General features: G+C 44.4%; 6 protein-coding genes, 1 long non-coding RNA gene and 1 pseudogene across 12 annotated transcripts; 2 read left to right on the top strand and 6 right to left on the bottom strand.

Moving 5' to 3' along the window:
- Positions 1 to 60,151: 60,151 nt before the first annotated feature.
- LOC130277641 (fatty acyl-CoA hydrolase precursor, medium chain-like) lies at positions 60,152 to 102,805 on the bottom strand. The gene is made up of 13 exons (XM_056528375.1): positions 102,621 to 102,805; positions 101,625 to 101,829; positions 96,778 to 96,913; positions 88,316 to 88,449; positions 85,533 to 85,686; positions 81,031 to 81,144; positions 79,886 to 79,981; positions 78,128 to 78,268; positions 76,016 to 76,096; positions 75,774 to 75,921; positions 64,560 to 64,709; positions 61,049 to 61,121; positions 60,152 to 60,964 (listed from the first exon to the last, which is right to left on the bottom strand). The coding sequence occupies exons 1-13, from the start codon at positions 102,679 to 102,681 to the stop codon at positions 60,778 to 60,780; spliced, it is 1,680 nt and encodes a 559-aa protein (XP_056384350.1). The 5' UTR covers positions 102,682 to 102,805; the 3' UTR covers positions 60,152 to 60,777.
- A 53,330-nt stretch (positions 102,806 to 156,135) lies between these two features.
- Positions 156,136 to 159,006, bottom strand: LOC130277640 (protein spinster homolog 1-like). Its single transcript, XM_056528373.1, has 2 exons — positions 158,867 to 159,006; positions 156,136 to 157,700 (listed from the first exon to the last, which is right to left on the bottom strand). Exon 2 carries the CDS (start codon positions 157,673 to 157,675, stop codon positions 156,164 to 156,166), a length of 1,512 nt encoding a protein of 503 aa, XP_056384348.1. The 5' UTR covers positions 157,676 to 157,700; positions 158,867 to 159,006; the 3' UTR covers positions 156,136 to 156,163.
- Positions 159,007 to 206,913: 47,907 nt separating this feature from the next.
- ANKAR (ankyrin and armadillo repeat containing) lies at positions 206,914 to 302,457 on the bottom strand. Of its 6 annotated transcripts, none has more exons than XM_056525594.1 (12): positions 302,297 to 302,457; positions 274,239 to 274,377; positions 250,385 to 251,445; positions 247,396 to 247,574; positions 243,920 to 244,138; positions 242,783 to 242,920; positions 239,971 to 240,215; positions 231,613 to 231,769; positions 229,847 to 229,994; positions 207,816 to 207,935; positions 207,294 to 207,364; positions 206,914 to 207,200 (listed from the first exon to the last, which is right to left on the bottom strand). In XM_056525594.1, the coding sequence occupies exons 3-12, from the start codon at positions 251,434 to 251,436 to the stop codon at positions 207,118 to 207,120; spliced, it is 2,412 nt and encodes an 803-aa protein (XP_056381569.1). In that variant the 5' UTR covers positions 251,437 to 251,445; positions 274,239 to 274,377; positions 302,297 to 302,457; the 3' UTR covers positions 206,914 to 207,117. The 6 variants fall into 6 exon arrangements, 5 of the variants coding, with proteins under 5 accessions (XP_056381569.1, XP_056381571.1, XP_056381568.1 ...); XM_056525596.1 differs by having other exon boundaries at positions 274,294 to 274,377; XM_056525593.1 differs by lacking the exon at positions 274,239 to 274,377.
- On the top strand, positions 299,704 to 304,840 carry RRAD (RRAD, Ras related glycolysis inhibitor and calcium channel regulator). The gene is made up of 5 exons (XM_056525598.1): positions 299,704 to 299,827; positions 300,287 to 300,643; positions 301,977 to 302,050; positions 303,681 to 303,885; positions 304,078 to 304,840. Exons 2-5 carry the CDS (start codon positions 300,289 to 300,291, stop codon positions 304,353 to 304,355), a joined length of 912 nt encoding a protein of 303 aa, XP_056381573.1. The 5' UTR covers positions 299,704 to 299,827; positions 300,287 to 300,288; the 3' UTR covers positions 304,356 to 304,840.
- A 24,108-nt stretch (positions 304,841 to 328,948) lies between these two features.
- On the bottom strand, positions 328,949 to 330,995 carry LOC130277469 (uncharacterized). The gene is made up of 3 exons (XM_056528142.1): positions 330,830 to 330,995; positions 329,957 to 330,110; positions 328,949 to 329,830 (listed from the first exon to the last, which is right to left on the bottom strand). The coding sequence occupies exons 1-3, from the start codon at positions 330,993 to 330,995 to the stop codon at positions 328,990 to 328,992; spliced, it is 1,161 nt and encodes a 386-aa protein (XP_056384117.1). The 3' UTR covers positions 328,949 to 328,989.
- Positions 330,996 to 333,066: 2,071 nt separating this feature from the next.
- Positions 333,067 to 545,731, top strand: CDH16 (cadherin 16). The gene is made up of 18 exons (XM_056525592.1): positions 333,067 to 333,092; positions 351,011 to 351,068; positions 356,861 to 356,941; positions 369,139 to 369,279; positions 374,042 to 374,159; positions 386,988 to 387,131; positions 395,000 to 395,196; positions 415,438 to 415,563; positions 415,950 to 416,100; positions 419,523 to 419,753; positions 424,256 to 424,332; positions 429,766 to 429,954; positions 487,854 to 488,104; positions 509,737 to 509,870; positions 533,772 to 534,023; positions 537,443 to 537,559; positions 544,057 to 544,173; positions 544,328 to 545,731. The coding sequence occupies exons 2-18, from the start codon at positions 351,021 to 351,023 to the stop codon at positions 544,423 to 544,425; spliced, it is 2,472 nt and encodes an 823-aa protein (XP_056381567.1). The 5' UTR covers positions 333,067 to 333,092; positions 351,011 to 351,020; the 3' UTR covers positions 544,426 to 545,731.
- Positions 387,100 to 395,120, bottom strand: LOC130276353 (uncharacterized). The gene is made up of 3 exons (XR_008845095.1): positions 395,011 to 395,120; positions 390,353 to 390,394; positions 387,100 to 387,203 (listed from the first exon to the last, which is right to left on the bottom strand). It is a non-coding gene; the product is annotated as an uncharacterized LOC130276353 (long non-coding RNA).
- Positions 477,762 to 477,921, bottom strand: LOC130277849 (U2 spliceosomal RNA; annotated as a pseudogene).
- Positions 545,732 to 576,716: the final 30,985 nt, after the last annotated feature.

The following is a 576,716-nucleotide window of genomic DNA, read 5'->3' as shown; positions in this document are numbered from 1 at the left end:
TATACTCCACCTAGTGGTGATCGACACGATCTCCTTCTTGAACGGGAGGCGCATTGGATCATACAGGTGGATGCGCAAGGTCCAACTGGATTAAACAATAGTATTGACCTGATGCCGCTTTTGTAAAGTTTCTTCCATAGTTCATTCTGCAGTCTCTTATAGTATGCTATGTGCATGAATATTCTACATTTTTAATTTGTTTTGATACACTCAGGATTAATTGTTTAAACGTTCCCTTGGTAATAGCTCTCCCATCCCTATTTAACACATGGCTGCAGTGACGTAATAGAGGACGGAAGAAGCACACAGGTGTGTGCGAAAACGGCTGTTCGCCTCTGAGCACCCCGCATCACCGAGGTCTCCCTGCCAGAACGGAATGACCATCTCTACAGGAACGGTGAGTGCAAGCTTCATCTTTATGCCTTATTTATGCCAGTTCTGTTGCTATCCCTCAGCTTTGCACCCCCTCAGTAGTACTACAATTAATGAATCCGGCTGCTGTCCTGCTGGGCTTACCGACTTTCCTTTGTGTTGACACAGATGGATTTGAATACTTGTGCTCTCTGAGTTTCCTTTTTCAATACATACCTGGCTACCTACCTACTCACATATTCACCTACCTACCTACTTACACCCGCACTGCGTAGGCGGAAAGATGCGGACAGCCTTAGCTGCGAGGGAGACTACTGTGCTGGACCATGTTGAGGTAAGAATAAGTTCTTCTGCTGTGTGTGTATGTGTGTGTGTGTGTGTGTGTGGGGGGGGTAATGGGGCCACTTTCGGCATGGCTTGCGGCGCGGCTGGCTGGCTACCCATACCTAACCAATATTACTGCCTACCTGGCTACCTATACCTAACCAACATTATCCCTACCATTCTAACTATATCTAACCTACCTACCTGGCTACCTGCTTAACCACATATTTATCTACCTACTAACTGACATACCTAGCTACCTATTTATCTATTTAGCTACTTACCTAGCTACCTGGCTATTTACCTATATAGCTAACTACTTATCTACCTACTTGGCTACCTACCTTCTTACTTAGCTGCCTACCTTCCTACTTACTTATATAGCTACCTACCTAGCTACCAACCTACCTACATAGCTACCCACCTAGCTATATACTTACCTGCCTAGTTTTGTACCTTCATATTTATTTATCTATCTATTTACCTACCTACTTGTTTACCTATGTGGCTACCTACTTATGTTGGCTACCTACATAGATAGCTACCTTCCTACTTTTCTACCTAAAATCCAAGAGAAGGGTCAGCACACAACCACCCATTGTTTATGCAAGTGACCGACCAGCATGGCACAGCCGGAAAATGATCCAAAAGATTCAAGATAATCACAGCAAGAAACTTCAGAGGCCCGGTGTTCAAAAGCAGGCTTCAACTTTTATTGGCAGCATTAAGTAAACACATGCAACGTTTTGGCAAAGTTCCTTTCTTAAGCACGCTTGAGAAAGACACTTCGCTGAAACATTGCATGTGTTTACCTTATGGTGCTTATAAAAGTTGAAGCCTGCTTTTGAACACTGTACCTTTCACTTTTCTTGCTGTGATCATCTGAAATCTTTGGATACTTTTCTACCTAGCAACTTGTTTACCTATCAACTTAGCTAGCTGCATACTTGGCTACCTACTTGCCAACACATTTACCTACTGGAGGGAGAACCATCTATCTTCCTAGGGATGTATTTACCTACCTGCCTTTATACATACATATGAGGGGGGGGGACTACCTAATAAGTGACCTAACTGCTGTGGTACATACCTATCTTCTTACTGGTTGGATATACCTACTTAATGGGGATCTACTATTGTAGCCACGTTTACTGTACAGTGTGCAGGACACCAAGGGGAGCATGGAAGTGAGAAGGTGATCCCTCAACTTACAATGGCCTCAGGTTACAATATTTTCAACATACAATGGTCTATCTGCCAAGTCAGTAAGACTTCCATAGATGCTCATCTCAAGTGTTGTGTCACCAACTTACAATGGCTTCAGGTTACAATATTTTCAACATACATCTTTTTTTCACCATGAAACCATACTCAACATATAATGCTACGAACAGTTTAGATCTTCAAAATGTGTCAATGGCTGGAAGAACTGATCAATCAGAATGGGCATCTCACTGGTAAAATCCCTATATAAGGCCCCTTTCACTCTGCCGTTATTCCCTGGCAATAATGGCTGTCAAACTCTTTTTTTTGAAGTTTGACGGTCGTCATTTTGACGGGTCATAACGGCAATAACGGGTCCCGATGGACCCCATTATAGTCAATGTGGTCTGTCGGATGCAGTTATTTTCAGAGAGAATAGCGGGAGAAAAAGACGGCACAAGTACTATTTTTTTCCCCATTATTTTTACACTGCGGGCAGTGTGAATGTATCCTTACTGAAGTGCATGCACTGACTGGTGTCTGGTAGCGCCTCTTTACAGTACAGGGATGTACTACATATTCTGTACTGTTCCTTATCTGTGCCTGGGTTAGCTGCTCCTTTGGACACCCAGTGGGGCTGCGCCATTTAACTTTTTTTGGGACACTGTCACACAATGATTTAAAGCTTCCAGCAGCTCTTTTTTTACTGTTATATGTAATTTGTATTAGTTATCTACTTATTTTTCTTTAATCCTCATTTTTTCCTATTTTGGTTGACATTTGGCTTAAGAACCAATTACCAGGTTTCCAAAGAGTTATGGTCTCAAAATACAATGGTTTCAACATACAATGGTCATCCTGGAACCAATTAATATTGTAACTTGAGGGACCACTGTATTATAGTTATGGAACTATAGATGGGGAGATTGTGTAGACATGGGAAGGGTACTGGAAAAAATGTGGAGTCTTACATGTTTGTCCTGCAGATTCTGAAGAGATGAAGCGTTGGTAAGAAGATGTCGCCATGGCAATTTGAGCCGGATGGAGAAGAAAATGAAAGAGGTCGCCGCCGATCAGATGTAAATTGTCACTTAATTTAACTGTATAAGAAAGCGGGGAGGTAGGGTGTCTATGCATGTGTGTGCACCGCCAGGGGTGCAAGGGGCACTAGATATACCTCTGATTATACAATGGCATACCGTTTTGAATGTATACAAACAATGTAGCCTAAAAACTTAATGTGATTGGGGCCTAAGTAGTTTGTTTATTTATAAATGATGTGCAGCATAAAAGAAAAACTCTGTTATCACTGAAAAACGCTGCTCAATATCACAACCCATTTAAGTTTTGCAGTGACTGTGCATTTTTAAATCTCCTAATAGGTTATATTTTTTCTGACTTGACAACCTATCTCAATAAGAGGATAGTTTCAAACAATTGTATGCAGTGGTAAGCTTTTGACTGAAGCCATCAAATAGCCTAAAAGTGAAAACAGAAGAGTTGTATATGGGAAATTATGTATTTGGCTATTGAGCTGCACATCTGACAGGCAGGGACATGCACACATAGGCTTCAAAGGGGGCTCTAGCCCCTGCCCTTTTTTGCAGCTGTTCCTTCAATGCCCTTTTTTTTTTGTACATCTACAGCACTGCTCAAGTCCGGGCAGGTTGTCAGCAAAACTCCTGATTCAAATAACCCACCAACCCCGAGCCCCCCTCCTTCTCCTTCCCCTCCCCCTCTGGTCTGCTCACTCTCTCTTTCCAGTCTGGCCAGAGCAACATGCCCCCTGAACCTATCCTGAGGCTCCTAGGAGTCCTCTTACTCTCAGGATCCATACATTAGAGCGCAGGGGCGGCCTGGATAAATGACGTGCGCACGTCTGCTAGGTCACGTGACCCCAGCAGTGTCATTACAGAAGAGGAGTCCACGCTCCTGTTTCCCTCTGCATTCCTGAAGTGTCTCAGGTGATCTGTCTGCCCTCTGCTCTGCCTGCCCCAGTAATAGTTTTAATTTAGTGGTTTTCTTATGTGTGACCTTCAGTATTCAAAGGAACAAAGCACTACAACAATTGTAGTTCCTTGTCCCTTTGCACATTGGGGACTGTAGTGCTGTGTCACTATACATGCTGGGGATTGTAGTGCTTTGTCACTATACATGCTGGGGATTGTAGTGCTTTGTCACTATACATGCTGGGGATTGTAGTGCTTTTCACTATACATGCTGGGGATTGTAGTGCTTTATCACCTTACATATTGAAGTTTGTAGTACAGACTCTAATATGCAAAAGGTTAAAGCAGTACAACCCCTAGCATGGAAAGGGACAATGCACTACCACCCCCAGTATGTTAAGTGCATTACAAGCTCACAACCTCTAGCACACAAGACAAGAAGGCACTGCACAGTCTGTAGTGCCATCTTGCCTTGTGTCCTGGAGGGTTTGAGCTTGAAATGCATTGTCACTTTACATGATGGTGTCACGATGCCGGCTGGCAGGTGGTGGATCCTCTGTGCCAGAGAGGGATTGGCGTGGACCGTGCTAGAGGATCGGTTCTAAGTCACTACTGGTTTTCACCAGAGCCCGCCGCAAAGCGGGATGGTCTTGCTGCGGCGGTAGTGACCAGGTCGTATCCCCTAGCAACGGCTCACCTCTCTGGCTGCTGAAGATGGGCGCGGTACAAGGGAGTAGGCAGAAGCAAGGTCAGACGTAGCAGAAGGTCGGGGGCAGGCGGCAAGGTTCGTAGTCAGGAGAGATAGCAAAGTTCTGGTACACAGGGTATAAACACACAAAAACGCTTTCACTAGGCTCTAGGGCAACAAGATCCGGCAAGGAAGTGCAAGGGAGGAGACTAGATATAGCCAGGAAACAGATGGGAACCAATTAAGCTAATTGGGCCAGGCACCAATCATTGGTGCACTGGCCCTTTAAGTCTCAGGGAGCTGGCGCGCGCGCGCCCTAGAGAGCGGAGCCGCGCGCGCCAGCACATGACCGCAGGAGACGGGAACGGGTAAGTGACCTGGGATGCGATTCGCGAGCGGGCGCGTCCCGCTGTGCGAATCGCATCCCCAACGGCCATGACAGGGCAGCGCTCCCGGTCAGCGCTGACCGGGGAGCTGCAGGGAGAAAGGCGCCGTGAGCGCTCCGGGGAGGAGCGGGGACCCGGAGCGCTAGGCGTAACAGTACCCCCCCCCTTAGGTCTCCCCTTCTCTTTATCGGGTAACTGCCTCCCCTGGGATGAGGACACCGGGAAAGGAAGGAGGGATTCCTCAACGGCAGGCAGAACCGCAGGAGTAGGAATGGGGAGAGAGGGCAGAGGGCGAGACCTGGCACGGGGCAGTGTGACACCAGGACGAGGGCCATGAGGGGACACAGAAGCTTGCCTGGGAGGGGGGGAGGGGCATTTCCTGTGGCAGGCAGAGTCCTTAATGACCTTAGGGGGACCGGATACAGGAGGAACCACAGAGTTACGGCAAGGGTTACTAGGAACCGGTTTTAGACAGTTCTTGGCACAAGAGGACCCCCAACTCTTGATCTCCCCAGTGGACCAATCCAGGGTAGGGGAATGAAGTTGAAGCCAGGGAAGTCCAAGGAGAATTTCCGAGGTGCAATTGGGGAGGACCAAAAGTTCAATCCTCTCATGATGAGATCCGATGCTCATAAGAAGGGGCTCCGTGCGGAAACGTATGGTGCAATCCAACTTGGCTCCGTTGACCGCGGAAACGTGGAGTGGCTTGACAAGACGGGTCACCGGAACGCGAAATTTATTCACTAGGGACTCTCGAATAAAATTTCCAGAAGCTCCAGAGTCCAGGCAGGCCACGGCTGAGAGAGAAGAGCTGGCTGAAGCAGAAATCCGCACGGGTACCGTGAGACGTGGAGAAGCCGACTTGGCATCAAGAGACGCCACACCCACAAGAGCTGGGTGCGTGCGTGCGTTTCCCAGGCGTGGAGGACGGATAGGGCAATCCACCAAGAAATGCTCGGTACTGGCACAGTAAAGACAGAGATTTTCTTCCCTGCGGCGATTCCTCTCTTCCTGGGTCAGGCGAGACTTATCCACTTGCATGGCCTCCTCGGCGGGAGGCCCAGGCGTAGATTGCAACGGATACTGTGGGAGAGGTGCCCAGAGATCTAAGTCTTTTTCCTGGCGGAGCTCTTGGTGTCGCTCAGAAAAACGCATGTCAATGCGGGTAGCTAGATGGATGAGTTCTTGCAGATTGGCAGGAATCTCTCGTGCGGCCAGCACATCCTTGATGCGACTGGATAGGCCTTTTTTGAAGGTCGCGCAGAGGGCCTCATTGTTCCAGGATAATTCTGAAGCAAGAGTACGGAATTGTACGGCATACTCGCCAACGGAAGAATTACCCTGGACCAGGTTCAACAGGGCAGTCTCAGCAGAAGAGGCTCGGGCAGGTTCCTCAAAGACACTTCGGATTTCCGAGAAGAAGGAGTGTACGGAGGCAGTGACGGGGTCATTGCGGTCCCAGAGCGGTGTGGCCCAAGACAGAGCTTTTCCAGACAGAAGGCTGACTACGAAAGCCACCTTAGACCTTTCAGTGGGAAACAGGTCCGACATCATCTCCAGGTGCAATGAACATTGCGAAAGAAAGCCACGGCAAAACTTAGAGTCCCCATTAAATTTGTCCGGCAAGGACAGGTGGAGGCTAGGAGTGGCCACTCGCAGCGGAGGAGGTGCAGGAGCTGGCGAAGGAGATGATTGCTGAAGAAGTTGCGAATGTTGGCGCACAATGGTGGACACTTCCGACAGCTGGTGGGTTAGATGGGCGATCTGTCGGGCGATATCAGAGACAACTGGCAGGGGAACCTCAGCGGGATCCATGGCCGGATCTACTGTCACGATGCCGGCTGGCAGGTGGTGGATCCTCTGTGCCAGAGAGGGATTGGCGTGGACCGTGCTAGAGGATCGGTTCTAAGTCACTACTGGTTTTCACCAGAGCCCGCCGCAAAGCGGGATGGTCTTGCTGCGGCGGTAGTGACCAGGTCGTATCCCCTAGCAACGGCTCACCTCTCTGGCTGCTGAAGATGGGCGCGGTACAAGGGAGTAGGCAGAAGCAAGGTCAGACGTAGCAGAAGGTCGGGGGCAGGCGGCAAGGTTCGTAGTCAGGAGAGATAGCAAAGTTCTGGTACACAGGGTATAAACACACAAAAACGCTTTCACTAGGCTCTAGGGCAACAAGATCCGGCAAGGAAGTGCAAGGGAGGAGACTAGATATAGCCAGGAAACAGATGGGAACCAATTAAGCTAATTGGGCCAGGCACCAATCATTGGTGCACTGGCCCTTTAAGTCTCAGGGAGCTGGCGCGCGCGCGCCCTAGAGAGCGGAGCCGCGCGCGCCAGCACATGACCGCAGGAGACGGGAACGGGTAAGTGACCTGGGATGCGATTCGCGAGCGGGCGCGTCCCGCTGTGCGAATCGCATCCCCAACGGCCATGACAGGGCAGCGCTCCCGGTCAGCGCTGACCGGGGAGCTGCAGGGAGAAAGGCGCCGTGAGCGCTCCGGGGAGGAGCGGGGACCCGGAGCGCTAGGCGTAACAGATGGGAGTTGAAGTTCATTGTTGCCCTGAATACTGGAGGTGGTGATACAAAATAGTGAATAAAATATTTCAAAAAAAGTGTTAATAAATGTGAATAAGCCCCTTACCTAAGAAAACGTACCTAATAAAATTAAATAATGTAAACAAAAATGAACATATGTGGTATCGCCACGTGCGGAAATGCCCAAGCTATTAAAATATAATATTAAATCGCACAGTAAATAGCATAAAAGTAAAAAAAAAAATCTAAGGTCCAGAATTGCAGATTCTTGATAACTTCATGTATGAGAAAAAACTGTATAAGCAGTGAATAAAAATTCCAATAAAAACTACAGATCACGGGGTAAAAATGAGCCCTCATATGGATAATTAAACCTTAACAGAAAAAAAGGAGCATTTTTTCATTTTTGCACTTTTGTATTTTCCTCCTTTCAGTTTTCCACCAACAGACCCATATGAGAACTTGTTTTATGCGCTACCAATTTTACTTTGTAATGACATCAGTCATTACACCACTAAATCTACAAAAAAAATTTGTGGGACAAAATTGAAGAAAAAGACAATATTTTGTTATTTTTTTGTGGCTTCCGTTTCAACGCAGTGTACTTTTTGGGTAAAAATTACACCTTATATCTTTTCTCTAGGTTAATACGGTTACAGGGACACCCAATTTATGTAGGTTTTATTATACTACTGAAACAAATAATAAATACATGCACCAAAATGAGTATGTTTAAAATTATCATCTTCTGACCCCTATAACTTTTTTTTTTCTGTATTTATTAATTGATCTGTAGTTTTTATCAGTAATTTTTGTTTCGATGGGACTTTTTGATTGCCTTTTATACATATTTTTAGGGTATACAAAATGACCGAAAATACCCAATTTTGGACTTTGGAGTTTTTTTAAAAGTTTAATTAACATTATAATTTTATAGTTTTGACATTTACGCATGCAGTGATACCATGTATGTTTAGATTTATTTTGTTTACATTTTTTGGGGAAATGGGGAATGGGAAAAGGTGGGTGATTCAAACTTTTATTAGGGAAGGGGTTAAATCACATTTATTAACTAAATTTTTTTTACTATTTTTACACCATTTTTTTTAGTCCCCATAGGGAATTATTATATGCAATATTCTGATTGTATACACTGTTCAATGCTATGCCATAGCATAGCATTGATCAGTGTTATCTGCACTCTGCTGCTTCAGCCACCTGAGCAGGCATGGAACAGCAGATCGCTGATCGGACGGAGATGGCTGCAGTTAGGGAGCCTCATATACAGGGAGAGAGCCTGCTGTCCTAGTGCAGCTGCAGCAGACATTTGGAGGTATCATTCATGACATTGTAACCTGTCAAATGTGAAGTAATAGTATTATAGTTTTTAGTCTTTATTTGTAATTCAATTTATATAGTCCATTTTTATTATCGCATACATATAATTTTTGAACATCTAGAGGATGCTAAAAGAATTTGAAGTGAGATATGGAGCTGAACTCGCTTCAAAGCTGGTAAGTAATGGCTGCTATCAGCAGCCAGAACCCAGTTAATGCCAGACCTCGGCGATCACAGCAATGTCCGTAACTAACACTTTAGATGCTGTGATCAAAGTTGATTGCGGCATCAAAAAGTGCAAATTACTGGTGCCAGTTAGTTTTAGGGGGGCTCATAAGGACCTATGTGGGGTGATGCAGGGTCCTATTTAGCTGACATGACAACGGAGGCCCCTACCTCAGGAATTGTGTTTTGTTAAAGGGGAACTCCGCTACAGAACATATTATTCCTTATCCACAGGGTCCAACCGCAGGGACCCCCCCTCACCCACTCTCTCGTGCTGTGCACCCTGGCTCTTCTCATGTACGGAGCGACCTCAGCACCATGCAGGGATTACTGTCGACCACTGCGCCAAGAGGTGGCTGACACGTCCCTCCGTGTATCTCTATGGGAGAGCCAGAGATACATGAACGCTGTATCTCCGGCTTTCCCATAACATGGAGGGACATGTCGGCCACCTCTTCGCGCAGTGGTCGACAGTAATCCCTGCATGGTGCTGAGGTCGCTCCGTACATGAGAAGAGCCAGGGTGCACAACAGGAGATAGCAGGGGGTCCCAGCAGTCAGACCCTCTGCAATCAGACAATTATCTCCTATCCTGTGAGTAGGAGAGGATAAGATATTCTGTACCAGAGTTCCCCTTTAACATATGTAAGGCTTTTACTAACATTTCTAAAATAAAACATTATTTTTATAATTAAATGCTTTTTTTTATTTGAGCCCCTGCCCTCCAAAATGTCTGTGCACGTCAGGTGACATGTATCCATTCACAATAGGCTTGTTAATATTGATGAATGGTAGAATAGTGTAAAACCTACAAGTGGAACTACAAGGGGCTGGGTGACCCATTATACAAGCGGGAGAGCTTGTCATATAGTGATACCGGTGACAAAAGTCTGGGAGAGCAGCACAGAGCAGACACTCCCTGATGTTAGTCTTGTCACCCATGACAATGCACTTTCCTACTGATTCAGGCTGCAAAGCGAGGTTCTGTATAAGTAAACTACAACTTAGAGTAACTGGTTTGTTTGCCCTTTACTACACTCAGTGATTTTACATACACATTCTCCATAGTCACACAATCACGGAGAGTCAATACAAAGCAAGAGAACTAAAATTAACTCCTGTGATGCCCCAGGGTACATGGACAGTACAGTAAATAAAGCTTAATTATCATGTAACAAAAAGTTATGCTTTCTAAGATTTTATTCACATCTGTTTCACAGGCTCTGATGCAGATTCTGAAGAAAAGATGTATGGCCCCATAGAACAGATATATACGCTGTGGGCCCCAACTATACAGATAAGTTACTTACCTGCTCTTGTCTGCTCCCGTGCCGTCCTATCCTCACTGGGTGCCATTCTGGTCTCAGCTAGCCAGGACTGACACCCAGGTATGCTGCTCATGTCCTGGAATGAGTGCAATACAGTTCTGCCAGGAGCTTATGGCTCCAGTACACTACCGGCCTATGATTATTCAATTGTAAGCGCATCCTAAGGACCCACTTACAATTGAATACAGGCAGGTTGTTTTAGGAAGAAGCAGGACATATGGACGCTGTACAAGGATGTCGGGAAATCCCCACAAAAACCTTAATGTCCCAACAGATTCATGATAGTTAGGAGGCATACAATATACGGAGGTGAGTCATTCGGCGATCGGACAGCGAGGAGGCAGGTAGGGGCCCTCCCGCTGTCCTGTCAGCTGTTCGGGATGCCGCGATTAGCCGCGGCTATCCCGAACAGCCCGACTGAGCTAGCCGGCCACTTTCGGTTTCACTTTTAGCCGCGCGGCTCAGCTCTGAGCGCGCGGCTAAAGGGTTAATAGCGCGCGGTGCCGCGATCGGCACTGCGCGCTATTAGAGGCGGGTCCCGGCTTCACTATGACGCCGGGCCCGCCGCGATATGACGCGGGGTTACTGTGTAACCCCGCGTTATATCAGGAGAGCAGGACCAAGGGCGTACCTGTACGCCCTTGGTCCTTAAGGGGTTAAAGGAGTAGTCCAGTGGTGAACCCAGTGGTGAACAACTTATCCCCTTTCCTAAGGATAGGGGATAAGTTTGAGATCGCGGGGGGTCCGACCGCTGGGGCCCCCTGCGATCTCCTGTACGGATCCCCGATAGCCCGCGGGAAGGGGGCGTGTCGACCTCCGCACGAAGCGGCGGCCGACATGCCCCCTCAACACAACTCTATGGCAGAGCCGAAGCGCTGCCTTCAGCAATCTCTGGCTCTGCCATAGAGATGTATTGAGGGGGCGTGTCGGCCGCCGCTTCGTGCGGAGGTCGACACCCGCTATCTGGTCGGAGAGCCTGGTCCCCTGTGAAGACTTAACTCCTTAAAGGGGCAGTCCAGTGGTGAAAAACTTATCCCCAGCGGTCGGACCCCCCGCGATCTCAAACTTATCCCCTATCCTTAGGATAGGGGATAAGTTTTTCACCACTGGACTACCCCTTTAAGGAGTTAAGTCTTCACAGGGGACTTTTATATGCAATCGTTAGATTGCTTTAACTAAGCAATGCTATGCTATTACATAACATTTCTCAGTTTGATCGGTAATCTGCTGGTAGAGTCTGCTGAAGCAGGCTCTATCAGCAGATGGTGCAGGACCTGCACAGGCTTCACAATGAGGACTTTGGCTACCAGGGAGAAAGATTGGACCCCCACAGTCACTTTGTGCCACGTATAAAATGCTGATCCTGTCAGAAACACTGTTCCTTTCAGAAACCTCTTTAATTCTGCAGCATTTATGAGATATATGGCAGATCGGTTATGTGGGTCATTGACTGCTGATAGCAGTCATCACTCCCCTTCTATGAAGCAAGCTCAGCTCATGTGCTCATTTCATAGACTCACTGCACAGTGTGACACACATGTTTATCGCTGTGCGCTAAGGACCAGGCAGCTCTGACATAGGTGTATGTCGGAAGTCCTCTAGGGGTTAGAAAGGACCTGTGGCAAACCTCCAATACTGTATATGAGATTTCATTATCAATAAATAGCTAAGGGTTCTCTAATCACACACCTTTTTACGGTTTCTAGTCTGTCAATTCAGGGAATCAGTCAGATGGACCTGGACTTAATTTTAATAATGGGAGTTTATATCAAGTGATAGGTGCAGGGGCGTAGGAACCCTGGGCTTACACATCCCCCCCAGAAAATCATGTGGGGGGGGGGCAGATGATTGGGGACCCCCCCCCCCCCAGTTCTGGCCGCAGACTTTGCTGAATTAAATACTCCCTGGGTCCATTTAACCCAGGGAGCATCCGTTTCCGGTCGCTGCTGGCTGCTCCTCAGGCCCAAGCATTTACAATAGGGAGCCAGGGCAGGGACACTGCAACTTTAAGGGCAGAGGACGTCCCTGCTCTGGCTTCTCCGCTCTCAGCAGAAGGAAGAATGTGGAGCTCCGCGGGCTGCTGCAGCCTGCCTCCAGCATAAGGTGAGAGGGCAGAGAGGTGGTGTCTGGGGGGAGGGAGGAGAAGAGGCACCAAAGGTAAAAGAAGAAGAATGATGGGGGAAGAGGGCAGAAGGGGCACAAAAATTGGAAGAAGGATGGGGGGAGAGAGGAGAAGGGGGCACAAGGGGCACAAAAGTTGAATGAAGGATGACTGGGGGAGGGAGGGGAAGGTTGCAGAGGAGACTAGGGAAAGGGAAGAAGGGTGCAGAGGGGTCTGGGGGAGGGGAAGAAGGGTGCAGAGGGGTCTGGCGGAGGGGAAGAAGGGTGCAGAGGGCTCTGGGGTAGGGGAAGAAGGGTGCAGAGGGGTCTGGGGAGGAAGAAAGTGTGAAAGAGGATAACTGAGGGGTCTGGGGGGAAAGGGGACAGAGTGGTCTGGGGGGACACAAAAGTTGGAAGAAAGATGACTGAGGGGTCTGGATGGGAGCAGAGGTGTGGGGGGGGGAGTGTAAAGGAGGATGACTGAGGGGTCTGTGGGAGGGAAGGGGATGGAGGGGCCTGGGGGGAGGCATAAAAGTGTGAAGGATGATGACTGAGGGCTCCGGGGGTGTGTGTGTGTGTGTGTGGGGGGGGGGGGGGGGGGGGGGTGGGCGGGGCAGAGAAGTCTGGAGGAGGACTTAGGAGTCTGAAGGAGGAGGGGAAGGAAGGGTCATGAAGAGGGCTGAGAGGTCTGGGGGGGACTAAGGGCCCATACACATTGAGGACATTCTACTGATAGAAATCAGCTTGCTGCAGAATCCAATTGTTTTCAATTGGATTCTGTTGCTCTGTTTAGCGGAATTCTACTGGCGGAATGAACATCCAGCCAAAGAACGGACATGTTCTTTTGGTGGATGTTCATTTTGCCTATAGATTTCTACCAGACTGCATCAATAAAAATGGTATACGTCCATGCACTCCTATTGCCAATGGCTTTGACTGCTGCAAACTGAATGTCCACAGTGTGGAGGCGCTGTTAGGGGTCTGCAGGGGAAAGTTGGTCTGGAGGAGGACAGTACAGAGGTGGGATTCTGCCAAACAGAAGTAACAGTGTCTGACAGTATTATTTTTAGGGAACATTCTGTCTGGCAGTATGATTTTTAGGGGGAATGATGTTTGGTAGGGTTATAATGATTGTTGTTGTCATACAGAGAATGAAGATCTGTTGATAAAGTAACCATTGATGTCCAGGCATCTGACTCTTCAGAGAAGATGGAAGAAGACACGGCATCTGGACCAGATGAAGAAGAAAAGGAAAGACAACAGAGAAGATGTCTCCTGTGAGTCATTATATAATTGTGTATCTGTCTGACTGTCCCATCAGATCTGTGTCACTTGTAAGTTCTGCAGTGATGATGGGTAAAAATGTGCCCCAATCTGTGGCTCTCCAGCTGTTACAAAACTACAACTCACATGCCTGCAGCTTTGCAACAGATGGAGAGCCATTTTACCAAGGTGATTTTAGACTATGCAACCTTTTTTATTTTAACCCTTTAACCCCTTAACCCCTTAAGGACTCAGGGTTTTTCCGTTTTTGCACTTTCGTTTTTTCCTCCTTACCTTTTAAAAATCATAACCCTTTCAATTTTCCACCTAAAAATCCATATTATGGCTTATTTTTTGCGTCACCAATTCTACTTTGCAGTGACATTAGTCATTTTACCCAAAAATGCACGGCGAAATGGAAAAAAAAATGATTGTGCGACAAAATCGAAAAAATACGCCATTTTGTAACTTTTGGGGGCTTCCGTTTCTACGCAGTGCATATTTCAGTATAAATTACACCTTATAATTATTCTGTAGGTCCATACGGTCAAAATGATACCCTACTTATATAGGTTTGATTTTGTCGCACTTCTGGAAAAAATCATAACTACATGCAGGAAAATGTATACGTTTAAAAATGTCATCTTCTGACCCCTATAACTTTTTTATTTTTCCATGTACAGGGCGGTATGAGGACTCATTTTTTGCGCCGTGATCTGAAGTTTTTATCGGTATCATTTTTGTTTTGATCAGACTTTTTGATCACTTTTTATTCATTTTTTAATGGTATAAAAAGTGACCAAAATACGCTTTTTTGGACTTTGGAATTTTTTTGCGCGTACGCCATTGAACGTGCGGTTTAATTAATGATATATTTTTATAGTTCGGACATTTACGCACGCGGTGATACCACATATGTTTATTTTTATTTTTTTACACTGTTGAACCCCTTAAGGACCAGGCCATTTTATACCTTAAGGACCGGAGCGTTTTTTGCAATTCTGACCACTGTCACTTTAAACATTAATAACTCTGGGATGCTTTTAGTTATCATTCTGATTCCGAGATTGTTTTTTCGTGACATATTCTACTTTAACTTAGTGGTAAAATTTTATGGTAACTTGCATCCTTTCTTGGTGAAAAATCCCAAAATTTGATGAAAAAAATGAAAATTTTGCATTTTTCTAACTTTGAAGCCCTCTGCTTGTAAGGAAAATGGATATTCAAAATATATTTTTTTGGGGTTCACATATACAATATGTCTACTTTATGTTTGCATCATAAAATTTATGAGTTTTTACTTTTGGAAGACACCATGGGGCTTCAAAGTTCAGCAGCAATTTTGAAATTTTTCACAAAATTTTCAAACTCACTATTTTTCAGGGACCAGTTCCGTTTTGAAGTGGATTTGAAGGGTCTTCATATTAGAAATACCCCATAAAAGACCCCATTATAAAAACTACACCCCCTAAAGTATTCAAAAAAACATTCAGTAAGTGTATTAACCCTTTAGGTGTTTCACAGGAATAGTAGCAAAGTGAAGGAGAAAATTCAAAATCTTCATTTTTTACACTCGCATGTTCTTGTAGACCCAATTTTTGAATTTTTGCAAGGGATGAAAAGGAGAAAATTTTTACTTGTATTTGAAACCCAATTTCTCTCGAGTAAGCACATACCTCATATGTCTATGTTAATTGTTCGGCGGGCGCAGTAGAGGGCTCAGAAGGGAAGGAGCGACAAATGGTTTTTGGGGGGCATTCCGCATTTAGGAAGCCCCTATGGTGCCAGGACAGCAAAAAAAAAAACACATGGCATAGCATTTTGGAAACTAGACCCCTCAGGGAACGTAACAAGGGGTAAAGTGAACCTTAATACCCTACAGGTGATTCACGACTTTTGCATATGTAAAAAAAATATATATATTTTTTTACCTAAAATGCTTGGTTTCCCAAAAATTTTACATTTTTAAAAAGGGTAATAGCAGAAAATACCCCCCCAAAATTTGAAGCCCAATTTCTCCCGATACAGAAAACACCTCGCATGGGGGTGAAAAGTGCTCTGCTGGCGCACTACAGGTCTCAGAAGAGAAGGAGTCACATTTGGCTTTTTGAAAGCAAATTTTGCTCTGGGGGCATGCCGCATTTAGGAAGCCCCTATGGTGCCAGAACAGCAAAAAAAAAACACATGGCATACCATTTTGGAAACTAGACCCCTCGGGGAACGTAACAAGGGGTAACGTGAACCTTAATGCCCTACAGGTGTTTCACGACTTTTGCATATGTAAAAAAAAAAAATTTTTTTTTACCTAAAATGCTTGTTTTCCCAAAATGTTTACATTTTTAAAAAGGGTAATAGCGGAAAATACCCCCCAAAATTTGAAGCCCAATTTCTCCTGATTCAGAAAACACCCCATATGGGGGTGAAAAGTGCTCTGCTGGCGCACTACAGGTCTCAGAAGAGAAGGAGTAACATTTGGCTTTTTGAAAGCAAATTTTGCTCTGGGGGCATGCCGCATTTAGGAAGCCCCTATGGTGCCAGAACAGCAAAAAAAAAACACATGGCATACCATTTTGGAAACTAGACCCCTCGGGGAACGTAACAAGGGGTAATGTGAACCTTAATACCCTACAGGTGTTTCACGACTTTTGCATCTGTAAAAAAATATATATTTTTTTCACCTAAAATGCTTGGTTTCCCAAAATTTTTACAATTTTAAAAAGGGTAATAGCAGAAAATACCCCCCAAAATTTGAAGCCCAATTTCTCCCGATTCAGAAAACACCCCATATGGGTGTGAAAAGTGCTCTGCTGGCGCACTACAGGTCTCAGAAGAGAAGGAGTCACATTTGGCTTTTTGAAAGCGAATTTTGCTCTGGGGGCATGCCGCATTTAGGAAGCCCCTATGGTGCCAGGACAGCAAAAAAAAAAAAACACATGGCATACCATTTTGGAAACTAGACCCCTCGGGGAATGTAACAAGGGGTAATTTGAACCTTAATACCCTACAGGTGTTTCACGACTTTTGCATATGTAAAAAAAATATATTTTTTTTACCTAAAATGCTTGTTTTCCCAAAAATTTTACATTTTTTAAAAGGGTAATAGCAGAAAATACCCCCAAAAATTTGAAGCCCATTTTCTCCCGAGTATGGTGATACCCCATATGTGGCCCTAAACTGTTGCCTTGAAATACGACAGGGCTCCAAAGTAAGAGCGCCATGCGCATTTGAGGCCTAAATTAGGGACTTGCATAGGGGTGGACATAGGGGTATTCTACGCCAGTGATTCCCAAACAGGGTGCCTCCAGCTGTTGTAAAACTCCCAGCATGCCTGGACAGTCAACGGCTATCTGGCAATACTGGGAGTAGTTGTTTTGCAACAGCTGGAGGCTCCGTTTTGGAAACAGTGGCGTCCATGTGAGTGTACCCTGTACGTTCACATTGGGGGGGGGGGGGGGGGAATCCAGCTGTTGCAAAACTACAACTCCCAGCATGTACGGTCTATCAGTGCATGCTGGGAGTTGTAGTTTTGCAACCGCTGGAGGCTCCGTTTTGGAAACAGTGGCGTACCAGACGTTTTTCATTTTTATTGGGGAGGGGGGCTGTGTAGGGGTATGTGTATATGTAGTGTTTTTTACTTTTTATTTTATTGTGTGTTAGTGTAGTGTAGTGTTTTTAGGGTACAGTCACACGGGCGGGGGGTTCACAGTAGTTTCTCGCTGGCAGTTTGAGCTGCGGCAGAAATTTTGCCGCACCTCAAACTTGCAGCCGGATACTTACTGTAATCCTCCGCCAATGGGAGTGTACCCTGTACGTTCACATTGGGGGGGGGGGGGGGGGGGGAACATCCAGCTGTTGCAAAACTACAACTACCAGCATGTACGGTCTATCAGTGCATGCTGGGAGTTGTAGTTTTGCAACAGCTGGAGGCACACTGGTTGTGAAACACCGAGTTTGGTAACAAACTCAGTGTTTTGCAACCAGTGTGCCTTCAGCTGTTGCAAAAGCTACAACCCCCAGCATGTACGGACAGCGGAAGGGCATGCTGGGTGTTGTAGTTATGCAACAGCTGGAGGCATACTACTTTGGCTGGGGATGCTGGGGATTGTAGTTATGCAACAGCTGGAGACACACTGGTTTACTACTTAACTCAGTGTGCCTTCAGCTGTTGCAAAACTACAACTCTCAGCAGTCACCGACAGCCAATGGGCATGCTGGGAGTTGTAGTTATGCAACCACCAGATGCACCACTACAACTCCCAGCATGCACTTTAGCTGATTGTGCAAGCTGGGAGTTGTAGTTACCAAACAGCTGAAGGTACACTTTTCCATAGAAAGAATGTGCCTCCAGCTGTTGCAAAACTACAAGTCCCAGCATGCCCATAAGGGCATGCTGGGAGTTGTGGTGGTCTGCCTCCTGCTGTTGCATAACTACAGCTCCCAGCATGCCCTTTTTGCATGCTGGGAGCTGTTGCTAAGCAACAGCAGGAGGCTGTCACTCACCTCCAACGATCCTCGCCGCACAGGTCAGTCCCTCGTCGTCTCCGCCGCCGCTGCTCCTGGGGCCCCGATCCCAACAGGGGCGCCGGGGATCGGGGTCCCCAGCATCCGGGGTGCACGTCCCGCACCCGCTCACGTCCTCCGGAAGAGGGGCGGAGCGGGTTGCGGGAGTGACACCCGCAGCAGGCGCCCTGATTGGTCGGCCGGTAATCCGGCCAACAAATCAGGGCGATCGTGAGGTGGCACCAGTGCCACCTCACCCCTGCTGGCTCTGGCTGTTCGGGGCCGTCTCTGACGGCCCCGATCAGCCAATAATTCCGGGTCACTGGAGACCCGATTGACCCGGAATCCGCCGCAGATCGCTGGACTGAATTGTCCAGCGATCTGCGGCCATCGCCGACATGGGGGGTCATAATGACCCCCCTGGGCGATATGCCCCGATGCCTGCTGAACGATTTCAGCAGGCATCGGGGACCGGCTCCGCTCCAGATGGTTGCGGGGGGCCGGTAAAACACATGACGTTCTCATACGTCATGTGTCCTTAAGGACTCGGAAATGGAGACGTATGAGAACGTCATGTGTCCTTAAGGGGTTAATTTTTTTAATGGGAAAAGGGGGGTGATTCAAACTTTTATTAGGGAAGGGGTTAAATGACCTTTATTAACACTTTTTTTTTACATTTTTTTTGCAGTGTTATAGGTCCCATAGGGACCTATAACACTGCACACACTGATCTTTTACACTGATCACAGGCGTTAGAGTGTTATCGGCGCTTGACTGCTCCTGCCTGGATCTCAGGCACGGAGCAGTCATTCGCCGATCGGACACCGAGGAGGCAGGTAAGGGCCCTCCCGGTGTCCTGTCAGCTGTTCGGGACGCCGCGATTTCACCGCGGCGGTCCCGAACAGCCCGACTGAGCAGCCGGGTCACTTTCACTTTCACTTTCAGCTTTGACCGTCGCTTCTAAAGGGTTAATACCACACATCGCCGCGATCGGCGATGTGTGATATTAGCCGCGGGTCCCGGCCGTTGATGAGCGGCGGGACCGAGGCGATATGATGAGGGATCGCGGCACGATCCCGCTTCATGTCGCGGGAGCCGGCGCAGGACGTAAATATACGTCCTGCGTCGTTAAGGGGTTAAAGGTGTACTCCGCGCCTAGACATCTTATCCCCTATCCAAAGGATAGGGGATAAGATGTCAGATCGCCGCAGTCCCGCTGCTGGGGACCCCGGGGATCGCTGCTGCAGCACCCCGCTATCATTACTGCGCAGAGCGAGATCACTCTGCACGCAATGACGGGCAATACAGGGTCCGGAGCATCATTACGTCACGGCTCCGCCCCTCGTGACATCACGGCCCGCCCCGTCAATACAAGTCTATGGGAGGGGGCGTGTCGGTCATCACGCCCCCTGCCATAGACTTGCATTAAGGGGACGGGCCGTGATGTCATGAGGGGTGGAGCCATGACGTCACGCTGCTCCGGCCCCTGTATCGCCCGTCATTACGCACAGAGCGAACTTGCTCTGTGCTGTAATGATGGCGGGGTGCCGCAGCGGCGATCCCCGGGGTCCCCAGCAGCGGGACCGTGGCGATCTAACATCTTATCCCCTATCCTTTGGATAGGGGATAAGATGCCAGGGGTGGAGTACCCCTTTAAGGATACAAACTGTTTATACCTTAAAGGGGTACTCCACTGGAAAACATTTTTTTTTTTTAATCAACTGGTGCCAGAAAGTTAAACAGATTTGTAAATTACTACTATTAAAAATCTTAATCAATGGTTCAAGGGAAAAAATTTTGCTATATGCAGATGACGTTCTACTTTTTGTTAAAAATCCACTAGAAAAATAAAGGGTATAATGGAAATAGTTGAAGAATATGGGAAATACTCAGGATATGAGATCAATTGGTCAAAATCAGGACATCTCCCATTAGATAGTGACCCAAATTTGCCAATTGGCAATATAACTATTTTTAAGTCAAATGATGTATTAGAATATTAAGGAATTAAAATTACAAGGAATATATCACAATACACTAAATTCAATATTACACCTATACTGGGGAAAATCCACAGCAAAATTGATATTTGGAATAAACCTCCTTTGACTTTTGCAGATAGAATGGTATTAACAAAAAATGTTATACTACCAATGCTATTACATCCACTTAGAGCAGCTCCAATCTGGGTGGCAGACAAACACTTCAAAGAGATAGAGAGAAAAATAAATGAGTTAATATGTGGACGCAAACGTGTCAGGATTAAGCAAAATATGATTAACCCCCCAGGGAAACTAGGGGGTATGGGAATTCCTAATTTTCAGATTTATTACTTAGCGTCACAACTAAATACGTTATGTTTGGAGGGTGGGATGATAAATAACTTTTTGGATGTATTTGGGAAGGAAAGTATCCCTATTTGGGATATATTAGAAGGGAAAAGACAAATAAACTTCATGTTAGGGAGCACTGTTTATTTATTTATTTATCTATTTTTTTAAATGATTAATAAAATTTGGAAATTAGCAAAAAGAGTAGTTGGGATTTCTGGTAGCTTAATTTGGGGGAATGTTTTCTTCCCAGAAATGTAGAAACTAAAGGGGTATGTAGATTGGGAAGACTATGGGGTTCTAAGGGTAGAACAATTGATACCGTATATACTCGAGTATAAGCCGACCCGAGTATAAGCCGAGACCCCTAATTTCAACCCAAAATCCCAGGAAAAGTTATTGACTCGAGTATAAGCCTAGGGTGGGAAATACATCATCCCCCCCCTGTCATCATCCAGACCCGTCATTAACATCCTCATCATCATCCCCTTGTCATCATCCCACACATCCCCCCTTCATCATCCCCTTATCATCCCACACATCCCCCCTTCATCATCCCCTTATCATCCCACACATCCCCCCTTCATCATCCCCTTATCATCCCACACATCCCCCCTTCATCATCCCCTTATCATCCCACACATCCCCCCTTCATCATCCCCTTATCATCCCGCACATCCCCCCTTCATCATCCCCTTATCATCCCACACATCCCCCCTTCATCATCCCCTTGTCATCATTCGCCCTCAGTGGTCTTCAACCTGCGGACCTCCAGAGGTTTCAAAACTACAACTCCCAGCAAGCCCGGGCAGCCATCGGCTGTCCGGGCTTGCTGGGAGTTGTAGTTTTGAAACCTCCGGAGGTCCGCAGGTTGAAGACCACTGCGGCCTTCGACATCATCCAGCCCCCTCTCACCCCCCTTTAGTTCTGAGTACTCACCTCCGCTCGGCGCTGGTCCGTCCTGCAGGGCTGTCCGGTGAGGAGGTGGTCCGGGCTGCTATCTTCACCGGGGGTGCCTCTTCTCCGCGCTTCCGGCCCAGAATAGAGGCGTTGCCTTGACAATGACGCAGAAGTACGTTGGCAATGAACGCACCTCTGCGTCGTTGTCAAGGCAACGTGACTATTCTGAGGCCGGGCCCGAAGCGCTTAGAAGAGGCCTCCCCGGTGAAGATAGCAGCCCGGAACCACTATCCCACCGGACCACCTCCTCACCGGACAGCCCTGCAGCACCGGACCAGCGCCGAGCGGAGGTGAGTACTCAGAACTAAAGGGGGGTGAGAGGTGGCTGGATGATGTCGAAGGCCGCAGTGGTCTTCAACCTGCGGACCTCCGGAGGTTTCAAAACTACAACTCCCAGCAAGCCCGGACAGCCGATGGCTGGCCGGGCTTGCTGGGAGTTGTAGTTTTGAAACCTCTGGAGGTCCGCAGGTTGAAGACCACTGCGGGTGGGGGAGTTCACTCGAGTATAAGCCGAGGGGGGTGTTTTCAGCACGAAAAATCGTGCTGAAAAACTCGGCTTATACTCGAGTATATACGGTAAGTAATAAATCTCATCTATCATGGAATGAATTATGTAACAGATATAAGCTAGGAAAAAGATCCGAATTTGGGTATGCTCAGGTTAGAAATGCATTTGAGGCAGAAAAAGATAATCCTAGATGGGAAATAGGGTATCATGAGCTGTTCGATATTTTATTAGATTCCAGAAACCAATCTAGGAGTAGACTGGGTAAAATCTATAAAACTATTATCAAACATAGAGCTCAAAAAAATATAAAAATAATTAAAGGCAAATGGGAAAAAGAACTCGGAATAGTGGAAGAGAAGGATTGGTGGGAAATTTTCCAGAACATAGACAAATCAGCGATTAATTCGAATCATAAACTATCACAAGTAAAACTGAGGCATATAATTTATTATACCCCTCACGGTTTGTATAAAATGGGAACTAGGTCTGACTCAAACTGTCCCCGTTGCAGAATGGAAAATGCTGACTTGGTACATATGATATGGGGATGTATTAATATGCAAACATTATGGGAACAAGTCTATAGGAAGATTGAAGGAAATTTGGGGGTGAAACTAAATTATAGTATGACCACTGCGGTCATGGGATTAGAAATTGGGGGAAATAAAAAATGAATCACTAAACTTTTTGGTTTAACTATGATCTTTATCCTTAGGAAATGGTTTGCACCTAAAGCCCCATATTTTAAAGAGTGAACCAGTATGGTGGATAAAGTTCAAAAATATGAATCTATATATTATCTCTGGAAAAAGAAAAGTGTAGAGAATAAGAAAGAATGGGAGAAATGAAAATAAAGAGGGCTATTAGAAACTAGGCACATAGGGCTCCAGGCTGATGGTGGGGTGGGAGGGGGGGCGGGTAGGGAGGGAGGGGAAGTATAGGAGGGTTGAGGGGGTAGTAGGGGGGGGGAGAGTAGAGGGAAGGCTGGGGGTAAATACAATAAAACAAGTATGTTATATTTTATATGAACGTTTAATGATATTTGTCTTATAATTGGGGGGGGGCGGTGGGGGGGGGGGGGGGGGGTGGCGGGGGTGAAGAATAAAAAAAAAAAAGTCCAGCATGGATATAATTGTAAAATGTAAATATTCTTTATTCATTCATATTAAAAATATGAGTTCAAAAGATTAAATTGCTTAATACACTTCCACTGTCACCGGTCTTAATCATAAGCACTTCAGAACTCTAGTTATAAGTAAGTTTATATGCAAAGCAGTCCTGTAAAAGAGAAGGAATGGTCAGACACATGCTACTGGTAGTTATGGATTTCCAATCCCTGAGTAAGAACCTAAGAGGCTCAAAATGCGTAGACTATCAGTGGCATGTCTTTGACGATTGCTGCTATACCTCCATAAAAAATGACTTTGAACTGGACTGATGAAGCCTTCATTTTTATTCTTACTAAGGGTATGTTAAAAAAAAAATTATAATCTTAATCCTTCCATTATAGGAACTGTCCAGGGCAGGAGATATTTTCTATGGGGATTTGCTCCTACTCTGGACAGTTTCTAAAATGGACAGAGGTGTCAGCAGAGAGCACTGTGGTCAGCGTGCTGATTACCATATGATATTCTCCTGTCATGATATATAGGGTACAATATATTATGTGGACTCTATGAGTTATAATGACATATTCACTTTAAGGGGAGCATTGGATTATCAGTAGTATTGCCCAAACATGGATGTAAGAGATTGATATTCACATTTGGTTACGCATGTACTGTGATCTCCTACCTTTATTTGTGAACTGCCTGAACCTTGGAGATACCAATGAACTGTTTCCATTTTGGAGACACTTTTTTACTGGGATAGTGCAATTCATACATATCTAACCATACATAGACCCCTCTACTGCTATCATTGTGAGTGATATCTGTGAATTGTTTGCACTTTGAAGATACTAGTGAACTGTTTACATTTTGGAGACATTTCTGCTGGGACAGTGCAATTGATATCTATTCAACCATACATAGAACATTCTACTGTTATCAATGTGAGTGATACCTGTGAGACACTGCTTATGCATGTATTACTACATGTATTACGGCCTTTAAGTTAAGTTAATGGGGGACCTACTATCCTAACTATGGGAGGGCAGTGCACTGGAAAAATGCAGAGTCTAACATGTTTTTCTTGCAGATGATAAATAGATGGTTTTTGGCTGGAAGAAGTTGACATGTCAGTCTGATCCAGATGCAGAAGAAAAGGAAAGAGGACATCGCTGATCAGAAATTACTTTACCTGTGAGTCCCTAGGTGTAACTATAATCATTTATATGGTATACAGATCCTGTGTACAGCTGGTATCTACCTTTATATGGTCCTGTATACAATCACTTATGTGGTATACGGGTCCTGCAAAAAAGTCCAAGACCACAGCACTAAAAATTGAAAACTCTGGATATGTGCAAAAGAGCAGTAGTTTATTGGTTCCCCAAAAGTTTTTTTTTGAGCAACCAATAAATGATAGCTCTTTTGCACATATCCGGAGTTTTCCATTTTTGGTGCTGTGGTCTTGGACTTTGTTGTATGTTTGGTATCTGTACTGGCTAACTGGATGACTACCGGGACAATGGGTTTATCCAGTACTGTCTTCTACTGCTTTTCTGTATACAGAATCTGTGTACAGCTGGTATCTACTTCTTTATGGTACAGGGAGATACAGGTCTGTATACAGGGGTTTTACTCAGTAACAGTATGATGCATTAGTCAGTAACTGTGTGATGTAAAGTGTGTTCCTGATCCCAGATTTGTGGGGATTCCTACGCCCCTGGATAGGTGGTATTATACAATCAGGGCGGTGTATTACGCATGCACGCCACTCAATGTAAATAATACACCATCGCCTGATATTTACTCTCATTATTAAAATTCAGTTAATGCCAATCTGACTGACTCTTTGACCAAACCCTCATAAATTAGAAATGGAAAGTCATATTAAGAAAAAGTTGTTTGATCAGGGTACATAAAGCTATTTATTGATAATGCAATCTCCTTTCTCTTTTGGGGGGTTGGCCACAGGTCCTTTAAGGCCATTTGGCCTTGAGAACACAGACAATTTTCATTTTTGGTTTTTCCTTCTCACCTTAAAGGGGTACTCCAGTGGAACACATTTTTTTTAAAATCAACTGGTGCCAGAAAGTTAAACAGATTTGTAAATTACTTCTATTTAATAATATTAATCCTTCCAGAATTTATCAGATGCTATATGTGTGGTGGCCCATTATGGGAGGGTTACCCCGTACCCTTGCTGTCCTGTCAGGCAGCCTCCCCACAGTGTCCCCTGGGCTCCCTTGCATCTGTACCCCTCATGTAAATATGTTTCTAATGTATTATACCATATAATGTGTTCAGAAAACGTTGTCACTTTAAGACTTCACCATGTGAATTTTCATGTGATTGTTACCCAGGAGATACCAGTGACCAGGTGATCCCAGGAGTGACCTATGGGCTCCCTGCTAGTCTCCCCCATATAAGCTCTGGTTGGAGCTAGCTCCCTCTCTTTCCTTGCAAGTCTTTGCTGAGGTTAAGTCGTGCCTAGTGTGTGTGTTCAGAGTCATGGGAGGCATCAAGTCAAGTCTGCAACCACAGACAATTGCAGGAGAGCTACAGTCATAACTTTGCCAGTCATCAGTCAAGTCAGTCCCTGTCAGCAATTGTCAAGTCAGCATGGCCTGCATGAAATTGTCTAGTCCTACTACAATTCCCAGCAAGCGCTTAAGGTCTCCGAGTCACTGGTCACCTCCGTGGGCCCTGGATGAACTGTATAGACTTTACCATCTGTCTACCCTCAGTAAAGCTACCGTTATCCATATCTTGGTGTCGGAGTCATTATTTCCCCCGTGCCTAGCCCAGGATCTAGCGGTATACCTACGGGTGGTACAGAGGATAAACCATGCCCTGGTGTCACGAATACAAGGGGTTAATGCCATTTGCCCCTAGGGTAACAACCTCTGCCCTCATCACACCTCATTACCACATATACTTCACAGGAAGGAAGTTCTTTTATTTTTTATTTTATTTTCTGTTTGACCACAGTGCTCTCTGCTGACACCTCTGTCCATGTCAGGAACTGTCCAGAGCAGGAGAGGTTTGCTATGGATATTTGCTCCAGCTCTGGACAGTTCCTGACATATACAGAGGTGTCAGCAGAGAGCACTGTGTTCAGACAGAAAAGAAATTCAAAAAGAAAAGAACTTCCTGTGGAGCATAGAGCAGCTGATAAGTACCGGAAGGAGTTAGATTTTTTTTTTTTTTAAATAAAGTAATTTACAAATCTGTTTAATTTTCCGGCACCAGTTGATTTAAAAAACATATATATATAGTTTTCCACCGGAGTACCCCTTTAAGAGCCAAAACTCTTATTTCTTAATTCACGGACTCATATGAGAGCTTGTTTTTGCACGAACAATTGTAATCTTTAATGCCACCTTTCATTTTACCCTAAAATGTAAGGAGCAACAAAAAAATATTATTTGTGGCAGGAAATTGAAAAAACAAAAAACTGCAGTTTTACAGCTTTTTACGCAATTTTGGACTTACATTTTATTATATTTTAATAGTTTGAACATTTCCACACAAGCTGATACCAAATATGTTTATTTCTTTATTTTTACATTTTTTATTTGTAAAATGGGAAAGGTGGGTGATTTCATTTTTATTGGGGAAGGGGCTTATAAGTCCCCACGGGGACTTTTTATAGCTGTCTTTCGATTGATATTTCCGTTCACCATACTGAATCATTAACATTATATTTTCCACTTTTTTTAAAAACTTTTTTTTAGATTTATTTTAGACTTTTTAGGTCCCCATAGGGCACTATTTATAGCAATCATCAGATTGCTAATACTATTCTGTGCTATGCATAGGCATAGTACTGATCAGTATTATCGGCGATCTTCTTCTCTGGTCCGCTGGAAGGCCCTGGGAGAGTGGAGGAGGCAGGTGAGGGGACCTTCGTCCGCCATCTTGGCTGATCTGTTCCCTGCCACAGTGATCAGCCATTTAAAGTGCCCCACTGCCGCAGATGCCGTGATTTGTATTGATCACAGCATCTGAGGGTTAATGGAGGACATCAGTGCCATCGTGGGACCCGCCGTGCATTAACCTCTTAAGGACCCATGACGTATGCATACGTCATGAGTCCCGGTCCTGCGATATAACGCGGGGTCACACGGTGACCCCGCATCATATCGCGGCGGGCCCGGCGTCATAGTGAAGCCGGGACCCGCCTCTAATAGCGCGCGGCACTGATCGCTGTGCCGCGCGCTATTAACCCTTTAGCCGCGCGCTCAAAGCTGAGCCGCGCGGCTAAAAACGAAAGTAAAAGTGCCCGGCTAGCTCAGGGAGCTGTTCGGGATCGCCGCGGTATAATCGCGGCATCCCGAACAGCTGTAGCACAGGAGGAGATCTTCTTACCTTCTCCTGTGCTGTCCGATCGCCGAATGAATGCTTCAAGCCTGAGATCCAGGCTTGAGCATTCAATCGCCGAAAACCCTGATTGATCCATTCCTATGGAGATGGATCAATCAGTGTAAAAGATCAGTTAATGCAATGTTATAGCCCCCTATAGGAGCTATAATATTGCATTAAAAAAGTGTAAAAAAATCATTAACCCTTTCAATTATCCCTTCCCCTAATAAAAGTTTGAATCACCCGGCATTTCCAAAAATAAAAAAAAACATTATGTAAATAATAATAAAAATAAACATATGTGGTATTGCCGCGTGCGGAAATGTCCGAATTATAAAAATATACCACTTTTTAAACCGCTCGTTCAATGGCGTACGCGCAAAAAAATTCCAAAGTCCAAAATAGCGCATTTTTGATCACTTTTTATACCACAAAAAAGTGAATAAAAAGTGATCAAAAAGTCTGATCAGAACAAAAATTGTACCGCTAAAAACTTCAGATGACGGCGCAAAAAATGAGTCCTCAAAGTGCCCTGAACACAGAAAAATAAAAAAGTTATAGGGGTCAAAAGATGACCATTTTAAACGTATAAATTTTCCTGCATGTATTCATGATTTTTTTTGGAAGTGATACAAATTCAAACCTATACAAGTAGGGTATCATTTTAACCGTATGGACCTACAGAATAAAGATAAGGTATCATTTTTGACAAAAAATTTACTGCGTAAAAACAGAAGCCCCCAAAACTTACAAAATAGCGTTTTTTCATCAATTTTTTTTCCGTTTCACCGTCGATTTTTGGGTAAAATGACTAATTTCATTACAAAGTAGAATTAGTGGCGCAAAAATTAAGCCATTATATATAATTTTAGGTGAAAATTTGTAAGAGTTATGATTTTTTAAAGTTAAGGAGGAAAAATTGAAAATGAAAAAACGGAAAAAGCCCGGGTCCTTAAAGGGTTAAGCGAGCACAGCTCCTGGCTTTTTTCTGGCTTTCTATGCAGTAGGGATGGAAAAAATTGTAGGAAACGAAATTGATGTTTTTTAGAACAAAATTTTTATAAATTTTCAATCAGGAACCAATTTATGTGACCAGGCAGGGACATAAAAATGAAGCGGACAATATTAAAAATGTATAAAGGGGCCATGTAATTGTAAAATAATATCTTTTTTTAATTAATTGTGTGAAACTTTTTATTAATATTGTATTTTAATAATGGGCTTTATAAAGTGTGTGTGATTTTTTCAACTTTTGAACTTTATTCTGTATATTTCTGACCTTATTTAGGTACTACTGCTACTCCCAGAATGGAGTGTTCCATTCTAGGAGCTGTAGTACTTGCACTAAGGACAGATTGCCCTGGGTGTCACTCCTGACACCTGCTGCAATTGTCCTTTATATTCCTGAGATGCAGAGCGGCTCTCTGCTGCGCTCTGCATCTCTGTTCTGTATTCCAGCCAGTGATGTAAATAGAAATTCACATCACTGATTCATATTTGCCATTCAGAGTGGTCATTGGCCATAGGTGCCAGCCAATCAGCGCTCTGAGTGGCAAATATTTCTATTCACATCACTAGCCGGAGTACAGAACAAAGATGCGGAGCGCAGCAGAGAACCGCCCAACATCTTAACAATATAAAGGACAATCGCAATGGGTGTCAGGAGTGACACCCTGGGCGATCTGTCCCTTACTGTAGGTACTACTTCTCCCAACATGGAGCACACTTTGCTCCATACTGGAAGTTGTAGTACCTGAATTAATAGACAAATCACAGTGTGTGTCACTCTCAACACCTGTTATGATCTATAGAAGCCAGCGGCAAGGCCGCACTTCTCTGCTCCCCCAGCCGGCACTTTACTCCTCTATGTATAGTTCTCTTCACATCACAGATTCATATATATGCCGCTGAGAGTGGTGATTGGCCGTATGGTGCCGGAAAATCACAACTCTCAGCGGCATATATGAATCTGTGATGTGAAGAGAACTTAACATCACAGAGGAGTACAGTGTCTGGCAGGTATTGCAGAAAAGTGTAGGAGTGACACCCACTGTGATGTGTCTCCTAGTACAGATACTACAGCTCCCAGCATCGAACAGTCTGTTCCATGCTGGGAGTAATAGTAGTACCTAAATAAGTTTGGTGTTATACAGAATAAAGTGTAAAAGTTATAGACAACTGCATTCGTCTTGATGGACGTACGTTTTCAGTGCAAGTGTCATTATTCAGAGTTGGACTAAGCATCTGGCTTAGGCAAAATTTGGGGAAAAACACCAAATCTGCCGCATGGCATTTTTTCGGCCAAAAAGTACTGCGGCCAGATGTTAGCTGTAAATCAATGAGAAATTGCAAAATTATTTTTCCACTTGGCGTTTTTCAGTTTGGCGTTTTTTTTTTAAATCCTTTTGGTGTTTTTTCACTCTTTTTTTTAGCTCCTTGGCGGTTTTGCAAAGTCGCAGCATGTTGAGCCAAAAGCGTTTTTTCCCCTTAAATCGTTGTGTTTTTCTCTCATAGAAGTCTATGGGAGTAAAAAAACGCCAAGAAAAACGACATGTGGGTTTCAACTTTGGCGTTTTTTTGCAGGCGGTTTTGATTCTTTTTTGGACTTAAGCGATCCATAACAGTGATGGAGATACCTTTTTTAATAAAATTTGGTAGGGTACCATTAAAAAATAAAAATAAAAAAGATTCAATTGCATCTAAAGAAATGTATCTTTTTTAGAACAAAATTTTTATTAATTTTTAAAACAGGGATCAATTTATGTGTGCGGGCAGGGACCTAAAAATGTAGCTGACAATAATAAAAATGTAGTGTGTGTGTTTTTCACTTTTTTTCTTTATTTATTTTTTTAGGTAGTACATCATGGAACATGATGGGAGTAGTAGTACCTGTACTAATTTACAGATTGCCGTGGGTCCGTTGTTATCCTTCTGTATCATTTATAGATTTGGACGGCCGCTCTTCTATGGTCCCCTGCACTGCCGTATATATGTGTCGCCAGGGTGAGGGCTCCTCTGTAATGCTTGTCCTACCGCCACCCTTCCCAAGAGCAATAGGGAGGTATGGAATAATTGAATGTCCACAACCGGAGAGTTTGCTGAATACCGTTGGAACTTTACTGAAGATTTTATGCAAGTTTCATAACAGGAACAGTCTCTATACATGCAAAGTCTCTCAGGGATTGACAGTGGTTGGGACCTTAAGCGTTTTAGAGTCCTTAGACTGATATGCGCTGTTCCACTGGATTTAGGGGATTTAGTTGCGGTCCAGTAGTCACGCTAGCTTTAGCGGGGATTTAGTTTAGAACTCACGGTTTAGTTTAGACTGAGGCCGGCAGGTTTTCAGGCCTAGCTTGTCTTTGAAAGTTGCGCAGATCTGTCCTGCTAGTCCGGCATCCACGAGAGCAGCAACCCAAGAGAGCGATAATTGGCTACAGCTCCCTTATATGGCCAGGGGCTGGATTAGAGCTAATTGGTCCAATACTTCTGTCAATCACCTTTACAAAGGGTAGCATGTGACCCAAGGACCTCCAAAGGTCCTCTAACATACCATAGAGGAATTAACACAGTCTCATGACCGAAGGTCCTGCGACACTAACAAGGTAAGCATACTTTACATTATAGTAAATATACACATTATTATTAAATATGTACATATAAACATCACAGAATTAAAGTAGAAGAGAGGCGACTAGGGGCTGTCCCACCTGGGGGACACTACCTGAACATAGTAACTGAGTCAGCATCTGACTTTGGGGACCACCATACAAGGTACGGTATTCAATACGGTACTGGGACACCACATATACAGCTATTCATATTTCCCGCAGAGAGCTGTGATTGGCCAGAGGGTTCCAGCCACTCACAACTCTCTGTGGGAAATATGAATAGGTGTATATATACGTCAGTGCAGGGGACCATAGAAGAGCGGCCGCATCTATACATTATACAGGAGGATCACAGCAGGTGTCAGGATTGACCTTCGCTGTGATCTTTCCTTAAATGCAGGTACTACTACTCCAAACATGGAGCACACTCTGCTCCATGCCGGGAGCTGTAATACCTGCATTAATAGACAGATCGCAACAGGTGTCAGAAGTTACACTCGCTATGATCTGTCTATTAATGCAGGTACTACAGCTCCCAGCATGCAGCAGAGTGTGGTAGATAGTAGTACCTGCAATTAAGGAAAGATCACAGGGGGTATCACTCCTGACACCCGATGCAATGGTCCTATCTATTGCAGAGATGCGGAGCAGCTTTCTCCTGTGCTCCGCATCTCTGCACTATACTCCAGCCAGTGATGGGAATAGAACATCACTCATTCATATTTCCCACTGAGAGCAGTGATTGGCTGCAACCATCCGGCCAATCACCACTCTGGGCGGAAAATATGAATGAGTGAGGGGAAATTCTATTCACATCACTGGACGGCCCGGAGTACAGAGCAGACATGCAAGCGCTGTATAGAGCCGACCCGCATCTCTCCTATATTATGGATGATCGCATCGGGTGTTGCGACTGACACCCAGGGTGATATGTCTATTAGTACAGGTAATACTACTCCCATCATGAAACAGTCTGTTCCATGCTGGCAGTAGAAGTACTACCTAAAAAATGTAAAAAAAAATAGAGAAAAAAAAATTAAACACACACAATTTATAAAAAATTAATTAAAATGTAGTTATAAAAAATATAAATTTTGTTAAATTTCTTTCCATCACTACTGCATCTTTTTTTTTTTTTTTTTGGTACCCAACAAATCTTGGGTACCAAAAAAAAAAACGCCAAAGGGGCCAAAAGTGCAGTTTCCACTCAAATGCAAAAAACGCCAGAAAAAACACAAGAAAAAAAATGCCAAACACAGGAAAATGCTGTGGCATTTTTTATGCTTTTTTTTCTTGCGTTTTTTTGGGCCACAATAAAATCAAGTAGAAACTTAGCCTTAGCCTAAGGGCCTGGTAACTGAGAAAGTCCTACACCCTTCACCATTGTGCTCTTCCTTTGTGTCATTGCACCAGGCAGTGTCATCATCCTTCCCAGCTCAGAGGCCGTAGGTAGACTTGGCCGTAGGTAGACAAGTGCTCTGTGAAACTATGAAGAAAGAGGCCGGACCCCACCAATCAGACACTGATGGCATATGCTGCCAATAAACCAATGTCTATGGTTGGAATTCATTGTTGTTATACAACAGCAATCATGTGGTGCCGTCCCTATTGAAAGAGGAATAGCTATGATTTGCCCTGGTATACATATATGGTGTAAAACAACGGATGGCTCACGTGACTAGTGATCAATGATTAATCTATTATGCCCTTTGCCAAACTAAGTGAACTTTTCACTCACTCAAATATCACTGATGATCCCTGTGTATAGTGGGTACACCAACATATAACCGATAACATTTCTGCCCTTCCCTATGTGGCCTCAATAAACCAATCTTGTTAAATGCTTTATAGGTTGAAAGAAAAGCAAAGAAGTCAACAATTTAGCAAACAAACTCTGATGATTTTTATGAATATAATAGAAATGAATACATGGAAATAACCTAGAACTTATACAGCTGGTTGTCTGTAATATCGAGGCGTTGTCATTGTGTTTTCTGTGCTGATAATCCAGCAATGAATCACACCGCATTACCACACCTTGGGCTCGATAGTGACGGTTGTAATTGTTTACCAAGAGAAAGGCTGTGAAGTCTTACTATGGCTGCAGAACATGATTCACTGTAATGAGTTATATCATTTCTTACATTTCCTTCGCAGCATCTTCCTTCAATACCAGACAAATACCACCTGTACAAATACTAGATGATCTATAGAAGGATGGCAGAACTATATATAAACTAGCAAGAATTTAGGAGATCACTGTGCCATGCTGCTCCTTATAACGTCTAAAGTAGACTTCTGATACATGGTTACAACTCAAATATAGGGACAACCCAAGGTGTAACTAAGCTTTCACTCACCTGAGGCAAATACTCAGCATGCTACTAAGGCTTTGTTCACATACAGTACCTCATATGTATGTTATTGACGGATGCCACTAAGGGGCTGTTCACATTATGATTACACAATACATTAGGGATATACATTGGCCGATAAATACTGTGACATACTGTCTGTAGATATATTAAGTTTAATGGAATGACTTATCAACTGGTAAAACACACACAAAGCACTTCAGCAGCACTTTGCAAATGATAAGGCATATAAGCCCTGCAGATCTGGAATATCCTGAATTGGATATATACTGAATTGGTTAAATTAACTATACATGTAAATTTGAGGCTCTTAGTGCACCATTTCATCACCCTAATATTAAACTGACTTACCTGCCTTCATCATACACACTCCCCATAACTAGTCATACAACGCCATTTGTTTTATTACAGCACAGCTGCATTTATGCGCTTTATTACTCTGACTCGTGTCATGTGATTACCAGCCTGATTAAACAAAAGCAAAAAACATTGAGTTACTCGCTGCTTTTTTCTGTTTTTGCAAAATACAGTAAATGCTAAAATGCAGTACAAAGTCAGCCTTAATACTTCAAATCTTTAGAAGACATCTCAGTTGTTTTTATAGTTCAAATCACACTTTAAAACACACTTTAAGTAAGAAAACGCCTAACACATGGCTGCATATGTAAACTGAAGTGTATGATAAGGTATATATTATTAAATGACAGGAGTGGTGCAACACTTATTAACCCCTTAACGAAGTGTCACTTCGCGCACAGTGCCGTACATTTACGTTGCTGCATTCCTTGATCACAGCGTCTCCAGACGCGGTGATCGCAACGGTATGACTGCTGATATCTATTAGCAGCCATCCCGGCATATCGTCCAGGCGGGTCCTGAGATCCCCCCTTGTCGGCGATCACCGTGATTCACCAGTCAATTCTGACCGGCAAATCATCGCTTTTCCGGGCTGATCGGGTCTTTGGCCACCTCCTCCTATCCCCTGCGATTTGCCGGCAGTTTACTGTCTGTGCATGCTGGGATTTGTAGTTTTGCAACATCTGGAGAGCCACAGTTTGGAGATCACTGTGCGTTGGTTTCTAAACCGTGGCCCTCTAAAGCTTGCAAATCTACAACTCCCAGCAAGCACGAACAGCAAACGGCTTTCTCGCCATGCTGGGAGTTGTAGTTGTGTACGTCCAGCTGTTGCATAACTACATCTCCCAGCATGCCCTTTGGTGATCAATACATGCTGGGATTTGTAGTTTTGCAACAGCTGGAGGCACACTGGTTGGAAAATACTGAGTTGGGTAACAGAACCTAACTGAAGGTTTTCCAACCAGTGTGCCACCAGCTGTTGCAAAAGTACAACTCCCAGCATGCACGGTCAGTCAGTTAGGAGTTGTAGTTTTGCAACAGCTGGAGGTTTGCACCCCATGTGAATGTACAGGGTACAATCACACGGGCGGGTTTACAGTGAGTTTCCTGCTTCAAGTTTGAGCTGCGGCAAACCCCGCCCATGTTAATGTACCCTAAAATCACTACACTAACACAAAATAAAGGGTAAAACACCAAATATACACCCACTTACACTGCCCCCCCCCTCAATAAAAACTTATCGTGCGGCAGTGTTTCCAAAACGGAGCCTCCAGCTGTTGCAAATCAACAACTCCCAGTATTTCCGGACAGCCACTGACTGTCCAGGCATGCTGGGAGTTTAGCAACAGCTGGAGGCACCCTGTTTGGGAATCACTGGCGTGGAATACCCCTATGTCCACCCCTATGCAATCCCTAATTTAGGCCTCAAATGCGTATGGTGCTCTCTCACTTCGGAGCCCTGTCGTATTTCAAGGAAACAGTTTAGGGCCACATATGGGGTATGTCCATATTTCTCCTTTTACCCCTTATGAAAAGGAAAAGTTGGGGTCTAATATAATAGAAAAATTTTTTCACTAACATGCTGGTGTTGCCCCATACTTTTTATTTAACAAGCGTTAAAAGGAAAAAAAAGACCCTCAAAATTTGTAATGCAATTTCTCCTGAGTACGAAATACCCCATATGTGGGCATAAAATTATCTGTGGGCGCACAACAAGGCTCAGGAGTGAGAGCGCCATGTACATTTGAGGCCTAAATTGGTGATTTGCACAGAGGTGGCTGATTTTACAGCGGTTCTGACATAAACGCAAAAAAATAAATACCCAGATGTGACCACATTTTGGAAACTACACCCTTCACGGAATGGTATAATGGGTACAGTGAGCATTTACGCCACACAGGCATCTGACAGATTTTTGGAACAGTGGTCCGTGAAAATGAAAATGTAATTTTTCATTTGCTCAGACCACTGTTCCAAAGACCTGTCAAACGCCAGTGGGGTGTAAATACTCACTGCACCCCTTATTAAATTCTGTAAGGGGTGTAGTTTCCAAAATGGGGTCACATGTGGGGGTGATCCACTGTTCTGGCACCATGGGGGGCTTTGTAAACGCACAAGGCCCCCGACTTCTATTCCAACCAAATTCTCTCTCTAAAAGCAGCGCTGAATATAACTGTCAGACCGCCGCAATCCCCACAACTTCAGTAAAAACACACATATCGGTGATACATGGGCCGGTTATGATATTACCAATATGATCAGTAAACAAACACATACACAAAAAGTGAAACTAAGACAGGAGCATTTATCATTCCGAAACACCCTTTTAATAAAGTTCTTTTACCTGAGCTCCTTATAACATTATAAAATAAGGAGCTGTGTAGTTTTACATACAAAAGTAACTCAGAAATGAGGATTTTAAATAGATTATATTGTATTTTATGTTTAAGTATTTTTATGAATGAAACACACGTCAGTAGGCAGCGCCGTTACAGCGTAGGCTTATGACACTACGTTTACACACTCCGTGTGATACGTGTATGTACTTATGCCATGGTCATTGAGAAAGAGGTGATACCTCGAAATGCGTCTGACGAGGCTAATAAAGAATACTTTGGAACATTTACTTATCTACCTTCAAGTTATTTGTACACGCGGCTTGCGCCGGCTATCCGGTAATTTTTTACCATTGCCTACCCTGAGAATCACACAAATCGAGTGAGAAGTCTATCCACTCGAGACAATCCGGACGGCTGCACCGCGATTACCACCTGGACACAAGGCTCATAGGGTTGCTGTGTGCCAAACACAACCCAAAAAGGTGAGCAGCCACTTTATCACGCTCACTCTGTACATTTTAAGTGCTCAAACATGCTGCTCAATGGGAAGCTCTGTCTTTTGTTTTCTCTCACAGTATAAATCTTTTAATCTTAGGGATTGTGAAGCCCTAGTGTCTACTCATGCTGCTGCCAACTCCAGGCTGTGTCATTCAGCAACTATATGGTCTCCTCATGCTGCCAACACCTCCATGCTGTGTCATTCAGCAACTATATGGTCTCCTCATGCTGCCAACACCTCCATGCTGTGTCATTCAGCAACTATATGGTCTCCTCATGCTGTCAAAACCTCCACACTGTGTCATTTAGCCACTATATGGTCTCCTCATGCTGCCAACACCTCCATGCTGTGTCATTCAGTCACTATATGGTCTCCTTATGCTGCCGCCACCTCCACACTGTGTCATTAAGCCACTATATGGTTTACTCATGCTGCCAACACCTCCACACTGTGTCATTTAGCCGCTATATGAGCAGCAGAGAATCCCCATTGCAAACCTATGCTGCTCTCGACAGTTCAGAGTTGTCAGCAGAGAGCACTGTGGACAAGACAAAAAAGAAATTCAAAAAGAAAATAATTTCCTCTGTAGCATACAGCTGCTAAAAAGTACTGGAAGGGTAAAGATTTTTTAATAAAAGTAATTTACAAATCTATATAGAAAGAAAAAAGGAATGTCCGCACTGCTGTAGCTGGTAGATATTGGATGACGGTACAAGGTATAAGGTCCAAGAGAACTGAGAATGGAGGAAAGGTGGTGCTCTGACTGCAATGGGTAAGTGCAATAATCCGATGATGTAGAGGTAAAGAAACACAATCGGCACTCACCGGTCTTCTCCAAAAATGACTTCTTTAATGCAAAATACTCACATAGAACTTCGACAATAGGGGAGAGGGATGAGGTGCAGGGTTTTTTTTACACCGGGGAGGCAGGTAAGGGCCCTCCCGGTGTCCTGTCAGCTGTTCGGGACGCCGCGATTTCACCGCGGCGGTCCCGAACAGCCCGACTGAGCAGCCGGGTCACTTTCACTTTCACTTTAGAAGCTGCGGTCAGCTTTGACCGCCGCTTCTAAAGGGTTAATACCGCACATCGCCGCGATCGGCGATGTGTGGTATTAGCCGCGGGTCCTGGCCGTTGATGAGCGCCGGGACCGACGCGATATGATGCGGGATCGCTACGCGATCCTGCTTCATATCGCGGGAGCCGGCGCAGGACGTAAATATACGTCCTGCGTCGTTAAGGGGTTAAAGAAGTCATTTTTGGAGAAGACCGGTGAGTGCCGATTATATTTCTTTACCTCTACATCTTGGGATCATTTACAAATCTGTTTAACTTTCTGGCATTAGTTGATTTGAAAAAAATATATATTTTTCCAGTGGAGTAAACCTTTAAGTAAAACCTGAAGGGCAAATTTTCTATCTATAGCACATCAATTTATGTTGCCGATCTGGTGTGGATTTTCCCCATTGTCTTTAATGGAAGGTTACATTGCACTTGTAAAAACTGTAATGTTGTGAATTATGCTGCAGAAATACTGCAGATCCACAGCACAGTCTGCAACTGAGGTTTTGAAATACATCAATGGTGATAAATACAGACTAAGAGACTGGCTTGCTTTCTCATAAAAACCCATCACAGCTTAAAGGAAATCTGTCACCAGTGTCACCTGCAATAAGCTGTCTGTACAGAGCTTAGTGACATTACCGCTCCTGTTCTCTCACAGAGGGACCCAGCAGGGAGCAGCAGCGGTGACATCACTAAGCTCCGCCCGTGCCCCAAGCCGGGTGCCCGGAGCGGATCTAACCGAGGAGATTACCGGAGATTCCCGCCACGGAACGGGACAAGGTAAGTACCATTGTCATCAGTGTCACCTGCACTACCTGTCGGTACCAACAGGTTAGTGCAGGTGACACTGGTGACAGATTTCCTTTAAATGGGTAATCCCCAGGAAAACATTTGTTTTTAAATCAATTGTTGCCAGAAAGTTAAACAGATTTGTTAATTACTTCTATTTAAAAATCTTAATCCTTCCAGTACTTATCAGCTGCTGTATGCTCCACAGGAATTCTTTTCTTTTTGAATTTATTTTCTGCCTGACCACCGTGCTCTCTGCTGACACCTCTGTCCATTTTAGGAATTGTCCAGAGCAGGATACATTTGGTATGGGGATTTGCTCCTATACTGGAGAGTTCTTAAAATGGACAGAGGTGTTATTCACATGGAAAACTGCACAGAGTAGAGCCCAGCATTGGGATTGGGATCCCGCTGGAACCATTAAAAAACCTGCTGGCGGTAATGAGATTGTTGCAGGTGGGATCGGACGGTCACAAAACATACAGCAGGTTCCACAAAATTCTGCACAGTCACTCTGCACTGATGAAATAGCACAAGGGGGTGATGAAATGGCACATAAGGGGGATTAAATGGCACAAGGGGTTAATGAAATGGTATGGGGATTACTATTTCTGAAAGCTGTGACGAAATGTTTATGGAAGCAGGTGGGATTGGACACACATGGGAGCTGGTGGGGTTCGGTATTGGGGGAGGTGTCAGAAATCCAGCGGGATTTAAAAAATAAGTAAAAAATAGTCCCATGCAGGGCTCCAGCCTGGAGCATCACACCTCATGCCTCTGCCAGCTTGTTTTCCTACCACAGTACATCCTGGTGCCATCTCTGGCTATTCACATTGTTTAAGATAAAAGTCATTCATCAGACCAGGCCCTTGCTCTGTGGTTCAGTTCTGATGCCCATGTACTCTTTGTGGAAACTTTTACCAGTGGACAGTATGTTACAGCTTGCTCTATAGCTGCAGGTTTTCTGACACCTGTCATCACCAGCATGAACCTTTTTAACAATTTATATCCAAAAGAATTACACAGAGACATAAAATAGTGCAAAAGTGTATATAGTCTTTATTATTGGTGACTGTATTTGAAAACAGAGTTTTAAAAGGAACGAGAGTAGACAGACTACTAAGGCGTCTGGATGAGGGACTAAGACAAAAATGGGCCACAATAAAATAATAAGAAAATGGATGTTACGCCGAGCGCTCCGGGTCCCCGCTCCTCCCCGGAGCGCTCGCAGCATCCTCGCATTTGCAGCGCCCTGGTCAGACCTGCTGACCGGGTGCGCTGCAATATCTCTCTCAGCCGGGATGCGATTCGCGATGCGGGAGGCGCCCGCTCGCGATGCGCATCCCGGCTCCCGTACCTGACTCGTTCCCCGTCTGTCTTGTCCCGGCGTGCGCGGCCCCGCTCCTTAGGGCGCGCGCGCCGGTTCTCTGCAATTTAAAGGGCCACTGCGCCACTGATTGGCGCAGCAGGCTTAATCAGTGTGTTCACCTGTGCACTCCCTATGTATACCTCACTTCCCCTGCACTCCCTCGCCGGATCTTGTTGCCATCGTGCCAGTGAAAGCGTTTCCTTGTGTGTTCCTAGCCTGTGTTCCAGACCTCCTGCCGTTGCCCCTGACTACGATCCTTGCTGCCTGCCCCGACCTTCTGCTACGTCCGACCTTGCTCTTGTCTACTCCCTTGTACCGCGCCTATCTTCAGCAGTCAGAGAGGTTGAGCCATTGCTGGTGGATACGACCTGGTTGCTACCGCCGCTGCAAGACCATCCCGCTTTGCGGCGGGCTCTGGTGAATACCAGTAGCAACTTAGAACCGGTCCACCAACACGGTCCACGCCAATCCCTCTCTGGCACAGAGGATCCACCTCCAGCCAGCCGAATCGTGACAATGGAGATACTAAAGTAACCCCCATCCCGGTGTATACCCACATAAAAAAGTATAGGCTGTACAAAAACATACTAGCAAATATATACCAACATATGTAAACATATACACTCAGAAAGGATATATGGGTAATAATCCTGTATTGCACAATGCCCAAAGAGAAAAAGAGTGACTGCAAATCAAAATAGGATTAAAGTATCAATTATGAAAGTGGCAAATGGGTGAAGTAGTAGAGAGCCCCAGGAACCGGGATTGTACCATGCACAAATGTTCAGCAATCACCAAGGTCCTGGAAAATATGGCTCAAGTATCAATCACCCATCTCACATCATAGAGGCATACAGCGGACATCTTACCCTAATGCGTTCTCCTTCGGATAGGGGATAAGATGTCAGATCGCTGCGGTCCCGCTGCTGGGGAGCCCTGGGATCCCCGCTGCGGCACCCCGCCATCATTACAGCACAGAGGGAGTTTGCTCTGCACGTAATGATGGGCAATACAGGGGCCGGAACATCGTTACGTCACGGCTCCGCCCCTCATGATGTCACGGCCCGCCCCTCGTGACATCACGGCCCGCCACTTTCAATACAAGTCTATGGGAGGGGGCGTGGCGGTCGTCACGTCCCCTCCCATAGACTTGCATTAAGGGGACGGGCCGTGATGTCACGAGGGGCGGAGCCATGACGTCACGCTGCTCCGTCCCCGTATCGCCTGTCATTACCGTAATGATAGCAGGGTGCCGCAGCGGGGATCCAGGGGGTCCCCAGCAGTGGGACCGCGGCGATCTGACATCTTATCCCCTATTCTTTGGATAGGGGATAAGATGTCTAGGGGCGGAGTACCCCTTTAATGTCTCAACCCTTTCCAGAAGCCATTGTCCCAAGATAATATAATTCACTTAACCTGTCAGTGGTTTTAATATTATAGCTGATTGGAATGTCTGTGATAAAGAGCGGTGATCTGCTCGAAACGCGTGCAGATGATCATGTTTGGTGCACAATGGAGTAAATTTTGCTTTTGATGGATAACCTATAAAGTTGGATATTTTACTCAAGCGCTGGATCAACTCCTTTCTTCCTGACTTGTCCTGCAGAACATCATAGCACACAGCTGCTGCAGAATTTTTTTTTTTGCCGGAAGGATGGGTGCTTCCAAAGTGCATATTTTATGGAATGTGATGACAACTGTACATTATACCTTTATTATATATCGCCTTGGAGGTTCGTGACCTGTGCACATTCCCTGGCCATTCACTTACAGTGGAGGGGGTGTTTTCTTACATATTACAACATAGAGCCTTCCCAGTAAGATTACAACCTGTAATCATGTTATTACTGTTATAATTAGGCAGTAAATACAGAATGGAAGATGTTACACTGAACCCTGCTCCTCTGCCCGTCCTATACCACAGCGTCTGCTATTTAATATCTGATCATATTTCACTGTGACACTGCCACTTACATGTAACAACTGGTTTTTCCAATGTCAACCAGAAGTCAGCTTAATAGTGACAACACTGGAGAGTTACATACTTCACTTGGGCTTCAGGGTTTTGTGCCAGAAAGTGCTGGGGGCTGGTTTTTCCTGTTTTGGTAGCATTGTTTTCCCCACACTAACAGGATAAAACTATATATCAGGCTTACAGGCTTCAGTTCTTCTGTCAAATTATTACAACTACGTTTTAGCAAAGCTGGGTGATAACCAATATGTCTGCAAGTACAATTCCACCTCTAGTGCCCCTATATGACTGGTGATCTACCTGAACTTCTGAGCCCAGACACAGGAAAAACATCATATCCCGTCCTCAGCGTATTGATGCTTCTGATCAGATCACATTTGTCACATGAATATGTTTTCCCTTCTGATCAGCAGATACACCGTATACGCAATGTCAAGTTGATATTGTCATCATCCCTTTCTCCTACATTGACTGTCAGGGCCTGCGCTGCAAATGACACCACGTTTGCACTGGACAAAAGAAGATAAGATCTGTTAGGGCCAATGCACATTATGGATATTCTGCTCAAAATGAACTCAGAGTGGATTCTGCTTGCAGTAGTCTCCCATTCTTTTCAGTGGGAGGTTGCTGCTCAGTTCACACAATGTAAAATTTGACTCAGCCAAAAGAATGAACATATTCATTTCTTCAGTGGCATTGGCACAGAAAAGCCCATTAGTCAATGGGACTTTGATTTCCAAAGCTTATTTCCGTTGTAAATTCAGTTAAAAAATGGCTGGTTTTGGGCAGCACAGATTCTGCAAGGAAATTTGGCAAGAACATTTCTTCACTGTGCATGGACCATGCCTCTGCAGCTTTTGAGCCAAAGTCAGAAGTGGATCCACAAGGGAGAAGAAGTATAAGTCCTTCTTTTATATGTCCTATTTCTATTTAAGACATTTCTGGCTTTGGCTCAAAAAACTACAGTGGCAGATATCCAAAAACTGCCAGAAAAATAACCAAGTGGAAATTTAGCCTTATGCAGATGATGGTTGGCAAAATCTCTTTTCTCTGCTAAATATCAAGGAGGCAAAGTCAAGTTACTTATGTACTACAGCCAGGCATGTCCCCCCTTTCACTTCTCAACTCTTTATAGATTGATCGACAGGGTCCTGGTTGTCAGTCAAGGAGAGGCTGATGGGTTAGGTGAGGGTGAGTGAGGAGTTTGGCACTTCAGCAGCTTATCCTTGCCTCTTGGACACTTGGCTGAGAAATAAAAAAGGTCATTTTATAAGCTTGGCAACCACCATCAGCTCCAGGAAAAGTACAGTTTACTTTTATACTCAAACAGCTATCCAATTGTGTTTGCAGCTTTTCGCTGCAAATAAAGCTGACAGATTCTATTTAAGGTCCTCACATACTTTAGACAAAAGTTAGTGGGACCACTGTTTAACCCCTTAAGGACCGGGGGTTTTTCCGTTTTTGCATTTTCATTTTTTGCTCCTTGCCTTTAAAAAATCATAACTCTTTCAATTTTGCACCAAAAAATCCATATGATGGCTTATTTTTTGCGCCACCAATTCTACTTTGTAATGACGTCAGTCATTTTGCCCAAAAATCTACGGTGAAACAGAAAAAAAAATCACTGTGCGACAAAATAAAAAAAAAACGCAGTTTTGTAATTTTGGGGGCTTCCGTTTCTACGTAGTACATTTTTCAGTAAAAATGACACCTTATCTTTATTCTGTAGGTCCATACGATTAAAATGATACCCTACTTATATAGGTTTGATTTTGTCGGACTTCTGGAAAAAATCATAACTACGTGCAGGAAAATTAATACGTTTAAAATTGTCATCTTCTGACCCCTATAACTTTTTTATTTTTCCGTGTATGGGGCAGTATGAGAGCTCATTTTTTGCGCCGTGATCTGAAGTTTTTAATGGTACCAACTTTGCATTGATAGGACTTTTTATTCATTTTTAAATGATATAAAAAGTGACCAAAAATGCACTATTTTGGACTTTGGAATTTTTTTGCGCGCACGCTATTGACCGAGCGGTTTAATTATTGATATATTTTTATAATTCGGACATTTCCGCACGCGGTGATACCACATATATTTATTTTTATTTTTATTTACACTGTGTTTTTTTTTTTTATTGGAAAAGGGGGGTGATTCAAAATTTTAATAGGGGAGGAGTTAAATGATCTTTATTCGCTTTTTTTTCCACTTTTTTTTGCAGTGTTATAGGTCCCATAGGGACCTATAACACTGCACACACTGATCTTCTATGCTGATCACTGGTTTCTCATAGGAAACCAGTGATCAACGATTCTGCCGCATGACTACTCAGGCCTGGATCTCAGGCACTGAGCAGTTATTCGGCGATCGGACAGCGAGGAGGCAGGTAGGGACCCTCCCGCTGTCCTGTCAGCTGTTCGGGATGCCGCGATTAGCCGCGGCTATCCCGAACAGCCCGACTGAGCTAGCCGGCCACTTTCGGTTTCACTTTTAGCCGCGCGGCTCAGCTCTGAGCGCGCGGCTAAAGGGTTAATAGCGCGCGGCGCCGTGATCGGCGCTGCGCGCTATTAGAGGCGGGTCCCAGCTTCACTATGACGCCGGGCCCGCCGCGATATGACGCGGGGTTACTGTGTAACCCCGCGTTATATCAGGAGAGCAGGACCAAGGGCGTACCTGTACGCCCTTGGTCCTTAAGAGGTTAAAGTGTATAAAGGCCTTCTGACTCTCCCCCTACAGATAAGGTCAGGGGAGAGAAGGGTTGGGCATGCTAGTTTTCAAGTGCCTGTCCCTTTTGTTCTCAGAGTCATAAGCCATTAGTGTTGAGCGGCATAGGCCATATTCGAATTTGCGATATTTATTTTCGCATATGCAAACATTCGCATTTTCAAAAATTAGCATTTGCGAAAATTAGCATATGCAAAAATTTACATAAGTGAAAATTTGCACGCCAGTCTCACGCAGTAGTATTAGAGCCTTCTTTACACCACAGAAGCTGGAAGCAGAGAGGGGTGATCACTGTGATGAGTACTGTGAAAAAAAAAACCGAATATTTGTAATTGTGAATATATAGTGCTATATTCGCAAATATTCACAAATTTGCGAATCCGCTTGCAGAAATCAATTGAAGTCAATGGTAAAAAAAAATTCCGCCCGTCATCATTTTCATGCGGAATTTGCGTGGAATTTGCGCGCAATTTGCGCGGAATTCACACGCAATTTGCGCGGAAATGGCAGAAAAACCATTCACTTCTTTCTCCCCCATGTCCGTGTGCAATTCCGCACGCAATTCCGCTCAAATTGCGCGCGAATTTCCCGCAAATTTCGCGCAAAAAAAGTAATTCCTCTTGAATTCTCCACTTAGAAATAATTAACATCTACTTTGCCATTGACTTCAATGTATTTTACTCTGCACTGTTCACACTGTGTAAATTCCGCTTGCGGAATTCTGTTCTGCTAGAAGAAAGAACATGTTCATTGAAGTCAATGGTAAAAAAAAAATTCCGCTTGAAATAATTTCCGCACGAAAAAATAAATAAATAAAAAGGGAAATTCCAATTGGTGGTTGTAGTCCAGTTTCCTCCTATATTCCACACGGAATTACACAGTAAATTCTGTGTGATTTTCGCACAAATTTTGCGCAGAAAAAAACCTAAATTCCATGGTGGAATTTTTACGCCAGGATTCCTCTCCTATTCCTCAGTGTGAACGCACCCTAAGTGGCATCCATTATACATAGGGTAACCCTATGTAAAAAAAAATATATACAGTACAGACCAAAAGTTTGGACACACCTTCTCATTCAGAGTTTTCTTTATTTTCATGACTATGAAAATTGTTGATTCACATTGAAGGCATCAAAACTATGAATTAACACATGTGGAATTATATCCATAACAAAAAAGTGTGAAACAACTGAAAATATGTCATATCCTAGGTTCTTCAAAGTAGCCACCTTTTGCTTTGATTACTGCTTTGCACACTCTTGGCATTCTCTTGTTGAGATTCAAGAGGTAGTCACCTGAAATGGTTTTCACTTCACAGGTGTGCTGGTGTGGAGGAGGTGGTGTGATGGTGTGGGGGTGCTTTGCTGGTGACACTGTTGGGGATTTATTCAAAATTGAAGGCATACTGAACCAGCATGGCTACCACATCATCTTGCAGCGGCATGCTATTCCATCCGGTTTGCGTTTAGTTGGACCATCATTTATTTTTCAACAGGACAATGACCCCAAACACACCTCCAGGCTGTGTAAGGGCTATTTGACCAAGAAGGAGAGTGATGGGGTGCTGCGCCAGATGACCTGGCCTCCACAGTCACTGGACCTGAACCCAATCGAGATGGTTTGGGGTGAGCTGGACCGTAGAGTGAAGGCAAAAAGGGCCAACGAGTGCTAAGCATCTCTGGGAACTCCATCAAGACTGTTAGAAGACCATTTCAGGTGACTACCTCTTGAAGCTCATCAAGAGAATGCCAAGAGTGTGAAAAGCAGTAATCAAAGCAAAAGGTGGCTAGAACCTAGAATATGACATATTTTCACACTTTTTTGTTATGTATATAATTCCACATGTGTTAATTCATAGTTTTGATGCCTTCAGTGTGAATCTTCATAGTCATGAAAATAAAGAAAACTCTGAATGAGAAGGTGTGTCCAAACTTTTGGTCTGTACTGTATATACTATTTGGTATACGTATTCTTATTTAACTTTTTACTTATTTTAGTGGTATACCTGGCCTTTTCCCCTTCTGTCAGATAATGGGAGTCTTACAGACAGCATCTTGGCTGTAGAATGCAGAAGTGAAGCGAGTTTGAGTGGAACAGGTCTGTTTAGTTTATGCCATGACACAATGTTACTAAACGATTTTACAATTCTAGGGCTAAGCCTAAGAGGAATGTGGACGAGGAGAGGAGGTGGGGTGAAGTTCACATGGAGAATTATCTTTATCAGGCTCATATTAGATCACAAGACACTCACCAATGTGTCATCCTCCCAGAAGTAGTGGGTGCTGAGCACACGTAAGAACGGGAAGTTCGCAGTGAAAGGATGTCATATGTAATATCCTGGGACACGTACGCTACTTTATTATCAAAAAGAATAAACAAATGTGTTAAAAGTGTAATGTTGTGTAATGTTTCCCAACCAGAGTGCCTCCAGCTGTTGCAAAACTACAACTCCCAGCATGCCCGTAGTTGTAGTTTTGCAACAGCTGAAGGCACCCTTTTTGGGAAACCCTGATCTAGTATCTATCAATGGAGAGCTATAGAAGCCCCAGCGTATGTAGTTTAAAGGGGTTCTCTGGAAAACTTTCTTTTTTTAAATCAACTGGTGCCAGAAAGTTAAACAGATTTGTAAATCCCTTCTATTAAAAAATCTTAATCCTTCCAGTACTTTTTAGGGGCTGTATACTAAAGAGAAATCCAAAAAAGAAATGCATTTCCTCTGATGTCATGACCACAGTGCTCTCTGCTGCTCTGTACAGTTCCTGAAATGGACAGCAGAGGTCAGCAGAGAGCACTGTGGTTATGACATCAGAGGAAATACATTTCATTTTTGGATTTCTCTTTAGTATACAACCCCTAAAAAGTACTGGAAGGATTAAGATTTTTTAATGGAAGTGATTTACAAATCTGTTTAACTTTCTGGCACCAGTTGATAAAAAAAAAAGTTTTCCATGGGAGTACCCCTTTAACCCCTTAAGGACGCAGGACGTAAATGTACGTCCTGGTGAGGTGGTACTTAACGCACCAGGACGTACATTTACGTCCTAAGCATAACCGCGGGCATCGGAGCGATGCCCGTGTCATGCGCGGCTGATCCCGGCTGCTGATAGCAGCCAGGGACCCGCCGGCAATGGCCGACGCCCGCGATCTCGCGGGCGTCCGCCATTAACCCCTCAGGTGCCGGGATCAATACAGATCCCGGCATCTGCGGCAGTTCGCGATTTAAATGAACGATCGGATCGCCCGCAGCGCTGCTGCGGGGATCCGATCATTCATAACGCCGCATGGAGGTCCCCTCTCCTTCCTCCGTGCGGCTCCCGGCATCTCCTGCTCTGGTCTGTGATCGAGCAGACCAGAGCAGAAGATGACCGAAAACACTGATCTGTTCTATGTCCTATACATAGAACAGATCAGTATTAGCAATCATGGTATTGCTATGAATAGTCCCCTATGGGGAATATTCAAGTGTAAAAAAAAATGTAAAAAAATGTAAAAGTAAAAGTAAAAAAAAAGTGAAAAATCCCCTCCCCCAATAAAAAAGTAAAACGTCAGTTTTTTCCTATTTTACCCCCAAAAAGCGTAAAAAACATTTTTTATAGACATATTTGGTATCGCCACGTGCGTAAATGTCCGAACTATTAAAATAAAATGTTAATGATCCCGTACGGTGAACGGCGTGAACGAAAAAAAATAAAAAAAGTCCCAAATTCCTACTTTTTTAATACATTTTATTAAAAAAAAAATTATAAAAAATATATTAAAAGTTTTTTATATGCAAATGTGGTATCAAAAAAAAGTACAGATCATGGCGCAAAAATGAGCCCCCATACCGCCACTTATACAGAAAAATAAAAAAGTTAGAGGTCATCAAAATAAAGGGATTATAAACGTACTAATTTGGTTAAAAAGTTTGTGATTTTTTTAAGTGCAACAATAATATAAAAGTATGTAATAATGGGTATCATTTTAATCGTATTGACCCTCAGAATAAAGAACACACGTCATTTTTACCATAAATTGTACGGCGTGAAAACAAAACCTTCCAAAATTAGCAAAATTGCGTTTTTCGTTTTAATTTCCCCACAAAAATAGTGTTTTTTGGTTGCGCCATACATTTTATGATATAATGAGTGATGTCATTACAAAGGACAACTGGTCGCGCAAAAAACAAGCCCTCATACTAGTCTGTGGATGAAAATATAAAAGAGTTATGATTTTTAGAAGGCGAGGAGGAAAAAATGAAAACGTAAAAATTAAATTGTCTGAGTCCTTAAGGCCAAAATGGGCTGAGTCCTTAAGGGGTTAATGGCTGCAACATATCACTCACCAGCCTGGAAGATACAACCTATATATAATCCATAGAAACAAATGACCAACCGCATTCGCTGCAGAAAGGAAGGAAATAATAGAAAGTAAATCTTTGTGACTTATGCTTTTTAAATATTTCTTATATTGTGATTTGTATTCCTAACCTCTACTACTATGTAATGTACAGACCTCTGTTATATGATGTTCTTTTATAAATAAATGCAAAATGACAGCACTTCACCTCTGTATTAGCAATTCAGCATTTATCCTTGTGTTCATAGAACAGTATCATTTTATTGTTTGGAAAACACCCAAAAGTAGGAAATGCTCCCGGTACTGCTGGTCAGTAAGAGCTGAGATCACATCCCTGACACTGCTATCACAGAACAGGTGCAGTGCTTCAGTTATCTCATTACATACAATTTGTCGCCACCAAGTGGATATGATAGGGAACTGCATGTTTAAACTAGGATCCTAGCTTGTGGATCACAAGATTCAAACAATGTTAGCGCGCTGAAAACAGGATGCCAGTTTATACTGTTAAAAGAGTATTCCAGTGAAAAAAAATGTTTTCCTATCAACTGGCTCCAGAAAGTAAAACAAATTTGTAAATTACTTCAATTAAAAATCTTAATGCTACCAGTACTTATCAGCTGCTGAAGTTGAGTTGTTCTTTTCTGTCTGACAACAGTGCTCTCTGCTGACACCTCTGTCTGTCTCAGGAACTGTCCAGAGCAGGAGAGGTTTGCTATGGAGGTTTGCTCCTACTCTGAACAGTCCCTGAGACAGACAGAGATGTCAGCAGAGAGCACTGTTGTCAGACAGAAAAGAACAACTCAACTTCAGCAGCTGATAAGTACTAGTAGGATTAAGATTTTTTAATAGAAGTAATTTGCAAATTTGTTTAACTTTCTGGAGCCAGTTAATATGAAAAACATTTTTTTCACTGGAATACCCCTTTAACAGGAGCAGAGGACCCGATTTGCAAAGCACAGGAACTCACACTTTTTGAGTATGCTTAAAATAGAACATAGGTCCTAATCTGAGTCACTTTATGACTCTGTTGGACCATAGAAATCAAAGGGGTCTGCTGCTCCTGTTTACACTATACATTGGCATCCATCTAAAGTTTTATGAACCTACCCTAAATATTGTTTAAAAGTGATCAAGTGGTTTAAAGGGGTTATCCACCATAAGGTGATTTTAGTACGTACCTGGCAGACAGTAATGGACATGGCTTAGGAAGGATCTGCACTTGTCATGGGGCTAAATGGCTATGCTGTGAGATTACCATAATACTGTGGCTAGCTTTTTGTGAACTTGTATTTCCTGTGTGGGTTTTCTTTTTTTTTTTTTTACTACAAATCCCATAATTCCATTTTCCTCCCTCCCGTAGCATCCCCCCCCCCAACATATACCGTTAGTGGGAGGAGCGGACTTCATTGATTTCAATGGCCTAACATAGTCACCTAATAACACCATTAGGGCCACATGCAATATTTTCAGCTGACTCAAAAGTGCAGTAGACCCCACTTTAGAGTCTCCTTAAAATAGCACATAATCCCCAATGGAGTCAGTAGGTGACTCCGTTTGGCAATTAAAATCAATAAGATCTGCTATTCCAGTATATTTCAGCATCCTGTTTTTGGCTGGATGCCGATGGATACGACTAACTGCACTAATGCTGTGCAAACCTAGCATAAGTAAGCTAACCTACAGTACTCTGCCAAATCCAAAGTGTAGACAGAAAGTGGCGAACACCATTGCAAAATGCAGAAAATGTTGCCACCCAACAAAACCTAATCCACAATCACAATGGACTTGTGCCATATTAAATCTGGAAAGCGGAAATCCAACAACAAAGGCAAATGAAATGAGTAAATCTGCCCCTGTGTGTGTACACAGCCTGACAGCATGCAGAAGAATGAGTGATTGGTGAAATTGGGGTGATTGGTTAAAACCTAAGCTACGTGCGGTGGCCTAGTACGGGATGGTGTTTCCCTGCACCCTTCCCCTGCCCTGTCAGGCAGAGTCCCTTAATGTCCCCAGGGCCCCCTGCAGTGTTATCCCCTATGTACATATGTTATACGTTAAAAGTATAATGTTTCTTTAAAGGGGTAATCCACCATCAGGTAATTTTAGTACAAACCTGCCAGACAGTAATGGACATGCTTGGAGATAAATGGCTATGTTATGAGATTACCATAACATTGTGGCTAGCTTTTTGTGAACTGGTATTTCCTGTCTGAGTTTTTCTTTTGCCTACAAATCCCATAATTCCATTTTCCTCCCTCCCACACATCAGCAACCCCACCCATTGAAACATAAATGAGCTGCATCCATTCAAAGACCTGTGGTTTTCAATCAGGGTGCCTACAGCTGTTGCATTAGTTGCAGATTGATCTCTCTCCCACCAAGCGATCACTCTACAAATTGAAGCAGACAGGCTCCCTGTCATCAGCTGACTAGTGAGTCAGGTCTCGGCCGCATTGCAACCTGGGAAAAATCTGAGACAACAGTAATTTTGTATGCTCTTAAAAATCACAGAAGAATTGTGAGAAAACCATCACACACAGGTACAGACACTATGCTATGAACTACACTAACTTTACAGCCCCTGTAGCATAGTCAAATAAAAAAAATTCCTGGAATACCCCTTTAATTACCATGTGCTTGTTACCCAGGAGGCACTAGTGACCAGGTGACCTCTCAAGTCACCTATGGGCTCATTGCTAAACACCCCTATAAAACCAGGGGTGTAGCTACAGTCTTTCTCCTCCAGCATTCTTGCTCCTGCTGCGGTCCAGTGCAGTCATCTCAATGTGTGTCCAGAGCATAGGAGGCCTCCAGCCTAAAGTCTGCAGCCACAAAGTCAGCTCAAGTAAGCTCAAAGTCCTCTTCATGTCAATTGTCAAGTCAGCCGAGTCAAGTCTTCTACATAGTCACCGTGGCCTGCACTAAAGTGTCTCTACATACTGCAAGTCCCAGCAAGCCTGCAAGGTCCCCCTGTGTCACTGGTCACCTTCTTGGGTTATTGGCTGTACTACATAGACTGTATCACCTGTCTACCCTCAGTAAAGCTACCATTGCCCGTAACTTGGCGTCGGTGTCTCCATTGCCCCTGTGCCTAGCACAGGACCAGCGGTATTACCTTCGGGTGGTTAAGGCTAAACCACGCCCTGGAGTCATGACAAGAAGGGCGTTAATAACATCTGCCCCCAGGGTTACAACATCTACCCTACATTGCACAACTAGGATAAAATTGGACAAGGTCAGGGCATGTGGCATTTTTATGGACTGCTGACACGGGGGAATCATCTTAGTGAACCAGAGGGCAGTACAGAGAGACTATCTCCCCCCAGCTTTGCATTCTCTTGAGAGCGGGGTACACGCCCATGCAGAGCATGAGAGGAGAGTGGGTGGCTGCGGTGACCCGTCCAAGGAATCCTACCCAAATCCCATTTGCCTACTTCTTGTTGGACAACTGTGATGCAGATCCCTTTGGATTACTATCATCACAAGTCAGAGACCCTGTCCGAGAGGAGGAAGTCTATCTGCCTGAGGCACCTGCTACAGCTCCAAAGTATATGCTCAAGTCATCTGGGGATGTGCCCATGCCGATTCCTATGGTCAACGCAGGTGCCTTGGCCTGCTCCAGCTGTTGTGGATGTTTGGCCGGCCCAACAGGCACCGACAGTTCATCCCCCAGTGGCGCAAGCTGCTGCGGTACAAGTGGTAGTCACTGAGTCTGACCATCACTGAGTCCCGTTTGTCTCAAGTCTCTTGGAACACTCACGTTAACACCATGAAGGGGGCCCAGTCTCGTGGTCCTAGGTTTACGTCCCAACCTAGAAAGCAACCCGACAGGCGAGGCTGGGATGGAAAAATGCCAATTTGAGAAGCATCTTGTGTTCATTAATTTTATCAAAATGGTCGACCAGACTAACTAACTTTTGTGTGCGAGAACACTCATATTGTTGCAGGTTACAAGCAACTTTTAAGTACAGAGCCTGATGAACTTGTCAAAACGGTTAAAGTGGTAACCAATTTCTTGAGTGTTGTGCTCGGCTTTGGTCGTAGCATACGGTACATAAGATTAGTATTTTATACAGTGCAGTCGTCTTAGTATTCAGTTAGTGCATACGGTCATGGTATTTTATAGTGTACATGGTGTTAAAAGCAGGGGTTGATTTCCTGGGCAGAGTCAGCAGGCTCTGCTAGAAGTTACAGAAGAACTTAGCCCTATGCCTGTCCCCTGGTGGCAATTCACGGTTCTGATATAAAGTGTATCGTTATATTATTCGCTTGGTGTTTTTTTTTGCAGTGCATGCGCTCATGGCGTTTGGGCGGTGCATGCTCGTAGCATTTTTGCTGTTCACATGCTCATAGCCTTATTCTGTTTAAGATGCTCATTGCATTAATACTATACATACACTGGTAGCTTTAATTCTGTATTCTCACTCGCAGCATTTATTAGCAAATTAGCAATCTTAGCAAAAATAAATACCGTATTTATCAGCGTATAACACGCACTTTTTAGGCAAAATTTTTTAGCCTAAAGTCTACCTGCGTGTTATACGCCGATAAGCCGCTGCAGTTCAATGATTTAAAGCGGGCGCTTTAAATCAATGAACTGCAGCGGCTTTGCAGGTGCAGAGACCGGCACCGCTGCCGGCTTCTCTGCCCCTGCCTGTCCTGGGGTCTAGAGCCCTGCTGCCGGCCCTTCTCTCCCCCTGGCTATCGGTGCCGCTGCCCGTTCTCTCCCCCTGACTATCGGTTGCGGCGCCCCATTGCCGGCGCTGATAGCCAGGGGGAGAGAAGCGGCACCGGCAATGGGGCAGCGACGCCGATAGCCAGGGGGAGAGAAGGGGCAGCGGTACCCATTGCTGGTGCCGCTGCCCCGTTGCCTCCCCCATCCCCGGTTATATAATTACCTGTTGCCGGGGTCAGGTCCGCGCTGCTTCAGGCCTCCGGTGTGCGTCCCCTGCGTTGCTATGCACTGCAAGGCGCGGCGCACTGACGTCACTCTTCAATGGGGCGCCGGCACCGATAGTCAGGGGGAGAGAACGGGAAGCGGCGCAGATAGCCAGCGGGAGAGAAGCGGCGGCAGCAGGGCTCTAGACCCCAGGAAAGGCAGGGGGAAAGAAGCGGGCAGTGACGGCCTCTCTCCCCCTGTCCCCCTGCCTTTCCTGGGGGTGTATCGGGGTACACGCATTCACACACATGCACCCTCATTTTACCAAGGATATTTGGGTAAAAAACTTTTTTTTACCCAAATATCCTTGGTAAAATGAGGGTGCGTGTTATAGGCCAGTGCGTGGTATACCCCGATAAATACGGTAAATAAATATGCTCCGCAGAACATGTTTTATGTCATACATCATTTAAGGGTGCAGACAATGCATAATTCACTTTAGTTGTATGCCAGGTGTATGTCATTGTAGTGGCGTCAATAGCGTTTGTTCGGTGCTGTAGGTACGCTCGGGGCTTTGAATTATTTATATGCTCTGTACATACGCTCATAGCATTATATTGTTTATATGCTTGTAGCATTATTGTTCATACGTTCATTGCTTTCATATCGTACATATGCTCTTAGTCTACTGGCAGGCATTCTAGCATTTATAGTGTTTACACACTTGTAACGTTTAGCGTACATACGCTCGTACCAGTTTAAAGTACATACACTTGTAGCATAGTTTATCGGTCATACATAGCATTTCACTGTACATGTAGGTTCTTCATACTGTTAATATGTAGCGTTTCACTGTACATTGCTTTTATGCTGTACATACACTAACAGCATATCATATATGCATAGTATTATTTACATTAACATTGTACATATGCTCAGCACTTATACTGTACATGCAATAGTTCACAGCATTGATCATGCATACGGTCATAGTATTTTATTCTATGCATTCATTCATAGCTTTACTCAGTGTATAGGTGCGTAGTCTTCACAGTATGTATATGATCATTATGTTCATACTTTTCCTAACATTCATACGGTTAGGATGTTGTGCATTCGGTTGGCTATATTCTGTGTTTACGGTTTGCAGGTTTTGTTCTGTGCATATGGTTATCATTTTATTGTGGGCATACGGTTAGCATACTAATCCAAAAATGAAACACTAAAATTTAACTTTTATTATACCTAAATTAAAGCAAAAAGAAAATAGGATCCTCTTAGACCAACATGTGTTGAAATCAAAGGTCCTGATATATATTCACATTGGCATGATGAAGGCCATAATTGATATATTATCAGAAAACCAGTTGCTCCCACCAATCAGGAGACTTACCGTTAGTGGTCCGTTATATGGTTACTAAAGGAAAGGATGGGGGGTAGGGTGGGGTAGGGGGGGAAAAGGGCCTAGGGATATATAGGCCTATGGATGGCGGCCACTACCTACTTGCCCTTTATACTGGGTCCCTTCACTACCCCTGAGCCTAGACGGAGTGATCGCCCTAGAAAGGGTGGCCCCGTGCTGGAACCTACCCCTGTGTTTACTAGCCTCGCCCTGTACTATAGACCACAAGGAGGCTCTCTGTCTCACTTGTATAGGCTATCTATCTCTTTGGATGGGAGAAGGATAGAAATGACCTATTGCCACCACTGTCATGAGGGTATCACCTAAGATGGATCTTGTTAGGAAGGAAATGACAACAATGGTCCGTTGTCACTACTGTCATAAAAGTATCACTGGTACTGTAGATCCTACTGAGTAAATCTATATATGCGGTTATAGTGCTGTTGAGGTTTTGTACTATCTCACTCAGCTAGTTAGTATCACACAGATATAGCATACATATGATGAGGAAGATCATAATAGTATAGATAGACTGTGATATATATCAAGGCGACAGTAGGGTCATACACAAGCACATATTAATGAGACAGAGCAATTAATGTAACCATGTAACTTATCTGGACCAAACGTGAAGAAATAGGTAGTGGGGTGAAACCCCAGCTGTGTCCCGACGCGTTTCTTGCCCTAATCGTCAGGGGACAATAAAGGGTATTGGATGAAATTAGGACCAGGGTTGTCCACCATGATGGTCAGTTGGGGATAGGGATGAGATGACCAGTGTTCCCGCTGCCATGTCATGGCAGCGGGAACACTGGTCATCTCATCCCTATCCCCAATTGACCATCATGGTGGACAACCCTGGTCCTAATTTCATCCAATACCCTTTATACGGTTAGCATGTTTCATGCTGTACATACGGTTGACTTATTCTGTGATTACGGTTAGCATGTTTATTAGCATGTGGTATTAGCATGCCTACTCAGTACACATGTTTTATCACATGTTATAGTTAGTATTTTTTATTTTGTGCATACGGTAAGTTATTCTGTGCATGTGATTTGCATCTTTATTAAATGCATATGGTTAGCTTGTATAGTTCACAAAGATCTGTCATGTCTACAGGCACGATGGTTTCACAAAGAACTGTCACGTCTACAGGAAAGATAGTTCACAAGACCTGTCCCGTCTACAGTCACGATGGTTCACAAGACCTGTCACGTCTACAGGCATGATGGTTTCACAAAGAACGATCACATCTACAGGCATGATGGGTTCACAAAGACCTGTCACATTTACAGAAATGATGGTTTACAAAGACCTGTCATGTCTATAGGCACGATGGTTTTACAAAGTCCTGTCACGTCTACAGGCACGATGGTTTCACAAAGACCTGTGATGACTACATGCACCATCTCTAACATTCAGGAGAAGTCCTAACCTAAGAGATATGTTGGTCCATAGTTATCACAGAAGTCAGAGACCTGAACCAATTTATGGAGCTTCCAAACCAAAGTGGGGCAGTTCTCCATGCGGCCGTTGTGTAGCTTGCTTTAACATGTCTCCAGACACAGAGTTCTATAACCATGACCAAAGCCGTGCCTTTCAGATTCGGCACTGCATTTCATGTAATACAATTGGGGTCATTTATCACTTGACTTGTGCCTGCAATCTTACCTATATAAGGATGACAAGTAGAGAACTGAAGAAACGTGTCAGAGAACATGTCCTGGGAGTGATTGCCGCAAGACATGAGACTGACCTCTCACGTTTGACGACCATTCCACGCCACTTCAAAATCCATCACAACTGTGATCCTAGCTCCCTCCAGGTGAGAGGCATTGATCGGGTTATCCCTTGCATACGAGGGGGGAACTGGAAAGTGACATTAGCTCAGTTGGAGACGAGATGGATTTATAGGTTGAAGACTCTCCAACCGAAAGGTCTAAATGACCAGGCGAGTTTTGCCCTGTTCATATAAGCGCATACACCCATAGTGGCATATCATCCTGATCCTTGGTCTTTTACCACCTTTTTGGTGGGTTGTTTTTAACCTTATTTTTATGTGTTGTTTTAAATTTCTTCTTCTTTCTCTATGGCTCTGTTTTTAGGTTATCAAGTCTCCATCCTTGCTGATTTCATGTCTTCTGGTCTCCCCTGCCATGCAGTTCATGTACCCATGTTTCTTGCATTATGCACTTTATATGTATGTATGTGTGTATACCTGTGTGTATGTGTATATATATATGCATACATATTTATTCTGTTTACAGTTGACAGTCCTTGCCATGTATATACTAACCTGCCAGTTCTCTATTTTAATATAATTTAATATACATACCTTTTTAGCGTGTCACTAAGTTCTCTGTTTATTATTTTTTTTAAGCATTTTGCAAATTTTTTGCTGCTAACACATAGGCACTTTTTTGCCTTTTGATATTTGTCTCTTTAATGTTATAGCATTATCTGCTATCACTTAGGGTGGTGTTTCTTTTGCATATGTTTGCACATTTATCACTTGTATTTTTATTATATATATGGTTAGTGATCTGCTAATAAATATATTTATATTAATATTTTCTTATATCTACATATTTGGTTTTTCACCAGTACTGGTCCATAGTACTGGTCCATAGTGCCCCCCCCCCCCCCCCCTATATTGGTTCAATACTTACAAAGTTTCGTGTATGCACATTTTTCCTTGCACTTCTTTCACTCATCACTATATCTTTTTTCATTTGATCTTTTTTCATTCACTCCTTTATTATTTCTCATTTTCATGCATCTCTATTCACTCACTCACATTTCACTTCTTTTTGTGTTAAGTTTGCATACACATTTTTGGCACTTGTTGTTTTATGTTGTCTGTCTTGTATGTCCATGTCGGCCGACCAATATGGTTGCTCTGCTACTCTGTAAAGCAGATGTCACCATCGCTGCGCGAGTTCAGCCGGCACTCAGCGATATCCTGGGGAGGTGCAACATTTGTAGCCGTCCTCCGGGATATCGCTGGGTGCGCATTTGCCATCTCAGGTACTCGGAGGTTAATACCTCCCCGTCCTGTGATGTATCACTTACCCTTTGATGTTCAATACGCGTGCGCACTCTTAGACACTGCATGGGGCGGCATTTCCTGAGTGATGCACAGTTAGCTCTGTTCATGTGACTGCCCGAGCATGACGCGGGATCACATGACCGCCACTCCAGTGATGCGACTGGGCCGAGGCAGTCAGTACAGGGGGCGGCATCATATGCCTCCTCCCTGCACTGTCTGAGATGTGACTAGTACGATCATATGATTTCCTATGCATGATGCGGGATCACATGATCGCCACTTCAGTCACATGACTGGGCGGAGTTAGGCAGCTCATACAGCTTTGATAAGGTGATGTTGTGGCACACAGTGATGATGTAGTGACGCATTCTGTTATATCACAATTACTGCACAGGTGGTGTTCATGCGTGCGGAGGTCGACACGCCCCCTTCCCGGGGGCTGTCGGGGCTCCGTACAGGAGATCTCAGGGGGCCCCAGCGGACGGACCCCCCTGATCTCAAACTTATCCCCTATCCTTAGGATAGGGGATAAGTTGTTCACCATTGGGTTCACCACTGGACTACTCCTTTAAGCCTAAAGTCCTGCAGCCACAAGTCAGTCATCAGTAAGTCAAGTCATCTTATTGTCAGTCACCATCTCTGTCAAGTCAAGTCCATCTGCACTAAAGTCAGTCTAACTACTGCAAGTCCCATCAAGCCTGCAAGGTCCCCCTGTCTTTTCTCAGTAAAGCTGCTGTTATCCTTAAAGGAGTACTCTGGTGCAGGGTATTCCTGCTCCGTCCTGCCCGGGCTGCAAAATAAATGAAAATAAACCATCTCTCACCTTCCTGGGTTCCCGCGGAGCGCCACTACAGCTGATCGGTTCTCCGGTGCATCTCCTTCATACTTCCGTGTGTAACATAGCGTCACATGGTGCTCAGCCTATTATGGGCTGAGGCAGAACATTGCAGTGGACGGCGATAGGCTGAGCACCATGTGGCGCTTTGTTACACACGGAAGTATGAAGAGGATGGACAGGAGGACCGATCAGCTGTAGTGGCGCTCCGCAGGAACCCAGGAAGGGGAGAGATGGTTTATTTTAATTTATTTTGCAGTCCGGGCAGGACGGAGCAGGAATACTCTGCAACAGAGTACTCCATTAATCTGGCATGGGTATCTTCATTGCCCCTGCCTAACCCAGGATCAGCGGTATTACCTTCGGGTGGTTAAGGATAAACTACGCCCTGGCATCATGACAAGAAGGGGTTAATACCATCGGCCCCTTGGGACATAACATCTGCGCTGCGTCTACCCTGCACCTCACACCCCCAACGCCACAGTTAGATAATACAAAAAGGCAGGTTTTCCAGCAGCACAAAGAATTTTAGGAGAGATGTGTGTTGATCTTCTGGGAGGTCACAGACAGAGATTCATTACTGGAAGCAGCAGGTTCTCTAGCAGGAGAGAAGTGTTTGTGACAGTGTTCTGCAGGGCTGGCTCTACCAATAGGCAGAGTAGCCACCCTCTGATGTGCTGCTTCTAGGTCCAGTGATGCGCACACAGAGGGCATCAGGGGTGGGCAGGTGACCAGTGCTGCAGGGAATCAGGAGCAGGTAACATTGATCATCTCCAACACCGAGGCCTCCTGGATACTCCTGTATAATGTGCTGAGGATATTATATGTGTTATTTCATACCTCTTTATATTTCTAGATTTGTGTATACATACAGCATCGTATATGTAGCAGAGCCAAATGTGCAACTATGAAACTTTTGAAGAAAGTTATGTCCAGTTGTAAATAATACACCAATTTATATATAGCGCAGGCGATGTAAATCCAAGCAGCCTATATACAACAAGGTGGATCCCTGTATCACCACCTAAAATATGATACTCCAAAATATAAAATATGTGTATTGGCGCTAAGGGACAAAGCAATTCACAGTTTATAATTCACTTCCTTCTATTTTGATACGTAACAGGAGCCTGCAAGTTCAATTTCAAAAGAAGTGGATACAATTCACAACAAAGAAAACATAAATGTGACTATTAGTACCCCCTCTATTTACAAGCATAGCCGTCAATTCCACGTTTGTTCTCACCCCTTCATAAATACATTCAGTTGGTCAGATATACAGCGCTGTTTCTGATTGAGATCGTGGTATCTAGGAAACTCTTTAGACAACTATCCATATGTCCATAGATGTTTCTTTACCCCGAGGTACCTGATAGTTGTAGGGTTTCTTTCGGTGTCGGGTTGTGGTCTTTAGGACTAGACAAGACAGCAAACCATGCTTTTGAGTCCACCTAAAATAACATATTCAGCCTGAACAAAGTAACTAGCTGACTCTGTTCGGCCTATTAACATGAATGTCGTCCACTGCTCTGCTACAGTATTCGTCAGCATCTTGTTCTGGGCTCAGAGCTTCAAGTACAGAAAAGCTTAAATAAATGTAATTAAAGTAAAATTTATTAAAAAGGTGGAGGAAAAAAAATCATATTTTGTTACAATGTTGTTATCACACAAATAGAAAACTTATTTGTTAGAAGCTACAGCTCAATGTGATCACTTCCATGCTCTCTCTGGGACTGGAGTTTCTGTGGAAGGACCTCCGTCCAGAACTTGAACTTGTCCTCCTTCAGCTTTGAAGAAGATTTCTGCTTTAAATTAAGCTGCAGATAGTGTTCTTCTCTGCCGTATTCTGGCCATGCTGTCAGACCGGGACTGTTGGGGTCCCTGCAGTAAACAATGTGGCATTAGTGCTATTGAACAGAAAATAAGGGAACATCCGGACATTCTAGCTCTATGTTATGGTCTTACCCAGTCCGAGCAAAGTTTGCCCAATATCTCATAATTGTCCTTGACAAGATTTTTTCTTCATCAGTTACATGTCCTTAGAAGGAAAATAATATCACCATTAATAATGACTGATATACAATCCTCTATAACCAAGATGCATCAGCAGCTCAAATATCTCTCCTGTACTGATAGTTTGTTACTACTGATGAGCGGCATATGCCATATTTGAATTCGCGATATTTCGCGATTATAAGGATGAATATTCGTGAAATTCGAATATTCGTTATATTCCTGAAGTTTTTTTGAATTGCGAAATTTCGCTATTGCGAATGCAAAATTAATAGCGAAATTTCGCTCATCTGCGCATGTGCGCTATAATATCATGCGAGGGACGTTGCTAGGGACGTTGCTAAGCTCTGACAACGGAATTTCCATGAATATTCGCAAGCATAAACCTTTCGCCTCACAGTCTCATCCCTGGGTCTTTAATGAAATGATACAAGCATTGCATTTATCAGTCGAAGGAGATCCCTTCAATGTGCTCAGTTTTCAAAACAGTTTGAAAAAAAGACGAATATTCGTAATAGCAAATTTTAATTGCAAAATTCGTAATATTCGCGAATTCGCAAATATGCGATATTCGCGACGGATATTCGAATTGCGAATATTCGTGAGCAACACTATTTGTTACAATGTACAAGTGTAGGTAAAATGTATCAGTCTGGAGTCTAGGCTGTTTAGTGCACGGAGACAAGACTAGGTCAGGATGGTTTTAAAGTCAAAATATGCTGAAGTAAAATAGGCCAAATGTATTAAAAGGCCATGCCTGTTACTGTAGTACAGTTGCTGCATCTTTGTCTAATCGTCTACGTGTGAAGCTAAAGTGTTACTTCTAATTACCAAATAACAACAAAAATAACATGTCACAGAGACCAGGGTTTTGATTGGTAGGAGTTTGGACTGTGAACCCCCTCCGTTCGCTAGAACAAATGGGGAGAAGTGCCTAGCTGAGTGCTCTCTCTCTGCTGCCCCCTCACTGTAGAACATGGATTGTATAGAAAGTGTTGGTCCTTTGCAGTGACAAAAATGAGAACTTTTGCACAATTGAGGATTATACAGAAATTTGTGACCACTGCACTGCAGAAAACTAGTGGATATGCTTTGATAAATTCCCCTTGATACACATTGCAATGTATTACATTTTTATTTCTGGTAGCTAATTTTAAAGGGGTTAACAAGGAGGAGTAAAAGTTAAAGGGTACCTCTCATCCAACAAACTTTTGATATATTAAGCTATGTGATAGCCTGGGGGAGTAGGGTATATGGGGTGTAGCTGTGCGGAGACTAAAGGGTGTCTGGTTAACCCTTTGTATTCGTGACGCCAGGGTGGGGGCTCCTCTGTAATGCTTGTCCTACCGCCACCCTTCCCAAGAGCGATAGGGAGGTATAGAATAATTGAATGTCCACAACCGGAGAGTTTGCTGAAAACAGTTGGAACTTTACTGAAGATTTTATGCAAACTTCATAACCGGAACAGTCTCTACAAATGCAATTCTCTTAGAGATTGACAGTGGTTGGGACCTTAAGCGTTTTAGAGTCCGAAGACTGATATGCGCTGTTCCACTGGATTTAGGGGATTTAGTTTCGGTCCAGTAGTCACGCTAGCTTTAGCTGGGATTAGTTTAGAACTCGCGGTTTAGTTTAGGCTGAGGCCGGCAGGTTTTTTGGCCCAGCTTGTCTTTGAAAGTTGCGCAGATCTGTCCTGCTAGTCCGGCATCCACGAGAGCAGCAACCCAAGAGAGCTATAATTGGCTACAGCTCCCTTATATGGGCAGGGGCTGGACAAGAGCTAACTGGTCCAATACTTCTGTCAATCACCTTCACATAGAATTATGGGTAGCATGTGACCCAAGGACCTCCAAAGGTCCTCTAACATACCATAGAGGAATTAACATAGTCACATGACCGAAGGTCCTGCAACGCTAACAAGGTAAGTACAATTAGCAAGACACCTCCAATAAAGGAGTGGTTCTGCAGGTGGTGACCACAGACCACTTCTCAGTTCCTATGCTTCCTGGCTGATGTTTTGGTCACTTTTTAATGCTGGCGGTGCTTTCACTCTAGTTGTAGCATGAGACTGAGTCTACAACCCACACAAGTGGCTCAGGTAGTGCAGCTCATCCAGGATGGCACATCAATGCGAGCTGTGGCAAGAAGGTTTGCTGTGTCTGTCAGCGTAGTGTCGAGAGCATGGAGGTGCTACCAGGAGACAGGCCAGTACATCAGGAGATGTGGAGGAGGCCGTAGGTGGGCAACAACCAAGCAGCAGGACCGCTACCTCCGCCTTTGTGCAAGGAGGAGCACTGCCAGAGCACTGCAAAAAATGACCTCCAGCAGGCCACAAATGTGCATGTGTCCACTCAAACGGTCAGAAACAGACTCCATGAAGGTGGTATGAGGGCCCAATGTCCACAAGTGCTTACAGCCCAACACTGTGCAGGACGTTTGGCATTTGCCAGAGAACACCAAGATTGGTAAATTCGCCACTGGCACCCTGTGCTCTACACAGATGAAAGCAGGTTTACACTGAGCACATGTGACAGACGTGACCAACTGGAGACGCCGTGGAGAACGTTCTGCTGCCTGCAACATCCTCCAGCATGACCAGTTTGGTGGTGGGTCAGTAATGGTGTGGGGTGGCATTTCTTTGGGGGGCTGCACAGCCCTCCATGTGCTTGCCAGAGGTAGCCTGACTGCCATTAGCTACCGAGATGAGATCCTCAGACCTCAGACCCTCCTAATGCAAGACAATGCTAGACCTCATGTGGCTGGAATGTCAGCAGTTCCTGCAAGAGGAAGGCATTTATGCTATGGACTGGCCCGCTTGTTCCCCAGACCTGAATCCGATTGAGAACATCTAGGAAATCATGTCTTGCTCCATCCACCAACGCCACGTTGCACCACAGACTGTCCAGGAGTTCGCGGATGCTTTAGTCCAGGTCAGGGAGGACATCCCTCAGGAGACCATCTGCCACCTATTCAGCAGCATGCCCAGGCATTGTAGGGAGGTCATACGGGCACGTGAAGGCCACACACACTACTGAGCCTCATTTTGACTTGTTTTAAGGACATTACATCAAAGTTGGATCAGCCTGTAGTGTGGATTTCCACTTTGATTTTGAGTGTGACTCCATATCCAGACCTCCATGGGTTGATAAATTTGATTTTCATTGATAATTTTTGTGTGATTTTGTTCTCAGCTCATTCAACTATGTAAAGACGGAAGTATTTCATACGATTAGTTCATTCAGATCTAGGATGTGTTATCTTAGTGTTCCCTTTAATTTTTTTGAGCAGTGTAAGACAAAGTACTACTTTCCCTTTTCCTGGATAAACCCTTTAATGTAGGAAACAACTAGTCTGTCTAAGATTACTCTGAATATAATATAATCGGTAAGAGGCTTGCAGAACATTGATGATGAAACTAAATAACACCTTCTTTTTTCTTTTTCTTTTTTTTTTTTTTACTTACCAGCAAAGAATTCACCATCCCTCAGAAAGGGTCCTCCAAACACAAAGCTGAGCTCATCTCCATGGTCGGCCTTCACAAAGTCTGGTCTCCCATGAGACATTATGCTTGATGGATGCTGGTACTCATAAAGGAAAACAGGGAGCCCCATATCTAACAAGTGATAAAAAGATTGAGAGTAAGGTTGATTTAGCACATATTCTGCAAATCTGCAAAGTTTCCACACCAAAATCCACTGAGGCAAATCCACACTAAATTGTGGGGATTCTGAAGTAGATTTTCCACTTTAGATGCAGATTATGCAAAGTAAAAAATAAAAGTTAATGCCCCAGATTTACTATTGCCAATTGTACCAAAAGCTCATGCATATGACTTGTGCTACAATTCAGTTTGAGATACGTTTTAGACACTTTTTTACACTATCCGGGGCTTTAGAAAAGGGGATGCGCAAAAAATGTGCCAAAATCTGATGCAAATTCTGGGGTGGGGGGGCTAGAGTGGAATGCACACAAGGAAACCCCAGCGCCGCAGAGCGCATTGATTTTAACCCCTTACCAACACGTTGCCGCATGCAGTATCCTGACCAGATACGAACTATACAGAGACATTGCTACTCAGACTATAAGATATTTGTAATCAACCATACAAGGCACGATCTCCGTGCATACATCTATAAACGCTACAGACTATTTGCCACGCTGGAATACCAGCACTTTTTTACCTTGAATATTATATGTCTATTTTATTTTATTTCATTGTATGAATATTTTATACAGGGTGGGCCATTTATATGGATACACCTTAATAAAATGGGAATGGTTGGTGATATTAACTTCCTGTTTGTGGCACATTAGTATATGTGAGGGGGGAAACTTTTCAAGATGGGTGGTGACCATGGTGGCCATTTTGAAGTCGGCCATTTTGAATCCAACTTTAGTTTTTTCAATAGGAAGAGGGTCATGTGACACATCAAACTTATTGGAAATTTCACAAGAAAAATAATGATGTGCTTGGTTTTAACGTAACTTTATTCTTTCATGAGTTATTTACAAGTTTCTGACCACTTATAAAATGTGTTCAATGTGCTGTCCATTGTGTTGGATTGTCAATGCAACCCTCTTCTCCCACTCTTCACACACTGATAGCAACACCGCAGGAGAAATGCTAGCACAGGCTTCCAGTATCCGTATATACTACTATATACACCGCAGGAGAAATGCTAGCACAGGCTTCCAGTATCCGTAGTTTCAGGTGCTGCACATCTCGTATCTTCACAGCATTGACAATTGCCTTCAGATGACCCCAAAGATAAAAGTCTAAGGGGGTCAGATGGGGGACCTTGGGGGCCATTCAACTGGCCCACGATGACCAATCCACTTTCCAGGAAACTGTTCATCTAGGAATGCTCGGACCTGACACCCATAATGTGGTGGTGCACCATCTTGCTGGAAAAACTCAGGGAACGTGCCAGCTTCAGTGCATAAAGAGGGAAACACATCATCATGTAGCAATTTCACATATCCAGTGGACTTGAGGTTTCCATTGATGAAGAATGGCCCCACTATCTCTGTACCTCATATACCACACCATATCATCAATTTTTGTGTTCCAACAGTCTTGGAGGGATCTATCCAATGTGGGTTAGTGTCAGACCAATGGCGGTGGTTTTGTTTGATAACTTCACCATTCACATAAAAGTTTGCCTCATCATTGAACAAAATCTTCTGCGTAAACTGAGGGTCCTGTTCCAATTTTTGTTTTGCCCATTCTGCAGCACCTGAAACTACGGATACTGGAAGCCTGTGCTAGCATTTCTCCTGCGGTGTTGCTATCAGTGTGTGAAGAGTGGGAGAAGAGGGTTGCATTGACAATCCAACACAATGGGCAGCACATTGAACACATTTTATAAGTGGTCAGAAACGTGTAAATAACTCATGAAAGAATAAAGTTATGTTAAAACCAAGCACATCATTGTTTTTCTTGTGAAATTCCCAATAAGTTTGATGTGTCACATGACCCTCTTCCTATTGAAAAAACAAAAGTTGGATTCAAATTGGCCGACTTCAAAATGGCCGCCATGGTCACTATCCATCTTGAAAAGTTTCCCCCCTCACATATAGTAATGTGCCACAAACAGGAAGTTAATATCACCAACCATTCCCATTTTATTAAGGTGTATCCATATAAATGGCCAACCCTGTATATTCACTACCTTGCTTATCGTGGTGAGTCGGATGTAAGGAACCTACAAAGGATACCACAAGCACCATCATTGTAATAATAAATTGTTTTAAATTAATTCACTGGATGTACACAATTTTTTACATATATTTTATATACACCCATTTATTGGTGATAATCAAGCCCAGACTTGAGATAAGTGTACCCCCATTTTATACATTGTTCGCAGGTTGTATGGGATACACAACCTTTTTCACATTAATACTCGTCTGGCGGTAATACTATTGTCCCTATTGTCGGGTTGCAGCTACCTGTACACGTTTTTGGCAAAATTCTCCAAAAGTTGAATGGCGCTCCTGCTCTTCTGAGACCTGGTGTGCACCCGCAGAGCAGTTTACGTCAAATATGAGGTATGTATTTACAAATTTACTGTGACATTTTCTCCTATTACTACTTGTGAAAATGAAAAATTTGGGGTAACCCCAGCATTTTAGTGTAAAAAAATCCCATTTTCACATCCCATTTCAATGAACATTTATCAAACACCTGTGGGGTGATAAAAGGGTACTCCGGCGCTTAGACATCTTATCCCCTATCGAAAGGACTGATTTTAACTGGGGTGCTGCGTGCAAGATCACGGGGTTCCCCAGCGGCGGGACTCCCGCGATCAGGCATAGCAGATAAGATGTCTAAGCGCCGGAGTACCCCTTTAAGGCTCACTGTGCCCCTTGTTTCGTTCCTTGAGGGGTGTAGTTTCCAAAATAGTATGCCAGTATTTTTTTTTTTTTTTTGCTGTTCTGGCACCATAGGGGCTTCCTAAATGCGAAATGCCCCCCAAAAACCATTTCAGCAAAATTTGTTTTCCAAAAGCCAAATGTGACTTCTGTTCTGAGCATTGTAGTGCGACTACAGTGCACTTGACATCCACATATGGGGTATTTCCATACTCAGAAGAGATGGGGTTACAAATTTTGGGGGGCATTTTCTCCTGTTACCCCTTGTAAAAATGTAAATTTTAGGAAAACTCATTTACTCCAAAATCCCATTGTTGCTCCTTCCCTTCTGAGCCCTCTACTGCGCCCGCAGAACTCTTGACATACACATATGAGGTATTTCCTTACTCGAGAGAAATTGGGCTACAAATTTGGGGGGCTTCCTCTTCTTTTACCCCTTGTAAAAATAAAAAAAAACTGGGTCTACAAGAACATGCGAGTGTAAAAAATGAAGATTTTGATTTTTCTCCTTCACTTTGCTGCTATTCCTGTGAAACACTTAAAAGGTTAACAAACTTTTTGAATGTCATTTTGAATACTTTGAGGGGTGCAGTTTTTATAATGGGGCCAATTTTGGGGTATTTCTAATATGAAAGCCCTTCAAATCCATTTCAAAACGGAACTGGTTTGGTTTCCCTGCTGAACTTTGAAGCCCTCTGATGTCTTCCAAAAGTAAAAACATGTCAACTTTACGATGCAAACAAAAAGTAGACATATTGGCCCTTATTTACTCAGAATGTTGTGTAGGTTTCTTTGTGGGTTTTAATTCTCTACAATTTATTTTACACGGTATTTACTAAGGTTTCCCTACATTTTCCACTTTCCCTACACTTTGCTTTTTTTTACACATGTTCTGATTTGTCTGGTTTTCCTCAGCTCAAATCCACCACATTTTATGTGGAAACCTTAGTAAATATGTTGTTTTTTGTGAAAATGTTGGGAACACGCCCCTTTAGGAGACCACACCCCCTTGTACTAGCGGTCACACCCCTTTTCAGGTTTTCTTAGCAAAATGGAGAGTTAGTTAGGGTTTTTTCAATTCTAGCGCAAATTTTGGTGCAAAATCTGAATTTCTGGCACAGACAGAATTTCTGGTGCAATGCGACAGAATTTGGCACATTGCGATAGAATCTGGCGCACAACCCGACAAAACATGTCGTGTTTGCAATAATAAATGAGGGCTATTGTATTTGTGAATCCATATATAGTTTATTTGGTATGTCTAATTTCCTTACAAGCAGAGAACTTCAAAGTTAAAAAAAAAAATCTAAATTTTCAAAATTTTCATGAAATTTTGGAATTTTTCACCAAGAAATGATGCAAGTATCGACAAAAATTTACCACTATGTTAAAGTAGAATATGTCACGAAAAAAACAATATTGGAAGCAAATTCAAAAATTTGTAAAAGAATCCCAGAGTTATTAATGCTTAAAATGATAGTGGTCAGATATGCAAAAAATGCTCTGGTCCTTAACCCCTTAAGGACTGAGCCCTTTTTCCCCTTAAAGGGGTTCTCCTGTGCTTAGACATCTTATCCCCTATCCAAAGGATAGGGGATAAGATGCCTGTTCGCGGGAGTCCCGCCACTGGTGGTCGTCCGTAATCAGACCCGGAGCGAACACGCTCCGGGGACTGATTACAAACGGGGGGCCGTGTGCAAGATCCCGGGGGTCCCCAGTGGCGGGACTCCCGCGATCAGGCATCTTATCCCCTATCCTTTGGATAGGGGATGATATGTCTAAGCACCGGAGAACCCCTTTAAGGACTGAGCCCTTTTTTGCAATTCTGACCACTGTCACTTTAAGTATGGATAACTCTGGGATGCTTTTACCAATTGTTTTGATTCCGATTGTTTTGATTTTTCGTGACATATTCTACTTTAACACAGTGGTAAATTTTCGTTGTTACTTGCATTCTTTCTTGGTAAAAAAATCCCCAAATTTCATGAAAATTTTGCATTTTTCTAACTTTGAAACTCTCTGCTTGTAAAGAAAATGAATATTCCAAATAAATGATATATTGTTTCACAAATACAATATGTCTACTTTATGTTGGCATCATAAAATTGATGTGTTTTTACTTTTGGAAGACACCAGAGGGCTTCAAAGTTCAGCAGCATGTTCTTGTAGACCCAGTTAAAATTTTACAAGGGGTAAAAGGAGAAAAAGCCCCCCCAAAAACAAACCAGTGTGCCTCCAGCTGTTGCACAACTAGAACTCCCAGCATGTACAGTCTCTCAGTGCATGCTTGGAGTTGTATTTTTGCAACAGCTGGAGGCACACTGGTTGCAAAACACTGATTTAGCTAATAAACTCAATTTCACAACCAATGTGTCTCCAGCTGTTGCAAAACTGCAACAATCAGCATGCATTGATAGCCGAAGGGCATGCTGGGAGTTGTAGTTTTGCAACAGCTGGAGGCACACTGCTACATCTCCCAGCATGCCCTTTGGTAGTCTCTGCATGCTGGGAGTTGTAGTTTTGCAACAGCTGGCTGCACACTTTTTCATAGAAAAAAAGTGCCTCCAGCTGTTGCAAAAATACAACCCCCAGCATGTACAATCTACCAAAGGGCATGCTGGGAGTTGTATTTGGAACTCCAGCTGTTGCAAAACTACAACTCCCAGCATGCCCTTTGGCTGTGCATGCTGCGATTTGTTGCTAAGCAACAGCAGAAAGGGAACAGGCCTCACCTCCTGCCATATCCTTCTGCTGGGACCGCCACCGTTGCTGCCGCCAATCCTGCTGCTCCTGTCGCTGCCACCGATCCCGAGGGGACCCCCGCCGGACCAGGGCAAGGTAGGAGACCCCTGCCGACGCCGATCTCCGCCATCTTCACCGTCCCGATCGCCGCCCAGCAGGGTCGAGATTGATCGGTCGTTCCGACTGATCAATCACGTGATTGTGAGGCGGCACCTGTGCCACCTCACTCATGCTGGGTAAGGGTGAATGGGGCTGTCACGGAGGACAGCCCCATTCACCCTTTTTTTTCCTGGTCACCGGGTCACCAGACACCCAATTGACCCGGAAAAGCCGCAAATCATTGGTTTGAATTGACCCACGATTTGCGGCGACAGCCGATATGGGGGGGGGGTAGGTTCTCGGGATAGCTATCAGCAGTCACCCCCGTCCGGTCCCTGCCCCTCAACGAAAGTCTATGGGAAGGGGTGTGACAACGAGGGGGCGGGCGTGATGTCACAAGGGGGTGGCCTCGAACACGGAAGCCCGCACACAGCATTCGGAGTAATGAACTTCCGGACGCTGCGAGCGGAGCTCCAAAAGGCAGGGCAGCGGACAACCCCTTTAAGGGGAAAATGGTCTTGGTCCTTAATGGGGTACTCCGCCCCTAGCATCTTATCCCCTATCCAAAGATTACTAATATAAATATAAGTAAATATACCCTCCCTAATAATCCATTTCCCAGTCCTTTCCCCACCCCTCCCCCTCTACCCCCCCCCCGTTATATTTTTTATATATAAAAATTCTTTATTTCTACTTAATTTTAAATAGGGTGCAAATTTTTATAGGTATAAATCATTACATTATTATATATGTATTTTATTGTAAATAAACACTATGGGGACATGTATCATTTCCAGTGTATAATAGAAGTTTTTTACCCCTCTGCCTGTTGTGTAAATTTGGTGCAGCTGCGTTAAATTTATCATTCTTGTGCTGCTACTTTCTTGAATTGCGTTTAAATTTAGAATTCTCCTCAGAGCATAAATTTACACCGCAGCTCTATTTAGTAGAAGCTTTGTCTGCAGCGTATCTGCACCTAAACAGTAAGTGTGTCCTTGTTATTAGTTTTAGAATTTTGTTTCTTCATTATGTAGAGTTTTAATCTCACAATAATACCACTTTTTGCACCCAATTATAACACATCAATTATAGCAATGTCCTTATTCTTCATTTAACATCTGTGACCCCCCTGTGCAAATCACCTCAAATGTACATGGTGCACTCTACCTTATGGGTCTTGTTGTGCACCCGCAGAGCACTTTGCGCCCACATATGTGGTATCTCCGTACTCTGGCTAAATTGTGTCCCAAAAAATGGGGGTCTTTTTTCCCATTTACCTCTTGTGAAAATGTAAAGTATGCGGCAACACCTGCATGTCAATAATTTGAAAATAATTTTATTTTTATACACTAACATACTGGTGTAGACTCCAACTGTTCCTTTTCATAATGGGTAAAAGGAGAAAATACCCCCCCAAAATTTGTTAGCCAATTTCTCCCGATGATCGGCGATACCCCACATGTGACCCTAAAATGTTGCCTTGAAAAACGACAGGGCTCCAAAGTGAGACCGCCATGTGCATTTGAGGCCTAAATTAGGGTTTTGCATAGGGGTGGACATAGGGGTATTCTATGCCAGTGTTTCCCAAACAGGGTGCCTCCAGCTGTTGCAAAACTATCATTCCCAGCATGGCCAGACATGCTGGAAGTTGTATTTCGACAATATCTGAAGGGTCAGATGTTGACGAACTACAACTCCCAGCATGCTTGGGCAGTCTGGGAGTTGTAGTTTTGCAACAGCTGGAGGTCCACAGTTTGTAGACCACTGTATAATGGTCTCCAATCTGTGGTCTTCCAGATGTTACAGAACTACAACTCCCAGCATGCCTCGACTGAGTGGGCATGCTGAGATTTGTCATTTTGGAACATCTGGAAGAGCACAGATTGGAGACCATTATACAGTGGTCTCCAAACTGTGGCCCTCCAGATGTTGCAAAACTACAACTTCCAGCATGCACAGAAAGCCAAAGGCTGTCTGGGCATGCTGGGAGTTGCAGTTTTGAAACTCCCAGAGGCAGCAGTAAGATCGCTTTATGGAGATCTCACTGCTGCCAATGAAGATGCCGCCCTGCTGCTGCAAACTCACCGCGGGGACGCACCACCCCCGGGACCGCCTGGAGGACGCCGCTCGCACCGGGACTGCTCATGACACCGCATGGCCGGGTAAGTGACGCCGGGGGACGGGTAAGGGACACTTAGCAGAGCGGTGTGTGTCCCGATCCCCGTGATCGGGACTCACACACCGCGCTGCTATCAGCTAGTCAGATTTGACCAGCTGATAGCAGTGATCGCTGGGGGGGGGGGGGGGGGGGGGGGATGAAACCCCCCGTGGTCACATGGTAAGATGGCTGGCTATCAGTGATAGCCACCATCTTACCGGGCGCTGGGGAAAAGTATAACGGAAAGCAGTAAATTGTAAAAATAAAAGGAGAATGATCTACAGTGTTAAGTGGATTACAAAGCTATTTTAATGTGACGGATCTTGTTCAATGATAAGTAAGATATCAAACATTTCCTATGTAAATGTATTAAATTGTTGGATCATAAAATACCAATATCCAAGTGATCTAATGAATAACTGAACTATATGCAAATTATTTTAAAAGTGCTTTGGAATAACCAAGGAGTAAAAAGCAATATAAAGCAAACCAAATGAGGAATTGAGATAGGAAAGTAAAAACATTCTGGTGGTTCCTTAGTAGAACTTTCCTTCAGAAATAGAAAGGATTGCTACGTGCAGTTATAGATGGTTTATATTTATGGGGAAAAAGACGCACTTGCGTCAAAATTTTTGGTGCAAAGGAAAAGAACGCAGGTAATAAATCCATGTGTACTATAGATGTCACTCCAAGGTACCCTGATTAGGCCACATCTGGAGGATATGCTCTACCAAAACGTGCGCAAAAAAATGCGCAAAAAAAGGGCTTGCGCAAAATTTTGCGCAAAAAAATACACACAAAACAGGGGTAAAATCTTTGATACATGTCCCCCTATGTGAACATATACATCTATTTAATCTATTCTATCGGCTCTATTTGATCCCACCCCGCCCCTTCCCTTCACTACATCATATTTATACCCACATTTATTTTATCCTTTACTGCATCATATTTATACCCTCATTTTAGATATAGCAATATTCATATACGCTCTTTTTTATAAAAACCCCTTCTCTAAATAAATTCTTTACACTTTTATCACCATCTCCCAACTCATTTTATACTAGTTTTTTATTACCTCTGGTTTGTTCCTAGTATTTGAATTTTTACTCCCCTTTTTTATTATCATTATATATTAAATATTAGCCCTATTGGCTAGTCTCTCAATCTGTACACACAGTGCTCAAATATATGGCATTACTTTTTATCACTTGATATTCAAAATACGAGTATCTAGTTCAAATCATTCTTGACCAGGTAAATACTTTCAGATCTATTTTCCCATATCTTTCATACAAACAGCATCATTATTATTTTTGCAGCTCACGTCATCTAAATTATATTCATTATTCACTCAAATAACATTTATAAAAATATGCATCATAAATAAATGTATCATTTATCCTTACTGTATCCGTACTTTTCTCTTCCCTTCCTTCTGCATGTCAGAATACTCCAAAATGTATCTTTCAGAGCACTACATCCGTTACTCTAATTCACGAACATAATGCATAGCAACCAAAAGTAAAGAACGTCAAAGACTGCAACCTTTTAACATCTATCGAATTAGAAACGTAATATCACTTTCATTACACACAGTATCATATGTATCTCTATCTTAAGTCTTTTTCTTTTATTCCTCTATGCAATTCTGTTTTCTCTGCATTTTATTCTTTTTCCTTTGTCCCCCTTTTTTTTTTCCCGTTCTGAACGTGTCCAAAAACTTTATTGAAGCTAACTGTGAACCCTGACACTTCCCTTCCAAAACCCGCATTCAGCCTTTGTATTACACAAGGATGACGCCCACAAAATGGGTTATAGAAGACTGAAATTTTCAGCCATGACCCATACAGTCTTCCTGAACCTCCACCATTGAAAAAGGGAACGCAGCTCCCCGAAACGCGTCTGGTGTTAAGACAACCCTGCACATCATCTGAGACAATCGATACCACATTGCCGGTCCTCACCTACCCTCTCACCTGCTCCCCGTGCAGTCGGGGTAGAGCGGATACCTCCAGCGCTGCCATACACTTCTACGATCGCTAGGCTTCACAGCGCTGCCACACGTTGCTTCCCAGCCATTATCTCCGACCCCCAGCACCGGATCCTATCACCCCTCCTACATTTCTCCCGTGCCGCCGAGACAGAGGGACGTGCATCCGGATCGCAAGCACAGCCGCACACATCTGACCGTGCACACTGTAGCCGATAAGAGGCACAAAGTGCCTGAACTGTATAGCAATTGCCCTCTTGCATTCAGTCCCCGTGCTGTTGGGGTAGAGAGGGCATCGCCTGTATCTCTGCACCTAAAAACATTTATAGTGGGCCCCAATCTGGGAGGCTCTAGAGCTACTGAAAATTGCCCTATTGGATTATTAACTTTTTTGCCATGCACTTTCATCTGGATTAATCCCGGCTCCTATAATATGACTTTACAATATAACTAAACAGACACTGTCCCATTGCCCCACTTTCATTGTCTCATTGTCCAATTGTTGAAGTGCAATATCACTGTTTATATTTTATATTTTTAGTATTTTATACCATTGTAAACATTTTATCCAGTGACCAGTCTGCGACAAGGGCCCTGCCGCAGACCTCACATCATTTTCTAAATAAATGTCATTATTTTATGCTATTTTAGACACGTTTTCTCTTTCTTCAAATTTTTGACCATATATCTTTTACTCTTACTTAGCCTAGCAGGACTGCCTACCTTTTTATACCATTAGTACTCTTTTTTGGCACATGGGTATGTGCAGCGCAGTATCCTCGGTATAGGTTTTCCCTCTTTTTTTTATGTTGAGCTCCCACATTTTTTGTATATTTTCCCTATCCAAAGATGTCAGATCGCGGGGGTTCCACCACTGGAGACCCCCGGGATCTCCAGTGCAGCACCCCGCTATAAGTACTGCACAGAGCAAACTCGCTCTGTGCGTAATCACCGGCAATACAGGGGCTGGAGCATCATGATGTCATGGCTCCGTCCCATTGTGACATCACGGCCCGCCTACTTAATGCAAGTCTATGGGAGGGGGCGTGATGGCCGCCATGTCCCCTCCCATGGATAGGGGATAAGATGCTAGGGGCGGAGTACCCCTGTAAGGGGATAAAACAGTATCATTCAGTTGATGTTGCACTGGTTCTACTAGACTCATCTCTATGGATGATGGGGGCCCCGGGGCATTATTTTTAATAACATTGTTTTGATAAATTGTGAAAACTACAACTCCCAGCATGTTCTAGCAGATAATAGCACCTATGTGAATAGCCATATGGGCTACAAGGTGAATGAGTTTGTACCTCGATGGTATTTTGCAACCTTTACAGCTGGTACGACGAACATTACGTCTCCGCACAAATCCAGGAACTGATTGCGAATTTCCATGGGATCGTTGGAATCACCAATATAGGTATCAACAGCGAAAGGAATGACTTCAGGACTCAGACCCTATAACATTGACATTTTGTAAAATAAACAGAAGACATTGTTCATAAAAAAAACTTATTGGATAATAAGAGAAAATCTGCTCATCTGTTCTTACCAGGATAGGAAGTTCCTGGAGCTTCAACATCACAGACTCCCGTGTTATTCCTTCTGTTACATATGTTGTTATGTTTAATAGCTAAATACAAAGACAGTAATAAAATTAATATTATTTTATATAATATTGTTATATTATTACAGCCTCCTCCAGCTGGCACATTTTTTCCTTTCAGCACAATGCTCATTTTCTGCTGAAACTTTTCGGTGGCCAAACTCCCTAACTATAATTATTAATCCCTAGCTATAATTATTATGATTATCAGGGTGCTGTACATTTTATAAGGGTTAAAAGATACAACACAAACGCAGGTTCAGAAGATGTGATACAGAGTAAATGGCAGGACGATATAGAGCAGGGGTCTTAAACTGGTGGCCCTCCAGATGTTGCAAAACTTCAACTCCCAGCATGCCTGGACATGCCCAGACAGCCATTTGCTGCAGCTAACAGCTGTCGGGAATGCTGGGAGTTGAAGTTTTGCAACATCTGGAGGGCCACCAGTTTGAGACCCCTGATATAGAGGGAGAGAGGGCCCTCCCCATAAGGGCTTACAATCAGTAGGTGGGGGAAAGGCAGATGGTCATTTATGAGAGGTTAGGGAAGTAGCCATTCCCATTGCAGTGGCAGCAGGGTTATTATAGGTCATATGTTTTCTTGAAGAAATGGGTCTTCAGGTGAGTTCTAGTATATGGGGGAAGCATAGAAGAAGTCTTGGAGATGGTTGTGTGAGGTGCAGACGAGGGGAAAGCACAGGCAGAGGTCTTAAAAGGATTGAAGATCACGTGAGGGGCGGTGTCAGGAGTTCAGGTCAGAGATGTATGGAGGGGAGAGGTTGGGGATTGTCTTGAATATCACGGTGAACAGTTTAAACTGAACTAGTAGGGCAATAGATAGTCAGTTAAAGCATTGGCAGAGGAGAACCAAGGGGAAAGGTGGATTAGTCAGGCAGCAGAGTTGAGAACTGATTCAAGGGAAGCAAGAGTGTTTGATGGAAGGCCACAGAGGAGGATGTTGCAGTAGTACAAGTAGGAGATGATGAGGTCATGTACCAATAGTTTGGTTGAGTCAAAGTTGAGGAATGAGTGGATTTGAATGGTAAGGGTCTGGATGTGTGGTTTGAATGACAGTGCAAAGTTGAAGTTGATCCCAAGGCAGCAGACTTGTGGAACTGGGGAGAGAGTGGAGCCATTGACTTTGACTGATAGATTGTGTTGGGCGAGATGGGAGGAAAATTATAAATTCTGTTTACTCCATGTTGAGTTTGCAAAAGCAGGAGGAGAAGAAGAAAGATATAGCTGACAGACACTCTGGGATTTTGAATAGAAGGGAGACATCTGGACCAGGGAGTTTAGAATTGAGTATTGTCACTGTAAAGGTGGCACTTGAAGCCATGGGATTCTAAAATCAGTCCGAGGCCAACAGTATAGATGGAGAAAAGTAGGGGCCCCAGGACAAAGCCCTGGGGGACTCCAACAGTGAGAGGGTGGGTAGGGGAGGTAGCATGTAAGTAGGACACACTGATGTGCGGTTGGTGAGGTATGAGGAGATCTTGGAGTGGGCTAAATTTGTGATGCCTAGGTATGAAATAGTTTGTAGCAGGAGGGAGCTGCCGACTGTCAAAGGCAGAGGAAAGGTCAAGTAAAAGGAGTAAAGAGTATTGGTATAATGTTTGGTGTCAGCAGATGACTGACACTTTCAGTAGAGTGGTTCAGACAGAAACCAGATTGCAAGTGGTCAAAGAATGAGTTGGATGAGGTGGGAAGACAGACGACAGTTCAAGGTAGAAGAAGAAGGGGAGAAGCGAGATGGGGACTGGATAGGCGTAAAAATTGGTTGTGGGGACTGCAAGTTAAAGGAGTAGTCCAGTCCTGAAAAAGGTATCCCCTATCCCTATCCCTAAGATAATTTCAAATCGTGGAGGGGACCGACCGCTGGGGCGATCTCCTGTACAGGGCACTGGCAGTCCACAGGAAGGAGGCATCTTGACCACCGCATGAAGCGACGGCCGACACGCCCCCCTAGTGTTTGGTCGATGTGTGTTTGTGTGTGTGTGTTTGGGGTGTGTGCGTGTTTGTGGTGTGTGCTCTGTTAATTTTAGAGCTTTACACCTACCATTGGAACAATCCAGCCAAACTCCTGATTATTCATTCCAATGAGAAGCGGGACCTTGTTGCTTTCCTTGTTAGCCAACATCTCCTCTGCTGGTTTAGGTAGAAAAAAACCATCAACAGTGGCAGAAGGAGGCAGCATGCCCTGCAGAGACAGGAGATAGTCAGACTTAAACATATATATCATATGGTAGATGATCATAGATCATATGTCTGCCACAGGTGCCCTCAAATGCTGCTCATTACAGTTGCCTCATACATTGACTACAACAGATGCCCAATACATGTGTGTCTAGTAATGAATATACAAAGCACATATCAGGGTAATTTCTTGGTAAATACAGAAGAAAACAGGTTTGATCACACTGGCATATATAGCTATGGTATTAAAAATGTAAGTGAAACTAACAACATCCATTGGAATGAAATACATTGAATTGTCATTACAAGGGAAGACATGAGATGGAAAAGAAATGAGCCGCTTATGTGACCAAGAATCCAAAACTTGCTAACGCAGCTTAGGGTGCTTGCAAACCAAGTTTTTAGCCTATGGCTGCTGGATCTAGCTGGGGAGGGGAAAAACAGGCGCTGAAATCCATTGACTTTAATGTGCCGACTGGAGTCACCGATTTCTGCCTCATATCCGGTTTTGCGACCGGACCTAAAACTGTGGTGTCCCGGTACAGAACATGGTTCTGTAAAGTCCTAAAGTCCCCTCAGGTAGAGTTCCTCAAGTCCACAGGGCTCTCCTGCAGGGTCCCCCTATGTCATTATATGGTATTGTCTTGTATATTAGGAATGTTCATCTATTATATGTATTGTTCAGTGAATGTAAGTAATATATGAAGGTTGTTAGGACGTTTATACTGTATAGGACCTTCCTAAGGTCATGTGATATGTCATGTGCTGTGATCACATGATATACCTAGAGTTCCAGAGGCACAGGTAACCCAAGGCTATTAGTTACCAATGGGCTTTAGTCCAGCCCCCTGGTACATAAGGGGCTGTAGTCTCCACACTAGGTCTTTTCTCTTTACTTCCTGCTCTTGAGACAAGAAAGCAAGCACAAGTCCTGTACAAGTCGAGTCCAGCATATCTAGGCCAAAGCCTACAAGTCTGCAGCCACATCAAATCTGTGAGTACAAGTTAAGGCTCTACTGTCCCTACCAAAGTCATAACAGTAGTACAGTGGCCTGCATCATCATTATTACCACTACAAGTCCAAGAAAGCCTGAGAAGACTGTTTTCTGCCTTCTTCAGTAAAGTTCCAGTTATATCAAAACATTGTTTTGGACTCTCATTTACTATATGCCGTTTTGGGTTTGTTGTCGGCTGTACCCTACAACATACAACCACATCCTGGCATCACGAACACTAGGGGTTAACAACATCTTGCCCCAGAGGTTAATACCATCTGGCCCCACTACCTACACCGCTACACCCCGTGGTCCCGCCATAACACTGTGGTCACCACAAAACCGTAGTATTCTACGGTTTTAGGTCCGGTCAGAAAACCGGATACGGGTCGAAAATGAGCTGACTGAAGTCGAACGGTGACTCCGGTCGGCTCATTAAAGTCAATGCATTTCAGCACCGGTCTGGCTGGGGTACAGGAGTGCATGATTTTCCCCACCCCCAGTCGGATCCGTCAGCCGTAGGCTGAAAACGTGGTGTGAAAGCACCCTTAGACTTAGACGTTTTAGCACTGTGACACAACACTGTCGAAGATATTCCCTGACAAAAATAGCACGACAACACCTACCATCACTTTGGCAATAGTTCTAAGTTCCTCTTCTGATTTCTTCTTCAGACAGTTGGCTATGGAGGCCGGCTCACATCCAGAGATCTTTGATACTATCTGCAAAGCAAATAAGTGTTAGGTAAAATAATTTCATATATATTATTTCGGGAGCGGTTGTTGGTGTCATGCATTTGGTTCTCAATCACTCAGTGGTACTAACACAGCCAAGCAACAATAGGATGTAGAAAAGGGTGGCGATTGTTAAATGGGTACTCCACTGCCCCAGCGTCCGGAATGTTAAGTTCAGAACGCTGGGTGCGGGGGGCGTAACGTCACAGCCACGCCCCTCATGATGTCACACACCCTCAATGCAAGTCTATGGGAGGGGGCGTGATGGAATTCACGCCCCCTCCCATAGACTTGCATTGAGGGGGTGTGGTGTGACGTCACTATCCCCGTAGCCCGTACCTAGCATTCGGAACTAAATGTTCCGGACACTGGGGCAGTGGAGTACCCCTTTAAGGTTGTAAAGGTTGTTTAGCCAACATATATCATCATGATCTACTCCCACTAATGTGTATTTAGCTCCACATACCATGCATAAAGGGGTAAAGGAGATGAGAGCCACCTTTTATCATGAACATTAGCTCAGATTGAATAAGAAAAAACTACATAAGTGCAGGTTCTTCTGAAAAAGAATGGTAGGTGAAATAGCAAAGGCATACATATCATAAAGGCAGACCATGCATTAATACTTGGTCCCATCCCCCATACCACTGGGTGAGGACAAGCTGAGCAGGACTCTTCATTGCTGTCAAGCAAGGGGTAATAAAAAGGGTCTGGAGAAAATCCCTTTTTATCCTGAGGCTAGGTTTCCACACAGGTTTATTCTGGGATTTTTTGGGAAACCACCACTGCAGTTTTTGAGCCAAAGTCAGAAGTGGATCCAGTAGGAAGGAGAAGTATAAGTCCTTCCTTTATATTTTCCATTCCTTTTGAATATTCCTCTGGCTCAAAAACTGCTGTGGCAGTTTTCCAAAAAACACCAGAAAAAAGCCTGTGTGGAATCCTAGCCTTAGGGTGGCAAAACCCTGACATCACAATAGGCATTTTGATCTTGGGACCGTGTCTTTTCTATGTACACACTGTGGCTAAGTATTTCTTACATTTATGTAATATTTGAGATCTTCTGACTTGCTGATCATCAGGGCTTTCATCGTTACAGCTCCACTTTCAGCAATGGCACGGTGAAACAGACCTTTGGATAAGGGAGAAATCACCTAGAAGGGAAGACAATTCAGTTTATTCTTTTAATAAACCCTTTGATCAGGCCAATTAATTATCATTTCTTTTGTTAATAAGATAATCAAATATTTTGGTATATGTGATACTGAACGCTCTCAGCTGTGTATCTACGCAAAATATGTGTGATACTGCCTGCAGCCTAGTATTTCTGATACTGAAAGTTCCTAGCTGTGTATCCAAGTATATTATCTGTGATACTCCCCATAACCTTGTATCTAAGTTGATTTTGTGTTATACTGCTCAGTGCCGTGTATCTAAACCGATTCTGTGTGAAACTGCAGAGCCATGCAGGGATGGACTGACGGGCTGGTCCATTCGGACGTGGTCCGAGGGCCATTCCAGGTAAAGGGCCCGCTGCCGCTGCTATTTGGCATCCAGGACACTTGTCTCGGATTCCCAGGCAGCTGACCTCTGCTTTCAGATGTAGCACTGCTTCCGTGTAAGCTTCATCTGAGGCCTACACTGAGAGGAAACATTACCTCTGCTCCCGCCTCGCAGTGCACGTGCCAATGACATTTCTCATTGGCGCCTGCACTGTGGAGGCTGAAGAATGCGGCTGGTAGAGCTGAGGAGACCACTGCATGGGACATTCTTTTATTTATTTTTTACTGTCTTTTATTTTAACCTAGCACAAGGGGAAGGGGAGGGAGGGGACCGCCACATACCTGGCTGCCCCCAATTACCTGGCTGCCCCCACATAACTGGCCCACATACCTGACTTCCCCCATATACCTGGCTGCCCCCACATACCTGGCTGCTCCCACATACCTGGCTGCCTAAACTGGCCCGCATACCTGGCTGCTCCCACATATCTGGCTGCCTAACCTGGCCCACAGGCCTGGCTGCCCCACATGCCTGGCTGCCCCTACATGTTTGGCTGCCTAACCTGGCCCACATACCTGACTGCCTAACTACCTACCTACATACCTGGCTACCTAACTAACTTCATACCTGGCCTACATAACTGGCTGCCTAACTAACCACCTAAATACCTGGCTACCTACCTACATACCTGACTATGTAAATACCTACCAACATACCTGGCTACCTACCATATGCCCAGCAGAGGACCACCATTTGCTGCTAATAATTATCCCTTATACTGGAACCTTTACCTGTCCGTGACCTGTTAATCAAATCTTCCGCTCCAGACTCACACAAGGATGCTACTATTATCTCTCATCTCGGTTCACCTCCATCCTCGCCAACCACTGCCGATTTCCAGGATCTATGAGAGCTAATTAACCTACATCTTAAGTGTGGGCCCGTATGCTCAGCCAGCCGCAGCGGCGAGCCATCACCTCCATACATTGCTATTAACCTGTCAGAAGCCCAACTTACCACTAATGCCAAGTGGTATTGGCTGAAGCGACACTCCAGAGAGGGGAAAGGTGCAGCGCCCCATCATATGTTTACATCGCTATCATAACTGATGCTGTATCACTAAGGGTGCATTCACACCACATTTTTGCAATACAGTTCCCGTATATGTTTTCAATTTGAAAACCGTATGGAACCATATTGAAAACCGTATGCCAAACGATGCATCCGGTTGCATCCGTTTTGAGTCTTGTACGGTTTTGCCCGTTTTTTTCCCCGTACCCAAAACCGTAGCCTACCACGTAGCCTACCCAGCGGTTGGACCCTGCGAACTATAACTTATCCCCTATCCTTTGGAAAGGGGATACGTTATATTTCACTACAGAGCTTCTTTAAGTTTTTATTTTTACAACTTTTCTCCAGATATCTCCTTTAAGCTGAGACTTCTTGTTTTGTCTCACGATAAGGAGGAGGCTGCTGGAAAGTGTTCTATTCAGCATTACAGTGAAAGATGACAACATCCCTTCTTTAAAGGTCATAAAGCATGCTCAGAAACCTTTCCCTTTGATGTGAATTTGAATGCTTCAGTTTGTTGCCTATATCCATGGGGCATGCTGTAAAGCAAATATCTAAATTCTGTAAAAAACTAAAAAAACAGCTCAAGAAACATGTCTTCCCCATAATAATGTACAAAAAAATTACGATCAAAGATAGAAACAGATTAGAAAAAAAGAACATGTTTGTATCTGGCTCTAATCATAAATAATCTAGGCGATACATTTCCTTAACCCCCTAATTTCTCCATGACATAAATACATGTGGTGTAGCTATTAAGGGTTTATGGAGAGGGCTTGAGACTCGAGCCTTCTCTATACCCACACCTATCATCAGCCTTCAGTGACTGGGGGCCGCCACTAAAAGCTGGAACAGATATCTCTGCTGCGTGATATTTACCATTTAGACGCTGCTGTCAAAATAAACAGCGTCGCAATTGCAGGCAGCAGATCCATTGTGAAGGCAGCTCGAGGCCTTTGCTAGGCTTATGTAGCTGACAGTACTCTATTATATATAGAGCCTGCCTACGGCCCTGTGCTGGGAACAAACTTCCAGCGGATGTGGTTGGTAAGTGCACAGTAAGTGAATGTAAACATGCCTGGGATAATAACATATGTATACTAAGATTAAAAAAATGGAAATAATATCATGGCAGACTGGATGAACCAGTTGGCTTTTTTCCTTAGTCTTCTATAATTCTACATTTATATGTCTCTATATGAATATTTAAAGGGGTACTCTGGTGGAAAACTTTTTTTTTTATATCAACTGGTGCCAGAAAGTTAAGCAGATTTGTAAATTACTTCTATTAACCCCTTAAGGACTCTTAAGGGTTTTTCAGTTTTTGCACTTTCGTTTTTTCCTCCTTACCTTTTAAAAATCATAACCCTTTCAATTTTCCACCTAAAAATACATATTATGGCTTATTTTTTGCGTCACCAATTCTACTTTGCAGTGACATTAGTTATTTTACCCAAAAATTCTTGGCGAAACGGAAAAAAAAATCATTGGGCCACAAAATCGAAGAAAAAACGCCATTTTGTAACTTTTGGGGGCTTCCGTTTCTACGCAGTGCAAATTTCGGTAAAAGTGACACCTTAACATTATTCTGTAGGTCCATACGGTTAAAATAATACCCTACTTATATAGGTTTGATTTTGTGGTACTTCTGGAAAAAATCATAACTACATGCAGGAAAATTTAGACGTTTAAAAATGTAATCTTCTGACCCCTATAACTTTTTTTATTTTTCCACGTACAGGGCGGTATGAGGACTCATTTTTTGCGCCGTGATCTGAAGTTTTTATCGGTATAATTTTTGTTTTGATCAGACTTTTTGATAACTTTTTATTCATTTTTTAATGCTATAAAAAGCGACCAAAAATAAGCTTTTTTGGACTTTGGAATTTTTTTGCGCGTACGCCATTCACCGTGCGGTTTAATTAATGATATATTTTTATAGTTCGGACATTTACACATGCGATACCACATATGTTTATTTTTTTTTTATTTACACTGGTTTTTTTTTCCAAACTTTTATTAGGGAAGGGGTTAAATGACCTTTATTAACACTTTTTTTTTACTTTTATTTTGCAGTGTTATAGGTCCCATAGGGACCTATAACACTGCACACACTGATCTTTTACACAGATGAAAGGCGTGTATTAACATGCCTGTGATCAGTGTTATCGGCGCTTGACTGCTCCTGCCTGAATCTCAGGCACGGAGCAGTCATTCGTCGATCGGACACCTAGGAGGCAGGTAAGGGCCCTCCCAGTGTCCTGTAAGCTGTTCGGGATGCCGCGATTTCACCGCGGCGGTCCCGAACAACTCGACTGACTAGCCGGGATAGTTTCACTTTCACTTTAGAAGCGGCGGTCAGCTTTGACCGCCGCTTCTAAAGGGTTAATACCGCACATTGCCGCGATCGGCGATGTGTGGTATTAGCCGCGGGTCCTGGCCGTTGATGAGCGCCGGGACCGACGCGATGTGATGCGGGGTCGCAGCGCAACCCCTCTTCATATCGCGGTAGCCGGCGCAGGACGTAAATATACGTCCTGCGTCGTTAAGGGGTTAAACAATTTTAATCCTTCCAGTACTTTTTAGGGGCTGTATACTACAGAGGAAATGCTTTTCTTTTTGGATTTCTCTTCTGTCTCGACCACAGTGCTCTCTGCTGACCTCTGCTGTCCATTTTAGGAACTGTCCAGAGCATCATATGTTTGCTATAGGGATTTTCTCCTGCTCTGGACAGTTCCTAAAATGGACAGAGGTGTCAGCAGAGAGCACTGTGGTCGTGACAGAAGAGAAATCCAAAAAGAAAAGCATTTCCTCTGTAGTATACAGCAGCTAAGAAGTACTGGAAGAATTAAGATTTTTTAATAGAAGCAATTTACAAATCTGTTTAACTTTCTGGCACCAGTTGATGAAAAAAAAAAGGTTTCCACCGGAGTACCCCTTTAAGTAACAAACAGTAGCGAGAACTTACAAGAGCAGAGACGCTAAAACCTCCAGCAGATTCACCAACTATAGTGACGGATGTTGGGTCACCTCCAAAGTCTGCAATGTTTTCCTGTACCCACTGAAGAGCGGCAACTTGGTCCAGCATCCCATAATTACCAGGTAATTGGTCATCTCCGGTACTGAAATAAGAGAGTGCCATTTTAGGATAACATGAAATTTAGTTTGAAGGGGCCATGGCAAGCAATGCATCCTCTTCATTGTTAATATGGTCTTTAGTTTTTTTTGTGCTTCTACAGTATTAGCTCATTTTGTACTTTGCATAGTGGTCGTGTAAGGAATTGCAGCTATATCCAATGCACTTGAATGAGCTTTAGTTGTAATAAATAAGATGACTGCTCCAAAAAGTTGTGCTAATGCAAGTAGGTGTTAAAATGTGTGGGTGTCATTGCTTGTGTGGTGGCCCAGTACAGGAGGTGTTACCTTTGCTCCTGCTGTCCTGTCAGGAAGCCTCCTTCAGCGTCCCCAAGGCCCCCTGCACTCGTTTACCCATTGTAAATATGTTTTACCATGTAAAGTGTTATAAAATGTAATGTTGCTTTAAGAGTTATACCATGTGATATGTCATGTGATTGTTACCCAGGAGGTGTCAGTGACCAGGTGATCTCAGGTGACCTATAGGCTCCCTGCTAGTCTCCCCCATATAAGCCCTGGGTGGGGCTAGCTTCTCTCTCTTTGAGCTCTTAGCATTTGCTTCCTGCTGAGGTCCAGTGCAGTCGTGCCTAGTGTGTGTGTCCAGAGTGTTGGAGACCTCAAAGTCAAGTCCTGCAGCCACAATCAAGTCAAGTAAGCTAAAATAGCAGCTTTATGAATCAAGTCAAGTAAGCTAAAGTCACAGTCCCTGTCATCTGTCAAGTCAGCATGGTCTGCATTCGATTGTCCAGTCCTACTACAAATCCCAGCAAGCCCTTAAGGTTTCTGCGTCACTGGTCACCCCTTGGGCCCTGGCTGAACTGTATAGACTTTACCAACTGTCTACCCTCAGCAAAGCTACCGTTGTCTGTAACTTGGTGTCTGAGTCTTTATTGCCAATGTGCCTGGCCCAGGATCCAGCGGTATGCCTTCGGGTGGTTTTAAGCTAAACCACGCCCTGGCGTCACGAATACAAGGGGTTAATGCCATCTTCCCCTAGGGTAATAACACCTGCCCTCGCCACACCCCGATATCACACTTGGATACAGGCTGCGTTTTTCACCTCATTGACCTCCTGATGATGGTGTTGGTGCACCGAAACATGTAGAGAGAGGCTTTTGTTTTGTAATATGTCAAGTTTGTAACAGCAGAAATAGGTTTGACCTTACACAAGGTTCCGGGAAAGAAAACCCTCAAAATCCGGAGTCATTGAAAAACAACTTTGTACTTTACTGCAGGTGCAATCTCTATAATGGGTAAAGAGGTGGAGTAGGACAGTCCATAGCAACTACTGCTCTTACATAGTGCAATAAACATATGGGTAGGAACAGTTAAAGTCCGATCACTGGGATCCCCCATGATCTCCTGTACGGGGCCCCGGCTCTCCGGCCAGGGAGCGCATGTCGACCATGGCACGTACCGGCAGCCGACATGCCCTCTCAATACAGTGCTACAGCAGAGCCGGAGATTGCCAAAGGCAGCGCTCTGGCTCTGCCATAGAGTTTTATTGAGGGGGCGTGTCTGCTGCCGCTTCATGCGGTGGTCAACACACACCCTTCCTGTGAGCTGCGGGGGCCCCATATGGGAGATCGCAGGGGGTTACAGCGGTCGGACCCCCTGCAATCTAAAACTTATCCCCTATCCTTAGGATAAGGGATAAGTTTTTCAATCCTGGATATTTACTTTAACCCCTAACACTCTGAATGAGACCTGTGCATGCATGTAACACACAAAAACACAGGAATGAAATAAACAGGGATATAGGCCTCAGCTTTTTAGAGAAAGGCCTTTCACTGACCAGCAAACCTTGTAAAACTACAGCCAACTATACTAGGTTCAGTGTGACAGCTGGTACCATGAGAAAGCTTTAAACAGCCAGGAGTGCCAAGAGTTGGGCCCACATCAAGCTAATATTGATGACCTATCATGAGGACAGGCGATTAGTTTTGCTAGGCTAGATAAACCCAATAGGAGGGATTTATCAAACCTTATATAGAGGAATAGTGGAGCAAAAAATGAAAGCTGACATCTGATTGGTTGCTATGGACAACTGCTCTATTGTTCCTCTGCACAAGGTTTGATAAATCTTCCCCATTAAAGGGGTACTCCGCCCCTAGACATCTTATGCACTATCCTAAGGATAGGGGATAAGATGTCTGATCACGGGGGTCCCAGTGGCACCCCATGCAGCACCTGGTGTTCGTTTAGAGTCATTACGACACTGCCACGCCCCCTTGTGATGACATTACACCACGCCCCCTTAATGAAAGGCTATGGGAGGGAGCGTGGTGCCGGCACACCCCCTCCCATAGACCTGCATTGAGGGGGCAGAGTGTGATGGCACAAGGGGCATGGCTGTGACGTCACAGCGGAGTACCCCTTTAAGCTCAGCTAAGTTGTTAGGTTAGTAGTTAACAACAAGCTTGCTGATGCTTTCAGTGACAACCAGCAGAATTGTGAATGTTGCTGTAGATTACAATACACTTGGATACTTAGGATGAGAACAAGATGAACAATATAATATATGAATTCAAGTTTTGGTCTACATTAATTCTGTATGTAAACTGTAATGATGAACAATAATGAATATTTACTATAAAGCGTTCAAAATATCTTTACCTGAAGAATCCTAGGATTCCCACCCTGTACTGTATGACGACAACCACTACGTTCTCATAGGCGCTAAGTGCGGAGCCATCATACATACTAGCTAACCCGAACAGCAGCCCACCACCATGTATATAGAAAAGGACCTAGAGGAAAGAGGAACAGATTCCAAGTAATGGGGAAAGCTGTGATAACTTAGCATATCATGAAAAATGTGCAGCTGATATTATTTACAAGCTATTAGATTATGTTCCCACAGTGTTTTTTCAGGTGTATTTTCATTTGAAAAAATGTGTCCGTCATTTATTAATTTTTTTTTACATTTATGTGTTCTATGAAAGTCTACGGGAAAGTAGTTGATGTCTGCGCACACAATATGTAAAAAAAAAAAAAAATGAACACATTTTTTACAGCCACATAAATAATTGTACATATTGTATGCACAGAGAACTATTTTCCCATAGACTGCGGACGCAATTTTGTGGATACATTTTTAGAGAAGAAATACGCCTGAAAAAACACTGCATGAATGTGTAGGGGGGGGGGGGGGTTGACCCCCGCAATATCCTGCCTGGAGATAACATATTTGGGTTACATAGTTGCATATACCTGGAGTTACAGTCAAAATGCACAATAAAACCACAATGAAATGTTATCTTGCACATTTTGCTGTGGAACCAATCCGAATCTGTAAAAAGAAAATCATTAATCCCATAAAAGTCTTTACCACATAAGACAATTAAATCAATGATGGGTGGAGGAGCTCAAACACAATAGAAGGTGACATATAAATGGCAAAAGATTGAAACAAGCAAAAATATATAGTCTAGAAATCTAAAGTGCAAGGTGCTAATGAATGAATAAATATACAGTAAAATCTCCTTTAGCGGACACCTCCTAATAAGGGACACCTCCCAATAGCGGACAGTTCTTAATTACCCGACAGTGTCCCATAAGACTTAATTTATTTGCACCCTCTGAATAGGGGACACTCCCAATAGCGCATGTGGGCACACCTAATAGGGGACAAAACACTCCCAATAGGGGACAAAACACTCCCAATAGGGGACTAAACACTCCCAATAGGGGACTAAACACTCCCAATAGGGGACTAAACACGCCCAATAGGGGACTAAACACTCCCATTAGGGGACAACCAAGCTTATTTGCCAGCCCTACCTTGTACACAGGGCCCCTGCCAGGAGGTACAGCCAATACCACGGTAAGAGGCCCAGGCCTCAGCTGCACCCCCATGCAGAAGCCCCAGCACAGAAGCAGAAGACCAATGTTTAAACAGTTTGCTGGCCACATCATTCACCCCCCTCCCTCCCTGATCCCCCCCCTTATTACCCCCTGTGCCACATCATTTACTCTTGACCCCCCCCCTGTGCTATTTCCTTACCCCTTTATTACCCTCTGTACAAATTCATCACCTCTTTTTTACCACCCTCTGTGCCATTTCCCCCCCCCCCCCCGTGCCATTTCATCCCCTTTATCCCCCTGTACCACTTCATAAAGAGGGGGTGATGAATTTACACAGATGGTAATAAAAGGGGAATGGAATGGCACAGGGGGGATCAAGGGGAAATGATGTGGCATAGGAAGGGGGGGGGGTAATTTGGCACATGGGGAATAAAGTGGCACAGGGTAAAAGGGGGGATGAAATGATAAGGGAGGATTAAGCGGCACTGGGATACTCTACTGTTATATTGTTTATCATGTTTTGCAGGTAATTACACTCTGAAGTGAGTACAGTACAGTATTCGGTCATTTAGAAAGATTTTTGAGCCTTTTTTTTTCCAATAGGGGACATCTCTCAATAGTAATAGGCGATATAGGAGAGAAAAAAAGATGGTGCTTAATAGTGCCGGTTATCCGCAGTATTTGCGGAGAGTAGAACAAAAAAAGTTTAAAAAAAGTACTGGTTGCGCTAAATTACAGGCACAACAGTGATAATCGTTTTGGGCAGGTCGCTGTTGTGTCGGGAGCAGCTGGCCGTCGGTCCCGTCGAGGACGGTGAAGAATGCAGGAGTACAGATGTGGGAGGTGGAAATCCCAGCAGGGGTTTCCTTTTCCTTCTAGTGAAGATCCGACTGCGGCACTGTAGCGCTACACTGGCGTGACAACACAGGAGTCGGCTGTAAAGTAGTAGTACTTTTTATTAGTAATCATAAAAAGTGACATACAGGGTTGGACAAACAACCCTGTATGTCACTTTTTATGATTACTAATAAAAAGTACTACTGCTTTACACCCGACTCCTGAGTCATCACGCCAGTGTAGCGCTACAGTGCCTCAGTCGGAACTTCATTAGAAGGAAAAGGAAACCCCTGCTGGGATTTCCACCTCCCACATCTTTACTCCTGCATCTCCCAATAATGGACTCTTTTTAATTCCCTTTGAGTGTACGCAATTGGGAGATTCTACTGTATTACTATTACAGAATGAATCCATCAGCACCACTTTTTCACCACTAGATGTCACTGTCCACGATAGAAAAAACTATGCATACTAACCTGATATTTACTCCACAAGCCAGGGCAAAAGGGGAAAAAAGGAATTGTGAACTGGCAAGCTGGAATATCAATGTGCCACCAAGAGCCCCTCCCCCCACAACCTTCAACATGTTTTGCTGCTTTGTCCATTGAGTAGCAAAGAGTTAGGGTTGGGTATGCATGTTATTTCTTTTGGATTATTAATTAAATGAAATTAAATATTTTGATTATGAAATGAGTTAAAAAAAAACAATTGATTATCATTACCATGTCTAAGTCCTCTATGGACAAATTAGGGATTTGGTATAGTTATAATAAAATTTTTGCCTGGCCTTGGCATAAAAATCCTGGTCAAAGTTGTATTTGTATAAAAATTTGCATCTTTTTGGCAGGTTTACGCTGCCCTAACAATTTTGAAAAAAATAAAATAGGTGGGGCTCTGTGTAAAATGCCTCACAAATGTAATATTTACCACATAAGTGGTGTAACTTTAGCGGAAATCTGCTCTAAGTGCTCGCTCACATTAGCAGATTTATTTTCAAACGTGCAGCATGTTTCCTGCTGCAAGTTTGAAAGGGGGTGGGCTGTCCAGAGCAGATTTTTGGCTTTGTATTTCCGCTGTCGAAAATTCTCTGCAGACACAATTGACTTTAATGATGTCTGCTTTGGATTTCCACAGAAGAGAATCTGCTGCCGTAAATTTTCTGCGGACAGCACGCGGAGAACACACTCTCTTTCAAACTCGCAGTGGGAAACACGCTGCGAGTTTGAAAGTAAATCTGCTGGTGTGAACAAGCCTTAGTTATGCAGCAGCAAATCTAAAATAAATTTACACCAAAATGCATTAATTTTGATTCAGATTTGCTGCTGCAGATGGGAGCATTTACGTAAAGTTTGGCCATACCAATAAAGAAAGGTGGGACACTGTGGTATACAGTAAACTGCATTGAGACTAAGTTTCCACACAGGTTTTTTCTTGGTGTTTATTGGAAAACCACCACTGCAGTTTTTGAACCAAAGTCAGAAATGGATCCATAAGAGAGGAGAAGTGTAAGTCCTTCCTTTATATGTCCTATTCCTTTTGAATACACTTCTGGCTTTGGCTCAATAACTGCAGTTGCGGTTTTCCAAAAAACACCAGAAAAAAACCTGTGTGAGACATTGAGTTGCATTTTTACTAGAAAAATAAGGAATTGAAAACACAATATAACTCCCAACACACCCAGAGTACTTGGAGCTGTCAGGGCATCTTTTAACCCCTTAAGGACCCAGCCATTTTACACCTTAGGACCCGGCCATTTTTTGCACATCTGACCACTGTCATTTTAAACATTAATAACTCTGGGATGCTTTTAGTTATCATTCTGATTCCGAGATCGTTTTTTCATGACATATTCTACTTTAACATAGTGGTAAAATTTTTCGGTAACTTGCATCCTTTCTTGGTGAAAAATCTCCAAATTTGATCAAAAATTTGAAAATTTTGCATTTTTCTAACTTTGAAGCTCTCTGCTTGTAAGGAAAATGGATATTCCAAATAATTTTTTTTATTCACATATATAATATGTCCACTTTATGTTTGCATCATAAAATTGACAAGTTTTTACTTTTGGAAGACACCAGAGGGCTTCAAAGTTCAGCAGCAATTTTTCAATTTTTCACAAAATTTCCAAAATCACAATTCTTCAGGGACCAGTTCAGGTTTGAAGTGGATTTGAAGGGTCTTCATCTAAGAAATACCCCACAAATGACCCCATTATAAAAACTGCACCCCCCAAAGTATTCAAAATGACATTCAGTCAACATTTTAACCCTTTAGGTGTTTCACAGGAAAATTCACAATCTTCCTTTTTTACACTCGCATGTTCTTGTAGACCCAATTTTTGAATTTTTACAAGGGGTAAAAGGAGAAAATGTATACTTATGTTTGTAGCCCAATTTCTCTCGAGTAAGTACATACCTCATATGTCTATGTAAAGTGTTCGGCGGGCACAGTAGAGGGCTCAGAAGCGAAGGAGCGCCAAGGGGATTTTGGAGAGTACATTTTTCTGAAATGGTTTTTGGGGGGCATGTTGCATTTAGGAAGCCCCTATGGTGCCAGAACAGGAAAAAAAACCACATGGCATACCATTTTGGAAACTAGACCCCTTGAGGAATGTAACAAGGAATAAAGTGAGCCTTAATACCCCACAGGTGTTTCACGACTTTTGCATATGTAAAAAATAAAAATAAAAAATTCACTAAAATGTGTGTTTCCCCGCAAATTTCACATTTTTGCAAGGGTTAATAGCAGAAAATAACCCCCAACATTTGTAATCCCATCTCTTCTGAGTATGGAGGTACCCCATAAGTTGACCTGAAGTGCACTACGGGCGAACTACAATGCTCAGAAGAGAAGGAGTCATATTTGGCTTTTTGAGAGCAAATTTTGCTCGGGGGCATGTTGCATTTAGGAAGCCCCTATGGTGCCAGGACAGCAAAAAATACCCACATGGCCTACCATTTTGGAAACTAGACCCCTTGAGGAACGTAACAAGGAATAAAGTGAGCCTTAATACCCCACAGGGGTTTCACGACTTTTGCATTCGTGAAAAAAAAATTTTCACTAAAATGTGTGTTTCCCCCCAAAATTTCACATTTTTGCAAGGGTTAATAGCAGAAAATACCCCCCAAAATTTGTAACCCCATCTCTTCTGAGTATGGAGGACCCCATAAGTTGACCTGAAGCGCACTACGGGCAAACTACAATGCTCAGAAGAGAAGGAGTCATATTTGGCTTTTTGAGAGCAAATTTTGCTCAATGGGCATGTTGCATTTAGGAAGCCCCTATGGTGCCAGGACAGCAAAATAACCCCATATGGCATACCATTTGGGAAACTAGACCCCTTGAGGAACGTAACAAGGGGTACAGTGAGCATTTACCCCCCACTGGTGTCTGTCAGATCTTTGGAACACTGGGCTGTACAAAATTTTTCATTTGCACAGCCCACTGTTCCAAAGATCTGTCAGACACCACTGGGGTGTAAATTCTCACTGTACCCCTCATTACATTCCGTGAGGGGTGTAGTTTCCGAAATGGGGTCACATGTGTTTTTTTTTCTTTTTTTGCGTTTGTCAAAACCGCTGTAACAATCAGCCACCCCTGTGCAAATCACCTCAAATGTACATGGTGCACTCTCCCTTCTGGGCCTTGTTGTGCGCCCCCAGAGCACTTTGCGCCCACATATGGGGTATCTCCGTAGTCGGGAGAAATTGCATTAAAAATTTGGGGGGGCTTTTTTCCCTTTTACCTCTTGTCAAAATGAAAAGTATAGGGCAACACCAGCATGTTAGTGTAAAAAATGTATTTTTTTACACTAACATGCTGATGTAGACCCCAACTTCACCTTTTCATAAGGGGTGAAAGGAGAAAAAGCCCCCCAAAATTTGTTAGGCAATTTCTCCCCATATACCCCATATGTGGCCCTAAACTGTTGCCTTGAAATACGACAGGGCTCCGAAGTGAGAGCGCCATGCGCATTTGACGCCTGAATTAGGGATTTGCATAGGGGTGAACATAGGGGTATTCTACGCCAGTGATTCCCAAACAGGGTGCCTCCAGCTGTTGCAAAACTCCCAGCATGCTTGGACAGTCAACGGCTGTCCGGCAATACTGGGAGTTGTTGTTTTGCAACAGCTGGAGGCTCCATTTTGAAAACAGTGGCGTACCAGACATTTTTCATTTTTATTGGGGAGGGGAAGGGGGCTGTGTAGGGGTATGTGTATATGTAGTGTTCTTTACTTTTTATTTTATTTTGTGTTAGTGTAGTGTAGTGTTTTTAGGGTACAGTCACACGGGTGGGGGATTACAGCGAGTTTCCCGCTGCGAGTTTGAGCTGCCACGCAAAATTTGCTGCATCGCAAACTTGCAGCCTGATACTCACTGTAAGCCCCTGCCCATGTGAATGTACCCTGTACATTCACGGGGGGGGGGGGGGATCTCCAGCTGTTGAAAAACTACAACTCCCAGCATGCACAGTCTATCAGTGCATGCTGGTAGTTATAGTTTTGCAACAGCTGGAGGCACACGGGTTGGGAAACACTGAGTTAGGAAACAGACAATGTTTCCCAACCAGTGTGCCTCCAGTTGTTGCAAAACCACAACTCCCAAACATTCTCAGGCATGCTGGAAGTAGTAGTTCGGCAACATCTTTAGAGCCAGATGTTGCCGAACTACAACTCCCAGTATGCTTGGAGTTGTAGTTTTGCAACATCTGGAGGACTACAGTTTGCAGACCACTAATACAGTGGTTCCCAATCTGTACCCTTCCAGATGTTGCAAAACTACAACTCCCAGTATGCCAAAACTGTCCAGGCATGCTGGGAGTTGTAGTTCTGCAACATCTAAAGGGCCAGATGTTACAGAACTACAACTCCCAGCATGCCTGAACAGTAAGGGCATGCTGAGGATGTGTAGTTTTGCAACATCTGGAAGGGCACAGTGGTCCCAAAACTGCGGACCTCCAGATGTTGCAAAACTGCAACTCCCAGCATGCCCAGACGCCAAGGGCTGTCTGGGCATGCTGGGAGTTGTAGTATACAGGGTCCCAATACAGCAATGCATGTCGCTTTACGGCGACGTGCATTGCTGTAAAGGGCCCGACCGCGGCTGAAGAGGAACTCACCTGTCGCCGCCGCCGCCTTCAACGCCGGGATCCGGTTCTTCAGGGACGAGGTAAGTATCGGGGCCGGGCCCCAGCACTCCCCCGTCCCCCGCCGCGTCCTCCGGTCTTCCTCCCGACCTCTCCGGACTTCCAGGGATGAAGTAACCGCCCCCCCCCCTGCGATTGGTCGGTTACCTAACCGGGTACCATGCTCCTATACTCCAGCATGGTCCTGGCTGTCTGTGACAACCGGGACCATGCAAAATTACCGGGCGGTCGGGTCCCAGAGACCCGATCAGCCTGGTATCGCCGCAGATCGCAGGGGCGATTTCCCTCGCGATTTGCGACGATCACCGACATGGGGGGCCTACATGGCCCCCCTCGGCGTTTGCACTGGATCCCTGCTTAAGGATTTCAGCAGGGATCCGCCTCCGATCTCTGCCGGGTGAGCGGCGGAGACCAGGAAAAGACCATGATATATGCATACATCATGGGTCCTTAAGACCCAGGGTGTGATGACGTATGCATACGTCATGGGTCCTTAAGGGGTTAAAGGGGTATTCCAGGAATTTTTTTTATTTGACTATGCTACAGGGGCTGTAAAGTTAGTGTAGTTCATAATATAGTGTCTGTGCCTGTGTGTGACGGTTTTCTCACCATTCTTCTGTAATTTTCACCCCAATATTTATTTTTATCAGAATACAAAATGACTGTTGTCTCAGATTTTTCCCACCTTGCAACGCGGCCGAGACCTGACTCACTAGTCAGCTGATGACAGGAAGCCTGTCTGCTTCAATGGGTGGATGGATCAATCTGCAACTAATGCAACAGCTGTAGGCACCCCGATTGAACCACAGGTCTTTTGTTTCAATGGGTGGGGTGGCTCATGTGTGAGAGGGAGGAAAATGGCATTGTGGGATTTGTAGTCAAAAAAACATAAGTCGAACAGGAAATACAAGTCCACAAAAAGCTAGACACAGTGTTATGGTAATCTCATGACATAGCCATTTAGCCCCAAGACAAGCGCAGATCCTTCCTAAGCATGTCCATTACTGTCTGCCAGGTACGTACTAAAATCACCTTATGGTGGATAACCTCTTTAAGTTTTGGGATCACAATAGTTGGAGAACCAAAGGCTAGATTCTCATCTAGTATTTGGATTAGTATTTTATCCAAAATCAGAAGTTGGTCCACAACACAAACAAGGAACAAATATTTCCCTTTTAGTTTTTCTCTGTGTCCCTTCCACTCCTACATTTGGCTACTGCAGATTTACAATAAAATTAATTACAATAAGAATATAAAAAATATTGTCCTCCCATTTATTGATACTTACAGGTAATTTTGATTTCTTTTCTCTGTCGGAGGGAGTGAACACATTGAGGTAAAGGCAATCTTCTGAAGACTGGGGAATCTTAAAAGAGGTTTGAAAATATGTGCTTAGACCACTCATGAAATCTTCTTGTAAACATCTGAAATATACAAAATCCAAAATGTTTGATTCATTGGGGGAACAAAGCACAATGGCCTATAGCTAGGGGGCAAATCCTGGGAAAAAATGCTGTGGGAACTCCTCCGAGGTTATCAACCAGTGATAGAACAACATTTTATATATTTGACCACAGATCCAGAGCAGCAGTGTCACAATTCATCTGCATGAGAATCTGCATAATTTGGTGCAGGTTTGCTGATGCAGATTTACCAACAGAAATTCTGTGGATTTTCCACTGTGGAAACCCTGCAGCATTTCAGTCTTGTGTATAAGCATCCCTAGGCTGTGTTCACATGACAGAAAATTTCCGGTCGGACATTCTGCAGACAGTGGGACCACTTGCAAATGCACTGTCTCCATGGATGGCAGTGCATTTCTGAGAGGATTCTGCAGAAAGAGTTGACTTGTCAATTCTTTCTGTGGAGGCTAAAATCGGAATTTCCGTGGTAGATGTTTCCTGCTTGCCAGCTAAATTTCTTCATTTATTCTGCTCATGTAAAGCACAAATCTAATATGTGAAAGTCTGCCTTTGAAAAGCTTACTGTAAAAACTGTTCTTGTAAAAGCAAAATATCTCATAAATCTATGTAAAAGCAAAACTATCTCATGTTCATGGAAAAGATCCAAAACCATGTTTGTGAAAAGGTTTATTAGGCATCCTGTTAATGTACCCTATACTTGTACATTCTTATCTTTTCTCTTTTAGCCAAATCTACCCTCAAGTGCTCAGGAGGGGGAGTTGGTGGTGTCCCGGAGCAGATTCACCTTTTGTACTCTGAACACTGTTCAGGTGGCTTTAGTTTTAAACGGGTACTCCACTTGAATTTTTTTTTTTAATCTACTGGTGCCAGAAGGTTAAACAGATGTGTACATTTCTTCTGTTTAAAATCTACCTATCCTATCTACCTGTAGGAAAATGGAAGACGTCCAGCACCAGGAAGGCAGGTAAAAACGTATTTATTGAGGTACAAAAATAACAAACAGCATATAGAAGAGCGTAGTGCTACGCGTTTCAGGCGTGCCATGACTAAGGGCTCATTAGCCTGAAACGCGTAGGCACTACGCTCCTCTATATGCTGTTTGTTATTTTTGTACCTCAATAAATACGTTTTTACCTGCCTTCCTGGTGCTGGACGTCTTCCATTTTCCTGCTGTTTGCACGTGGAAGGGAACGCCACCATGCCGGTCTGCAGCACAGAAGCCAGGACACGCGGATAGAGCAGTATCTTTGTATTATTATCCTATCTACCTATCCGGCGCTGGACAGTTCCTGACATGGACAGAGGTGTCAGCAGAGAGCACTGTGGTCAGACAGAAAGGAAATGCAAAAATAAAAAAACTTCCTCTGGAACAAATAGCAGCTGATACGTACTGAAAGGATTAAGATTTTTAAATAGAAGTAATCTACAAATCTGCTTAAAAGAAAAATGTAAGCAAGGCCACCCACACTAAACCCAATACACTGGGTTGTAGTGTGGGTGAAGAGGAGTCCATACAGGGGATGACGTGAGAGCTGTGCATCCCCGGAGAGTGCTCTGTGCAGTGTAACTGCACATGCGTCGGGCCCTCGCTACTCCCAGCGCATGCGCAGTTGCACTGCGCAGAGCGCTCTCAAGGTACGCACAGCTCTCACGTCATCAGGAAGTGACAGCTGCGTAAAATCTTCAACACATGTGCTCTGCATACAGAGCTCAGCGCTCAGTGGGCGTGTGACTCAACGTCTCTAGGACGTGGATGACGTGTAGTTGAAGAAAATGCATATGCAAATTAGGGGGGCGGGCTTACGTACCTTCCTCTAGGACCCAAAGTATGACTGCCGGTGGGGGACACACCTGCAGAGCGCATCTAAAGGGGGTGAATCACGGGACTTTACCAGACGAAAACTCAGCGGCAACAAAAAAAAATGTAAGTGACCCTTGTATGGACTCCTCTTCACTCACACTATAACCCAGTGTGTTGGGTTTAGTGTGGGTGAACTTGCTGACAGCTTTCCTTTAACTTCTGGCACCAGTTGATTTAAAAATAAAAATTTTCCCAGTGGGGTATCTCTTTAAAGGTTCTTGCTCATTTCTAATCTCTTTAAGTGTATTCCAATACAAATACATTTTTCTGTGTTTCTATATATTGTCTGCATGCACTGAGCCTGACATAGAGAAAACACCTATCTTGCATCTATCTTATGTTTTTTTACATAGTTTTTATTCAACCACATTTCATTTGTAAAAATGAGTCCACAAACTAATGTCCTAATTTTTTAACATTAATGTGCTCTATGTACAGTTGGGAGCAAAAGTTTGGGCACCCCAGGTAAAAATTTGTATTAATGTGCATAAAGAAGCCAAGGAAAGATGGAAAAATCTCCAAAAGGTATCAAATTACAGATTAAACATTCTTATAATATGTCAACAAAAGTTAGATTTTATTTCCATCATTTACAATTTCAAAATAAAATGGCGTCTGCAAAAGTTTGGGCACCCTGCAGAATTTATAGCATGCACTGCCCCCTTTGCAATGCTGAGACCTGCCAGTGTCATGGATTGTTCTCAATCATCATCTGGGAAGACTAGGTGATGTCAATCTCAAAGGTTTTAAATGCCCAGACTAATCTGACCTTGTCCCAACAATCAGCACCATGGGTTCTTCTAAGCAGTTGTCTAGAAATCTGAAACTGAAAATAGTTGATGCTCACAAAGCTGGAGAAGGCTATAAGAAGATAGGAAAATGTTTTCAGATGTCAATATCCTCTGTTCAGAATGTAATTAAGAAATGGCAGTCATCAGGAACAGTGGAAGTTAAAGCAAGATCTGGAAGACCAAGAAAAATATCAGACAGAACAGCTCGCAGGATTGTGAGAAAAACTATTCAAAACCCACGTTTGACTGCACAATCCCTCCAGAAAGATCTCTCAGGCACTTGAGTTGTGGTACACTATTCCACTATAAAGAGATACTTGTACAAATATGGTCTTCATGGAAGAGCCATCAGAAGAAAACCTCTTCTATGTCCTCACCACAAAAATCAGAATTTGAACTTTGCAAATGAACATACAGACAAGCCTGATGCATTTTGGAAACAAGTTCTGTGGACCGATGAGGTTGAAATTTAACTTTTTGTCCGGAATGAGAAAAGGTACGTTTGGAGAAGGGGAACAGAATTTAATGAAAAGAACCTCTGTCAATCTGTTAAGCATGGGGGTGGATCAATCATGCTTTGGGTTTGTATTGCAGCCAGTGGCACAGGGAACATCTCACGAGTAGAAGGAAAAATGGATTCAATAAAATTTTAGCAAATTTTGGATGCTAACTTGATGCCATCTGTGAAAAGCTGAAGTTAAAGAGAGGATGGCTTCTACAAATGGATAATGATCCTAAACACACCTCGAAATCCACGGGGGATTACATCAAGAGGTGTAAACTGAAGGTTTTGCCATGGCCTTCACAATCTCCTGACCTTAACATAATTGAAAATCTATGATAGACCGTAAAAGAGCAGTGCGTGACAGAAAGCCCAGAAATCTCAAAGAACTGGAAAACTTTTGTAAGGAAGAATGGGCAAAGATACCTCAGACAAGAATTGAAAGTCTCTTGGTTGGCTACAAAAAGCATTTACAAGCTGTGATACTTGCCAAAGGGGGCAGTACAAGATATTAACTCTGCAGGGTGCCCAAACTTTCGCAGACGTCATTTTTTTGTTTTCTGTTATTTTAAAAGTGTAAATGATGGAAATAAAATCAAACTTTTGTTTATTATAAGTTTATTATAGGTATGTCTAATCTGTAATTTGATGCCTTTTGGAGATTTTTCCATCTTTCCTTGGCTTCTTTATGCACATTAATACAAATTTTTATCTGGGGTGCCCAAACTTTTGAGCCCCACTGTAAGTCTGGAGGAAAGTGGTTGTCTGTTTACACAATATGTAATGCATTTTACAGCCTGTTTTTAAAAGGATTCTGCTGCACTGTGCACACGGCAGAATTTTTGCGGCAGATGAAATCCAGATTCCGTCCTCCGCTGAAAGAATTCTAATTCTACATATATTCCAAAGTATTGTTCACCAGCATTGCTACTGCATCATAAGTAAATAACAAGTTGTATTCTATAAACCCTGGCTTTTGGGGTATTATTTTCCTGTGGCCTTGGTATGGATTACAGCTTAATTGAATTAGTTGTTTGTAGGACTATACATCTCAACATTCTGCCATGTGACACTACAACCCTCATCCCCCACCATTTACTACAAACACAACCCTACTTTGGCATCACAAAATTTACATTTATGCTACCAAAAGGTAAAAGGCCAAGTATCCTTCCATCACTTGTTCCTATCCACAGCTAAGGGTCAGTGACACAGATTTTCATGGCCTCTGTAGCACATGGCCTGACATGAATGGGGAATGTTCTAGACTTCCAGTCCCCTTGCTCTAATTCTCCTCAATGAGGGGTGTAGTGTTTAGCTTTTGCCAAAAGATGGCACTGTGTACTGTTGTTGTGTGAGACTCTCTTAAATGTAAACAAATGTAGGTGGCGACTGACTTGTAACCCTTTCAGCATGAGACCAGGTGATCACAGTGAGCTAACACATAAAACACATAGCATACATCTGAAGTGACAGAACATCCGAGATCCAACTCTGCAACCCTACCTGTGGGTTAGTACATGGATCACAGCTGGACCATAAATACATTACACTTACATTGGGGGGTACTCCGAAGCATCTCTAACAGAGTTCCAGGGTTCAGGAAGTTCTGGTTTAGCAAATCTCAGTGAACCAACTGGAGGTTTTGCAAAAGGGACTCCAAAAAATGCATCTATGGCCCTAGTTGTTTCCTTTACTGGCACTGTAACGCCTCGCAGTTGTCCATATTTCGTGGTTACTAATGGCCCTTTATTATTTTGACCTAGGAAAAAAAAGAACATTATTTAACACAACTGCCACTACTATAAGGGTAATACTTTCCCTATTCTCCTGTCCTTAGTGGCACTTCCGGCTGGGACATGCATATGTACTATTTAAACATATAATTTACTATTCCTTACTGTTCAAACACTGATAAAAATAAAGACTGCTCTGCTCTCTCCAACAAGAAATGTTATAATACTGATACCTATAGATAGATAGCCTATAACTGCTTCAATTCTGCCTCCTATGTAAGAATATAACTACTACAATACGCCCTTTTACAGATAAGATTACTGTAATACTGCTCCCTTTGTAAAAATATATTAGTACAATAATACTGCCTATAAGCAAGAATTTATCTACTATTATACAAGTTTGCATGTACAAGAATACAATTTTTATAAGGTCGTTTTACCATATATTTTTTTTACCAATTTTGGGACGTACAACTGCTATTTTATGACTGTTTGTTTAAAGAATTAATAATTGTTGCAGGTGGAAGAGTGTGAAGCCCTTTTTTCAGCCATTTATGTCATTTTGAGATGGCTTTTGGTACATACATTGGGCCAAATTATGCTCTAGTTGCAAACTGACTTTTTAGGGTTCTACTTTTGCTACTGCCCAAAAAATGGCTAAACTAAGCCAAAACTTATCCAAAAGAATGCTGGTTGAAAGGCCCCAAATGCCACGCAATGCATTGAGGAGAAATTGTAGATTTACTTGTCTATGTGCAGCATTGTATTTAGAGTTTTGAATACTTCTAATTTCATCCTGCATTGCAGTTCTTACCTGTTCCAATCGTTGTTAGGATTAAGGGACTGAAGAGCAGAATATGCAGTAGAATGTCCATGTCCTGTGCGTTGCAGTCACTCTCTAAATACTGTTTTCTATTTCAAAGTCTTTAGTTATAGTAGGAGATCTGAGGTCATTGATAGTACAACAAGATTTCTGGCTAACAAATCACATTATACATGAAGATTTATCAAAGTTGGCATTGTTAGCTTGACTTCTAAGCTACACCCACTTTAACTATGATCAACCTTGCACCCTGGCACCTGCCCATGTATGCTACAGGTCTTGAGTACTAAACCTCTAATCACTAAAACAGAGAAACATTATTTGTATTTTAGAGTAAGGCTGGGTTCACACAGGTTCATGCCAGTGTTCTGGCATAAAAAATGTTCACATTTTGATGCCAGAACACTGGCATGAACCTGTGTGAACCCAGTGATCTTTTAACACTGTCCAGGTTGGTGGGATGCAGCTGAGGAACAAAAGTGGATGACACCATGTAAAATGTTAGAGAAGTTTGACTTGCTCGGTACACACACTACACACTTCCAAGTGTCGCAAGTTTCAATATTCTGAACTTCATGACAGAGACCCCATCCTCCGAGGCGCAATTGAAACATGTAAATGATCTGGTGTGTACCCTTCTTAGAAAAACAATGTCATCAGATTTGCATAAGGCCCTAAATGAGAGATTTCTGAAGGTCTCTAAATGGGGATTTTTTACCAAATGGGAAATTATATTGCAGAACACGGACAGGAGAAAAAGATCCTAGATGGTTGGTTGAATGTCAGCATGAATGTTATTAACAAATGTTGGCGTGAGACCTAGTTTAATCTTATTCACCATGGTTATCTTGGTTTTAATCTACCAACACTGGATTCCCCAGACTAAATCTAATGGTGCATGAAATCTAAAGCACCAGACAGAAATCTAAAGCACCAGATTTTACATTGGCCACATACCCAGTCCTTCTGTTCTCAAATAGTGGACTACATTTTTACCCTTTAATCCCTTAAGGACCCGGGGTTTTTCCGTTTTTGCATTTTCGTTTTTCCTCCTTACCTTTCAATCTTTCACCTAAAAATCCATAAGATGGCTTATTTTTTGCGCCACCAATTCTACTTTGTAATGACGTCAGTCATTTTACCCAAAAATCTACGGCAAAACGGAAAAAAAAATCAATGTGAGACAAAATTGAAAAAAATAACTCCCTTTTGTAACTTTTGGGGGCTTCCGTTTCTGCACAGTACATTTTTCGGTAAAAATTACACCTTATCTTTATTTTGTAGGTCCATACGGTTAAAATGATACCCTACTTATGTAGGTTTGATTTTGTCGTACTTCTGGAAAAAATCAAAACTACATGCAGGAAAATGTATACTTTTAAAATTGTCATCTTCTGACCCCTATAACTTTTTTATTTTTCTGCTTGTGGGGAGGTATGAGGGCTCATTTTTTGCGCCGTGATCTGAAGTTTTTAGTGGTATCAATTTTGCATTGATAGGACTTATTGATCACTTTTTATTCATTTTTTCATGATATAAAAAGTGACCAAAAATGCACTATTTTGGACTTTGGAATTTTTTGGAACCGTGAAGTTTAATTAATGATATATTTTTAGAATTCGGTCATTTCCGCACGCGGCAATACCACATATGTTTATTTTTATTTACACTGTTTTTTTTTTATGGGAAAAGGGGGGTGATTCAAACTTTTAATATTGAACGGGTTAAATGATCTTTATTCACTTTTTTTTTTTGCAGTGTTATAGGTCCCATAGGGACTTATAACACTGCACACACTAATCTTTCACATTAATCACTGGTTTCTCATAAGAAACCAGTGATTGATGATTCCGCCGCTTGACTGCTTATGCCTGGATCTCAGGCACTGAGCAGTCATTCGGCGATCGAACAGCGAGGAGGCAGGTAGGGACCCTCCAGCTGTCCTGTAAGCTGTTTGGGATGCCGCGATTTCACCGCAGCTATCCCGAACAGCTCCCTGAGCTAACCAGCATGGTTTCACTTTCATTTTAGACACGGCGTTCAACTAATCTAAAGGGTTAATAGCGCGCGGCAGCACGATCAATGGCGTGCGCTATTAGCCACGGGTCCCTGTCGTTGTTAGAGGCCGGGCCCGACCCGCTATATAGATCGGGAGCGGACTCAGGGCGTACAGGTTCCAAGCCCCAGACTCTCCTTTTCCACCCCACAGTGATGGAATCCGTGGGGCAGAGAAGTGTGCCCTGATTCGTACATGTAGTTTTAGAAGTTTTTTTTACTCTTTTTAAAATGTTTGGTCACCGGCAGTGCAAATAACATGCATTAGCCTGAGCTGTATGTGGGGATGACTATAGAACCATTTCACGGTATCCTGTTTCCTCTGGCCTCACCATTCGTCATCACTTTGTGACCTCATAATGGAAACCCAGTGATTACGTATTCAACGTGGACAGAAACTTTCTCTCATGTGAAAGAACAAGTTAAAAACATTCCGTACCTTGCATGGTGGTCCCCAAAGTCAGAGTTACTAAGTTCAGGTAGGGTCCCCCAGGTGGGACAGCCCCTAGTCGCCTCCTCCTTCTCTAATTTTATAATGTTTATGTATACATATTTAACCTCTTCAGGACACCGGGCGTATGCATACGCCCTGCATCCCGAGTCCTTAAGGACGTGGGGCGTATGCATACGCCCGTGGGATTTCCGGTCCCCGCCGCTAGCCTGCATCCCAGCACATTGCCGAGATCCCCCCCCCCCCCCCCATGTCGGCGATCGCAGAAAATCGCATGTCAATTCAGAAATGCGATTTTCTGCTATTCCGGGCTGATCGGGTCTCTGGTGACCTGATCACCCAGAAAATAGGGATGATCGGAGCTGTCAGTGACAGCCCCGATCATCCTGAGGGATAGGAGCGAGGTCACAGTGCTGTGATCTCCTCTTATCCCCTGCCATTGGTCAGAACTGATTCTGACCAATAGCAGCATAGGACAGTGGGTTGCCATGGCAACCCCCCATTCTGCCCACCCCTGGATGTCGGGCAGAACGGGGGGAGAAGATGGATACCGGTACCTTACCTGAAGATGGCGTGGGGACCGAAGATCATCGCGGAGACTGCAGAGATCCCGGCTCAGGTAGGGAAACGACGGTAAATGAAAGTGAAAATAAAACGATCTTTACTGTGGCAACGACTCGGAAGGCAGAACTGCAACTCCCAGCATGCCCAGACAGCCAAAGGCTGAGATCCAGGCAGGAGCAGTCAAGCGCCGATAATGCTGATCACAGGCGTGTTAATACACGCCAGTGATCAGCATAGGAGATCAGTGTGTGCAGTGTTATAGGTCCCTATGGGACCTATAACACTGCAAAAAAAATGTAGAAAAAAAGTGTTAATAAAGGTCATTTAACCCCTTCCCTAATAAAAGTTTGAATCACCCCCCTTTTCCCATAAAAAAAATAAAACAGTGTAAAAAAATAAATAAATAAACATATGTGGTATCGTCGCGTGCGTAAATGTCCGAACTATAAAAATATATAATTAATTAAACCGCACGGTCAATGGCGTACGCGCAAAAAAATTCCAAAGTCCAAAAAAGCGTATTTTGTTCACTTTTTATACCATTAAAAAAATGAATAAAAAGTGATCAAAAAGTCCGATCAAAACAAAAATCATACCGATAAAAACTTCAGATCACGGCGCAAAAAATGAGTCCTCATAACGCCCTGTACGTGGAAAAATAAAAAAGTTATAGGGGTCAGAAGATGACATTTTTAAACGTATAAATTTTCCTGCATGTAGTTATGATTTTTTCCAGAAATGCGTCAAAATCAAACCTATATACGTAGGGTATCATTTTAACCGTATGGACCTACAGAATAATGATAAGGTGTAATTTTTTCCGAAATATGCACTGCGTAGAAACGGAAGCCCCTAAAAGTTACAAAATGGCGTTTTTTTTTCGATTTTGTCGCACAATGATTTTTTTTTCCATTTTGCCGTGCATTTTTGGGTAAAATGACTAATGTCACTGCAAAGTAGAATTGGCGACGCAAAAAATAAGCCATAATATGGATTTTTATGTGGAAAATTGAAAGGGTTATGATTTTTAAAAGGTAAGGAGGAAAAAACGAAAGTGCAAAAACGGAAAAACCCTGAGTCCTTAAGGGGTTAAGGTGAAAAAGGGCTGCGTCTTTAAGGGGTTAATAATGGGTATACTTAATATAATGCATATTAGTATACTTTCCTTTGTAGCGTTGCAGGACCTTCCTCTATGGTATGTTGGAGGACCTTTGGAGGTCCTTGGGTCACATGATTACCCATAACCCTTTGTAAAGCTGATTGACAGAAGTATTGGACCAATCAGCTTAAGTCCAGCCCCTGCCCATATAAGGGAGCTGTAGCCAATGATCGCTCTCTTAGGTTGCTGCTCTCGTGGATGCCGGACTATCAGGACGGATCTGCGCAACTTACAAAGATACTCTAGGCCTGAAGCCTGCCGGCCTCAGCCTCAATTAAACCGTGAGTCCTAAACTAAATCCCCGCTAAAGCTAGCATGACTGCTGGACCTCACCTAAATCCAGCGGAACAGCGCATATCAGTCTACGGACTCTAAAACGCTTAAGGTCCCAACCACTGTCAATCTCTAAGAGACTTTGCCTGTATAGAGACTGTTCCGGTTATAAAGCTTGCATAAAATCTTCAGTAAAAGTTACAACGTTTCAGTAAACTCTCCGGTTGTGGACATTCAATTACTCCATACCTCCTATCGCTCTTGGGAAGGGTGGCGGTAGGACAAGCATTGCAGAGGAGCCCTCACCCTGGCATCACAAATAGAAAGGGTTAAACAGACACCCTTTAATTACCGTACAGCTACACCCCATATACCCTACACCCCCAGGCTATCACATATATACATATATATGTTATGATTCGGCAGGCTGGAGGTGGATCCTCTGTGTCAGAGAGGGATTGGCGTGGACCGTACCGGTGGACCGGTTCTAAGTTGCTACTGGTATTCACCAGAGCCCGCCGCAAAGCAGGATGGTCTTGCAGCGGCGGTAGCAACCAGGTCGTATCCACCGGTAACGGCTCAACCTCTCTGACTGCTGAGACAGGCGCGTTACAGAAGGACAAGGCAAGAGCAAGGTCGGACGTAGCAGAAGGTCAGGGCAGGCAGCAAGGGTCGTAGTCAGGGGCAACAGCAGAAGGTCTAGAACACAGGCTTGGGACATACACAAAACGCTTTCTCTGGCACAAGGCAACAAGATCCGGCAATACTGGGAAGGGGAAATGAGGTTATATAGGCGTGGAGCAGGTGGGAGCTAATTACAGATTGATTGGGCCAGGCACCAATCATTGGTGCACTGGCCCTTTAAATCTTAGAGAGCTGGCGCGCGCGCGCCCTAGAGAGCGGAGCCGCGCGCGCTAGAATGTGACAGCCGGGGACCGGGACGGGCAAGTAGCTTGGGATGCAATTCGCGAGCGGGCGCGTCCCGCTATGCGAATCGCATCCCCGTCAGCAGTGTCAGTGCAGCGCTCCCGGTCAGCGGGTCTGACCGGTGCGCTGCAGAGAGGAGAACGCCGCGAGCGCTCCGGGGAGGAGCAGGGACCTGGAGCGCTCTGCGTAACAATATATATATATATATAAAACTGGAAAAATAAATGTGACTACATCAGGAATCTTAAATGGACACTGGTATATAAATCTTTAGTTTGTTACGATCATTTAGACCCAGTACGCCTAGCGCTTCAGTGCACATGATCCAGACAACTTCTCTCTGTCTCAGGATCTGCATCTCCTGATATAATAAATTCAAGTACGAAAATAGTTAGTAGGTTACTGTCACTGTTATGTTTAATAAGCCTTGCTGCACCTATGCTTGTTTGTAATAAACTATTTTTGGAGAGCCAATAACATTTACAAGGACACAGAATGGCAAAAATGACCCATTCTGACCTGCATCACATAAATTCTTTCACAGTCACTTCTGTGCGGCCAAGTCTTGCAAATGCTCCATTTCTCAATTGTATATATAATTCAGACATTCCCCACATCTGAAATTGCCTTTTAAATCATTACATGCTAATCAATTTTGCGTTGTAAAAGTAGAGGAAACCATCATATTTTTCAATCGCCTAAATATGATCAGTGTTTTTTTTAACCGCAACACCCTGTAGTACAGTGTCGCTTACAATTGTATACCAGTTCTTATAGAGAGTTTTTTTTTTTATTTGTATGGGACCAAGGACTAAACTCTTCTTGTTTGTGTGTCATATGATTTTTCAATTCCTTATTTTTTTTTTCCTATACAAGATCTTTTTGTGGTATTTTTTTCACTCTTTCTAGGGCAAGACCAAGAGGCTGCTGATGATAGCCCCTTTGGGAAACAATAATGTAGTTCCGAAGCCTGTTTTTCTCTTCACTACTAATTATTATTATTTTTTTACCTGAGAAACAGAGTGTAGGGTCATGGTTTTTGTATTGCAGGGTTGAAAGCTTTCCCCCACACCGTGATCTCTGGACAGGTACACAATTTCCGGTAGCCGTGGTGGCCCCCCCCCCCCCCCCCATCCTTTAATGTCCATGGGAGGGGATGTGACGGCTGTTGTCACTCGGAGTGCAGTTTGCTCTATGCAGCAGATTACTGGGGTGCCAGGCCGTAGATCATGATCAGACATCTTATCCCCTATGTTTGCATAGGGGATAAGATGTTTAGGGGTGGAGTACCCTTTTAAGTTCCAGTGTTGACACATATAGTAAGTGTGTGTACAAAACTTGTATGGCGCACAGTACATTAAAAGAGAACTGGAGTGTTGTGAATAAAGATTGGCACACAATCTGGCAGGACAAATTTACCAAACAGCATGCACCAGCTTATTACATTTTACTGAAAGAAGGTCTAGTTCATGTGGGAATGGATAAAAATGTGTTTATTTAAAGCATACAAAGTTTAAAAATCCATACTGATCCGTATTTTTATATAGTCCATACTTTGACTAAAGGATCATTTTTAGTCTCTATAGCTTGCAGATGGGACACAGTCAAAATCTCACAGCATTACATCATCTTTTGCAGTCACAGGATAGAGGTAGACACTTGCTTGGACTGTCGGTGCTGGAATCACAGCAGGTGCAAAGTACTAGAGTGACGCTCTGTTAGGTGGAAACATTGGTTCATCCATGACTGGTGATCTTCCTGCAAATTCTGGAGCTCTTGGGTTGAGATCTGTTAGTTTCTGTAGTGGTGAGGACAATTATGGGTGGTGTTCCTTCATACACAATTTTAGGCCTTTACGATATACAACTTAGGGAGCTTGGTTTCCTTTTCTGCCGTTTATAAAGGTCTGATTCTGGGTGAGGTATTGACGTGACTGTTGAGGGTTCTGTTTCCCACATGGAATCAAATTTGTTAGTAAGGTAATACTTTCTTTAAAATAATTTTGAGAAGTTTTACCTGTCTGGTTTTGAAAAGGGTTTACTTCATCAGGAATCTGAACTCCAAGAGCTCTATCTTTCTAATCATGTCTTCTCATTATTAGGCAGTAAGGAGTATATAAACATTGATTTAAATATGGACCTTAAAGGAGAAGTCCCATGTAGAAAAAGTATTGTGTTTTAAATGCAGAAGCAAAAGTTATATCACTTTGTAAATCACTGACTTTACCCATCTTGTAAGTAAAACCTGTTTTTCTAGCTTCTTTGTTCAGAGAGGAAGTTCAGCAGCTCCCTGTTCTGATGACTTGCGACCCCCCATTGAGCTGCATTATGCTGGGGGCCGTGATGTCACAATTTCCCATAGTTCTGTGTGCTGCCTGCAGCTCAGCCAGCTCTGTGCACGGCCAGGGCACCTCCCATGTGCAATTTCAGCCAATCATAGTAGCCCCAGTGAGCTGAGCACGCGTCTTCATCTCCTCGGCAGGGAAGCACGATCTGACAGCCAGCTCAGTGTTTATAAGAGCAAGCACCATGTCCTGAGAAGAAGCAGAGGGGGAGGGGAGATCCCTGCTTTCCCCTGCACTGATCACAATCTGACAGCAGGTCAGTCTGAAAGAACGATGTCCTCAGAATAGAAGCAGGGGGAAGGGAAACACTGAGCCTGCTGTTAGGAAAGTGATCAGTGTCTAGGTCAGTGTATCCCAACAACCAGAGTGCCTTCAGCTGTTGCAAAACCAAAACTCCCAGGCATGCTGGGAGTTGTAGTTTCACAACAGCTGGAGGCACCCTGGTTAGGAAGCACTGGTCTAGGCTGGGCTACTTCTATGATGAACTGAAAGGCATTATGGGAGACAGGAAGTCAGGGACCTCCATGGACCAGGAAGTACCGATCTTTCAGAGGGGATTGCAGGAGAAGGGAGAGGGTGAGATACATGAGGAGCAGATTGTCAGAATGATGAGCTGATGCACTTTCACATGATATAAAAAAAATTTGTGACTTGGTCCATGATACTTCTTCTTTAACCCCTTAAGGACCAAGCCAATTTTCACTGTAGGACTCGGCCATTTTTGGCACTCGCATGTTCTTGTAGCCCCAGTTTTTTAAATTTTTACAAGGGGTAAAAGGAGAGAAATCTTCCTAAAATGTGTAACCCAATTTCTCTCAAGTAAGGAAATACCTCATATGTGTATGTCAAGTGCTCTGTGGGTGCACTAGAGGGCTCAGAAGGGAAGGAGTGACAGTGGGTTTTGGAGAGTGAGTTTTTCTGAAATGGTTTTTGGGGGGCATGTCACATTTAAGAAGCCCCTATGGTACCAGAACAGCAAAAAAAAAAAAAAAAAACATATAGCATACTATTTTGGAAACTACAACTGTCAAGGAGTGTAACAAGGGGTACAGTGAGCCTTAACACCCCACAGGTGTTTGCCGACTTTTCGTTAAAGTTGGATGTGCAAATGATTTTTTTTTTCACTAAAATGCTAGTTTTCCCCCAAATTTTACATTTTTACAAGGGGTAATAGAAGAAAATGCTCCCCAAAATTTGTAACCTCATCTCTTCCGAGTATGGAAATACCCCATGTATGGACGTCAAGTGCTCTGCTGGCGCATTACAATGCTCAGAAGAGAGGGAGTCACATTTGGCTTTTGGAAAGCAAATTTTGCTGAAATGGTTTTTGGGGGGCATGTCGCATTTAGGAAGCCCCTATGGTGCCAGAACAGCAAAAAAAAAAAAAAAAACACATGGCATTCTATTTTGGAAACTACACCCCTCAAGCAACGTAACAAGGAGTACAGGGAGCCCTAACACCCCACAGGTGTTTGACAACTTTTTGTTAAAGTTGGATGTGTAAATGAAAAAAAATATTTTTTTCACTGAAATGCTGAATTTTTCCCCAAATTTTACATTTTTACAAGGGGTAATAGGAGAAAATTACCCCAAAATTTGTAACCCCATCTCTTCTGAGTATGGAAATACCCCATGTGTGGACATCAAGTGCACTGCGGGCGCACTACAATGCTCAGAAGAGGAGGAGCGCCATTGAGCTTTTGGAGAGAGAATTTGTTTGGAATGGAAGTCGGGGGCCATGTGCGTTTACAAAGCCCCCCCATGGTGTCAGAACAGTGGACCCCCCCCACATGTTACCCCATTTTTGAAACTACAACCCTCACAGAATGTAATAAGGGGTGCAGTGGGTATTTACATTTGATAGATCTTTGGAACAGTGGGCTGTGCAAATAAAAAATTACATTTTTCATTTTCACGGACCACTGTTCCAAAAATCTGTCAGACACCTGTGGGGCGTAAATGCTCACTGTACCCCTTATTACATTACATGAGGGGTGTAGTTTCCAAAATGGGGTCAAAATGTCTTTGTAAAGACACGTGGCCTTCAATTCTGGACACATTTCTCTTCAAAAGCCCAATGGTGCTCCTCTTCTGTGCATTGTGGTTTGCTCGCAGAGTACTTTACATCCACATATGGGGTATGTACTTACTCAGAAGAAATGGGGTTACAAATTTTGGGGAGCTTTTTTTACTATTTTCCCTTGTGAAAATGAAAAATTTAGGGTAACAGCAGCATTTTAGTGAAAAACATTTTTTTTTTCATGTTCCCATCCAACCTTTATGAGAATTCTTCAAACACCTGTGGGGTGTTGAGGCTCACTATTCCTCTTATGTTCCACAGGGGGGTATTTCCAAAATGGGATCACACGTGAGTATTTTTTTTTTTTTGCATTTATGTCAGAACTGCTGTAAAATCAGCGGCCCCTGTGCAAATCGCCAATTTAGGCCTCAATTGTACATAGTGCACTCTTACTCCTGAGCCTTGTTGTGTGTCCACAGAGCATTTTGCGCCCACATATGGGGTATTTCCGTTCTCAGGAGAAATTGCGTTACAAATTTTGGGGGTCTTTTTTTCCTTTTACCGCTTGTGAAAATAAAAAGTATGGGGCAACACCAGCATGTTAGTGTAATTATTATAATTTTTTTTACACTAACAGGCTGGTAGAGCCCCCAACTTTTCCTTTTCATAAGGGGTAAAAGGAGAAAAAGCCCCCCAAAATTGGTAACGCAATTTCGCCCGAGTATGGAAATACCCCAAATGTGGCCCTAAACTGTTTCCTTGAAATACAACAGGGCTCTGAAGTGAGAGAGCGCCATGCGAATTAGAGGACTGAATAAGGGATTGCATAGGGGTGGACATAGGGGTATTCTACGCCAGTGATTCCCAAGCAGTGTGCCTCCAGCTGTTGCTAAACTCCCAGCATGCCTGGACAGTCAGTGGCTGTCCAGAAATGCTGGGAGTTGTTGTTTTGCAACAGCTTGAGGCTCCGTTTTGGAAACACTGCCGTACAATACATTTTTCATTTTCATTGGTGGGGGGGGGGGGGGGGGGGGGACAGGGGACAGTGTAAGGGGGTGTATATGTAGTGTTTTACCCTTTATTATGCGTTAGTGTAGTGTTTTTAGGGTACATTCGCACAGGCGGGGGTTTACGGTGAGTTTCCAGCTAGGTAAGTGAGTTTGCCGCAGCTCAAACTTCAAGCAGGAAACTTACTGTAAACCCGCCTGTATGAATGTACCCTGTACATTTACATGGGAGGGGGGGGGGGGGGCAAACCTCCAGCTGTTTCAAAGCTACAACTCCCAGCATGTACTGACAGACTGTGCATGCTGGGAGCTGTACTTTTGCAACAGCTGGAGGTACACTGGTTGGAAAACCTTCAGTTAGGTTCTGTTACCTAACTCAGTATTTTCCAACCAGTATGCCTCCAGCTGTTGCAAAACTGCAACTCCCAGCATGTACTGATCGCCGAAGGGCATGCTGGGAGATGCAGTTATACAACAGCTGGAGGTACGCAACTACAACTACAAGCATGCCGAGACAGCTGTTTGCTGTTTGGACATGCTGGGATTTGCAGTTTTGCAACATCTGGAGGGCTACAGTTTAGAGATCACTGCACAGTGTTCTCCAAACTGTAGCCCTCCAGCTGTTGCAAAACTGCAAATCCCAGCATGCCCACACAGCAAACAGTTGTCTGGGCATGCTAGGAGTTGTAGTTTTGCAACATCTGGAGGGCTACAGTTTAGACACCACTCTATAGTGGTCTCCCAACTGTAGCCCTCCAGATGTTGCCAGGCAACTCACCGGCTTCCGTAGGATCCAGGGAGCCGCATCACCCTCCTCTGCTGCCGCCGATCACCGCCGCCGATCGTCGCCTCCGCTGCCACCGATGGGTAAGTGGACTTTGGCGCCGATCCCTGTCGGTTTCCCCATTCTGCCCAGCCTACTGTGGGTGGGCACAACGGGGGAACCGAAAGTTAACCCTCCTGCCCCCCGATCTGCTATTGGTCGTTGCTTCTCAACGACCAATAACAGAGATAGGAGGGAAAGGAAAATAAATGCCCCTTTCCCAATAAAGCCCCCCCCCCCTCAAATTTAAAACCTATACAAAATTGGAGTTGCCATGTACATAATGACTTGTACTATAAAACCTTAATAATTATCCCAGAAAAATGTCAGAAATGTTGCAGTTTTTTTTTCTTACAATATTTAGTATAATATGTAATAGGATATAGTATTTATAAAGTACAATATGTCATGAAAAAAAAAAACATTCTCAGAATTGGTCTGCTTAGTAATAGCATTCTAGGGTTATTGCCATTTAAAGAGACACATGCCAGATGTGAAAATGGGGCCTTGTCATTAATTGTCAGTTTTTCCCATTTTACCCGAAGTGTAAAACAAATTATAATTTATAAACATATTTGGTATCGCTGCATGCGTAAATGTCTGAACTATCAAAATATAATGACCACTGTCACTTTAAGCATTAATAACTCTGGGATGCTTTTACTTTTCATTCTGATTCCGAGATTCCGAGATTGTTTTTTCGTGACATATTCTACTTCATGTTAGTGGTAAATTTTTGCCAATACTTTTTGTCAAAATTCCAAAATTTTATGAAAAATTGAAGCTCTCTGCTTGAAAGGAAAATAGACATTCCAAATAAATTATATATTGATTCACAAATACAATATGTCTACTTTATATTTTCATCATAAAGTTGACATGTTTTTACTTTTGGAAAACATCAGAAGGCTTCAAAAGTTCAGCATCAATTTTCCAATTTTTCACAACATTTTCAAAATCGGAATTTTTCAGGGACCAGTTCAGTTTTGAAGTGGATTTGAAGGGCCTTCATATTAGAAATACCCCACAAATGACCCCATTATAAAAACTGCACCCCTCAAAGTATCCAAAATGACATTCAGTAAGTGTGTTAACCCTTTAGGTGTTTCACAGAAATAGCAGCAAAGTGAAGGAGAAAATTCAAAATCTTAATTTTTTACACTCGAATGTTCTTGTAGACCCAGTTTTTTTATTTTTACAAGGGGTAAAAGGAGAAAAAGCCCCCCAAAATTTGTAACCCGATTTCTCTCAAGTAAGGAAATACCTCATATGTGTATGTCAAGTGTTCGGCGGGCGCAGTAGAGGGCTCAGAAGGGAAGGAGTAACAATGGGATTTGGACAGTGAACAACAAGGGACTAACAACATACATAGACAAACAACAAGGATGGCGAGTACAAGAGGAAAGGAATGAGAAATAGAAGAATAGATTAAGGGAAAAGAGAAGGGAATTCACGGGGGCCTTGTATCCATGAATCTGTCCCAAGGGGCCCATATAGAGAGAAACTTCGGGATGTTATTGTGTAAAGAGGCCATAAGAAACTTAAGAGAACGGATCTCTCGTATCCTAGTGAGAAGATCACCTTCAGAGGGAGGAAGGGATCGCTTCCAGCACTTCGCAATAAGGGTCTTGGCTGCCAATACTATATACATAAAGAGCTTAAACTGAATTTTAGTCAAGACCCTTGTGGACAGGAAGAGAGGAGACCAAAATGCCAAAAACAGTATGATCAGACATAGCAGGAAAAAGACATGGGGCCCAGTAGGAGGGAAGAGGGGCAGACCACAAGAAAAAGTTAGGGTGAACAGGCGCCAACCACAGCTTCTCCAGCTCCATCCACTTGCTATATGCATGGTACGTAGTCCATTACACCAAATGGCGGAGATGAGCCACCCAGTAATATTTAGTCACGTCCGGAACTCCCAACCCCCCTGAGGACCGTCTGGCCAGCATCACAGACATCGTAAGTCTGTGTCGTTTGGTATCCCAGATGAACCGAAAAATAGCTGATTGGAAGGAACGCAGCACAGTTAGTGGGACCTGGACCGGTAAAGTCTCAAAATAGTATAGTAATTTAGGGAGGATAATCATTTTAACCGCCGCAATACGCCCAATTAAGGAGATATACTGGGTTTGCCAGTGGTCCAACATAGCCCGTAACTGGTGAAAAAGGGCAGGATAGTTAACAGAGTATAAGGTAGAGTAGCAGGGGCAGGCGAAACACCAAGATAAGTAATAGCAGAAGTAGACCAGCGAAAAGAATAATTGGCCTGAAGAAGAGAAATCAAGGTAGAGGGGAGATTGAGAGGCATAGCTTCAGACTTGAAAGATTAACTTTATAGCCAGAAACCAAGCCAAAGTTGTGCAACAGTTTGTAGAGAGAAGGGAGAGAGATGAGGGGATTAATGAGGGTGAGTAAGATATCATCAGCAAAGAGACAAAGTTTAAAATCCCTACCATGCATTGAAACCCCAGAGATGTCCGGATCCCCCCGGATCAAAGCAGCCAGGGATTCTATGCATAATGCAAAGATCAGGGGGGATAACGGACAGCCCTGCCTGGTACCATTCTTCAAGGTGAAAGTGGAGGAGGAAGCAGAAGGGAGTTTAAGAAAGGCCGTGTGGGAGGAGTAAAGACTCCGCAAGGCGGTAAGAAAGTTGCCAGAGATCCCAAATTTCTGCAACGTAGCAAACATAAACGGCCAGCCCAACCTGTCAAAGGCCTTCTCAGCGTCTAAACTAAGGACGAAAGCCTGATCAGACCTCCGATTGACCACATCAATCAGATCTACCACTCTTCTCGTGTTCTCACCTCCCTGACGGCTGGGAATAAAACCCAGTTGATGTCCAAGAGAAGGCATTAAGTGACAAAGACGAGTCGCCAGGACCCTAGAAAACAGTTTCAGATCTGAGTTGAGGAGGGCAATAGGTCTATAACTGGAACAGTCGTGCGGGTCATTGCCAGGCTTAGGGATCAAGGTAATCAAAGAGTGAAGGAAGGACTGCGGAATTACCCCACCCTTCATATACAAATTAAACAGAGAGACCAGACGAGGAAGGAGAATGGAGGAGTAAGTTTTATAGTACACATAAGTGAAACCATCAGGACCCGGGGAGCGTCCCGCCGGGAGAGAATTGAGGACCTCCGAAAGCTCCTCCAGAGTGATTGGAGCATTCAAGGAGTCCCTATCAGTGACTGAGAGAGCTGGAAGGCTACATCTGGAGAGAAAGGAGTTAAGTGCCTCAGAACGTTCGCCCGGGTCTGAGGGAAGCTGAGAGGGAAGGGAGTAAAGTCTGGAATAGTAGTCAAAGAATAGTTTAGCGATAGAGTCAGGATGGTATTGGAGAGTGCCAGAAGGGTCCTTCAGTGCAGAGGAGGCCTGAGCAGCAGCACAATCTCAAAGGCGCCGAGCAAGCATTGTGTGAGCCTTATTACCCTTTTCGTAGAAACGCTGTTTAACATATAATAGTTGGCGTTCCACTTTGTGGAGAGCCAAGTCACTCAACTGAGATCGCGTCACGACCAGTATCCTCTGTACCGAGAGAGAAGGAGAAGATAGCAAAAGAGCTTCCAAGCGCTGTATCTGAACCCATAGTTCTCGGGATCGAGCCAAAGCATTACGTTTTAGCCTAGAGCCCAGAGCAATGCAGTGGCCACGTACAACTGCTTTGTGGGCTTCCCACAAAATCGCCTGCGAGGACACAGAGCCCTCATTGTTGGCAAAATAAGTAGTAATGCTGTCTTGAATCGAGTCCCGAGAAGAGGGGTATTTGAGCAAAGAATCCTTAAATTGTACCTGTCATAGTGCAAAATAAAAAAAATAAAAAAAGTGATATGTTACTCAGGACCCAATCATGATCATGTGCATATAATTTGTATGTGTCTCAGACCTATATATCCAGAGATATAAGCATTTATCTGCTGGTGAGTTACTTTTTCATTGTGCAGGCTGGAGGGGGCGTGTCAGTCTGTCTCCCTCACAGGAGCAAGCTTGTGCAGTCAGCCAATCAGTACTCTCTACTCTATAACCCTTTCCTCTCTGGTTTTATGCTGTGTCATGTGTCAGAGGAAGATACTTGGAGCTTGCCTGCAGTAATCAGAAGACATTATGGTGAATTCATAACAGGATAAAATGTATAAATATAAGAATAGATCTTTATAAAAATTTTTAGATAAATTTTAGATAAAAGTACAGCATTTTTATGAATACATGTTCTATCTGTTTTATCTTCTCCTAGTAAAGCTGGATGCTAATCAGCATAGCTGTCACTATGTGTGTCATTCATTTTTCTCCTGAATGTCTGATCAACTTCTTTGTCATTCAAGAGTCCGAGAAAGCTTTGACTATTTCAGCATGCTGGGAGTTGTAGTTTAGTAACAACTGAAGCTGCAATGTTTGTAAATAACTGTGTTAGAGCAGTGTTGCCTCCAGCTGTTTTAAAACTACAGCTCCCAGCCTGTCCACACATCCTTTATCTGTAGTTTTGCATACACAATAGAAATCTCCTATACTGGATACCGGTATGCTTTACGGCCGGTATCCAGTATGATGTAAAATCTAGACTAGTCTGTCTTGCTAAAAGACAGGCAACCCCTAGTGGTGGCTATTTTGAGCTTGAATTTCAGGTGAAAATTTAATGTACGCGAAAATGAGTGCCGATCAGCCGAAGGGGAAAAAACTATGTTAAAATCCCCCCCTAAAAGCCAGGCCGTGGGGAGTAGGACTGTAGGCGAGAAAACACCAGACGAAGGAAGGGGATCTAGGAGGAGTTAGGAGCATAGATGTGGCAAAGAAGGAGTTGCTTACCCCCCAGAGACCCAAGAACAACTACAAATCTACCCAGGGGATCAGCATAGAAAGAGGAAACCTGGAGGGGACAGTTTTTGGAAATTAAAATAGCCACCCCCACCACCTTCCTATCCAACGAGGCTAGAAAAGTCTGAGAATAGATGTGTTGTAGAAAGTAAAAGGTACCAGTCTTGTCAAAGTGCGTCTCCTGAAGATAGACTATGTCAGCTCGCAGGGCAACCAATTCCCTCTGCAGCAAAAGTCGCTTGGTCGGGGAATTCAGCCCCTTAACATTCAGGGAAACACACTTAGCCATGAGGTGTAGTGTGGGTGCTGAAATACAAATGATCAGGGTACTCACTCAGGTCGATATGGGTGTATAGTGGAGTCCAGAACATGGAGGAGAAACCGAAGAGTCTCAAGTGGAGGTCGCTGATCCGGAAAAAAGGGGAGAGAAACAAAGAAGACCTAGAGGGAAGAGAGGTAGTAGAACAAGAGACAAAAGAAGGGGACAAGAGACAAGAGGAACCGAACAATAGGACGGGCACAAAAAGACAACAATACAATGAATAAACCAATGGCTCAAAGGCCAGAGAGGAGGCCATAGTAAGGTAGCACCACAATGGAAATGAACAAAACAAAATCCCTTCAAGTTTTGTCAAGGCCTCTGGGGGGAAAGTGGAAGTACGCAGCAAAGAGAGACTACTCAGGGGAAAAATAGCTCCACCCAGAGGCCAGGCCAAAACAATGTCCCACCATTGCAGTCAGTAGGACCATGGGAACCCCGGTAGATGCAAAGAAAGATGACATTAGGAGCAAGCAAAAACAGTAATAATGCAATCAAACAGTCCTGCAGCGGAGCCTGAGTGTAGTCCGGGGGGACCATGCGGTATTCAAGGGGGGTCAGCAGAGAAGGTCAGATCATGGTGGTTCCGATCCCGCCTGCGGCGTCTTCCTCGGACAGGCTGCCACACAGTGGGCAGGGGGGAGGAGGGGGAGTCAGAACCCAGTCAGGGAGTTTCAGAATCTGGAGGTCTAGGGCAGCACAAAACCCCGGTATGTCAGCATGAGATCGCAGCACTGCAGAGAGTCCGTCCCAGCGGGCCTGGAGCACAAACGGAAAGGACCATCTGTAAGGTATCTGGGCCGAGCGCAGGGTAGACAAGAGAGGTTGCAACATCTTGCACTTACGTAGGGTAATCCAAGAGAGATCCTGGAACAACTGGACAGGAGCTCCATCAAAATCAAAGTCCCGTAGATTGCGCGCTTTAGCCATCATACTCTCCATTAACTTAAAATCGGAAACACAGAAAATCACATCTCTAGGAGGACCATTGGAGGGCCGGGGGCGGAGGGCCCGGTGGCCATGGTCCAGTTTAATCTTGTGAGAGGCAGGCTCACCAAGAATCATGTTGAATATCGCTTCCAACATAGCAGCCAAGTCGTCCTCCCTTGTAGTTTCTGGCAAACCACGGAGTCTAATCTTGTTGCGCCTGCCCCTGTTGTCAAAGCCAGAACGCCCCAAAAAAAAAAAAAACATGGCATACTATTTTGCAAGCTACACCCTTTGAGGAACGTAACAAGGGGTCCAGTGAGCCTTAACAACTCACAGGTGTTTGACGACTTTTTGTTAAAGTTGGATGTGTAAATGAAAAAATAATTTTTTTTTTACTAAAATGCATTTTTACAAGGGGTAATAGGAGAAAATTACCCCCAAAATTTGTAACCCCATTTCTTCTGAGTATGGAAATACCCCATGTGTGTACGTCAAGTGCTCTGCTGGTGCACTACAATGCTCAGAAGAGGAGGAGCGCCATTGAGCTTTTGGAAAGAGAATTTGTTTGGAATGGAAGTCAGGGGCCATGTGTGTTTACAAAGCCCCCCATGGTGCCAGAACAGTGGACCCCCCACACATCTGTCACCATTTTGGAAACTACACCCCTCGCAGAATGTAATAAGGGGTGCAGTGAGTATTTACACCCCACTGGCGTTTGACAGATCTTTGGAACAGTGGGCTGTGCAAATGAAAAATTAAATTTTTCATTTTCACGGACCACTGTTCCAAAAATCTGTCAGACACCTGTGGGGCGTAAATGCTCACTGTATCCCTTATTACATTACATGAGGGGTATAGTTTCCAAAATGGGGTCACATGTGGGGGGGGAGGATCCATTGTTCTGGCACTATGGGGGCTTTGTTATCACACGTGGCCTTCAATTCCGGACAAATTTTCTCTTCAAAAGCCCAATGGTGCTCCTTTTCTTCTGAACAATGTAGTTCGCCCACAGAGCACTTTACATCCACATATGGGGTATGTTCTTACTCAGAAGAAATGGGGTTACAAATTTTGGAGGGCTTTTTTTTTTCAATTTTCCCCTGTGAAAATGAAAAACTTAAACACCAGCATTTTATTGAAAAAAAATTTTTTTTTCATTTTCCCATCCAACTTTAATGAAAATTCTTCAAACACCTGTGGGGTGTTAAGGCTCACTATACCCCTTTTTACGTTCCGTGAGGGGTGTAGTTTCCAAAATGGGGTCACATGTGGGTATTTATTTTTCCGAACTGCTGTAAAATCAGCCACCCCTTTGCAAATCACCAATTTAGGCCTCAAATGTACATGGTGCGCTCTCACTCCTGAGCCTTGTTGTGTGTCCGCAGAGTATTTTACGCCCACATATGGGGTATTTCCGTACTCAGGAGAAATTGCGTTACAAATTTTGGGGGTCTTTTTTGCTTTTACCACTTGTGAAAATAAAAACTTTTCATAAGGGGTAAAACAACAGGGCTCTGAAGTGAGAGAGCACCATGCGCATTTGAGGACTACATTAGGGATTGCATAGGGGTGGACATAGGGGTATTCTATGCCAGTGATTTCCTAACAGGGTGCCTCCAGCTGTTGCTGAACTCCCAGCATGCCTGGACAGTCAGTGGCTGTCCGGGAATGCTGGGAGTTGTTGTTTTGCAACAGCTGGAGGCTCCATTTTGGAAACACTGCCGCACGATACGTTTTTCATTTTTATTGGGGGGGGGGGCTGGACAGTGTAAGGGGGTGTATATGTAGTGTTTTACCCTTTATTACGTGTAAGTGTAGTGTAGTGTTTTTAAGGTACATTCGCACTGGCAGGTTTACGGTGAGTTTCTTGCTAGGAGTTTGCGCTGCGGCAAAAAATTTGCCGCAGCCCAAACTTAAGGCAGAAAACTCACTGTAAACCTGCCAATGTGAATGTATTCTGTATATTCAAATGGGGGGGGCAAACCTCCAGCTGTTTCAAAACTACAACTCCCAGCATATACTGACAGACTGTGCATGCTGGGAGTTGTACTTTTGCAACAGCTGCAGGCGCACTGAAAACCTTCAGTTAGGTTCTGTTACCTAACTCAGTATTTTCCAACCAGTGTGCCTCCAGCTGTTGCAAAACTTCAACTCCCAGCTTGTACTGATTGCCGAAGGGCATGCTGGGAGGTGTAGTTATGCAACAGCTGGAGGTACGCAACTACAACTCCCAGCATGTCAAGACAGCTGTTTAGGCATGCTGGGATTTGCAGTTTTGCAACATCTGGAGGGCTACAGTTTAGAGATCACTGCACAGTGATCTCCAAACTGTGGCCCTCCAGATGTTGCAAAACTGCAAATCCCAGCATGCCCACACAGCAAACAGCTGTCTGGGCATGCTGGGAGTTGTAGTTTTGCAACATCTGGAGGGCTGAAGTTTAGAGACCACTGTATAGTGATCTCAGACTGTAGCCCTCCAGTTGTTGCTAGGCAACTCACCGACTTCCGTAGGATCCAGGGAGCCGCATCGCCGGCCTCTTCTGCCACCGATTGCTGCCTGCTGCCGCCGCCGATGTGTAAATGGACTTCGGTGACGGTCCCTGTCCCTGACGTTTCCCCGTTCTGCCCCGCCTACTGTGGGTGGGCAGAACTGGGAAACCGAAAGTTAACCTCCCCTCCCCCGATCTGCTATTGGTCGTCACTTCTTGATGACCAAAAGCAGGGATAGGAGGGGTGGCACCCCTGCCATCTCACTCCTATCCCTTCAGGGGGATCGCGGGTGTCTTGGACAACCACGATCCCCCTTATATTCGGGGTCACCCGGAATCGGCACAAATTGCCGTTGTGAATTCATCTTGGGGGGGTCTGATGACCCCCCTGGGCATTTGCGCGTGGTGCCTGCTGATCGATATCAGCAGTAACCCCAGTCCGGTCCCCGCCCAGCACACGGCGGGGACCTTAATTCCCACGGGTGTATGGATACATCCTGGGTCCTTAAGTACCAGAGAGCCAGGGCGTATCCATTCACCCTAGGTCCTTAAGGGGTTAAGGCCAAAATGGGCTGTGTTCTTAAGGGGTTATTCTTGTTCTTATCTGACCACCTTACTCATGTTTGCTGTGTCTTCCACATGGCTTGTGACAAACTGCAAAACAACTTTCTTCTTACTACTCTAAGGCTAGGTTCAGACTACGGAATCTCTGGGCAAAAAATTTCCGCCTGGAGATTCCGAGTGCGGCCAGCGCTGACTGAATCAGTCGGCGCTAGGACCGCGGACACTGCAGTCTCCAATAGACTGCAATGTGTTCCGCACGGATTTCCGCCTGAAGAAAGAGCAACGCCATTCTTCAGGCGGAAATTTCCAAGCAGATTTTCCGTTCACAAATTCCGCTTCACAAATTCCGAAGTGTGAATTTGTGAACGGAAACCCATTCACTATACTATACATTTTAGCAAGCGGAATTTCCGCCTGCAATTTTAAAGCGGAACTGCAGGTTGAAATTCCGTAGTCTGAACCTAGCCTAATAGCTGTGTCCTGTAAACATATTCTCCCACCTCAGCTGTTGATCTTTGCAGTTCCACCAAAGATACCATAAGCCTCTTGGTTGCTTCTCTAATCAATTTTTATCTTGCCCGGCTTGTCAGTTTGGGTAGACAGCCTTGTCTTGGTAGGTTTGTGGCTGTGCCATATTATTTCAATATTCTGATGATGGATTTTATACTGCTCAATGAGGTGTTCAAAGGTTGGGATATTTATTTATTTTTTATAACCTAACTCTGCTTTGCAATGCTTTAAAACTTTATCCCTGACCTGTTTGGTGAGCGTCTTGGTCTTAATGCTGCTGTTTTTTCAGTAATCCTCTCTAACAAACTCTGAGGCTTTAATGGAACAGGTGTATTTGTACAAAAATAAAATTACAGACAGGTGGACCCTATTTAGTAATTTTGTGACATACAAATGTGAAAATTTGAGCAGAGTACAGTCACAGGTAACGGATCCGCAGCGTCTTTTCCACTGCAGATTCGCAGATGACTCCACCCCATAGTGTTCCTCCTGCTGTGCCTGTCTGCTTCTAGCGGCAATCCGCCATGCTGACAGTGAGTACACTGTGTGTGGCAATTAGCAGGTCCATTTTTGTCGCTATGAGCAGACAGGCACAGCAGGAGCCACACTATAGGGTCGGTTCATCGGGGGATCTGCAGCTTAAAATATGCTGTGGATCTGTTCCATGTGACCCTACTCTAAAAGGGTAAATATATATATCCACTCAACACATTTCAGATTTTTATTTATAAATAATTTTCAAATCCTTGTAATATTTTCCCCACTGCCAAATGATGGACTATTATATGTTAGCCCATTACATATAAATGCAATAAAATAAATATGAATCTCTAGTTACAGTATACCCTGCCAAAATGTAGAAAAGTCCAAGGGGATAAAATATGTCTGTGTTTATAAAATCAGTAATAAAATGTGAAACCATTTTATCTTGGGACCCAAACACATTTTCAGGGGAAAAAATTCTTAATACTTAAAGGGGTACTCCGGTGGAAAATATTTTTTTTTATTTTTTTTAAATCAACTGGTGCCAGAAAGTGAAACAGATTTGTTAATTACTTCTATTAAACAAATCTTAATCCTTGTTTAATAGAAGTACTAGAAGAAATTATTTTCTTTTTGGAAGACAGAGCTCTCTGCTGACATCCTGACCACAGTGCTCTCGGCTGACACCTCTGTCCATTTTAAGAACTGTCCAGAGTAGGAGAAAATCACCATACAAAACATATGCTGCACTGTGTTCCAAAAAGAAAATAATTTCCTCTGTAGTATTCAACAGCTGATATGTACTGGAAGGATTAAGATTTTTTAATAGAAGTAATTTACAAATATGTTTAACTTTCTGGCACCAGTTGATATAAAAAAAAAATATATATATATTCCACCGGAGTGGTACAGTATAATGCTGGTGCTGCTTTTACCAATGGAAGACTAAAATTTTTGCCATTGTTTCTGTAGAACTGGTGCCAAGATTAAAGCTGCATAATTGCCCCTGTCACGATGCCGGCTGGCAGGTAGTGGATCCTCTGTGCCAGAGAGGGATTGGCGTGGACCGTGCTAGTGGACCGGTTCTAAGCCACTACTGGTTTTCACCAGAGCCCGCCGCAAAGCGGGATGGTCTTGCTGCGGCGGTAGTGACCAGGTCGTATCCACTAGCAATGGCTCACCTCTCTGGCTGCTGAAGATAGGCGCGGTACAAGGGAGTAGGCAAAAGCAAGGTCGGACGTAGCAGAAGGTCGGGGCAGGCAGCAAGGATCGTAGTCAGGGGCAACGGCAGAAGGTCTGGAAACACAGGCAAGGAACACACAAGGAACGCTTTCACTGGCACTAAGGCAACAAGATCCGGCAAGGGAGTGCAGGGGAAGTGAGGTGATATAGGGAAGTGCACAGGTGAACACACTAATTGGAACCACTGCGCCAATCAGCGGCGCAGTGGCCCTTTAAATCGCAGAGACCCGGCGCGCGCGCGCCCTAGGGAGCGGGGCCGCGCGCGCCGGGACAGAACAGACGGAGAGCGAGTCAGGTAGGGGAGCCGGGGTGCGCATCGCGAGCGGGCGCTACCCGCATCGCGAATCGCATCCCGGCTGGCAGCGGAATCGCAGCGCCCCGGGTCAGAGGACGTGACCGGAGCGCTGCAGCGGGGAGAGTGAAGCGAGCGCTCCGGGGAGGAGCGGGGACCCGGAGCGCTCGGCGTAACAGTACCCCCCCCCTTGGGTCTCCCCCTCTTCTTAGAGCCTGAGAACCTGAGGAGCAGACTTTTGTCCAGGATGTTGTCCTCAGGTTCCCAGGATCTCTCTTCAGGACCACAACCCTCCCAGTCCACTAAAAAAAAATTTTTTCCTCTGACCTTTTTGGCAGCTAAAATTTCTTTGACCGAGAAGATGTCCGAGGAGCCGGAAACAGGAGTGGGAGGAACAGATTTGGGAGAAAAACGGTTGAGGATGAGTGGTTTGAGAAGAGAGACGTGAAAGGCATTAGGGATACGAAGAGAAGGAGGAAGAAGAAGTTTATAAGAGACAGGATTAATTTGACACAAAATTTTGAAAGGACCAAGGTAGCGTGGTCCCAACTTGTAGCTAGGGACACGGAAGCGGACATATTTAGCGGAGAGCCATACCTTGTCTCCAGGGGAAAAAACGGGAGGAGCTCTTCTTTTCTTATCCGCGAACTTCTTCATGCGTGATGAAGCCTGTAAGAGAGAATTTTGGGTCTCTCTCCATATGATGGAAAGGTCACGAGAAATTTCATCCACAGCGGGCAGACCAGAGGGCAAGGGAGTAGGGAGGGGGGGAAGAGGGTGACGGCCGTACACCACGAAAAATGGGGATTTGGAGGAAGACTCAGAGACCCTGAAGTTATACAAGAATTCGGCCCATGGGAGGAGATCTGCCCAGTCATCCTGGCGGGAGGAAACAAAATGTCGCAAATAATCACCCAAGATCTGGTTAATTCTTTCTACTTGTCCATTGGACTGGGGATGATATGCAGAAGAAAAATTTAATTTAATCTTGAGTTGTTTACAGAGAGCCCTCCAGAATTTAGACACGAATTGGACGCCTCTATCCGAGACAATCTGCGTAGGCAACCCGTGAAGACGAAAAATGTGTACAAAAAATTGTTTAGCCAACTGAGGCGCAGAAGGAAGACCAGGAAGAGGGATGAAATGTGCCATTTTGGAGAATCGATCAACGACCACCCAAATAACAGTGTTGCCACGGGAAGGGGGTAAATCAGTAATGAAATCCATACCAATCAGAGACCAAGGCTGTTCGGGGACAGGCAGAGGATGAAGAAAACCAGCGGGCTTCTGGCGAGGAGTCTTATCCCGGGCACAGATAGTGCAGGCTCGCACAAAGTCCACAACATCCGTCTCCAGAGTCGGCCACCAATAGAAGCGGGAGATGAGTTGCACAGATTTCTTGATACCCGCATGACCTGCGAGATGGGAGGAGTGACCCCATTTGAGGATTCCGAGGCGTTGGCGAGGAGAAACAAAGGTCTTTCCTGGAGGAGTCTGCCTGATGGAGGCAGGAGAAGTGGAGATCAGGCAGTCAGGTGGAATGATGTGTTGCGGAGAGAGTTCAACTTCTGAGGCATCCGAGGAACGAGAGAGAGCATCGGCCCTAATGTTCTTATCGGCAGGACGAAAGTGAATCTCAAAATTAAATCGGGCAAAGAACAGAGACCACCGGGCCTGGCGAGGATTCAGCCGTTGGGCAGACTGGAGGTAGGAGAGGTTCTTGTGGTCGGTGTAGATAATAACAGGAGAACTTGATCCCTCCAGCAGATGCCTCCATTCCTCAAGTGCTAATTTAATGGCTAGAAGCTCTCGATCCCCGATGGAGTAGTTCCTCTCCGCTGGAGAGAAGGTCCTAGAGAAAAAACCACAAGTGACAGCATGCCCGGAAGAATTTTTTTGTAGAAGAACAGCTCCAGCTCCCACTGAGGAGGCATCAACCTCCAATAGGAAGGGTTTGGAAGGGTCAGGTCTGGAGAGGACGGGAGCCGAAGAAAAGGCAGACTTGAGTCGTTTAAAGGCGTCTTCTGCTTGAGGAGGCCAGGACTTGGGATCAGCATTTTTTTTGGTTAAAGCCACGATAGGAGCCACAATGGTAGAAAAATGTGGAATAAATTGCCTGTAATAATTGGCGAACCCCAAAAAGCGTTGGATAGCACGGAGTCCGGAGGGGCGTGGCCAATCTAAGACGGCAGAGAGTTTGTCTGGATCCATCTGTAGTCCCTGGCCAGAGACCAAATATCCTAGAAAAGGAAGAGATTGGCATTCAAACAGACATTTCTCAATTTTGGCATAGAGTTGGTTGTCACGAAGTCTCTGAAGAACCATACGGACATGCTGGCGGTGTTCTTCTAGATTGGCAGAAAAAATTAGGATATCGTCCAGATATACTACAACACAGGAGTATAACAGATCACGAAAAATTTCATTGACAAAGTCTTGGAAGACGGCAGGGGCGTTGCACAGGCCAAAGGGCATGACCAGATACTCAAAGTGTCCATCTCTGGTGTTAAATGCCGTTTTCCACTCGTCCCCCTCTCTGATGCGGATGAGGTTATAGGCGCCTCTTAAGTCCAATTTAGTAAAGATGTGGGCACCTTGGAGGCGATCAAAGAGTTCAGAGATGAGGGGTAAAGGGTAGCGGTTCTTAACCGTGATTTTATTAAGACCGCGGTAGTCAATGCAAGGACGTAGGGAGCCATCTTTTTTGGACACAAAGAAAAATCCGGCTCCGGCAGGAGAGGAGGATTTACGGATAAAGCCCTTTTTTAGATTCTCCTGGACGTATTCGGACATGGCAAGAGTCTCTGGGGCAGAGAGAGGATAAATTCTGCCCCGGGGTGGAGTAGTACCCGGGAGGAGGTCGATAGGGCAATCATAAGGCCTGTGAGGAGGTAGAGTCTCAGCTTGTTTTTTGCAGAAAACATCCGCGAAGTCCATATAGGCCTTAGGGAGACCGGTTACTGGAGGAACCACAGAGTTACGGCAAGGGTTACTGGGAACCGGTTTTAGACAGTTCTTGGAACAAGAGGACCCCCAACTCTTGATCTCCCCAGTGGACCAATCCAGGGTAGGGGAATGAAGTTGAAGCCAGGGAAGTCCAAGGAGAATTTCCGAGGTGCAGTTGGGGAGGACCAAAAGTTCAATCCTCTCATGATGAGATCCGATGCTCATAAGAAGGGGCTCCGTGCGGAAACGTATGGTACAGTCCAATCTTTCATTATTTACACAATTGATGTAGAGGGGTCTGGCGAGACTGGTCACCGGGATGTTGAACCTGTTGACGAGAGAGGCCAAAATAAAATTTCCTGCAGATCCAGAGTCCAAGAAGGCCACAGCAGGGAAGGAGAAGGCAGAGGCAGACATCCGCACAGGCACTGTAAGACGTGGAGAAGCAGAGTAGACATCAAGGACTGTCTCACCTTTGTGCGGAGTCAGCGTACGTCTTTCCAGGCGGGGAGGACGGATAGGACAATCCCTCAGGAAGTGTTCGGTACTAGCACAGTACAGGCAGAGGTTCTCCATACGGCGTCGTGTCCTCTCTTGAGGTGTCAGGCGAGACCGGTCGACCTGCATAGCCTCCACGGCGGAAGGCACAGGAACAGATTGCAGGGGACCAGAGGAGAGAGGAGCCGAGGAGGAGAAACGCCTCGTGCGAACAGAGTCCATATCTTGGCGGTGTTCCTGACGCCTTTCGGAAAAACGCATGTCAATGCGAGTGGCTAGGTGAATAAGTTCATGTAGATTAGCAGGAATTTCTCGTGCGGCCAGAACATCTTTAATGTTGCTGGATAGGCCTTTTTTGAAGGTCGCGCAGAGGGCCTCATTATTCCAGGACAATTCTGAAGCAAGAGTACGGAATTGTACGGCATACTCGCCAACGGAAGAATTACCCTGGACCAGGTTCAACAGGGCAGTCTCAGCAGAAGAGGCTCGGGCAGGTTCCTCAAAGACACTTCGGATTTCCGAGAAGAAGGAGTGTACAGAGGCAGTGACGGGGTCATTGCGGTCCCAGAGCGGTGTGGCCCATGACAGGGCTTTTCCGGACAGAAGGCTGACTACGAAAGCCACCTTAGACCTTTCAGTGGGAAACAGGTCCGACATCATCTCCAGATGCAGGGAACATTGGGAAAGAAAGCCACGGCAAAACTTAGAGTCCCCATCAAATTTATCCGGCAAGGATAAGCGTATCCCAGGAGCGGCCACTCGCTGCGGAGGAGGTGCAGGAGCTGGCGGAGGAGATGACTGCTGAAGCTGTGGTAGTAACTGTTGTAGCATAACGGTCAGTTGAGACAGCTGTTGGCCTTGTTGCGCTATCTGTTGTGACTGCTGGGCGACCACCGTGGTGAGGTCAGCGACAACTGGCAGAGGAACTTCAGCGGGATCCATGGCCGGATCTACTGTCACGATGCCGGCTGGCAGGTAGTGGATCCTCTGTGCCAGAGAGGGATTGGCGTGGACCGTGCTAGTGGACCGGTTCTAAGCCACTACTGGTTTTCACCAGAGCCCGCCGCAAAGCGGGATGGTCTTGCTGCGGCGGTAGTGACCAGGTCGTATCCACTAGCAACGGCTCACCTCTCTGGCTGCTGAAGATAGGCGCGGTACAAGGGAGTAGGCAAAAGCAAGGTCGGACGTAGCAGAAGGTCGGGGCAGGCAGCAAGGATCGTAGTCAGGGGCAACGGCAGAAGGTCTGGAAACACAGGCAAGGAACACACAAGGAACGCTTTCACTGGCACTAAGGCAACAAGATCCGGCAAGGGAGTGCAGGGGAAGTGAGGTGATATAGGGAAGTGCACAGGTGAACACACTAATTGGAACCACTGCGCCAATCAGCGGCGCAGTGGCCCTTTAAATCGCAGAGACCCGGCGCGCGCGCGCCCTAGGGAGCGGGGCCGCGCGCGCCGGGACAGAACAGACGGAGAGCGAGTCAGGTAGGGGAGCCGGGGTGCGCATCGCGAGCGGGCGCTACCCGCATCGCGAATCGCATCCCGGCTGGCAGCGGAATCGCAGCGCCCCGGGTCAGAGGACGTGACCGGAGCGCTGCAGCGGGGAGAGTGAAGCGAGCGCTCCGGGGAGGAGCGGGGACCCGGAGCGCTCGGCGTAACAGCCCCATGATTCTACCAAAAGGAATGCGGTAGCCCAGTGCCGGATGGTGTTTCCCCGTACCCTTCTCCTGCCCTTTCAGGCAGAGTCCCTTTATGTCTCCAGGGATCCCTGCAGTGTTATCCCCTATGTACATATGTTATATGTTAAAAGTGTAATGATTCTTTACTTACTGTGACCATGTGCTGGTTACCTAGGAGGCACTAGTGACCAAGTGACCCCCTCAAGTTACCTATGGGCTCTTTGCTAGACACCCCTATAAAAACCAGGGGTGGAGCTACAATCTCTCTCTTCCAGCATTCTTGCTCCTGCTGAGGTCCAGTGCAATCGTCTCAGTGTGTGTCCAGAGCATTGGAGGCCTCCAGCCTAAAGTCTGCAGCCACAAAGTCAGTTCAAGTAAGCTCAAAGTCATCTTCATGTCAATTGTCAAGTCAGTAAAGTCAAGTCTTCTATATATGGTAATTCGGAAACAAATGGGACGTGCTAGATGGCACCAAATCTTTGAAGAAACCAATGTGCCAAAAGTATTTCTTAAAAACAATTTGGCTTTTATTGGTAACGCATAGTAGGGTGCACCCTACTATGCATTACCAATAAAAGCCAAATTGTTTTTAAGAAATACTTTTGGCACATTGGTTTCTTCAAGGATTTGGCGCCATCTAACACGTCCCTTTTTTTCTGAATTACCATTGACACTGCACCATTACCTGAAAGTCACGGTGAAGAGGCTGCCTCCCGCACATCTGGACCTCCAGCAGCAGCGAGTCTACGGGCATTTAAAGGCGTTGTGCCATCAGCACAACTAACCATGGTAAGGTGCAATATATTGCGCACACCTTGCTCCATCCTAAATAATACTCCACTAGGAGCAACCCTCGGTTTTTTTATTTTCTAAATTCTCCTCAAGTCTTCTATATAGTCACCGTGGCCTGCACTAAATTGTCTCTACATACTGCAAGTCCCAGCAAGCCTGCGAGGTCCCCCTGTGTCATTGGTCACCTCCTTGGGATATTGGCTGTAGTGCATAGACTGTATCACCTGTCTACCCTCAGTAAAGCTACCGTTGTCCATAACTTGGTGTTGGTGTCTTCATTGACCCGTGCCTAGCCCATGATCAGTAGTATTACCTTCAGGTGGTTAAGGCTAAACCACGCCCTGGAGCAACGAAAAGAAGGTGTTAATAAAACCTGCCCTTAAGGCTACAACATCTGCCCTACATTGCACCCCCCGCACGCCACAACTTTTGGCGTCACGAACAGGAAACGGGTGTGCGTCAAGTCCTTCCCCTAGTCTGAACTGTGTTCAATTTTGTTTGCAAAAATCGCATGCCAATGCGACAGGAGTTTGCGCTAGAGAAGTGTACGGGACTGTTGTCATTGAAAAGTGTTTTACTTGTGGCGCTTACGAAATAGAGGGGGAGGTGAAGGAAAGACTGTTGTTTGCCGTGTTGGAGTGTAAAGAGTCAGTACCTGAAAGAGTTAAAGTGGTCTGGTGTTTCCCGTACGTGCGAGCAGTCTCAGTCCCTAGCGGTGACGCCTCTTCAGTGTTGCTAGGAGGAACCAAAGATCCACCCTGTGTTGCATAGGGAAAGACTTTACCGGCCGGACTGAAACAGGAAGTTCCGTGGGCGCAACCATATTGGAGGTTCCGGCGGCCGTGTCCGGCTCTGCTGTCTATTACTCGGCACCCGCTGCAGCGCAGACTCTGAAAGTACCTGCGGACATCAGTATTTAGTCTCCGGTGTCGGTAACTAGCCACGTTAACCCCCTAGTGCCCAACAGTATTACCGGGGTTCCTGCAAAATAGAGGGGTAGCACTCCCCAGAGTGCTTCCGCCAGCAAAGACTAAGCCACTGCAGCACCTCAATCAGCATCTTAAAGTGACAGCACACTCAATTCTTCTTAAAGGGACAGCACACTCAATTCATTTTAAAGTGACCGCGCATTCAATTCTTCTTAAAGTGACGGCACACTCAAAAAGTCTACAAGATGTCAGCCGCCAGCTCTCCAGATCAACCAGGCGACAGTGCCCCTTCATCTCCAGCAGCAGGATCATCTGCTGTCCCAGCGGCCGGAATGCTACCAGTCCTGCCTGCAGCCCACATCAGCAACCTGGGTGTTCCAGCATCAGCACCGGAATTCATGGGGAACCCTGTCCTCCCTACCTACAATAGAGACCCCTTCACCCTGAGGGATTTCAAGGAAAGGATCCAGAGTTTGTTTGTCTTTTACTATTTCCCTTCTAATCAACAGGTGCAATTGCTCACAGGACAACTACAGGGACCAGCACTAGAAAAAGTCTGCACTTGGCCCGCCTCCAAGAAGGCGACTGTAGAGCAGATCTTTGAAGGGCTGTACCAGGTATTTCAGTCCCATTCTCCGTCAGAGGTACGTCTCCGGCTGTATGAAAGGTGACAGAAGCCAGGTGAGACTTTAAGAGATTATGCCGTAGCCCTACAGAATGCCCTAGAGACTGTCCAAAAACTAGATGTTATAACTCCTGAGCAGGGCAACAAGGTGTTAATGGACAGATTTATCAAATAAGTGGGACAAAGCCCAAGTGAGAATGTTAGCAGTCCAAACCCCAGTCTGTCCTTCCCCACTTTTCAGAGACTGGCTATTCAAGGGATTGAGTCCGGGACTGAGTTAGAGGAAGTTTGTACTACTGTCCCAGAGCCACTAGGGGTGGTAGCTAGACCCGTACCACCACCATCACTGGCCCCCACCCCAGTATCATCTGCTATTCCAGTCACCACAGCCTCTGACCTACAAAGTGTTAAGCAGGACACTGAACAGTTGACTAAGGCTGTGAAGGAGCTTGCCATCCGGGCCGCTCCCCCTGACCATGAGCAGCCCCTGCATAGAAAATCTGTCCCTGCTCCTGCTCCCCGCAATTTCAACCCTCCGCCCATTAGGCCCTCGGGGACTCAAAGACCCTTTTGCACCTATTGTAATAAACCAGGACATTGGAAAATTCAGTGTTGGGATTTAAACGGATTTCCCCTGAGGTTGTGGACCTGCCCTCAGGAAAACAGTCATCAGGTCCAATCCCTGAACGGTCTAGGTAAAGAGTCTCACTTTATGTCACTTCCTGCCGTATGTAAAAATTGTTGTAGAAGGTGTACAGTTGGAGGCGCTGATAGATACAGGGTCATAAGTGTCTACTATACCTAAAAATGTTTTTTATAAGCACTGGGATGCTAGTTTATTGTGTGAGCCTGATGATGTTGACTTTAGAGTAGTGGCGGGTAACGGGACATGGATATTGGAGTATGTACTTAGCCAGGAGGGAGTTATTGTAACTAATGTGTCAGATAAGGGATCTGCTGAGTTTATATTGGGGATAAAAATGATGAAAAACTGTTTTGCTGAAATAGTAGATTCCTTGCATGCCTCTCTCCCCTATATGCCTCCTTCAGGCCAGCGGGCTGCACAGCACCACTTGAAAGTTCTACAGGCAGAGGAGAAGTTTGCCAACAAGCAAGGTGAAATCTGCAAAGTGTGAGTACACAACATCAGGTCAGTGACCTTGCAAAATAACACAGAGACCATCATATGGTGCCGAGCAAATCCTGGAGTGAGGAACAAAGACTATCAAGCCCTGCTGGAGCCTATGCAATGGGAAGATCATCCCCTTGTCCGAGCTGCAAGAAGCCTTTTCACAGTTACCAACAGGAGAGTCCCAGTCTGGTTAGTCAATCTGTCTGATGCTGTTAACTGTGTTACCTAAATACACTCCAGTCGCCCAGCTGTATCTCATAGAGTCAAGGGACATCCTAACAGAATATAAGGTGGCCTGACAGCGGGAGGCCCAAGTGGCTGAAGGATCCGGTGCAAGTACTCCTGAGCCCTGGTGGGTGCAACTCCAAGTAGGAGATGATACTACCCCAAGGATCAAGTCAAGGGAGGCGTCATCATTGCCAAAAGGTACCACAAGGCTTTTAGTAAACATCCCACAGACTTTGGGCATACGTCTATGATCCAACACAGAATCCTCACCGGTGACAGCCCACCTATAAAAGAAAGACACCGTCCGGTCGCGCCAGGCATGTATCAGACTGTCAAGAAGATGCTGGCCGATATGCAAGAAGAGAAAGTCATTCAAGAGAGTCAGAGTCCCTGGGTGGCACCCCTTGTTCTGGACAAGAAAAAAGACAGAACCATCCACTTTTGTGTTGACTACCGGAAGTTGAACAATGTCACACATAAGGACGCTTATCCTCTACCCAGAGTCATTCACAGCCCTCAGCTTGGCTGCTTACTTCTCCAACCTGGACTTAACCAGCGGATATTGGTAAGTGCCTATGGCCGTGGAGGACCGAGAGAAGAACGGCTTTGTGACACCCATGGGACTGTTCGAGTTTAAAAGTATGCCGTTTGGGGAAGGTTGTTTCCCACCGCAAGAAAAAAACCAAGACATGAACTGTTTTTCTGCCTTTGGACATGCCTGTCCGAACTGACTCACTGGCTTGCGACTGGGGTACTCTTTCCCATTTTGTTGGTTACTTATCCTCTTAGTGCTCTGGATACTTTTCCTGAATGTCTAGACATTCGGCCTAACTGCAGTCGAATGTGCTTACCTACCCCCGTTAAGACCTACCACATGGTCTTTACTACTGCTTGCTCATTTTATCTGTTCTTTGTTGTTCGTTCTGTTTACTTGTTTTCTGTCCAGTTGGTCCTCCATCACTTGCTTTCTCTGATACTGGATACGGGAGGCTCCTCTTGCGAGATGCTAAGTGTAGATGTATCCTATCTGACTGGAGTACCTGCTCCTTCTCTGCTTACTGTGCTAATGGTTCTGCTTAGCGTTGGTGTACACTTTGACTATGGTTATTAAGGTTGTGTCTATGAATGTACGTGGTCTTAACTCACCGTATAAAAGGTCTCTAGTATGGAGGGAGGCTGGACGCCTGGCGGCCGATATCCTCTGTATACAAGAATCTCATTTATTAGCCCTAGATGCCCATAGACTCCAAAATAAGAGATATCCACACATCTATCAGGCGCATGCTGTTCACAAGAAGGGAGGAGTGGCGATTGCATTTAAGAATACCCTGACGGTTACTGTCCAACACTCTGTGATAGATGATAGAGGTCGTTTTATAATTATTGTGTGCTTACTGAACAATGTTCAATATACCTTAGGCTCCTTATATGCGCCTAATACGAAGCAGTGTGCCTTCCTCAGGGCGTTCTTGCGCAAATTGGAATCCTTGAAAAAGGGCCACTGCCTACTCCTAGGAGATTTTAATATGACCATGTGGCCTAGTGTAGATTCTACCTCGCCCAGTTTGAAAAAAGAACCCACCGGTTTCTTCACTAGTGTGTCCCAAAATGACCTATATGATGTTTGGCGTATATCCCACCCCACGGAAAGGGACTTTACCTTCTTTTCTCATGTGCACAAGATATATACCAGAATAGATTACGCCCTTGCCTCCCACTCTCTCCTATCATTGGTTTCAAAGGCCCAAATTATGCCCATAGAATGGTCGGACCATTCCCCCATAAGCGTAACCATTAAAGAATCTCATAGCCCTCGCCCAACCTATATTTGGAGACTTAATCCACTAATACTCCATAACCCTGAATACTCTGAAGCGACCAAATTGGCGGTTGATGCCTATTTCCGCATTAATGATACTGGTGATGTTACAGACCCCATGCTTTGGTGTGCGTTTAAGGCTACAATTAGGGGCCACTTTATTAGCCAAACGGCCTATGACAAGAAGGTCCGCCAGACCAAAATACTAGAACTCCAAAAGCGCCTTGCAGATTTACATAGGCGCAATAAGGCCTCGTACTCTCCGACACTAGTGGAAGAAATTTCACAGGTTAGTGCTACCCTAAACTCCCTCTCTTTACACAGCTATGAGATGGCACTGAGAAGGTTCAAAATGACATGGTATTGGCAGGGTAATAGATCTGGCTCTGTACTGGCTAAACGACTTAAAAAACGCCAGGATAAGGGGAGAATTCCCTTCCTTACTAAATCTGATGGTTCTAGAGTTACTGACCCTCAAAGCATAGCCAATTGTTTTGCAGATTTCTATAGCAAATTATACAATCTTCAAAATGACATTGCTACTCCACAGCCTGATGAAGCAGTTATCTCTTCTTTTCTGTCCTCTATGTCTCTCCCCTCTCTGTCCTCGGACCAGGCATCTGATCTTTGCTCTCCCTTCTCCACAGTAGAAATTTTTGAATGTGTGCGTTCCCTCAAGCCCTCGAAGTCACCTGGTCCTGATGGTATTACAAATGAATTCTATAAGCGATTTGGCCCTTCAGTAGCCCCCTTCTTGACCAGAGCCTTCAACCATATTAAAGAGAACGGTGTGCCTCCTAAAGAGATGTTGGATGCTCTGGTCATTACCATACCTAAACCTGGTAAGCCACTGGACTCTACCCTAAATTACAGACCAATATCTCTCCTAAATAGTGATATTAAATTGTACGCCCTGGCTCTAGCCGCTAGGTTGAATAGGGTTTTGCCGGACCTAATTCACAGGGACCAGGTTGGCTTCGTCAAGGGTCGTCAGACGGTGGATGGTACGAGACGCTTTCTCGACATCATCACAAAAGCGCATTCCGATCGGACGCCTTCTCTCTTGCTGTCCCTTGATGCGGAGAAGGCGTTCGATCGGGTGCACTGGGGATATTTGCGGAGTGTGCTGCGTAAGTTTGGTTTTCCCCACTCTTTGGAATCTGCCATTATGGCTCTATACACGCTCCCATCTGCTAGAATTTACACAATGGGTACCCTTTCTAATAGTTTCTCACTTAGCAATGGGACAAGACAGGGGTGCCCCCTATCCCCTCTTATATTTACCTTAGTTATGGAGCCGCTTGCTCAATCCATCAGGGACTCCCCAGGCATTGCGGGCATTCAAATGGGAAAAGTAGACCACAGAATTGGCTTGTTTGCCGACGATGTTATCATTAGTCTCTCCAATCCCCAAAGCTCTTTAGGCCCAGTGATGGACATTATTGATGCCTTTGGCCGAGTTAGCTTTTATAAGATTAACCCCACAAAGTAGTGTATCCTACCATTGCAGATACCCATTGAGCAACAGAGATGGCTACAAGCTAAATATCCCTCTCAATGGGTTACTGACCAGATTCCTTACCTGGGCATAGTCCTCACTGCATCGCCTGATAAGACAATTGCTACTAATTTTGCTGCTGTGCGGTCCCAGCTTGCCAAGGAAATTGATAACTTCTCCAAGCTTCCTGTCTCATGGGCGGGACGTATTGCCACTGCTAAGATGATGCTGCTCAATAAAATCTTATATTTTTTTAGATGCCTACCGATGATAATGCCCGCCTCCTTTCTCTCACAACTACAACGAATGCTCTTACGATTTATTTGGGCTGGCAAGCACCCCAGGGTTGGTGCGAATATATTGTATCATCCTGTACATGCGGGGGGTATGGGGGTACCCAACCTTAAATTGTACTATCACGCTGTTTTACTCGATCAGCTTAAAAAATGGTGGTGGCAGGACGTTCCCCCCCCCTATGGGTAGATATTGAAGCTGCTGTCCTTAATGTCTCTAATTTTAATAACTTTCTCTGGGCACTACGTTTTAACCCTACCTTTGCTCCCTCTTCTCCTTTCTCCACTATTGCGGCTACTATCAGGTTGTGGAGTAAGGTGGCACGGATCAAAAGTCTTTGTCCACCTAGAGTGAAGGATATCCCTTTAGCTGCTATAGGAGATTATCTTTTAGATATAGATTTTAAGCCCTGGATAGATGCGGGCATTCTCACTGTAGCATTGATTAGCGATGCTAATGGGTTGATGCCTTTCACTGATATTGTACACATGTTCTCTATATCACAGAAAGACTTTTACAAATATTTGAGGCTTAGACATTTTCTGAGATCCCTCCCTTGGGATAGCTCTTGGCCTTGCTCTGCGTATGAACATCATTTCCTGAGCAGGGACTCCTTTGCTAGGGGTATCTCCCTTGCTTATGTAGCTTTGACTGAGGCGGAGGGGGAAATGATCTGTACGTTTAAGTCCAGATGGGAGGAGGACCTGGCACGCAGATTCACGGCTGAGCAGTGGAGCTTTGTCTTCAACATGCACAAAAAATATTCTAAATGTGTTAGCCATTTTGAGGCTTCCAGGAAGCTCCTATATCGATGGTACTACACGCCGGTACGTCTGGCTAAAATATACCCTACCACTTCCCCTGTGTGTTGGCGATGTAACCGGGAAAGTGGTACTCTGCTACACGTGTGGTGGACTTGCCCGTTGATTGCACCTGTCTGGACCAAAATTAAAAAGTTATTGGATAGCCTAGTGGATTGCCCCTTCTCATGGGGCCCAGAGAGTGCGCTACTATTCCTGTCCTTAGAACAAGTTCCCCCGCACTATATGACTATTTTGTATCATATTCTGACAGTAGTGAGGGCTCACATTGCTCGGAGGTGGAGGTCGACTGAGGTGCAGAGTCTTCCTGCCATCCTGGCGGAGGTTCATTGTAACCTCGTGATGGAGGGATTGATAGCGAAGAGGTGTGGGGCTTCTAACAGCCGTATAGCTACCCTGTCCCAGTGGACGGACAGTTGTGCGACCCCAGTTAGGGTCATGGATTAGCTAACTGTGCATGCAAGATGTATCTCACTCTGATATGTGTATTATGATTATGATTGTATTGGTAGTCTCTTATTCCTTGTTTTTTACTTTGTATATTGAGGACCTTACTGTTGTTCTGTTGTTTGTGCTCCTTTCTTGGGTGCATAACTGTACTGGTTTGTGTTATATGAAAATTCATAAATAAAGTTTATAAAAAAAAAAAAAAGTATGCCGTTTGGGTTATATAATGCTCCTGCTACATTCCAATGTTTGATGGAACGGTGCCTGGGCCATCTGAATTCAAAGTGTCCTATTGTACCTGGACAATGTCATCATGTATTCCAAGTCCAGAAGCTTCCTGGGATTTGCTGGCTACTACCACCGCTTCATTTCCCACTTCGCTCAGATTGCAGAACCCTTCACAGCTCTCTTGCGGGGAAAGGCGAAGGAGAACTACAGTTGAAGACTACCTGTTGAATGGGCCGAAGAGCAAGAGACATGTTCCAAGCTCTTAAATGTCTGCTGTCAGAACCATCCATCCTGGCGTATCCAGTCTACAGTCAGCCATATCGGCTATATACTGATGCCAGCTTCGAAGGTCTGGGAGCTATCCTATCGCAAGTGCAAGAAGGGCAAGAGCGTGTGATAGCCTATGCCAGTCGTAACCTGCGAGAAGCAGAAAAAAAACTATGCAAACTACAGCTCCTTCAAGCTGGAGCTTCTCGCCCTCATATGGGCCGTGACTTAAAAGTTTAAGGACTACTTGGCCATTCACTGTCTACATGGATAATAACCCGTCGGCCCATCTGAATATGGCCAAGTTGGGTGCCATCGAGCAGTGTTGGGCCTAAAGAATGGCAAATTACAATTTCCCCATTAATTACAGGAGCAGCAAGTCAAATGTCAACACCGATGTACTGTCTCGGATGACCCCCGGCAAAGAACCACCTGTTGAAGACGAGTGGGAAGACATGTAGATGCCCCCACTTTACCAGAAGTTTGTGAATCAGAATGTTGTTACCGCCCTTGAGGACGGTGAACCCAGGTCCGAGAAGGTCCAAGAAGACTTATACACCTGGTAGACACTACAAGATGAAAGTCGTGGGGGGTCTGTTGGACTACCTTCTGACGAAAAAGGTACCAACCCGTCTTCGCCGGGCCCAGTGTGACTACGAGATGAAATGTCTGTGGCGACAGAGGGAGTGACTGTTCGTGCACAAGGGACTGTTGTACCAAAATTCTTTGGATACGGTCTCTGATTCTGATTCCCCGAAGAGACGCGGTGATGGTCCTCAACGCATATCATGATCAGTCAGGACACTTTGGACTCCATAAGACCAAGGTTACTGTCAGACGAAGATTCTACTGGATTGGAATGCGTAACGTCATTGATAAATGGTGCAGTTATTGTGCAGTCTGCAACATCACCAAGAATGTACGCAAGGACGCAAGAGCACCCCTCCATTCCATCCAGACTGAATGGCCTAATCAGTTGGTCACGCTAGACCATGTCAAGTTGTCTCCTACCTGGTTCGGGTACACTTATGCTCTCACCAGGGTGGATCACTGCTCCAAATGGGTTGTCGGAGTACCTTTTAAAGACCTCACAGCCAAAACAGCGGCCCAGATGTTCTATTCCAATTGGGTACAAACCCTTGGGTGTCCGGAGTCTGTCCTAACGGACCGAGGAATGGCCTTCGAGGCCCAACTCTTCCAGGAGCTGTGTCAGTTCCACGCATGTAAGAAAACTTTGGACTACAGCTTACCACCCTCAAGGGAACTGGCTCTGTGAGCGCATTAATTAAGTCTTCATCCACATGTTGCGAGCAGCTTCTGTATCTATGCATGAAGAGTGGCCCCGATTGTTGCCCGAATTGTTGGAGATTTATAACAACACGGCCCATTGTTCTATAGGGTACACCCCTTTCTACCGGATGATGGGGCGGCATGGGCAGCTGCCGAAGGACTGGATGTTTGGGCTTCAGGCCCCATTCAGTAACTCCCCGCAAGCCTCCATGGAGTGAGTTTCTGAGCATCAAAGAAGAATCCAAGAAGCAAAAGATATTAGCCCTCATTTACTAATGTCAACCCGACTCTTTTTGTCGGGTTGTGCGACCAAATTTGTGTCGCATAGCCCATGCGACACAAATTTGGTCGCACAACCCGACAAAATATATCATCACTCCGAGTGTTTTTTTAAACCCGTCAAAATGGGCGTGGTTATCACAAAATGGGACGTGTTCCAGACAAAAAAGAAAAAACACTCAGAGTATGATGAAAAACTCACAGGAAAACCTGTGAATTTTTCTTCACCAAAACCTGACAGCTCTGAGCTGTTGGGAAAAGACTCAAAACTGACTAAATCCTACCCCCATCATGGAACGGGGTCTGTTCCATGTTGGGGGTAGTAGTACAGGGGCAAAGGGATCGATCGCATCGGGTCTCACTTCTGAGACCCGATCCAATCAAAAGTTATTAAGCAGGGGAGCAGGCGGCATGGTCCGTTCCCCAGCGATGTACGATGTATTTCACTTTCATTATCAAATTCCTCGCTGGGATCCCTGAATGGCCCGTACTGAGGAGCCATTCAGGGAGCCCAGCAAGGTTCTCAAATAGAAGAGCTGCGATGGGGAAAGATATATAGAATCGCTGGGGGAATGTATATGTCCCCATAGCTTCTATATATATTGCCCCCCCCCCCCCCCCGCCGCGTCATATGCCCCCCGCACAGCGCATGTATATATGTCCCCCGCACAGCACATGTTATATATGTCCCCGCACAGCGCATGTTATATATGCCTCCTGCACAGCGCATGTCATATTTCTTGTTCCCCGCACAGCGCATGTTATATATGTCCCACGCACAGCGCATGTTATATATGCCCCCCGCACAGTGCATGTATATATGTTCCCCGCACAGCGCAATCATATGCCCCGCACAGCGCAATCATAAGCTCCTGGTAGCGCTATCATTGACAAGCATTTTATTAGCAGAGCATCTCTCCGGGAAGCTGCTGCCCAATGCTCTGCTAATGCTCCGCTTGTGAGTGATAGCACTTCAGAGGCATATGTGTATAGAAGCGAAGTGGGGACCAGATATATAGCGTTATCTAGTCCCCACTTAGCTTCTATACACAATCCTCCTGAGTACAACACCACAGCTGCCCCATCGCCTCTCCCCATCCCCGGTGGGTGTTATAAATACCTGTTCCCGGGGTCCGGGGTCCACGATTCCTCTGGCTCCGGCACTGTCACTGTGCGCTGTCATTGTGCGAACTGACGGTGACGTCACGTTGGGGGACGTCACTCGTCATTGTGCATCGCAGCGCACAGCCACAGCTCAGGAGCCAGAGGGATCGTGGACCCCCGACCCCGGGAACAGGTATTTATAACACTGGGGATGGGGTAATAAATGGTAACACTAATGTCTAATGTTGTCTAGTGATGTATATTGAGCTCTGGGGGAAGTGTGTCTAGCCGAGGGACCCCAGTAGCCAAGGCATTGGGAAAATAGCCTCCGGCATCCCAATCCAAAAGAATCATGTATATTGTTATGTATATTGTCCTTTGATCGTGTTACTACAGCACTTACAAGGGTACTAAGTCTCCACATGTTTTGAATGTGTAAGGACATTTTTATATTACATGGACTCCTTTTGTTCACCTGATTATTACCACCAAACCTGGATATGGACGTTGTTTGAAATGCCCCAGGAACTGTCTGTGGCCCCTGTGGTCACTCCGGTCCTCCGTGCTCCAGGACTGGGCGTCGAGGGTGACTTCATTAAAGAGGGGAAGTGTGTGGTGGCCCAGTGTGGGATGGTGTTTCCCTGTACCCTTCTCCTGCCCTGTCAGGCAGAGTCCCTTTATGTCCCTTGGTGCCCCCTGCAGTGTTATCCCCTATGTACATATGTTATATGATAAAAGTGTAATGTTTCTTTAATTACTGGGACCATGTGCTTGTTACCCAGTAGGCACTAGTGACCACTGACCTCAAGTGACCTATAGGCTCTTGGCTAGACACCCCTATAAAAACCAGGGATGGAGCTACAATCTCTCTCTTCCAGCATTCTTGCTCCTGCTGAGGTCCAGTGCAGTTGTCTCAGTGTGTGTGTCCAGAGCATTTGAGGCCTCAAGCCTAAAGTCTGCAGCCACAAAGTCAGCTCAAGTAAGCTCAAAGTCATCTTCATGTCAATTGTCAAGTCAGTCAAGTCAAGTCTTCTATATAGTCACCGTGGCCTGCACTAAATTGTCTCTACATACTGCAAGTCCCAGCAAGCCTGCGAGGTCCCCCCGTGTCACTGGTCACCCTCTTGGGATATTGGCTGTACTGCATAGACTGTTTCACCTGTCTACCCTCAGTAAAGCTACCGTTGTCCGTAACTTGGCGTCGGTGTCTTCATTGCCCCCGGCCCTATCCCAGGACCAGTGGTGTTACCTTTGGGTGGTTAAACCTAAACCATCCCCTGGTGTCACGTCAAGAAGGGGTTAATAACATCTGCCCCAGGGTTACAACAACTGCCCTACATTGCACCCTCCGCACGCCACAGGACAATGGCCCACATTTGTCATTGCAGTGCAAGTGAAGCATTTTTTACACCTTTTTTTCGTGTGCTGATAATGTGTAGGAGCACCAAATTTATTAAAAGGTAAAAGAGCTTTGATAAATTTTGTGCAGGTCCACATTTTCTAAAATTTCTGTCTACACATACACCAAAAAGCTACACCATGTCTGGGCTGGTGTAGTTTTAGAGACTTTTCTGTGGCTTTGAGCCTTTTTTGCTCCTTTTTACAAAAAGGGGCAGTGATAAATCCCTTCTATATCATGTCTATTGCCAAAGTCAGTGGATTGCAACTCAAAATCAGTGGATTGCAACTCAAAATAAGCAGAAATGTGTTAACAAAAAGGGGCAAAAAACGGAGCAAAAAACCCTGCTTGCGCCTTTTTTGCCCCTTTTTAGACACAAAAAACAGTCTAAAGACAATGATAAATGTGGGCCAATATCTCCATAGGACCTTCAGACAAGTACCTCACCACTGAACCACATCATTGACCCATATTAGACCTAGAATACACATAACACCTATAATATACAACTTAACTGGTGCCGTCTTCAAGATATTACAGGCACCTGTATAGGATTATTGTCATCAAGATTAGGATGATCACTGGTCCACCGAACTGCATCCACATTATAATCCCCAACAGATCTGAAATTAATTGGGAAAAAATACACTGGGGAGCGGCTGCAGTTCACTTCCAAAGACACTTACACTCTGTGAGTGGCCAAAATAAGACCACTCACAACTGTATCTTGCACAATCAATCAACAGGAAAATCTTCTATAGGTAGCCGCTACACTCCTTTCTGGTGGGACTTGCTCACCCGACATGGACACTATGAAAACAGGAAAAATACGAGGAGCGGACACACCTGTCACTTCTAACCCCAATTGCAGATACACGTTGTCGGTGCACTTACTTCACTGAGGGGAGCTAGGTCCGTATTGCTCCCCTCGTGCCAGTTCACTTGTAAGTCCACCTGGACAGCCAAGACAGTCGGTATTTCTTCTGTACCGACTGTCTTGGCTGTCCAGGTGGACTTACAAGTGAACCGGCATGAGGGGAGCAATACGGACCTAGCTCCCCTCAGTGAAGTAAGTGCACCGACAACGTGTATCTGCAATTGGGGTTAGAAGTGACAGGTGTGTCCGCTCCTTGTATTTTTCCAGTTTTGATAGAATCCCCAACAGATAGCATTATGTGGAATTCTTGACACCATTGCCTACATTCTATACTATATTACTGCAACTTGACATCAGGTGCTTAATATCATAGACAGAATTTCAGCATTATAACTACTGCTTGTTATAATTACATAACCGGTCTTGCATAGCATCACTGGTACCAATATTAGAGGCTATAACCTATATATAAGATGATCAGCTGCTTACTAAAATCTGCTGTTTTTTTCTTTTATTTGTGCAAAATTTTGCACAGACAGGTCTCTTTAAGAAACAGATTCTGTCATCATCAGCCAAGGTCAGCCAGGCTTGGCCATTATGCAAGCAGGTAATAAATCTAAGTGGAGGGAGAGATGGTAAATAATTACCTGGCAGTGTCACCTGCTTAACTCATTATCAGGCCCTGTAGGTAGAGAACTTTGAACATTTGCAGGTAAAATAGTTGCAGTTTATGGATACTAGTGGAGGGTCCTTAATTTGGCCTAATAGCCCCTTAAATATCAGAGGCTACAGAACAACTAATGTGGCAACTATAGCATTCTCCATTAGGGGTCCCACATACTTCTGATTAACGGGTCCCACATACTTATGATTAACGGGTCCCACATACTTCTGCTTAGCCTAGATATTCAATGTCACCTCCCTTGCCAGAGGCTTAATGGTCTATTCACACTTACAGTATTCTGCGCAGATTTGATGCACAGATTCGTTGCGCAGGATTTTCTGCTTCAGATTTCAATGTAAACTAAATGACTGAGCACAGCTTCAATTCCAACGCATCAAATCTGCACAGAATACCCTAATAGAGAAGTATTGCGCAGAAAAAACGGATAGGGGTAAGTTTTAGATCCAGCAGTTGGACCCGCCGTGATCTCCTGCACAGGACCCCAGCTGTCCCCGGAAATGGACCATGTTGACCCCCGCACGAAGCGGACGCCGACACGCCCCCTCCATGTATCTCTATTATCGTAAGCTACTGATTACAAGGGCAGGAAGCCCCGAAACATGTCTAACTAATCAGAGACTTGTGTTCCGCATCTTTCTAAGGTTTACAAACAATAGTATAACACAAAGAGCAATGCAAGGCATCACTGAATCAGGTTGAGTTGTGTAAATGTCTACTACCGGACCTCAAGGCCTTTACTTTGAATAAAAGGACAAGGTGCCCTCTTGTGGGATCCTTTCTAAAATGGCTGCTGATCACAAAACTCCACCTGCAGTAAAATTCTGCTGAGTTCATTTGTAGCTGTACTACAGCATAAAGAAACACATACGGGTTACATTACCGTAACCTCCAAGTAGTACAATGATCTTTCTGCCTTTCACTGATCTGTTTCAGACTTATGGTCAGTGCCAGCCTATCTGCCAAATCAGGAGGCCTTCCATGAAGTTGCTATAAAAGCACTATTTTAAGGGACAGTGACCAAATCTACATACTCTGGACTCCTAAACTGTATTATCTGAAGCTGTATTCAAGTGACAGTATAAATCTGAAATTGCAGAAGGAATCCTAGTGTCAGGAGTCTTATTTTTGAAAAGCTTTATTTGAAAAAAAGATAGTTATGTGGCTTACAGAGGAACATTGGGTTGAAACTAGTGATGAGTGGCAGGGGCCATATTCGAATTCGCAATATTTTGCAAATATATATTGACAAATATTCGTCCTATGTTCTCGAAATTGTAATGAAATTCGCATAGTGCGCATGCACAATTATATCTTTCACTTCCTCTGGAAGTTCCAATATTCGTGCATATTCCCATATAAAAAAAATATTCGCGCTCCACACCGACTCAAACAGTAAATAATATTGGAGCCTTCTTTGGACCACAAGCTGGAAGCAGGGAGAGATGATCACTTTTTTTACACAGAACACATCATTGTTGTCATGCGTACTGTGAAGAAAAAAAACAAACGAATATTCGGCATTACAAATATATATCGATATAGTCTAAGTATTCCCAAAATCCTGAAGTGCCAATATTCGTGGTAAAAATTAAATTTTTTTATATTTGCACTCAACACTAGTTAAAACTACTTTGTTACATATACATCTGGGAATACTACTCCCTTCATCATAACCCTCTACGCTTTTTGTAGCCACTTAACCTCACTTTTTTATCACTTCACTTTCTGTTCAGGACTTCAGGAAAGCAGGGTGACTTCCCCCATAGGAGCAAAAATGACATCCCTTTAGTATTAGGCCATTTCTGATATCACATTAGTCACTTGTTACTATACTGGTTACTATTCTTTCCCCCACTACATTATTACTTTCTTTTTATCCATTGCACAGAGCCCATACACACACAGCACAGGCTTACTATGGATCTTCCAAGACCTGCGATGACATCACCAGGAGTCCTAGCCTATAGGATTCATTGCAGGTCCTAGAAGGTTCATAGTAAGTCTATTAGTGCTGTCTATGGGCTGTCTACAGCCAGGACAGCTTTAGGGCTATACTAAGACTACTGTATTTTACCGCGATTTTGCGCAAAATGCAGTATTGTTAGTGAGGCCCTAAAGCTTTTCAGGGGGCCCCTTTTGGATGGGGGTGCTGGGCAACTGCCAGAGTTGCCCCACCCAGGGGCGGACATATCGCCTGTGCAGCCGGTTCAGCTGCACAGGGGCCCAGCGTGAGAGGGGGCCCGCTGCCCTCTCCAGGTCCGGCCCCAGAGGCGACCATTAGGCCACATACCACCGCATACTCCCCGACCACAGCAAGTTTGACAGCACCCGGATGGACGCTGCGTTCAACCACCCCTGCAGCCAGTGGCGTCTCTGGGGGGGCGGGGGGGGGAGGTTAGTGGCCCCCCCCTACATCATGATTGCCCCCCCCTTGTGCCCCCCCAAGCAGCAGTAGGTCACTAGCAGCTCTCATGGCCACCAGTAAGGGGCCCGAGCCCCCGCTGCCCCCCCCGCCCCCGGAGCCGTCTACTCCGGTGTGAGGTGGTTTTTTGCGCCCCCGTAGATCCATGCGTCCGCTCCTCCCCCAGCTCTCCAAACATTTCCGAACCTAGGGAGCGGACGCATGGATCTACGGGGGCGCAAAAAACCACCTCACACCGGCATCCTTTTTTAAAATAAATCTTCAGCCTGCAGCCCTGTCACCACGCAGGGGCCGCGCTATGCAGACTGTATGCTCCCCTGTATGCTGCTGCTGGACCTTGTGGAGCAGGCCCGCTGTGTGTATACAGGCCCGGACACCACCAGTATGGAAGACTTACCTGCCCAGTGCCCACTGCTGATGCTGCCCTTTTAAAGTAAGTAACTTGCTTGGGGGAGAGGGGGAAAGTTGTAGGAGATAGTAGGAGGTAGTTCAGTGTTTCCCAACCAGGGGGCCTCCAGCTGTTGCAAAACTACAACTCCCAGCATTCCTTTGGCTTTATGAGCATACTGGGAGTTGTAGTTTTGCAACAGCTGGAGGCCCCCAGGTTGGGAAACACTGATCTATCTATCTATTTATCTATCAATCTATTATATATCTATCTCCTATCTATCAATCTATCTATCTCATATCTATCAATCCATCTATCTATATCCATCTATTTATGCATCTATCTATCTATCTTTCTCATATCTATCTATCTATCCTCATATCTATCTCATATCTATCTATCTGTCAATCTATCTATCTCATATCTATCTCATATCTATCTATCTATCTATCTATCTATCTATCTATCCCATATCTATCTATCTATCTATCTATCTCATATCTATCTATCTATCTCATATCTATCTATCTATCTATCTCATATCTATCTATCTATCTATCTCATATCTATCTATCTCATATCTATCTATCTCATATCTATCTATCTATCTAACTCAGATAGATGAGAGATAGATAGATAAATCGATATGAGAGATAGATGGATGATATATAGATAGATAGATACATATATATATATATATATATATATATATATATATAGATATGAGATAGATAGAAAGATAGATAAATAGATGATATATAGATAGAGAGATGATATATAGAAAGATACATAAATAGATGGATAGATAGATGATAGACAGATCGATAGATAGATGATAGATACATAGATATGATATAGATAGATAGATGATAGATAGATATGATATAGACAGATAGATAGATAGATAGATAGGAGATAGATGGATATGATATAAATAGATGGATATGATATAGATAAATTGATATGATATAGATAGATAGATCAGTTCCCAACCAGGGGGCCTCCAGCTGTTGCAAAACTACAACTCCCAGCATTCCTTTGGCTTTATGAGCATACTGGGAGTTGTAGTTTTGCAACAGCTGGAGGCCCCCCTGGTTGGGAAACACTGATCTATATCAATCATCTATCTATCTATCCAAAAAAAAAATCAAGAGACCAGAAGCACACAGAAAAATTTGTGCAAAAAAGGTGGAGATTTATTGCATTATCCCAGTGTACAAAAGAAGCGACGTTTCAGCGACCTCTCGTCGCTGTTCTCAAGGAGCTTGTACACTGGGATAATGCAATAAATCTCCACCTTTTTTGCACAAATTTTTCTGTGTGCTGCTGGTCTCTTGCTTTTTTCTAGTACAAGTGAACCTCTCACCAAGGTCCACACCCAGCGTGCACCATTGCATTGGTTTTCTTCATTTTGTTGTGCTGCTCTTCTAGAGTTTTTTTTTATATCTATCTATCCATCTATCTCCTATCTATCTATCTATCTCATATCTATCTATCTCATATCTATCTATCTATCTCATATCTATCTATCTCATATCTATCTATCCATCCATCTATCTATATCCATCTATTTATGTATCTATCTATCTTTCGATTTATCTATCTATCTATCTCATATCTATCTCAGATAGATGAGAGATAGATGAAAGATAGATAGATATGAGAGATAGATAGATAGATAGATGATATATAGATATATAGATAGATATGAGATAGATAGAAAGATAGATTAATAGATGATAGATAGATAGATGATAGATAGATATGATATAGATAGATAGATAGATGATAGATATGATATAGATAGATATGAGATAGATGGATAGATAGATGATTGATAGATAGATAGATCAGTGTTTCCCAACCAGGGGGCCTCCAGCTGTTGCAAAACTACAACTCCCAGTATGCTCATAAAGCCAAAGACATGCTGGGAGTTGTCGTTTTGGAATAGCTAGAGGCCCCCTGGTTGGGATACACTGATCTATCTATCTATCTATCTATCTATCTATCTATCTATCTCATATCTATCTATCTAGCTCATATCTATTATCTATCTATCTATCTATCTATATATCATCTGTCTATCTATCTATATATCATCTATCTATCTATCTATCTATCTACAAAACTAAAGATCCAGCGGCACTCCCAGATAAGGTGCGAAAACAAAGTGTTTTATTCCCCCATGTATGTGTGACGTTTCGATAGCATCCCGCCATCTTCATCATACGTACAGTTGTACATTCTGTAGTCTCTGTGACATCACTGTGCTTCATAATAAACTGTGACATCACTGTGCTTCATAATAAACTGTGACATCACTGTGCTTCATAATAAACTGTGACATCACTGTGCTTCATAATAAACTGTGACATCACTGTGCTTCATAATAAACTGTGACATCACTGTGCTTCATAATAAACTGTGACATCACTGTGCTTCATAATAAACTGTGACATCACTGTGCTTCATAATAAACTGTGACATCACTGTGCTTCATAATAAACTGTGACATCACTGTGCTTCATAATAAACTGTGACATCACTGTGCTTCATAATAAACTGTGACATCACTGTGCTTCATAATAAACTGTGACATCACTGTGCTTCATAATAAACTGTGACATCACTGTGCTTCATAATAAACTGTGACATCACTGTGCTTCATAATAAACTGTGACATCACTGTGCTTCATAATAAACTGACATCACTGTGCTTCATAATAAACTGTGACATCACTGTGCTTCATTATAAACTGTGACATCACTGTGCTCCATAATAAACTGTGACATCACTGTGCTCCATAATAAACTGTGACATCCCTTTGCTTCATAATAAACTGTGACATCACTGTGCTTCATAATAAACTGTGACATCACTGTGCTTCATAATAAACTGTGACATCACTGTGCTTCATAATAAACTGTGACATCACTGTGCTTCATAATAAACGGTGACATCACTGTGCTTCATAATAAACGGTGACATCACTGTACTTCATCCTGTAATTTGATGTCACTGTGTATAACAACCCTGTAGTGACATCACAGTTTATTATTCTTGAATGCTGACTTCACTGTGTATATTTTCCCGGTACAATGACATCACTGTATAGTTACCCTCTACTGTGACAACACTGCGTTTATTAACCCTGTAGTGGCAAAACTGTTTATTGTCCCTGTACAGAGACATTACTGTTTATATTAACTCTGAACTGTGATGTCATTGTGCATATTTACCCTGTATTGTCACTCGCAGTGCAAGGTAAATATGTACAGTGGCATTAGGGTATACAGGCTTAATATATACAGTGATGTCCCAGTGCAGTGTAAGTATCAACAGTGATGTTGCAGTATAGAGATAACACACAGTGATGTTATAGTTCAGAGATAATATACACAGTGATGTCACAGTACAGGAATAATACACACAGTGATGTCACAGTACAGGGATAATATGCACAGTGATGTCACAGTACAGGGAAAATATACACAGTGATGTCACAGTACAGGGATAATACACAGTGATGTCACAGTACAGGGATAATACACACAGTGATGTCACAGTACAGGGATAATACACACAGTGATGTCACAGTACAGGGATAATACACACAGTGATGTCACAGTACAGAGATAATACACACAGTGATGGCACAGTACAGGAATAATACACAGTGATGTCACAGTACAGGAATAATACACACAGTGATGTCACAGTACAGGGATAATATACACAGTGATGTCACAGTACAGGGATAATACACAGTGATGTCACAGTACAGGGATAATACACACAGTGATGTCACAGTACAGAGATAATACACACAGTGATTTCACAGTACAGAGATAATACACACAGTGATGTCACCGTACATGGCTAATACACAGTGATGTCACAGTACAGAGATAATACACACAGTGATGTCACAGTACAGGGAGGGATAATATACACAGTGACGTCACAGTACAGGGATAATACACAGTGATGTCACAGTACAGGGATAATACACAGTGATGTGACAGTACAGAGATAATACACAGAGTGATGTCACAGTACAGGAATAATACACAGTGATGTCCCAGTACAGGAATAATACACAGTGATGTCACAGTACAGGAATAATACACAGTGATGTCACAGTACAGGGATAATATACACAGTGATGTCACAGTACAGGGATAATATACAGAGTGATGTCACAGTACAGGGATAATACACAGTGATGTCACAGTACAGGGATAATACACACAGTGATGTCACAGTACAGGGATAATACACACAGTGAGGTCACAGTACAGGGATAATACACACAGTGATGTCACAGTACCGGGATAATATACACAGTGATGTCACAGTACAGGGATAATACACACAGTGATGTCACAGTACAGGGATAATATACACAGTGATGTCACAGTACAGGGATAATACACACAGTGATGTCACAGTACAGGGATAATATACACAGTGATGTCACAGTACACGGATAATATACACAGTGATGTCACAGTACAGGCATAATACACAGTGATGTCACAGTACAGGGATAATACACAGTGATGTCACAGTACAGGGATAATATACACAGTGATGTCACAGTACAGGGATAATACACAGTGATGCCACAGTACAGGGATAATACACAGTGATGTCACAGTACAGAGATAATACACACAGTGATGTCACAGTACAGAGATAATACACACAGTGATGTCACAGTACAGAGATAATACACACAGCGATGTCACAGTACAGGGATAATACACAGTGATGTCACAGTACAGAGATAATACACACAGTGATGTCACAGTACAGGGAGGGATAATATACACAGTGATGTCATAGTACAGGGATAATACACAGTGACATCACAGTACAGGGATAATACACAGTGACGTCACAGTATAGGGATAATATACAGTGATGTCACAGTACAGGAATAATACACAGTGATGTCACGGTTCAGGAATAATACACAGTGATGTCACAGTACAGGGATAATATACAGAGTGATGTCACAGTACAGGGATAATATACAGAGTGATGTCACAGTACAGGGATAATATACAGAGTGATGTCACAGTACAGGGATAATACACAGTGATGTCACATTACAGGGATAATACACACAGTGATGTCACAGTACAGGGATAATACACAGTGATGTCACAGTACAGGGATAATACACACAGTGATGTCACAGTACAGGGATAATACACAGAGTGATGGCACAGTACAGAGATAATACACAGTGACGTCACAGTACAGGGATAATACACAGTGATGGCACTGTACGGAGTTAATACACAGTGATGTCACATTACAGGGATAATACACAGAGTGATGGCACAGTACAGAGATAATACACAGTGATGTCACAGTACAGGGATAATACACACAGTGATGTCACAGTACAGGGATAATACACAGTGATGTCACAGTACAGGGATAATACACAGAGTGATATCGCAGTACAGGGATAATACACAGAGTGATGGCACAGTACAGAGATAATACACAGTGACGTCACAGTACAGGGATAATACACAGTGATGGCACAGTACAGAGTTAATACACAGTGATGTCACATTACAGGAATAATACACAGAGTGATGGCACAGTACAGAGATAATACACAGTGATGTCAAAGTACAGGGATAATACACAGTGATGTCACAGTATAACCATCTCACAGCCGGACCACCATATCATTTCAGCAGAAAATAAAGCAGGGCCTCGTGTTCAAGTTTCGCCTAAGGCCTCACAAAGTCTAGAGCCGCCTCTGGTCGGCCCTACCATGGGACCTGGTGGGACCATAAGTCCCAGGTGGCACTTTTCAGGGGCGGCATTTTGCTGCCCCCTTTTTTTTTTGTGCCTAGTAGGTTCATGGTAGGGTTGGCGCCGCCGCTGCTCACTGTTCTAAAGCAGCTGCGGGGTATAATAGCGCAGCAGGCACTTTAGACAGTGAGTCTGCCTCCGGCCGACCGGGGTCTGACGAGGGACGTCGCACAAGTGACGTACTTCTGCAGACCCGCTCAGGAGGACGTCAGTGACGTCACTCGTCAGGCCGCTGCCAGAGAGGAGAAGCGCTGTGCAGGGCAGGTAAGTGTGTCTGTCTGTGTGTTTTGGGGGGGCTATGGCTACCTAATGTGAGGAATCTATGCTACCTGATGTGGGGAAACTATGTTACCTAATGTGGGGAATCTGTGCTACCTAATGTGGGGAAACTATGCTACCTAATGTGGGGAAACTATGCTATCTAATGTGGGGAAGCTATGCTACCTAATGTGGGGAAACTATGTTACCTAATGTGGGGAATCTGTGCTACCTAATGTGGGGAAACTATGCTACCTAATGTGGGGAATCTGTGCTACCTAATGTGGGGAAACTATGTTACCTAATGTGGGGAATCTGTGCTACCTAATGTGAGGAATCTATGTTACCTAATGTGGGGAATCTGTGCTACCTAATGTGGGCAAACTATGCTACCTAATGTGGGGAAACTATGTTACCTAATGTGGGGAAACTATGTTACCTGATGTGGGGAATCTGTGCTACCTAATGTGGGGAAACTATGCTACCTAATGTGGGGAAACTATGTTACCTAATGTGGGGAATCTGTGCTACCTAATGTGGGGAAACTATGCTACCTAATGTGGGGAAACTATGCTATCTAATGTGGGGAAGCTATGCTACCTAATGTGGGGAAACTATGTTACCTAATGTGGGGAATCTGTGCTACCTAATGTGGGGAAACTATGCTACCTAATGTGGGGAATCTGTGCTACCTAATGTGGGGAAACTATGTTACCTAATGTGGGGAATCTGTGCTACCTAATGTGAGGAATCTATGTTACCTAATGTGGGGAATCTGTGCTACCTAATGTGGGCAAACTATGCTACCTAATGTGGGGAAACTATGTTACCTAATGTGGGGAAACTATGTTACCTGATGTGGGGAATCTGTGCTACCTAATGTGGGGAAACTATGCTACCTAATGTGGGGAAACTATGTTACCTAATGTGGGGAATATGTGCTACCTAATGTGGGGAAACTATGCTACCTAACGTGAGGAAACTATGTTACCTAATGTGGGGAATCTGTGCTACCTATTGTGGGGAAACTATGCTACCTAATGTGGGCAAACTATGCTACCTAATGTGGGCAAACTATGCTACCTAATGTGGGGAAACTGCTACCTAATGTAGGGAATCTATGCTACCTAATGTGGGGAAACTATGCTACCTAATGTGAGGAAACTATGCTACCTAATGTGGGGAATCTATGCTACCTAATGTTGGAAATCTATGCTACCTAATGTGGGGGGCTTGAATGAGCTGCGGCATATGGGAGGCCTTAATAAATAATTAAAAACTTATACAGTAAGTGACATATGGGGGTCCACCTGAGTAAGTGACACATGGAGGGGGGGTGCTGAACAATTGATGTTTTGGGGGGGGGCACAGGCACATTCTTTGCACAAGGGCCCTCTGCTGTCTGTGTCCGCCCCTGGGTAGAGAATAAGGGGTAAAGTCGAACATAGAACAAATGCAGTTCTTTTTTTCTTAATTTTTTTTAATGAAGTAAACGAGATAAAGGTAAGCAATGACTTTTCCTCAGTCTGAAGCGCGGTCCTCATCGGCAGGAAGCAGTGAGGAGGAGGAGGATGACGGAGGTTCTGATTCCATCTCTGCTTCTTTTTCGTCCCTCTCTATATATAGGGCCGTGGCCATGAAGAATGCCCCTCCGATGACTGCCATTATGGTGCAGGTCATGAGGGCATACTCCAGGCTGCGGTATTTCAGAAGAGGGGATTTGGCATATCCTCGTTCGTAGGTGTCAGATATCAGGCCGATGAGGTACGGGCTGCCGGCGTCACCTAGGAGGTGATAGATTGTCATCTGCACGGCCAAGGCTGAAGATCTCCTCCACGGAGTTACTACTTTTAGTATAATGTCAGATATGAGGGTGAAATTTACTGACAGAAGCGTCTCTCCGATGAAGATGAAGATGTTGGTGGCAACGAGGCTGATGTTGCCAAAAGTCAATGCCAACAGAAGAAAAGGGGCGGAGAGCATCATCGCGCACCCACACACAAGCGGGTCCGCCCGTGGGTTGGATTTGCGATATCTTTTACTTATCTCCGTCCCTGCTACAACTCCCAGAATGCCGGAAACGACTGTAACCACACCAAATATTAGGATGTCGTGATAGTCACACGGTTCAGCACGGCAAGGGTCCTTCTCTTGTAGGAGTGTTCGTGCGTGGGTCAGGTATGACGGACCCCATACACCTATGGCTCCCACTATGAAGGATACAGCCGTCGATCCCATGGTGGTTAACATGAAGCTTCGATTTTTAAATAGTTTTTTCAGATCTGTCGCCCATTTGGCAAACTTCTGGGATTTGTTGTTCTTCCCGTTTGTAGTTGTTCTTGGAAGCTCCTTTGTGACCAAAATCATCAAAGCCACAGCTATGAGGCCCAGGCCAGGGGTGACCCGAAATGCCCAGTGCCAATCGCCCCTTGCTGCATCAGTCACTTTGGGCCCGATGATGTATCCTAGTCCGCAGCCTACAGGTATGATGGAGTAAAACACGTTCAGCATGCGGGTCCGCTGGTCACTTGTAAAAAGGTCTGCAATGATGGAGGGGGCGATGGTGCAGAAAGTCGCCTCTCCGGCTCCAACCAGTCCACTCATCAGCAGGAAGAGCAGGAAGTACCCGTCAGGGATGAATGACAGGGTAAGTGTCATGCTCAGCCAAACGATGACTCCTGCGCAAACAGTATATTTCTTATTACAGTGGTCGCCCAAATATCCGGCAATTGGTGCGACCAGCACGTAGCTTCCAATGAACAATGTATTCAATAAGCCGGACAGACTAGCATTGGTGTCATATGCTTTCTGTATATAAGGCAGCACCCCCGCCACGCTGGAGCGATTTGCATAGATGAGCAAATTAACAAAGGCGAGGATCACTACGGTGATGATGGAACGTGCGGTGGACATCACGCTTAGAGATGGCAATTTCTGCCTCTCAGGGATATCGCCCTTTTCTACATCCATATCACTATGGTCCTCCATTGCTTCTTCCTCCTCCTTCAGCAATGGGTCTTGTGGAGAGGCCATGGTCACAGGTCAGAGCCTGAAAACACTAGAGAGAGAGAGATAAGTGAACACATTAGACAACATGTCATCATTCCTGTCATTATATAATAGATCCTTCATACAGAGCAGAAATGTCCAGCACAGAACCACAAGATAACACTAAGACCATCGCAGCCTCAGAAGAAGACGCTTCTCTATAAGTGTTTTATATGGAGACGTCTTCCCTGAGGTTACCAATGTCTGATAACCCTGAACCTGTCCGGTCCTAGTAATATCTGATAACCCTGAACCTGTCCGGTCCTAGTATTATCTGATAACCCTGAACCTGTCCGGTCCTAGTAATATCTGATAACCCTGAACCTGTCCGGTCCTAGTAATATCTGATAACCCTGAACCTGCCCGGTCCTAGTAATATCTGATAACCCTGAACCTGTCCGGTCCTAGTAATATCTGATAACCCTGAACTAGTCCGGTCCTAGTAATATCTGATAACCCTGAACCTGTCCGGTCCTAGTAATATCTGATAACCCTGAACCTGTCCGGTCCTAGTAATATCTGATAAACCTGAACCTGTCCGGTCATAGTAATATCTGATAACCCTGAATCTGTCCAAGTAATGGCGGATTATAAGGGCTTGGCTGTATGGTCACTGGGCCATGTGAACTTCATACTGTAGATACAATTGGGCTATCCTGCTATATACATTTACTAATAATGAACCTTACCCCACCTCATTGGGATCTATCAGTCCCCTATATGAGTTTCTGCCACTAGTTGATTTGAAAATGTTTCCTTTCGGAGTACCTGGAGTATTTCTATTGTTAGTACACACAGAATTCTATTATATACTATTATATTTCTGCCCTAATCTTTCTGTTATTCTTTTACTACACCACCAAATCTTTCTCATAGACTTATATCTTTTAGAACTTCATGAATTAGGACTCTTTTTCTTGGGGGCTTTTTTGGGCATAATTGCATTTTAGCAGTTTTGCAAGAAAAAGCTCTGGTCATGATACTATCTGTGCGTTTTATTATGTTTAATGCCTAAGCCAAGTATTGTCACAATGCTATGAGGAATATAACTTTTGTTATTTCTTTTGGAAATTAATTTCTTGTTTTTTTTTGCTAAAAAAAAAAGCAACAACAATAAAAAAAAACTGTCAAACAAAAAGCCCTGTGTATGTATGAATAGAAGAGGCTGAGACTTACCTTGTGGTTCTCTCTTCAGACAAGGAACGGTCAAAATCTTGAATTCTCTATCGCAAATAGAAACTCTCTAAGAAACACTTTGCACCACAGGTTGTGAATGCAAAACACACTGAAGAGACTGCAGCCGGCGCGCACCTCCTTGTACAGCTTACGGTGACATCATCACAAGAATGTGTGACATCACAGGGTTCTAAACCATCTTCAGGTATGTGTATATCTGTATAGTAAATGTGAGTAGCCATATTAGTCCAGTGATGCAGATTGTAATACCTTTTTTATTGGACTAACAGAATTTTGTAGAGACAAACTTTTGGGATTCCTCCCTGATAATTTATCAAGTCCTTTGATCATTAGTCCTTGTCTATTGGACTTGCTAAAGGGAGGAATCCTGAAAGCTTGTCTCTACAAAATTCTGTTAGTCCAATAAAAAAGGTATTACAAGAGACTGCAACATATTTTTTGATGTGTGTGTGTATGTTACGCCGAGCGCTCCGGGTCCCCGCTCCTCCCCGGAGCGCTCGCTTCTCTCTCGCTACCGCAGCGCTCCGGGCAGCTCCACTGACCCGGTGCGCTGCGATACCGTCTCCAGCCGGGATGCGATTCGCGATGCGGGTAGCGCCCGCTCGCGATGCGCATCCCGGCTCCCGTACCTGACTCGCTCTCCGTCTGTCCTGTCCCGGCACGCGCGGCCCCGCTCCCTAGGGCGCGCGCGCGCCGGGTCTCTGCGATTTAAAGGGCCACTGCGCCGCTGATTGGCGCAGTGGTTCCAATTAGTGTGTTCACCTGTGCACTCCCTATTTATACCTCACTTCCCCTTCACTCCCTCGCCGGATCTTGTTGCCATTGTGCCAGTGAAAGCGTTTCCTTGTGTGTTCCTAGCCTGTGTTCCAGACCTCCTGCCGTTGCCCCTGACTACGATTCTTGCTGCCTGCCCCGACCTTCTGCTACGTCCGACCTTGCTTCTGTCTACTCCCTTGTACCGCGCCTATCTTCAGCAGTCAGAGAGGTTGAGCCGTTGCTAGTGGATACGACCTGGTCACTACCGCCGCAGCAAGACCATCCCGCTTTGCGGCGGGCTCTGGTGAAAACCAGTAGTGACTTAGAACCGATCCACTAGCACGGTCCACGCCAATCCCTCTCTGGCACAGAGGATCCACTACCTGCCAGCCGGCATCGTGACAGTAGATCCGGCCATGGATCCCGCTGAAGTTCCTCTGCCAGTTGTCGCCGACCTCACCACGGTGGTCGCCCAGCAGTCACAACAGATAGCGCAACAAGGCCAACAGCTGTCTCAACTGACCGTGATGCTACAGCAGCTACTACCACAGCTTCAGCAATCATCTCCTCCGCCAGCTCCTGCACCTCCTCCGCAGCGAGTGGCCGCTTCTGGTCTACGACTATCCTTGCCGGATAAATTTGATGGGGACTCTAAATTCTGCCGTAGCTTTCTTTCCCAATGTTCCCTGCACTTGGAGATGATGTCGGACCAGTTCCCTACTGAAAGGTCTAAGGTGGCTTTCGTAGTCAGCCTTCTGTCTGGAAAAGCTCTGTCATGGGCCACACCGCTCTGGGACCGCAATGACCCCGTCACTGCCTCTATACACTCCTTCTTCTCAGAAATTCGAAGTGTCTTTGAGGAACCTGCCCGAGCCTCTTCTGCTGAGACTGCCCTGTTGAACCTGGTCCAGGGTAATTCTTCCGTTGGCGAGTACGCCGTACAATTCCGTACTCTTGCTTCAGAATTATCCTGGAATAATGAGGCCCTCTGCGTGACCTTTAAAAAAGGCCTATCCAGCAACATTAAAGATGTTCTGGCCGCACGAGAAATCCCTGCTAACCTACATGAACTCATCCATCTTGCCACTCGCATTGACATGCGTTTTTCCGAAAGGCGTCAGGAGCTCCGCCAGGATATGGACTTTGTTCGCACAAGACGTTTTTTCTCCCCGGCTCCTCTCTCCTCTGGTCCCCTGCAATCCGTTTCTGTGCCTCCCGCCGTGGAGGCTATGCAGGTCGACCGGTCTCGCCTGACACCTCAAGAGAGGACACGACGCCGCATGGAGAATCTCTGTCTGTACTGTGCCAGTACCGAACACTTCCTGAAGGATTGTCCTATCCGTCCTCCCCGCCTGGAAAGACGTATGCTGACTCCGCACAAAGGTGAGACAGTCCTTGATGTCTACTCTGCTTCTCCACGTCTTACTGTGCCTGTGCGGATATCTGCCTCTGCCTTCTCCTTCTCTACTATGGCCTTCTTGGATTCCGGATCTGCAGGAAATTTTATTTTGGCCTCTCTCGTCAACAGGTTCAACATCCCAGTGACCAGTCTCGTCAGACCCCTCTACATCAATTGTGTAAACAATGAAAGATTGGATTGTACCATACGTTTCCGCACGGAGCCCCTTCTAATGTGCATCGGACCTCATCACGAGAAGATTGAATTTTTGGTCCTCCCCAATTGCACTTCCGAAATCCTCCTTGGACTACCCTGGCTTCAACTCCATTCCCCAACCCTGGATTGGTCCACTGGGGAGATCAAGAGTTGGGGGCCCTCTTGTTTCAAGGACTGCCTAAAACCGGTTCCCAGTACCCCTTGCCGTGACTCTGTGGTTCCCCCTGTAACCGGTCTCCCTAAGGCCTATATGGACTTTGCGGATGTTTTTTGCAAAAAACAAGCTGAGACTCTACCTCCTCACAGGCCTTATGATTGTCCTATTGACCTCCTCCCGGGCACTACTCCACCCCGGGGCAGAATCTATCCTCTGTCCGCCCCAGAGACTCTTGCTATGTCGGAGTACATCCAGGAAAATTTAAAAAAAGGCTTTATCCGTAAATCCTCCTCTCCTGCCGGAGCCGGATTTTTCTTTGTGTCCAAAAAAGATGGCTCTCTACGCCCTTGCATTGACTACCGCGGTCTTAATAAAATCACGATAAAGAACCGCTACCCTCTACCCCTCATCTCTGAACTCTTTGATCGCCTCCAAGGTGCCCACATCTTTACCAAACTGGACTTAAGAGGTGCTTATAATCTCATCCGCATCAGAGAGGGGGATGAATGGAAAACGGCATTTAACACTAGAGATGGACACTTTGAGTATCTGGTCATGCCCTTTGGCCTGTGCAACGCCCCTGCCGTCTTCCAAGACTTTGTTAATGAAATTTTTCGTGATCTCTTATACTCCTGTGTTGTTGTATATCTGGACGATATCCTGATTTTTTCTGCCAATCTAGAAGAACACCGCCAGCATGTCCGTATGGTTCTTCAGAGACTTCGTGACAATCAACTTTATGCCAAGATAGAGAAATGTCTGTTTGAATGCCAATCTATTCCTTTCCTAGGATACTTGGTCTCTGGCCAGGGACTACAAATGGATCCAGACAAACTCTCTGCCGTCTTAGATTGGCCACGCCCCTCCGGACTCCGTGCTATCCAACGTTTTTTGGGGTTCGCCAATTATTACAGGCAATTTATTCCACATTTTTCTACCGTTGTGGCCCCTATCGTGGCTTTAACCAAAAAAAATGCCAATCCCAAGTCTTGGCCTCCTCAAGCGGAAGACGCCTTTAAACGGCTCAAGTCTGCCTTTTCTTCGGCTCCCGTGCTCTCCAGACCTGACCCATCTAAACCCTTCCTATTGGAGGTTGATGCCTCCTCTGTAGGAGCTGGAGCGGTCCTTCTACAAAAAAATTCTTCCGGGCATGCTGTTACTTGTGGTTTTTTTTCTAGGACCTTCTCTCCGGCGGAGAGGAACTACTCCATCGGGGATCGAGAGCTTCTAGCCATTAAATTAGCACTTGAGGAATGGAGGCATCTGCTGGAGGGATCAAGATTTCCTGTTATTATTTACACCGATCACAAGAACCTCTCCTATCTCCAGTCTGCCCAACGGCTGAATCCTCGCCAGGCCAGGTGGTCTCTGTTCTTTGCCCGATTTAATTTTGAAATTCACTTTCGGCCTGCCGATAAGAACATTAGGGCCGATGCTCTCTCTCGTTCCTCGGATGCCTCGGAAGTCGAACTCTCTCCGCAACACATCATTCCTCCTGACTGCCTGATCTCCACTTCTCCAGCCTCCATCAGGCAAACTCCTCCAGGAAAGACCTTCGTCTCTCCACGCCAACGCCTCGGAATCCTCAAATGGGGTCACTCCTCCCATCTCGCAGGTCATACAGGCATCAAGAAATCTGTGCAACTCATCTCTCGCTTCTATTGGTGGCCGACTCTGGAGACGGATGTCGTGGACTTTGTGCGAGCCTGCACTGTCTGTGCTCGGGATAAGACTCCTCGCCAGAAGCCCGCTGGTTTTCTTCATCCTCTGCCTGTCCCCGAACAGCCTTGGTCTCTGATTGGTATGGATTTTATTACTGACCTACCCCCATCCCGTGGCAACACTGTTGTTTGGGTGGTCGTTGATCGATTCTCCAAGATGGCACATTTCATCCCTCTTCCTGGTCTTCCTTCAGCGCCTCAGTTGGCTAAACAATTTTTTGTACACATTTTTCGTCTTCACGGGTTGCCCACACAAATAGTCTCGGATAGAGGCGTCCAATTCGTGTCAAAATTCTGGAGGGCTCTCTGTAAACAACTCAAGATTAAATTAAACTTTTCTTCTGCATATCATCCTCAATCCAATGGACAAGTAGAAAGAATTAACCAGGTCTTGGGTGATTATTTACGACATTTTGTTTCCTCCCGCCAGGATGATTGGGCAGATCTTCTACCATGGGCCGAATTCTCGTATAACTTTAGAGTCTCTGAATCTTCCTCCAAATCCCCATTTTTCGTGGTGTACGGCCGTCACCCTCTTCCCCCCCTCCCTACTCCCTTGCCCTCTGGTTTGCCCGCGGTAGATGAAGTGACTCGTGATCTTTCCACCATATGGAAAGAGACCCAAGTTTCTCTTTTACAGGCTTCATCTCGCATGAAAAAGTTTGCCGATAAGAAAAGAAGAGCTCCCCCCATTTTTGCTCCCGGAGACAAGGTATGGCTCTCCGCTAAATATGTCCGCTTTCGTGTCCCCAGTTACAAACTGGGTCCACGCTATCTTGGTCCCTTCAAAGTCTTGTGCCAAATTAATCCTGTCTCTTACAAACTTCTTCTTCCTCCTTCTCTCCGTATTCCTAATGCCTTTCATGTCTCTCTTCTTAAACCACTCATCATCAACCGTTTCTCTCCCAAATTAGTTTCTCCCACTCCTGTCTCCGGTTCTTCTGACGTCTTCTCAGTGAAAGAGATACTGGCCTCCAAGACGGTCAGAGGAAAAAAGTTCTTTTTGGTGGATTGGGAGGGCTGTGGACCTGAAGAGAGATCCTGGGAACCTGAGGACAACATCCTAGACAAAAGTCTGCTCCTCAGGTTCTCAGGCTCTAAGAAGAGGGGGAGACCCAAGGGGGGGGGTACTGTTACGCCGAGCGCTCCGGGTCCCCGCTCCTCCCCGGAGCGCTCGCTTCTCTCTCGCTACCGCAGCGCTCCGGGCAGCTCCACTGACCCGGTGCGCTGCGATACAGTCTCCAGCCGGGATGCGATTCAAGATGCGGGTAGCGCCCGCTCGCGATGCGCATCCCGGCTCCCGTACCTGACTCGCTCTCCGTCTGTCCTGTCCCGGCGCGCGCGGCCCCGCTCCCTAGGGCGCGCGCGCGCCGGGTCTCTGCGATTTAAAGGGCCACTGCGCCACTGATTGGCGCAGTGGTTCCAATTAGTGTGTTCACCTGTGCACTCCCTATTTATACCTCACTTCCCCTTCACTCCCTCGCCGGATCTTGTTGCCATTGTGCCAGTGAAAGCGTTTCCTTGTGTGTTCCTAGCCTGTGTTCCAGACCTCCTGCCGTTGCCCCTGACTACGATTCTTGCTGCCTGCCCCGACCTTCTGCTACGTCCGACCTTGCTTCTGTCTACTCCCTTGTACCGCGCCTATCTTCAGCAGTCAGAGAGGTTGAGCCGTTGCTAGTGGATACGACCTGGTCACTACCGCCGCAGCAAGACCATCCCGCTTTGCGGCGGGCTCTGGTGAAAACCAGTAGTGACTTAGAACCGATCCACTAGCACGGTCCACGCCAATCCCTCTCTGGCACAGAGGATCCACTACCTGCCAGCCGGCATCGTGACAGTGTATATATATATATATATATATATATATATATATATATATATATATAAGCAGAAGGAGAGCAGCACATCCCCAATATAAAGTGCACGGGTGCCGTCAGAGTAGGGCCCAGGTTCAGGGATCCATAGAATAGTAGCAAATAGGCAGCAGCAACTCCATAAAGTGCAAAAAATGTGGATTTTATTCACACAACGTGAGGCGACGTTTCGGTTTGCTCACCAAACCATTTTCATATATATATATATATATATATATATATATATATATATATATATATATATATAGTTCCAAGCGTGAGTAGGTGCCTCCAGCGAGGGTCCGTGTCCAGGATTCTGCATACGTAGTTCCAAGGAAAATGCTGTGGCACTCAAGGTATGGTGAAAAAATGAAAACTATTTATTCATCCCAAATGTGCAAAGAGCAACTTGATAATGATGGTGTGAGACCATTGAAACGTTGCTCTTTGCACATTTGGGATGAATAAATAGTTTTCATTTTTTCACCATACCTTGAGTGCCACAGCATTTTCCTTGGAACTACGTATGCAGGATCCTGGACCCGGATCCTAGCTGCAGGCACCTACTCACGCTTTAGGAGTGCTGCTTTCTTCTTTGACATATACACATATATATATATATATATATATATATATATATATATATATATATATATATTAATATACACCTAGAAATACATCAAGTACATGAAAACATCTTTTAGAAAAATATTTCTCCAGGCCTGCCGAGTATATCCCCGTACTTCACAGTGTCTTCTTAGTTTATATATTTTAATCTTTTGACCTTTTAACCCCACTAGGACCAAGGGCATCCTGGGACTTAAAGGGGTATTCCAGGCCAAAACTTTTTTTTATATATCAACTGGCTCCAGAAAGTTAAACAGATTTGTAAATTACTTCTATTAAAAAATCTTAACCCTTTCAGTACTTATGACCTTCTGAAGTTAAGGTTGTTTTTTTCTGTCTAAGTCCTCTATGATGACACCTGTCTCGGGCAACGCCCAGTTTAGAAGCAAATCCCCATAGAAAACCTCTTCTAAACTGGGCGTTTCCTGAGAAAGGTGTCATCAGAGAGCACTTAGACAGAAAATAACAACCTTAACTTCAGAAGCTCATAAGTACTGAAAGGGTTAAGATTTTTTTAATAGAAGTAATTTACAAATCTGTTTAACTTTCTGGAGCCAGTTGATATATATAAAAAAGTTTTTGCCTGGAATACCCCTTTAAGATTGAACCGATTATTATTGATATATGTCATGAATGCATCAACGGTCGGATGGTCGGACGACCAAAGGATGACCACGTCGTCTACATACCTCCCATACCATGCGAGGCATGTGGAAAATGGATTGGTGTCAGAAAAAATAAACTGTTCCTCCTACCATAAAACAAAAAGGTTAGCCCGAGCTGGTGATGACTTTGCTCCCATTAAAGCACCCGTGCGCTGCAAATAAAAATTGTTACCAAACATAAAATAATTGTGTTTTAACACAAAATCTACCACCTCAATAATGTAATGTCTCAAATCCACAGAATATTTAGAACATCTCATCAGTATATCCGAGATAGCTGATAATGCCAGGTTTTTCGGAATACTGGAATAGAGCGATTCAATGTCGCAAGTAAGCCACGACAGAGAATCGCTCCATGTGAATTTAGTTCTTCTGACCAGGAGTTTACTGAAAATTCAGATTGTTCAGATACCACGGACACTAGCGGGGACTCATACCCGCAATATGTGAACACTCGCAATGTGAGAAGACAGTCAAAAAACGAGGAAGGCGCGGTGGCAGAAAACATAGGAAGAAGAGCTTCGGAGCGTAACAAGGACAAACGGAAAAAGTAATAAAAGAGGATTTTCAAGTCATTAACATTTCTGCACAAATCATTACAGATGAAGAAACCTCGGTCCTGTGGAAAGGACTGGGTTTCTCTCCTACACATCATTTTGATGTTTATCGGACAATTTTGGATATAAATAAATTTGTGAGAACTTTAACAGTTAAGAAACATGTTTTTGTGGAAAATGCTGATGAACCATCGGACCCACCTCAACTTTCTATAAACCCTGATTTACCACTAATGCATACGTTAGCAGAACAAATTGCTTTTAGAGATCTCTGTCTCCTTGAAAATAGTGGGATATCAATTTGTGATGAAGTGAATACTGCACATACCTTCTCCACTAAAAACCAAAATTTTTACCCCATACAGACCAGACCAGCAATTTTTGATTGGTTCCAGGACCTTATCATGAAAGATTTGGTTAATCTACAATCAAAAGTAATGTCCAATACAACTCGTCCTAATTTGAATAAAAAGGAGGCTGCTGCCATAAAGAAATGAAAGAAAAACAAAAATTTGACGATCCGATCCGCCGATAAAGGCGGCTCGATAGTATGTATGGACACGGGACTGTATATCAATATAAATGAAAATCTACTATCTGATGATAAAACTTACCTTAAACATTGTGGGGATCCCACTGAACCTTTTAAAAAAGAACTGTTGACTCTGTTGGAAGAGGGGAAAGCCAGATCTATTTTGACCCAAAAAGAAGTGGATTATATTGTCGTGCCTGCTCCAATTATTCCTATCTTCCACTCGCTACCCAAGCTGCATAAGGACCGATTCCCGCCGCCGATGCGTTCGATCGTGGCGGGGATCGGATCCCTTAACGAGCACCTATGCGAGTGGTTGGACTCAGTACTGCAACCTCTGGTTATGCAATGCCCAAGTTATATCAAGGACACTAAGCACTTGCTAAAAATCATGGATGAATTCACATGGAGCGATTCTTTGTCGTGGCTTACTTGCGACATTGAATCGCTCTATTCCAGTATTCCGAAAAACCTGGCATTATCAGCTATCTCGGATATACTGATGAGATTTTCTAAATATTCTGTGGATTTGAGACATTACATTATTGAGGTGGTAGATTTTGTGTTAAAACACAATTATTTTATGTTTGGTAACATTTTTTATTTGCAGCGCACGGGTGCTTCAATGGGAGCAAAGTCATCACCAGCTCGGGCTAACCTTTTTGTTTTTTGGTGGGAGGAGCAGTTAATTTTTTCTGACACCAATCCATTTTCCACATGCCTAGCATGGTATGGGAGGTATGTAGACGATGTGGTCATCATTTGGTCGTCTGACCATCTGACCGTTGATGCATTCATGACATATATCAATAATAATTGGTTCAATCTTACGTTTACCCACACATGGTGTAAAAGTGAAACCCCCTTTTTGGATGTCATATTACGTGGCAACCCTGATACAAATAAAATTGAGGTTGATGCTTACAGAAAAAAGATATCAGGCAATACCATCCTAAGGGCGAATTCATGCCATTCCAAACAAACAGTAAGAGCCATACCAGTAGGTGAACTTATACGAATTAAGCGGAACAGTTCTTCCGCCGAGGTGTACCGCAGGGAAGCTGATGCAGCATGCACACGCCTGGCGGCTCGAGGTTACCCTGGATGGCTCTTGAAAAAAGCTCGGTCGAGAGTGGATCCTATGGATGGAAAATCCCTTTTTACAAGTAAGCAACCAACTGAATCACAAGATTGTCCTACATTTGTCACTACGTACAGTCCAGAATTTAATGACATCAAACACATTGTAATTAAACACTTACCTTTGCTATCAACAGATCCCACGGTAGGGGAGATTATAAAGTCAGGTGTAAGATTTGCAGCGAGGCGGGCACCTACTCTATCCAATCTCCTTGTTCCCAGTATGGTGGGCACGGCTAGTGTTACCACCCAGTGGATTAGCACCAAGGGCTTCCACAAGTGCGGTAAATCGCGGTGTGTGGTATGTCCCTTTGCCGGAAAATGCCAGAAAATAGAAGGTACGGTGGATTGCAAATGCCATGTCATTCACAACTTTATAAACTGTGATAGCACTTTTGTTTTATATAAAATCATGTGCACACAATGTCACTTAACATATGTGGGTTCCACCAAAAGGTCCCTTAAAAAACGCATGCAAGAGCACATTAGACATGCTGCTGGCCCTTTAAGCTCGAACATTTCTAACATATCTAAACATTTTATAATATGTCATAATTCAGACACCACTTCCCTCAGGTTCTCAGGCATTGAGAAGGTGAACCTAAATAAAAGGGGAGTTGACCATATTCCATCCCTCCACAATAGGGAAATCATGTGAATTTATCTTTTGAATTGCATTCAACCCCAATGGTCTAAATAGCAAAACAGATTTAATATTACATTACTGATATGTCTCCGAATAATTTATCTGTGTTTGGTCCCATGTTTTTGTTTTAATCACGCACACATGTGATGTGGACCTGTCCCTCCCCTTCCTGTGGGAATGGGGAAATGCCCTGGAGTATATAAGGGTGCCTCATTTGAGGATCTACAGGCTATGAGTAAGGATCGATAGATCAGAAACGCGTCAGCCATGCTTGGGACCCCCTTCTGTTTGTGCAATATTTCATATTTTTGATATGTTCACGGTTTGTCTGCCACCGTGAAGGCTTTTCAGGAAGAACCCTGAATAAAGACGGACGTTTTACTTTTACTTGCTGGCTTTTTTAGTATTTTATTTTAGTTTTATCCACTGTGCCAGGGATGAAAATTTTTCCAAAAGAAAGTAACTCAACTGTCTATGCTCCCCCGTTGCTCCAATATTGGTGTCCCGTTCTCTGTTCGCCGCCTTCTGCTTTTCCTGCAGGTCAGTGAATCACGGTGCGCTCAATGTCATCATTGTTTCAGCACCAGTTTTACAAATCAGTGTGCCTCCAGTGTTACATCAGTGTTTACAAATAAGTGTGCCTCCAGCTGTTGCAAAACTATAACTTCCAGCATGCCTTGACAGCTAGAGACTGTCCGGGAATGCTGGGAGTTGTAGTTTTGGACCACCTGGAGAGACACTGTTTTGAAAACACTGCCTTAGTCAGTATTTTCCAACCTGGGGACTTCCAGCTGTTGCAAAACTACAACTCCCAGCATTCCCCTGACAGTCTTTAGCTGTCCAGGCATGCTGGGAGTTATAGTTCTGCAACAGCTGGAGACACTCAGGTTTGGTAGGTAGGTCCTTAGTACATTGTTTTCCAACCTGGGTGCCTCCAGCTGTTGAAAAACTCTAACTCCCAGCTTAAGATTGTCCGGGCATGCTGGGAGTTGTAGTTTTGCAACAGCTGGAGACCCCCAGGTTGGGAAACACTAACTACGGCAGTGTTTTCGAAACATTGTCTCTCCATCTGTTGCAAAACTACAACTCCCAGCATGCTCGGACAGTCTTAAGCTGGAAGTTAGATTTTTGCAGCAGAAGGTGGCATTTTGGTGGGTAGTTGGGCCCTTAGTCCAGTGTTTCCCATCCTGAGTGCCTCCAGCTATTGCAAAACTACAACTCCCAGCATGCCCAAACAGCCAAAGCCTGTTTGGAAAACACTGGACGAAGGGCCTACCTACCAAATGTAACGTGGCCACCCACCTACCAACCAAACATATACCTGCCTACCTACCAACCAAACATATAACCTACCTAGCAAATGCTTTTCCTGCCTACCTAACAAACGTATACCGTATATACTCGAGTATAAGCCGAGTTTTTCAGCACGATATTTCGTGCTGAAAACACCCCCCTCGGCTCATACTCGAGTGAACTCTCTGCCCTCAGTGGTCTTCAACCTGCGGACCTCCAGAGGTTTCAAAACTACAACTCCCAGCAAGCCCGGGCATCCATCGGCTGTCCGGGCTTGCTGGGAGTTGTAGTTTTGAAACCTCTGGAAGTCCGCAGGTTGAATACCACTGCGGCCTTCAACATCATCCAACCCCTCTCACCCCCTTTAGTTCTGTACTCATCTCCGCTCGGCGCTGGTCCGGTGCTGCAGGACTGTCCGGTGGGGAGGTCGTCCGGTGGGATAGTGGTTCCGGGCTGCCATCTTCATCGGGGGGGCCTCTTCTCCGCGCTTCAGGCCCGGAATAATCACGTTGCCTTGACGACGACGCAGAGGTACGTTAATTACCAACGTTCCTCTGCGTCATCGTCAAGGCAACGCCTCTATTCCGGGCCCGAAGCGCGGAGAAGAGGCCCCCCGGTGAAGATGGCAGCCCGGAACCACTATACCACCGGACGACCTCCCCACCGGACAGTCCTGCAGCACCGGACCAGCGCCGAGCGGAGGTGAGTACAGAACTAAAGGGGGTGATAGGGGGCTGGATGATGTCGAAGGCCGCAGTGGTCTTCAACCTGCGGACCTCCAGAGGTTTCAAAACTACAACTCCCAGCAAGCCCGGACAGCCGATGGCTGCCCGGGCTTGCTGGGAGTTGTAGTTTTGAAACATCTCGAGGTCCGCAGGTTGAAGACCACTGTATCAGACATTGACAAGCGGTGATGATGATGACATGTGGTGATGATGACAAGGGGATGATGAAGGGGGAGGGTGTGGGATTATGACAAGGGGATGATGAAGGGGGGGTGTGGGATGATGACAGGGGGATGATGAAGGGGGGGTGTGGGATGATGACAAGAGGATGATGGCAAGAGGATGATGACAAGGGGATGATGAAGGGGGGTGGGGATGATGACAAGGGGATGATGAAGGGGGTGTGTGGGATGATGACAAGGGGATGATGAAGGGGGGTGGGGATGATGACAAGGGGAAGATGAAGGGGGGTGTGGGATGATGACAAGGGGATGATGAAGGGGGGTGTGAGATGATGAAGGGGGGATGATGACAGGCGGTGATGATGAAGGGGGGATGATGAAGGGGGGATGATGACAGGGTGATGATGATGAGGGTGTTAATGACGGGGGTCTGGATGATGACAGGGGGAATGATGTATTTCCCACCCTAGGCTTATACTCGAGTCAATAACTTTTCCTGGGATTTTGGGGTGAAATTAGGGGCCTCGGCTTATATTCGGGTCGGCTTATACTCAAGTATATACGGTAACCTACCTACCAAGCGGCAAACCTTTTACTTGCCTTCCTACCAACTGAACTTACTACCTGCCTAAATAACTTGCAAACTCACTACTTGCCTACCTACTTAGAGAATGTTCTACTTACCTAATTTACTACTTGCAAACGTACTACCTGCTTACCTAGCAAACATATTACCTGGGTGGGGGGGGGGGGGCCCAGGCATATTCTTTGCACAGGGGCCCTCTGTTGTCTGTGTCCGCCCCTGGCCCCATCCTAACGCCGGCCCTGGCTGTGTGTCTGGCAAAGGGACTCGTTGTCTCCCCCCTTGCATCAGTCTGCGATCTAGGGGAGAGGTACCACACACAGACCCCTGTCAGAGAGATTCTGACTTCTTAAATATTCGCCCTCCCTGCTGTTCTGTCTTGATAAGGTAACAGGTGGGAGAGTCTGCTAGCTCACCTAGGAGATTGTAACCCTGCCTGAGTGTCACACCATTTACAAGTTGCGGTGACAGGGGACTTTTAAATGTAACAAACAGGTTGTATTTTTCTGAAATGGTCTTGACAACCTAACTCAATAAGAGGATAGTCTCAGCTTATTGTATGCAGTGGTAGGTTTGTGATTGAAGCCATCAAATAGCTTAAAAGTGACAACAGAAATGCAGTATTAGGGAATTTATGTATTTGGCCATTGAGCTTCACATCTGACAAGTGTCATGTATCCATTCACAATAGGCTTGTTAATATTGATGAATGGTAGAATAGTGTAAAACCTACAAGTGGAACTACAAGGGGCTGGGTGACCCATTATACAAGCGGGAGAGCTTGTCATATAGTGATACCAGTGACAAAAGTCTGGGAGAGCAGCACAGAGCAGACACTCCCTGATGTTAGTCTTGTCACCCATGACAATGCACTTTCCTACTGATTCAGGCTGCAAAGTAACTTGTATGTTTGCCCTTTGCTACACTTACCCACAGTCAACATGCAGCAAAAGAACTAAATTGAACTCCCATGATGCCCAGGTTACAGGTGTTTTACAGCTTTTATGTAAATAAAGCTTTATTCATCATGTAACAAAAAGTTCTTGTCAGGATCCGGACTGGTATGCGGGGAGGACACGGGTGGTGGATCCTCTGTGCCAAAGAGGCGATGGCGTGGGCCGTACCAGGGGAACGGAATCTAAGGGATTACTGGTTTTCACCAGAGCCCGCCGCAAAGCAGGATGGACTTGCTGCGGCAGGTAACCCCCAGGTCGTTCCACCCGGTAGCGACTAAACCCCTCTGGCGGCTGAGACTGGTGCAGGACACAAGGACAAGGCAAAGGCAATCTCAGACGTAGCAGAAGGTCAGGGCAGGTAGCAACGGCTACACAGGCAATGGGCTCACAAAAACCCTTTCACTGGCACAAGGCAACAAGATCCGGCGAGATCAGGAAGGGGAAGTGGGTTTATATGTGTTAGGGAGTGATTGGGAACAGATTGGGCCAGGCACCAATTAATGGTGCACTGGCCCTTTAAATCTGAGAGACCCGGCGCGTGTGCGCTCTAGAGAGCGGGACCGCACGTGCTGGGACTGAGCAGAAGGAGGACGGGGCAGGAAAACAGAACGGGAAGCAACCCGCGGGCAGGCATGTCCCGCCGCGCAGATCGCATCCCCGCCCCGCAAAACGGAGCCAAACACCGCGAGCGCCCCTGGGGAGGAGAGGGACTTGGAGCGCTCGGCGTGACAGTTCTGCAACTTTCCAAGATTTCTTTCACTGTTTCAGAGGCTCCGTTGCAGATTCTGTCAAACATCCCAGACATCAACAGGCAGTGCTGTTTTGACATGTAAAATTCTGCATCCCTTTACAGTCAGTTAATCTGGCATTTAAAAAAAACGTTTACATTTTTTTTTCATGGGAAAATTATTTGATGGCTATTCGCAGTATAGGCCATCAATAGCTGATCAGCAGTTTGCTGGTGCCCTTGCTGGTTAGTTGTCTGCACAGCTGCAGCATCAGAATGTAAACAACATACAGAGCTGAAAGTCTCAACTAAATACACAGGAAACAGAAAAAAACGGTGCGCACCTCGTGCCGGTAAACCCAAAATATAGATGGTCACAATAGAGTCAGGAAACGGGGCCAATAGAATGGACCCTTACCTTGATGGGTTATGCTGAGAGCATAACACCTATATGCGCATATCTTAAAGAAGTGCAGCCTCCTGGTCCCTCCGATCAGCAAGCAAAAATCGGCAAGTACAAAGCAGGAAACGCGTTCATCGACCTCAGGCAAAATGGGACGTCAATCTGGGGCGCAAACTTCAGGAGGAAGAAATTATTTTATTTAATGTAAAAGGATGCAACGCTGTAACATCAGAGCGTTTCCAGCCCGAACCGGGCTCTTCATCAGGCAATGTATAATAAAATGATAATGGCTTTTTTAAGAACAGAGTAGGAAGATCTTCCGGGTCCAGTAAAATGCCGGTAAAACCGGAAATTATTAAAAGTATATAACAAAAAACAATAAAACTATTTAAAATTACACATATAAAATGTGGCATACATATTAACAGCTATTAGTGAAGAAATGTGCATAAAATTGTGTATAGCTGTAATAATACAAGCCAAACTCACATGTAGTAATGCTGTGACGTCATGTAAGTGGGTCGGAACAGATCCAGATAAGGATGTGATGGACAGATGTGGATGATGCACAAGCGTACAAGGGTCTATGTAACATATGTATAGATTGCGCATGCGTAAAAAAGATGGGCTATGATTGCGCATATGTCCGTGACAGAACAGTGGGCCACAAACAAGGGGGTTGCAGCTGTTGCGAATGACAAGTGTTGGAAGCCACGGAGATGGAAAAAGGTAATTGTTATGTGTTATGAAAAAACTTCTCTAATCTCATTCAGACCATGAGGTGATAACGTATGCATCTTGTATATCCAATATATTTCTAGTCTCTTTAATTTCTCAAACCGGTTCCCGATACTGGCTTGGACAAAGTCAATGGCCCTCATTTACTATTGTAAACCCGACTTGTTTTGTCAGGTTTTTTTTGGCGCATCTTTGTCTGCGCCATGTCGCAGACATCGTGTGCCAGTCTGCGACACGATGCAACATTTTTTCCCGACGGACCCAATGTGGATTCTCCCAAACCCGAAAAAGGGGCGTAACTCAACATTTCTGAGCTTTCCCACGTATTTATAAAAGGTTTCCAACCCGAATTTGTTGAATTGTTGTGGATTTTTTTAGACAACTCAGAGGAGTTGGAAACCAAAACCTACAAAACCCACGTGCGACAAACAGGATGCGACATAATAATAAATACCAGGGGAAAAAAGCAGTCGGGTAAGAAAGCAAGATAGACTTACAACCCGATTTTCTAAGCAAATGAGGGCCATATTCAGACTTCCATTGGAGTGGGATGAGGTGTTCAATTAGCTATGTAGAATCTTTTAGATAACTCGGCAAATTAACAGCATAGGTTTGAAGGTGGAGATCGAGATAATGGGCAAGATTACTGAGTGTAGAGTTAGTGCAAGCTATGATTGGGCGTCCTGGAGGTGAGGTGGTAGATTTGTGAAACTTGGGCAAATAGTAAAAATACAGCTTATTATGGTTTGTTTGAAGGATGAATTTCTGTTCATTTTGTGAAAGAATCCGATCTTCTGTTGCTGTATTAAATAAAGTTGACAGGTCCTTTTTGATGTTTTCAAAAGGGTCTGAGGTCACGGCAGCGTAGTAATTAGTGTCCGATAGAATGCGTAAGGTTCATTGTTTTGGCTCGCAGATTTTTTAAAGCTTGTCTTTCCTTTTTTGACAGATTATCTTTCATCCGATATCTTGTTTTTGAGAGTTGACTATTAAAGTCATCGCTCACTAACTTTTGGAAAATCTCAATATTAGCCCCTTGGGATTGCACGGGGTAGAAATTGGACGTCAGTCTCAATTGAGTGTATTGCATAGTTACTGGAAGAGAGGTAGATGTGCTGAAAAGTGGTTCTTCTGACGGGTTTTTATGCTTTTGGATTTCAAAATGCCGCTGAAGTGTAAGTTTTCGTACGAATTTCTGAAAATCAAGAAATAAATCAAAAGGATTGCTAGAGGTTTCAAGGCAGAAAGATAGCCCTTTACTCAAAAGGCTGGTCTCTGCAGCTGGTATACAGGTAGATGGTATGGTATCTACGGACCAATATAATCAATCAGCTCCCAAAATTATATTGGAAAAAATGGGGGGATTATGCATAAAATATAACTTTTAATAATCACCTCTAAAATATTAAAATAGTAGTGATGAATAATAATCAGCCATTTGACCCAGATTGGGGCCTCTTAGCAATAGTACGCCAAAGCTGTGCTGCTAAAATGTAGACCAGGGGAAAATAGTTCCCAACAATATACAACAAGATTACACATCCAGGATACTATCTGCCCAGAGGGACTAGATGTATCCCATTACACAACAGCCCTACGCGCTTCGGCACAAAGTAACATGTGACCTCCTCAGGGGCTCAACAAATGGATGCCATGAAACAAAAACCACGTATCCACAGTAAATTAATGGATAATATCAATTCTTATTCTGGTCTATAGCCAGGATGTGGCAAGAAGTATGTGGAGCGCTTCCTTCACCCTTCCCAGATTCCACCTATAAAAAAGATGCAGACAACAAGAAACCCAATTCAGTATAGCATGTCGTAGCTGGGAAGGGGAGATGCCTAGCCACAATAGGTAAATATACACTCACAGTCCTGTCGGGACTTGGCGTGATACCTGTAATAAAGCATAGAGGAATATATTGTTCTCCAACTATCCCTTATGGTAGTTGTAATAAATACCTGCAAGGGAAGATATTTACTCACGGTTCTGGCGTAAAAGGCAAGTGTGAAGCGCTCCGGGCAGTGTGTGTAACCCGCAGTGGCGGGGAGCCGAGCTGTATGCCGGCTTCTCACACACATGTCCGGAGCTAACGGCGTCTGACGTCTTATCCGCTTCCGGAGCCATGGGAGGAGTCTCCGCCCGCCGTCTCCATGTGAACGACTGACGCTGGAGGGCGTAACCTACACACCGCTCGTATCGCGGGGTAGCGGGCAAAGAACAGTTAACCCTTTGAGCTCTGTGATATAAGTACGGTTGTTACGCCGAGCGCTCCGGGTCCCCGCTCCTCCCCGGAGCGCTCGCTTCACTCCCTCCGCTGCAGCGCTCCGGTCACGTCCTCTGACCCGGGGCGCTGCGATCCTGCTGCCAGCCGGGATGCGATTCGCGATGCGGGTAGCGCCCGCTCGCGATGCGCACCCCGGCTCCCCTACCTGACTCGCTCCCCGTCTGTTCTGTCCCGGCGCGCGCGGCCCCGCTCCCTAGGGCGCGCGCGCGCCGGGTCTCTGCGATTTAAAGGGCCACTGCGCCGCTGATTGGCGCAGTGGTTCCAATTAGGGTTTTCACCTGTGCACTTCCCTATATTACCTCACTTCCCTTGCACTCCCTTGCCGGATCTTGTTGCCTTAGTGCCAGTGAAAGCGTTCCTTGTGTGTTCCTTGCCTGTGTTTCCAGACCTTCTGCCGTTGCCCCTGACTACGATCCTTGCTGCCTGCCCCGACCTTCTGCTACGTCCGACCTTGCTTCTGCCTACTCCCTTGTACCGCGCCTATCTTCAGCAGCCAGAGAGGTGAGCCGTTGCTAGTGGATACGACCTGGTCACTACCGCCGCAGCAAGACCATCCCGCTTTGCGGCGGGCTCTGGTGAAAACCAGTAGTGGCTTAGAACCGGTCCACTAGCACGGTCCACGCCAATCCCTCTCTGGCACAGAGGGTCCACTACCTGCCAGCCGGCATCGTGACAGTAGATCCGGCCATGGATCCCGCTGAAGTTCCTCTGCCAGTTGTCGCTGACCTCACCACGGTGGTCGCCCAGCAGTCACAACAGATAGCGCAACAAGGCCAACAGCTGTCTCAACTGACCGTTATGCTACAACAGTTGCTACCACAGCTTCAGCAGTCATCTCCTCCGCCAGCTCCTGCACCTCCTCCGCAGCGAGTGGCCGCTCCTGGGATACGCTTATCCTTGCCGGATAAATTTGATGGGGACTCTAAGTTTTGCCGTGGCTTTCTTTCCCAATGTTCCCTGCATCTGGAGATGATGTCGGACCTGTTTCCCACTGAAAGGTCTAAGGTGGCTTTCGTAGTCAGTCTTCTGTCCGGAAAAGCCCTGTCATGGGCCACACCGCTCTGGGACCGCAATGACCCCGTCACTGCCTCTGTACACTCCTTCTTCTCGGAAATCCGAAGTGTCTTTGAGGAACCTGCCCGAGCCTCTTCTGCTGAGACTGCCCTGTTGAACCTGGTCCAGGGTAATTCTTCCGTTGGCGAGTATGCCGTACAATTCCGTACACTTGCTTCAGAATTGTCCTGGAATAATGAGGCCCTCTGCGCGACCTTCAAAAAAGGCCTATCCAGCAACATTAAAGATGTTCTGGCCGCACGAGAAATTCCTGCTAATCTACATGAACTTATTCACCTAGCCACTCGCATTGACATGCGTTTTTCTGAAAGGCGTCAGGAACTCCGCCAAGATATGGACTCTGTTCGCACGAGGCGTTTCGTCTCCTCGGCTCCTCTCTCCTCTGGTCCCCTGCAATCTGTTCCTGTGCCTCCCGCCGTGGAGGCTATGCAGGTCGACCGGTCTCGCCTGACACCTCAAGAGAGGACACGACGCCGTATGGAGAACCTCTGCCTGTACTGTGCTAGTACCGAACACTTCCTGAGGGATTGTCCTATCCGTCCTCCCCGCCTGGAAAGACGTACGCTGACTCCGCACAAAGGTGAGACAGTCCTTGATGTCTACTCTGCTTCTCCACGTCTTACTGTGCCTGTGCGGATGTCTGCCTCTGCCTTCTCCTTCTCTACAGTGGCCTTCTTGGACTCTGGATCTGCAGGAAATTTTATTTTGGCCTCTCTCGTCAACAGGTTCAACATCCCAGTGACCAGTCTCGCCAGACCCCTCTACATCAATTGTGTAAATAATGAAAGATTGGACTGTACCATACGTTTCCGCACGGAGCCCCTTCTTATGAGCATCGGATCTCATCATGAGAGGATTGAACTTTTGGTCCTCCCCAATTGCACCTCGGAGATTCTCCTTGGACTTCCCTGGCTTCAACTTCATTCCCCAACCCTGGATTGGTCCACTGGGGAGATCAAGAGTTGGGGGTCCTCTTGTTCCAAGAACTGTCTAAAACCGGTTCCCAGTAACCCTTGCCGTAACTCTGTGGTTCCTCCAGTAACCGGTCTCCCTAAGGCCTATATGGACTTCGCGGATGTTTTCTGCAAAAAACAAGCTGAGACTCTACCTCCTCACAGGCCTTATGATTGCCCTATCGACCTCCTCCCGGGTACTACTCCACCCCGGGGCAGAATTTATCCTCTCTCTGCCCCAGAGACTCTTGCCATGTCCGAATACGTCCAGGAGAATCTAAAAAAGGGCTTTATCCGTAAATCCTCCTCTCCTGCCGGAGCCGGATTTTTCTTTGTGTCCAAAAAAGATGGCTCCCTACGTCCTTGCATTGACTACCGCGGTCTTAATAAAATCACGGTTAAGAACCGCTACCCCTTACCCCTCATCTCTGAACTCTTTGATCGCCTCCAAGGTGCCCACATCTTCACTAAATTGGACTTAAGAGGCGCCTATAACCTCATCCGCATCAGAGAGGGGGACGAGTGGAAAACGGCATTTAACACCAGAGATGGACACTTTGAGTATCTGGTCATGCCCTTTGGACTGTGCAATGCCCCTGCCGTCTTCCAAGACTTTGTCAATGAAATTTTTCGTGATCTGTTATACTCCTGTGTTGTGGTATATCTGGACGATATCCTAATTTTTTCTGCCAATCTAGAAGAACACCGCCAGCATGTCCGTATGGTTCTTCAGAGACTTCGTGACAACCAACTCTATGCCAAAATTGAGAAATGTCTGTTTGAATGCCAATCTCTTCCTTTTCTAGGATATTTGGTCTCTGGCCAGGGACTACAGATGGATCCAGACAAACTCTCTGCCGTCTTAAATTGGCCACGCCCCTCCGGACTCCGTGCTATCCAACGCTTTTTGGGGTTCGCCAATTATTACAGGCAATTTATTCCACATTTTTCTACCATTGTGGCTCCTATCGTGGCTTTAACCAAAAAAAATGCTGATCCCAAGTCCTGGCCTCCTCAAGCAGAAGACTCCTTTAAACGACTCAAGTCTGCCTTTTCTTCGGCTCCCGTGCTCTCCAGACCTGACCCTTCCAAACCCTTCCTATTGGAGGTTGATGCCTCCTCAGTAGGAGCTGGAGCTGTTCTTCTACAAAAAAATTCTTCCGGGCATGCTGTCACTTGTGGTTTTTTCTCTAGGACCTTCTCTCCAGCGGAGAGGAACTACTCCATCGGGGATCGAGAGCTTCTAGCCATTAAATTAGCACTTGAGGAATGGAGGCATCTGCTGGAGGGATCAAGATTTCCTGTTATTATCTACACCGACCACAAGAACCTCTCCTACCTCCAGTCGGCCCAACGGCTGAATCCTCGCCAGGCCCGGTGGTCTCTGTTCTTTGCCCGATTTAATTTTGAGATTCACTTTCGTCCTGCCGATAAGAACATTAGGGCCGATGCTCTCTCTCGTTCCTCGGATGCCTCAGAAGTTGATCTCCCTCCGCAACACATCATTCCACCTGACTGCCTGATCTCCACTTCTCCTGCCTCCATCAGGCAGACTCCTCCAGGAAAGACCTTTGTTTCTCCACGCCAACGCCTCGGAATCCTCAAATGGGGTCACTCCTCCCATCTCGCAGGTCATGCGGGCATCAAGAAATCTGTGCAACTCATCTCCCGCTTCTATTGGTGGCCGACTCTGGAGACGGATGTTGGGGACTTTGTGCGAGCCTGCACTATCTGTGCCCGGGATAAGACTCCTCGCCAGAAGCCCGCTGGTTTTCTTCATCCTCTGCCTGTCCCCGAACAGCCTTGGTCTCTGATTGGTATGGATTTTATTACTGATTTACCCCCTTCCCGTGGCAACACCGTTATTTGGGTGGTCGTTGATCGATTCTCCAAAATGGCACATTTCATCCCTCTTCCTGGTCTTCCTTCTGCGCCTCAGTTGGCTAAACAATTTTTTGTACACATTTTTCGTCTTCACGGGTTGCCTACGCAGATTGTCTCGGATAGAGGGGTCCAATTCGTGTCTAAATTCTGGAGAGCTCTCTGTAAACAACTCAAGATTAAATTAAATTTTTCCTCTGCATATCATCCCCAGTCCAATGGACAAGTAGAAAGAATTAACCAGATCCTGGGTGATTATTTGCGACATTTTGTTTCCTCCCGCCAGGATGACTGGGCAGATCTCCTTCCATGGGCCGAATTCTCGTATAACTTCAGGGTCTCTGAATCTTCCTCCAAATCCCCATTTTTCGTGGTGTACGGCCGTCACCCTCTTCCCCCCCTCCCTACCCCCTTGCCCTCTGGTCTGCCCGCTGTGGATGAAATTTCTCGTGACCTTTCCATTATATGGAGAGAGACCCAAAATTCTCTCTTACAGGCTTCTTCACGCATGAAGAGGTTCGCGGATAAGAAAAGAAGAGCTCCCCCCGTTTTTTCCCCTGGAGACAAGGTATGGCTCTCCGCTAAATATGTCCGCTTCCGTGTCCCTAGCTACAAGTTGGGACCACGCTATCTTGGTCCTTTCAAAATTTTGTGTCAAATTAATCCTGTCTCTTATAAACTTCTTCTTCCTCCTTCTCTTCGTATCCCTAATGCCTTTCACGTCTCTCTTCTCAAACCACTCATCCTCAACCGTTTTTCTCCCAAATCTGTTCCTCCCACTCCTGTTTCCGGCTCCTCGGACGTCTTCTCGGTCAAGGAAATTTTGGCTGCCAAAAAGGTCAGAGGGAAAAATTTTTTTTTAGTAGACTGGGAGGGTTGTGGTCCTGAAGAGAGATCCTGGGAACCTGAGGACAACATCCTTGACAAAAGTCTGCTCCTCAGGTTCTCAGGCTCCAAGAAGAGGGGGAGACCCAAGGGGGGGGGTACTGTTACGCCGAGCGCTCCGGGTCCCCGCTCCTCCCCGGAGCGCTCGCTTCACTCCCTCCGCTGCAGCGCTCCGGTCACGTCCTCTGACCCGGGGCGCTGCGATCCTGCTGCCAGCCGGGATGCGATTCGCGATGCGGGTAGCGCCCGCTCGCGATGCGCACCCCGGCTCCCCTACCTGACTCGCTCCCCGTCTGTTCTGTCCCGGCGCGCGCGGCCCCGCTCCCTAGGGCGCACGCGCGCCGGGTCTCTGCGATTTAAAGGGCCACTGCGCCGCTGATTGGCGCAGTGGTTCCAATTAGGGTTTTCACCTGTGCACTTCCCTATATTACCTCACTTCCCTTGCACTCCCTTGCCGGATCTTGTTGCCTTAGTGCCAGTGAAAGCGTTCCTTGTGTGTTCCTTGCCTGTGTTTCCAGACCTTCTGCCGTTGCCCCTGACTACGATCCTTGCTGCCTGCCCCGACCTTCTGCTACGTCCGACCTTGCTTCTGCCTACTCCCTTGTACCGCGCCTATCTTCAGCAGCCAGAGAGGTGAGCCGTTGCTAGTGGATACGACCTGGTCACTACCGCCGCAGCAAGACCATCCCGCTTTGCGGCGGGCTCTGGTGAAAACCAGTAGTGGCTTAGAACCGGTCCACTAGCACGGTCCACGCCAATCCCTCTCTGGCACAGAGGGTCCACTACCTGCCAGCCGGCATCGTGACAACGGTTCATGAGTCAGAGGTAAGCTGGCCCATGAACTATCAAAGGGCTTTATTTGGCTAAGTCCAGATTACACAAAAGAGATAACCCGGAGTTAGTAATGATGAGGATAATGTTGCCAAGTGATGTTATTAATACTGAACAGCCATATCCAATCAGTTCTATGTTGTGGACCTCTAACTAGTCAAAAAATGTAAGGAGGAACGATGCAGGCAAAGGGACCCCCGGGGGGAGGCACAGAAAACCCCATACATTAATGAGAAACTGTGCATAAATTATGCAAATCAGTAGGATCAAAGAACAGCTATAGTTGAGGCATGAGTTACCGCTGGGGAGGGGGAACCCCTAGCTTGAATAGGGAAGGGAAAATATGCGGGGGCCTAGTGGACCTAGATACACGCTGTTAGGCCCTAAAACTAGTCCCTAAGCCTAGGCGGGGTGGCCCGCACAGGAACCTAGTCTAGGATACCCTACACATCCCTAGTTAAGGGGTGTGTCCTACTGATTTGCATAATTTATGCGCAGTTTCTCATTAATGTATGGGCTTTTCTGTGCCTCCCCCGGGGGTCCCTTTGCCTGCATCGTTCCTCCTTAAATTTTTTGACTAGTTAGAGGTCCACAACATAGAACTGATTGGATATGGCTGTTCAGTATTAATAACATCACTTGGCAACATTATCCTCATCATTACTAACTCCGGGTTATCTCTTTGGTGTAATCTGGACTTGGCCAAATAAAGCCCTTTGATAGTTCATGGGCCAGCTTACCTCTGACTCATGAACCGTACTTATCCCACGAAGCTCAAAGGGTTAACTGTTCTTTGCCCCCGCGATACGAGCGGTGTGTAGGTTACGCCCTCCAGCGTCAGGCATTCACATGGAGACGGCGGACGGGCGGAGACTCCTCCCATGTCTACGGAAGCAGATAAGACATCAGACGCCATTAACTCCGGACATGTGTGTGAGAAGCCAGCATACAGCTCGGCTCCCCGCCACTGCGGGTTACACACACTGTCCGGAGCGCTTCACACTTACCTTTTACGCCAGAACCGTGAGTAAATATCTTCCCTTGCAGGTATTTATTACAACTACCATAAGGGATAGTTGGAGAACAATATAGGTCTCTGCAGCTGTAAGCTTATATTTTGAGATATTAAAAATATAAAGACACAGTCAAAAATTCTTCAAAGCCGTTTTCAGGAGAAACATTAGCCTAAAAAAATCTTGAATCATGCCTTCAATCGGATTAAAGTACTCTCACAAAAAGATTGCCTCCACAAAAATAATAATAAAAATGAACCAACATCAAAATCTATCAGGGAATACCCATTTGCTTCCAATCTTAGTACCTCTTACAACAGAGACGTCCTAAAAATTTGGAATATTATCACCAATCATTGGCATATTCTAAAAGCCAATCGATTTCTTGGACCTATTATTCCTCTAGTTCCTCGTTGTACCTATAGGAGAGCAGCTTCCTTAAAACTATTTTGGCACCCAGCCAAGTTAAACGCCAACAGCAAATACACAGCCTTCCCATAGACCACTTTGGGAGACCCCTTCAAAAGGGAAGCTACAAGTGCAATAGACCACGGTGTCTTTGCTGTTTACAAATTAGCCATAATTCCACAAATTTTGTGTCATCTACTACAGGAGAAATTTTTGCACTCTACAGTGCATTTGCCGTACCACAAGACCTCTTCATTTAAGACTCAATCAGCATCGTTTGAATATTAGAAAGAAATTCTTGGTCTGTCAAAACATATTGCTCTCACTCACCCTGATAAGAACCATCCATTAAAATTACACCCATTGACATTGAGAAATGTTCTCCTCTCTGCAGCGCCCCAGTCAGACCCGCTGACCGGGAGCGCTGCACTTACACTGCCGACGGGGATGCGATTCGCATAGCGGGATGTACCCACTCGCGGATCGCATCCCAATCCACTTACCTGTCCCGGTCCCCGGCTGTCACGTCCTGGCGCGCTTGGCTCCGCTCTGTAGGGCGCGCGCGCGCCAGCTCTCTAAGATTTAAAGGGCCAGTGCACCACTAATTGGTGCCTGGCCCAATCAGTGTAATTAGCTCCACGCCTTTATAACCTCACTTCCCCTTCCCAGCATTGCCGGATCTTGTTGCCCTTGTGCCTAGTGAAAGCGTTTCCTGTGATTGCCTTACCTGTGTTTCCAGACCTTCTGCCGTTACCATTGACTAAGAACCTTGCCGCCTGCCCTGACCTTCTGCTACGTCTGACCTCGCCTCTGTCTAGTCCTTCTGTCCCACGCCTTCTCAGCAGTCAGCGAAGTTGAGCCGTTACCGGTGGATACTACCTGGTTGCTACCGCCGCAGCAAGACCATCCCGCTTTGCGGCGTGCTCTGGTGAATACCAGTAGCAACTTAGACCCGGTCCACCGGTACGGTCCACGCCAATCCCTCGCTGACACAGAGGATCCACATCCAGCCTGTCGAATCCTATCATTTCCGCTGGCAGTCAATTACGGTACCGGCAGAGAATAGAACATTACAGTAGGTGACAGGATAAATCAGTGGAGCCGTCATATGTTAAAAGGAGCAGGGGCTGGCATCACTCTGCAGCCACCCGGGACTCCCACAGCCGGGCCAGGGGATGTGCAGAAGCTGTCCCTGTCATCTCTCACTGCTGCAGTACTGCTATTCACATCATGTACCCGCAGCATTGAAGGATGGCTGGGACAGCTCCTGCACATTCTCTGCCCCGGCTGCGGGAGTCATGGGTGGCAGGAACAGCTCCTGCACATCCCCCGGCCCGGCTGCAGGAGTCCTGGGCAGCTACAGAGTGATGCCAGCCCAGGCTCTTTTTAACATATGACGGCGCTGCTGATTTATCCTGTCCCTTACTGTAATTTTATATTCCCGGGACCAACTCGCCAATCATGGCTGCCAGCGAGAAATATAAAATTAACGTGCCATGATGTGCTATTCCCCGCTATTCCCCAAGCTGTTGCTAAACTACAACTCCCATTATGGGAGGTGTAGTTTAGGAACAGGGTGCCTCCAGTTGTTGCTAAACTACAACTCCTTAGGAACAAGGAGCCTCCAGCTGTTGTTAAACTACAGCTCCCATGATAATAACATAGTTCATAAGGTTGAAAAAAGACCAAAAGAGCCAAAAAATAGATGGTGGGACTGAACCCCTAAGCCCCACGCGTTCCGTCACCGTTTGTGACTTCCTCAGCACCCCTGAGGAAGTCACAAACGGTGACGGAACGCGTGGGGCTTAGGGGTCCCATCCCACCATCTATTTTTTTTGGCTCTTTTGTTCTGTGGTTGCTTTGCACTGGTGATATTAATTTAATTACTTATTCATTTACTTTTCTGTATACTGCTTATTTATTTAAATATTATTTGGTGTTTGCATGTATTGATGGTGTAGTGTAGAGGTTTATCTATTCATTTACAGTTTGTGCTATTAATCTATAGTCAGCACCACTACATAGCAGCCATATTATTGACCATCAGAGGGACGTGACCTCGGTGAGAAGGGGGTTCATGGCCCCTCTCCCATGTTGTAGAGGTATGCTCGGTTGGAGCTTTTTAATTGTTTTTAGCCCTTTTTTGTCTTGTGCGTAATATTGTGAACTCAATAAATAACATTTTCTATACACTTATTACATAATTTGTGATGTGCTCTCTTTACAGTAATTCTGTCTTTTGGTGTAGTAATAGTGTGTTTTTTTACTGAGTAGTAGCACCCACCACATATATATATCTTGGTGAGCCCCCCTTTTGTTTACAATATTCCCTAATATAGCAGATATGCGCAACGGCTCTATACAGCGCTCGCATCTCTGCACTATACTACACTATATATAGTGATGTGAATACAACATCAGAGTGGGGATTGGCCAGATGGTTGCAGCCAATCACCACTCTGAGGGAAATATGAATGAATGATGTTTTATTCACATAACTGGCCGGAGTACAGAGCAGAGATGCGGAGTGCAGGAGAAAGCCGCTCCATCTCTGCAATAGGCAGGACAATCACATCGGGTGTCAGGAGTGACACCCATTGGTGACACCCATTGTGATCTGTCCTTAACCCCTTAAGGACCAGGCCATTTTATACCTTAAGGACCGGAGCGTTTTTTTTGCAATTCTGACCACTGTCACTTTAAACATTAATAACTCTGGAATGCTTTTAGTTATCATTCTGATTCCGAGATTGTTTTTTCGTGACATATTCTACTTTAACTTAGTGGTAAAATTTTATGGTAACTTGCATCCTTTCTTGGTGAAAAATCCCAAAATTTGATGAAAAAAATAAAAATTTTGCATTTTTCTAACTTTGAAGCTCTCTGCTTGTAAGGAAAATGGATATTCAAAATATTTTTTTTTTTGGGTTCACATATACAATATGTCTAATTTATGTTTGCATCATAAAATTTATGAGTTTTTACTTTTGGAAGACACCAGAGGGCTTCAAAGTTCAGCAGCAATTTTGAAATTTTTCACAAAATTTTCAAACTCACTATTTTTCAGGGACCAGTTCAGTTTTGAAGTGAATTTGAAGGGTCTTCATATTAAAAATACCCCATAAAAGACCCCATTATAAAAACTACACCCCCCAAAGTATTCAAAATGACATTCAGTAAGTGTATTAACCCTTTAGGTGTTTCACAGGAATAGCAGCAAAGTGAAGGAGAAAATTCAAAATCTTCATTTTTTACACTCGCATGTTCTTGTAGACCCAATTTTTTTTATTTTTGCAAGGGGTAAAAAGGAGAAAAAATTTACTTGTATTTGAAACCCAATTTCTCTCGAGTAAGCACATACATCATATGTCTATGTTAATTGTTCGGCGGGCGCAGTAGAGGGCTCAGAAGGGAAGGAGCGACAAATGGTTTTTGGGGGGCATGCCGCATTTAGGAAGCCCCTATGGTGCCAGGACAGCAAAAAAAAACACATGGCATACCATTTTGGAAACTAGACCCCTCAAGGAACGTAACAAGGGGTAAAGTGAACCTTAATACCCTACAGGTGATTCACGACTTTTGCATATGTAAAAAAAATATATATATTTTTTACCTAAAATGCTTGGTTTCCCAAAAATTTTACATTTTTAAAAAGGGTAATAGCAGAAAATACCCCCCAAAATTTGAAGCCCAATTTCCCCCGATGCAGAAAACACCTCGCATTGGGGGTGAAAAGTGCTCTGCTGGCGCACTACAGGTCTCAGAAGAGAAGGAGTCACATTTGGCTTTTTGAAAGCAAATTTTGCTCTGGGGGCATGCCGCATTTAGGAAGCCCCTATGGTGCCAGAACAGCAAAAAAAAAACACATGGCATGCCATTTTGGAAACTAGACCCCTCGGGGAACGTAATAAGGGGTAATGTAAACATTAATGCCCTACAGGTGTTTCACGACTTTTGCATATGTAAAAAAATATATATATTTTTTTACCTAAAATGCTTGGTTTCCCAAACTTTTTACAATTTTAAAAAGGGTAATAGCAGAAAATACCCCCCAAAATTTGAAGCCCAATTTCTCCCGATTCAGAAAACACCCCATATGGGGGTGAAAAGTGCTCTGCTGGTGCACTACAGGTCTCAGAAGAGAAGGAGTCACATTTGGCTTTTTGAATGCGAATTTTGCTCTGGGGGCATGGCGCATTTAGGAAGCCCCTATGGTGCCTCGACAGCAAAAAAAAAAAACACATGGCATACCATTTTGGAAACTAGACCCCTCGGGGAACGTAACAAGGGGTAATTTGAACCTTAATACCCTACAGGTGTTTCACGACTTTTGCATATGTAAAAAAATATATATTTTTTTTACCTAAAATGCTTGTTTTCCCAAAAATTTTAAATTTTTTAAAAGGGTAATAGCAGAAAATACCCCCCAAAATTTGTTAGGCAATTTCTCCCGAGTACGGCGATACCCCATATGTGGCCCTAAACTGTTGCCTTGAAATACGACAGGGCTCCAAAGTGAGAGCACCATGCGCATTTGAGGCCTAAATTAGGGACTTGCATAGGGGTGGACATAGGGGTATTCTACGCCAGTGATTCCCAAACAGGGGGCCTCCAGCTGTTGTAAAACTCCCAGCATGCCTAGACAGTCAACGGCTATCTGGCAATACTGGGAGTAGTTGTTTTGCAACAGCCGGAGGCTCCGTTTTGGAAACAGTGGCGTACCAGACGTTTTTCATTTTTATTGAGGAGGGGGGCTGTGTAGGGGTATGTGTATACGTAGTGTTTTTTACTTTTTATTTTATTGTGTGTTAGTGTAGTGTAGTGTTTTTAGGGTACAGTCGCAAGGGCGGGGGTTCACAGTAGTTTCTCGCTGGCAGTTTGAGCTGCGGCAGAAATGTTGCCGCACCTCAAACTTGCAGCCGGATACTTACTGTAATCCTCCGCCCATGTGAGTGTACCCTGTACATTCACATTGGGGGGGGGGGGGGGGGGAACATCCAGCTGTTGCAAAACTACAACTCCCAGCATGTACGGTCTATCAGTGCATGCTGGGAGTTGTAGTTTTGCAACAGCTGGAGGCACACTGGTTGTGAAACACAGAGTTTGGTAACAAACTCAGTGTTTTGCAACCAGTGTGTCTTCAGCTGTTGCAAAAGCTACAACCCCCAGCATGTACGGACAGTGGAAGGGCATGCTGGGTCTTGTAGTTATGCAACAGCCGGAGGCATACTACTTTGGCTGGGGATGCTGGGGATTGTAGTTATGCAACAGCTGGAGACACACTGGTTTGCTACTTAACTCAGTGTGCCTTCAGCTGTTGCAAAACTACAACTCTCAGCAGTCACCGACAGCCAACGGGCATGCTGGGAGTTGTAGTTTTGCAACCACCAGATGCACCACTACAACTCCCAGCATGCACTTTAGCTGATTGTGCAAGCTGGGAGTTGTAGTTATACAACAGCTGAAGGTACACTTTTCCATAGAAAGAATGTGCCTCCAGCTGTTGCAAAACTACAAGTCCCAGAATGCCCATAAGGGAATGCCCTTTTTGCATGCTGGGAGCTGTTGCTAAGCAACAGCAGGAGGCTGTCACTCACCTCCAACGATCCAGCCGCATCAGGTCAGTCCCTCGTCGTCGCCGCCGCTGCTCCTGGAGCCCCGATCCCAACATTGACGCCGGGGATCAGGGTCCCCAGCACATGGGGTGCACGTCCCGCAGCCGCTCACGTCCTCCGGAGGAGGGGCGGAGCGGGTTGCGGGAGTGACACCCGCAGCAGGCGCCCTGATTGGTCGGCCGGTAATCCGGCCGACGAATCAGGGCAATCGTGAGGTGGCACCAGTGCCACCTCATCCCTGCTGGGTCTGGCTGTTCGGGGCCGTCTCTGACGGCCCCAATCAGCCAATAATTCCGGGTCACTGGAGACCCGATTGACCCGGAATCCGCCGCAGATCGCTGGACTGAATTGACCAGCGATCTGCGGCCATCGCCGACATGGGGGGTCATAATGACCCCCCTGGGCGATATGCCCCGATGCCTGCTGAACGATTTCAGCAGGCATCGGGCACCGGCTCCGCTCCAGATGGTTGCGGGGGGCCGGTAAAACACATGACGTTCTCATACGTCATGTGTCCTTAAGGACTCGGAAATGGAGACGTATGAGAACGTCATGTGTCCTTAAGGGGTTAAAGGGGTACTCCGGTGGTTAATTTTGTTTGACTATATGGCATCTTCTTTGTAAGTTTTGTTTTTTTGCAATATACATGTTATATGTTTTGGCAGCATGTGTGTGTTTTGCTTACCTGTTTGTTGGGCAGGAAGTTCTGTAGTTCAGAGGGTTTTCTTCTACTGTTGTCCACAGCGTCGGCCATGTTCTGAGTCTGCTGTGGACAAGATGTCATAGCTTTTTTTTCTGTCTGCATGAGAAATAAGCCACGCCACCTTAGCTCTGATTGGTGAATAGCTATTCACTAATTGGAGCTCCTGTCTCCCGTGGGGGGGGGGGATTATGCATTGGCGATAAATGTTCTGGTCACTGATTTATAGTCGCCGCAGCGCCGGCTGCATTTTAAAGATCAGCAGCCCGGCAGCGGCCACTTTAAAACAGTGACCAGCGGCGGCTCTTGCGGGCCTGGACACTTCTCCTGATTTTAATATTTTTTATATTTTCTTGCCTGGCCACGCTCCGGCAGGCTCAGGTAATGCGGCAGGTCTTGTAGGCTGTGTGGATAGTATGACGAGTGACGGCTGCTGCCGGCTCCTCTGCACGGCATCAGGGACATCACTCCTCATTTACTGCAGCCGCCACGGGTGACTGTTCAAAATCACAGGGGAAAGGAGACACACAGGGGATCAGAGGGGGTGTAAATGTGGCACAGGGGCTGATAAAAGGGGAGGAATGATGTGGCATGGGGAAGAGGGGGGGGGGGCAAACTGAGGAGCAGGGGAAATCAAAGTTGGGGGGGATGATGGGGTATATAGTTCAGAGCTTTCAAGTAATTTATTTTACACATAGATTTTTTCCCCTCAAATTTTCCTGTGAAAATGAGGGTGCGTGTTATACGCCGACAAAAAAAATGTATACAGTAGCCTGGACCCGTAGGTCAGCACAGTGGAGCCACATGTGCCGCCGGCTTGTAAAGTTAATAAATGCGGATCACAGCGGAGAATGACCTGCTGTGATCCATTATGCAAAGCGCATAATGGGAACAGAGTCAGGCCTGGACTGTGTAGCTCCGCCCCTGATGACGTCATCACTAGGAGGTTGAGCAGTAAAGGTCGCAGGGGGTCTCAGGAGTGAGACCCCCTTTCGATCTGTCCCTCTGCCCTTGGACTACTACTTCCATCATGGGACAGACTCTGTCCATGATGGGAGTTATAGTCCAGGGGTTGAGGGGCAGATCGAAAGGGGGGCTCACTCCTGCGACCTTTACTGCTCCACCTCCTAGGGGGCGGAGCTACACAGTCCAGACCTGACTATGTTCTCATTATGCGTTTTGCATAATGGGAACAGAGCCTTTCTGCCAGTGTGTTCCTAAACAGGGAGACTCCAGCTGTTGTTTAACTACAGCCCCCGATGATGGGAGTTGTAGTTTAGCAATAATCCCACAAGGGAGAGCGCTAAAAATTTACTAACCTTTATTTTATTTCTTTCTCATTTCAGATATGTGAATGCAGAGGACTGTGTCAGATTCGGTGGATTGCAACGATGACCAGCATTTTTAAAAAATTTCAATAAAAGGGTTAATGAGGGCTATGGTGGAGTGTTTTTTTTTTATAAATTTTTTTTCCAACGTGTTATGCTTTTTTTTATAATTGAATGTTCAGGCTTAGTAGTGGAAGCCGTCTTATAGACAAAATCGATTACTATGCCTGGGCTTAGCATTAGCCCCAAAATCAGCTAACGCTAATCTCCAATTATTACCCGGGTACCCACCGCCACAGGGGTACCGGAAAGAGAAGGTATCAACAGGCCCGGAGCATCAAAAATGGCACTCCTGGGCCTAGGCGGTAACAGGCTGGTGTTATTTAGGCTAGGGAGGGCCAGTAACAATGGTCCTAGCCCACCCTTGTAACGTCAGGCTGTTGCTGCTTGGTTGGTATCTGGTTGATACTGAAAATAGGAAGAACCCTATGCGTTTTTTTTTTAATTATTATTTAAAATAATAAAATAAAAAAATGTGTGTGTGGTTCCCCCATTTTTTCATTATCAGCCAGATACCAACCAAGCAGCAACAGCCGAACGTTACCAGGGTGGGCAAGGACCATTGTTACTGGCCCTCCCCAGCCTAAATAATGCCAGCCTGTTATCGACTAGGCCTAGGAGTGCCATTTTTGACACTCCGGTCCTGTTGGTACTGGCTCTTCCCGACACCACTGTGGTAGGTACCGGGGAGCAATAATTGGGAGTTAGTGCTAGCTGATTTTGGGGGCTAACGCTAAGCCCTGGCTTAGTAATGGATTCTGTCTACAAGACGGCTTCCACTACTAAGCCTGAAAATTCAATTCAACACATTGAAAAAAAAATTTTATTTAAAAAAAAAAAAAAACACTCCCCCACAGCCCTCATTAACCCTTTTATTGACATTTAAAATAACTCTATTTATCATCGCAATACGCCGAATCTGACATAGTCCTCGTCACGTATTCACGTATCTAAAATGAGAAGAAAATGAAAACAATAAACTACAACCATTTCTGTGATTTCTACAGTATCTCACCCCTTTGAAAATATCATGTAAAGCAGACAATATACATGGACACGGCCACTTTAACAAAACTGATGTGAACAGTGTAAACTGCGGCACAAATCTCTTAGAAAATCTGGGGGATACTTTTTCGCGCCAAAATTATTATTTTTTTGGGTGCAAAATTCTTTGAGAATCTCCCCCTCTGTGTACTTTATAAAGATTTTACTATTGTGCAGAGTTTTGTTCGGCACACACTTCTGCTCCGGCACTTCTAGCTATGTAAGCAGTGTACAGCGGGAAAATGTCACAGCTCTGTGAAGTGTGAGGTAGAGAAGGAGTGTACGGTAGAGTGAGGGGGGGGGGCGTTTCTATATTTGCACAAAATTTATCAAAGGATGTGCACAACTTTAGTAAATCTTGAACAAGAGTGTACAATAGACAAGCAGTGTAAAGGGGTGGATCTGTGTCTACAATAGACACCTACTGATAAATCTCCCCATAATACCTAGAGGTCACTGAAATAAAGATAAGTAGAGAAATACTCTTGTTTGCTCTTGGTAAACGCAGCCTGATGAAGCGAAGGGCGAAAACGTATGTTCGGGGCTGGAGGTGAGGTATCACGACTACAGAGGGCACAGTGTATTCCATCAGGTGTTCATTAGCTATGTTTCCTAGCAGCTATGTATTTCTCCTTCCTTGTTTATTCTGATTGAGTATTCTTATTTACAATGAGAAGTACATCTCTACTTAGCTTATATTCCTGTGACTTCTAGGTATTATGTGATTAATATTTTCAAGTTTGCCCCTCCGTTTTTGTAGTCTGTATTTCTGCTCTGCCATTTTTCTATTCTATTGCAATTTTTTATGTTGTTTGTATTTTTATATACATGTTCAATAAAGTTTGTTGAATTATTTGATTAATCCTATTTTCTGAGGCCTATTTGTTGGTGGTTATATTTAGCTGGCCCCCTCTATATTGTGCAATCCAATATGGCGGCCAAACCATGTGATCAACAGACTTGTAATCAACAAATCTGATACATACAGCAAATATATCTGTAGCTATAACAGTTCCAGAGAAGAAGATTTTTGAATACTGTGCAAAAATGTACACAAAAACCATGATGGCGGCAATACCATGTGACCTATGACTTTGATATTACATAAGATTCTGCACAGCTCATGGGTCTACAACTATGCAAAGTATCATGTGTTTTAGAGAAACAATGCAGGAAATGTAAGCATTTGAAATTTGTGGGGGAATAATAATAAAAACAATAACCTGAGCACCTAATAATAATAATCTGAACAAAAATAATAGGTGTCCAGTGCAACTTCATTGCTTGGCCACCTTATAATAGGGTAACAGTTAGTCTTTTGATTGCCTAGCACTAAGCCTCAGATTAGTAATGGATGAGGTCTAACAGGGACCATGAATTCAATAAGAAAAAAACATTTTATTAAAATAAAAACACACAGACCAATTGTACTTTGTAAAGACAATGTATTTCATCACAAACTCTATGGTGAAACAAAAAAATTGTCATGTAAAAAAAAGCAAAAAAACACACACAGAATTTTGCAGTTTCATGCAGCGCACTATATGGTAAAAATGACATGCTTTCTTTATATCTTTATACTGTAGGTTAATACCTTTACAACAATTTTTTTACAATTTTACTATTTTAACCTCTTGGGGATGTAGGGTGTATGCATACGCCCTGCATCCCCGTTCCTTAAGAACTCAGTGCGTACCTGTATGCCCTGAGTATTTCTGGTCCCCACCACTTGTCAGGCAGGGACCAGACCCGGATGTCTGCTGAAATCTATTAGCAGGCATCTCGGCACAACACGGAGGGAGGTCCTGAGGATCTGCAGTGATTCCAGGTCATTGGGGTCACATGTGAACCAATGACCCAGAAAAGGAGGTTGATCATATACACCACCAATCATCCTCCGTACTGTGCTGCCACCCCCCCTCCAGGACAGCTGTGATTGGGTGGTCGTAGTGACCACACTAATCACAGTATATGGGGAGGGGGGAGGAGAGCAGGAGCATTCTGTTGCTCCATTCTGATTAGCACCATTTTGTTTCTGGTGCTGAGCAGGACGGAGCCCCATGCTGCAGCCACCATTACCCAATCACCCACCCACCACTGATCAGTCCCATAGTACTGATCAGCATTTTTTTGTGGTGCAGGTACTTTTTAGTGGATTATAAGTGGCTTTTTTCTTTTTTCACCTATAGGCGGTCCGTGCCACCAGTAGCAGGCCAGTGCTGTGTGGAAAGACCGTATCTCTGTGTGCGGCCTGCCCCACTGTTGTCAGTGATTTATCACTGATCAGCGTTTTTTGGGGTTCAGGTGGGTGCTTTTTTTTCCGGGTTGTAGCGTTTTTTAAATGTAATTTTTCAGTTTTTTTGTGTGGGGGTCTGAGTACGTGCCACCAGCCACTGTTCTGGGCTGAGTGGCTGACCCCCACTGACTTCTGAGCCCCCCGCTGCCACCAAGCTCTAATCAGTGTGCACACCACTGATTAGGTAAATGCTTTTTTTTTTGGGTGCAGGGCTATTTGCACTAGAAATCCTTTTTTTATTTTTATTTATGTTTTTTAAAAACAAAAACCCTTTTTTCCTTTTTTTAGTTTATTTTATATTTTTAGGAGGAGGCATATGCCATAATTGCCTCCAACACTGAAAGCACCTCAGAAGACAAGGAAGACCCCACCTTCCTTATTTCTTCCGTGTCCCCCTCATCATCTTCTGATGGTGAGCCACAAAGACGGCGGAGATGCTGCCATGCGAGGCAACAAACCTCCTCTGCTCCTTACCCTGTGCCCCATGCTAGTATGAGTCCCCCTGGGGCTCATACTAGTCAAACCCCCCAGCCAAGTTTAATCAGCCAGCGGACCACAAGCCTGTGATTCCTGAGTTTGTTGGCGACTCAAGATTGACATCGTTGGGTTCACTGAAATGGACTATTTTTTTTTTCAGTCACAACTTTGATGATTGACCAGACGAACCTGTATGCCACAAACCCGGGCTCGTTTTTAGCTAGGCCCGGTGGCTGGTTCCCAGTCAATGCAGCCGAAATGAGGACCTTTTGGGGCCTCGTGCTGCATATGGGCCTAGTTAAAAAAAACAACAAGTCCAGAAATCACCGCACAAGCAGGTCCTAGTTAAAAAACCAAATGTAAGGCAGTACTGGAGTGGGGATGTCCTCTACCAGACCCCGCTCTACAATATGGCTATGACCGGTCCCCGGTTCAAGGCCATTCGGAAATGTTTGCATTATGCTGATAATGCGGCATGTCCCCCCCCCCGAACTGATCCCACGTATGACCACCTGTATAAAATCAGGCGGGTCATCAATCCCTCCGGGGCCAAATTTTGGGGGGACCTATGTCCCTGGAAGGGAGGTCACTATTGATGAGTCTCTCATCAGCTTTAAGGGGAGACTCAGCTTCTGGAAATACATCCCAACCAAGTGGGCATGGTATGGCATGAAGATGTATAAACTTTGCAAGAGTATCTCAGGGTACACTTGCAAGTTGATGGTGTATGAGGGACGAGATTCCCGTATTGAACCCCCAGAATGTCCCCCCACTCCGGGTGTTAGCGGGAAAATCATTGGGGCCTTTAGCACCCATTGCTAGATAAGGGTTACCACCTTTACGTGCGCTAAGAATGAACATGTTCCTTCTTTGCGCAGAACAATTTCAGAGGCCTAATTGTCCGCCGTTGAAATTCCACTCGTTCACACTGATGGTAATGTTCATGGCACAGAATTCCACTGACGGAATTCAGCTCACGGAATTCCGTGGGAATTCTGCAGTGTGAACGTACCCTTTAAGGTTTTCTTTTTCATTGTGTATGAAATGTATACGTTAAACAAAAACAAAAGCGCCGTGTGAACCCACCCATATGGCAGTCTAAATTTTTAGCATTGTCACTGTTTACATTTCATTCTTTTCATGTGTATAAAACGTATATGTTATAAAAAAAAAAAAAATTGCAGCATGAACACACCAATACAGCAGGATTTACTTTTAGCTTCCATTAACGTATGTTTTTTTCCCTTTCCAGTGTATGAAACGTATGATTTAAACAAAAACAAAAGCGCAGAGTGAAGTCACCCATACAGCAGCATCCATCTTTAGCATTCGTTAATGTATATGTTTTTTCCCATACAGCTGTATCCAATTTTAGCATCCGTAGGTAGTATGACTAAGGCGGATATGTCCGCTGAAACACGTCACTTAGTTGTCCGTACCTTTTGATGCTGTTGTCCTATGAAGCTTGAATAAAGAACACGATTTTACTGCATGCCGCTGTGCTCGACTTCACCTTTCTTTCCTCAGTAGCATCCGTTTACACATAAATCTTTTCCCTTTTCAAGTGTATGAAACGTATATACAAACATTTCAGTGTAAACCCACCCTAACATAAATGTTTTAGGGTAGGTTTACACTGCGTTAGAAATCAATGGGGTCCACTGCTCCTGTTAGTGTAGGTTCATACTATTCCTGCTTCCATTAGTCGTAGCATGTTAACGCTAGCAGTTGACCCCATTGTTTTCTATGACCAAACAGTGTCACTTGTGCAGCTCTCTTTAACAGTATATCTCGGTATTTCATTTTCGGCGGGATGCCGACAGATACGATTAACGGGGGCCAGAACATAGTGTGTTCCTACCCTTAACCTATACTTTTTTTTCCTTTTGCAAGTACAGTAAATGTTGGCACCCCTGACATTTTTCTAGAAAATGAAGTATTTCTCACAGAAAATGATTGCAGTAACACATGTTTTGCTATACACATGTTTATGGAGCCCATTTTTGGAGTTTGGTGACATTATGTCCAATTTGCTTTTTTTCCGGCCTTTTTTGGTTTAGTTCCAATACACACAGGGGGAATAAATGTGTATAGTAACACATGTGTTACTGCAATCCTTTTCTGTGAGAAATACTTCATTTTCTAGAAAAATATCAGGGGTGCCAACATTTACAGCCATGACTGTATATAAATCGTATACGTTTTTAAAATGTTTAAGGGTGCGTTCACACGCTACTACTAGCAGCAGGTTTCACGCTGCGGGAAACCTGCTGCAAGTTATGCTACGATTGATTTGAATGGGTCCACAGACAGTTGGCAACAGTGTCAGATTTGCGGACTGTCCGCGGACCCATTTAAATCAATGGTAGTGTAACTCGCAGCGGGAAACCCACTGCTAGCTACTAGCATGTAAACGACCTTCAGTGTATGAGGCAGGGTTTCCTAAATGAGGTGCCTCCAGCTGTTGCAAAACTACAGCTCCCAGCATGTCCGGGCAGCCTTTGGGATAGTTTGGGACATATGCGCTGTTTTTAGTGCACTCAAAATCGTAGCCACGCTTCTGAGTCTGCTGAAAATTGTGCATACGTCCTGAACAGAGTCACTGGGGGGAGATTTATCTAAACCTGTGTAGAGCAAGAGTGGTGCTGTTGCCCATAGTAACCAATCAGGTCGCTTCTTTCATTTTTAACCCCTTAAGGACTCAGCGTTTTTCCGTTTTTGCATTTTCATTTTTTCCTCCTCACCTTTTAATCATCTTATAGCTTTCAATTTTACACATAAAATTCCATATGATGGCTTATTTTTTGCACCACCAATTCTACTTTGCAGTGACATTAGTCATTTTAGCAAAAAATCCAAGGCGAAACAGAAAAAAAATTCATTGTGCGACAAAATTGAAGAAAAAATGTCATTTTGTAACTTTTGACACCTTATCATTATTCTGTAGGTCCAAACAGTTAAAATGATATCCTACTTATATAGGTTTGATTTTGTCGTACTTCTGAAAAAAATCATAACTACATGCAGGAAAATTTATATATTAAAAATTCTCATCTTCTGACCCTTACAACTTTTTTATTTTTCCACGTACAGGCCGGTATGAGGACTCATTATTTGTGCCGTGTTCTGAAGTTTTTATCGGTACCATTTTTGTGTTGATCGGACTTTTTGATCACTTTTTATTCATTTTTTCATGATATAAAAAGTGACCAAAAAGACGCTATTTTGGACTTTGGAATTTTTTTGCACATACGCCATTGACCGTGCGGTTTAATTAATGATATATTTTTATATTTTATATTTATATACATTTCTGCACGCAGCCATACCACATATGTTTATTTTTATTTACACAGTTTGTTTTTAATGGGAAAAGGGGGGTGTTTCAAACTTTTATTAGGGAATGACCTTTATTAAATTTTTTCCCCTTTTTTTTGCAGTGTTATAGCTCCCATAGGGGGCCATAGCTTTGCATGGATCAGCGTAATAGGGGGTTGATTGCTCAAGCCTGTAGCTCAGGCTTGGAGCAATCAAACGCCGATCGGACGCGACGGAGACAGGTGAGGGGACCTCGGCCCGTGTCCTGGCTGATCGGGACATCGCGATTTTATCGCTATAGTCCCGATCAACCCGACTGAGCTGCCGGGAAGCTTTTACTTTCGTTTTTGACGCGGCGATCAAAGTTGAAGGGTTAATAGCCTGCAGCACAACGATCGGTGCCGCGCGCTATTAGCCCAAGGTCCCAGCCGGGACCAAACTGGTATGATGCTGGGTCACGGCGTGACCCCGTTTAAAACACCGGGACCGGGCGCAGGTCGTACAGGTATGCCCTGCGTCCTTAAGAGGTTAAAGAGGCCTGCGAAAAATTAAAGCAGCAATTTGATTTGTTGCTATGGGCAACTGCACCACTCTTCCTCTACACAGGTTTTGAAAAATCTCAGCCATAGAAATCAATAGGGGCCGCTGCTCCCATTAACAGTATATGTCGGCATTCTGTTTTGGGTGGAATCCCACTGGATGCCATTAATGGGGCAGAAACGCACCTACCTTTAGTGAACCTTGTGGTTTCATGGGGCGATTTACCTTTTCACAGCATTTCCTGTGTTTCACTGCATCACCATGTAGGATCAGTGGTCGGCACATTGTCCCCTGATCCCTAGGTGTTTGTTGTTTTGTGCTCATTGTATTGGCGGCCATGTTTTCAGCTGCTTCTCACATTGGTGTTTGAGAACTGCAAAGGAAATGCATAAATACCACTCTGCACTTCTTTGTCATAAACAGTCTGGTTATTGTGTATTAGGAAACCTGATTTCCTCTAAAAAAAACTGTGCCACACCTGTCCTCAGGTTGTGTGTAATATTGCAGCTGGTAATGCTAATCACATTGTAAAGCCCACACAGCCAATTTAGGTTCTAACTATGTACAAATGCAGCCAAAACACCACAAAAAGGCAAATATATGAACACCGCCTTATACTCTTGTGCTGAGGTCTGTTACAATATTTTTCAATACACTGCATATATCTACTCTGATATTATTGTATGTTTACTGTAAAGGTATATTCCCATGTACACGCTGTGAATTTTGCATAGGTTTATGTACATGTGAACATACCCTTAGGGTGCGTTCACACGTGCATATTTTTGCTGCAGATATACAGCAGATTTGCTGCAGCAGATTTAGCTGTCTATTAACTTCAATAGGCAGAAAAATCTGCAGCAGAAAATATGCACATGTGAACGCACCCTTAGGGTACGTTCCCACACGGTGTATTTTGCTGCGTATTTGCTGCGTATTTGGTGCTGCGTATTTTCCTATCCATTGACTTCAACAGAGAAAATAAAATACGCAGCAGCAAATACGCCTTGTGGGAATGTACCCTTAGGGTATGTTCACACGAGCGGACCCACAGCTTATTTTACGCTGCAGATCCACCGCTGAAGGACCCCTGCATGGTGGCTTTACATGTGCCTGCTCAGAGTGGCAATACTCCGCTACGAGCAGACAGCACGCATGCGCAGTATACTTGCACATCGCGGCAGCTCTCGGCCTACCTCATGGAGCAGCCGCGATGTGTGTGAGTTCACCGCACATGTGCGGCAACTCGCACATTGCAGTGTGTCTGCTCGTAGCAGAGTATTGCCGCTCCGAACAGGCACATGTAAAGCCACCATGCAGGGGTCCTTCTGCGGTGGATCTGCAGCGTGAAATACGCTGTGGGTCTGCTCGTGTGAACGTACCCTAAAGATAGGATTCCACTTGGTTTTTTAACCTGTGTTTTTTTCACTGAAAAAATGTCAGAAAAACTGCCAGAAAAAAACGCCAGTGCAATTGCCTGCGTCTGATGCTTTTTCTGGCGTTTTTGAAAATCGCATTTTTGGCCCCTTTGGCATTTTTTTTTTTCAAAATTTGTTCGGTACCCAAAAAAAATTACAAAAAAGGATGCAGTAGGGATGAGAAAAAATGTATTTAATGATTCATTTTTTATAACAAAATAATAACAATTAATACATTTTTAATAAAGTGTGTGTGTTTCACTTTTTCTCTCTCTATATTTTTAACATTTTATGGTTAGTACTACTACTCCCAGCATGGAAAAGACTGTTCCATGATGGGAATAGTAGTACCTATGCCAGTGTTTCTCAATTCCAGTCCTCAGGGCCCCCTAATAGGTCATGTTTTCAGGATTTCCTTAGTCTTTCACAGGTGATATAATTGTGGTGATGCCTGATTCACTGACCATAATTATGTCACCTGTGAAAGACTTAGGAAATCCTGAAAACATGACCTGTTAGGGGGCCCTGAGGACTGGAATTGAGAAACAGTGATCTATACTAATAGACAGATCACCCCGGGTGTCACTCCTGCAATGCAATTGTCCTATCTATTGCAGAGATGCGGAGCGGCTCTATACAGCGCTCGCATCTCTGCACTATACTCCGGGCCAGCCAGGGATGTGAATAAAAATTCACATTACTCATTCATATTTTCTGCCCAGAGTGGGGATTGGCCGGATGGTTGCAGCCAATCACCGCTCTAAGCGGGAAATATGAATCAGTGATGTTCTATTCATATCACTGGCCGGCCGGAGTAAAGTGCAGAGATGCGGAGCAGCTTTCTCCTGCGCTCCGCATCTCTGCACTATACTCCGGCCGGCCAAATAGGACTATTGTATTGGGTGTCAGGAGTGACACCCGCTGTGATCTGTCCTTAATTGCAAGTACTACTACTCCCAACATGGAACACATTCTGCTCCATGCTGGGAGCTGTAGTACCTGCAGTTAATGAAAGATCACAGCGGATGTCACTCCTGACATCCGCTGTATTATTCTCATTGATTTACAGCTAACATCTGGCTGCAGCGTTTTTTGGCCCAAAAAATGCCATGCGCAGAATTGACGTTTTTCTTGGCGTTTCCCCCCCCCAAAAAAACAAGTGGAATTCTAGCCTAAGGGTACGTTCACACGGGCAGATTTATTTGCGGGTTTCCCGCTGTGTATTTGAAAGGGGGTGGGCTCTTCCTGGCTGTCCGCAGCAGATATTCCGCTGCGGAATTTACGGTGTGGAAAATCGGCCGCAAGCCCCATTGAAGTCAGTAGGGTCTTTGGCCTAAGGGTGCATTCACATGGGCGTATTTTTGCTGCTGCAGATTTTGTAACCCATTGACTTCAATGGGTAGCAAAATCTGCAGCAGATCTGCAGCAAAAATACGCACGTGTGAATGCACCCTATGTTCACACATACAGAATGTCCACACAGAAAATCTCAGTGTGGACATTCTGAAGAGTGCGGCTGCCGGCATAATATACAGGACTGCACAGTAATATACCGTCTCATAGCCGGCTATGTATTCTGCATGGTGTCTGGAAAAGAAATTGCACAGCGCAGCAGAATCCCGTTGAAATCAACGGAATCGTCGACGGAAATTCTGCGGTGTGCACAGTGCAGCAGAATCCCATTCCAAGTGGAAATTCCGCTTGTGTGAACTGGGTGTTAGCGGAAATACCTGTTCACTTTGTGACGCCAGGGCACATTATCCTATACACACTCCGAGGTTGGGGACAGCTTCTCCTGGGCCAGACACGGGCAGTAAATGAACACACCAACGTCAGGTTACGGATAACTGTCTTTACTGAGCTGGGTGCAGATGGTAATACACGTACAGCTGGCTTTAGGTGAGAGAGTACAGCATAACCCCTTGGGAGCCTAGTTGCCTTGCTGGGACTTGTGGTGCTTTCACCAAACAGATTAATACTGACTTGTGAGACGGAAGAATGAATCCTGGTAGCTAGGGTCCTGTCAAGGTACTGTAGATTCTTCTGCATGAGCATGAACTTCCACCATGCGAGTAATTCTTGCAGGATGACCAGTTGAGAAATTAGATTTGAGCTAGGCCTCTCCTTAGAGCACACTTCACATCACCTGAACCAGACTGTAGCTCAGCTTACACTAGACTGCCAAACTCCTCCCCCCATGACACTATACAGGGGAGACTTTAGGGGTTCCCATTGGCAGGCAGGGTCACATGGGATTCACTGCTCTCATTTAAGGGTACAGTAACACATAAAAACATATGTACACATAACAAGAACATAAGTGATTATATGTAATATTACAGTAAGTCTTTTGGTGTGCCCAACACCGTATGCTACCAAGCTGCATGAGACAGTCCAAAGCTACAGGACAGCTATTGGTGCTGGGACACCACAGATATTTGATATTCTAGAAGCAAGATTAAGCATAAAAAAGAACTGGACAGTAATGATGTGTATTCTAGGAGATTTGAGGAAAGGGGGGAAATTTAATAACTTATTAACCCCTTAAGGACGCAGGACGTAAATGTACGTCCTGGTGAGGTACATTTACGTCCTAAGCATAACCGCGGGCATCGGAGCGATGCCCGTGTCATGCGCGGCTGATCCCGGCTGCTGATCGCAGCCAGGGACCCGCCGGCAATGGCCGACACCCGCGATCTCGCGGGCGTCCGCCATTAACCCCTCAGGTGCCGGGATCAATACAGATCCCGGCATATGCGGCAGTTTGCGATTTAAATGAACGATCGGATAGCCCGCAGCGCTGCTGCGGGGATCAGATCATTCAGGACGCCGCACGGAGGTCCCCTCTCCTTCCACCGTCCGGCTCCCGCCGTCTCCTGCTCTGGTCTGTGATCGAGCAGACCAGAGCAGGAGATGACCGATAATACTGATCTGTTCTATGTCCTATACATAGAACAGATCAGTATTAGCAATCATGGTATTGCTATGAATAGTCCCCTATGGGGACTATTCAAGTGTAAAAAAAAAATGTAAAAAAATGTAAAAGTAAAAGTTAAAAAAAAGTGAAAAATCCCCTCCCCCAATAAAAAAGTTAAACGTCCGTTTTTTTCCTATTTTACCCCCAAAAAGCGTAAAAAACATTTTTTATAGACAGATTTGTTATCGCTGCGTGCGTAAATGCCCGAACTATTAAAATAAAATGTTAATGATCCCGTACGGTGAACGGCGTGAACGAAAAAAAAAGTCAAAAATTCCTACTTTTTTAATACATTTTATAAAAAAAAAATTATAAAAAATGTATTAAGTTTTTTATATGCAAATGTGGTATAAAAAAAAAGTACAGATCATGGCGCAAAAAATGAGCCCCCATACCGCCACTTATACGGAAAAATAAAAAAGTTAGAGGTCATCAAAATAAAGGGATTATAAACGTACTAATTTGGTTAAAAAGTTTGTGATTTTTTTTAAGCGCAACAATAATATAAAAGTATATACTAATGGGTATCATTTTAATCGTATTGACCCTCAGAATAAAGAACACACGTCAGTTTTACCATAAATTGTACGGCGTGAAAAAAAACCTTCCAAAATTAGCAAAATTGCGTTTTTCGTTTTAATTTCCCCACAAAAATAGTGTTTTTTGGTTGCGCCATACATTTTATGATATAATGAGTGATGTCATTACAAAGGACAACTGGTCGCGCAAAAAACAAGCCCTCATACTAGTCTGTGGATGAAATTATAAAAGAGATATGATTTTTAGAAGGCGAGAAGGAAAAAATGAAAACGTAAAAATTAAATTGTCTGAGTCCTTAAGGGGTTAATAAATATTTAGTTTTTGGCTAAAATTCTAATATTGCAGCAATGGCTTGATGATAAACCACCTGATATTAATAACTGTTAAAACTAGTCTCTAAGATTAAGAATTATGAAAATTGGAATGGCAAAAGCTCAAGAAAGAGATATAAGCAGTCTATCAATACGTGGGATTGTTGGACTGATTGTGTTTAATACTTTGTGGTTTTTTTCTCTCCCTGCCTGACAGTGGGTGGGAGGATATGGGTTATAAAATATATGGTTAAAAATCTTTTGTATATGTAATATGTGAATTGTTGTATTGATACTGTGCAGAGTCTGAATGTACCTCATAGAAACAGTCTGAATGTACCACATAGAATCCGCAGTCTCCTGCATCGTCCCGGGTGCCATCACCAATGAGGCTCTCACCCCATTTCACCTAATGTGGATCCTGGGCGGAGCTCAGTAGTGAAGCCTGTGAGGTTAGTACCCCTTTCATGGACAGGGTACACCTCACCATCTCCTTGATCCAGTCCTGAATCGGCATCTGCTGCCGTGCTAGATCTGGAACCGGAATCCCCCATATGTTTGGGAAGCTTTGGTCCCTCTGCCAGAAACTAAGGAATCAGCCCGCAACTGGGCGCCTCCATTGCCAGAGCCAGCGACAGGTCCTCAAGCTACCGCTATGCCTAGGGAGAAGCTACGCCTCTTAACCACAGTGCTAGATGGTGGTGTGTCCTCTCTGCCTTGGACACTGGGCCCAACCTGTTATGCTCTTGCTTTAATTTCAGACATAGTTACATTGTTACATAGCTAGACATTCTTCACTCTCCACTACTATTTCCTTTATTTCTCTTGCTTTCTTTATATCACTTTGCTTTTTTCACCCACACTGCGGGAAGCATACGCTATGCGTACCCTGGCAGTGTTCCCATTCTCCCATTCTCTCTCTCTGGCCTTATTGCACAGGACAGGTGCGCATGCGCAATGCGCACCTGCCTGCCTTCACTACTGCTCTGTGACCCCCTCTTGACCCCTTCCACAGCCTGCAATGGGCAGCCATGCACTGGGCTGTTTGTAGTCTGCATTATGTCACCAGCTGGTGTCACTCATTCATGGCTTCTCTTTCCCTTCCCTTTCCTTTCCTCCCAGGGGTCTCCAGTCTCCTCGTAAGTTGATGTCTTTTATTTTACACACCTGTACTTATTGTATTAATTTCCATACTGTACACTGCACTATGATGTATGGAGGGTTAACCCCATTACACCTTGTCACTACAGCTGTCCACTGTTGATATTATGTTGGACAAATTATGTATGCACTTTGTTTATACTGTAAACTCTGTTTGTTATTCCTACTGCAATAATTGATATTGATTGATTTGATGTAATTACTGCTTAATGCACCTGCACATATTTACCACCACTAGTCCTTGTATTTGTTGCTTGAAAAAGGTCATAATGGAGTGACCGACACGTCGCCTGACTGCGCTTGAATAAAGCTACTTTTTCATCATTTGTGAGTGCTACGGTGGTTCTTCATTTCCTAAAAAGAAAGATTTGAAGAAACCTTCATCTGTACTGTGGAAAGGAGGAAAACATGGCCCGGCACTTGCAAGACTAGGGCAGTGTCTTCTCAGGTGGCGGAGGGACGCAACAGGATCGCCCGTTATAGAGTTGATATCGGTGGTGCAATGCCCACTAAGTGTCAATGTAGTAATGCAAAAACAGAAGACAGGACAGCACTCACCCTTCAACGTAGCTTTATTCAAGCATCTCAAAGGTGACAGGCAGATGCAGCAGAGGAGGCAGGGGACAGGATTGGAACAGACTGTTTCACGCTTTCCAGCACTTCCTCAAGCAGGTATGGTCGCATACAGGCTTGAGGAAGCGATGTAAAGCGTAAAACAGTCTGTTCCGGTCCTGTCCCCTGCCTCCTCTGCTGCAACTGTCACCTTTGAGATGCTTGAATAAAGCTACGTTGAAGGGTGAGTGCTGTCCTGTCTTCTGTTTTTGCATTACTTTATCTGTACTATGAATATGTGTGTGTGTGTGTGTGTGTGTGTGTGTGTGTATATATATATATATATATATATATATATATATATATATATATGTGTGTATATATATATATATATATATATATATATGTGTATATATATATACAGAATAAGAGGTCATTTTGAAAAGTACACTTAGCATACAGAACTATCAAAGGGGTACTGTGCAGAGTCTATGAATATAGAATAAGGGCAGATTTTGAGAATTACATACAACATACAGGATTAGAAAAGTAGTGCTGTGTGGTTTCCATATATACAGAATTAAAGGAGATAGTGAGAATAATATGTAATATACAGAACTAGAGAAGCTGTACTGTGCAGTGAACATGTGGGGGAAAATTAATATAAACTATATGAATTTAGTTAAACAGATAAGCAATGATTTTTCCTCCTCATCTCAGACTGTCGGTTATTCAAGAAATCTGGGAGCGTGACCATCTGATTTCCTGGAAGGACGAGGAATAAGAAATCACTGTTAAATACAGTGTATTACTCATATTGCAGACCTAAGCTTTATCTAGAGTATATAAGCATATTACCTGCAGAGCTCTGGATATTTCCTCTGTCGTTTCTCTGCTTGTCAGAGGATGTCACAAATACTGCAGTCCTCCTAAGACGTAAAGAACATCACTACAATAATTCTATCACACTTGCAGAGGAAAAGGAGTTGGGACATTCTGCCCATTCAGGAGTCTGGGAAAGTGGGATTGCATCCAAACTGTAGCTCTGGCCACAATGACTGTCATCCTGCTTTACCTGAAGTAGATAATCTGTGATTTGTCACACTCAGATCCCCACTAGGTGGCCATGATTTATATATTGTAAATCTGAGAAGATGATGCATACAAATAACATTAACGTTCCCCTGTACTCACCAGAGTGGGCCTCACAAAATGTCACAATGTAACCTGAATGAATTAGTTAGTCCCCAAAAACAATAGCACATCCTGGAATAAATAGATCCTCTTGAATAGACTGTGCCTATTATTTATGCCTCAATTCTGTTGCACCTGTGTCCCTATCCTAAATTCACAGAATACACAAATACTCTCATCATGTACCGTATCGGGGGCAGCGTCAGCTCTCTGATGTGTCTCCATCTCTCCAGGAAGTTCTCTGACCATTTCCTCTTCTTGTTGTAGTAAATTAAAACCTTTATGAGCTTGGGATCTCTTCTGCACCTGGTACCAAACCCACAGTACAATTAGTGATAGACCTATATCTATTTATACATAGGTACGGAAGTGACAGTTGGCTAAATAGAACTCAAAGCTTAAAAGGGAATGTGTCACATACATAGTTTTTAAGCTTTTCTTATCTGTTCTAATCTAGTTTCTGATTGTGATCCTTTTTATTTTATTTTTGTACATTAAACCATACTTCCTAGGCTTTCTGCACAACATTTAGAAATGCTTTTAGAGATCCATTTAGAGGCTTATTGACTTCTATGGAAGAGTTTTCTAGGCATGCTCTGTTACTTCAACAGAGATTATTGTACTGTATGGGGGTGATGAAACATTTAAAATATGATTTAAACAATTTTCTGATGACACATTCCTTTTAAAGGTACTCAAATTCTAAATAGCATTGTCTATATAGAGGTACATTAAGGTTGTCCGCTTAGGATTAGAACCCTTCACTATTACTAACAGCATAGAGTATTGTTACTGGGGTTCACAACTGTCTGTCTATCTCAATGGGTACCATGTAATGTTATCCTGAAAAGGAATTTGCATTCATCAAGCGAATGTCAGAATTCTCCCCCATGATTCCCCCCCCCCCCATCTCAGATCATCTAATAGGAAGGCAATGTACAAACTAGATAATCACTGTAGGAAGATTCCATTATACATAATAAATGGCCTTATAAGACCCAAAAGGAAGTTGTAATTGTAGCAAAACTGTCCCAACCCTACCACACCCAACACCCAACACAGTAAAATGCTTTTAAATGGGCTAATTCCACAAGCACAATACTAGTGCATTTTTGTGTCTATATTATGCCAATTTCTTCAACTGTTTTTGAAGCCAAAGGTAGGAAGGCTCATAAATGAAGGACATGTAGATGTGACTTTTTTTATATCCATTTTTGGCTTTGAAATCCAAATGTCTTTGGTATGCATAGGGGTCTATCAAGTCTACCATGGCACCTGGCCTGTAAAGAAGAGTATTGGGACCCCACCAGTCTAGAGTTAAAGATAGTGTTGCCAGAACCATAGTTATATAGTTTGTAAGGTTGAAAAAACAACAGTCCATTAAGTTCAACCTAAAACCCTACTGTGCTGATTCAGAGGAAGGCAAACCCCCTCCCCCATGAGGCTGATGCCATTTGCCCCATGACAGAAATAAAATTCCACATAAATCTAGTACCCATAACTTTTTTCCAGAAAAACTTAAACTTGTTTTTTGAGTCAGACATCACAACATCATGAGGCAGACAGAGAGTTCCATAGTCTCACTACTCTTACAGTAAAGAATCTCTGTCTGTGATGATGGTGAAACCTTTTTTCATCTAGGCGTGGAGGATGCTCCCTTGTTATGGTTACCTGCCTAGGTATAAAAAGATCACTAGAAAGATCTCTGTACTGTCCCTTTTATATATTTGTACATTGTGATCAAATCGCCCCTAAGACGTCTTTTTGCTCAACTAAATAAGGCTGGGTTCACATCACGTTTTCTCCCATACGGGAGCGCATACGGCAGGGGGGAGCAAAAACCTTGCGCTCCCGTATGCTTTCGTATGCACTCCCATATGTAATTAATTTCAATAAGCCGGCTGGAGTGAAACATTCGGTCCGGTCTGCTCATTTTTACGCTGTATGCGCTTTTTACCCGGACCTAAAACTGTGGTCAACCACAGTTTTAGGTCCGGTTGTAAAAGCGCATGCGGCGCAAAAATGAGCCAACCGGACCGAGCGTTTCACTCTTGCCGGCTCATTGAAATGAATTACATACGGGAGTGCATACGAAAGCATACGGGAGAGCGAGGTTTTAGATCCCCCCCTGCCGTATGCGCTCCCATCTGGGAGAAAACTGGTGTGAACCAGCCCTTAGCCCAAGTTTGATGACTTCTTTTTGTACTGTAATCCTCCCATACCATTCATTATCTTTGTTGCCCTCCTCTGCACTGCCTCCAGTTCAGCCAAGTCCTTCCTATATACAGATGCCCAAAACTGGACACAATACTCCATGTGTGGTCTGACTAGATTTATACAGAGGCAAAACTATGTTCCCATCACAAACCTCTATGCCTCTCTTGATATATCCCATGACTGGCACTGATTATTAAAGGGTACCTCTCATCAAAAAAAACTTTTGATATATTATAGATTAATGTATGCAGAATAACTTTACAATTGCATGTTATTAAAAAATATGCTTCTTTCTATTTAATTATCCACTTTGAAGAAATGACCACTAGGGGTCTCCCTACCAGTCCTGGCAGCAAGCATTTCAGACTCATGCTGGAGTCCTAAACACTACAAGCTGCCAGTCTGCTTTGTTCACAAAGGAGAACACTCAGAGCTGCCAGCCTGCTTTGTTCACAGCCTGTTTGGCTGTGAACAAAGCAGGCTGGCAGCTCTGAGTGTTTAGGACTCCAGCATGAGTCAGAAATGCTTGCTGACAGGACTGATCGGGAAAAATACAATAGAAAGAAGCATATTTTTCATTAACATGCTATTGGAAAGTCATTCAACATCCATTAATCTAAAATATATCAAAAGTTTATTTGATGAGAGGTACCCTTTAAAGTTCAGCCGACTATCCACCATTATCCCAAAGTCTTTTTGGTAGAAGTTTTACCCAATGTTTTATTATTTAGCACAGAATTGTACATTCTGGTCCGCAAACTATGGCCCGCAGGCCACATGCGGCTCGCCGAAGACATTTATCCGGCCCGCTGGGTGTTTTTGCAGCCGCTGCGTAATGACATCCCTGTGTCCCGAAAGATGTTTTCGGGATGCCCCTGTTAACTCTCTGCGTTTACTTTAAAAAACGCAAGGACCGCCGGGAGGTAGTGCACGCAGGGACGTCACTGAGGTCCTGTGCGTGCACCCATAGCAACAGAGCGCGGAGGAGCGGAGCAGCGAGCAGGACGTGTGCTGGCCAGCTTGGTAAGTGTTACCAGCGGCACGTCCGCTTCGGTGCTTCGGTGCTCAGAGCACTGAAGTGGGGCAGTACACAGGCATACAGCCTCCAGCCATACACTGTATGGCTGGAGGCTGTTTGTCTGTGGGGGAACATACTGCCAGCCTAATGTGGGGGGGAACTATACTGCCAACTAAATGTGGGGGAACTATACTGCCAACCTAATGTGGGGGAACTACAACCTAATGTGGGGGGAACTATACTGCCAACTTAATGTGAGGGAACTATACTGCCAACTAAATGTGGGAGAACTATACTGCCAACCTAATGTGAGGGAACATACTGCCAGCCTAATGTGGGGGGAACCATACTGCCAACTAAATGTGGGGGAACTATACTGCCAACCTAATGTGGGGGAACTACAACCTAATGTGGGGAGAACTATACTGCCTACCTAATGGGGGGGGAACTATACTGCCAACTAAATGTGGGGGAACTATACTGCCAACCTAATGTGGGGGAACATACTGCCAGCCTAATGTGGGGGGAACTATACTGCCAACTAAATGTGGGGGAACTATACTACCAACCTAATGTGGGAGAACTACAACCTAATGTGGGGGGAACTATACTGCCAACCTAATGTGGGGAACTATACTACCAACTAAATGTGGGGGAACTATACTGCCAACCTAATGTGGGGGAACTACAACCTGATGTGGGGGAACTATACTGCCAGCGTAATGTGGGGGAACTACAACCTTATGTGGGGGAACTATACTACCAACCTAATATGTGGGAACTACAACCAAATGTGGGGGGGGGGGGGGGGACTATACTGCCAGCCTAATGTGGGGGAACTATACTGCCAGCCTAATGTGGGGGAACTATACTGCCAACCAAATGTGGGGGAACTACAACCTAATGTGGGGGAACTAAAACCTAATGTGGGGGAACTATACTGCAAACCTAATGTGGGAGAACTATACTGCCAACCTAATGTGGGGGAACTACAACCTAATGTGGGGGGAACTATACTGCCAGCCTAATGTGGGGGAACTATACTGCCAGCCTAATGTGGGGGAACTATACTGCCAACCAAATGTGGGGGAACTACAACCTAATGTGGGGGAACTAAAACCTAATGTGGGGGAACTATACTGCAAATCTAATGTGGGAGAACTATACTGCCAACCTAATGTGGGGGAACTACAACCTAATGTGGGGGGAACTATACTGCCAGCCTAATGTGGGGGAACTATACTGCCAGCCTAATGTGGGGGAACTATACTGCAAACTAAATGTGGGGGAACTATACTGCCAACCTAATGTGGGGGAACATACTGCCAGCCTAATGTGGGGGGAACTATACTGCCAACTAAATGTGGCTGAACTATACTGCCAACCAAATGTGGGGGAACTACAACCTAATGTGGGGGAACTAAAACCTAATGTGGGGGAACTATACTGCAAACCTAATGTGGGGGGAACTATACTGCCAACCTAATGTGGGGGGAACTATACTGCCAGCCTAATGTGGGGGAACTATACTGCCAGCCTAATGTGGGGGAACTATACTGCAAACTAAATGTGGGGGAACTATACTGCCAACCTAATGTGGGGGAACATACTGCCAGCCTAATGTGGGGGGAACTATACTGCCAACTAAATGTGGCTGAACTATACTGCCAACCTAATGTGGGGGAACTACAACCTAATGTGGGGGGAACCATACTGCCAACCTAATGTGGGGGAACTACACTGCCAGCCTAATGTGGGGGAATTATACTGCCAACTAAATGTGGGGTAACTATACTGCCAACCTAATGTGGGGGAACTATACTGCCAACCTAATGTGGAGGAACTACAACCTAATGTGGGGGAACTATACTGCCAGCCTAATGTGGAGGAACTACACTGCCAACTAAATGTGGGGGAACTACAACCTAATGTGGGAGAACTATACTTCCAACCCTAATGTAGGGGAACTACAACATAATATGGGGAGGGGATCTATACTGCCAATTTAATGTGTGGGGGGGGGGGGGGAACTGTGCTGCGTACTTAAAGGGGTAGTCCACTAATAAAATATATAAGTGTGCATAGGAATTTGTTCATAGTTTTTTTTTTTTAACTATAGTCTGGCCCTTCAACGGTCTGAGCGACAGTGAACTGGCCCTCTGTTTAAAACCCCAGTGGACCACCAGGGTCTGTTTAAAGGTCCCTTTAGACACCGCTATCAGCTTTGACAGAGGCAATCTAAAGGGTTAATAAAGGGTTGCAACGGCAACGAGGTAATCCCTTCTCATATCATCTGACATTGGATTTTGCTGTGTAAATACAGTAGAGAAGAAGGCATTTAGTAAATTGCCATTTTCCTCATCCTCCTCCACTCTTGCACCAGATAATTTATGTAGGTGAAAAATATTTTGTGTTCTTTATATTTTCTATTATGCTCGTTTTCTCTGTTGCAATTTTTGCTAATTTTATTTATCTTTTTATAAAATGTATTTTTCCCCTTATAAGTTTTTTTAACGCTTCCCCACTACCTTCTTGTTTTAGTAGTCTAAATGCTTCCCATCAATTTTTGCATCCCTAACTGTTTTGGTTAACCAAATTAATCTTTTCCTATTTCTAACACATTTATTATTTATTTATAGGTTATACGTTGTTCACAAGACCTATTTAGGATGCTTTTAAAAATGTCCCATTTAGCTTTCGTACTTTTATTACTGAGGGGACTGAAGTCCCAATATTTGTCACTGAGGTCCTTTCATAGTTGGTGGAAATTGGCCTACCTAAAGCTTCATGTTTTTTTATCCGTACTAGTACACATCTTCTTTTAGGATAAATAAAAACGTATTATGTTGCGGTCAGTATTACCAAGATGACCCCCTACCTCTACTTAAGATACCCTTTCTAGCCTTTTGGTTAGTATAAGTCTCCCCTTCTCCCTCTTGTTGGGTCTTGCACTAGTTGGGAAAGGTAATTGGGGAGTTTATCACTATGTTTTGTGTTTTTTTTTTCATCTATTTTCGCACACAATGGGTTGATTTTTAAAGCTGTTGACTATATTGTTGTGTTTCATTAGGAATTTTGCAGTGGTAATGTATTTACTATGTGCAACTTTTGTCGCATTTTGCTAACGCTTTACTATGTGCGACTTTTGTCGAATTTAGCTAATGCATCTGGCCTCCAAATGTCGCAAACTTCAAATCACACCATCTCCAACCATACAGGAAAACTGCCTGTGCTAATGCCAGAATGGGTCAATATTTTATGTATAAGTAAACCCCTCCCTGTTTCTTACTTGTACAGTCATTTTTTAACAGGCTGTAACCCTGTATATTAACCCCCCCAGTCATAGCTTGAATCCAGCCATGTCTCACTTATCTCGATTATGTCACAGTAGTCTTCCAACATTAATAATTCCATTTCCTCAAATTGCACAGATCCAGAACCAAACTTGCTATATAAATATATTGCCAGAACCAAGCTTTCTGCATAGATACAAAGCCAAAACCGAATGTACTACATAGATACAGTAACAAGCTTACTATGCCAGAACCAAGCTAACATCATAGATCACTGCAAAGATAAGGTGTCAGAAACAATCTTACTGCATAGATACGGTAACAGAATCATGGCTTACAGAATGGATACAGTAACAGAAAATGATATATTGAAATGCTACAATATCAGAACTAAGCTTACTGCATAGATATGGTGCCAGATTTTAAAGAATGTTCAATTTTAAGGATTTGTCTGGGCCACATATGAACACTGAGGGAGATTTATCAAACCCTGTCCAAAGGAAAAGATGCTGAGTTGCTCATAGAAACCAATCAGATCACTTCTTTAATTTTCCAGAGGCCTTTTCAAAAATTGAAGAAGCAATCTGATTGGTTGCTATTGGCAACACAGCAACTTTTCCTCTGGACAGCTTTTGATAAATCTCCCTGTGCCCATGGCTTAGCTCCTTCCACCTTTCTGTATATTGGACAGAAAACAATATGTGCACATTGGCATTAGCAGTTTCAGTCAATAGATCTGGAGCTGTATATCTATCCAATCTATTACTATTAGTGCCACATGACAAGAAAACATGGCTATAGTAGAATACTGTACTCCATACAATGTAAAGGAGGAGATATTCATGTATGAACTTACTGTAGATATGGGAGTAATGTTTACAAGTGGCCATCAAGGGGGAAGCAATAAATAATAACGTAGGCAGAAGTGTAGAGCCTTTATCATCTGCTACTAGCTGAGTACCCGGCGTTGCCCGGTTTTTCCTTCCTCACCCTTTTTGGAGAGGAAACTCAACAAAGGAGGAAGCTTTTGACCATCCCCATATGTTGTTATCAAATCCCAACCCCATATCCCGTCCCCATATCTCAACCTCATATCCCAACCTCATATCCCGCCCTCATATTCCGACCTCATATCTCGACCTCCTATCCCGACCTCCTATCCCATCCTCATATCCCGTCCTCATATCTAGACCTCATATCCTGACCTCCTATCCTGACCTCCTATCCCGTCCTCATATCTTGACCTCATATCCTGTCCTCATATTCCGACCTCATATCTCGACCTCATGTCTCAACCTTATATCCCGACCTCCTATCCAGTCCTCATATCTCGACCTCATATTTCGACCTCTTATCTCGTCCTCATATGCCGTCCTCATATCTCGACCTCATATCCCGACCTCCTATCCCATCCTCCTATCCTGGCCTCATATTCCATTCTCATATCTCAACCTCATATCCCGTCCTCATATCTCATGCTCATATCCTGACCTCATATCCCGTCATCATATTCCGACCTTATATGCCGACCTCCTATCCCATCCTCCTATCTTGACCTCATATCCTGTGCTTATATCCGGACCTCATATCTCGACCTCCTATCCCGACCTCCTATGCCGTCCTCATATCCTGACCTCCTACCCTGTCCTCCTATCTTGACCTCATATCCTGACCTCATATCCCATCCTCATATCTCGACCTCCTATCCCGACTTCTTCTCTTTGTGAGATGGGGTGTGGCTTACAAGCTGAATTGACACATTCACCAGGAGATGCAGAGTGGGATTTTTTTTTTTCACTAAAATGCTGGTTTTTCCCCAAATTTTACATTTTTACAAGGGGTAATAGGAGAAAAAGACCCCCAAAATTTGTAACCCGATTTCTTCTGAGTATGGAAATACCCCATGTGTAGACAACAAGTGCTCTGCTGGTGAACTACAATGCTCAGAAGAGAAGGAGCGCAATTGAGCTTTTGGAGAGTGAATTTGTTTGGAATGGAATTCAGGGGCCATGTGCGTTTACAAAGCCCCCCGTAGTGGCAGAACAGTGGACCCCCCCACATGTGACCCCATTTTGGAAACTACACCCCTCACAGAATTTAATAAGGGGTGCAGTGAGTATTTATGGCGTTTGACAGATCTTTGGAACAGTGGGCTGTGCAAATTAAAAATAAAATTTTTCATTTTCATGGACCACTGTTCCAAAAATCTGTCAGACACCTAAGGGGTGTAAATGCTCCCTGTAGTTATGCAACAGCTGGAGGTACGCAGCTACAACTCCCAGCATGCCGAGACAGCTGTTTTGGCATGCTGGGATTTGCAGTTTTGCAACATCTGGAGAGCTACAGTTTAGAGACCACTGCACAGTGATCTCCAAACTGTGGCCCTCCAGATGTTGCTAAACTACAAATCCCAGCATGCCCAGACAGTAAACAGCAGTGTGGGCATGCTAGAAGTTGTAGTTTTGCAAGATCTGGAGGGCTACAGTTTAGAGACCACTGTATAGTGGTCTCAGACTGTAGCCCTCCAGATGTTGCCAGGCAACTCACCAGCTTCCGTAGGATCCAGGGAGCCGCATTGCTGTCCTCTGCTGCTGCCGATCTCCACTGTTGATCGTTGCCTCCGCCGCAGCGAATGGATAAGTGGACTTCGGCGCTGGTCCCTGTCGATTTCCCTGTTTCCCTATTGTGGGTGGGCAGAACGGGGAAACGGAAAGTTAACCCCCCGCCCCCAATCTGCTATTGGTCGTCGCTTCTAGACAACCAATAGCAGGGATAGGAGGGGTCTTCTCCGTCCGTATCCCACAATTGCGGTTATATCACCAAAAATCCATACTTCTATCCTTTACAATCTATGACGGATGGTATGGACAAGTTTCAGTATAAAGTTGAACAATACTTGGTGGAATTAAAAACAAAATTAGACTCTCAACCCTTTTCCAGACACAATTTAAACCACAAGGAGCGTATTGCTCTGAAAGAATTACAATCATACCAGAATATTACTATTAAAATGTCAGATAAAGGGGGTATAGTCACAGTCATGAACAAATCTGACTATATTTCATCTATCAATAATTTGTTAGCAGATACGAATACACATCGTTCTCTAGCAAATGATCCCACCAAGTCTTTTCAACAGGATCTAAAAACCCTACTCTCAGAAGGAGTCACATCTGGCATTTTAAAAGAAAGGGAGGCTAAATATTTAATTGTGGAATATTCCAAAACGCCTATAATGCATGCACTCCCAAAAACCCACAAAGGCCTAGATTCTTTGAATGAGACCCATAGTCTCTAGCATAGGATCTATGTCAGAGAGACTTTCATCATGGTTAGACAAATTGCTACAACCATTAGTCAAGAGGGTTCCAGGTTATCTTCAGGACTCCAAGGATCTCCTGGGCAATTTACAAGATCTAACATGGCAACTGGATTGGCATTGGCTCACATGTGACTTCACTTCGTTATATATGAGCATTTCATGGCAAGTTGCCATGGATGCTCTTAAATTCCATTTATGTAAATATGCTGAATATGATCAAAGTTTGATAAATTACATCCTGAAAGTTACATGGTTTTTAATAACTCTTATTTTTTTCACTTTTGACACTAAGTTTTTTTCTCCCCCTCTCTCGCGAATCTAACAATGTACATTTTACATTTGTTGAAAGATGATCCTTGTGTGTCTGAGATACTCAGGACAAGATGCCGTGTGGTGGCTAAAAAAGGACCCACACTGGGCGACTTATTGTCCCCCAGTTTAATCACATCGGAATCTAAAGTTACATCTACCTGGCTACGCAACACCGACTTTTACCATTGTGGCTCTAATACATGCCGCACCTGTAAATTTGCTAAAGTGTGCAAAAAATTTCAACAATGCAGACAATACTAAATTATACGAGATTGCAATTGCAATACAACTCATTGCATTTATGTTATAGAATGTCAAGCATGACATTGTATGAAATATGTAGGTTGTACAACACGTAAACTTAAAATTCATGTTTTTAGAACATGTTAATGATATTACCAATCCATCCATAAGAAACCGTTCTAGTGCCTCACTCCATTTCATACAAGAACAAAACAGAGACATAAAACACATACAAGTATATGGCATCGAAAGAATACATAGGAACATCAGAGGTTGCGATATTCAACGCAAATTAATGGAGAGGGAGGCCTTCTGGCAGTTTACATTAAACTCAAGAATGCCACATGGTCTCAACTTGGGCAAAGAATTATTATTCCATTATTAAAAACTTAAGTTAATTTGTTTTTTCTTTGTTTTAAAATGCCAATCTGGTTCACATGTGTGTCGATTTTTCGATTCCATTCGATTTAATGTGGACTAGTTCAGACGATGCAATTTGTCCTGCATTTATTATGTCTCTTATCAAGTGAAATTTCTTTGCATTGGACAGCACCATCTCTTTAGTTCAGGTTTCATTCAATCCAATATAGTTTGTTAAAATTTTATTCAGTAATCTGTAATTTTATTACATTTTTTTGGAATCGTTCTTGCTTGAATGTTGTAACATATCTCTCTTGATTTTATAAGACATGTAGAGGTCGTGCTTCTTTTAGCAGTCTGTCATTTTAATGTATTGAACTCACCTGGAAACCGCCTATGTCTACGCACCAGGAAGTGGAGCAGGTATCTTTTGACAACAAACGCATGCGCTCGAAATGCGTCAAGAACCCTCAGATGATGTGAAGTGTAACAGCTCCATGCTATTTTAAAGAGGATTTGAAAATAAAGCTGCTGGTTTTCCTAAGTGCTGGATCATTTCTTCTTCTTTCATTTTAGGATGGGTGGCACCCCTGCCACCTCCCTCCTATCCCTTCAGGGGGATCGTGGGTGTCTTGGACAACCCCGATATTCCTTATTTTCTGGGTCACCGGGTCACCATAGACCCATATGACCCGGAATTGCGCAAATCGCCGGAGTGAATTCTGATGACCCCCCTGGGCATTTACGCGGGGTGCCTGCTGATCGATATCAGCAGTCACCCCGGTCCGGTCCTTCATGGGTCCTTAAGAACCAAGGTGTCGTGACGTAGCGGTACGTCATGGGTCCTGTAGGGGTTAAAGGACCTTTTCGTTGGTTCACTTTTTATGCGGGTTGCTATCAGTAACGGCAGTGCTGGCTTTATCTGCTTTCCTCTGAGATTTCACACATAAGGACGCTTATCCTTTGTCAAGAATTGAGGAGACGTTTACTGCCCTCTGGTCCGCTGCTTACTTCTCCAGCCTGGATTTGACCATCAGCAGGTACTGGCAAGTGCCCATGGCCACGGAAGACCGGGAGAAGACCGCCTTCATGATACCCATGGGGTTGTTCGAGTTTAAAAGTATGCCGTTTGGGCTATGTAATGCCCCTGCTAAGTACCAACGTCTGATGGAAAGGTGCCTGGGCCATCTGAATTTCCAAAGTTTCTTGTTGTACCTGGATGATGTCATCGTGTATTCCAAGTCTTACCTGGAACACCTCAGTCATCTGTCAGTTGTCTTTCAAGTCCAGATCAAGCATGGGTTGAAGATCAAGCCATCAAAGTGTCACTTGCTCAAACCCTAAGTCCATTACCTGGGCCACGTTGTCAGTGCAGAGGTAGCTCAGTCAAATCTGAAAAAGATGGAATTGTCAAGAACTGGCCTACCCAGTCCCTAAGCATGTCAGGAGCTTCCTGGGATTTGCCGGCTACTACCGCCGCTTCATCCCACACTTTGCCCACATTGCAGAACCCCTCACAGCTCTCTTATGGGTACAGTGAAGGAAAATTACAATGGAAGACTACCTATTGAATGGGCCAAAAAGCAAGAGACCGAGCGTACCGAGCTCTTAAACATTTTCTGACAGAACCACCCATCTTGGAGTTTCCAGACTACAGTCAGCCATTCTGACTATATATTGATGCCAGTTTTGAAGGTCTGGCAGCTGTCCTGTCCCAAGTTCAAGATGGACAAGAGAGAGTGATTGCCTACGCCAGTCATAACCTGCGAGGAGCAGAAAAGAATGATGCCAACTACAGATCGATCAAATTGGAACTTCTTGCCCTGGTGTGGGCTGTGACAGAAAAATTCAAAGATTATGTGGCTTCCATGCCATTTACTGTCTACATGGATAATAACCTGTTGGCTCATCTGAACACTGCCAAGTTGGGTGTCATAGAACAGCGATGGGCTTCAAGATTAGCTAATTACAGCTTCACCATCAAGTACAGAAGCGGCAAGTCAAACATCAATGCCAATGTACTGACTGAGTCTGACTGAGTCTAGCTGACTGAGTCTAGCTGAAGCTGGGTCTGTATTCTAAAGTGTTGTATTATTAAGTGTTACATTTGAGAAGTTTTATAAGCAGAAGTTCATGTGCTAAGTATACTGTGGATCATTGTTTTCCAAACAGGGTGTCTCCAGCGGTTGCATAGCCCTTGCATTTTTTTTTTTTTTTTTTTTTCCTCCTGTCTGTAGCACACCTGGGGGAGGGGTTAATTGATTAACTGCTCTCAGGTGTATAAAACTAACTGGGAAACTCTGTGAGCCCTGCTCTGACTGAGTCTAGCTGAAGCTGGGTCTGTATTCTAAAGTGTGGTATTATTAAGTGTTACATTTGAAAAGTTTTATAAGCAGAAGTTTAAAAGCAGGAGTTGTAAGCAGGACCCACTGTAACTGTAAGTATTACACTCCGTTGATAAAAGTAGTTTTTCTTAATAGTTAATAACAGCTGTTTGTCACCAAGGATATGGACAGCAGGATTGGAGGTTTTCTTCAGTGCACATTGTGCCACATGTATACATCTCTGGAGCAGCAGCTTCAGGGTGAATACCGCTGTGACAAATGTGAGCATGTTGCCCACCTGGAAGCTCATATTAGAGATCTAGAGGAGCAAAATGCAACATTGAGGGCGATTGACAATCTTACAGAGCAAGCAGTTAGTGGGGTAGAAATGGAGGTTGGAGAAACTAGCCAGGAGGCCCAAGTAGGGAGCTGGGTTAATGTAGTTAGAGGGACTGGAAAGGGGGCAAGGAAAAGGAAGGTCACTTCTGCTTCTGATCTCCCAAGTAAAATTGCCAAGTTGGGCGATGATGCGAGGGCCTCAGTGTCAGAGATGGCAACCCTAGTGGATACTGTTCTCCCTAACAGCCGGGGGAACAGCTCAACTAGTAGTGTGGGGGATGGTAACGCAGGTAGGCCAAGACAGTTAGTTGTGGTAGGGGATTCTATAATCAGGAAGACGGATAGAATAATTTGTCGCCAAGACCACCTCAACCGAATGGTTTGCTGTCTCCCTGGTGCCAGGGTTCGGCATGTGGTGGAAAGGGTGGACAAATTACTAGGGGGGGCTGGGGATGACCCAGCTGTCGTGGTCCATGTGGGAACCAACGACAGAATACATGGTAGGTGGAGGTCCTTGAAGAATAATTACAAGGAACTAGGTGCCAAGCTGAAGGGAAGGACCTCTAAGGTTGTGTTCTCTGGAATACTTCCTGTGCCATGCGCATCGCAGGAAAGACAGCGGGAGCTTAGGGAGTTAAATGCATGGCTTAAGTCGTGGTGTGAGGGGGAAGGGTTTGGGTTTTTAGAGCACTGGGCTGACTTTTCATTAGGGTACAAACTCTATTCTACGGATAATTTGCACCTGAATGGAAGGGGGTCTGCTGTGCTGGGGGAGAGAATCCTGGAAGGGGTGGCTGAGTATTTAAACTAGGTGAGTGGGGGGAGGATAATAAAGCAAAGAAAGCAGACAGTGGGATGGATAGGTTAGAGAGGGGTCAGGACATAATGGCGGGTGGAGAGCAGTCCTGTGGGGGGAGGTTAAGAGCAGTGGATAAGGAGATTCATGCGTTACAAACCAGCTGTAAAAATAAATGTAGCCCGAAAAATTGTAATCCCAATAATTCAAAAAATTCCATTAGCCCCAATAACTCAATAACTACAATAAGCCCCATTAACTCAAAAAATACCGTTAGCCCCAATAACTTAAATAACAACGTTAGACGCAATAACGCAAAAAATCCCATTAGCCCCAATAACTTAAATAATAATGTTAGACCCAATAACTCAAAAAATCCCATTAGCCCCAATAACTTAAATAGTACAATTAGCCCTTATAACTCAAAAAATGACATTAACCCCAATAACTCTGAAAATCCCATTAGTGAGACTACATGTGTAAAACTTAATGGAAATGTAAAGTGTATGTTCATAAATGCCAGAAGCCTAGCAAATAAAATGGGGGAGCTTGAGGCCTTGATACTGGAGGAACATATTGATATAGTTGGGGTCACTGAGACATGGCTGGACTCCTCGCATGACTGGGCTGTCAATCTGCAGGGGTTTACATTGTTTCGCAAGGATAGAATGAACAGAAAAGGTGGTGGAGTCTGTCTGTATGTAAGAAGTGGTATGAAAGCCAGTGTGAACGATGCCATAGTGTGTGATGATTCTGAGGATGTGGAATCATTGTGGGTAGAATTACAAAAGGAGGGAAATACTGAAAAAATAATATTTGGTGTAATCTACAGACCCCCTAATATCACTGAAGAGATAGAAGGTCGGCTGTATAAACAAATAGAGAGGGCCGCCCGGGCAGGTACAGTGGTAATAATGGGAGATTTTAACTATCCAGATATAGATTGGGGCCGGGGGTTGGCTAAAACTACAAAGGGGAGAAAATTCCTAAATTTATTGCAGGATAATTTTATGGGCCAGTTTGTGGAGGACCCAACAAGAAGTGATGCCTTGTTGGATCTGATCATTTCCAACAACGCAGAGCTGGTTGGTAATGTAACTGTGCGGGAAAACCTTGGTAATAGCGACCACAATATAGTTACTTTTGACTTAAAATGTAGAAAACAAAGACAGACGGGGAAAGCAAAAACATATAACTTTAAAAAGGCAAACTTCCCTGGGTTGAGGGCTGCACTACAGGACATAGACTGGGGGGAGGTGTTCTCAAATACTGATACAGAAGGTAAATGGGACATCTTTAAATCAACTCTAAATAACTATACAGCTAAATATATACCAAAGGGGAACAAATATAAACGATTAAAACTAAATCCTACATGGCTGACAAATGAGGTTAAAAGAGCAATAAACAACAAAAAAATAGCCTTCAAAAAATACAAATCTGATGGGTCAGCTATAACATTTAAACAGTACAAGGAGCTTAATAAAATCTGTAAAAATGTAATAAAAACAGCAAAAATTCAAAATGAGAGACAGGTGGCCGAAGAAAGCAAAACTAATCCTAAATATTTTTTTAGATATATAAATACAAAAAAACCAAGGACAGAGCATGTAGGACCCCTTAATAATGATAATGGGGAGGTTGTCACGGGCGATCAAGAGAAGGCGGAGCTACTGAATGGGTTCTTTAGTTCTGTATATACTATGGAAGAAGGAGCTGACATTGGCCAGGTCAGTGCTGGTAACACATCATATAATGTACTGAACTGGCTTAATGTAGAGATGGTACAAGGTAAGTTAAGTAAAGTAAATGTAAGCAAATCTCCAGGGCCGGATGGACTACACCCAAGAGTTCTTAGAGAGGTAAGTCCAGTAATATCTGTACCCTTGTTCATGATATTTAGAGATTCTCTGGTGTCTGGTATTGTGCCAAGGGACTGGCGCAAGGCTAATGTGGTACCAATCTTCAAGAAGGGCTCTAGGTCTTCGCCAGGCAATTATAGACCGGTAAGTCTAACGTGCATTGTGGGTAAATTGTTTGAAGGACTTATAAGGGATTACATTCAGGAATACATAGGGGATAATAGTATTATAAGTGATAGCCAGCATGGGTTTACTAAGGATAGAAGTTGTCAAACCAATCTAATTTGCTTTTATGAAGAGGTGAGTAGAAGCCTTGACAGAGGAATGGCTGTGGATATAGTGTTTCTGGATTTTGCCAAAGCGTTTGATACTGTCCCTCACAGACGTCTGACAGGTAAGTTAAGGTCCTTGGGCTTGGAAACTTTAGTTTGTAACTGGATTGAACACTGGCTCATGGATCGTACCCAGAGAGTGGTGGTAAATGATTCGTACTCTGATTGGTCCCCGGTTATTAGTGGTGTACCCCAAGGTTCAGTACTGGGCCCGCTGCTGTTTAATTTATTTATCAATGATATAGAGGATGGTATTAACAGCTCTGTTTCTATCTTTGCAGATGACACCAAGCTTTGTAGCACGGTACAGTCTATAGAGGATGTGCATAAGTTACAAGATGACTTGGATAGACTAAGTGTCTGGGCATCCACTTGGCAAATGAGGTTCAATGTGGATAAATGTAAAGTTATGCATCTGGGTACTAATAACCTGCATGCGTCGTATGTCTTAGGGGGGATTAAACTGGCAGAGTCACTGGTAGAGAAGGATCTGGGTGTACTTGTAGATCACAGACTACAGAATAGCATGCAATGTCAGGCTGCTGCTTCCAAAGCCAGCAGGATATTGTCATGTATCAAAAGAGGCATGGACTCAAGGGACAGGGACATAATACTCCCCCTTTATAAAGCATTGGTACGGCCTCACCTGGAATATGCTGTTCAGTTTTGGTCGCCTGTTCATAAAAGGGACACTGCAGAGTTGGAAAGGGTGCAGAGACGTGCGACCAAACTAATATGGGGCATGGAACATCTTAGCTATGAGGAGCGATTAAAGGAGTTACAATTGTTTAGTCTTGAGAAGAGACGTTTAAGGGGGGATATGATAAACGTATATAAGTATATTAATGGCCCATACAAAAAATATGGAGAAAAACTGTTCCAGGTTAAACCCCCCCAAAGGACGAGGGGGCACTCCCTCCGCCTGGAGAAGAAAAGGTTTAGTCTAAAGGGGCGGCACGCCTTCTTTACCGTGAGGACTGTGAATTTATGGAACGGTCTACCTCAGGAACTGGTCACAGCAGGAACAATTAACAGCTTTAAAACAGGGTTAGATACATTCCTGGAACAAAATAACATTAAAGCTTATGCAGAATTATAAAACTACATCCCTTTCCCTTATCCCCTTACATCCTTCCCTTCAATCCCCTGGTTGGACTTGATGGACGTATGTCTTTTTTCAACCATACTAACTATGTAACTATGTAACTATGTCTCGGATGACCCCCAGTGAGGAACCACCTGTCGAAGACGTGTGGGAAGACGTGGAGATGCCTACATTTTATCAACGGTTTGTGAACCAGAATGTTGTCACCGCCCACATGGACGGTGAACCCAGTTCCGAGAAGGTTAAAGACCTGTACACCTGGAAGACTCTTCAAGATGAAAGTTGAGTTATGGGGGAACTTTGGATTACCTTCTGGCCAAAAAGGTACCAACCCATCTACGATGGGCCCAGCGTGACTATGAGTTGAAACGTTTGTGGCGGACAGCCTGTCTATGTGGACGCCACCAAGGTCGGGTGTAATCCTCTCACTCTGGTCTCCCACTGGGCAATCAGGACCGGACCCAGTCCACATCATCGCCAGACCAGTTACTTCCACATTGTTGACCACCTACTACCGAGGAGTCCTCAGCTACCCGGTTACCCACCTACAAGATCAATGTGCTTCTAACGGAACTGTGTCTAGTATACAAAGTAGTAACCGAGTTATCTCAATGTGTAGAGCGTATATACAACGCCTATGCGACAGAGCTCCAGCCTCTCTGTTCAATAGTTCATGATTAGACACACATGTATAGGGCGCAACTCCAGCTGACACGCCGGCAACAGAATTTTAGGTGAGTATACACATGAATGTTCTGACTCACGATTTAGTAGAAAGTTTCTTTCTGGTTTATTCAAGTATATTTGGGTATTGTCTCGCAGGACATCAGGTTAGCAGCATGATATGCAAGCAGCAAAGGTGGATACAAGCTCCGTGCTCCCTTCAGTCATGGCCCAACGTTTCAGGGGCAAGCCCCCTTAGTCATGCGCAATGACTGCCCGAACATGAGCGATTAAATAGAAGTCAAACAGCTGAAAAATATTAACCCTTTATAAAATTCATCATTATGCGCATAAATATTTATCATTAGGGTACAACTGTAAACTACTATAAAAATACATTGAAATTACAACATTCATTCATCCCTCTCGGTGTAAGTGTGTCCGTTTCAGATTTGATACGGAGTTTTATCTCCAAAAACATGGCGTTTCAATGGGGTCCTCTGTGGCCTCATCTTTAGCTAATATATTCATGTCTAAATTTGAAGATCAATATGTTTTTTCCACAGGATTGTTGGACCCGTGGTCGATGTGGGTTCGCTACGTCGACAACGTGTTTATGTTATGGCGTGATACAGAAGAATCATTACTAGATTTTGTCAGCAAATTAAATCAGGCACATGAGAGCATTAAATTCACCCTTTCCTACAATAAATCTAGGATACATTTCTTAGACGTAGAGGTGACAAAAACAGGGACTAGCTGTTCCACTACACTTTATACAAAGCCGACTGTTCGGAATAATATGCTACATAAAAATAGTTACCATGCTCCCAATATCTTTAATAGTCTACCCCGAAGTCAGTTTATAAGAGCTCGTTGTATTACAAGTACAGACATAGAATATGAAAAAACTAGCGAGCAGATCGCAAATAAATTTATTGTGAAAGGTTATAATAAACATAAAATCCAGAAAGAGAAAATAAGGCAACTAACAAGAGAACAATTGAGGACTAGATCAACTAGAAAAGAGAAAGATAAGAAACAGATTTTATACGTAGGTACGTACGATAAAAGGAGTAAGATGGTTAAAAACACGATTCAAAAATATTGGGGATTATTAAGAAATTATGAAAAATACGGACATCTGTTTTATACAGCACCTATGTATGTACATAAAAAAGGCAAATTTATTGGAGATCAACTAATTAAAAGTGATATCGTTAAAAAGAAAAAAGATAGACAAACTTTTTTGGCTGCTAAGAAGTATGGCACATACCCTTGCCTCTCGTGCTCGAATTGTAATAATATCATCAAAGGGGACAATGTCACCCATCCAAGTAAAGGGAATAAAAGCAAAGGCTTTTTTACTTGTAATTCTGACAATGTCGTTTATTTATTAAAATGCCCGTGCGGCAAAGGGTATGTAGGCCAAACTTCTCGAAATGTAAAAACTAGGATTACTGAACATAAGTCAGCTATTAGAAAAACGTTAAAGAAATCTGTACAAGACCTAACAGATAGCGTACCCACTAAATATGGAGAAACCACCGTAGCCCGACATTTTAAAGAGGCAGAACACCAAATTTCTGAACTTAGATGGCAGGTGTTAGAACAGGTCCCTATTCAGACCAATGAAGATTTAAACCGCAAACGTCTGCTACAGCGGGAAACGTTCTGGATAACAGAACTGGACACACTTACACCGAGAGGGATGAATGAATGTTGTAATTTCAATGTATTTTTATAGTAGTTTACAATTGTACCCTAATGATAAATATTTATGCGCATAATGATGAATTTTATAAAGGGTTAATATTTTTCAGCTGTTTGACTTCTATTTAATCGCTCATGTTCCGGGCAGTCATTGCGCATGACTAAGGGGGCTTGCCCCTGAAACGTTGGGCCATGACTGAAGGGAGCACGGAGCTTGTATCAACCTTTGCTGCTTGCATATCATGCTGCTAACCTGATGTCCTGTGAGACAATACCCGAATATACTTGAATAAACCAGAAAGAAACTTTCTACTAAATCGTGAGTCAGAACATTCATGTGTATACTCACCTAAAATTCTGTTGCCGGCGTGTCAGCTGGAGTTGCGCCCTATACATGTGTGTCTAATCATCTTCTAACGGAACTATCCATATTTCTGCCACCTATCCTCTCATATATCCTCTATGAAGATTATCCAGTTTACGTCTCTACAACATTATTGACAGACATTTATCAAGCAATTTAGTTGCATTTTTTTTTACTAAAAATGTTGCACAAATGTCGCACCTGCGACTACGCGATTTTTCGTGCAACATTTTGACTGGAAAGCGAGAAAAGCAAGTTTTCCAAAACTTAACTATGTAGTAATAATTTGAAAATGGACTACGGGTAGTCTGGTATTTATTAACTGCGATAAAAAAAAAGGTTAAGAATCACAACAAGGTTAAAAATTTACTAAATTTACTCCAGCTCAAACATGGAGCAGAAAAAGCCACTACCAAAGTAAAAAAGAAAAAATTCCTTACGTGAAAGAAAATTATCAACAGGCTGAAACCAGTTGATAAATTAGTCACACATAAGCAAAAAAAGTTAAGAAAAAAGTACTAAAAAAAGGAATACATAAGCAAAAATTGATAAAGGTCCCTCTTTGTCAGTAAGAAAATGGACAAGGCCTGACAAAAGCAACACGATGATTATAATCGCCATGCCTCAGCCAAACCACTCCAGGTGGGCGACAAAGTCTGGCTACGGAAGTTCCTGAGAATGGACAAATTGGACTCCATCTGGGAAACAGAGCCCTACACTGTGATGGTTATATCCTTTCCCGAGACCGATGTGTACGAAGTTCAGAAGCCTGGGTATGAGCCACAAGTCGTCCACCAAAATCGTATCAAGATCTACCTAAAGGAAGACCTACCATTACTTCCACCACCGCCTTCTCCAGATGTCAGACCTGCAAGGGAATATGTTCCTGGCGAAGGGATCCATCCCTCCATGGATTTCCCTATGTTCTCTCCCAGTCAGCCAGCGTTCGTCTGTTTACCTCCAGCACCAGGACTGGTCCAGCTAGCGTTAGTCAACATGCCAGTTCCTGCTCTATCACCGTGGGCTCCAGCTTATACCTGTTTCCAGAGTGCCAACAATAGCTCCAGCTTCTCCAATTCAAGTAACATGCTCAGAGAGAGAGAGAGTGTCTAGTGTCCTGAAGAGACTAAAGCCTAAAGCCTACCACGCAGCCATGCTTCCACAAGTCCACTACCCCACAGGTGAACGTCAAAACTTGGTAAGCTACAAACGGGGTGAAGTCTGTCTAGTCAGTCCTAGTCAAGTCAGTCAAGATCAGTCTGTGTCAAGTCAGCGTGGGCCTGCAGCAATTTGTCAAAGTCCACTACAAGTCCCAGTGAGCCCTAAGTCTCTGAAGTCACTGGTTACCTCCTTGGCCTGGATTAGCTGTTAAGACTGTTACACCTGTTTACCTCAGTAAAGCTGTCGTTGTTCCGTAACTTGGCGTCAGAGTCATTATTGGCCCCCGTGCCTAGCCCAGGATCCAGCAGTATACCTTTGGGTGGTGTAGAGGTAAAAACCATGCCCTGGCATCAAGAACACAAGGGGGTAATGCCATCTGCCCCTAGGGTAATAACATCTGCCCTCCATCACACCCTCACCACAATTACAAGTGGTTATCTTACATCCCTGCATTTGAGGAGTTATTTTTCCAGCATTTGGATACAGATGACTGTGAGCTGTGGTAAGAGACCATAACTCGCAGGACTAGTACCATCCCATCAACATCCATTCACTCCACGCTCCTGGTTTGACAAACATTTTCACTAGCAGCCAAGTATCCCAGTAGTCTGCACTACACAGAACCCACACCTTACCCCATTTAGAGTAACCCTTTGCTGTTTAGTGCCTGGTACAATGGTTACAGTTTTCAGAATGTAATGCAACAAAGCAAGCACTAAATATGAAGAGAATGCTGGGGGATGTCAGCTCTAAAACCTGTAAAATTGTGAATGCACACACACTCATGCATTACCTTTGTAATAGTTGCCTCTCAGCCACTGGGTTGAAGCTTAAATGTGACAAAGCGATGGAAGCGGAACCTCTCACTTGCTGCGATGGGCTGGACAGCAGTGGACACAACAAATTCACAATATCAATAGAAACCATAGCTGCAGAGAGACCTACGAACAAAATATAACAAGGATGTCAGGAGAATATTGCTATATACAGCAGACTTCTAATGATTCCCTACCTCAACCTATTTTGTGTGAGAAGACATCAAAGAATGACCTAGCAGGATTTTTTTTCTCTTAAACTCTTGTTTAGGGCTGGGCGGTATGACCAAATGTGTGTATCATGGTATTTTTTTAAACTTTTGGCAGTTCCACAGTATATAACGGTATTTCCTAGCCCCCCCCCCCCCCATATTAATTATCAGCCCACATCCCCATCAGGGAAAATACTCACATATCACCTGCAAGCCCTTTCCTCCTCGTCCTGTTTGTTGCGGCCGCCGGCGCTGACACTCTATACTGTGCGGTATCGCTATTCCCGGGCTGCAAAAGGTAAACAAAATAAACTTTAACGCACCTACGTCGGCCTTATGCTGGGGACGGGAACATCGGAGAGCTGTCAGCCTATCACCAGCTGCAGCGATGTTCCGCCTTGGTTGGTGATAGGCTGAGCCCACTGTCATGTAAGGAGCCGGCTTCTCACATGACAGTGGGCTCAGCCTATCACCGGCCAAGACGGAACATCGCTGTGGCTGGTGATAGGCTGACAGCTCTCCGACGTTCCCCCCCCCCCCCCCCCCCCCCAAGGAAACAAGTGAGGCCGGTACCGGACCAACGGGAGGTGAGTTAAAGTTTTTTTTGTTTCATTTTTGCAACCCAGGCATAGGGATACCGCATATAGAGCAGTGGTCTCCAACCTGCGGACCTCCAGATGTTGCAAAACTACAACTCCCAGCATGCCCGGACAGCCAACGGCTGTCCGGGCATGCTGGAAGTTGTAGTTTTGCAACATCTGGAGGTCCACAGGTTAGAGACCACTGGTATATAGTGTCAGCATCGGCGGCAACAACAAACAGGACGAGGAGGGCAGCGCATGTGGGTGACATGTGAGTAGTACCCTGATGGGGACAACGCTGGGCTAATAATTAATTGGGGGGGCAGAACAGCACTCGAGGTCACATAGGATTAGTTTCCCATTAGAGTAGCGCTGGGCTGATTCATTCATTCATTGCCGAGCGGGAGGGGCCAAACCGGTATTGTGGCATGGGTTAAAATTCATATCGTGCAGCACAAAAATTTCGGTACTCGGTATGAACCGGTATACCGCTCAGCCCTACTCTTGTTTAAGATCACTTGGACTTTTATAGGCAACATCTGTATAGATAATAGGATCACGCTATTCACAATAGATAATATATAAAACTCCCCTTATCCTCCTTACTGCACATTGGTCTTTGCACATAGCATGCCTAGTCCCATGGAAGTCAATAATTCAGCTCCAGACTATTGTATCCTATGGTCCATGTAGTCCCTGTAAATCATGTTTCTAATTGCTGTTAACAGAGCAAAACAATAGCTTAGGCAATACGACTGCCCCAATAATAATGTGCAAAAATTATTTTAAAATCAGAAAAAAGAAACATAATAGAATTTATATAATTTTTTTTATATTCAGTAAAAAATATTGATGACACATTACCTTTAAATCCACTGAAGACTGCAATCTCCTTAAAAAAAAAGGGGGTCTGGAAACTCTAATATATATATTTAATGTTACACATGTTACCTGCCCGAGTAAGTGACAACCTGGCTACACAGTCTGCAGCCAGTGCCAGGGTGTCATAGGGTTGTGTAGTCTCCAGTAACCCGACAAGTGTCTGTATACCAAGAGCACAAGTATATGATGGCTTCTGATCAGAAATGATGGGTGCCAACACCACCAACTGCAAGAGAAATACTATTCACAGTCACACTAATAATAATAGTTACAAATTCTATATAATAAAGATAATTGAAGGGTTATTCAAAGAGGTCCTACAGCGTAATCTCCTTTTACATGGGCCAATGCTGTTATTAAACTGATCAAATGTTTCATGCAGGCCAAAAAAATCATCTTTTGGGTGCAGCACATGTGGTGTCCCAGCACCAAAGCTGCCCTGTGGGCTGCGGACCTCCTCGGGCAGACCTGCGGCACAGGTGTTGGGCCCACTAAGAGACTGGTTGTCATATTTAAAGGGGTATTCCAGTAAAAAAAAAGCATATTTTTTCATATCAACTGGCTCCAGAAATTTAAACGGATTTGTAAATTACTTCTATTAAAAAATCTTAATCCTTCCAGTACTTATCAGCTGATGAAGTTGAGTTGTTGTTTTCTGTCTGACAACAGTGCTCTCTGCAGATACCTCTGTCTGTCTGTCTGGCTAAGGAAATGCTCAGAGCAGCAGAGGTTTGCTATGGGGATTTGCTCCTACTCTGGAAAGTTCCTGAGACAGACAGAGGTGTCAGCAGAGAGCACTGTGGTCAGACAGAAAACAACAAATCAACTTCAGCAGCTGATAAGTACTGGAAGGATTAAGATATTTTAATAGAAGTAATTTACAAATCAGTTTAAGGCTCCTTTCACACTATGAGCATTCATCCGTTATCAAACATCCGATTTCAGTGTAAAAACAGATGTATAATAACGAATGAAATAACGGGTGCTAACGGCTGAATAAATATTCATCCGTTAAGACCTGTTATACCATCAGTCATGTATGGCCGTTTTAACACCTCTCCCTATAGACTCCCACAGCTGGGACTACTACTACTCCCATCATGGAACAGATTCCTTTCCATGATGGGAGTAGTAATTCCCTGGCTGCGGGAGTCTTCGGTGGGGTCTTTAAAATGAACATTTTGAGTGGCAGCGGGGGCCATATGTATATTAAAAGCGCTGTGGGGGACCAGATATATAGCGCTGCAGGGGGGGCAGACATATAGCCTAAATATCTAGCCCCCCAGCTTATTTATAATATGCCTCCCGCAGCGCATTAATAAAGATATGACCCCCACCAGCGCATTTATATATATACCCCCCGCTGGTGCATTTATATATACCCCCGCAGCGCATAAATAAACATATGACCCCCGCCAGCACATTTATATATATATATATATATATATATACCCCGCAGCACATGTGCCACAATATACCACTGCAGCGCTATGAATGAAAAGTATATCTATCAGCAGCGCATAGTGCCAGCAGCCGTCCGGCCGATGATGCTGATAGAAATACTTTTCATACATAGTGCTGCGGTGGCATATGTATATAGAAGCGCTGTGGTGGGGCAGATAACGCTATATGTCTGCCCCCCCAGGTGCATCTACATATATATACCCCTGCAGCGCTATGTATGAAAAGTATTTCTATCAGCATCATCGGCCGGACGGCTGCTGGCACTATGCGCTGCTGATGGAAATACTTTTTACTCATAGCGCTGCAGTAGCATATTATGACAAATGCGCTGCAGGGGGTATATATATATATATATATATATGCGCTGGCGGGGGTCATATGTTTATTCATGCGGTGCGGTGGGTATATATATATATAATGTGCTGGTGGGGTGTATATATATATATATATATGTATAAATGCGGCTGGGGGGGTCATATCTTTATTAATGCATCGGCGGGGGGGGTATATATATATAAATGCGATGGCAGGGGTCATATCTTTATTAATGCGCTGCGGGGGGCATATTATAAATGCGCTGGGGGTTAGATATATATAGGCTATATGTCTGCCCTCCCTGCAGCGCTATATATTGTTACGCCGAGCGCTCCGGGTCCCCGCTCCTCCCCGGAGCGCTCACGGCGTCTCTCTCCCTGCAGCGCCCCGGTCAGTCCCGCTCGCGAATCGCGTCCCAAGTCACTTACCTGTCCCGGTCCCCGGCTGTCATGCTCTGGCGCGCGCGGCTCCGCTCTCTAGGGCGCGCGCGCGCCAGCTCTCTAGATTTAAAGGGCCAGTGCACCAATGATGGTGCCTGGCCCAATCTTCCCAATTAGCTTGATTAGTTTCCACCTGTGCACTCCCTACTTATACCTCACTTCCCCTGCACTCCCTCGCCGGATCTTGTTGCCCTTGTGCCTAGTGAAAGCGTTCCCTTGTGTGTTCCTAGCCTGTGTTCCAGACCTCCTGCCGTTGCCCCTGACTACGATCCTTGCTGCCTGCCCTGACCTTCTGCTACGTCCGACCTTGCTCTTGCCTTATCCCTTGTACCATGCCTTTCTCAGCAGTCAGAGAGGTTGAACCGTTGCCGCTGGATACGACCTGGTTGCTACCGCCGCTGCAAGACCATCCCGCTTTGCGGCGGGCTCTGGTGAAAACCAGTAGCTACTTAGAACCGGTCCACCGACACGGTCCTCGCCAAACCCTCTCTGACACAGAGGATCCACCTCCAGCCTGCCGAGCCGTGACAGTAGATCCGGCCATGGATTCCGCTGAGGTGCCGCTGTCAAGTCTTGCCGACATTTCCACGGTGATCGCCCAGCAATCCCTAATGGTCACCCAACGAAATCACCAGCTGTCATACTTGACCACCGTGACACAGCAACTTCAGTCACAGATACAGCAGCTGCTGCCGCAGATACAGCTACTTCAGTCACAGACACAGCAGCTGCAACAGCAACAACCATCTCCTCCGCCGGCTCCTGCAGCTCCTCCGCAGCGACCGGCCGCTCCCAACCCCTGCTTGTCCCTGCTGGACAAATTTGATGGGGACTCTAGACTCTGCCGTGGTCTCCTGCCTGGGAAGGCCCTGCCATGTGCCACACCGCTCGGAGCACCTCTCTCACAGTATCCTTTGCAATCCACCCCTGTGTCTCCCGCCGAGGAGGCTATGCAAGTGGATCGGTCTCGCCTGACCCCTGAAGAGAGGACTCGCCGCAGAAAGAAAGAAGATTTACTTCTATACTGCACTGTGCGATTGAGCATGGAACTGTATCTCGGAAAAATTGAACTTTTTGTTTTGCCCAAATGCTCCTCTGAAGTCCTCCTCGGTCTGCCATGGTTCCAACGACACTCCTCTACCCTTGTCTGGACCACCGGGGAGATCTTGAGCGGGGGTGCTTCTTGCCACAGAAAATGCCTCACGTCTGCTCCCAGTCCCGTCAGTCAAACCTCTGTGTCTCCTCCTTTACCTGGTCTCCCCAAGGCCTATCTGGACTATGCTGTGTCTCCTCCTCACAGCCCCCGTCCTGTTAACACTCTGCCCCGTGCCAAGCTTGACCCTCTTCCCTCCCTCCCCACCCCCACGCCTTCTTGTGTGCCCGCTGTTGATGTGGTTTCCCGGGGCTTCGCCACCATCTGGAAAAAGACTCTAAAGTCCCTCATACTAGCCTCATCCCGGGTAAAGAAGCTTGCCGAAGAAAAAAGAAGAACTCCTCCTGTTTTTGTGTGGCTCTCCACCAAGTATATCCGCTTCCGTGTCCCCAGTTTTAATCTCGGACCACGTTATCTTGGACCCTTTGTACTTGAGTGCTCAGAGGAGAGATCTTGGGAACCTGAGGACAACATCCTGGACAAAAGTCTTATCCTCAGGTTCTCAGGCTCCAAGAAGAGGGGGAGACCCAAGGGGGGGGGGGGGTACTGTTACGCCGAGCGCTCCGGGTCCCCGCTCCTCCCCGGAGCGCTCACGGCGTCTCTCTCCCTGCAGCGCCCCGGTCAGTCCCGCTGACCGGGAGCGCTGCACTGACATGGCCGTCGGGGATGCGATTCGCACAGCGGGACGCGCCCGCTCGCGAATCGCGTCCCAAGTCACTTACCTGTCCCGGTCCCCGGCTGTCATGCTCTGGCGCGCGCGGCTCCGCTCTCTAGGGCGCGCGCGCGCCAGCTCTCTAGATTTAAAGGGCCAGTGCACCAATGATGGTGCCTGGCCCAATCTTCCCAATTAGCTTGATTAGTTTCCACCTGTGCACTCCCTACTTATACCTCACTTCCCCTGCACTCCCTCGCCGGATCTTGTTGCCCTTGTGCCTAGTGAAAGCGTTCCCTTGTGTGTTCCTAGCCTGTGTTCCAGACCTCCTGCCGTTGCCCCTGACTACGATCCTTGCTGCCTGCCCTGACCTTCTGCTACGTCCGACCTTGCTCTTGCCTTATCCCTTGTACCATGCCTATCTCAGCAGTCAGAGAGGTTGAGCCGTTGCCGGTGGATACGACCTGGTTGCTACCGCCGCTGCAAGACCATCCCGCTTTGCGGCGGGCTCTGGTGAAAACCAGTAGCTACTTAGAACCGGTCCACCAACACGGTCCATGCCAAACCCTCTCTGACACAGAGGATCCACCTCCAGCCTGCCGATCCGTGACATATATCTTGCCCCCCACAGCGCTTTTAATATACATATGGCCCCCACTGCCACTCACAATGTTCATTTTAAAAACCTCGCCAGGAGCCCTGAATGGCTCCTTGGTACCGACCATTCAGGGCTCCCCGCGGGGGATTTAAAAATGAAAGTTAAAACATACGATACATCGCAGGGTTGCGGACCATACCACACGCTCCCCTGCTTAATAACTTATGATCGCATTGGGTCTCAGAAGTGAAACCCAATGCGATCAATCCCTCAGCCCCTGTACTACAACCCCCATGACGGAACAGGCTCGGTTCCATGATGGAGGTAGTAGTACAAACACTAATGTAGCCTCCCCAGCTGTCTGCAGACTCCCACAGCCAGGGATTTATTACTCCCATCATGGAAACAAGGGAGTAATAGTAGTCTCTTAGCAATGCAGGAGTCTGCTGATGTCACCTCTTCTGAGCATGCTCAGAAGTAATAACGGATATTATAAACAAGGTTAAAAATAACAGCCGGTAATTTACCCATTTCTTGTGACAGAAGCAAAATTAGTGCATGTCCCGTCTTTTCTTCGGTCACAAATAACGTCCGTTATTCATGACGGGCTATAACGGGTCATGATGTATAATCAAAATATCCCATAGACTTGAATGGAATTTTGTAACAGACATTTAAAGGAGAACTCCAGACCATAAAAATTGTCCCACATAGTGCCGGCAGTAAAAAAATAAAGATATACATACCTTCCTCCGCTCCCCCGGGGCCTCCGGTAACCGGCTCCGATCTCCGCCGCGATCCACTTCCTGGTTGCCGGTCGTCGGATGAATCAGCCAATCACCAGCCGCAGCGCAGTCCAAATCGGGTGGCGCAAGACTGAGTGGCAGTGTGAAAACGCTTCAGGACACAAAATTCTTCACTACACCGGCACCTGCGGCCGGGGCCAAAAACGTCACACTGCCGCTCAGCCTATGGCTGACCGAGTCGGGCTGCGCTGCGGCTGGTGATTGGCTGATTCATCTGACCACCCTCAACCAGGAAGTAGATCGAGATGGAGACCGGAGCCGGTTACCGGAGGCCCCGGGGGAGCGGAGGAAGGTATGTACATCTTTATTTTTTTACTGCCGGCACTATGGGGGACACTTTTCATGGTCTGGAGTTCTCCTTTAACATCCGTTATTAAGGCTTTTCTAATGGATGTTTATAACGGATCTTTTAACGGAACAACTTTATAGTGTGAAAGCAGCCTAACTTGCTGGAGCCAGTTGATATGAAAAAAATATTTTTTTTAATTGGAAAACCCCTTTAATATGTTTGAACACTTTACCAAATGTTTATTATATTTCTCATGTGCACTGTAAAATATGTTATTTACATGTGTTCTACCTTTAGGAGCAGAAGAGCAGTGTAAACCTATGTGATCCTGCCTGCCCAATGAGAACCCCTAAATTGTGAGCTATATAGAGTAGTGGGGAGGAGCTGCCCGAGTTCTAGTTTAGTTTCTGCTGGTGCTCAAGTGTGGTAAAGGTGTGAAGTGGTGTGTGGAGAAGCTCTGAGGGAATTTCATAACAAATCTCTTCTGAAATCCTATCCATCCATTCTGCAAGGGATCCCCCGTACAGTGAAAAGTCAAGCCCTTACAGAACCTTGTCAGAACCTTAGCGACCTGGAAAAATCTTCAGTCTCATATCAAGTCAGTATTAATCAATTGGGTGAAAACCACCACCTTGTCCCAGCAAGGCAACAGGGCTCTCAAAGGGTTACACTGCGTCCCCTCCACTCTACTCCATACTGTTGATGTGTAATAACATCTGCACCATGCTCAGTAAAAGACAGTTATCATTAACCCAATGTTGGTGTGTTTCTTTATTCCTTATGTCTGGCCAAGGAGAAGCTGTCTCCAACCTCGGACCGTGTATAGGCTAACGGTGCCCTGGCGTCACAAAGTGATCAGGTATTCCTAGCACCCCCGTGTCATCACAAACATCTCTCCATGTAAACAGGGGCCATGCTGCCGACAATAAAGAAAGAGAATGGCCCAATGTTTGCACAGCTGTTTACTCCTGACAACTGGCCTGTGTAAAGCGCGCTGATCAGATCTAGCACATTCACATGCACCATGTGACGGCGTGGGGCCTATATAAAGATGGCGGATGCACCCAACGCCAGCTCCTGGTGAAGAGTTGGGTTGAAATGTGGTGTCCCAGCACCAAAGGCTGTCCTAAGACTTCAGGCTGCTTCGGGCAGACCTGCAGCACAAGTGTTGGGCGCACTGGAGAACTGATTGTTATATTAACTATGTTTCAGCACTTTACCAAGAATTCATATATATTTTTTAATTATGTTGTTGTTGTTATCCTTATGTATGCTATTTATGTGTTACTGTGCCTTTGACCAGAGGAGCAGTGTACCCCATGTGACCCTGCCTTTCAATGGGAATCCATAAATTCTTTCCATATAGTGTAGTGGGGGGGAGGGATGAGTTGCCCCAGTGGAATCTAAGACTAGTCTGAGAAAGTGTGGTAAAGGTGTAAGGTGTGTTGTGTGCTCTAAGGGAAGGCCCAGGTTGTTTTGGCCCGTGTATCGAATTACTATATAGTGACTTGGTGTTCACAATCGGCAATAATCTGCCTGTGTAAAGGGACCGTAATAGAGATAGTTTCAACTTGCTGATGTTAATAAATAAAACCAGTCAGGTTTTATTTACATGTTTTGCAGCATATCTGTGACAGACCTAAAGCCCTGTTCATCTTTGTTCATGAATATAGGGAGGGTTGAAAATCTGAGTGACAACCCCTATGGATACTGCAATGATTAATGTATGTCACCTGTGTAGGTTATACCTTAAAGCGTGCCTGAACATTCAGGATAAGCTGTCCTTTGTGTACATGAGGAGTTGCAGTATGTTTGGTCATTATATAACTTGTATATGCCATTTTACACCAGTTTTCTGCTTTGGAAGCCCAATCTCTAACTTTTAGTTGCCCTAGAAGTAGTGGGTAGACCCTAACCTCTATGAAGACTCCCATACGCTGCAGGATCCTGCTCCTCTATATCTGTTTAGTACACCCTCCAAAGAATATCATTATCTCGAGATAATTTATTTCTTTAATTTGCAGCATTGTTATAGTGCACACAAAAGCCTCTCTGCTAGACAAGTAAGGCAGCAGTAGTATAAATGGTGTACATTTAGCCTTGGGGCCCTGGAGTTTAAGGCCCAGTTGGTAATGTGTTTTAATTTACTATCCACTGTGTTGCCTTTGCTATGAATGGATATTAATAGCAGGGATTGCCAAGTCTATTTCATGGTTTCTATGCATTTTATGAGTTGAGGCTGTAGGACATTGGAGTCATTCACTATAAATCTTGTAGCTCGACTGCTCAGTGACCCCTGTGATCTCTATACATGTACGTAACTCTCTGTAGCAACAGGTAGCATGCATTCCACTGATCTATGGAAACAGACAGTTCCGCTTGTAAAAACCCTTTAGAAATGTAACTTTTTTGGATTAAATTATGTCCATCTAATTGTAAAATACAATGTTTGATTATCTGCTGTTAAAAGACTGGTGATGTGCACAGTTGACTACTGACATATCATTGATGTAACTATCTGTACACAATGTTCTTGGGTGGGTCATGCTTGGGCGATTAGGCTTGAAAAATGTATGCAATGGTAAGCAACACTTTAGTTCTGTTCTTTGTACAAATATTGCGCGGGATGTAAACTCATTCTAACTGTTGCAGATACAGTATCTTGTAAGGTTTGTCCCTTTGATAACCAGAAGAGGATATTATCTTGTACCTGGAATGCTGTGGACGTCCTGTGATTCTGATTGGTTGATTCTAAGAGTTTGGCAAAGTCTCTCCACACCAATCCTCCATTCTGAATAATCTCCTTTTGTTGACTTGTACTTTTAAAAGCAAAGGTAGCCAAAGCTTCTCCAGCAGTCAGGCAAACCTCTTCATCAGATGAGTGCAACAAGTGGAGGATGTAAGAGTAACTGAAGCCTGAGCCTTTCCCAATGAGCTCTAGATTCTCACTATGCCCTGGAAAAATTACAGGAGACCCACATGGCTTATTGCAGCTGACCCATAACAACAAATGGAATTGACAAATCTTGAGGGTGTGTTCACACATTCAGGTTTTTTTAATTGTAATTATTGAATACAAGGCCAAGACTGGATTTCAAAAGAGAAGTCTGTCTTTCTCTTATATGACAAAGAAACAAGAAGTTGTCTCGGCACTGCTCAATCTGTACACGGACTGCAAAGTGGATACGGGGATCAGGGTTTCTGCTGGGGGAACTCGGGTGGTGCTCAGACTATATGCACAGTTCAATGAAACTTGTTAGTAGAAAAGTAGAAAAACAGTCGGCAGCTCACCACGCTTGTTCACGTGAGATCCTTCTTGATTGCGGCATACTCACAAATCAATGCAGGGGAGAGACTGACAAGATGGGGGGTACAAGAGGTTGCCCACCTGTTGTACCCCCCGTCTTGTCAGTCTCTCCCCTGCATTGATTTGTGAGTATGCCGCAATAAAGAAGGATCTCACGTGAACAAGCATGGTGAGTTGCCAACTGTTTTTCTACTTTTCTACTATCAAGTTTCTCTTATATGATCTCACATAAATGAGTATACCCTCACATTTTTGTAAATATTTTACTTTATTATACTATATGTACTATGTCACAACACTGGAGAAATGACACTCTGCTACAATATAAAGTAGTCAGTGTACAGCCTGTATAACAGTGTTTAATATTGTGTCCACTCAGAATAATTTAACACGCAGCTATTAGTATCTAAACCATGGCAACAAAAGTGAGTGGGCCCAAAGTGTCACTATTTTGTGTGGTCACTATTATTTTCCGGCCTCTTGGTTATGGAATTCACTGGAGCTTTAATGCTACTCTTCCACTCCTCCATGACAACATCACAGAGCTGGTGGATGTTACAGACCTTGTGCTCTTCACCTTCCATTTCAGGATGCCCCACAGATGCTTAATAGGGTTTAGGTCTGGAGACATGCTTGGCCAGTCTATCACCCTCAGCTTCTTAAGCTAAGCAGTGGCCGTCTTGGAGGTGTGTTTGGGGGTTGTTATTATGCTGAAATGCTGCCCTGTGGCCCAGTCTCCGAAGGAAAAGGATCATGTTCTTCTTCAGTATATCACAGTACATGTTGGCATTCATGGTTCTCTCAATTAACTGTAGTTCCCCAGTGCCAGCACCACTTATGCAGCCCCAGAGCATGGCACTTCCACCACCATTCTTGACTGTGGGCAAGACACACTTGTCTTAGTAAAATGATAAAATCAGACATCTTATGCCCTTTCCTTTGGATAGGGGATAAGATGTCTAGGGGTGGAGAACCCCTTTAAATATATAACTACCCCTTTACGATAAAACCTGAATAAACATAAATGTCCAACCTTCACCTTTCCACTGATATCACTTGTTGACCTTAATGAAAGGATAAAGTTATTGCAGATTTATTTCTTTATGAATTATCTGAAAACACTCAATTATTTAGCCTCTTTCTGTATTGCGCTCTTAACCGCTGTGTGTTTATGTGTCTCAGGGTTCACATTAGACAAAACAATATCAAATGCATGTACACACTTGCTTAATAATCAGGGAACCTATTTTAGTGACGATAAATCAATTTCTGTGAGCCCTGGAAACCATTAACTAACATGTCATGCTCTGCTGCAGAACACTCTTCATAGTAACCATAGTGAGGGTCAGAAAAATATTACGTGACAGTTATAACTGGTTGCTCTTTTGTGAGGAGTAAAAACAACCCCAATAGATTTAGTAAAATAATACAACTTGGGGATAGAGGAGACTGGACTACACCTAACTGCTGGGTAGTATCAAAGTGGATTAGTGCTTGGGCAAAAAGATACTGTATGTAAATTATATGGCACTGTTATTGGCATAGTGTTATAACAATACAATTCCACATTTGCCTCCTTCCAAAAAAAGAAATCGACAGAGGCCACAATGTTTGCGCAGGGACCTCCACTGACAAAAAACACATCGGCAGTAAACAAGAAAATGTATTATCAACTATATTAGTTAGATATAGTTAGTACAGTAGAAAAAGACATTCTACGACGAGACGAAGAGAAAAGTTAGATATTTGAACACTTAGTCCATCTTAGTATGTATAGTCTATGTATCCCCTTTCCTGACACAAATAGATCTGCAGTTGTATAAACTTATACAATACAGTCAAACTGTGCCTTGGTTTGCTGTGTGTCCTGTATAAGGGGACACGTGAAACAGCAATGGAGTGATATGATATACCAAGTTGCCAGTCACGCACTAGTGTAGACCTTTCTGTTGCTGAAGTCTAATTCTGAAACTCTCGCTCTGCTTTCTGTGTGACTGGAGCTCTGCCGCAAGCACCGGATTTTGCTTAGTGCTTTTACTGGACAAGGGGACAAAAGGAACAATTTTACCCAGATGGTCACTGGAGCCCAGCTTTCCAAGGTGCTAATGTTGACATACTAATACTGACTTATGCCTATATGGTACTGTGCCACAGCAGGTCATTCATTATTAGTGAATAGAGTAATTCAGTCAATAAATGGAAAATGCAGGCCTACCCAGAACTGAAGTCGCAATTGCAAGTGCTGCCTCCACTTTAATGCGCTCCGACTGAGAGTGTCGCATCAATGCTATGAGGAACTTCAGCCCCCGGGAACTGGCTACAGCACTCTGGATTTTTCCATGTGGAATAAAGCCTGAGAAAGAGAAGATATTAAAGTAGCACCAGTGATATGTTAGGGGTATACATCGGCAAAGTGGCAGAATGGTATGTTCTGTCGATATCTGAGCATACTGTATACAGTTTTTTTTTTCCCTTAGCTTCATAGCTCAGACTGATGCACTTTTTAGTCCTGAAAAATAAAAATGTATGCTTGAAAATTGACCAATTATCATCACTAGTAGACTACATTCTGTCAGTTGAATGGACCCAGTACATCTACTCCACGTATACAGTATGTCAGCATAATGTTCTGCCAGTATGCCGACATATACCCTGAAAGTAGGCTACTTTTCCTGAATTGAATGTAGAGTAGCCTTATTACACTTATATTTCTGAGTATGGCACAGATGGGTATGAATAGGATATCCTGATAGTTGTCATCCCCTATACATGCTACCAGACACTGACCTGGAGAAGGCTTTAATAACGTACACATATTCTAACTGGGGTTGTGCTCTGTTCTGTTGACTTCTATCTGGTGTTAGCATACAAGTTTGCTTGTTTGCACACATGTCAGTAACTTTGACTGTAAAGCTGACAGGCGCTGTTTACTTTTCCGAATAACCATTTCAACTTAGATTTATCTTTTACAGAAGAGGTTTGTGAAACCATTGAGCACCAAACGTGTGTCACAACTCAGCTTTCATTTTTCAGTTGTGCTGTAACTGGTTGGTATGGACAACAGATTTGTCCATACCTAATGGTCATGAAGTCTGCAAAATTTAATATATAAACTATACAATATGCCAAATAATATTTCTATGTAGTCTACTCTAATCTGAAATCCACTTCCTGTTTTATCAGGCTCAGGTGATTCCTTTTTCTCCCCATCATGTTTTACCCAACAGCTCTGTTGGATTAGGGCACAGCTGTGACTAGTAACCTTAGCCTATCTGCCATCCAATAGGATAGCCAATGCCCCCCCCCCCCAATGCCCAAAGCCCAAAGCCATCTCTGAATGAGGTCTACATACCAACACCAAGACAGATATGCTGCAGGGCTTGTATTGCACTAAGAACGACATCCTCGCGGGGAGATCTCAAGAGGCGTACAAGATGGCGGGCCCCATTTACAGCCATCACTGCATTCCTCAAGTCATAGGGTCCCTGCAGCAAGACGCTCAGTCCTCTGGTTCCAACCAAATTTAGAATGTAAGAGGGAGAGGAAAGAAATTCAACCAACAAAGATACACCTGGAAAACAAAAGGTTTTAATTCAATAATTTAATGCCATTGCCCAGAATCCCTATGCAGAGACCTATGGACTTGGTAGTGATTTTGGTCATTGTTTGTTTTGAACCTGTGTGTGCCAGAAAAATGGTAAAGGTAAAACATATGGAATTGTATTATACATGTATAGAAGAAAGAGACCTGGCACTACTAGTTCACACACTGCGCACCCTTATCTCGGTTAAGACACATAAAGGCAGCTGGTCCAGCCCAAGCAACACTTACAGGTGGTGCAATCTTGGTCACAGAGCAAAGTCCAAGTGCAAATATACGTATTTAGAAAGAAAGACCAATGCACTCACCACTATTTGGAATTGTATTATATTTCTCATGTCAAGGAAAGAGTGTGCTAGTGTGTGTGTGTGTGGTGGGGGCGCAGTAATCAGACCACAAGTGACAAGATGACAAAGCTGCATGTGACAGGGTAATGGTCATGATTAGAGATGAGCGAACGTTTGAAAAATTCGATTCGACCGATTTGCCGAATTTTAGTTCGATCCATGGCTATTTCTGGACTACAGAGAGCCTCAATAGGGGTGTAGAACACTTTGTTTTGTTCTAACATGCATATGGAGTGTGCTTGGGTAGTGAAATAATACTGTTATTCAGAATGACATGCAGATTACAAGCATCGCTTTTAGAATCACTGCCGCAGAGTAGTACAATAGTACACTACTTAGATGTAGGTATGTGGTATGCACTTATGAGGGCAGAAAAATGCGCTACTGTACGCTTTTAAAAATATTTTAATAAAACACCAGCTGGTGATTACTTTTGCCTGGACTTTCACAGTATGTGGGCCCTTGACAGATTACCAGGTACAAAATAGAACACTACTTAGATGTACCGATGTGGTATGCTCTTATGAGGGCAGAAAAATGCGCTACTGTACACTTAAAAAAACGTATTTTAGTAAAACACCAGCTGGTGATTACTTTTGCCTGGCCTTTCACAGTATCTAGGCCCTTGACAGATTAACAGGTACAAAATAGTACACTACTTAGATGTAGGTATGTGGTATGTACTTATGAGCGAAGAAAAATGCACTATTGTACACTTAAAAAATTATTTGAGTAAAACACAAGCCAGTGATTACTTTTGGCTGTCCTTTCACAGTATGTAAGCCCTTGACAGATTAACAGGTACAAAATAGTACACTACTTAGATGTAGGTATGTGGTATGCACTTATGAGGACAGAAAAATGCGGTACAGTACGCTTAAAAAAACGTATTTTAGTTAAACACCAGCTGGTGATTACTTTTGGCTGTCTTTTCACAGTTTGTAGGCCCTTGACAGATTAATAGGTACAAAATAGTACACTACTTAGATGTAGGTATGTGGTATGCACTTATGGGGGCAGAATAATCCGGTACAGTACGCTTAAAAAAAAAAAATGTTAGTAAAACACCAGCTGGTGATTACTTTTGCTTTGACTTTGACAGTATGTAGGCCCTTGACAGATTAACAGGTACAAAGTAGTACACTACTTAGATGTAGGTATGTGGTATGCACTTATTAGGGCAGAAAAATGCGCAACTGTACGCTTAAAAAAAAAAGTATTTTTGCACAACACCAGCAGAACACAACAGTGCTGCAGCACAAAAAAGCTGTGCACTCTGTCAAACCCTATTAGGAATGGACTGCTGGGCGTAACACTCACATTTCTGAAGACAGGAAACCCGGTGGATGTGGATCCGCTGGACCTGTGTGACAGATGCCTCGAACCTTACCAAGGAGCGGAGTCTAAGGTGCCGCTGGTTTTCACCAGAGCCCACTGCAAAGCGGGATGGACTTGCTGCTGCAGGCGGAACCCAGGTCGCTACCCCTAGCACGGCTCGACCACACAGGCGGCTGAGGAGATGCTATGCACAGGAGGGATAAGGCAACTTGTAGTCTGGATAACAGAAGGTCAGGGCAGGTGGCACAGTAGCATAGTCAAAGTGAAGCAGGAGTTCAGTAGGTAGGCAGCAGAGGAGCAAGGTCAAGTCACAAGAGCTAGAGATCCGATACACGGCAAGGCAATACAGAGGAATGCTTTCTCAAAGGCACAAGGCAACAAAGATCTGGCAGGGAACTGAGGGGGGTGTAGGAATTTGTAAATGAGCCACAGGTGGATTACACTAAATGGCGTACTAGCCCTTTAAATCTTAAAGCTCCGGCGCGCGCGGCCTAGGGGACGGGGGACACGCACGCTGAAGCAGAGAGGCAGAGGCGGGAAAAACACCCGGAGAGTGACGGACTTGGGCTCGCATGTGGGCGCGTCCTGCGATGCGAGTCCCAGCCCCTTCAGCAGCAGAAGGTAAGGGGACCATGCGCACATGGCCAGCGTGTGTGGCCAGAGTGCATAACGTAACACTGGGTATTATACTGTCTACAGACTAGTATAACCAGAAGATGATTTGTTGTGGAACAAAGACACAGAATTGCACTGAAAAATTATTCCTCCATCCTCTGCTAAGGTTTATGAAGTTGAGGCAGCTTGTTGAAATGTATGAGGCAACACACAGCTATCTGCCCCTCTCTGTAATACAATGCTGAAGAAAGTGACTGGGAGTTTAATGCCTTTTCAGTGAAAAAAACACTGCTCTCTGTCCACCAGAACGCTGATGTGACTAGGATGTGAAATGCTGCTAGAATGAGCTTTTCTGTGTAACGCACACAGGGATGTCCATCCTATCTCTCTGCAGTATAATGAATGATATGACGAGCCGATTATATAGGGCTGTGACATCACAGGGGTGACTGGCTGCTGATAGGCTGCATCCTGCATGTGATTCAGGGTCATCCCGCCTACTTTACTTCCCGCCTTCCCAGCTTTCCTTGCCCCATGTCCTCACATGTGGATCCGCCATTTTAAATACCTGCCTGGACAGCAGAAAATGGAGTTTAATTAAGCGATTTGCGCGATAAAATCGTGGTGGTATTCTCATTCGTTGCTAATCGAATATTTCAAGAAATTTGTAACTTATTCGGGTTCGTCAACTTTGATTCGCTCATCTCTAGTCATGATGTGAGGAGGAGAATGGAGTCAAATGGGACATCGAGGAAGCAAATATGACGACACTTGATAGTCTTAAATTATGTGGAATTACTGGTGGTGCCTTCCAGAAGCTCGCTGCACATAATCCACCATTCATGATCAGGACACAGAACACCCACAAGTCCTGGCGCCTTATATAATGAGATAAATACAGGTTCCAAAATGTCACCTGATACTGACCTATTCTGGCTGCCACCATTCTCTGAGTTTCTGTATCAAGTCCTGACAGGGCCCACAGTGTCTTGGCAATGGCTTCATGTGTTAACTGGGACTTGCTTCTTTTCAGCAGTTGTATGAGCGGAGAGAAGTTGTTAGACTGAAGAACTTTCGTCTGAGCTTGAGGATTCCCTTCCACTAGTCTAGAGAATAACCATCAACATATATGTATTAGCACAGCCTTATGGAAATACAATCTCTCTGTAATAAACAATTCTGCAACTTTCTGATAAACTTTGTGCTCTGTTTGCTGTCAGTGAATCACAGCATTTTTGTTTACAGTCAGAAGCTGAAGACCCATACAGATTTAATATATCTTATAGTTAAAGATTTAATAAAAATTTCCATTATCTATAAGCAAAACAAATGAAGTAATGTTCATACTGTGTTTTTCCTTTACATTTGCTGTACTCACTGAAGACATCTACTGATGTACGGTACGTGCCAACCATAAAAGCCTTGTATATGGCATGGTATACAGGGGCCATGCACAGGGGTCAGCATGAACGTTCTGACAAGTCTGTAGCTACGCAGTTCCACCCACAGTAACTGTAAGGCATTGTGTGCTCTGACACCTCATTATCATAGCTAGCATCGGGTTTTTCAGTGATAGTTTTAATTTGTAGCACTGTAGCTCTACTTGGGGTTCGACCAGTCCATTTTTGGTAGGTACTAACAACTGCATATCATGAACACTGCACAGGAACTGCCATATAGTTAATGCTCTGACGCAGTCATTCAGTCATCATAATTTGGACCTTTTTAAAGGCCCTCAGAAACAAGAAAAAATGGGCAAGTGTAAAGTTCTAACACATCAACTTCAAGAACTGACTGATCATTTGCTGCCAAATATATTCTACCTCTTGACAGGTGCTATTGTTCGATAATCAATGGTATTCACTCCCCCCCACCAGTGGTTTAAAGGGGTGTTTTGGGCATTTTTTTTTTATTACTTTGTAATATAACTTTATTAAAATAAACAGTATTATTTATGTGTTATTTCATTTTACAGGTTGCGAACCAACACAGGGGCTCTCAGCTTACACCTATGTTTGTTGTGTCGGGAAGAGCAAGGCTGCTCATGCCTTGGCCCCTAACTTACTCTGTTAGGGTATGTACACATTGAGTAATATGATCAGAATCTCCGCTCGCAGAATTCCGCTAGCTGAGATTCCCTCTGGTGGCGGGCGCCAAAATCCTTCAGCGGTAGAACCTTGCGGCCCTGTGCTGTCACCATTGACAGCAATGCAGTGCTTGAGGAATTCCGCTCAAAGAATCAGGTTCATTCTTTACGCAGATCAATTTCAATGGCGGAATTCTCCACCGCTGATATTCTGCAGTATGAATGGGTCCGCGAAAGACCCATTCACACCAATGGTAATGTTCACAGAGCGAATTTCCGGCAAGCAATTCCGCGAGAGGAATATTCTACTCAAATTGCTCAGTGTGAACATACCATTAAAGTGCTGGGGTGCACACAGTACTACTGACACAGAACCTTCCCTTGAGTATTGTATATTCTAATGCATTAGAATATACAGTACACCAGGGAGACCCTGTATCACTAGCGCTGTGTGTGCGGCAGCCTCTAGCAAAGTGAGCAGGGGGGGGGGGGGGCATGAGCATCTCTGCTGTTCCAAACACAAACATAGGTGGCAGCGTAAGTGACAGAGAGCCTCCCCCCAGTGTATTGTATATTCTTATGTATTACAATACACAACACACTAAGGGAGGCTCTCTGTCACTAGTGCAGGTCTTGAAAAGAGAGGGCAAGCAGGGACCAGAGCATAAGCAGGTCTGCAGTTCATGACACAAATGTGACGGCTATTACTGCTATCACACAATGTAAAAAAGTAAACACAAAGGTTTGTACACTTTTTCAAATAATTTTAAAATACAAGGTTACCTGGAATGAGCTTCCAGATCTAACCTGGAATAAGCTTTTGCTATGGTTCAAGGTGAAAAAAAAATGTATGATGTGTAAATACCATTGTAAATACCCTGCGCCTATTCCTTGGAGCTGTTAATCCACTCCCGTGTATTGTGCACATATTAGCAATACATTATGCAGCTACAAATGGACAAGAATCCTGTATGCTTGGAGATTAACTGTTCTGTGAGGAAAATATCCATTAAGTAGTAACAGTTGCAGTAGACTTGGGAAATTTACTTGTTAAATTAGCCAAACACAATAGAGATATTTTTGCATTAAATAAAACCCTCATATAGTGCTGGGGCCACAAAAGAAAGAAAGAAAAATTACTTACCATCCCCTAGTACTCCGCAGGTCTGATTGAAGCTCCTGTTTTCTTCACTTCTATACCTCTACTGCTCCTGTCTAGTCTACATCTGAGACAAGAGCTCGGAGCAAGACTTGCCAGTCTGCCGCAGCAATGTCCTGTCTGGGATGCTGATTCCAAGCTATTATCTTGGAAGCAGGCAGAAGTGATAATTATGTTTTTTTTCCACAAATATTTTTTTTATTTTGCTTGGCAGTTTAAAAAACATTTAAGATTTCCATATAGCAGACCAGGGGGGTTCCCATCTGCCCTGCCATTTCATTGGTAGTTACGGACTGCCAATGGGCTTACAGAGGTACCCTGGTCACTGTTGACCACAGAATATAAACTGCTAAGACTAAAGGTACCTAGAGCTTGAGCTTGGTTGTTATTAGACAGCAGAGCACGCAATATACTAGGCACAGAACATCAGTGCAACAATTAGACTAGGCTGCCACAAAGGCAATTTAGTGATTGCCAAAAAAGGGTTAATGGGTAATAAGTTACTGGTCACACTATGTCATCCTTTGACATTGGTCTATGTTATCCCAACAGTGTACAAGTTCTCCAAGTTCATCTGACCCCTGCTATTGGCCAATGGGGACATCATGCATGTACAATTTGGACCCCATAGTTGGTCAAAATGAAATACATTTCTGTGTTAGTGGTATTACCTGTAAATAGTTTTTACTGCAGACATCAGGACTTCTCTCTTCTGGGACTTTAGAAGTTGATGAAGACATAAACCAATGTTCTCACTAAGCAAAATGTTTTGGTTGTTTAGGTTTCCTTCAGCAATACTGCCAATAGCTTCACTCCAAGTTAACATTAAGGAGTTTGTTTGACAAGTTTTAAAGAATTTTACCAAGGTACCAAGAAGACCAGCTTCTTTGCCAATAGTGTCCTTACATACTGCTGACACAGCTGCCAGATGGTCCAAGACATTTAAAATGGACTGCAGGACATCTTCTTGGTTCCCTTGCCCTAAACTAGAAACCACTTTATTGAGTGCTGGAATGACAGTGGCCAAAAGGTCTTCTTCAAAGTCTTTATCTGTTGCCAGTTCACATATACAGCCCATAACTGCAGGCAGGAGAAGTGCCGAACTACTGAAGATTAGAGATACAAAAACCTGAAACCCTTCAACCTCCATCATCTTTTTCCTCACATTCTTATTCCCCAAGATAGGTTTTAACACGTTTAAAGTCTGTATCTTGACATTCTCAGCAATGCTTTTCTTAAGCACATCAACCAATTGAAAGACCAGACCTTCGTCTACAAAATTACTTAAATGACATATTGACTCTTGATCTTCGGCTAGACTTGTCAATTTTGAGATGATAAAACAAGCTCGGTTGACACCATCTTCTGAGTCTTGGTCTACAAGGGCTACTAGTTTTTTATACACATTTAAATTCTTATTATGAAGACTTATAAAGTATTTGATAAGGTTGACGTGGCCAAAAAGAGTGGAGATTTCTATTACTCCCTGTCTGCACGTGTTCAGGTATGTGACATCAGCTCCATGATTGACCAATAGTTTGACCATTGGTCCACTACCACGGGCCACAGCCAAAAGCAAAGGAGTATTTTGAAGAGTATCATTGGTCTTCTTCTCGAGGTGTTCATATCCTGAAGATTCAATAAGGCGTTCCACAAGCGTAAGATGGTTTTTAAAAGTTGCATGATGAATAGGAGACCACCCAGAGTCATTCATGGTTGCCATATTTTGTATCTGTAACACAGAAGAATTCCTAGATATTGTCAATATGCACACCTTATAAATTGAACAATGGCGTAAGGACCCTAATGGTGTCATATACAGTGGTGTATGCTGGATAAAGAAACTTAAAATACCTCAACATGATGACCATTATATGCCAGCAATACAGTTAAAAGAGATGCATGGTAAGTGCCTCCTTGCATATGCTCCTGGTTCTAAATACAGTATAAAGGGGTTAGATTGCTAAAAGTATCTCAAACAATTATACGAGAACTTTACTGGCCAGTAACAATTAGATAACAGACGGTTGCACACAGAACTTATAAAAGCCCTGATGGGAATGGAGAAAAAAACATTTAGAAGTTCTGCTGCGTCTCTGACTCACGACTTTTTGTTTATGTCCTTGCATTTACATCTTGTGTGTCACTTATGTGCAGCCTATTGTCAGACTATAAGTGCCTTTCATAAGCTAAGCGGGGAATGCATCCTTGAACCAGGTTTATAGTAGTCAAAAAGAGTATTACATTATACTGGCATAGACACATTTTCAAGCTCTCTGCATAAACACAAGTGGTTTGGAGATTGTCACTTACAATAAAACAATGTAATAATTTTACTAGTTGCTTTAGGGTACATTCAGATTTTCGCAGCGTATTTGTCTGCGGATCTGCCACTGAAGGACCCTCTGTATTCTGCCTTTATATGTGCCTGCTCGGAGCGGCAATACGCTGCAATACGCATGCACGGCGACTCGCACATTGTAGTGTGTCTGCTTGGAGCGGCGTATTGCCACTCTGAGCAGGTACATTTAAGGGCACCATACAAAGGTCCTTCAGTGGCGGATCTGCAGCGTAAAATACGCACGTGTGAACGTACCCTTAAAGGGATTATCCAGCAATAGAAACTCATAGCTAGCTTCTTCCAAAAACAGCACCACATCTGTCCAAAGGTTGTGTGTGTTATTACAACTTGGCTCCATTCAATTCATTGTAACGGAGCTGCCATACCACACACGACCTGCAAACATGTGTGGTGCAGTTTTTTTGAAGAAATTAACTTTTTCTTTTTCTAATGCTTTCTAACTTCTAACTTTTTCTAATGCTGGATAACCCCTTTAAAATTAAGAATGTTTTTCTGTATCCCTAAATCCATGTTTAGGGTACATGTATGTGAACGTACCCTTAAAAAATATATATATCTTGCCAAAAATAATGGCAAGTTGTTAACCAATGTGAGTTTATTAATTAATGGGCATTGGAAGGAGTACTACTGCAACCAGGTCACTACTCCTGAGGTCTTTTTGAGACATAAGAACTAGAGATGAGCGAACTTACAGTAAATTCGATTCGTCACGAGCTTCTCGGCTCGGCAGTTGATGACTTATCCTGCGTAAATTAGTTCAGCCTTCAGGTGCTCCGGTGGGCTGGAAAAGCTGGATACATTCCTAGGAAAGAGTCTCCTAGGACTGTATCCACCTTTTCCAGCCCACCGGAGCACCTGAAAGCTGAACTAATTTATGCAGGAAAAGACATCAACTGCCGAGCCGAGAAGTTCGTGATGAATCGAATTTACTGTAAGTTCGCTCATCTATAATAAGAACAATGGCTGCCTCAGTAGGTTTTATACTGTAAATAGATGTAGTTTGGTACGATAGTATTTATTGCCACCTAGGAACACTGCACTATGAGGGCAGCATCCATTGTGAATACTGGGCAGCACAGTATGAATCTTTCAGTGCATAAATTAGATAAGCAAACAGGTCTCTTACCTGGGTTCAGGTCTTGTATTTGGGATGTACAAGGAAGATAATAAAGGCTCAGATCAGCCTAATGTCCCCAGGTTCATCCTGTGCAGGATCTTGTAGGAAATGACAAACTCTGCGAGCCCATGGTGCAGTGAGCAGAGGGAGTGTCAGAGCCTTTATTCTGTGTGTACAGGGCTGTGCTGGATTACACAGGCTCTTAGCAACTTCACATGTGCACTCCAAAAAATGCAGATCCAAATCACGCTCACATATCATATAAAACTTTTGTGGAGGACACCATAAAATCTACAAATAAATCTGCACCATTTACATGTGGATTTCACTGTTGATGTATGCGAAGATTGTCACTGTGGGTGTCACTCACTTCATTAGAATAAATAAATTCTATGTTGTCTCAGTAGTCTTGGCATTATAGCCCATTGTTCATGGGCCTTCAACAAGTGACAGATTATAATATTTTTTTTTTTAAAGCTGTTTTTTTTTTTTTTTTACTTGAAAAACAGTACAAAAAACAAATGAAGAAGTTTTATTTAATTTTCTTTTCTATCCTGCCCAGACACACATAATGGATTATTTTGTAGACTGCACACTATACTAAGATATCTTTGGCCACTTACTTTTCAAACCTATTCTCACCCTATAGCAACACAATCGCCATCTTTTAATATTGCCACCTTGCTATTACCACCAATAACATGCTGATAAATATCACATCAGAAGTGTAAGTACAAAATAATGGTCTCCCCATGCCCCCAGCCTGTCAAACAGATTGCTGCTTATAGATCCCCTCTCAAACAGACTGCAGCCACTGATAGCCCCCCCTCTCTCACCTACCGTATATACTCGAGTATAAGCCGAGTTTTTCAGCACGATTTTTCGTGCTGAAACCCCCCCCCCCCTCGGCTTCTACTTATACTTGGCTTAAACGCCCCCCTTGGCTTATATTCATGCGCAACGTCCCTGTGCGTCATCGTTAAGGCAACATCACTAGTCCTGGGCCGAGCCTGAAGCGCGGAGAAGAGGCCCCCCCGGTGAAAATGGACAGCCCCGAACGACTAATCCTCCCTACCGGACGGTCCCTGAAGCATAGATGGCCCGGACCAGTTCACCCTAACTTCCCGCCGAGGGGTGGTGAGTACAAAACAAAAGGGGGGGCTGCATGATGACGAAGGCCGCAGTGGTCTTCAACCTGCGGACCTCCAGAGGTTTCAAAACTACAACACCCAGCATGCCCAGTTGTAGTTTTGCAACATCTGGAGGTCCGCAGGTTGAAGGCCACTGAAGAAGGGATTGACAGGCGGTGATGATGAAGGGGGGGGGATGATGATGGGGGTCTGGATTATTACATGGGGGGATAATGTATTTCCCACCCTAGGCTTATAGTTAAGTCAATAACTTAAAATTAGGGGCCTCGGCTTATATACGGGTCGGCTTATACTCGAGGATATACGGTATACTGCAGCTCATGGCTCCCCTCTCCAACACAGACTGCTGCTCATGGCCACCTTTGCTCACAGAAACTGCAACTTGTGACCCACCTCTCTCACACCTCTACTGCTCATGACCCTCTCATGAAGACTGACGCTATTGGGTCTCCCTATCTTACAGGGACTGCTATGTATTGCCCCTCTCTCTCTAAGGATGCATTCACACCAGGTTTTTGCAATACAGTTGCCTTATACGTTTTCAATCTAAAAACTGTATGCCAAACGATACATCCGGTTGCATCCGTTTTGTCCCTTTTTTTTTCCAAAACCGTACCCATAACCGAAGCCTACCATGGTTTTTGGTCTGGGTGAAAAACCATATTGAAACTGTATACGTTTTTTTTTTTTTTTTAACATGGGAGTCAATGGGAACCATAGAGAACCGTATGTGCGTACGGTTCCATCCGGTTTGCACCAAATGTTTTTTTTTACTTTGCACATGTGCAGTGCACTGCGAAAGTTTTTTTTTCTTGGAGTTTCAATCAAACAAGTGAAATTTAATTTATAATGGAGTGAAAAGTTAAAAACGTATACTTTTTTTTTCTTTAAAAACAAATGCAATCGGACATCATTTTTCAAACCATATACAATTTTAACTGTATACGGGTTAAAATTTGTACACACGTTTTGATACAGTTTAGTAGGGTTTTGAGGACTTCGTTTTTCATCAAAAACCTGATACGGAAACTGTATTGCAAAAACATGCTGTGAATGCAGCCTAACAAAAAAAAAACTTAGGCTTCCCTCACATAGACTGCAGCTACCCCAATATAGTCTACTGCTTGGAATCCACCATGCATGTCTAGTTTTATGCCTCCCTTTCTCCCAGATGCCTACATGCTTCCCTATATTAACTTTCAGTAATGCAATAACTAGAGCTGCCTGTAGAACCTTTGATGAAATCACCAGGTAGGTCCAGCTGGTATTCAGGCGGGAGGCATTTTGGATCCTCCGTCTGGATACCAGATTCCCCCGAGGACTCAATTACAAAAATTATCTCATGTAACTTTTTTTAAACGGAGATCATACTATTGATACTGCTGTGATGTTATATATGATTTTGGACTTTTTCCATAATTTTTTTGTTTTGCTTCTCCTTCCTCACCTGTTCTACTATACAGGTGTGAATTCTCACACCAAGTTACTTAAAGGGGTATTCCGCCCCTAGACATCTTATCCCTTATACAAAGGATAGGGGATAAGATGTCAGATCACCGGGGTCCCGCTGCTGGGGACCCCGCTATCATTACTGCGCAGAGCGAGATCGCTCTGCACTTAATGACGGGCAATACAGGGGCCAGAACATCGTTACGTCACGGCTCCGCCCCTCGTGACATCACGGCCCACCCCCGTCAATACAAGTCTATGGGAGGGGGCGTGGCGGTCGTCACACCCCCTGCCATAGACTTGCATTAAGGGGATAGGCCATGATGTCATGAGGGGCGGAGCCATGACATCACGCTGCTCAGGCCCCTGTATCGCCCGCCATTATGCACAGAGCGAACTCGCTCTGTGCAGTAATGATAGCGGGGTGCCGCAGCGGCCATCCCCGGGGTCCCCAGCAGCGGGACCGCGGCGATCTAACATCTTATCCCCTATCCTTTGGAAGGAAGAGGAAAGTATAGGAGGGGAGGGGGGGGGAGGGGGGGGGGATAAGGACGACGTCAATGGTTGACCTGGTGTAATAGCCACGGAGACCAAATCCGTAGAAATTTATCATGCGTTCTGTTCGCTCTATGGGACATCTCCTCAAATTGACAGATCTGATGGACCTTAGCCTTCCACTCGATCAGGGAAGGTGGGGTAGGACTCAACCACTTTAAAGGTATCAAGGACTTTGCGGCCGCTAGCAGGTGAGTTAACAAGAGGTCTCTGTGAGGACGGTACAAATCGGATGGTCTACCTAGGATAACCATCTCTGGGTTAAGTGTAAGCGAGGTATGCAAAATAGCATTAATTTCTCCCTCAATCTCCAGCCAATACCCAGCTATGGTGGTGCAAGTCCACCATATGTGGGTGTGGGTGCCCGTGTGTTTCTCACATCTCCAGCAAAGCCCGGAGGAGGAGAGACCATGAAGGTGTAAGAACTCAGGAGTCCTATGCCATCTAGACAGCAATTTGTAATGCATTTCTCTCAGTCTAATACATCTGGAGAAGCCTTGGGAATGAGTGAGAATGTATTCGGTCTCCTCGGTGGAGAGAGAAATGTTTAGCTCTCTCTCCCACGAGATGAGATAGGTTGGTTTAGTGGTCGTCAAAGTATCAGCTAGTAGTTTCCTGATAGAAGATAATTTGTGTAGTCTCGCTGATTGAACAGTGAGAGATCTCTCGAATTCAGTGGGCTCTCTAAGCCTTCCCACTGTTCGCAAGAAAAGCGTACAGCAGTGTTTCATGTGTTCTAGGTGAAGGAAGGAGAGACGGCAAGAGGGTAGGAGTGATCGAAATTCAGCTGTTGTCGGAACCCTTCCGTCCACAAAGACCTGTTCGACTGTATAGGAATTTAATTTCTCCCATAGAGTGGAATATGTCGAGTAGTTACAACCTCCAATCAACGGTATCAGACCAGCGGGGAGAATAGGAGAGACAGGAGGGGAGAGAGCTGGAGCTAGAGAGTGCCAAACAGATGAAAGACCAAGAAATAGGTGGGAGTAGGATGACCGAGAGAGATGTTTGTGTTTGGTGACCCATAGCGCTTTGATGAAGTCTTCTCCACAAACCCAACGGGCCCACTCCCACTCAGAAAAGTGATGTGAGTCGGAGGAAGTCCGGAGATGCGGTTGGGAGTGAATCCATCTTCTAAGCTGTATTGTTTTGTAAATAGCTGAAATATCGGGAATCCCTATTCCCCCTTTAACAGATGGTTTGGACAAGAGAGAGTGTGCTAATCTAGGTGTTTTGTGTTTCCATAAGTATGAAGAGAGCAACTTCCTGATCGCAGAGAAGAAGGCTGGGGGAAGGGCTATCGGAAGCATTTGGAGTTTATATGTTATTTTGGGAACAACATAAGTCTGGAGGACATTCCTCCTTCCTATCCAGGAGATGAGGGGAAAGTCATATTCCTTCAATAGGGCTTGGATATCCTCCACTAGAGGTTTAAAGTTAGCATTGTACAGTTCAGCTAGTGTAGGAGTAACGCGAACCCCTAAGTACTTCAGGGAGGAAGGCGCCCACGGGAACGGGGAGAGCAGTTTGAGGTCTTTGACTCTTGCTGCTGGGAGAGAAATATTTAAGAGTTCTGATTTAGTTATATTGATTTTGTAGTTAGATATGCAACCAAATTCTGTAAATAGCGAGACCAGGCAGGGGAGACCCCTCTCTGGACAGGTGAGGAGGAAGAGTAAGTCATCTGCGAATGCTAGGGTTTTTAGTTCACCATCAGGTGTAAGTACACCCCTCACCCCCTCATGTTGTCTTATTTTTTGAAGAAGGGATTCCATAACTAAAATAAACAAAGTAGGGGACAGGGGACACCCCTGCCTGGTGCCGTTGGTGATGTGAAAGGGTAGGGATAACGTGTCATTGACCATTAGAGAGGCGTAAGGGCTAGAGTACAGGGAAAAGATAGCAGCAATAAAGGGTGGGGGGAAGCCAAATTTCTGGAGAACATCCTTCATAAACGACCAGCTAACTCTGTCAAAAGCCTTCTCGGCATCTACACCGAGAAGGACCAGAGGTATATGTTCGTCATGAGCATGTTGTATGGAGGCCAAGAGCTTGAAAGTGTTAGACCTACCTTCGCGGCCCGGGACAAAGCCGGACTGGTCTGGTGCAATCAAGTGTGGGAGAAGCTTTTTAATGCGCATAGAAAGTAATTTAGCCCATATCTTCAGGTCTATGTTGAGGAGCGATATGGGTCTGTAGCTACCACAATCGCTCGGGTCTTTGCCCTCCTTAGCAATAAGTGTGATGTGGGCCTCTTGCGACTGTTTTGGCCAAGATCCCCCTCCCAGGAGTGAGTTGCATGTGTCAGTGAGATGTGGGAGTAAGGTATCGATGAATTTCTTGTAGTATATTAACGACAGACCATCGGGTCCAGGGCTTCTTCCCGGGGGAAAAGACAGTATCACCTTCCTAACTTCTTCGGGGGTAACAGGGTCTAAGAGGGTAGAAGACATTGCTGAGGGCAAAGTGGGCAAGTCCAATTCAGCCAGGAAGCGAGATCGAGCTTCCGAAAGGGTCTGGTCAACGTCTGCCCCCTGAGGGGGTTGAAGGTTATACAGGGATTCATAAAAGCTGTGGAAAGCCTTCGCAATGAGGGGAGTGGATGTTTGTGTTAAGCCATTCCTATCTTTTATTTCATGTATGTGTTGCTTGGTTCTAGCCTTTTTGATGAGTGTGGACATTAGGCGGCCTCCTTTGTCTCCGTGTGCGTATAATTTATGTCTGTGGTGCAGGTATGCCTTAGAGGAGCGCTCATACAGGTGTTTAGTAAGCTCCTCCCTCAACGCCCTGAGTTCTGTCAAAGTGGCCTCTAGCTGGGAGCGTTTATGAACCCTCTCAAGAGTGGAGATGTCGTGTAATAATTTGTCTAACCTTTTCCTGTAATCTTTGTTTAGTTTGGATCCCCAGGAGATGAGGATGCCTCGTATGTAGGCCTTGTGGGCCTCCCACACCATCGGCGGTGGAGGTCCAGATCCTGCATTTTCAGTAAAATACATCTGCAAATGTTTTAGAATGTCAGGGAAAGCTAGTGGGTGCTCAAGGATCCTTTCGTTCAGTCTCCAGGTGAAAGTGGGAGGAGTGCTGTCAGTGAGAGATATAGTTAGGAAGATAGGGGCATGGTCTGATATCGTGATCGGTTCAATACCTGTGGACATCACAGTCGGCAGGAGAGAGGTGTGGATGAGCAGGTAATCCAGTCTTTGGTACGTCCTGTGCGTAGCCGAGTAATACGAAAAATCTTTGACGGAAGGGTTCCGAGTTCTCCAGGGATCTAAGAGGGATAAATCAGACAGTTTAGTGAGCAGTCTAGCTAGCAGTCTCTGTGAAATGTGGGACACACCAGACGATGAGTCCAAGCAGGGGTTCAAAGCTACATTAAGATCCGACCCCAGGATGATTGGCCCCTCTGCGTACAGTTTAAGGTCAGCTAAGGTTTGAATCAACCAGGGGACCTGAGCGTGGTTGGGGGCATAGATATTAGCCAGCGTGTACTTAGACTGGTGTATCTGGATACGCAGAAAGAGGAATCTACCCTCCGAGTCTGTATGCTGATGAAGCACCTTGACCGGCAGGGATTTGTGAATCGCAATTGACACCCCTTTAGACGCCGAGGTCCCGTGGCAGGAATGAAACCACTGGTTAAAATATTTAGTGGGGAGCTTGGGGGGTTTATCCCTTCTAATGTGGGTCTCTTGTAGAAAAGCTATGGAGGCCTTTAATCTTCTAAGCTGATCCACAACATGGTGTCGTTTTTCAGGGGAATTCAAGCCTCTGACATTATAGGAGACTAGCGTGATATCAACCATTACACGTCAACAGGAGGGATTGGGGTGGGGGGGGTGGTGAACAAAGGGGAGCAGGCAAAGGGTCAGGGGTAGAGAGGGGGAGAGGAGCCGCAGAGGGTCAGAAAAGGGGGGGGGGAAAGGAGGGGGGGGTAGTGAAGAAAAGAAAAAAAAGGGGGGGGGGAGGATAAAAGGGGGGAGAGGGAGTAAAGTAGGAGAAAGATCCCACTCGTGTGAGTGGGGCGAAGAGAAGTAAGTAACTGAGATACGGTGAGTTACCTAATCTCAGGAGGTGGCAACAGGTACGCCTAGTCTGTGATAGACTAGAGAGATGTGCACCTTAAGGCACTTAGTGGTCAAACACGGTCGTTGTTCAAAACTGGGATACCCGATCCCTAGTGTATGTCAGACTGTATTGCCGAGTCCACGGCCATAATAAACCTGGATGGAGAAGGCTATGGGAGGTTGTTTCAGGTAAAAATCAGGTATCAAGGGGTAATGGGAAATATAGGGCTCCAGAGGAGGGGTCTATGAGGGGTGTAGTCAAGCTGCACCGTAGGACAATGGGATATTGGGACTGGTTGGGGGAGAGAGGGGGGAGGGGGGGAGGGGGGGGAGATTAGGGTAGGGTCGGAGGGAAGGAGGAAGGAGAGATAGGGGAGGTAGGGAAAGGCGGGGAAAAAAGGGGGGGGTGGTTCAGACATAAAGCAGTAGAAAACACCTCGAACCTAATACAGTACATGGAATAAGCAATAGTATACCAATAATCTCTGAGTGTCGTCTGAGAGCTCGATGGTAACCTGCAGTTCGAGCATGTATAACAAGCATCCAATGTTAAGTCGTGTAGAGGGAGGGGGGGGGGGGTGACAGGGGATAGGAAAAGGGGGGGGGAAGGGTATCTAATGCGATGTATAGCAATATGAAAGTAAGTGGCAAACAACTCGGTGCTCGAGTGCAGGGGCAACCAAAGAATCTGGTGTGGTGCACAGAGCTATCCTGCTATAAAAGTAGCGATAGAAAGGGAAAAAAAAAGGGGGGGGGTTAGGGGGGGAGAGAGGGTGGTGGGAGCTAGGGTGGGGGGGGAGGGGGGGGGGCATGTATATTTCACAACACTTGACAATATGATAATAGAGCTGGTAGCAATTAACTGAGGTATCAAGCGACATTGCGTGCATTTCAGCCTAATCAGCCGATCCACCGGACAGCGGACAAGTCTGCGGCCGCCGGGGCTGAAGGCTAACATTTCGAATCTCAGATCTGGTGGGTAAAGAAAGTTGGGGAGGGGGGGGGGGGGGTAGTAGAGGAACTTGGCACACCAGATATACACTTATAAATAAAAAAATACAAGAAACTTATACATCATAAGTGGAAATAGGCCCCATCTAGGGTGAGGAGTGAAAATGGTGGTCGAGGGTGGGTGTGGGGGGGGGGGTCTCAGGAGGAGAGGCAAGTAGGCATCCGTATCGGTGGTAAGTTTCAATGTCTCTGTCCATCTTCTGAATGTCCTGCATGAGATCACCGAACAGGAAAAGGGGGGGGGGTGTGGGTGATGGCTGAAGCAACCAGGCAAGTGCTGTCATATGCATAGGGGCAGCTCCGGTGGGTAATGGGGTGCAACCAGTTCAACCAACAGGTAAACAGCAAACAGTCCTCCCCAGGTGAGGGGGGGGGGTGGCAAGGTAAGCTCCCCAGGTGAGCTCCGGTGGGTAATGGGGTGCAACCAGTTCAACCAACAGGGAAACAGCAAACAGTCCTCCCCAGGTGAAGGGGGGGTGGCAAGGTAAGCAAACCTTAGCGGCACCAGCCGCATGAGACACGTCCAACGGAGATTCTCGAGGTTCGCGTCGGCTTGTGGGGTAGAGAGAAACCAAGACCCCTCGGCAGGATTCAACGTGGTGGAGGGGTCTCCTTCTGCGGGGTCTTCTTTAATTTTCCTGCTTTAGTGCGGGAGACCACCTTCCAGTCCTCAGGGCGCGGCAGGTCTGGGAGAGGGCGCAGGTCAGAGATCGAGAGCCAGGAGGGAACCTCGACAGGCGGAATGTCCAGGACGGCCCATATTCCCTGTAGGTCTGCCGGGGTTCGTACTATGAGTCTACGGCCATTGTGATTAATAGATAGCCCAAATGGAAAGAGCCACGCATATTGTAGGCCCCGGGCTCTCAAACTCTCGAGGAGCGGTTTTAGCAATCTCCGCTTTGCAAGGGTTGAGGGAGCAATATCTTGGTAAAGGGCAATCTCTTCACCTTCGTATTTCACTGGGTGTTGTACCCTGGCAGCTTGGAGGATGGCCGCAGTGTCCACGTAGGACAAGAGGCCACAGCCGACATCTCTTGGTGGGTCTGCTGGCCTTGGCTTCGGTCGCAGGGCCCTGTGGATCCTCTCTATCACAACGTGGTCTGCCCGCTCTCTCCCCAGGAGAGTCGCAAAGATGTCAAGCGCGACTTTACGGAGTGCCTCGTTAGCCCAGGTCTCGGGGATACCTTTAAATCTTATGTTCTTCCTGCGACTCCGATTCTCTTGGTCTTCTATTAAGGCATATGCGGAGTTGATGTGCATCTCCAGTTGTTCCGTGCGGTCTGCAAGGGCCGAGGAGTGCGAGGTGAGTGAGGAGCAGGCCGTCTCCAGCGCCTCCGTTCTGTGGCCGATCGATAGTACTTCCGCCTTGATGTCAGCTAGCTCCGCCAGGACCGGCTTCACTGCCTGGGCGAGGGCCTTCTTCATGAAGGACTTTAAGAATTGCTGGGTCACCATCGCAGGAGAGGCTCCCTCTTTGTCGGTGTCTTGTTCCGCTTCCTCCATGGAGTCTCTCTGGCTGCTCGCGTCCGGCGCCATCTTGGGCTGCCTGGCGGGAGAGAGGCCTCCTTTCTTTTTAAAGAATTTGGCCATCTCTGTCTGTCCTCTTCCAGGTCTGGGTGAGTCACCAGGGTCAGCAGTGGCTTGTTTGCCGTATTTGACCATCGCAGGCTAGAAATGGATGGAGTTATAGGTGCTTTCTCTCAGTCGGACGGGAGAGCTGCAGGCTCAGACGTCCATACCAGTCCGCGGCTAGGCTCCGCCCCCTGCTTCCACTGAATTCTATCCTGTACTTACATCTACTACTGGAATGGTGAGCTGACTCCACTTTTTCTCTTTTTTCTATATATGCCTTGAAAAACAGCCTTATGATTAACAGAGTTTGAATTGACAAAAAAAATTTTTTTCTCATCATCCAGGTTTATGTCTTCTCTTTAAGAATTCATGCTACATTGCCACATTTGTTTGCCCTGGCTCAAGAATAAAGGGAACGGATTTAACAGTGATCTGAAGAGGACGGGGTTAATTGATTGGGATTAAGCCTTTCTGTACTGGGATTAATCTGATGCTTTGAAGGTAGACGGTGCTGAACTACTCCGTACCTCCAGGTGAGATATCTGGAAATAAAATGTGGGTATACAACAAAGTGCCGTGACAACAGAGAACACTTGTTTTATTTATTAGACAAACAGTTATTTCAATACAAGATTCAATGGGAAACTGATGGATTGGAGGCTGCCAACAGGTCTGATCCATTCAGCAGCGCATTAATGCGGTTTTAATGCAGTTAGAGATAAAAAAAAAAAATGGAACATTTCGATATATTCCCCTCCTTTAAAAATCTACATAGTACATTTACAGCAGTCACAAACTGGATGAAGTATTAAAAATCTCAGCCACATGCTGAAGAAAAAAAATAACCACTGAGCCACCATGCTGCCCTTAGCATACATCTTCTATGCATCTTCTATGCATGGTTGCTAAAATGGACAGAGATGTCAGCAGAGAGCACTGTGCTCGTGATGTCATCAGTGTTCCAAAAAGAAAGGAATTTTCTCTGTAGCATTAAGAAGGATTAAGATTTTTTAATAGAAGTAATTTACAAATATGTTTAACTTTCTGCCACCAGTTGATTTAAAAGAAAAAAGGTTTTCACCGTAGTACCCCTTTAAAGATACATCAACACATACCTACATCCCAGAGATATTTAAGCAGCATTGGATTTGTAAAATTAAGAACGTATACTTATATAATGTGATGTCATTGATGCAAAAAAAAAAAACTCCCAATGTGTTTTTTCAATCACGGATCATCAGGAGAGAGATAGATTACATGATAGGGCTCATACCCTTGGCGTTCCCATGTGCAGAGATCCAATTCCGAGTGGCGGCGGTTCCTTTCTGCTTCAAACATCCTTTTAACCGCCTCAGAGTTCTGGCTTGTCAATACATAACTCCGCCCCCACTCCGTAATAGGATAGTCCTGGAGCGCATCATGCCAATGGTGCGTTCCAGCCCCCGGAAATGATGCAACACCCTACCTCCGATGCAAGAGAAAGCAGTAGCGACCTTGCATCCATGGCAACTGGAAGTGACGTGATCTCTCCCCTCCTATGCCATACGCGAGGACAGAAGAGTGACATATTGCGCTCTTTTCATACTGGTATTAATCAAAAAAACGTCACTGGATATATATATATATAACTATCTACTGACAGATCTAAAGAAGGGACCTATTACTCCATCTTGATATTGATAATCACATAAACTGGCATTCTATACATATATATACAGCTATTATCACATAGATAGATAGATGCCCTACTTCATATAGCAGCTCTGCAAAGAAAAAGGGGGGGAGGGAGGGGAATGGGTCATATAGGGAGGGTCATATAGGTAAATCATATAGACGATAGATATGGTGGAATCATATTAAAGATGAAATCCACTGTAGATACGACACAGTAATTGCACATCTATGTGCTGATAGTACAGGGTTAGATTATTAGTTAGATAGGGTAATGCATAATGCAGAGAGAATGCACTCAAAGATATAAACAGAATATCATGAGACCAAAAGCATTACATGAAGCAATTAAAAACTACTGCCTCATTGAAGCCATGGGGGGCTTGCGATCTGATCCTATAGATCCATTGCAGTTCTTTCTGCAATAGGATCCTTTCATAGTTACCCTTCCGTGGGGAAGGGTTTACAACTTCCAAAACAAAAAAATGTAAATTCGAACCATCCCCTCCATTGCATTCATGTACATGTTTAGCGATCAAGGTATTCCTATTGTGGCGAATATCGCCTAAGTGTTCACCGATTCTTCTTCTTAACTCTCTCATGACGAGTGCATTGACACACATAGAAAAGCCCCATTGATATACAATTAGCAAACTCCCATGAATAAAAAGTTTCACCTATACTTGAACTCTTGACCCCATTCCGTTTGGGAACATGAGAGCAGGCTATACAAGATCCACAAGGGAAAGTACCCTTGGGTCTAGATGGTAGCCAGGTACTTGCTAGCTTCGGCCGAGTGTAATGGCTGTGTACCAGTCTATCTTTTAGACTATGGCCCTTTTGGTAAGAAATAAGGGGTCTGTCTGAAATAACACTATCAAGTAAGGGGTCCACTTTCAATACCCTCCAATGTTTGGCCAAAATTTTATACACTTGTGATGATCTATCATCATAGGTCCCAATGATCCATGTGAGTCCATCTGATATTTTCTAATTTTTAGGGGAAAGCAAAGACTCACGGTTGGCTTCCTTAGCAAAGGAAAATGCCGGGCTCAAAGTGTCCATAGGATAACCTCTGTCCACAAACCACTGACGGAGTTGTTCAGATTTATGCATAAACTCTGAGCCAGACTAGCAATTCCTGCGTCACTGCAGATATTTCCCCTTAGGTATCCCTCTCTTCAATGGGGTCAGATGATAGTTCGATCAATGCAATAGAAAGTTGGTGGCTGTAGATTTGCGATACATGGTTGTAGAAAGGCCTCCCTCCTGGTTCTTGTATACCTTCACGTCCAGCAAAGAAAGTTCCTGTGGTTTTATTGCGGAGGTAAAAAACAACCCTATTTGATTATCATTTAAGGTGTGGATAAACTTATGAAAATCCTCAACATCACCTCCCCATAAAATAAAAATGTCATCTATGTAACACATCCATAATTGGATGCATGATGACCAGGTCGTTTCTTCCGGGAGGAACACCACTGTGTCCTCCCACCAACCCAGGAGCAAGTTCGCATATGTGGGGGAACAGGGGCTCCCCATTGCTGTGCCCCTGAGTTGGTGGAAGAAAAGACATTCATGCAGAAAAAATGATGGGTGAGTATGAACTGGAACAGAGAGATGACAAAAGCATTATGTGGACCAAACTGATTACCTCTTGATTGTAGAAAAAATTCTGCAGCCAAGATTCCCTTATCATGAGGGATCAAGCTGTACAAGGATTCAATGTCAATGCTGACCAGACAGGTGTGCTGGTCAACAGGGACATTCTCAATCCTTCTGAGAAAGTCCATCGTATCTCTCACATATGATGGTAATGACGTCACAAATCCTTATAAGATCTTATCCACATACAGACTAATACCCTGTGTTAGGGAGTGTATCTTGAGACAATAGGTCTCCCCCTTAATGGTTTGGTCCCTTTATGGACCTTGGGGAGACAGTAGAATGTTGCAATAATCGGGGTATCAGGACATAGAAATTTGAATTCAGAGGCACTGATGAGCCCATTATCCCTTGCTTAGGATAACATGACCCTTAATTCAGATAAATAATTCTCTGATGGGTCTTGTGATAAAATGTCATAGTTCTCTGCACATAGTAGAAGGTCAAGAGACATTTTTCTGTAGGGTTCGTGGTCCATAATGACCAGATTCCCACCCTTATCTGAGGGTTTTATGATAATCTGGTCGTCTTTCTCCAGATCAAGTAGGGCATGCATCTCCTCCTGCTTCAAATTATGTCTAAGAGGGCCGTTTTCAGTTATAGATTCCAAATCGTTTGTGACTAACTCCAGTAATATATCAACGCTCGTGGTGTCGGACATTAGGGGCATTGCCGTACTTTGGGGTTTGAGGTCAGTGAAGGGTCCCATTCCTGGGGTTCTCTCACCCTCAGACAATAGTCTCTGCAAAACCCAAACACCAGGTAGATCCTCCTCAGTAATTCCCATATCAAGACATTGACATCTGTCATTCAAACGAAAAAATCTATGCCACTTCAACTGGCGACAGAATAAATTAATATCTTTAATCCAATCAAAATATTTATATTTGGTCACCGGGACAAAAGATAGACCATTCTTCAGAGCTTCAAGTTCATGTGTACTAAAAGTTCTTGAAGACAGATTAATAATTTGTAATTGATCCTCACTCAATAGTTCTGATGGCCCTTTGTATGTTCCTGAAGCTGAGATTGAGGAGGTTGAGCCCGTTGTGGTTGAGGGCCCTTCCCTAAAAAAGACGATGACGCTTTATCACGCGTATTAGAGGAGCTATGAATAGGATGCTCTTCCACCAATTGATGTAGTGAGCTCTTGGAGCAATTTGTGTTACCCTTGGTTTTATGGGCATGTAATAAAGTTATATTTTACTAAGTCTATTATTCTGTGAATTATGTCAATTTTGGTATCAGATATATAATCTCTTCAACATGAAAACTGCAACACCAGGAGGAAGAAGTCATGAAATTATGGAAATAACAAGATCAATAGACATGGTAATGATATGCAAATCATAAAAAATAAAAACAAAACACTAAAAACTAGATTAAACTAAGATCTAGATCTATTCAGCACAGAGAATGAGGCAGAAATGCATGCAATTACCTGCTCAAAAAAATAAAGGGAACACTAAGATAACACATCCTGGATCTGAATGAATTAACTAATCGTATGAAATACTTTCATCTTTACATAGTTGAATGTGTTGACAACAAAATCACACAAAAATGATCAATGGAAATCAAATTTATCAACGCATGGAGGTCTGGATATGGAGTCACACTCAAAATCAAAGTGGAAAACCACACTACAGGCTGATCCAAGTTTGATGTAATGTCCTTAAAACAAGTAAAAAATGAGGCTCCTGTGCGGTCCCCCAAAGAAATGCCACCCCACACCATTACTGACCCACCGCCAAATCGGTCATGCTGGAGAATGTTGCAGGCAGCAGCAAAACGTTCTCCACAACGTCTCAATACTTTAACACGTCTGTCACATATGCTCAGTGTGAACCTGCTTTCATCTGGGAAGAGCACAGGGTGCCAGTAGCACAATTTGCCAATCTTGGTGTTCTCTGGCAAATGCCAAATGTCCTTCACGGTGTTGGGCTGTAAGCACAAACCCCACCTGTGGACGTCGGGCCCTCATACCACCCTCATGGAGTCTGTTTCTGAGCGTTTGAGTGGACACATGCACATTTGTGGTCTGCTGGAGGTCATTTTGCAGGGCTCTGGCAGTGCCCCTCCTGCTCCTACTTGCACAAAGGCAGAGGTAGCGGTCCTGCTGCTGGGTTGTTGCCCTCCTACGGCCTCCTCCACGTCTCCTGATGTACTGGCCTGTCTCCTGGTAGTGCCTCCATGCTCTGGACACTACACTGACAGACACAGCAAACCTTTTTGCCACAGCTGGCATTGATGTGCCATCCTGGATGAGCTGCACTACCTGAGCCACTAGTGTGGGTTGTAGATTCGTCATATGCTACCACTAGAGTGAAAGCACCGCCAGCTACACAGGTACCTGGGAGGTGGCATGGCACAGAAGGAGACTGGCAGGACATGGCAAGATGGCAGTAGGTCAGGGCAGGAACACAGGTGAAGGGTAGGAAGGTAGCAAGGAACAGGTACACAGTAACAGAGACACATAACTTTCACTATGGCAATAGACAACTAAAGCTCCGGCAGGGAACCAAGGGAGGAGCTGATATTTAAGGACCAGGGAGCAGGTGTAGACACTAGACTAAAAGAGCACTGGCCCTTTAAGAGTGAGAGCTCAGGCACGCGCCCTAGGAAGCGGGGTCACGCGTATCGGGGCTGCAAGGACTGCGAGACTGCGTTGAAGTTGGACGTGAATATGAAAAAATAGATTTTCAACACTAAAATGATGCTGTTACCCCAACTTTTTCTTTTTCACAAGATGTAAGAGGGAAAAATGGACCCCAAAAATTGAAGCCCAATTTCTCCTGAATAAGAAAATACCCCATATGGGGACGTTAAGTGCTCTGCTGGTGCACTACAGGTCTCAGAACAGAAGGAGCGCCATTGGACTTTTGGAGAGAGAATTTTGCTAAAATTGAAGTCGGGTGGGTAGGGGGGGCATGTGCATTTACAAACCTCCCATGGTGCCAGAACAGCAGAAACTCCCCCACATGTGACACCATTTTGGAAACTACATCCCTCCGGGAACGTAACAAGGGTTATAATGAGTACTTACACCTCACAGGTGTTTTGAACAGTGGTCCATAAAAGTGAAAAATTTGATTTTTAACACTAAAATGATCTCCACAAATCTCCACAAAATTTGTAGCCCAATTTCTCCAGAATAAGGAAATACCCCATATAAGGCAGAAGAGCACTATGCGGGTGCAAAACAGGGCTTAGGAGTGAGACAGCACCGATGAGATTTGAGGCCTAAAGTGGTGCTTTGCACTGTAATAGTTGAGGTTCTAACATAAAACCTAAAAAAAGAAAAGGCAAGTGATCACAATTTTCAAACTATACCCATCAAGGAAGGTAACAAGGGGTACAGTGAGTACTTACACCTCACAGGTTTTTTGAACAGTGGCTGTAAATTGAAAATTTTTATTTTTTTACACTAAAATGCTGGGGTTACCCAATTTTTTACATTTTCACAAGGGGTAATGGGAGAGAATGGGTTACAAATTTTGGAGGTCTCTTTCTCCTGACAATGGAAATACATCCACATATGGGGTAACGTGCTGGGTGGGAGCACAACAAGGCTCAGAAGTCATAGAGGTCTGTTTGCATTTGAGGCCTATGGTATATCAGTAGCTGACGGTTACATACATTCCGAGGAGAATACAAAAATGAAACACCCACATGTGACATCATTACAGAAAGTACCCACCCTGAGGAATGGGTATAGAGGTAAAGAGGACATTTTGAACGCACAGGAATTTTCCAGGAATGGATAAAGGGTAGCTTTTTAAAATTGCTTTTCAAAACTAACATGTGACTTTGAAACTGTCTGGAAATACGACAGAGCTCATGAGAGAGAACTCCGCATTTGAGGCGGATGTTTCTTGCAGACCTAACAGCTACATACATTCAGAGGAAAATACAAGAAAGGAACACCCACATGTGAGCCTAAAACAAACAGTATACCCCCTAGGGAAGGTGTATAGGGGTGAAGTGGAGACTTGGAACATTAATTTATTTTCCAGGAATGGATGAAGTGTAGTTTGGGGAAAATGAAAATTGCAATTTTAGTACCGATATGGCAATCATATTGCAGAATGATGACCCAGAGTATAGCCAAAAGTAAAAAGGATGCCCGCCCCAATCCCTATGCTCTGAATCATCATTCTGGGAATGTGATGTGTGTGGCCGTCCCTATTCTGTTACCTCAAATGCGCACCCTGCTCAGGTGGGGAGAGAGCGCTGCGCATTTGAGGCAACTGCAAACATTTTTTTTTTTGGAGGGGGTTGGGTTTAAAATTTGGAAGACAATGTAATCTGAACTGGTACATTTGAATCGAATTCTGGGGAATTTAAATCAGGGAAAAGGATTAAAATGTTGTGCTCCATGGAAGTGTGATACTCCCTAAAGCAATCTTTAATGCAGAGGCCCGGATGATCGGGGCAAGTGTGGCATTGAGTGGTGGTGTCATTCTGAATTCCCCTCTTGCGACACACTCTGCATTTTTTCTGGGATTATCCCTTCTTTCCAATGTGGGGGACCTCACCTGGAAAGTGACGGCCGGGGATGATCCGGGGAACTGAAGTTCCAGAGGTGCTCTTACCCGCTCCTTGGCAGTCACCAAAGATGAGAAATGTCTCTGTGTTGCCAGCGTACTGGGACAGTACAAAAGAGTTATACATGGCAACCTGTACCAAGTAGACCACAACGTTTTTGTACCATGCCCGTGTTTTCCGTATTGCATCATATGGCTTTAGGACTTGATAAGAAAGATCAACTCCCCCCATATTCCGATTGTAGTCCAGAATACAATCGAGCTTGAGGACCGGTCCCACGGTACCTCGCACAGGGACAGGTGAGCTGCAGTTTCCATGAATTGTGGTCAGCATAAGGACATCCCTCTTATCCTTATACCTGACCAGCAACAGGTTTTCATGGGAAAATGCACGGACTCACCCCGTGGGATAGGAATTTGGAGGGGATAGGAAGGAAGGACTCTTTGATTCTTCCAGACTGTCCCACAAACGACTGTGGATCTGGCGGCGAGGGATGTGAAGAGAGGGATACTAGTATAAAAGTTATCCACGTAAAGGTGGTAACCTTCATCTAGCAATGGGTGCAAAAGGCCCCAAACGATTTTCCTGCTAACACCCAGAGTGGGGGGACATTCTGAGGGTTCAATACGGGAATCTCGTCCCTCATACACCATAAACTTGCAAGTGTACCCTGAGGTACTCTCGCAAAGTTTATACATCTTCACGCCATACCGCACTTGCTTGGTTGGGATGTATTGCCGGAAGCTGAGTCTCCCCTTAAAGCTGATGAGAGACTCATCAATAGGGACCTCCCTTCCAGGGACATAGGCCTCCCATAATTTGGCCCTGAAGTGGTTGATGACAGGCCTCATTTTATACAGGCAGTCATACGTGGGATCAGTTCGGGGGGGGGACATGCCGCATTATCAGCATAATGCAAATATTTCCGAATGGCCTCACACTGGGGATGGATCATGGCCATACTGTAGAGCGGAGTCTGGTAGAGGACGTCCCCGCTTCAGTACTGCTTGACCTTTGGCTTTTTAACTAGGCCCATATGCTGCATGAGGCCCCAAAAGGTCCTCATTTCGGATGCACTAACTGGGAACCAGCCACCGGGCCTAGCTAAAAAGGAGCCTGGGTTTGTGGGGACAAACTGTTGGGCGTACAGGTTCGTTTGGTCAACCAGCAGATTGACAAAGTTGTCACTGGAAAAAAACCTGAAATAGTTCATTTCAGTGAACCCGACGATGTCAATCTTGATTCCAGAGTCGCCAACAAACTCAGGAATCACAGGCTTGTGTTCCGCTGGATGAGTCCAGACAAGTTTGCCGGTACCAGGCACCAATAAACCTGGCTGGGGGGGCTTGACTAGTATGAGTGCCAGGGGGATACAAAATCGACAGATCCACACATACCTATACATGAAAAAAACAGACTGTAACTCCATCTTAAGATTTGAGAGTAACCACCCCAAGCATGTTCTCAAATCTCTCCCTGCTGGCCAAATGATGAGGGCCCGCAGAATTGTCAGCAGGGAAGAGAATGTGGAGAAAGCTCTGGACGGCATGGTCCAGAGCTTCATCCAAAGGGGATACCCCCAAGAACTAGTCCAACAGAGCAAAACCAAGGTACTACACATGGATAGAAATACCCTCATGCACACCAACAGACAGAAAAAAGAAATGACCCGTGTACCTTTTGTCTCTACATACAACCCTAGTTCCCAAAAAGTGGCCCAATCCATTAAAAAATATTGGCATATACTGCAAGACAGCTATCCGGATATAACTGAGTTCCAAACACCACCCCTGATGTCATACCGTAGACCCCCCCAGCCTAAAGAACTCCTTAGTTAGAGCTGACATTTCCACCAAAAGATGCTCACAACAAACCTTCCTCACAGTCAAGAATATCCATATCCTTGTCAGAATTGCGTCAACTGTGCTTACATGATCAAAGGGCCCACATTTAAACACCCTGGTACGGGAAGGAGTACAAAATTAAATCATACCTTATCTGCACCATGGACCATGTCATCTATGTCCTCAGCTGCCCGTGCAACCTCATTTACGTAGGTGAGACTACACTGGAGTTCAAAAACAGAATTAACCAACACAGGTATTCTATCCGCAAAAAACGTTTGGATCTACCTGTATCCAAACATTTTTCAGACATGGGCCACTGTGAAAAAGACTTACATTTCCCACTTATTGATCACATCCCCCCACTTAAATATGGTGGTGACCGTACCAGCATCCTAAAAAAACGTGAACTGAAGTGAATACAAACCTTGAGATCATTACGTCCCCATGGTTTAAATGTAGAATTCGTAGTAACACCGGGTATACTCCAAATTTCATAGGTATACCCTACCACATCAGGTATCGGACAACATGTGATACAAATAACACTGTGATATGTTTATCATACATAACAGCTTAACTCTTGTTTTTTGTTCTTTTAGATTACGGATATACGCAAGGAACAGTGGAGGAGACATACTACAACACTGCAACCCCTTGCACATGTCTGCAGCATGTATTTGCCTCGCCACAATAAGAGTCTGCCATCCGAAAAACCATGGGCACAGAACCGGTCTCCACATCATACAGAATCGGGCCCGCAAGTGATTGGTAAGTGGGGGACAGATTCGGTCTTCCCGCTACTCCACGTCTGTGACGGGGGTGGAGGGGGACCGACTGGCGACTCTCAATCTGCATGTCCATGTGGTGAGGGTTGCCACTGTCCTCTACCCCCGTCACGGGCATCCTTCGAGACTGCATCCGTACATAGTTGTATGCCCACAGGTTATCCAACAGTTGTAATGGCTGCCATAGACTCTAGATGCATCTTTGCTCAGGCGCGGGCCTGCCAGAGAACCCGTTACTTTGGTGCCGCTGAAGCCGGAAGGTGATTGGCTCCGGCCTGGAGTGAGTCATCTATGCGCATGCGCAGTGACTCCCCGACCGGCGCGCACACCACCGGAGTCTCACAGCGATCTCTGACGCCATACCACATGCTGCAGATACCGGGATGCAGTATGTATGCTCCACCCCTCATATTATGTTGCGTTTTACCCCGCTCTTAATCCACCATGAGTTAGCACTTGTGTAAATTACACTGTAGATACCTATGTAATACACTGATGATGCATTGATCGTATATGTATATATATGGATCTGTATATTGATTTGGATTCACTACAATTGATTTGTCTTATGAATTTGTAAATATTGTTGACACTATTGTGATTGGCTGACACTATTATTGAGTCACTATTTAACATCCTGTTTGTAACACATGCCTCATGCTTGAGAAAGGCTGTAATTGGATTGCCAAAAGGTCGCATGACTTTGGGTGAATAAACCTCCATACCGTTTTTTCACTACATTGGTGTGCTGCTGGATTGACTTATTTCTTGGATTTCTACCTTATGACTCCCGACCAGAGTCTATACCGGCTTGCACCCGGCACCTGAGCAACTTTCAAGTTGTGCTGCTTCTTCCCCTGTATCCTGTAGATAGATAGATAGATATGTTTTTTTTTTATGTAGGAGTCTATGTAAGATGGATGCCACAGAGTAGCATATGTTAAAGCTATACACTTACAGTGTTCATCGGGGAATCCCCTGATGGACACCACAAAGATGTGGTGTGAAAAGGACCTTAACCCTTTAACCCCTTCCCGCAGAATGTCATATATAACCGCCGGGTTGTGCAGTGCGTTCGCGCATCCCGACGTTTATAAATGACATTCAGTTAACCCGGCGATGCGCAGCATCGCACGGGTTAACTGGCAGAAGTCCCGCTGTTTCCAGCAGGGGACAACTTCTGCTTCACCCCCAGGACCATCCATTGATGGTCCTGGTCAGCGATCACTGTGATTGGTCCCTGTGGACCAATCACAGTGATCTAGGGTGAAAGTTCAGATCCCCCGCACTGCCCGCCCCTGGAAGTCGGGCAGAACGGGGGACGATGGCTGCGGGGGCTCGCGGCATAGGTGGGGGAACACGTGGGGACCGGCGGCCTTACCTGGAGCAGCGGCGGGACCGAGGAGCAGCGCGGGACCGGCCACGTGGACGAGCAGCGACGGTACCGGCAGGTGAGTATATGGTCCTCAGAAGCAGCAGTGAAGAACTTCACTGCTGCTTCTAGGAGTCTGAAAACTACAACTCCCAGCATGCCTAGACAGCCTTTGGCTGTCTGGGCATGCTGGGAGTTGCAGTTTTGCAACATCTGGAGGGCCCCAGTTTGGAGACCATTGTATAATGGTCTCCAATCTGTGCTCTTCCAGCTGTTGCAAAACTACAACTCCCAGCATGCACTGACTGTCCAGGCATGCTGGGAGTTTTAGTTCAGCAACATCTGGCCCTTCAGATATTGCCGAACTACAACTCCCAGCATGCCCTTAAGCTGTCTGGGCATGCTGGGAGTTGTAGTTTTGCAACAACTGGAGACACACTGGTTGGGAAACATTGTTTCTAACTCAGTGTTTCCTCACCTGTGTGCCTCCAGCTGTTGCAAAACTATAACTCCCAGCATGCACTAACAGACCATGCAGGCTGGGAGTTGTAGTTTTGCAACATCTGGAGGGCCCCAGTTTGGAGACCATTGTATAATGGTCTCCAATCTGTGCTCTTCCAGCTGTTGCAAAACTACAACTCCCAGTATGCACTGACTGTCCAGGCATGCTGGGAGTTTTAGTTCAGCAACATCTGGCCCTTCAGATGTTGCCGAACTACAACTCCCAGCATGCCCTTCAGCTGTCTGGGCATGCTGGGAGTTGTAGTTTTGCAACAACTAGAGACACACTGGTTGGGAAACATTGTTTCTAACTCAGTGTTTCCTAACCTGTGTGCCTCCAGCTGTTGCAAAACTATAACTCCCAGCATGCACTAACAGACCATGCATGCTGGGAGTTGTGGTTTTGCAACAGCTGGTGCACCCCCCACCCCTGTGAATGTACAGGGTACATTCACATGGGCGAGGCTTTTACAGTGGGTTTCTCGCTGCAAGTTTGAGATGCAGCAAATTTTGCGCTGGGAAACTCGCTGTAATCCCCCACCCATGTGACTGTACCCTAAAAACACTACACTACACCTACACAAAATAAAATAAAAAGTTAAAAACACTACATATACACATACCCCTACACAGCCCCCCTCCCCCAATAAGAATGTCCGGTACACCACTGTTTCCAAAGCAGAGCCTCCAGCTGTTGAAAAACAACAACTCCCAGTATTGCCGGACAGCCGTTGACTGTCCACGCATGCTGGGAGTTTTGCAACAGCTGGAGGCACCCTGTTTGGGAATCACTGGCGTAGAATACCCCTATGTCCACCCCTATGCAAATCCCTAATTTAGGCCTCAAATGCACATGGCGCTCTCACTTTGGAGCCCTGTCGTATTTCAAGGCAACAGTTTAGGGTCACATATGGGGTATCGCCGTACTTGGGAGAAATTGCGTTACAAGGTTTGGGGGGTATTTTCTTCTTTAACCCTTCATGAAAAGGAAATGTTGGGGTCTACACCAGAATGTTAGTGTAAAAAATTAAACATTTTTACACTAACATGCTGATGTTGCCCTATACTTTACATTTTCACAAGAGGTAAAAGGGAAAAAAGCCCCCCAAAATTTGTAACACAATTTCTCCCGACTACGGAGATACTCCATATGTGGGCGCAAAGTGCTCTGGGGGCGCACAACAAGGCCCAGAAGGGAGAGCGCACATGTACATTTGAGGTGATTTGCACAGGGGTGGCTGATTGTTACAGCGGTTTTGACAAATGCAAAAAAAAAAAGAAAAACCACATGTGACCCCATTTCGGAAACGACACCCCTCACGGAATGTAATGAGGGGTGCAGTGAGAATTTATCCCCACAGGTGTCTGACTGATCTTTGGAACAGTGGTCCGTGAAAATGAAAACTTGTACAGCCCACTGTTCCAAAGATCTGTCAGACACCAGTGGGGGGGCAAATGCTCACTGTACCCCTTGTTACGTTCCTCAAGGGGTCTAGTTTCCAAAATGGTATGCCATGTGTTTTTTTTTGCTGTCCTGGCACCATAGGGGCTTCCTAAATGCGACATGTCCCCCGAGCAAAATTTGCTCTCAAAAAGCCAAATATGACTCCTTCTCTTCTGAGCATTGTAGTTCGCCCATAGTGCACTTCAGGTCAACTTATGGGGTACCTCCATACTCAGAAGAGATGGGGTTACAAATTTTGGGGGTATTTTCTGCTATTAACCCTTGGAAAAATGTGAAATTTGGGGGGAAACACACATTTTAGTGAAAAAAAATATATATTTTTTTACATATGCAAAAGTCGTGAAACACCTGTGGGGTAATAAGGCTCACTTTATTCCTTATTACGTTCCTCAAGAGGTCTAGTTTCCAAAATAGTATGCCATGTGTTTTTTTTTTGCTGTTCTGGCACCATAGCGGCTTCCTAAATGCGACATGCCCCCCCAGCAAAATTTGCTCTCAAAAAGCCAAATATGACTCCTTCTCTTCTGAGCATTGTAGTTCGCCCGTAGTGTACTTCAGGTCAACTTATGGGGTACCTCCATACTCAGAAGAGAAGGGGTTACAAATATTGGGGGGTATTTCCTGCTAATAACCCTTGGAAAAATGTGAAATTTGGGGGGAAACACACATTTTAGTGAAAAAAAATAATTTTTTTTTTACATTTGCAAAAGTCGTGAAACACCTGTGGGGTATTAAGGCTCACTTTATTCCTTGTTATGTTCCTCAAGGGGTCTAGTTTCCAAAATGGTATGCCATGTGAGGGTTTTTTTGCTGTTCTGGCACCATAGGGGCTTCCTAAATGCAACATGCCCCCCAAAAACCATTTCAGAAAAACGTACTCTCCAAAATCCCCTTGTCGCTCTTTCCCTTCTGAGCCCTCTACTGCGCCCGCCGAACACTTTAAATAGACATATGAGGTATGTGCTTACTCGAGAGAAATTGGGCTACAAATATAAGTATACATTTTCTCCTTTTATCCCTTGTAAAAATTCTAAAATTGGGTCTACAAGAACATGCGAGTGTAAAAAATGAAGATTGTGAATTTTCTCCTTCACTTTGCTTCTATTCCTGTGAAACACCTAAAGGGTTAAAATGATGACTGAATGTCATTTTGAATACTTTTGGGGGGTGCAGTTTTTATAATGGGGTATTTTGTGGGGTATTTCTCATATGAAGACCCTTCAAATCCACTTCAAACCTGAACTGGTCCCTGAAAAATAGTGAGTTTGAAAATTTTGTGAAAAATTGGAAAATTTCTGCTGATCTTTGAAGCCCTCTGGTGTCTTCCAAAAGTAAAAACTCGTCACTTTTATGATGCAAACATAAAGTAGACATTTTGTATATGTGAATAAAATTTTTTTTTATTTGTAATATACATTTTCCTTACAAGCAGAGAGCTTCAAAGTTAGAAAAAATGCTAAATTTTCAAATTTTTCATCAAATTTTAGGATTTTTCACAAGGAAAGGATGCAAGTTACCACAAAATGTTACCACCATGTTAAAGTAGAATATGTCACGAAAAAACAATCTCGGAATCAGAATGATAACTAAAAGCATTCCAGAGTTTTAAATGTTTAAAGTGACAGTGGTCAGATGTGCAAAAAACGCTCTGGTCCTTAAGGCCAAAATGGGCTTGGTCCTGAAGGGGTTAAGGACCCAGCCATTTTACACCTTAGGACCTGGCCATTTTTTGCACATCTGACCACTGTCACTTTAAACATTAATAACTCTGGAATGCTTTTAGTTATCATTCTGATTCCGAGATAGTTTTTTCGTGACATATTCTACTTTAACATAGTGGTAAAATTTTGTGGTATCTTGCATCCTTTCTTGGTGAAAAATCCCAAAATTTGATAAAAAATTAGAAAATTTTGCATTTTTCTAACTTTGAAGCTCTCTGCTTGTAAGGAAAATGGATATTCCAAATAATTTTTTAAATTATCATATACAATATGTCTACATTATGTTTGCATCATAAAATTTACGTGTTTTTACTTTTGGAAGACACCAGAGGGCTTCAAAGTTCAGCAGCAATTTTCCAATTTTTCCCAAAATTTCCAAACTCACAATTTTTCAGGGACCAGTTCGGGTTTGAAGTGGATTTGAAGGGTCTTCATATTAGAAATACCCTACAAATGACCCCATTATAAAAACTGCACCCCCAAAGTATTCAAAATGGCATTCATTCAGCGTTTTAACCCTTTAGGTGTTTCACAGGAATAGCAGCAAAGTGAAGGAGAAAATTCACAATCTCCATTTTTTACACTCGCATGTTCTTGTAGACCCAATTTTTTAATTTTTACAAGGGGTAAAAGGAGAAAATTTATACTTATATTTGTAGCCCAATTTCTCTCGAGTAAGCACATACCTCATATGTCTATGTAAAGTGTTTGGCGGGCGCAGTAGAGGGCTCAGAAGCGAAGGAGCGACAAGGGGATTTTGGAGAGTACGTTTTTTTTAAATGGTTTTTGGGGGGCATGTTGCATTTAGGAAGCCCCTATGGTGCCAGAACAGCAAAAAAAAAAACACATGGCATACCATTTTGGAAACTAGACCCCTTGAGGTACGTAACAAGGAATAAAGTAAGCCTTAATACCCCATAGGTGTTTCACGACTTTTGCATATTTAAAAAAATCTAAATAAAATGTCACTAAAATGTGTGTTTCCCCCCAAATGTCACATTTTTGCAAGGGTTAATAGCAGAAAATACCCCCAAAAAATTGTAACCCCATCTCTTCTGAGTATGAAGGTACCCCATAAGTTGACCTGAAGTGTACTATGGGTGAACTACAATGCTCAGAAGAGAAGGAGTATATTTGGGTTTTTGAGAGCAAATTTTGCTCGGGGGGCATGTCGCATTTAGGAAGCCCCTATGGTGCCAGAACAGCAAATTAACCCCCACATGGCATACCATTTTGGAAACTAGACCCCTTGAGGAACGTAACAAGGCATAAAGTGAGCATTTACCCCCCACTGGTGTCTGTCAGATCTTTGGAACAGTGGGCTGTACAACATTTTTAATTTGCACAGCCCACTGTTCCAAAGATCTGTCAGACACCAGTGGGGTGTAAATTCTCACTGCACCCCTCATTACATTCCGTGAGGGGTGTAGTTTCCGAAATGGGGTCACATGTGGGGTTTTGTTTTTTTGCGTTTGTCAAAACCGCTGTAACAATCAGCCACCCCTGTGCAAATCACCACAAATGTACATGGCGCACTCTCCCTTCTGGGCCTTGTTGTGCGCCCCCAGAGCACTTTGCGCCCACATATGGGGTATCTCCGTAGTCGGGAGAAATTGCATTACAAATTTTGGTGGGCTTTTTCCCCTTTACCTCTTGTCAAAATGAAAAATATATGGCAACACCAGCATGTTAGTGTAAAAAAATTATTTTTTTAACACTAACATGCTGGTGTAGACCCCAACTTCACCTTTTTCTAAGGGGTGAAAGGAGAAAAAGACCCCAAAATGTGTTAGGCAATTTCTCCTGAGTACGGCGATACCCCATATGTGACCCTATACTGTTGCCTTGATATACGACAGGGCTCTGAAGTGACAGCGCCATGCACATTTGAGGCCTGAATTAGGGATTTGCATGGGGGTGGACATAGGGGTATTCTACGCCAGTGATTCCCAAACAGGGTACCTCCAGCTGTAGCAAAACTCCCAGCATGCTTGGACAGTCAATGGCTGTCCGGCAATACTGGGAGTTGTTGTTTTGCAACAGCTGGAGGCTCCATTTTGGAAAGAGTGGCGTACCGGACGTTTTTCCTTTTTTTGGGGGAGGGGGGCTGTGTAGGGGTATGTGTATATGTAGTGTTTTTTTACTTTTTATTTTATGTTAGTGTAGTGTAGTGTTTTTAGGGTACAGTCACACGGGCGGGGGATTACAGCGAGTTTCCCGCTGTGAGTTTGAGCTGCCGCGCAAAATTAGCTGCATTGCAAACTTGCAGCCTGATACTCACTGTAAGCCCCCTGCCCATGTGAATGTACCCTGTACATTCACAGGGGGGGGGGGGGGGACCTCCAGCTTTTGCATAACTACAACTCCCAGCATGCACAGTCTATCAGTGCATGCTGGTAGTTATAGTTTTGCAACAGCTGGAGGCACACGGGTTGGGAAACACTAAGTTAGGAAACAGACAGTTTCCCAACCAGTGTGCCTCCAGCTGTTGCAAAACCACAACTCCCAAACATTCTCAGGCATGCTGGGAGTAGTAGTTCGGCAACATCTTTGGAGCCAGATGTTGCCGAACTACAACTCCCATCATGCTTGGAGTTGTAGTTTAGCAACATCTGGAGGACTACAGTTTGCAGACCACTAATACAGTGGTTCCCAATCTGTGCCCTTCCAGATGTTGCAAAACTACAACTACCAGTATGCCAAAACTGTCCAGGCATGCTGGGAGTTGTAGTTCTGTAACATCTGAAGGGCCAGATGTTACAGAACTACAACTCCCAGCATGCCTGGACAGTAAGGGCATGCTGAGGATGTGTAGTTTTGCAACATCTGGAAGGGCACAGTGGTCCCAAAACTGTGGACCTCCATAAGTTGCAAAACTGCAACTCCCAGCATGCCCAGACGCCAAGGGCTGGCTGGGCATGCTGGGAGTTGTAGTATACAGGGTCCAAATACAGCAATGCATGACGCTTTACGGCGACGTGCATTGCTATAAAGGGCCCGACCGCGGTTGAAGATCAACTCACCTGTCGCCGCCGTCTTCATCGCCGGGATCCAGGTCTTCAGGGACGAGGTAAGTACCGGGGCCGGTCCCCAGCACTCCCCTGTCCCCCGCCGCGTCCTCGGGTCTTCCTCCCGTCCTCTCTGGAGTTCCAGGGGCCGGGCAGTGCGGGAGGAAGTAACCGCCCCCCCCCACCCCCCTGCAATTGGACAGATCACAGGGAATAGGAGGTGGTGGCAGGCTTGGCCCGGGATCATGCAAAATTACTGGGCGGTCGGGTCCCAGAGACCCGATCAGCCCGATATCGCCGCAGATCGCAAGGGCGATTTCCCTCGCGATTTGGCCCCCCCTACATGGCCCCCCTCGGTGTTTGCCCTGGATGCCTGCTGAAGCATTTCAGCAGGCATCCGGTTCCGATCTCTGCCCGGCGCGCGGCAGGGACCGGAAAACGCCAGGATGTACAGGGACGTCCTGGGTCCTTAAAGCCCAGGGTGCGGGGACGTCCCCGTACGTCCTGGGTCCTTAAGAGGTTAAAGGGGTACTCCGGTGAAAACCTTTTTTCTTTTAAATCAACTGGTTGCAGAAAGTTAAACACATTTGTAAACTACTTCTATTAAAAAATCTTAATCCTTCCAGTACTTATTAGCTGCTGAATGCTACAGAGGAAATTCCTTTCTTTTGGAACACTGATGACATCACGAACACAGTGCTCTCTGCTGACATCTCTGTCCATTTTAGCATCTGCAATGCATTTGCAGATGCATTGCAGATGCATTGCAGATGCATTGCAGATGTATGCTAAGGGCAGCATGGTGGCTCAGTGGTTAGCACTGCTGCCTTGCAGTGCTGTGGACTTGGGTTCAAATCCCACTAAGGACAACAATAAATAAAGTGTTATTATTTTTATAATAACATCAGCAAAGAGAACTGTGGTCGTGATGTCATCAGAGAGCATTCCAAAAAGAAAATAATTTCCAGCTAATAAGTACAGGAAGGATTAAGATTTAGTAATAGAAGTAATTTACAAATATGTTTAACTTTCTGCCACCAGTTGATTTAAAAGAAAAAAGGTTTTCACCGGAGTACCCCTTTAACTATCTGTGTAGAGAGGGCAGTGAGAATTATAGCACACTGCTCTCTATAGATCAGATACATATGAACCTTTCTGTGCACGAAAAGGTGTGATTTGCCAGTCTGCAGTTTACAACTTTTTAGTGTTTCCCAATGAGTATGCCTCCAAATGTTGCAAAACTACAACTCCCAGCATGCCTGGACAGCCTTGTAGTTGTAGTTTTGCAACATCTGTTGCCACACAAATTGGGAAACACTGGGCTAAATGTTAAAGGTAAAATATTATTCAAAGTGCTGGTAGCTCCTAATAGTTACCAGTAGGTGGCACCAACATTCTCTGTTTCAACTCATTTTCCTTTAAAAGGTAAAATTGATGTGATGCTGATGCATTAACATGTATATAAGAGCTGCTTTAATGGAAAGCTGAAGCTCCAGTCCCATCCTGCATTAACATACAGAACATCAACCCACAGACACGGTTATATTTACACTGAATATCCATACAATAGGGTTCCTCAGTTATTACGGACTCTTGCACATATATGGCAGTGCCGGCTAATGACGTCATGACATCAGAGGAGGCGAATCAGTTCATTGTAATGATGAGAGATTCAGAGAAAACAGAATGAGCGGATTAACCCTTTCAAATGTCTCTAAAAACCTCTCACTGAAGTGTGGACCTAGCATTATTAGGCCAATCAATTAATGTCTGAATGAATGGTCGATGTGTTATTATTAGATTAATGTGAATGAAGGATCTGCTAAATAATGAGCAGAAATACTGCTACTACAAAATGACAACGGTAGCTTCCTTTAAGCATAACAATAAATAAAATTACAGATCTCCAACTATGCAGGACTAATAATTCACATTTATCAGCCCTCCAAAATGAATAGTACACTGTGCCCTTAAAAATTTATAATATATATTGATACCTCAAAAAACAATACTGTAATAATATACTGTACACTATGCTCCCAGAAATAAATTATAATAAGCACTGCTCCCCTTGAAACAAATTATAATACACACTGTACCGGCTGAGGTTAATATATACTGTCTATGGAGGTTAATATATACTGTACACCATGAAATGAATTTTAATACACAGTTATGTACTTACATAGTTCCCTAGGTTGAAAACAGACATGAAGTTCAACCTATAACCCTACTCCAGAGCAAGACAAAAACCCTTATTGCCACATTCCAATAATAGTATTATATTAATAAAGGAAGGCACCCAAACCCCTTGTAAACTTGTTCAATGAATCAGCCATCACAAAATCATCTTATTGCTCTTACAGTAAAAAATCCCTGTCTGTGATGATGATTTCTAGACATAGAGGATGCCCCTATGTTATGGTTACATGTGGTAGGTTGGGGTAACAAACTATTGGAATTAGGTTCCACACATGTCAAGTTTGGCATGTCAGAACTTAGCAGGATTGTGTATTCAGACTGAATTGTATGATGAGGGATGTAGTTTTACGTGGCAGGAGTAGGGAGTGGTGCAACCCTTCATCTTGATATATTTAATCACAAACCATTATTTCAAATAAGCTGTAATCCATACACAAGGCCCCAGGAAATAATACCCCTAAAGCCAGGGTTTATGGGTGCCTTGCACCCATGAGCACCTATTTAATCAATTGTATTTGTGTCTTTAGGGGCTGGTTATAACTGATTCAGAGGAAATGGTTAGGATCCAAAAAAAAATCAGGGTGCGAGAGCCGGCCTTATCCTACCACTGTATAGGGGCCTCAGACTATCCCTCAATGAAAGATGGCGCAGAAAGCATGCAATATACAGACACTGTGCAAACAAAAGGGAGCAGAGGAATAGGAGGTCTTACAGATACAAAGCTAGTAGGAAACAGCAGAACGTTTCAGCTTTGGTTGTAAGTAGAGTTGAACAACATAAAGCCAATTTGAAACTTAACAGGCAGAGCAAGAAATTACTATAAATTAAATAACAAAATGTGGCCAATATTAGAGATTTTATGATAGCTGAACCCACCTCTTGAGAATAATCTGTGAAAGTTGCATGATGGCCTGTTATCAGTGAAGGTATTGCTGCTGAATACCCTACGGTTCAGTCATTATAATTGTTATGGATATGAGTGTATTTAAAGGATTTCTCCAATTGTGAACAATTTCATTAATCTCAGCCATGGTTGTTTAATTTAACAAAAGTAATGCTGAAGATTAAGATTTCCCTAGTGAAAACCAGTTCTTACTGAATGCCTTGGTCAAAACTAGAATTTACTGCTGTCCCCCAGTTGAAACTAGTTTTTACTGGACACCTTTGTGAAAACTAGAACTTACTGCTTTTCCTAGTTGAAACCAGTTTTCACTGAGCGCCTTCATGGAAACTAGAATTTACTGCTAATCAAAAACCTGAATGTAAGTTAAAACTGGTTTAAACTAGAGAAAGAGTTATAACAAAATGACTCAGTTTAAACCTGAAAAATAAACAAACCTGATGATGCGGAGGTATTAGATGACTCAGAGGAGGTATTAGATGACTCACAGTATGTAACGTTGAATTTGGTTTTAAAACTAGCTTTAACTAGGGAAATCTGTTTGAGTGAAACAGTCAAAAGCAATTAAAAGTGTCAATTGGGAATTAAAAATACTTCTATGATGTAGCAAATGTTGAGGATACAGCAATATTTGGAATAACATATAGGATACAACATTTGTTTTTTGTATTAGCAGTAACATTCTAGTTTGAATGAAGGCGTTCAGTAAAAACCTAGTTTTAACTAGGGAAAAGCAGTAAATCCTCCTTTTCACAAAGGCGTTCGGTCAAAACTCATTTTCACTTGGTGGAGAAACCTCCAACTGTGGCCCAATTAATGAGGCAAAGAAGGGAGGTGTGCATATGAGGAAAAGAAACAGTGTAGTCTGGGCTCTCCCTAGGAAAGAGCAAGCTGGCTGTAGGGGAGAGACACGGGTCCTGCTGAGGAACACACAGCCTGAGCTGTGAGTGGCCCAAAGAGTGGTGTGAACTGTAGAAGTTTGCAGGAGGCATTAGTTTAACTGGCTGAGAGAAGCTCAGCAGGTATTAGTCAGGGCATGCTGATCTGTTTAGTTAGTGACCAGACAGTCTAGGATTTTGTTTTGTTCCTGCTTTATGTTTATTTTTCCTGCAACCTGTCTAGTAAAGCTCGCAAGGTGCCAGACTTGCATTAAGAACTGTTGTTTGCCGGTTAATTGAGAGGAAACATGTCCCGTGGCGGTGTCCAAGATTATCCCAGAACTATCCCCAGGGAGGAATCATTACATTTGGTGGAGGATGAGAGCATCACGTTGCTAAGGGCAACCAACAGTCGAGTTGCAGTAAAATGTTGCTAGGGGCAATGGATCGTGTCAAGCAAATGGGTCGAAGTCGAAAGGCCATTGCTAGGAGCAACCGACGTGGGCCACAACCGGTGGTCGCCAAGACGGAAGTGAGGACCCGTGAGTTACTGGTGGGTGGAATCCCACTGCTTGTGGAACTGGACTTTTACCAGGCTGTTTCCAGAATCATGCCGGACATCATTCCGTTTGTGAAGTCCCGACCAGTGTCTGGTAAGACTGTTCAAATTGACTATGAAACCTGTTTTGGGACAGTGAGCCATATTATGGAAGTGTGTGCCAAGCTTACGGTAGAAATTATACTGGGCCGAGACTTTCCATATTTTTGGCAGTTGTGGGATGTCAAGAGTGCGCCATAGAAACTGCACACAAAGGTTCCTGAGTTAATGAAGACTGGTGAGTCACTACTTGACTGTGAGAACCGTGCTGTAAATTGTGAACCCATGCAGTCTGATAATGTTTTTTTGTGAAAAACTCATGCTTATGTGCTCGGAAGTAGAGTGTACTGCTGCCAACTCTGACAGGACAGAAGAAAACCTGTGTGAACTGGTAGTAGGAGGTAAAAAGATGATTGTTTTGTTAGATCATAGGTGTATAATAAATCTTGTAAAGGCCAGTTGCAGAAAGACAAACCCCGTTATAGTGTCTATGCAGGCCGGTATTTGGGGTTATAAAACTGTTAATGTCTGTATTTCTACTCCCTATGGTACTGTAGGTCACAAGGTTGCAATAGAGCCCTCCTTGGAGTAGGATGTAGTACTGGGGACGGATTTTCCATTTTTTCAACAGTTATGGGAAGACTGTCAGGTGACTAGAGCAGGAACACCTGATAGGCTCACAACATTGGACCTGCACCACACACTAATAGAAAGTTACTCAGCAGAGGCTGAGGATGGGGAGGAGTCTGTCAGACCAATAGGGGAGCTGAAGAAAAGTCTGTGAGTCAAGTCCAAGTGGTGACTTGGAAAGAAGCTACAGAGATGTCTGTGGATAATCCAGAACTACTGAAGAGAGTACATGTGGAGCTGGGTGCTGTGCTTACTGTCACAGACAGAGTCCTGAGTGAAGGAGATGTGGCATCTGGACCAGAGAGGGATCGTGACCAGGAAAGTCGAACCACTGGACCAGATGTTGTTGCAGACCCAGGAGCCCTAGTCGTTTCTGCCGGGCCACTGAGAGACTGTGTTGAGGTGAAAGAAAAGTCTGCCAATGAGCAGAGAGACAGTCCAGAGAAACTGTTCAGGAACTACCCGGAGGTCCAAGTGGCCAAGACCCCTGAAAAGACAGAGAGTTCTCCAAAGATGGAGAAGAGTTGGAACAAGTTGGCTTGAAGGAAGAGACAGGCCAAGGACAGGTGGCTGTCAGAGGACAAGAGATTGTCTCAAGGTCCAACAGCAAGAGTGAGAAGACCACTGTAAGTAAGAGGTCTCGGGAAAAACGAGCTGGTCTTGGTAAAAAACGGGAGCAGATCCAGAATCTGGAAGAAACCTTACAGATGGTTTCTGCTAACCTGGCACAAAAAGAAGAAGAGGTACAGCACCTGAAGGAGGAGAAGGAAAAACACTTGCAGACTTGAAGAAAGAGCAGAAAGCAAAGCTTCAGCTAAAAAAAGACATGGAGCGCCACAAAAATGAGTTTGCGGCTCTGCAGGATGAACTGTCCCGCTCCCATCCTTTTCTGACCAGAAAGTAGAGTGAATTGGAGAGTCTGGACAAGCAGATCTCATTTCAGGAAGAAGTGAGTGTTCTGCGCGGTAGATATCAGGCTCTACGGAGTGATCACAAGGCTAGGCTGGTAGCCATGGAAGTGCTGGAGAAGAACAAAGTGATAATGGCTCACCAGCAAAGTTTGGGCGATGGCCATACCGGTGACAGAATTAGACAAAGGCCGGGAGCATCTGCCTTGTCCGCATCTAGTGTCAAGAGCCCTGCACAGACCAAGGTGAAGAACCTGGCATTGGAGAGGTGTGACCTGACGGGAACCTTTGGCAGGGAATTTGTCAAAGGTGACCGGGAGACTTGGGCTTGGTGGTTGGTGAGAGTGTGTATGAAGGAGGGATGCGCCATTGGAGTGGTGCAGGTGAACGCTGCTGAAGAAGGAAGCCAAGAACCTCAGAACCTGTTGGACAGAGTTGTCCAGGAAAAAGAAAAGGCAGTTGGGCCCTGCCTTTCGAATGCAAGTGCTCCTTCCCGGTGGTCTGAATAAGGGGGGGGGGGGGATATGTGATACTGTGGCAAGGAAAGGGTGTATTTCCCTGGCTCACCCTGGAGAAACCTACACCTGCGGCCTAATTAATGAGACAGCAGAGAAGGGAGGTGTGCATATAAGGAAAAGGAACAGTGTAGTCTGGGCTCTTCCTAGGAAAGAGCAAGCTGGCTGTAGGGAAGAGACACAGTTCCTGCTGAGGAACACACAGGTTGCAGGAGGCATTAGTTTAACTGGCTGAGAGAAGCTCACCAGTTATTAGTCAGGGCTTGCTGATCTGTTTAGTTAGTGACCAGACAGTCTAGGATTTTGCTTTGTTCCTGCTTTATGTTTATTTTTCCTGCAACCTGTCTAATAAAGCTGTCAAGGTGCAAGACTTGCATTAAGAACTGTCGTTTGCCGGTTTGTTGAGAGGAAACGTGTCCCGTGGCGGTGTCCAGGATCATCCCGGAGCTATGCCCAGGGAGGAGTCCTTACAATATATATATATATATATATATATATATATATATTATACTGCGAAAAAGACACAAAACTAGAATTGGATTACCAAACATATACTAGATTTTATTGAAGAATACATAATAAACACTGAATAATAATATTAAAAAGGCAAAAAAAGGCACCCAACAAAATATGTGGGGATAGGAGGTACAGCGCTAACATGCAATCATATATATGGCCAATTCATGTAAAGTGCTTGTGCTCCTGAAAGGTGCTAAAATGGTAAACTGCCTCATGGGTCTAGCCTCAGCTAGGATTGCCAGAGCGTACACTCTATTGTAAACCTACAGCTCACTAAGTAATAGAAATAACATCATGCCATATAAATATCAATTAGAAAGTATCTTACCCATATTGGACTGCACCGCTTATGCCACCACAACCCCCTGTGACCTATGGGCTCCCTGCTAGTCTATCACATATAATCCCTGGGTGGAGCTAGCATCACTCTCTTTGAGCTCTGCTCTCTCTTTGTGCTGATTGTCAAATTGTGCCTATAGTGTGTGTCCAGAGCAGTGGAGGCCTCAAGTCAAGTCCTGCAGCCTCATGTCAAGTGCAAGTAAGCTGGTTACTTTCCTGTCAGTCAAGTCAACTCTTCTGTCTAATGTGAAGCTAATTATAGTTTCACCATCAAGTACAGAAGCGGCAAGTCGAATTTCAATGCCGATGTACTGTCTCGGATAACACCCTCCCCACCCCCGTGAAGAACCCCCTGTCAAAGACGTGGGGAAAGACATTAAGATTCCCCCATTTTATCAACGGTTTGTGAATCACAATATTGTGATTGCCCTCAGGGTTGGGCGAACCCAGGTCCTTAAAGGAAGAAGACCTATACACTTGTAAGACTCTTCAAGACGAAAGTCGAGTCATGGGGGATCTGTTGGACTACCTGCTGGCGAAAAAGGTACCAACCTGTCTATGCCGAGCACAGTGTGATTATGAGCTGAAATGTCTGTGGTGACAGAGGAAGAGACTGTTCGTGCACAAGGGACTGTTGTACCAAAATTCTTTGGATCCGGTCTCTGGTGATCGACTTCATCAGATTCTGGTTCCCCGAAGAGACATGGAGATGGTCCTCAACGCATACCATGATCAGTCGGGACACTTTGGAGTCCACAAGACAGAAGCTACTGTCCGGAACAGATTCTACTGGATCGGAATGTGAAGCGACATTGAGAAATGGTGCAGTGAATGTGCAGTCTGTAACGTCACCAAGAATGTGCGCAAGAATGCCAAAGCACCCCTACATCCCCTCCAGAGTGAAAGGCCTGACCAGTTCGTCGCGCTAGACCATGTCAAGTTGTCTCCTACCTGGTCCGGGTATACTTATGCTCTAACCATGGTGGATCACTAATCCAAATGGGTTGTCGTTGTACCCATTAAAGACCTCACAGCCAAGACAACAGCCCAGATGTTCTACTCCAATTGGGTGCAAACCCTTGGGTGTCCGGAGTCTGTTCTAACGGACCATGGAATGGCTTTCAAGGCCCAACTCTTTCAAGAACTGTGTTAATTCCATGCCTGCAAGAAACTCCGGACTACTGCTTACCACCCCCAGGGGAACGGGCTCTGTGAAAGCATCAATCAAGTCTTTATCCACATGTTGCGAGCAGCTTCTGTGTCAGCTTCTGTGTCATCGAGTGGCCCCGACTGCTGCCTGAACTATTGGAGATTTATAAAAACACAGTCCACTGTTCTATGTGGTACACCCCTTTTTATTTGATGATGGGGCGCCATGGACAGCTGCCTAAAGACTGAACATTTGGACTCCAAGCCCCGTTCAACAACTCTCTGCAAGCCTCCCTGGAGTGGGTCTCGGACCACCAGAGAAGAATCCAAGGGGCCAGAGAAATTGTCAGCAAGAAGATGGGGGTGGCCCAGCAGAGACAACAGGAAGATTATAACCGTCATGCTTCTGCAAACCACTTCAATTGGGCGCTAAAGTGTGGCTGCGGAAGTTTCTGAGAACCCATAAATTAGACTCCATCTGGGAGACGGAAGCGTACACAGTGACGGCCATACCCTATCAAGATTCTGACGTGTACGAAGTACAGAAGCCTGGGTATGAGCCTCAAGTTGTTCATCGCAACTGAATCAAACTGTGTCTAAAAGAAGGTCTGCCTGTGCTCCCCGCACCATCTCCTCCAGCTGTCAGACTTACAAGATATTACGTCCCAGTCAAGGGGATTCATCCATCTATGGACTTCCCTATGTTTTCCCCAAGTCAGCCTGCGGTCTTTTGTGTTTCACCAGCCTCGGGGCCGTTTCAGCCAACATTGATTTTTACTCCAGCTCCAGTCCTTTCACCGTTGGCTCCAGTTTATACACCAGTTTCCAGAGCGCCAACTCAGTCACCAATATCTACAGCACCACAGTCAACGACGCCGGATTCTGCCAGTCCTGACCCTGTGCCAACTCTCGACTTCGCTGAGGAAGACCCAGTTACAGTGTCAACAGTACCAAGAGCTCCAGAAGACACCGGTGTTCCAAACTCTCCAGAAGTGGTGTTGCGTAGGTCCCAAAGGTCAACCCAAGGACAACTCCCAGCGAGGTACAAAGATTAACTCTTATTAAAATAAATAAAAAAAGTTATATACCACACATACTCCAGTATAGTCAGTACATTATTACTAAATTAGTCTAGTCCAATGTCCATGTCAAGATTAGGACTGTAGCCTTGTATATTTTCCAGTCCACCCATGTCCATAGCAAGTATGTCTATTGTTTTCTCCTGTCCCAGTGTGCAGGATACTTTGCTGGCATGAAGGTATTCCTGATAGTTCCACAACACACGTGCAGTGACAGAGGTAATCAAATATAAATGTAACATTATGTTTAAAGTCTATGTATAGAGTTCTGGGTGGAAGTGTGTCAAACCAAGGGACCCCAGTAGCCAAGGCATTGGGTAGTTGTTATGTATATTGTTGATGGAAAAGTGTCGAGGAGAGGAGAGCATGTATGGACATTAACCACGCCACATGGACTCATTGCAGTTCCTCATCAGACCTGGAAAAGACATTGGGTAAAAATTCTCCAGGAACTGTCATTGGCCCCAGTGGTCACTTTGGTCCTCCAACCTTCGGGACTGGGCGTCAAGGGCAATTGTAATTAAAAGGGTGAGTTTGTGGTAGCCCAGTACAGGATGGTGTTTCCCCGTTCCTTCCCTGCCCTGTAAGGCAGTGTCCCTCAGTGTCCCCAGTGCCCCCTGCAATTGTTTCCCCCATGTAAATAAGTTATGTACTATATTGTGTATTGTACCTTTAATAAATGTAAAGCCAAACGGTGAAGTATCCAGCTCACCAATCCGCCACGTGTGCACAGATGCGGGAGGACTACACGCATGGAACAATGGAGCACAAGGAATATCCAGCACCACAACCACAGAATAAGAATGTTGCTGTTTATTGCTTCATCAGCGACACGAACATAGGACACAGCATGCACGGACAAGGAGTGACGCCTTTCGGCGGGCGTAGTCGCCTTAGTCATACTCAACTTAATTAAAGGACAACTGCAGCGCAATATACACTTATCCCCTATCTACAAGATAGGGGATAAGTGTTTGATCACGGGGGGTCCGACCGCTGGGACCCCCCCGCGATCTCCCTAACGGGGCGCCGCCATTAGCGCTCATAGTGAGCGCTAAGGCGCGTAGCGTCGACCTAGAGGTCGACGCTGCCTCCCCGCCTCTCCCATAGAGATGTATGGAGGAGGTGTGCCGGCCGCAACGTCATGCTGTGGCTGGCACGCCCCCTGCACGGGACAGCCGCGGCCCCGTACAGGAGATCACAGGGGGTCCCAGCGGTCGGACCCCCCGTGATCAAACACATCCCCTATACTGTGGATAGGGGATAAGTGTTAATCACGCTGCAGATGTCCTTTAACTTAATAAATGTACCATGTGATTGTTACCCAGGAGGTACTAGTGACCAGCTGACCCCAAAGGTGACCTATGGGCTCCCTGCTAGTCTCCCCCATATAAGCCCTGGGTGAAGCTAGCCTCGCTCTCTTTGAGCTTGGCTCTCTCTTTGTGCCGAGGTCCTGTCCAGTCAAGTCAGATATTGTGCACCATAAATATCATTTTGGTGACATGGGGGATAGTCTATACATGGTCCAAGGTGGAGATAGCTTCTCCTGGGCCAGGCACAGGGCAATAAACACACAGACGCCAATTTATGGATAACTGTCTTTTACTGAGGAAGGAGTAGATGGTATAACACTCGCAGTACGGAGCAGAGTAGAAGGGATCCATTGTAACCCTTGGGAGCCCTGATACCTTGCTGGGACTTATGGTGTTTTTCACACACTTGAATTAGATAGACTGGAGACTTGGAAATTAAGAGCTATCCCATGCTGACTAGGGTTCTGCTAAGGTCCAATTTCTGACACTGCCAGGGTATGACTCACCAACTAATGTGAGGGGAACACTAGCAGAATAGTGAGGCTGATTTGATGAAAAGCTTCTTTTTAGGCTTCCCTTGGAATCACCTCACACTTCTTCCACCTCCTTTCCACACTGCAGCTCACATAAAGCTCTGCACATAGCAGTGACTAGACTCACTCACTCAACTCAACTGGGACAACTACTCCCCCCTACACTATATACAGGGCAATTTGGGGGTTCCCACAGTAAACAATAGAACAGTAAACACAGTAAACAATAGAAGAGTGGGCCCAACACAGGAGCAGCAGGCATGTCTGAGGAGATCTGCAGCCCACAGGACAGCCTTTGGTGCCGGGACAGTACATAATATTGACAAACACTTTGCCATGAACTGAATTATGCCACTGTGCCATGAAAACAATGAAGAATGCCTCTGTGCCCCCCCCCAAACAATGAATGATGCAACTTGCATTCTCCAAATGCATTGTGCCATGTTGTCCCAGTAATGCCCTGCAGCTCTGTGGTCCCCTAATATACTGTACCACTGTTCCTCCAAATGTACTGCGCCACTCTAATGTATTGTACCATTGTGCCCCCCTAAATGAACTGTGTCGCTGTTTTCCCTAATGTAATGTGCCACAGTGCCCCCCTAATGTACTGTGCCCCCATAATGAAGAGTGTCATTGTGCCTCCATAATGTACTCTGCTACTGTGCACTCAAATCATTGTTTTCCAAACTGTATCTTCAGCTTTTGCAAACTATAACTCCCATCACGCACAGACTGAAGGGAGCTGTAGTTCTGCAACAACTGGAGCACTACAAGTTGGGGAATACGACTGATCCTCTTCTAGTTAGGCCTGGCCAGAGAAGAATGATGCAGGCAGTGCTAATTTCACCATCCCATCTGTATCATAGAGGATGTTCCGGTTGGCCAGGCACGGAGAAGTGCTCCTTTGCTCTGGCCAGCACTCGGCTATTAATTTGTATCAGTGTCTTAAAGACATTGATACAAATGAATGCAAGGAGAGTGGATGCTTTTTTTATGCCGGATCCCTGAATCAGTTGGAGGTCTGAGTGATTGGTTACCCCGATCCACCAGTTAAGTATAACTGGTATAGAGAGACATTGTGATAGCTTAATGCTCTGCCAAACCTGTATGGCGGCTTGCACTAGGGCCTAGAGAGAAGCTCTGGAAATGTACAATGCTTGTCACCAAGCGGTTACTATAAATTTTTTGTCAAATGATAATTTGTTCAACAATTTGGTGACCTCACACCCAACAGTTATCAGTGTCCAAGAGGATTGGGTAAGGTTAGGTTACTAAGCCACAATCTATTAGTAATAATTGTCAGTGGAAGCCTCAGGTTACATGAAACCAAATCCTGATGCCTTGTGTGATATATGCTTGCCCTGTCTCTGTGTCAGGGCAAGCATATTATTATATACAAAAATATATAAAAACTGATATAATACTGCCTTTTCTGTATCTGTAAAAAAATGTAACTACTGTACTATACTGCCTATTATATACAAGAACATAGCTACTACAATATAGCCTCCTATGTAGATATCTACTGTATAACTACAACAATGCCTCCTATGTTTATATCTATAACTACTATAATGCTGCTTCCTACAGTGTGCACAAGACTATAACTACTATATTACAGCCCCTACCCCAGACAGTAATATCACTAGTATCAAATCCTTGTATTGTTTGGAAATTGGTTGAAGTTCTTGTTTCAGGTTTTTTTTTTTAGTTGAAGCACGGAGTGAATTCAAAGGAAGCAGCAAATATACTTTCTACTACTTTCTACTACATCCACATTTAACTTTGGCTCAAAAAGCTTTATCAAAAACTGCAGTGAGCTGTCACTTATCCCTGTATACTTATGTCTATGCTTTAATCTTTGGTTAAGAAGTACCGGTAAGTGCACCTTGTTATAATAACCAAGAAAGTTTACACCCAACAATGGTGAGCGTGACCTGTTCTTGTTGATGGGAATTGAATTTTTTTATTTATCTTATCTAATCATGCGATGTGAGAAAATTTCCTGCTTCTACAAATATATATAAATAACTTTACATGAATGTATATTCTCTTTACAACAACCAACAACAACCAACGATAAGTTAAACTAGATGCAGTAAATAATGTAAGTGATTGGCTGACTAACCAGTTTTTTACTGGCATTGCTGGTGGAGTGAGAACTGGGTGCCAGTGTTATTATTAGGGCAAAAACTTAACAGTAAGATGACTATTTATTTTACCGTAGAGCTGACAGGAGATGGGAAAGAGGGTTGTATAAAGTGACTGACTGGAAGGAAATTTAACAAGACTATAGTAATAAAAACAAGCTTCAGGCTAATTTAAGACATTGTAATGTACACTGTATTTAAATACAGCATACTTACACTTACTGGCCACTTTTTTTGTGTGTTTTTTTTTATTTTTTTTTAGGTACCCCTTGCTAGTATCTGGTTGGACCTGTTACAGTGTGTGCTCCGGTCCCCACTCCTGGACCGGAGCGCTCACTGCCCCTGTCCCGGTCCACTAAGTCCCTGCGCGTCCCGGTCAGACACGCTGACCGGGAGCGCAGAGTGATCCCCAACGGGGATGTGATTAGCATGGCGGGAGGTTCCCGCTCACGCCCCGTATCCCGACACTGTCCCCTACCTACTGTGGCTCCTCGTCTCCCCTCTGTGTCACGGCGCGCGCGGCCCCGCTCTCTAGGGCACTTACGCTGGCTTCATGAAATTTAAAGGGCCAGCGCACCATTAATTGGTGCCTGGCCCAAAGTCTTCTATAAATGGTTCCTGCCCCTTCCTGCCCTTGCCGGATCTTTGTGCCTCGTGCCAAGAGAAAGTGTTCCCTGTTATTAAAGTGTTCCCTGCCTGTTGCCGATCCTTGCCCATGACCACCGCCTCTGAACCCGTGCTGCCTGCCTAGACCTGTTGCTAGTGACTACAGCTTCTGATCCTGTGCCGCCTGCCCTGACCTTTGCTACGTCTGACTACGCTTCTGTCCGCTCCTCCTGCACCGCGCCTATCTCAGCAACCAGAGGGGTTGAGTCGCTATCTGGTGGAATGACCTGGGGGCTACCTGCCGCAGCAAGACCATCCATTTGCGGCGGGCTCTGGTGAAGACCAGTAGCTCCTTAGATTCCGTTCCCTGGGTACGGCCCACGTCATCACTCCTCTGATCAAGTGGATCCACCTCCAGTCCCCTGTCCGGGCCATTACAGGACCCCTTTTGTCTCCATAAAGAACTGCCTTCTTTCTTTGTGGCATACCTTCTGCAAGGCACTGGAAACATTTGTCAGAGATTTTAGTCCATATGGACATGGATGGCATCACACAGTTGCTGCAGATTTGTCGCCAGTTTGTAACCAGTGCGTATATGTATAGAAAAAGAGAAAGAAAGTGAGCCTCCGCTAACAGTTGCTTATAAAAAAAAGGACCTTCCTTAGGTGACTACTGCTCTTGTTTTGACCCTATAGAAATGAATACTCATACTGTAGGTATGTGTAAAAGCTGTAGACACAAAAGCAGAATAGATTTTTAACCAAGACCATGGCCCTGAATTACTATTTGAACCCAACTTACTTTTGCTGGGTTCTATGCCAAAACTGCAACACAAATTCTGTGTGCGACAGAATTTGTGGCACAATGTACTAAAATAGACCTACAAATCTAATAAACCCTATGGGTTCTCATACCTTATCTTTACTTTTGAATTTACACTAAATCCTGAGAATATATTGTGGTAGCGGGGGGTGTGATGAGGGCAGATGTTGTTGCCCTAGGGGCAGATGGCATTAACCCCTTGTATTCATGACGCCAGGGTGTGATTCAGCCTAAAACCACAGGAAGGTATACCCCTGGATCCTGGGCTAGGCACAGGGGCAATAAAGACTCCGACGCCAAATTACGGACAACGGTAGCTTTACTGAGGGTAGACAGTTGGTAAAGTCTATACAGTTCAGCAGGGCCCAAGGGGATGACCAGTGACGCAGAGACCTTAAGGGCTTGCTGGGACTTGTAGTAGGACTGGACAATTGAATGCAGACAACGCTGACTTGACAGATGACAGGGACTGACTTGACTTGACTCATAAAGCTGGGACTTTAGCTTACTTGAGTTGATGTTGGCTGCAGGACTTAACTTTGAGGCCTCCAACACTCTGGACACACACACTAGGCACGACTGCACTGGACCTCAGCTTAGCAGAAGACCAGAGCTCAAAGAGAGAGAAGCTAGCTCCACCCAGGGATTATATGGTGGAGACTAGCAGGGAGCCCATAGGTCACTCTTGGGATCACCTGGTCACTGGTACTTCCTGGGTAACAATCACATGACCTAACTCTTAAAGATACATCACATTTTATAATACAATACACTGCAGAACATATGTCCAGTGGGGAAACAGGTGCAAGGGGCCCTGGGGACACTGAAGGAGGCTGCCTAACAGGGCAGCAAGGGTATGTGGTAACATCTCCCATACTGGGCCACCACAATATGACTGAAAATTCCCACCAAGAAAATGCTGGTCAGAACTTTCCTGACCTGTGTGATCCCAATAGTAGAGAAAGTGAAATCCTACAAGTCTGAAACATTCCACACTAATACAAACCCAACACTCTAAGTAAACCATGGTCTATATGTTCATTTTTACTTTTTGGATGCATCCTACATAGTATAAAGACTAACAATTATAAAACATACACAGGTCTCAACTTTTACAGCAGCTGGAAATGAAACTAGGCAGTAATTCCAAGTTTAAAAATCCCTCTTTTACCCATGGGGTTCCTGATTCACAGAGATGTGGTATCACACACCCCAGAGGCACTGTGAATTCATGACATTGAAATGCTATGCAGTCAGTAGATGAATCCTCAATATGATCACATTACTGTAGTTTATTTTGGAGACCGGAATCACAGAGGCTTCTGAGCTGATACAGTATCACTTCCTGAGATGCACCTGTTATGGGGACAAGTCACTAGAGCAGCTGTGGGGATACCACATCCAACCTATAGGGATTGCCCAGTCACCTTGCATTTTGCATGACTTCCAGCTTCTACATTTGTCCCAGCTGTAACCCAATCCAGGTCAACGTCACTGTCTGTGTTTCTAATGGAGTCAAGTTCTCTTCCCTGCACTAAGCAACCATACACACAGACAAAGCATCTAAAATCCACTCCGTTCCAAAATGATGTCCTTTAGTATATGCAAACTGGAATCTTCCACTGTGAATCATTAAAGAAATCAATATTGTAGATGAATCACATCGCATTATTGTTAAACAAATGACAACGTATTACTGCCTTCATCTTTTATTAAACCTTCAGAAACGTAATAGAAATTCCCTACTATGTACGATAGGGTTCCTTAAATCTATTAAAGCTTGTGTCCATATGCTGTGCAGTTAAATGTGACCTATTGTTCTCCATTATCAAACACTTAAAGGGGTACTCCGCCCCTGGCATCTTATCCCCTATCCAAAAGATAGGGGATAAGATGTTAGATCGCCGTGGTCCCGCTGCTGGGGACCCCGGGGATCGCCGCTGCGGCACCCCGCTGTCATTACTACACAGAGCGAGTTCGCTCTGTGTGTAATGACGGGCGATACAGGGGCCGGAACAACGTGACGTCGTGGTTCCGCCCCTTATGACATCACGGCCCGTCCCCTTAATGTAAGTCTATGGCAGGGGGCGTGACGACCGCCACGCCCCCTCCCATAGACTTGTATTGACGGGGCGGGCCGTGACGTCACGAGGGGCGGAGCCGTGACGTAACGATGCTCCGGCCCCTGTATTGCCCGTCATTACGTGCAGAGCGATCTCGCTCTGCGCAGTAATGATAGCTGGGTGCTACAGCAGCGATCCTCGGGGTCCTCAGCAGCGGGACCCCTTTGGATAGGGGATAAGATGTCTAGGGGCGGAGTACCCCTTTAAGATGGAGGAGAGACTGACTTTAAGACAGGTGAATGCAATTGATTGTTGCGGCTTGATAGAGACTATGGGGTAGGTGAATACAATGTATTTTTTCCAGATATCATCCAGTTCAGGCTGGTGAAAAGCTGATTATAGTGACAGGAATTGTAGAAACCTCCCTGCCCACGTGATCACTTCTTTATGTCACATATCTCCAGTGCTGAGAATCCCCCAGAAGCATTTATATATGGTGGCTTAGTTTCTCTTGCTATAATATTGTTGCATTAAAATAAACTGCAGGTTTAAGCTTAGTAGTCCTTTTTCTTACAAGTCAGTAAGGAGTTAATCTGATCACAGGAAGCCAATGTGTAAATTTATCAGTGCAGATATACAGTATTCTCCTGTGCCCTTCCTGCATAAGCACATCATACTGCAGCACATGGCAGAATTATCATGCCGACTCATGAAGGGTTCAGGGTCTTGGAATACCAATCCTCTTGTGCCACAAGGAAGGACGGTAGCACTGTAAATGCAGGAGACACTGACTAAGCATGGGAGCCTGTGATGTCACACTCTGGACTAATATGGAAATAGGGAGGGTACAGGGCTCTCATATGCTGGGCTGACAGTGACGTCACTAAGGGTGCTAGCCCCTCAGCATACATAAGAGCACAGCTACCAGCATGATCAACACCGAGGAGCACCTCCTGAGACAGGCGCAGCTCATTCCAACCTTTCGGATTACTGCAGGGACTTTACACTCTTTACATCACTCATCCTTTATCCAGTGCAGAAAGTAAGTGACTTTAGCTGCAAAATATATTTATTTTTTCTTGCTTCGTACTTTACATTAATGTAGTTTACCAATAAAGATGGATTAGGCTGAAGCTAGTTACCGGACGTCATTTACATTCTGCAGAATCGCACAATAGACAAGCTCTTGAACTAGTGCAATGTAGAATGTATAGATCCTGGTTGTATAGTTGCATAGATTTGTTTTGTATGAGAACGGTTATCATTTTACATAGTGATCATTTATTGTCAGGTCATTCATTTAGGAAGCTGCATTTAAGCTATGGTCCGTCTGCAGGAGATGAGTAGTTGAACTGAATGACAAATGATGTATGTGGAAGGCTTTACAGGGTTGCAATATTTATACATTTTTAAAGGCATTAAGGGGTTAGTATAGAATAACTGTGGAAAGTCACAGTGTGTCACTATGTAAGAATTCCTAACAGTCTTCTTTCTCTTTTAGACATGACCCTGAATCGTAGTGACCGGATCAAGAGCTTGGAGAAGAGACGAGGGAGCATGCCATTCGCTGTGCACCAGCAGCTTCACCGGAGGAGCATGCCGGTAGATGATAAGGAGTTACATGGAAGTTCTAAAGCCAGTGAACTAGCCAAGCTGGTGCGCTGCCCCTCTTACAACCCTACCGATGAGCAACGGGAAAGCTGGAACTCTGATTCCTCAGACTCTGTCATCTCCTCTGGAAGCGACTCTGAAGATCAGTTATTCAAAGTGATTCTTCTTGGAGAACATGGGGTTGGCAAGTCCAGCTTGGCAAGAATTTTTGGTGGTGTGGAGGATCTCCAGGATGTAGAGGAAGCAGGTAAGAGTTAAAAAGAAAACTAAAACAAATAGGGTTGTCACTAGAAGAGAAGTGTTTTCTGAACCCCAAAATGTAGAAACAAAGGTTTCCATGCAAAGAAGTGAAGTAACTTGTCCATGCATTTGTTCCTCTGTGGTAACCTATTTGAGAGTCTGCAGCACTCTTAGGCTAGGTTCACACTGTGGAATTTCTGGGCAGAATTTCTGCCGGAGATCGAGCCGGCGGCACTAGGACCGCATGGACTACAGTGCCATCCCCATTGATGACAATGCATTTCTGAGCAGATCTCCCAAAAGATCCACCCAGAAATGCTTTGCAGTCTATGGGGGCACCAATGCAGTCTGTCCAGTCCTAGCAAGGCCGGCTCGATCTCTGGCAGAAATTTTGCCCAGAAATTCTGCAGTGTGAACCTAGCCTTAGGGTCTATTTACATGGCGGAATTTCTGCTTGCAGAATTCAACAAGTGGAATTCCGCCTTAAATTAAAGCCCATAGAATTCTATGGGATTCCGCACTCCCATTCAACCTTCTGAAATTCCGCTTTGGAATTCCGCAAGCGGAATTTCAGAATGGGAGCGCGGAATCCCATGGGCTTTAATTTGAGGTGGAATTACGCAAGCAGAAATTGTGCCATGTAAATAGACCCTTAGGTCAGGTTCACACGACAGAATTTCTGGCCAGAATTTCTGCTGGATATCAAGCCGACGGCACTAGGACTTCGCGGACTGCATTACCTTCCCCATAGATGTCAATGCATTTCTGAGCAGATCTCCCAAAAGATCCACCCAGAAATGCATTGCCATCTATGGGGACGGCAATGCAGTCCATGCGGTACTAGTGCCTCCGGCTAAATCTCCGGCAGAAATTCTGCCCAGAGATTCCATAGTGTGAACCTAGCCTTAGTGTTAACATGTCATATGTTAATGACCAGGCTTTTCTGTATAGTTGGTGCAGCAGGACTTTACTGATATAGGGCTCCATTTATATACAGTACTTTGATATTAGATTCCCATTCTGCTCATGATATATGATGACAGCACAAGGCTTTATATCTGTATAGTGTCAGAACATTCTGAATGAACATCACAACTCATCAGTAGCTGTCAATATAGTGCACTCCCTAATATGTATAATATTCATTAAGGGTAATTAGTACTCCATCCTAACTTGATGACACTTGATCCTGCTGATTCCAGTTATATTTAGCTACAATTGATTGGAAAGTTGAGCTGTTTGTTACTTAACATGTGACAGTTTAACCCTCTAGTGTACTTAACATAATGAACAGTTACAATATAGTCAGATTACTAATCAAATCTATTTGATGTCCCTAGGAAATACATATGACAGATCGATTACGGTTGATGGGGAAGAAGCCAGTCTTCTAGTCTTTGATATCTGGGAACAGGTATGGTATACATTTATTTCTATGCTAGTTTTGCCATTAACATCCCTGGTCACCTTTGCACAACATTATATATATGATGTATTCTACTTGAAAAGTGGAATCACTTTGTAAAAATGTTATACATTGTAAATACTACAGAGCTACAGTCACTATTCTGCTGGTGGGGTCACTGTTTACATAAATTGTTTATCCAATACTGACCACCCTGAATTTACTGTATTATATTTTATACAGAGCTATACTTACTACTCCACTGGTAGAGTTGTGTGCACTGCATTATTTATCTTGGATTGATTCTGAGTAACTCAGCCTGTTTCATACTCCAGAGCTGCACTCCCTATTCTGCTAGTGGAGTCACATGGGGAGATTTATCAAAACCTGTCCAGAGGTAAAGTTGCTGAGTTGCCCATGGCAACCAATCTGATTACTTCTTTCATTTTTGATAGGCCTTTAAAAAATGAAAGAAGCAATCTGATTGGTTGCTATGGGCAACTGGTCAAATTTTCCTCTGGACAGGTTTTGATAAATCTCTCCCACAATGTACATACATTACTTTATTTATATAATGCCTGCATTACACTCTAGCTGAAACTAAACTAAGATTGCTGAATGTTTGCAATAACAACCAACAAAACTATCAATGTATCTCCGGAGTATATTACTGAATATAACTCCGTATCACTATTACAGAGCATTTATGTGACTATCACTTTTTATGGATGCTACATCGACAAAAATGATAATAGATAGATTTGGGCTATAGGTAATGTTTATTTACCAGATTTTTGTATTATAATTATTGAATTCTAATATTTTCGAACTCTGCTTAGTAGTGAAACTCCAGTAATATGATATATATATATATATATATATATATATATATATCACACAAGAAGGAGAGAAAATCAGAGCACTCACCGCTCTGAAGATAGGACAGACATAAGAGACTTCGTCCATGGACCGAGTCGGTCTCAAGCAGGGAGGCGGCAGCTGGATCCGGGGGAGTTCAGACGTCGGGCCACAGACCGTATCACACCCCTAGGTGCTTCGTCAGGCCGCTGAAGCGGCCTGACGAAGCGCCTAGGGGTGTGATACGGTCCTGCTGGAGACCGACTTGGTCCATGGACGAAGTCTCTTATGCCTGTCCTATCTTCAGAACGGTGAGCGCTCCGCTTTTCTCTCCTTCTTGTGTGATATAGTCATTTATCTCTACAGCGTGTAGCGCCATCTTGATTGTGTATACTAACACACCTGAACCGCTTACCTGTGTAGTTCTCTATTGGATGTACGGGGTTAAGGCAGTGCCGGCTTACTCAGTTTCCTTTCTTTGGTGCTGCTTTGTACCGGTTATGCCCGATTTTTCTTTGGTTGTATGTTCTAATGTCCACCAGGGGATGCTATTTACCACATAGACAGCAACAATACCATGTGATATAATATAAAATTAAATCAGATGTTAATTATAAGAGAAGATGATCTTTCAGTGCCGCTAATTAAACACAGGAGATAATGAGCTTTCAGTGAACGTAGCTATTAGTCTAATTTGCATAAATAATGACACTTAAGTGAGTGATGTGTGATAATCACCTGAGATTTAGTAGTAATTAACATTTAACATTAATGTTTCTAGGATAACAACCACTGGCTACACAACCAGTGCATGAAAATGGGAGACGCTTATGTCATCGTGTACTCAGTGACAGATAAAGTGAGTTTTGAGAAAGCATCTGAACTCAGAATCCAGCTTCGCAGAGCTCGGCAGTCCGAGGACATCCCCATTATTCTAGTGGGAAATAAGAGCGATCTGGTGCGGTCACGAGAGGTGTCTGTAGAAGGTAAGCAGAAATTATTAGAAATTTCTAACTGGTCTTAGACTTACATAAAACCAGCATTGATAACAAAGCAATATGCTGAATGTTTAAGGTCCAGGATGAGATTAGGCAATGTGCATTACGATGCAGTTCAGGGGTCTCTAAGGTTTTTCTACCTTGCTGTGTTTTTAACATTCTTCTCATATTCTTTTACAGAGGGTCGAGCCTGTGCAGTGGTATTTGATTGTAAGTTTATTGAGACCTCAGCCGCACTCCACCACAATGTCAAGGACCTCTTCGAAGGCATTGTACGCCAGATCAGGCTTCGCAAAGACAGCAAAGAGGACAATGCAAGGAGAATGGCCAGCAGCAAGCGACGGGAGAGCATAGGGAAAAAAGCCAAGAGATTCCTGGGGAAGATTGTAGCCAAAAATAACAAGAAGATGGCATTCAAGCAGAAATCCAAATCTTGCCATGACTTATCCGTCCTCTGAAGAGCTGTAAAGAGGCACAGGACATCTGGCGGAAATACTTGACTTTTTATTTTGAAATGAAGATGTATAAAGAGACAGATTAAAACCAATCTAGAACTTAGCTTTTCATTTCTAATTTATGCCTTAATATGCTGGACTGGAACATTGCATTAGGACATTTTGTGTAAGGATTTATCGGCTGTCAGCAAATTTGTGCCTCTTCCTGACATGCTCTGTGTCCCATCGAAACTGGTTACTTTGGCATTCAAGAGAGAAAACTATTATCTACTTTGTGTTAAAACTTGAATTTTTGTACGCAGGCTCGTACACCCCGCTCGTATTTTTACCTTGCAGGTTTATGTTCATGCAATCACCTTGGCACAGACACCTCTGTAAAGAAGGTGTGTAGACTACAACAATTTTTGAACTGTGTTGCACTTCAAAGAATTGGTATGAATTTGAATTTATTATTTGTTTACATGAACTATTTTATAATAAACAATTGACTGTTATAAATCTTGGTTTCCTGTCTTCTAACGTGTAAAATTGATATGTTTTTTTCTAAAAGAACATAACACTGGTCTATAAACTACCTCCAGCTTTGGTGAAACGACAAATCTCAGCATTCCTAAACGCACGCTTGTAGTTTCATTACACCTGAAGGCCTCTAAATATAGGTGGCTGTAAATCAGCGTATTTGTATTTTTAAAAATGGCCAGGCTGGGCTACAAAAAATGTACTTATCTGACATTTCAACAGCTCTCAACACTTCCTGTTCTCCATCTCGACTCAAGGAAGTGACCCCTTAGCCAATCACTGGCTGCACCTGTCACTCACCTCAGCTAGTGGTTGATTAAGTGGTCACTTCTTTTTGTTGAGACGAAAGCTGGAAGTGCTAAAGAAAAGGGAACAGGGACCATCGGAAAAGCAGTGGTGGGGATCATGGCAGTTGAGTACATTTTATTAATTTTTTGTTTATAGCCCTGCCTGTCCTTTATTTATTGAATATATCTATATATTATATATTTCTGGACAACCCCTTCATTGAGGTATAAGAAAGTAGTAAAGATGATATTACCTTTAAATACTCCTCACCAGACACCCCCTAACAGTTTACATAAGCTACTAGGAACGGGGGACATTTTAGTTTTTCCTATAGCCAATGATTTTATATTGTACACACAACATTTCTCAGAATGTCAATCAGGGGTCCCAAAGGAGAGTCTTGCAGTAGATATATATATATATATATGTCTAAGTGTATGTATATCTTGTATGTTAGTGAATATTTCTATGTCTGCTCGTATGTGTATTTGTTTATATTATGTAGAAATATAAGTGTATACATTGTGCAACTATGGGTTGTATATATTTAGAGTTATGAGAAAAAGATAGCATATCTTCTGTGAATTCTATTGTTTTACATATCAGGACATAGCAACAAAAAAAAATCTGGTCCATAAAAGGTCTTAAAATTAGGTAAACAAACCCACACATGAACAACATCAAACAACAAAGTCTACCTTGTCATTATTTATTTAGCAAAACCTAGACCAAAATGCAGAAGCTGCGTGTGAAAGTATAAATAGTAACTATCATATATATGCAGGGCTCAAGTCCTACAAGAACGCATGGGAACTGAGTCCCGATTAGCAGGAGTCCTTGAGTGGAAATCTTGTGTGAGTTCCAACACTTTTTCCCCAGGACATGACTCCTGAATATATTTATATATTTATTTATTTTATTTTGTAGGTCATTTTACAGCTATTTAAAATGTATTGTATTAAACTATTAGCAACTTTTCAATGAGCTAAACAGGCACCCCCAAATCCTAAACAGCTGCTGCTATGCTGTGTACAGGCAAAAGCATAGCTAAACTGTTCCTCGATGCACCCGATGCTGTGTCTCTCTAAAAGCGATACCAGATGCCATACCTGATGCCAGAGATAGGTAGAGCTATTTAGAGATAAACAGCATCGGGAACAGCCTGCTGCTGCCCATACTCAGCTGAGTACTTGCAGTTTCAGGGGATGACACAGCTACGCCTGCACTGCGCACTTCTGTGCATTTCTAAATAGCTTCACCGGATGCCTACCAAGTGCTCTGTATGTCTGGTATCAGGTATTGCTATTTAGAGATACACAGCATCAGCAGTGGATAGGAAAGTGAAGATATGCTGTTACCTGTACCCATCTACTATATAAAGACAAAGCATAGCAATGGCTGTCAAGCATTGGGGGATGGTGCCTGTTTAGCAGAAATTTTCTTTTTGAAGTATTGTTAATAGGTTGATAAAATGATTAAGCAATATAATAAATATATATAATCACAGTTACACTTTGAAGAGGTTATTAGGAATAAGACTACAGAGCTAATTTCTTCCAAAAACAGCACCACCGTGTCCTCAGGTTATGTGTGGTATTACAATTTGGCTCCATTCACTCCAATGGAACTTAGCTTCAATACCACACACACCCTAAGGACAAAAGTGGTGCTATTTATGAAAGAAATCAGCTCTGTTTTTTCTATTCATGGATAACGCCTTTAAGCACAACCTTACTGTTTAATTAGAAATAAAGAGAGTAAGTATCAGCCATGTGCTACTTATCTAATGCCGTTGAGGAACCGATCATCAGTAAATGTGGCTACAGTTTTCTGGTCGGGAGCTTTCAGGCATGTGTTAAAACAATTGTTAGTGCCCATTAGTCTGGAAAGGGTTATAAGGACATTTACAAACAATTTGAAGACCATCATTCTACAGTGAAAAAGATCAGACCATGCAACAAACCCATATTCCAAAAGCCACAATGCTCAAGTTCACGAGAGTTCAATTAAAACAAGACCGATCGAGTATGGCATGCTCAAAAGAGTTGCCAGGAGAAAGCCTTTTCTTTCTAAAAGGAACATTGCAGCATGGCTTAAGTTTGCAAAGTTGTATCTGAAGAAAGCACAAGACTTTTGGAACATTGCCCTTTGGACAGACAAGTGTAGATGTTTGGCCATAATGTGCAGTAGAACATTTGCCAAAAACCGAAGACAGCATTTGAACACAAACACCACACACCAATTTTCAAGCAAAGTGGTGGTGGATGATTATTTAGGCTTTTTTTGCAGCCCCATGACCTGGGTACCTTGCAGTCATTGAGTCAGCCTTGAATTCCCCTGTTTACCAAAGTATTCCACAGTCAAATCTGAGTCCCTCTATCCAAAGCTAAAGCTTGGCCAGAACTGGGCCATGCAACAGGACAAAGAACCCAATCACAACAAAAAAACTACAACAGAATGGCTGAAAAAGAGAACAATCAATAATGGTATCATGGCTCCTATACAATTTTGGATTCTTTGGTGTGTCCCATACTGGCTCTCTCCCACTTTTTATTCCAGGTGGTGTTACCTGTGTCTGTTGATTGATCAGCTGCATTCTGCCTGGAGACCATGCAACAAACCCATATTACAAAAACCACAATGCTCAAGTTCATGAGAGCACAATTAAAACACACCCCCTACCATAAACTTGCATTGAGAGGGAGGGGCGTGACAGCACAAGGGGGCGGAGCTGCAACATCACATTACTCCGGCCCCTGTATCGTAAGTCATCAGACACGGAGCGATCTTCGCTCCATGAGGCTGATGACAAGTGGCTGCTGCAGGAGAAACCTGCAAACTGACATCTTATCCCCTAGTCTGTGGATAGGGGATAATATGTCTAGGGCCGTAGTACCCCTTAAAGATCTTTAAATAGAAATAATTTACAAATCTGCTTAACTTTCTGGCACCAGTTGATGTGAAAATAATTTTTTCCACCAGAGTACCCCTTTAACAATTTAGAGGTTAGAAACAGAAATACAGACAAAGGATAACAACCCCTCCCCCTAAAAAAAGAGGAAAAGGATAATATCAATATAAAAAAATGCAGCATATCAGCCTTATTCTACTCCACCCAGTCTACCCAGGAAAGAGACATTAAGGGTATGTTCACATGTGCGGAACCACAGTGTATTTTACGCTGCAGATCCGCTGCTGAAGGACCCCTGCATGGTGACTTTACATGTGCCTGCTCGGAGTGGCAATACGCCGCTACGAGAAGACACACTGCAATGTGCGATTCACAGCGCTCATGCACGGTATACTCGCACATCGTGGCAGCTCTTGGCCAAGCTCATGCAGCAGGGGGAGCGGCTGCAATGTGTGCAAGTACCACATGAATGCGCGGCAACTCGCACATAGCAGTGTGTCTGCTTGTGGGGGTGTATTGCCGCTCCAAGCAGGCACATGTAAAGCCACCATGCAGCACTCCTTCAGCGGCAAATCTGCAGTGTAAAAAATGCTGTGAGTTCGACCATGTGAACGTACCCTAAAAAAGAAGTCCTGCAATGAAAAGATCAAATATCTCTAGCAAAGAGACCCCCAACAGCAGCTTAGGTCAAGTTAGAGAAATGGGATACAGCATATCTTATGACTGAGCCTCCCATTTGGTCTATACCATGGGACCTATATAGAGGTGAATTTATGCAAGATGTTATGCTTTTTTGTAAACCCTCTTACCAAGGCAAACGATAAGTGATACATGGAAAATGAACTCATTAATAGTAGGTGAAGTGGGACAGAGCCAGAACCATTCATTAAGTTTTCTCGGTAAGTAAAGAAGTCTTGGGACTCCCCTTTTGGGTCCAACGGGCTCTTCATTACAACCAATAAGGCCCAAGATGTAGCATGTATACAGCATAAGATACAGATGTAAGAGGTAGCTGCATGTCATAGATACTGTGTAAAATATCTAATACCTCCCGCCGAAAGAAATAAAGACGAGGGCATGCCCAGACCATCATATGCAGTAGAGTAGCACTATCCAGCCCATACCTACGCACGAGGAGCCTATGCAGTAAGACCAGGGTTCTATACACTCTATGGAGTAAGAACAATTGTGACAGTCTTGGAAAGGGACAGCAAAGGGCTGTGAGATAAAGCCATTTCCCAGTCTTCTGAGGACAAGACACCCATATTGCATTATTCTTGAATCATAGGGGATATAGCAAATTGTATTTACTCAGAAGTTCACCAAGGACCTAACTACAGTCTCCAGAAGGGAACAAAAGTAGATAACCAAAAACCTTGATCTGCCCTGCACCAGCATGGCGAAGTTGAAAATAACGTTAAAATGAATAAAGCGGCACATCACATGGATGTGCTACTATAATTGTTAAAAAGATATCCCATTGGAGTACAAATGGCCCAAATGAGCAATACCCCACCAGGCCAGATATCGAAAAAAGCACTGTATCTTAGTGAAGTAGAACATTGGAACCCAGACAGGGGAATTCTGTAAGATGTATAGAAGCTGAGGCATAAGCATCATTTCAGTTAAATTAGCCCCACTGTGGAATTGTTAAATTGCATGTCTCTAATGTTACCAGGTAATGGCAAATTGTAAATACGGACTTAAAGGGGTTATCCAGGAAAAAACTATTTTTTTTATATATCAACTGGCTCCAGAAAGTTAAACAGATTTGTAAATTACTATAAAAGATTTGTAAATTACTATTAAAAAGATCTTAATCCTTCCAGTGCTTAACAGCTGCTGAAATTGAGTTTTTCTTTACTATCTAACTGCTCTCTGATGACACCTGTCTCGGAAGCTGTCCAGAGCAAATCCCAATAGCAAACATCTTATGCTCCGGACAGTTCTTGAGACCGACAGAGGTGTCAGCAGAGAGCATTGTTGTCAGACAGAAGAGAACAACTCAACTTCAGCAGCTGATAACTATTGGAAGGATTAAGATTTTTTAATAGAAGTAATTTACAAATCGGTTTAACTTTCTGGAGCCAGTTGATCTAACAAAAAAAAGTTTTTTTTTGGAATACCCCTTTAAACCCAGTAACTTGCATTTACTTACATTTACTTTCTGCTCTCTGCTGCTACCTTTGGTAGGACAAAATTATTGTTAGTTAGCCATTGAATATTCTCCCGAATTCACCATAACATTCCAGTAAATAGGTGGTATTATTATAATAAGATCCCTTTTAAGTGCCATCACTTTTTCCATCCACAGACCCAAATGAGTGCTTGTTTTTTCTGTCATCAATTGTACTTTGTAATTACATTTTAATTATACCATAAAATATACAGTGTAATGAAAAAATTTGTGGCGGGAAAAATTGAAAAGAAAAACTAAATTTAGCAAATTTTGGAAGGCTTTGTTTTTTACAGTGTATTTTATGGTAAAACTGACTTTTCTCAAATTTTTTTTTTTAAAAAAAGTCTAACATTTTTTTTTTTAAAGTATTTTTAAAATTGTCCTCTTCTGACCCCCTTTAACACATTTTTCTCTGTATACGCCACTGTCTGAGGACTCATTTTTTGCCCCGTGATGTGCAGTTTTTATTGCTACCAATTTTGTGTATAAATAAAGTTTTGGTCACTTATTATTCTATGGCATGTTTTTTTGCCATTCACCTTGTGGTTTCATTAACATTATATTTTAATAGTTCGGGCATTTTCGCATGCCGTGATACCAAATGTTTTATTTATTTTTTTATTTTTTTTATCTGTACTGTAAAATAAAATAATAAAAAAAATAAAAAGGATGATTTAAATTTCTTCTGGGGGAGGGGCTCATTCTCTTTTTTAAAAACTATTTTTTTCTATTGATTGTTATAGCGGTAAGGAGGAGGTAAGGAGACCTCCAGGCGTTATCTTGACTCATCGGACCCCTGCAATCACGCTGCAGATGGTTCGATGTGTCCCCACAAGCCTCAAAGATACTTTAGATGGCGTGATAAGTATTGTCCTCTAGGGGTAGAGGTCTGTGATATGTGGATGCTGCTCAGCCATGACATCATCACTAGGAAGGAAGCGCCCCAGGGCATATGGACTATATACCACTAGTGTAGTCACTCGTGGGCACACTTGGGGTTTATCACCACTCTAGGCATCTGTGACATCTGTGACTTTAACCATGACTTTCCTTGCTCTAGGACCAGTGGGACTGCAAGTACCAACAAACTCTTCACTACAACACTGACACCATAAACTGTGTTCTCCCTGGGTTGCTGCATATATACGTAAACCCAGTTCACATACTGTGGCTGGACCTTAGCACAGCTAAGGGCTGGTTCACATCACGTTTTCTCCCGTACGGGAGCGCATACGGCAGGGGAGAGCTAAAATCTCACGCTCCAGTATGCCTTTCTATGCTCTCCCGTATGTAATTCATTTCAATGAGCCGGCCGGAGTGAAATGTTCGGTCCGGTCGGCTCATTTTTGTGCTGTATGCGCTTTTTCCCCGGACCTAAAACTGTGGTCAACCACGGTTTTAGGTCCGGTTGTAAAAGCGCATACGGCACAAAAATGAGCCGACCGGACCGAACGTTTCACTCCGGCCGGCTCATTGAAATGAATTACATACGGCAGCGCAATAGAAAGGCATACTGGAGCGTGAGATTTTAGCTCTCCCCTGCCATATGCGCTCCCGTACGGGAGCGCTGCGGGCGATCCGATCATCCATTCAAAGTACCGCACTGCCGCAGATGCCGTGATCTGTATTGATCACAGCATCTGAGGGGTTAATGGCAGACATTTGCACAATCACGTATGTCGGCCATTACCGGCGGATCCCCGGCTGCTGCTAGCAGCCAAAACCTGCCATGTATGACGCGACCACCGTTCCGATGCTCGCGGTCATACACAGGACGTAAATGTACGTCCTGGCGCGCGAAGTATTGCCAAACCAGGACGTACATTTACGTTAAGGGTGCCAATAATTTTGTCCAGCCCATTTTTGGAGTTTGGTGTGGCATTATGTCCCATTTGCTTTTTTTCCTCCCTTTTTTGATTTAGTTCCAATACACATAAAGGGGAAAAAAATGTGTATAGCAAAATATATGTTACTGAAATCCTTTTCTGTGAGAAATACTTCATTTTCTTGAAAAATTTCTGGGGTGCCAACATTTACAGCCATGACTGTGTGTATTCCTTGTCTAATGTAATGTTTTGCTGGCTGCATTTTTCACTATATCTTTGCTTGCAATCCCATTACTTACAGTTTGCACACTAAGCTATCCCCACTTCATTTTAGATGGATGCATGTGTATCATCAGCTGCAATCTCTAAAAAGTGAAGATGTCCTTTAACTAAACTCTTAGTAGGAAGAGCCACATAGATGTCAATGCATTTGGCCCTGGCTCAACAGTACAACAGATATTACTAGGCTATCACCTTGCATCAATAACGTAGATCCAAAACATATCCTTAGAGAGGCAGGAATAGATCTTGGTGTAAAAGACTTAACTTCCACCATAAGCATATGTACAGTATTTTGAGTCCTCTTGAAATTATAAACATCCACAATCTTTTGTAATAGTCTTTAGAATACTTTCCATTTCATACACGCGGAAGTACTCTGGAGCCTTGCAGTCTCTGGCAATGGATCAGTCACTGTAGGTTAGAAAAATATTAAATGTCAATGTTCTTGATGCATCTTATAATGTCCAGAAACTGTAGAGTTAATACCCACTATACAGAGATTAGAACAGGCGGGGCAGCCAGATGAACCATATGGAAAGTAATTGGCACTTACGTTCTGCTCTATTTATAAAGCGGTGAAGGGGAATCCCTTTCATTTCTGTAAGATGTTTTCCTTCTTCGTAAAACCTGAGTCAAAGGATGTTTAAAAAAACTGGAGCTGGATCCTTGTCTTGTTATTAAAGAAGAATTAAGGAGATTTTCCAGCCACAGCTCTAATCACTCGCTTTACTAAAGTGGTCATTCATTTGCATGGTGCTGGCACCTTTAGTTTTGCTTGGCTTCCATTGTAGCAGCAGAGAGCTGGGCAGAACCATAGGCTACACTTGGACAGTTTCTAAAAACCACACTGAGTGCCACTATCACTTCATGCAGAAGGTAGCAACTCATTCCTATTCCCCTTTTACCCTAATCTGGTATACTTTGACGTCACATATTTGGGAAATCAGGATCTTCCTCAATTACCCAAAGTAGAGATCTGGGAAGTGCATACATTGAAATCAATGCTGTGTCGCTGGGCAGGGATGAGCATTCACAGTAGATTTATTCCACAGCAGATGAATCCTGCGATCAACAAGTCACAATAGAACCTAGAAAAAAAAGAGAGGCTTCCTATGCCAGCCAGCTCACTTTAAACCACCATGCCAGTTGTAGTCAGGGCACAGGTCAGGGCACTGTACCTCTTCTCATGCCACAGGGGGCCAATAGCGATCTCTGCTGGAATATTAGTTATCACTGCTGGGGCCATGTTCCCTAAATGCCAGTTGTCTACATTGAGTAAGATCGGGAATAGATTCTTCTGGATCTTGATTGGACCTTGAAAAGTGATCTCATACAATGGGATCCAAGATGAAGGGACTTATTTTCAATTGTCTGGGCTGCTGCACTATTACTCTACCCAATATAAGAGCGTCTTACAATTCCTAGGTTTTTAGCACAGAACATCTTCAATTAATTATTTCCAGAGTTAAACTGATTAACTGGAGATCGGATTCCGCATTCCTTTAATTCTGTATTAATGTTCAGTCTAGTCAGCCATAGGGACATTAACCCTTTCTAAGATTAAATACTGGAATCGCTTAAAGGATTGTATACATGAGACAGCTACACCGCTAGCAACATGTATAAAGGGAGGTTTATGAAGGCAAATCCTACAGAAAAAACATGTTTGCCACATTTAGTATGTGCCTTTACCAACTGTAAATTTTTTAGTAAGAAATTTTCATGATACAAAATAGAAACAAGATCAACATTGCATGAGAGACCCAACGGTCAAAAAGGTAAACATGCTGTATTTTAAACATCAGATACTATCAAGCAACACTAGCCCCCCGGTCACTCTTAGACCCAGCCTCAGCCAGTTAGGAATATCAATGGAAACGAGTACCAAGGGCGCAACCATAGAAAATCAAAAGGGAAGTAATGGGGGTAGGGAAAAGGGCGGGGGGGGGGGGGGGGGGGGAGGCAAGGGCTTACACAAACCATAGAGGGCATAGAAAGGGAAGGGCATGAAGGGGCAAAGCCCACTTTATCTTTATGCACAAGGGCTTGAAGAAAACAGGAAAGGCGTGCCTCAAGCAGTGGCGTTGCTAGGGTTGGTGTCACTCGGTGCGGTAGAAAATGGTGTCACCCCCATACCTACCCCCTCCCCCCAGTAAGTGTTTAGCCTGTTGTGACAGACACCACTGGTGTAGCGCATTGTGGGAAATTCCAGTATAATAATCAGATATACCAGTTGCCACAGAATAGGAAAGTGTTAAATAAGTTTTCACCATCTAAATATACAGCTCCCAGAATTACTTAAAGGGGTACTCCACTGGAAAACATTATCGTTTTTATATCAACGGGTGCCAGAAAGTTAAACAGATTTTTAAATTACTTCTATTTAAAATCTTAATCCTTACAGTACTTATAAGCTGGTGTATACTCCACAGGAAGTTGTGTAGTTCTTTCCAGTCTGACCACAGTGCTATTTGCTGACACCTCTGTCCATGTCAGGAACTGTCCAGAGCAGGATAGGTTTGCTATGGGGATTTGCTCCTACTATGGACAGTTCTTGACATGGACAGAGGTGTCAGCAGAGAGCACTGTGATCAGACAGAAAAGAAATTAAAAAAGAAAATAACTTCCTGTGAATCACTTATACAGCAGCTAATAAGTACTTGAAGGATTAAGATTTTTAAATAGAAGTAATTTACAAATCTGTTTAACTTTGTAGCACCAGTTGATTAAAACATTTTTTTCCAGTAGAGTACCCCTTTGAGCAGTGGTGAGGTTATGCTGGGAGTTGTAGTTTCACTCACCATAACTGTAGAACTGGCAAATGACTACAGCTCTGATAGGACATAGTGAGGAGAATGTACAATGATATCAGTGACTACAGGTGACGTCTTCTCTATAGTGAGGAGAATACACAATGATATCAGTGACTACAGGTGATGTCTTCTCTATAGTGAGGAGAATACACAATGATATCAGTGATTACAGGTGATGTCTTCTCTATAGTCTTCCCTTATCTAATTCAGATGGTACATACCGCCAGGACTTGTTCCAGCTAAAACTTCTCTCTACAGAATGTGACGCCCAGACGTCTCCTCACTATGTCAGCGCATTCTCATCCTCTATATGAAAACAAGTATTATTATAAACCATCCAGACACTGTATCCTCTAAATATAATACTACTATACACTATACTCTTTGATTATAAACCTTCCATACACCATACCCACTGAATATAATACTACCACACACTGTACATTCTGAATATAATACCAACTGTCACGATTCGGCTGGCAGAAGGTGGATCCTCTGTGCCAGAGAGGGATAGGCGTGGACCGTGCTAGTGGACCGGTTCTAAGTCACTACTGGTGTTCACCAGAGCCCGCCGCAAAGCGGGATGGTCTTGCTGCGGCGGTAGTGACCAGGTCGTATCCACTAGCAACGGCTCAACCTCTCTGACTGCTGAAGATAGGCGCGGTACAAGGGAGTAGACAGGAGCAAGGTCGGACGTAGCAGAAGGTCGGGGCAGGCAGCAAGGATCGTAGTCAATATGGCAATAGCAGGAGGTCAAGTACACAGTAAGGACAAACACAGTAAACGCTTTCTCAAGGCTCTAAGGCAACAAGATCCGGCAGGGGAGTGCAGGGGCAGTGATCAGATATAGTCTGGGAGCAGGTGGAAGCCAATTAAGCTAATTGGGCCAGGCACCAATCATTGGTGCACTGGCCCTTTAAGTCTCAGGGAGCTGGCGCGCGCGCGCCCTAGAGAGCGGAGCCGCGCGCGCCAGCACATGACAGCAGAGGACCGGAACGGGTAAGTGACCTGGGATGCGATTCGCGAGCGGGCGCGTCCCGCTGTGCGAATCGCATCCCCGACGGCCATGACAGTGCAGCGCTCCCGGTCAGCGGGACCGACCGGGGCGCTGCGGAGAGAGAGACGCCGTAAGCGCTCCGGGGAGGAGCGGGGACCCGGAGCGCTAGGCGTAACAGTACCCCCCCCCCCCTTAGGTCTCCCCTTCTCTTTGTCCGGTAACTGCCTCCCCTGGGATGAGGACACCGGGAAAGAATGGAGGGATTCCTCAACGGCAGGCAGTACAGCAGGAGTGGGAATGGGGAGGGAGGGCAGAGGGCGAGGCCTGGCACGGGGCGGTGTGACACCAGGACGGGGGCCATGAGGAGGCACCGAGGCTTGCCTGACTGGACTGGGAGGGGGGGGAGAGGCACTTCTTATGGCAGGCAGAGTCCATAAAGACCTTAGGGAGACCGGTTACAGGGGGAACCACAGGGTCACGGCAGGGAGTACTGGGAACCGGTTTAAGGCAGTCCTTGAAACAAGAGGTACCCCAACTCTTGATCTCCCCTGTGGACCAATCCAGGGTTGGGGAATGGTGTTGAAGCCAGGGTAGTCCAAGGAGAATTTCAGAAGTGCAATTGGGGAGGACCAAAAATTCAATTTTTTCGTGATGAGGTCCGATGCACATTAGGAGGGGCTCCGTGCGGTAACGCACGGTGCAATCCAACCTGACTCCGTTGACCGCGGAAATGTAGAGTGGCTTGACGAGACGGGTCACCGGGATGCGGAATTTATTCACCAAGGACTCCCGAATAAAATTCCCAGAGGCACCAGAGTCCAGGCAGGCCACGGCTGAGAGGGAGGAGTTGGCTGAAGGAGAAATCCGCACGGGCACCGTGAGACGTGGAGAAGCCGACTTTGAATCAAGAGACGCCACACCCACGAGAGCTGGGTGCGAGTGTGCGTTTCCCAGACGTGGAGGACGGATAGGGCAATCCACCAAGAAATGTTCGGTACTGGCACAGTACAGACAAAGATTTTCTTCCCTACGGCGATTCCTCTCCTCCTGGGTCAGGCGAGACCGATCCACTTGCATGGCCTCCTCGGCGGGAGGCCTAGGCGTAGATTGCAACGGAGACTGTGGGAGAGGTGCCCAGAGATCTAAGTCTTTTTCCTGGCGGAGCTCTTGATGTCTCTCAGAAAAACGCATGTCAATGCGAGTGGCTAGATGAATGAGTTCATGCAGGTTAGCAGGAATTTCTCGTGCGGCCAGAACATCTTTAATGTTGCTGGATAGGCCTTTTTTAAAGGTCGGGCAGAGGGCCTCATTATTCCAGGATAGTTCAGAAGCAAGAGTACGGAATTGTATGGCGTACTCGCCAACGGAAGAATTACCCTGGACCAGGTTCAGCAGGACAGTCTCAGCAGAAGAGGCTCGGGCAGGTTCCTCAAAGACACTTCGAATTTCCGAGAAGAAGGAGTGTACAGAGGCAGTGACGGGGTCATCGCGGTCCCAGAGCGGTGTGGCCCATGACAGGGCTTTTCCAGACAGAAGGCTGACTACGAAAGCCACCTTAGACCTTTCAGTAGGAAACTGGTCCGACATCATCTCCAAGTGCAGGGAACATTGCGAAAGAAAGCCACGGCAAAACTTAGAGTCCCCATCAAATTTGTCCGGCAGGGACAAGCGGAGGCTAGGAGTGGCCACTCGCTGCGGAAGGGGTGCAGGAGCTGGCGGAGGAGATGGTTGCTGCTGTAGCAGAGGCAGAAGTTGCGACTGAAGTTGCTGCACCATGGTGGACACTTCCGACAGCTGGTGGGTTAGATGGGCGATCTGTCAGGATTGCTGGGCGACCACCGTGGTGAGATCAGAGATAGCTGGCAGAGGAACCTCAGCGGGATCCATGGCCGGATCTACTGTCACGATTCGGCTGGCAGAAGGTGGATCCTCTGTGCCAGAGAGGGATAGGCGTGGACCGTGCTAGTGGACCGGTTCTAAGTCACTACTGGTGTTCACCAGAGCCCGCCGCAAAGCGGGATGGTCTTGCTGCGGCGGTAGTGACCAGGTCGTATCCACTAGCAACGGCTCAACCTCTCTGACTGCTGAAGATAGGCGCGGTACAAGGGAGTAGACAGGAGCAAGGTCGGACGTAGCAGAAGGTCGGGGCAGGCAGCAAGGATCGTAGTCAATATGGCAATAGCAGGAGGTCAAGTACACAGTAAGGACAAACACAGTAAACGCTTTCTCAAGGCTCTAAGGCAACAAGATCCGGCAGGGGAGTGCAGGGGCAGTGATCAGATATAGTCTGGGAGCAGGTGGAAGCCAATTAAGCTAATTGGGCCAGGCACCAATCATTGGTGCACTGGCCCTTTAAGTCTCAGGGAGCTGGCGCGCGCGCGCCCTAGAGAGCGGAGCCGCGCGCGCCAGCACATGACAGCAGGGGACCGGAACGGGTAAGTGACCTGGGATGCGATTCGCGAGCGGGCGCGTCCCGCTGTGCGAATCGCATCCCCGACGGCCATGACAGTGCAGCGCTCCCGGTCAGCGGGACCGACCGGGGCGCTGCGGAGAGAGAGACGCCGTAAGCGCTCCGGGGAGGAGCGGGGACCCGGAGCGCTAGACGTAATACCAACACATACTGTACACTCTGAATATAAATCTGCCACATACTGGACCCCTGAATATAATACCGCCACACACTATACCCTCTGAATATAATACTACCACCCACTGCGCCCTCTGAATATAATACTACCACAAACTGCGCCCTCTGAATATAATGTTGCCATACAGTGCACCCTCTGAATATAATACCACAACCGCAGTAACACCCCTCAACATCCGTTAGCTGATGCTATTACCACGGGAGGGGGGTATTGGTGGTGTTGCTAGTGGATGATGGGGGTGCTACTACTGGGGGAGTGTTTCTGGAGGATGATGAGGTTGCTACTGGCCATCCCCCCTGGCAATATCACCCCCATCATCCATCGGCAGGATCATCCTCCTGGCAGCGGCACCGCCATCATCCACCATCAGGATCTGCTGATGGAGGTGCTACTGCTGGGGGGGGGGGGGGTGTGTTGCTGGTGGGGGATGAGAGTGCTACTGCTAGGGGGGGCGCATTAGGTAGGCAGCAGTTCCCCCACTTTAGGTAGGCAGCAGTTCCCCCACATTAGGTAGGTAGCAGTTACCCCACATTAGGTAGCAATTTCCCCACATTAGGTAGCACAGATTCCCCACATTAGGTAGCATATTTTCCCCACATTAGGCAGGGCATAGATTCCCCACATTTGGTACCAGTTCCCCCACATTAGGTAGCATAGATTGCCCACATTCGGTAGCACAGATTCCCCACATTAGGTAGCATAGACTCCCCACATTTGATAGCACAGATTCCCCACATTAGGTAGCATAGACCCCCCACATTAGGTAGCATAGACTCCGCACATTTGGTAGTAGTTTCCCCACATTAGGCCGCAGGTTCCCCACAATGGGTCAAAGTCTACCCACATTAGATCGCTGGTTCAAACCCCCCCCCCCCCTACAAAAAAAAACACATACAACACAGAGAGACACACACACACACACACACACACAGTCAGAGAGACACACACTCACAGACAGACACACACAGAGTCACACAGTCACACACACACACACAGAGTCACACAAACACACACACAAAGTCACACAGTCACACACACACAGAGTCACACAAACACACACACAGAGTAACACACACACAGAGTCACACACACACACACACACAGAGTCTCACACACACAGTCACATACACACAGAGTCACACACACAAACACACACACACAGGGGTGTGCTGACGGACGGGCGCACAGCGGCGATGAAGGCCGGGCGGGGGGCTGCTGGGAGAGGAGGGGGCTGACGGGCAGGCGCACAGCGGCGATGAATGCCGGAGGGGGGGTCTGCGGACGGACGGGAGGCTGGTCGGGCACAGATGGGGGGTGTCGTGTAGCTGGGGAGGGGGGGGTGGGTGCTGCGGAGCTTCTTGATGTCACCCCATTAGGTTGGTGTCACCCGGTGCGGGCCGCACCCCCTGCACCCAGGTTAAGGAGAGCTATGGGCCTGTAGCTAGAGCAATCGTGTGGGTCTTTGTCAAGCTTAGAGATCAAAGTAATCAGTGAATGTAGTATGGACCGCGTGTAGTAAGGATCCCCCCCCCCCCCCCCACCCCCATGAAGGAATTAAAAAGGGAAACAAGTCTAGGCAGAAGGATAGAAGACAAAGTCTTGTAGTATAAGTAGGTGAAACCGTCTGGACCAGGGGAGCGCCCCGCGGGTAGAGTCCTAAGGACTCAGACTCCGATAAAGTCGGTAGACTGCATCGGGACAGACAGGAGTCTAACACTGCAGCTCGCTCATCCGGGGCAGATGGAAGTTGGGAAGGGAGGGAATAAAGCTTGGAGTAATAGTCAAAAAAGAATAGGGAAATCTTATCAGGATGGTGATGAAGTACCCCCAAGGAGTAACTCAGGGCAGATGGAGACTGTGCGGCCGCACGGTCCTGCAAGCATCTAGCCAGCATTGTGTGAGCTTTATTGCCTTTTATTTATAAAAGCGTTGCTTGACATAGAATAGGTTACTCTGCCGCGGGGATCCGATCATCTAGCATGACAGCCGGAGGTCCCCTTACCTAGCTCCGGACGTCTCCCGGGGTCTTCTGCTCTGGTCTGCGATCGAGCAGACCAGAGCAGATCACCGATAATACCGAGCAGTGCTGTGTCCTATGCATAGCACTGCACATTATTAGCAATCAAAGGATTGCTATAGATAGTCCCCTATGGGGACATAAAAAGTGTAAAAAAAAAGTTGAAAAATGTAAAAAAAAAAGTAAAAAAAAGGGAAAAATCCCCTCCCCCAATGAAAAAGAAAATTGTCAGTTTTTTCCATTTAACCCCCAAAGTGTAATTTTTTTTTTAATAAACATATTTGGTATCGCCGTGTGCGTAAATGTCCGTACTATCAAAATAGAATGTTAATGATCCCGTACGGTGAATGGCGTAAACGTAAAAAATTTAAAAAGTCCAAAAATGCTGCTTTTTTGTCACATTTTATTCAAAAAATGTTTTATTTAAAATGATCTAAAAGTTTTATATATACAAATGTGGTATTTTAAAAAAGTACAGATGACGCCGCAAAAAAATGAGCCCTCATACCGCCCTATATACCTAAAAATGAAAAGGTTATAGGTGGTCAAAATAGTGCGATTTTAGATTACTGATTTTGTACAAAAAGTTTTTGATTTTTTTTAAGCGGTACAAAAATATAAAAGTATCTAGCCATGGGTATCATTTTAATCGTATTGACACACAGAATAAAGAACACATGTCATTTTTACCGTAAAAAGTACAGTGTGAAATCACAAACCTCCAAAATGTGCAAAATTTTGGTTTTCATTTAAGTTTCCTCCCTAAAAAATGTTTTTTTGGGTTCGCCGTACATTTTAGGGTAAAACGAGAGGTTTCATTACAAAGTACAATTGGTCACGCAAAAAACAAGCCCTTATATGGGTCTATAGATGGAAATATAAAAGAGTTCTGGATTTTAGAAGGCGAGGAGGAAAAAACAAAAACGCAAAAATAAAATTGGCCTGGTCCCTAAGTTGAAAATGGGCTTGGTCATTAAGGGGTTAAACATAAGAGTCAATGGGAACTGTACAGAACCGTATGTGTATACGGTTCCATCCGGTTTTCACCATACATTTTTTGACTTTGCAGTTTTTTTCTTGGAATTTCAATCAAACAAGTGAAACTTTATTCAAAATGGACTGAAAAGTTAAAAACGTATCCGTTTTTTTCTTAAAAAACGGATGTAACCGGACATCATTTTTTAAACCGTATATGGGTTGAAATTTTTACACAAGTTTCGATACAGTTTAGTCAGGTTTTGTGGAATCTGTTTTTCCTCAAAAAAATTATATGGGAACTATATTGCAAAAATGTGGTGTGAATGCACCCTTAGGGTGGGTTCACACCACGATTTTCTATACCATTTTTGGATACGGTTTAAAAAAATAAAAAAAACGTATGCAACTGTACAGAAAACCGTGGCCATAGACTTTCCATTCAAAACTGTATGCACCATATTGCATACGGTTGTCTCCGTTTTTCACACCACACAGTTTATTACTTTTTTTTTTCTGGACAGAAAACCATGGCCTACCACGGTTTTTGGTCCAGGTGAAAAACCGTATTGACCCGTATATATATATATTTTTTTAACATGGGAGTCAATGGGAACCATACAGAACTGTATGTGTGTACGGTTCCATCCAGTTTTTACCATACGGTTTTTGACTCTGCACAGTTTTTTTTCTTGGAATTTCAATCAAACAAGTGAAACTTTATTCATAATGGAGTGAAAAGTTCAAAACGTATGTGTTTTTTTTCTTAAAAAACGGATGCAACCAGACATCACTTTTCAAACCGCATACGGTTTTCCACCGTATACAGATAAAACTTTGTACACATGTTTTGATACAGTTTAGTCAGGTTTTGAGGAATCCGTTTTTTTTTAACAAAAACCTGAAAAAAAAAACGTGTTGTGAACTCACCCTTACTTGAAGTTTTCTCCTGATGCCACATATATATGTTTTTAATTTGGATGGTGTTAGTAAAATGACCTTTTAGCGGTACGTGGACCCTTGTTTTTTTGGTGTAGATCTATCATGTAGTAGGAAGCCCCTATACTGCCTAATATAGCATTAGCTTCCCTATACTGCTCCCATATATTTTTTATGGGGACAGTATGGGTTAATCTGTGGTGGTCATGAAAGAGTGGGGGAGGCCCAGGGCAATTTTTTGCATCAGTCCCTGTGGTTTTCAGCCACGCCCATGCCTGCTTCTGTATTTCCACTGGCGCTGCTCACTGATTTAAAGTGAGCAGCAGTGGCTGCCGGCTCTGAAGAGTGATGCCCCCCCCCCATCAATCTGCGGTGTGGGAAGACATCACTAGTTAGTGCAGCGCAGAGGTGCTCGCAAATACGCAGAGCCCCTGCACCTGAGCCTGCTGGCCAGCTTAGTGTCGGTAAGGTGGCAGGGTGGGATCAGAGGTAGAAAAAGTGGTGGTGGTGGTGGTGGTGGTGGGGGGGATAAAGGGGCAGGGGGGATCAGAGGGTGGAAATAAAGTGGCACGGGGGGATCAGACAGGGCGGGCAAATAATATAGCACAGGGGGTTGATCAAAGCAGGGGGAGATAAAAGTGCATGGGGGGGTAGCAGCCCGATTTGTAATGCTGAAACTGGTATCTTGTTCTACATCATAGGACACACAATGTTATATGTGCAATTGGTGGTAATGTGAGGGTGTCCAGGGGGCCCAGGCCTGAGCTGTGTAAGGGGCCCCAAAATTTCTGATGGCAGCCCTGACCGGAAGACAGTTGAAAGGTGCAACTGAGCAGGGGAGGGAGAGGAGGCCACAGTGGAGTGGCGATCCATAGTAGGGGAAAAAAAACAGATTAAATTCTCCCCCTAGTAACCAGGCAGAGGTGGGAACCGGTGAACATGAGCAATGACCCGCTACAGAAAAGGGACCTGGGAGGAGTTAGAGGCATAGAGATTGCAAAGAAGTAGCTGCTTACCCCCCAAAGAACCCTCGACTATAATAAAGCAACATAAAGCATCAGCATAATGGGAGGTAACTAGGAGAGAACAGGTGTGAGAGATGAGGATAGACACCCCAGCAACCTTCCGAGGAGCAAAAGCCATAAAAACCTGGGGATACAGGTGATGAAGAAATTGAAAGGAGCCTGAATGGTCAAAGTGCGTCTCCTGAAGGTAAACTATTTCGGCCCGCTGCGTAACCAGTTCCCACTGTAGAAGGCGCCGTTTTAAAGGGGGGGGGGGGGGTTAAGACCCTTGACACTCAAGGAGATGCACTTCGCCATGAGGAGTCAGGAGGTACAGGTAAATCATGGGTAGCAAAATACTCACGTGGACCATCAAAGAAGCTGTCCAAGATAGTGAAGAGCACCACCAGCCCAAAGCAACCAAGCCATGTCCACGCACACCTGAAGCCCCTAGGAAAAAAAGCTGAGAAAGAAGGAAAGAAACAGAGAACAAAGAACTGGAGACCGGACAGAAAACTGACGGACATAGACATAAAGGACACCACAAATGGACGACATATAAAGAAACAAACCAATGACCGAACGGTCAGAACAGAGGCCAAAGAACAGGGAGAAAGCAATGATATCAAACACCCTGTCCAGGACACTATCATTGCTATAGCCTCAGTGGGGGAAACCAAGTAATGCACTGGAAAGAAACTACCAGAAACAGGGCAGTCTTGCCCCCACCCCTCCCCCAGTGACCAAGTAAATAGGAAGTTAGCCAGTATAACATTAACAAGGTATTAATGCAAACATTCAATGGAGAAGCAATCAAACACCGCCAACAATCAATCAGTTGTGGGATAGGTAAGTCCAGGGCAGAACAGAAGGCCGGAAGGTCAGAATAAGCTCGCAGAACAGCAGAGCGTCCATCTTTGTGAGCTTGTAGTACAAACGGGAAAGACCACCTGTACGGGATTTGGTGAGAGCGAAGGACCACCAGAAGAGGCTGAAGCATCCGTTGCTTCCGTAGGGTCACCCATGACAAGTCCTGATATAGCTGCACAGGAGCACCATCAAAGTCAAACTGTCTCATGGACCAGGCTTTAGCAATGATCACCTCTTTCACCTGAAAGTCCCTAAGACAGCGTCAATGAGAAGGTTTGGGGCGGAGGGCCTGGGGTGTACATTCCAATTTATTCCAGTGGGACGGAGGATCGCCCAGAATCATGTTCAATATAGCTTCCAGCATAACGGGAAGGTCCTCCGATTGGGTAGCTTTGGGAAGATCATGTACCTGAATGTTGTTTCGCTTATCCAGATCCTCCACATGATCATGAAGGTTGCTGAGAAAATCCGACTGGGAAGCAATGTTGGATTGGAGGCGTGCAATGTAGGTCCTAGTATTGTCATGCTCTTCTTCAAGCCCTTCCACCCTGTCGGACACACGCTGGAGATCCTGATGGAGTGAGGAAATTTCAGCCCTACATGTGTCTTTGTCTTCAGAGATGAGGGAGCGAAAGTCCTCTTTAGTAGGGATTTGTGAAAGGAGCTTACCCAAATCAGGAGGAAAAGGAAAGAAGGCAGGCAGACCTGAGCAGTCCATCAAGGGTCAGAGGCAATATCCCACAGAGGTAAGGCTGCAGGAGGCTGGGTGGTTGTTGGAGATGAGCGTGCAACATCAGAGTCCCCCTGCGGGGAGGAGCAGGGGCCCCCACGGAATTTCTGGAAGAGGGGTGGAGAGGAGTCTCAGGGCAAACCCCACAGGGAGAGAGGACTGGGGAATCTGAGGGTGCTGCCCAAATCCCAATCTCTGCTGCAGGTAACAGGGGAGCATCCAGAGCTTCAATGGGGAAGGCAGGGGTTAATTCAGGAGTTAATGCAGGCTCCCTGGTATCCTCAGGAGCATTTTCTGCAGAGGTAGGGACCTCTCCCTTTACCAGGTCCACCCAAGATGGTGGGGTGCAGCCCAGGAAGGATGTGGGCAGAGGATTAGCAGCTGCTTGAGGAGGGGGATAAGTTGGATGGGAGACTTCTTCACTAAGAGCCCCTATAGTCCCACTCACCGGTGATCCCCGTAAGCCAACAGGGGAGTCCTGAGCGCCGTCCAGGGACTAAGTGGCTGTAAGGCCAGCTGGGAAGAAGGGTGCAGCAGCAGAAGGCGGCCTCACAGGAAGTGCTGCTGGAGCCGGATGACCCTGTGGCAGAGGTACAAAAGAGCCAGGTGGTATTCCCGGCGCTTGCACTGCTTGCGATAGCGCAGCACTCACTGACCAAGAGCGGAGTCTCCTCACAGCAATGTCGGAAGCCAACGGGAGGACTGAGGCCGGAGAGGGAGCAGCCCGCAGGTAGTGGGCGGTCGATCCCGGGGAAGAAGCAGCTCTTGGGTAGGCAGGTGGTTTCGGACGGCGGCGTGTGTTCCTCCCCATGAAGGAGCAGCAGGTCACTGCTAATTATAGCTTACAGTAGCCTCGGGGAGTAGGAGCCGACGAGCTATGCGGCCATCTCCTTTGGCGCCAAGCCACGCCCCCCCCTTAAGGCTAAGTCTCCACTTGGTTTTTTGTACTGCGTTTTTAGGGATTAAAAAAACGCCTGAAAAATCGCCAGTGCAAGTGACGTCATCATGCGTTTTTTTTTTGCGTTTTTTCTGGCGTTTTTTTTTTTTTGTGGAAATAGCATTTTTTTTGAACGTGGCAGTTTTTCCTGCTTTTATTTCCTGTCTATTTCGTGCACAGCTAAAAGGGATTAATATTAATGGAAGGTATCTGCTCCCTCCTGATGTCATTTCCTTTGTAGAGTTCTACTTAAATCCGCCCCGGCGGATGCATTTTTAGTCTTTTAGTGGTTTAGAAGTCATTGTTGATTCAGAATGTCTGATCCCCCTGGAAGATTGGACCCCAATGATGCTGCAAATTGTTTGCTGTTGCTTTTGGCACGCAGAATCCAGTTGATGCGTCGGGTTTGTGTATTTCTTTTAGATTTTTTTTGTGAAATGTTTTTAACCTGTCAATTTTGATTTTTTAGTTGTCTTTTTTTTTTTTTTGGGTTAGCCTATATCTCGTAGGAGACACAGATACTGGGTCCATCCTCTCCAATGGCGTATGTGTTCTGAAGGCACTTTGTACGTTTGGTATCGGACTTTGAGAAGGTATTTCCCTTTTTGTGATCATCTTAACCTATGTTTATTTTAAGTGTTTTTTAAATTGCAATATATATCCAAATATATATATATATATATATCTATATATAGATAGGCCAGGATCGGGCCTTGGACGCTGGGCACCCGTGGTAGTATTACTGGATGTGCTGCATTTTTTTCATTTTATATATTATATATATATATATATATATATATATATATATATATATATATATATATATACACCTTTATTTTTTTTAGGTACCCTGCTAAATTTTTTTAATTTTACCAGAATGTCCATTTCTGCTTTTGACAATTTGCTCAGCATCTTGAGGCCATCGTTGACTCTTCAGGAGACCTACATGAGTAAGCCAATTCCACCTGTGTTTAGGCTCCTGATCACATTAAGGTATGTATTCTAACCCTTTGCATGGTGTTTGCTTAAATGTTTTCTCCACTGTTAAAAATATTTCACAAATCAACTGTTGCCCGAAAGTTAACCATATTTCTACCTAACTTGGATGTTAAACTCATAATGCAGCCAGTAATTGGCATCTGTTGTAGTCTCCCCCGGAATTTGTATAGTTGTTAACATTCATAATCTATTGCTCGTTACTGACCCCTCTGTGTGTGTCTGGAACTCTTTGTTGCAGGAACGTTTGGTTATGTTTTATTATTTCTTGCTATCTACATTTTGCCACACAGACACAGGGGGCAGCACAGAGCATTGTGGTCTGAGTGTACTAAAATAACAAACTTCCTGTGGAGTAGACATAATGTGATATAATTGCTATTCATAATGTATCCCAATTTTACCAATTTTCGGGCACAAGTAGTTTGTGTATTTTTGGAACAATGGAGTAAAACTTTAATGTTACATCTTTATATGAGACTATTTAGGTTAACATTTCTTTTCTCTTTCAGATTCCTGGCAACTGGAGAAGCTTTTTCGTCTCTGCAGTACCATTTTTTTGTGGGCAAAAGTACAATAGCCTATATAGTAAAGGAGACATGTACTGTGATTTGGGAGAAGTTGGGCCCATTAGTGATGCCTGCACCTACTGTTGAAACATGGCTCCAAGTAGCTGCTGGTTTTAAACAAGTAGCGAATTTTCCCAACTGTCTAGGTGCAGTGGATGGTAAACATATCCGCGTCCAGAAGCCGCCACATTCAGGGTCTTTATATTTTCATTATAAAAAATATTTTTCAAATTATTCTGATGGCTTTGGCCGACATAAACTATAAATTTGTGGCGGTGGATGTAGGTGGATATTGGAGCTCATCAGACTCAAGGGTGTTGCAGGCCTCAAAGATTGGCCGTCAACTTCTTTTGAACCAGATTTCTTTGCCCTCTCCCAGACCTCTTCCTGGAACCTCGGATCCAGCTCCTTTTGTAATGGTGTCTGATGAGGCTTTTCGGCTCTCCACCAACCTCTTGAGACCATTTCCAAAACGAGTCTTAGATTCCAGGAAGAGGATCTTTAATTACCGTCTAAGCCGAGCCCGAAAGTGTGTAGAATGTGCTTTTGGCATGATGTCAAACAAGTGGAGAGTTCTTCACACTGTAATCTGCTTAAATGTAGAGACCGTTGATCAAGTGGTGAAAGCATGCTGTGTTCTTCATAACTATGTCCGAGACCATGATGGTTTGGAGATAGATTTTGAAGAAAATCTTGCATCCTTTCCTACCTCGATCAGCTGGAAAACATCTAGGCCATATTTAAGTGGTTTATGTGTGCGAGATCGTTTTGCAGATTATTTTTTGTCTCCTGAAGGTTCGGAGCCCTGGCAACAGACGTGTCTTTCTGGGAGTTAATCTTAATTTTTTTTTTTTTTTTGGGTTAGTATGAAGCAATACTAATCTTTTTTTTTATTTTATTTTTTATAGGGATTACCAGGAGAAAAAAAAAAAAAGAAACACTGGACACAGGACTTTGTTGAAATATTTTTGTTCAAATAAAATTAACACCATACTGGTCAAGAAATAGCCAAATAAGGGCCAAAATTAAGCTAAACAGACCCTCAGGGTCTTAAATAAACCAAGAAAAACATAACATAAAGTGTGTTTACCATTCTACACAACATAACAATGTGAACATTGCAATAAATTTTAATAATTAGTCCTGTGTGGACCGAAGGGAAGCGGTGAAGTCGGAGTAAACTTCACTATGTTGCTGGTGAGGAGGTGGAACTGGAATGTTTGGTTGCTGGTATTGTGGTGGAGGATGGCTCTGAGGATATGACCCATACATCTGAGTTTCATTCCTAATACCATACTGTGAAGCATCTGATGAATAATAAAACGGAGGTCTTGTAGGGGGTAACATAGTGTGCTTCACGTGATGCGACAATGTTTGCGTACCACAGTCCCTGCGAGCAGGTTCTTCACCTCTCATGTTTTGAGCTGATGGAGTGCACTTGGTCATCATGTGAAGCAGTAAGTTTGGTGCAGAAGGGGGATGGTATGGTGGCACAAAATACTCGGTACAGCCTAGTATAAAGGTCATGCATCGTGTTCTAGTAGTTGAATCCATTACCAGCAATCTCTCTGCTAGCGCCCTACCAAATGCGTCACTATCATCCTCTGTCCGCTGACGGTGTACCAGAGATATGATTTCATTATTTAACTCCTGATCAGGATGGAGTCTGCGACGCATTCTTGCGCGTTGGTATGGCCTTCTTGTTGCAGGTAAAGTAACATGCACAATAGGGGATGTTGCCCTGGGAACTTGGCTTTCACTGTGCCCTGCAACCTCACCGTCTTCCCCTACATCTGTTGAATCCAACAACACTGGTAGTGGCATGGGCTCATTTGCTTCCAAAATGAGGGATGGTTCTTGTTCCTCAGGAGTTAAGAGGCCCTCATTGGTAGTGGTTTGTGTGCCCTGTTCATCATGGGTTTCTTGTGTGTCTGGCAAACCCTCTTCCTCGGACACAAAATCCATGTTGCTCTCTGTTCTACAATGTAAAATAAAAAGGATTAGCGATTATTTTAATTTTTCAGAACACTGATACACTTCTTTTTTTGGTTATTATTATTTTTTTCTTTCATGGATGATTAACCTTGTGTTGACAGTTACTTACTGTCTGAGCTCTCTGGACGGGGCGAGAAACATCAGCTGCTGGAAATATTTGTAATTAGCGGCCGTTGGTGCTCCACTCCCACTAGCTACACGCTTGTTATATTCCTTAAGGAATCGATCACGCAGGGACCGCCATCTTTTAGTGACAGTTTCCTCTACAAAGATAAAAATACAAACACTTGGACACGTTTGTGCAATATTTATTCAATTATCTATTGCATATCAAGTGAGGAAAACAAAATACAAGGCTCTGGATTTTATAATGACTAATAAGGTCTACTTCAGATTTGGAATGCTATGGTCTGTATTTTTTTTGTACTTATAAAAAAATTTGAAAAACAAACTTGCATTTTTGTCATCATTACACACATGGCAGGACCATCATAAGGTACATCATCCTGGGACAGTGTTGGTTAATGGGGCCACAACAAACTGTATTCACATTACTCACACTCAAGACACCAGATATGTTACTACCTTTTAACATTGTATAAAGTAGGAACAATGTCATATGCAATGTTCAACTTTTTTCTGTCCTATTTTTGGGATCCAATGTGTAAAAATCACAAACCAAATTAGATTTTTGTTACATCATTAATTTCTAGACGTATTGCGATTAGCAGATTTCAGGATCACATTCACTATTCAAAATAGTGTCTGAAATATTAGAATTTACTAAAATAATATGTGTAGGTGTAGAACATAACTAATGGACTGATGTCAGACACAATCAGATTGTTTAATTCATTATGTAGAGACAATATTCTCCCCCCCCCCAAAAAAAAAAAAAAACTAGCTAAATGGTTGCTATGGGCAACTTTTAACAATGTTGGAATAAATATGATGTTAAAATATTAAAGTATAGAACACAAACCGATTGCCCCTTGCTCCCTGGAAGTTTTGCTGTCCCATGTGGAAAAAAGACCCTTGAATATCTCGGTCCATGCCTCCTCCTTCAAAAAACGATCCTTGTGTGACTCAGGGGACTTGTCCCATAAAATGGAATGTGCTTCCACCCATAATTTGTGTAAGTAATCCATTTTAAAATTTATGAAACAACGCAAGAATTATGAGAAGTAAAACACACATTAGCAACATTGCTTTGGTAATGAGCACACACAAATATACCTAACTGTAATGTTCACACAGTCTCAAAATAAGACCAACGCACATAACATTATAAAAGAAAGAATATTGTCATGTGTGTACTTTACAAACCAAGAAGAAAAACACATTGGGATGAGCCTTTGTAGCTTTGCTTTTAGTAAAAGTTACCACAAAGCACTGGGTAAATCAATATACATTAAGGTAACTATTTGCTACGTAAAAATTTTCTACAATATATAAGGAACCACTTTACCTTACCCACCACACACACACAAACACAAACCAAAAAAAAAAAAAACGACATAATAACACACACTTAATATATGGTACTAATGGTCTTAAAAAACAAACACACATACAGAAATAAGTATACTTACAAGCTGAATAAGCTTGTCTACATTAAATGAGATGCGGGGTGGCATTTTGCTCATAAATATACACACAACCAACAATGTCCAGCCTCTGAATAAAACTTTTGGCTGACTAAAGAGAAAATGGCTGCTGTTCCTCTTCCTGGGAACAGCACCTTTTTTTTCTCTGGTTAAAAAACGCCAATAAAAACGCCAAATGCAAAACTAACATGGCGTTTTTCTTGGCATTTTCTCACTCCCATAGACTTCTATTGGAGCAAAACGCCACGATTTTGACAAAAAACGCCGGTTTGAGGGAACTACAGCGTTTTTTTCAAAACGCCAAAGAGCGGGAAAAAACGCAGAAAAAGTGCAAAAACGCCAAAAGGATAAAAAAAAACGCCAAAGTGAAAAAACGCAAAGTAGAATTCGAAATTTGTGATTTCTCATTGACTTAAAGCTAACATCTGGCCGCATCGTTTTTTGACCAAAAAAACGCCATGCGGCAGAATTGGCATTTTTCTTTGCGTTTTGCAAAAAAAAAAAAAAAAAACAAGTGGAGGCTTAGCCTAACAACTGTTTTTTAAAAGTGTTAAGAGGTAGGGATGTGGCTAAGGCTACATTCACACCATGTGTTTGCAATACAGTTCCCGTATGAGGTTTTTGATGAAAAATGGATTCCCCTAAACTGTATCGAAATGAGTGTACAAATATTAATCCGTATACGGTTGAAATCCGTATACGTTTTGAAAAATGATGTCCGGTTGTATCTGTTTAAAAAAAAAGTATATAAGTTTTTAACTTTTTCTTTCATTCTGTGTGCACTGCGCTTGTGCAAACTCAAAAACCGTGTTGCGCAAACCTGATGGAACCGTACGCACATACAGTTCTCTACAGTTCTCATTGACTCCCATGTTAAAGGAACCATATACGGTTTCAATACGGTTTTTCACCCAGACAAAACACCGTGGTAGGCTACGGCTTTGGGTACAGGTAAAATCCGGACAAAACCGTACAAGACGCAAAAATGACACAGCTGGATGCATCGTTTGGTATACGGTTTTCAATGGAGAGTTAATGCAGATAGTTTTCATTACAGTTCCGTACGGTTTTTAAACTGAAAACGTATACGGGAACTGTATTGCAAAAACGTGGTGTGAATGCAGTCTAACAGGAGTTGCAAAATTCACTTACTTTTGCCGCAGTTTACTGGCGTATATGGATGGCTAATAGTCCAAGTGTGTTGTGACACCTCTGACAAAATGCTAATTCATCGATCCTGTGGACACCTCCATCAATGATAAACTGATGATGGCTGAGAAGAAAAGTGATGGGGTCAGTGAACATGCATGCAATTCCCTGACATGCTAAGACTTTTTACTCCTGCTGCTGACAGGTAACTCCTTTATATTAACTCTATTCCCCCTGATAGAACTATTTTTTTGGCTATAAGACACATCCTTATAGAAGCAGGAGATACCCTGAAAATATATAATATATAAAACATCTTGCTATCTTGATCCAGCATAGTGAAATGGCAGCTCCAGGCTTCAGGTGTCCAGTACTCAGTCTTGCATGTGATTGGTGAGTTTCTAATTATAGAGTCAATTATTAACTTGTGAGCGGTTTTATTATATCAAGCCACTAATTTGGATTTTTGTCCTTCACGCGTCAGGTCAGGTAAGGAACTTTTCCATTTGTTTTTGTAATTTTTTTTTTATAAATAAAAGCTTATCTTTCCAGAAATATTTAGATTTATGTTGATGTAATTACAGATATATTTTAGGAGAGACACAGCGTTGTGTAGAACAGTTATGTTATCAGTGCACTGTAGGTTATAGTCACTAAACATAGCAACACTGATAGTTTTTTGGGTTTGAGGGAAAAGTTGCATTATACTTTTAATTATCCTGCTATACATTGCATTAACAGTACAAATTTGTTTTCTCATAAATCTGCACCCTACACTCTATGGCCTTGCTACCAAATGATCTTGGGGCAATAGAGATTAGCAAAGCTAGATAACATTAACCATTTGTGATTCTGTTCTGTGAGAAAAACGGCCACTGAACCCCTCTGTAAGCACCTTCACCCCTCTTTACATTAATATAAACACACATATATCATGGATGTGTACTTTGTATATAATGTTCCTACATTGTACATATTTCTAAATGAATATTGTTGCTTATAAATGCTTATTAGGTGTTCCACCTCAGCTCAGAACTCTTAAAGGGGTATTCTGGCATTTGTATGTATTAAAATTGTGCAAGGGCCAAAAAAAAACATAGTTACTTATTCTTGGTCCCCTAATGCTCCCCAAAAGCTCTCCTTTGGCCTTGTCCAGTCCTCTAATCTTCTGTCTTCTTGTTGCTTCTAAGACAAGTGCTTGGTGCAGGACCTGCCTGCTTAGACAATCATTGGCCAATACAGTACACCACTGTGGCTTTGCAGACAGGTCCTTCTCCAAGTGGTCTTCAAGGAATTAAGCACTGGATGACAGCTGACTGGTCTTGTGACCTCACTGCAGAAAACAGTGCACAGGTTTGGCTAGAACCCTCTTGTAACAAGCTCAAAATATCCATCTTTTCCATCTGAGTATATAGTGGTGTTTGAGACCTCTTCAATACACACTTTTGAGCCCTACAAAAAGTCTGTATACATTCAAAAATGAGCCAAGTTTAGTCCTTACTGGATAAAACTAGGTCCATTGAATTCAAAGTATATGGCAGGGGTACACTGCGGCATATCATTCAGCCAGTATTCTATCATATTTGCTAAACATAGGCTATTAATCTGATGTGAATGTTGCCTTAATTTTAAGCACACCACTCCCCCATAAAGTTTCACCATACGAGGCTCACCCTCCACAGCCCCAGTTGGCTATCTGCAGCTAACTTCTCCCAGGTTGACAATACACTTAGCTTTTGCCACTTTTTCGGCCGACCACACACACCACTCTGAACCACCCTCCTCTATTGTCAGATGTTCCTAGTTCCAGAATATTAGCGGTCATATTGCTAGCTCACTGCCTGCTCAGCAATTACCAGGCTCTGCATGGCAAATCAGCTGAACTACTTCCTCTGCAGATACTCCTTACACAATGGGTGGCCCATTTCCCCACCTTTATACAAGCCCACATCTTATTCTAGCCTCCTGATTCGGCATCATCCAGCCCCTCTGCCTCTCCTGCAGAAGGACATGCTTGCTATCCTGATGTACAGGCCTCAGGCCTACTCATTCTATACACAGGCCACAGCCCTCTCCCCTGGCCCATCTCATTGGTGCTAGAGGACTCTTGCAGGTTCCAGAAGACAACATGGCTGCGCCATCTGGCATTGTGGCCCACTGTCCAATGGTCCTTAAATTAACAAAAGTTATGTACTGTGATATATTAATACACAAGTGCAAAGTTAGAATAAGCAAATTGGATGAGCAATCTATTGGATGCCATATTGACATATCGGTGTCCATATATACTATTTTTAAAATAATACAGCTCGTTCCATTTACATACTGTATTTGGAAAAATAAAGACCCTGTAACAAATTGTATCTGGGTGGGCAGATTTAGATATGGGCTTTTGGTATCTAGATGCAAATAAAAATATTTCCATTCACAGATGGCAAGTAGATATATTAAAGTACCAACGTTTACCTTAAATAAGAATGTGCAGACCCTTTATTATAAATATGCCTGTTGGTCCTATCATAGTGACATTTATACTGCAGCCTTGCCGAATTTCTGGCACACACTGTAGAACTATGATAGATCGGAGTAAGCTCTGTAATAAGGAACCACCTTGGCTTATTCCACCAGAGGACAAGAGAGCTGGCAACATCCAGTTCAATCTTGAAATATATGAAATGCATTAAATGTAGAGAAAGCTGCACAGCTCCAAATACAACAATGCTGCATTCACCAACATCAAGGTAGTCTAGCAAACGTTCCTGTAACAAAATTAATGAAAAAAATATATATTTTACCTCACTTCTGGATGCCAGCATCTCAGCTCATTTAAAAACAGGAGAAATTCCTTTTACCAGCCTGAGAAGATAGAAAGATAGAAAATATGACAGCTCCCCTTGGGCCATTTCCATTCTTCCCCACAAAAAACTCACACGCCTTTTGCTAAATTAAAATTCATGGTTTTTAAGCCTTGCTATTAGTTATTAGGACGATCAATTTTGCCCTTGGATGCCACCCAGAACTATTGGTTTAGAGTTCCAAAGTTTAAACAACTGAACCTCATAAGTCTAGGTAGCCACATATGAAATCATCAATATGAGAGGGAGCAGCAATGGTGCAAAGACTGGATGCAACCAGCACAAATAAATATACAGTTGGCTCCAGATATGGCTGTTTCCACCACAGTTTTGAACAGATTACACTCAAATGATGCTTTGGGAGTGGCCTATGTTTATGCACATTTTGTACCACAGTACATATGATGTAAACAATGCAAAATTTCAACAAAAGCCCTATAGCATGTCCATTTTTTTGTTTTTAAGGGCACCATGCAAGTAAAATAGTCTGTTTTACTCCTAATTTGGGCAATATTAACTAATTGTGCCTGATTTGAAAAGCAGTGTGTGCAGCATTTGAAAATGATCAATGTTTCATAATTGCAATGTTCATAATTTCCCTATACAATAGATCTAAAAGCAATCACTATTTGACTAAAGTATAGACTTTAAATGGTACCTGTGATTAGTAATAAAAATGTAATATAGATTAGCCTACTTGAATTACCTTTCGAATATACTTCTTAGTAAAAAAATTTAACTTTATTAATTTACCCCTAAAAGTTTGGCCACCAGGTTTCCTTCTTCTGGTCCTACAGGCAGTCCTGCTTGAAGTTTGTCTCCTGCAGCAGCCTGGCAGAGACAAAAGTCAGGAAATGCAGGTGTGACCTTAGCTCAGCACACTTGAGCGCTCATGGCGTTTTCCTCTCTGCAGCGCCCCGGTCAGACCCGCTGACCGGGAGCGCTGCACTGACACTGCCAGCTGGGATGCGATTCGCATAGCGGGATGCGCCCGCTCGCGAATCGCATCCCAAGCTACTCATCTGTCCCGGTCCCCGGCTGTCACGTCCTGGCGCGTGCGGCTCCGCTCTCTAGGGTGCGCGCGCGCCAGCTCTCTAAGATTTAAAGGGCCAGTGCACCACTGATTGGTGCCTGGCCCAATCACTGTAATTAGCTTCCACCTGCTCCTTGCTCATATAACCTCACTTCCCCTTCCCAGCATTGCCAGATCTTGTTGCCCTTGTGCCTAGAGAAAGCGTTTCCTGTGTTTGCCATACCAGTGTTTCCCGACCTTCTGCTATCACCATTGACTACGAACCTTGCCGCCTGCCCTGACCTTCTGCTACGTCTGACCTCGCCTCTGTCTAGTCCTTCTGTCCCACGCCTTCTCAGCAGACAGTGAGGTTGAGCCGTTGCCGGTGGATACGACCTGGTTGCTACCGCTGCAGCAAGACCATCCCGCTTTGCGGCGGGCTCTGGTGAATACCAGTAGCAACCTAGAACCGGTCCACCGGTACGGTCCACGCCAATCCCTCGCTGAAACAGAGGATCCACATCCAGCCTGCCGAATCCTAACAACAGTGTATAGAGTGTATAGAGCTGAATATTTCAGCACACTTTGCCTTTGAGCTGAGCTAGTCTGTGAAGTCCTGATGCCTTCAGTGCAAAGTGCTGAATTTTGTGCTAGATATTGTGCTAAATATCTTAGCTCCCTTTGCAAGCTGCTGGGCAGAGCTGACACACAATAGAGTTCAGTGCAAAGAGCTGAGGGGTGAGTGTGCAGCCCATCACACACTGTACTGCTCTGGGCTGTGTATAGTAGAGTGAGGAAGTTCTCCATAGCAGGGCTTCAGATGATGTCATACCTGCTGGGGAACACCTTTCTTAGTCTGTGGAGCGAACTAAAACTGAGCAGAAGATACAGAACAATATGTAGGTAGAAAACTATAAAACAATAAGAATAAAGGCAGGTGGCAGTTTATCATGATGGAGGGAATGAACTGGAAGGAGGACTAGCTTTCAGATTCTCTTAAAGACCTAAAAAAATACCAGAAAAGGAACAAAAATGAAATAAGTGTAACAATCTTCAATGATTAAGCCATCTGACCTCGGCCTCAGGGTACGTTCACACGCGTGGATTTTCGCAGCGTATTTAGTTGCGGATCCGCTGGTGAAGGCCCGCTCTATGCTGTCTTTACATGTGCCTGCTGGTAGCGGCAATACGCCGCTACCAGCAGACACCCTGCAGCGATGTGTGTGGCGTACTCGCACATCGCGGCCACTCTCCCTGCTCTGAGCTAGGCAGAAAGCTCCCGCGATGTGCGAGTATACTGCGACTCGCACATCGCAGTGTGTCTGCTGGTAGCGGCGTATTGCCGCTCCGAGTAGGCACATATAAAGCCAGCATAGAGCGGGCCTTCACCAGTGGATTTACAGCGTAAAAACCGCTGTAAATCCGCGTGTGTGAACGTACCCTTATTGAGTATGCTTTTTACTTGCTGAGGACAAAACTGGAGTCTGAAACTAGTATAGTAAAAACTAACAGTAAAGGCCTGGATTTAGTGATGCTTGTGTTCTAGGCCGCACTGGCCATAATCTGAACCCAAAACTAAATAACTAATATCTATCTATCTATATAAAACTTAAAGGGGTATTCCAGGAAAAAAAAATTTTTTTATATGTCAACTGGCTCCAGAAAGTTAAACAGATTTGTAAATTACTTCTATTAAAAAATCTTAATCTTTCCAATAATTATCAGCTGCTGAAGTTGAGTTGTTCTTTTCTGTCTGGCAACAGTGCTCTCTGCTGACATCTCTGCTTGTCTCGGGAACTGCACAGAGTTGAAGAGGTTTGCTATGGGGATTTGCTTCTACTCTGGACAGTTCCCGAGACAGGTGTCATCAGAGAGCACTTAGACAGAAAAGAACAACTCAACTTCAGCAGCGCATAAATACTGAAAGGATTAAGATTTTTTTAATAGAAGTAATGTACAAATCTGTTTAACTTTCTGGAGCCAGTTGATATATATATAAAAAAAAGTTTTTTTTTTCTGGATAAACCCTTTAATGTGTGGTGTCCAAGGACCAAAGACTGTCCGGTGGGCTGTGGATCTCCTCAGGCATGCCTGCAGTACAGGTGTTGGGCCCACTGAGAGACTGTCTGCTCTATTTCAAATGTTCAAGCACTTTATCATACGTTTTATTATGTTTCTAATGTGCACTGTAAAATATGTTATTTATGTATGTGTGTAAATTCCAGCATAACTTCCAAATGTCTATAGATATTTTAACAAAACTTCGTATACATGTTACCTATATGTCAACTACAAACATAGGCTAGACATTTTAGAGGGGTATTCCAGCCATAGACATTTTCATTCAGCACCCGGCATTCTTTGCTGAGCTGCTGCTCCAGTCCTGGCAACCTCTGTGTTTCAGGGACTGGAGACATGACGTCACAGTAAGAACAAATCAAAAAGACCTTCTCAAAAATATTGTGGATCAAAAACTGAAACCTGTTTAAAGCAGGTCCTTAAATAATGGAAACATTATGATTTAAAGAAATGTTAAGACAAAAGAAGATATGATTAGACGTTCATGTGGACAGCAGCACCCCAGTTCCTCTAAGAGGAAGCAACACCACAGCCCTCAAGCCTGTGTGCACTCAGGAATACAGCCAACACACGAGTTAGGTAAACCTGGCTAAAGAATTGTTACAGCCATTCAATGTGATGAGGAAGTCACATGCATAGTACCAAAAGGTTGCAGTGCACTTAATTCAAACAATTCCTATATAATTTACCAAAAAACAGGAAAAATGAATGGTATCTTTAATGTCAAGCTATCACTGATTGAAGACCAGACACAAGAGGGTGCAAGAACATTCTGTGGAAGTGGGTCAGCAGAATAGTACCAGAACAACACTTCACAACTGAAGTTATGCGAGCTGACAGGCCGGGTAGTCGGGCACTGCCTGAGGGCCTAGGTTGATGGGGGCCCACCCATGGCAGGAAGTATACAAGCTGGATATATACAGACCTACAGCCTGCATGCTCCCCGATCTTCCAACAGCAAGTATATGCAGGATTATAGCAAGAAGTGACATGTGGCCTGGGGGATAATAGAACAGAAGGAGGGGGCATCCTCTTATCTTCAGGGCCGGTTTTAGGCTTAGCGTGGCCCTAGGAAAAATCAAAAGTGGGGCCCCAAAAGTCATAATAATAGTGCATAGTAATAGTGCACTAACCAGATTTGCACATTTTTGTTCACTTCAAATACTATAAAAAATATCTCAAAAGCAATTGAAAAGTCCCATTAAAACAAAAATGGTACCGATAAAAACTACAAATCAAAGCGCAAATGACCCTCATACATCACCATATACAGAAAAATAAAAGAGTTATAGGGATCAGAATAGTACAATTTTACATTTTTGTATAGTTCCCCCACATTAGGTTGGCAGTATAGTTCCCCCCACATTAAGTTGGCAGTACAGTTCCCCCCACATTAGTTGTGCAGTATAGTTCCCCCCACATTAGGTTGGCAGTACAGTTCCCCCCACATTAGGTTGGCAGTACAGTTCCCCCCACATTAGATGCAGTACAGTTCCCCCCACATTAGGAGTGCAATACAGTTCCCCCACATTAGGTGTGCAGTACAGTTCCTCCCACATTAGGTGCAGTACAGTTCCCCTCACATTAGGTGCAGTACAGTTCCCCCCATATTAGGTGCAGTACAGTTCCCCCCACATTAGGTGTGCAATACAGTTCCCCCCACATTAGGTGTGCAGTACAGTTCCCCCCACATTAGTTGCAGTACAGTTCCCCCCACAATAGGTGCAGTACAGATCCCCCACATTAGGTGCAGTACAGTTCCCTCCACATTAGGTGCAGTACAGTTCCCCCCACATTAGGTGCAGTACAGTTCCCCCCACATTAGGTGCAGTACAGTTCCCCCCACATTAGGTGCAGTACAGTTCCCCCCACATTAGGTGCAGTACAGTTCCCCCCACATTAGGTGCAGTACAGTTCCCCCACATTAGGTGCAGTACAGTTCCCCCCACATTAGGTGCAGTACAGTTCCCCCCACATTAGGTGCAGTACAGTTCCCCCCACATTAGGTGCAGTACAGTTCCCCCACATTAGGTGCAGTACAGTTGCCCCACATTAGGTGCAGTATAGCTCCCCACATTAGGTGCAGTACAGTTGCCCCACATTAGGTGCAGTATAGTTGCCCCACATTAGGTGCAGTATAGTTGCCCCACATTAGGTGCAGTATAGTTCCCCCACTTTAGGTGCAGTATAGTTCCCCCACATTAGGTGTAGTTTAGTTCCCAACATTAGGTGCAGTATAGTTCCCCCACATTAGGTGCAGTATAGTTCCCCACATTAGGTTGGCAGTATAGTTCCCCACATTAGGTGCAGTATAGTTCCCTCACATTAGGTGCAGTATAGTTCCCTCACATTAGGTGGAGTATAATTCCCCCACATTAGGTGCAGTATAGTTCCCCATATTAGGTGCAGTATAGTTCCCCCACATTAGGTGCAGTATAGATCCCCACATTTGGTGCAGTATAGTTCCCCAAATTAGGTGCAGTATAGTTCCCCCAAATTAGGTGCAGTATAGTTCCCCCACATTAGGTGCAGTTTAGTTCCCCCACATTAGGTGCAGTTTAGTTCCCCCCACATTAGGTGCAGTTTAGTTCCCCCACATTAGGTGCAGTATAGTTCCCCACATTAGGTGCAGTTTAGTTCCCCCACATTAGGTGCAGTTTAGTTCCCCCACATTAGGTGCAGTATAGTTCCCTCACATTAGGTGCAGTATAGCTCCCCACATTAGGTGCAGTATAGTTCCCCCACATTAGGTGCAGTATAGTTACCCCACATTAGGTGCAGTATAATTTCCCCACATTAGGTGCAGTGCAGTTCCCCCACAGACATACAGCCTTCAGCCATATACAGTGTATGGCTGGAGGCTGTATGTCTGTGTACTGCCTCACTTCAGTGTTTCGACCACCGGTCCTCCGGTCTGGGGTCATGATATACTGCTATGGCCTATGGACCATAGCAGTAGGTCCCTGGACTGGAGGACCGGTGGTCGGAGCACCAAAGAGGACGTGCTGCCAGCTGGTGACTTACCATTCCGGCAGGCGCGCGTCCTCCTCACAGCTCCGCTCCTCTCCTTCATTGCTATGGGCGCACACACGGGACGTCAGTGACGTCCCTACGTGCGCTAACTCCCGGCGGCCCCTGCGATTTTAAAGTTAACGTAGAAAGGTAACAGGGACATGCTTGTGTCCCGAAAATATTTTTCGGGACACAGGGATGCCCAGAATGTGACGGGGGCCCCCTGTGGGCTGCTCAGTGGCGGCCGCGGATCCCCCCCGGGATTGATTAGGTCGGCTGGGGGCCCCCTGGGCAATTGCCTGGTTTGCCCCGCCCTAACGCCGGCCCTGCTTATCTTACTAGAGTGCAGGATCTTCTCCCCTTCACAATCTGTGTGGAAGAATGCTTAAGGACCTGAATGACATGACCCACAGGTCCTTAAAGGCGTACTCTGGTGGAAAAGATTTTTTTTTTTTTATTAACTGGTGCCAGAAAGTTAAACAGATTTGTAAATTAAAAAACATAACAACGTAGTCTCAAGGTGATACCAGGTGCTCAACCCCAAGTGCAATTGTGCACTCATACAATGGTGCAGAGGACCTGCACCTATGGACAAGAGTGGGGTTTCAATCCTGTGGTAACTATACAATGACATTAGCTAATCCTCAAAACTGATGTAAAAATGAGACATTAGCCAGTATATCCTTATATGAAGGACATACCTGAGCCCGCACACCCCGCCAAGGTTTCTCATGTGATGCGGGACCTAACCACTAACCTTTTTCCTGGCCAGATACATAAAACCAGGAACCAGATATACAGCAGCCTAAGGTCCAACTTGCAGACTGCTTCCCAGTCGCCTCCAGTGTGTACTAGGCACACATACAATGGGAGGGGGAGACAGGTTACAAGCCCCACCCTTGCTGGTCTATATATAGCAGGCCTCACAGGTGAAACCCCCAACGCTACCCAATAAGATAAAAGGGCGCATTGGTATAAGCCTTAAAAGACGCTTGCCGGCTTATATTTGCATGGACATGGCTATAGCAGGAAACTCAACCCCAAGTGCAATTGTGCACCTTCGCTGGGGTGGAGGCCCTGCACTTGTCAACCGTTGCTAAGGGCGATATCCCCAGCAAAAAATGCGTACAATGGAGGACGCCTGCAGACGGTCACAAGTACCACAATCACATCCTGACACCTGATAAACGTGTATGTGGATGTGTACAACATGACTAACTTTAAAAAAAAAACATAACAACGTAGTCTCAAGGTGATACCAGGTGCTCAACCCCAAGTGCAATTGTGCACTCATACAATGGGGCAGAGGACCTGCACCTATGGACAAGAGTGGGGTTTCAATCCTGTGGTGACTATACAATGACATTAGCTAATCCTCAAAACTGATGTAAAAATGAGACATTAGCCAGTATATCCTTATATGAAGGACATACCTGAGCCCGCATACCACGCCAAGGTTTCTCATGTGATGCGGGACCTAACCACTAACCTTTTTCCTGGCCAGATACATAAAACCAGGAACCAGATATACAGCAGCCTAAGGTCCAACTTGCAGACTGCTTCCCAGTCGCCTCCAGTGTGTACTAGGCACACATACAATGGGAGGGGGAGACAGGTTACAAGCCCCACCCTTGCTGGTCTATATATAGCAGGCCTCACAGGTGAAACCCCCAACGCTACCCAATAAGATAAAAGATTTGTAAATTACTTCTATTAAAAAATCTTAATCCTTCCAGTATTTATCAGCTTCTGTATAATACAGAGAAAGTTCTTTCCTTTTTTAATTTATTTTCTCTCTGACCACAGTGCTATCTGCTGACATCTCTGTTCATGTCAGGAACTGTCCAGACAAGGAGAGGTTTGCTATGGGAACTGTTCCTTCTCTGGACAGTTCCTGACATGGACAGAGGTGTCAGCAGAGAGCACTGTGGACAGACAGAAAATAAATTAAAAAATAAATTAACTTCCTCTGTAGTATACAGCAGCTTATAAGTACTGGAAGGATTAATATTTTTAAATAGAAGTAATTTACAAATCTGTTTAACTTTATGCCATCAGTTGATAAAAAAAAGAAAAATGTTTTCCACTGGATTACCCCTTTAACCCCTTAAGGACCCAGGGCATATGGGTACGTCCTGGCTCCTTAGTACTTAAGGACCCAGCACGTACCTGTACCAGGATGACTCCTGATATCTATCAGCAGGCACCCTGTGCAAACCCCTGCTGTGTCCTGCCCCTGCTGCTGTATCCTGCCGCCTGGACCGCTGCCACTGTTGCCACCGCGCCTGCTCCCAGGACTGCAGCCGCCTCTCCTGAGGGGACCCCTGTCGGACCAGGGAGAGGTAAGAGACCCCGCTGGCCCCAATCGCCACCCCAATCACTGCCCAGCAGGTCAGTGATCAATCTCAGAGGCCATCGCATGTCGATGTCAGCATCGACATACGATGCTTTTATATGTCGGGGCCATCGCATTAACTGCTATCCGACAGCGCAAAATGCTTAAGCTGCTGTCGGATAGCAGTTTAAGCATCCACTTCGGGATCCTCCGGCATCTTCCGCATCTTCTCCAGGGTCCGGGCCTCGCTTTCCGGCGCAGCAGCGTAATAATGTCACCAGAAAGTGAGGCCCGGACCCTGCAGAAGATGCGGAAGAAGCCGGAGGAGCGGGACAGCATCCGGAGCCCCTGGGACAGCATCGGGAGCGGTGAGGATGCGGTCTGGAGCGGCGTGGACAGGTGAGTATAACTTCCTATACTTTACATTGCACGGATCCCTCAACATACGATGGATTCGACAAACGATGGGTCATTTGGAAGGAATTACCATCGTATGTTGAGGGACCACTGTATTGGAGGAAGCTTTCCTCTCTAGTGCCTGAAGCCTGGCTGGGTTGACTCCACCTTTCACATTAGTGTACCTCTAAGGGTGCGTTCACACGGAGTAAATGAAGAGTAATTCACGCTGAAAAATTTAAGGGCGGAAAAAATTTTAAAAAATTTGCGCAAAATTCACGGGAAATTCGCACCCAATCTGCGCGCAATTTGCGCGGAATTGCACGCGGAATTGCGCGTGGACATGGGGGAGAAAGAAGTGAAGGGTTTTTCAGCCATTTCTGCAATGCCCGCAAATTGCCAGCGAATTGCGCGCGAAAACAATGTCGGGCGGAATTTTTTTTACCATTGACTTCAATTGATTTCTGCTAGCGGATTCTGCTTGAAGAAAAAACAAGTTCTTTCTTCAAGCGGAACGGAATTCAGCGTCGGAATTCTGCTAGCAGAATTTCCGCAGTGTGAACAGGCCAGCAGAAATAACATTAAAGTCAAGGGGCAGAGGAGATGTGCATTAATTTGGAGCGGAGAATTCAAGAAGCATTACTCGAGTAAATTCCTCTTGAATTACTCTGTGTGAACGCACCCTAAGAGGCAGTGCCAGCATTCTGGATGTCAAATATCGGAGCAATGATTCTATTCCAAGAGGAACATGGTGGCCACATTCCTGTCACTGTTAGATCTCAGCATGTACAGGCTTTCTAAGAGTGACAGTTTGATGGAAGCAACCACAGTACTATTACCCTTATCAGACTGTACTGGGGGAAAGACAAATTATATGGTATGTGGGAGTGTCTATAAAGGGTGGGCACTAGTGATGAGTGGCAGGGGCCATATTTGAATTCGCGATATTTTGCGAATATATGGACAAATATTCGTCCTATGTTCGCGAAATTCGCATATTCGCTATCTTCGTTCCCTTTTTTCCCATGCAAAATTTCGTAATGAAATTCTCATAGGGCGCATGCGCGATTATATCTTTCACCTAAAAGAAGGGAGGGATCAGTCTCCTCTGGAAGTGCCGATATTCGTGAATATTCGCACATACGAAATATTCGCGCTCCACACCGACTCACGCAGTAAATAATATTGGAGCCTTCTTTGGACCACAAGCTGGAAGCAGGGAAGGATAATCACTTTTTTTTTTTACACAGTACACACCATTGTTGTGATGTGTACTGTGAAAAAAAAACAAAAAAAAGAATATTCAACATTACGAATATACATTGCTATATTCTAAATATTTGCAAAATCGAGAAGTGCTGATATTCGCGGTAAAAATTTTCATTTCAAATATTCGAGCTCAACACTAGTGGGCACATGGGTACCCCATGATCTTCTATTACCCTGGGGCCCCATGAGGTGTCAGTCCACCCCTGCTCTGAAATAAAAAAAATTATTGCCCTACAAAAATGTAGCATTTTGTTGCAAAACCGGAGTAAAAGTGGAACACTGGAACACCTTTACCATGCTTTAAAAAAAAAAAAAAAAAAAAAAAAAAAACATATTAATTTAATTCATGCTTAATTTTTTAACACCTTTTACTCTTGATATGGACAGACATGTTATTTCTGTTATATTATTATTATATTTCCATTACAATAGTGCCCATTTTGGCCCTCCCCAGCTAGTTTCCATGTAGAAGCTTCTGAAAGTGCTAAGGAAGAGGTTTCCAACTCCTCTCCTCAAGAGGGCAGAACCCGAAGACCAGTTCAGTCTGGCCCAGGCCAAAGAAGAGTAAATATTTCTCCTCGCTCTACTCCTACTAAGCAAACCAGTCAGAGTCTGGCTCTAGACAGAGAAGTGTAAACACCTAGTTAGAGTGTACCTTCTAAGTCCAGTCAGGTTTAGTCAGTAACCTGCTTAATTAAAGAGTACCATCTTTTCTAAACTAACTAAGATTATATTCCCTAACTACTCTTAACACCCCTCCTGCTATGCAAAAATTATTTATATAAAGCTCTGTATCAAACCTTTCCCCTTGCTCACATTGTGTGAGCTCCTGGCAGAAGAAAGTGGGTGTTCCCCAGCAGGTGCAACATCACTGAAGCCTGCCTCACCATGCCTCACCATGCCCCGCACACACTTCCTGAGTTTGGTCTCCTGCCAGGTCGGGAGGAGATCAAACTAACTATTTGACTTGAGGCAGGGAACAGATCAGAGCCACCTAGTGGCCATTTTTTAACCCCTTAAGGACACAGCCCATTTTCACCTCTAGGACGCAGCCCTTTTTTGCACATCTGACCACTGTCACTTTAAACATTAATAACTCTGGAATGCTTTTACTTATCAATCTGATTCCGAGATTGTTTTTTCGTGACATATTCTACTTTAACATAGTGGTAAATTTTTGTGGTAACTTGCATCCTTTCTTGGTGAAAAATCCCAAAATTTGATGAAAAAATTGAAAATTTTGCATTTTTCTAACTTTGAAGCTATCTGTTTGTAAGGAAAATTGATATTCCAAATATTATTTTTTTTGGATTCACATATACAATATGTCTACTTTATATTTTAATCATAAAATTGACATGTTTTTACTTTTGGAAGACACCAGAGGGCTTCAAAGTTCAGCAGCAATTTTACAATTTTTCACAAAATTTTCAAACTCGCTATTTTTCATGGACCAGTTCAGGTTTGAAGTGGATTTGAAGGGTCTTCATATTAGAAATACCCCATAAATGACCCCATTACAAAAACTGCACCCCCCAAAGTATTCAAAATGACATTCAGTAAGTGTTTTAACCCTTTAGGTGTTTCACGGTAAAAGCAGCAAAGTGAAGGAGAAAATTCAAAATCTTCATTTTTTACACTTGCATGTTCTTGTAGACCCAATTTTTGAATTTTTACAAGGGGTAAAAGGATAAAATTTATACTTGAATTTGTAGCCCAATTTCTCTCGAGTAAGCACATACCTCATATGTCTATGTAAATTGTTCGGCGGGCGCAGTAGAGGGCTCAGAAGCGAAGGAGCGACAAGGGGATTTTGGAGAGTACGTTTTTCTGAAATGGTTTTTTGGGGGCATGTTGCATTTAGGAAGCCCCTATGGTGCCAAAACAGCAAATAAAAAAAACATGGCATACCATTTTGGAAACTAGACCCCTTGAGGAACGTAAAAAGGAATTAAGTGAGCCTTAATACCCCACAGGTGTTTCATGACTTTTGCATATGTAAAAAAAAATAAAAAATTTCACTAAAATGTGTGTTTCCCCCCAAATTTCACATTTTTGCAAGGGTTAATAGCAGAAAATACCCCCCAAAATTTGTAACCCCATCTCTTCTGAGTATGGAGGTACCCCATAAGTTGACCTGAAGTGCATTACGGGCGAACTACAATGCTCAGAAGAGAAGGAGTCATATTTGGCTTTTTGAGAGCAAATTTTGCTCGGGGGGCATGTCGCATTTAGGAAGCCCCTATGGTGCCAGGACAGCAAAAAAAAACGACATGGCATACCATTTTGGAAACTAGACTCCTTGAGGAACGTAACAAGGGATAAAGTGAACCTTAATACCCCACAGGTGTTTCACGACTTTTGCATATGTAAAAAAAATAATTTTTTTTTTACCAAAAATGCTTGGTTTAGCAAAAATTTTACATTTTTAAAAAAGGTAATAGCAGAAAATACCCCCCAACATTTGAAGCCCAATTTCTCCCGATTCAGAAGACACCCAATATGGGGATGAAAAGTGCTCTGCTGGCGCACTACAGGTCTCAGAAGAGAAGGAGTCACATTTGGCTTTTTGGAAGCAAATTTTGCTCTGGGGGCATGCCGCATTTAGGAAGCACCTATGGTGCCAGGACAGAAAAAAAAAACACATGGCATACCATTTTGGAAACTAGACCCCTTGGGGAACGTAACAAGGGGTAAAGTGAACCTTAATACCCCACAGGTGTTTCACGACTTTTGCATATGTAAAAAAAAAAATATTTTTTTTACACTAAAATGCTTGTTTTCCCCCAAATTTTACATTTTTACAAGGGATAATAGCAGAAAATACCCCCCAAAATTTGTAACCCCATCTCTTCTGAGTATGGAAATACCCAATAAGTGGACGTGAAGTGCACTGGGGGCGAACTACAATGCTCAGAAGAGAAGGAGCATCATTGAGCTTTTGGAGAGAGAATTTGGCCATGTACATTTCCAAAGCCCCCCGTGGTGCCAGAACAGTGGACCCCCCACATGTGACCCCATTTTTAAAACTACACCCCTCACGGAAGGTAATAAGGGGTGCAGGGAGAATTTACACCCCACTGGCATTTGACGTATCTTTGGAACAGTGGGCTGTGTAAATTAAAAATTTTATTTTTCATTTTCACAGACCCCTGTTTCAAAGATCTGTCAGACACCTGTGGGGTGTAAATGCTCACTGTACCCCTTGTTACATTCCGTGAGGGGTGTAGTTTCCAAAATGGGGTCACATGTGGGTATTTATTGTTTTGCACTTATGTCAGAACCACTGTAAAATCAGCCACCCCTGTGCAAATCACCAATTTAGACCTCAAATTTACATGGTGCACTCTCCCTTCTGAGCCTTGTTGTGCGTCCCCAGAACACTTTGCGCCCACATATGGGGTATCTCCGTCCTCAGGAGAAAATGCGTTACAAACTTTGGAGGCTTTTTTTCTTTTACCGCTTGTGAAATTTTAAAGTATGGGGCAACACCAGTATGTTAGTGTACAAAAATGTTTTTTTTTTTACACTAACATGCTGGTGTAGACCCCAACTTTACCTTTTCATAAGGGGTAAAAGGAGAAAAAGCCCCCCAAAATTTGTTAGGCAATTTCTCCCGAGTACGGCGATACCCCATATGTGGCCCTAAACTGTTGCCTTGAAATACGCCAGGGCTCCAAAGTGAGAGCGCCATGTGCATTTGAGGCCCAAATTAGGGATTTGCATAGGGGTGGACATAGGGGTATTCTAAGCCAGTGATTCCCAAACAGGGTGCCTCCAGCTGTTGCTAAACTCCCAGCATGCTTGGACAGTCAATGGCTGTCCGGAAATGCTGGGAGTTTTTGTTTTGCAACAGCTGGAGGTTCCGTTTTGGAAAAACTGCTGTAGGATACGTTTTTCATTTTTATTGGGGGGGAAGGGGTGGGGGGGGGGGGGGGCAGTGTACGTGTGTATATGTAGTGTTATACTCTTTATTTTATGTTAGTGTAGTGTAGTGTTTTTAGGTTACATTCACACTGACGGCGGATTACACTGAGTCTCCCGCTAGGAGTTTGAGCTGCGGCTGCTGCAGCTCAAACCTGAAGCAGGGAATTCACTGTAATCCGCCGCCAGTGTGAATGTAACCTGTACATTCACATGGGAGGGGGGGGGCAAAACTACAACTCCCAGCATGCACTGACAGAACGTGCATGCTGGGAGTTGTAGTTTTGCAACAGCTGGAGGCACACTGGAAAATACTGAGTTGGGTAATAGAACCTATTACCTAACTCGGTATTTCCCAACCAGTGTGCCTCCAGCTGTTGCAGAACTACAACTCTCAGCATGTACTGATTGCCAAAGAGAATGCTGGGAGATGTAGTTATGCAACAGCTGGATGCACGCAAGTACAACTCCCAGCATGCCGAGACAGCCATTTGCTGTTCCTGAATGCTGGGAGTTGTAGTTTTGCAAGATTTAGAGGGGTTCAGGCTGGAGATCACTGACAGTGGTCTCTAAACTGTGGCCCTCCAGATGTTGCAAAACTACAAATCTCAGCATGCTAAGACAGCAAACTGCTGTCTGAGCATGCTGGGAGTTGTAGTTTTGTAATATCTGGAGGGCTACAGTTTAGAGACCACTGTCAGTGATCTCTAGCCTGAACCCCTCTAAATCTTGCAAAACTACAACTCCCAGCATGCCAACACAGCAAACAGCTGTCAAGGCATGGTGGGAGTTGTAGTTTTGCAACATCTGGAGGGCGACAGTTTAGAGACCACTCTCTAAACTGTCGCCCTGCAGATGTTGCTAGGCAACAGACTCTGCACACGCAGCGTCATACTTACCTCCACCGCCGCCGTGATCACAGCCGCCGCCGCCGCCGGGTAAGTGATCGCCGCCGCCGCCACCGGGTAAGTGATCGCCGCCGCCGCCGCTACTGCACGGTTCCCCCCGCTGTGCCCGGACACCGATGGGCGGGCATAGCGCGGGGAACCGAACTTTAACCCCCCCGCCCCCAGTCTGCTATTGGTCGGCCGCTCCGCCGATCAATAGCAGGGATAGGAGGGGTGGCAACCCTGCCACCTCACTCCTATCTCTTCAAGGGGGATCGAGGGTGTCTTGGACACCCCCGATCCCCCTTATTTTATCGCGGCGCCGCGATTGATGGGCAGGGGGAGAGCGCTCCCCCTGCAAACACCATAGATGCCGTGATCAGACTGAGTTAGTGCTGCATGGCTTAACACATCAGGAAAAGTTTCTACAGCATGCGCACTACACCTAGCGAATTGTGCCACACAACCAAGTCTCAAGCATCTGCACTACACTAAGCCAACCTGTGCAGATCCTCCACAGTTGCACCCGCTCAAACATGTATACATAGTACAGCAATAACATTTAGAAACAGGGCCTGACAGTGGATGAGCTATACAGATTGCTACATATGATATTAACAAGTATATTTCTCTTACAGAGTTGCTGATATGATGAACTGTTTATGTCTCATAACCATCTTGTCTACAACTATTCAGGTAAAATATAATATATTACAAGTTGCATAGTACAGTTGGAAAAAGATGTTAATGAATTGAAGGGGTATGAGAATGTTACATGTGATGTGAATATGATGTATGGGAATAAAACAACAATCCATATAAAAAGTTGGCCTTTGACGATCATTTCCCACAGATTTTAAGGGAATCTATCAGCATGATTTCCCTGCCTAAACTACTGACACTTGTATTTATGGCTTTTGCTAAAGAGAAAAATGTTACCTTTCTTATGGAAAGTATCAAATAGGTGTTCTCAATTTCTCTAAGTGCCTTGCACTGGAACGCCTCCTTGCTACCCTTCCCTCCGTCTCCCATCTTGATTGGCAGACAGACCTTCTCTTCTAGCGCTGTGAGTGAATGATGCCAATGTCCGATTAGGGTTGCTCACTGCTTAGCCCTGTCTGTCAATCAAAGTGGGAAAGTAAAGGGAACGGTGAGCTTACAGTGTCAGCAGTTATTGTATCCCATAAGTTAGTCCACCCTTCACATTTTTTGTAAATATTTTATTATATCTTTTCATGTGACAACACTGAAGAAATGACACTCTGCTACACAGTAGTAAGTGCACAGCATGTATAACAGTTTTTAATGTTGCTGTCCCCTCAAAATAGCTAAACACACAGCCATTAATGTCTGAACCTTGGTAAGAAAAGTGAGTTCATCCTACATGCAAAATGTCCAAATTGGGTCCAAAGTGTCAATATTTTTACCAGAGATTTATAGGTTGCCACTGGAGTCCTCTTTCACTCCTCCATGAAGACATCACTTAGATGTTAGAGAACTTGAGGTCCCCCACCTTACATTTAAAGATGCCCCACAGATGCTCAATAGGTTTTGGTCTGGAGACATGCTTGGCCAGTCCATCACCTTTACCCTTGGCTTCTTTAGCAAGTCAGTGGTTGTCATGAAGGTGTGTTTGGGGTGGTTATCATGTTGGAATTCTGCCCTGTGGCCCAGTCTCCAAAGGAAAAGGATCATGCTCTGCTTCAGTATATCACAGTACATGTTGACATTCATGGTTCCCCCAATGAACTGTAGCTCCCCAGTGCCAGCAGCACTTATGCAGGTCCAGGCCTTGACACTCGCACCAGCATGCTAGACTGTAGGCTAGACACACTTGTACTCCTTAACTGGTTGCTGCCACACACACACTTGACAAAATGTGAACCAAATACGTTTATCTTGGTCTCATTGTACCACAGGACATGGTTCCAGTAATGCATATCCTTAGTCTGCTTGCCTTCTGGGAATCTGTTTGCTTTCTTGTGCATTATCTTTAGAAGAGGCTTCCTCCTGGGATGACAGCAATGCAAACCAATTTGATGCAGTATGCAGCATATGGTCTGAACACTGACAGGCTGACCCCTCACCCCTTCAACCTCTGCAGCACTTATATGTTACACAGACAACCCCTGGATATGACGCTAAGCATGTGCACTTAACTTCTTTGGTCGACCATGGCGAGGCCTGTCCTGAGTGAAATCTGTTCTGTGAAACTGCTGTATTGTCTTGTCCACCATGCTGCTTCTCAGTTTGAGGGTCTTGGCAATTTTCTTATAGCATAGGCCATGTTTATGTAGAGTAACAATATTTTTTTCAGATCCTCAGAGAGTTCTTTGCTATGAAGTGCCATGTTAAATTTCCAGTGACCAGTATAAGAAAGTGTGAGAGTGATATAAGAATCCTCTTGTAACACTAATGAGTCACATGACATTGGGGAGGGAAAATGGCCCAATTTGGTGTACTTACGTCTGTTGCCAAGTTGAAGACATTAAAGGATAAGTCTCATGCTCACAAATGTATCCCATATCCAAAGGATAGGGGATAAGTTTTAGGTTGCGGTAAGACTGAGCACTGGGGCCCCCCGCAATCTACTGTTTGGAGCCTCTGTGGAGTTAGTGCTGCATGTATGCTCTAGCACAGGAGCGCGTCATGACTCCCGCCCAAAGCAGAGGCACCACGCCCCCTCCATAAAGTGCTATGGGAGAAATCTTCGACTCTCTCATAGAACTATATGAAGGGGGAGTGGTGGCCTCCGCTTCAGACAGGGGTCGTAATACGCTCCTGTGCTCCAAAAGTACCCTAATTTCGCATATACCTATTAAAATTCCCATAAGCTTTATTTTGTTTGGATTACTACACATTATTTAATACCCCTGAACCTTTTATATGTGTCTATTAAAATGTTAGAGAGCTCTCCAACATCAGTGATTGTTGTTATACAGTCTGGGTGTTCTGATTCGGCTAGCTGGATGTGGATCCTCTGTGTCAGCGAGGGATTGGCGTGGACCGTGTCGGTGGACCGGTTCTAGGTTGCTACTGGTTTTCACCAGAGCCTGCCGCAAAGCGGGATGGTCTTGCTGCGGCGGTAGAAACCAGGCCGTATGCACCGGCAACGGCTCAACCTCGCTGACTGCTGAGAAGGCGTGGGACAGAAGGACTAGGCAGAGGCAAGGTCAGACGTAGCAGAAGGTCGGGGCAGGCGGCAAGGTTCGTAGTCAAATAGCAATAGCAGAAGGTCTGGAACACAGGCTTTGGACAACACTAAACGCTTTCTCTGGCACAAGGCAACAAGATCCGGCAAGGAAGGGAAGGGGAAGTGAGGTTATATAGACAGGGAGCAGGTGGAAGCTAGTTAGACTGATTGGGCCAGGCACCAATCATTGGTGCACTGGCCCTTTAAATCTTAGAGAGCTGGCGCGCGCGCTCCCTAAGAAGCGGAGCCGCATGCGCCAGGACGTGACAGCCGGGGACCGGGACAGGTGAGTGACTTGGGATGCGATTCGTGAGCGGGCGCGTCCCGCTATGCGAATCGCATCCCCGCCGGCAGTGTCAGTGCAGCGCTCCCGGTCAGCGGGTTTGACCGGGGCGCTGCAGAGAGAGGAACGCCGCGAGCGCTCCGGGGAGGAGCAGGGACCCGGAGCGCTTGGCGTAACACAGGGTGTGCCTGCAGGTCACACTTGTTACTGTATTTGGGCTCAGCACTATAATGTTTTAAAAACTCCTACTCTGCCCCCCTCAACATATTTCACTACATACGTAGCTTTATCAAGAGGCTGCGGGGATTGAGATAAAATTTTTAGAGTGTCCTGTTCTCTAGTTCCTTTGTGTTGGCGGACAACACACAGGGACTCGAGAACAGGACACTCTAAAATTATTGTTGTGGCCCTGGGGAAGGGGTGAGAACACGCTACTTTTTATGTATTAATAAAAAGAATCCTGTGTATCTATTGGCACCTTGACGTAATTTCACAACCACAGTAGCACTCAGAAGACAGAACCCCCGCATTTTCTGTGCTTCCATTTCTTTCATTGTCATTTGCGTACCCCTTTTTGGCACGATGGACATGGGGGAACCGAGCAGCAGGCTGTAACATCCCACCACAAACTGAGACCCCCAACAGAGTTGTGCCCAATATAACGCACAGCTCCCAGAGGTCAGTACCACCCCATAGGTGCGGTGGTGGGCTTTTTATACTTCCCTTCTCCTCTATTGACCATCAAGAACCAACCTATTACGCCAGAGAGCGCCCCACATTTTTTCCCAATTTTTTTCCTCCTTCACCTCCATTTCAAAAGAGACTTACCAAAATGATGTCCCACAAATAAAGAATTTGTGGGGAAAAAAAGCTAATTGCGATTTTTTTCCTCTGACTTTGAAACAATTCTAGCCACACAATAAGGCCTCAACGTACTCACTTTTACCCTAGGTAAATACTTCAGGGGGTGCAGTTTCAAAAATGGTGTCACTTCTGGGGGTGCAGTATTGTTCTGACAGCTAGAATGCTTTGCAAGACGAAGTGCGGCCTATAATTTGCATAATGATATCCTGAAAGCCAAATGGTGCTCCTCTCCTGTGTCATGTGGCCATGCAACCAAATATGGCCTAAGCAGGGGTATTACCGAACACGGGATGAACAGCATAATAAAATATTGGGCGCATTTCCTACTTTTCAGATGCAATGTACAAAAAATATGTCCCACAAATGATACATTTGTGAAAAAAAAGCAAATTAAAAAATTTGCCACTGAATTTGTAACCATTCCATCCACACAAAAAGGACTCAAAGTACTCACTTTTGGTCTAGGTGAATACTTTAGGGGGTGTTGTTTCCAAAATTGGGTCACTTGTGGGGGTTCTATATGGTTCTGGCAGCTAAAACCCTTTGCAGGCATGAAGTGCATCCAATGATGCCCTGAAAGCCAAATGGCACTCCTCTCCTTCTGGGTCCTTCCACTCGGCCAAGGAACCAAATATGGCCTAAGCGGGGGTATTTCCAAACACGGGCCGAGCAGTTCAATAAAATATAGGGTGCATTTCTTTCAATATTAGAAGCGATGTACAAAAAATATGTCCTACAAATGATGCATTTGTAAAAAAAAAAAAAAAGCTAATTTCGAATTTTTAACACTGACATTGTAATAATTCCTGCCAAAAAACTATGGTGTTAAAATACTCGATGTACCCCCTATCGAATACCTTGAAGGGTCTAGTTTTTAAAATGGGGTCATTTGAGGAAGGGTTCCTATGTTCTATCACCTTCAAATTTCTGCAAACCTTGCACAGCAATGTTAATAGAAAAAAAAAATGCTTTCAAAATAAAGTAGACATCTGAAAGTATAAGTTTCATAAACTGTTTGGTCAGTAAGTATAAATATATGCAACCTATTAGTGTTAAAATAGCAAAAAATCTAAAAAATTTTAATTTGATAATTTTTTGCATTGTAAAAAAAATACAAATGATGTCGGCTAACTTTTACTATGTACATGAAGGACAACTTGTGCCAAAAAAACAATGTCAGAATTATCGTGATTGGCAAAATGTTGCCAGAGTTATTCTATGATAAAGTCAGACATTCCCAATTTGAAAAAACAGGCCTGGTCTTTAAGGGGCGTATAGACCTAATTGTCTTGGTCCTTAAAGGGGTACTCTGCCCCTAGACATCTTATCCCCTATTCATGGGAGGGGGCGACCACCAAGCCCCCTCCCATAGACTTGTATTGAGGGGGGGCAGGCCGTGACGTCAGGAGGGGCAGAGCCGTGACGATACTCCGGCCCCTGTATTGCCCATCATTACGTGCAGAGCAAACTCGCTCTGTGCAGTAATGATAGTGCAGTGCCGCAACGGCGATCCCGGGGCTCCCCTGCAGCGGGACCCCGGCGATCTGACATCTTATCCCCTATCCTTTGGATAGGGGATAAGATGCCTAGGGGCGGAGTACCCCTTTAAGGGGTTAAAAGAATGAAAAGAAGTTATCTGGTTACTATTGACAACAAGTCAACCCTTACTCTGCCCAGGTTTTGATCAATCTCCCCCATAGTCCTGGTGGTTAATGGTGGGGTTGGTCTAATTGCCATTTTATTAATTCATGCGTTTCAGCTATGTAATTGATATAGCAGTGGTATGGAGCTGTCATGACGTTGACATGAGCTGTTATGACATTGACCATTAAGTGATAAAACAGTGAAATTATTAGAATTCACCAATAATGCGTCCAGATCGATTGCAGATTATCAAATTCTGGATTACTGGATAGTCATAGTATTATTGGATAGAGAAAATCCTCCGGGAGCACAGACCCTAAGAAAACATGAATATGCAGTTTGCTACACTATCTAATAAGAGGAGACTCCTAGTCTTTTGCTTCTACTGTAATTTACTGTGCTATGAAATGACAAAGTACACATATTGCCAGATTTTTTTTGTTCCATGTTTACCTGTATTTAAATGATATATGATCTGTTGTGTGGTTGTTTTATTAAACTTAGGTCACAATTTCATCCGCCTATAACAAAACAATTCAAGTTCCTGAAAATTACAGAGGAACATTCCCCTTGTACTTAACTAAGGTAAGAAAACTGTCCACTAGCTGTAATGTATGCTCTATACAGAATAAAACTATTTCATTACATATTTATATGTATTAATACTCATATGATACCAAAAAAGTTCTTTATGAATCTGTATTTTCTATATGGTGTATGGGGATATACCCTTGGAGTTGACTTTGGTTACACTGATTTGTATATTAATCACTACAGTGATTCTCATATTATTATAATAGGGGGATATATTTTAAAGTGTCCCTGTCATTAAAAAAAGCTTTTGATATGTCACAGAGACATGGCAGACCTTTTGATTGTTCAAAGTAGGGGTATTCACGCTCCCACTGATCATTATAACAAGCCAGGAAAAGGGCCCAGATGCATGCTTCACTCACATCAATCTCTGTCCACTTGCAGGAGACGGTTGTATTGGACACTAAACAACGTTTGGGTGCTCTGCTTGCTTTTTTATTGTCTCTATTTTTGCCTTTTCGAATATAACAGTTATAAACAAAACTTTACAAAACAACCATTCAGCAGAGGTAATAACAGTAAATTAGAGAGGCCACCAATATTCACTACATAAGCAATGTCACATAATTACATGGTCGCAAAATAATAAGAGTAAATACTATAAAAACACAAAGATGAACAGCGTCTCCACACTCACTTCACTCCTCTATGCAGGAATCAACACAAAGGCTAGTTGTTTGCTGAACCAGGTCTCCCAAATGTGGTAAAATCCCTCTGGTTTCTTCTAGGTTCGTTTGTGACTCTCTATATAAGAAAATATGCCTTAAATTAATTAATCTAATGAGGTATTGAAGGGGCCTTAAAGGGGTACTCCGGTGCTTACACATCTTATCCCCTATCCAAAGGATAGGGGATAAGATGGCTGATCGCGGGAGTCCCGCCGCTGGGGACACCCGTGATCATGCACGCGGCACCCTGTTTGTAATCAGTCCCAGGAGCGGATTCGCTCCGGGAATGATTACGGTCGACTGCAGGGCCGGCGGCGTGTAACATCACTCCTCCGCCCCCGTGTGATGTCACGCTCCGCCCCTCAATGCAAGCCTATGGGAGGGGGCGTGAACACGCTCCGGGGACTGATTACAAACGGGGTGCCGCGTGCATGATCTCGGGCGACCCCAGCTGCGGGTCTCCCGCGATCAGGCATCTTATCCCCTATCCTTTGGACTGGAGTACCCCTTTAAGAGGTTTTTAGTTGAGCAAGGGAGACTTCCTGGCATAAAGCAAAAGCAAAAAGTAGCAATCTATAATGCATATGTGGAAACCTAGCCTTAGTTTGCCAATAATGCTGTAATTCATCCTTGCATGTACTCAGAACTAGAAAAATGTCTAGCAACAGAGGATTAAGCCTCCACAACTTTGGGGGCCTGACAATTGTCTGAGCGAGAATACCTGCCAAAGGCACTTGCTCAGAAATACCCCTAGGGCAGGAATCAAGTCCTGGGAAAAAAGTGTGGGAAGTCATCCAATGTTTCCGCTCAAGGGCTGGTCCTGCAATACTCCTGCTAATGGTAACAGTGTTCCTGCTGTGGTAAAAGTGCAGGAACTCCGTTCCCATGTGTTCCTGCAGGACTTGAGCCCTGCCCTAGGGAGAAAGTCTGCTGCAGAGAGGAGGGCTAGCAACTGACGAAGGTCTGGATTACTTTTTCTCCACATATTCGTCAGATTAGGAGCCTGCACCAAACTAAAATGCTCTGTTATGATAAGGAGGGAGATATTGATTGACCTATGAAAAGGGGAGCAGTACATAAATACCAACTAAGACAATTGGTACTAATAAAGACAACAATCAGGTTGTCGTATTGCTGCATCAAATCTACATCAATGCTTTCAGGAGAGCTGAAGATAGACTTCACCATGTAGCTCTAGCACTATGAAATCAAGTTCCAGTTTGTGCTGTTAGCTAAAAGAAAAAACATCCCTAGGGGTAGCAGATTGCTAAATGGTTAAACTAGAATTCACAAAGCAGATCTGTTCCCCTTGTACTTTTCTGTTCTTCCTTTTTTTCATCACCGTACCACAGCTCCACGTGAGTTGTCAGCATCCACCAGCATCACTGCAAACAGCTTCTGTGTGAGAGGTCAGGGCTGGGAAATTCACAGGTTCTTTGTAGCAGACAATTAACATTGGAGGAAGGTAGTGACGCAGCCTAGGACATGTGCCACTGCAGCAACTAGACCGCTGTCAGAACTACTGGATTTAATGAAAAAGAAGTTGTGAGAGCAAAAAGAGACACGTGCGAGTGACATTTACAAGGATGCTGCTGATCTTATTATGTTGATTGAATTGCAGAAGTTTCACCTTGGAATGAAGGATGCCTGCCATGTGCTTGGAAGAATGGCACAGCTAGTATTCATAAGCTAAGCTGTATTTTCTGTATTCTGGTGCAAAGTACAGTATCTGAGCAACTTAATGTCAGGGACCGACCAGGGGACAAGGAGAGTGAGCCCTAAACTGACCCTAAAACCGCTCTCCCTGCCTACTTGCCCATTCACCCTAAACGGTGGATCGACAACTGGGCACAAGTCCCTCCCTGAACTAAAGTGCAGTGGGCTTAAAAACACATACTAATAAATAGTCAGTCACAAACAAGAAACATAACAGGAACATAGAACTCTATAGTATTAAGTTCAGAGGACAAATACCAGTGAGCAGCACAGGGGACACTACAGACCAATGGTAAAGCACAGAGGAAAACACTAGCTAAGTGATCATGTACTCTATGATCAGTGCATGTACAAAAACTCCAAAGATCTGAATAATGAACTAATAAACAAATAGAGTTCAAAACACCAGTCTGAATAGAGTCTGAACAGACTCCAGGAGCAGACAGGAATATAGCATAATCCCCCAGAACCTCCAGTAGACACAAAGTCCCCAAATATCGGTAACAGGGATCTATCGCTAAACAGGAATAATCGCAATCTGTCAGAACACCTTCAGTAGACAAGCAGTCCCCATGGACAGGTAACAGGAATGCCAAGCTACAACTCAGAAAAATGGATACAACAGGATATAATTATAGAACACTGTTCACACTGAACACAAGACAGGAATCGCAATCCCTCAGAAAACCTCCAGTAGACACAGAGTCCCCATGGATAGGTAACTGAGATGCCTAGTTAAAACTCAGAAACGGATACAACAGGATATATTTATAGAACACTGTTCATACTGAACACAAGACAGGAATAATCACAATCCCTCAGAAAACCTCCAGTAGACACAGGATCAATCTACCATGGACCCCATGGACCGGTAACAAGGATATCTAATTATAGAAACACAGAAAGCGGATACAAAAGAAAACACAGTGTTAACAGATAAATAGCAGAAAGGACATACAAATCCTAAAACCGACAATACAAACACAGCTAAAAATCTACAAAGAGCATACCAAATAACCATGGCTAAAACCAGAACATACAAGGTGCATGCTAAGACAGAAATAGTAGATTAAATGATCAAATAAAGAGCATTTCACCAAGAGCTCCATAGCAGCATGTCAGGATCTCAAGAAGTGAAAATGTCAAATGTATCACCAGTAGTGATGAGCGGCATAGGCCATATTTGAATTTGCGATATTTCGCGAATATAGGGACGAATATTCGCAAAATTCGCATGTTCATTATATTCGTTTTCTTGCGCATATGCAAAAATATATGCGCATATTTGCAAATATTGAGCCCTCCCTTCTTTAATGGTATAGGGAACTATGACTAGTGCAGTAACTTAGATTTTTTGCCCATTGTGGTCTATGGGGATCTCAAGGCATGTAAAACAGTAAGATAAGTAGGACCATCTTGACAGCGCAGTGGAATGGGAGACCACCACTGGTTCGAGTCCCGGGGTGGGACAGAGTGTTACAGTGTTGTGGTTAAAGTTTACTTTCCTGGAAAAGCTGACGAGTTGCCCATAGCAACCAATCAGATTGCTTCTTTCATTTTTCAGAGGCCTTTTCAAAAATGAAAGAAGCAATCTGATTGGTTGCTATGGGAAACTGCACAACTCTTCCTCTACACTGGTTTTGATGAATCTCCCCCATACAGGGAGATTTATCAAAACCTGTCCAGAGAAAAAGTTTCTGAGTTGCCCATAGCAACCAATCAGATTGCTTCCTTCATTTTTCAGAGGCCTTTTCAAAAATGAAGGAAGCAATCTGATTGGTTGCTATGGGCAAATGCACAACTCTTCCTCTACACTGGTTTTTCGCGTATGCGCATATTCGCGAATATTGAGCCCTCCCTTCTTTAACGGTACAGTAAACTATGACTAGTGCATTAACTCTGTAATTTTTTTGTCCATTGAAACCAATAGTCCCATTGTAGTCTATGGGGATCTCTCGGCCATTCCACTGTGCTGCAGAGACGGTCCTGCTTATCTTAATGTTTTAGGGTGCATTCACACCACGTTTTTGCAATACAGTTCCCGTATACGTTTTCTATGTGAAAACCGTATGGAACCGTATTGAAAACCGTATGCATTGACTCTCCATTGAAAACCGTATGCCAAAAGATGCATCAGGTTGTGTCCGTTTTGCATCCTGTACAGTTTTGTCAGTTTTTTTCCCGTACCCAAAACCGTAGCCTACCACTGTTTTTGGTCTGGGTGAAAAACTGTATTAACCCCTTCCCGACCTATGACATACCTGTACGTCATGGGTGGCAAGGTGTTCCCGACCCATGACATACAGGTACGTCATGGACATTACTGCCGCTACTCGCGGCATCCCGCAGCGCCCGGAAAGATGGTGGCTATCACTGATAGCCAGCCATCTTACTGTGCGACCACGGGGGGTTTCGTCCCCCACCCCCCCCAGCGATCGCTGCTATCAGCTAGTCAAATCTGACTAGCTGATAGCAGCGTTTCGCTATCAGAATACTTAGCAGCGCGGTGTGTGAGTTCCGATCACGGGGATCGGGACACACACCGCTCTGCTAAGTGTCCCTGACCCGTCCCCCGGCGTCACTTACCCGTCCGAGCGGTGTCCCGAGCGGTCCCGGCGTCCTCCGTGCGGTCCCGACGTCCTCCAGGCGGTCCCGGCGGCGCTGCGTCCTGGAGGTGAGTTTCCGGCAGCAGTGCAGCATCTTCATTGGCAGCAGTGAGATCGCCGTAAAGCGATCTCACTGCTGCCTCTGAGAGTTTCAAAACTGCAACTCCCAGCATGCCCAGACAGCCTTTGGCTTTCTGGGCATGCTGGGAGTTGTAGTTTTGCAACATCTGGAGGTCCACAGTTTGGAGACCACTGTATAATGGTCAACAATCTGTGCTCTTCCAGATGTTGCAAAACTACAAATCTCAGCATGCTCAGTCTGTCCAGGCATGCTGGGAGTTGTAGTTCTCTAACATCTGGAAGAGCACAGATTGGAGACCATTATACAGTGGTCTCCAAACTGTGGACCTCCAGATGTTGCAAAACTACAACTCCCAGCATGCCCAGACTGCCCAAGCATGCTGGAAGTTGTAGTTCGGCAACATCTGATCCTTCAGATATTGCCGAACTACAACTTCCAGCATGCCTTGGCAGTCTGGGCATGCTGGGAGTTGTAGTTTTGCAACATCTGGAGGCACACTAGTTGGGAAACATTGTCCGTTTCCTACCTCAGTGCCTCCAGCTGTTGCAATTGTTGCAAAACTATAACTCCCAGCATGCACTGACAGACCATGCATGCTGGGAGTTGTAGTTTTGCAACAGCTGGAGGCACACTGGTTTGGAAACACTAAGTTTGGTTGCAAAACACTTGAAAGTTTATTACTTAACTTAGTGTTTCCAAACCAGTGTTCCTCCAGCTGTTGCAAAACTACAACTCCCAGCATGCACGGACAGCCAAAGGGCATGCTCGGAGTTTGCAACAGCTGGATGTTTGCCCCCTCCCCCCAATGTGAATGTACAGGGTACACTCACATGGGCGGAGGTTTACAGTGAGTGCTGGAAGTTTGAGATGGCGCAAATTTTGCGCTGCAGCTCAAACTTCCAGCGGCAAACTTGCTGTGAACCTCTGCCCATGTGACTGTACCCTAAAAACACTACACTACACTGACACTAACCTAAAATAAAAAGTAAAAAACACTACATATACACATACCCCTACACAGCCCCCCTCCCCCCAAAAAATGAAAAACGTCTGGTACGCTACTGTTTCCAAAACGGAGCCTCCAGCTGTTGCAAAATAATAACTCCCAGTATTGCCGGACAGCCATTGACTGTCCAGGCATGCTGGGAGTTTTGCAACAGCTGGAGGCACCCTGTTTGGGAATCACTGGCGTAGAATACCCCTATATCCACCCCTATGCAAATCCCTAATTCAGGCCTCAAATGCGCATGGCGCTCTCTCACTTTGGAGCCCTGTCGTATTTCAGGGCAACAGTTTTGGGACACATATGGGGTATTGCCGTACTCGGGAGAAATTGCCTTACAAATTTTGGGGGGCTTTTTCTTCTTTAACCCCTTATGAAAAGGTGAAGTTGGGGTCTACACCAGCATGTTAGTGTAAAAAAATAATTTTTTTTTCACTGACATGCTGGTGTTGCCCTATACTTTTCATTTTCACAAGAGGTAAAAGGGAAAAAAGACCCTCTAAATTTGTAACGCAATTTCTCCTGAGTACGGAGATACCCCATATGTGGGTGCAAAGTGCTCTGAGGGCGCACAACAAGGCCCAGAAGGGAGAGTGCCCCATGTACATTTGAGGCGATTTGCACAGGGGTGGCTGATTGTTACAGCAGTTCTGACAAACGCAAAACAATAAATATCCATGTGTGACCCCATTTTGGAAACTACACCCCTCACGGAATGTAATAAGGGGTGCAGTGAGCATTTACACCCCACTGGTGTATGACAGATTTTTGGAACAGTGGTCTGTGAAAATGAAAAATAAAATTTTTGATTTGCACAGTCCACCGTTTCAAATATCTGTCAAACGCCAGTGGGGTGTAAATGCTCACTGCACCCCTTATTACATTCCATGAGGGGTATAGTTTCCAAAATGGGGTCACATGTGGGGGGGTCCACTGTTCTGGCACCATAGGGGCTTCCTAAATGGGACATGCCCCCCAAAAACCCTTTCAGAAAAACTCACTCTCCAAAATCCCATTGTCGCTCCTTCCCTTCTGAGCCCTCTACTGCGCCCACCGAACATTTTACATACGCATATGAGGTATTTCCTTACTCGAGAGAAATTGGGTTACAAATTTTAGGGTGATTTCTCTCCTTTTACCCCTTGTAAAAATTAAAAAATTGGGTCTACAAGAAAATGCGAGTGTAAAAAATGAAGATTTAGAATTTTCTCCTTCACTTTGCTGCTATTCCTGTGAAACACCTAAAGGGTTAAAACACTTACTGAATGTCATTTTGAATACTTTTGGGGGTGCAGTTTTTATAATGGGGTCATTTATGGGGTATTTCTAATATGAAGATCCTTAAAATCCACTTCCAACCTGAACTGGGCCCTGAAAAATTACGATTTTGAAAATCTTGAGAAAAATTTGAAAATTGCTGCGGAACTTTGAAGCCCTCTGGTGTCTTCCAAAAGTAAAAAACTTGTCAATTTTTTAATGCAAACACAAAGTAGACATATTGTATATGTGAATCAATATGTAATTTATTTGGAATATCCATTTTCCTTTCAAGCAGAGACTTTCAAAGTTAGAAAAATGCTAAATTTTCAAAATTTTCATGAAATTTTTAGATTTTTTACCAAGAAAGGATACAAATATCAGTGAAATTTTACCGATAAAATAAAGTAGAATATGTCACGAAAAAACAATCTCGGAATCAGAATGATAAGTAAAAGCATTCCAAAGTTATTAATGTTTAAAGTGACAGTGGTCAGATTTTCAAAAAATGCCCAGGTCATGAAGGTGAAAATGGGCTGGGTCATGAAGGGGTTAAACCGTATACGTTTTTATTTAACATGGGAGTCAATGGGAACCGTACAGAACCGTTCAAACTAGTGAAACTTTATTCAAAATGGAGTGAAAAGTCAAATAAAAACATATACATTTTTTTTCTTCAAAAACGGATGCAACTGGACATTATTTTTCAAACCGTATACGGTTTTTGACTGTATACGGGTTGAAATTTGTACACACATTTTGATACAGTTTAGTCAGGTTTTGAGGAATCAGTTTTTCATCAAAAACCTGATATGGGAACTCTATTGCAAAAACGTGGTGTGAATGCACCCTAAAACAGTAAGATAAGCAGGACCGTCTCTGCAGCACAGTGGAATGGGAGACCACCACTGGTTTGATTCCCAGGGTGGGACAGGGTGTTATAGTGTTGTGGTTAAACTTTACTTTCCAGGAAAAGCTGACGAATTGCCCATAGCATCCACACCGTTTATCTGGTGTAGGATTCTATTGTGGCACTTGTAGTCCGCTGCAGGCATCCTCCATTGTATGCATTTTTATGCTGGGGATCGCCCTTAGCAACGGACTACAAGGGCAGGATCTGCTCCCCCAGTATAAATGCACAACCGCATCTGGTGTTGAGCACCTCCAGGCATTTGAGACCACGTTTTTTGTTGTTTGTTTGAATTGCCCATAGCAACCAATCAGATTGCTTCTTTCATTTTCAGAGGCCTTTTCAAAAATGAAAGAAGCAATCTGGGCAACTGCACAACTCTTCCTCTACACTGGTTTTTCGCATATGCACATATTCGTGAATATTGAGCCCTCCCTTCTTTAATGGTATAAGGAACTATGACTAGTGCAACCAATTGAAACCAAGCAATCTGATTGGTTGCTATGGGCAACTCAGAAACTTTTCCTTTGGACAGGTTTTGATAAATCTTCCTCTGTGGGGGAGATTCATCAAAACCAGTGTAGAGAAAGAGTTGTGCAGTTGCCCATAACAAGCAATCAGATTGATTCTTTCATTTTTCAAAAGGCCTCTGAAAAATGAAGGAAGCAATCTGATTGGTTGCTATGGGCAATTCAGAAACTTTTCCTCTGGACAGGTTTTGATAAATCTCCCTGTATGTAGGAGATTCATCAAAAGCAGTGTAGAGGAAGAGTTGTGCAGTTGCCCATAGCAACCAATCAGATTGCTTCTTTCATTTTTGAAAAGGCCTCTGAAAAATGAAGGAACCAATCTGGTGGCTATGGGCAACTCAGAAACTTTTCCAGGAAAAGCTGCTGAGTTTCCCAAAGCAACCAATCAGATCGCTTCTTTCATTTTGCAGAGGCCTTGTGAAAAATGAAAGAAGCAATCTGATTGGTTGCTATGGGCAACTCAGCAGCTTTTCCAGGAAAGTAAAGTTAAACCCCAACACTGTAACACTCTGTGCCACCCCAGTACTCAAACCAGTGGTAGTCTCCCATTCCACTGTGCTGCTGAGACGGTCCTGCTTATCTTACTGTTTTACATGCTGTGAGATCCCCCATAGACCACAATGGGCCTATTTGTTTCAATGGGCAAAAAAATCACAGAGTTAATGCACTAGTCACAGTTCCCTATACCATTAAAGAAGGGATGGCTCAATATTCGCGAATATGCACATATGAGCATACATTTTCGCCTATGCGGAAGAAAAAACGAATATTCGTAATTACGAATATTCGAATTACGAATATATAGTGCTATATTCACAACATTCGCGAATTCGCGATTAAAACTTGAATTGCGAATATTCGCGAGCAACACTAATCACCAGCCCAGAAGCTAGGCTGAGCTGATCCTTATCTAGACACACGCTAAGAACTATTGGATAGCAAGCCAAAGGCTTTAACTATTCCCTTACTAGGGAACATAAAACCTATGTTCACACACAACCAAATCCTCCAATAGCTGTGTGTGAACACAGACCAAGACAGACATGACACTTAAATTGTGTTAGTAACTAAAAGAAGCTGTGCAGTTGTAAGCTATATATTGTTTGTTACTGGCCATTCCAGGCTGGTGAGAGACAAATTCTAGAAGATCATTAGTAGGATCACTAGTCCCAAGTACATCTCATGCCCTTGATCTCGACTTTATGTCATACCAGAGCTGAGAACCATTTATATCAATGTTTGTGGCTACCATCATGCACTGGTTGCTATGTGTGGGGCACACCACTGGCACCAGGAACATGAAATCATAATAATATTTATCTTTAGAAAGGGTATACATAATATTTTGGCAGTAGACTTGCAGGCTGGGTACACACATAGTATTTCAGATGGAATTTTAGTCAGCATTTTAAGTTAAAATAGGACCAACACAGAGAAAAACTGTAATGGAAAAATTTGTACCTGTTCTACATTTTGGACCCACTCATGGTTTTGGGTAAAAATACTTACCAAAAAAACTGACTCAAATACTATGTGTAAATCCCACACAGTGTACTAGAGTGGTGTAATTGCTCAGCTGTGATGGTTGGGTTAATAAGGACAAGGACGTAAGCCCATTTTGGCCTTAAAGTGGTACTCCACATATGTTTGTGTTTATTTTTGATTACATTATCTTATTTAAAAAAATTGAAAAAGGGGTAATTCAAACTTTTATTAGGGGAGGAGCTTATTCACATTTATTAACTTTTTTTTTTACACATTTTACTTTTTTTTTTAAATCTTGTGATTGCATATACTATTCAATGCTGTGCTTTGGCTCAGCATTGATCAGTGTTGTCGGTGCTCTGCTGCTCCAGCCTGCGGAAGTTGGAGGCAGCAGATGATCACTGATCGTACAGCAGATAAGGTAAGTCCTTTCAGCTCTGCTTAGCTGCGGGATCATTTCACTTTCATATTAGATGCCACAATCAACTTTGATTGTGGCGTCTAAAGGATTAATGCTGGGCCGATGCTCGGCATTAATCCTTTAGACGTCACAATCAATGTTGATTTGTATGTAACTATATAAAAAGGGAAACAATTTCTAACTTATCTACATCTAGGTTGTAACTATATAAAAAGGGGGATCGGCAGCAGAAGGCAGGTAAGGGGACCCCCTCCTCTGCTTTAGCTTATTCTACCCCTGCGATCATGTCACGGGGGTATTATAAGTCCCACTAAGCAACCAGCAGCATTTACTTTAGCTTTAGATGCCGTAAAGAGTTTAATGATGGGAAGTGGCCCATCATTAGCAGTGAGTGTCTTGCTACTGACAAAGTAGAAAAGGCTCTAAAGACAATGATAAATTTCCTCCATTGTCTTTAGTTCACATTTATGAACTAAGGAATGTTATAGCAGATTAAGATAAGGGGATATCCAGGAGTTAAAAAAAAACTGAGCTAATTTCTTTCAAAAACAACTTCACATCTGTCCCCAGGTTGTGTGTGGTATTACAACTTGGCTCCATTCACTTCAATGGAACTAAGCTGCCGAACCACACCCAACCTGGAGACAGACAGGGAGCAGTTTTTTTTTAAATGAAATTAGCTGTTTTACTATTCCTGGATAACCCATTTAATCCATATGTTAGGCACCTATGCACCATTTTAAAGGGAATGCCATCTTATGAATTTGTATAGGTTTCATGTACTTTTTTTTTTAAATGCAGTGTTTTTGAATATCTGTTTAGTGACTCCAAGGGCCCTGCAGTATGAAACATATGCACTGTTGATATTATTATACATAGTTCTGTATATATTTATTTATGTTCAAATCAATCTTTTTTTCTATACATCTTTATGGTCTTACCACCTTGACCTTGGAAGATTTAATTATCCCATTGTATAACTAGAACATCCATTGTATTAATTTTATATATACCCAAGTTATCCCTACACTATAGACGACCTGAGGACTAATCTTCTTTTTGTATATACAAGCAAGTATAGTTCACCTGGAAGCTTATTGTAAAAGCATTTGCACCTTATGTCTGGTCTTCATGTTTTCTTTAACATGACTGATTCAAATCTTTTGCTCTTCAGCAGCCTACTGACATTATGGAGTGTGGTGACTAGGTGCTACCATAGTATCTGCCGGCCAGGAATCAAATCCAGTTAGTCACGGTTCAGTTTTAAATTGTGAACTTTCCAAATGTTTATTAATAAGCCTTATTACAGGACATTTGATCTGTTCTGTTGAGTTGGGCACAGGATTGCACTCTGTTAATTCCATTTGGAACCATTGTAAAATGCTGTACAATGTGTTAATACTATGCGTGAACATATTGTATTCTCACTTGTGGGATGCCTGTTGGTGATCTTCCCTGTTGTTTGTCAAATATATTCTCTCAATTAACCTTACAGTAAATTCCATTTTAGATAGAGCTGGGAGCAGATGGCCAGTATGTTCCAGAGCTGGCTGGAAACGATGAAGGAATATTTGAGTTGGAGCCAGACTCAGGATTTTTATGTGCTCTCAAGCCCTTTGATCGGGAAACCAAGGATTCCTACACTGTAATGGTAACAAACCAAGTTATATACCTTAACCACTAAAGTACAGTACATATACACTTATTGACAAAAATAAAAATAAAGAACCAAGTAGGAGTTCTTGGAATAAATTTAACTTTATGTATGAATGTAATGATGATATTTTATATATGTAATTGATTATATATATATAGCAAAAGAATGAGTTTAATGGGGGAAATTGTACTGAAAGGAGGCTCTAGTACCCTGTTAGCCTCAAGCCTGGATACAAGATGAGATATAAATGGGCATGGAGTCATATAGGTTCCGTATGGAATCATGGTGTTACGATTCGGCAGGCTGGATGTGGATCCTCTGTGTCAGCAAGGGATTGGCGTGGACCGTGTCGGTGGACCGGTTCTAGGGTTGCTACTGGTTTTCACCAGAGCCCCCCGCAAAGCGGGATGGTCTTGCTGCGGCGGTAGCAACCAGGTCGTATCCACCGGCAACGGCTCAACCTCGCTGACTGCTGAGAAGGCGTGGGACAGAAGGGCTAGGCAGAGGCAAGGTCAGACGTAGCAGAAGGTCGGGGCAGGTGGCAAGGTTCGTAGTCAATAAGGATAGCAGGAGATCTGGATCACAGGCTTTGGACAACACTAAACGCTTTCACTGGCACAAGGCAACAAGATCCGGCAAGGAAGTGCAGGGGAAGTGAGGTAATATAGACAGGGAGCAGGTGGAAGCTAATTAGGCTGATTGGGCCAGGCACCAATCATTGGTGCACTGGCCCTTTAAATCTTAGAGAGCTGGCGCGCGCGTGCCCTAGAGAGCGGAGCCGCGCGCACCAGAACATGACAGCCGGGGACCGGGACGGGTAAGTGACTTGGGATGCGATTCGCGAGCGGGCGCGTCCCGCTATGCAAATCGCATCCCCGCCGGCAATGTCAGTGCAGCGCTCCCGGTCAGCGGGTCTGGCCGGGGCGCTGCAGAGAGAGAGACGCCGCGAGCGCTTCGGGGAGGAGCAGGGACCCGGAGCGCTCGGCGTAACAGTACCCCCCCCCCCTTAGGTCTCCCCCTCTTTTTGTCTCCTTGTCCCTTCAAAAGAGACGAGAACATAGGGGACGCCTCTTGAGTCTCCTTCTGAAAAAAGAAGTCCTGGGTAGCTATACCAGCGGCAGGTAGTTCAGAAGAAGTGGGAATGGGGAGGGGGGGCAGAGGGTGAAGCTTGTCACAGGGCAGAGTGTCACCAGGATGGGGGCTATGAGGAGGCACGGCACAGTCCAGATAGGCCTTGGGGAGACCAGGCACAGGCGAATCGCATCCCCGCCAGCAATGTCAGTGCAGCGCTCCCGGTCAGCGGGTCTGACCCGGGTGCTGCAGAGAGAGAGAGAGAGACGCCACGAGCGCTCCGGGGAGGAGCAGGGACCCGGAGCGCTCGGCGTAACACATGGGACATGTTTTCCCACAAGTGTTGCAGCTGAGCCTGTAGATCCTACACAATTGTAGCTGTCCAAAGCTGGCTCACCAAAAAACTCAATTATTGATAAATCTGATGACTGGACAGGCCACGAAGGTGTTGCAATCTGGCGTAGACATTCTTTGGAAACCTTTTCTGTGTATGGGCAAGCAGTATCTTGCTCTAAAATGTTTAGGTCTGAGAGTAATGAGAGGCATTACTAAGGGTGACCCAATGTCATATGTGATGTCTCCCCAGTTCATTCCATCAGCAGTTGGGGCAGTGTGTCACCCCACAGCAAATGCAGTATTAAAGCACTTACCAAGTGGCCTCAATACTTAAACACGACTGTCGGCAGATCCCAAACAGAACCTAGATTCATTGCTATGGACGATACAGTTCTTTTCCTTAGCAATCCAGATCTTTTGCTCAGGACACCACTATAACGTGAATGTGACAGTGGCTGGCTGTCAATAGCAGGACATGTAATGGGGGCATGCCTTCTGCTAAGCGCCTGAAAATGGCCTAAGCAGAGACAGGGATGCATAATAGGGGCCACCAGTGTCTGGATGGTGGACAAACTGTGGTAGCTGCACAAGCTTGTCGGCAGATGGAACAATCCTTTCTACCGGTGGTTGAAATTACCATCCTGCTACACTCAGTCTAATGATGTACTCCCCTCTCAAAGTTTGTCAACTGAGTAAAATGTCTTTGAGTGTTGTAGAGGCCTGTCTAGCAGTCAACAACCTCTCACCAAGAGGTGCAGAAGGGGGAAGCACTTTTATGCTCTCTTGCAGCAAGACCCAGTATCCAATCAGACAATACCTGTAATCATAGGCATGCAAAGCCTATTGCATTAGGGTGTGCACCCTAAAGCACAAACTCACGCCGCACGTGTGCGTATATACATATATATATATATATATATATATATATATATATATATATATACATACATATATATATACACACACACACACACACACACACACATAAACACATATACACATACACAAATACACTCTTGCTTGCATGCACACATACATGCAGATCTGCACTCATATAAATATCAATGCCAACAAAATGAAAAACTGTATTAAAACCTTTTTTTATATATACATTTTTGTATACAATATAAGTGATTATATGCAGGACCATATTGCGGTAGATATCAGCTGCACACAGGATCTGTACACAATAGAAGTGATTACAGTTACAGCAAGGGACTCACAATTGCGTCTTTTCAGATCAGCGGTGTCCTCTTTCCTTTTCTTCTCAGTCCGTATCAGACCGCCATGTGGATCTCTTAACATCTGCAGGACAAACATGTCAGACTCTGCATTTTTCCAGTGTCCTCCCCTCCTCTACACAATCTTTCCATCTATAGGCTCACATACTGTTATAATGCCCTCCTTAGTGTCCTGCACAGTAAAAGGGCAGGTAGGTAGGTAGCCAGGTAAATAAGTAACTAGGTAGGTAGATCAGGAAGCCAGATATGTAGGTAGGTGACAAGCCCGGTGGGTTGAGCGAGGTATGTACATAGTTAGGTAGCTGGGTATGTAGGTAGTTAGATAGCCTAGTATGTAGGTAAGTAGTTAGGCATCCAAGTATAAAGTTAGGTAGCCCCCCCTTCCCTATAGTTATAGGCAGCAGAGTTAACCCCCCCTTCCCCGTAGGTATAGGCAGCAAAGTTAACCCCCCCTTCCCTGTAGGTATAGACAGCAGAGTTTACCCCTCCCCTTCCCTGTAGGTATAGGGAGCAGAGCTAAACCCTGTAGGTTTACCCCTCCCCTGTAGGTATAGGCAGAGTTAAACCCCCATCCCCCATAGGTATAGGCAGAGTTAAACCCCCTTTTCCCCATAGGTATAGGCAGAGTTACCCCCCCCCCCCCTTTCCCCATAGGTATAGGCAGAGTTACCCCCCCCATTGGTATAGGCAGAGTTACCCCCCCACCCTTTCCCCATAGGTATAGGCAAAGTTACCCATTCCCCATAGGTAGAGGCAGAGTTACCCTCCCCCCTCTTCCCCATAGGTATAGGCAGAGTTCCCCCCCTTCGCCATAGGTATATGCAGAGTTACCCCCCCCCTTCCCCATAGGTATAGGCAGAGTTCCCCCTCTTTCTCCATAGGTAAAGGCAGAGTTATCCCCACCCCTCTTTCCCCATAGCTATAGGCAGAGTTACCCCCCTCCCCCTTAAGTATAGGCAAAGTTACTCCCCTTCCCCTAGGTGTAGGCAGGGTAAAAAATAAAAAAAAGTGATGCTCACCTGATGTCCCACGCAGCGATTTCCTCAGCAGCAGGGCCCGCGTCTTCTCCCATCCACAGTACAGGCGCTGATGAGTGATGTCATTGGCGCCTGTACTGCGTGCTGCGTGGGGGAGGAGGTCACGTCTCCTCTGTGTAGGCTGCAGATGTGGCTCAGACAGAGGGTACGCCTTAACCCTGTTTGTGCGTGTATCGCACATACCGGAGAAGGCAGCGCTGTCTGCTGGGGATCTGGGACGAGTGTCCCGGATCCTCAGTAGCGGCGGTGGGCCCTTAACCCGACCGGGCCCTTGGATGACGTCAGTCCGCCCCTGGATTAGGGTTTGCCCAGGCACATCCAGCACACCCCGTGCACATGCCTATGCCTGTAATCCTTTAAATATCTGTCTGAGACATAACTATATGCCGAGTTTTGCAGTAATCTGACATCTAGATGCATTATATTTTTTTGGGCATTGAGTGTATTTCCAAACTCACATATACTTTATAGCTAATTATAGCTAATGTCTACACACATAGTTGTAAATGAGTGATTGAAGAGCAGCATAAAATAAAAGGCCAAAAATCTAGATGCATCTCGAATTTGGTAGAAATGCCAAAATTTTGCGCAATATTTTTTTTACCTAGTTCGAGACAAATGTATTGTGTTTTAGACACTTTTCATGGTGCATGGCAGGTGGGAGGCTTTGTGGGAAGGGACATGGCTTCTTGTACAAAGGGGCAAAATTATAGTTATATTCCTGCTCATAGGAAACAGTATTATAGGTATTATATTCTTGTACATAGGAGAAAGAATTATATTATTCATACTTTTGACATAAAAGGCAGTATTATATATATGCCTTGCAATATTACCATAGGGATATACAATAGTGATATTCCTGTGGATACGAATAGTATATGTTATTTTCTTGTACATACAGGGTGGTATTGTATTAGCTACAGTCTTCACATAGGAGTAGTATTGTAGTAGTTATATGTTTGCATGTGGGGGCAGTTTTACAGCAGTTATAATTCTGTGCTTATGGGGCAGCATTGTAGTAATTATAATCTCTAACATATGAGACTATATTATATTCTGTTTATTCAGATTACAGGAAAAAATTGGACAGTGACTGTACACATTGAGGTGACAGACGATAATGATAACATGCCTATTCTGAACCCTAGCACACTGCATGGGATTGTCAACAGAGGAAGCAGAGCAGGTAACCTGGACTTTTCTATATTTGTTTGTATACCGTATATACTCGATTTTTCGTGCTGAAAACACCCCCCTCGGCTTATATTCATGTGAACTCTCCGCCCTCAATGGTCTTCAACCTGCGGACCTCCAGATGTTTCATAACTACAACTCCCAGCAAGCCCGGACAGCCATCGTCTGGAGGTCCGCAGGTTGAAGACAACTGCAGCCTTCGTAATTATCCAGACCCCTCCCCCTTTAGTTTTGTATCACCTCCCCTTGGGGTGAGCTGGTCCAGGCCATCTGTGCTGCAGGGACCATCCGGTGGGGAGGGATAGTCGTTTCGGGCTGTCCATCTTCACCGGGGAGGCCTCTTCTCCGCGCTTCGGGCCCGTCCCCGGAATAGTGACGTTGCCTTGATGACAACGCACAGGGAGGTTCATAAGCAATGTCCCTGTGCGTCGTCATCAAGGCAATGTCACTATTCCGGGCCCGAAGCGCGTAGAAGAGGCCCCCACCGGTGAAGATGGACAGCCGGGGGATGATGACTAAGGCCGCAGTGGTCTTCAACCTGCGGACCTCCAGATGTTTCAAAACTACAACTCCCAGCATGCCCGGACAAGCGATGGCTGTCCGAGCATGCTGGGAGTTGTAGTTTTGAAGGTTGAAGACCACTGTAATCAGATATTGACAAGCGGTGATGATGAAGGGGGGGGATGGGATGATGACAGGTGCTGATGATGAAGGGGGGGGTGTGGGATGATGACAGGGGGATGATGACAGGTGCTGATGATGAAGGGGGTGTGTGGAATGATGACAGGGGGATGATGACATTTGCTGATGATGAAGGGGGGGGTGTGGGATGATGACAGGGGGATGATGACAGGCGGTGATAATGAAGGGGGGGTGTGGGATGATGACAGGGGGATGATGACAGGTGCTGATGATGAAGGGGTGTGTGGGATGATGACAGGTGCTGATGATGAAGGGGTGTGTGGGATGATGACAGGGGGATGATGACAGGCGGTGATGATGAAGGGGGGTGTGGGATTATGACAGGGGGATGATAACAGGCGGTGATGATGAAGGAGGGGTGTGGGATGATGAAGGAGGGGTGTGGGATGATGACAGGGGGATGATGACAGGCGGTGATGATGAAGGGGGGGTGGGATGATGACAGGGGGATGATGACAGGCGGTGATGATGAAGGGGTGATGATGAAGGGTGGATGATGACAGGGTAATGATGAAGGGGGCATGATGACAGGCAGTGATGATGAAGGGGGGATGATGACAGGGTGGTGATGATGAGGGTGTTAATGACAGGGGTCTGGATGATGACAGGGGGGATGATGTATTTCCCACCCTAGGTTTATAGTCGAGTCAATAACTTTTCCTGGGTTTTTGGGGGGAAATTAGGGGCCTCGGCTTATATTCGGGTCGGCTTATACTTGAGTATATACGGTTATTGTTATTTTTCTATATTTGTTTGTATAAATCAATTTGTAACCCAATTTTTACATTTGTATCAAAGAATTGTTAAAAGATTAGTGTAAATTCTGTGTTCCTTAAGATCTTTTTGTGGATGTCATTGTTTTATTGAAAAGCTAATTTAAGTGACAGGAAAAACGTGTTCAGTGCTCTGCCTGCCAGTAACTCTATTTGCTGCCAGGACAGAATGGGCATTGCGTCTTATTTTACTGTACAGGGCTCTCAGGTTAGATAGTGTGTGGATGTGTGAGGTTGAGGCTTTGAGGTGGGATTAACTGACCCTTTAGAGATGACATTCTGGAGATGAGAACAAAGAATGAAAATACAGTGAGCATGTGACTGATTGTTCCACGTCCTCTTCTGCCGCTACGGATCTCCTCTTAGATGTCAGTACAAAACTTCCCACACCCTAAGGCTCGCTGCTTAAATGTCAGGCTAGAGATATAGGACCATTATAGCCTCCTAATCTCAAAGACTGGACGGTTTTATCAGTAGGTTATAGATACAGCACACAGTGTATACCAAGAGGTCCACAGACCCCACAAGACAAAACTTTACTAAACCATACCCTGTCACTATTTAAAAGTTTAAAGTTTTGTTTTCACAGCTGTTCCCAAATTCCTTAGATTTCTAGATTGCAAATAATGAGCACCAATGTACCTCTTAGGGCTCGTTCACATCTATTTTGACAGTACAATAGTGGCGCACATTGTAAAATGGTATGCAACATACACCTCAGCATTTCCTCCCCCTTTCAGATGACTTGATTTCAGTAGACCACACTTAGTCTAAAAGTACACAAGCATACTATTTGGACAGGCTTCAAATGTTTACCACAAAAAAACTAAAACATCTGTGGTGTCTCAGTACCGCATTTCATATGGTACTTGTTTATCTATGGGTCCCCGTAGCCAGAGTCCCTAGGACTTAGTAATCTCTGTTAGTCAATCCGCCCCTAGTCGCCTCTATTGTAGTATATAGATTTCTAATTTGTCCATAGAATAATGTATATAGTATTATTTCTGTATATAAATGGGTAATTACTTGTTTTCATGGTATCGCAGGGCCTTCAGGTCATGTGATGCGTTCCAAGCCTCATTCTGGATGCGTTCCAGGCCTCACTTTGGTATCTCTAGCCTCATTCTGGTTTTATAATGTATATAGATCCTGTGATGTAAGCAATCCCATCACACCATGTAAAGTGAATGGCAGACATTTGGACCAATCAGATTCGCCACGCCCCCTGCCCATATAAGGGAGCGGCGGCCATCTTATCTCTCTCTTGTTCCTGGGATAGCAAGCAAGTAAGACCTGTATAGCAGTAATCGCAGTGAGTTAGGCCTGAGCCTTGCGACAAAGGCTGAATTATCTAAATTATAGAGTGTATCATCCCCTAAGCACTCTGCAGTATCACTGGACCCAATATTTCCCCTAAATCCGGACGGATCTGCACATCACTCCCTAAATTCAGAGACTATGAGTTTAATGCAAGGTCCGCAACTTCTGCCAGTCGCTAAGCAACCTAAGAAATGTTATATGAGACTGTTACTACGCATTGGATATTGCAAGCACTGCAGTAAAGTTATTCAAGTTCAAGTTAAATCTGCTTGTGGACCTTCAGTCATTTCATTGCACCTATCGCTTCTGGGAAGGGCGGCGATAGGCCGGAACATAGATTCAGCATACCAGCCCTCCCCCTGGCGTCACAAGTGACTGGGTTAATATTAACCCCTCATATACCAACATTATACCATCCCTACCATACACCCCCCAAGGGCTACCACACATCTGAACAGATTTTTTGTAATGTCTTTGTACTGTGTATTGTGTAGCAGAGTTGCCATTTAGATGTCTTAAAAAGTTATTTCCTTAACACCATGTAACATCTTTTTAGTTTCGTTCCCAGGTATTATTGGTGTGCTTTTAATTAGTTAGGCCGAAAATGAACAGGAAATAGCTGTTGTTCCCCACAAACAATGCTTTTGTGGTCAGGAGAGTGATATTTTGAAACTACCCATTTTGAATAGAAAATGAGTGCATATGCATCTTTTTGTTCACATAAAGCAGTGTTTCCCAACCTTTTTCGGGTCAGAGCACACCTCGGAAATTTTTTTTTCCTCGGGGCACCGCTACCGAGGTTGACAAGCAAGAAAAAAAAAAAAGGAAAAAACGATAAAAAACGCAATGCACTATATCTATTTATGTAGTTTAAAGTGCTGCTTTATACAGCAACTCAGCAATGACGTCTTCTCTAATTTGCATTGTTGCCTTCTCTTCTCCATCTGGTCTGGGCCATCATCACGATTTCTTCCACACACAATTCTTCACCTTTAAACCTGCAAAACAAATCTATTAGGCGCCAAACTTTTTTTTTTACATGGGTGACAGAGGGGTGTAGAAGAGTGGATATGGGTGACAAAGGGGTGGACATGGGTGACAGAAGGGTTTAGAGGAGTGTACATGGGTGACAGAGGGGTGGACATGGGTGACAGAGGGGTTTAGAGGGGTGTAGAGGAGCGTACATGGGTGACGGAGGGGTGTAGAGGAGCGTTCAGAGGGGTGTAGAGGAGCGTACATGGGTGACAGGGGTATAGAGGAGCGTACATGGGTGACAGGGGTGTAGAGGAGTGTCCATGGGTGACAGATGGATGTACATGGGTGACAGAGGGGTGTAGAGGAGTGTACATGGGTGACAGATGGGTGTACATGGGAGACAGAGGGGTATAGAGGACTGTACATGAGTGACAGAGGGGTATAGAGGAGTGTACATGGGTGACAGAGGGGTGTACATGGGTGACAGAGGGGTGTAGAGGAGTGTACATGGCTGACAGGGGTGTAGAGGAGCATACATGGGTTAAAGGGGTGTAGAGGAATGTACAAAGGGGTGTATAGGAGCGTACATGGGTGACAGGGGTGTAGAGGAGTGGACAGATGGGTGTAGAGGAGTGTACATGGGTGACAGATGGGTGTACATGGGTGACAGAGGGGTGTAGAGGAGTGTACATGGGTGACAGATGGGTGTACATGGGAGACAGAGGGGTATAGAGGACTGTACATGAGTGACAGAGGGGTATAGAGGAGTGTACATGGGTGACAGAGGGGTGTACATGGGTGACAGAGGGGTGTAGAGGAGTGTACATGGCTGACAGGGGTGTAGAGGAGCATACATGGGTGAAAGGGGTGTAGAGGAATGTACAAAGGGGTGTATAGGAGCGTACATGAGTGACAGGGGTGTAGAGGAGTGGACAGATGGGTGTAGAGGAGTGTACATGGGTGACAGATGGGTGTACATGGGTGACAGAGGGGTGTAGAGGAGTGTACATGGGTGACAGATGGGTGTACATGGGTGACAGAGGGGTGTAAAGGAGTGTACATGGGTGACAGAGGAGTGTAGAGGAGTGTACATGGGTGACAGAGGGGTGTAGAGGAGTGTACATGGGTGACAGAGGGGTGTAAAGGAGTGTACATGGGTGACAGAGGGGTATAGAGGAGTGTACATGGGTGACAGAGGGGTGTAGAGGAGCATACATGGGTGAAAGGGGTGTAGAGGAGCGTACATGGGTGAAAGGGGTGTAGAGGAGCGTACATGGGTGACAGGGGTGTAGAGGAGTGTACAGAGTGGTGTTGAGGAGTGTACAAAGGGGTGTAGAGTAGTGTACATGTGTGACAAATGGGTGTAGAGGAGTGTACATGGGTGACAGAGGGGTATAGAGGAGTGTACATGGGTGACGGGTATAGAGGAGTGTACATGGGTGACAGAGGGTGTAGAGGAGCATACATGGGTGAAAGGGGTGTAGAGGAATGTACAAAGGGGTGTATAGGAGCGTAGATGGGTGACGGGTGTAGAGGAGTGGACAGATGGGTGTAGAGGAGTGTACATGAGTGACAGAGGGGTGTAGAGGAGTGTACATGAGTGACAGAGGGGTGTAGAGGAGTGTACATGGGTGACAGGGGTGTAGAGGAGCATACATGGGTGAAAGGGGTGTAGAGGAGCATACATGGGTGACAGGGCTGTAGAGGAGTGTACAGAGTGGTGTTGAGGAGTGTACATAGGGGTGTAGAGTAGTGTACATGTGTGACAAATGGGTGTAGAGGAGTGTACATGGGTGACAGAGGGGTATAGAGGAGTGTACATGGGTGACGGGTATAGAGGAGTGTACATGGGTGACAGAGGGTGTATAGGAGCATACATGGGTGAAAGGGGTGTAGAGGAATGTACAAAGGGGTGTAAAGGAGCGTAGATGGGTGACAGGGGTGTAGAGGAGTGGACAGATGGGTGTAAAGGAGTGTACATGAGTGACAGAGGGGTGTAGAGGAGTGTACATGGGTGACAGAGGGGTATAGAGGAGTGTACATGTGTGACAGATGGGTGTAGAGGAGTGTACATGGGTGACAGGGGTATAGAGGAGTGTACATGAGTGACAGAGGGGTATAGAGGAGTGTATATGGGTGACAGGGGTGTAGAGGAGTGTACATGGGTGAAAAAGGGGTATAGAGGAGTGTACATGGGTGACAGAGGGGTATAGAGGAGTGTACATGGGTGACAGAGGGGTATAGAGGAGTGTACATGGGTGACAGAGGGGTGCAGAAGAGTGTACATGGGTGACAGGGATGTAGAGGAGCATACATGGGTGAAAGGGGTGTAGAGGAGCGTACATGGGTGACAGGGGTGTAGAGGAGTGTACAGAGTGGTGTTGAGGAGTGTACAAAGGGGTGTAGAGGAGTGTACATGGGTGACAGGGGTGTAGAGGAGTGGACAGATGGTTGTAGAGGAGTGTACATGGGTGACAGATGGGTGTACATGGGTGACAGAGGGGTGTAGAGGAGTGTACATGGGTGACAAAGGGGTGTAGTTGAGTGTACATGGGTGACAGAGGGGTGTTGAGAAGTGTACATGGGTGACAGATGGGTGTACATGGGTGACAGAGGGGTGTAGAGGAGTGTACATGGGTGACAGAGGGGTGTAGAGGAGTGTACATGGCTGACAGGGGTGTAGAGGAGCATACATGGGTGAAAGGGGTGTAGAGGAATGTACAAAGGGGTGTATAGGAGCGTACATGGGTGACAGGGGTGTAGAGGAGTGGACAGATGGGTGTAGAGGAGTGTACATGGGTGACAGATGGGTGTACATGGGTGACAGAGGGGTGTAGAGGAGTGTACATGGGTGACAGATGGGTGTACATGGGAGACAGAGGGGTATAGAGGACTGTACATGAGTGACAGAGGGGTATAGAGGAGTGTACATGGGTGACAGAGGGGTGTACATGGGTGACAGAGGGGTGTAGAGGAGTGTACATGGCTGACAGGGGTGTAGAGGAGCATACATGGGTGAAAGGGGTGTAGAGGAATGTACAAAGGGGTGTATAGGAGCGTACATGAGTGACAGGGGTGTAGAGGAGTGGACAGATGGGTGTAGAGGAGTGTACATGGGTGACAGATGGGTGTACATGGGTGACAGAGGGGTGTAGAGGAGTGTACATGGGTGACAGATGGGTGTACATGGGTGACAGAGGGGTGTAAAGGAGTGTACATGGGTGACAGAGGAGTGTAGAGGAGTGTACATGGGTGACAGAGGGGTGTAGAGGAGTGTACATGGGTGACAGAGGGGTGTAAAGGAGTGTACATGGGTGACAGAGGGGTATAGAGGAGTGTACATGGGTGACAGAGGGGTGTAGAGGAGCATACATGGGTGAAAGGGGTGTAGAGGAGCGTACATGGGTGAAAGGGGTGTAGAGGAGCGTACATGGGTGACAGGGGTGTAGAGGAGTGTACAGAGTGGTGTTGAGGAGTGTACAAAGGGGTGTAGAGTAGTGTACATGGGTGACAAATGGGTGTAGAGGAGTGTACATGGGTGACAGAGGGGTATAGAGGAGTGTACATGGGTGACGGGTATAGAGGAGTGTACATGGGTGACAGAGGGTGTAGAGGAGCATACATGGGTGAAAGGGGTATAGAGGAATGTACAAAGGGGTGTATAGGAGCGTAGATGGGTGACGGGTGTAGAGGAGTGGACAGATGGGTGTAGAGGAGTGTACATGAGTGACAGAGGGGTGTAGAGGAGTGTACATGAGTGACAGAGGGGTGTAGAGGAGTGTACATGGGTGACAGGGGTGTAGAGGAGCATACATGGGTGAAAGGGGTGTAGAGGAGCATACATGGGTGACAGGGCTGTAGAGGAGTGTACAGAGTGGTGTTGAGGAGTGTACATAGGGGTGTAGAGTAGTGTACATGTGTGACAAATGGGTGTAGAGGAGTGTACATGGGTGACAGAGGGGTATAGAGGAGTGTACATGGGTGACGGGTATAGAGGAGTGTACATGGGTGACAGAGGGTGTAGAGGAGCATACATGGGTGAAAGGGGTGTAGAGGAATGTACAAAGGGGTGTAAAGGAGCGTAGATGGGTGACAGGGGTGTAGAGGAGTGGACAGATGGGTGTAAAGGAGTGTACATGAGTGACAGAGGGGTGTAGAGGAGTGTACATGGGTGACAGAGGGGTATAGAGGAGTGTACATGTGTGACAGATGGGTGTAGAGGAGTGTACATGGGTGACAGGGGTATAGAGGAGTGTACATGAGTGACAGAGGGGTATAGAGGAGTGTATATGGGTGACAGGGGTGTAGAGGAGTGTACATGGGTGAAAAAGGGGTATAGAGGAGTGTACATGGGTGACAGAGGGGTATAGAGGAGTGTACATGGGTGACAGAGGGGTATAGAGGAGTGTACATGGGTGACAGAGGGGTGCAGAAGAGTGTACATGGGTGACAGGGATGTAGAGGAGCATACATGGGTGAAAGGGGTGTAGAGGAGCGTACATGGGTGACAGGGGTGTAGAGGAGTGTACAGAGTGGTGTTGAGGAGTGTACAAAGGGGTGTAGAGGAGTGTACATGGGTGACAGGGGTGTAGAGGAGTGGACAGATGGTTGTAGAGGAGTGTACATGGGTGACAGATGGGTGTACATGGGTGAAAGAGGGGTGTAGAGGAGTGTACATGGGTGACAAAGGGGTGTAGTTGAGTGTACATGGGTGACAGAGGGGTGTTGAGAAGTGTACATGGGTGACAGATGGGTGTACATGGGTGACAGAGGGGTGTAGAGGAGTGTACATGGGTGACAGAGGGGTGTAGAGAAGTGTACATGGGTGACAGAGGGGTGTAGAGAAGTGTACATGGGTGACAGAGGGGTGTAGAGAAGTGTACATGGGTGACAGAGGGGTGTAGAGAAGTGTACATGGGTGACAGAGGGGTGTAGAGAAGTGTACATGGATGACAGAGGGCTGTAGAGAAGTGTACATGGGTGACAGAGGGGTGTAGAGGAGTGTACAGAGGGGTGTAGGGAGGTGTACAAGGGTGATAGATGGGTGAACATGGGTGACGGGGGCATAGGGGTGACAGAGGGGTGGACAGGGTGTGGACATGGGTGACAGGAGGGTGGACAGGGGGTCAGAGGGGTGGACATGGGGGTAAAAGAGGGACAGGAGTGACAGAGAGGGGTGGACTGGGGTGACAAAGGGACAGATGGGTGAACAGGAGGGTGGACATGGGTGACAGGGTAGACTACGGGGGTAGACGGGGGTAAACATGAGTGACAGAGATGGACAGGGGGGTGGACAAGGCAGACATGGATGACAGGAGGGTGGACATGGGTGAGAGGGGAGGTGGACATGGGTGACTGGGATGATAGGTGGGGGGGACATGTGTGAGAGGGGGTGGACATGGGTGACATGAAGGTGAACATGGGTGACAGGGAGGGTGGACATGGGTGACAGGGTAGACTGGGGAGTGGACAAGGCAGACATGGATGACAGGAGGGTGGAAATGGGTGACGGGGATGATAGGTGGGGGGACATGTGTGAGAGGGGGTGGACATGAGTGACGGGGAGGGTGGACATGGGTGACGGGGGGTGTGGACATGAGTGACAGGGGGAGGGTGGACATGGGTGACAGGGGGAGGGTGGACATGGGTGACAGGGGGAGGGTGGACATGGGTGACAGGGGGAGGGTGGACATGGGTGACAGGGGGAGGGTGGACATGGGTGACAGGGGGAGGGTGGACATGGGTGACAGGGGGAGGGTGGACATGGGTGACAGGGGGAGGGTGGACATGGGTGACAGGGGGAGGGTGGACATGGGTGACTGGGGGAGGGTGGACATGGGTGACTGGGGGAGGGTGGACATGGGTGACTGGGGGAGGGTGGACATGGGTGACTGGGGGAGGGTGGACATGGGTGACTGGGTGGGATTACATGGGTGACTGGGTGGGATTACATGGGTGACTGGGTGGGATTACATGGGTGACAGGGGGGGGGGGAATGGTGATAGAGATGGACAGGGAGGTGGACAAGGCGGACATGGCTGACGGGGGGGGGGTGACAGGGGTAGGCAGACATGGCTGACAGGGGGGGGGCAGAGGGTGGACCTGGGTGACGGTGGGGGGGGGGGGGTTAGACAGGGTTGAGAAGGTGAACAGAGGGGTGGAAAGGGTACGGTACCTTAAGCAAGCCGGCCCGCACAGCTTGCAGTTCCACAGCAGGCACGGGAGTCCGGCGCAGGTGCAGCTCGTTCCGCCCCAGGCAGGGACCCATTTTCGGCTCCCTGCGCCGTAAGGGAGAGGGGGACGGAGGGTGAAGGAGGGGGACGCGGGGGACACAGGGAACAGAGGAGGAAGGAGGGGGAGCACGGGGGACGCGGGAGACGGAGCGGAACACAGGAGACGGGAGGAGATGCAGGGGGACGCTGTGCGCGCAGTGCGCACGCAGACTTCCCTTCCCCCCTGCGCCGTCAGGCCGGGGCGGGACATTTAAAAAAATAATAATAATAATAAAAAATAAAAAAATCACAGCAAAATCCCGCGGCACCACGGGCAGTGCTGAACAGCACACACGTGTGCCGCGGCACCGCGGTTGGGAATCACTGACATAAAGTCATGACAAAAAATTGGAATTTTTATTTTATTGTATTCAGTTTTTTTTAACCCCTCTGTTTTTGCTTCTCACCTTTCAAAAATCTTAACCCTTTCAATTTTAATACCCAAAAATCTACAGCAAAACAAACAAAAAAAAAATCATTGTGCGACAAAATTGTAGAAAAAAACCGCCATTTTGTAAATATTGGGGGCCTCCGTTTCTACGCAGTACATTTTTCGGTAAAAATGACACCTTATCTTTATTCTGTAGGTCCATACGATTAAAATGATACCCTACTTATATAGGTTTGATTTTGTCGCACTTCTGAAAAAAATCATAACTACATGCAGGAAAATTTATACGTTTAAAAATTGTCATCTTCTGACCCCTATAACTTTTTGATTTTTCTGTGAACATGGTGGTATGAGAGCACATTTTTTGCGCAGTGATCTGAAGTTTTTATCGGTATCATTTTTGTTTTGATCTGACTTTTTTATCGCTTTTTATTCATTTTTTATGATATAAAAAGTTATAAAAAATACGCCTTTTTGGACTTTGGAATTTTTTGGTGCGTACACCATTGACCATACGGTTTAATTAACAATATATTTTTATAGTTCAGACATTTAAGCATGCGGCGATACCACATATATTTATATTTATTTTTATTCACGTTTTTTTTTATGGGAAAAGGAGGGGGGATTTTAACTTTTATTGGTGAAGGGGTTAAATCACATTTATTAACTCTTTTGTTCCACTTTTTTTTTGCAATGTTATAGCTCCCATAGGGGGCTATAACATGCAATACACTGATTGCCAGCACTGTCCACTGCAAAGCCATAGCATTGTATTGATCAATGTTTTTGGGTGGCGATTGCTCAAGCCTGGATCTCAGGCTTGGAGCAATCAATTGCCGATCGGACGAGCCCTAGGCATGTAACGGACCCTCCACTCACGTCCTAGCTGATCGAGAAACCATGGTTTCACTGCGGTGGTCCAGATCACCCCAACTGAGGTGCCGGGAATGCTTTTTTACAGTTTAGACGCGGCGATCAACTTTGAACACCACGTCTAAAGGGTTAGTAGCGGGCGTCACCACGATCGGTGACGCGCGCTATTAGCCAGGGGTCCCGGCGACCGTTAGATGCCGGGACTGACCCAATATGACGCGGGGTTACGCCCTGGGTCCCCAAGAGTAAAAAAAAAAAAAAATTGACATTTCTGTGGTCCACTGGTCACTGTTCCTAAAGTGGCCACGGCCCATGCAGCCAGCATTGTGGTACCTCATGTCAGTAAGCAGTGGCTGATGGTACCTATGACAAATGACGCCCCTGACATCGCACCAAGGGGCAGAGTAGGAGCAACTAAACTACCACCCGCTTCAGCGTCCCACTGCTCCTCTGGTCCAGGGACCTACTGCTAGCAGTAGGTCCTGCCTCTGGACGGAAGTAGCATTAACAGCCATTTACAGTATAGTGGTAACATATATGGCGATAATATTTTCTCGTTGTATGCTCTTGTAATTTCATGACTATATAGGTATACAATATTACTGTACAGTATAGAGAATCTAACATATGTGTGTGTTTTGTTTTTTTTGTTTCTTAAATGTATTTATTTTATTTTAATATACCCTCTAAGTGTTGGGGACAGTTGGGTCCTAAATTTGCTCTGGGCCCATGGGACTCACTGGTAATAATGCAATAATTATTAAAGGGAACCAATCATCAGATTTTACCCTATATAATGGTTGGCAAAGCGTTATATAGGGTATAATCTCTATCTTCACCATTCCCGGGGGATGCTCCTGCCCCCAGGGATGGTGAAGATATAAAGTTATAAACTAGTCACCGCCGCCGCCGTAAGTTGTCCCCTGGGCGGGGAGCTCTTCTCACCTACTCCCGTTCTTCGGCCGGCAGCAACGCCCCCTCCGCTTGATTGATGGGCCGCGTCATCGCTCTGCTCTGTCCGTTCAGTGAGCGGAACAAGGACGCGGCCCATCAATCAAGCTGAGGGGGCGTCGCTGCCTACAGAAGAACGGGAGTAGGTAAGAGGAGCTCCCCGCCCAGGTGACTACTTACGGCCGTGGCGGTGACTAGTTTATAACTTCATATCTTCACCATCCCTGGAGGCAGGAGCGTCCCCCGGGGATGGTGAGGACAACAATTTTACCCTATATAACGCTTTACCAAGCATTATATAGGGTAAAATCTGATGATTGGTTCCCTTTAAACTAATAAAAATACTAATGATGTTTAAAATGTTATATTTTATTTGTGGCACATTACATGATGTCAGAGGCTTAGGTTACCCTTCGAAGGCCAGTCATGGGATCTGAATTGCATGTCGTATTCCACAAATATAGCCCAAAATCATTGAATGTAATTATTAGCGCAATTTTTTGAATTATGATAATTGGTAAACATTTTACATCTCTGGGCATCTTTACTATCACTTGCAGGTGTTGCTTTTATACATGTTCAAGCTACAGATGCTGATGATCCGGCTTCAAAAAATGTAGATTTACGTTACACTTTCCAGGATAGTGACCAGACTCTATTCCAGATAGACCCCAGGTCCGGAGCATTGTCCTTAACAGAAGAAGGTAAAGCCGAGAATGGGATACAGTGACATGGAATAGTTTCTACAATGAATCCTGCCGCAATGCAACATTTACCTACAGGGGTAAAGTAATGCAGAGGGCAACACAAGTCAAACATTTTCTTTTACAACTTGCCATATGATTTTACTAAGTGATGCATATGAAAGCAATGTCTAATCTTAAAGGGGTACTTAGGTGGAAAACTTTTTTTTTTTTTTTTTTTTTTATCAACTGGTGCCAGAAAGTTAAACAGATTTGTAAATTACTAATATTAAAAAATCTTAATCCTTCCAGTACTTATTAGCTGCTGAATACTACAGAAGAAATTATTCTCTTTTTGGAACAGTGTTCTCTGCTGACATCACGAGCACAGCGCTCTCTGCTGACATCTCTGTCCATTTCAGGAACTGTCCTAAGCAGTATATGTATGCTATGGTGATTTTCTCCCACTCTGGTCACTTAAAATGGACAGAGATGTCAGCAGAGAGCACTGTGCTCGTGATGTCAGCAGAGAGCACTGTGCTCGTGATGTCAGCAGAGAGCTCTGTGTTCCAAAAAGAAAACCATTTCCTCTGTGGTATTCAGAAGCTAATAAGTACTGGAAGGATAAAAAATTTTTATTAGAAGCAATTTACAAATCTGTTTAACTTTCTGGCACCAGTTTTCCATCGGAGTACCCCTTTAATCCCTTGCCGCAGAATGCTAGGTTTTTACGGCGCTGCGGCACAGGAGGGTTATGAAGCGAGTTCAGGAGCTGAGCTCGCATCATACCCGCACGCTCCCGGCTGCTATCAGCAGCCAGGACCCGTGGCTAATGCCGGACATCGCCGTTCCGGCAGATGTCCGGCATTAACTCTGTAGATCGCCACGTCTAAAAGTGAAAGTAAAACCATCCCGGCAGCTCAGTCGGGCTAATCGAGACATCACGATAAAATCGCGATGTCCCGATCAGCTGGGACACATCAGGAGGGTGCCTTACCTTCCTCCTGCGCGTCCGAACGGCGATTGATTGCTGCAAGCCTGAAATCCAGACTTGAGCAATTAACCGCCGATAACGCTGATCAATGCAAAGTTATGTATTTGCAGTGATCTGTGGAAAAGATCAGTGTGTGCAGTGTTATAGATCCCTATGGGAGCTATAACATTGCAAAAAAAAAAAGGGAAAAAAAAAAGTGAATAAAGATCATTTAACCCCTTCCCTAATAAAAGTTTGAATCACCCCCCTTTTCCCATAAAAAAAACTGTGTAAATAAAAATAAACATATGTGGTATAGCCGCGTGCGTAAATGTCCGAACTATAAAAATATATCAGTAATTAAACTGCACAGTCAAAGGCGTACGCGCAAAAAAAATGGTCACTTTTTGTAACATAAAAATATGAATAAAAAGTGATCAAAAAGTCTGATCAAAACAAGAATGGTACCGATAAAAACTTCAGATCCCGGCACAAAAAATTAGCCGTCATACCGCCTCGTACATGGAACAATAGAAAAGTTATAGGGGTCAGAAAACGACAATTTCAAACGTATACATTTTCCTACATGTTATGATTTTTTACCGAAGTAATAAAAAATCAAACCTATATAAGTAGGGTATCATTTTAATCGTATGGACCTACAGAATAAAGATAATGTGTCATTTTTAATGAAAAATGTACTGCGTAGAAACAGAAGCCCCCAAAATTTACAAAATGGCGTTTTTTCTTCCATTTTGTCTCACAATTATTTTTTTTTCTGTTTCGCCATAGATTTTGGGGTAAAGTGACTGATGTCATTACAAAGTAGAATTGGTGGCGCAAAAAATAAGCCATCTTATGGATTTTTAGGTGCAAAATTTAAAGGGTAAAAATCAAAGTGCAAAAAACAGAAAAACACTATGGGGGAGATTTATCAAAACTTGTCCAGAGGAAAAGTTGCCCAGTTGCCCCTAGCAAACAATCAGATCGCTTCTTTCATTTTGCAGAGGCCTTGTTTAAAATGAAAGAAGCGATCTGATTGGTTGCCATGGTCAACTGGGCAACTTTTCCTCTGGACAAGTTTTGATAAATCTCCCCCTATGTCCTTAAACGGTTAATAACCCCTTAAGGACCAGGGGTTTTTCCGTTTTTCCACTTTAATTTTTTCCTCCTTAGTTTAAAAAAATGTATAACTCTTTAAATGTTGCACCTAAAATCCATATGATGGCTTATTTTTTGCACCACCAATTCTACTTTGTAATGACATCAGTCATTTTACCCAAAAATCTACGACGGAACGGAATTTTTGTAACTTTTGGGGGCTTCCGTTTCTACGCAGTACATTTTCTGGTAAAAATGACATGTTCACTTTATTCGGTAGGTCCATATGATTAAAATGATACCCTACTTATATAGGTTTGATTTTGTGGTACTTCTGGAAAAAAAATCATAACTACATGCCGGAAAATTAATACGTTTAAAATTGTCATATTCTGATCCCTATAAATTAGTTATTTTTCCCCGTATGGGGCGGTATGAGGGCTCATTTTTTTCGCCGTGATCTGAAGTTGTTAACAGTACCATTTTTGTATTAATCAGAGTTTTTGATCACTTTTAATTTTTTTGTTCATTATATAAAAAGTGACCAAAAATACACAATTTTGGACTTTGGAATTTTTTTGCATGCACACCATTGACCCTGCACCTTAACTAATTATATATTTTTATAATTCGGACATTTCTGCACCCGGCAATGTCACGCCCCCTCCGATAGACATGAACGGAGGAGGCGTGGCGTGCCGGAGGTTTCAGAAACTGGAGACGCAGCTCCCGCATAGAATGCGGGTGCTGCAGGGAGATTGCGGGGGGGTCCCAGTGGCGGCCCCCCCCGCGATTAGACATCTTATCCCCTATCCTTTGGATAGGGGATAAAATGTTTTTGCCCGGAATACCCCTTTAAGTTTTCTGACTGCTTTCAGTGAATGTGGAAATTCTGGATTAGAGGTTGAAAGCTTATCTTTATAGTTGTATTTCTGATAATTGAGAGTTTGCTGCAATTGTCACAACATCAGCACCAATCCATATCCTGCACTGGACTCCAGAACACTTTAAAGTGATACATTGTAACAATCTATACTTCTGAGCAAGTATTGGTCAGGGATGTAAGCCAAAATGCTTCCACTGGTCTACAAGAAGCAGAGATCTTAAAAAGGAACTAAATGGTATTTTAGAAAGTTACAGAAACTGACAATGATTAATCCGTACTTACACATGACTGGACCAGCCCTCGAAGTCTTCTCCTAAGCAGTGCCTGAGTAAGTGCAAAGATCAGAATCAACATTTAGCAAACGCTCCTATCACATTCTTGTGCAGTGATGCAGAAATCCTGCTGCCTTTTATAAAATAAGCAATCCATCAGGCTTTACATGATACAGATTTGCAGAATAACAATATATGAGTGTCAAAACTTGAGCTATCACATCTATCTTAGTATACAGATTGTCATAGTAAGATCATTAAGAAAGGATGGGGGATTGGATTATGAGGGCCAAAACTTAGAACTGCTCCATGTCTTCAGTAAAGTGCCCCCCTTTCTGGTCACTCATAAGTGAATTTTCTTTCTGCCAGCATCTGTCCCCCAATCAACTTTTCAATCAAGATTTTCTTTAAAGGAAAACTGTCAGCCTGTTCACCTACACTGAATCCAATACGCTGGGTTATATTGCGGTGAACATGAGTCTAATGAGGGGTCACTTACTTAAATATGTCCAGTAGGTCCTGAGATATGTTCCCCAGAAGATCCTCTGCTAAATTCAGTGAATTGGGCACAGGGGGCAGGGTTCTGTCCACTCAATTTACATATTAATTGTCTGGTACTCCACTTCCCTAGGATATAGGGGACAGGGCTCTGCCAACTCAATTTACATATTCATTGTCTGTGACTCCACTTCACTAGGATGTGGAGTCACAGACTATAAATATGTAAATTGAGTGGGGGAGCCCTGTCCCCTATATCCTAGTGAAGTGGAGTACCAGACAATTATTATGTAAATTGAGTGGGGGAGCCCTGTCCCCTATATCCTAGTGAAGTGGAGTACCAGACAATTAATATGTAAATTGAGTGGGGGAGCCCTGTCCCCTATATCCTAGTGAAGTGGAGTACCAGACAATTAATATGTAAATTGAGTGGGGGAGCCCTGTCCCCTATATCCTAGTGAAGTGGAGTACCAGACAATTAATATGTAAATTGAGTGGGGGAGCCTGTCCCCTATATCCTAGTGAAGTGGAGTACCAGACAATTAATATGTAAATTGAGTGGGGGAGCCTGTCCCCTATATCCTAGTGAAGTGGAGTACCAAACAATTAATAATTAAATTGAGAGGGCGGAGCCCCGTCCCCTATATCCTAGTGAAGTGAAGTACCAGGCAATTAATATGTAAATTGAGTGGGCGGAGCCCCGCCCCCTATATCCTAGTGAAGTGAAGTACCAAACAATATGTAAATTGAGAGGGCGGAGCCCCGTCCCCTATATCCTAGTGAAGTACCAGACAATGAATATGTAAATTGAGTGGGCGGAGCCCTGTCCCTTTGCGCGATTCTCTGAATTTAGCAGAGGATCTTCTAAGGGACATATCTCATCACCTACTGGACATATTTAAGTGACTCCCCATTGTACTCCTGTTCACCCACTCTAAGTGTATTGGGTTTAGTGTGGGTAAACAGGCTGACAGTTTTCCATTAAAGGACCATTTGTAAGAACTGGTAAATTATCAGCATGCTAGATGTGTGCCTTGAATACAGAAGAAAGACAACTCACATCCCAGCAACCCATATCTAAAAATAATAATCAGTTACAGTATTTTAGGTAAATGCTGAGGCAAGTAGAAAACTTTGTTTGGTGATAATTGTACACAGAAGGCGGCACAGAACTGTATGTGAACTGATATATTAATGGGCACTCATTTTTTCCACTTTCGCATTTTGACATGAATAAACTGACTGCTCTCGAAAAAACTAAAACATCTCAGCATTTTGATCCACTCAGAATACAAGGCTCTATTAATTGCCGTCTTCTGCGCCTATGACATGTGATGAATTCATTTTAAGTATACAATGCATTCAGTTACTGCAAAGTCTATGTATTCAGAATGCCAAGGACAAGCATTTTACAGCAGAGAAGAGTGTAGCTAATGGTCTGCTCTTGATGTGACAACATTCTGTAATCTTGTGTGGTTATGGAGATAATTTCATGTCCTAGTCTTTGGAGTTACAAGACAATGGAAGTCAATGAGTCAATCTATATGGAAAATAATCTAAATTAGATTTCTGTGACTCAAGCTTATTGTTAAAGGGGTACTCCTCTGAAAAACCTCTTATCCCCTATCCAAAGCATAGGGGATAAGATGTCTAATCGCGGAGGTCTCACAGCTAGGGACCCCCACAATCTCTGGGCTGACAGCATCGGCATCTGGAACACGGAAGCTTGGTGTTACGCCGAGCGCTCCGGGTCCCTGCTCCTCCCCGGAGCGCTCACGGCGTCTCTCTCCCTGCAGCGCCCTGGTCGGTCCCGCTGACCGGGAGCGCTGCACTGATATGGCCGTCGGGGATGCGATTCGCACAGCGGGACGCGCCCGCTCGCGAATCTCATCCCAAGTCACTTACCCATCCCGGTCCCCTGCTGTCATGTGCTGGCGCGTGCGGCTCCGCTCTCTAGGGCGCGCGCGCGCCAGCTCTCTGAGGCTTAAAGGGCCAGTGCACCAATGATTGGTGCCTGGCCCAATTAGCTTAATTGGCTTCCACCTGCTCCCTGGCTATATCTGCTCACTGCCCCTGCACTCCCTTGCCGGATCTTGTTGCCTTGTGCCAGTGAAAGCGTTTAGTGTTGTCCAAAGCCTGTGTTACCTGAACTCCTGCTATCCATCTTGACTACGAACCTTGCCGCCTGCCCCGACCTTCTGCTACGTCTGACCTTGCCTCTGCCTAGTCCTTCTGTCCCACGCCTTCTCAGCAGTCAGCGAGGTTGAGCCGTTGCTAGTGGATACGACCTGGTTGCTACTGCCGCAGCAAGACCATCCTGCTTTGCGGCGGGCTCTGGTGAACACCAGTAGCCTCTTAGAACCGGTCCACCAGCACGGTCCACGCCAATCCCTCGCTGACACAGAGGATCCACTACCTGTAAGCCGAATCGTGACACTTGGAGCTTCCACGTTCTTGACGTCACACCAGGCCCCCTCCATTTATGTCTATGGGAGGGGGAGTGCTGGATAGTAAGTAGCCGTCACGCCTTCTCCCATAAACATAAATGGAGGGGGCGTGGTGGCTGTGTTCGCCATTTAGACAATTTATCCCCTATCCTTTGGAAAGGAGATAAGATGTTTTCAGCGGAGTACCCCTTTAGGTATAACATTGTTTAAGTATTCTAGAGCATAAGGGATTACTTTGCAAAAATGTAAAGGATAGGGTTGGTTCAGACCTATTCACCGTCTCCATTACTTAGCAATTTATAAGCATGCAGCAAAGTAGCTCCAGGTATAAGCAAGGCAGAGACTTACTTTCCATACTATCAAGATTCTAGTGCAACCTTCTTGGCAAGTGGAGTAAATACCCTAAAAAGGGCTGCCTTTCACTGGAACCTGAACCCCTCCTTACCCTAATTCACATGGACTTTCCTATGTGTTTCTGTCCCTATTGTCAAAGATGTCCTCAGGGGAGACACATGTTGGGAAGTATGATAGGTAGTTTATTCACAATACATAATAACCAAGGTAGTTCTGAGTACAAATAGGTGTATAAAGGTATACAGCAGAAAAGTCATAAATAACTACCATCTGTATGTCATACTCTAGGTGTATTCAGTGAAGATGTGCAGAGCCATTATCCCCCCACAAATCATAAATGTCAATTTTAGATGCCATGATGTGATACTTCTGCTGTCCAAAATAAATACACTCACTGGGTGTGATGGTATATCAAGTCCCAAAAACATTAAACACATCACAGTAGTCAGGAGTCAGCCAATGTGTCTGAAAAGTGCCCCCACAGTCAAATATACTCCATTGGCCTAAATACATGCTCAAAGGTATGCCAACATGCATTTGCGCTGCCCCAGAATGTGCTTTTAATGTCACTTTAACACCAGCAACAATTTTGAATGTTGCACTATTTGGTATATGTGAATGGCAATGATGTATTTGATGTACTTTGATGACATCTGGTGTAAATATGTGATTGTAGATCAAGTATCAGGGTCATATACTGTATTGTGCAGACCCATATATGGTCAAGAAAGTTCTATAAAGGGGAAGTCCCTGCTTAGCCACAATCCTCCAACGCCTAGTGTTATCCGCTTTTATTCAGTACCAGCTCTCCATCTCTACACCAACTCCTTTCCTGCACACTGCACCAGACCTGTTATAGCACATCATAGGAACAGAGCACACCTGTGGGGACCCATTCTACCCAATGACAAGGCTGCAGAACAACCCAGCCTGCCAAAAGGTGCCTCATGCTACCACTAGTAGAATCTTACCTGTCTGTCAGCTGAATTTTGCCCTGTTGAGTGTTGTACAATGGTGGGCAGCCAGAGCCACTGCAGGACTACACATAGGTAACTCCAGACTGGTGCAGGATCGTGGCATTACCAGGTTACTCCACTGCCATCTTTAAGGGTCCAACTGTATAGTATGAAACTGAGTGAACTATAAGCTACTATGCTCCTAAAGTGGCCTGAGTAACTCCCCTTGCCTTAGGCCTCCCCTGCAGTAACAATTCATATTCAGTTAGTTACTCGTTGACATTTGTGTACTTAACATTTTCTATATATTCTATATATATTCCTTTGGTTCAGACAGACATTTTGTCAGTTTTGTCAAAAGGTTTCTCATTGTCTCACTTTTATGTCTTCTTCATTACACAGGTGTCACATACCTATCTCATGTTGAGGAGAGCCACTTTAAACTTGAAGTTCGGGTGAAGGACATGGGCGACGATCCTATAGGTTACATGGCATCCGGAATGCTGGAAATCTTCATTGCGGAAAATACTTGGGTTTCTCCAAGTCCTGTATCTATTCCTGAAAACCAAAAAGGAAATTATCCCCATATGATTTCTACAGTAAGTATATAAGTTAATTGTTGTTAACATTTTTAAACATTTATCCTTAAAGTGTAACTTCAATGTTGGTCTGGTGGCAGGATACCTGTTGAAATCTCCCGTCAACTTTAAAGCCTGAGATTCTCTTCAGTCTTAGCGATCCGTATTCGCTTCAGTCTTCGCTATCTCGGCTCCATGCCGGATGATTGGCGATGCGGGTGGATGCTTGTGACGTCACGGTCCTGCCCCGCTTGTGACATCACGGCCATGCCCCCTCAATGCAAGTTTATGGGAGGAGGCGTGACGGCTGTGACATCACGAGCCTCCAGCGCTGCACCTGATGATCTAAATGAACGCCGGGGGCCACAGGGAGATCGCAGTGGTCCCCAGCAGCAGGATCCCAGTGATCAGACATCATATCCCCTATCCTTTGGATAGGGGATAAGATATCTAGGGGTGAAGTACCCTTTGGATAGGGGATAAGATGTTAGATCGCCGCGGTCCCGGTGCTGGGGACCGCGGGGATCGCCACTGCGGCACCCCACCATCATTACTGCACAGTGTGAGTTCGCTCTGTGCGTAATGACGGGCGATACAGGGGCCGGAGCAGCGTGAGATCATGGCTCCGCCCCTCATGACATCACGGCCCGTCCCCTTAATGCAAGTCTATGGCAGGGGCGTGACGACTGCCACGCCCCCTCCCATAGACTTGTATTGACGGGGGCGTGCCGTGACGTCACGAGGGGCGGAGCCGTGACGTAACGATGCTCCGGCCCCTGTATTGTCCGTCATTACGTGCAGAGCGATCTCACTCTGCGCAGTAATGATAGCGGGGTACTGCAGCAGCGATCCCCGGGGTCCCCATCAGCGGGACCCCGGCGATCTGACATCTTATCCCCTATCATTTGGATAGGGGATAAGATGTCTATGGGCGGAGTACCCCTTTAAGGAGAAACTTCTAAACAACAGAAAATGATGCCGCTCTTCATTAGAAGCATTTCCTTAAAGAGGTAAAGCAACCTATGTGTCTGAGGCAGGAATCCATTTTGGAGATGCTGCTACATAATACTTTATGGGATGTACATATTTCTTTGCAAAATGATAAAAGCATATCAATATATTCCGGTGATACTTAGAGAGCGGTTCATAATAATGATAATACATTTCTATGGAATGTTGGTGGGGTATCCTCCAGCTGCTGTTGTATTAACTACCCCCCACCCCTCTCATGTGCTCCCTGTTCTGTCACATATAATGAGGTCATATACATGAGGGAGAGCAGAGGAGCGATCTGGAAAGACACTAGCCCAAACATAAACATCTGAGGTGTTCCATAGACAGTTTTAGGGGTCCTGCATTGTGATTTATTATTGAGTTGAGGCCTCATTTTGTCCTTGTTAGGAGCGGCTGTGCTGGGTGGGAGGCGAGCGTTCTTCACAATACTAGATAGGCCATCTTTCCACACAGCTCCGAACAGCCAGTATTTGTGTCTGTCATTACTATAGTAACGGTGAGATCAGCTTCACTTCAGTACATTATGAGGAGACTATACGACAGATCATGAATATTATACTGTTCATTTTCAGATTGGCTAGATACACAGATTTACAGTGGTGCTTGAAAGTTTGTGAACCTTTCCGAATTTTCTATGTTTCTGTATACATTTGACCTCAAAACTACATCAGATTTTCACATGCGTACGTAAAAAAGATGAAGGAAATCAAATAAAACAAGATTGGACATATGATGGGAAATTCATCAAGAACTGTGCTGAGGAAAAGTTGACCAGTTGCCCATAGCAACCAATCAGATCACTTCTTATATTTTTCAGAGGCCTTTTTAAAAATGAAAAAAGCGATCTGATTGGTTGCTATGGGCAACTGGTCAACTTTTCCTCTGCACAAGTTTTGATGAATCTCCTCCAAGATCACATATCTGTGAGTAGCAAAACAAGCTTTTAGTATCTGCAACAATAACTGCAGCTAAATGTTTTCGGTTATTGTTGATTTAGGGATTTTTTCTTATTTAAAATAGATGAAAATATGTAAAATATATATATATATATATATATATATATATTGTTTATGACATTGCTGCAATTGCTTCTGCAGTACACTGCAATACGCTGTCATTTTACTGATCTCCTACTGCAGTGTGTCAATGTCAATATTGTGTATGTATGGTAATGATAGGGTATAAAATGTATTCAGGGGAAAAAATGGAAGATAAAAAAAGTCTGTTATAAAAAAAAAACATTTGCGCTGTGATCTTTAGTTTTTATAGATACCATTTTTTTGTTAGATGCTTTTTGATCACTTTTTCTAAAAATTTTCTGATAGCTGATGTGACCAAAAACCTGCAATTTCCCCAACTTGTTTTTTTTTATATTTTTTTTTTTTATGGTTACACCATGCGGTTTCATTAATGTTATATTTTAATATACATTTTTGAATGCAGTGATTTTTCAAAAATTGGAAAAAGGGGGGTGATTGGAATTTTTATTAGGGCAAAGACCTATTTATATTCTTTGAAAACATTTTTATTTTAGATTATTTATTTTACACTTTTTAAGTCCCCACTGGGGACTATTATAGGAAATCTTTTAATTGCTTAAACTGTTTAATGCTATACAATAGCATGTCATCGATTAGTGTAATTGGCACTCTGCTAGCACAGTCTGACTACTCAGACTGTATTAGAAGAACAATAGCGATCTGCCACCTTAATGATTGTAACCACTGTACTGCGCAGCAGAGGTCCCAATCAAACACCCAAACCCATGAGCACCAACAGGGCAAATGTTGCCATTGCCATTGATCACTGCATTCAAAGGGTTAAATGACGGACATCAGCATGATCGCTCATAGCAGCCAGTACTAACTGGCTACAAAGCGAGCTCAGCTCCTGGGCTTTCCTCAAAGTCCCCTAGCATGCACAGGAGGTACATGTATGTCCTGTGTCGTATAAGGGTTAACTTGCGTGCACGTTGATAGTGTGGTTGCTCAGTACTGGATGGTGTTGCCCCTTACCTTTTCTGCCCTGTCAGGCACTGTCCCTCAATGTCCCCAGGGCCCCTGAAGTTGTTTCCCCATTTGTATATATGTTTGATATTAAAAGATGTGTTATACCTTTAATAAAATGTACCATGTGATTGTTACCCAGAAGGTACCAGTGACCAGCTGACCCCAGATTGACCTATGGGCTCTCTGCTAGCCTCCCGCATATAAGCCCTGGGTGGAGCTAGCTTCTCTCTCTTGCTTCCTGCTGAGGTCCAGTAAAGTCGTGCCTAGTGTGTGTGTCCAGGTAGTGGAGGCCCCAAGTCAAGTGCAAGTAAGATAAAGTCACTGTCTTTTCACAAGTCAGTCAAGTCATCCGTCTACCCAGCAAGGCCTGCACTAAATTCTCCAGTCCAACTACAAGTCCTAGCAAGCCTGCGAGGTCTCTGTGTCACTGGTCACCTCCTTGGGCCCTGGCTGTACTTCATAGACTGTAACAACTGTCTACCCTCAGTAAAGCTACCGTTGTCCATAACTTGGCGTCGGTGTCTTCATTGCCCCCGTGCCTAGCCCAGGATCCAGCGATATACCTTTGGGTGGTTAAGGATAAACAATGCCCTGGGGTCACGAACACATGGGGTTAATGCCATATGTCCCTAGGGTAATTACATCTGTCCTGCACCTCACACCCAGCCATACCACACTAGGATATGCCATTGCTTAAATTGGTGGGAGTCAGATCCTGAGAGTAAAGTGACTGCAGCGCAACTTTGTTGCATATTCACATTTTGACCTGCTCAGCTGGATGAATAGAAGCACAACTGCACAGGGAAAACAATACTGAACTTACCCTTAAAGGGGTACTCTGCCCCTAGACATCTTATCCCCTATCCAAAGGATAGGGGATAAGATGTCAGATCGCCGGGGTCCGCTTCTGGGGACCCCCGGGATCTACCATGCAGCACCCACCTGTAGCGGCTTCCGGAATCGCTGGAGGTCCTCAGGCTGAGTCCATCTCGACCACGGGGACGCAAGACCATGACGTCACGACTCCGCCCTTGTGTGACGTCACACCCCGCCCCTCATTGCAAGTCTATGGGAGGGAGCGTGGCCGCTATAGGTGGGTGCTTCATGGTAGATCCTGGGGTCCCCAGCAGCGGGACCCCGGCGATCTGACATCTTATCCCCTATCCTTTGGATAGGGGATAAGATGTCTAGAGGCATAGTACCCCAGCCTATGGGTAAAAGAGACACCTACTCATAACCCATTCATCTACAAGTGGGCCTGTGTACTTAAGGGCCAACCCCAGTCCAACCCTGTCCCTTGATATATTAACACACGGGGGAGATTTATTAAAACCTGTGCAGAGAAAAAGTTGACCAGTTGCCCATAGCAACCAATCACATCGCTATTTTTCGCAAGTCTTTTTTCATAAGCCTTTTTAAAAATAAAAGAAGCAATCTGATTGGTTGCTATGGGAAACTGGTCGACTTTTCCTCTACACAGATTTTGACAAATCTCCCCATATAGTTACTCTCAAATCACCCCTGAGCCATGTTTTTTCTATAAGAAATAACAGTTTTATTTATTCCCCTCTGCAGAGCGGGTAATAATAAAAAAAACGGTTGCCCATAGCAACTGCTTAACTTTCATTCTTCAAGAGCACTGTATGAAATGAAAGCTGTGCTATGATTTATTGCTATAATCTACAAAGACAAAAAGTGAAAGTGTTTGATGATCTTTCCTATTCCATGTGCAGTCTGTCTAGTGATTTGAACTATGGGGAAGATTTATCAAACTGTATTATAGTAAGATTATCTTTGCTGCTATGTTGTTGCTCATAACATAGGTTATTTAAAGGGGTATTCCATGAAAAAAAAATGTTTTTCATACAAATTGGCTCCAGAAGGTTAAACAGATTTGCAAATTACTTTAAAAAAAATCTTAATCCTTCCAGTACTTATCAGCTGCTAAAGTTGAGTTGTTCTTTTCTGTCTGACAACAGTGCTCTCTGCTGAGACCTCTGTCTGTCTCACAAACTGTCCAGAATAGAAGCAAATCCCCATAGCAAACCTCTCCTGCTCTGGACAGTTCAGAGACAGACAGAGGTGTAAGCAGAGAGCACTGTTGTCAGACAGAAAATTACTACTCAACTTCAGCAGCTGATAACTACTGGTAGGATTAAGATTTTTAATAGTCATTTACAAATTTGTTCCTGTACAGTGCTAAAGGTAGTCAGCTCAAGCGGTCCTCCGCACAGCAAAGAGCCTACAATTGTAGCAGTAGTTCCATTATGGAGCACACTGTCATGCTATAGCCATGATCTTCAGTGGATAGGGGATTAGACTTTGGAACCTTTAGGGTTAAACCTTTAGTTGCTACCAGCACACCTGTTCCTTTTAGCCCTATATAATCCCACACCTCTCCACTACCTGTCATGCATCTGATGAAAGGTCACGTGACCTGAAACGTATCATGCCGAGCGTTTCCTGAGTATTATCTCACTACCGATGTTCCTGAGACCACTCCGTGTTACTTTTATCGCTGGCTTTTGTCTTTCTACTGCTAATTTACAAATCTGTTAAACTTTCTGGAGCCAGTTTATTTCTTCCATGGAATATATCCCTTTAACCCATTAGCCCTTATTCAAATGTGGTGTGCTACTGGGGTGATGCATCGTTCATGACACAAGGGTAGCATTAACCTGCTAAGGACCACGGGCGAACCTGTAGGACCTGAGTCCACTCCCATTCTATAATGTGGAGCCACGCTGTGGCGGGTCAGGCCTGGCCTCTAACAATGGCTGGAACCCATGGCTACTAGCGCAGCACTGATCGCTATTAACCCTTTAGACACGGCATTCAAAGTTGATCGCCGCATCTAAAGTGAAACTAGACTACCCCCGGCTAGCTCAGCGGGCTATTCGGGACAGCCAAGGTGAAATCGCGGTGTCCCGGACAGCTGTAGGATACAAGGAGAATCCCCTTACCTGCCTCCTGTTGTCCGATCGCCGAATGACTGCTCAGTGCCTGAGAATGAGGCATGAGCAGTCAAGCGACAGAATCATTGGTCAATGGTTTCCTACAAGAAATCATTGATCAATGTAAAAGATCAGTGTGTGCAGTGTAATAGCCCCCTATGGGGGCTATAACTTTGCAAAAAAAAAGTTAACAAATATCATTTAACCCCTTCCCTAATAAAAGTTTGAATCAACCCCCTTTTCCCATTTAATTAAAGAAACAAACAAAAAAAAAGTGTTAAAAAAAATATATATGTGGTATCGCCGCTTGTGGAAATTTCCAAATTATAAAAATATATATTGTTAATTAAACCCCAAGGTCAATGGCGTACGCGCCAAAAAATCCCAAATTCCAAAATATCGTGTTTTTGGTCACTTTTTATATCATGAAAAAATGAATAAAAAGCGGTCAAAAAGTCTGATCAATACAAAAATAGTACCGATAAAATCTTCAGATCAGGGCGCAAAAAATGAGCCCCCATACCGCTCCATATGTGGAAAAAAATTAAAGTTATAGGGGTCAGAAGATGACAATTTTAAACATATAAATTTTCCTACATGTAGTTATGAATTTTTTCCAGAAGTACGACAAAATCAAACCTATATAAGTAGGGTATCATTTTAATCGTATAGACGTACAGAATAAAGAAAACGTGTAATTTTTACTGAAAAATTTACTGCGTAGAAACGAAAAACCCCCAAAATTATAAAATGGTGTTTTTTTTCTCAAATTTTGTCTCACAATGATTTTTTTTCCCGTTTCATCGTAGATTTTCAGGTAAAATGACTGATGTCATTACAAAGTGGAATTGGTGGCACAAAAAATAAGCCATCATATGGATTTTTAGGTGCAATATTGAAAGAGTTATGATTTTTTAAAGGTAAGGAGGAAAAAATGAAAGTGCAAAAACGGGAAAACCCCTGGCCCTTAAGGGGTTAACCACCACGCTCCAAGTTTGGACAGTTCTCCTGGCCCAAGTGCTGGGGACAATAATGACCACAGATGCAGACTTACGGAAAACTATCTTTTAACTGAGGCAGGAATTATGGGGAAATCCCTTACAGTACAGATCAGAGCAGGGGAGATGCAGAGTAACCCTTGGCAGTCTGTTGCCTTGCTGGGACATTAATTGCTTTTGCTTCACTGAATTATGGTTTCTGCAGACTTTATACTTTAGCTTTCGACTTGTGACAACCCATGCTGACTTTAGACTAACTGAAGAATGTTCCCCCAGAGTTTCTAGTTTATCACCAGGCTTGGGATTCTTGGAAATTGTGTGGCTGTGTAGATTATAGACTTCTCCTCAGGCCTCCTCAGACTATCACAGATGTCTCCCAGCTCCTGTCCACACTGTACCTCAGCTCACACAGAACACATTCTCCCAACTCCTAATTGAACAACTCCCCCCCCCCCCCCCACTATACAGCGGTCCCTCAACATACGATGGTAATCCATTCCAAACGGACCATCGTTTGTTGAAACCATTGCATGTTGAGGGATTCGTGCAATGTAAAGTATAGGACAGTGGTCTACAACCTGCGGACCTCCAGATGTTGCAAAACTACAGTCTGCAGGTTGAAGACCTCTGTTAGAGGAACTTGTACTCACCTGTCCCCGCCGCTCCGGACCGTCACCGCTCGTCACCACTGCCTGGAATGTCGCCGTCCATTGCTGTCACCGCGTCCCCGGGGTGTCCCCGACACTCCGGCAAGGCCTCTGCTTCCCCAGCATCCTCGCTCTCTGTTGCCGCCATCACGTCGCCACGCACACCGCTCCTATTGGATGACGGGATGGCGTGCGCAGCAACGTGATGATGTCGATGGAGAGCGCCGACGATGCAGGGGATCCCGAAGAGGACGCGCCGGAGCCCCAAGGACAGGTAAGAGACATCACCGGAGCTCACCGGGCACCGTAAGCGGCTATCCGGTGGGAGCTGAAGCAGTCTGCGCTGCCAGATAGCCGTTTATGCAATGGCCCCGACATTAAAAAGCATTGCATGTCGATGCTGCCTTCAACATGCGATTTCAGAGAAAAAAGACAGGAGGGTAGCGCCTAGCGTAATTCTGTGAGAACAAGACAATTTACCAAGGATCCGCAATATAGGTGTTGTGCTCACCTGGCAGGACACTTGGGTTCATGCACGTAACCCCTCCGTATGGGGTACAGATGTGTGGATCTCGAGCTGCAGCCTGCAACTTGTGGGACCGGTCACCTTCCAGGGGTGGGGGTCGGAATTGTAGACAACTGTATATAACAAGGAAAATTTTGTTGCTCTGGCGCTGCTTTCATACGATCCACTTCAGACTCCGTGACACGGGATATAGTATACTATATCCCGTGTCACGGAGTCTGAAGCGGATCGTATGAAAGCAGCGCCAGAGCAACAAAATTTTCTTTGTTCAACATGCGATGGCCTCTGAGAGGCCATCGCATGTTGAAATTATCGTATGTCGAGGCCATCTTGGGTCGAGGGATCACTGTATAAGGATTAAGGTGGGGGGCATCCTATTGGGGCATCAGGATCACCTGGTTTACTCTGCATGACTTCCCTTAAGGTTACAGTAACACTAATAAACATATGCATTACACAAAGTGGCAATACAACAAGAAGTGCCTGAGGCAACGTTTAACAGACAGGACAACATCCTGAGCAATGACCCTTTGTATCTAGCAGCTGGTATCTTGGTATGCTGTGTGGTAAAGTATACAGGAAAGTGGTGGAGGGGGTGTATTTCCCCTGGTTTTCTCAGCCAGGTACGAGAAAGGAAATCCAGAAGGATATGCTGCTGTGGCAGAGCATTGTCTGCTACGGCTCTTTTGTTTAAACTTCATGGGCTGGATTTCCTGGACTGGAGGACAGGTTGGAGGTGGGAGCGCTCCAGTCCACACCCCTAGTCCACTATGGGTTCACCTATTTCAAGGTGTCCTCAGGTGAGGTTGGGTGGCTGCTGCTGATTGCTGGAGAGACAGAGGAGAAACAGCCACAGACAGATCTGCAGCTGAAACCCACCAGGTCTGAACCTTCCTCTATGGACATTTTGTGAGTTTACTTGGGGCCAGACATTAGGCCCACAGTAGGATAGAGAGGTATCCTGATGTTTAGTAGGAGCCAGACAGGCTTAGGTTTTTGTTGTATTGTTTGCACTGTGCTTTGTGCCTAAAATTCATTTAACCTCTTAAGGACCCAGGACGTACGGGGACGTCCCCGCACCCTGGGCTTTAAGGACCCAGGACGTCCCCGTACGTCCTGGCGTTTTCCGGTCTCTGCCGCTCGCCGGGCAGAGATCGGAACCGGATGCCTGCTGAAATCCTTTAGCAGGCATCCAGGGCAAACGCCGAGGGGGTCCATGTAGGCCCCCCATGTCGGCGATCGCCGCAAATCGCAAGGGAAATCGCCCTTGCGATCTGCGGCGATACCAGGCTGATCGGGTCTCTGGGACCCGACCGCCCGATAATTTTGCATGATCCCGGCTGTCACAGACAGCCAGGGCCATGCTAACGTATAGGAGCGAGGTGGCAAGCCGGCCACCTTCTCCTATACCCTGCGATCTGTCGGTTAGTTAACCGACCAATCGCAGGAGGGGGGGCGGTTACTTCCTCCCGTCCTGCCCGGCCCCTGAAAGTCCGGAGAGGACGGGAGGAAGACCGGAGGACGCGGCGGGGGATGGGGGGAGTGCTGGGGACCGGCCCCGGTACTTACCTCGTCCCTGAAGTCCCGGATCCAGACGATGAAGATGGCGGCGGCGGCGACAGGTGAGTAGATCTTCAGCCGCGGTCGGGCCCTTTACAGCAATGCACGTCGCCGTAAAGCGACATGCATTGCTGTAATAGGACCCTGTAAACTACAACTCCCAGCATGCCCAGACAGCCCTTGGCGTCTGGGCATGCTGGGAGTTGCAGTTTTGCAACATCTGGAGGTCCACAGTTTTTAGACCACTGTGCCCTTCCAGATGTTGCAAAACTACACATCCTCAGCATGCCCTTACTGTCCAGGCATGCTGGGAGTTGTAGTGCTGGAACATCTGGCCCTTCAGATGTTGCAGAACTACAACTCCCAGCATGCCTGGACAGTTTTGGCATACTGGGGGTTGTAGTTTTGCAACATCTGGAAGGGCACAGATTGGGAACCACTGTATTAGTGGTCTGCAAACTGTAGTCCTCCAGATGTTGCAAAACTACAACTCCAAGCATGCTGGGAGTTGTAGTTCGGCAACATCTGGCTCTAAAGATGTTGCCGAACTACTACTCCCAGCATGCCTGAGAATGTTTGGGAGTTGTGGTTTTGCAACAGCTGGAGGCACACTGGTTGGGAAACATTGTTTCCTAACTCAGTGTTTCCCAACCAGTGTGCCTCCAGCTGTTGCAAAACCACAACTCCCAAACATTCTCAGGCATGCTGGGAGTAGTAGTTTTGCAACAGCTGGAGGTCCCCCCCCCTGTGAATGTACAGGGTACATTCACATGGGCAGGGGGCTTACAGTGCGTATCGGGCTGCAAGTTTGCAATGCAGCAAATTTTGCGCGGCAGCTCAAACTCGCTGTAATCCCCGGCCCGTGTGACTGTACCCTAAAAACACTACACTACACTACCACAAAATAAAATAAAAAGTAAAAAACACTACATATACACATACCCCTACACAGCCCCCCTCCCTCCCCAATAAAAATGAAAAACGCCTGGTACGCCACTCTTTCCAAAATGGAGCCTCCAGCTGTTGCAAAACAACAACTCCCAGTATTGCCGGACAGCCGTTGACTGTCCAGGCATGCTGGGAGTTTTGCAACAGCTGGAGGCACCCTGTTTGGGAATCACTGGTGTAGAATACCCCTATGCAAATCCCTAATTCAGGCCTCAAATGCACATGGCGCTCTCACTTTGGAGCCCTGTTGTATTTCAAGGCAACAGTTTAGGGCCACATATGGGGTATCACCGTACTCGGGAGAAATTGACTAACAAATCTTGGGGGTCTTTTTCTCCTTTCACCCCTTATGAAAAGGTGAAGTTGGGGTCTACACCAGCATGTTAGTGTAAAAAAAATAAACTTTTTACACTAACATGCTGGTGTTGCCCTATACTTTTCATTTTGACAAGAGGTAAAGGGGAAAAAAGCCCGCCAAAATTTGTAACGCAATTTCTCCCGAGTACGGAGATACCCCATATGTGGGCGCAAAGTGCTCTGGGGGCGCACAACAAGGCCCAGAAGGGAGAGCGCACCATGTACATTTGAGGTGATTTGCACAGGGGTGGCTGATTGTTACAGCGGTTTTGACAAACGCAAAAAAAACTAAACCCCACATGTGACCCCATTTCGGAAACTAAACCCCTCACGGAATGTAATGAGGGGTGCAGTGAGATTTTACACCCCACAGGTGTCTGACAGATCTTTGGAAGAGTGGGCTGTGCAAATTAAAAATGTTGCACAGCCCACTGTTCCAAAGATATGACAGACACCAGTGGGGGGTAAATGCTCACTTTACGCCTTCTTACGTTCCTCAAGGGGTCTAGTTTCCAAAATGGTATGCCATGTGGGGGTTATTTTGCTGTCCTGGCACCATATGGGCTTCCTAAATGCGACATGCCCCCCGAGCAAAATTTGCTCTCAAAAAGCCAAATATGACGCCTTCTCTTCTGAGCATTGTAGTTCGCCCGTAGTGCACTTCAGGTCAATTTATGGGGTACCTCCATACTCAGAAGAGATGTGGTTACAAATTTTGGGGGGTATTTTCTGCTATTAACCCTTGCAAAAATGTGAAATTTGGGGGGAAACACCTTTTTAGTGATTTTTTTTTTTTTTTTTTTTTTACATATGCAAAAGTCGTGAAACCCCTGTGGGGTATTAAGGCTCACTTTATTTCTTGTTACGTTCCACAAGGGGTCTAGTTTCCAAAATGGTATGCCATGCGTTTTTTTTTTTGCTGTCCTGGCACCATAGGGGCTTCCTAAATGCGACATGCCCCCGAGCAAAATTTGCTCTCAAAAAGCCAAATATGACTCCTTCTCTTCTGAGCATTGTAGTTCACCCATAGTACACCTCAGGTCAACTTATGGGGTACCTTCATACTCAGAAGAGATGGGGTTACAATGTTTGGGGGGTATTTTCTGCTATTAACCCTTGCAAAAATGTGAAATTTGGGGGGGAAACACACATTTTAGTGAAATTTTATTTTTTTACATATGCAAAAGTCGTGAAACTCCTGTGGGGTATTAAGGCTCACTTTATTCCTTGTTACATACCTCAAGGGGTCTAGTTTCCAAAATGGTATGCCATGTGGGGGATTTTTGCTGTTCTGGCACCATAGGGGCTTCCTAAATGCAACATGCCCCCCCAAAAACCATTTAAAAAAAACGTACTCTCCAAAATCCCCTTGTCGCTCCTTCGCTTCTGAGCCCTCTACTGCGCCCGCCGAACACTTTACATAGACATATGAGGTATGTCCTTACTCGAGAGAAATTGGGCTACAAATATAAGTATACATTTTCTCCTTTTTCCCCTTGTAAAAATAAAAAAATTGGGTCTACAAGAACATGCGAGTATAAAAAATGGAGATTGTGAATTTTCTCCTTCATTTTGCTGTTATTCCTGTGAAACACTTAAAGGGTTAAAACGCGGACTGAATGTCATTTTGAATACTTTGGGGGTGCAGTTTTTATAATGGGGTCATTTGTGGGGTATTTCTAATATGAAGACCCTTCAAATCCACTTCAAACCTGAACTGGTCCATGAAAAATTGTGAGTTTGGAAATTTTGTGAAAAATTGGAAAATTGCTGCTGAACTTTGAAGCCCTCTGGTGTCTTCCAAAAGTAAAAACATGTAAATTTTATGATGCAAATATAAAATAGACATATTGTATATGTGAATAAAAAAAATTATTTGGATTATCCATTTTCCTTACAAGCAGAGAGCTTCAAAGTTAGAAAAATGCAAAATTTTCAAATTTTTCATAAATTTTTGGGATTTTTCACCAAGAAAGGATGCAAGATACCACAAAATTTTACCACTATGTTAAAGTAGAATATGTCAGGAAAAAACAATCTCGGAATCAGAATGATAACTAAAAGCATCCCAGAGTTATTAATATTTAAAGTGACAGTGGTCAGAATTGCAAAAAATGGCCGGGTCCTGAGGTGTAAAATGGCTGGGTCCTTAAGGGGTTAAATAAACATCCTCTTGGACGTTTGAAACCTGCTGCCTGTGTGAATTCTGTCATTGCCGACCCCACCGTGTGAGCAATTCCGTACAGGTGTAAAAAGAACAATGCTGGTTTTAGTTCAGTATTTGTGAATGTGATCTTAACTATCAATTCCTTTACTGTCTCCCAGTAGGGAGTCAGAATGGGACAAGTTCAGAAAATATGCAGCAGGGACCCCTCCAGGTTCCCACATCTCCAGCATTCCTTGGGCATGTGGGGCCAGATCCTGTGCAGTTTACTGGGAACCCTGTACCATCTTGTAAGAATCTTAAACTCTGCCTCTTGATAGTTTGCGCAGATAGAGGAGCGATGTACCAGCGAGAAGATTTAAGTCCACTGTTGTTCTTTAAATCTTGTGTGTAAATAATTTTCCAATTTATTTTACATTTAGAAAAAGTGTGATCATCAGGGGAAATCCATATAGCATAGATTTTAGAGAGGGGGTGGGTTATTGGTTCCATTATTTGTCACAGCTTCTCAAAGACGGTATCTAGAAATGGGTACATATTCGCAGAATTTTCCGAAAAAATTTGGTTTGATCCGAATATATTTGCGGCAAATCACTATTATAAACGGCTATTAACGGGCTACAGAGAGCCTCAAGAGGGGTGTAGAACACTTTGAAAAGTAGAAAAAGATCAGCTCACCCCTCCAGCATGGGTCAGTTAGATCAGCAGCAGCACACATCTTATGTTGGAAGCACGAAGGAAAACACTAGAGCCGGGTCTCCAGGTGCAGCAATTCCAAGGAAAAAGCGGATATCCGGCTCCCAATTGAAATAAAAAATCCAAACTATAATGAAAAATCCTTAGATGCATACAAGTGGAGAAATTAAGAAAAACCAACAAAGGATAAAAGCACAAACGAAATGCCAATGCATTTTGACTCCTCAACAAGTCTTACTCATGGCACATTACTTGGGCACAGCATTCAGTATAAATATACTGGCACTAGACCCGTGACCCGTCATCTAGAGTATACGCCCTATAGTGATACTTATGGGCGGAGAACACAAGGAGGATCCATGGATAGACTGCCATAGTATACAGCATAAAATCTGTAAATACACTAGTAAGATATATACATTCTCAATAACAGTATTTTCCTAGTGTATGTGGCAATTATACCTCTAATACAACATTTTCTTGTGTTCTCCCATGTTGTATGTATAACAGTTATATCTTTTAATAATCAACACTGGAGAAAAGAAACACCATTTGTTTCAATAAATGTAGGACAGGTCATTTCTATAATTGAGACCAGACGGGAGTCTGCTTTCCAGATTAAGTAAGTATCCAGAAAGCCTCTTGTTTGAATATTGCTTGTTCCTGTCCCCTCCTCTCCTCCTTTTTTTAAAGTTTGGATTTTATCTTCAATTGGGAGCTGGATATCTTTTTTTCCCTGTAGAACACTTTGCCTTGCCGTAACACGCATAGGTAGTGTGCTGGGGTAGTGAAATAATACTGTTACTCAGTATGACATGCAGATTACAGGCATCACTATTAGAATCACTGCCGCAGAGTGGCACAATGACAGTCTGGATGTGGCAGCAGGGTCGGGAGACCATATGGCGTCAAAATTGAAGAGGTAAAAGAGATTTTTGAGATTTCAATTGAAAAGTTTAAAGCCATCAACGAGTTTAATGTGCCACCAGCAGCGTGAGATCATATGGCTTCACAATTGACACACAGTCTGGAGGTGGCGGCAGCCTATGTTGGCCGCAGAGCGGCACAGTGACAGAGTAGTGACTCAGTTTGTCCTCCCTCTCAGTGGTGCAGGCCTGACCCGGGAGGGCTACTGGGTAGATCCTGCCAGTATCATATGCTTGTCTAAAATATTAAGCCATGCAAGTGTAAGCAAACACAGTAAAACTGTGATTGTGTCATTTAACCAGTTTTTTTTTATTTTTATAAGGACGCACCCGTGGTAATACCGGTCCCAGCCATTAGCCGGTCGGGGACCGGACCGGGAATGCCTGCTGAAATCATTCAGCAGGCATCCTGGCACATCGCCGAGGGGGTCCTGAGACCCTCCCATATCAGCGATCGCCGCAAATCGCTGGTTAATTCAGACCAGTGATTTTCGACGATTCCTGGTCATACGGGTCTCCCGTGACCCGGAAAATAAGGGGGATCGGGGCTGTCCGGCACAGCCCCAGTCCCCCTGAAGGGATAGGAGTGAGGTGGCAGGGGTGCGACCAATCGCAGAAGGTGGCCGGGGGATGGTTAAAGTTCAACCCATGGGTGTCTGGGCAGGGCGGGGACACGATGGAGCTCGACGATCCAGGTCCCAGCGGCGACGGCGGCTGCAATGACGTCATCCGGGGGCGGCGGTGGCGATCCTGATGTCATGGCGATGGCAGCACAGAACTTCAGCGGCAGCGATCTGGGTAAGTGGTCTGGTGAACCACAGTTTAGAGTCTCTAAGCTGTGGCCCTTCAGATCTTGAGAAACTACAAATCCCAACATGTCCAGACAGCAACGGCTGTGTGGGCATGCTGGGATTTGTAGTTTTGCTAGATCTGGAGGGCCACAGTTTGGAGATCACTGTGCAGTGGTCTCTAAACTGTGGCCCATCAGATCTTGCAAAACTACAACTCCCAGCATGCCCAAATAGCCATTTGCTGTCTGGGCATGCTGAGATTTGTAGTTTTTCAACATCTGGATGGCCACAGTTTGGAGATCTCTAAACGGTGGCCCTCCAGATGTTGCATAACTACAACTCACAGCATGCACAGTTTGTCACGGCATGCTGGGAGTTGCAGTGGCGTGCCTCCAGCTGTTGCATAACTACAACTCCCAGCATGCATGGTTTTTCAGTGCATGCTGGGAGTTGTAGTTTTGCCACTGCTGGAAGCACACTGGTGAGGAGACAAAGTTAGGTAACAGAACCTAACTCAGTGTTTCCCCACTGTGTGCCTCCAGCTGTTGCAAAACTACAACTCCCAGCATGCACTGACAGACCGTGCATGCTGGGAGTTGGTCGTTTTGTAACCGCTGGAGGCACACTGGTGGGGAAGCACTGAGTTTGTCTTTTACCTAACTCGGTGTTTCCTCACCAGTGTGCCTGCAGCTGTGGCAAAGCTACAACTCCCAGCATGCACAGTCTGTCAGTCCATGCTAAGAGTTGTAGTTTTGTAACAGAGATTTGTGCCCCCGCCCCATGATACTGTACAGGGTACAGTCACACGGGCGGGTTTACAGTAAGTTTTCCGCTGCAAGATTGAGCTGCAGCAAATTTTCCACCGCAGCTCAAACTCCCAGCGGGAAACTCGTTGTGAACCCCCACCAGTGTGAATGTACCCTAAGAACACTACACAAAATAAAGGGTAAAACACTACATATACACATACCCTTACACAGTTACCCCCCACCACCTCCCATAAAAATATAAAAATTTCTGGTACGGCACTGTTTCCAAAAAGGAGCCTCCAGCTATTGCAAAACAACAACTCCCAGCATTGCCGGACAGCCATGGACTGTCCAGGCATGCTGGGAGTTTTCAAACAGCTGGAGGCACCCTGTTTGGGAAACACTGTTGTTGGGTATTTGTGGTGGAGGCAATTGTAACGCTTGCATCTGGGTCAGCCCCTGTGCAAATCCCTAATTTAGGCCTCAAATGCGCATGGCACTCTCTTTACTTCAGAGCCCTGTCGTATTTCAAAGCAACAGCTTAGTACCACATTTCCGTACTCGGGAAATTGCGTAAAAAATTTTGGGGGACTCTTTCTCCTTTTGCCCCTTATAAAATGAAAAAGTTGGGGTACACACCAGCATGTTAATGTAAAAAAAAAAAATTCACACTAACATGCTGGTGTTGTCCCATACTTTTCATTTTCACAAGAGGTAAAAGGAAAAAACGGCCCCCAAAATTTGTAACGCAATTTCTCCTGAATATGGAAATACCCCATGTGTGAGTGTAAAGTGATCTGATCTGCGGACACACAACAGGACTCATGAAGCATGTACATTTGAGGCCTAAATTGGAGATTTGCACAGAGGTTCTGACATAAACGCAAACATTTTTTTTTAATTTTCACAAGCGGTAATAGGAGAAAAAAAAAATGTATAACCCTATCTTTCTGAGTATGTAAATACCCCATATGTGGATGCAAAGTACTCTGCGGGGCCACTACAGGGCTCCGAAAAGAAGGAGCGGTATTGGGCTTTTGGAGAGAGAATTTGGCTGGAATTGAAGGCCATGTGCGTTTACAAAGCCCCCATGGTGCCAGAGCAGTGGGCCCCCTCACATGTGACCCCATTTTGGTAACTACACCCCTAACAGAATGTAATAAGGTGTGCAGTGAGCATTTACACCCCACAGGTGTCTGACAGATTTTTTGAATGGTGGTCCATGAAAATGAAAAATTTTATTTTTCATTTGCACAGCCTACTGTTCCAAAGATCTGTCAAACGCCAGTGGGGTGAAAATGCTCACTGCACCCCTTATTACATTCCATGAGGGATGTAGTTTCTGAAATAGGGTCACATGTGGTGGTGGTGGGGGGGGGGTGTCCACTGTTCTGACACCATGGGGACTTTGTAAACGCACATGGCCTCTGACTTCTATTCCAACCAAATTCTCTCCAAAAGCCCAATAGCACTCCTTTGGTTCTGAGACCTGTAGTGTGCCCGCAGAGCACTTTACGTCCTCCATATGGGGTATTTCCTTACTCGGAAGAAATTGGGCTTCAAATTTTGGGGTCCATTTTCTCCTATTACCCCATGTGAAAATGAAAAATTTGGAGTAACACCATCATTTTAGTGTTAAAAAATCACATGTTTCATTTTCACGTCCAAATTCAATGCAAGCCTGTCAAACACCTGTGAGGTGTTAAGGCTTACTATACCCTTTGTTATGTTCCTTGAGGGGTATAGTTTTCCAAATGGTGTGCCGTGTGTTTTTTTTTTCGCTGTTCTTGCACCATGGGGGTTTCCTAAATGCGACATGCCCCCAAAAACAATTTCAGCAAATTCTCACTCCAAAAGTCCAATGGTGCTCCTTCTGTTGTTAGACCTGTAGCGCACCAGCAGAGCACTTAATGTCCACATATGGGGTATTTTCCTTACTTGGGAGAAATTGGGCTTCACATTTTGGGGTCCATTTTTTTCCTATTAACCCATGTGAAAATGAAAAATTTGGAGTAAAACCATCATTTTAGTGTTAAAAATCTAATTTTTCATTTTCACGTCCAACTTCAATGCAAACCTGTCAAACATCTGTGAGGTGTTTAGGCTCACTATACCCCTTGTTACATTCCTTGAGGGGTGTAGTTTCCAAAATAGTATGCCAAGTGTTTTTATTTATTTTTCTTTGCTGTTCTGGCACCATGGGGGCTTCCTAAATGCCACATGCCCCGCAAAAACCATTTCAGCAAAATTCGCCCTCCAAAATCCCACAGTTGCTCTTTCCCTGTTTAGCCATGTTGCGAGCCTGCAGAGCACTTAACATCAAGGTATTTCCTTACTCTAGAAAAATTGGGCTACAAATTTTGCGGGCTTTTTCTTCTTATAACCCTTTTAATAATGAAAAAATTGGGCTACATGAACATGTTAGTGTAAAAAATTGAGATTTCGATTTCTCTCCCCCACTTTGTGCTGTTCCTGTGAAACACCTAAAGGGTTAAAAAAAAACTTTCTGAATGTCATTTTGAATACTTTTAGTGGTGCAGTTTCTATAATGTGATCATTTTGTGGTGTATTTCTCACAGAAAGTTCCCTCAAAGCCACTTCAAACTTACCTGGTCCCTGAAAAATTCTGATTTAGAATTTTTCGTGAAAATTGCTGCAATACTTTTGAAGCCCTCTGTCTTCAAAAAGTAAAAACATGTCAACTTTATGATGCCAACATAAAGTGGACATATTGTATTTGTGAATCAATATATAATTTATTTGCAACGTTCATTTTCCTCACAAGAAGAGTTTGAAAAATACAAAAGTTTCAAAATGTTCATGAAACTTTTGTATTTTTCACCAAGAAAGGATGCAAGTAACAATGAAAATTTACAACTATGTTAAAGTAGAATAAGTCATGAAAAAACAATATCGGAATCAGAATGAAAAGTAAAAGCATCCCAGCGTTATTAATATATAAAGTGACAGTGGTCAGATTTGCAAAAAAGGGCTGCGTCCCTAAGGTGAAAATGAGCTGCATCCTTCAGGGGTTAAGGAACCACTTGACAACAAGATTAAACACGTGTGGCATGTTATGGTTTATTTTATTCCCTCCAACCAGATTCCTTTTTAGCCTGAATGTGGCAGCAGCCTGATGAGACCATAGGGCCTCACATTTGAAGAGATTAAAGAGATTTTTTAAATGTCAATTGAAGATTTTGAAGAGATTAACAAGTTTAATGTGCCAGCAGCATGAGGAGATGAGGGGGTGGGGCGTGTCACGATTATCCTGCCCCTGTATCGTAAGTCTGCAGTCATATGGGCCCTGATAGGCACTGGACTATTAAATCTTCTGAATCATATTTTTAAAAAAAACAATGAAAAACATTAGCATGACTACAGAAACATCAGGAAATCCGAGAGCACAAAATAAATGACCAAGTAATCTGCTGTTAACAATATGCTTTTTACAAGGACCTTACTCAGATTGCATTCATACCACATTTGGTATGAGAAAACCACCTGCTGCCGTATCACGCCATAAGTCATTTAATCCATTGATCTGAGTCAAATAGTGACTCTCATTTGGTAGTTTTCGGACCATATCCGACTTTTAGCTCGGCTGAAAACCAAAGCATACAGCAGTTTTCAATCTGGGCCAAAAGCCAGATACAGTCGGAAAATGATCCGACTAGAGTCTCTAGGTGACTCCGTTCAGATCATTGGATTGAATGGGATATGGTACAGATCCGGCAGGGATGCGACAGGAGGTGGTTTTGAAATTCATTCACCAGATCTGGCCCCCTCCTGTACTGTCAGGAGGATTATGGTCCTTAATAGTCATTTCATTGTACACATTCATCTGCTGATCCAGTATCAGGTCTTTCTGGACTTTTCATGTTCATATTACTGTATATAGTAATATAATGTGACTCTTCTAGGTGCTATGGAATAGTACAGAGGTTCAGTACTGCCTTTCAGGGAAGTTTGCAGAGGATTTGTTCACAATCGATGAGTCTGGATACATTTATGTGACAGAGGAACTGGACAGAGAACGACAATCACAGGTGATCCCCAGTACATCATATATCTGTATTCACTCTGGATTATCCAACTGCATATTTGCTGGATCATCCTGGGGCTTATTATTATTATTAAGCAACATCTAGTTATCATGGGTATTTTTTTTTTTTTTTACATCACTTTGATAATGTGTTAGCACTGTTTTCACCAATTGCATGTAGTAAATAATAGACAACATATGGAATGTTATCTGACATATGGTGTGTTATGAAGGGCATATGCCACTATCACTATACCTTATCTATAGAGTTTCTGCTTGCAGAAATTACCCTCTAACTAGTCCTTGTTATATAGTAAAGGATTTCTTAGGATATAAGTTACGGTATTTCCTTCTAATTTGTTGCTCATATTTTGTTCATTTGCACCATAGTACCAGATCCAAATATCGGCTCTAAATGTAGACAATGTTCTGTACAGTGATCCCTTGGAGATGACTGTTACTGTGATAGATGAGAATGATAATGCACCTATATTCCCTCAAGAAACCTATCATGTTGAAATTACAGAGGAAACAGCACAAGGTGAGTACTGACAGGAACAATATTAAATCAGTTTCAGTAAGATCCCATATAAAATATAAAGCTTCACTTATTTGTCCACACAAGGCCAACACACTCTTTAGTAGATATCTTAGTTTTTGCCCATAACATTACTACAAAAGAGAATTTAGAGTGGAGAAGTCTGTTCCTATAATAAAAACTAAAATGAGTTGTCTTACTGGTGCTGGTTGACACCAAGACTGTCAGAGACTTACCTGCACTCGCTCCTGTATGGTCCCGATGAGGTGGCTCTAGCGTCTGATGTAGCCAGGCGTAGAGCCACTCATCACTTTAAGACAATGCCGGCTAGTCAATCAGGGGGATGAGAGCGCTGGGCCAATGAGCTGCAGTGCTGGGCTCACACCTCCGCAGAACATTTAAACAGGCCTTAGTATGTCTCAGATGCTTGTAGTTGTGGTCTTTACCCTTACTAGCATTGTTTGTATATCTGAATTCCTGGGCCCTGACTATTGCCGGTTTCTTAAAAATTGCATCATGGCTACCAATTTGGACCTTACCCTAACTTTCCTAGTTAGACCTCTGATTGTATTACTCACTAGTTCTGATTTTGTACTGTGCTGTCCTCCTGGTTCTGACCCTTTGGCTTTTTTCAGTTTTTACCTTTCTGTTTTCTGATTCTGTCCTAGGCCTGTACATGTTTTATTGACCTGGCCTGTCTGACCCTTCTTTTAGCATCTCATACACATGGTTAGTGTAGAGACATTCATCTCTTTGGGGGATGCCGTGTAGGGTGGATCATCCAACTAGGTAGGGACAGGGGCTGGGAACAGTGTGGTGCTGCACTGTTCCCTACATATCATCACAAAGACATTCTGTGGACAGTGAAGAGTCCTCTCCTTCCTGCACGTTATAGGATGTGAGAGAAACATGATCAACTAGCTGGTTCTTCCACTAGTTTAGACATAGAGCTAAATGCTGGGGACCAAATTAACTCAATGTTTCTTTTACAGTACTGTTATACGCACATATTTTCCTCATCTATACTGAATTATGTACCTCCAAGCAAATACTTATTAGGTACCTCTTAATAGAGGGAGTTACTACTATATGACATGTTTATCCTCCTACAGGGGTATTCGGTTGGCACACCACTGGTTTCTATGGAGTGCCCAAATCCCTTAGGTACCACTCAGAGGTTCCAGCTCGCTGGCATGTAAAGCAATATAGCTGAAATACACAGCTCCCTCACGTGTTTGTATGTCATACTAAGCATTGGATAGGAGTCCTTCTACTGTCTCAATACAGCAGTTAATAATGTTACTCACAAGAAAGTTGTCGGGTGGTTGAGTATTAAAATATTTGCAGTATGTATAATACTAACTGTCCTGTATTTCACTGGAAGATCTGCATGATCATTTGGTAACATGTCAGTTCCTGACCAGTAATTGCAGGAGAGTCCCTAGTCCAACCCTCCTCTCTTGGTGAAAGTGGTGGACCCAACCACATGTGTATTGATCAGCTCTGCTATTCATGAGGAGGCAAAGTATAGGGGACTTAGGTCTGAGTAGGAATATCTTACATATAGGCCCTCAAAAAAATAAAAAAATGGAAAGAGGCACTTCAAGTCTTCAGTGAACAAATAGTGGTTTGCTCATCCATCAGTGAGCGCAGCAATGTTTCAATCCCTCACTGGGATCTTTCTCAAACTATTAAGCCCACCCATTATTGACATCATCTAATGAGGTGTTGACATTGTACATGTATATACATGTGTAACTTCATGTGGTAATCATACATTAGAAAAAAAATTGTGAAATCCAAGAGATCATATAGTTACAGTGCATAGTTATCACAGGATTCAATAACCAATATTGTGGATACAATTGCATAATGTTCACAATAACCATTACTTAATCAATGCTTATATAATGGGCTGCCAATTATTAAATGTATATATTTAAAAATGTAATGTGGATCTTACGCAGTATGTGGCACATTGCTTGTGAACAAACATGATCAGTGGGACCAATATAGACTAATGTCAGGAACTTCACTACATCGGTGGTGACATGAACGTGGCAGGACCCAGATCTGTGTGCATGCACCCTGCAATAAAGATCCAGGGGGTGGTTTTACTTAGTCAATGTTTGGTGTCTCTTAGGTTCTGACCCAGGCTTACTGATATTTAGTGCAAGTTTCTGACAGAAGATAGAGATACCAGTACCTTCCTAATACTTTAATATTTAACTATCATAACCCTTCCCACCCTGAAATCAATATGTTCTGCAGTTTTAAGGCAGTCTGAATAAGTTTGGTGGCTACCTAGCCACCTGTACAGGTCATTATTGGCAAAAAATTAGTTCTCTACTCCCCTTCAATTAAAATTAATAATTTTATTAGGTATGCATAACATTATTGATTTTAAATGAATGAGAGTAGAGAACTCATTTTTTTGTGTATAATATATTCAGAGGAGTTTTTTTCCTGTGTTTTCATTTCATGATGATAGCTGTTTGGCCTATAATTGCTGCAGGAGTGTACTTGTGTGCTAATCACCAGTAAAGGTTGTTAGGATGTGTAGACCCCCTTTAACACAACCAGACCTTCCAATGGTTGCATTGGCTTAAGAACCAGTAATTTAGTGTAAGTGTAGAAATTAAACATAGAGTGGTTAGAAAGGTACCTATTAGAAGACAATGGAGTTTTTTCCATTACCTCTGCTCAACAAATATTAGAGTAACTCTTACCAAAAACTGTGTTTATGTTGGTTAAAGTTACTTATGTTTTCCTTTCTATCCGACTTTGTTGTTTAATGATTTACAGCCTGGAGTCTCTGCTCTATAGACCTTGTCATTTCCTCACAATAGTTAGAGAACCTGTCAGGATCTTGTAAAATTTTATAACCCTCCCAGTTCACTGCCCCCATCATGACAAACCCCCTGCCTTTATTTTTTATTATTGTTTAGTTTTCTACCTTGATATTGTTCTGTTTTTTCTGCTTAGTCTCAGTCAGATTCACAGACTGGGAAGGGGCGTTCCCCAGCAGGTGTGAGATCATCTGAAGCAATATAGGAGAGAACTTCCTCCCTCACTCTGCTACACACAGCCCAGAACAGTTCAGTACGTGAGATGAGCTATGATTTTCTAAGACTGGACACCCCCACCCCTTCAGCATTTCCTGATTTTGGACTACTGCCAGGCCAGCAGGAGTCCAAAGTCTGTGCAAAAGATGGGGAAACATGTGCTCTGGACAAGTAGGGAGACACCTAGTGGCAGCTTATTTAAACGCAAATAAAACATAGAAAACTTTTTTTTTAAACAAAGTACATAGACAAGATTTTTTTTATTTAACATAAGGAGTGCAATAGCAAAAATTAGTTTTAATGAGTGCCCCTTTAAGTAGACAGGATTTGCAATAATTCATAATAACATTTATTTTACAGGGACTTTGCTTATTGAACTTAAGGCTGAAGATGCTGATGACCCACAGTCCAGTAATGCACAGATCAGGTATAGGATTGTGAGACAAGAGCCCCAGCTGCCCAGGGATAACATATTTCACATTGGGGAAAGCACTGGACACCTAACATTGCTGGATGATACTCTAAAGGCTGAGACTGCAAAGAGATACATCCTTGAAGTATTAGCAGCTGATCTGGATGGAGCAGAGGGAGGTAAGTGACACACAATATTTATAACTTGCATTTAAGACTACACCTATTTGATTGTTGACCATTGTTTAGTGTCTACCGGCTCATATACAATGCAGTATACAGTGTGAATAATGAACATACGGTACCTGGCATATGGTTGCTTTCTCCATGGTGCTGTAGAGAATAGCAACAAAGAGAGAACTAAGCTACTTGGTCAATCTTTGCATGTAAAACTAAAGATTTCCCTTCCATTGGAACATACCATTTTTAGCACATGTAAATACATTTCCCATCTGTTATTTGTCAGATGTCCGGTACATGCTTTTCACTTTTCTATAAGGAACTGTGAGTTGTGGGACAGATGAGCAGTCTCACAGATTGTAAGTGACTCACAGCATCTTCAAAGAGGATAAAACTTAATAAACCCTTCACAATATTAAAGTATAATTACAAGTCGACTTCTAAGGATGAGGCATTGAGCAGAGCGGTGGTGTGCAAGCGTCTCCAGCCAATGTTATTGATGTATTATTGTGAGATTCCCCAATTAAACCTCGCTCCGTTAAGACTCACGTGTCTGTCTGCAATTACTAAATGGCAGCCCACAGCATCACGTCTACATTCCCTCTACCATCTGCTTCAGAAAAACACAAGATCTATTATTAACTGGGGAACCTATATGGTCCAGTACATGCATCTCCTCACAAAATACACTCTATTTCCAAGTCTGTTGGGAATTACACCCTGTTCAAAATTATTATGTAAGTGTCACAAAGGTTAAATATTTAGTTTTTCAGTTTAACTCATGGATGGCATTGTGTCTCAGGGCTCTTTTTTATCACTGAAAACAATCTCGGACACCTGTGATAATTATATTGCCAGGTGAGCCCAATTTAAGGAAAAACTACTAAAGGTGTGTGTTCCATATAATTAAGCAGAGCACAATTTTCAACCAATATGGGGAAGAAAAAAGATCTCTCTGCTGGTGAAAAGAATAAAATAGTTTAATGCCTTGGACGAGGTATGAAAACAAAAACTTAAACGTGATCATCGCACTATTAAGAGATTTGTGGCTGATTCAGAGCACAGACGGGTTCATGCAGATAAAGGCACATTGAGGAAGATTTCTGCCAGAACCCTGCATTGGATCAAGAGAGCAGCTGCTAAAATACCATAACATAGCAGTAAACATATTTTTGAAGCTACTGGTGCCTCTGGAGCCCCACGGACATCAAGGTGTAGAGTCCTCCAGAGTCTTGCAACTAACCACCACTAACCAATGCTCACAAGCATTTCTGCATTGGGCAGAAAAATACATGAAGAGTCATTTTCAAACAGTCCTGTTCACTGATGAGTGTTATGCAACCCTTCATGGTCTAGATGGATGGAGTAGTGGATGTTTGGATGGCCACCCTGTTCAAACAAGGCTGCAACATCAGCAAGGTAGTGGTGAAGTCATGTTTTGGGCCGGAATCATGGGAAGAGAGCTGGTCGGCCCCTTTAGGGTCCCCGAAGGTGTAAAGATGACCTCTGTAAAGTATGTGGAGTTTCTGACTGACCACTTTCTTCCCTGGTACAGAAAGAAGAATTATGCTTTCCATAATATAATCATCTTCATGCATGACAATGCACCATCTCATACTGCAAACAATACCTCTGCATCAATGGATGCTATGGGGATAAAAGGAGAGAAAGTCATGGTGTGGCCTCCATCCTCCCCTGAGCTCAATACTATTGAGAACCTTTGGAGCATCCTCAAGCAAAAGATCTATGAGGGTAAGAGGCAGTTTACACCCAAACAGCAGCTCTGGGAGGCTTTTCTGGCATCTTGCAAACAAATTGAAGCAGAAACTGTCCAAAAACTCACCAGTTCAATGCAGGGCCAGACTATGAGCATCATGGGCCTGGTGCTAAGAATTTTTCGGGGCCTTTTTATGAAATGTATCACTCCTATCCTTATAGTGATCCAGACACTGATGGTGGTATGGTGTAACTCCTATCCTTATATAATAGCTCCCCACATTAGGTGCAGTATATTTCCCCCACATTAGGTGCAGTATAGTGTCCCCCACATTAGGTGCAGTATAGTGTCCCCCACATTAGGTGCAGTATAGTGTCCCCCACATTAGGTGCAGTATAGTGTCCCCCACATTAGGTGCAGTATAGTGTCCCCCACATTAGGTGCAGTATAGTGTCCCCCACATTAGGTGTAGTATAGTGTCCCCCCACATTAGGTGCAGTATAGTTTCCCCACATTAGGTGCAGTATAGCTCCCCACATTAGGTGCAGTATAGCTCCCCACATTAAGTGCAGTATGTGATGTCAGTGACGTCCTGCATGCGCTACCTCCTGGCGGTCCCTGCGTTTTTTAATTTAACTTGGGGGCCGCCGCATAAAGGCAACCGCTGGGAAATCCTTGTGTCCTGAAAAGTTCTTTCGGGACACAGGGATGTCCAGAATGTGACGGGGGCCCCCTGCGGTGGTGAGGGCCAGAGCAAGGCCCCAACCAGAGGGAGGGTTGGTAGAGCCACCTCTGGCTCTGACTGCCGGCTGCCACGGCCCACAAAAGTACAGAGTTGCGAGAGTAGAGAGGATTTAAACTCTGTTCTCGTGATCTTGCATCATGGGCGGCTCCGCTCCTCTGCAGCCTTTTTGGCGGCCGGCTGGGCCTATTTTACTGTAGGGGCCTGGAGCTGCAGCTCCATCAGCCCCTACGTTAATCTGGCCCTGGTTCAATGGATACAAGACTTGTGAAGCTGCTATCAAATAAGGGGTCCCATGTTAAAATGTAATGTGACCTGTTAAAATGTTTAAAAAGTTAAAATATTGTTAAAAGTTTGATTGAAATAGCTTTGGATTTCAGTATATATGCTGCAAATACAATAAATGACAATTTTCATTTCTTTACAACCTATAAAGTGTTTTGAAACTTACTGGCACCTGACATTTTCATAAAAACGAAAATTTTAGGTTTCCACATAAAATGTGGTGGATTTCAGCTGAGGAAAACCAGACAGATCAGAGCATTTGTAAAAAAAAAAGCAAAATGTAGGGAAAGCGGAAAATGTAGGGAAACCTTAGTAAATAACGTGGAAAATAAATTGTAGGGAATTAAAACCCACAAAGAAACCTACACAACACTCTTAGTAAATAAGGGCCACTAATTTGGAACAATGCATTGTAAGTTTTTGACCCTCATTTACTTAAAGTCCAACCTTTTTCTTGGTTCTTGCGTGGGCGTGTTTTATGCAAAAATGGGCATTTTACTGACAAAAAACAAAAAATACTCTGAGTACTTCCAAAATCACTCCAGAAAAAGTGTGAGTTTGGCTCACACAATAACCGACAGCCAAGAGGACGAGTGAAATTCCAAAAATGGAGTGATTTGTAACAAGGGACTGTTTACCATTGTGGTGTGTTAAAGGCAGCGTATCACGCCCCCTCCCATAGGCTTGCATTGAGGGGGTGGAGCATGATGTCACACGGGGCGAAGCCTTGACATCACAACGCTCCGGCCCTGTGATCGACAGTAATCGTGTTCGCTCCGGGGACTGGATAGGGGAAAAGATGTCTATGTGTTGTACTGTTCAACACTTATGAATAAAATATTGAAAGCTTTTGTGATAGCTAATGTGATAGTCTAATTTGCCTAATTTATAAACTGGCATATGGTCGGGCTGTCAAAGGTTTTTGCAATAGTTACCCATTTTGTCTATAAGAATCCCAGAAATGTAAAACAGTGTCTGTCGGATGTATACAAAGGGGCACTCCCCAACATATATGTCCAATGAATACTGATGACAGATGTAAAATAAATCTCTATTGTAACAATCAGAAAAGGAAAAATGTGTGTGTGGAGCTTAAGTATCTAGTTCACAGAAATTGTATTGACTGTATACAACAGTAAAAACCCTTGATCTGTGAAGTATTAGGTCTGTACAGGAATAAAATTAGTTCAAGTTATTAAATTGCATGTGTGTATGTATATATTATAAAGTATTCAAACTTTACAGACAAAATAAAGCCCAAGGGTGACGTAGAGGCCCAACGAATTGTAATGTATTTAGTCTATGAAAGGAAGGGAAGTTATCAATGAGGTGTTGAGTCCAGATGTAACTTTTACATTGGCTCTTAAAGGGATACTCTGGCGCTAAGACATCTTATCCCCTATCCAAAGGATAGGGGATAAGATGCCTGATCGCAGGGGTCCCACCATGGACCCCCGTGATCTTGCACGCAGCATCCCGATACAATCAGTCCCCGGAGCATGTTCGCTCCGGGTCTTATTACTGGCGATCACGGGGCCGGAGCATTGTGTCATGGCCCCGCCCCATGTGATGTCATGCTCCGCACCATCAATGCAAGCCTATGGGAGGGGGCTTGGCAACTGGCAGATATCGTGGTAGATAGGGGATAAGATGTCTTAGCGCCGGAGTACTCCTTTAAAAGCTTCAAACATCACCTGCAACATTATGTACATTTCATGTAACTGTATTAAGCTAATTCTTTATGTATTTCATTCCTAGGGTTAAGCACCAGCTGTACAGTGATAATTGGCGTGGTGGATTTAAATAACAATCCTCCGGTCTTTGAGAAGAATCAGGTAAGGGAGAACATTTTCACAAGATCTCTGGAGCTAAAACTCCACTAGCGTACATTGACATGTACCATATCTGCTGCAGATTCGATTCTGTAGATTTGATGCTGTAGATTTGATGCTGCAGATTTCAAACAGATATCCAAAGAATAAAGGACCCAACCCAGAACAAAACGGAAGATATACACAAGGAAGTACAAGCAGCTTATAGCCAAAAACTCAATGCTGTGGAATCTAAAATAATGTGACCCAAAAGCAGACCTTGTCCTCTTGTACGTAAAGGAACTTTAGAAAACTATTACTTCTATAATGAGAATATTTCCTTTATTATTAGGAGCAGGCTGCTGTTTATGACACCGGATGGCATAACACATCTGTAACTAGCTGATTACCCGAATGCTGCTGCTCGTACGGCTAGGGCTACACTGAGACTTAGGTAGTGCTACTTCCTGATTTTAACTATTGAGCTGAACCAGAGCAATACACTGAGCTATTTGTATTCTTGTGGACTGCATCTGTTACTGCGGTCCATTAGATTGCACAGTGTATTCTAGCTTAAAGGGGTACTCCGCTGCTCAGCGTTTGGAAGAAACTGTTCCAAACACTGGAGCCAGTGCCGAGAGCTCGTGACATCATAGCCCCACCCCCTCATGACATCACGCCCCCCTCCCCTCAATGCAAGTCTATGAGAGGGGGCATGGCAGCCGCCACGCCCCCTCCCATAGACTTGCATTGAGGGGGCGAGACGTGATGTCATGATGTCACACGCTCCCGGCGCCGGCTCCAGCGTTAGGAACAGTTTGTTCCAAACACTGAGCAGCGGAGTACCCCTTTAAAGGAAGAGGTTACTGATAATAGATATGTATTAGGGAATTGCTCAACCTACACCCTGCATCACCATACATAAAAAATTAGAAATTATTGTTATGAGAGGTGAACATAATGTTAAAATTGCACACATAAACTTGAGATTTGAGTTTTTGGGAAAAAACAATCATGTACAAGAAGATGAAGTCATAGTTGTCTGTGATTCCTGAGATCAATATTCAGCTCATGAATGACACACTCTGCAGGTTTAATATGTGAACTCTTACACATCCGGTATACCAGGTGCTGGGTACTTGAATTCAGGAACAAGATGTAACAGGAACACATCAGACAGGAGAGGTAGCGCACAGCAGAGGACATATACCACTCAGATTGCTTTTATTGATTTCTGCCAGAGAGGATTTAATGTGTGAAAACCTCCTCTGCCTTATTTTGTGTCTGCACTTTGATAATATCTTCATAAATGCCCACCTTGTTACCCTGACACGCTGCAATTCACTCCCACCACCCAAGAACTCTTTCCAGTACATTATCTTTTCTGAGAGGCCACCGTATGTCGATTTCATCATATGTCTGGGCCATCGTAGGTCGGGGGGGGTCACTGTATTTCAGCTGAGTGATGCTCCACTGAGCCAATGTATCTAATCCTATTGGGCATGATACTGTTTGCTAAGCCACTCTATCTAAGTCTATCATGTTAGATACTGCCTACTACGCTGCTGTATCCAAGATAATTGTATGATACTGGCTGCAGGAAGGTATTTACAGCTCACGCTGCTTTAGGCATTAAAGGGGTACTCCGGCACGAAGACATCCTATCCCTTATCCAATCTAGCAATCTAGCATGCAGCACCCACCTGTTATCACTGCAGGAAGTGCTGGAGGCTCCAAGTCTTATGCCTCCCGACCACAAGGATGGAGTATCATGATGTCACAACTCCGCCCCCGTGTGACGTCACACCCCACCCCCTCAATGCAAGTTTATGGGAGGGGGCGTGACGGATAGGATAGGGGATAAGATGTCTTAGTGCAGGAGTACCCCTTTAAGCCTGAATATCCCCATTAAAGGCACATTCACACTTACTAATTATCATCATGATTCACTCATTTCTGTACAGCCATAATGATAGAAGGGCAGTGTTAACAAAGAAGATCCATGATTAAACTATAGTTTTTCATTGATCATCAATTGTGATGGCATAAAAGTGACAAATTATCACTGCCACACTGACTGAAAAACACCGCCATATATAACACCACCATACCATGACTTAATAACACCACTATACCATACCTTGCTAACACCCCCACACTGTAACTAAATAATAGAGAGAGAGAAAAGGTAGCTCTACAATATTTTAAAAATTTGACCATACGAGAACTGGTATAGGTTTGAGGAGGTGTACCTTGTACACCCTGAAAAATCTATACAGAAAGAAATATATACTGCTCTTTAGTAAATAATACTACCATGCTGTGACTGGATAACATCACCATAATGTGACTGAATAACATCCCCATACCATAATACCCCCATACTACTGTGACTTGATAACACTGCTATTCTTTGACTGGATAATACCACCATACAGTCTCTGAATAAAACCACCATACAGTGTCTGGATAACAAGAAGAAAGTCGACAAGTATACAGAGACTAAATAATGCTGCCATACTGTGACTGGATAACACTGCCATTCAGTTACTAGATTACCACTACCATGAATGGATAACATGTTGCAGAATTTAAAACATTATGGAAATGCTAAAATTACCACTAAACTAAAGGAGTTTTACCAGTCACTGGCAGAAGACACAATTACATCCAGAGTGTCCCAGATGAAGTCTCCTCTGACTGTAGTCCTTTTGTCTCTCCAATCTTTTCCATCTGACCCAGACAGCCATGATGACTTCTCCTGGCCACAACTCGTATCTGTAGTTTTCTATACAGACATCTTTGGCTCCATTCTTTCCCAACACACATGCTACCCTCTTTAATAGTGCCATCCTACTGTTACCTCTAATAAAGTATATTAGGTCAGGTAAAGTGTGATGTGCACACTGCCAGGTAGGTACATTATGAAGTGCCCAGTGCTTATGAGCTGTTGTTTTGCTGCCATTGCCACATAGTTAGTATGGTTGCCGATAACTTTCCTACCTTCCCCTAGATTAGCTCTGAAATCTTTGCAAGCATCCATGCTAAAGTTTTTTTTGGGATAATGAGCGTCAGTTTGTCTGTGCGCAGTGAAATTGTGGTGGTCTTGTGGTACCTGACTTGCCCCAATACTACTGGACCACTCAAATATGCAAGATCTCAGCCTGGTCAAGTACCATCACATATACCAAGTGGATAGAAATTGAGAAGCTATGGCATGTTCCTGTCTACCCAAACAGTTTATTATGGTTGGGGGCATATAATCCTCCTTGGCCCCATTGTGTTCACCAGAGACATTCCCTCTGACTTCCTTTTAGTTCTACCCTTACGTGCATAGTCAATTGACTTCCCAGGCTTCCGCTCCTTGGTTTAGAAATAGCCGGTTTCAGTTCACTGAAATTGTGAACTATACAGAAATTCCCTTTCCAAGAGCTGGTGTCGAAATGTTATTGTCCACATCAGGTGGAATTCTTCTACCTTTAAATTAAACTCTATGCACAGTCCCTATACCATATTATCACGGCTTCTCTCCTGACTGTTTGTAAATGCCTGTGCTGTTCTAACTCCAGTAGAGGCTTCACTTCGGCCCTATATTCTATTCTGCTCTCCCCTCTTTTAGAATGTTTGCCATTTCACTCTTATACACTCAGGTGAGAAGAATATCTGAATGCCCTTTATTGGATGCTGAATGAGGGCAGAGTTGGACCCGGGCAGCTAAGACCTCTCTGTGTATGATCTATAGAGATATAGAGAAAAGGCCTTATGTATTGGTACCATATCCCCAAATTGCTGCATAAATTCAATCCAGTAGTCTTCCATGTGTGCTGGAGATGTACCTCAGCTTGGGGGTCTCTCAGGTATCTGTGATTTTATTCAGCCATTCTGGAAAACTCAGTGACCTTATATGGCAAGTTTTGGAGCATGACACCCCTAAGGCCTGCTGATTTAACTTCTTTCCCTCTGCGAAAGCCACGTTTGAACTACTTTTGCATATCCTGATGGATGCCAGATGTCTTGTTACTAAACATTGGAGCTGCCCAGCTTCTCCTCGAATCGAACTCAGGGTCATTGCTATTGCTATAAGCCTTCTCCCCTTAAAAAAATACATTCTTGAAAAACAAAGGCGTATATACTGTACACCCCGCCATTCTACTTCACATTTTCTCCAATCTGTCAACACTGAGCTGGTATATAATTCCCTCCCTCCCTTTGTGGTCTAACAGATTTATCTTATCGTTTTCGGGGTAGCAGGGAAATGGTAGACAAATAGTTATAAAGACTATTTAAAGGGGTACCCCGGTGGAAATATATATATATTTTTTTAATCAACTGGTGCCAGAAAGTTAAACAGATTTGTAAATTACTTCTATTAAAAAATCTTAATCCTTCCAGTACTTTTTACCTGCTGAATACTACAGAGGAAATTTTCTTTTTGGAACACAGTGCTTTCTGCAGACATCATGACCACAGTGCTCTGCTGACACCTCTGTCCATTTTAAGAACTGTCCAGAGTAGGAGAAAATCCCCAAAGAAAACATATGCTGCTCTGGGCAGTTCCTAAAATGGATAGAGATGTCAGCAGAGAGCACTGTGGTCATGATATCAGCAGAGAGCCCTGTGTTCCAAAAAGAAAATAATTTCCTCTGTAGTATTCAGCAGCTAAGAAGTACTGGAAGGATTAAGATTTTTTTTATAGAAGTAATTTACAAATCTGTTTAACTTTCTGGCACCAAATGATAAAAAAAAAAGTTTTCCACTGGATTACCCCTTTTAAAAGGTTGCTTCATTTTGCATTCAGGAAACAAACAAGAAAAACATACTAGTGCAAATGTGTCCATACCCTTTAGGATAGATTGTATGGTTGTTTTCCCTTCTAATGGTCAGAGACTCAGAGATAATGTGGGGTATGTAATAATGATCAATTAACTGTTTGCTATCTGTGGTTTGGTTACACTATTTTTCCTTCAACATTAATCAAAGATTCTGTTTTTTTTTTTTTTTTTTTTTTTTTTATTGAATGTTTACACACATATACATATATATACAATAAACAAAAATACACACAAAGAAAACAAGAAATCATATCAATACAGCAAAATAAAGAGAAAAAGGGGGAAAAAATAACAAAAGAAAAGGAGGGAGCTATAAAACTTGATAGTCTAGTTATTCCTTATTGGAATTGCTAATTATTTTAATAATTTATTAACTAATTAGTTGGTTCTTTTGACCAATTTCCTCGGATTTAAGTCCTTGTTTAATCAAAGATTCTGATAATATTGTCATTTTGGTTTCTCTGGATGTCAGAGCTTATAGTCTGTTCTATTATTTGTTTGGAACAGTCAAAATGAGAGATGAAGCCTCACATAGGTCAGGTACATGCAGAGCCTAATACTGATATTCTAAAGAGCAGGCTATATGTCTAGTAGTTACCATATATCTGTATCTCCTTCTTCTTAGTTTCCACCCTATGTTGTGCCAGAGGACGCAGAGATTGGTGCAGTACTCGTAACACTGACTGTAACGGATCAGGATGAGGACCTAGAAAATAAACTGACAGCCTTTTTTATAGTATCTGGGAATGAAGACCAAACCTTTGGCCTCAGAGCTGATCAGGAACAAAACACGGTGTCCATTATCCTCAAACAGGTAAGCCATTTTTGTTATAAATTTTAATTGGACAGTATAAAAAGAAAACAATGAAAGGGCCCTGAAGAGCCTATTTGATATGTTATAAATAAAGTTTGTTGAAGAAAGTTTGCTTGTGCTCACCATTTGCCAACAATATTGCTGTACAGATTCCATTACATCACACACTATTCTCTCTTCAATAACATTTTTTCCCCAATAAATATGCAACTATTGGATTACACATGGAGGCATTGAAGCCATGCACTGTCTTCCCCCATGGGCATTGCCCCTGAAATTTTTCTATGTTTTTGTTACCTTCCTCCCTCCTTCTAGAATTATTATTGACTTTATAGGGTTCTGAGCAGAGACACCCTGCTCTCTGACTTCCATATTGTGATTGCCTGGGGGAGTAGGGTATATGGGGGTGTAGCTGTGCGGTTACTAAGGGTGCTTGCTTAACCCTTTCTATTCGTGATGACAGGGTGAGGGCTATTCTCTGTATGCTTGTCCTGCCGCCACCCTTCCCAAGAGCGATAGGGAGATAGTAAATAATTGATTGTCCATAACCGGAGATTTGCAGAAACTTGTTGGAACTTTTACTGAAGATTTTAGGCAATAATGAACAGGAACAGTCCATACAAAAGAGTCTATTAGAGCTTGACAAGTGGTTGGGACTTTGTGAGTCTATTGAGCTTAGGAAGATAATTGTTGCAGTGATCCACTGGATTTAGGGGTTTAGATTCAGTCCAGTAATCATGCTAGCTTTAGCGGAGATTGAGATGTTAACTCACGGTTTAGTTTAGGCTGAGGCCGGCAGGTTTCTGGCCTAGCTTGTCTTTGATAGTTGCGCAGATTCGTCCTGCTAGTCCGGCATCCACGAGAGCAGCAACCCAAGAGAGCGAACATTGGCTACAGCTCCCTTATATGGGCAGGGGCTGGACTAAAGCTCACTGGTCCATAACAACTGTCAATCTTCTGTACATAGAGTTATGGGTAATCATGTGACCCAAGGACCTCCAAAGGTCCTCCAACATACCATAAAGGAATTAACATAGTCACATGACCGAAGGTCCTGCGACGCTACCAAGGTAAGCATCAATATACATTATATTAAATATATACATTTAGACATTACAAAAGAGGTGACTAGTGGCTGTCCCACCTGAGGGACCCTACCTGAATGTAGGGACTCTGACTTTGGGGACCACCATACAAGGTACGGTATGCAATATGGTACCGGGACACCACAAACTCCCTTACTAAAGATAACTCTGCCTCGACGTCTGTCCCCTAAGACAGAGGGACGAAGTGAAGGTTGCTTTATAACAGTCTTGGTCATAACTTTTCAAATGTCCATTAGTCAGGCTGTATAAACACTACAAGATTATTTAACTTTTTAAGGTACAAACATATGCATGGGTAAACTCATGAACAGGATTACTTGGTTCATGAATTGAGTAACAGGATGACATTATTATACATGAGATACATCCTACTTGACATTTTTGAATCTCAGTAGACATTTTTGAATCTCACTAGACATTTTTTTTGCCATACTAGTTACCTGTTTAGTACACTGAGAGTTTTACTGGCTTGCCTGAGGCAATCTGCCAATAAACTAGCTACTAGGGTCCATTGGCTACACGCTCCTATCCCTAGAACACAACAGATAAACCTTACCTAAGTTACCTTTTTGATTACGTGTATTATTTTAGCGCGGAAGAGCACCTACTGGCCAGGCAGGGCATCTTGCACACGTAAGAGAAAGAAGAGAACAGTTAGTGTACATAACAGTGGCAGGAATTGGAAAATGACATAGGCTACAATTCCTAAAGCGTTTACTTGAGTGTGAGATGTTTTTGTTATTTGGTGTACTAAGTTTAAGTGAGGTAAGTACACTTGAGTGATTTGGTTGAGGTACTATGTGTACAGTACTACGTAAAAGGTCAGTCTTGGTACCTTAAGGGTAGTTTTCCCTGTGTAGACCTTTGAGACTGATGCAACACCACTTCTTGACTATCAGGAAACTCATCAAAAGACCATTCTCTAGAAACTTCAGTCCCTGAGGGACAAGCTTGAGGGCTGGAAACAGGAGTCATATCTTCTGCAGGAATGGTGTGACCCATGAGACTTGGTGAGTCCTGGAATACTTGGAGCTGTCACTGGAGTGCAACTGATGCTGGGCGAGGAGACCAAGGACGGTTGGACTGCAGCTGGACATGGTACGCCAAAGAACATTGCAGGCTGATGAGGGGAGAACAGGGGAACGTCCAGTGTAGGATGGATTCCCTCTCCTGGAACATACTCTCTCATTGGCCTTGCTTCTGGGGGAGCAGAAGGCGGCTCTGGCAAGTCATCCTTCAAACACAATTTCATCCTGTTTCGGTGGACCACTTGTGGTTGAAACCCCTCCTTCTGTACTTCGTAAACATCCATGTCGGGATATGGCATTGCCGTAATTGTGTAAGGCTCCGTCTCCCATAGAGAATCCAGCTTTTCTGAGCCACACTCTGTCTTCAAGTTGCAGTGGCAGAGCGGAGGCATGCCGATTGTAATCCTTTTGCTGCCTGTACTGAGCCTCGCCCATTTTCTTTTCCACAATGTCTATAGTTTCTTCGATCCTCCTTCGATGCTCAGAAACCTAATCTTGAGAGTTTTGAGGGGAGTTGTTGAAAGGTGCTTGTAACCCGAAGGCTCTATCTTTGGCCAGTTGGTCGTCATAAGGAAAAAAGGAGTGTACCCTGTGGGGCAGTGGATCGTATTGTTGTAGATCTCAAACAGTTCCGGTAGGAGTCGGGGCCACTCTTCGTGTTTGGAAATAGATGCTGCCCTTAGCATGTGGATGAACACTTGATTGATCCTCTTGCACAACCCATTCCCCTGAGGGTGATATGCAGTGGTCATAAGCTTCTTGCAATCATGGAACTGGCAGAGTTCTTGAAATAGCTGAGCCTCGAATGCAGTCCCTCGATCAATGAGGACCGATTCGGGACATGCCAAGGGTTGGACCCATTGACTGTAGAAGACTTGAGCAGCCGTTCTGGCGGTAAGATCCTTGACGAGTACAACGACCACCCACTTAGAATGATGGTCCACCATGGCCAGGGAATAGGTATATCTCAATTGGGTAGGGGATAAATTCCCGTGGTCCAGAGCAAACACTTTATTAAGCCTCTCAGTATGGATGGGGTGTAGAGGTGCTCTTGCGTCCTTGCAAGGATTCTTGGTGACATTACAGATGGTGCACTCGGCACACCACTTCTCAATATCTCCACACATGCCAACCCAATAGAACCATCTTCTGATAGTGACCTCGGTCTTGTGGACCCCAAAGTGTCCTGACTGGTCATGATAGGCATTAAGAACCATGGCTGTGTCCCTTCGAGGGACTAAGATCTGATGCAGGCATTCTCCGGAGTAGATAGTCCAAGAGATCAAGAGATCTCCCATGACCCTACTCTCATCTTGCAAGGTCTTCCAGGTATGCAGATCTTCGGGAACCTAAGGAGGCCCAGGTTCGTCACCTTCTTGAGCTGTCAGAGTACTCTGACTCACGAACCTCTGGAAAAAGGGCGGCATCTCCACATCTTCCCACGCATCTTCCACGGGGAAGTGGGAAGTTCCTCACTGGGAGCCATACGGGAGAGCACATCCGCATTGACATCGGTCTTCCCACTCCGATACTTGATGTTGAAGTAGTAGTTGGCCAATCTAGAGGCCCAGCGTTGTTCAATGGCTCCCAGCTTGGCAGTATTCAGGTGTGCCAATGGATTATTATCTGTGTAGACCGTAAAGGGGGTGGCTGCCAGATAATCCTTGAATTTTTCAGTGACCGCCCAGACCAAAGCAAGGAGTTCTAGCTTGAAAGAGCTATAGTTAGCATCATTCCTTTCTGCGCCCCGTAGGTGCCTACTGGCATAGGCTATAACTCTCTCCTTAACATCCTGTATTTGCGACAGAATGGCCCCCAAACCTTCAAAGCTGGCATCAGTGTACAGTCGGAATGGCTGGCTGTAGTCAGGATACGCTAGAATGGGGGGGTCAGTAAGGAGGCACTTCAGGGCCTGGAATACTATTGCCTGGTCTTCAGCCCACTGTATCGGGAGTCTTCCCTTGTAGTTTTCCTTCGCAACTCCCCATGACAGAGCAGTCAGAGGCCCATCAATTTGAGCGAAGGGAGGGATTAACCGCGTGTAGTAGCCAGCAAATCCCAAGATACTCTGTAAGACATGTACAGTTCTAGGCGTAGGCCAATCTTTCACAGCACTCACTTTATCAGGATCAGGTTGATCACCTTCAGCACTGACGACATGTCCAAGATAGTGGACTCTGGGTTTTAATACATGGCACTTGGAGGGCTTGACTTTAAGTCTATGTTGTATCAGGACTTGGAAGACTTCTCTGAGATGGTCCAGGTGTTCCTGGTATGTCCGAGAGTAGATAATTACATCATCCAGGTAAAGAAGAACACTTTGAAAGTTAAGGTGTCTAAGGCATCTCTCTATTAAACTTTGAAAGGTGGCCGGTGCGTTGCAAAGTCCAAAGGGCATGCTTTTAAATTCAAAGAGCCCCTTCGGGGTCACAAACGACATCTTCTCCCGATCTTCCTCGGCCATGGGTACCTGCCAGTATCCACTGGTCAGGTCTAGTGTAGAGAAATAGGCTGCAGATCCCAAAGCAGTGAGAGACTCTTCTATCCTAGGAAGAGGGTAGGCATCTTTGTGGGTTACATCATTTAACTTTCTGTAGTCCATACAAAATCGAATGGTTCCATCCTTCTTTTTAACAAGAACCAAAGGAGCCGCCCAGGGGCTCTGGCTCTCCCGAATGACATCAGCCTTCTTCATATCCTGCAGCATTTTCTTCACTGTCTGGTACATCCCAGGCGCGACTGGCCGATGCCTCTCTTTGATGGGAGGACTATCCCCAGTTAGGATCCGATGCTGGATCATCGTGGTCCGCCCAAAGTCGGTGGGGTGTTTACTGAAGGCTTCCTGGAATTGTTTAGCCACTTGGATGACTCCTCCAACCTGGTCCTGGGGAGTATCTTCGTCTCCTATCTGCAACTGAGTCCACCAGGGTTCCGCAGGGCCCTTGTCGGCAGCCTGAGCAGTCCACTGTCTAGCAACTTGTGGCTTTGACATCACGTCTCGGGAGTCAAGGTGATGTAGCTGAGCTACAGGAGTATACTTAGTTAGTCTGGTAGCGGTTTGGGATAGGTTAACCACTCGAACCGGGACTCCCATTTCTCACAGTTACAAGGCATCTAGCTGCGCGTACCAGGGGTTGCAGGGGTTCCAAGAGTGCCTGATAATCTTGGTTCTTCACCCCTGGTCTGACACGGCACCAAATAATATTCTCCGTCTGCAGGGTAACAGCCCGTATGTCTTGAATTCTCACCTGGCAGATCTCCCCTTGAGGGTTGACGAACTTCTGTTCAGCTTGGAGTTTCATGAGCTGGTGTTGCGCGGCTCGCTGGCCAGAGGGTGACATGTAGGGAAGAGAAGCATACAATGAGTTAACTATGTCATCAAAACAGTGTATCATGATGTTCATTCCTAAAATAAACTCAGCTGCATGTTTGTCACCAACACTAGTAACAATAACACCTTGTCCCCTAAGAACATGATTCCCTACTTGTACTGTGGGCTCCCAGTAGCCATGCCTGGGTACTGGTTTCCCATTTTCTGCAATCACCCTAAAGTCTACATCATTAGGTTCGCATAACATTTTAGGACCCAAATATTTGTAAAACCCCCCTTTAGGAATAGTGGACACTTGGAACCCAGTGTCGATCAAAGCCTGCAATTTAATCCCTTCTACCACAATTTGCACATAGGGGCAGGGGGGCAACATACATCGATAGTCCTATTTTAGTGCTGGTTGATCCTGGACCTTCAATGACTACACCTTGGGTGCGGTCCTCGACCCCAGGGGATGCCCGTTTAAAGCCCAACATTAGCTCTTCCAGTGTCCGGTCTTATTACAATAACTACAGACAGGTCGTGGAGTCCCAGGTGGCCTCACGGGGGGAGTACTAGGTGGCCTGGCAGGGTGAGGGGCAGGCTTTTTAGGTGGAGGTGAGTTAGTTCTGCCTACCATCTCTTTAAAGGCTTTGGTCAACTGATCAATGTCCTGCAGCACATGTTTTAAATCAGTAGCCCAGGGACTAAAGGGAGTCGAGACAGTCGCAGGCTGACGAGTGGTTGTGGTCGGGGCCCAGGCTCCCAGTGAGTCTGCAGAGGGGGGCCTAACTTCTTCCGCCTCGTGCCCTGACTCAATGACTTTAATGGCTAACCTCTTGAAGGCTGGGAAAGCCATATCGGGGTTCTGTGCTGCCAGCATCCTAAGTTGGGCCTTATCCCACTTATTCTGTGAGCCATCTATGAACCGGTCCATAAGCACCGTTACCCTGATCGGGTGTAATACCATCTAGCTTTTGTACTGCTTCTAAAGCGTTCTGCAGGGCAACAGCATAAGTCCGAAGAGTCTCACCTGGCTTCTGACGTCGCTCATACAGTCTCAGACGTACCTCAGAGGGGGAGTGAGACTCGAACACTTGATAGAGCCCCTCAAAGATTTTCTCTACTGTAGCCTTGTCGGCCAGTGGCCAGGTGCGTACCTCCTCTAATGCAGGCCCTTGCAACTGCCCTGTAAGTAACTGCACCTGTTGATGAGGGGGGGGAAAGCATTAAAACCAAAGAGGCTGTATATCTTCTCCTTGAAGTCATTCAATGTAAAAGGGTCACCGTTGTAGTTTGGAAGGACGGGATTTCCCAGGAAGACAGGTGCGGCAGCAGGGGTTCCTGAGATGAGTGCAGCAGCTGGAGGTGAATCAGGTTGAACTTGTCCTGCTGACTGTGCTGGTCCTGCTGATGAAACCACCGGAGCACCACCATCTTGCTGAATAGGGGGTGCAGGTGCTGGAACAGGCATTAGAGCAGGTTCTGGAGGTGGAGCAGGTCCTAGAAACGGTCTTAGGGCTGCCAGATCCGTCATTTTGGCAAACAGAGATGACCTTTTAAATGAAGCTCGGGAACGTCGGTCCCTTTAAGAGACGCAGCTGTTCTTTAATCTGGAACTTGAGTGCGTAGATCTGAAACTTGAGAGCGCTGATCTGGAAATTGAGTGCGTTGAACTGGAACTTGAGTGCAAAGATCGGGAGTTGGAGTGAGTCAAGACAAGATCTTAAAGGGTACCTCTCATCAAATAAACTTTTGATATATTTTAGATTAATGAATGTTGAATAACTTTGCAATAGCATGTTAATGAAAAATATGCTTCTTTCTATTGTATTTTTCCCGATCAGTCCTGTCAGCAAGCATTTATGACTCATGCTGGAGTCCTAAACACTCAGAGCTGCCAGCCTGCTTTGTTCACAGCCAAACAGGCTGTGAACAAAGCAGGCTGGCAGCTCTGAGTGTTCTCCTTTGTGAACAAAGCAGACTGGCAGCTTGTAGTGTTTAGGACTCCAGCATGAGTCTGAAATGCTTGCTGCCAGGACTGGTAGGGAGACCCCTAGTGGTCATTTCTTCAAAGTGGAAAATTAAATAGAAAGAAGCATATTTTTTAATAACATGCAATTGTGAAGTTATTCTGTATACATTAATCTATAATATATAAAAAGTTTTTTTGATGAGAGGTACCCTTTAACTTAGCGATCTGGTACTTCAGGGTTTTATACTGTGCTGGCTCTCTAAAGCTTTCAGTCCTCTGCAGCAGCTTTGAAAAATGTCACCCCCTTTCTTTGTACTTGTACCTCATTTCTACAGTCTAGTGCTCTTCTGTGTAGACGGCAGCCTCTGCTTCTTCCCCTATTAGTGGTGTGAGACAGAAAAAGGTGGTGCACATTCAGTAATACAGCAGGCTGCAGTGTTAAGGAAGCTTCCTTTGCTCCTCTTAGGACAGTGCTGGGGGACTTTGGAGGTGCAGAGGGGCAGCAATAAAAACTAGGAGAAGCTGAGTGCAAAGCCTGGGGAAAAAAAATCCCATGTGCACTCCATGTAACAACTTCCGTGCAACCATCTCTCTAATAGAGGAGCAGTGCTGTACTGTTCTGAGATACTGTCCCTCTACTCTACTGCCAGCTCAGGAACTTACCTGCGATACTTCTCCTTCTCTCCTCCTCCACCTCCAAAACATGCCGTATTTACTAGCAAGTGCAGTGAGAGGCAAGGGAGAGGAATTGAAAAAAAAAAAAAAAACTACTTCTGTCTGCTGCTGTTGCCACCCCCCAGAAGAGGCCACCCTAGATTCTGACCCTCCAGGAAAATATGGCCCTGCTTATACTGTAATTGCAGAATATGTCCAGTAGTTGCTCCAATCCATTTTTTCCTCTAATAAAAGCTCTGATGTCCCAAATATTATTTGCGACCTTTCCAATAACCACAAGAGGCTTTGGTGTCAGGCGTTGGCTGTAGATTACGTGTCCATCAGTGAGAAAAACACTCGTCCCATGGTGTCACAATTCCTTGAATCTTCTTTTCAGAAACATGTGATACAACTAATAGTTCAGGTTGTAGTAATGAGCTGCCTTGATCTGGGCTGCACTTTATGACATGAAGCTGGCAAGGATCTTTGTGTGAACCGGAGTTTCAAAAGGATCTTAATGAAAAGTACGTTTTCGCTTTGGCTTCCTGAGAAGTGACTGCAAATTGATCACGGCAGGGAATGAGGTTCCTTGGTAGCCACATCACAGTGAGTCAGCCCTGTCACAGGAACTTTCACTACAGACGTCATCGGGTATGACGAGTGTCCCCAGATCAGTATAATAGCCTTTTCTCCGGGGACATGGACGATATGTGTCTCAGCGTTAGAACATAATGAAAAGATTCATATAACAAAATCAAATCAAACCCTTACTGTGTATATGAAACAAGGAAATGTGGAAGCAACGTGACAAGTGATATGCAACAAATATAGAAGGGACTTGTTTATATATGCAAGTGAGGCTGGGTAATATAGCCTAAGCCTAAAATATTGTTGTTTTTTTTTCAAAACTTAGGATTGTTCTTAATTTTAATCTTGATTTTTTTGTTTTTTTTTGTTTAGCTTCTTTATTTTTTTGGTAAACAAGTTAAAAATAAGTAAAAGTGCCTGCATCTTTAAGGGAGCAGCCATTTTTTGTTTTTTTCTTCTTGCCCTCTAATAGCAATAAAACATTTTATTTATAAAAAAAAAAAAAAAAAAGGCACATATAAGCATGCATACCCTTTACTAGTGTTTTATACTCTGCCTGTTTATTCTGTTCTCCTCACCATTGCCAGTACCTGACTATCCCTTTGCCTTATAATCGTGTACTTCCTTGCTCCCACTGTTTCTTACCTTGCCTGCCTTACATTTATGTTGGTTTGTCTTTTTGTTTGTCTGTTCTGAGCTGGATCTACTCTACGTGTGTGTTTAACTTTCTGGAGCCAGTTGATCTAAAAAAAAAAGTTTTTTCCTGGAATTCCCCTTTAACCCCTTAAGGACGCAGGACGTAAATGTACGTCCTGGTGCGGTGGTACTTAACGCACCAGGACGTACATTTACGTCCTAAGCATAACTGCGGGCATCGGAGCGATGCCCGTGTCATGCGCGGCTGATCCCGGCTGCTGATTGCAGCCAGGGACCCGCTGGCAATGGCCGACGCCCGTGATCTTGCGGGCGTCCGCCATTAACCCCTCAGGTGCCGGGATCAATACAGATCCCGGCATCTGCGGCAGTGCGCGATTTGAATGAATGATCGGATCGCCCGCAGCGCTGCTGCGGGGATCCGATCATTCATAACGCCGCACGGAGGTCCCCTCTCCTTCCTCCGTGCGGCTCCCGGCGTCTCCTGCTTTGGTCTGTGATCGAGCAGACCAGAGCAGAAGATGACCGAAAACACTGATCTGTTCTATGTCCTATACATAGAACAGATCAGTATTAGCAATCATGGTATTGCTATGAATAGTCCCCTATGGGGACTATTCAAGTGTAAAAAAAAATGTAAAAAAAATGTAAAAGTAAAAAAAAAGTGAAAAATCCCATCCCCCAATAAAAAAGTTAAACGTCCGTTTTTTCCTATTTTACCCCCAAAAAGCGTAAAATTTTTTTTTATAGACATATTTGGTATCGCCGCGTGTGTAAATGTCCGAACTATTAAAATAAAATGTTAATGATCCCGTACGGTTAACGGCGTGAACGAAAAAAAAAAAGTCAAAAATTCCTACTTTTTTAATACATTTTATTAAAAAAAAATTATAAAAAATGTATTAAAAGTTTTTTATATGTAAATGTGGTATAAAAAAAAATAACAGATCATGGCGCAAAAAATGAGCCCCCATACCGCCGCTTATACGGAAAAATAAAAAAGTTATAGGTCATCAAAATAAAGGGATTATAAACGTACTAATTTGGTTAAAAAGTTTGTGATTTTTTTTAAGCGCAACAATAATATAAAAGTATGTAATAATGGGTATCATTTTAATCGTATTGACCCTCAGAATAAAGAACACACGTCATTTTTACCATAAATTGTACGGCGTGAAAACGAAACCTTCCAAAATTAGCAAAATTGCGTTTTTTGTTTTAATTTCCCCACAAAAATAGTGTTTTTTGGTTGCGCCATACATTTTATGATATAATGAGTTATGTCATTACAAAGGACAACTGGTCGCGCAAAAAACAAGCCCTCATACTAGTCTGTGGATGAAAATATAAAAGAGTTATGATTTTTAGAAGGCGAGGAGGAAAAAATGAAAACGTAAAAATTTAATTGTCTGAGTCCTTAAGGCCAAAATGGGCTGAGTCCTTAAGGGGTTAAGTGTAGTGTCCCAGCACCAATAGCTGTCCTGTGGCTTTGGACTGTTTCAGGCAACTTGGCAGCACAAGGTGTTGGGCCCATCAAAACTCCTACTGTTATATCAAATACAAACCTACATAAGTAAGACCACAAATGCAAAGATGTCCCAAACTAAAGGGTAGACAGGCCTACAACATACAAAACCTACATAATTCAACTCCAATGAGTTCTAACAAGTAATATACACACAATGGAGAAGATAATATTCAATTTTATTAGGTACAAAATATATAAAACAAAGACCAGCAATAGAAATCCCACACCATAAAAACATGTACGACACAGACACTTTAAAACAAGTGGTGGGACACAAGAAGGACAATGTGTGTGTGTGTGTGTGTGTGTGTGTATATATGTATGTATATATATAATATATGATGGTATAAACACTGATAGATATGGTATTACATCACTAAATGGTCATGCACATTATTAAGAGCTACCGTATATACTCGAGTATAAGCCGAGTTTTTCAGCACAATTTTTCGATTTTTATACTCAAGTGAACTCTCCGCCCTCAGTGGTCTTCAACCTGCGGACCTCCAGATGTTTCAAAACTACAACTCTCAGCAAGCCCGGACAGCCATCGGCTGTCCGGGCTTGCTGGGAGTTGTAGTTTTGAAACATCTGGAGGTCCGCAGGTTGAAGACCACTGCGGCCTTCAACATCATCCAGCTCCCCCGCCCCCCTCATCCCATTTAGTTCTGTACTCACCTCCGCTCGGCGGGACGTTCGGGTGCACTGGTCCGGGCCATCTGTGCTGCAGGGACCATCCGGTGCGGAGGGATAGTCGTTCCGGGCTGTCCATCTTCATCGGGCGGGCCTCTTCTCCGCGCTTCGGGCCCGGCCCTGGAATAGTCACGTTGCCTTGACGACGACGCACAGGGACGTTCATGAGTAACGTCCCTGTGCGTCATTGTCAAGGCAATGTCTCTATTCCAGGCCCGAAGCACGGAGAAGAGGCCCCCCGGTGAAGATGGACAGCCCGGAACGACTATCCCTTCGCACCGGACGATCCCTGCAGCACAGATGGCCCGGACCAGCGCACCCGAACGTCCCGCCGAGCGGAGGTGAGTACAGAACTAAAGGGGGTGAGAGGGGGGGCTGGATGATGTCAAAGGCCGCAGTGGTCTTCAACCTGCGGTCCTCCAGATTTTTCAAAACTACAACTCCCAGCAAGCCCGGACCGACGATGGCTGCCCGGGCTTGCTGGGAGTTGTAGTTTTGAAACGTCTGGAGGTCCGCAGGTTGAAGACCACTGTATCAGACATTGACAAGCGGTGATGATGAAGGGGTGGGGGGGGGCTAATGACGTGGTGATGATGAAGGGGGGGTGTGATGATGACAAGGGGATAATGAAGGGGGGTGTGGAATGATGACAAGGGGATGATGAATGGGGGTTTGTGGAATGATGACAAGGGGATGATGAAGGGGGGGGTGTGGGATGATAAGGGGATGATGAAGGGGGGTTTGGGATGATAAGGGGATGATGACAGGAGGTGATGATGAAGGGGGGATGGGATGATGACGGGGGGGATGATGACAGGCGGTGATGATGAAGGGGGGAATGATGACAGGGATATGATGATGAGGGTGTTAATGACTGGGGTTTGGATGATGACAGGGGGGATGATGTATTTCCCACCCTAGGCTTATAGTCGAGTCAATAACTTTTCCTGGGTTTTTGGGGTGAAATTAGGGGCCTCGGCTTATATTCGGGTCAGCTTATATACGGTAGTATAGATCAGAGCAGGTATCTGTATCTCTAGTATATTTATATAATTAATAGACTCAGATCAGTACATAAAACCCCGCTCTTGTTCACTGGGTATTACAATGACCCTATATTCAAGGCATATATACATGTACTATATTCCTTATATATTAAATATACTGGGTATTACAATGACCTTATATTCAGGGCATATATACTGTACATGTACTATATTCATTAAACATACAGTGCTGAATTGAAACCAAATGACAATATGAGCCCATATGAGACAGCTCTGCAAAATAATACTGACCAAGATAGCTGACACGTCCAACTCTGGTGTTCCCCCCCCCCCTCACACTCCAACGCGTTTCTCTCAGCTTCGTCCGGGAATGATCAAATATGTTCGTACTTTATTGCAAAGTAATATATTTTTATTATTATATTATTATTTGTATATATGTTATTCCTGTGTTACTGTACCTTTAACCTCTTAAGGACGCAGGGCGTACCTGTACGCCCTGCGCCCGGTCCCGGTGTTTAAAACGTGACCCCGCATCACACCTGGTCGGTCCCGGCTGCTATTCATAGCTGGAACCCTGGGCTAATAGCGCGCGGCACCGATCGCTGTGCCGAGCGCTATGAACCCTTCAGACGCGGCGATCAAAATTGATCGCCACGCTGAAAATTAAAGTAAGTGCTTCCCGGCAGCTCAGTCGGGCTGATCGGGACTATCGCGATAAAATTGCGATGTCCGGATCAGCTAGGACGCGAGTAGAGGTCCCCTTACCTTGCTCCGTCGCGTCTGATCGGCTTTGGTTGCTCCAAGTCTGAGCTACAGGCTTGAGCAATCGAACCCCTATCTCACTGATCCATGCAAAGCTATGGCTTTGCAGGGATCAGGGTAAAAGATCAGTGTGTGCAGTGTTATAGCCCCCTATGGGAGCTATAACACTGCAAAAAAAGTGAAAAAAAAAAAAAGTTAACAGTTAAAGTTAATAAAAGTTTGAATCACCCCCCCCCCCTTTTCCCATAAAAAAAAATGTGTAAATAAAAATAAACATGTGGTATCACCGCGTGCGTAAATGTCCGAACTATAAAAATATATAGTTAATTAAACCGCACGGTTAATTGTGTACTCGCAAAAAAATTCCAAAGTCCAAAATAGCGTATTTTTGGTCACTTTTTATATAATAAAAAAATGAATAAAAAGCGATCAAAAAGTCCGATCAATGCAAAATATGGTCCCAATAAAAACTTCAGAACACAGCGCAAAAAGTGAGCCCGTACGCTGGCCCGTACGCGGAAAAATAAAAGTTATAGGGGTCAGAAGATGACCATTTTAAACGTATACATTTTCCTGCATGTAGTTATGATTTTTTTCAGAAGTACAACAAATCAAACCTATATAAGTAGGATATCATTTTAACTGTATGGACCTACAGAATAAAGATAAGGTGTCATTTTTACAAAAAAATGCACTGCGTAGAAGCGGAAGCCCCCAAAATTTACAAAATGTTCAATTTTGTCGCAAAATGAATTTTTTTCCGTTTCGCCATGGATTTTTTTTGGTAAAATGACTAATGTCACTGCAAAGTAGAATTGGTGGTGCAAAAAATAAGCCATAACATGGATTTTTATGTGCAAAATTGAAAGCAATATGATTTTTAGAAGGTGATGAGGAAAAAATGAAAATGAAAAAACGGAAAAACGCTGAGTCCTTAAGGGGTCAAGAGTGAGCAGTGAACCCCATGTGACCCTGCCTGCCAATGGGAACCCCTAAAATCTCCCCTATGTAGTGTAGTGGGGGAGGAGTTGCCTCTGTTCCAGTTCCAATCAGTCTAGACCAGCCTGAGCTACAGTTAGGTTCAGCTGTGTGTGTGCGTTGTGTGCTCCATGGGAAGGCCTAGTCCAAATCTACTTCTTCTGGTCCTCTTGCAAGAATCTCCCGTACGGTGGAAGTTCATGCCCTGCCTGAGAAGGCTTCAATACCTTGACAGGACCCTACCTGAGCACCTAGCTCAGTAAAGACAGTTATTCGTAACCTCACGTTGGTATGTTCATTTATTCCCTGTGTCTGGCCCAGGAGAAGCTGTCTCCAACCTTTGACCATGTATAGGATTTAATGCATTATGATTTTTAGAAGGGGAATTTAATGCATTATGATTTTTAGAAGGGGAGGAGGAAAAAACTAAAGTGCAAAAACGAAAATTACTTTGAGTCCTTAAGGGGTTAATGAATCAGATGAATCCTATAACAGGATTTTTACTAAAGACCAGCTAGTTAAACGCTGGTCTTAGTAAACTCCCCTCATTGTTTTGTGTTTGTGCGGTGTCCCGGTACCGTATTTCATACTGTACCTTTGTAGAGGTCCCCATAGTCAGAGTCCCTAGGAACGTCGGGGTCCCTCTTCTATAGTTATCCCCTTGACACCCCTTAGTTTATATTTGTATAGAAATTCATATAAGTATAAATATGTATATATTCAAATGCCTACCCGTACAGCGTAGCAGGACCTGCGGGTCATGTGATTAGGTTTAGAACTCTATGGTTTTGCTAAAGGACCTTTGGTGGTTCTCATGACGTGTTCACCGACAATACAATATAACGGTGAGTGACAGTTGTTAAGGACCAATCCAAAACGGCCAGCACCTGTCCATATAAGGGAGCTGCGCCATCTTGATCGCTCTCTTGGGATGCTGATTCTGGAAGAGGTAGGACCTCCGCAGCTTACAAGACAATTTACTAGGCCAAAGCCTTGAGGCCTCGGCCTATATCAAAGCGGTTATATTAAGCAATTCCCTGCTACTCCCCGCAAGATCCCTGGACCTAAACGCACCCTTAAATCCAGCGGATCTATGCTACAAAATCTCTGAGAAGCTAAATTGAGCTTATCTGATCCCAACCAACTGTCAATCGCTGCTCAGCTATATCTATAGAGACTCTGTTATCTGGACTGTTACTATTGCTGCATGTACAGAAATTCTTCAGTAAAAGTTCCTGCAAGTTTTCAGTTAACAATGGTTGTGGACAATCCTTTATTCTACATTCACCTATTGCTCTTGGGAAGGGTGGCAATAGGCCTATCAAGATTACAGAATGTAACCCTCACCCTGGCGTCACGAGTGACAAGGGTTACCAGTGCCCTTTATTATTCTGAACAGCAACACCCTAACTACCCTACACCCCTCAAGGCTTTATCCCCAGGCCCGGACTGGCCTAGCGGGATACCGGGAATTTTCCTGGGGTCGCTTTGCAGGGATTAACGTACGGGCACCAGACCCCTACATTAAAATAGACCCAGCGGCCTGCACAGGCGGCCTGCATAGGCCACCCGGCACCCATAAATATCTTAACAGAAGAAGAGGGCCGGCCCTGGACTGTCCCAGGCCAGTCCTGCTTCTTACTTACGGCCCTGGGTTCAGGCCCGGCTCTATAACTAGGCGGACCAAGCGCCCGCTTAGGGGCGGCCAGGTCCGCAGTCCGATGGGGGGGGGGACTTGCGGAAAATTTGCCGCCCGCTCCGGTCTGTGTCCGCCCGCTCTGTCTGCCTGTCCGCTCTGTCCCCCCCCCCCCCGCTTCTCCGTAGCCCTGGGAACGCAGGGGAGTCACGTGCAATGTCATTCCCCCTGCGTCTTCACGCCGTGAAGCTGGGAGCCCGGCACTGCTGCTGAGCGCGGGACGGATCTGCGTCTTGATTAAGGTAAGTGTAAGGTCAGGGGGGGTGTTGTATATGCATTATTGATGGGGGGGGGAGGCTGGGGGTGACGAACAAGGAGGAAGGGGTGAATAATTATGATTGATGGGTGGATGCTGGGGGGGTTAGGACCAAGGATGAGGAGGGGGGGGGGGGGGGTGTATATTTATGATTGATGGGGGGGAGGCTGGGGGGTTAGGTCCAAGGATGAGGGGGGTGTATATTTATAATTAATGGGGGGGGGAGACTGGGGGTTAGGACCAAGGATGAGGGGAGGGGTATATATTTATGATTGAAGGGGGGAGGCTGGGGGGTGTTGGTGAGGATAACAAGGATGGGGGGGTTTGGGGAGGTGTGAGGCTGAGGAAACCAAGGATAAGGGGGGAGGTGTATATGCATGATTAATAGATGCGGGGTCCAAAGAATATGGGATAAGTTATAGATTGTGGGGGGGTCCGAGTGCTGGGACCCCCGTGATCTCTAGTACGGGCCTTGGCAGTCTGCTGGAAAAGAGGTATGTCGACCCGCACGAAGTGTCGGCCGACACACCCCTCCGTATACTCCATAGAGATACATGGAGGGAGCGTGCCGACCATGGCTTCCTGTGGGGTCAGACGTCGGCTTCTGGCATACTGACTGGGCCCCCATGCAGGAGATCGTGGGGGGTCTCAATGCTTGGACCCCCCGCAATCTATAACTTATCCCCTATCCAAAGGCTAATCCAAAGGCTAATCCAAAGACTAATGGCAGTATTATGTTTAGGACACAGTGCATGGCAGTATTATATTCAGGGCACAGTGTATGGCAGAATTATATTCAGGGCCCAGTGCATGGCAGTATTATATTCAGGGCGCAGTGCATGGCAGTATTATATTCACGGCGCAGTGTATGGCAGCATTATATTCAGGGCGCAGTGTATGGCAGCATTATATTCAGGGCGCAGTGTATGGCAGCATTATATTCAGGGTGCAGTGTATGGCAGCATTATATTCGGGGTGCAGTGTATGGCAGTATTATATTCGGGGCGCAGTGTATGGCAGTATTGTATTCGGGGCGCAGTGTATGGTAGTATTATATTCGGGGCGCAGTGTATGGCAGTATTATATTCGGGGCGCATTGTATGGCAGTATTATATTCAGGGCGCAGTGTATGGCAGTATTATATTCAGGGCGCAGTGTATGGCAGTATTATATTCAGGGCGCAGTGTATGGCAGTATTATATTCAGGGCGCAGTGTATGCCAGTATTCTATTCAGGGCTCAGTGTATGGCTGTATTATATTCAGTGGGTACAGTGTGTGGCAGTATTATATTTAGGACACAGTATCTGGCAGTATTATAATGATTATTGTCGGAGGATGAGGATCTGCTGACATAGTGAGGAGACAATGAAGTTTGGGCCTCAGACTCTGCAGAGAAGATGGAGCTGGAAGAAGACCTGGCGTCTGGACCAGAGGAAAAGGAACGACAACAGAGAAGACATCACTCAGGTCAGTGATATCATTGTGTATTCTCCTGACTGTCCCATCACTGCTGTAATTTGTAAGTTCTGCAGTGATGATGGGCACACTGTACTCCAATCTGTGGCCTTCAGCTGTTACAAAACTGCATACCATAATGCCTGAGGCTCCAGACATGATGGGAGTTGTAGCTTTGCAACAGCTGGAGAGCAACTTGAAGCAAGGTGATTGGTGGAGGTCCCAGCATTCAGACCCCACCAAAAAAAAAAATGGACTGCTTATTTTTAAATGTCAGAGTGTATGTTTGGTCCCAGTCCAAACCCCCTTAAAAAAAGTCACAAATTTAAGCCAGGTCAGACCTGGCTTACAAAACGTACTGTAGCATTTTAAAAAAGGTGCACAAAAAGTCGCAAACTGCTACTTTTTGTACAACTTTTTGTGAAGCTCCGCTCCAAGGCCATCTACCCGCATCTACCTCCCAACTGGCTAGCTGGTAGAACTACAACTCATAGCATGTCCTCACTGTAAGAACATGCTGGGAGTTTTGTCTTCCAACAGCTAGCTGGCAGGTGGGAGATGGGGGGGGGGGGGGTGTAGCTTTGTTTTTCTACTTGAGGATTGGGGGGGGGAGGTGACGTGACCTCACATCTAAGTGCAGTAGCCCACCATGTCGGAGTTCACTGTGCCACCGAGAAGTGCGCCCGCCGCCCTGCTCTCTCTCGTACAGGCCCTGCTTGTCCTCAGGTACAGATCCCTACTTGTCCTCCATGTAAAGAGCCCTGCTTGTCCTCCATGTAAAGAGCCCTGCTTGTTCTCCATGTAAAGAGCCCTACTTGTTGTCAGTGTACGGAGCCCTGCTAGTTGTCAGTGTACGGAGCCCTGCTAGTTGTCAGTGTACGGAGCCCTGCTTGTCCTCAGTGTACAGAGCCCTGCTTGTCCTCAGTGTACAGAGCCCTGCTTGTCCTCAGTGTACGGAGCCCTGCTTGTCCTCAGTGTACGGTGCCCCGCTTGTCCTCAGTGTACGGAGCCCCGCTTGTCCTCAGTGTACGGAGCCCCGCTTGTCCTCAGTGTACGGAGCCCCGCTTGTCCTCAGTGTACGGAGCCCCGTTTGTCCTCAGTGTACGGAGCCCTGCTTGTCCACAGTGTACTGAGCCCCGCTTGTCCTCAGTGACTGCACCTAATGTGGGGAGCTATACTGCACCTAATGAGCCCTGCTTGTCCTCAGTGACTGCACCTAATGTGGGGAGCTATACTGCACCTAATGCGGGGAACTGTACTGTACCTAATGAGCCCTGCTTGTCCTCAGTGTACGGAGCCCCGCTTGTCCTCAGTGTACAGAGCCCCGCTTGTCCTCAGTGTACAGAGCCCTGCTTGTCCTCAGTGACTGCACCTAATGTGGAGAGCTATACTGCACCTAATGTGGGGAACTGTACTGTACCTAATGTGGGGGGACTATACTGCACCTAGTGTGGGGGAACTATGCTGCACCTAGTGTGGGGGAACTATGCTGCACCTAGTGTGGGGGAACTATGCTGCACCTAGTGTGGGGGAACTATGCTGTACCTAATGTGGGGGAAATATACTGCACCTAATGTGGGGAAACTATACTATTTTTGCTCTTTATATATGTCTTATCTATAAATAAGGCACTCTTCAAATATGCTTTAAAATGCATGATTTTACCTTTTATGAAGAAGAAAATGATGACGCACTGGTATAATGACACAACACTATGGGGCTGGTATGTAATTTTTTTCCAGGGCTGGTTTTCACGCCCAGTCCGGCCCTGTTTATCCCCCAAGGTTACCACAAAGCCTTTTTGGCATCACAAACCGGATTCGGGTGTGTGCCTGCTGCTGTTGCCGCTAGTGAAATTGTACTCCCCCCCCCCCCCCCCCCCCACCTGAAAGTAACGGACTTTGTTCATGTGTCGCAGACCGCATTACAGTGTACAGGAGAGGTGCGTGTAGTGCGAATTACAAGGGGGCCAGGCGAAAAGTAAGGGGGGAGGCGAAGATTTATTTGCTGCAATGTGTAAACTGCGAAACAAATTCATGCTACGATCCTCTGGTCCGGTCAGCACGGGAGGAGTTAACCTGCTGCCGGAGAAGCGCGCAAAGAAGTCCCGCGCTGCGCCACGACCCACCCCTGGGCGTGGCTGCCAAGTTGCTGTGTCGCAAGCGAAAGGGAACTTGGAAACAGAGGAGGAGTTTCTGGGAGGACCGGAAGTCGGGGCTGCACCGATGACGTCCTTCCTGCCGGCCGCCATTTTGGGGAAGCCCAATATAAAAGACACCATGCACAGCGACCTCTTCAGTCTGCACAAGGAGCCAGAGAGTAAAGACATGGCGGAGAGCAGCGTTCCACGTGGTGAGAACAGCAAAATGGCGCCAGAACACCGGAAAGTTGTGGCAGTCGCAGCCCGACTTTTCCAAGAACTTGCTGACCGTCTGCAGCGGTTGTCATTAGACGAAGAGGGGGCCTGCAATCTTCCCCCACTGCCTGATGATGATGACGATTGGCCAGACACACTTCCAGCGGAGAGCGCAGGGACACCTGGAGGTGCATCGCCGGTGAGATTGTCTCCTCACCACAGAACTTGGGGCTCGTGGGCTGAGATCCCATCGGAGGAATCTGCAGTGAGTACCCCGCCAGAGGCGGCCTTTTCTTCCTCCTCCAGCTCTGAAGCTGAAATACCCTTATCCAGATTGCCAAGTGCACGACCATGCTCACCAGATTTGACCCAGTGGATTTTAGGGGACGAGCCAGGACTCAGAGTATATGCACGTGGTTCTACAACCCATACCTGGGAAGCCACTCCCACCAGTTCCAGCCGCACAAAGGGAAAGGGCCCGTCAAGAAGCCAAGCTGGCTGAGTTGATGGACAAATTAAAGGCCCGACACAGAGAACTGTACGCCCCTAAGCATGTGCATTTGCCTCCTGAGGAAAGAATTTGTTACCAGGAGGATACTAAAGAAATGGAAGCATTATTCATCCGCAAATGGGACCATCCCCGAGAAGGGGAGGAGCCTCTAGAACAACAAAGAGCAACTGTGGCCAAGTTCGACAAGGTCAGAGGTTATGGGACACCTCCTAGATTGCCATACAGGGCAAACCATCCTCGTAAACCGGCGTGCAGTACAGAGGCCATATCTTCACAAAAGTTCTACTCCCTGGAGGTGGGTGAAATTGTGGAGTACACCCCCGTCCAGAGCCTGCATGGAGAATGGGCTGCAGCGGTCACAAGACCAACAGCCCTAACCCAGCTTCCCTTCAAATACTTTCTGTCTACAGATTGGGAATCGGATCCTTTCAACTTGTGGCCGAAATGGTCTGTTCCTGATACCTCCACTACCATACTCAAGGAGGAGGAGCCTCCACAACATCAATCATCTTCTGTGTACAGTAAAGTGCCAAGTCCTGCTCAAGATCAAGAAAGTAAGCCCAAATTGTGGGCACCAAAGACCTTACCTAGACCCTCTCGGAGCAATGAGAGTTTTCCTCCTGCACAGGTACCAACATATGTACCAAGGCCCTCTTCCGACGTGGAGAGTTTGCCTGCTTCCAGGGTACCGACGAAAATGCTTTGGCCCACTCCTGGCATGGAGATGGTGTTAAAACCTTATGCACCAACCTTGATCCAGACCAGTAAACCCCTGGTCACCTTGAATCCTACTGTTGCCTATTCTACTCTGACCAATGGGGTGTGGGAGAGTTACATTAACTCCTCGAGTGCTCCAGATGTTGGGAGGTATAGAGGATCTACAAGAGGCACAAGAAGATTCCGAAAAATGTATTTTGAAGGACTGTAAAGTAATGTCTATTGCTTTTCTTTGCTAACCACTTTTTTTGTTTTCAGTAACCAAGTTCAAGACATGTGCCTAGCAGGACTGTGCTAAGACTGTTCCAGTTTCAAGTTCAGCAACGTAACCCTCAAGCTTTGTGCCTGACCACTAGGTCAAGAGACTCCTAGCCAGTAGGAGATTAGTAAGTATTGTGCCCGGTTGATTTGGGGCAGCCCTGAAATATAGACTCCTAGTGTAGGTGGACTGCAGATCCTTACACGACCGTTCTACATAACTCTATATTCATAGGACTCTCTTGCTAAAAGTTGCACTTATCAGGTGTATGTGCCTGAACCTTGTTGGAGTGTTAATAAATATGTAAGTCTATGTAATAAAAATGTATATGGTTCCTGTACACACACAAAATAGCTTTGTGTCTGTGTACATAAAAAGTAAATAAATGTTGTACATCCGCTAGATGCACGTGTACACAAAAAAAAAAAAAAAAAGGAAATAATTCTTGCATACATGTACATACAAATATATAAATATACTAAAGAGGTGTTTTAGTAGTTGCTATAGGTGACTCTCCCGGCTCCTCCGAGAGTAGCATTCCAGTCGCCAATCGCTAGCACCTGTCTCAACAAAAATAATAGGGTAAACTACCCTTAAGGTACCAAGATTCACGTTCAGTACCTGCAACAGAGTACCTTCAATGACTCACTTCAATGTACTACCTATATCTTTTCAGTACACCAAATTGCTCACTTAAATGTACTACCTCAGTCTTCTCAGTACACAAAACGAAAATATATCTCACATTCAGGAAACACTTAGGAATTGTAGCCTATTGATATCCAATTCCTGCCACTGTTAGGTACACTCATATTTCTCTTTTCTCCTTATTACGTGTGTGAGATGCTCTACCTGGCCAGTAGGTGCTCTTGCGAGCTAAAGATTAAACACGTATTTCTAAAGGTAACCTAGGTAGGTTATACTGTTGTGTTCTAGGGGTAAGTAGCGTGTAGCCGATAGACCCTAGCAGCTAACCTTATTGGTAGAGAGCCTCGGGCAAGCCAATATACCCTTCTGGGTACTAGCAGGTGACTCATCGTGGCAAAAAGAAAAAATGTGGTGAGATTTCAAAAATGTCTAGACAGCTTGAGACTAAAGGTATAGAAAGCTGTATATAAATGTCTAGTGAGCTTTAAAAATATCTAAAGAAATGTACATAAATGTCTAGTTAGCCTCATAAATGTTATAGAGAGCTATAAATAAATAAAAATGTCTAAGGAGCTAGAAACTAAAGGTTAGATAGCTTCATCAATGTCTAGTAAGCTTCAAAATGTCTAGAAAGCTTCAAATGTCTAGATAGCTTCAAAATTGTCTAGTCAAGATGCTAGTCAGAGTAACAAGAATATACAACGGTGTTTACTGATTTTTTCAAGATGTATAGAATGTATTAATAATCCTGTCCTAGTCCTAGTTCCTCTGCCTTAGGGGACAGGCGTCGGGGTTGACTTGTTTTCAGTAAGGGGGTTTGTGGTGTCCTGGTACCGCATTTCATACTGTACCTTTGTAGAGGTCCCCATAGTCAGAGTACCTAGGAACGTCATGGTCCCTCTTCTATAGTTATCCCCTTGACACCCCTTAGTTAGTTTATATTTGCATAGAAATTCATATAAGTATAAATATGTATATATTCAAATGCCTACCCGTACAGCGTAGCAGGAACTGCGGGTCATGCGATTAGGTTTAGAACTCTATGGTTTTGCTAAAGGACCTTTGGTGGTTCTCATGACGTGTTCACCCACAGTATAATGTAACGGTGAGTGACAGTGGTTAAGGACCAATCCAAAACGGCCAGCCCCTATCCATATAAGGGAGCTGCGCCATCTTAATCGCTCTCTTCCGTTGCTGATTCTGGATGAGGTAGGACCTCCGCAGCTTACAAGACCATTTACTAGGCCAAAGCCTTGCGGCCTCGACCTATATCAAAGCGGTTATACTAAGCAATTCCCCGCTACTCCCCGGAAAATCACTGGACCTAAACGTACCCTTAAATCCAGCGGATCTATGCTACAAAATCACTGAGAAGCTAAACTGAGCTGATCTGTCCCCAACCAACTGTCAATTTCTGCTCAGCTATATCTATAGAGACTCTGTTATCTGGACTGTTACTATTGCTGCATGTACAGAAATTCTTCAGTAAAAGTTCCTGCAAGTTTTCAGTTAACAGTGGTTGTGGACAATCCTTTATTCTACATTCACCTATTGCTCTTGGGAAGGGTGTCAATAGGCCTATCAAGATTACAGAATGTAACCCTCACCCTGGTGTCACGAATGACAAGGGTTAACAGCGCCCTTTATTATTCTGAACAGCAACACCCTTACTACCCTACACCACACAAGGCTTTATACCCCAAGGTTACCACATTTGCATAGGACATATTCATCTGTACAGCTATGGGAAATATCCATTATTTGAAAAAAAAAGTATGATTATGAAATCAGATTATCTGATTTCTAATAAGTGATATTGAAAATCGCTTCTCTGAAGTGCAAATAACCTTACACTGTATCTACTGCGCTCAGACACAAACATCTACTGGATAAATGTTTAGGAATAGCGGCCTTTGTTTAATGTGTAAAAGGCTTAGCTCTTATATTGCAATGGGGAAAGGTGGCTCAACAGATGCTGGGTATAGGTATTAGAGAGTACAGGTATAAGGTTGTGTACCTCATACAACCTCACTTAATAGAAGAAAAAGAAAGGGTATTACCGTTCTCAAGCTAAAGCCTATGTGTGTGTATTGTAAAAATGTTGTATGTGAATGAGTGACAATAATGTGGAGCTTTATGTATTTGCCGAAATATGTACAGTATGCTTGTGGCACTTGACCATGAAGTATGTGCACAGCGTTGCTAATGGTTTCCACAAGTTATACTGCACAAATTGTGGGTATTCTTTTGTTTTGCCAGCATACACTTAACCCCTTAAGGACCAAGGACGTACAGGCACGTCCTTTGTCCTGCTCCCGTGATATAACGCGGGGTTACATGGTAACCCCGCATCATATCACGGCGGGCCCGGCGTCATAGGGAAGCCGGGACCTGCCGCTAATAGCGCGCAGTGCCGATCGCGGCGCTGCACGCTATTAACCCTTTAGCCGCGCGCTCAGAGCTGAGCCGCGCGGCTAAAAGTGAAAGTAAAAGCTGCCGGTTAACTCAGTGGGCTGTTCGGGATAGCCGCGGCGAAATCGCGGTATCCCGAACAGCTTTCAGGACAGCGGGAGGGTCCCTACCTGCCTCCTCGCTGTCCGATCACCGAATGACTGCTCAGTGCCTGAGATCCAGGCATGAGCAGTCAAGCGGCAGAATCATCGATCACTGGTTTCTTATGAGAAACCAGTGATCAATGATAAAGATCAGTGTGTGCAGTGTTATAGGTCCCTATGGGACCTATAACACTGCAAAAAAAAAGTGAGAAAAAAAAGTGAATAAAGATCATTTAACCCCTCCCCTATTAAAAGTTTGAATCACCCCCCTTTTCCCATAAAAAAAAAAAAAACTGTAAATAAAAATAAAAATAAACATATATGGTATCACCGCGTGCGGAAATGTCCGAATTATAAAAATATATTGTTAATTAAACCGCTCGGTCAATGGCGTACGCGCAAAAAAATTCCAAAGTCCAAAATAGTGCATTTTTGGTCACTTTTTATATCATTTAAAAATGAATAAAAAGTGATCAATAAGTCCTATCAATGCAAAAATTGTACCGTTAAAAAACTTCAGATCATGGCGCAAAAAATGAGCCCTCATACCGCCCCATACACAGAAAAATAAAAAAGTTATAGGGGTCAGAAGATGACAATTTTAAACGTATTAATTTTCCTGCATGTAGTTATGATTTTTTCCAGAAGTATGACAAAATCAAACCTATATAAGTAGGGGATCATTTTAATCGTATGGACCTACAGAATAAAGATAAGGTGTCATTTTTACCAAAAAATGTACTACGTAGAAACGGAAGCCCCCAAAAGTTACAAAACAGCGTTTTTTTTTTTTAATTTTGTCGCACAATGATTTTTTTCCCATTTCACCGTAGACTGACGTCATTACAAAGTAGAATTGGTAGCGCAAAAAATAAGCAATCATATGGATTTTTCGGTGCAAAATTGAAAGAGTTATGATTTTTTTAAGGCAAGGAGCAAAAAACGAAAATGCAAAAACGGAAAACCCCCCGGTCCTTAAGGGGTTAATATACTTATAACACTTGTTAGGAATACATATATATATATATATATATATATATATATATATATATATATATATATATATATGCAATGGATAAAGGCAGCACACAACGATAATGTAATCCAAAAACTGTGAATTTATTCCATGATGTAGAAAACAACGTTTCGGCGATCTCTCACCGCCATTTTCAAGTCACTTGAAAATGACGGTGAGAGATCGCCGAAACGTTGTTTTCTACATCATGGAATAAATTCACAGTTTTTGGATTACATTAGCGTGGTGTGCTGCCTTTATCCATTGCATATTTAGTAAGAACCGGAGCACCGAGGTTCAATAGGCTTGCACCCATTCCACTATTCTGGATGTGCTGCTTTATATGGACTTTATATATATATAATATCCTATGGATAGAAAATCTATGGCAATCTGTCCTAGTGCCTGTGCATTTAAAGAGTTAATAGCGTATATTAAGCCTGTGAGGAGAAAAAAATTATGTGGCATATTGTCCCATCTCCAGGATCCTGTAGAGTGTAAACTCATCTAATAGTCCTGTCTTCTATAAAGACTATTGCGGCGTCACCGCTGTGCGCACACTGCAATATTGTCCCCAATAAACCTGAACAAAACTATAGTGTGGTAGAGGGTGTAAGATGCAGGGCAGATGGAATTACCCTAGAGGCAGATGGCATTAACCCCTTATATTTGTGATGCCAGGGCATGGTTTATCCTCAATACCACCTGAAGGTATACAGCTGGATCCTGGGCTATGCACAGGGGCAAGAATCACTCGGACGCCAAGTTACCGACAGTGGTAGCTTTACTGAGTGACAGATGGTAAAGTCTATACAGTTCAGCCAGGCCCACGGAGGTGACCAGTGACTTCAGAGACCTTAAGGGCTTGCTGGGACTTGCAGTAGATTAGGACAATTTTATTGCAGGCCACTCTGACTTGACAATAGATGACTGTGACTGACTTGACTTGAGACTGACAATGCTGTGGTTGTAGCTTTACTTGTAGAATTGTGGCTGCTGGACCGACTTGAGGCCTCCTATGGACTCCAGACACACTCTAGGACTTGACTGCACTGCAACTCAGCAGAAAGAGAGTGGAGACTCCCCCCAAGTGACTATGAAGTTAGTGCAGGAGCTGAGCTTGCTTCATAGATGAGGGAGGGCTACTAAAAGTAGCCAGGACCTCACCGTTAATGATGGCCAGCAGTGATTCCACTGTTGTCTTTATTAACACTTTAGATGCCGTGAAAAAAAGTGAAATAAAAAGTTGCTGGTAGCTTAGTGGAGCTCATTGGACACCCGCCCCCAGCATGATCATGGGGGTCCAATGAGCTAAAATGGTGGCGGAAGGTCCCTTTACCTGCCACCGTATTGACGCTGCAGTAATGCAACCTGGGAGAGCCAGGCTATATCCGTGGCAAGCAGATCTTACTGTTTAATGCTACGCAGTTATTAAACTGCTATAATATTGTCCCCTATGTATAAAAAACAATGACTATAATACTGCTTGCTATGCACAAAACACTTACTTTCAGAAGATTTGAGTTTATGATCTCTGTCTCCTTTACCTAATACAATAATATTAGTTTATACTTTTTAGTCATATATTTATTCCTTGGGCAGATATTTCAAATCCAATAAATAAAGGCGATGCTTATATTCTCCTAGCAAAAAAATATTACCTTGACATGTTCTTGTTCAACTATTATGCCCAGTTTAAATGACCAGCATTCTTCTTCTTTTAATCCTTAACAATTTATTCTTTTTTATTTTTATTTTTTTTAAGGAATTACCCTTAACTGCACTAAATGACTGTGTTATTATGCTCTTACACTTTGGCTTTTTTTCTCCTTCCACCTTTCTTTGACTTACAATCATTGAAACCTTTCTGTGCGCGCTGCACGCTCCCCATTCTCCTGCCGATTTTATGAAAGTGCCATGAATTTTGAAATGTTTTTTTTAAATGCTTCTATCCTTTTAGGGTTTCTCCCAGCATAGCTTCCCTGCTGCCCTAAATTGGTACTTTGGAGTGGCGAGGGGGCGGATGGATCAAGCCTATGGGTAAGGAGGCGTTTTAGGGAAAGAGCTGTACTTAGTGTGATTTACTGCATGTGAACAGAGTCTATCATATAGACTTAATAGACTTATTGAATGCCAGTCCGGAGCAATGTACCTGTTTGACTGGAAGGAGCTGGCTGGATTGTTTTGTGTCACAGTGGGTTAAAACATCAGTCTCCATCTTTGCAAAGTAAGAAAGAGTGAGATTAAAAATATTTTCCTCACAAGCACCAAGGCAGCATTTCTAGACTTCAGATGTTTTAACCAGTTGTTCCTGCAATCGTGACTCCCTTAAATTTACACTTCAGATCAGCAATGTTGTTCTAGTGTTGGTCCCCCTCAAGTAATTCTTCTGGAAATGGAGAAAAAATTAGAGGGCTATAAGTTGTTATGCTTACCTGCTAATTGTTATCTTCAGTGCCACATTGGTTCCATTAGGAAACAGCTATGGACTTCAGCCAGGGCCAGTATTAGGGCGGGCAACCTGGGCAGTTGCCCAGGGCCCCCATCCAAAAGAGGGCCCCCTGAACATATTTACATCCATACTCACAATATTGTATTTTGCCGCGATTCGCGCAAAATCGTGGTAAAATCGCCACGTTTTTACCGTGATTTTGCACAAATTGTGGCAAAATACAGTCTGGGCAGAATTTGTCATTTTTCAGGCACTGGCAGGGCCAATAAAAACACTGACTGGCAGCAGTTATGGGACCCATGGCCGCACTTACATCCCTATGCTCTACGGCCACAGGCTGGTTTAGACCTGCAGGAGCGAGTTGATGACATCAGAGGTTTGACACAGGCAGCAGGATGTAATCTCTTCATTGCACCCTCTGTGTCGCATCACAGAGGTCACCAGCGTGTTCTCCCTGTCTCATAGACTGCAGGTCTAAACCAGCCGGTGCAGTCTGTGGAGAGACACAGAGAGGAGTGCTGAGGAGCCCCTGCAGAGCAAGGAGGAGATGACAACTTTTCTCCCTCTGCTCTTTACAAGTTACCCAGTGCTATCATCCTGTCAGCTAACACAGGCACCGCTGAGGAGGAAGGAAGTGTGAGGACTAACCCCCCCCCCCCCACACACACACACACACACACACACACTGACAAGCCGGAATGCAGGCAGTGACAATGATGATTGGATGTACTTGTCACTGTCTGCCTGTGATTAAATGTAAGAAAATTGTCCTTATGGGAAGAGGAGGATACACTGACAGCCCATCTAGCACTACTACTCCCAGCAGCCTGCTGCATCAGGTTGAGTCTATTGGTCCAACATGAACTACAGTACAGCAGAGCCTTATGTTAATGTTGCTCGCCAGATTGTATGTAAGCGGCACTGAAGAAGTGGATCCGCTAAATCTGTGTGGATGATGGCGTGGGCCGTACCAGGGAGTGGAGTCTAAGGTGTCGCTGGAATTCACCAGAGCTGCCGCAAAGCGGGATGGACTTGCTGTGGCAGGCAGCATCAAGGTCGCTACCTCTGGCACGACTCGTCCACACAGGCTGCAGAGGGGAGACGTGGCATTGGAAGGATGAAGCAAACTCGTAGTCAGGAAAATCAGAAGGTCAGAGCAGGTGGCAGAGGAGCATAGTCAGGAATGAAGCAAGGAGGTCAGAACACAGCAGGCAATTTCAGATCAGGAACTAATAAACTAATGAGCACAAAGATCCGGCAAGGGGACACAGGAAGTGCTCACACTTATAGTGTCAGTGAGCAGCAGTAACCAACTATGGGCCTACTGGCCCTTTAAATTGCAGAGAACCGGCAAGCGCGCCCTAGAGGGGGGGGTACATACATGCCGGTGACCTGGGACAGCGGAGGAAGCAGGAGGTGAGTAGGGGCCCCCAACATTCGCATGTGGGAGCATCCAGCATTGCGAACCGCGGCACCGCCAGCAGAGGAGTATGGGACAGGAGAGCGCTCGCTGCCAGCGTGTCTGGCCGAAGCACTAGTTGTAACAGTACCCCCCCCTTTGGTCTTCCGATCTTTTTAGGTCGCAAAAAACAAAGGACCAGGTCACGGCCCAAGAAATTCTCCTATGGCTCCCAGGACCTTTCTACAGGACCGAACCCCTTCCAGTCCACAAGAAAATACCGTCTCCCTTTAACGGAAATTTAGTAGCTTAAATTTCCTTAACCTCAAAGACATCAGAGGAACCGGACATGGGAGTAGGTTCTTTTTGGGATGTCTTTTTTGGAAAACCGATTGATGATGAAAGGCTTGAGGAGGGAGACATGGAAAGAGTCCGGAATTCGCAAAGAAGAAGGCAGATAAAGTTTGTATGACACAGGACTAATGCGATGCATAACCTTGTAAGGACCCAGGAAGCTAGAACCCTACTTGTAGCTGGGAACCTTAAAATGGATATATTTGGCTGAGAGCCAAACCTTGTAGTAGGTTGGAAGGGGTCTTCTCTTCTTATCTGTCTGAGACTTCATACGGGATGAGGCGAGAACTAAAGAGCGCCGGGTCTCTTGCCAGATGGTCATAAAATCCCATAATTGGTCATCAACAGTGGGCACTCCAGAAGAGGCAGGAAGAGGAGGATGAGGGTGACGGCTGTAGACTATGAATGGTGAAGTTTGTGTAGACTCAGAATCCTTGTGGTTATTAGAGAACTCCGCCAAAGGTAAGAGGTCGTACCAATCGTCCTGTCGGGCTGAAACAAAATGATGAGGATAGTCTCCAAGGATTTGATTCACTCTCTCAACCTGGCCGTTGGTCTGGGGATGTTAGGCAGAAGAAAAGTCCAGTTTGATTTTAAGACGTGAACAGAGGGCCAGCCAGAACTTGGAGACGAACTGAACTTCTCGATCAGTGATGATGTGAGTCGGAAGGCCATGTAGGCGAAATATATGCTGAAGGAAGTGTTTTGTCAGCTGTGGAGCAGAAGGAAGACCAGGCAGAGGCACGAAATGAGCCATCTTGGAGAAACAATCAACAACCACCTAGATGACTGTATTGTTACAGGAAGGTGGTCAATCGGGGATGAAGTCCATAGCAATGTGAGACCATGGATTTTCCGGAATTGGCAAAGGCTGTAAAAGACCCGTAGGTTTACGCCGAGGAGTCTTGTTGCGAACACAGGTAGTACAGGAACGGAAAAAAATCAGTGACAACACGTACAAGGTTCGGCCACTAGAAATGCCGGGAGATTAGTTGTATGGACTTCCGTATTCCAGAATGCCCAGCCAGCAAAGAGAAATGTCCCCAGTTCAACACTCTCTGCATCTAATTTGAGAAGATACAAAAGATTTCACTGGAGGAACATGCTGAAATCCAACATTCAGGTAGTACAATATGATGTGGAGTGGAGTCCAGTCCTACGACATCAGAGGACCTAGAGAGAGCATCAGCTATGGCATTCTTGTCCGCAGGAGGAAAATGAATAGAGAAATGAAACCTGGAAAAGAGTAGAGACCATCTGGCTTGCCTAGGGTTCAGTTGCTGTGCAGACTGGAGATATAAAAGATTCTTGTGATCCGTATAGCTGCTGACTGGATAAGATGAAACTTCCAATAGATGTCGCCACTCTTCCAAAGCAAGCTTAATTGTGATAAGTTCCCAATTTCCAATAGAATAGTTCCTCTCTGCAGGAGAAAAGGTCTTGGAGAAGAAGCCACAAGTCACTGTTTTACCTTTTTGGAGGTCTTTTGTGTCAGAACGGCGCCAGCTCCTACAAATGAGTAGTCGACCTATAGTAAAAAAGGTTTCTCAGGATCGAGTCTTGACAAGACTGGCGCTAAGGCAAATAATAACGACGATAATAATTGGCGAAACTCCAGAAAGCGTTGTGTTTCCGATAGGCCAGTAGGTCGAGGTCAGTCCAAAACTGCCGACAACTTATCAGGGTCCATCTGGAGACCTTGGTTGTAAACAATATAACCAAGAAATGGAAGACTTGACTTCTTGAAAAAGCATTTCTCGAGTTTGTCATATAAATGATTGTCCCGGAGGCGTTGTAGGACCTGTCTCACATGTGAACGATAAACCTCTAAATTGGGCGAGAAGATCAGGATGTCATCAAGGTACACAACAAGACATGGGTCAATTAGATCACGGAAGATGTCGTTGACAAATTCTTGGAAGACAGCCAGAGCGTTACAGAGGCCAAAAGGCATCACAAGGTACTCAAAGTGCCCATCACGGGTATTTAAAGGCTGTCTTCCATTTGTCTCCTTCTCGAATTTGAATGAGGTTGTATGCTCCCCGCAGATCCAGCTTGGAGAAGACCTTGGCACCCCATAGATGATCAAAGAGTTCCGAAATCAAAGGTAGAGGGTAGCAATTCTTGATCATGAATTTATTCAGTCCCTGATAATCAATACATGGTCGGAGTGACCTGTCCTTCTTTCCCACAAAGAAGAATCCAGCTCCTGCAGGAGAAGTGGGCTTCCGGATGAAGCCCTTTTGTAGGTTTTCTTTGATGTATTGAGCCATAGCTTGCGACTCAGGGACAGACAAGGGGTTAATTCTTCCCGGGGAAGTGTAGTCCCAGGCTGAAGGTCGATTGGACAATCATAGGGACGATGCATTGGAAGACACTTTGCCTGCTTCTCGCAGAACACATCTGAATAATCATAAGGAAGAGGCAGACCCAGCAGGGAAGGAGATGAAGAGATAGTCTTAGGCTGAGTAGTCATCAGACAGTGGTTCTAACTGTAAGGTCCCCAAAGAGTTACCTCAACAGTTTGCCAGTCAAGATGTGGAGGGTGACGTTGTAGACTTGTAAGAGAAGAGGTTCAGTGCGGAATTGCAGCACACAATTCAGGGATTCTCCATTGATAGAAGAAATGTACATAGGCTTAACGAGCCGAGTCACTGGGAGACTGTGTTTGTGGGCCAAGGAGGCGTTGATAAAGTTTTCAGTGGAACCAGAGTCCAAAAAGGCTACAGTGGAGAACGATGCCCTGGAAGGAATATATACTTGGACCAGCATGTCAAATAAGGAAAGGTAGAATTCACACCTAGGGATGCCTCTCCCATGTGCCCTAGGTGCGAGTGTTTCCCGGACAAGTTGGTCATATAGAACAGTCTTTGAGGAAATCGATTCATACAGAAGAAGTAATAAGTGCACTCACCACGGTTGCTGCTTCGTCTAGGCGTTTATTGGAAGTCCATAAAGCAACACAGTGCAGGAAGGTTGCAGGGAGAGAGGTGAACTGAGGCAATGAGTTTGCACCGCTACCATGCTGCTGTCGCTTTCGTAGTGCAAAAGTGTTCCTATTGAACAGACATCCTACTGGTGTGCACATCGATATTGCCAGGCTGCCTTTCTTCTCTATACTACTGTCTTTCAGGAAATGCTCCGGGCTGGCACAATAGAGACACAAGTTTTCATTGCGCTGGCGGGACCTCTCCAGCTGGGTTAATCGAGCATGATCTACCTGTACAGCCTCTTCCACAGAGGGCAAAGAGGATAGTTGAGGTGGATGCTGGAACACGGGTGCCAAACAGGGAAAACGTTGTGTCCGAGTAGGTTCGCGCTCTAGACGAAGCTCCTCCTGCCTCTCGACAAAGTGCACATCAATTCAAGTGGCCAACTGAATAAGATCACTAAGGGAAGACAGAGGATCCCTTGCAGCGAGAACATTTTTTAATCTACTTGAAAGTCCCTTTTTAAAGGTGGCACACAAGTCCTCGTCATTCCAGGCAAATTCGGAGGCTAGGGTGCTGAATTGAACTGTGTAATCACTAACAGAAGAGTCCCCTTGGTGTTGGATCAGTAGGACAGTCTTGGCTGAGGAGGCCCATGCAGGTTCTCCAAAGACACAGCGGAATTCCGAAAAGCAGGCCTGCAGATTGGAGGACACCGGATCATTTCTGTCCCAGAGAGGAGTAGCCAAGGCCAGGGCTTTTCCAGAAAGAAGACTGACCACAAACGCCACTTTAGCACGCTCTGTCGGGAACTGATCAGCCATAAGTTCCAAATGCATTGAACAATGGGTCACCAACCCTCTACACAATTTAGAGTCTCCTTCCTATTTCTTCGGCAGAGACAGTAGTATCTTGGAGCTACGGAAACCATGGAAGCTGCAGACACTGGAAGAGCCACTGAAACTGGTTGTGGCTGTTGTGCGGTGAGGAGCTGCTGCATCATTGGGGATAACTGGTTCAGTAGTTGTGCTTGTTTCTCGCGGCAAGCATGCCTGGCCGGAGTGCTAGTTTTACACTGTAAATTTACAATATGAACTACAACTCCCAGTGTGGTCTTTCTGTGTGGCCTATGTAATTACTCACCACATTCCTCTAAGGCTGGGGGAGGGGCACAAAGAGGGAAACCACACTGGGAGTTGTAGTCCTATGTTGTATAATAAATTGTAACTCTAGAGTTCTTTTTAACATATGATATCTTCTCAGAGTCATAACTCTTATATTTCTAGAGATTTGGGGGGGGGGTATAATTTTTAAGCAGTACACTTTACATAAAAAATCCATATTTTCTTTATTCTGCAGGCCAATATTATTAAAATGATACCCATGGTTAAATGCTTTACTATTATTGTACTGGTTTAAAAGAAAACTCATACTTTTTAACAAAAATCAGTATGTAAAATTGCCCTATTCTGACCCCTGTTATCTGTAGTTTTTTATTGGTTTTACTTTTGCGTATATATGATTTTTTGGTCACTTTTTATTTTATTTTCTGAAATAAACGATGTGACCATAAAGCAGCAGTTTGTACGGGATCATTATATATTATTATATATCATTATATATTATTATATATCATTATATATTATATTAATTGGGCACCAAAAGCCAGAAGAAGACCAGAACCGGAGAATGGGACTGCGATATTGGCGGCAACAGGGGGGCGGTGAAAGGTTAGTCAAAGTTTATTTTATTTTTTTTGGCAGCCCCGACATAGTGGATAAAAATTTTTTAATGAATGTTTTAATGTACACGTTCGTAACTAGCAGACGGATCCCACTGCAGAAAAACCTGTGCGGGTTACGCTACCGTTCATTTTAACAGGTGTGCAAACCTGTCACTATTACAGACTGTCCATGTGCCCAAACAAGTGCATGGTAGGGTAACTCGCAGTGGAAACCTACTGTTAGTTACGGACGTGTGAACGTTCTTTTAAACACAGAAAATATTAACAATAGATCTTAGATTTGGACCCTGATACGTTTGTGTTATGGCCTTAGATGCTTTTCCCCTCATTGGGATCTCAGGCCGTATTCACATGGTGCGTGATTAGGACTAGTGCTGGACTAGTGCTGTGTATTCTGCTTCACAAAACAGGGTGAACCAGGAAAATCTTTGGTCATGCAATTCGGGGCCCCCATATTTAATTTTGCTCAGGGCCACACTTAGTCTAAAACCAGCCCTGACTTCAGCTTAATTGGCTAAAATAAATTTTTCCAATGCTTTACACTGCAGCTCTGCTTGCTCAGATTTGCTGCTGTGCATAAGTACACATTCAGTGGGATGTCAGTACATAAAGAGTTAATTCCCATTACAGAAAGGATTGTATGAATTAAAGGTAAACTAGGGAAAATGGTGTTACCTAACCATTATACAAGTGACAAAATCCTACAAATGGAAAGCTCAATTCCACATGTACTCGATCAGGCATTATATTAACCCCTTAACAACGAAGGATGTATATTTACGTCCGTAGCCGGCTCCCGCAATATAACATGGGGTCATGCGGTGACCCTGCGTCACATCGGGTCGGTCCTGACATGTATCTGAAGCCGGGACCGTGGGGCTAATACGGCGCGGTAGCGATCTTCTATGGGAGCACCTATGGGAGCTATAACACTGCAAAAAAAAAGTGTAAAAAAAAAAAGTTAATAAATGCCATTTAACCCTTTCCCTAATAAAAGTTTGAATCACCCCCCTTTTCCCATAAAAAAAACCATGTAAATAAAAATAAACAAATGTGGTATCGCCGTGTGCGTAAATGTCCGAACTATAAAAATATATCATTAATTAGAGCGCATGGTCAATGAAGAACGTGCAAAAAAATTCCAAAGTCCAAAATAACGTCTTTTTGGTCACTTTTAATATTATGAAAAAATGAATAAAAAGCGATCAAAAAGTCCGATCAATACAAAAATGGTACCGCTAAAAACTTCAGATCACGGCGCAAAAAAATTGCCCTCATACCGCCTCATAAGCAGTAAAATAAAAAGATGACAATTTTAAACGTATACATTTTTCTGCATGTAGTTAGGATTTTTTACAGAAGTACGAAAAAATCAAACCTATATAAGTAGGGTATCCTTTTAATCGTATGGACCTACAGAATAAAGGTAAGGTGTCATTTTACCGAAAAATGTACTGCATAGAAACGGAAGCCCCCAAAATTTACAAAATGGCCTTTTTCTTCAATTTCGTCGTACAATGATCTTTTTTTTCCGTTTCGTTGTAGATTTTTGGGTAAAATGACTGATGCCATTTGGACTTTGGAAAATCAAACCTATATAAGTAGGGTATCCTTTTAATCGTATGGACCTACAGAATAAAGGTAAGGTGTCATTTTACCAAAAAATTTACTGCGTAGAAACGGAAGCCCCCAAAATTTACAAAATGGCCTTTTTTCTTCAATTTCGTCGTACAATGATCTTTTTTTTCCGTTTCGCCGTAGATTTTTGGGTAAAATGACTGATGTCACTGCAAAATAGAATTGGTGGCGCAAAATATAAGCCCTCCTATGGATTTTAGGTGCAAAATTGAAAGGGTTATGATTTTTAAAAGGTGAGGAAGAACAAACGAAAGTGCAAAAACGAAAAAACCCGTGGTCAGGTTCTGTGATTTTATTAAAATACTAGCTACTCTATACTCACTCTGCCCAGTCCAGTGCCAGTGCTATAGTAGGCCCCAGTATCTCTGTTTCACCTTTGGCTGTACTGTCCTGGCTCTGCCGATGATGTTCCCAACAAACTGCAGCTAACCACAAAAAAACAGGAGGCACCAGGAGACACCAGGGTAAACTGGTGGGCTGACACTTACTGTAACTTTACAATGGAAGTAAAGTATAGTTTGTTATTTTACTGCCCTAGCAGGCTGTAGTCTTTTTTTTTTTTTTTTTTTTTTTTAAACAGCTTTACTAATATTATGTAGGTTCCACTAGTGACTCATCAAACAACCGACAATTCGGAATCATCAAAGCATGGACTCTACAAAACCACTAAAGTTGTTCTGTGGGTTCTGGCATGAAGCTACCAGCAATTGATCCTTTAAGTTCTGTAGGTTGCAATCGTGGACCTCTATAAATAGGATTTGTTTGTCCAGCACATCCCACAAATGCTCGATCATATTGAAATCTAGGGAATTCAGAGGCAATTCAACACCATCAACTCTTGGTCATATTCTTCAAAACATTACTGAAAATGTGTTGTAAATTGGTGGGGCACATTATTCTGCTGAAAGAAGCAACAGGAAAAAAAAGCTAGAAAAATAACACTGCAATGGGATGAACATGGTTTACCAAAATGTTTGGGCAGGTAGTACATGCAAAAGTAGGGTATGGGGAGTGTAGCTGTGTGGTAATAAAAGGGTGCTTCTTAACCCTTGCTATTCGTGATGCCAGGGTGAGGGGTCCTCAATAAAGCTTTTACTACTGCTGCCCTTCCCAGGAATGATAGGGAGATAGATGATAATAGGTTTGAGGTAGAGAATAATAGATTGTCCAAAACCGGAGAGCTTCTGTAAACAGTGCTAACTTTTACTGAAAAATTTCTGTACACTTCATTAACATAACAGTCTCTTAGCAAAACAACAGCTTTCCTTTGGAGATTGACAATGGTTGGGACTTTAGCATTCAGAGTCTTTTAGTCTATTGCGCTGCTCCACTGTATTTAGGGGAATTAGTTACGGTCCAGTAGTCACGCTAGCATTAGCAGGAATTTAGATTTTAACTCACGATTTTGGTTCTGCTGAGGCCGTAGGTTTTGAGGCCTAGCGTGTCTTTGAAAGTTGCGTAGCACACCGTCCTGTTAGTCCGGCATCCACGAGAGCAGCAACCCAAGCGACAATTGGACACAGCTCCCTTTTATGGGCAGGGGCTGGACTAACGCTAATTGGTCCATACGAATGTCATTCACCATTACAGAGATTTGTGGGTAACACATGACCCAAGGACCTCCTAAGGTCCTACAACATACCATAGAGGTTACTAGCATGGTCACATAACCGAAGGTCCTTGATGCTGAACAAGGTAAGTACTATACATTACTATGAAATATAGCTATAATTTTTAAATATAGACACACATTAACATTAGAGTTAGACTTAAAGAGAGGCGACTAGGGGCTGTCCCACCTGAGGAACCCTACCTGAACGTAGTTACTCTGATTTTGGGGACCTCTACACTAGGTACTGTATGCAATATCCACAAATCCCAAGAGTGTTCCAGCAAAACATTTTTCCGAATATCACACTCCTCCTGCCGGCTTGCCTTCATCGAATAGTGCATTCTACTGCTCTCACAGATGCACCCATCCATATGATATGAAAGGGTGATATACTGTGTATTCAGACACCTTTGTATCATAGCCAGCAGTAACTTTTCAGTATTTTTTGCTATAAAAGTTCCTTTCTGCTAGCTTTCACTGCCCTTGGCACCCGCTTTATATCCAGTGTCCTGTTTGTCCATTCTTAGACAACTATAGGTAGGTACTAACTACTGTGTTCTAGGGACACTTAGAACAGTGTTTCTCAAGCGCGGTCCTCTTGATCCCCTAAGAGATCATGTTTTCAGGATTTCCTTAGTCTTTCACAGGTGATATAATTATGGTGAGTGAATCAGACATCACCACAGTTATATCACCCGTGAAAGACTAAGGAAATCCTGAAAACATGACCTCTTGGGGGTTTTTGAGGACCGCGCTTGAGAAACACTGCTCTAGAAGATCTGCCGTTTTGGAGATGCTCTGGCTCAGTAATCCTGCCCTCACAATTTGTCTCTGACCCACAACAGAATATAGCATCCGTCCCATCCTGTGTGGTAGATGTTGCCTTCAGTGTCCGTATTGGGCCCACCGTTCTCAGGATAATGCAGTGTTATGTTATGGTTAATGTTCTTGTATTTTCTGTGTACCTGTTGCTTTAAGCCTGGACTTGTCAGCCCAATGGGAATCCTCCAAATCTGCCCCTTATATAGTGTGGTAGGAGTTCAGAGTTCAGTTCAGGAGAGGAGAGTGTTTATGCTGAGGTTCAGTTTGGAGAAAGTCTGAAGAGAGAGTGTGAGGTGTTCTCAGGAGGCCTCAAGTCAAATCCTGCTACAACGCATCTTATAAAGCAAATCCCCTGCGCTCAGGTGAACATCAATGCCCTGCGGTAAGCACTAAAGTCCCGGGGATCCAAGTCAGTCATCTAAAGCAGTCATACAAGTCAGTAATTCAAGTGACTAAAGTCAGCATGGGTTGCCATACAGCAATTCAGTCATATACAGCGCAATCAACTACAAGTCCCAGCAAACCAATAAGCTTCCAAGGTTTACCCTGCACCTCACTTTATACTGATCTGTAATGATTTTACCATCTATCCTGCCTCAGTAAAGTCATTTTGCGCCAGAGTACAACCTTGCGCCAGAGTACTTATTGCCTCGTGCCTGGCACAGGAGAAGCTGGCTCAACCTTAGAAGCTGGCTCAACCTTAGACTGTGTTTAGGTTAACTGTGCCCTGGCATCACGAAAAGGTTCATTTGATCATTACCCTCACCCGACACCACAACTTTTGGCATGGATGAAAAGGATACGTGTGTGTGCCTTATGCAAGAAAAAAAAAACCCAGTCTAAACTGTGTCTATAACGGGTAACAAATCGTGCGCCAGTCATTGTGACAGTTTTGTAAGGGACTTTGTCTGTTAAAGTGTCTATGCTAAGAGGCGCTAGTGAAAAAAAGGGAGAGAAGAAGAGTTTATTGCTGGCTATTTTGAAAGTACCAAGTCTATGTCTGTCATGTGTAAAGTCTGTACAGAAGCCATGCTGCGTCATACAGTCTGTGCCGCCACTGCATGGGTTAAAGGGAGTCTGCAAAAAGAGCGCGAAGAATGCCTGCGAAAGTCAGCTGGGCGTGGGAACCAAGATGCGGTGCCGAACCCAAGGTGAAACCTAAAGGGCCATCCCCCTGTTGCCCAGGGGGCGGCTGAAGAAGGTGCAGTCTTCCAAGCACTGGTGGATTGTCTTCAGAAGCTGCCTGTGGAGGAGCGATGTTTACATGTTCCATTCCCAGACAGCAGCTGGCCAGCAACTCCAGTCATTAGAACGCCCCGAGGGACTCCAGAGGGGAATCACCAGTGCGGATGTCTCCACACCTCCGGACCTGGGGATCCTGGGCTGAGATCACCACCGAGGAATCAAGCGGGAGTACCCCGGTGAAAGATTTGGAGTAGGAGTTCAGGATCAAAGGCTTCAGCAGAGAAACCTGAAAGGAGTTGGGTTTCCTGAGAGAAGGAGGTAAACGGAGCTTGTAGGAAACAGGATTTATTTGCTCCTTCAAAACCACAAATGGAACCAATAACCGAGGCGCAAATTTATAGCATGGTATCTTCATTTGGATATTCTGGGAGGAAAGCCAAACTTTGTCTCCCAGAGAGAACTGAGGAGGCGTTCTTCGCCTTGTGTCAACATTCTTTTTCATAAGGGACACCGCCCGAGATGGCATCTTTGGTTTGGTTCCAGATGTTGATAAAGTGTCTGTAAGAGGAGTTGGCAGCAGGAACCACAGAACTTACAGACATAGGCAAAGGAGCACGACGATGAAGGCTGTACACAATGTAGAAAGGAGAAGATCCCTTAGACTCTCCAGTATAGGAGAATTCTGCCCAGGACAGAAGACGAACCCAGACATCATTCTGTGCAGAGACGTAATGTTGCAGATAATTCTCCAGGATCTGATTCACATGTTCCCCTTGCCCATTGTCTGTGGATGATATCCAGAAGAGAAATCCAGTTTGACAGAGAGCACACCAGAAATCGGAGGGGAATTGTACTCCACGGTCAGAGACAATATGCAGGGGTAGGCTATGCAAACGGAATATGTGCTCTACAAAAAGATGAGCCAGACGACTTGCAGACAGTAGTTCAGGAAGTGGGATGAAATGTGCAGTCTTAGAAAACCTGTCGACCACCACCCAGATAGTAGAACAGCCAGCAGAGAGCGGAAGATGTGCTGCCAAAGAACTTCAGGAATAGGCAAAGGCTGAAGAAGACCAGCTGTTTGGTTCTAGAGGCCTTGTTGCAGGCGCAGGAGGAACAGGTAGCCACAAACTCACGAACATCTTTAGGGAGAGTTGGCCACCAGTAATGACGACTCACAAGATCAAGAGTCTTTCACTCCCCAGGATGACCAGCAAACTTGGAAGAATGTCCCCAAGACAGAATCTTCTTTCTCTTGGCTGATGGGACAAAGATTTTTCCAGGAGGAATGTCTCTTACTTGGATGGGAGCCACCGACACCAACCATGCAGGATCCACAATGTGTTGAGGTTCCTCACACTTGTCTGTGGAATCAAAGGAACAGGAAAGGGCATCCGCCTTCACATTCTTGTCTGCAGGCCTAAAATGCAGAAGGAAGTTAAATCTGGCAAAAAAGAGTGCCTACTGGGACTGTGGGAGGATTCAGACGCTGTGCAGACTGTAAATAAGTAAGATCTTTGTGGTCAGTATAGATTACCACCGGATACAGCGCCCCTTCCAGAAGATATTGCCATTCTTCTAAGGCCATCTTGACAGCTAACAGCTCTATATCGCCAATGGTGTAGTTTGTCTCTGCGAAAGAAAAAGGTTTAGAGAAAAAAACGCAACTGATAAATCTTCCTTTAGTATTTTTCTGCAACAGAACTGCTCCAGCACCAACAGAAGAAGCGTCCACTTCAATGAAGAATTGTTTGGAAGTGTCAGGATGATGAAGAACTGGTGAAACAGCAAAACAGTCTTTTAGTTGCAAGAAGGCAGATTCCGCCTCAGAGGTCCACTTTTTAGCAACCATTTCCTTCTTGGTCAGGGCAGAAATAGGAGCAGAGAGAAAGAAAAAAAAAGTTGGGGATGAACTGCCTGTAGAAGTCGGCAAAACCGAGGATCTTTGGATTGCACGGGGACCCTGAGGACAAGGCCAATTGAGGACAGCAGAAACTTTGTCAGGATCCATCTGCAAATCGGAGTCAGAGATGATGTATCGCAGGAAGGGCAAAGAAGACCGTTCAAAGATACATTTCTCAAATTTAGCATACAGTCTATTCTCAGTCGCTGTAGAACTTGACGCACATGTTTTCTGGGAGTGGACAAGTCAAGGGAGTAGATTAAGATGTCATCCAGGTACACTACTACACAGGAATACAGCAGATCTCTGAATACATAATTTGCAAATTCCTTGAAGACTGCAGGTGCATTACAGAGGCAGAAGGACATGACCAAGTATTCATAATGGCCATCAAGAGTGTTGAAAGCTGTGTTCCACTCATCACCTTCACGGATTCGGATCAGGTTATATGCCCCTCGCAGATCCAACTTGATAAAGATCCGGGTGCCACAATGCGGTCAAAACTTTCAGAGATTAGTGGCAGAGAATACTTATTCTTTACAGTAATCTTATTTAGTCCACGATAGTCTATGCATGGTCGCAGAGAGCCATCTTTCTTTGCCACGAAGAAGAAGCCGACTCTCGCCAGAGAAGTGGACTTTCAGATCAAACCCCCCCCCCCCCCTCAAGGCTTTCTTCAATATATTCAGACATAGACTGAGTCTCGGGTAAAGACAGTGGGTAGACTCTTCCTCGTGGGGAGAAGTCCGAGGGAGTAAGTCAATCGGGCAATCATAAGGTCGATGAGGTGGTCCCAGCTTTCTTCTTGCAGAATACATCTGCATAGGCCGCATATTGCAGGGGAAGACCAGACAGACTTGTGGGCACTGGAGGAGGAGATGCTGGGTAAACCTCAGACAGGCAGGTAGTATGGCATTGAGGTCCACAATGAAGCATACTTCACATGTTCCAATCCAGGCCAGGAGCATACTGTTGAAGCCAGGGCAGTCCCAGAAGTACAGAATCTATGGAGTCAACCAGAACGTAGAAGAGGATCTCCTCAGAGTGAAGCACCCCAACTTGTAGGAATCTGGTACTGAGACACCAGAGCTTGACTCATGAAATTCCCGGCAATGCCATAATCCAGGAAAGCAGATACAGGAACACTGGACTTGGCAAAGAACAGGACCACTGGAACCAGAAGTTTGGGAGAATTGTCACTTTTGCCTAGGGTCACTTCTCCCAACGAACCTAGGTGCTGAAGTTTTCCGCCTTCTGGGAACAGGTACGGACTATGTGACCTTTTCTGCCACAGTACAGACAAAGGTTTTCTGCTAGACGTCTTTGACGCTCCAGATCTGTAAGCTTTAGATGTTACACCTGTATTGGTTCTTCAGGCGGTATCACAGGAACAGTCTGAAGAGGCTTCTGAAAAACTGTAGCAAGTCTTAAAATTCTCTTCACTCTAGCAGCTTGAGTAAACCGCTCCCGGAAACTTACATCAATGCGGGTAGCCAGGGAGACTATAGAGTCCAGAGAGACAGGTAGGTCTCTTCAAGCGAGTTCATCCTTAATGCGGTTACTGAGACCCTCCCTGCCATGGTGCAGAACTGGATTGCATAATGTCCCATGGTCATGGAGCCTTGTCTGAGGCAAAGGAAAGCAGGGGCAGCAGACAAGGCACGGTAGTCTCTTGACAAAGTCCTGAGATATAACTGTCAGAACCACTCCCGCTTACAATTACCAGGATCAGGATTTAACCTTGCAGGTCTGTGCGCTCCGTAGATCACTCGGTGCCCGTGTCTCAAGTACAGAATACATAATATAACTTACTGAAAGGTAATGAACAACACGGCACCCGAACCTCTACTCCACTTGCTGCTTTATTGCCACTAGCAGGGCATATAACGAGTAGTGTTGGGCGCGAATATTCGCATTTCGAATCTTTATCACAAATATCGCAAATTCGCGAATATTGCGAATATATTCTCTATATATTCGAAATTGCGAATATTCACTTTTTTTCCCGCATATGCGCATATTCGCATATGTAAATATTCGCATATGTGAATATTCGCATACGCGCATATTCACATATGTGAATATTTGCATGTGCGAATGTTTGCATATGTGAATATTTGTATATTCCTTCTTTTCACTTGCGGGCCAATTAGAATGATGCAAATAGACTTGTCGTCAGAGGTTATCAACAACATCCCTAGCAACCAATAGTAATGTTGCCCACCCCCTCACTGTTTTCTTCCTCCAATACGCAAATATTCGCATGTGCGAATATAACGAATACGCTAAATTCGCGAATATCGGACGAATATTCGTCTATATATTCGCAAAATATTGCAAATTCGAATATGGGCAATGCTGCTCATCACTAATAACGAGGATGCTCTACACCAACAACGCTCGTTGTTGGTGTAGTGCATCCTCGTTACAGTATATGCCCTGCTAGTGGCAATAAAGAAGCAAGTGGAGTAGAGGTTTGGGTGCCGTGTTGTTCATTACCTTTCAGTAAGTTATCTTGTAGTCTCTTGACCCCTACACTCCCATATTGGATTAGCCCAGGCTAAAGCCTCTCCCGAAAGTAGCAAGACTACTTGCGACATGAATGCTACCTTCACTCATTCAGACAGGAACTTGTCACTCTGCAGTCAAAAGTAGATCATGCGCTGGTTCAGAAATCCACAGCAGGATTTTGGATCTCTACTGTAGCGAGGAGGCAAAGTTACTGAATGCTGGATCCGCCATGTTGGGAACATGTTGCTATGAGAACCACAAGAGTTGCTGGGACTTCTGGTACAGCAGGAACTGAAGTATGCAGAGCATCCAGACGGGTAGAGATTGAGTTCATAAACTGCAGCAGTTGGTCCTGGCGATCACTTTGATGTTGCAGCTGCTGATATAGTCCTTGCAGCGCAAACTGGGGCTTGCCAGCGGGGTCCATGGCCTGATCTTACTATAACGCTCCACAGGCTGTGAACCCTTTGAGTCACTTACCGAGTTCTTTTTAGCCAGAATCCTTATGGTGGAAACGGCCTCAGCTTGTGACAGCTGGCCGAAGCAGATCAGGAACTCCGGAAGTAGAGGTCACAGCAAAAGGAGCAGGCTGACACCAGATGGCGCTGGTGAGCACCAGGTCTGGGAACCTGGAACAGCAAGATGTAACAGAGCTGTAAGTGTTCAGGTGTTTGGAGGAAGAAGCAACTTCCACCGCAATAGAATGGTCAGACAGTCTAAATCAATCTAGGAGTGGCAAAACAGGAACAGAGGAAGTATCAGAGTCGTAGGTCAGAAAACAGGCAGAGGTCAATAACAGGACACAGCTGGTCAGGTAGCAGATGCCTTAACTCAAGGATAACACAAGTAGATCAGGCAATGACTGAAAGTTCAGAGGCTCCTTATATAACAGGAAGTAGCGTGTGATTGGTGAGAGGGCTGGATCATGGGCGTGCATGGATTTTCAGAGCAACTGACCTAGTGCGTCCTCTGCTGGAAGGATCAGGAACAGATGTAGAAGTCAAAGATCTCAGTTTGCAGCGAGCAGGATGAGTCGTGTGTGCTGCACATCCCCGGAAGATGGTGGAACGAGGTACATGTCGGCAGACGCCAACCGCCAGCATTACACCCTTCCCCAGTGGCAAAAGCCGTGCCTATATGGTAACCATCAGCCCAACCATATCAGAAAGGTCAGAAAACAGGCCGAGGTCAATAACAGGATACAACTGGTCAGGTAGCAGATGCCTTAACTCAAGGATGACACAAGAAGATCAGGCAATGACTGAAAGTTCAGAGGCTCCTTATATAACAGGAACTAGAGTGTGATTGGTGAGATGGATAGATCATGGGCATACACGGATCTTCAGAGCAACTGACCCAGTGCGACCTTTGCTGGAAGCATCAGGAACAGATGCAGAAGTCACAGATCTTAGTCTGCAGGGAGCAGGGTTAGTCGTGCGTGCTGCACATCCCCGGAAGACGGTGGATCGAGGTACACGTCGGTGGACGCCAACCGCTGGCGTTACACCCTACCTCAGGGGTAACCATCAGCCCCACCATATCTGATTCCAGATTGTCCAAGGTGTCCTGGAACACCACAGTTAACCCCCTGGAAGGAGCACAAGCTAGGGGTCCCCGATATATGTCACAAACTAGAAAAAATGGAGATTGTCGTGCCTGGGATGGACAGTTCCCTGCATATTGAATCCTGTATGGTAAAAATCGCCTTTTCCTCATTTAAGTTGATTCACTGAAGTAAAGTGAACAGTGTGCTTGTTTTGTTCACATACAGTTAAACCTTCAACATTCAAGAAGATGTGCCTGGCAACCTGCCAAGAACTTTTGCTTTTAACCGTATCCTTAAGCGTATGTACCTGGCTAAGGCCAAGAACTTCTTAAGAATTACAGTACCTAGAACTTTTATAGGGTACTACATTAAATCACAGGATAAAATATCTAAGATGTTGTTGAAGTGTGCAAACCTAAAAATGACTAAATACTTAAGATGATGGAGATGTGTGCCAACATATAATGGCAAATAGGTGGAGCAGCACATCCAAAGGCATAAGATGAATGGGTGCAGGAAGTCACAGCCGGGTTCCAGGAAAAGTCACAGTATATAGGAAATAAACCACAGCACTCCAAAGGTATTAAATGGTGAAAAACAAGTGTTTTTATTCCATCCAATGTGATGCATTTCGGTCGGCCACTGCGGCCATTTTCAAGCATACAAGTAAGTACAAGTGCAGCATATAAATAGGGTTGTCAATTGGTTACAATGATAACAGTGATTACAGATCATTATAATAAAATCCACACAATAAAGTGCATAAATATAGCTACATCATAGTTTCAGTGTACATAACAAGATATGTCAGCCCAGTGATACATATTCCGTGTATCAAATTTTGTGTAACAACACAAGTGTTGTGGCTGGTCATAAACTTCAAAGTATCATCAGGTGCAATAACTTATGCTATAATTCACAGTTGTCAGAGGGGGCAGGCGAGCGGTTTACACTCACCAATCGCGTAGAAACAATCTGCTCGATACTGTACACAGGACACAGCGTCCCACGTGTATCGGCCCTAAGCACTGTGGGAGGGGATGTATCGGAGACCAATCAAGCACAAGAGGGGAGGAGCTGCTCGCAGCAATGTAATCACACGTTTTGGTGCATGCGTGGTACAGTGTGTTGATTGTTGTATCGCCATCTTAAGGCAGGACAGCCAGTGTCTTGATAAATATCTATATTGGCATAAAGACAGACCTGAGCAGTATACATGTGAATTGGCATATCGCATCGCAGTGACACACAGCAATTGCCCACTTTTTTTTTTTTTTTTTTTTTTCAAAGCCGAGGAACGTGCTCTCGATTCAGCCAAAGTGCAAGAAAAAGTGCAAACGTGTTACACTAAAAAAACGTGCACAAAGGATGCGGTCTATCGCAAGCCCTTACCCTTCGCCTCGGGACCAAAAGGTACCTGCGAGGTTCCAGGTTCGATGTCCCTTTTCGCCGAAGCTACTAGGGGACCACAAATGCTCCCGGCATCCCCCTTGGCGTTAGCCAAGGTATCTGCCCGCAGAGCCAATAACGGTAGATACCCTGCCAAAGCAGGAGTACCCGGGGTGTATGCAGGGAGGTGCGGAACCTAATGGCCACACACACACACACCTCCCCTAGACCGCCAGGAGGGACACCCAGAAGGGCTACCGCATCCTGACAAATCCTGTGAACACACAACAAGAAGTGACACAATGAGACAAAAAGAAATAAATAAGTGAATGTGTGCAGATATACTGCACGGACATCCGGCCGGATCTATAAAAATTTCTCTGATCCTAGCCAGAAGGCCGGGAATCAAGAGGTGAGTGCCACAAGGTGAAGAGATTATGGTGCCCGTGCTTCAACTCAGTGAGCCCATCCTCCCAGTGAGTTTTGGCACCTCGGGGTCACCACTCCCCGAGGCACAAAAGTACCTCGGCTCTAGACCCTCTCAGCCTCATGGCGAGACCCGGAGGGAACAGGTCACATCGGGGCAGCCATCGAGCTGATTCCTCAGAACCAGCCCCGGAAAGCCCTGGTACACCTGCATCCTCCATGCAGCACCCATCCCCACCAGCATGAAAACTGATAAGAACAGATACTACACTTGATCTTAGCCAAAAGGCCAAGAAGCGATTGCCCACTGTGTCAGTATGGGGAACCCACACTGCACCAGGGGCTCATCACCCAACACCAGATGGGGGTGCATCAACATACCCACATCATGGATTAGGGAGATGGAGCTTAACTGTAACACAGTATTGCAGGCAGTGGTCACCAACGGGGTATAAACATAAGAAATCCGCATCCAAGTCGCAATCAATGTGAACATGACCATAGATAAAAAAAATTAAATGCTGATTGGCCCGATACCATACTCCTCTCACAGAGAAAAAAAAACATGAATATATACATAGGCAGGCATTGGTGGTGTAGATCTCCATCTCCTCTTCCCATCTGAGAAGAAAAAAGATAAAAACATAATTAAAACAAGCTCTCAAATGTTAAGCACAAGAACAAGCAAAAAACATATAGGACCGTAAATATCAAAAGAATTACATCATACCTGGAATGACAATAAATTCAACATTAAGACCATTCGGGCGTAGAGTCTCAAGTAAAAAAAAAATAATCAAGTGGAGTTCACACCGCTTCAGCAACGGTGTGCGATCTCCTCCAACCTTGGGCATGAAGACTAGTGTTGAGCGGCATAGGCCATATTCGAATTCGCGAATATATGGACGAATATTCGTCATATATTCGCGAATATTCGCATATTCGTAATATTACCCTTTTATTTTCGCATATGCGAATATTCGAGAATGCGAAAATTAGTATAAGAGAAAATTCGCATATGCGAAAATTAGCATATGTAAATTTTCGTATATGCGAAAATTCGCGCCCCCGTCTCACACAGTAGTATTAGAGCCTTCTTTACACCACACAAGCTGGAAGCAGAGAGGGATGATCACTGTGATGTGTACTGTGAAAAAAAAAAAAAAAACAATATTCGTAATTACGAATATATAGTGCTATATTCGCGAATTCGCGAATATGCGATATTCGCGAATAAAATTTGCATTGCGAATATTCGCGAGCAACACTAATGAAGACATCATCAAGAAGTGTGAAATGCAAGTCCTTCTCACTATGTCCAGCATCGACAAAGTGTTTTGATACGGGTAGGTCCATGCGTTTCTTTCGTATCATGCATCTATGATGATTAATACAGGTTCGAAAATCAAATGTGGTGTTAAGAATTGCCTTGCTACGTCTGTTTAGTTTGGACTGGTTTTCCCTCAAGTTTTCCCTCAGTCAAGATGGTGGATTGTGTCTCAGCTGGGTGCCATTTTTCTTCCTGTCTGATATATAAACCCCTCAGGCCTGTTGCTCAGTGCTTGAGTATTGTGTCTGTGTTCCTGCTTGTACAGTCCTCCAGCCTAGAACTTGCGGATTGGCAAAATCAGGAATATCAAGAAAACAATCAGTCAAAATATGCCAATGCTTGTTTATAACCTTGGATACTTTGGAATAATTATTGTAAGTGGTAACAAAGGCTATACTGGGTTTTGGCTCTGTTTGACACTTGGGTGGCTTATGGATAAGGGACCGTCTGTCCATCTCCATCACTTTGGACATGCTCTCCAATAACAAGTCCATGGTATAACCTCTATGAGAGAAATTCTGTATCATACGATCAAGTGTAGGCTCTACTTGGATGTACGAGCTCACGATCATCTGGCTACGGGGAAGCGATCTTATCATGGGTCTAGGGTGAAAATTTTGAAAATGAAGAACAGAGTTGCTATCTGTAGGTTTTACATAGAGTTCAGTTTTGAGCTGATCACCATCAATAACCACCAGTTTGTCCAGAAATTGAAGTGTGTGACTGTGATAAAGTACATTTGATGTTAGAATCCATGTGGTTCAAAAAGTGAGTGAAGGCCTCCAACTCCGTGGCACTCCCTCTCCAGATGAGGAAGATATTGTCTATGTATCTCGAACACCCCAGCACTTTGCTGAAGTGGTGGGACACATCCCGCTGATAAAGGGGGCTCGGTTGTGGTTATGGATCATTCAAAATATATTGGAGAGGCAATTTGACAAATGGGGGACACCAATACTTAAACAACAGAAAACGTGGTCTCAAATGGCTGGAGGTGCTCAACCCCAAATGCGGTTGTGTATTTATACTGGGGGAGCAGATACTGCCCTTGTAGTCCGTTGCTAGGGGCAATCCCCAGCGTAAAAATGCATACAATGGAGGATGCCTGCAGCGGACTACAAGTGCCACAATAGAATCCTACACCAGACAGACGGTGTAGGATTCTAGAAACAATTATAATAATACAATACAGGAATATGGGTGAATATGGGTGCACTACTGTGGTAGATGTATACAATGACATTGGCTATCTTGAATATCATTGAATATCTTCTAGGCAGCATTAGGGTAGCACCTGTGAGGCCATGCACCTATATTAGCCAACTCAGGTGGGGCTTGCAGCTTGCCTCCCTCCTCCCACTGCATGTGTGCTCAGTCACGCTGGAGGGTACCTGGGAGGAGGCTGTGAGTCGACCGAATGCTGCCGTAATTGCCCATCGGCCCCTGTTTTGCTTATCACGCACAGGTAGGATTAGCGTTGGGTCCGCGCCATTTTGAGAAACCTTGGCGTTGGTGTGCGGGCTCTGGTATGTCCTTCATATAAGGATATGCTGGCGAATGTCTCAATTTTAACATCAGTGTTGAGGGATAGCCAATGTCATTGTATACATCTACCATAGTAGTGCACCCATATTCCTGTATTGTATGACACCAATACTTACCAGCCACTTTCTAGAGATCCAAAATTTGAGATCCAGAGGAAAATTACTCAACTAATTGATGAAACCTTCACTGCAGAAATCATTGATGAAGCTTTAAAGACTTATCTTATTGTTATACATCCTAAAACACACTTTTTATACCTATTGCCAAAGATTCACAAGACCCACCCTGGCGACCTATTGTCCGGGCGGGAGTCCTTGACTAGTGATCTCTCGACTTTCTTGGACCAAGTATTGCGTTCATATGCAGTGAAGGCTAGGTCTTACCTTTTGGACACATCGGATTTTCTCAAAAAGATTGAACAAGTGGTGATCCCCCATGGTGCAATCGTGGCCTCTCTTGATGTCACTAGCTTATATATGTCGATCCCGCACGATCGAGGTATTATGGTGGTGGAAAATGCTATCAAAATGATTTTTCATTAGACAAAACTAACTTTATAGTGTCAGCACTTCACATGGTCCTCACTAATAACTATTTTTTATTTAATGACCACCTTTTTTTTTGCAAGTGTCCGGTATGCCAATGGGGACAAAAGTAGCCCCGACCTATGTTTTTATCTTTTTTCGTCTCAGATGGGAAGAGAAGATGGAGATCTACACCACCAATGCCTGCCTATGTATATATTCATGTTTTTTTTCTCTTTGAGAGGAGTATGGTATCAGCATTTAATTTTTTTATCTATGGTCATGTTCATATTGATTGCGACTTGGATGCCGTTTTCTTATGTTTATACCCCATTGGTGACCACTGCCCGCTATACTGTGTTACAGTTAAGCTCCACCTCCCCGATCCATGATGTGGGTATGTTGATGCACCCCCATCTGGTGTTGGATGATGAGCCCCTGGTGTATTGTGGGTTCCCCATACTCCTGCGGACTTGGATGGCATACTGACACAGGCGGCAATTGCTGTGTGTCATGGGTATGCGATATGCCGGTTCAGATGTATACTGCTCAGGTCTGTCTTTATGTCTATATGGATATGTATCAAGGAACTGACTTCCCTGCATTAAGATGGTAATACAATAATCAACACACTGTACCACGCATGCGCCAAGACGTGTGATGACATCCCTGCGAGCAGCTCCTCTCCTCTTGTGCTTGATTGGTCTCCGATACATCCCCTCCCACAGTGCTTAGTGCCAAGATACACGTGGGACGCAGCGTCCTGTATACAGTATCGAGCAGGTTGTTTCTACGCAATTCGTGATTGTAAACCGCTCCCCTGCCCCCTCTGAGAACTGTGAATTATAGTATAAGTTATTGCACCTGATGACACTTGAAGTTTATGACCAGCCACAACACTTATGGCACTGTATACACAAAATTAGATACACCTAATATGTATCACTGGGCTGACATATCTTTTTATGTACACTGAAACTATGATGTAGCTATATTTATGCACTTTATTGTATGGAATTTATTATAATGATCTGTAATCACTATTATCATTGTTACTAATTGACAACCCTATTTATATGCTGCACTTGCACGTGCAGCACTTATATGCTTGAAAATGGGCGCACTGGGCGACCGTAACATGCCATCACTTTGGATGGAATAAAAACACTTTTTTTCACCATTTAATCCTTTTGGAGTGCTGCGGTTTATCTCCTATGAAGTGTGGCAACATACATTTATATGGCCAAATGATAAAAATATTTGAGATGGTGTTGATGAATAAGGTACTAATGGGCTAGAACTGTAATAAATGTATCGAAAAATGTTTATTTAGACTTATAAAGTGTCTAATGTCTTTCTTTCAGCTGGATCTGTTGAGCAGATCTTGGTCGTCTACTCAGGGACAATAATCCGCTAGATACAGAGAGTGAACAACACAAAGTAAATGTACATAAAATAAATGTATATATTAGTTAGCAATAAAATGTATATTACTATAGTAGGATTGCATAGCCTTAAGAAAAAGTATTTCCTAGTCAGTCTTGTGTACAGCCAGAAAAGTAATGTGAGTAAATTGTATAATATGTCTCAAGTCAGGACTGTTATCTCCTAGTCAGTATATTTATCCTTCAGTCCATAACTACCAAGATATGTGTCTTGTCAGTGTTCACTATTTGTCATCCACTGTGCACAGTGTTCTCTTGTGGCCAGACAGAGCACCTGGTAAGCTTAAAGTGCTATTTAAGTGGAAGTCACTGTTATCTGTGGCACTATCAGAATTCTCTAAAGAATTATGCTGCGGGGAGAAGTAGCAAAAAGCAGGTGGGCCCCGTAGCACAGGCATTTGGGTAGAAAGCCTCGGCAGCCTGACCCAAAATATGTCTAGTCATTACACAGAAAAAGAAAAGAAGAATCTGTCTATGGTTTCATGTATACTATATTCATGTTATGGTCATCATAAGTTTGAAATGTCAGTATGAGTAATACTAGGGTTAAGTGTTAGTACAAAGGTACTAATGACCCGTTACTTTTCCCTTTTTGCATTACCTCAAAGGACTTTGTTACATTCATTTGGAGTCTGTAAGGACATTTGTAAATAAAATGCCCCATGAACTCTTACAACTGTTTATACCCCTGAGAAGGACATTCTAACTAATGCCCCAGGAATATCTACATAGCCCTGTGAAGGACATGCTGACCAATGCCCTAGGAACTATTTTTGTTTGTTCTTTCTAGGCCCAAAAGGCCACTTCTACAACATCTACCCTCCAGGACATTATACTGAGGACTGCTTATCTTTAGAGGGGGAGTTTGTGGTGACCCAGTATAGAATATAGCATCCTGTCTATCCTGTGTGTCAGATGATGCCTCCAGTGTTCGACTTGGGCCAACACTACTCAGGACTCAATATAATGCAGTGTTATGTTATACAGGGTGGGCCATTGTCACGATGCCGGCTGGCAGGTAGTGGATCCTCTGTGCCAGAGAGGGATGGAGAGGACCGCGCTAGTGGACCGGTTCTAAGCCACTACAGGTTTTCACCAGAGCCCGCCGCAAAGCGGGATGGTCTTGCTGCGGCGGTAGTGACCAGGTCGTATCCACTAGCAACGGCTTACCTCTCTGGCTGCTGAAGATGCTGAAGATAGGCGAGGTACAAGGGAGTAGGCAGAAGCAAGGTCGGACGTAGCAGAAGGTCGGGGGCAGGCGGCAAGGATCGTAGTCAGGGGCAACGGCAGGAGGTCAGGAACACGGACTAGGAACAGACAAGGGAACGCTTTCACTAGGCACAAGTGCAACAAGATCCGGCAAGGGAGTGCAGGGGAAGTGACTAGATATAGGGGAGTGCACAGGTGGGAGCCAATTAAGCTAATTGGGAAGATTGGGCCAGGCACCATCATTGGTGCACTGGCCCTTTAAATCGCAGAGACCCGGCGCGCGCGCGCCCTAGGGAGCGGGGCCGCGCGCGCCGGGACAGGACCGAGGGAGAGCGAGTCAGGTACGGGGGCCGGGGTGCGCATCGCGAGCGGGCGCTATCCGCATCGCGAATCGCATCCCGGCTGAAGGCGGGACCGCAGCGCACCCGGTCAGTGGATCTGACCGGGGCGCTGCAACAACGAAGATGAGGCGAGCGCTCCGGGGAGGAACGGTGACCCGGAGCGCTCGGCGTAACAGTACCCCCCCCCTTGGGTCTCCCCCTCTTCTTGGGGCCAAAGAACCTGAGGAAAAAAAACTCAATTTTTCCGTGATGAAGTCCGATGCACATTAGGAGGGGTTCTGTGTGGAAACGTACGAGACAGTCCAATCTTTTATTGTAAAAACAATAGATGTAGAGGGGTCTGGCGAGACTGGTCACAGGAACGTAGAACCTGTTGATGAGAGAGGCCAAAAAAAAATTTCCTGCAGATCCGGAATCCAAGAAGAGCATAGTAGAGAAGGAGAAGGTAGAGGCTGATATCCGCACAGGCACAGTAAGGCGTGGAGAAGCAGAGTTGACATCAAGAACTGTGTCACCTTTGTGCGGAGTCAGCGTACGTCTTTCCAGGCGGGGAGGACGGATAGGACAATCCTTCAGGAAGTGTTCGGTGCCGGCATAGTACAGGCAAAGATTCTCCATGCGGCGTCGTGTCCTCTCTTGAGGTGTCAAGCGAGACCGGTCAACTTGCATAGCCTCCGCGGCGGGAAGCACAGGAACAGATTGCAGAGGACCAGAGGAGAGAGGAGCCGGGGAGAAAAAACGCTTCGTGCGAACAAAGTCCATATCCAGGCGAAGCTCCAGACGCCATCCGGAAGAACGCATGTCAATGCGAGTGGCAAGATGAATGAGTTCATGTAGGTCAGCAGGAGTCTCTCGTGCGGCCAGAACATCTTTAATGTTGCTGGATAGGCCTTTTTTAAAGGTCGCGCAGAGAACCTCACTATTCCAGGACAACTCGTAAGCAAGAGCACGGAACTGAATGGCGTACTCGCCAACGGAAGAAACACCCTGGGCCAGGTTCAGCAGGGCAATCTCGGCTGAAGAAGCTCGGGCAGGTTCCTCAAAGACACTTCGAATTTCCGAGAAGAAGGAGTGTACAGAGGCAGTGACGGGGTCATTGCGGTCCCAGAGCGGTGCGGCCCATGACAGGGCTTTTCCAGACAGAAGGCAGAACACGAAAGCCACCTTAGACCTTTCAGTAGGAAACTGGTCCGACATCATCTCCAAGTGCTGGGAACATTGCGAAAGAAAGCCACGGCAATACTTAGAGTCCCCATCAAATTTGTCCGGCAAGGACAGGCAGAGGCTAGGAGTGGCCACTCGCTGCGGAGGAGGTGCAGGAGCTGGCGGAGGAGAAGATTGCTGGAGAAGTTGCGACTGAAGTTGGTGCGAAATGGTGGACATTTCCGACAGCTGACGGGTTAGAAGGGCGATCTGTCGGGCTTGCTGGGCGGCCACCGTGGTTAGGTCAGCGACAACTGACAGAGGAACTTCAGCGGGATCCATGGCCGGATCTACTGTCACGATGCCGGCTGGCAGGTAGTGGATCCTCTGTGCCAGAGAGGGATGGAGAGGACCGCGCTAGTGGACCGGTTCTAAGCCACTACAGGTTTTCACCAGAGCCCGCCGCAAAGCGGGATGGTCTTGCTGCGGCGGTAGTGACCAGGTCGTATCCACTAGCAACGGCTTACCTCTCTGGCTGCTGAAGATGCTGAAGATAGGCGAGGTACAAGGGAGTAGGCAGAAGCAAGGTCGGACGTAGCAGAAGGTCGGGGGCAGGCGGCAAGGATCGTAGTCAGGGGCAACGGCAGGAGGTCAGGAACACGGACTAGGAACAGACAAGGGAACGCTTTCACTAGGCACAAGTGCAACAAGATCCGGCAAGGGAGTGCAGGGGAAGTGACTAGATATAGGGGAGTGCACAGGTGGGAGCCAATTAAGCTAATTGGGAAGATTGGGCCAGGCACCATCATTGGTGCACTGGCCCTTTAAATCGCAGAGACCCGGCGCGCGCGCGCCCTAGGGAGCGGGGCCGCGCGCGCCGGGACAGGACCGAGGGAGAGCGAGTCAGGTACGGGGGCCGGGGTGCGCATCGCGAGCGGGCGCTATCCGCATCGCGAATCGCATCCCGGCTGAAGGCGGGACCGCAGCGCACCCGGTCAGTGGATCTGACCGGGGCGCTGCAACAACGAAGATGAGGCGAGCGCTCCGGGGAGGAACGGGGACCCGGAGCGCTCGGCGTAACAGCCATTTATATGGATACACCTTAATGAAATTGGAATGGTTGGTGATATTAACTTCCTGTTTGTGGCACATTAATGTATGTGAGGGGGGAAACTTTTCAAGATGGGTGGTGACCATGGAGGCCATTTTGAAGTTGGCCATTTTGAATCCAACTTTAGTTTTTTCAATAGGAAGAGGGTCATGTGACAAATCTGACCCCCTTAGACTTTTATCTTTGGGGTCATCTGAAGGCAATTGTCTATGCTGTGAAGATACGAGATGTGCAGCACCTGAGACTACGGATACTGAAAGCCTGTGCTAGCATTTCTCCTGCGGTGTTGCTATCAGTGTGTGAAGACTGGGAGAAGAGGGTTGCATTGACAATCCAACACAATGGGCCGCACATTGAACACATTTTATAAGTGGTCAGAAACTTTTAAATAACTCATGAAAGAATAACGTTACGTTAAAACGAAGCACATCATTGTTTTTCTTGTGAAATTCCCAATAAGTTTGATGTGTCACATGACCCTCTTCGTATTGAAAAAACTAAAGTTGGATTCAAAATGGCCGACTTCAAAATGGCCGCCATGGTCACCACCCATCTTGAAAAGTTTCCCCCAAACAGGAAGTTAATAACACTAACCATTCCCATCTTATTAAGGTGTACCCACATAAATGGCCCACCCTGTAGTTAATGGTCTGGTATTTCCTGTGTACCTGTTGCTTTAAGCTTGTTAACAACCTGTTGTTAGGGGAGTGTGCATGTGGTAAACCATGTGACTTGTCAGCCCAATGGGAATCCTCCAAATCTGCCCTTTAAAAAGTGTGGTAGGAGTTGAGAGTTCAGTTCAGGAGAAGAGAGAGTTTAAGTGGAGGTTCAGTTTGGAGAAAGTCTGAAGAGAGAGTGTGAGGTGTTCTGAGGAGGCCTCAAGTCTAATCCTGCAACCACACATCTTCTAAAGCAAGTCCCCTGTGCCCAGGTGAATGTCAAAGCCTAGCGGTAAGCTATAAAGTCCCGGGGATCCAAGTCAGTCATCTAAATCAGTCATTCAAGCCACTAAAGTCAGCATGGGTTTCCATACAGCAAGTCATTCATATACAGCACAATCAACTACAAGTCCCAGCAAGCCGATAAACTTCCAAGGTTTACCCTGCACCTTCCTTTATACAAATAACAGATTTTACCATGTATCCTGCCTCAGTAAAGTCAGTTTTTCCGTAACCTTGCGTCGAAGTACTTATTGCTTAGTGCCTGGCACAGGAGAAGCTGGCTCAACCTCAGACGGTGTTTAGGTTAACCGTGCCCTGGAGTCACAAAAAGGTTAATTTGCACATTCCCCTCCCCCGACACCACACAAGTCTCTCAGATCTTTACTCTTAAACATATTATTGCTTTTAACACATCAGCTTGACAGTTGCCATTATCTTAAGATTATCATTGTTATTCATCTAACCTGTCAGTAGCTTTCATGTTATTACTAATCTGTGCACATATCTTCAGTCCACTTAGTAATTCTCTATCTTTTTTAAATTCTTGCAAATTTTTTACTTTTTATGATACATTCACTATAAATAATGTGTTAGTATTACACTTTTGGCAAATGACCCTTACTGAATGGATCTGTTTCTTACAGGATCTGGATTATGAGCAAGTTAATGAATACACCCTGGTCATTGTGGCAAGGAACATGGCTGAACTTACAGGAGCAGAGTATGGCAATAGCTCTACTGCAACTATTCTTATTAGTGTTGGCAATGTAAATGAAGCACCTGTATTTACATTGAATCATTATGAGGCCCAGGTACCTGAAGATACACAGATCGGTTCAATAATACTGACATTGGCAGCCTCCGATCCAGATTTAGCTGACCAGACTAATTTGCGGTGAGTGGGAGAGACCTCTAAAGTACAAAAACATAAAACTGTCACTGATAGTTTGTGGGAATATATATATATATATATATATATATCTATATATATATATATGTAAAAAAGCTAAAGGGGCTGAGTATTTACCTCAGGGCGAGGCCACCACTCCTGGTGTAACAGAGCTTCAGAATGCCATTAAGCACTCCGCGGGCATTCTGGGTAGGGAGAATATGCAAAGTAGCTCATTACATCACCTTTTCAGGTAATGTTCCCTGGTATCAGCTTAGCTCCTGTTAAGGAATATAAAAAGCTGATTGGGATTTTATGCCAAGCCAGACTACTCCCCAAAAGGGAAGTTTCTACCTATCTGCAGACAGCTGTTTCGTGTTTTTTGCCTCTCGTCAGTACAGAGAAGGGTGATCTGGCTTGGCTGGGGTAAGAGGCCTGAGAGCAGCTAAAGGGGCTGAGTATTTACCTCAGGGCGAAGCCACCACTCCTGGTGTAACGGAGCTTCAGAAGGCCATTAAGCACTCCGCGGGCATTCTGGGTAGGGGAATATGCAAAGCAGCTCATTACATCACCTTTTCAGGTAATGTTCCCTGGTATCAGCTTAGCTCCTGTTAAGGAATATAAAAAGCTGATCGGGATTTTATGCCAAGCCAGACTACTCCCCAAAAGGGAAGTTTCTACCCATCTGCAGACAGCTGTTTCGTGGTTTTTGCCACTTGTCAGTAATATATATATATATATATATATATATATATATATATATATATATATGTACACACACACAAACACACACACATTTTTAACTATCATGAAACTTTGCTGTTGAGTCTTTTTAATTAAAAAGTTACCGTCATTTAAAAAAAAATCCCATCACACAGACATTTTAAAAGTTTAGATCAGTCAGAGTGTCAGTTTTGAGACCACCTCTGATATAGTGAGGTGAAGTGGGCAGCTAGGCATTCCACTCCCCGTTTCGCCACTCAGTGTGACTGCTTGCAGAAGACAGAATCAGTTATAAGGCTATGGAGCACGTCTCCTGCAATCAGTCAGATCTACCAGCTTGGTGGAGAGGGAAGCGCAGCCAGTTATATCTTATGATTGCAGGGGTGTCACGATCCGGACTGGTATGCAGGTAGTGGATCCTCTGGTCAGTGAGGCGATGACGCGGCAGGATGGGCTTTCTGCGGCGCTTACTCCCAGGTCGTATCCCCCGATAGCGACTCGACCTCACTGACAGCTGAGATAGGCGTGGTACAGAAGGACTAGACAGAGGCGAGGTCAGACGTAGCAGAAGGTCAAGGCAGGCGGCAATGGTACGTAGTCAGGGGCAACAGCAGTAGGTTATGGCACACACTAAATGCTTTCACTATGCAACAAGACCCGGCAGGGACAGGAAGGGGAAGTGAGTTTATATAGTATTCACAGTAATTAGGACTGATTAGGAACAGATTGGGCCAGGCACCAATTAATGGTGCACTGGCCCTTTAAATCTGAGAGACCCGGCGGGCGCGCGCGCCCTAGAGAGCGGTACCGCGCGTGCCGGGGCTGAGACAGAGTACGGGGCAGGTAATCAGAACGGGATGCAATCCGCAAGTAGACTAGTGCCGCCATGCGGATCGCATCCCCGTCGGCAGCAGTGTAGCAGCGCTCCCGGTCAGAGTGAGAGACCAGGGCGCTGTAGGAGACCAGACGCCGGAGCGCTCCGGGATGGATACGGGACCCAGAGCGCTTGGCGTTACAGTACCCCCCCCCCCCCCCTTAGGTCTCCCCCTCTCTTTGGATCCCAGAAATCTGCGGACAAGTAGGTAATCAGGGACACTAGAAGAAGACGAACTAAAAGCGGGACCAGGCTGGGACTTCCCAGAGAGAGAAGAAGAGGGAGCAGCTGCAGACACATTAGATGCTGGTATACCATAGGAATGGGCTGATACAGCCGGTTTGGCAGGGACACTGGTGGTTGGCATGCCGAAGGTAGAGACAGGAGCAGGGGAGATCGGAGACTCTGGAGGTAAGATGTGCTGAGGAAAAACTTCGGCTTGCTTTTCAAAGAAATCAGAATAGTCCAGACAGACCTCGGAAAGGCCAGGCAAAGGTGTAGCAATGGAGACTTGGCTGGAAGGAATTGGGTGGAGACATCGCTTGTGGCAGAAAGATCCCCAACTCTTAATGTCCCCAGTGGCCCATTCGAGGCTAGGCGAGTGACGTTGGAGCCAGGGCAAGCCAAGAAGAATTTCTTGGTACAGTTGGGTAAGAAAAAAAATTCAATATTTTCATGATGGTGAACTCCAACACTCATGAGCAGAGGACGTACGATGCTGACCAGACTTTCTCCATTCACAGATGAAATGACGAGAGGTTTGACGAGTCGGGTAACAGGTATATTGAATTTATCAATTAGAGAGGCTTGAATGAAATTTCCTGCTGAACCTGAGTCCAGAAAGGCCACAGCGGAGAAGGAAGTCTTAGTACTGGCAGGTAGAGAAATCCGGATTGGTGTAGTCAAACGTGGAGAGGATCATTTTACACCAAGTGACGCCACTCCCACGTGAACAGGGTGCGTGCGTTTCCCAGACGCGGAGGACGAATAGGGCAGTCCACTAGGAAATGTTCGGTACTAGCACAGTACAGGCATAAATTTTTGTTTCTACGACGAGTTCTCTCTTCTTGGGTCAGGCGAGACCGATCCACTTGCATAGCCTCCTCGGCGGGAGGCACAGTAGTAGGTTGCAGAGGATTCTGGAAGAGAGGTACCCAGTGATCAAGATCCTTTTCTTGGCGGAGCTCCTGGCGTCTTTCAGAAAAACGCATATCAATGCAGGTGGCCAACTGGATAAGTTCAGACAGGGTAGCAGGAATTTCTCGTGCGGCCAGAACATCTTTGATGTGGCTGGATAAACCTTTCTTGAAGGTCGCGCAGAGAGCCTTGTTGTTCCAGGCGAGTTCAGAGGCGAGGGTACGGAACTGTATGGCATATTCACCCACAGAAGAGTTCCCTTGGACGAGATTCAGAAGAGCCGTCTCGGCTGAGGAACCCCAGGCCGGCTCCTCAAAGACACTACCTACTTCGGAGAAGAAGGTCTGGACGGAAGCAGTGGCAGGATCGTTGCGGTCCCAAAGCGGTGTGGCCCAGGACAAGGCCTTTCCAGACAAAAGACTGACCACGAAAGCCACCTTAGACCGTTCCGTGGGGAACTGGTCCGACATCATCTCGAGGTGCAGGGAACATTGGGACAGGAACCCACGGCACATCTTAGACTCCCCATCAAACTTATCAGGTAGAGAGAGGCGGGGTCTGGGGGTGGCAACTTGCTGCGGAGGAGAAGCTGAAGCTGGCGGAGGAGATGGTTGCTGCTGTAGAGGCAGAAGCTGCTGTAGCATGGCGGTCAACTGCGACAGCTGTTGTCCTTGTTGGGCGACCACGGTGGCGAGGTCAGCAAGACTTGGCAGCGGCACCTCAGCAGATCCATGGCCGGATCTACTGTCACGATCCGGACTGGTATGCAGGTAGTGGATCCTCTGGTCAGTGAGGCGATGACGCGGGCCGTACCGGGGGACCGGTTCTAAGTAGTTACTGGTTTTCACCAGAGCCCGCCGCAAGGCAGGATGGGCTTGCTGCGGTGGTAACTCCCAGGTCGCATCCCCTAATAGCGACTCGACCTCACTGACAGCTGAGATAGGCGTAGTACAGAAGGACTAGACAGAGGCGAGGTCAATTGTAGCAGAAGGTCAAGGCAGGCGGCAATGGTACGTAGTCAGGGTCAACAGCAATAGGTCTGGATACACAGGTTATGGCACACACTAAACGCTTTCACAAGGCACTAGGCAACAAGATCCGGCAGGGACAGGAAGGGGAAGTGAGTTTATATAGTATTCACAGTAATTATGACTGATTAGGAACAGATTGGGCCAGGCACCAATTAATGGTGCACTGGCCCTTTAAATCTGAGAGACCCAGCGCGCGCGCGCCCTAGAGAGCGGGACCGCGTGCGCCGGGGCTGAGACAGAGGACAGGGTAGGTAATCAGAATGGGATGCGATCCGCAAGCGGACTAGTGCCGCCATGCGGATCGCATCCCCGTCGGCAGCACTGTAGCAGCGCTCCTGGTCAGAGTGATAGACCGGGGCGCTGTAGGAGACCAGAGGCCGCGAGCACTCCGGGATGAATACGGGACCCGGAGCGCTCGACGTTGCAAGGGGATCTTGGGACTGACACCATCAGCATGCGCAGCCTATTGTATTAGAGTATGCACACAAAAGCCATGCCCCCTGACCACATCCTTAGCTACACCTCTAACCACTCCCTCTGTCACACCCCTATCCACATCCAGCCTCCTTCACATGTTCAAAATGCTTTTATTGCTGTTCAATAACGCACTGCCCGATCCCTGGCCAACACTCCATTTGTTGTTTAATAAGTAGTGCCTCCCTGTGAAAAAAAAAATCTTATCTGTGTCTGTAAGCTACTAGCTCCTGTGTCATGGCTACTCTTCTCCCACTGTGCAGTACAGGGATGGCATCAGTGCAAGCTGGAGTGCAGAGGAAGACAGGCTCCAGATGTCTAGTATGAGATGAAAGAGCCATGGGCTCTACTCTTCGTCGGAGCTGGGAGCTGAGCTCTGCTGTATCTAGCTATATGGATGTGTTTATAACGAAAAACAGTGCAGTTCGGGCACGTTAGGTGCAGCGTTCAGGGTGATTAGATTGTGCCCAAGCACACCCAGAACATCCTGGGTGCATGTCCATGACTGACACTTTGACCAATCTAAACTTGTGACCTCCTATGCAACATGTCAAAAGTTTATTTTAATGACAGTAACACTTTAAAGGCTTTACCAGCCATAAGATTGATCCCTGGGAATCCAATTGTTGGGACCTCCCACAATCTTGGCTCCACCAGCAGCAGGGAGGGCAGACAGCACATTCCAGATGCATTGTCTATGGGAGCGCAGGAGATACCGGAGTACAGTATCCGGTTATCTTTGGCGCTCCTATAGACAGTGCATGTAGTGAGTGCCATCTGCAGCTTCATGCAGCTATGAGAGCCAGGGTGTTCTGGAGATTGCACGGAAAAGGGAAGAGGTCCCAGCTGTCGAATTATACTCTCCCATATCAGATGTTTACCCCAATCCTGTGGATAGAGGATACATTTATTTTGCCTAGATAACCCCTTTAGGTCTTGTGTAACAGATGCAATGCAACATGCATTACATGTCTTAAAGCAATACAAAAGGTAATATTTTGCTGTAACTTGTTTTAGTCACAGGATATGAGGAATAACGAGAAAATGTCTCTTGGACAGGTCAAATCATTCAAGATCTGAATACAATTTCATTGACATTTCATTTGTTTGCCCTGAATGTTTTAAAATAAACCTTACATATTGCCAAAGTCAGCACATTCATGATGTCTTATAAGGAGCCTGGCCCAGGGCCAAGCAGCAGACATGAAAGGAACACCGATCAATAATGATATCAGGAGGGCACAATTGGAGATTTTGTGTCTGCAAAATGGAAAAATCAATGCATTATCTTATCCTAGCTCAGATATAGCCTTGGGATAATTGAAGCCTTGTTTAATGTCTGCTCTGCTCTATTAGTGCTACTATATCGTGGAAGCAGTTGATCCTGTTATTTGTACAAAGATTAGTTACAGGTATTAATCACTGATTAAGCTATCACAATGCATCCAAGTGGTAATAATTGCGGTTTCCAGTCATCGACAAGCCGCGTCCAGGCTACTCCATAAAGAAAGTTAAATATAGCATATAGCAGAGACTGTCTGAAGGGGAGAGTAGGAACACTGTGTTCTAGAATGTCAATCTCAATAGACTCTCTATTTTACTAATATTTCTTAAATAATGAGAGGAACGCTTTAAATGGGTACTGTCAGATTCAAAAACATTTTATACGTAGTACACCTTGGCAAAACATTAACTTTCCTTATATAATTTATAGGAAAATGTTATCTCTTTTTATGGAAATCATGGCTTATAAAATCATGGCTTTGTCCAAGGTGAAGCACGGGCATGGAAAAAATCCAGTAAGTGAGGGTGGGCCAGCACTCTGATAGGATGATAGGACAGGAGAGAGCACACAGGAGTACTATCAGAAAGGAGAGAGCACAGAGGCTATTAGACAAAAGAGAGCACAGAGGAGTACAATCAGACAGGAGATAGCACAGAAGAGTGCTATCAGACAAGAGAGAGCACAGAGGAGTACTATCAGACAGGAGAGAGCACAGAGGAGTCCTATCAGACAGGAGAGAGCACAGAGGAGTCCTATCAGACAGGAGAGAGCACAGAGGAGTCCTATCAGACAGGAGAGAGCACAGAGGAGTCCTATCAGACAGAAGAGAGCACAGAGGAGTCCTATCAGAAAGGAGAGAGCACAGAGGAGTCCTATCAGACAGGAGAGAGCACAGAGGAGTCCTATCAGACAGGAGAGAGCACAGAGGAGTCCTATCAGACCGGAGAGAGCACGGAGGAGTGCTGTCAGACAAGAGAGAGCACAGAGGAGTCCTATCAGACAGGAGAGAGCACAGAAGAGTGCTATCAGACAGGAGAGAGCACAGAGGAGTGCTATCAGACAGGAGAGCACAGGGGAGTACTATCAGACAGGAGAGAGCACAAAGGAGTGCTATCAGACAGGAGAGAGCACAGAGGAGTGCTATCAGACAGGAGAGAGCACAGGGGAGTACTATCAGACAGGAGAGAGCACAAAGGAGTGCTAGCCCACCCTTACTTACTGGACTTTGTCTGTGCTTCAGCTTGGACAAAGCCATGATTTTATAAGACATGAGAAATACAATTTTCTTATAAAATATATTAGAAAGGTTAATGTTTTGCCAAGATGTACAACATATAAAAAGTTGTTGTATCTGACAGTGCCCATTTAACCCCTTAAGGACGCAGGGCGTACAGGTACTTCCTGGTACTTAAGGACTCAGGGCATACATGTACGTCCTCATTCTCGTTAGCGGGGTTTAAAACGTTCTCACAACCTGGTGGGTCCTGGTTGCTAAGGGCAGCCAGGACCTCAGGCTAATGCCGGGCACCGCTGATTGAGCCAATACCCAGCATACACCCTTTAGACGCTGCAATCAAAATTGATTGCGGCGTCTAAAGTGAAAGTAAAACTATCCCAGTAGCTCAGAGGAGTTGATGGGGACTATCGCAACAGAATTGCGATGTCCCGATCAGCTTATTGGGCGACAGGAGGGTCCTCACTTGCCTCCTGGTCATCCGATTGGCGATCTACTGCTCCAAGCAGGCTGGAGCAGCAGAGCGCCGATAACACTGATCAATACTGTGCTATGGCATAGCAGTGATCAGTGTATGCAATAAGAAGATTGCATGGTATAGTTCCCTGTGAGGGCTAAATAATAAAAGTAAAGAGTGCTAAAAAAAAAAAAAAAAAAAAAAAAGAGAGAAAACATGCGCTCCCCCCCCCCCCCCCCCCGCTAATAAAAGTTTGAATCACACACACACCCCTTTTCCTATTTTTTAAATAAAATAATGTAATAAATAAAATCATATATGGTACCGGCGCATGTGTAAATGTTCGAACTATTAAAATATAAGGTTAACCGCATGGTGGATGACGTACACAAAAAAAAAGTCAAAAATTGTGATTTTTTGGTCACTTCATATACCATAGAAATATTAATAAAAAGCGATCAAAAAGTCCCATCAAAACAAAAATTAAAACTACAGACTATGGCACAGAAAATGAGCCCTCATAAAGCCCGATATGCAGGGGAAAAAAAGTTATAGGGGTCAGTAAAATGACAATTTTAACCCCTTAAGGACGCAGGACGTAAATGTACGTCCTGGTGCGGTGGTACTTAACGCACCAGGACGTACATTTACGTCCTGTGCATAACCGCGGACATCGGAGCGATGCCCGTGTCATGCGCGGCTGATCCCGGCTGCTGATCGCAGCCAGGGACCCGCCGGCAATGGCCGACGCCCGCGATCTCGCGGGCGTCCGCCATTAACCCCTCAGGTGCCGGGATCAATACAGATCCCGGCATCTGCGGCAGTGCGCGATTTGAATGAATGATCGGATCGCCCGCAGCGCTGCTGCGGGGATCCGATCATTCAGAACGCCGCACGGAGGTCGAGCAGACCAGAGCAGAAGATGACCGAAAACACTGATCTGTTCTATGTCCTATACATAGAACAGATCAGTATTAGCAATCATGGTATTGCTATAAATAGTCCCCTATGGGGACTATTCAAGTGTAAAAAAAAATGTAAAAAAATGTAAAAGTAAAAGTAAAAAAAAAGTGAAAAATCCCCTCCCCCAATAAAAAAGTAAAACGTCCGTTTTTTTCCTATTTTACCCCCAAAAAGCGTAAAAAATAAATTTTATAGACATATTTGGTATTGCCGCGTGCGTAAATATCCGAACTATAAAAATAAAATGTTAATGATCCCGTACGGTGAACGGCGTGAACGAAAAAAAAAAAAAAGGTCCAAAATTGCTACTTTTTTGATACATTTTATTAAAAAAATTATAAAAAATGTATTAAAAGTTTTTTGTATGCAAATGTGGTATAAAAAAAAAGTAAAGATCATGGCGCAAAAAATGAGCCCCCCTACCGCTGCTTATATGGAAAAATAAAAAAGTTAGAGGTCATCAAAATAAAGGGATTATAAACGTACTAATTTGGTTAAAAAGTTTGTGATTTTTTTTAAGCGCAACAATAATAGAAAAGTATGTAATAATGGGTATAATTTTAATCGTATTGACCCTCAGAATAAAGAACACACGTCATTTTTACCATAAATTGTACGGTGTGAAAACGAAACCTTCCAAAATTAGCAAAATTGCGTTTTTCGTTTTAATTTCCCCACAAAAATAGTGTTTTTTGGTTGCGCCATACATTTTATGATATAATGAGTTATGTCATTACAAAGGACAACTGGTCGCGCAAAAAACAAGCCCTCATACTAGTCTGTGGATGAAAATATAAAAGAGCTATGATTTTTTAGAAGGCGAGGAGGAAAAAATGAAAACGTAAAAATTCAATTGTCCTTAAGGCCAAAATGGGCTGAGTCCTTAAGGGGTTAAACGTACCAATTTTGGTGCATGTAGTTATAATTTTTCTAAAGCAGTAAAATAAATAAAATCTACATAAATAGGGTATCCCTGTAACCGTATGGACCTACAGAATAAAGATAAGGTGTCATTTTTACCCAAAAATGCACTGCGTGGAAACGGAAACCCTAGGAAGTTGCAAAATGGCGTTTTTTCTTTTCATTTCACCCCTCAAATTATTTTCTTTGTTTCGCCACAGATTATGTCATAAAACAAGTGCTGTCATTACAAAATACAATTGGTGACACAAAGAACAAGCCCTTATATGGGTCTGTAGGTGCAAAATTGAATGTGTTATGATTTTTAGAAAGTGAGGAGGAAAAAACGAAAGTGCAAAGACGAAAATAGTTTTGAGTCCTTAAGGGTTAAAGGAAAACTTTTTTTTTTAAACCAACCGGTGCCAGAAAGTTAAACAGATTTGTAAATTACTTCTATTTAAAAATTGTTATCGTTCCAGTACTTATCATCTGCTGTATGCTCCACAGAAAGTTCTTTTCTTTTTGAATTTCTTTTCAGTCTTACCACAGTGCTCTCTGCTGACACCTCTGTCCATGTCAGGAACTGTCCAGAGCAGGAGAGTTTTGCTATGGGGAGTTTCTCCTGCTCTAGACAGTTCCTGAAATGGACAGAGGTGCCAGTAGAGAGCACTGTGGTCAGAAAGAAAAGAAATCCAAAAAGAAAAGAATGTCCTGTGGAGCATACAGCAGCTAATAGGTACTGGAAAGATTAAGATTTTTAAATAAAAGTAATTTACAAATCTGTTTAACTTTCTTGCACCAGTTGATGTAAAAAAAATATATTTTCCACCAGAGTACCCCTTTAACTTATCCCATACCCATAGAATAGGGGATAAGTAGCTGATCGCAGTGGGTCCAACTGCTGAGACCCCCTGCAATCTCCCGAACAGCACTCGACTCTCTCAGTGAGGAGGGTGTGTCGTCTACCAGTAGACACCACACGCTCCATTCATTTTTATGGAAGCACTGTTGATGCTAGAGTGCTGTACTTGGTTCTCTTTAGTGCTCCCATGTGGATAGGAGATAAGCTCATTTTGACTGGAGTTCTCCTTTAGGAACTTTATAATCATAGAATAGGGCTTATTCAGTTTGGCAGTTTCCATCTCAGATCGCAGGTAGCAGATGATTGTAGGTGGAATCATGCTAGTTTCTCATGCTAGTTCACATCTTCTTTATCTACAGCTTCCAAAAATCTTTATCTTATCATCTGTTTTAGATGAAACTGAGAAGATATTGGTGTCACTACCTAGCAACAGCACCCTGTTCTTCTCCATACTCACAGTATTAAAAAACTCAATGCTATTGTGGTGTCCGGGTACCGCATCTTATACGGTACCTATGTATGTGTGGGTCCCCATAGCCAGAGTCCCTAGGACATAGGGATCCCTGTTGTGTAGTCTACCCCTTGTTGCCTCTATTACAACTAATAGTCCAGTAATTTATGTAAGGTTGATGTAAATCTAGTAATATATATGTAAATAAATAGTTAATTACCTGTTCCATAGCGTTGCAGGACCTGCAGGTCACGTGATTAGGTAGACTCTATGGTATTCTGCTTAACCCCTTAAGGACTCATGGTTTTTCCGTTTTTGCACTTTCGTTTTTTCCTCCTTACCTTTTAAAAATCATAACCCTTTCAATTTTCCACCTAAAAATCCATATTATGGCTTATTTTTTGCGGCGTCAATTCTACTTTGCAGTGACATTAGTCATTTTACCCAAAAATGTATGGCGAAACGGAAAAAAAAATCATTGTGCGACAAAATCGAAGAAAAAACGCCATTTTGTAACTTTTGGGGACTTCCGTTTCTACGCAGTGCATATTTCGGTAAAAATTACACCTTATTATTATTCTGTAGGTCCATACGGTTAAAATGATACCCTACTTATATAGGTTTGATTTTGTCGCACTTCTGGAAAAAATCATAAATACATGCAGGAAAATGTATACGCTTAAAAATGTCATCTTCTGACCCCTATAACTTTTTTATTTTTCCACATACAGGGCGGTATGAGGACTAATTTTTTGCGCCGTGATCTGAAGTTTTTATCGGTATGATTTTTGTTTTGATCAGACTTTTTGATCACTTTTTATTCATTTTTTAATGGTATAAAAAGTGACCAAAATACGCTTTTTTGGACTTTGGAATTTTTTTGCGCGCACGCCATTGACCGTGCGGTTTAATTAATGATATATTTTTATAGTTCGGATATTTACGGACGCGGCAATACCACATATGTTTATTTTTATTTTTTTTTACACTGTTTTATTTTTTTTATGGGAAAAGGGGGGTGATTCAAACTTTTATTAGGGAAGGGGTTAAATGACCTTTATTAACACTTTTTTTAAACATTTTTTTTGCAGTGTTATAGGTCCCATAGGGACCTATAACACTGCACACACTGATCTTTTACACAGATCACAGGCGTGTATTAACACGCCTGTGATCAGTGTTATCGGCGCTTGACTGCTCCTGCCTGGATCTCATGCACGGAGCAGTCATACGCCGATCGGACACCGAGGAGGCAGGTAAGGGCCCTCCCGGTGTCCGGTCAGCTGTTCGGGACGCCGCGATTTCACCGCGGCGGTCCCGAACAGCCCAACTGAGCAGCCGGGTCACTTTCGCTTTAGAAGCGGCAGTCAGCTTTGACCGCCGCTTCTAAAGGGTTAATACCACACATCGCCGCGATCGGCGATGTGTGGTATTAGCCGCGGGTCCCGGCCGTTGACGAGCGCCGGGACCGGCGCGATATGATGCGGGATCGCAGCGCGATCCCGCTTCATATCGCGGGAGCGGGCGCAGGACGTAAATATACGTCCTGCGTCGTTAAGGGGTTAAGAACCTTTGGAGGCCCTGTGATGTATGCAATCCCATTACACTGTGTAATGGTGAATGACAGATGTTGAGACCAATCGGATTCACCCGCCCCCTGTCCATATAAGGGAGTGGCAGCCATGTTTTCGCTCTCTTGTTCCTGGGCTGTCAAACGAGAAGGATCTGCGCAGCAACTGTCGCAGTGAGTTAGGCCCGAGCCTTGCGGCAATGGCTGAGTAATTCAGAATAAAGAGTCTATCAATCCCCAGACACTCTGCAGCATCACCGGACCTAATATAACCCCTAAATCCGGACAGATCTGCAAATATCTACCCTAAATTCAGAGACTTTCTAAATAGCTCAAGGTCCGCAACAACTGTCAGTCACTGAGAAATATAAGGACTGTTTGCATGAGACTGTTACTGTGCCTTGGATGTATCGCAAGCACTTAAGTAAAGTTGTTCAAATTCAATCTCCTTGTGGACCTTCAGTCATTTCATGCACCTATCGTTACTGGGAAGGGCGGCAATAGGCCGGAGCATTACCACAGCATACCAGCCCTCAGCCTGGCGTCACGAACTTTAGGGTTAACATTAACCCCTCATATACCGATACCATACCACCACTACCATACACCCCCAAAGGGCTACCACACTATTTTATCATAAAAGACACCAGAACCGTCACATTCTCCACATACAAGAGGTGAAGATCCCCGGGGCTCCGGTTCACGTGTAAAAAAGGTGTGTTCGAGCGCTCACTCCTGTAGAATAGCTTGGCTGGGATCGTGGCAGTAAGAAGTAGCCGGACACAGTTAAAGATATAATAACCGGATTTTATTTGGATAGATCACAGATAACGCGTTTCGAGGGGTGGGATCCCCTCTTCGTCAGATCAATGATGTGGCAGATGTGGGAGGCCACTAATTTATGCAAAAAAAGCCCACGAAATTTAACAGCAATTACCGGGTACAGATTAAAATACAAATATGCATCTGTGCAATACAATTTCCACAGTGTTGAAGATGTCTCAAATCCAAAGCAAAACATAAATTTAAATTTAACACATATTACAATTAACATGAATGGTGCTTGGGTGGCAGATCAAATAAGGTATTACTGCTATTAGCCTGGCCTTCCGTTCGGGGAGCTGAGCAAGTAGAAAAAGCAAAGCGCAGCTCTCCATGTTGTGGCATCATCTCAAAGATAGAGGCACAACTGGACCGTGGTCTTCCCCTGTATGGGAGACCCCTCATCCAGGTGCTCGGGAGGAAATGTCCCAAATTACAAAAAAGTTCATAGTAGAAGCGCATATCCTGCGCTGGATCAATTTAACAAACGCAGGCATCGGCATTGCAATAGAGCATATTCTATGCAGTAGTGCCGTAGTGTATATTGATGTCATTGATACATACATTTATATATATATATATATATATATATATATATATATATATACACATGCGCAGTTGTACACACATCCTCCCATGTATTCTTCTTTGGTTGATTGCTGGGCTGGTGGGGGTCATCTTTATTGGTAAGAGGGCAGGATGACACATTCAGTGAATGAGCTCTGTAGCCTCATTCAGCCCATGGGGTTGGAGCGATTCTAGTCTGTAAATCCAATACATCTCTTTCTTTCCCAGAGCTTCCAGGCGATTGGTGACATGTGCTGGGATGTAGTCAATGGGCAGGATGGATGAAATTCCTGTGGCCCCATTGTGTTTGGTCGTGACGTGTCGTGACAAACCTTGAAGCATAAATCACTTTTTTATATTGCATCTGTGCTGGTTGAGTCTTTGATGTAATTTCTGAGTGGTTCGACCCACGTACTGTTTCCCACAGCAACAGTTGATAAGGTAGATGACGAACTGGGATTGGCATGTCAGATGGAATGGTAGCTCAAAGGTTTCCCCTGTATGATGGCTTCTAAAATCAGTGTTCCGGTCTGCTATGATGTTGCAGCAGAGACATCTCTTCTTGCCGCATTTGAACACACCTTTTTTGAGAGTGGTCTCAGTGGTGATGCGTTTAGCTGGCCTCTGTCTTTTCAAACGGCTTGGAGCCAGCATATTCCTGAGGGAAGGAGCTCTTTTAAATGTTAGTAGGGGTTGGGTAGGTAAAATTTCTTTTAGGTAGGGATCATTCTTGAGGAGACTCCAATGTTTTTGTAGGATTTTCCTTATGTTGTAATGGCCCGTGGAGTACGTTGTCACAAAACTGCTGTTCTTTTTACCCCAGTTGTGTTGTTGTTTCGTGTGTCTTTTGAATTTTTCTTTTTGGTTTATCTCCTCTTGATCACACGAGGCCTCTTGGACTGAGGGTGATGACCCTGGAGCTATAGTGGCTGATGGCAGCTGTGAGGAGGGTAGACATGATTCCTGGGTGAGTGCAAGCGCTTTTAAAAATGCATTCTCTACCAGAGTTTTAGGGTATCCTTTCACAGAAAATCTGTTCTTCAGAATTTTGGATTGATCAATGTAGGTACTGGTGTTAGTACAATTTTTCCGAACTCGGCGGAATTGGCCATAGGGTATATTCTGTTTCCATTTAGAGTAGTGTCCACTCAAAAAAGGTACATAACTATTCGAGTCGACAGTTTTGAAGAACGTGGAGGTGATGATTTGGCTATTTTCGTGAGCAATTAGTAGATCAAGAAATTCGATTTCTTTATCGGAAATATTTGGTGTTAGGGTAATGCCCCAATCGTTGCTGTTTATTTCATGGATCAGTGTATGGATTTGTTCAGCTATACCCCTCCAAAGTAGGAACAGGTCGTCTATATAACGTTTATATACGACTGTATGTTCCAAAAAAAGTTTGTTCTTATGGAGGAACTCTTCTTCGAATTGCCCCATGAAGAGGTTAGCATACGAGGGGGCGACTCTGGTCCCCATAGCCGTCCCTCTGGTTTGTTGAAATGTCACCCCGTTATAGGTGAAAAAGTTGTTTTTTAGGATTAGTTCCAGGCATGTAATCAGGAAGTCCGCCTGATTCTCAGGTATTTTTGTGTCGCTTCTTAGGTAGCAAGCTGTGCTCTTTAGTCCCAGATCGTGTCTGATATTTGAATATAGAGCAGACACATCCATGGTTACAAACATCATATTTTCCTCCCATGCCAGATCTTTTAGTATAGTAATTAGTTGGTCTGAATTTTTGAGGTAGCTCTGCAGATTCTGGACATAAGGTTGGAGTATTAAATCCAAATACTGTGATAAGTTGCTCGTGATGCTGTCTATCCCAGAAATAATGGGTCTTCCCGGTGGGTGCTCTTGGTCCTTGTGCACCTTTGGTAGATGGTAGTAAAAGGGCATTTTGGGGTTGGAGATCCATAGAAAGTTTTTTTCCTTTTTGGTGATAACACCCTGCTTGACGCCATCTTCCAATATGGAAGAAACTTTCTGTTTTAGTGCAGGGAGAGGGTTACCATTAATCTGTTCATAGTAACCCTCTCCCTGCACTAAAACAGAAAGTTTCTTCCATATTGGAAGATGGCGTCAAGCAGGGTGTTATCACCAAAAAGGAAAAAAACTTTCTATGGATCTCCAACCCCAAAATGCCCTTTTACTACCATCTACCAAAGGTGCACAAGGACCAAGAGCACCCACCGGGAAGACCCATTATTTCTGGGATAGACAGCATCACGAGCAACTTATAACAGTATTTGGATTTAATACTCCAACCTTATGTCCATAATCTGCAGAGCTACCTCAAAAATTCAGACCAACTAATTACTATACTAAAAGATCTGGCATGGGAGGAAAACATGATGTTTGTAACCATGGATGTGTCTGCTCTATATTCAAATATCAGACACGATCTGGGACTAAAGAGCACAGCTTGCTACCTAAGAAGCGACACAAAAATACCTGAGAATCAGGCGGACTTCCTGGTTACATGCCTGGAACTAATCCTAAAAAACAACTTTTTCACCTATAACGGGGTGACATTTCAACAAACCAGAGGGACGGCTATGGGGACCAGAGTCGCCCCCTCGTATGCTAACCTCTTCATGGGGCAATTCGAAGAAGAGTTCCTCCATAAGAACAAACTTTTTTTGGAACATACAGTCGTATATAAACGTTATATAGACGACCTGTTCTTTCTTTGGAGGGGTAGAAATTTTACCTACCCAACCCCTACTAACATTTAGAAGAGCTCCTTCCCTCAGGAATATGCTGGCTCCAAGCCGTTTGAAAAGACAGAGGCCAGCTAAACGCATCACCACTGAGACCACTCTCAAAAAAGGTGTGTTCAAATGCGGCAAGAAGAGATGTCTCTGCTGCAACATCATAGCAGACCGGAACACTGATTTTAGAAGCCATCATACAGGGGAAACCTTTGAGCTACCATTCCATCTGACATGCCAATCCCAGTTCGTCATCTACCTTATCAACTGTTGCTGTGGGAAACAGTACGTGGGTCGAACCACTCAGAAATTACATCAAAGACTCAACCAGCACAGATGCAATATAAAAAAGTGATTTATGCTTCAAGGTTTGTCACGACACGTCACGACCAAACACAATGGGGCCACAGGAATTTCATCCATCCTGCCCATTGACTACATCCCAGCACATGTCACCAATCGCCTGGAAGCTCTGGGAAAGAAAGAGATGTATTGGATTTACAGACTAGAATCGCTCCAACCCCATGGGCTGAATGAGGCTACAGAGCTCATTCACTGAATGTGTCATCCTGCCCTCTTACCAATAAAGATGACCCCCACCAGCCCAGCAATCAACCAAAGAAGAATACATGGGAGGATGTGTGTACAACTGCGCATGTGTATATATATATAAATGTATGTATCAATGACATCAATATACACTACGGCACTACTGCATAGAATATACTCTATTGCAATGCCGATGCCTGCGTTTGTTAAATCGATCCAGCGCAGGATATGCGCTTCTACTATGAACTTTTTTGTAATTTGGGACATTTCCTCCCGAGCACCTGGATGAGGGGTCTCCCATACAGGGGAAGACCACGGTCCAGTTGTGCCTCTATCTTTGAGATGATGCCACAACATGGAGAGCTGCGCTTTGCTTTTTCTGCTTGCTCAGCTCCCCGAACGGAAGGCCAGGCTAATAGCAGTAATACCTTATTTGATCTGCCACCCAAGCACCATTCATGTTAATTGTAATATGTGTTAAATTTAAAATTATGTTTTGCTTTGGATTTGAGACATCTTCAACACTGTGGAAATTGTATTGCACAGATGCATATTTGTATTTTAATCTGTACCCGGTAATTGCTGTTAAATTTCGTGGGCTTTTTTTGCATAAATTAGTGGCCTCCCACATCTGCCACATCATTGATCTGACGAAGAGGGGATCCCACCCCTCGAAACGCGTTATCTGTGATCTATCCAAATAAAATCCGGTTATTATATCTTTAACTGTGTCCGGCTACTTCTTACTGCCACGATCCCAGCCAAGCTATTCTACAGGAGTGAGCGCTCGAACACACCTTTTTTACACGTGAACCGGAGCCCCGGGGATCTTCACCTCTTGCATTCTACAGACGTCCAGGAATCCCAGGACGCCACAGTGTGAGCTGCACCCCCTGATTTCACTATTCCCTTTGCAACGGGATACAAGCGCGATATGGTGTTGTGCCCACTGCACAACACCAGAAGGTGAGCAAGTTTTTTTCACCTCTTTGTCTTCGTTATATCTGAAAACTTTTGCGGCACATTGTTGCGCTTCCCTTTTGTGTTTCCAATTTTTTCTGCATATCGAGCACATTCTCCACATAGGCACAGAACTTTATCTGTTCTAAATTATTCTTCAGATAACATTTTGACCCCACAAACCTTCTATTATCCTATGTTTGGAAAATGATCCAACCTAAAGAAATATAATATTCACATAACATTCAAGCTGTGTATTCAGGGTGTACAGTATGTCGGAATGTCTGCAAAAATGTATGTCAATGTTTACTGCAGTGTACTGTATGATGAAAACTGTGTCAACAGGCTATTTGATGTGGTTTTCTGTTAATTGTTAATAAAAACGCATTTTTTAAGAATTATCCGGCCTTAGGACCAATTGATTTTGCAGGGACAGTTGTTACTCAGGTCAGCTGGGAGTTGTAGTCCTTAAACTGTTAAGTCTTGTGGCAGTGTGGTGTAGCTAACTTCATATTACTTGCAAACCCAACTAGCATTTGTCCATTAAAAGTGCAATGTGCAGGAGTAAGACCACTGGACACTAGAACAGTGGTAGGCCTCTTTCACACTATGAAATAGTTCCGTTTAGGAACTTCCGTCACCAGTTCCGTCAGTATATCGGCGAAACCCGGCCGTTACAAAACCCTTGACGGCCGAGACTAAATTGCATTGCACTGCGATTTAGTCACGGCCGTCAGGGGTTTTGTAACTGCCTGGTTTCGCCGATATAGTGACGGAACTGGTGACGGAAGTTCCTAAACGGAACTATTTCATAGTGTGAAAGAGGCCGCACTCAACCTTTTTCGCGACTGTACCCGCAAAGGGTGAAAGTATGTCCGCGGGTACCCTTCATGCATAAATTCGCGTGGAACTTACGTGGCAGTTTTTGAGCCACAGCCAGAAGTGTATTGGAAAAAGAATGAAAAAGAAAAAGAAAGGACCAGTGGAAGTTAAAAAAACAAAAAACAAAAACAAAGAAAAAAACCTGCGTGGAAACCTAGCCTAATGCTTTAAACTTATTGTACTAATTCAATAAAACACAGTTGCTTGAGCAGAGTTTGCATTGTTATGGCTCTTAAAGGGGTACTCCAGTTATATAAAACTTATCCTCTATCAACAGCTTAGGGGATAAAGTGTCGGATTGTGGAGTGTGTGACTGCTGGGACCCACTGTAATCTCTAGAACGGGGCCTGTCTTTTACCACAGAGTACTCTGGTTCCCACCTCTGGAGACAAACTGGTTTCGAGAGTAGCGACCTGCTCTGCCAATCACCGACCGCAGTGATTTTCCACCATCGCTATTGATTGCCCATCAATTCCAAGACCAGTTTGTCTCAGAAGGTGGGGCCAAATTGCTCTATGGTAAAAGACTGTCTCCTGTCTGGAGATTACGGGAAAGACACCTATCCCCTATCCTGTGAATAGGAGATATGTTTTAGATAGCTGAACAACCCCTTTAAGCCAACTGAATGGATATTTGGTCACTGTCCCTTTAAATGATGCTTTTACAACAGATTTAGTGAATTTTACATGTATACGCGTAATTACTATTGCAAAAGTAGATGCAGATGTTCGCAGTTGAATATGTTCTCAATTCAATTTACTGAACCTACTTATGAGTATCTTTACAAGTTGGATTGACTGTGGTGTAATATGTAGACTTTTCCTTACTCACATCACTCTGGCTTTAGACATACCTGTAGGGACATGGACAGGAAAACTTTTCATGATGTGACAGTCACCCAGCACTAACTTTGACCATAGGTCACTAAAGAGATTATTGTATTACAGAGAATGCTGAAGACCTATATAACTGTAGCTGTCTGTAATATATTGCATTTGTATTTTCCTGTCACAACATACAAAAAAAAGTCTTGCAGTTAGCAGAGGGTTTAACCCCTTCGCGACGAGCGACATACATGTACGGCGCCGCGAAGTGTCACTTGGCGCGTGGCGACGTACATGTACGTCGCAGGGTTCCGGGAGTGCCGCGCCACCGGTAGCGGTGATCGGCCGGGATGACTGCTGTTATCTAACAGCAGGCATCCCGGCACATCGCCGAGGGGGGTCTTGAGACCCCCCCATGACCGCGATGCGCGCAAATCGCAGGTCAATTCAGACCTGCGATCTGCGCGATTCCGGGTCATACGGGTCACTGGTGACCCGGTGACCCGGAAAATAAGAGGGATCGGGGGTGTCCGAGACACCCTCGATCCGCCTAAAGGGATAGGAGTTTGGTGGCAGGGGTGCCACCCCTCCTATCCCTGCTATTGGTCGGCCGAGCGACCGACCGATAGCAGACCGGGGGAGGGGGGGTTAAAGTTCGGTTCCCCCGCTTTGCCCACCTATCGGTGTACGGGCAAAACGGGGGAACCGTCCAGGGAAGGTCGGCGCCAAAGGTCCCTACCGGGATCCCGGATCCCCGAGCGCGATCCTCCCCCACGTGCGGTGGCGGCGGCAGCAATACTTCCGGGTCCTGCTAGGTGAGTTGTTGCCTAGCAACATCCGGAGGGCCACAGTTTACAGTGGTCTCTAAACCGTGGCCCTCCAGATGTTGCAAAACTACAACTCCCAGCATGCTCAGACAGTTGTTTGCGGTTTGTGCATGCTGGGACTTGTAGTTTTGCAATATTTAGAGGGGTTCAGGTTGTAGATCACTAAGTGGTCTCAAACTGTAGCCCTCCAGATGTTGCAAAACTGCAACTCTCAGCATGCCCAGACAGCAGTTTGCTGTCTGGGCATGCTGCGCGTTGTAGTTTTGCAACATCTGGAGGGCCACAGTTTTGAGACCACTGGACAGTGATTTACAACCTGAACCCCTCTAAATCTTGCAAAACTACAACTCCCAGCATTCAGGAACAGCATAAGGCTGTCTCTGCATGCTGGGAGTTGTACTTGCGTGCCTCCAGCCATTGCATAACTACATCTCCCAGCATGCCCTTCCGCAATCAGTACATGCTGGGAGTTGTAGTTTTGCAAGAGCTGGAGGCGCACTGGTTGGAAAATACTGAGTTAGGTCATAGAACCTAACTCAAGGTTTTCCAGCCAGTGTGCCTCCAGCTGTTGCAAAACTACAACTCCCAGCATGCATGGTCTGTCAGTGTAGTTTTGACCCCCCTCCCATGTGAATGTACAGGCTACATTCACACTGGCGGCAGATTACAGTGAGTTCCCCGCCACAAATTTGTGAAAAATTGTGAGTTTGAAAATTTTGTGAAAAATTGGAAAATTGCTGCTGAACTTTGAAGCCCTCTGGTGCCTTCCAAAAGTAAAAACTCATCAATTTTATGATGCAATCATAAAGTAGACATATTGTATATGTGAATCCCCAAAAACATTTTTGGGAATATCCATTTTCCTTACAAGCAGAGAGCTTCAAAGTTAGAAAAATGCTAAATTTTAAATTTTTTCATAAAATTTTGGGATTTTTTACCAAGAAAGGATGCAAGTTACCACAAAAATGTACTACTATGTTAAAGTAGAATATGTCACAAAAAAACAGTCTCAGAATCAGAATGATAAGTAAAAGCATTCCAGAGTTATTAATGTTTAAAGTGACAGTGGTCAGATTTGCAAAAAAGGGCTTCGTCCTAGAGGTGAAAATGGGCTCCGTCCTTAAGGGGTTAATCTTGCTAATATTTGTCTTGCATTGCATCTGAAAACTATACAGCAGAAATCAAATGTAGTCACAGCAAAGCTCCTAGCCAATAAAAGTAGGAGTCACTCCAACTCCACTCACCTAGCCTGGGAAAAGAGGTGGAACCAGTTAGTTTAGTCCTGACTTTGGTCAGGGGAGAAGATGTTGCTCTGCAGCCCCTGTGGAGACTGCAAAAGTTAGTTAGATCTTTGCCTTTGGTCAGAGCATGTCAGCTTCTTTCACATCACATTTTTACATCTGGCTCTTAAAGTGTTCATTGTTAAATTCTGGATCATTTGACTATCATTTGCTTTATCTTCTGACATTTAACTATGTTCTGAAATGTCATTGGACGATACATTATCACTGCCTTAATGTTTGTTTGTTAAACAGCTACAGCATCATTAATGATTCCAAAAAATGGTTTTCCATCCATGAGGATTCTGGTCAGATTCAGCTTCTCCATCCATTGGACAGGAAGCAGTTTGGAGACACTTATTGCATGCAGGTCATAGCACGCGACAGAGGTTAGTAAGGTTATATTTGATTTCAACAACAAATTATATTTGAAGTAACTCCAGAAATCACCATTATGTAGGGTGTCTCAGCCAACCTCTGCTAAAAGGTGCATTTTAACAGCGGAGGGGCATTGACATTACTACTGACAGCCCTGCTTGGCCCTTAGCAGGTTGCCATTTCCATATCCATGTTTTTATTGACTGATTTTGATTGACTTCCTATAAGGATATTTTTGTTTCCATACTACATCACAATTTTATGAAAGAATCTTCAATCGAAAACATCTGAATTTTGTCTTTCTCATTGTTCCAAAAATACACACAATGACACTGTGCATATTATTGTTTCATATTTTATTTTTGGGAGCGGAGTCAGTGCTCGACCTGAACGATCTTGGAAGTAAGCACCCTCCATTAACTTTTCCTTAAAAAACAATAGAGTGGGGGGGGGGGTGATCGGTCTTGCCAAAAGCTACTAACTGTTTATCTGTGTCCTTGACTGAGAGTACAGGGGTTAGCGGTGGTGACGCAATTTAAAGAGGATGATGGTTGTTTATTCCTCTGAGGATGGTGATTTACCTCTCCCAGATTTCACTCAGTGTAACACGCACGGTTGGAAGACAGGAACACCGGAGGTAGTGGATCCGCTGGACCTGTGTGGCAGATGATGCGGGCCATACCAGGGAGCGGAGTCTAAGGTGCCGCTGGTTTTCACCAGAGCACTCCGCAAAGCGGGATGGTCTTGCTGCGGCATGCGGCACCTAGGTCGCTACCCCTGGCACGTCTTGACCACACAGGCGGCTGAGGAGATTCGAGGCACAGGAGGGATAGAGCAACTCATAGTCAGGATAGCTGAAGGTCAGGGCTATCAGCACAGGTGTGTAGTCAGGAACGTAGCAGGAGGTCAGTAGGCAGGCGGCACAGGAGCAAGGTCAGGTCACAGAACAAGGGGTCAGAAACACGGCAAGCCAAGTCAGAATAATGCTTTCTCAATGGCACAAGGCAACGAAGATCTGGCAGAGATGTGTGGGAGGAGCAGGAATATATAAGTGAGGCACATGTATAAAACTAATTATGGGCATACTGGCCCTTTAAATCTTATAGCTCCGATCGCGCATGTGCCCTAGGATACAGGGACAGGCGCGCCAGAGCTGAGAGGTAGGGGAGGAGACAGCAGAGGACTGTGGTGAGTGACGGGCTGGGATTCACACACGAGCGTGTCCCGCAATGTGAATCCCAGCCTCGCTAGCTGGAGGAGAGAGCGAGGCAATGTGCTCACGGCCAGCACGAGCGGACAGAGCACGGATCATAACACTCAGAATCACATTTAAGCACACGAAAAAGATGTTTAGCTTAAGCCAAATCCCTGCCGTTAAAGGGGTATTCCAGGAAAAAAATGTTTTATATATATCAACTGGCTCCAGAAAGTTAAACAGATTTGTAAATTACTTCTATTAAAAAATCTTAATCCTTTCAGTACTTATGAGCTTCTGAAGTTAAGGTTGTTCTTTTCTGTCTAAATCCTCTCTGATGACACCTGTCTCGGAAAACGCCCAGTTTAGAAGGTTTGCTATGGGGATTTTGCTAAACTGGGCGTTTCCTGAGACAGGAGTCATCAGACAGGATTTAGACAGAAAAGAACAACCTTAACTTCAGAAGCTCATAAGTACTGAAAGGATTAAGATTTTTTAATAGAAGTAATTTACAAATCTGTTTAACTTTCTGGAGCCAGTTGATATATAAAAAAAGGTTTTTTCCTGGAATACCCCTTTAATTGTGAAATTGTTCCCAAATAAAATGATGTCCCAGGCTAACAGGGGAAAATGGCTGGATCTTTTATTTATCTTGTATAGTGGGTACAGTGTGTAATTAATAGAAGTCTGGTTGGTCAATAACAGTCAAGCACCATAACGGATGTTTTCAGCTTTTAATTTGTGCTCAAACCTTAATATGAGGGATAAATCTTAGAGAATATTATTTGCAGGGACAGAAATCACTTTAGTATTTTTGCAAACCCTATCAGATCTCTTTTTGGCAAGGAACATTCAATAAAAGGTCTGGCAAACTAATTTAAGCAGTTTCCACTTACCAAGGGTCCCCTTCTGAGTCTATGTGCAGGAGTTAGCTGATAAATGTCTTTTCTCATTTAGTTACTTGTAGTTTATAATCATTCTGTCCTTGATGCAATAGAAACCAGCTATTCCTGTATGTTTTTCTTACTGAGCCTGTGCTTTGACACAGCAGCCAATCTAAAAGAGCAAAGCTGCAATTTAAAGAAGACCTACTGGTTCACAAAAAAAAAAAAAAAAAAAAAAAGACAATAAATGAAGTGTTACACATCAACATCAAATGCAAGGATTTTCCTCAGTATTACAGGGAAATAGGTTTTACTTCCTTTTTAGAAGAGGGAGATAATAATCTGGTGATTCCTACTTCTTAAGAAGGTAGTGATACCAACTGTGATGAGGCGGTTTTAATATAAAATGGCCAGATGTGGCCAGATCTAGCCAATATTTGGGGTGAGTAAATCAATTAGCCTTTTTCTTTTTGCATTTTTTGAGTGGCTTCACCTCATCTTTTCGATTCACCTATTGTACTCATAAATTTATCAAAAGCAAATCACAAACCTGGTGAATTAATTCACTAATGGGTCCCAATGAGCAGCAAATCAGTGAAACACAAAACAGGTGAAAATTTTCTTCAACCAAAAGAGTGAACTTTATTTCAAAAAGAATATCAGTTATCAAGTCATCAGCTAAAGGAGAAGAATACAGCTGTAAAGGATTAATCTGCTTGAGGAGGACACAGCTGCTTGTAAAGTGCTAGTTTGAGTCACTAAGGGGAATTTATTAAATCTGGTGTGAGTTTGGCCGTTATTAGTCCACAAATGTGGAGAAAGTGGCAGGCGTGTGCCAAATGTATCAAATGGTGCACAGACTTTGATGAAACATCACAGAACTCTTCTACTTTAGTTTTAGAGGTGGCAGTGCGACAATTGTATCAAATGTTGCATGGACCTTAATACAATTGTTGCATGCAGCCAGTTCTATAGGGCAGGGTTGACCTGCCGGTGATAACTTCTATATCTGGCCTGTGCAACATTTTTGTGACATTTCACAAAAAGTCGCATGTGATAAATCAGTGACCACAGCACCAAGTGCTCTAAATAAGGACACTTAATGGTAATGAAGTTTAAACATTCTAAATAAAATGTTACAGAAAATGTCACACAGGGCCAGCCTGCGTCTTTTCATGCGACAAATTTTGATGAAAAAAGCAGTCTATATGGTTTGAAAAATTTCCCTCACTGTGCACACACAGATGGGAATTTATCAAAACATTTAGACTGCTTTATTCTCTGTGGCAGCAACGGAGATACCCAAGAAATGCACTTGTTCATCTCTGGCACCACCATGAAGAATTCATAGTGCACATAGCAACCCCATGATACATGCAAGTGGAAGAGTTTGGACCCCATTCTAGAGGTCATGAGTGGGTGACTCAGAGGTCCTGCGATCAGACTCTTGCATTTTTAACCTCTTTAACCCCTTGCCGCAAATGGACGTTAATTAACATCCATCTGCGACTCCCGAGGTATGACTCATGCTCAGCAGGTGAGCACATATCATACCCGGGGGGTCCCGGTTGCTATAAGCAACCGGGACCCACGGCTAATGTCGGACATCGCCGATCGGGCTGATGTCCGGCATTAACCCTTTAGACACGGCGATCAAACCTGATCGGTGCGTCTAAAACAACGAACAGCATGCAGGACGCATGGAGGATCCCTACCTGCCTCCTTGCTGTCCGATTGCCGAATGGCTGCTCGATGCCTGAGATCCAGGCAGGAGCAGTCAAGTGACAGAAACACTTATCAATACTATGCTATGGCATAGCATTGAACAGTATGAGAGATCGATGTAATGCATGTTATAGTCCCCTATGGGGACAATAATATTGCAAAAAAAAATAAAGTGAAAAAAAATAAATAAATAAAATAAAGATCATTTAACCCCTACCCTAATAAAAGTTAGCATCACCCCCCTTTTCCCATTGAAAAAAAAACTGTGTAAATAAAAATAAACATATGTGGTATTGCCACGTACGTAAATGTCCGAACTATAAAAATATAAAGTTAATTAATTCGCACGGTCAATGGCGTACATGCTAAAAAATTCCAAAACAGCAAATTTTTGGTCAATTTTTATATCATAAAAAAATGAATAAAAAGTGATCAAAAAGTCTGATTAATACAAAAATGGTAGCGCTAAAAACTTCAGGTCACGGAGCAAAAAATTTGCCCTTATACCGCCCGGTACATGGAAAAATAAAAATGTTATAGGGGTAGAAGAGGACAAAACAAATTGTGCTCTCTTGTCATGTCCCCGCTGCCGGTGGGGCTGGAATTCGCATCGCAGGACGCGCCCACATGCGAATCTCAGCCCATCACTCACCTCCCTGGTCTTCCTGTCCTCGCAGCCCCGGCACACGTGCCCCCACCTCCTAGGGTACGCGCGTGCCGGAGCACTTACATTTAAAGGGCCAGTACTACAGTGTCTACACCTGCACCCTGTCTTTAAGTATGTCACGATTCGGCTTACGGGTTGTGGATCCGCTGTGTCAGCGAGGGATTGGCGTGGACCGTGCTAGTGGACCGGTTCTAAGAGGCCACTGGTTTTCACCAGAGCCCGCCGCAAAGCGGGATGGTCTTGCTGCGGCAGTAGCAACCAGGTCGTATCCACTAGCAACGGCTCAACCTCGCTGACTGCTGAGAAGGCGTGGGACAGAAGGACTAGGCAGAGGCAAGGTCAGATGTAGCAGAAGGTCGGGGGCAGGCGGCAAGGTTCGTAGTCAGGATGGATAGCAGAAGTTCAGGTAACACAGGCTTTGGACACACTAAACGCTTTCACTGGCACAAGGCAACAAGATCCGGCAAGGGAGTGCAGGGGAAGTGAACAGATATAGTCTGGGAGCAGATGGAAGCCAATTAAGCTAATTGGGCCAGGCACCAATCATTGGTGCACTGGCCCTTTAAGTCTCAGAGAGCTGGCGCGCGCGCGCCCTAGAGAGCGGAGCCGCGCGCGCCAGCACATGACAGCAGAGGACCGGGACGGGTAAGTGACCTGGGATGCGACTCGCGAGCGGGCGCGTCCCGCTGTGCGAATCGCATCCCCGACGGCCATGTCAGAGCAGCGCTCCCGGTCAGCGGGACTGACCGGGGCGCTGCAGGGAGAGAAACGCCGTGAGCGCTCCGGGGAGGAGCGGGGACCCGGAGCGCTAGGCGTAACAGTACCCCCCCCCTTAGGTCTCCCCCTTTTTTTGTCCGACAAGTGCTCTACCTGGGACGAGGACACCGGGAGTGAATGGAGGGCTTCCTCAAAGGCAGGGAGTACAGCAGGAGTGGGAATGGGGAGGAAGGGCAGAGGGTGAAGCTTGGCACGGGGCAGGGTGACACAAGGACGGGAGCCATGAGGAGGCACAGAGGCTTGCCTGACGGGACTGGGAGGGGGGGAGAGGCTTTTCCTATGGCAGGCAGAGTCCCAGTTCTTGATCTCCCCGGTGGTCCAATCAAGGGTGGGAGAATGAAGCCGGAGCCATGGCAGACCGAGGAGGACCTCAGAGGTGCAGTTGGGGAGAACGAAGAGCTCAATCCTTTCGTGGTGGGGTCCAATACACATCAGGAGGGGTTCTGTGCGGTAACGCACGGAGCAATCCAATCTGACTCCGTTGACCGCGGAAATGTAGAGCGGCTTGACGAGACGGGTCACCGGGATGCGGAATTTATTCACAAACGACTCCAAAATAAAATTCCCAGAGGCACCAGAGTCCAAGCAGGCCACGGCTGAGAGGGAGGAGTTGGCTGAAGGAGAAATCCGCACGGGCACCGTGAGACGTGGAGAAGCAGACTTAGAACCAAGAGACGCCACACCCACGTGAGCTGGGTGCGTGCGTGCGTTTCCCAGACGTGGAGGACGGATAGGGCAATCCACCAAGAAATGCTCGGTACTGGCACAGTACAGACAGAGATTTTCTTCCCTACGGCGATTCCTCTCTTCCTGGGTCAGGCGAGACCGATCCACTTGCATGGCCTCCTCGGCGGGAGGTCCAGGCGTAGACTGCAAAGGATGCTGTGGGAGAGGTGCCCAGAGATCTAAGTCTTTTTCCTGGCGGAGATCTTGGTGTCGCTCAGAAAAACGCATGTCAATGCGGGTAGCCAAATGGATGAGTTCTTGGAAGTTGGCAGGAATCTCTCGTGCGGCCAGCACATCCTTGATGCGACTGGATAGGCCTTTTTTAAAGGTCGCGCAGAGAGCCTCGTTATTCCATGATAACTCGGAAGCAAGAGTACGAAATTGGATGGCGTACTCGCCCACTGAAGAATTACCCTGGACCAGGTTCAACAGGGCAGTCTCGGCAGAAGAAGCTCGGGCTGGCTCCTCGAAGACACTCCGGACTTCAGCGAAGAAGGACTGGACTGTGGCTGTGGCAGGATCATTGCGGTCCCAGAGTGGTGTGGCCCAAGACAAGGCCTTTCCTGAAAGAAGGCTTACTACGAACGCCACCTTAGACCGTTCTGTAGGAAACAAGTCCGACAACATCTCCATATGCAGGGAACACTGAGACAAAAATCCACGGCAGAGTTTAGAGTCCCCATCAAATTTGTCCAGCAGGGACAAGCGGAGGCTAGGAGCGGCCACTCGCTGCGGAGGAGGTGCAGGAGCTGGCGGAGGAGATGGTTGCTGCTGTAGCAGAGGCAGAAGTTGCTGTAACGTGGCGGTCAACTGCGACAGCTGCTGTCCTTGTTGGGCAATTTGCTGCGATTGCTGAGCGACCACCGTGGTAAGGTCAGCGAGACTTGGCAGCGGCACCTCAGCGGGATCCATGGCCGGATCTACTGTCACGATTCGGCTTACGGGTTGTGGATCCGCTGTGTCAGCGAGGGATTGGCGTGGACCGTGCTAGTGGACCGGTTCTAAGAGGCCACTGGTTTTCACCAGAGCCCGCAGCAAAGCGGGATGGTCTTGCTGCAGCAGTAGCAACCAGGTCGTATCCACTAGCAACGGCTCAACCTCGCTGACTGCTGAGAAGGCGTGGGACAGAATGACTAGGCAGAGGCAAGGTCAGACGTAGCAGAAGGTCGGGGGCAGGCGGCAAGGTTCGTAGTCAGGATGGATAGCAGAAGTTCAGGTAACACAGGCTTTGGACACACTAAACGCTTTCACTGGCACAAGGCAACAAGATCTGGCAAGGGAGTGCAGGGGAAGTGAACAGATATAGTCTGGGAGCAGATGGAAGCCAATTAAGCTAATTGGGCCAGGCACCAATCATTGGTGCACTGGCCCTTTAAGTCTCAGAGAGCTGGCGCGCGCGCGCCCTAGAGAGCGGAGCCGCGCGCGCCAGCACATGACAGCAGAGGACCGGGACGGGTAAGTGACCTGGGATGCGACTCGCGAGCGGGCGCGTCCCGCTGTGCGAATCGCATCCCCGACGGCCATGTCAGAGCAGCGCTCCCGGTCAGCGGGACTGACCGGGGCGCTGCAGGGAGAGAAACGCCGTGAGCGCTCCGGGGAGGAGCGGGGACCCGGAGCGCTAGGCGTAACAAAGTACTTGCTGTTCCCTTGTATGCCTGCCGGACCTTTGTTCTCCTGTGCCCTAGTGAAAGCATACTGTGTTCCTGATATCCGTGTTCCTTATCCTTGTTCCGTTACCTGACCCTGCACCTGTGCCACCTGCCCTGATCTAGTGCTACCTTGACCTCGTCTTGCCTGTTTCCTTTTGTGCCACGCTACATCCCAACAACCTGTGTGGATGAGTTGTGCCAGGGGTAGCAACCTGGGTGCCGCCTGCCGCTTTGGCTCTGGTGAAAACACCTTAGACTCCACTCCTTGGCACGGCTCACATCATCATCCTCACAGGCCCAGAGGATCCACCACCTGCCATGACCCTAACAGTAAGATTCAGCCATGGATCCCGCTGGGGTACCTTTGCCAGATGTCTCTGATCTTTCCACCGTCATGGCTCAACAGTCGCAGCAGTTAGCCTGTCAAGCGCAACAACTGAATCAACTCTCAGCCATGGTGCAACAGCTTCTTGCAGCTCAGCAGCAACAACAGCAACAGACACCTGTTCCTGAGCCCCCTCCTGTGTCTGCAGCTTCCTCCAGGACCAAGGTTCATTTTTCCTTGCCTTCTAAGTATGTGTAGAGGCTTTGTGACACAGTGTTCTATCCATCTAGAACTCATGCCGGCTCTGTTCCCGTCGGAGCATGCTAAAGTTGCGTTTGTGGTCAGTTTACTGTCTGGAAAAACCTGGGCTACTCCTCTCTGGGATCGTAGAGATCCGGTCTCCTTGAACCTGTCAGCCTTCCTTGCAAAATTCTGCAATGCATTTGAAGAACCCACGCTAGCCTTCTCTGCCGAGATGGCTCTTCTGAACCTCTTCTGAACCTCTGCTAAGGGAACTCCTCTGTTGGCGACTGCGCGGTTCAGTTCCGCACTCTTGACTCTGAACTTGCTTGGAACAACAAGGCCTTGTGTGCTACCTTTAAAAAAGGACTTTCCTCTTGTGTCAAGGATGCTCTCGCTGCATGAGATTCTCCGACTAACCTGAGCAAACTTATCCATTTAGCCACTCGAATTGATGTGCGTTTTGACAAGAGGCAGGAAGTACTTTCTTTGGAAAAAGAACCTGCCTGAACATGGTGTTTACCTCTTCTGGCATCCGTGTTCCAACATCGACCTCTACTGTCTTCTTTGCCTCCTGCTGAAGAGGCTATGGAGGTGGACCGTTTTCACTTAAAGCAGCAGGAAAGATCCTGTCAACGCAATGAGAATTTGTGCCTATATTGTGCCAGACCGGAGCACTTTCTCAAAGACTGTTCTGTACGTCATCCGCTTCCAGGAGAACGCTCTTATCTTGGACAAGTAGGAGTGGCATCCCTTGATGTGAATATTGTCTCTCCTTGCTTGACCACCCCGGTTCAAGTGTTTACTTCTGCCAAGACTTCTTTTATCGCTTCTGCTTTTTTGGACTCTGGTTCCGCTGGCAACTTGATTAGAGCCTCGCAGGTCATTAAACACCGTCTTCCAGTGACGCGTCTTGTCAAGCCCTTCTACATTTCTTCTGTTAATGGACAAAATCTGAACTGTAAGGTGCAATTCCACATTGAACCCCTCGTCATGCAAGTGGGGGATTTGGTTAAGGAAAAAAAAATTAGTTTTATGTGCTACCACATTGTACTTCAGAGCTTCTTCTTGGTCTTCCTTGGCTTCAACGTCAGTCTTCACAACTTGACTGGATATCTGGTGAAATCACTTGTTGGGGAAAATTTTGCCTCATGCCTCCTCTTAGACCTGCTAATAAAAGCTTCAGAACGGACGCTCTTTCCAGATCCTCCAATGTTGCAGGATTGGACTCCACGCCACGGCATAATGTTCCTTCTGTGATATCTTCTGTGCCTCTTAAACTCAGACATAAAGTCTTGAATTGGGGACATTCTTCTTTGCCAGTTGGTCACCTTAGAAGTCAGAAGATTCCCCGACAGAAACCTGCAAGTCCCTTCCAGCCTTTGCCCATTCCAGAAACCCCTTGGTCTCATGAAGTGGGGAACTTTTTGAGTCGCAAAAAAGAGGGGGAGACCAAAGTGGGGGTGGTACTGTAACATATGTGCTCCGGCCAGACATGCTGGCCTTGAGCACTCTCTTGTCATGTCCCCGCTGCCGGCGGGACTGGGATTCACATCGCGGGACACGTCCACATGCGAATCCCAGCCCGTCACTCACCTCCCTGGTCTTCCTGTCCCAGCAGTCCCAGAGTGCGTGCCCCCGCCTTCTGGGCACGCATGCGCTGGAGCTCTTACATTTAAAGGGCCAGTAATCATTTAATTAAGTGTCTGCACCTGCACTCGGTCTTTAAGTACTTGCTCCTCCCTTGTTTCCCTGCCGGATCTTTATTGCCTTGTGCCCTAGTGAAAGCAAACTGTGTTCCTGTCCCTGATATCCGTATTCCTTATCCTTATTCCGTTACTTGACCCTGCACCTGCGCCACCTGCCCTGATCTACTGCTACCTTGACCTCGTCTTGCCTGTTTTCTTTTGGGCCACGCCACATCCCAGCAACCTGTGTGGACGAGTCGTGCCAGGGGTAGTGATCTGGGTGCAGTAAGGCCATCCAGCTTTGCGGTGGGCTCTGGTGAAAACCAGTGGCACCTTAAACTCCGCTCCTTTGCACGGCTCATATCATCATCCACACAGGCCCAGAGGATCCACCACCTGCCGTGACCCTAACACATATAAATTGTCATGCATGTAGTTATGATTTTTTCCAGAAGTAAGACAAAATCAAACCTATATAAGTAGGGTATCATTTTAATCATATGGACCTACAGAATGAAGATAAGGGCCCTTCTTTACTAGTGCAGTGTAGGTTTCTTTGTGGGTTTTTATTCCCTACAATTTATTTTCCATGGAATTTACTAAGGTTTCCCTACATTTTCCACTTTCCCTACACTTTGCTTTTTTTTTTACACATGCTCTGTTCTGTCTGGTTTTCCTCAGCTCAATGGACAGTTAGTCAGGGTTTTTTCAGTTCTGGTGCAAACTCTGGTGCAGAAAGAATTTCTGGCACAATGTGACAGAATCTGGCGCACAACCCGACAAAACATGTCGGATTTGCAATAGTAAATGAGGGCCAATGTGTCATTTTTACATAAAAATCTACTGCGTAGAAACGGAAGCCAAAATTGCATTTTTTCTTCGCACAATGATTTTTTGTTTTTTTTTGACTGATGTCATTACAAAGTAAATATCATAGGGAATTTTAGGTGCAAAATTGAAAGGGTTATGATTTTTAAAAGGTAAGGAGGAAAAAATGAAAGTGCAAAAATGGAAAAATGCTCGGTCCTTAAGGGGTTAAAGTACAGGCATTTGCCTATCAATAACTCAAATTCACATTTGAGGTATTGTTATACATGTTTGCTGCCCCATATATTATTATATTGTTATACATGTTTGCTGCATCATATATTATTTTTTTCTTCTTTCTGTGTTTCTCTGTATAGAAAAGAACAGCAGACTGTGCTTTTCTACATGGTAAAGAAACAGGTATGCCGATGCCTACCGGCTGTCATTTGCCAATATAATGCCAGTATCATATAAAAAGTATGACCCAAAGTAGCGCTTTATATGTAATATTGAGGCCCAATCACATGGACTATATAGTACATTAACAGTAACATCTTTTAGTAGCAATAAAAATAAATTGTAGACTGGATCATAGTGCACAGGAAGATTTAGTATCTCAAACAAGCAACACAGTTGACCACAATTAAAGATTTTGATATTAATCGTCTAGTTTTAGGATAGACCAATAATATATTGCTGGAAGTCACTATTGAACTGAATGCAGGCTATGAGGATGAGGACCACATCTCCTTTATTGTTGGTGCTCTGGACATTTTGTAGTGGCTTCACCTTGTACTGCAGATCTCTGCAGCTCAGTGTCATTCAAGTTGAAGTGTGGAAGTATGCCAGGTAAACAATAAAAGGGCTTTGGTGCTCAATGGCACACCATGATTTCATCTCAGCATTTCCCAGGTTGCAGTGTGGCTTGAGACATTACATCACTAGTCAGAGGGACCGCTGGGGGGGATCATTCTCCACAGCTCTGCAGGAAACTGTAGCTCAGGTGTGCTGCAAAGAGTGGGGTGACTGATGTGTGGGAGGGACAAAAGTGAATTCACACTTGCAAACAAGGAAGCCAGTGCACTTGTAGAGGGAGGGAGGGAGGGAACTCCAACAGAAAATAGCCATTTCACACCTTATTGTGGATAACCCCTTTAAATCAATCAATCATGGAAGGACCAGATGCTGAACCTCACTAATTTAACCTCCTAAGGACGCAGGGCATACTTGTACACGGGGTCATGCCAGGACCTTGCGTCATACCGGATCAGTCCTGGAGGTTAATGACAGCTGGGACCCTGGGCTAATAGCGCGTGCAGCACCGATCGTTGTGCCGCCCGCTATTAACCCTTTAGACGTGGCGTTCAAAGTTGATCGCCGCGTCTAAAATAAAAGTACAAGCTTCCCGGCAGCTCAGGCTGATCGGGACCATCGCAGTGAAATCGCAATGTCCCAATCAGCTAGAACGCGAGCGGAGGTCCCCTCACCTGCCTCCGTCGCGTCCTGAAATCCGGGCTTGAGCAATCGACCTCCGATTACACTGATCTTTGCCATGTCAATGATCTGTGTATGAGATCGGTATGTGCAGTGAAATAGGTACCACCAGGGGGCTATAACACTGCAAAAGAAAAGTGTAAAAAAAAAAGTTAAAAAGATAATTTAACCCCTTCCCTAATAAAAGTAAGAATCCCCCTCCTTTTCCCATAAAAAAAAAAAACTGTGTAAATAAAAATAAACATATGTGGTATCTCCGCGTGCGGAAATGTCCGAACTATAAAAATATATTGTTAATTAAACTGCACGGTCAATGGCGTACGGACAAAAAAATTCCATTTAGCGTATTTTTGGTCACTTTTTATATCATGAAAAAATGAATAAAAAGGGATCAAAAAGTCTGATCAATATAAAAATGGTACCTATAAAAACTTCAGATCACGGTGCAAACAATGAGCCCTCATACCGGCTCATACACGGAAAAATAAAAAAGTGATAGGAGTCAGAAGATGACAATTTTAAACGTATACATTTCCCTGCATGTAGTTATGATTTTTTTTTAGAAGTATGACAAAATAAAACCTATGTAAGTTGGGTATCATTTTAATAGTATGGACCTACAAAATAAAGATAAGGTGTCATTTTTACCGAAAAATGCACTTCGTAGAAACCGAAGCCCCCAAAATTGACAAAATGGCACAATTAATTTTTTTTCTGTTTTGCCGTGGATATTTTGGTAAAATTACTAATGTCACTGCAAAGTAGAATTGGTGGTGCAAAAAATAAGCCATAATATGGAATTTTAGGTGCAAAATTGAAAGCGTTATGATTTTTAAAAGCTGATGAGGGAAAAATTAAAATGCAAAAAACTGAAAAACCCTGCGTCCTTAAGGGGTTAATATTGCTGGCCTATAGGGAAGATTTAGCAAAACCTGTGTGGAGGAAGAGTGGTGCAGTTGCCCATAGTAACCAATCAGATTGCTTCTTTTATTTCTCAGAGGCATTTTAAAAACTTAAAGAAGTGATCTGATTGGTTGCTATGGACAACTGCACCACTATTCCTCTACACAGGTTTTGATAACTTTCCCCCTATAAGTATAATTCATCAATATCAAAATCCTGGAAAACATCATAAAAAAGAATAAACATAGAAAACTTGCAGATGTTTCTCTGGTGGCATTTGTGACCATGACTTTACGGATGTAAGTGGTATTAACCGCTGTGCTGCCCACATGTAGAGGCTTATACGGAAGGCTAAGTACTGGCAGAATGCAGACTATCAACATTGCTTGACATTTACATAATTGACTTTAGTATTTAAACTCAGCTTTTCAGGCAAAGCAAGTGTACAGATTGTTGGTAGGAAGTCATTTTTTTTTACATATTTGCTATATTTTTCCACCTAAAGTGGACAGGGAAGGGACCACCTGCTAAATACTTTTGATTCTGCAGATGTCAGATGATAAAACAGCAAGGCAGGTTCTTGTAGACATAGGCTATTTTTTTCTTAAACCACACAGAGTTTACAGACAGCTGTGTATAAAAGCCGTGCACTGTAATTATCCATGATTGCTATATTGTTCCAATCTGAATTGAAATGAAGATTACATGAAACAGAGTATATAATGTACAGCGTCAGTAGGAGGTGTTCACAAGGGATTAGTAAGGAACATGTGAGCTGCTCCTACTGTAAAACAGAGATGTTGTATCTTCTAATCCTTCACCACATCAGCAGGGTTATTGTTTAGTTACAATTTAGCATTTGGACTCTTTGCTATGACACTTGACATTCAGCTCTGGAGGCCTCCCAATTTTCTTTGATGTTTCTTTGATTGGACATGATTTGGAATCCCCCCCTGTCTATATAAGGTTTACCGATGACAATGCATATCGGAGCAAGAAGCCATGAGCTTTTCCTCAGGCATGGTTGGAGACTGGTGGGATAGGGGCACCCTCGCGGAGACAGGCACAGCAATACAATGATAGAGCAGCGGTGATTGTCAGCTAGAAGTCAGATACCAGTTATTGAGCGCCCTCTTCTGGCTGTTAAGCTGTGTACATGGCTTGGCTCTCCCTCTGAGCAACAGTGCAGGAAGTGGTGTAGTTGGACTGCATTTCTGCCTCCCCACTCAAATTGCAGGCCTAGGCCCGGGCCTTGTTGGCCTAGTGATAAATTTGTCACTGGCTGCCACCACGATGTTTCACTGTAGGGATGGTTTTAGGCAGGTGTTGAATAGTGTTTGGTTTCTTCCATACAGTTTATTCCATCCATGATGCTTACAATTGAGACCTGAAAGTTTAATTTTGTGGGAATGGCAATGTCTGTGCTGTCAGCGCACTGCACTTGGAATCTCTGGCTGGATTTTGTCCAGCCAGAAATTCCGAAGTGGGAACCCGGCCTTAGTGGATGGAAACCTAACAATTGCTGTTGGATTTCCCTTGAGAGTGCAGCCTATTGCCAAAGCTTCAATCAGTGGGACACACAATGATCAACTTGACATGACCGTTCATGAAGTAGAAAATACTCCTTATCAGGACCCTCCATCTACATCAATATGGAAATTCTGCTTAGAATCTGCTTCAAATAAATTGTGTGTCAGGGTTTTTTTTGCATGGGGAGAAGCAAAGAAAATTCAGTGAGGAAACTCTGCCAAGTGAACATAGCCTAAGCCCTCTTTTAAGCCATTTACTGTCACTGCTGTGACAAGCTTCATAGGTAGTCTACTCCATAGAAACACAGGGGGAGGTTTACTGTATTAAAATTTGTGCAGAGGAAAAGTTGACCAGTTGCCCATAGCAACCAATCAGATTGCTTCTTTTTTTTCTAAGGCTTTTTCAGAAGCTGATTGGTTGCTATGGGTAACTGCTCCACTTTTCCTCTGCACAGGTTTTGAAGATATTTTCTTGCTGCTGGAGACCTCACCTTCACATGGAGAGAGAGTTCCCCCTTGTCTTTTGAAGGGGTTTTACAGGAAACAGCTTTTATTTCTTTTCAGGCTATTGACTGTATATACTAAAACAAGTTCATTATGCCCCCTCAGTTTTTTTTTTTTAAATGTAATTTTTTATTTTTTCCTTAACTAAAATCTTCCATACCAGTTAACAGTTTTGTTGTTCATCTATATACTTTTTCCCCAAACCAGGAAATTCTTTCTATGAATTGGTGCCCAGAACTAAACAGCATATTCTAGAAAATGCAAACCAATTGTAAAGCAGTAACATTATGTCCTCACCCAACAAGTCTATGCCAAGTGGATGCCCAAATGTCAGCGTGCCCAAGCCAACATCTTCCACGGATCGCATTGGACTACACAGCTTGGTGTCCTCTACAGAAGTAGAAACATGAAATTGAATCCCACCCTTTGTATCATTAATAAATAGCTAAATACTACAGTACTGGGTACACCATATAACTGGGCCATTCAGAGTAAGAATTCTTTACCACCACTCTCTGGGTATGGTCCGTGAGCCAGTTTTCAATCCAGTAAAAAAAAACTACATTTTCTAAACCTATAGACTGTAATTTACCCATAATGTGTCTTATAAGGGTCAGTTTGCTTCTCTGTTGTTTATTTAACAAATGCTTCTACTGTCAGAATTGTTCTGATATACAATGGAGAGCAATGAAATAGTTAATCCTTTCTGCAAGCCTTTACCTACGTAGAAGCTGATAAAAAATTGCCCATTTAAATATACAATTACATTTTCCTCTCAATATCTATGTGCTGTGAAAGGGATTTTTGTTGTCATTGCATGGACAGAGCTGAGTAAAGATTTTTTTTTATCCTTACATCATGTAGAATAGATGATAAATGACAGTCATCAGAAAATGATGCAATAAGGGGGTGGACCAACATTACTCAGACTTAACCCATCAACTGCTAGCGCATGGCCCAAAGATGCGGCCGTTTATGAAACGACTACACATTTGATATCAAATCTTTTCTGTCATGTTACATTGCAAATATTAAAGTAAAGTGGGATTTCCGATCAGGATAACCCTCTTTCATTGAGCAGCTCTTCTTATTATAAACTGATCACCAAAAGTTTGGCTCCAAAAAGGCTACTCAGTGGGAGGCGGCACTAAGCCTTCTAAGTCAAGTGCTGCTCTTTGCAGTTCTTCCTTCTGACTCAATGATGTAGGCTCTCAAGCAGGGGAAACCAATGGACAATGTCCATAGACTTATAAAAATAAAGGTTCTCCCAATGGAAAAACAACTTCTTATGGTACGTTCACATGAACTGGAAATTCTGTGTTTTTTTTTGTGACATTGGACACTAAATATTTATAGTGGGTAACGGTAATACCCATGTGAAGGAGATTTGAAATTTTTTTTGTACAAGGAAATTAACCTTTGGTGTAGATTTTGGGTTTTGATATGTTCTCATTTAAAACTCTCCCTGGCATTTATTTATATTCTCATTGACTTAAAAAAAAGTGACAGAGAAAATGCAATAAGGACTTGATGCCCATGTGGTGCTCTGGATCATTTCTATGGTATATGCTGTAACTGCGATATTATTATGCTATACCGAATCGAGTTGCAACCCTGTTACGTCCTGCGCTCCAGCCACACACGCTGGCCATAAGCGCTCCCCTGCTCTGTCTTCATCTACCGGTGGGGCTGGGAGTCGTATGGCGGGACGCACCCGCATGCGAATTCCAGCCCATCACTCGCCTCCACTCTCTGCTGTCCCTTCCGTCCTCTTGCAGTGCCAGTGCACATGCCCCTGCTCCTAGGGCGCGCGTGTCGGAGCTCTCAGATTTAAAGGGCCAGTGCGCCAGTAATTATGACATACACCTGCATCTTTTCTATAAGTACCTGCACTTCCTACTAACCCCTGCCGGATCTTTGTTTGCCATTGTGCCCTAGTGAAAGAAATTCAGTGTCTTGCCTTGCCAGTTCCTGACCCCTCAGTTTCGTTTCCTGACCTTGCTCGTGTGCCACCTGCCTTTGACCTCCTGCTGCGTTCCTGACTTCGCACCTGTGCCACCTGCCCTGACCTTCTGCTATCCAGACATCGAGTTGCCTTATCCCTCCTGTGCCTAGAATCTCCTGTGTGGTCGAGTTGTGCCAGGGGTAGCGACCTGGATGCCGCCTGCAGCAGCAAATCCATCCCGCTTTGCGGCAGGTTCTGGTGAAAACCAGCGGAACCTTAGACTCCGCTCCCTGGCAAGGCCCACGTCATCTACCACACCGATTCAGCGGATCCACTACTACACTAAGTGCTTCTGCCTACTGCCATGAGTCTTACAAACCCCTTTTTATTGACATATATGTCCCTTCTCTTAAAACAGTATTTTTCACTTGTTCACTTTCACTTGTCTTTAAAGGAGATATGTCATGCTGAAAAACGTATCTCTCATCCTGGGGATAGGCGATACGTTTTTTGGCAGGAGAGTTCTCCTTTTATAATACCAATGAAATATAAGGTTTTGGAGTGGCTGTTGCAAGGTCATTCTTTGTGTCCTGAGACATGCCTGCATTAAAAGGAAGGGATGCATGTTACCTACACAATTATTCATATTTTAATTAATGTGCAATTTACATTGAATCATTGTAGTTATGATAGCCTAGAACTGTCTACATTACCACCAGTGCACAGTCACCTGGGTAGAAACATCAATATCTCCAAAAAGCCAAGAGCAGATAGCAGCAGAATGAATGAGTGGATGGCGAATCCCCTGAAGGTACTTCTTATTTTCCATTCTTTAATAACCGTAGGGGTACACATTTTCAGAGCAAGCCATTGCTATAGTGTGAGAGAAGAATAAAATCTCAAAGTACAAATCCTCATCTGAATTTTTTTGTTGCTGGCCCATGAAACTGTTCTCTGTGTCAAATAATGGGAAGGTGGTGGACTAAAAAGCAACAAGTCCTGCAGTAGTAGTGAGTGATGTCGTGAAAAAGCAAGTATAAATTATGCTTTATATTAAGAAGGGAATAAAATGTGTTTAGTCCGTTAGGAAGATAAAAGAAAGATACAGTTATTATTTAAAAAAAAAATATTACACAATTACTACTTCTCCCATTGTCTTTTTGTATTGCTTCTATCTTTCTGTACTTTGAATGATATGACATGGCTTCCCTTCCATCCTTCTCCCCAGGGGCGTACCTAGAGCATTTGGCACCCACAACCCCCTCCCCTCCTCCCCTTCAATTACACCCCCTCTCCCCCCTCCCCCCAGGGGTGGACTAACAACACTCAGGGCCCTTGGACCAAAAAAAGGCAAGGGCCCCTGCTAGGCTCTGCAGCTCGTCAATCTTATGCCATGCCCCTATTCCACCCAAATCCCACACACACAATAAACTAAAATGTATATATGTAAGAAACACTTTAACGTAGGTAAATATCCATGACCAATAATACTGGTATACAAGGAGTAAATATATACCACCACACAATAACTGGATAATACCGCCATACTGTACTGAATAAAACCACTATACACAGACCAGTATACTATACAGGATCTGTATAAGTGATTATATACAGGACCATATGGCGGTGGAAAACAGCTGTACACAGGATCTGTATACAATATATGTGATTATATACAGGACCATATGGCGGTAGATATCAGCTGTACACAGAATGTGTATACCATATAAGTGATTACAGTTACATTTTGGGACTCACAATTACGTATTTTCTTATCAGTGGCGTCCTCTTTCCTTCTCTTCTCCGTCCGGATAAGACCACCATGTAGATCTCTTAATATCTGCAGGAAAAACATGTCAGACTCTGCATTTTTCTAGCGCTCTCCCCTCCTCTACACAATCTTTCCATCTATAGGCCCACAAACTGTAATAATGCCCTCCTTGGTGTCCTGCACAGTAAAAGGGCAGGTAGGTGGGTCGCCAGGTAAATAGGTAACTAGGTAGGTAGATCAGGAAGCCAGATATGTAGGTAGGTAGGGGGCTAGCTAGGTAGTTAGGCAGCCATGTATGAAGGCCAGGTACATAGTTAGATATCTTGGTATGTAGGTAAGTAGTTAGGTATCCAGATATAAAGTTAGGTAGCCCCCCTTCCCTGTAGTTATAGGCAGCAGGGTTAACCCCCCTTCCCCATAGGTATAGGCAGCAGAGTTAAACCCCCTTCCCAATAGGTATAGGAACAGAGTTAACCCCACTTTCTCCTTAAGTATAGGCAGCAGAGTCCCCCCACCCCCTTTCCCTGTAGGTGTAGGCAGAGTTACCCCCCCCCTCTTCCCCATTGGTATAGGCAGAATTACACCCCCCTCTTCCCCATTGTTATAGGCAGAGTTACCCCCCCTTCCCCATTGGTATAGGCAGAGTTACCCCCCTCTTCCCATTGGTATAGGAATAGTTACCCCACCCCCCCTTTCCTCCCCTTTCCCCATAGGTATAGGCAGAGTTACTCCCCACCCTCTTTCCCATAGGTACAGTGGTCCCTCAACATACAATGATAATACGTTCCAAATGAACCATCGTTTGTTGAGGGATCCGTGCAATGTAAAGAATAGGAAGTTGTACTCACCTGTCCCCGCCACTCCGGACCCGTCACCGCTCATCACCGCTGCCCTGGATGTCGCCCTCCATCGCTGTCGTTGCGTCCCCGTGGTGTCCCCGCCGCTCCAGAACGTCTCTGCTGCCCGGGATCGTCGCTCTCACGTCGCCATCATCACATCACTACGCGCGTTGCTCCTATTGGATGACGGGACGGCGTGCGCGGCAACGTGATGACGACAATGGAGCGCGCCGGCGATGGAGGAAATCCCGAAAAGGACGCTTCGGAGCCCCGAGGACAGGTAGGAGACCATCACCGGAGCACACGGGGCAGCGTTTATGCGATGGCCCCAACATACAAAGGCATCATATGTTGATGCTGCCTTCAACATGCGATGGCCTTTGACAGGCCACCGCATGTTGAAATGATCATATGTCGGAGGCCATTGTAGGTCGGGGGGGGGTCACTTTCCCATAGGTACAGTACAGACCAAAAGTTTGGACACACCTTCTCATTCAGAGTTTTCTTAATTTTCATGACTATGAAAATTGTATATTCACATTGAAGGCATTAAAACTATGAATTAACACATGTGGAATTATATACATAACAAAAAAGTGTGAAACAACTGAAAATATGTCATATTCTAGGTTCTTCAAAGAAGCCACCTTTTGCTTTGATTACTGCTTTGCACACTCTTGGCATTCTCTAGTTGAGATTCAAGAGGTAGTCACCTGAAATGGTTTTCACTTCACAGGTGTGCTGGTGTGGAGGAGGAGGTGTGATGGTGTGGGGGTGCTTTGCTGGTGACACTGTTGGGGATTTATTCAAAATTGAAGGCATACTGAACCAGCATGGCTACAGCATCTTGAAGCGACATGCTATTCCATCCGGTTTGCATTTAGTTGGACCATCATTTATTTTTCAACAGGACAATGACCCCCAAACACACCTACAGGCTGTGTAAGGGCTATTTGACCAAGAAGGAGAGTGATGGGGTGCTGCGCCAGATGACCTGGCCTCCACAGTCATCGGACCTGAACCCAATCGAGATGGTTTGGGGTGAGCTGGACCGCAGAGTGAAGGCAAAAAGGGCCAACAAGTGCTAAGCATCTCTAGGACCTTTTTCAAGACTGTTGGAAGACCATTTCAGGTGACTACCTCTTGAAGCTCATCAAGAGAATGCCAAGAGTGTGCAAAGCAGTAATAAAAGCAAAAGGTGGCTAGAACCTAGAATATGACATATTTTCCACTTTTTTGTTATGTATATAATTCCACATGTGTTAATTCATAGTTTTGATGCGTTCAGTGTGAATCTTCAATTTTCATAGTCATAAAAATAAAGAAAACTCTGAATGAGAAGGTGTGTCCAAACTTTTGGCCTGTACTGTATATGCAGTTACACCCCCCCCCCTCTTTCCCATAGATATATGCAGTTACACCCCCCTCTTTCCCATAGGTATATGCAGTTACGCCCCCCTCTTTCCCATAGGTATATGCGGTTACACCCCCCTCTTACCTATAGGTATATGCAGTTATACCCCCCTCTTTCCCATAGGTATATTCAGTTAGACTCCCCCCCTCTTTCCCATAGGTATATGCAGTTACACACACCCCCTCTTTCCCATAGGTATATTCAGTTACACCCCCTCTTTCCCATAGGTATATGCAGTTACACCCCCCTCTTTCCCATAGGTATATGCAGTTACACCCCCCTCTTACCTATAGGTATATGCAGAGTAGCCCCCCCTCTTCCCCATAGGTATGCAGAGTAAACTCCCCCCTCTTTCCCATAGGTATTGGCAGTTACACCCCCCCCCTCTTCCCCATAGGTATATGCAGTCAGTCCGCCCCTGGCGTCCCCCTTGTGAGTGGCACCCGGGGTGGGCCGCCCCCCCCCCCACACCCCCCTTGGTACGCAACTGCTTCTCCCACCCCTTTTTGATTATCTTAGTAGTCTGACTATAACTTGTACAGCTGTGGTTAGCCATTGACCTGTCAACCAAAGCATAGAAACACAACCATACCTAAAGAATTATACCAAAATTAAACCAGAAGGAAACTGATGGTAGCAGCACCATATCTAATCTTCCCCCTCACTCTTCCCTCTTGCCCATGACCCTTACCTCCCTAATCCTCAAACTTTCTGACCTTCCCCAAATAACTTCCCCAAATTCCCCCTCTAACCTCATACACGTCTGCCCGTATCCTGTCCCTTTCTTGGGTGCACTCTGGAACACACACTCTGTCTGCAAAAAACTTTCTTTTATGGTATATGAAGTTTTTTATGGTATATGAAGTGACTAAAAATGCACAATTTTGGACTTTAGCTAATCTTATATTTTAATAGTTCAGACATTTACGTGGTACCACATGATTATTATTTTTTTTACATTATTTTGTTTAAAAAATGGGAAAGGGGGGAGGGGATTAAACGTTTAATAGGGAAGGGGTTAATTCACTTCTATTCACTTTTTTTTACACTTAATTTATTTTGCAATCTTTTGATTGCATATACTGATCAATGCTATACCATAGCATAGCATTGATCAGTGTTCTCGGTGCTCTGCTGCTCTAGCCTGTACTCTGCTACCCTCCCTCCATTCACTTATCTGATTTGGACCCAAAATGTCGCTGCGGATGTCCTGATCAGCTCCACTGAGCTACCGGCACTGTTAACCCTGCATTTTAGATGCCACGATCTAAAGGGTTAATGCCTGGCATTAGCCGTGGGATCTGGCAGCCTGTAGCAACCAGGACCCACCGGGTTTACCCCATTCTCCGCTCGTGAGGATGGTTTAAACCCTGTTAACGGGACCAGGGCGGACAGGTATGCTCTTGGTCCTTAAGTCCCAGGATGCGAGGGCCCTTGGTCCTGGTGGGGTTAATGACCACAATCTAACCTAAGGTGTTACAGAAACATAGTTTACATCCTTTACACCATCAGACAATGTCTTCCCTGCAGCACTCTTCTATGTTGACCACCAACTCCCCCCCCCCCACCTCCATGCGCCAAGGTAACAAGCGTGGAGGTGATGTTGGCCTGCTTCTGTCAGAGAACTGCTCTTTCACCTCAACTCCACCTCCTCACTCCTTTGTCCCCTCTTCTCTTCTTTTGAAGTACACTCTGTCCGCATCTACTCTCTCTTCAACCTCCAAGTGGTCGTCATCTACCGATCACTATGACATGTAACCACCATCATTGACCACTTTATCACCTTGCTCCATACACTACTTCTTACTGGACATACCCTCTGTCATCATGGGTGACTTCAACCTCCCTATCAACATATCCAAGTCATCTGCCTCTAAACTCCTATGGCTAACCTCCTCCTTTGGCCTTACTCAGTGATCCTCCAAGACCATACATAGAAAGGTCCCACACTTGACTTCATTTTCACCCACCATTGCTCCTTATTGAACCTTTCAAACACACCTCTCCAAAACCTCACACCGACACTCAAATCTACCTCTCTACAAGCCCTTACCACTTTCTGTCACCTCCATCTCGAAAACGTTTCTCGAATTTGGTCCTTCCTCAACTTTTACTTACTAAACTACTGGTAAGTGCCCTCATCATCTCACGCCTGGACTACTGTAGCATCCTTCTCTCTGGCCTTCCTAAAAACACATTTGCCCCCTTCAATCAATCTTCAACTTGGTTGCCCGACTAATCCACCTCTCCCCTTGTTCCTCCCCTACCTATCCCCTCTGTCAATCCCTTCACTGGCTACCTATTGCCCAACAAATTCAGTTTAACTGCTAACCATAGATTATAAGGCCATCCGCAATGTTTCTCCCCCATACATCTCTGACCTAATCTCCTTCTATCGCCTCTCACGTAATCTCCGTTCTTCTCAAGACCTCTGCCTGCCCTCATCCACACCTCATACAACTGTCTCTAAGACTTCTCCTGCGCTTCCCCAATACACTGGAACCAGCAACCCCAACCCATCAGGCTGTCACCCACCATCAAGACCTTCAAAAAGAACCTGAAAACCCATCTCTTCAGGACAGCCTACAACAGCCCAACTGCTCCCTGATGACCAGCTGTCTCCCCCACCTACCATTTCCCTTCCCCTACCCCTTTATATCAGTGTGTCATTAACTGTTCCACTTTCATTGTATTTTCATCATGTATTTTACCCCTTATATATTTTACCCCTTATACAGCACTCTTGAACCAAGGGCGCTAAAAAATAATTATGAATAATTATTTATAATAATAATAACAATAATAATAACATTATGTATTTTTTTAGGGGAACCAGGTCTATCAGCTACTGCAGATGTTGTGATACGGATACTAGATGCTAACATGTACATTCCCAGCAACAGTAATGTTCCAAATGGCAACAATGCAAATGAGTATTTCTGCACACCAAAACGAGAGAAACAGAGAGTTATTATTCAAGTACGTAACAGAGATTCAGCAGGAATCAGCACCCCCTTCACAGTCAGGCTTCCTGATGACGCTACACTTCTTCGACAATGGAAGGTGACTGCTCTAAATGGTATGCATTGAAACCTACAACAAAAGTGTAGCTGTTCCATCTAAGTATAATGTTGCAAATAATTGCATAAAACATTTTGTGCTTTTCATTGTTATTCTAACGGTACAGGGCTGGCCCTTTTTCTCATAAGGAAGATTACGTTCTTTGTGGTCATTCAAGTCACGATCTACCTCTCAATTACCGGAGAGCTCATAACCTAGGGGAATTTGAAAGATATGACATTCACCTTCAAATTTAATCACTTTCTACTTTCCTGCTTTTATTTATATTCACTCTTTACCTATCTCCATCCCCTCTTCTCATGTCTTCTTTCTCTTTGCTTTCTATTTCCCGGATTGTGCACAATACCTTGTTTTAATTACTACTTTTACAGTTTTTTTCCCCATACTTTTACAGTTTTTTCCCATTATTGTTCTTTCATTTATTCATCTACAGTTTATATGTTGACATGATGGAGTTCTCACTTGCTTGGCCCGCGTGCTTGGATGGACATCTACTTTTATTGTTTTATTCATCGCACCACTCAATGGGGGAGATTTATGAAAACCTGTCCAGAGGAAAAGTTGCCCAGTTGCCCATAGCAACCAATCAGATTGCTTCTTTCATTTTTCAGAGGCCTTGTTAAAAATGGAAAAGGCAATCTGGTTGGTTGCTATGGGCAACTGGGCAACTTTTCCTCTGGATGGGTTTTGATAAAATCTCCCCCAATATGTTCTATTTCCTAAAACCCTAAATAAAGAATTTACAGAAGAAAAAAAACTGAAAAAAATCTAGAGCTTTTGTTTCTATTCCAGTTTTCAGGCTACGATGCTACTTTTCTCCCTACTGCTTTGCTGTCATGACAATAATACATTGTCATGTATTATAACAGATGTAGCTTTTACAAAGGGTACAGAAAGTAAAAAAAGAAAAGTGTTCATATTGTATTGCTCAAGGTTACCTCAGTTACCCATTGTGGTGACTGGGGTGTTGCAGTATGTATATAACCGAAAAAAAAACTTTCCTCTAGGGCTCAGAAAATAAAAATAGAACAAGTATGGTGGGGGAACTTTTCACTAAAAGAGCAACTATGAATAAACCTACAGGTGTGGGAAACCACACAGAACTGTGAATTTGCCCCAATGTAAATAACTTATAACAAGCGTAATCGCATATAAAAATAATTGTATTGATATATTGGTTAAAATGCATATATATATATATATATATATATATACAGAATCAATTCATAAAAAATATAAACGTAAGGGTTAAAAATACATGTACAAAATATAAGGTGGATACTGGGGTGAGGGAGCCTGTGTACCAATAAGAATGAGTATAGACAGTATATAAAACAAACCACAAGGCTGCTAGTAAGCTGCAATTATTATAATGGGATTGTACACACCAAGGAAGAAAGGAGTGTTGTTAAACTATACACAGGGAATATGTGCAAAAAAGGTAAATGTGCAAAAACGCATGAAACAACACACTCCACACAGTGGCCAAGAAACAAAAAATTAATTCAAAAAATTATGAAGATAAAATTATTACTGTTAATGAAAAAATTAATTAATAAATGGTGATTAATCACAGCACACTAGTGAAATACATAGGGGGCATATATGGTGCAAATTTTGTGCAAATATAACAGATAAAAAACTTGAACATGAAACCCAGTAGTGAATTGATAAATAAATAATATCTGGGTCTTAGCAGCAGTAATGGTGATTAGCAGCAGACAGGTAGCAGCAAGTAAGGTAACTAGCAGCAAACAGGATAGCGGCAAGTGTAGAAACTAGCAGCTAGCGATGATAATAAAAGGTGAAGGTAAGAGAAAAGAAAAGCCTTGGTATCAGCTGGCACAGGACTCACCCCAGTCCACCTCCACAACTCCGACGCGTTTTGCCGGAAGCGGCTTTGTCGAGGAGTGAAGTGGACTGGGATGGCCTCGGTATATATAGTGTTTGTATGTCTATAAGAATTGAAGAACACACCTGATACGTGGCGCCATGAAACTGCGGACCGGAGGAGCCATACGGGCACGTTAGATCATGTGAGGGTATGAACTCACGTTACCAATGATAGGGTAACGCGAGAGGAGGGCTATGTAAATGGGCCTCACTAAGATGGCCGTTTAGTATACTAATGCGCATACGCGCCGGCCCCGGTCACTAGAGGAAAAGATAATTGTGGCTACACAAAGATGGCTGAACATAGTCAGTGTGTAATGAATAGAAAATGAATGAGGGGAAAAAAATGGGTGACTGGACCAGGTGTACAGGGTCTCATTCTGGCAGTACAGTAAGAGGGATATGTAGAGACAATAAATAGTTAAATGAAACAAAAAATAAATAAATATAAATTGAAATATGAACGGGTGAGATTGTGTGGTGAATAAATATGTGTGTATGCAAATGAGGGGGGGGGGCAATAGTATGGTGTATGAATGAGTGGTGGCACTGGGTTGTGAGGATGGGATGAAGGAAGAAAGAATATATAAATTAAAATTAAAATTAAAAAATAATTATATATGTATATAAAGATATAGAAGAAAAAGTTAATGAATAAGGAATAACTAAAGAATATTGCAGTATGTAGCAGGGTCTGCTGGTATTAACCCGGGGGGAAAGATGTTGTTAACCCCTTAGTGTTCGTGACGCCAGGGTGTGGTTATTCCGGTATGGTAACCGCCGTCAACCAACCCAAAAAACGGTTTTGTAATAAAGGAATGTCCACAGCAAGGATTCTGAATAAACTGGAACTTTTACTTGAAATGTTTAGGGAACAGGCTTCACAATTATGCAGTTCCTTCAGAGGCAACCAGGACACAGGATACCTTGCAGGCTTGCTTGGACTTGTAGTTATTGAGATATTTAGACAGGCCACTGTGCTACTAATATATTCCTTAGCTCAGTAGTAGTCACTGGATTTGTAGAGAGAATTGTAACGCACGTTTTAGAAGTGGATGCGTTTCTTTAGGCTTTGGCCTAGATGAGATGAATTTGCAGTATGCAGGACTTTATGCTTTCTTTAGGTTCAGGAGATAAGAGAGTGAGAATAGAGACTACAGCCCCTTATATATTAGGGGGCTGGACTAAAGCCCATTGGTTGCTAATGCCTGGGGTCCCTGTGCCCATAGAACTCTGGGTATATCATATGACAGTAGGTCACATGACCAAGAAAGATCCTATACATTTTATACAAACTGTGCAACTTTATACACAAGAACAATATGTACACAATATAGATTTACAGTGCATTCAGATAAGACAGTGAAGGGTGAGCAAGGGGTGAGCCCTCCAGGAGAGCCCTATGGACTCTTCCTGAGGGAACTAGGTCCTGTACTGGAACAGCTCACCCACAAAGCCATGTTTCATTAATAAACTGTTACACTATAATATAAGAACTGAGACTTGTGTGCTATTCTTCCACAGGCACCCATGCTTATCTATCCATGGCAGTTCGTTACATTGAACCTGCAATCCATCATGTGCCGGTCATCATTACTGATAATGGAACTGATCCCCAGAATATATATGTTCAACTAAAAGGTAAAGTCATCCTTAAAAAATGGTAACATTTGTAACAAAAGAAAAACAAACATTTTCACTCACACTCACCTATAATCATTGCAACATCCAGAACACATACAATGTATTACATCACCTTATAGCCTGTTGTTGACATACTATAGAGCAATGTTGGCAGGCTGCAGGGAAACATGGGAAATGTAAAATAACCAAGCCTTCTCTGCTCTAGCTATGGGTCCTTCATATGATGGAATAATAATGTTGCAGGGAAAACAATCCCCTATTATATAGGTTTGCGTATTCCACACTTTGTGTTGTAGTTTGTATGATTTGTCTGCTCAACTGTGCTTGTCACGTAGAAGAATTGGCTCTCTAGCTCAATAAACATTTCTTTTGGCAAGGATGGATTTCTGTTACTAATGACTCGTGCTGCTTGTGCCCCCAGGCAGACACATCATTCTATTTTAAGTGTGTTTTGAGTGCTCGCTCACATACATCTTCTGGTGAACTATGGCTGTGTACTCTGTTTGCAGGATGGTGCTGAGTGCCAGACACATACACAGCCGCACATCTCATGGGACCAGGGAGGTGAAGATATGTAGGGCTAATTTTAGTTATGCTTTGGGCTTTTGGAGACTAAATGGCCTCAGACTTGCAGTATACGATTTTGAAGAGAAATGTTTACCAATCTTATGTCACACTATATTACCTTACAGTTACCTTTCACAACTTTCTGACTTCTAGACATGTTCCTGCAGTTTCTATAACATCACCTCAAGTCTATGACTTTCTAATTTACAGTCACAATTCCAAATTACTGGTGGTCTATGCTTAGGAGGGATATGAATGGTTAAGAGCTGTAAAACCCCTTAAATCAGATTACAGTAAAATATTTGGGAGGAATGCAGAAGAGACATACTGTGTAACCTCCAGGGCCGACTCTGCCTATAGGCAAAATAGGCAGCCACCTAGAGTGCCCTCTTGATTGGGGTGCCGTTCTGCCTGCTGCAATAAAGTTAGCCAGCATCCAAGGCACCCGCCCATCTGAAGCACCTGCCCATCAAGCAAAACCCCACCACGCTACCCCCACCCCACCCGTACAATAATAATCCGCTTTTTTCAGCCTGCTGGAGGAGCACAGCTTCACCGACATTGCAAACAGGGGCGATCACTAAGGTCAGGTTCGGCCAACATCCATACATCAGGAGGAGCACATGGGTGGGGTCAAGGGGCAGCAAAACTTGCCTAGGGTGGCAAAAACCTTTGCACCAGGCCTGGTAACCTCAATTAAACTAGTCTATTATACAGACTGAATGATTTCACTACACTCACCTTTGTGATGTCAATATCCAATCACAGAACGACCAGCTATATAAAGTAGGTGCCTTCATTGCACTCACTGTAACATCACCATCCAACAACTGACTCACCTGCTACGCTATACTTCTACACAGTCTGACTCCTGGATAGCAGTCCTGTAACCCCTCTGTGTGCAGTGATTTTGTTCTTAGACTGGATCCACACACTATATATATATATATATATATATATATACATACAGTATATACATATACAGGGTGGGCCATTTATATGGATACACCTTAATAAAATGGGAATGGTTGGTGATATTAGCTTCCTGTTTGTGGCACATTAGTATATGTGAGGGGGGGGGAAACTTTTCCAGATGGGTGGTGACCATGGCGGCCATTTTGAAGTTGGCCATTTTTTATCCAACTTTTGTTTTTTCAATAGGAAGAGGGTCATGTGACACGTCAAACTTATTGAGAATTTCACAAAAAAAACAATGATGTGCTTGGTTTTAACATAACTTTATTCTTTCATGAGTTATTTACAAGTTTCTGACCACTTATAAAATGTGTTCAATGTGCTGCCCATTGTGTTGGATTGTCAATGCAACCCTCTTCTCCCACTCTTCACACACTGATACCAACACCGCAGGAGAAATGCTAGCACAGGCTTCCAGTATCCGTAGTTTCAGGTGCCTAACCTGAATATACAGGTTATTAATATGGGTGATACTGTTTAAAATGCATTTTACTTTGAAAAAATCCATTCAGCTGCTCCTGAACAATCTATTTTTTTTCCTTATGTGCAATCTCATTTTCTGAGCAATTGAAGCGGTCTCCAGTCTTTTGAACAATGCTTCTCCTGCCCCACATAACCCGTCCTTCATAAAAATGCATCCCAGCTGTACTTTTATTGCCCGGGAATGGCTCAACTGATTTTTTCCATTTAAAGTGCATTAGAAACAGTATCATCAGCACTATTTACCTATATATTCAAGTGAAGGTGATGCTGTTAGTATCCCTTTAAGAGGTACCCTATGCATTCAACAAACCTATTGACTTCAATGGGTAGCAGTTGGAAATGCTGTTCTAGACCACCACATTACCATCTAGCCTCTAATCGAGAATCTTCTATATAAAGCATCACAAGACATATGAATTGACATAAAATGATTGCAGCAAACCAGCAAGGGCAATGTAACAATGTAAGAAAAGAATACAATAGTTTACAGTGCGCGATTGCTTTGCAAATTTTATTCTGGTTCTAGATGCATATAGATCTGTCTGCAACTGTGAATGGTCAAGTCTTTAAAATTTAATTCAGAAGGAAATATCCTTTTGTTAGTTTTTTTTTAAAGCATACCTACTATAGCAACGGATGCTTAGCTTATATAGGAATGTAAAATAATAAGTCCAAGAGCACTCCAAAATGGTTGATGAAAAAAGCGGGTGCTAAGTAAGCAGGCAGTAATCTCCATTATCAACCCAAAAAGTGAAGTTACCAACAGCTTTAGAACATTTTAATCCACGCAGGGGTCTTTATCTAGCATACATTGCATTGTGTATATATACGGTTCATGGCACCATTCTCTCTCAATAATCAGGCTGCCTAAAGTAGCCTAGAAGGATGCATTAAGGGCTTGTTCACACAAGCAGATTTACATTCAAATTCGGAGCGAGTTTCGCGCTGTGAGTTTGAAAGGGGACAGGCGCTCTGCGGGCTGTCCACAGCAGATTTCTGCTGCTGAAAATCTGCTGCCAACCCTATTGACTTCAATGAGGTCTGCGGCAGATTTTCCGTAGCAGAGATTCCACTTCCAAAAATTTGCCACAGAGAGCCCACCCCCTTTCAAACTCACAGTGGGAAACATGCTTTGAGTTTGAAAGTAAATCCGCTCGTGTGAACAAGCGCTTACACTACAGAATTTCCTAGCAAAGAAATTCAGCTCAGAAATTCTGGTGTAGCCGCCTTCCATTGTTTTCAATGGGATTCTTCTGCGCCGTGCACATTGCAAAATTTCCTCAAAGGAAAATTGAAACTCTGAACTCCACCAGAGTCTCTATTGCCTTTAGCAGAGATCAGACTTGCAGTGTGCTTCTCATATACTGCAGAATAACACACAGCTAACGCCTAAGCTGTAAGGTGATTATTATTCCCCATGTAAAGGGCAAGTATAATTACATAATAAGTAAGTTCACATCAGTGCTGCAGTTTCATTATTACAAAGACCACGGTTAATGTTGTATAATTCCTTGACATTTACCATTGCCTTGCTGAAGAAAAAATATCACAATAACAATGCATTCATTTCTTCCTTGGCAACCGCTATACTCCTCCTGGCAGCTACACGATGGCGCTTTAACTACTTGTAAAATGAAATTAGCCCTACAAAGTCACAAGGCTCCACCTGTCTGATTCTCAGTTGGGCCTGTTCTGATCTGCCCCCTGCTGGTTGATTCCGTATAACCCTGCTCTTGTTCTGTCATTGCTAATGCAGTGGTCAGCAACTTGCAAGTACTGACAAAGCTTTCAGGCTAAATGGAATCACATCAGCTGCTTCTCTATTTTAGGATGAGTAGAGCCCGCAAGTAATATTAAATGCATATGATGGATATTTTCATAATATGTCACAGCTGAGGTTCACTTGGACTTTTAGATGAGGACACATATTTATAAGTTTAGGAAAAAGGAAAAGATATGAACGAAAATAGTTGCATAATGTACAGGTTTGTAGCTTTTGAATGTCAATGTGTCATTATCCTGTCATCCCAAATGACATCGTTCCATTGCCCCATATGTTATTGTTTTCAACCTGAAGATTAGTGTATCAATGTCCTGAGACCTGTCAGGTCAATGTCCTATAAGGGTTAGTGCCATGTTCTGTAACCCAGGTGTCATTCTCACCAACCAGGTAATGCCTGATGGCCCATAGACATAGCACTTCACTCGTGGTGGAGGTAATGGACCAATCAATGCCTTTTCTACGGGACCCCACTGCTTACAGTCCACCCCAACATTCTGATCTATGAACATCATTATAAGATCATGATGATGCATTGACTCCCTACTACCAGAAAGGGCAGTACTATGGCAGGTCATTTTACTGTTCTTGTCCTGGTCTCCCTTCTCGCAGCATCAGAACAGATTAAAGGGGTACACAGATTTGTAAATCACTTCTATTTAAAAATATTAATCCTTCCAGTACTTATCAGCTGTGGTATGCTCCACAGGAAGTTCTTTTCTTTTTGAATTGCCTTTCTGTCTGACCACAGTGCTCTCTGCTGTCACCTTTGTCCATGTCAGGAACTGTCCAGAGTAGGAGCAAATCCCCATAGCAAACCTATCCTGGTCTGGACAGTTCCTGACATGGACAGAGGAGTCAGCAGAGAGCACTGTGGTCAGACAGAAAGGAAATTCAAAAAAAGAAAAGAAGAATAGCAGTGTGTGAAGAATAGCAGCTGATAAGTACTTGAAGGATTAAGATTTTTTAATAGAATAATTTACAAATCTGTTTAACTTTCTGGCATCAGTTGATTTAAAAAAAATGTTTTCCAGCGGAGTACCCCTTTAAGCCTTGTGGTTTAACCCCTTAAGGACTCAGCCCATTTGGACCTTAAGGACTCAATTTTATTTTTATGTTTTCGTTTTTTCCTCCTCCCCTTCAAAAAATCATAACTCTTGTATATTTTCATCCACAGACTAGTATTATGGCTTGTTTTTTGCGTGACTAGTTGTCCGTTGTAATGCCCTCACTCACTTTACCATAAAATGTATGGCGCAACCAAAACAATACTATTTGTGTGGGGAAATTAAATAAAAAAACGCAATTTTGCTAATTTTGGAAGGTTTTGTTTTCACGCCATACAATTTATGGTAAAAATGACATGTGATTTTTATTCTCTGGGTCAATACAATAAAAATGATACCCATGATTATACACTTTTCTTTTACTGTTGCGCTTAAAAAAATCGCAAACTTTTTAACCAAATTAGTACGTTTAAAATCCCCCTATTTTGAAGACCTATAACTTTTTCATTTTTCCGTATAAGCGGAATAAGCATTTTTTGCACCGTGATCTGCGTTTTTTTTATTAATACCCTATTTGCTCATACAAAACTTTTATTACATTTTTTATAAATTTTCTTTGGAATAAAATGCTATAAAAAAGCAGCTATTTTTGACTATTTTTTTTTTTTACGTTCACGCCGTTCACCGTATGGGATCATTTACATTTTATTTTAATAGTACGGATATTTACACACGCGGCGATACCAAATATGTATATAAAATATTTTTTTTTACACTATTTGGGGGTAAAAGTTTTTATTGGGGGAGGGGTTTCTTCACATTTTTTTTTTTTTACTTTTATTTTTATACTCTTATAGTCCCCATAGGGGACTATTTATAGCAACCATTCGATTGCTAATCCTGTTCAGTGCTATTTATAGGACATAGCACTGATCAGGGTTATCGGTCATCTTCTGCTCTGGTCTGCGGGAAGGCAGATCAGAGCAGAAGACTCCCGGAAGATAGCGGAGGCAGGTGAGGGGACCTCCGTCTGCCGTGCAGGATGATCGGATCACCGCGGCAGCGCTGCGGGCGATCCGATCATCCTGTTAAGTGATCGCGATGCTGCAGATGCCGTGATCTGTATTGATCACGTCATCTGAGCGGTTAATGGCGGACATCTGTGGGATCGCGGGTTTCCGCCATTACCGGTGGGTCCCTGGCTGCGATCCACAGCCGGGACCTGCCGCGCATGATGCCGGCATCGCTACGATGCCCAAGGTTATGCTCAGAACGTAAATGAACGTCCTGGTGCGTTAAGTACCACATCACCAGGACATACATTTACGTCCTGCGTCGTTAAGGGGTTAAGCACAGGGACTGAACCTTATACATATAAGAATTCTTGTAAGAAACAGCTAGAATATCAGAGAAAAAATAATTTAGTTACAAGAAGCAACCAGCATTCCTGCAGCTCAACCCAAATCGCGGTGGGGGGGGGGGGGGCGGGGGTCAGACTATGACCTATCGATTAAATTTGATCATGAAACAATTAAGTAAAATAAAAAGGTAAACAAAAATGTTCTCATAACTCCCAATAAAAGCCATTCCTGTTCTGTTCCAATCACTTTTTGTCAAGAAGTAAAAGTGTCCAAAAACCTGAATGCATAGCATTTGAATGACATTGTCCTTTATTCCCTCAGTTACAGTATGTCGCTGTAGTACCAGAGGTCACTGCAAGATAGACGTGGACATGATGGAAGGCATGCCTACAGTCTCTTCAGCATTGGGAATCACCTTGGGCACTTTGGCAGCAATAGGTAAGTATACCACGTGAAGCCTCAGCATCATTCCATTAATAAACACACATTTTATACCTTTTAGTTTTCTAATTGTGTCTACAACATCACCAAACATTATAGTCATTTTCATACTTGGAAACACTCATATAAGATATTGCTCTCTTCTTTTTAGGTCTTATTGTTATCATTATCTTCAGTCACTTGGCCCTTTCACCCCCGATTAAGAAGACAGAGACAGCAGACACCATTCCGCTGCAGCGCATGACTTGAATGAACTGCTGTTGCGTGGAACACACTGTCATAATACGGCAGTGAACCCAGTTGGTACCAGTGGGTGCTTTCTATCATGTACCATTGTGCTAGATTCTTTATTTTTTTTAATACCTGCAAATAGAGGCTATATCCACTCTTTCTGCTTTAATATATCAATATATCTCACAAAGTGTTTCCTTTAGTTTTCTTAATTTCTAAAAAAAAAAAAAAAAAATGTTGCAAAAGATTTAAATTTAAACAATATTGTAATAGTGGCTCAATTTGTTTCTTTAGGTAAAAGTGACCTGCACTTAAAAAGTACATAGGAAAAAAAAATAATCCACCTGAGGTTTATAAGCAGGTTAACCAGTGTCACCTCAATAATGGACTTCCAGTAGTATTATAATACATTGCATTTAATGGAAAAAGGGAGGAATGTTTTCTGTATTTTTAAATAAACATTGAGTATGTTCTTGTTGTTTTATTTAGCACAATGATAAAGTGAATATAGATTGCTTCCTTAAAGGGTGTGTTTATAGGAGAAATAGAAAAGATAACACAGGAAGTAACATATGGCAATAGGTTAATAATACATGCAGTGTTTGTTTTCAGTTTAGGATGACTCAGGTATGCATATTGAGCTAAATGCACAGAACAGTAGAGATTTTAGCCCAAAAAATGGTTGCAACATTTTGCATATTTTTTTTAGATGGTTTTCATGCCACAGTGTTTTTTTATTTTAATTTTTTATGTTTTTCATGTTTTATATGCAGTTTTTTGAGCCAAAGCTAAAAATGGTTCCAGCATGGAGCATTTCTTAATCCTTCTTTTATTTCCAATTTCTTTTGAATTTACTCCTGGCTTTGACTCCATAAACTAAATCAAAAAGCAAGTGACATTTTTCCAAAAAACTGTATGAAGCCCCCCTTAATCTAAGATACTATAGTAGATCAAAGAAAAAAACATCAAATGGGGAAACAGTCGCAACTTATTGTTTTCCAGATGTGGAGAACATAAAGGGGTTGTCTGGCAAAAATATATTCTTCGTTAACAATGAGGCAGGCCACCGCTGCGGCCAGTGACTGTGAAAGTGAAGACTGGAGGTAGGTCGATGCAAGACATTGCTGCTCTGCCGATCATTGGTCGCAGCAGTGTCTAGTCGCAGTCAGTGATTGGCTAAGCAGCACTCTTTGACGTCAGGGCCCAAGCACCAGGAGGTAAAAAGCAACGGAGACCAGGAGCAGTGGATTTGGAAAAGTATAAGCATTTTATGAAGCAGGAAATTTGGCACATTAGATACCAAAACCATTAAAGGGTTTTTTGGACAACCCCCCCCCCCCCCCCCATGTAAAATGTGTTAATTATTTTCCAATCTTAGCTCTTCCACTGACTGTGAAGTCACTAATATCGACCATCTGCTAAAGAATGTTAACATGTCTATGGCCAAGTGTTGACATGCCAGTGAGGTCACCTTATGGTTGGGGCTGTTGGCAACCCAGCCCAGATTGGTCCATAACTCTTTAGACTCTTTAGGGAATCTGAAATGTAAGCAAAGGAGATGGTGGGAAATTGACCCAAGGTTCATTGAATGGGCATGGAGGAGGAAACAACACCAGACCCTTCTGTCTTGTGTGACAATTATAATAAGGAGTCCATTTGGATCATAGCTATACGACCCACAGTCTGAATCTATGGAAGAGTTTACATGTTTAGTTATCTTTAATTCAAAGCATCCATGTACTATGCATACAGATTCTAATTTATGTGCTATTGGCCAAATTATCTGTGTCTATGAGAGCAGTATTCTTGCTGTACATCTACTGGCTTAAAAACCCTTATATGAATGATGCCATATTGTGGAAAAGCCTGGAGATAAATCATCAAAATTCTGGTCCCTACAAAGAATGGCCATTGTCAAAGGCTTCTCATATCAGACTACATTTCCAACATGGTCAGCCCCAGAGGGTAGCAGTTCATCAAAATGGTTTAAATAATTTCTTTTACAAAGAATCTATTTATACTTTTCCATTCTCTGAAACATAAGAAACTAATTTACTACAATAAAATGAGAAAAAATCTCATCCGCAGTCACCAGTCTGCCTGACAACTGATCAAATAAACCACAGAAAAACTCAACATCGCTTTTTCCATTTGGCTTTTAGGGAAGTTTCCACTTCTTAAATGTTCCGACAATGCAGTACTTTGCAGAAACATTTGTCTGTGGTTAAATCTCTCTAGAAAGGTCTGTTTATCCTAAGCCACCCAGTTAGCCTCTCGATAAGTGGATAACCTTAGTCTGTGTTTTACTGTACAGGACAGGGCAAGTGATGGGCAGAGCACACACATTACTCTCATCTTTACTTCTAGATGTACAAAATGAATTCACATATAGTAAAGGGGCGATTTTTAGAAAAAGACATGACTTTTATCAGGCTAAGTCAGTGTAATTCTTAATTTTATACTAGCTACAAGCAGTTTGTTAATGACTGCACATTAAATGGATTATCCAGGAATAGAAAAACAAAGCTAATATTTTCCAAAATCAGCACCACCCCTGTCCTCAGGTTGTGTGTGATATTACAACTTGGATCAACTCACTTCAATGGAACTAAGCTGCAATACCACACACAACCTAGGGCAGTTGTGGTGCTGTTTTTGGAAGTAATCCGCTCAGGTTCTTGATTCCTGGAGAACGCCTTTTGACCCTTTAAAGGGGTACTCAGCCCCTAGACATCTTATCCCCTATCCAAAAGATAGGGGATAAGATGTCAGATCGCCGCGGTCCCGCTGCTGGGGAGCCCCGGAATCCCCGCTGCGGCACTGCGCTATCATTACAGCACAGAGCGAGTTTGCTCTGTGCATAATGACGGGCGATACAGGGGACGGAGCAGCGTGACGTCATGGCTCCACCCCTCGTGACATCACGGCCCGTCCCCTTAATACAAGTCTATGGCAGGGGGCCACGCCCCCTCCCATAGACTTGTATTGAAAGGGGCGGGCTGTGATGTCACGAGGGGCGGAGCCATGACGTAACGATGCTCCGGCCCCTGTATTGCCTGTCATTACATGCAGAGCGAACTCGCTCTGTGCTGTAATGATAGCGCAGTGCCGCAGCGGGGATTCCGGGGCTCCCCAGCAGCGGGACCGCGGCGATCTGACATCTTATCCCCTATCTTTTGGATAGGGGATAAGATGTCTAGGGGCGGAGTACCCCTTAAAGGATGCAGGGCATACCTGTAGGCCCTGAATCCGCTCCCTTTCTATAACGTGGGGACAACGGCCGGGATCTGTGGCTAATACCCGTGGCTGATCGCGGTGCCGCGCTATTAACCCTTTAGATGTGGCATTCAAAGTTGATTGCCACGTCAAAAGTGAAAGTAAACATATCCCAGCTAGCTCAGTCGGCTGTTCGGGACTGCCGCGGTGAAATCGCGGTGTCCCGAACAGCTCGAACCCCTACCTTCCTCCTGTGTGTCTGATCACTGAATGACTGCTCAGTGCCTGAGATTCAGGCATGAGCAGTCAAGCAGCAGAACCATTGATCAATGTTATCCTATGGGATCAGTGTGTGCAGTGTTATTGACCACTATGGGGGCTCTAACATTGCAAAAAAAAAAAGTGAAAAAAAAAAGTTAATAAAGATCATTTAAACGCTTGGCTAATAAAAGTTTGAATCACCCCCCCTTTTCCCATAAAATAAAGCGTAAATAATAATAAACGCTGCGTGCGGAAATGTCCGAATTATAAAAATATATAATTAATTAACCCCTTAAGGACTCAGACAATTCATTTTTACTTTTTAGTTTTTTCCTCCTCGCCTTCAAAAAAAAAAAACATAACTCTTTTATATTTTCATCTACAGACTAGTATGAGGACTTGTTTTTTGAATGACCAGTTTTCCGTTGCATTTTCATCACTGACTTTACCATAAAATGTATGGCACAACCAAAAAAATACTATTTGTGTGGGGAAATGAAAAAGAAAATTGCACTTTTGCTTATTTTGGAAGGTTTCGTTTTCACGCCGTACAATTTATGGTAAAAATGCCATCTGTTCTCTATTCTTTGGGTCAATATGATTAAAATGATACCCATGATAACATACTTTTCTATTACTGTTGCGCTTAAAAAAATTGTAAACTTTTTAACCAAATTAGTACGTTTAAAATCCCCCTATTTTGAAGACCTATAACTTTTTCATTTTTCCATATAAGTGGTGGTATGAGCGCTCATTTTTTGCGCAGGGATCTGTACTTTTTATTGATACCATATTTGCTTGTATAAAACTTTTTATACATAATAAAATGTTATTTAAAAAAAGCAGCTATTTTGGCCTTTTTTTTAATTTTTTTTTATGTTCACGCCGTTCACCGTACGGTATCATCAACATTTTATTTTAATAGTTTGGATATTTAAACATGCGGCGATACCAAATATGTGTCTAAATTTTTTTTTTACACTTTTTGGGGGTGAAATAGGGAAAATGGGACAATTTACATTTTTATTGGGGGGGAGGGGGTTTTTCACATTTTTTTCTAACTTTTTAAAACTTTTTTTACTTTTATTTTTACACTTTAATAGGGGACTATTTATAGAAATCATTCGATTGCTAATAGTGTTCAGTGCGATGCATAGGACATAGCACTGATCAGTATTATCGGTCATCTTCTTATCTGGTCTTTTTGATCACAGGTCAGAGCAGAAGACCCGTGGAAGGCAGCGGAGGCAGGTGAGGGGACCTCCGTCTGCCGTTCTGGATGATTGGATCGCTGCGACAGAGCTGCGAGTGATCCGATCATCCATTTTAGTTACCGCGATGCTGCAGATGCCGTGATCTGTATTGATCACGGCATCTGAGGAGTTAATGGCAGTAATCCACATGATCGCCGATGTCCGCCATTACCGGCGGGTCCCTGGCTGCTATCAGCAGCCGGGACCTGCTGCGCATGACCCAAGCATCGCTCCGATGCACACGGTTATGCATATGATGTAAATGTAAATGGTACTGCTAAAACCTTCAGATAACGGCGCAGAACATTAGCCCCTATACCGCCCCGTATGCAGAAAAGTTAAAAAGTTATAGGGGTCCAAATATGACCATTTTTAATGTATTAATTTTCATGCATGTAGTTATGATTTTTTCAAGAAGTATGACAAAATCAAACCTATATAAATAGGGTATCATTTTAATCGTATGGACCTACAGAACAAAGAGACTGTGTAATTTTTACCGAAAAATGTACTGCGTAGAAATGGAAGCTCCCAATTCTACCAAATTACAAAGTAGAGTTGGTGGCGCAAAAAATAAGCCATCATATGGATTTTAAGGTGCAAAATTGAAAGAATCGTGATTTTTTAAAGGAAAGGAGGAAAGAATGAAAGTGCAAAAATGGAAAAACTCTCAGTCCTTAAGGGGTTAAAGAAGATATCCAGTGGTAGACAACTTATCCCCTATCCGCAGGATAAAAGATGTCTGATCGCGGGGGGGTCCAACCATTGGGACCCTGCGATCTCCGGTTAGGGGCCCCGGCTTGGCCCTGGCTCTGGTTCACAAGGTTGATTTTTTTTTTTTTATCAAGGGAGCTCTGTAATGGTCAATTTTTTTCTGGTACATAATTTGACCAAAAATCTGCAATTCAAGCATGTGTTTTTTCTTTTCTTTCGATTTATAATGTTCACTGTGCAGGATCAATAATGTTACATTTTAATAGTTCATGCATTTCAACTTGACAATATCAGCTATGAACATTGTGGTCGAATATTGATTATTTTTTTATATTTCAAAAGTGGAAAAAGGGGGGCGGTGATTTTATAATTTTTTTATTTTTATTAATTTCAATTTTATTATTTCCTTTATTGCATTTGTATAAGCAATAATTAAATTCAATGTTATTGCATTGTTTTGAACTGTCAAAAACCACGCTACTAGAACAGGCTGCTTGTGGCACAGCAGCCATGGAAACCTTCAGAAGGCCGTGGGCTCTCATAAAAACTGATTGGCACCATGTAAATTTTAACATGGGGCTGCTGATTCGAATCCTGACAGGTGCAGAGCCCATCGAATTACTGACTAGATGCAACAATTTCAATTGATCATCTTACCTAGACAATTAGATTGCCAGTCTGATCTCCAATGCCAGCCATTAAAGGGGTAGTCTGGTGGAAAACTTTTTTTTTTTTTTTTTTTTAATCAACTGATGCCAGAAAGTTAAACAGATTTGTACGTTACTTCCATAAAAAAAATCTTAATCCTTCTAGTACTTAGTATCAGCTGCTGAATACTACAGAGGAAATGGTTTTCTTTTTGGAACACAGAGCTCTCTGCTCACATCATGACCACAGTGCTCTCTGCCGACACCTTTGTCCATTTTAAGAACTGTCCAGAGTAGAAGACAATCCCCATAACAAACCTATGCTGCTCTGGACAGTTCCTAAAATGGACAGAGATGTCATCAGAGAGCACTGTAGTCATGATGTCAGCAGAGAGCTCTGTGTTCCAAAAAGAAACGAATTTCCTCTGTAGTATTCAGCAGCTAATAAGTACTAGATGGATTAAGATTTTTTAATGGAAGTAATTTACAAATCTAAGTGGAGACAAAAAATGGGTAACAGTCCTATTAGGCTAGGGCTGAGAGAGGGGAGAAAGAACTGAAGAAAAAATGCAAACAGTAATAAAATAATTAAAAAAGAAAAGAGAATGAGAGAGAGAGTTTCCAAATTAAAATAGCATTTATTTAAATAAGCTTAGTGGAGTGAAGTCCTTAGCAGGGCCCTTGCTTCGGCCTATTCACGAGATATAAAATATAATATAAAGATATACTATGAAAACTGTACTGAAGGTATATATAATACCCCTATTAATTATAATTACAACTGGACATGGGAATAGGAAAGTCTTTGTGCTATATTAGGAGCTACAAGTGCTGCAAATATGGATATTTCCGTCGCAACTGGAGATGTTCAGTCATTCACTCTCACTGCTATAGAAAAAGGGGACGTGGCTCCCCGAAACGCGTCTAGCCCAAGAAGTCACCTATCATCACCCCTACTGAGGACACACGGAAGGACTTATTCCCTAGGAGCCTCTGATTAGAGAAACACACTCCATCAGGAACTCTTTCTGCTCCGCTGGCCAGCCGCAGCTGGGATGACTGCATCCAGCCCACGATCGGCATAGCCGGTAAGAGGCACACAGTGCCAAACTCACATTCCGCTCGGAGCCTCACTTACCTGTCCCCGCGCCGCCAGGTAATAGCAAGGTCCCGAAGTGGAGGATTACAATAACTGTGGACAATCAGCTTCAACCCCCGCTGAGTTTGAAGCCACTCATACTGTAGCCCTGGGCAGTCAGGGTAGAGTGGGCTCCAAACAGGGGGCATCCAGTGCTGCCAAACGCTGCAACAAAATATTATCTACTGCTAGCTAACTTATTTCGGCACAGTGCCGTCCCTGCCAAGCTATTGACTATACACAATCCATCTCCAGTTACGGAGGAAATATCCATATTTGCAGCACTTGTAGCGCCTAATATAGCGCAAAGACTTTCCTATTTCCGTGTCCAGTTGTAATTATATTTAATAGGGGTATTATTATCCAGAGTTCTTTTTATATATACCTTCAGTACAGTTTTCATAGTATATCTATATTTTATATTTTATATCTTGTGAATAGTCCGAAGCAAGGACATCACTCCACTAAGTTTATTTAAATAAATGCTATTTTAATTTGGAAACTCTCTCTCTCATTCTCTTTTCTTTTTTATTTATTTTATTACTCTTTGCATTTTTTTCTTCTGTTCTTTCTCCTATCTCTCACCCCAAGCCTAGTAGGACTGTTACCCATTTTTTTGTCTCCACTTGCATTTTTTGGCACATTGGGTTTTTTGTGAAACACAGTATCCTCGGCTTGGGCAATCACATTTTATGTTGAGCTCCCATTTATTTTTAACTAATTTATAAATCTGTATAACTTTCTGGCACCAGTTGATTTAAAAAAAAAAAAAAATTCCACCGGAGTACCCCTTTAATGGCGGGTGTCAGCTTTAGATAACAGCTGCCATGTATGGAGCTGTTTCAACTCGCGCCATACTTTCCCACTTCACCCATGACATACATATACATTATGGGCTGCAATGGGGTCAAATTACTGTTTAATTGTGGTGGCACGCTGCAGCCATTAAACTGTTGTAAATGCAGTCAAATTAAAATTTGCACTGAATTGCATGAGAACTTAGCCTAAAGGGTATATTCACATGAACGAATTACCCGCAACAGACCCTGTTATGGTCAATGTTATCTGCTGGATGTTCAGCTGCAGAGACTCCACCAAGGAAATTCTGCAGTGGAAAACTCAGGCCCGCAGTGGGAATCTCACAGGTAACCTGCCAGTGTGAACATCACAGTTCATGATCCAGTTATAAATAGTGTTGAGCGGCATAGGCCATATTCGAATTTGCGAATATTCGTGAATATATGGACGAATATTCGTCATATATTCGCGAATATTCGCATATTCGTAATATTCTCGTTTTATTTTCGCATATGCGAAACTTCGCGCATACGAAAATTAACATATGCAAAAATTAACATATAAAAAATTAGTATACGCGAAAATTAGCATATGCGAAAATTCGTATATGCGAAAATTTACATATGCGAATTTTCGCATATGCGAATATTCGCATGCCAATCTCACACAGTAGTATTAGAGCCTTCTTTACATCACACAAGCTGGAAGCAGAGAGAGATGATCACTGTGATGTGTACTGTGAAAAAAAAAAAAACTAATATTCGTAATTACGAATATATAGCGCTATATTCGCGAAATTCGCGAATTCGCGAATATGCGATATTCGCGAATAATATTCGAATTGCGAATATTCGCGAGCAACACTAGTTATAAAAAGTTTTACTGAAATTTACTTGCCCAAATATCAATCCTACCGTAGTGGTATAACCTTGGCATCTTCTTATGTCTAATTATACATGAACAGCTGGTATAAGTTGTACATCTTCTAGTATACAGTGATATGGACCATGCTGGATATAAACATATATGTACAGCTGGTAAAATATATGCACCTACTTGTATATAGTGATTTGAAACATTCTTGCATAGCCAAGGCACTGTATATATATCTTTTCATTAAGTTCTGTTCCCGTTCTTCTCCAAACGTACCTTTGCTCAATCCAGCCAAAATTCAAGTTCAATTTTAAACTCATCGGTCCACAGAACTTGTTTCCAAAATGCATCAGGCTTGTCCATATGTTCATTTGCAAAAATCAAACGCTGATTTTTGTGGTGAGGACGTAGAAGAGGTTTTCTTCTGATGACTCTTCCATGAAGACCATATTTATACAAGTATCTCTTTATAGTGGAATAGTGTACCACAACTCCAGTGTCTGCCAGATCTTTCTGGAGGGATTGTGCAGTCAAACGTGGGTTTTGAATTGTTTTTCTCACAATCCTGCGAGCTGTTCTGTCTGATATTTTTCTTGGTCTTCCAGATCTTGCTTTAACTTTCACTGTTCCTGATGACTGCCATTTCTTAATTACATTCCGAACAGAGGATATTGACATCTGAAAACGTTTTGCTATCTTCTTATAGCCTTCTTCAGCTTTGTGAGCATCAACTATTTTCAGTTTCAGATTTTTAGACAACTGCTTAGAAGAACCCATGGTGCTGATTGTTGGGGCAAGCTCAGATGAGTCTGGGCATTTAAAACCTTTGAGATTGAAATCACCTGGTCTTCCCAGATGATGATTGAGAACAATCCATGACACTGGCAGGTCTCAGCTTTGCAAAGGGGTCAGTGCATGCTATAAATTCTGCTGGGTGCCCAAACTTTAGCAGATGCCATTTTTTTTTCTGTTATTTTGAAAGTGTAAATGATGGAAATAAAATCTAACTTTTGTTGACATATTATAAGAATGTCTAATCTGTAATTTGATGCCTTTTGGAGATTTTTCCATCTTTCCCTGGCTTCTTTATGCATATTAATACAAATTTTTACCTGGGATGCCCAAACTTTTGATCCCCACTGTATGTATACATATACACACACATATATATATATATATATATATATATATATATACTTATTTTATTTTTTTATTGGGGTTGGGTTACCTTACAAGTACAGTAATGAAAACAACCAACCTATAGATCCATGCCTGATGTGTGACCGGCCGGCCGAATAGGGTAACCGCTATGATAAGAAGGGGCAAAACACCAATCTGGTAGGAAATTTATTTTATTGAATAATGGTACAAATTAAACATTAGCCAATTGACTAAAGGCTCTTGCCATCTCCACCTGGGGGTCAGGAATGTTCCTGTGGTAACACGGATAATTCCAGCGGTCCAACTTCTTGATGACATGCGAAGGGATGGCATGCCTAGAAGCAGATGACTCTACCCCCATCCTAAATGAGTGACCCGAGACTGTAGCCGGATCCTTACCTATGCTACGTGCAAGTATTCTGACATGTCTCACAAAGTCCCAAGAGGTCAGAGAGGATACTGAAAATGGCAGTAATGGAGAATTGAGTGGTTTAGAGTGTAGTAAAATTAATAACTGCTGAAGGAGTTTCACAGGGTAACAATGATTGTTGGTGGGATAGAAATTGACTTCAACCTGTTTCATTTGTTGTGTTTTGGTGCATTCTAACAACAACTTGAAGCCAGACCCAGAAAGCAGAAAATGTTTGATTAATGGTGCATGGGAATTGTAGGTAGTCTTAGTAAATTCACCCAGTCTGAGAAACCCATAGTAACCCAAATAAATAGCTGCTTTGATTACCATACTGGCAGAAACCTGGCTGAATTGCTGGAAGTTTGCAGCAGATACTGGAACTCTATCTTTTGGATTCTCCTCAAGGCTGCTTTAACTGGGTGAGCACTAAGAATGGATGGGAGACCAGGATGACTGAGGGAACTGTAGTGTTGTATGCCTGCTAGATATAACCTGATGGAGCTGTGTGATAGTTTGAGAGATGAGTGGCAAAAGGAGACGAAAGCTAGGATGTACTGAATGTCCAGAGGGCAAGGTGACGGGTATTTATGTTGTAACTTGAGGAAAGCATTCCAGGCTATTTTGTAAGATCTAGCAGTATTATTTGCTAATGAGTGGTTTATTAGGTCTCGGGCACCTGGAAAATGGCTATTTAATCCAAAGTCAATGTGCTGAAAAGAGGTGCTGGTGTGGCCATCCTGTCTGCTACTTGACGGAAGACCTGGAAATTGAAATTGAGTGCATCAGCGGCGACATTCTTTTTCTCTCTATGTGAACACACCCTAAGTGGAATTTTTGTAACAAGTCTGCGGAGAAATTACATATTAATAAGTGATTTTGACTTGCCCTTAATGTCACGGGTGGCCATATTGTCAGTATGGAAAACCACAGTCTGCCCTTGCCAAAGATGTGTGCTGCTGCCACTATCGTAAGGATCTTGAATAGGGCCAAGGTGGTTGAAAACTTGGGCAAAGCTAGAGGAAAAAACTGTGGCGTAACCTGCTGAGGCTGCTGCATCGGTGACAATGACTGGCGAAAACTGATTGGCTCTGGGGATAAACATGGAGACCCCGTTCCACTCAGTCAAGTACTGGTCCCACATGATTAAATCCGCTTTGGCTGCCAGGTCAAGGACCACAGGAGAGTCCACATCAGGGGCTGATGGTAGAAGGGCCAACAATCTGGAAACAAAGGCCCTGCCCTGAGGAATGATCCTCATGGCAAAATAAACATGCCCAACAGACTCTGTAGCTGCTGTCTGTTTGTCACCTGAGAACATGCCATGCCGTGAATGACTGCCCAAATTCAATCCAGCTTCTCCTGTGGTAGCCTGGCCACCATGTCGATGGTATCTAAGATAACCCCTAGGAAGGTGATGGATGTGGAAGGACCTTCGACCTTATTATCTGTCACGGGAATGTTCAGGCAACGAAAAACTGATAACAGTGTTTCTAGATCCCTAGGCAGACAAGTTGGACCTTCAAGCAGGAAATGGTCGAGATAATTTAAAACATTTTCACATGACCAATGATTACTCAAAATCCATTCTAAAGCAGAAGCAAAGGTATCAAATAGCCAAGGACTGCTCTTAGACCCAAAGGTGAGGCGTGTCGCAAAGTAGTATTGCCCACACCACTTAATCCCATGCCATTGCCACAGATCTGGACGAATTGGCAACAGCTTAAAAGCATCAGAAATATTGGCCTTAGATAGCCAAGTGCCGGAGCCAAGACCTAAGATCCGTTGGCTATGTCAACTGATGTGTATTTCAGGGTTAATTCTTCTGACGGTATGAGTGAATTGAGGCTGGGGACTGTAGAAGAATGGAGTGCGGACAAGTCGTATATATCAACCGGTATTTATTAGAAAATTTATCACACGCCACACCAATAGGACTCACCCTCCACTGGTTAAAGGGAGCCCTGGAGAAAGAGCCAATCACAAACCCTTTAGAGACCTAATTTCTTAACAATTCTGATACTACCTCGGGGTTGCTGACAGCAGACTGGAGGTTCTTGCACTCACAGGTAACATGAGGTAAGCTTATCAGACCGGTGTTCAAACCATTATCAAAGCCTTCGCACAGGAATTCTACCTGCTCTGGTGCAGGGTGACCGCACAAATAGGCCCGGAGAACCTTGGTATTAACCCCACCTCGTCATGTCTCGGGACCTGTCTTTTTGGGACACTGACTCTTAGGGTGAACTCTGTGACAGATACAGCAAATGTGCAACAACCTACACTGGCTGAACCGACATGATGAGAGGTTGAAATTGTTGCAGATTTGTGCATTACCTAAATAGTGTACCGGCCTACCGAGTTTGTCAACGGTAGGGCCTGTCTGCGGCTGAGGTGCTAGCTACAGCATTAGGACACCAGTTTGTGGCATGGGTGGAGGACTGGCAAACGGTGCAAAGTGGTGCCCTAAGACCGGTGAAAATTCAGTGTCTAGTATTGCCAAATTCATGACTTGCTGGAATTGTGAGAGGGTGGCTGCTGCTTTAGACAAAAAAGGATCAATGATAATCGTAAAACGAGTAATCCCCATACTTGTATCCTAAATCCACTAACTTGTGAAGATAATGAAGATAATTGTACGAGCCCGAAGGCTAGTACAATTTCAGGGATGTTCAGCTTCCTATTGAGCCGAGGATCTCTAGCTTTCACAATAACAGACACTTCACCGCATGCGAAGGTCTTGCTATCCCACACATCTTGTGAGGCCACCTGGAGAGAAGCTAAATTGACATCCTTCCCCTTAAGGATATCTTTCCTGATGGCCTCAGGGACGAAGTGAGCGGGAATGAGGCTCACGGTGGGATAGGACATACCTGGAGAGGATAACCCAGGTGAAGAAGTGGCAGTGGATGCCGTAGCATCGCCTGGCCCTGAGGAAACTGCGGGTCCTGTGGGGACAACAGTCACTGTGGTAGCAGCAGGTGCTGGGGTGGTGACAGAAACTGGCAGGCCAGCAGCCTCGGTGGAGACACCTGGCACAGGAGAATCAGTGGATTCAGGAGAGACCACCGGAACCGCAGGCAGGGCCGGCCTTAGGTGTTCAGGCACCGTGTGCGAGCTAACCTTGTGCCCCCCCCCCCCCATTACCCCATAAACGTACACAAATAGGAAAAAAATCTTTGTAACAAATATTTTTTTTTTTACATTTAATCATTCCCCTGCCCCCTTAATCAGTCCAATGTCCCCCTTCACCAGTCCCCTGCACCCCTTAATCAGATGCAGTATAGCTCCCCACATTAGGTGCAGTATAGTTCCCCACATTAGGTGCAGTATAGCTCCCCACATTAGGTGGAGTATAGTTCCCCACATTAGGCGCAGTATAGCTCCCCACATTAGGGGCAGTATAGCTCCCCACATTAGGTGCAGTATAGCTACCCACATTAGGTGCAGTATAGTTCCCCACATTAGGTGCAGTAAAGTTCCCCACATTAGGTGCAGTATAGCTCCCCCACATTAGGTGCAGTATAGCTCCCCACATTAGGTGCAGTATAGTTCCCCACATTAGGTGCCGTATAGTTCCCCACATTAGGTGCAGTATAGCTCCCCACAATAGGTGCAGTATAGTTCCCCACATTAGGTGCAGTAGAGCTCCCCACATTGGGTTGGCAGTATAGTTCCCCACATTAGGTGCAGTATAGTTCTCCACATTAGGTGCAGTATAGCTCTCCATATTAGGTGCAGTATAGTTCTCCACATTAGGTGCAGTATAGCTCCCCACATTAGGTGCAGTATAGTCCCCCACATTAGGTACAGTATAGTTCCCCACATTAGGTGCAGTATAGTTCTCCACATTAGGTGCAGTATAGCTCCCCCACATTAAGTGCAGTATAGCTCCCCACATTAGGTGCAGTATAGCTCCCCACAATAGGTGCAGTATAGTTCCCCACATTAGGTGCAGTATTGCTCCCCACATTAGGTTGGCAGTATAGTTCCCCACATTAGGTGCAGTATAGTTCTCCACATTAGGTGCAGTATAGCTCTCCACATTAAGTGCAGTATAGCTCCCCACATTAGGTGCAGTTTAGTTCCCCAGATTAGGTGCAGTATAGTTCCCCACATTAGGTGCAGTATAGTTCCCCACATTAGGTGCAGTATAGTTCCCCACATTAGGTGCAGTATAGTTCCCCACATTAGGTGCAGTATAGCCCCACATTAGGTGCAGTATAGCTCCCCACATTAGGTGCAGTATAGTTTCCCACATTAGGTGCAGTATAGCTCCCCACATTAGGTGCAGTATAGCTCCCCACATTAGGTGCAGTATAGTTCCCCCACATTAGGTGCAGTATAGCTCCCTACATTAGGTGCAGTATAGTTCCCCCACATTAGGTGCAGTATAGTTCCCCACATTAGGTGCAGAATAGCCCAACATTAGGTGCAGTATAGCTCCCCACATTAGGTGCAGTATAGTCCCACATTAGGTGCAGTATAGCCCCACATTGGGTGCAGTATAGCCCAACATTAGGTGCAGTATAGCTCCCCATATTAGGTACAGTATAGCTCCACATTAGGTGCAGTATAGCTCCCCACATTAGGTGCAGTATAGCTCCCCACATTAGGTTGGCAGTATAGTTCCCCACATTAGGTGCAGTATAGTTCCCCACATTAGGTGCAGTATAGCTCTCCATATTAGGTGCAGTATAGTTCTCCACATTAGGTGCAGTATAGTTCCCCCACATTAGGTGCAGTATAGTTCCCCCACATTAGGTGCAGTACAGTTCCCCCACATTAGGTGCAGTATAGCTCCCCATATTAGGTACAGTATAGCTCCACATTAGGTGCAGTATAGCTCCCCACATTAGGTGCAGTATAGTTCCCCCATATTAGGTGCAGTATAGTTCCCCACATTAGGTTGGCAGTATAGTTCCCCCACATTAGGTGCAGTATAGCTCCCCCCACATTATGTGATGTACAGTTCCCCCACATTAGGTGCAGTACAGTTCCCCCACATTAGGTGCAGTATAGTTCTCCCACATTAAGTGCAGTATAGCTCCCCACATTAGGTGCAGTTTCGTTCCCCAGATTAGGTGCAGTATAGTTCCCCACATTAGGTGCAGTATAGTTCCCCACATTAGGTGCAGTATAGTTCCCCACATTAGGTGCAGTATAGTTCCCCACATTAGGTGCAGTATAGCCCCACATTAGGTGCAGTATAGCTCCCCACATTAGGTGCAGTATAGTTTCCCACATTAGGTGCAGTATAGCTCCCCACATTAGGTGCAGTATAGCTCCCCACATTAGGTGCAGTATAGTTCCCCCACATTAGGTGCAGTATAGCCCCACATTAGGTGCAGTATAACCCCACATTAGGTGCAGTATAGCCCCACATTAGGTGCAGTATAGCCCCACATTAGGTGCAGTATAGCCCCACATTAGGTGCAGTATAGCTCCCCACATTAGGTGCAGTATAGCTCCCCCACATTATGTGATGTACAGTTCCCCCACATTAGGTGCAGTACAGTTCCCCCACATTAGGTGCAGTATAGTTCTCCCACATTAGGTGCAGTATAGCTCCCCACATTAGGTTCAGTTTAGTTCCCCAGATTAGGTGCAGTATAGTTCCCCACATTAGGTGCAGTATAGTTCCCCACATTAGGTGCAGTATAGTTCCCCACATTAGGTGCAGTATAGTTCCCCACATTAGGTGCAGTATAGCCCCACATTAGGTGCAGTATAGCTCCCCACATTAGGTGCAGTATAGTTCCCCACATTAGGTGCAGTATAGCTCCCCACATTAGGTGCAGTATAGCTCCCCACATTAGGTGCAGTATAGCCCCACATTAGGTGCAGTATAGCCCCACATTAGGTGCAGTATAGCCCCACATTAGGTGCAGTATAGCTCCCCACATTAGGTGCAGTATAGCTCCCCACATTAGGTGCAGTATAGCCCCACATTAGGTGCAGTATAGCTCCCTACATTAGGTGCAGTATAGTTCCCCCACATTAGGTGCAGTATAGTTCCCCACATTAGGTGCAGAATAGCCCAACATTAGGTGCAGTATAGCTCCCCACATTAGGTGCAGTATAGTCCCACATTAGGTGCAGTATAGCCCCACATTGGGTGCAGTATAGCCCAACATTAGGTGCAGTATAGCTCCCCATATTAGGTACAGTATAGCTCCACATTAGGTGCAGTATAGCTCCCCACATTAGGTGCAGTATAGTTCCCCCATATTAGGTGCAGTATAGTTCCCCACATTAGGTTGGCAGTATAGTTCCCCCACATTAGGTGCAGTATAGCTCCCCCACATTATGTGATGTACAGTTCCCCCACATTAGGTGCAGTACAGTTCCCCCACATTAGGTGCAGTATAGTTCTCCCACATTAGGTGCAGTATATCTCCCCACATTAGGTGCAGTTTAGTTCCCCAGATTAGGTGCAGTATAGTTCCCCACATTAGGTGCAGTATAGTTCCCCACATTAGGTGCAATATAGTTCCCCACATTAGGTGCAGTATAGTTCCCCACATTAGGTGCAGTATAGCCCCACATTAGGTGCAGTATAGCTCCCCACATTAGGTGCAGTATAGTTCCCCACATTTGGTGCATTATAGTTCCCCACATTAGGTGCATTATAGCTCCAAACATTAGGTGCAGTATAGCTCCCCACATTAGGTGCAGTATAGTTCCCCACATTTGGTGCATTATAGCCCCACATTAGGTGCAGTATAGCCCCACATTAGGTGCAGTATAGCTCCCCACATTAGGTGCAGTATAGCTCCCCACATTAGGTGCAGTATAGCCCACCATTAGGTGCAGTATAGCTCCCCACATTAGGTGCAGTATAGTTCCCCCACATTAGGTGCAGTATAGTTCCCCACATTAGGTGCAGAATAGCCCAACATTAGGTGCAGTATAGCTCCCCACATTAGGTGCAGTATAGCCCCACATTAGGTGCAGTATAGCCCCACATTGGGTGCAGTATAGCCCAACATTAGGTGCAGTATAGCTCCCCACATTAGGTGCAGTATAGCCCCACATTAGGTGCAGTATTCCCACACATTAGGAAGAAGCAGGTTCCCCAAATTCGGTAGCGTTGTGGCCCCCCCACCCCCTACACACACACACACAGACAGGCAACCACACATGCGCACACACACAGACAACCACACATGCACACACACAGACACCCACACATGCACATAGACAACCTTACCTGTCCTGCGCTGCACTTCTCTTCTCTCCGGCAGCCCCCTGACGAGTGACGTCACTGACATGCTGTGCGGGTCTGCAGAGGTACGTCACATGCGCGACGTGCCTCTTCAGACTTGGGCCGGCCAGTCAACCGGAGACGCGGAGGAGGGCGGGGTAAGTGAAGCCTTCCGGTGTAATGAAGAAAACTGTGCCCTGAAGCGGAATGTGACCCTCCGCATAGGGACACATGATGGAGGGTAGTGGGAATGTAATGAGAGGGAGCGGCCTGCAAAGCAGAAAACTGTTTACCTGTGCGGAGGGTCACATTCCGCTACAGGGCACAGTTTTCTTCATTACACTGGCATTTAGCGCTGCTTGCCCGAAGCAGGGCTAAATACCGGGCGTCGGGCAATACAAATTATATATACTTGGTGCGAGCTGTGTCGGCCGCCCGGCGCCCCTGTTGCTATGGCGTCCTGTGCGGCCGCACAGCTCGCACACCCCTAAGGCCAGCCCTGACCGCAGGACTAGTGAGAGACTCCAGTGCTGTTAGCCTATCTTGCATGTCCTGCATGGATGTAGACAGGGAATTCGGGATAGCATGTATCTGGATTAGCAAGACAGATTCTCGGTCTGCCTGATCTGCTGCCCCTTCCATGCTTTCAGAGATAAGAGACATGCCCTAAAACAATAATAATAATACACCATCAGGAACAAATCCTCCGACCTGCTCCCCATTCATTGACATAAGAGGACAAATGTGAGGTGCGTGGATTGACAAACAATCTACCTCGAGAGGTGCAAAGAGACAAGACAAGTGAACTAAATAAGCCAGACTACGAGGCACAAGGATTGACAAGGGCAATCCACCTCTACTGGCGTCCCCCCCCCCCCCCTATTTTCTATATTCGACCCTGAAAGCAATATAACCCTAAAACATGAGGCCTCGAGGACTGACCCGGCAATCCACCTCTGAAAAAGACGTAAGAAATGACAGCATAACTAATGATAGTCCCTACCCCGAACCAGGAAGTGTAGAAAAATAAATAACCAGGCCTTTTGAGCCATAATACTTACGAGCGACATAAGACTGATGTACTGCTGAAATAAAAATAAAAAAGAGAGCACTAACTACATACCGACTAACGTATGTATACACATGATAATAAGAGTGAACGAAATATCGGTGCGATACCTTGGTACTGAAAGCCGGTAAATTCACTCAACGTTTGGTGAAGATGGATAGGAAGAATTACCCTATAATATGAAACAAAGTTTGGAATGGCAAATGAAAACCTCACAAGTCAACAATATACACCCTAAGGGGAACAAGCAAATATCTTAACGTAACGGCAAATAATATATGTACGCAATGACCCTACAACGTATGCAATGACAACGTGATCAGTGCAAAGTAAGTAGAAATTTCGTCAACAGGGTAGTGCGGATGGCTCTGTAATGTAATGCAGTACATAATTCGGAATCAGTGTGGCATAAGTAATTAAGAAAACACCAGAGCCCAGCCAGCAGGATAATGTTTAGTGATTCTGGAGTAAAATGCGGTATACAACCCATTGTAGCGTGGTAACGTGAAATATGTATATTGTGACAGCCCGGTAGAATAGTGAGTAAAGTTCTGGATTGTAAACCGGGATCCGCACCAGAAGCATAACGTAATGAGAACATAGTGACCGTGAACAAGATGCCAGATATAATACCTGGTTGGTACTGAATCAGTAAGGTGAGGTGCTTGTAAAATGACTTCACCCGCAGACTTGTGAGTATATTTCTGGGGTAACATTACGGTAGGAAGACCTGACATAATCATGCATAAACCGTGACCCCCTGCAGCATTGTCTTGGATGCACAGGGGGAATTATGTTTAAGTACTCATGACGCTGGAAGCCAGGCACAGTGCCAGGGAGTCCTCTTGGATCATTGCGGGGCAGAGCGCAGTAACTGTCTCCAAGCACGCCACTCCGCAGTATCCGCATGTGAGTTCGTGTGCACCAGTTACCATGGTGCCGCAGTCAACAAGACGTGACATACGCGCATGGCCCTCCTCATCTAGCTGACTGCCGCATGGCTGCCTGGGCTGCATAGCCCTGGTGTATGAGCCTGAACCTGGCTGAAAATAGAAACATAAAGACCTTAGCGCAGGCAAGCTCCGCTCTTACCTGACGCCTAGCCCTCACGGGGAAACATTAGCCATCGGAAGTGATGGACTCACGCAGTCAGCTGAGCAAAATCCCCAGTGCAAGAATGCAAATGGACAGCAGAGACCTAAGCATCCAAGGTCTCTGCTTGATATAGTGCCCAGACTCCTCTCACAAATTAGGTTAACTGTTTCAGCTAACCTCTACTTATATTGTATAAATACTTGTATAGTAATAATCTTCTTTTATAGTGATAATGTTTATCTTCGTATATGCATAGATACAGGTGTATCAGATGTTAAAACTTACACATCATATAGTAATATGAAACATGTTAAAATACCTTTGGCATCTAAGATTATAATGAATGGCTGCACAACAACAATATAATTTTACTCTGTTGGAAATCTGTCATAAATATATTGAAAAATATAGCATTAAAGTAGAACACTATATTTATATAGCTTCAGAGTAATCCTGAATGTGACCCAACTTGGAAATGATTTCCAATGCTTTTCTACAGGCAAAATTGTTTTAAGATACTTAACACCCTTTGAATCTTTCCCATGCTGTGCTGTGGAACAGACTGGCACACTCTCCGTGGTGTGCGGACATTGATAACTCTCCATTGAGCATGGTGTGTGACATATTAGAATATATTTATTTTCCATTCCACGATCCCCTGTAATTTACTATAACAAATAGCTGTCTTAATTCAAGAGGTCACGTGATTCATATACATAGACAGGCTCACAACTGTTACACCAATTCACAGCAATTGTTGATATTACTTGCCAAAAAGTAAATGCAGAACAGGACTTGAAGGAAAATGTCATTTATTAGAGTTCTAAGCAGATGCAGTGGAAGAATGTGCTCTATTAACCCCACTGTAGTGGAAAAACAAGATTTCTTTCATAATAAATGAGAAGCATACATTATATTCACCCTGGGCGGCAATAAACACCCTTGATTTAGAGCAGACATTTCTAAAGTGTAAACTCCCTGTAGGGCCTAAAGCTATCTGTGATCCATAGCATATGTGTCTATCTATGCATCTCATAGCTGACTATCTTTATGACCGCATTATATAAAAAAAGACAAATCAGAACAAATGCATCAAACCCTAAAGATAGGAAGAAGCTCTTTGACAGCTCCTTCATCAGCCATATTAGTTCTCCTAATATGTACGCATTATAGGAGATAATCGTCAAACAGGGTCACCATCAGAGGGGTAAAGCCAGCACCCTAGTAAAAGGCATGGGAGTGATGTATTAACTGCAGTCTCCTGCTTCTGTACGTATAGGGGGAGATTTATCAAAACCTATGTAGAGGAAGAGTTGTGCAGTTTCCCATAGCAACCAATCAAATTGCTTGTTTCATTTTTCACAGGTCTCTTTAAAAATGAAAGAAGCAATCTGATTGGTTGCCATGGGAAACTGCACCACTCTTCCTCTACACAGGTTTTGATAAATCTCCCCCATAGTGTATGTAATGTGCGTACAGGAGTGTAGACTCACGCTGCAGGCCTTGTGAATATGTAATTTCTTCACACGGCCTGCCAGAGAATCCATTGAGCCCGGCCTCATGCAGGATTGGTGGAAAGGTGAGTGTTTTTTTTAGAGGAGCTAACTAGTGTGGGCCCTACCTCCATTGGGCCACTAATTACATGGGGACATGACCTACCTAGGGAAACTACCTACTGGGGGCATGACCTACCTGGGGGCACTATCTACTGAGGGCACTACTTAACTGGGGGGCACTATAATATAACAAAAAAAAATATTACCTACTGGGGGGCATTACTTACCTCGGGACATTACCTACTACCAACCTACCGGGGAATTACCTATGACCTACCTGGGCGCATTACCTACTACCTACTGGGGGCATCACTTTCTACCTATCTACTGGGGCATTACCTAATAGGGTTGGGGAAATTACCTACCCACTACCACCTAATCCTCCTGCCAACACACTAACCTATTCCCTACTATGCAGGAAACCAAGGGGGCATTATTTGGGGCACTGGGGATAAGAAACAGGTGAGAAATGTGCTGAAAAAGGGTGGAGCTAATATTTTTGTTTTCTTGCAGATTCTGTGGTGATGAGTCATGGTTGGAAGAAGACTTCCTTATGGTCTGACCAAGACAAAGAAGAAAAGGAAGGAGAATGACTCCAAGAAGACGCCTCCTGTGAGTCACTTATATGGTCTAAAGAGCATGTGTAGAGCTAGGGGTCTTGTTTTTCGTGTCCTGTGTTTTAAAAAAAAATTGGGGAGGGGCCCTGTCGGCGCACCATACTTAAGGCCATGTGAATGTACTTTAAACTGTATTATGTATTTTTTTTTTTTTTTAATGTATTTACAAACTGTACCAGAATACTATTTGTCACATTACCTTAGCAAGGTTTCGGACTGGAATTGCCCTTCCTCAGGCTGAAACAAAAAAGAGCCCAAATTACAATCAGAAATTCATAATCCAATGCAATGCACTACATTGAAAATGTATGATAGTGTAACGTAACCTCTCTTTGTGCATACACACAATTTTATGGGCATAAAATGAAACTACATACCCTCTTTTCATTAGTTTTTTGGTCATTATCTGTAGCCTTTAAAAACTGCCTTTTTAATGCAAAAAAACAGCTGCAGTTTTTAAAGGCTAAGTATAATGTGTGAACATGTCCTAAAATGTGAGTTTACTGGGGATCCTCACTGATCATCCCTCTCTGCTCTTCGCATATGCGCATATTCGCAAATATTGAGTCCTCCCTTCTTTAATGGTATATGGTACTAATGGGCTAGTGCATTAACTCTGGGATTTTTTGCCTGTTGAAACCAATAGGCCCATTGTGGTCTATGGGGATCTCATGGTATGTAAAACTGTAAGATAAGCAGGAGGGACTTGGCAGTACAGTGTATGGGAGACCCGTGCGTTGGTTTGAGTCCCGGGGTGGGACAGAGTGTTACAGTGTTGTGGTTTAACATTTTTACTCGTGATTGACAAATGTAGGTAAATTGGTAATTAAGAAAGCCTTTGAACCGTGGGAACTAGGTCAAATGGCAATTAACTGAGTGTTTGAACCTTGGAAACTAAGTTAATGGGCTATCAAATATGGGTATTGGGGTTAATTGAAACTGGATGTAATGTGTAAGGCTGGGTATGAATGAATGAATGGATGGGAGGTTAAGGAACATAGGGGGAGATTCAGTTGCCCATAGCAACCAATCAGATTGCTTCTTTCATTTTTAACAAGGCCTTTGAAAAATGAAAGAAGCAATCTGATTGGTTGCTATGGGCAACTGGGCAACCTTTACTCTGCACAGGTATTGATAAATATCCCATTTAGAGGGAGATTTATCAAAACCTGTCCAGAGGAAAAGTTTCTGAGTTTCCCATAGCAACCAATCAGATTGCTTCCTTCATTGCTTCCTTCCTCTGATTGGTTGCTATGGGCAACTCAGAAACTTTTCCTCTGGACAGGTTTTGATAAATCTCCCCCATAGGGGGAGATTTATCAAAACCTGTGCGAAGGAAAAGTTGTCCAGTTGCCCATAGCAACCAATCAGATCGCTTCCTTCATTTAGCAGAGGCCTTGTGAAAAATGAAAGAAGCGATCTGATTGGTTGCTATGGACAACTCATCAGCTTTTCCAGGAAAATCTGCTGAATTGCCCATAGCAACCAATCAGATCGCTTCTTTCATTTAGCAGAGGCCTTGTGAAAAGTGATAGAAGCGATCTGATTGGTTGCTACGGGCAACTCAGCAGTTTTTCCAGGAAAGTAACATTTAACCACAACACTGTAACACTCTGTCCCACCACGGGACTCGAACCACTGCACGGGTCTCCCATACACTGCACTGCCGAGACCCCCTTGCTTATCTTACAGTTTTATATACCGTGAGATCCCCATAGACTACAATGGGCCTATTGGTTTCAACGGCCAAAAAATCACAAAGTTAATCCACTAGCCCATTAGTTCCATATAAAGAAGGGAGGGCTCAATATTCGCGAATATGCGCATATGCACAGAAATTTTCGCATATGCATATAAAAAAATAAAAATGTATATAACGAATATGCAAATTTCGCGAATATATGATGAATATTCGTTCATATATTCGCGAAATATCGCAAATTCTAATATGGCCTATGCCGCTCATCACTATTGGTTATTTAGGTTCTGCTCTTCCTTCTTCAGATACTCTTGCCCACCAATGAATGGTATGGGGGCATGAGCCAATACAAGACAGAAAAGAGTTTGGTAATGGAATATGTCAGCAGGTACTCTGGGGAAAAAAAGGGTTGTATCATTCTTTGCAGCTGCTTTATTGAAATTCAGGTGATAAGTGTTTCCCAAGTTCTGTACTTTTCTCTTCTCGCAAAGGATTTCCTAATCCTATCAAGAAAGATCCAAGAAAACAGCGACCTTCTCCTTTCTAACCTTTCCCCAGCAATTAAAAACATGAGCTGACAAAGCAACTACATTTCTAATTAAAGTCCGTAACTCAGAAGCTGCCGTCACACCCACTCAATCCTGCGCTGGCTGGCACTACAGTCATTGATGTTCCAGTACAAAATGTCAGCCCTCCTCTCTGGGACAAATATTGTTCTGATCTATGTGTATTGATCATGCTCAACATTAACTTCAAGTTTCAAAAGTTTTCACATTGTACTAATAATAATAATAAAAAGAAGAATTTCATCAGCCAAGAAGATTGGATTCCCATCAGAACATTGCAAGTGCTTAATAACAATGATAGCTTACTAAAGGCTCAATACTTGTTTGGTAGCCATGAGATCACATCTGGGCTAAGCAAGTATGAGCACAGCGGTAGCTGTCAGTCAATGATTGAAATATATTTAATCGATCTGTTCAGTTCCTGTTCTATAAGATGATCCTGGCAGATCAGACTGCTTATATAACGTGACAATGGAAGAGACAAATGAATCTGCCTGCACCAAAAACTTGGCTTACATGACTAGCACCATATTTTCAATGTGTTATAGAATCTTTTTAGACATCTTTGCACATTTTACCAGAAAGTGGGCAAGGCTTCGCTTAACGGGCATGGCTTAAATGTACTACAAATACATCAAATTATGGAACACATTTTTGGCATAAAATAGATGGTGCAAACCTGGACTAGGCAACATAAAAACTGTCTTGTCAAAGTCCACAAATTAGACCCATTTTCCCAAATATGAATTCATTTCTTAAGCTCACCCTAAAGGTAGCCTGTATATATGCCAGTTTATATTATACATGCCATCCACCCTCCATGCTCCCTTCAACGGTTTCAGAGAGAGACTGCCTCCTTAAAGTGCACCTAAACTTTGAAACAACTTCAGTTGCTCAATCCCCTGTGAGTGGTGTGCCTACATTTTTGCTAAGCTTCCCTTGGAAATCAAAACGCTCAGTGTACAGATATAGTGAAAGTCAAAAAGCAAAGTGACACATCGCTCAGGTCATGTCAGAAGTTGTGTCAAAGTTTAGGAACACTTTAAGGCAGTGCTGATGCTGCTGTGATCACAGGAGTTTCTTTACTAACAAGTTCCCACTACAAACACACAAACAGTTAGCATTTCCTGGTTTGTGTAAGGTATTAAAGTTCATTTGTCACCTGAATTACACCTGTTAAAGGGCTGACAAAGTTCAGCAGGGATTAGTATCCCCATTCAAGCCATATATTTGTATATAGAATTATTTGCTATGCCCCAGAACCAAAATGCCTCTCTCCTCCCACTTTTCTTGTTGATTGAAACACAGAAGGAGCTTGCCCATGGTGGCCCTGTGTAGATTGCCTACTGTGCACACATGTTGAGTCTGTGAGTGATTCTCAACCTGTCAGATTCACTGTGTGTGTGCCGCTATATCAATTTACAACTCATGCACAGGCAATCTACACAGAGCTGCTGATGGTAGGTAATCAATTGGAGAAACAGGTGTGATGTCAGAGGAGAGGAGCTGGTGGGACCATCTCTAAAACATTTTTAATACGAAATAAATCAACAAATCCCATTACAAAATCAAGTGATACAGTCTTGGCCATAAATGTTGGCACCCCTGAATTTTTCTAGAAAATGAAGTATTTCTCACAGAAAAGGATTGCAGTAACACATGTTTTGCTATACACGTTTATTCTCTTTGTGCGTATTGGAACTTAACCAAAAAGGGAGGGAAAAAAAAGCTAATTGGACAATGTCACACCAAACTCCAAAAATGGGCTGAGCAAAATTATTGCCACCCTTTCAAAATTGTGGGCAAAATGAGATTGTTTCAAGCATGTGATGCTCCTTTAAACTCACCTGGGGCAAGTAACAGGTGTGGGCAATATAAAATCCCACTTGAAAGCAGATAAAAAGTAGAGAAGTTCACTTAGTCCTTGCATTGTGTGTCTGTGTGTGCCACACTAAGCATGGACAACAGAAAGAGGAGAAGAGAACTGTCCGAGGACTTGAGAACCAAAATTATGGAAAAATATCAACAATCTCAAGGTTACAATTCCATCTCCAGAGATCTAGATTTGCCTTTGTCCACAGTGCGCAACATTATCAAGAAGTTTGCAACCCATGGCACTGTAGCTAATCTCCCTGGACAGAAGAGAAACATTTATGAAAGGTGTCAATGCAGGATAGTCCAGATGTTGGATAAGCAGCCCCAAACAAGTTCCAAAGATATTCAAGCTGTCCTGCAGGCTCAGGGAGCACCAGTGTCAGCGTGAACTATCCGTCGACATTTAAATGAGGATGACCTCACTGCTGACACAGAGGCATAAAAAAGCAAAACTATATTTTGCCAAAATGAACTTGAGTAAGACAAAATCCTTCTGGGAAAACGTCTTCTGGACAGATGAGAACAAGAAAGAGCTTTTTGGTAAAGCACATCAATCTACTGTTTACCGAAAATGGAATGAGGCCTACAAAGAAAAGAACACAGTACCTACAGTGAAATATGGTGGAGGTTCAATGAAGATTTGGGGTTGCTTTGCTGCCTCTGGCACTGGGGGCCTTGAATGTGTGCAAGGCATCATGAATATGAGGATTACCAACAAATTTTGGGTCACACTGTACAGCCCAGTGTCAGAAAGCTGGGTTTGCATTCGAGATCTTAGGTCTTACAGCAGGACAATGACCCCAAACATACATCAAAAAACACCCAGAAATGGATGGTAACAAAGCACTGGATAGTTCTGAAGTGGCCAGCAATGAGTTCAGATCTAAATCCCATTGAACACCTGGGGAGAGATCTTAAAATTGCTGTTGGAAAAAGGTGCCCTTCCAATAAGAGAGACCTGGAGCAGTTTGCAAAGAGTGGTTCAACATTCCGGCTGAGAGGTGTAAGAAGCTTATTGATGGTTATAGGAAGTGACTGATTTCGGTTATTTTTTCCAAAGGGTGTGCAACCAAATATTAAGTTAAGGGTGTCAATTATTTTGTCCAGCCCATTTATGAAGTTTGGTATGACGTTATGTCCAATTTGCTTTTTTTTCCTCCCTTTTATGGTTTAGTTCCAATACACACAAAGGGAATAAACATGTGTATAGCAAACGTGTTACTGCAATTCTTTTCTGTTAGAAATACTTCATTTTCTTGAAAACTTTCAGGGGTGCCAACATTCATGGCGATAACTGTAGATGCACCTGAAAGTTATTTTCTCACGTCATACTTCATCATCAAGTCAGTGATATTTGTGATGATTATTTTGCTGAATGGCATAATATGTTTAAGCTGATGGCATGCAAGTATACATATCTCCTGGGTGGAAAAGTTTGTTAAACAAAAACAGTCCTTTAGAATACTTCTTGCCAGTAAAGAGTACCCCACTTCCTCAGTAAAGACCCATCCCATTGTATTTGCACTCAGTACTTTGTGTGACTGTACAACACTTTGGACCTTGATCCAGTGCAGAGCTCCTCTACCTTTCAGTCTGCTGAATCTGACTGTAATAGTTTACCATCTGGCATTGGGCTCAGACATGGGATTGTAATGGATTATATTTCAGACAGATTATGTATACTGGGCTCCATTACCAGCGTCACAGTCTCTGTTGTTAATGGTGATGATTGACAGTGTCAGGATAATTAAACTCACCATCTGCACACAATCTTATTGCAATCACTATGTCCAGTTCAGTAGTATCATTCATCAATATAAATAAGTGGACTGGATTGTGACCACGATTGTAATATACACAGTTAGGATAGACTTTAAGGCTATTGTAACACACAAAGTTTTGACCTTTTTTTATTTTTTCTTACTGTGTTTTCTGTGGAATGGTGTTACTTTAAAGTAACTTGTTGCCTCCTAACCTCTGAACAGGGGATAACTTTAAAAGTCTATAGTGCATTAATATACACATGTGCAAGCTGTTTTTATAGTGCCATTTTTTTTCCATTTTCTTTTCAAAAAGCCTTACACCTTAGGTATTGTGCTTTTCTTTGGTATAGACTAGAGATGAGCGAACTTTAGAAAAATTTGATTTGGCCGATTAGCCAAAAAATGAGTTTCAGACTGAATTTATTTGTGGCGAATCGCTATTAAAAATGGCTATTTCTGGCCTACAGAGAGCCTCAATAGGGGTGTAGAGTAGTGTTGAGTGGCATAGGCCATATTCGAATTCGCGAATATTCGCGAATTTATGGCCGAATATTCGTCATATATTCGCGAATATTCGCGTTTATTTTCGCATATGCAAATATTCGCGTATGCGAAAAATAACATATGCGACAATTTGCATATACAAAATCCCGTACAATCAAAAATTCGCATATGCGTAAATTAGCATGTACAAATTTTCGCATAGGCGAAAATTCGCACACCAGTCTCACACAGTAGTATTAGAGCCTTCTTTACACCACACAAGCTGGAAACAGCAGAGAGGGATGATCACTGTTATGTGTACTGTGAAGAAAAGAAAAAAAAAAAAATATTCGTCATTACGAATATATAGTGCTATATTCGTGAATATTCGCGAATTCGCGAATATGCGATATTCGCGAATAAAATTTGTATTGCGAATATTCGCGAGCAACACTAGTGTAGAGCACTTTGCCTTGTCCTAACACACATAGAGAGTGTGCTGTGTTAGTGAAATAATACTGTTATTCAGTATGACATGCAGATTACAGGCATTGCTATTAGAATCACTGCTGCAGAGTGTCGATGTGGCAGCCGGGAGACCATATGGTATCAAAATTGAAGATAATTTAATGTAATTTTAATTTAATTTAATTTATTTAAATTTTTTGAGTACCCATTCTGGTGAGCATCGAGCTGGCGGTCCTCCGCCAGGCGAGATGCAGCCTGTTCCAGCCCGTGCCTCTCAGCGCCCCCTGACTGTGAAGAATGAGAATGCTTCATTTAATCAGTTGTGGTTCATTGTTATCGTTTCAAGCTGTTCCATTGGATTCTTGTGATAATTCCACAGGTAATATGACGTAGATGACCATAGGGCCTCAGTCTTGAAAGTATTACATCGATTTTTTTTAAATTTAAAGATTTATATTAGATTCCCAAGTTTAATGTCCCGGTGTTTACTTTGAACTAATACTGTATGAACACAAAACCCAATCTAACAAGGAGTCACATGGCGGCACAATTGCAGAGCCTAGAGGTGGCAGCAGCATGAGGAGACCATAATCTGTCAGAATTACACAGCATGGAATTGGATGCAGCACGAGGAGACCATATAGTGGCAGAATGACCCAGTCTGGAGGTGGCAACAGTGTGACAAGACCATAGGGCCTCACAATAGAGAAGATTAAAGATATTTTTGAAATTTGAAATTGAAGATTTTAGATAACATTTTAAAAGTTTAATTTAAGGTGCCAACAGCATAAGGAGACTATATGGAGGCACAATTACACAGCCTGGAGCTGGCGTCAGCATGAGTACACAATAGGGCTTCACAATCCCTAAGATTAAAAGATGAATTTTAAAATTTAAATTGAAGATTTTGAAATAGAAATTTAAGATTACACTCCCAAGTTTTAATGTCCCGAGCCCTGGTGTGTGGTTACAAAAGACCAAATCTAATAAGGAGTCACATGTCACATGGCGGCGCAATGACATAGCCTGGAGGTGGCATCAGTATGAGAAGACCATATAGTGGCTGAATGACCGCCTGGAGTTTGTGGCAGCATGAGTAGAACATATAGTGTCTGATTGGCATGGCCTGGAGTTTGTGGCAGCATGAGGAGACCATATCGTGTCTGATTGGCACAGCCTGGAGGTTGCTGAAGCATGAGGAAACCATATAGTGTCTGAATGGCACAGCTTGGAGGTGGCTGAAGCATGAGAAGACCATATCGTGTCTGAATGGCACAGCCTGGATTGTCTGAAGCATGAGGAGACCATATAGTGGCTGAATGGCACAGCCTGGAGGTGGCAGCAGCAGCATCAGGAGTCCTGAAAGTGACCCAGTGATAGAGTGGTGTGGTGGGTGGCAAAAACGGTACCCGGTGATGAAGGTGGGTGAAAAAAGGTCTGATGCGGAGGAATGTTTGTAACTGGAGAGCAACACCTTAAATCTGTTTTTACACTATCCATATTTGTGAAGTGTTGGTGGGGCACCATGCTCAATCTACTCTGATGCTTTAGGCATTGGTGTGTGAAATCCTGGCTGATCCATGCCTGATTCATCTTCACAAAAGGTAAGTCTCTCCACATTTTTCATTAACAGACAAGTTCTCCTTGGGGTGACTATGGCCCCGCCGCACTAAACACTCGGTCTTTTTGCACACTACTGGCCGGGCAGGACAGCTTTTCCAGGGCAAACTCTGCTAGTTGCGACCAAGTTTTGTTGTCCAGAAGTGCAGCGGATCTTCACGGTGTGTTGCCATGGGCATGTCAAGGTATGCCACCACCTGCTGGTTCAGGTCCTGCTCCAGGTCTAATTGCTGCTGATCAGTTGCTTCACTATGCGGGTGAAGAAAGGTACTCATCAGCAACTGTAGACTCAGGCTGATGCTGATGGAGCTGGTACTGCCCCTGCCACCCCACCCCTCCCCAGCAGCCATGGCAGTGGAATGTGAGCCCAGAGCCCCCCCCCCCGATTCAGACCTGCGAGAGGATGGACAAAGGATAGGCATCGGCCAGCTGACTACATAGGATGCCTCTGTAGTAGGTCAGTTTGTTCTCCCTCTCCGTGGGTGTAGAAAAGGCCCCCATTTTGTGGCGGCAGCGAGGATCCAATAAGGTGAAGAGCCAGAAGTCATCCCGCTACTGAATGGTGACAATTCAGCTGTCACTTTGCAAGCAAATGAGCATGCATTGTGCCATTTGTGCAAGTGACTCAGAGGGACTCTCTGCCTCCATCTCCACTGCATACTGCCACGGTGTGTCTGGGTCCTCTGTCTCGCCTTCCTCATAACCCTCTAGCTTCTCTGGCTGCTCCTGCTCCTCTCCTGTCAGATTACTAGAAAAACCACCCATTTGGCGAAACCTTAACTGTGCCCAACTGTGCCTCTCCCCCTCCTCCTCCTCCAGTTCAGCCCCCACAGTGCTCATGTGGCCGTGAGATGTAGTCGCTATGTCTCCAGTGCCCTGACCAGCCATCGTTTCCAACACGTGTTGTAAGAAATGAAGCAGTGGAATGACGTCGTTCATCCCGTAATCCTGGCGACTTACTAATAATGTGGCTTCCTCAAAGGGCCTGAGCAAACGTCAGGTGTCACGTATGAGCTGCCACTGGTTCACATTGAAGTTACACAGGAGAGAACCCCTATCCGCTTGGATCATCAAGAAATCGGTGATGACTTTCCTCTGTTCGTACAGTCGGTGCAACTTATTGAGGGTGGAATTCCAATGTGTGGTACTTCACAAATCAGACTCTGTTGGGCGATACCGTTCTGACGCTGCAGCTCAAGGAGGGTGTGCTTTGCAGTGTATGAGTGGCTGAAGTGCATGCAAAGTTTCCTTCCCATTGTTAGGAGGGAGGAACACTTCAGGAACCACTTGACAACCAGATTGAACATGTGTGCCATGCAGGGCACATGGCTCAGCCTTCCCAGTCACAGCACAGACAAGATGTCCTTCCTGTTGTCAGTCACCATGGTTTTCATTTCCAGTTTTCGTGGAGTGAGCCATGCGCCAATTTCTTTACGAATTACTTTTAGCAGTTCCTCTCCTGTGTGACTCCATTCGCCAAGGCAAACCATGTGAAGAACAGCGTGACACCGCCGTGCCCTGCACACATGGTATGCTGAAGGGGCACTGAAGCTTGTCTGGGCAGTGGAGGCTGAGGACGGGGTGCAGGATGAGGAGGCGGAGTCGCACACTCTCACAGGACCAACGGCCTGAGAGCATGGAGGAGGAAGCGGCGTGACCTGTCCAAGTTGGTGTTGTGGCTGTGCAGGAACCACATTCCCCCAGTGAGCCGTGAAGGACATGTATTGTCCCTGACCATAGTTACAGCTCCAGACGTCGGTGCTGCCATACACTTTGGTAAACAGCGACAGGCTCAAGGACTGGCTCACCTTCTCTTCCACA

This window comes from Hyla sarda, chromosome 6 (genome assembly GCF_029499605.1).
Source record: "Hyla sarda isolate aHylSar1 chromosome 6, aHylSar1.hap1, whole genome shotgun sequence".
Classification (NCBI taxonomy): Eukaryota; Metazoa; Chordata; class Amphibia; order Anura; family Hylidae; genus Hyla; species Hyla sarda.
The sequence above is the reverse complement of the archived record's forward strand: the minus strand, read 5'-3'. Positions and strand labels throughout refer to the sequence as shown.

Bases quoted from the DNA above. Each gene is read 5' to 3' on its own strand.
- LOC130277641 (XM_056528375.1), bottom strand. From the start codon at position 102,681: ATGGACATTCTACTGCATATTCTGCTCTTCAGTCCCTTAATCCTAACA. The intron at 88,450-96,777 runs GTAAGTATCAAT...TCTTTCCTCTAG, and splicing joins AAAAGAAATCAAAATTACCT to GTCCTTTTCTATATACATGG. The intron at 79,982-81,030 runs GTAAGAAATACT...TTTGCTTTGCAG, and splicing joins ATCTCAAATATTACATAAAT to ATAGTATCAAAGATCTCTGG.
- LOC130277640 (XM_056528373.1), bottom strand. From the start codon at position 157,675: ATGGCCTCTCCACAAGACCCATTGCTGAAGGAGGAGGAAGAAGCAATG.
- ANKAR (XM_056525594.1), bottom strand. From the start codon at position 251,436: ATGGCAACCATGAATGACTCTGGGTGGTCTCCTATTCATCATGCAACT. The intron at 240,216-242,782 runs GTAGGCCTGCAT...TAATTTTTCCAG, and splicing joins AATTGCGACTTCAGTTCTGG to GGCATAGTGAGAATCTAGAG. The intron at 207,365-207,815 runs GTACATGATGAG...TTTACGTCTTAG, and splicing joins CTGACGCTGCCCCCGATACG to GAGGACTGCAGTATTTGTGA.
- RRAD (XM_056525598.1), top strand. From the start codon at position 300,289: ATGACCCTGAATCGTAGTGACCGGATCAAGAGCTTGGAGAAGAGACGA. The intron at 300,644-301,976 runs GTAAGAGTTAAA...TGATGTCCCTAG, and splicing joins CCAGGATGTAGAGGAAGCAG to GAAATACATATGACAGATCG. The intron at 302,051-303,680 runs GTATGGTATACA...TAATGTTTCTAG, and splicing joins TCTTTGATATCTGGGAACAG to GATAACAACCACTGGCTACA.
- LOC130277469 (XM_056528142.1), bottom strand. From the start codon at position 330,995: ATGGATTACTTACACAAATTATGGGTGGAAGCACATTCCATTTTATGG. The intron at 330,111-330,829 runs GTTTGTGTTCTA...TTATCTTTGTAG, and splicing joins CAGGGAGCAAGGGGCAATCG to AGGAAACTGTCACTAAAAGA. The intron at 329,831-329,956 runs GTAAGTAACTGT...TTTACATTGTAG, and splicing joins CCGTCCAGAGAGCTCAGACA to AACAGAGAGCAACATGGATT.
- CDH16 (XM_056525592.1), top strand. From the start codon at position 351,021: ATGATGAACTGTTTATGTCTCATAACCATCTTGTCTACAACTATTCAG. The intron at 369,280-374,041 runs GTAACAAACCAA...CTGTTTATTCAG, and splicing joins AGGATTCCTACACTGTAATG to ATTACAGGAAAAAATTGGAC. The intron at 415,564-415,949 runs GTGATCCCCAGT...TTTGCACCATAG, and splicing joins ACAGAGAACGACAATCACAG to TACCAGATCCAAATATCGGC.